This window comes from Pezoporus flaviventris, unplaced genomic scaffold (assembly GCF_033815535.1).
Source record: "Pezoporus flaviventris isolate CSIRO_AGI_PZ_B2104156 unplaced genomic scaffold, CSIRO_AGI_Pfla_v1 ptg000030l, whole genome shotgun sequence".
In the NCBI taxonomy this organism is placed as follows: domain Eukaryota; kingdom Metazoa; phylum Chordata; class Aves; order Psittaciformes; family Psittacidae; genus Pezoporus; species Pezoporus flaviventris.
The window spans coordinates 11735808-12312523 of record NW_026892578.1 but is presented as its reverse complement, the minus strand read 5'-3'; the positions used below and the strand labels follow the sequence as shown (position 1 = coordinate 12312523).

The 576716-nt window shown below is 39.7% G+C and overlaps 4 protein-coding genes, 3 long non-coding RNA genes and 1 other non-coding gene across 22 annotated transcripts; 3 read left to right on the top strand and 5 right to left on the bottom strand.

Moving 5' to 3' along the window:
* Positions 1-37970: 37970 nt before the first annotated feature.
* TMSB4X (thymosin beta 4 X-linked) lies at positions 37971-39593 on the bottom strand. The gene is made up of 3 exons (XM_061459921.1): positions 39441-39593; positions 38743-38856; positions 37971-38437 (listed from the first exon to the last, which is right to left on the bottom strand). The coding sequence occupies exons 2-3, from the start codon at positions 38840-38842 to the stop codon at positions 38403-38405; spliced, it is 135 nt and encodes a 44-aa protein (XP_061315905.1). The 5' UTR covers positions 38843-38856; positions 39441-39593; the 3' UTR covers positions 37971-38402.
* Positions 39594-97557: 57964 nt separating this feature from the next.
* LOC133272601 (toll-like receptor 7) lies at positions 97558-106612 on the bottom strand. 5 transcript variants are annotated; one of them, XM_061459927.1, is made up of 4 exons: positions 105429-106612; positions 104988-105033; positions 101718-101764; positions 97558-101171 (listed from the first exon to the last, which is right to left on the bottom strand). In XM_061459927.1, exon 4 carries the CDS (start codon positions 101154-101156, stop codon positions 98031-98033), a length of 3126 nt encoding a protein of 1041 aa, XP_061315911.1. In that variant the 5' UTR covers positions 101157-101171; positions 101718-101764; positions 104988-105033; positions 105429-106612; the 3' UTR covers positions 97558-98030. The 5 variants fall into 5 exon arrangements, with proteins under 5 accessions (XP_061315911.1, XP_061315909.1, XP_061315910.1 ...); XM_061459925.1 differs by lacking the exon at positions 101718-101764; XM_061459926.1 differs by lacking the exon at positions 105429-106612 and having other exon boundaries at positions 104988-105406.
* A 4658-nt stretch (positions 106613-111270) lies between these two features.
* On the bottom strand, positions 111271-134282 carry PRPS2 (phosphoribosyl pyrophosphate synthetase 2). Of its 4 annotated transcripts, none has more exons than XM_061459943.1 (8): positions 134120-134282; positions 124166-124349; positions 121450-121470; positions 117696-117794; positions 117095-117219; positions 114234-114407; positions 113018-113177; positions 111271-111975 (listed from the first exon to the last, which is right to left on the bottom strand). In XM_061459943.1, the coding sequence occupies exons 1-8, from the start codon at positions 134239-134241 to the stop codon at positions 111883-111885; spliced, it is 978 nt and encodes a 325-aa protein (XP_061315927.1). In that variant the 5' UTR covers positions 134242-134282; the 3' UTR covers positions 111271-111882. The 4 variants fall into 4 exon arrangements, with proteins under 4 accessions (XP_061315927.1, XP_061315924.1, XP_061315928.1 ...); XM_061459940.1 differs by lacking the exon at positions 134120-134282 and adding an exon at positions 125247-125305; XM_061459944.1 differs by lacking the exon at positions 121450-121470.
* A 13673-nt stretch (positions 134283-147955) lies between these two features.
* Positions 147956-154325, top strand: LOC133272597 (uncharacterized). Its single transcript, XR_009744476.1, has 3 exons — positions 147956-148019; positions 151707-151788; positions 153209-154325. It is a non-coding gene; the product is annotated as an uncharacterized LOC133272597 (long non-coding RNA).
* Positions 154326-155441: 1116 nt separating this feature from the next.
* Positions 155442-161956, top strand: LOC133272598 (uncharacterized). Of its 2 annotated transcripts, XR_009744478.1 has the most exons (3): positions 155442-155629; positions 157739-157897; positions 161419-161956. It is a non-coding gene; the product is annotated as an uncharacterized LOC133272598 (long non-coding RNA). The 2 variants fall into 2 exon arrangements; XR_009744477.1 differs by lacking the exon at positions 161419-161956 and having other exon boundaries at positions 155516-155629; positions 157739-157973.
* A 5903-nt stretch (positions 161957-167859) lies between these two features.
* LOC133272596 (uncharacterized) lies at positions 167860-180442 on the top strand. The gene is made up of 3 exons (XR_009744475.1): positions 167860-167998; positions 174395-174476; positions 180333-180442. It is a non-coding gene; the product is annotated as an uncharacterized LOC133272596 (long non-coding RNA).
* Positions 168748-479087, bottom strand: FRMPD4 (FERM and PDZ domain containing 4). 7 transcript variants are annotated; one of them, XM_061459908.1, is made up of 17 exons: positions 478441-479077; positions 293561-293677; positions 247191-247351; positions 244920-245022; positions 206608-206653; positions 197567-197671; positions 196237-196344; positions 192990-193121; positions 183831-183950; positions 183032-183168; positions 181722-181848; positions 179295-179384; positions 178506-178688; positions 175108-175246; positions 173479-174540; positions 171871-173142; positions 168748-170660 (listed from the first exon to the last, which is right to left on the bottom strand). In XM_061459908.1, exons 1-17 carry the CDS (start codon positions 478479-478481, stop codon positions 169309-169311), a joined length of 5295 nt encoding a protein of 1764 aa, XP_061315892.1. In that variant the 5' UTR covers positions 478482-479077; the 3' UTR covers positions 168748-169308. The 7 variants fall into 7 exon arrangements, with proteins under 7 accessions (XP_061315892.1, XP_061315893.1, XP_061315894.1 ...); XM_061459909.1 differs by having other exon boundaries at positions 178506-178685; XM_061459910.1 differs by lacking the exon at positions 478441-479077 and adding an exon at positions 445676-445814.
* LOC133272627 (U6 spliceosomal RNA) lies at positions 375419-375525 on the bottom strand. Its single transcript, XR_009744497.1, has one exon. It is a non-coding gene; the product is annotated as a U6 spliceosomal RNA (small nuclear RNA).
* Positions 479088-576716: the final 97629 nt, after the last annotated feature.

Sequence of the window (576716 nt, the reverse complement as noted above, 5' to 3'; positions counted from 1 at the left end):
TCCAGCCATATTTGCACCATATATACTGTCTCTGTGCATTTATGTTGCATGTTTTTCTTAGTCCCTGCATACATTTCTCTCTCTTACACTAAACCTTATAATAAAAACGTCTTTTCTGTCCACCATGCCACTAACAGTTGCACTTTCCAGAAATTCACTCCTGACAAATAATGCAGTTTGTCTGTGTGATGCACACCAGCACTAAGATTACCTCTTCACTGTAGCTTTGGGCTTGAATCAGAACTTGTCCCATGTCTTTGACACTAGTTACTATGAAAAAAGAGCCTCCTATCTGCCAGCAGAACTGGGGCTGTAAAAGGAAGGGATGCTGCTTGGCAGACTATACTAAGACGTCAGACCTCAATCTCACACTGTCTCAGTTCTGGCTTGGTGTGATGATTATTTCATCTTGCTGGGAAATACTACATCTAGAGAGATGGTGCATCTCAGTTCAGTTGTTCTGAGCTAGGAAGAGAAACTCACATAAGTGTGTTTCAGATCTCAAATCTGATACATATTTAATAAATTTTTTAACACAACCGTCAGGACAAAACACTTTACTGGCCAATTACCAGCTCTGAAGAAATGCATCTAAGATTAAGGGAGGATGTAGGCATCCACATCCAAAATTACACTGCCAAAAAAAACACTGGCCCTGACTCTTACGGATTTTTTTTTCCTAATACTTTACTGTTTTAAATTTTTCCATCCCGCGAGGTGCACCTCTGAGCAAGCCTAGAAATGCCTTGCTGTTAACCTGGTTGAACAGGTTGCCATCTGAGCCTAATCGGGATTCACAGACTGGAATACAAATTCTCCATTCAATCTGTTAGCAACCAGCCAGACAAATTTTCCAGTTCCTCTTTAGTCTAATACAGCTTGTTATGGTGGTCCTGAAAATGGCCAGCTTCTCACTGCAGAAGCTAGACACAGCCACAGCTCTTTCTATAAGATAACAAATACTGAATGGCAATTCTGCTTCTGGAAGGCAGTGTCACTTGTGCTCCAGAAAACACCCCAGCTCTAGTCAAAGTCTGGGCTCCAGCACTCTGTTCTGCAGTGACTTGGTAAAGCACTTTAACCTCCCTATATGCCAGGTTGCTGAGCTGTAGGACAGGAATGCTACGAACTCATCAAATGTTGAGAAACTTCACTCAGAGTTCATGCAATAATGTATACAATGAACCATCAGTGGGACTTATCTACAAAGCCTCTAGCTCCAAAAAACAAGCCTCCACCTATTAAGTACAGGAATAGCTCCATTAGATGATAATATCAGGAAGTAATTGTACTTTATTCAGACAATTATAGGAGAAGAGTATGATAATATATGGCTATTGTGCAAAATTAATAAAATGCCCCAAGATCCTTAGTGGAAAGAACTGATAGAGCTGGAGTTCTCAGAGGGTAAATTATTTATGATCCTCTCATCTGAATTATTTATCCTCCGTTAATGTCTATGCCCTAGAGAGAGATTTCTGCTATGCATATCTAGTCATCTAAAAGTTGGATATCTAGTCAAAGTTGATTGTCTACGGTCACTCGATAGTGGAAATGTAGGTAACTTGAGAGCAAGAGTCACCCCTCTTGCCTTAGACACCTCTCTTAGACTCTCCACATTGACCATAGAAGTTGAGATTCCTAGGTAAGACTAGCCAGCAGCATGCCCAGGTGGCCAAGAAGATCAAGAGCATCCTCGCTTGTGTTAGAACTAGTGTGGCCAGCAGCACTAGGGAAGTGATCATCCCCTGTACTTGGTGCTGGTGAGGCCAAACCTCAAATCCTGTGCTCGGTTTTGGGCTCTTCACTGCAAGAAAGACATTGAGGTGCTGGAGTCAGTCCAGAGAAGGGCAACAGAGCTGGTGAAGGGCCTGGAGCACAAATCTTATGAGGAAAGGCTGAGGGAGCTAGAGCTGTTTAGCCTGGAGAAAAGGAGCCTCAGGAGAGACCTTATTGGTCTCTACAACTACTTGATATGTAGTTATAGTGAGGTGGATGTTGGTCTCTTCTCCTCAGTCACAAGAGATAGGACAAGAGGAAATGGACTCAAGTGGACCAGGGGAGGTTTATATTATATATTAGGAAAAATTTCTTCACTAAAAGTGTTGTCAGGCATTGGAACAGGCTGCCCAGGGAAGCAGTTGAGTCACCATCCCTAGAGGTACTTAAAAGATGTGTAGAAGTGACACTTAGGGGCATGGTTTAGTGATGGACTTGGCAGTGTTTGGTTAACAGTTGAACTTAATGATCTTCAACGTCTTTTCCAACCTAAATGATTCTATGATGGGATGGGTGCATGACCAGACAGAACCCCCAAAGCAGGGCAGGCACACTCCTCTCTTCTGCCTGGTGATGCCCTGCTTCATATCACTCTGCCCTACTCCAAGAGGCTTACTTAATGAATCACATTGCCAGACGGGCATTGTAAATCACCTCCCATCACTCAGCTTTCACACTTTCATCCTTGTACATGCTCATTTGTTACCAGGGGTGGGCATGTCAGAAATACAGCTGCCAAAGCCAAGCTGCTGGAATGAGGAGAGGCATTGCTGCCCCACCAGCAGCCCAGCACACACCGCTCCCCATGCTCAGAGAACAGCCTTCATGAGGCACTTACGGGAAGGACAGGAAGATAACCAGCCCTTAGATTTCCTGAATATGCAGATTTATATTTGGAGGCTATTACAAATAAAAATTCTTCTAAAGGAATCACATTAACCAGGACCTTTTTATGCATTTGCTGCAATGAGACACAAATCAAAAGAGTCACGAGTGCATACTGAACGTAAAGGTTAATCAAAGGCAGCTTCCTTTGGCAGCTACATCCTTCTTCTGGTCTTTGCCAGGAAACATTCACTTCATTCTTTGTGTCTCGTTTTCTTTTTCTTTTTTTTTTTTTTACTGTGTATGTCTAACCCCCACTCTCAGGTTTTCTAAAAAAGAATAGAATTATATCACACCCATTTTAACTACCTGGAGAAGAAAATGGTGAACCTGTAACATTTCAAAGCTACTTTGACAAACTGTTTTTCAGCTTCAGTAGTTTTAACTAAGACTTTTCTATATGTATTATAAAGGGTGCTGACTGATCCTTTGTTGCAGGCACTGAAGGTAATCCTCCTAAGAAAATTACCTTAGCTAGCAGGATACCTCAGAGTAGTCTCAGCCCATCAAGAAGCTGTACAACAAGCCTGTTGATATATCTGTTCTGGGACATTGCTTTTTACATACAGCCCAGCTGGGAAGCATTTAGACATAGCTTATGGACTGATTCAGCATTAAATGGTGGGCTGACTGCAGACAGCAGTGTAAAATAGTAGCACCTAAGCCAGCTTTTAATAAGCCCATGCCAATTTAAGATGATGTTTACCTGGTAGCATTCACTTGGGGAAACACAGATGTTGCCTGCACACTCCTTATTCACCCAAGCAGATCACCTCACAGACCTTCAATCACAGCTAAGCTGTTACAGAGGCCCTGATGGCAGATGTTGCAAGAGAAGCATTAAATCAAAGCACCACAATTCGGTTGGACAATGTCCCCTTTTCTCAGAACACTCCTCCAGTTGGAGGTGGAATGGATCTGTCTGTGCAGGGCTTCCCAGTGGGGCAAGGTTTGTAGAGTTTCCCAGACCCTCCTGCTGCTGTAAGCCAGTGTTGGGACAAATCCAGGTGGTGATGCTTAGTCCTTTGGTAGAGTAGCAGTACTGAACTTGGCTCCATTCTCTGCCATAAGCAGCATATTTCCCATAAGTCATTAATTTTTAACTTTATTCAGTCTGTGCCAGGAACCGAATTGTTGTAAAATTTCATTCAAAAAAGAGGCTGAGATAAACCAAGAAATCACCTTTTGTCTTTAAAAGGATTTTACTCTCCAAGACCTAGTAGGTATAGCAGGACTGTTTTCACATCGCAGTCTTGGTTCTTTCTTTCTAGATCCATTATTTTTCTCATCTCAGAAAGTCTCTAGTAATTTCATTTTTCATATTCTTATGCCACTTTCAAATTTAACTCTCTGAATTTTCAGAGTTTTGATTTCTCTTCCTCTACTTTTTCTGCTACTAGAAAGGTATACAGGCTAAATGAAGTGAATGAGACTAATTAGAAAATGTAGATGTACTTTCTCAGTGAGGCCCTGGTTCACAGCCTCAAAACTCTTCCATTCAATCTTCCCCTTCAGACTTACAGTAGAAGCAATTAACATGCTCAAAGTTCTCCTAGAAAAAGGCAGATTTCTGAATTTCTTTCTGGTGAGGTAAAAGCTCAGTTTTGGCTTTGCTGTCGAGATATATCAATTGATCATGCTGTCTGCTCCCAAATCTTCACCTGAAATGAAAGTGAGTTTTAATCTTGGTTTGTCATCCATGTTCAGACTATTTCTTTTAAAATTTCTAATTCATCTAATAAATTTACACAGAAGGTATGGATGAGATCAAAAGCCTACTTTTGGTGTTCTGCTTTATCCACGCAAAGCAGTAGATTTTATAAACTCATTGTGTTTCCTTCTTACGTACTGTGGCTTTAAAGCCAGTAGATACCATTGAAGTACGTTATCTACATCTTAGAGGCATATCTTACATATATAGGCATTACTCATGCTGCCCAAACACTCAAGGGAACAGAAATAAGATCTGTGTCATTAAGACGGCTGCAGCACAGCAGAAGGAGGTAAGGTCTTCTGCATCTAAGCGTAGTCATGAGGCCAATCTATCTGTTCTTGTTCCACAGGGCTCTGTCCTTCTGACTACCTGTGATCCATCCATAGTTGCCAGGAAGGGATAAAATACTACTTCTGACACAGGATGGAAAGATTTCCTACCGTGTCATGCCAAAACCCATAACCTAGAAGGGTCTGGCAATTTTGCTGGGAGTCTTGATAGTGGCAGCTTGTCCACCCAGGTCAGAAAAAGGTAGGTGGGTGAAGTAGCCCTGGAAAGCCTGTATAAGACATGTTTTTAATAACCCTCTCAGTGGATGGTTTTCATCTTTCAGGTAGTTCAATAATTACTTTTCACAGCACTTATGCTGGAGAAGATCAGGATTTCTTCTGATGAAATTATGTTAGTAGTCCAGAATAGCTTTGATCAGGAAAGTCCTGTTAGACGTAGAGGGGGAAATCTCATCATGACTTTGGTTTAGTGATGGAATGAAATTCACATTTCCTAGTACAAATAAATTCAAAAAAAAAAAAAAGAGAAGAAAGGGGAAACAGAAGCAAGAGAAAAAGGAGAGAAAGGAAGGGCAAGGATCTAATAAACGGAGACCATGGCCTATTCCATTTGAAATTACTGTGCTGTGAAAATCAAAGTTTGTTCTGCTCTGCTTAGGAATTTAGATTCATAAGACAAACGTCATTGCTCTATTCAAATACAACTTTTTAATGGAGAAAATAAGTTGGTAAACATCACAAGCAGTACCTTTTTTTTTTCTTATTCTGCCAAATTCTCATCGGTTTCCTTGGGCATCCCCTATCATGTCTCTAGCTAACAGCTTTGCTATGTAAACTGTTTGTTTCATTGGTGTTATAGGACAAAGGGCGTCCATCCAAGATGTATCTCCACCGACATGATGATTCAAAGCTACTGGTATGACCTGTGTGCTGCCTGTCCCCACATGATTTTGCTTCACGGCTGCATTTCCAGATTTTATCTTATTGCCACTTACCCCAGTATTTGTTGTGTGGGTGTATTGCTAGTGAACAAAGCTTAAATAGATTTACTTTACAAATGCTGTGAGCTTAAACTGCAGTAGCCATTCTGGAAGCTGTTATACCTTATCATTGTGTAAATACTGTGTTCCCCATGCCCCTTGTGCAGCTGCAGGTCTGCAGACTGGCTTTGGCAGTGCTCTAGGCTGTAGTCCACTTCTCTTGCTCAGCTAGCACAAAGGCCTGGGCAGAGAATTAGGCATCACTATACGTCTGAGAAGCTGAATCAACGTGTCCAAAAGGAATTTTGCCAATATTCTGAGTATGTGTATGCATACACAACCATGGTGTATACCAGCAAAGATCTATCTTTATATCTTTATCCAAAAAAAACCTTCTTTTTCTTCTCCATCCCTTCCCCACCTCTGCCAGCCACAGCTCAAGGGTACAGTAAAGGTCACCTATAGCACATTGGAGGAGCTGGAGACAGGGCTACAGCATATTGCAGTCCCTATGCTTTGCTCTGTCAGGAGGAGCTGGTACAAGATGACACCAGTCCTCGGGATGGTTCAGAGCTACCTTCCCATCGACAGCCTCCCATCCTGTGCTTGCTTTTCTGCTCTGCCAGTCAGCCCGGCTGTGCAGATGACTTTTAACAAAGCTCTTTCAAAATTAGCATGGCCATTTCCATTCAGGAACCACGTGAGCATTACTCATGACATACACTAAGGTACAGGAGACCGAGCTCTGGGAACACAAACATGGTTATTTTCTTCAGCTACTGGGGAATTTCGCTTTTTTTTGCTGTTCAGTTCCTATTGCAATTTCTGTCATCACCAGACAAAAGAGACCTTGAATTCTGGCAAATAGCACAGAGGAACTAGGAATCCTTGTTCCTCATTGCAGCGTTAGACTTAGCAGTCCCCAGGGTGTTATGAAACTCTGCAGAAGGGTCACAACAGGAAGTACAGCCACCAGCAGCAAGTAAAATAAAGGCGTTCCTTCCTATTCTAAGATTTCAGAACTTCCTTATCCTCCAGCTTGAAATCCTCTTACAGCCGTTTCTTTTATTTAAAGGAATCCTTTTTTGTCCTTATTTCTGCCTGAGCCACGATAAGGACCCTCCACCTGCTTGCTCCTACAGCATGCCTAATTTGAGTGAGAAACAGGCAGAAGGAAGCAAAACCATGAAGCTAATCAGTCCTCAGAGGAGACTTTGAAGCCTCTGGTCAAAGGTCTGCAGACTGCATTAGGTACTCACTTCCCTAGCTCCTGAAGCAGCTCGGTGTCTTGCTCCTCCAGCCTCATTCCTCTTTTTCTAATTAGACATGGTGCTGCCATACAGAATGGAAAGTAATCTCACAGACTATTTAATATGTACCTGTTGACTCCAGCACAATGATTTAATCAGAATTTTACAGGATTTGGAAGCAAATTGTCTGTTTAGAGGCTGAACAAATAAAAGTTGCTGGAGAAGCTGCTCTCAAAACCCAGAAGGGGGGTTATTTCCAACTACGTGCAAAGGCTGGGTCAGATCCTATTCATTTGGTTTGTATGAGAAGTCAAGTTATTAATGGAATGACATGACAGCACTAGGTAAGCAGGTTCCAACCTATTATTTTCAGCTCCCTGAATACCCCCAGTCCTCATTCATTGAGAGTCCCAAGGACCTTTTCACCACAATCAGACAACACAAGCACCAAGTTTAAGCACAGGATACTCTAAGCAGTTAAAGTCAGGCATATGCTTAAATGCTTGCTTGTTAAGGTTCAGAGCAGCTCTTGGGATTGGACTTCCCTGCTCCTATTTGTGAACATGGAGGAAAGCCTTTGTGGCTGCTTCTAGCTTTCACACAGATTAATACGGTACAGTCCACAACTCTTCTGTCAGATGGGGAGATTACTGTGTGTGGGAATTTCTCAGGCTACACAAACAGAACAAAAAGCAGTGACCCCCACAAGCTGTATTTCTTTTCTCTCCTTTATGACTGACTGTCTGCATGCGCAGAGATGCAAGACAGCTATTGCATAAATCCTATGATGTGGATGGATAGGAAACCAGGCTCCTGGGTATATAGTGACCAAGTACCACTTCTGTTGGCAGCAAAAGTGATGGCTGAAGCACCTGCCCAGGGCTGTAGGCAGGAGAAGGAGCCTGGCAGCCCAGCAGCCTCCATGCGTGGTGCCAGAGCAGCATGCCTACCTTCATTCACACATCATCGGGCTTGGCCTCCTGTCATAGCAGGCAGGTACAGCATTGTTTGATCATTTGAAGAAAAAAGATGGGGAAACCACAATGTCTGAGCCAGGCTGAAGCAGATGCCCTTCTTCCATTATCCTTGGCACTCTGAGGTAATTAGTACTTGAGCCCATTTCACAGACAGCTGGCAGGTTGCAAGCAACCTCCCTGTACCCACCATATACATCCATGGTACTCAGCTTTTGCTTCAGGGTCCCATAGCTGCTCCAGATGGAACAGCCCTCAGGGCCTCCCAGTCTGCAGCACCAGGATTATCTGGCACTGTCAGGGCTCAAGGATTGTTGTTTTTTTTTGCTTTACCAGACTTGTCAGGCAGGATGCAAAACAAAGCAAGGGGGAGGACAGTGGGATATAGGGTAAAGGTTACTGCTTTGGCTGCCTGTCCCTGCCCCAGAGTGAAGATCACTCCCTGTGCTCCATAACATACATAGTAAGAGGGTTCATGTAAGCTCCTCCTCATCCTCTTCAGAAAAAATACACTGGGTTAGTTCACCCTGCCCAGAAAGATGCTGATTTACAGGACAGTTTTTGCACATTATCACCACTTGTATCTAGTTATGAAGGTTAGGAAGACTTCCCTCTCCCAGCAGATTTGAAGAAACAATACCTGACATGTAGAGTCCAGTGACCAAATTTACACTGAAAAACATCAGGTCATTGAGATTCTCACAGTGTTCCATGTTAATACGCAGCTTCTTTGAATGCACCATGTAAAACAAGAGTAGCAAACTTCACACAGAGTAGTAGCACTACAAAATGCAGTTGGATTAAAAAATAATGGATCTTTCTTGAGATGGGAGTTTGCCTGCAAAATTTCAACCAAACGGTAAACTTTGTGGATAAATTCATTTTTTAGCAGATATAAGCATCTGAATATAAAAACTTTAAATAATAACAGACACAATTTGCGCATCCAGAAGATGTATATACCTACCCACAGAAATTCAGACACTGCTTTTAGCAAGTCACTCCAAAATGCCCTTTTTCTGCATTTATCATTGTTTGTTTTTTTTTTTTATTCTTGGCACTCATGAATATCCTTTAATATTCCTATAAGCTTGTTTGCTTGCTATTCTGATGAAAAAAATAATTTTTTCAATCTAAGCTGAAATAGAATGAATTAAGCCCAAGCCACATTGACATTAGCATGTAAATGATGCCCGTGGAGTCAGTGCAATACTTAAACGGTTGCTGCAATACAGCATAATATTTTGCAGGTTCAGAAAAGGCTAAGTTTTTACTGCAAAATACCATTTTTGTTACATGGGTACTTACTGTCCAGTAGTGCTGAGTGCATTTATCAAAAATATCTATGAAGCATTATTTTTTCCGTTTTTTTCTAGCCAATATCACTTCCATACAAGGGTACATTTTAAAAGGAGTCTGCAATTATTCCTAATAATATCTTGCAGCCACCTAGCTATTCAGCTAGACATATGTACGATAGGACACACTTCAGAGAGGTATAAACTATGTTTCTAGATGTTTTTTTTTCTTTATGAAATCTCCTGTCTGGAGACACACTGAACTGGTTTTGAACTCCTGAAAGAAGAGAGTGAACAACATGGTTGTTGGTAATCAGGTGGTTAACAGCAATCCAGGGCAACAGTTCATGTGTCACCTCCTAAGGTATGTTGGTTTGCAGCTCATTTGTATAATCAATAGCTCTTCCAGCTGGAAATTACTCTCATCACCTCTTTGTGTTTACAGCAAATAAAAAAAGGTAGGTTTTTTTCCCAGTCTGTTAATGCTGATTATCAAACCTCTCTCTCCAGTCTGTGTCCGAAGTGTAGATGCCCCGAAAAGGGCTCACACCTTGAGTACTTCTCCTTGTGGGCTTCATTGCATGTAAATTGGCAACTAGCAGGTGTGAGCTCATCTTATCTCAGAAGCTACACAGGACCAGGCCAGTTCAGTTCTTGTATGATATCTTGGAGGAAAGCCTAAGAGCACTAGAAAGTATAAGTCATTGTTTGTTATGGGACTGCCCTCTATTTGAATGATTTAATTGCCTGCAGACAAGCAGGCAGACTGAATCACTACCGTAGCCTGGTACACCCTGCCCCAGCTCCCCCTGGGGCAATGTGCAGGCTTTTCAGCATTCCACAAAACCCAAGCACAAGGTATCCCAACTGTGGTAACTCTTCCAGAGCACCAGGCACTAGGACCTCAGGATAAATCCAGCACCGCCCATAGTCACAGGTAGTCACAGGTAAAGAGACGTGTAATCCAGCCCAATCCACAGGTCATTGGCTTCCCCACAAGCCACACAAACCTTTAGAAGCATCCTAATTCAAATGCAAGAGCCAGTCTTACAGATTACAGAGAAAATGAGAAATCATGTGTGAGTATTACATGCTACCTTTGTTAACAGTGAATGTATAAAATGCCAGTAGTGATTTCTCCTTTTTGCTTGCACAAAGTTTGTATTTTTCCTCTCACAGTGATGAGGAAAATCAGTTAATGGCCCTAATTTACATAATTAGTTTAACCCTGAGGAAATCAGCAAGACATGCCAATGTAGCCGCCAGCAGCCAGCAGCGCCCACCCAACTTCTTATCTCTAACTGTGGGCAGCCTCTCAAGCTAAAGGAAAAGGTAGAAATCCCTTCATACATCTTCCCAGAACTGGCTGTCACAAGCTCAGTTTTTAAATTCAGGTCTGCCTGAAATCCTTATCCTCTAATTTCAGTCATGTGTCTTCCTCTTTGGTAGGCACTCTTTTGAGTAATGCATTTAGGAAAAGTAATCCTACTCTTTCCTAACTTTCTTTTGCTAAGATAAATAAGCTAAAATGCCGTAATCTCATTTTATCAGTTAGTCTCAGTTCCCATATCACCTGATAGCTTTTCTTTGTGACCATTTCAGTTTAATTTCTTTTCCTTTTTTTTTTCTTAATGTAAAGCAACTCTAATATTCTCCAAGTATTCATACACATGCCCTGCACAGTTCTATTAAAGCTTCCTTTTTTCTACAGAACATGCTTGGAGCAATGCATCATAGAGATAGAGCAACATAGGATTGGAAAAGGACCAGCTGGGACTACACCAGACATTCAGTTTTGCTCCTCACGGTGCTTAGAGATCGAATCCCAGGAGTATCACACTGATGGTTCCCAGATTTTAAGCCACTGATCCACATTCCCCCTGTCTTCCCTGCTGCCTCTGACAGAGGGACCCTCTTCTTATGAGTACGTCGATGGTTTTGCACTTTGTGCTTCTATAATTCAGCCTGTTTCTGTTGCTGTAGTTTACAGTGTCCTCCAGTCCTCCTGAATGATATTCCTGTCCTCTTCAGTATTAGTGACCTTGTGCCACTTCATTTTACTGAGAAATGCCTTAAGCTTAGACCAGGCTCTTGCACCAAGGTTGATAATGAAAGAATTGGATTGCACTGGTTTCCAAGCATGTCCCAGAAGAACGCCACTGGTAACCTCGTTCATCCTGGCTCCCCTTGACATGCTCAATTACTTCCCACTCTAATTCCTGCACAAAACCCACTCACCTCGTTGCATAAATGGTTGCAATTGCAATTTCATCAATGCTCAAGGCCCATGAACTTATTCACAGAAAGCATAGGAAACAAGTGTTCAGTAAAATAGATCTCCTCTTGCAATCTAGAGCAAGGCTGATGTAGAAAGTTTTATTATTTTAGTTCTTTGAAATTCAAAGTCAGAAGACCAAAATGAGAACTTATGAAGTATAAATAAAATTGAAAATTTGGTTTGTTTTCTGGTGCACTCTAAAATTACAAAACCCAAGCTATCTCTACTCAATGTAAATAATATTAAGAATAAGAAGAATATTGCAGTCTCAAATGCATTAATAAAAATAGTAAATAATACGCAAATTATGAGAAGAAAAAACTGGAGTAAAAATATTAAATTACGTAAAAAACTTTAAAAAGTTTAACTTTAGTAAAAGATTGTTCTGCTATTGTGTAGCTGCTGAATATGACTTAAAAGGAAAGTCAAGTACTTTAATAACACTTTGGAAATTGTCGTATAGCAGATATTTATTGCAATTCCTTCTATCCTCCTCTATTTCTCACTCTCTAAGACCTGGAAATAAATTGGTTTTGTAAACTGTGAGAATTCTGAAACTTCTAATCTTCACAGGATATTACAGTTGCAAATTACCTTTAAAAAAGTTGGGGCAGGAATCTGGTATAGGAATCAATGCATTATTCAGTTATGAGAAGTTACCTCCAGAAGCTGTTATTAATGGCATCAAAAAGCATTAGTCAATGAGTCCTTCTGATACTGTATTATTAATACTCAAACTGCAAATTGTTTGAGATGAATTTGCAGAAAAGAAAGATATCTGATTCGTGCCAGCCATGATATGAAAAGAAATAATATTTTGCATGTAGCACTATCATATATGTGGAAATTGCTGCCAAATTGCTACTGCAAGCATCAAGTCTTCCTTTTGTTCAGCTTTATATTTATTTACTAAACCAATTACGGAGGTCTACAATCAACAGTCTTTTCTTAAATTATCTAAAAATACCATTCAGTGAAATTCTCAGATCATTTCCTATTAAAACACAAAAAGGTCAGAAAGCCATAGATCTATAGTTGCATATGAAGTTTGCAGCTCTGAGCATGGAATAGAAATAGGGAGCTGACTTCTGTGGGTATTCCTTCTGTTTTCCCTAAAGATATCTTTCCCTATCTTTCAAAAACACTGCTTAGTGCTCTTTCCTGACAGTCAGGAGGCTCTGAGCAGAGCCCACCTGAAATTTAGGGCTTGAATCAGCAGACTGCATCCTTTCTCCTGTCAAGCGGTCACAGGTTTCCCCCATCAGTCTTTTTCTCTTTAAGTTCTTTATTATTTGTACATTGTGCTGGTTCAGAGAGTGCTTTGTCAAGCAAAACAAAGTCTACTGCCTCTAATATTTTCTATCCTCCCCTGCCTTTACAGCCCCCTTCTCTGTTATTGGCACAAGATCACGCCTTCAATGACTCGATGAAGGGAGGTCTTTATCTTAACATGCTTACGTCTGAAGAAACCTCTTGCCTCAGAGCTGAAGTTTTGCCTTCCCCACTTCAGTGGTAGTTTGGCATCTATTTAAGTTAGTTGAGATTTTAATGTAGGCCAGTACTAGGAGCATGTCTCTCCAGTTGCCTTTGCAAGTTTAGTGCCACTTTCCTGGGTCCGTGAGTGTGCTTGCAGCTGTCCAAGAGCCAGACCTGTCCTATCTGCTGTGCTTGTGAATGGCTGTGGCTCCACAGCCCTCGCTCTGTTCAGGGCAGATTTCACCACAGTGAAAATAAGTGAATGCGAAGCTTTTCACACCGTGCAGTACAAATATACACCATTCAGTTATTTCACAGTGGGGAGGATATGGTTCACAGATTAACACCCTTGAAGTTAGTGATTCAGAGGGCCAAATTCAGAGACACAGGGCTCACTGAAGGGGTGTTGGACTAGATGACCTTTAAAGGTCCCTTCCAACCCAAACTATTCTATGATTCTATGAAGTGTGGCGAAGGCAGCTGTGGGTAGCATCCCACTGTCTGCACTGCTAGGGAATTGGCCAGCCAGCAGGAGTTGCAGGCAGGAGGAAGGAAAAAGCCACGTAAGCACATGAGCCACCCTTCTCCTCCCCATACTGCTCTCAGGTCTCTGTGTAGAACACCCCAGCGCACACAGGAGTGGTAGGGTGCTGTGATTCAGTTCCTCTGGTGAAAGGCTGTTTTTGGGTAGATGGTGCAGCCTTAGTGTAAAGGGGTCAGAGCAGCTGCTGAGCCACAGGTGAGAAATGGGGATGGATGTGGCTCTATGCAAATTTTTGGTGCCATGTTTCTGTAATCAGGAGTGGAGGGAAAGCCTAGAATATAACTAGTGGGAGGTGTCCCTGCCCATGGCAGGGGTGTTGGAACTAGATGATCTTTAAGGTCCCTTCCAGCTTAAACCATTCTGTTATTCTATGACTCTAAGACAGCAAAGTGTTGCACCAGCCTCAGGCATTTTGGATCCCAAATCTGGCACAGCCCCTTCCCTTGCTCTGGGCTCCTCTGTATGGAAATCCTAAACTTGATTGCATTTTTATTTTCATATTTTGGGTAAATGAAGCCCAAGTCAGTGATTTGCCCATATCTTTGAACAAGTCACTTCTAATCACTTCCTCCTTTATTTGATACAAATACTGATACGCAGATTGCTGGCTTTTTCTGAACTTGAGCTAGTAGCAGTAAAGACGAGCAGAGCAGCCGTCTCTCACTTCCTCTGGCTGCTGAAAGGAGTTATTTGCAAGTGTGTGCTGTGGGGAACAGAGTCACTTCCTTACCATGTTTGGCAAGAGAGATTGCACTAAACCCGGAAGCGCTCATCATTATGCAGTTCAGGAAAATATTTTAAACATCCCTTTTGCTTTCCTGCCTTTTTTTTTTTTTTAACTTTTTGGCAAAGGAAGATGCATGAACTTCTACGTTATATTGTTTGGAAACAAAAAGCTGAGCAGCCTCAGACTTGTCTACAGTTTTATTTGACAAAGTAGGACTCTGCGGTTGAGCTGAATCTGGCTAAAATGAAGTGCAAGCTCCAGCAAACACTCTCAGGGCACTCACTGAGCAAAGGGGTGGAAGGACCAAAGCACCTCACGTGTCCCCATTTATGTGAGGTTATACTACAGTTGATTAAAAAAAACCTGAGGATATTAAAGGAATTAAGCATTAAGCATGAAAGTAGTAAACACTGAGTGAAAGTCTGCTTTAAAAAAACTGTAGTTTTAGCACTCTCTATATGAAATTGAAATTAAAATGCAGTCATTTTTCATTTTCAAGCGGGCTGTGCTGGATGTGTATTGCTAGCTGGAAATGAGTTTTCAATGCTATCAAAGCTGCTACTTATGGCGTTTTTTTCCTGTCTCATAAAAGGTCAGTGTCTTCAAGAATTCAAATTAGACTCACACCATGGGAGCAGAGTGCCTGTTGATGACTTTCTTGGTGTAAGAAGCACACACAGTTGCATACAAACACCTAGTGGTCTGAGGCCCATCACTGAGAGATGAGTGCTTGTTTGGCACGGAAAGCTGGTGTGAGCCTCTGCACCCCATCCATCTTTAGGCATCTCAGTGTGAAAGGGCTCAGCAACGGCTCAGTCAGTGCAATCAGAGCTGAAACCCTTGTGCTCTGGGTTTGGCTGGCACCATAAACGAGTGGTGTAAGCCACATTAGGCCTCAGACTAAACTGTAGGGATCTAAGTAAGGCTGAAGGGTGCCAAGTGGGGCTGTAGGGAATGTCCTGCAGGCTGCTCAGGGAGGCATGTCCCTCTTGTCCCAGCTTGGAATCTGCATGCCTCCTGCCACCCATGCATGCTTCCTGTCTCACAAGCAATGCTTCCAGCAAAGCATGATGCCAGCAAGACGGGATCTTCAGGAAATCAGTGGGTTTGCTTTCAATGCACTTTTTCCTAGCAGAAAAAAAAGAAAAGAACAACCTGATAGCAATGTGCAGCTACCAGGTGTGTGCCCGAGACACACAGCAGTTCTGTTCTGCTGCACTGGGCTGTGCAGTGCCTCCCTTTGCACAACCCTACAATTGCAGCAGGAAGGAAATCCATCCCTTTCCCAAGGACAGCCCCACATGTTTTTTCCTCCCACAGGACCAAGGCTTGGGAGGGTGTGCCTGCTGTGGTACTCATTCGAAAATACTGGACTAAATAAATCCTCCTCTATAGGTCTGGTTATGCTCTTGTCCTCCTCTGTAGGCTGGTGGTGATCCCCTGCTGGTGTGAGCAACCCTGGGGAGCAGGATACCTGGAAAGCAGTTATCCCTCCACTGCTGGTCACAGGCAGGGATTCCATGCTTTACACTACCCTGACATGACACAGCACTGGGGGTCATAAAATTCCCTCTCTCTGGGAAATAAGTTTATCCAGCTTCTAGCAAGGAAACATTTCAAATGCAATTATTGAGAAGAAAGAGTGATTCTTTATTAGTAGTAAGATTAGTAACAGCAACAACAGTAGCTGTTTGATAGTAAGTAGTAGTTAATACTAGTATTATTAGTAGTAGCTAGTAGTAGTAAGATTAGTAGCAGCAACAACAATGGATTGTATTCATCATTCTCTGCACTGAAAAGCTTTTAGCGTTGTCTGCCTGAGTTTTTACATGAACAGCTTCTGGAAAATTAGAGCTTATTTATATCCCTGGGATTCACCGCATTCCGTGGGATTCAGCATGGGCTTAGGAACATCATTGCTCCATGTCTGCACTTTATTCACAGAGCAAGTTTGGTGGTTCCCCATCTCTGCATATGCTCTGGTCCTCCTCAGAGGCCATATGCAAATGTGCAGAGCCTCAGAGTCCTGCTTGAGCTGTAGCTAGAAAGCAAACATGTGCCTCTGGAAGGGACAGGACAGCCCAACTACTGCCTGTATTTACTCTCTGCATCTCACTTGACATCACATGCCACCTCACCTCTTCCACCCCTATGCTGTCTGGTCTTTAGCCTCATCCAGTGCAACCTCTGCCTCTTAAATTCACACCCAGTTTCCCCTCCAGTTCCTGTTTCTGCACATATTTTCTCCGCACTTCCTGTCATACTTCAGTGCTCCCCATGCTTGAGAGCAAAACCCCTGATAAACATCACTGGCGTTTACTACCTTGAGCACAAGACAGCTGAGGTTAACCATCAACCTTTGTTTGCATTCCATATGCACCTAAAAGATGAGCAGTAGCATTTTCAGGGATGAAAGGTTAAAAGCAAAGACTTTGCAGAGCTGGAGGTGGCACCACCCAGTCCCACTATCACCTATGGGGTGGCTCAAAGACTGCTCCTTACCACCACACCCATGGAGGTTTTCTGGAGTTAGAGAGCAGGGAGATCCAGGAGCAGCAGGTACAGCCATGTGTTAATTGTGTTGGCTTTTGCCTTCAGTTTATCATATCAAATATTACTCAGCTTATTGCCTGGTGGATTGATGGTTGCTCTGCGTGGCAGGTGGTGACTCTATGGCAGTGCCCTGCACAGGGCAGTGCCATGGTGGCTCCCCCACCTAGAGGCCCATGGGTTTGGGGACTGAAGCAAACTGAGGGGACCATGAGAGGGAAAACCCTGCCTGGGGGAAGCTGAGACATCCACTGAGCACCTATCTGTGGCCTCTGAGTCATCTTTAAAGCTGCACCAGTGGACCCCACCATGCTCACAAGGCTGTTTGCCCAGCCAGACATCATCACCACAGAATAGCCACGGGCCAAAGCCACCTTCCTAGCCCCAAGCAACAAACGGTGAAACAGAGGTGCTTCCAGAGAAGTGCAGCAAGACTAATGTCATTAAATATAGCCAGTGGGGTGTGTTTCTCCCTTGTCTGCTTGTTTCCTGTGCAGCAGAACTCTTAACCAGTTGGCTGAAGCAGGGGGGAGTGTTTAAGGTGTTGCTCACTGAGGTGCCTGGAGAAACTGGCAGAAACCACTCCAGGTCCCTTAAATTACCCGTGACTCATTTGTCTGTGAAGCTGTGCCCCTTTCATGTTTATCATTTTTATTGTTTTTCATACTGTCTGATATTGTATCAGCTCTTGTGTTTTATTAGACTTCCAGGTCAAGGGTTTTGAATTTGTTATTGTCCTGTTGTGAGATAAAATTATGTATGCCAGCTTGACAGCACACAATCATAGAAACATAAAGGATTTCAATATTCCCTGCACTACATGTAGTTAGTTCTCCAGGTGTCTGAATGCTTATAGAGTCAGTAGTGATTTTCTGTGTTTATAAAGAACAGGCTATATGCGTTGTCCTCCTAGCATGTCCAAAGTTCCCTGTTCACAGCCTCTGACCTCATCATTTCATGACCTCCTCATGTGTGAATCCCTAAATCTAATCCTTGAACATTAGCCTGGCTAAACTGGTATCTTTGTTTTATATTTTACTCTGTGTAACTCTGGAAAATAGGAATGGAAGGAGCTTTGAGAGATTGTGAGGTAGAGTGAACACCAGCCAAATATCTCTTAAACTAAGATCAAATATTAAGTGACTCTACAAGCTCACAGCATCCTGGGACAAGCATATCTGAAGACAGAATAGAAGTCAAGGACATTTGCTGATACAGGTACAGGCAATTGGGTTTGAGGCCTCAGGCAGGAGAAGGTACTATTAGCTTCTCAGGTATGTGAGATCTGTGGTGGATCTCCTACACTCCAAACATCAGTCAAAAGAATGTCCCTGCCACTTGCAGCTAATTGATGGTCATTGTGGGACTGCACAGATAAAAAATGATACTAATGCGTCAGGTGAGAATATTGAAATGCAAGTAACACGTGTCCACCTTAACACTTTCACAGTCTCCTAAATCCTGAAAGTTGAAGAACTGCACAGTTGTCTTTGAGCCTGGTGTACCCATAGTCACCGCAGGAGGGTAAAGTCACACATAAAAAGATAGCAACAAAACTGAAGTTGCTGCCCAGTGTAAATAAAGTGAGTAGTCACCACGTTGCCAATACTCATCTCACTCTTTGGACAAAAGGAATGACTGCAACTGTAGCCAAGCATGTATTACAAGAAGCACTGCATCACTGATCAGGTAGGATAGCTCTAGTGTAGAAACACACCTGGTAAAAGAGCAGGGAAATAGTTAATGACATGCTGTTCGTATGGTAGAAGTTGCTTATGGCTTCTGCTGCTCAGTGCTCATGCTATCATGCTCATGCTGGTAAGCAGCATAACTAGCAGCCGCTAGTTTCCTGCCCTCATGCCATGTGCTAAATTATCATGGAATCACAGAACAGTTTCACTTGCAAAGAGCTATGCAGGTTATTTTCTCCAACAGCTTATTCAAAAGCAGGCCACGCTTGCACTTAAAACAGGATGCTTTGAAGATCTCTGGTAATGAAAGTTCCCCAACCTCTCCATTTCCAGTGTTTGGCTATCCTAATTGTCATAAGCTTTTTTCTAATATCTAACCAGTTGCAACTTGTAGGTGGAAAGACTGGCTCCATCTTCTCTACAGCATACTACTAAGGCTGGGTTAGCTCCAGGCTGGGGAAACCCAGCTGCTCTCACCATCTTTCCTCTTGTATCATGTGTTCCAGTCCCTAACTGTTCTCCACTGGACTTGTTCCAGTATGTCAATGACCTTATTGTACTCAGGAGCCCCCCAAAACATTTTCCCAGCTGCAGTTTCCAACCCTCCATTGTTTTCAAATTTGTAAGAAGATTGAGAATGGTTCATCTATTTATTTAAAGGAAATAAAAGAAAAAGTCATATAAGGGGACAATCCCTGGGTTGTCTCTGCATTTAGCATTAGACAGATGGCTCAGATTCCACCTGTGTCTCTGGAGGCAGATGCAGCCCAGATCTAAATAAGGAGCTGCTCAGCTGCGGCCATGTCAAATGCTGACCATATGTCACGACTGCTGGTGTCAAGGGGAAGAGCGGAAAACAGAGCTTTTTAATCCTGACCAAGTGCCCTGGAAATCAAAACCAGAGCCTCTTGTAGCATCCTCTATTTTCTGTAGATCTCAAGAGCACATGGAAGTTTTCCATGGTCATCTGTCAGGTAATTTCCAGCAAAGGATAAAAGTTACCATAGAATCATAGAATCATCTAGGTTGGGAAAGACCTCTAAGATCATCATGTCTAACTGTTACCCGAGGACCGCAAAGTCCACCACTAAACCATGTCACTGTTGGCTTCATCTACATGGTTTTTGAATACTTCTGGGAATGGTGATTTTACCACATTCTTGGGCAGCCTGTTCCAATGCCTGACAACCCTTTAAGTGAAGACATTTTTCCTAATACCTAACCAAATCTCCCCTGGTGCAGCTTGAGGCTTGTCCTATTGCTTGTTACTTGGGAGAAGAGACCAGAGAATTCCTTGCTTCATCCTTCTTTCGGGTAGTTGTAGAGAGGGATAAGGTACCCCCTGAGCCTTCTCTTCTTCGGAGAAGAATACATAGCATCTCCTAATGGCTTGTTCTAGAGTAAAATCATCTCCATGAGAAACCACAGAGGCAGAGAAATGGCACCAGCCACTTGTGAGACAGAAAAGTTCACGGGGTGGTAAGGATGTAAGCAGTAGTCCACACAAAGGTGAGTACAGGAGGACTGGAGAGAGTGCAGCAGTTATATATATGCCTGGAATAATGGGAAAGCAGGCTGGTCTTTAGAGGGAAATATTTCTCACTGTTGGCTGAATGGAGAGTCTCAGAACTGTACTCACACGCCATTCTGCCTAAGAATTAGACAGCTGACCTCAGCTATTTTAAGTGCTGGAATCTCACCCTTAGCCCTTCCAATAGTGTCTCTCAAGATGCATAGAAGGGTCCCATTTCTAGTAATACTACACAGCCAACACATACTAACACAATCAGTACACAACAATAATGCACAATCATTACCACATGAATATTGATGAGCTTCATACCAGCTTACTCCTTGAATACCACCCTGAGAAAAGTGAATGTTTGCAAAGTATACAGTCATGGACAACAAAATCTATGAAATATGCCCAGGTGTCTGGACAGAAGTACTGAAAAAATGTGCTTTTGGAGTATCCCACTGACTTCTCAGATGGTTATTTTTGACAGAAAAGCTTTTTGGTGCTTATCTAGGTTCAGACTCCTTTAATGTACCTCGAGTTGGGCACTCAGCCATGTAGCATTGTCTTACTAGACAGTAAGAAAATTTTATGTTGAGCTGTGAAAACATCTATAAATAAGAAAGCAATGGGCTAAACACACTGCTACATACTGCTGCCACAAGTAGTTGCCAGCCGTTGTACCACAGACATAGTCATTATATCAGTGATGTCCTGGTGGTCTGAAAATAATTGTAGGCATGACTCAAGAAAAACAAGTTGCTTTTGTAGCTGGAGAAAGCCAAGGGGCACTGCATCCATCTGCTTGCCTTATGGCAGGCTCATCTTGCTATTTCTCATGAGTTGCATAGTTTTGACTTCTACCTTCTGTAACTCGCACCTCTCTTTTTGCCCCTTGGCAGGGAGCTGACTATTCTGAGTCCTGTGGTTCCCATTCAAGCATCCACAGATTACATGTCAGCAAGTCTTGCTGAGTACGTGGGAGTAGGAATCAAGGAGAATCCACTTCTCAAAGGGTGCAAATTACATGCTTAGCGGGCCAGAGAAGGTGCAAAGCACACCCGACTGTGATGTTGTGGATTCAGCTACACTCCTTCCCGAAGGCTGCTGCCTCTCCTTCCCTGTGGAATGGAGCCCTGCATCGTGGGAAGGGAGTGGCATGGCAAATCCAGGAAGGAACAGTCTAAAGCCAAGGGAACAAATAGCTGCTGAAACTGGCATTAGCATCTTGGTGGGAGGTTCGGAATAAATCTGTCATACTTAGCCTCTCTTTCAGCTATTTCAGAGAAGGATGTTAGATTTAACAATGAACCCAGCAGGTAGTATATAGGAACAACATGGGCCGAAGTGGCAGCAACTCTCTTTTCTGACACTGATTATAAGTACATTTACACAAGCGTAATTATTTATCAAAGATTAGAGTCCCCAGATTCTTCAGTGTTACAGTAATGACAGAGTGCTAGCTGACTGTTTAGCACTTTCAGAGAACAAAATAAGGAGGAAAGTGGAAACTCCCATTCGACAAATGTGGAAAGCTGCAGTAGCACTGCAGGTTCATTGCCTTCACTGGGCTTCTAGCCTTGGTTACTGCTGCAGGGTCCTAGTCCTCCTTCCTGGTACATGTCTTCATGGAACTGCCCAGAGAGCTGGAGCAGGGAAATGCTCTTGCCAGAAAAGAAAATGGTTTTGAGTGGCAGTTTTTCATCTCAGCTGGGGTCACTCTGTGCCCACACCAACAGCTCTGCCAGCTCAGTAGATGAAATAGCACTACAATGAATGTAATTCAGAAGGGCTTGGGAGTAAGAAGAAGGAGAAAGCAAGACTACTTAAACTTGTCACTAAATGTGAAAGCGTGTCACAGAATGGATGAAACCTGCTTGCCAAGCTGCTCCCAGGGACCAGAGCTGTAGCTGGTCTTCCTCTAGCATCACACCAGCTTCTGCTGGCATGCTCCAGTTCCAGTATTGGCATGCTTCTTACATGCTGCTGCTCCACCAGGGATACTTGCCGCAGAGGGAGACTTTTGAAAGAAGGCAGTGACTTCTGAATACTTTTCAATTTGCACAGCCCTGAACCTTTTCAGCAGAGCCACAAAGACCCACATAGCAGATTTGAGTGTTTGGTTTTCTAAAGCACCGTTTTAGCCAGGATTCCAGGTAGAAAACTGGCTCTGAGATGCCAACCACAAGAACAAATTCTTGTTAAGGAACTTTTGTCTGTCAGCTTGAAGCTCTTGGCTGCATTTCCTCTTTTGCTTCATTAAGTTTGTGCACAAATACTTCCCAGTATGCTAACTTGAGGCATTATGAAAGCCTGATGGCTAATGATTCATAAAAATGTGTGATAAGGCTGCCTTATCAACACAACTACCCAATCAAACAGAATGACTTTCTAACTACTTTGGAGATACCTATCCATAGGTTCAGCTAATGACAATAAAACTATTAGGGAAGTTTGAGGTAAAAACTCATCTAAAATGGGACTACAGGACTAGTTTTTGTCAGAAGTAACATAATAATGTCATAGATTAACTGGGAATTTTGTTAACTGTGAACAAGGAGACAGAGAAATGGATCCAAGAATGTCCTGTCATATACAAATGAGCTGAGTGTCTAATGAATTGACCCGGGTACACAATGAATAAAGCCTATACAGAGTTACCTACTGGACAAGCTGAGTTGACGCTCATTTCCCAAGCCATCATAATACCTACAGAGCCTGTAACACCTGGTAGACTCCATAGGGTCTCCTTTTTCAAATTTGTCCTGATCCCAACTTTTAAATGCCCAGTTCTGTAAGGAAGCTTTTGCAGAACAACTAGAACTCCTACTGAAAGCCAGGGTTTCAATGCATGCAGGTGTCCAAATGAGCTGGATACTTTTGTAGCTCTGTCCCTCTCTGTGCAAGTTAACCGATTTCTGAGAGCCTATGTAAACATAATGGAAAAGATAGTCCAGGCACTCAAGGCAGTTAGCAGTCTAAACGAGAGACGTGGCAATGTAATTAAAATTAAAATATAGTTGTTGATACTGTTAACAATCTGAACATACTTTTTAATTCTGACATATGTACTAGTCTCCCTTCCCTTAATCCACCTCTGTGGATGCTCTGGGATCCCTTGCTTTCACAGGAGCTCTAGGGACTGTGCTTACAGACCAATACAAAGAAGCAGAGCACGAAGCACTGTAAATCAGGAAACATATGGAAATAAACTCAAGAACTGAAAGACAAAGAAGGAGGAGAACCATATTCATAGTGGCAGTAGTGCTAGGCAAATGCTAAATGGGGTATTTAAGGGTATATGTTGCCCTATAAATGCTTCACATAACTATGAAGGTTTATACTTTGAAATTTTAAATGTAACAAACTATGAGGTTTACACACACGTACTCCTAAATGCAGCATTCACCCAACACACAGACCTATATGAAATACCTTCACTAAAAAATTGCACATGAACTAGAAAAAACAAGACCATCAGTTAGATCTTTCTTCAAGGGAGATCAGCCATGAACACATTTTAATGTTCTTTTAAGTTACTGGGAGAAAATCAGGACAGCAAGAAGTTAGTTACAGTAACGACCCTTGATATTTGGTTCATTTGATGGGGGATTTATGAGATACATGTTTTATAATGCCTTTACTAATACTGTTTCCCTAAGGTAGACTAAGTTTTTACGCTTTCACCCTGAAGCTGTAGGTTTTAAACAACCAAATAACATCCATACTTTTCAGTTTTCACAAGAGTAAACAACAAGGCATTGTTCTGTGCCAAATTTTATGTTCTAATGATGGAAATTCTAGCTAATAGTGGTACCTGCTGAAATAATATCAAGATTATAAATAAAAAAAAAAAAAATCCAAAACAAACAAAACTGTACTTTTGCATCATACAAGCTCTACTGCTGCTCTAAAATGACTGAATGCTTACCGTTTAGATAAACTAACCAGAGGACCAAGTAAAGGATAGGTGATAAAAGTGAAAGGTAAAATGAAATGGTAAAAAGGCAGTTATTCCTTTCCAGTCCTATTATTTTGCTGCTGAGATGTGACTTCCTCTGTGAAACAAAATCACTGGTCACAACAGAAAAAAGTATTATAAAGATGACAATAATAAAACTACTGCCTATTCAAAACTTAACCCTTTGTCTCTAAATTGGAGAGACATCAATTTGATGGATGGACCACTCGGTGGATAAAGAACTGGCTGGATGCCTGTACACAAAGAGTTGTGGTCAATGGCTCAATGTCCAGCTGGAGACCAGTAGCGAGTGGTGTCCCTCAGGGATCGGTGTTGGGACCGGTCTTGTTCAACATCTTCGTCGCTGACATGGACAGTGGGATTGAGTGTGCCCTCAGCAAGTTTGCCGATGACACCAAGCTGTGTGGTTCAGTTGATACGCTGGAGGGAAGGAATGCCATCCAGAGGGACCTTGACACGCTTGTGAGGTGGGCTGATGCCAACCTCATGAAGTTTAACCATGCCAAGTACAAGGTCCTACACCTGGGTTGGAGCAATCCCAGGCACAGCTACAGGTTGGGCAGAGAAGAGATTCAGAGCAGCCCTGTGGAGAAGGACTTGGGGGTGCTGGTCAATGAGAAAATGAACATGAGCTGGCAGTGTGTGCTTGCAGCCCAGAAAGCCAACCGTACCCTGGGCTGCATCAAAAGGAGTGTGACCAGCAGGTCGAAGGAGGTGATCCTGCCCCTCTACTCTGCTCTTGTGAGACCTCACCTGGAGTATTGTGTGCAGTTCTGGTGTCCTCAACATAAAAAGGACATGGAGCTGTTGGAACAAGTCCAGAGGAGGGCCATGAGGATGATCAGGGGACTGGAGCAGCTCCCGTATGAAGACAGGCTGGGAAAGTTGGGGCTGTTCAGCCTGGAGAAGAGCAGGCTGCGTGGAGACCTCATAGCAGCCTTCCAGTATCTGAAGGGTGCCTATAGGGATGCTGGGGAGGGACTCTTCATTAGGGACTGTAGTGATAGGACAAGGGGTAACAGGTTAAAACTTAAAGAGGGGAAGTTTACATTGGATATGAGGAGGAAGTTCTTTCCTGTTTGGGTGGTGAGGCGCTGGAATAGGTTGCCCAGGGAGGTTGTGAATGCTCCATCCCTGGCAGTGTTCAAGACCAGGTTGGACGATGCCTTGGGTGAGATGGTTTAGTGTGAGGTGTCCCTGTCCATGGCAGGGGGGGTGGAACTAGATGATCTTAAGGTTCTTTCCAACCCTAACTATTCTATGATTCTATGATATTCATGCCTGCTTTCTGAAGGTGGCAAAGTATGTATATTCTTGTAAATGAAACTAATGACTGAGTTGAAAGTGGTTTTTTTTTTTCAGAAGTCATCATTACCTTAAGGGATAATGCATATATAGTTGTTGATACTGTTTGAATGATTGAAAATCAAATACTGATTGAATGTTTGAAAATCAAAGAACAAGCACAGTAGGACCTAGAGGAAATAAAAGGTGGCACCTTATGTGTCTAAGTGTTGAGTTTGTAACTTTTGTCTAGCTCCAGACAAACCTTAAGCTAGAAATTAAACTTTTCTCTAAGCAATGAAAGTGCAGCCTCAGGCTGCCTTCTTATTCTGGGGAGTGTGCTGCCAGTTGCTGCCAGATGAGGAAAGGAAGGACTGCTCTTTAGCAGGGACCAGCCACCTCACCTGTGAGAGACAGGGACAGTGATGGGGGGGGGGGGGGGGGCATTACTCCCATAGAAGGAACATTCCTTTCCCTATGCTTGTGAAAATAGCTATCTGTGACAGCACTTTTCTTTTCCTAACCAAGCCTGGTAATATCAGGCAGTAAATGATGTGTCAAGACTCAGGGTGGATATAAATTTCCACAGTTCTTTCAAGCTCCATTCATGGAGCCATCCACCCCCTGCTAGTTTAGTCAAGTGCTTGAAACATAACCCACAAAAGAAAGGCTGCAATAACAGGTTCTTGTTATAAGGGTATGTGCACCATCTATTTTAGGCCGGCTGGTGATCTAACTTCTGTGCAATTTGAAAGACCAAAATCAACAGACAAGTTCCCTTTTAAAGTCAATAGAGATGTCTGCAGTAGCTAGATGAACATTTCCTTGTCTGTTGAGATAAAACCACTGCGTAGTTTAACATCGAAAATATTTGTCAGCTTGGTCAAATATGTAGTAATTCTTAAAATATTACCAAGAATGATATATACAAATTAACAGCCAGTTTTTGTCTTCTGTGTATATCATTTGCCTTAAGCATCACAGTATACACTCTAATAAATCAGATAAGGCAAAATTACAATGGAGATATTTTTTCATCTATCAAGTAGTGTAATGTTTGAATGTTCATAAGGGCTTGAGTATGTTTCTCTACTTCACTGGAAATACTGTTTTGCGTATAAGGATGGAAGGTCTGCCTGTGATATGTTCCTTCTATGTAAGCCATAAGCTCTGGAAAAATTGCACAGAATTTGCAATAATAGCCTCACTATTGTCAAAAACAAGAGTAGTGGCTGAAGGCATTGGACAGCCCATTACCAGACTGAAAAACTACACCCTGCCTCTATAGAAGCAGCAAACTGTAAGAACCCACTAATATGAAGACATAAAACAAAGGATAATTTCTCAGACTTCGTTAAATCTATTGAAAGAATTCAGTGTATACGGCTGAAACACAGCGTGGTGGTCTAAATAATTCACATTTGCAAAGACGAAAACACAGGACTTAATCACAGAATAATTTGAATTTTCTGAGCAGAGAAGAACTGGGGACTTAATCCTGTCAAATCTTTGTTTAGCAGTGTAGCATTTACTCATGTGATTAGTTCCTCCAGTTTCTGCCACCTTTACTCAGCCTGGAGCACTCCTGTACATAAATAGCCCTCCACACAGGAAGCTGTTAATGATTTCTTCATAATCATAAGCTTTTACTAGCTTGTTCTTTCTAGCGGGCCATTTTTTTTTTACCACCAATAACATTTTAGAAGCATTCCATGCCTGAAGACACATGTGATTAAGATGCCCACAATACAGCATTGATGTAAGCTATATTACTTCTGCATAAAAATCAATAAAAGAGAATTTTGAAACAGACATTAAGTACACCATGGTTCTCCAGTTTCCTATCTGTCTTTTAATGCTGCATGCTCCTTTGGATATAGCTTTGTGCGAAGGATGATAGACGAGATGCTCCATCCCAGAAGAACCAGTGCTCCAGATAGTTCCCTCCTTACAGTCTCTGGGCCAGAGCAAATAACACAAGCCAGCAAGTAACACAGATGATCTGCTGCTCTAGATGACTTGCCAGAGGTGGGAATAAGCAAACGGCCCTTTTTCCCTGCCCTCCTTTGTGGGGCTGCACAGAAGTGAGTTGCCAAAGGCAAGACTGTAACTGGAGCTTGCTGCTTCCAAGGATGTATCCAGCTGAAGTCATGGTCACCCTTCCCATTACCTCTGGTTCCACTTTGTCACCTGTACTGGGGTGGACTCCCACAAAGTCTTGCAGAAACAACAGTGGTCTTGTCCACTGAGCAAGGCAGTGCTCAGGGCAGAAAAAACGAGACCAGCCAGTGCAAGCCTTATTCCCTTGGCGTTTAAAAGCACACTCCATTTGGAAACTGCATCTTGTGTGTGTTATAAACTAAAGAATCTCACATTAATTCAGGCCACTTTTGCATCCAGTCAAATCCTGACCAACAAGAACGCTGTCTTCTGTCCCTGCTGACTCTAATAAGAAGTGGCAAGGACACTCAACACACTTGTGAGGTGAGCTGATGCCAACCTCAGGAAGTTTAACCATGCCAAGTGCAAGGTCCTACACCTGGGTTGGATCAATCCCAGGCACAGCTGCAGGTTGGACAGAGAAAAAGTTCAGAGCAGCCCTGAGGAGAAGGACTTGGGGGTGTTGGTGATGAGAAAATGAACATGAGCCAGCTTCAGTGTACGCTCGCAGCCCAGAAAGCCAACTGTATCCTGGGCTGCATCAAAAGGAGCGTGACCAGCAGGTCAAAGGAGGTGATCCTGCCCCTCTACTCTGCTCTCGTGAGACCTCACTTGGAGTATTGTGTGCAGTTCTGGTGTCCTCAACATAAAAAGGACATGGAACTGTTGGAACAAGTCCAGAGAAGGGCCACGAGGATGATCAGGAGACTGGAGCACCTCCCATAGAAGACAGGCTGAGAAAGTTGGGGCTGTTCAGCCTGGAGAAGAGAAAGCTGCGTGGAGACCTCAGAGCAGCCTTCCAGTATCCGAAGGGGGCCTATAGGGATGCTGGAGAGGAGCATTTCATCAGGGACTGTAGTGACAGGACAAGAGATAATGAGTTAAAACCTAAACAGGGGAAGTTTAGATTGAATATAAGGAGGAAGTTCTTTACTGTAAGGGTGGTGAGGCACTGGAATGGGTTGCCCAGGGAAGTTGTGAATGCTCCATCCCTGGCAGTGTTCAAGGCCAGGTTGGACAGAGCCTTGGGTGAGATGGTTTAGTGTGAGGTGTCCCTGTCCATGGCAGGGGGGGTGGAACTAGATGATCTTAAGGTCCTTTCCAACCCTAACTATTCTATGATTCTATGATTCACTGGACTCTGCATGGAAATTTCATGTGTGTTTGCCTTAGCATATATGACAGTCCCACTACATACAGTCTGTTAGCTTATGGCACTGCTGACAAGAAAGATGCACAGCACCTCCACATCCCTGCTGTGCAAGATAAGCATACAGAACTGATATAAAATGTAATTGATTTTACTGGTAGAGCCTGACCTGCAGCTCACAGGAGGCATACTGAAATAATTTAAAGAGATCAATAATCTGCTGTTAGATTGCAACTATTTATGCATGATATTGCTTTTTCTAAACCCCAGTGAACGATTTGCAATGGCTTCCTTTCTTTCTCTGTAACTTCAGCCTCCTCCTTTCTTTCTCCTTCCATATATATCCCTCATATATACTTGTCTGAGCACTTCTGGAGGATGACACGCATGAAAAAAAGATATACTGAGGCATAATTACACTGGTATAGCGAACAGAAAAGGCCTAGATGTTTCAAATGTCAGTAGATCTGAAGATGTGTGGGCAGGATTTACAACACTAGTATGTTGCCACTGGTAACTGACTGCATTTTTAACCTTCCCACTGCTGGCTAGCAGCATGAAAGAGGATGAGTCTAGGGAGTTAGCACTAGAAATAAACAAGCTCGCCAAAAAAAGCTAAAACTTATTGTTGTGAAGCTGAGACAAACAAGGGGAAGGACTGCATAAAGGTTAGATAAGAGTACTTTCTTCCTGATGGGCAGCTTACACAGCACCAGTCTGCTGACATTCTGCTGCTGGGACAGGTTTTGGTCATTCCAGAAAGAGGCGAAAGGAAAGAGTGAAGCTTTTGCTGGTGGTATTTTAAAGGCACAGGCATCCCAGGCAGAAGATATTTGATGGAGTCCCACTGTCAAAAAGTTGGCAGCAGCCTCCTGCTGAGAGTGAGCAATTTGGAGACACCAAGCAATCTGACAGACTCTTAGACTGTAAAATGGAGTCAGACAATCTGAAGTAGGGAGTAGTTGCTGGCAGGGGTGGTACACCCACAATTTGGGTATAACAAGCAAGGACTGAGAACACCATAATTCCTGGGCACACAATAGTGGTATTATTGGGGTGCTAATCCAGAGGGAAGGGAACAAATTTAGGAAAGGAAGCAGGATTCAGTGAAAAATAAGCATACGTATGTGGAAGGACAGTGAGAAGAGAAAACCTTGAGATATGCAATTGCACTTCATATGTCCTGCAAAGAGGGGGGATACTCCCATTCCTTCTGAGAAGTGTTTATTGCAACAGAGTCCTAAGAGGCCCTGTGAAAGCTAATATAAACTGGGGGTATTTGCAAGGGACTTAAACTATGCTATTACCCTTAATTAAGCGCTCAAATGAAAAATTGCCTGACACACAAGTGACCTAAACATCTAGAAAACTCACTGAAACCACACCAGCTCAACACCTTGGAGTTTCATAGTGCCTTCACTTCAGCAAAGAGGGAAATTTCATGGGAAGCTGTGAGCATCCAGCTGCTCCGTTAGCATAATCCCTAAATATGCATTTAGGAGTCTTTCAGGCTACCAAAATGAAAACTCTGTCAAACCATTCCCAGTTTCAAAACATTATGTGCTGTTTTGTTTTTGGTTTTCAGAGAGCACAAGCTGTAGATAGATAGCCACAGCACAGCCTGTGCTGAAAACAAACTCTATGCCTATCAGTTCACAAGGTCCAGATGAAAAGGATATAGAAGAGAACGGTGCTCGTGCTCACTGCATGTGATTAAACAGCTCTGTTCCATTTAAAGACCTTTCAGAGAATGCCAGACTGTTCCTAGTTTTAACCTTTAAAATGCAGCAAGGACTTTGAGAGCTACTCTGGCATTTCTCAGTGTAACCCACACCTCCCACACGCAGCAGAGATGTCTTTAACAAGCAGAACACCAGGGAAGCAGCAGTACGTGGGTATGTACAGACCATGGGCCCCTATAAAATGGTGCATCACTCCCCGAAAGGTTTTTCACCTGTATTCCTCTTGGCATTGCACTAACTCTTCGTGCTGAGAAGTGGTGTCACCTATTATAGCTCCACTCATTTTCAGAGCTTCCCCTTCCCCCCTCCACTTAGTGCTGGCAAGCCAAGTACCAAGAACAAAGCAGACAGCAGATTTCTGTGTGTCTCCCAGAGTGGCAATTAAAGTTGCTCAAAAAGAAAAAAAAAAAAAAAGGAGATTAGAGAAACGTGAAGTTCTTCCTGGAAGTGATGCTCTCTGCATGATCCAAGCAAGCATCATCTGCTTTTGTAGTCACAAGCTATGGAGACAAGACTGTCTGGGATCCATCTATCCTCTCCTAACATGCCAGAGTGGTAGAGTATAGCTCAGCCGCTAGCAGATTTCTTATTCCTAATTCCTGCTGAAACAATATGGTGGGACCAAAATAATGGATGCCTTCATCAACACACTTCATTTCTTCTAATGCTTTGTTTGTTACTGCTAGGGAATGGGAATGTTTGCATAAAGCTCATAGTGCATTGCTTTCTCATGGAAGTAATTTTAATATGCCCTCTGTGATAACTCTTCACAAGACCTTCTAGCCTTTGACCTAATCTAAGGACAAGATTTTATGAAGGCCTAGGCATCACGCCCCCTAACAAGAAAAGCCTTCATATTTTGTGAAATGTCCTTAATCTAGTAACTTGGTTTTTTAAGTAATGAATTTACATATGAGCTGGTTTGCCCCATTCCTGGGATGCAAAGCAGCCCTAAAGCCATCACTGAGCCTGGACTGGTAAGGTTCTGGCTAGTCTCTATTCCTGCATAGTACTGGTAGGGTTTAATCATTTTACATTGCTTTCCTCTATGGCTGAAACTTCGTAACTGAGGTGGTGGGAAAGCTGAGTGGAAATGTTGAAATAAAAAAGGTTCAGCTGCCCTGACTGCCCTGGGGCTGCTCCTAGGAGCCCACCCAGTGACACTGCCAGTGGTGCACACCACGGGGTGACACAGTGGGTGACCTCCTCACAAGAACCCAAAATGGTGCAAATAAACCCACTGAAGGGTGCTCAGCATGCTGAAGATGGCTTCCACTTGGCAACACAGATGTTTCCACTTTGACAACTTAGATGTTCAGGGCCACATCCACTTTTCTGCCTGGGGATGTGACTGTGAAACGACCTCATTTTCCTCACCACTGGTTGCTCTCACACATTAAGAAAAAGACTGCAAAGAATGAACTTTTCTTGGGCAATTGTCTCTTGGTACTCCTCTCTGGTCTTTCTTTTCTTTAGTGGGGGCTCAGCTGCCTATGTCGAACCTAGAAACTAAACATAAGTTTTAGTAATAAATCAAACGGTGAGGATATGCTGAATCACAGGGGAAACGCATACATGCAAAGGCACAGCTGCATATAGGAAGTCTGGCAGCGTCAGTCATCTGGTGAGAAGGGGGACCAGAAGGTCACATTTTGAAGGCAGACCATAGTCTGTTGCAGCCTTGGGTCTACTTCAGGTACAACTCTGAAATGCTTGCTGTAGGCAGTCCCCATTCAGACTTCTGATTTTTCCAAATGTGTGCCCAGGAGTCAGCTCTGTTCCCGCAGGAACAGATTTTTTCACTATACACGTCTTCATATCCCTAGTTTTATGTCAGGCACCAAGATGCTACTGTAATACCTTAAAAAAAAATAATAGTGATAAATTCCAAGCAGGTATTCCTTTATAGAATCATAGAATATTTAGGGTTGGAAAGGACCTTAAGACCATCTAGTTCCAACCCCCCTGCCATGGGCAGGGACACCTCACACTAAACCATCACACCCAAGGCTCTGTCCAACCCAGCCTTGAACACCACCAGGGATGGAACATTCACAGCTTCTTTGGGCAGCCCATTCCAGTGCCTCACCACCCTTACAGTAAAGAGCTTCCTTATATCTAACCTTAACTTCCCCTGTATAAGTTTGAACCCGTTACCCCTTGTCCTATCACTACAGTCCCTAATGAAGAGTTCCTCCCCAGCATCCCTATAGGCCCCCTTCAGATACTGGAAGGCTGCTCTGAGGTCTCCATGCAACCTTCTCTTCTCCAGGCTGAACAGTCCCAATTTTTTCAGCCTACCTTCATACAGGAGGAGCTCCAGTTCCCTGATCATCTTTGTGGCCCTCCTCTGCACTTGTTCCAACAGTTCCATGTCCTTTTTATGTTGAGGACACCAGAACCTTTGGCCGACTTTACTGGACACCAGGGTCTAAACTAGTGTCCTATTTTTATTTTCTGAATTTTATATGACCAGATCCTTTGTAAGTGATGAAGTAACACATCATCCTTGAAAAGACTTAGAGATGGTTTTTTTCTATTTTTCTACTTGGTTTACACCTTGATTTTGTTTATAAATATAGAGTCTCAGAGAGGACCGCAAAAGCCTCTAAGCTTGACCTAAAATAAGTTTTCATCTGTAGTGGTGTCCAACCAAATTAGGACCCTTCAGAGTGGTAAGCAAATCTTACGAGCCCTTTGCCAAAAGCTGAAATTTCCATCCTTCAGAAAATAACATACCACATCAGACCTTGTGACATATTAATACTGACTGCTATTCCCCCTGCACAGTGGGTCAGTGGTATTTCAAACGGTGCCCAGTCTAGAAGGAAGGATGAAGGATATCCCTCTGTTGGCTCAATTTTCTTACACAGGCCAGATGACATAGAGCGGGTGAGGTGAACCAAGATGCATGAAAAATTAACCCAGCCAGTGTTTTTTCAGATTATTATGTAGCTCCAAAATTATCTTGCATTAGAATCTAGCTGTGCAGAGGGCTTTAAAGAAAATAGCTGCAAGTGATGGTTTGAAGAAATATTCTCCATTTCAAAACATTTTCAAATGCTACAGCTGAGTGAAATAAACCATATCACATATAGTTGTATGTGAGATGGAAAGGAAGAACCATTATAGGAAATAAAACATGAAGTTACTATAAATGAAAATTTGTAAAATACATTAGGGGATATCTGAACCATCTGAAAGCTTGAATTTCATCCTTTTTGTCTAGAAAGAAATAGATTTCAGCTAGTTCATCTGTCTTAATTTAGACACCTGAATGTTTCTGCTGCAGCTTCATACCACTAGAAGATCCTAGGGATAACTAAATTATTCATGGCAAATGTTAAAATGTTACAGAGCATGCAAATGCATTCTCTCTTTTTTTTTCTGTTGTTTTTTTTTTTTGTGTTAGGTTGTTTGGGGTTTTTTTGCTTTTTTTGTTGTTGTTTTTTTTTTTTCCATTTTCAAACACATCTCTAGTCAGTTTGTAAGTGTACTCGATATTAATCCACATTATGCAAACAGAAGTCACTGCAAATGTCTCTTCATGGAATATGTGATGTCTGCAGAGTCATAGCAGATTGTTTCCAGGCCCAAATTTCAAGCCCTGGACCACAAGCTAAAGATAAAATTATTAGAATAACAATAGTGGAGAAAAGTTTCGTCATCACCAAGAAGCCTTTGGCTAGTGGAACGATGAACTTCTTTTTTTCAAGACAATGTTTTAATTGGACCTTTTGCAAACATTTGGGGACTATTCAAATGCCAGAAATATATATAAATTACAGCAAATCCCCTGGCTCATTTGCAAAATATTGGTGAAATAAAAATCTACGTTAGGTAAAATACAAATCCAGAGCCATAAAAAATCAGAGTACGTAGGAATTCTGAATAAAGAGAGACATTTACTCTTTACAGTCTCATTCTTCTATTCTTTGCATATCAGGGCCTGAAACTGATGCTGTAGATTGGACTCCGCTTTGCCGTCAGTATTCTCTTAGTGCTAGGGAGCAGCGGTTGGAGAATCCCCCAGTTGCCAATTTTCATTACATTGTATGAATCTCATCATGCCTGGCAGTTTTCATAAAGCCCAAGCTCCAGGAGACTGAAAAATCTCCTGAGAACTCCAGCTTTTGATTACAAGTTAAAAGAGAAAGTTGTAGTCCTCATGATTGCAGAAACAAGAGGAAAAAAATTACCTTTGCTGTGCTCCCAATATGCTGAAGGCTCATTAACCCAGAGGCAAAATCAAACATTTCTCAAAATCCACCATGTTTGAGGGTTGTTTTTTTTTTTTTTTTCCAAAGCAGGGAGAAAGTCAGAGAGAGGTCCGACATTTTCAAAACCTGGTAAAAGCAATACTGGAATTCAGGTCGTTAACTTCAGCTGAAAACGGGGAAAAGGGCTCGTTCTTGTCACGAGTCACAGAATTTTGAAACAGGTGAATGGTAAAGAGCAAAGCTTTTTTAAAAAAAATCATCAATTCACAGGGACAATAGCAAATTAATCTGTCAGACAGTGTACAAATACCGGATAAATGTTGTCTGGAATTGCCTTTCTCCAAATGAACAAAATAGCCCATTTTATTTACAGTTTGGCTGCCTTGCCTGTTGAATTGAAAATGCTCAAAGCTGGCACATCAGATGATCTCAGGGAAGGCAGCTCTGCCAAGACTGCCATAGGTTGCTTTGCACAGTCATCCTACTGTATATCGACGAATAAGCATGAGCTGCATTCTTTATTTCTTCACACCCCTTTTAGTATCAGCCCCATGGAATTATTGCACTGAACACTGCATTATCTGCTCATTGTATTTTATATTATGCTTAGATTAGCCCACGGTTCCCTATTAATAAAACTGTGTTGTGCAGCAGCTGTACGTGGCAGCCATATATGATTACAATACACAATAGGAACTGCTCATTTCTACACTGTTTCTAGGGAAGTAAAGGGTTACTAGGGGAAGTGGTGTTTTATCACACATTCAGCATTGCACAAAAATAGCCTAGAAGACCAAAATGCTTGCATTAATGTCTCCACATCGCTGTAATTAATTTTAATACCACAAAGATCTATTTTGGATATTGTTTCACATATGCTTTCCGTCCAATGTATACATAGTTAACGATATCTGGGGAGGTGCATGAGAGAAAATCTTTTATTATATACTGAGAAAGGAAGAATTTTGTTCAGTACTAGAGGGCAGAACTACTCACCATGTAGCCCCAGTGGAGCTGCCTCTCTGCTGGGGGTGGGGAGGCAGCACACCAGACATCACCATAGAGCCTTCATCTCATAGGGCTGGGATAATGTGGCTGCACGGTGTGTGAGATCAAAACCCGTATGTGCCTGTTTCTGATGACCCTTTTTAAAGACCAGGTTTTGCACTGTGGTTTGGGTTGCTTTTTTTTTTCCTTTTTTTCTAGTCAGTTTGCTCTGCTGAAAGTTTCTAGACTGACGGTGAAGAGACTGGTCTCGCCTATTAGCCGCAGCCAACAGCTAGCAGAGGCAGCCCCAAACATTACAATTGATCCATCTGCGCCTTCATGTTTAAAGCCATTAATTGCATTGCTGTAAAGTAGGTATCGGATGTGACCACCTCAATATTGCCTATGCAAAACATGAAGATCTGCCACAATTTTCTCTGACTATACACAACCAACCAACCAAGGAGCAAAGTAGGAGCTGACAGGCTCCAGCAATTCCCAAATTTAACTGGGAAGGTTTACTTTCCAGATGATTTAATATTTTATTCAGTCCTTAATGCCAGAAACAGAGCTCCTATCAGTAGCAGTAGTAGCTTATTGTTGTATCTCTTGATCTGAACCTCACCATCACCCACCATGTGCCTGAGACCACCAGGCACACCACAGATGGTGGTACCTGTTTGGCCAGCATGGTCTTCCAATCACTTCAGATTTGCCGTTCCAGTCAGAATCCTCATATTTTGTTACAGTTTTGATGAACCATGCTGGCTTACAGCATGCATATTCATTGACTTACACTGAGCTATGTGTATCTCATGCTTTGCCTCTCTCAGAAATACATTGTTTTGATTTTCTTCCCATAGATGAATCCACCGTAAACCAGCACTTGCTTCCACTCATTTGCGCACGTACAGTTCAGACTGTATGCTTCTGAATTTAGTCATGCTACATCCTGTGTTACCTGATTAAGATCAGTAGCTGGGAGTTGATTGTTTAATTGACTTTTCAGAAACTCAGCTAAAATTTTCCTATGTCTTTCCCATTACTTACGGGGAATAAAATGAAAACTTGAAACATTTACAAGCGTAAGAAATAGTTCATTTCATTCTGGAACTCATCAGCTTAAATTACTGTGGAGGTCCTTATGCCATCAGGACTTCCCAAATTTTCCCATGGACTGCACCAGAACATCTCAGGCCTGAACCATAAGGTCTCATCAAACATGTATTCTGCAAGTTTTCCACTGCTGGGGGGCTGGTGACTGTGCCCACAAACATGTGGTACTCAGGGGCTCCCTCTTTCAGCAGTATGGACCTCCACCAAGCCTCCAAGCAGAGGAGCCCCACTGCCCTCACTAGTGTAAGCTCAAGGACAGAGCTTGTTGCAGCAGTCAGACGCTGCTACGGAAAGGCGGTAGGACAAAACCCCAAATCTACGTGACCCTGCCAAGTCAGCAGCCTCAGCAAAACCCAGGCTTCCCCAGAGGGACTAATTTTACTTTATAGCAACCGGCTGAAATGAACACAGGCTCAAACCCTGAAGATAAAAACTAAGGAACTGCAGAAACATATTCACCACCCTCCTATAGGCTGACAGCATTTTCTTCTAGAATGTTATTTACTTCAAAATGGAGTAATGGACAAAACCTACAAATACTAACATCAGCTCCCACTGATCTCCCTGGATCACAGGCTTTATACACAGTCATTGAGGAAAAATAACCAAAAAATGCCCCAGGCCTGAATATCCACTGTAAACCAGTGTAGTGTTACTATATGCGTATAGGATTTATTATCATCTTCATTTTGTAAATTACCATGACATTTTTGCCCCCACATGGCCAGTTTTCAATTAGTAAAGAAACCATAGCTTTTTACTCTCTGATGTCAATTCTTAGTATCAAGTAGCTGTTGAGATTATACAACTTTTCAAAACATGAGTAACATTTTAGTAAAATGATACTTATTTGCATGGGACATCAACCACTAAAATAGCTTTAGGATACTAAAAAGCTTATGTTCAATCTTGGACTTAAAAATCAAGTAACATCTTCCTTTAAATACTGTACCAGCAGAATGAGATTTAATTATTAATTAAACCAATTACAGATTTATACAACCGAGGTTGAATCTGCAGCAGCACAGAATGGTTATTACTACAGCACTATGCTATGGGCGGGGCAAAGCAACAAACGTAGCCCAATTTTTTGCGTTCATCCATCTCTATATGAAACATTACAGAATAAATATTTGAAGTGATATACTCACATGGTAACAAATTATAAGGCATGCACTGTTTAACGGAAATAGTCTAAAAGCTAGCTTCGAGGATCACAGATTTATCTACTGGTGAGAGCACGTACTGAAAAAATGAGACTGGTGATTGAGGTTTGAGTCATCTCCAAAGGTCTTATAGTATCCTGTGTCTCAGTATTGGCTCTTATGCTTCATATCCTTTGATACAGTTCTCCAAATAGAGCACATAAATACCATCCAGGTTTTAAAACATTTTATTTGCATATTAAAAAAATTGTGCATTCCAATAATTAAAATCATTTGAACAAAAAAAAAAAAAAAAAAATGGCACTCGATTAACTGCATTTTACAGCTCGCAGGACCTTGGTACAGCTTTGCATTTATTCGTGTGTTACTCTAGTTTACTGTAGTCCCACCCAAGTTCTTCTTTCATCAACATGCAAGCTCTTTCATGCCACCAGGACCAAAGCCAGACAGGCAGAGGGAAAGGCAGCGCCTTCATTCAGTGTCAGTAGTTCTCTCTATTCTTTTGATGTGAAAGGGGCAGTACAGTCATTTTAAACTTTATCCAACCTCTTTGCATCTTACAAAGTTAAACAGCTAAAAGAAGTAAAATAAGAAGGCAATGCTTGTGGAATGTACAGTGCATAATTTGGAAGGGCAGATCTCATTACGATTCCCCGGCTTGCTTCTCTTGTTCAATTGCTAAAAAAAGGAAAAAAAAAAAAAAAGAAAAAGGAAATGAAGATCCAGAACCTGAAATGCATTCACATGACAATTCCTATCATTTGTAAAAATACCTGTATGTATCTATGTATCAAATTAAGACAAAAATAATTGTAAATTAAGCGCTACTAGGGGGTGGGTTCAGGGTTTCGCTGTCTGGTACATTAACAGCCATGCATCTTCCCCCCACGTCCCACCCCGGCCCCCCGCCTGCCTCCCTTCTTTGTCTCCTCCCGCCTCCCAGCCTCCCTTCCTGCCCTACCCCGCAGCCTGCCCGCACTCACTTTCTTTTGAAGGCAGCGGGTTTTTCTCTTGCGTCTCTGTCTTCTTCAATTTGGACTTGTCAAACTTCTCGATCTCGGCCATGTCTGGTTTGTCGGACATGTTGGCAGGTGACTCTGCGTACATGGGGGGGGAACAGCCCGTTACCCCCGGCGAGGACTCCCCGGTGCCCCCCCTCCCCGGTCCCCCCGGTGCCGCGCCCAAGGCGGAGAGCCGAGAGCTCAACGCACACCGAAAAGGTCACGCTCGTTCCCCGGCATATTCAGAAATAACAGTAGTAATTTTAAAGAGCAAGCATTTAATCCACCATCGGAGGCTGTGCAGCTGCCCGCCAGCCGCCGACGGCACCACCCCGTATTTGCGCGCTGCCGAGTACAATAGAGGGGCAGCGCCCGGCGCTGGCCGCGGGCTTAACTCCTTAAGGCACAATTAATTACAGAATAAAGCTCAGCGACGGCAAGAAAAAAAGCGGCTACCGACTACTCCTGCCGCCCCAGACAACAGCTTTTCTTCCCCCCCCCCCCCCCCCCCCCCCAATAGCCCCCACGCCCTGCCCTGCGCGCGGTCCCCCACTTCAGGGATACCAGGCAGGGCACCATCCTGGCCGCGCTGGAGGTTTGGGGGGGGGGGTAACGGGGTGGAAGTGGGGGCTGGGAAGGGGGAAGGTGGGAAGGGGGGGGGGGGGAGCGGCAGGACCCACCGGTGTCTCCGTGCGGTGATGCTCAGCCCCACCACTCGCTGCTGCCGCCGCTCCGCACGCCGCTATAAACCTCGCTGGCGGGGCGGTTTTATGCCCGCGCCTATGCAAATGGTGGTGATGTCACCCGCTAACCATTTTGCCGCTTTCCGCCTTTTTCTCTCTCTCTCCAACCCCCTCCTCCCCGGCTTGCTTCCTTCCCCTCCCTCTACCCCCCAGTCCTCTTCCCCCCGGCTCACACGCACGCTTAGCTACAAGCACACACCGGCGCATACGCCCGTAAAGCCGACAATCGCCGCGGTGACGGATCAGGCTCCTGCTCTGGTCCCAGCCCCGGCCCGCGGGAGGCACCCCCGGGACAGTCCGGTGGCGGGGAGGGGGTGCCGAAAGGGACCTGGCGCTGCCACTCGCTTGCCGGTCCTCGCGGCTCCTGGGCCGGTGGGAGGGCAGGGGGACAGGGGCAGCCCCCTTCAGCTTCCGCAGCGGCGGCGGAGGGGTGTGCTCGGCGGGAGCAGTGCGGTAGTTTTTGCTTCAGCGTGCCTCTCCCGGTTGAGCGGTATCTGCTCTCTGATGCTGTTACTCAGATTTCCGCATCTAGACGGAAAAGACGAAACCTTCGTCCCCTCAGAGATCCGGGATCTGCTCGTCTGCCTCCCGTCCTCCCTCCCCTTTTCTCGCTGCTTTTGCAGCCGTGCTGCAGGGAAGGAAAAAATCCCATTGCCGTCCTTCCAGCCCCGCTGCAAGGAGAGGATAAAACCCCATTGCTATCCGTGCAACCCTCCTGCAGAGGAAAGGGGGACCTCCCCCCACCACCACCATTGTACTCCCCCTAGCCCCGGGCCGGGCCGTGCCTTGGTGCCGGCCCAGCAGACAGAGAGACAGACAATGGCCCCTCCGTCCGCCTACCGCCCGGCCCCGCTCCCCAGCGGCGGGTCCACCCCGGCGAGGCACCTCCCGTCCTGCCCCGGCTGCTTGTGGCGGGAGAAAGGAGGGACGGGGCTGGGGCCGGGGGTTCCGGGCAGGGCCAGACCGGCCTCACCCCGCATCGCCGGGCTCCGGATGTCCCCAGCAGCCCTTTCGGAGAGCTCGAATGGGAGCACCGTGCAACAGTCGGTCCTAAAAGCAGTACATTTTGTGTAGATGGGCATTTGTTGTTGGGTAGGGAGGCCAGAAAAGGGGCTATGGCACGGGGGACTCCTGTGAGTGCGTTTATAGCATTGGGTAGTAAGCTGAATTATTCACGTGAGCGAAGTGAAAGACGGGGGGGGCTGTATCTGTGCGTGTGGCTGAATGAGAAGGAGTTTGGGAAATCTCTGCGCCTTTGTCTGGCAGCAGCTCTGGGGAGGAACGGAGGCACGCGTGCTTCCAAGGTGTGGGGTGGACAGGAGCCGGAGCATGAGAATCTCGGCTGCTTTCTGGGACATCTGTAAGGAAACCATGCAGTGTGCTGCCCCTTGTTTCCTGCCTTCCGGCGGGGTATCCGCTGCGAGGGTGATTGCTGATGAATTAAAAACCCGGAGTCAAACGGTATTAATACATGCAAGGAGAACTGTAAATACATTTCACTAAATCCCTGGGGATGCTGCTTCCTTTGCTTCATGGCTGTCCTCTCCCCCTTTGCTGGCCATTTTTCACAGCACTTCCAGAGATGTAATTTCAAAAGGATAAAATCTCTTCCCCATGGCAATCCCTATAATACACGTTGTAGTGAACCAGGATTTCCAGTCAACCCAGAGTCTTTCTAAAGCTGAGACCCTTCGTGTTCAGAGGTGTGGTGTGCAAAGTCTGGCTTTCTCCTCTAGTCCACAAGCACCTCCAAAATGGAGATGAACAGAGTATTAATCACTGAGACTGATGGTGTGCACTAAAAAGTATAACCGTGAACTGTGTGAGACTTGAAGGGCAAAGGAATCACTTGGGGAAGAAATGGCAAGGAATATGCAATATTGTTTCATAATGTTTACAAATTTACATCATAATGGCATTAGAAGCATTTGCAAGGGATTTTCTGTGCTGCATACCAGCTAACTCTGTTAGCTTTTGAGGAATTCTGTAAAATGGGTTTATGGCCTTGTACGGATTTGATGCTCCTAAACATTGAACCTCATGACTAGAAATTGTGAGGTTTCTCTGATGATCGGTTCATCAGTGTCCCCAATGACATTAAAGCCTTGAAGTTTTCAGTTTTGACAAAGATTTTTTTGCCTTTTAAGTTAGCGCAAATTTAATACAAATATTCTGTAGTATTGTTCTCTGTGGCTGCTGTAGTTGCTCACCTGTGTGTCTGAGCAGATCAGTATTCCCTTGACCTCAGTGCAGGAAATGCATTTCTGAAGTTAAAAAACAGTGAATACTTGTGAGACTGGGGTCTGATTTTTCTGAAGGCGCTTATTCAGTAGCAGTACTGCCGCCTTTTGCTTCTGCTCATTCTGGGATAGAGCAACAGATCCCTTAAATCAGCATGGCACACAGCCTTAGATGGAGCTTTGCCACTATGCAAACCAGGCTCTTCTGCTGAGTTTAGATTCAGTTACAGTTTTGAGAGACAGAGACAAAGAAAAGATATACAGTTTGCTGCTTCTCTGCCTTTCTGTATCTCCTTTCTGGTGAATTAATATCAAGGTAGTCACAGTCTCTTAGAAATGTCATATGTACTTTGCTGCATATATGAAGACAGTGTTGTTCTGCTGAAGCAAAATGAAGGTGTTGCATTTTGGTGGCAGGACATAGGCTAATTTCTGTAAAAGTAAATCCACTTTATAGCATTTTGTATTAGTGGCATAGCTACAGAAATTGCTTATCTCCCTGTCCTTTTATGTTCATTTCTGTTTGTTGCTATTTGGAGAATGCAATAAAGGTACATGTTAGTACAAGACTGCCCCATGTCAAATAACCTCTGGGGCTAACTAGAGAGTTAGGGTTAGATTAGATACAGGGAAGAAGTTCTTTATTGTGAGGGTGGTGAGGCACTGGCACGCGTTGCCCAGAGGAACGGTGGCTGTCCCATCCCTGGCAGTGTTCGTGGATGGGCTGGACAGGGCTTTGAGCAACCTGTTCTTGTGGAAGGTGTCCCTGCCCATGGCAGAAAGGTTGGAACTGAATGATCTTTAAGGTCCCTTCCAACACAAACCATTCTGTGATGCTATGATTGTATAGCAAATTCCAAAGCACACTTGGATAGGGCAGAGCTGGCATCCTCAGTAAATGCCCTAGGTCACATGGTGTGTGTCAATAGCTAGCTTAGGAATTCTTATTTTGGATATTGATGAGGTGCTCCTTCTTTTTCTTTTTTCTTTTTTTTTCGTTTTATTGCTTTAATGGGTTTTGTGTCAGCAGTTTCTTATTGTGATTAGTTTTAAAAAAAATCGGTCTACGAATATTTAGTGGTGTAGTACCGCTAGACATGCACTCTCTCAGCCATTTGCATGTTAAAGAACACTTTTCAGCACATTGCTGATCCCATTTGCAAGAAGGAAATTGGCCTCTCTTTGCAGCTAACACCTTTGAGAGTTTGAATTAGAGTAAGGCTTCAAGTTCTTTCTTGCCTTCTAGGAAATTCACATAGTAGGAAAGGTAGTAAATGGTAAACCATGGTTCTTGCATCTCATTTGTATGTCCATGTTTCAAGCCTTGTAAAAAACACAAACACTCCTTTTCCAGGTAAGTATGTACTGCTCCTGTTTGTGAAAATGTGGCAATAGAAGACTTGCTCAAGGCCATGCAACAAGGGCTTCATCAGGTATTAACAGATGTCAGGCGAAATGTCTGTATCTCAAATTGACTTCAGTGGGCTTTTCCTTGAACTCTGATGAATGTTTTGAAACATGATCAGGAGCAAAAATCTTGTAACCTTATGCTAATTCTGCCACAGAGTCTATGCATCAATTATAAAAAAAAAAAACAAACACAAAAAAACAACCAAACAATTAGGGGAACATTAAATGTCTGTGTGATAAAACACCCAGGATTAATTCCCATCTCAGCTTATTATTCATAATGGGATCCCAGGCACATCAGATGACTAGCAAGATAAAAATAAACTCTGTATGTAAATTTCTCCATCATATGGAAAATAAAGGGAGAGAAGCCAAGTGATTGTTTTCCAGGTCTCAGTTTCACATGTGAAATCTTTTTTTCACATGCTTGACTGTGAGAGAGAATGCTTTCTCTCACTCTGTGTACTGCTAGAGGAAACAAGAGCTGGCAGTGATCCTGAGGAGATAATCCCTTTGGGTAGCTCCTTGCTGTACTGCCTCCTTGCCAGCAGCAGAAGGGTGTGATGGTGACATCAGGGTTTGGGTGTTCTGTTATTGAAACTCCAGAGCACAATATTTGTGGTGTGTCACATTCCACTGAATGCTATCGACAATTAAAAAAAGAAAGGGCAGTTAATTAATGGAAGAACAGGTTTAAGAAGAGAGCCTTCCCGTTTCCCCTCTGCTTAATATCAGAAGAGGATTGCAAAATGCCTGTCTTAGCTGGACAAATACTGGCACTAATTGGCTTTACAAGTAACAGCACTTCCTTTTCAACTGTGCTTGACAAACGGAACTTTGCAGCAGGTCATGACTTAGAACGTAGTGCTTGTGGGAGAGTTGGGAGCCAGGTTGGGAAGCTCAGATTGCTGTACAGGAAGCTAAATACCCTCGAGTAGCAGATACTTCTTTCCCACAGCAGTCTGTCTGACTCTGCTTTCCCTGCCTTCCCCATACCTGTAAACAATAAAGAGTGCTGAGCCTTTTTTTTCAATGTATGCAGAAAGCTGTGGCAAAGCAACAGTCTGGAAGCCAGGCTATTTGGTACTCCCAAGTGGAAGGCTGCCTGCTTACAGTCAGTAACAAAGCAAACAAGATGAGAAGACCTTCAGCCGTAGTTTCCAGCTTTTGAGGAATGCTAAGAATTTATAGTCATTATGTTCTGAATTTTTTAATAAATGGAGAAGAAGCAAGATAAGTATGTTTCTAACTGTAAGAAAGATTTCTTTACCTTTTCAGGGAACCACCAAGCTTCTAGTTATTTGTCTTGTGTGTTTCATGCAGGGGATATTTCACAAAACGAACTGGAAAATGAACTGTAAATGCCTGAATTACCTGTTTTGGCTGGAGATCCTTGCTGCCAAATACATGTGCAAACACTATGTTTAAAAGTTAACTCTAGAAACGGTGGTTAATATGCAGAGTACCATGAGAGAGTCAAAAAGAATACCCTAGCACATGTCCTGCCTGAAGAAGGCATCTCTCTGCCAAATTTTACAATTGCTGTCATCACCTTCTGACTTTTGTTTATGTGATCAAAAACTAACTTTGAAAGTGTGTAAGTGACATCAACATAATGCATCACAAATGCATGATGAAACATTTTTCCTACTGCAACTCAGCAACCTCTTGATCCTCCGATATTAGACTTCTCCTAAGTAAAACTGATAATTATATGGCAGCAGAGGCTACAAACAGAAGTCTCAAGCAAATGGAGCGGCTGGATTTTTATGTCACCATTGGATTTGAGTTTCTTTCAATGCAAAGACAAAGTGAGATATACATTCAAAACACTTTGGTCGCTATTCAACATAGAAACAAGTTCATATGTACAAAAGACAAGGCAACTATTCTTATCAGAATTCCATTGAAAAAGGGATGATCAAAGTAAACATGCAGAATGAAACAAAGACTAATAGCATCAAACTGCCTAGGCTATTGTATGGGCTTTGGCAGTCCCTTTGGGGATTGCTAATCCACTTGATTATAAGTGAGATCACAGACAGAGTGAAATACCCATCAGAGTACACCCCATGATGCCCATACTGCACACTGTACTCATGGATGAGTTGCAAAGCAACAAAATGTACCTGGTGCCATTAACTAGGTACATTATGTCATTCCAACGGGGTGGATCCTTCCCTCCAAAGCTGACATGACATAACTTGACACAATGCAGAAGAGTAGCATAAGTCAGTGAGTATACAGCAGGATTAATTTATTTAGCTTGGAAAATAGCACTACCCTTGGGACCACACCTCTGCTATGTGCTCTGTAAATTGCTGTCTTTGAGCTAGCTTTGAACTAGTGGCAACTGAGAACTCACCCCAGGTTTATTGCTTTGTGTTAATTTTCTTGGGTGGATTTTACCATTTGTGCTGCTAGCCCTATCTGAGGCATTCACCCTAAAACCGTCTTAGGCGTATTTAGCTATCAAGTTCCTTTGTATTTTCGGCTCCCAAAGCCCATACAAGTGCAACAGTCTTTTGTCTCTTGTAAGATTGTAGGCAGGCAAGATTTTTCAGTTTATGTGTGGGTTATCTGTCTATTCTAGCTATTCATTTTTTCCACTACTCTCTTCTAAATTCAATTTATTTTTAGGGGAAAAGAAAACCAACCAACCAAAAAAAAAAATAAAAAAAGGAAAATAAAAAGGAAACTAAGCCTGTCACCCAAGCAGATATGGAAAGGGCTAGGAGGTTTGCTCAAAATCTGACTCACTTCCTTCATATTCAAGCTTTCAGAAGGGTAAGGAGTGATGGAGTGGTGGGGGTAAAGAAAGCCAGTCATTTAAACTTTACTGACTTGATGCTTTCTTCCAGTTTGGGGTTTGTTGCCAGTTTGTAAAGAGCAAGGGAAAAGAGGTGTTTCTTGTGACTGCCACAGCCATGGATGTTAGCTGCCTCTGGTGTGTGGTGGCAGGGACTAGGAGTGTGTGTGTGTGTCAGAGAGGGGTTGCCTTCTTGAGGATGAAAGGCATAGTTGAAGTCTGGAGGCTTCATTGCCCTACAAGCATGTGTAACGGAAAAAGTTGCCCTGGCACCCAAACAGCTCCGGAAACTTCCAAGTCTTTTGCCCTCACATTTTTCTTTCAAGAAGAGGAGAATTACAATATCTGAATGCAAACAGAGGTGGGGACTGGGAGGGACATCTGCTGAAACAAGGTCACATGCACAGGACATGTGGGTTAAAGGGGACCCTGTGCTTCATAGGCATTTTCGATTTTCCCAGGCTTGTCTGTGTCTCACTTTTGCAAACAGTCTCACCTTGAGTAGTATTACAGTTGGGGCAATTAAGGCATTAGGTGGGCAGGGGGCTCGGAAAAGCATCACTTTGCCCATTGAAGCGTTCAGGTTATTGCATGCAGAAGGGTGTGAACCAGTGCTGGAAGTGAAAGATTAATAAAGCTTGTGGGTTTTGTGTTTAGAGTATCAGGCTTAGAGAAACTCACCCACAGTGTTGCTGTCAGTAAAAAACAGCGGAGCAGAGTAAGTTTTCCCTCATAGGAAGAGAAGCCCTCAGAGTTACTCATCGTTTCTGGTGGTAGCAGGGTCTGTGGCATCTGCTCACTTAAGCATCACCTCTGTTATTCATTGTCACTAGGTACAAGTTTGTTTATGTCTAGCAGAAACAAAAGCATTCCCTGGCATGTTTTAAGATTGGTAGGAAGTTACTGCACACGTGCACAGGAAAAACAACAACAGTAACACTAATGTATGTTGACGTAGTGGGATTATTGCCAACCACTGCAGTCAGAGGTGTACAGCTACTTTGCACCTGAATGCAGACCGTCACACAGGAGAAAGAGCAAAACCATGTAAGCTCCAATTTTTGAGTCCATGTGTGTTTTGCTGCTGATACTAATACAGATGGGATTGAGTCCAACTTCCACTTATTGCAGTTATTTAGTGTGCCTTAAACAGAATGGATATGAAACTGGGGATGGTTTCAAACTTCCCAAAGGGAACACATTTGTACTTAAATGCATAGCCTCTTCTGCTGGTTAGTGTCCTACACTTGTAATTTTATTTCACACCTGCCATCTTGTTAAAATCAGAATTATGGGATGAGAAAGAGAAGCAGCCCTGTAGGTTGAACTAGATGAGAAAGTTAATTGTGTCTGCCCGTAAATCACGTAGGGGTGCAGACCCCATGCTGTTCAAGCAGACCTGTCCTCTAGTAACGAACTGCTGCCACCAGTGGGCGGCGGTTTGTATCGACACACACTTCTAGTGTTATACATCTGCAATGCTTGTAATAGCCGCCAAAATATTCCAAAACTCCAGGTCTAAAATGAAGGCACTCCTGCACAGGACAGTTGGAGGGAGCCATGTACTAGATAAAGTATTCATGTCTGTCTGCAATACACGCTGAGTGTAGATGCTACTCTTCATTTAGAAACACAAATTCAGTAAGGAGTGATTTTCTCCCAATAAACTTCACATCTGCTACTGTTAGTCTTTCCACACTGGTTTATTTGGCAGAAATATGAGTGTATATGTGTAAACTGTAGGAATCAAATTTTTACTGGTGATTGCCATGGTTTTGCACAGATCGGACATCAGTATTTAAGGAAACACAAGCTTCAGTAGAAAAGGTACGTACATGTTCTGAAACAGACACATAAGCCGCAGCATCTTTGAGCACCCAGGGTCTACTCTTGACTAAGTTGACCAAAGATCTAGAAATTAAATCACTCCAGAATCCCTTAGTGCCTGGTCAGACCTAGTTATCTAGTTAGATTAGAAGTTAGCCTAGTGTGGCTAACACACACCAGGAAGGCTGACTCCTCAAAAATGTGATTGTTTCCACCATTTATATAAAAACGTGGCCAGAGATTGTGGTGATAATAATCCTCACATAAATGCATATGTGCTTGCAACATACATGCATGTGAATACATAAATATATAAAATCTAAATATACAACATATAATACATGACATCTAACATAATACATAATATACTATACATTATATATTTTACATATTATATATTATATAGTATATATTATATTGTATTTACTACTATATATTATATATTATATAGGCATGTTACATGTTATATGTTATATATTGCATAGTTTATAATTTATAATGCATAAACTAGGATATACAATATATATGATATATATATCATATATCATATATCATACAATACGTTACATGTACACTACATATTATATACTACATATTGTACGTAAACATAGTGTGTAATCTGTAATGTATAATATATACATATTATGTAATATATATGGTATACAACATAAACATGCAGCATAAGGTTACATTTTATAATTAATATAATGTTATAACACTATAGTGTATATAATACTGTATTACCCTAGTTATATTGACCTCAGGGTTTTACTTATATTTCTTTGGCTGAAACTGATTCAGAATAACAACTTTTACCCTGCAATAAAATATCCTACCCAGGCAGTAATAGTTAATGTAGCATATCCAGTTTACACACCACTAAAAAGAAAACAAAGCAGCAGAGCAGTGGCAAATTGTTCCTGTTTGGACAGATTACTGACATGGGCAAAATTATTTAAGAGGAAAAATTCAGGCTCCTCAGCCAAAGTGGATTGCCTGACAAGATTCATCATCCTGCACTACATCCCTCCTGAGCACTGAGAGCTGTGGTATGTGCTTCCATTTGCATGATAGAGGTGAAGTCCCCGGTCTGCTCAGTTCTCCTGTCTGCATCCCAGGAGCATGCACCCTGCCACAGATTTGCACCCATGAAATGATGATACTGAACTGAAACATAGACCACACAGTGCATTCATGCATAAACTTAATGTTCACATACAGTTTAATACTATTGACATCTTTGCTACAAAGCTGAAAAATCTCAAATGTACTTCAAATTCTTCAAGACAGTAAGGGACTAGGACTCTGTAAATGTGGAGTGTTCTTCTTGTTGAATGAATAATACTTTACACTGGTGTAACGAGACTTCTGCTGATGCTTGGGCAGAGTCCTGGCAAGAGATTCATTTATCACTTTCTGGTGAGCAAAACAGCTGCTCCAATTGCTCCAGTGAGTCTAAACCCATCACTTTGTTCTATGTTTCCAACTCCAACCAATGCCATGAGGAAGCCTCTGAGCATTAAGGGAGTACTGCTAATAGCTGGGTAGTATGCTCCTTTTCTGAAATTCATGAATATGGAGAATCTGAAATTATATATCCTCTGCCAGAGTAATATGAAGTTATCAGAAACATAAGAGTGCAAGTCCGTTAATAGCAGCATGAGGATATTCTGGTGGCTGTCTGAATGAATCCATAGAACATTTCAACAAGAAATAAATGCTTTGGTTGGTGTTTGGTAAAATGTCTTTCTTCAGCCCATCCTACTGGGCACAGTTGCTTCACAGTTGCTATACCATCTATACTGTATGTGCTCCTAAATAACTTTCTTTGGAGTTGCTTACTTTGCTGACAGCTGCTGTTCAGAGATACTTGGAAAATAAGATAACTTATTTTGAAGGTGAAACAACTATTTTGAAAGCTAGTTTTGTCCATTTTAAAAAATAAAACCCAACAAATCCAAAGACAAACCCCTCTTTTTTTTTTCCCCTACCTATTGAGAGAGAGAGAGAGAGCAAGGATTGTGATATGAATCAGTCAAAGGGAAATGCTGAGGCTTTTCAGTTTCCTGTTCTTGGTGAGAATTAGGGACTCTACAGTGGAGAACCTGCAGTCAGAGGAAGGGCACTCGTTATCAATTTAATTTGCAATATTTCAAGTCAGCAAGCCATCCCAAAAGCTTTGAAGAAGCAGATCTGCTAGGAATCCACATAATCTCATTACAGTCGACTGCTGGGCCAGTACGTTGGTGGGTAGACAGCACTACATGCATTTTATTTAATTGAAGGTTTGTATGTGTTCATTAGCTGAATTATAACTGGAGTTTTAACATATGCTCAAAAAATATTCTATGATGTGTTAGTATTGCTTCTGAAAAATATTAAGATGTTTCTTTCTAACACTTTAGAATATGAGGGCTGGTAGAGGAGAGGATAAAAGAGAATCAGTAACTATTTAAAAAATAACTGTGGGAGACTCTGAACTCAAATAGTGAGGCAAAAATAGTGCCATAGATTAGAAACAGTAGAAAAAACAGGTAGGAGGTAAATATTTGGGTCTGAGTACAGTAAGTGATCAATGTGGGAGAATTGCAAGGATTCATACAAAGACTGCTGTATGAATGCTTCCACATCTATTATTGATGTGGGAACCCCAGTGTCCTTTGGAGTGAAGTATGAGGTTTCACATTCCTTCAGGAGAACAGAAGAACATAACTAGATTTGCTTCATAACCTTTTTTTTTTGTGAATCTCACTAAGCTTTTCTCCTTGATACCTTGTGACAAAAACTCCTGAAGTGAATTTTTGTGTGTGTAAGAAATCTTTTTGCCAGCCGCAGATGGTGTTCCACTCTCATGGGAGATGCACTTTCATTGCATGAGGGCAAGTTATAAACAGATATCCCCAGTTACTCTTTTTCCCTTCTGTATCATTCATTTCCTTTATCACATCTTCACTAGGATGCTTTTTCTTATCCTCTTCTGAGAGCAACCGTGTGCATCCTAGTCAGTTTCCCTTCAGCCAAATATGTGTTGTGGCTTTCAAGACTGCCTCTCTTTCTGTATGGTTGTCGTATCTTCTAGTTAGAGAAGGAGGAGACCTTATCGTGGCCTTTCAGTACTTAAAATAGGCCTATAAGAAAGATTGGGAGAGCCTTTTTATCACAGCCTGTTGTGATAGGATGAGGTGTAATGGTTTTAAACTAAAAGAGGGCAGATTCAGGACATTCAAGGCAGGCTGGATGTGGTTCTGGGCAACCTGTTTTAGTTGAAGTTGTCCCTGGTGGTTGCAGGATGCTTGGACTAGATGACCTTTGAAGATCCCTTCCAACCCAAACCATTATAAGATTCTAAGGGAGTGAAGCATGGTGACCACTCTTCACTCACACCTGCATTGTCATCCAGGACTTCCTCGTGTAGTCAGAGTGATATTATTGCTATTGAATGCTTAGGCAGTTGTCCGAGATGAGAGTAAACCAGTCATTCATTTAATGGCATGATGAAGTTTTCAGATTTATTGCTTGCTATTGTATTGTTCATAGGCTCCCGTGTATTGTTTTCCTTTTCTGAGCAGAGCTCCTGAATGAGATGGGAAAAGGCAGCAAGTGGTCTTTTGTGGCTGCAGACTGTCAAAACCCCCATGTCTCCTTGCCTCACCTCACCTCACCTCACCTCTCCTATCTTCCACTACTGAAGTGGAGGAACAGTTGAAACCAGTCCTCCCTCATTGCATGCATTTGCTTTTTACCTACCCTAAAATCATGCTTTTAATGGTAATGACTAGCAAACAAAATGCCATTAGGGTGAAAAGAAATACCATGAAATAGAGAGTGAGTAAGTGGGTATTTGCAGGGGTTACCATTTTGCTTTTTTTTTTGAGCTCAGCAGTTTGATTAGCCTTTTCCTTTTATATCTGGAACTAGACACAGACAAAGAAGTCACGTGTGACTGCTGATTTTATTTCAGGCACTGAATCTGTGAGTCTTCTTTCTGACATCCAAAGCTTCTTTTGAAAGATAACATGAAAAGTCAGCCAGCATAAGAGGTCATTTATTCTTAATAATGTGGGTAATTGCCCATCTACACCCAGCATCCATACTAGTTCACCTTGAATTTCATACTGTAAAAGTATCCATTATTTCTTTTGCATAAGTGAAGTTATACTATGGATAATATCTAAATTAGTATTCCATTAGCATTCACCTTTGTCCTGTATTTTGGTGCCCGAAAAGGTCAATTTTGTGGCTATGTTCCTATTACAGACTATAAGGAGGGCTGAGAGGGGTTTGATATCACTTGAAATGGGGGGATCAGACACTACTTTTGATACTTCTAGTCAAAACTGTCTTGGGGAAAGAAAGATACTGTATGTTTTCAACTAATGGACAAAAGAAAGAAGGTAAAGGAGGTGCTGGTAATGGAGAGAGAATGAAGTATAAAGAGAGACACATCAGCCTCCCTCAGAGAATGGATTAATTATTTTCTGACACAGATTTTTGGCCCAAGCCTTTTTTTCGGGCAAGAATTCAAGAGACACTGTAAAATGACTTGGTATAAATGGGAATTTGGCATATTTTTTCTTTCAGTATTTTAACAATTTATATAAATCTGCCACTTTTCAAATTATGTATTAAAGTACTCTTGTGGTTGCTTAATATCAGTATTCCTCTGAGATTTTACAAATACACCAGCAGCATTAGATGGATGAAATCCAGCCTGCTGTAATTCAGATGCCCAACATAGGCAATGCTTCACTGAGCATTTGAGTCTGCAGCCCGGGGAGCAGGGTTAAAAAACAAGTTTGCTTTGATGTCACTGCCACACTTGTACTGTCACTGCCTGGATGGGCAGCTCAGGAAGCCTGCAGGGGAAGATGCAATCTGCTTGTAATCGTTTTTCCTGGTTTTGACTATGGAGGGACCTGAGGTAGGTCCCTTCCCTACCCCTTCCGCTGGTGCTCAGGGGGATGCTCAGCACCCCTGTCCCCAACTTGCTGTGTCCCCTGGCCCTTTACAGAGCAGAGATGCAGTATGTGCTCTTTGCACTGTGGTTTCCAAAGATGTAGCAACCTCTTTGGAATGGATGGTGGATGGACTTATTCAGCCCCTGTGGGGTTAAAACTTTACTGTAGACTCCCAGCAGCATCTTAAACCTGATGTACACCCCTCACCCACACCATGGTGGGATGGAAACATTGCGCAAATAAGCGTTAGGACAAGGGGCAAGAAGGGGCCCGGCTTGAAACCACAGGATCTCCCATTTCCCAGGTAATTGCTGTACCTCCCATGATATTTTCTCATGAGGTTGTTGGTCTTATTCCCTGCCACTCATTCACTTAGTTGGTGAGGCCTGTCTGCCTTGATATGGGGTGTGACAGAGCCACGTAATAAGTACCCACATTCATGAAACAAAAACTTCTGAGCAAATGTGAGTGGTGAAGACTTAAGCCCCTCTTAAGAAATTTTAAGTTAAATAAGAAAACACCTTATGCCTTTGGGTGCCAAAAGGTAAACTGCGCCAAAGATTTAATCGCATTAATTTAGACCGATGAAGATAGGAGTGGAGTTCAAGCTAAGGGAAGATTGTATTCAAGCTGAATCATTCATATGAAATTTGACTTAAAGTATTTATGGAGCAAATCAAAATAATAACTTAGGCATAGGGGTTTCTTCAAAGAAATGTGGAAAAGATGAGAGAGGTCCCTGAAAAGCAGTAAAGTTCAAAGACCATACCCCCTTTTAAATGGTGGAATACAAAAAAAATGCTGGATTGTAGACTTGACAGCCTCAAACCTCAGAAGAATCGAATACCCAAAAGATAATGTTATGATAAATAACTGCCAATACTGATTCAAGTCAAGCCAAGCCAATTTCTTCTTTTGGATAAGGGGGAAGCAAAAGATGTGAAGTATCCTGACTTCAGCAGGGGCCCTGAGATCACTCCTGTGGCATGTTCTCATAGGAAAACTGAGGAAGGGATGGGAAACCCATATGAAATATGTCCACTAAAAGAAAGAATCAGCGATTTCTCTACTGAGGTGAGAGGTGTTTTAAGAGGCGGACTTTCATTGGCAGCTTGGAGGACACAGTCTTTGTCAAAAAAAAAAAGGAGTGGCTTGGAAACCTTAGTCTTGCTTGCAGAAATAATGGACGGTCCTTGATTTCCCTAACTGCTGCAGGTGTGAGTCATCCCACCTAAAGTCTATCTGCAGCTGTAGGCCAGGCTTTTCTCAAGATCAGTGCAAAGATTTGGGTGATTCAACAGAGGTTGAGGATAAGGGAAGTGAATCACTTCCTCTCCTTGCCATCCCATTGATTGTAGAATAGTATAAAAAGACTACCTCACAGTAGCTGCTTACCTTTCAAATAGCTAATATTAGGTGGCATGAACCCCATCTTTAGTAGCCACTTAATTACCTAATTCTCAGAGATATTTTTGTACTTAATTCCCTTTAAAGTAGCCACTAAGCAGATCTGATAATTTGACCTGGGGTCTGTTGACTGGGTGAGGCAACTCCTACATAGAATACAGGGATTTTAAGACTCTTGCCTGTTCCTGCATCTTGCAGGTAAACACTGGGCTCACTGAGGACTCTGGATATGGTAGGGAGGCAGGATCGTGTTATCATCTGATAGTTTTAGTTATTAGACTGTCGTAAAGAAGTATGAAACTTAGGGTGTTAACCTGGGTCACAGTCTGTGCAGTATTAGAGTGGAAAAAGAGTACATGTTGCACAAATAAATCAATGGAGCTGATGCTATTTCCTACCCCGAACATCCTCTTCCCATGTAGGCCACAATGGAAGCCTTGCTTGTGAAATGAAGAGCCTGAAGTTGTATCTTAATGGAAACAATACTTGAGTTGAGTAGAAATACTTCTTAATGCCTTAGACCTGGTCCTTTGCAGACATTCAGGAGGGATAGTGGCTATACTGATAATGCTGCCATTGAAGAATTATAAAGATACTTCTCCTTTTAGAATGAAAAGAAGAGGAAGTGCAGACCTTTCTGCATTAAGAGCCAGGAGAGACCTGTGCTACCCCACAGGATTTTTCTTGCAGCCTTTCAGTGCAAGCTCTCTTCCATTTTTTAAGTTTGTTTTTTTTTTTTTAAATAAAACAACAAAACAACAACTTTTCTGTCACATCTCATCTCTGAGGCCAATCTAGCCTAAACCTGCAGTACTCACAGAAGTGGAGCTGGATCTTGTGTTCATTTTCTATGGCTTTGAAATAAATATAGCTTTTGGCCCCTTGCTATGGGACAGACATTGAGGTGATAGAGCGTGTACAAAGAAGGGCGATAAAGCTGGTGAAAGGTCTAGATCACAAGTCCCATGAGGAACAGCTGAAGGATCTGGCATTGTCTAGTCTGGAGAAGAGAAGGTGCAGGGGGGACCTTATCGCTCTATACAACTACCTGAAATGAGGTCGTAGAGAGGTAGTTTTTCTCTTCTCCTGAGGAACAAGTTATAGGGCAAGAGGAAATGGCCTCAAGTTTCACCAGGGAGGTTTAAATTGGATATTAGGAAAAATTTCTTCACTGAAAAGGATGTCAAGCACTGGAACAGGTTGCCCAGGGAAGTGGTTGTGTCACCATCCCTGTGGTTATTTAAAAGACACCTAGATGTGATGCTTAGGGACATGGTTTAGTGGTGGGCTTTGCAGATTGGATTTGATGATTTTAAAGATCTTTTCCAGCCTAAATGATTCTATGATTCCATGATTCTATTACTCCTGATGGTTGGCAGCACAGCTTAGCCCAGTGCACAGCCGTACCCCCCACCTGCTCTTGACTCTTTGAGCCCTTGCACCACTGTGACCACAGCCATCAGTCACTCCTCAGTCCACTCACAGCAGCTTGCCATAGGAAGGGGCTTGTGCCCGACTGCAATGTCATCCTGAGACCAGCAGGTCTTTCAGCAAAAAACAAAGGACAGATCTTAGTACTGATAGCAATGACTGTGATTTTAGGCATAAGCAGCTCTCTGAGTTGGGTCAAAGGATTGCCTTCTCCTCTCTGTTTGGATGGAGACTAAAATCACAGTGTGTGTCAAGGATCACCAAGACCAGGAATTGCAACATCGATGTCCAAAGGTGGGACGAAATTTCTTCCCTCTTTTTGCAAGGGAAAACTCTCTGTGGTGTTTGTCATGGCTCTGCTCCTCAGCTGAGGCACCAAACCCCCCTGAGCGAGGCAGCACAGAGGTGTCTGCCATCACCATGCAGCAACCACAGGGCACTGAAAAACCACAGGAGCAGCTGCTGCTGAGAGACTGGCTCAAAATGCTCCAGCCTATAAACCTGTTTACTTTGTATTGTACTCATCATGTGTATAAGGCAACAATCAAAAATGTATACAGTCTTAATAAGCATCTTATTAACAATAGTTAAGGCAGACGAAGCAACAGATATTTGCTTACATCTTTTCTTTCTTAATCTATGTTTTAAAGCTTGTTCACAGCCTCTCAGAGGACAATAGACTGTCCCCTGTGTATTTGGCAGCATGGGGAATGAGGTGTTTGAAAGAAAGAGGAAACGAGTCTTTCCATTACAAAATACTTAACCCCCCTGTGCTGGTAGAATATGAAGGTAAATGCCTAAACATATTCCTGTATTTTTTCTATGCAGCTGTAGGGGGAAATCACTCTCTCAGGCAGACAGCCTGCTGCCGGTGAGATCCTTGAACAGCTCCACTTCCTGATGAAAGTTGCAGTTAAAATTAGCACACCTGCACCGCGGTGTAATCCAGGCAGTTCCTGCTGCAGGAAAAACCACTACAGATTAATATGTTGGAAAATGGTATTTAATTCCTACCAGGGAAAATGTCAGCTTGATTCCCAGGGCAGGGTATGGAGCACATCATCTTACGCCAGTCCACTCACTCCTGTTTGGATATTAGGTGATGCTTTGTAAGGCACTGTGAACTTCAGAACTTTTTTTTAAGCAGAATGCTGTGTTCATTCCTGTTTTGTACAATTATTTTAGGATCAACAGATATTTACTTCTCTTGAAAGGACCTTCTTTACATCTCGTCCTTCCATGAGATAAAACTGAATCCTGCATTTACTTTAGAGGTCCCAATATATCTTTTCAAGGCCAAGAAAAGCCGAAAGTTTCAGTATAGCATACTACCACCATACCGTGCAGCTTTATCAGTGTATGTATGTGTGTTCATGTACGTATATATGTGTGTGTTTTGTGCAAAATAAAACAAAACAGAGTTTATCTTTTTCATGGATGCCACTCCTTGCCTGATCCCCGTTCTCCTCCAGGCCTTCTCACACATTCCTAACTGTCCCATTTTTCTGCATACCTGTCAGATTCTTTCTCTGCCCACAGAAAAATCTCTGGCATGTCTGTCACTCTGTTTATATAGTTGCCAGCGCAGCTGTTCTCACTTGCTTCTTAGTTTTATAACAATAATACCAGACTGGATTTGAAAGTAAAGCGATGCTTAAAAACAGTAACAAACTTAAAAATACCAAGGTATGAAATACCAAACACAAATACTTTCATTTCTTTCAATTTCTAAGCAAAAAGTGTTGCTTCCCTCTATTTCCTCTGCTTGCATGCCCCCTTCAGAATCGCAGTAGCCAGCAGCACTCCACTGAATTGTTAGTACATTCATTCACCACCTCTGCATGACCTTGTGACACTGAGCTTTGAGCAAGGCTGGGTGAGCTGCCATTTACCACTCCCCACATCCGTTTTGAGAAAGAAACTGAAAGGGAAATAGAGAGCATAGAACTCCCCCAGTTCCCATTTAAGAATGTCATACATACTGAGCCAGATAGTCCCTGAAATAAAAGCCGTTAAAGATAGGGTTGGGATTTATTTTCTTTAAGCCAGTTGTTTAAACAGTCATTTAAAGTTAGTCACTCCAGGGTCCCTCTATGCAGCCATAAAGGGAAATATGCACCTCCAAAGGCCAAAGACCTTAAGATTAAGGTAACTGTCTACAGCTGCTCAGATAAATCCTCTGTGGAAGTATCTTTCTCACTGGTTACTATAATTGGAACCCAATTTATTCATTGAAATTAAGGGAGGAGCATCCCTCACTTGATATACAAGGGAAAGGATTGCTTTTTCCGAGCTCAAGATCGGAGCATCCCGACATGTAGGAAGTCAAGGAAGAGGGCCAGGAGACCTGCGTGGCTAAATAGGGAATTGCTGGGTATGCTCAAGCGGAAGAGGAGAGTTTACAGGTCATGGAAGGAGGGGCTGGCCACTTGGGAGGAATATAAGGCTGCTGCTAGAGGATGTAGGAAGGCAGCTAGGAGGACTAAGGCATCCTTAGAATTAAACCTGGCGAGAAGGGTCAAGGACAGCAGAAAGAGCTTTTTCAAATACCTGGCAGATAAAACTAACACCAGAGGCAATGTAGGCCCACTGATGAACGGGATGGGTGCCCTGGTGACAGAAGATACAGAGATGGCAGAGTTACTGAATGCCTTTTTTGTCTCTGTCTACTCTGCTGCAGGCAGTCCTGAAGAGCCCTGTACCCCTGAGACCTTAGATGAAGTCAGGTCAACGAGCGGTTTGCCTTAGTCGATGAGGAATGGGTTAGAGATCAGCTGAGCAATCTGGACATCCATAAATCCATGGGTCCAGATGGGATGCACCCGCGGGTGCTGAGGGAACTGGCGGAAGTCATTGCTGGACCACTCTCCATCATCTTTACCAAGTCTTGGGAAACGGGAGAGGTGCCTGAGGACTGGAGGAAAGCAAATGTCACTACAGTCTTCAAAAAGGGCAAGAAGGAGGACCCGGGTAACTATAGACCAGTCAGCCTCACCTCCATCCCTGGGAAAGTGATGAAACACCTTATCCTTGGTGCCATCTTAAGGCATATCAAGGAAAAGAGGGTTAGGAGGGGCAGTCAGCATGGCTTCACCAAGGGGAGATCATGCTTGACCAATCTCTTAGCCTTTTATGAGGAAATAACACGGTGGATGGATGATGGCAGAGCAGTGGATGTGGTCTACCTTGACTTCAGCAAAGCATTTGACACAGTCTCCCACAGCATCCTCACAGCTAAATTGAGGAAGTGTGGTCTGGATGATCAGGTAGTGAGGTGGACTGTGAACTGGCTGAAGGAGAGAAGCCAGAGAGTTGTAGTCTATGGGGCTGAGTCTAGTTGGAGGCCTGTAACTAGTGGAGTGCCTCAAGGGTCAGTACTGGGACCGGTATTATTTAATATATTCATCAACGATTTAGATGAGGGAATTGAGTGTACTATCAGCAAGTTTGCTGATGACACTAAGCTGGGAGGAGTGGCTGACACGTCAGAAGGCTGTGCTGCCATCCAGCGAGACCTGGACAGGCTGGAGAGTTGGGCAGGGAATAACTTGATGAAATATAACAAGGGAAAGTGTAGAGTCCTGCATCTGGGCAGGAACAACCCCAGGTTCCAGTATAGGTTGGGGAACGACCTGTTAGAGAGCAGTGTAAGGGAGAGGGACCTGGGGGTCCTAGTGGATGACAGGATGACCATGAGCCAACACTGTGCCCTTGTGGCTAAGAAGGCCAATGGCATCCTGGGGTGTATTAGAAGGGGGGTGGTTAGTAGGTCGAGAGAGGTTCTCCTTCCCCTCTACTCTGCCCTGGTGAGACTGCATCTGGAATATTGTGTCCAGTTCTGGGCCCCTCAGTTCAAGAAGGACAGGGACCTGCTGGAGAGAGTCCAGCGCAGGGCAACTAAGATGATTAAGGGAGTGGAGCATCTCCCTTAGGAGGAAAGACTGAGGGAGCTGGGTCTCTATAATTTGGAGAAGAGGAGACTGAGGGGTGACCTTGTTAGTGTATATAAATATATAAAGGGGGAGTGTCACGAGGATGGAGCCAGGCTCTACTCAGTGGCAAACAATGATAGGACAAGGGGTAATGGGTACAAACTGGAACACAAGAGGTTCCACTTAAACTTGAGACGAAACTTCTCAGTGAGGGTGACGGAACACTGGAACAGGCTGCCCAGGGAGGTTGTGGAGTCTCCTTCCCTGGAGACATTCAAAACCCGCCTGGACACATTCCTGTGTAACATTATCTAGGTGTTCCTGCTCCGGCAGGGGGATTGGACTAGATGATCTTTCGAGGTCCCTTCCAATCTCTAGCATACTGTGATACTGTGATACTGTGAAAAATGTAGTCCCTCTCTAATGCAGACGAGGGGCTACCAGAAATAAAATGGTTGATCTTTTGGCCAGTGTGGCCAATGTTCTCTGTGCCTCAATTTCTTAAGCAGAGCCCTATATGTGCATTTGCTAGGTGCAAAAGTACAAATGTGGTCCAAGCGGAATTCTTACTAAATTACATCATGACAGGTTAAGTGGATGTGGAATCACTGCCAATGGTGTTTTGCTTCCCTTTGCTTGACTGTATTTACTCATTCAATTTGCCTGAAAGATTGGTCCCAGGGCTTTTAGGCTGCATATTTGAACTATATACTGTGTTTGTTGAACAGATGCCATAATAGTCAAAAGAAAATCTTTTGTTTTTTCTTCCCCTCCAACTGAAAAAAAAAAAAAAAGAAAAAAAGGATTAATCTCAGCATTAGATTTCTGAGAAACCTATAGCAGCAGCAATCTCGAGGTTAACCAGTGAAATAAAACTTCTCCAGGGAAGCAGACACATATTTCAAAATTGTTAGGTTTTGGAATTTATTTTTTTTAAGAATATATTTATTTTATTTTTTTTTTTTTATTTTTTTTTTAGGAAATAATCCTGGCAGTAATTTGGATATTAAGTATGACAGTGATCTGTAAAATTTGCTTGACTTTCAGTACATGATTAGTCTCACTGTCTATTCACATGCTAAATATAATAATTAAGCACTTTGTTAAACATAGATATGCTGCCAGAAAGTGTCACTGTAATTAGATTGTTACAGCAATGCATATATGAAACTTGGAGCATAATTTCCCTGATTAGCATGATCCATTATTAAGGGCATCTTCTTTCAGAGAGTACAATTGTTTTTTACAGGCTATCTTTAGTAAAAAAACAGCTTTTGCATAGAAAGAGAGAGTGCCTTTTACAGGGTTGATGATTACTTAGGCTACTATATTTTTAGGGAAACACTGCACTCTGCAGGTGAAAACTCTTCCCCAGTCTCGTAACACCCTGCAAAGGTCTTAGGAAAGAAATAGATTCTGCGTGGTGAGCACTTAATGCTGTTTAACCAAGGAAGTGCATTATCTGCAGCATCCTTATAAACAGGAAAAAGTTCCTTTCCTTTCCCTTTCCTCCTCTCCCCTCCTTTCCCCTTTCCTTTCCCCTTTCCTCTCCTCCCCTCCCCCCCCCTCCCCCTTTCCTTTCCTCCCCTCTCCCCACCCCTCCCCTCTCCCCTCCCTTCCTCCCCTCTCCTTCCTTCTCCACTTCTTACTTTCCAGAGAATAACCAAAGGTACGTAGATGTTCTGCAACATTTCCTGCAGTAAAGACTATGAAACTATGCAATAAGCACAGGCTGGCTATTCACATAAGCTGCAGAACTAAACAGAAATTCCATGTCAAATCTAAACGCCCTTTGCTATTTCCGGGTGTTAATCCCACAGACTGACTTTCCGGTTAGAAACAGTCAGTATGGCTCAGCTCCAAGTCTTCACTTCTAAAGTGAGACCCTTGTCTTTCCAAGCTCCCTCATCACTGCCTTGCAATCATGTCATCTCTCTCTAATCTCCCTTTTCTGATTTCTGGCCATTAGATGGCAATCGTGACCATCATCTGCTTTCTGTGTTCATTTCCTCTCAAGGCCAACATGCTTGTGTGCCCGGGGTCCTAAGGGAAGCTTTTCTTCTCTGCCTTTCTCATTTATAGCAGCAGTAGTTATGCAGACGCTGGTTATTAATCCTTGCAGTGATTAACATGGGAGAAAGGAATCGTTTCTGCCAACCCAGCTGCTGAGCCCCAATGTACAGGTGGCAGCGGGAGGGCAGGATAACCCCTACTGGGGAATGTGTAACCCACCAGTCATGGGAATACCTGTCATTTAAAAGCAGAGCCTCTGGGGCCTGTCCTGTAGATGGCATTTGCAGGTGTTAAAATCTATCAGCGATCAGCTCACAGCCCTTTCCAGGAACACATCATCATGAAGAGGAGCACGCTTATACTTTTACAGCCATAGAATCATTTGGATTGGAAAAGGCCTGTAAGATCAAGTCCAGCTGTAAACTGGACACTGCCAAGTCCACCACAGCATCATCCATGCTCTGTCAGAAACACCAGTGGCTCCAGAGGGTTAAGTCTGGCTACACATTCTCCTTAGGGGGCCCCAAAGCAGGCTGAATAGCTTTTTGTCAGGTATGTATGTTCCTTGTGGCAACAAGCTGAAAAGCAGTTTTATAACCCCATCATAAATATCTATTACCTTTGCTTCTCAAGCTTCCTGTCCAGCTGAATCTTAAGTGTCCATTTTGGAGAATCCACCACTTCCCTGAGGAGATTCTTGCAATGGCTGATTGTTCTTGTGAAAAATCTCCCACTTGTGTCCAGTTAGATTCTCTACAGGAGTAAGTTGTGCCCATAAGTGTCTTGCTCTTGTGGCCCCAACATGGCATGACTAGTTGTCTATAATGCAGGGTCACTCATCTCAAAAAAAAGCTTTTTGCTCTGTTATTTTGCCTGAACTGAGAATTACTGATAGCGTTTCACCGTCTCCTAGCTTTGTTGCCTGGATTTCAATACTGGTGTGGTTCCAATATGTACCTTTCTCCTTCTCATGAAGGAAGGCTGGAGCAGCATGGTGTAACCTGCCCACTAAAGGGTTGAGCTACATGGTTTAGATGAGGCTGGGGGTGGGAAAGTAATCTGTTCCTGGAAGGGGTGATGGTGTTTGGTGAAATGCGATGTTTGAGGCATGGAAGGGCGATGGTGTGTTGTGGCTTAGCAGCAATGTCACCAGGCACAAGGAGCAAAGCTGCAACCGCAAGGTCATTTCTAATTTTGGCATTTTCAAAATCTTGAAGGCTTAACCTCTACCTTCTAATTTTGTTTCTTTGTCATACTTTTAGGTGTGTATTTTTAGGCCCATACCATGAGGAGATGAGTCAGCTTTTATACTATTTCTAGAGGGAATTTCCCCTGACTGACTTTATGATTTCTTCCTATGGGAGTTTGTCACGTTAAAACATGAGTAAAATTAATGTTATTTGATCAGGTGTTAGTATATTTGAGGGAAATCACTATTATAAGATATTCATGTATTTTGCATACTTCTGGTTTTGCCATTGATAGAGGATATATGTTGCAATCTGAAAACTTGGCAGTCTTGTTGTTGTGGAGTACTTCTGGATTAGGGTGGTCCTTAATATGACAACCTTTTCTTCTACTGAGTGTCTGAGGGAGTGACCGTAACTCACAGAGCAGATAGATAGATAGTCAAAGAAGTCCTTCAAAGAGGGCAAAGCTCTAATTTTGGGGCAAGTAAAGCACAAGGCAGGCAAGTCAGAAGTAGTGATGTTTGCTAAACTGGCATTTTACTTTCTTTTCTTAGATGTGAAGCTGTTTCTTTTAAATTGCCTGGACCGAGAGTGATGTCCCTGTGAATCTCACTGTCTTTAAAAGCATGGGAAGACAGTAAATACAGCTTAGAAACAAGACATTTATTTACATGGCAATAGAAATATATTATCATTAAGGCACAGAAATCATGAATTTACAGTTTTGTGCATGAGAACTCCTGCAGGTTTCAAACTTACACTTTTTCCCAGGTTATTCATAAAAAGTATGTTAAAATACAAAATCAAAATTCCATTTGCCTTTTTAACAGAAATGCTTATAAGAAAACTGCAAGTTATGACACAGTACCAGTAGAGGGTACTGAAGAATATGCAGCAGACCTTGGGGTTTCTTAGGGCTAACATGACAGTACTGGTGTGTCCAGAAAATGGCTTTCTCTGCATAGAACTTTCCATTACCTCTTTCATTACCTGGTTGCTATCAGTGATGCTTATAGAAATAGATTTTACATTTTTTAGCGTCACAGGATGACATTAAGTAGCATGCATTATTGAACTGCCCTATAACTATAATTAAAAGGAAGACATGAAAGAATCCATCATAAGAAGAACTTTCTGCCAGTCACAGGAGTGTGGATTTTGTGACAGAAGCCTGTAGAAATATCTTGCTCCAGAAAGTCTCCCAGGGGGACAACATCTCCACTGAAAAGGGAATGAACTACTTTGAAGTAAACATATTACCAATGTGTAAGCTACTGTAGCTAATGGCATCACAGAGAAAATCCTGTTCAAGGATCCCCAGTCCAATGGTCCATTCTGGCCAATAGTTAAGCAAAGTATTAACACAGTATGTTAATTTTAACTCATTTGGCTGCAAACATAAAAACACTGAAGAAAATAAAAATGGGATCTCTTTGCAGATTGCAAATGTAGTGATAACTGCTGGGGAATTTTCTCTTTCTACCAGGTACCACTAGTGAAACTTCACAGCAAACTTTAGTCAGAAAGTTTCTGATTTCTCAAGCTTTCATTAAGCATCACCAGAGCTAAAGATAGAGTATGTAAATAATTATATTACCGATTTTTACCACCTCTTTAATAGCAAGGAAATGAAAATGAAATTTTCATGAAATTACTTGTGCAGACTCCCTGAATCTGGAAGAGTTAATTGCATTGTTGAAACAGGATTTTTATTAAACGTTAATGGATGGTGAAAATAGGTAGTGACAATGCTGTAGTTTTGACAAATCCTTCTACCGAAAATGTTTACAAAAAAGTCTCGATGTTGTAGATGTGACACATGAAATTTTAAAAACTAAATTATCTCACATTCTTGCATCAAACTGAAATTTTATTTTAAAATCATTCCTCAATTTTGTTGCTAAAAGTTTTGTAAAGGTTGGATATCTAATTAAGCAGTTAAATAATAAATTATTTCATTAAAATTTGTGTTTTTCCCCCACGTATTCAATTTATAAAAAAAATTCAAGATTTGACAATTTTTCTGTATTTGTTCAGGAATAATTGCTTAATGAGTCAGGTTGGTTTTTTTGTTTGTTTGTTTTTGTTTGTTTTGGGTTTTTTTTTGTTTTTTTTTTTGTTTGTTTCCAAAGTAGAAGCCTGTTTCCACACTGCTCAAGCTACAAGGAGCAAAACTGCAGTGAAACCACTTTTTATTAACTCTTTTAACAAATTTTCAGGTATTGAATAAATGTAAGTCCCAGTTGCATGACTTTAATTATACATGGCTGAGAGAAGTGTGGATTTAGTGCCTTATTTCGTCACTCTTAAAATACTTTCAAAATTATTGTTTTTTTTCTAATCTCAATTTAATTTTCTTGGTGCAATCTGGTTCAGATTTTCCAGGAAGCTTTTCTTTTTTTGGGAGGTAGGAAACTTCAAAAATCTCTTTCCTTTTGAATAGTTTGGGAATGAACCACAGATGATGGAAATGGAATGAGAACACCCTATGTTATATAGGGATCTGAAGCAGGCAGCGTAGTAGCAGCAGGAATATTCACACTCACTGGTTTTAAGATCAAGGGTAGCTGACCAAATTCTCAGGCTCCCCTTTTAGTCAATAGAGACGGTCATGTTCCCAAACATCAGGGTCTAACCCTTGTCTCTTTCTGACTGCAACCTTTGCCAATGTAGCCAACGTTGCATTGTTTATGTTTTTAAGCATTTACAGTGCCATGTGAGAACATTTTCTGCTTGTGAAACAGATATTAATGAGCTAATTATTCTAATTAGCACAAAACTAAAGCACCCCTTGAAGTGTAATAGTTTAGCAGCAGTCTGTGTTATATGGATTATTTTCTTCCAGTAGTTTCTGAAAGCAGATACGCATAACTTTATCTCAGCTAATCTAGTTGTGCCGCTGCTTTGCACTAAGTTCAAAGAAGACAAGCACAAAGAAGGTGATTTTATATGGAAATTATTTTTTCTTTTCTTAAATTCAGCTTTGAAGTCCATAACGTTATTGTCAAGAAAGGAGAAAAAGAAAGATTATTTTAAGGAATATTAATTACTTCTTTGGGGAAGATAGAAATGTCTCCCTTATGAGAGAAATGTATTCCTCTAACACAATTAACATTCTAAGGAGCAAACCCATGTCTGTTGATGAAGCCCCTAAGTGCTTCCTTGTGTTTCTTGTCTATTATTAAATAGCTCTATTTCAATCACTTTAAATAAATGATACATAGCTGATAATATGAGGCATGAAAAGTCTAGACTTCAACCACTGCTCTTGTGCCTTCAGGGAATTAAATAGAAGAAAATACAAATCCAGTTTCCATTAGACAGGAAAACATACTGAAGGACAAGCAGGTGGTAGAGTACTTTGTTGGACAGGGAAATATTTGATATAAAATTATCACACTTCTCATAAAAATCAGGCCAAAGCTTTCTAGTTTCTGACTCTTCCAAGCTTCTGCAGTCTTTTCAATACAAAAACTACTTTCCAGTGAAATTGCAGCTACTTTCACTGATTCAGGTAATTTCTGCATGCTAATAAAGCAGTTTCTAAGGAGAAGGTTGATTTTCCTCTTCCATCACTAAATGAAGTCTGTATAAAATATGCTTCTATTTTCTGTGAGCCCTGCTGTTACTAGACTTTGCCAGAAAAGGTCCTTTGCCTCACCCACCTCCCAGGCGCTTTCCACCAGGCACAGCAGGACACCTTTTCTTCCAGGCTAAAGTGAAGCTCAGTGCTTTCCATGTTGGTCACCTCTGGCTCTTGGTGTCCTATGCAGTGTGTATGATGTAGGGAGTGTTTTGTGTGGCCATGAATGCAGAACCAGAGACTGTGCCAGGCAAGGGTATTATAAATGTTGAAATATGAAAAAAAAACGGAACATATTGTTGAAACCACAGCCAGGCATGCAAGTCTGCATTCGCTATGCTCTAACCTCGTTAATGGTGTGGTATTGCATAGATGAGATCAGTCATCAGTCATGGGACGCTTACATTAACATTTGCATACAGCCATTTTGAGAAATCAGCAATTGCACAGGCATATTCAGAAGCATTCCCTTTGAAGCTCAGTTGCACTAAATAATTTAAAATATTAGGCTGGAAGGTTGCATGCTTTATGTGATGAAGGTGGCTATAGAAACAGAGATAAGTTTCATTGCTGGCCTCACTAAAAAGGCCTTCAGCAAGCTGGGATAACTTGTTACGTGAACAAAAGTATCTGAAAGGAGAGAATGCTGTTGGCAAATTACAATATATATATTAATAATATACATTCTTATTACTATAATTATATGACATTTATTATTTATTACACCTAAAATTTTGATTTTCAGCTTAGAAGCATTATTTGAGGGTTTAAGACTGTGCTCTCCACTCAAAAAGCACTGTAGTTTGTAAGTGGTTTGGATAAATGCTGTGGACCATCCAGGAATTTTTGGTGGGAATATTATGAAGTTTATTGTGGGATTTGCTAAGATACATTATATTACAAAGACTTTTTAAATCAATCTACTTAACTGTTAATCTTTTCACAAATAGATGAGATGGTTTCCATCAAACATTAGCTTTTCTAGAGAGTTATTGACTAAAATAGTCTCTGTGAGTATAAAATGCCAAGAAACTTGAAGAGTAGCTGGGGATGGATGGAACCACTGGGATCGTCTAGTCCAATCTCCTATACTCAGCATAGTATCAGCTATGGCAAGTTGCTCAGGATTATGTCCAGTTGGGCTTTGAATATCTCTGAAGACAGATATTCCACAACCTGTTTCACCTTCTTTTTTGTTTTGTTTTTTTTTTTTTTCTTCTGAAGACAAACGTTGTGGTCCTGCTTTTTGATTTGCTCCTTCCACTCAGGATCCTGATATCCACCATCTCATGGTCACTGCAGTCAAGGTTGCCTCTGACCTTCACTTCCTTGACCTGTTCTTCCTTGTTTATATGGGGTCCAGAAAGTGCCTCCCCTTGTCAGCTGCTCAGTCACCTGTGTTAGGAAGTTGTCATCAGTGAACTCCACAAACAACCTGGATTGCTTGTGCCCCACAGCATATGTCATGGCCGTCAAAGTCCCCAGTGAGGACCAGGATGTGCAAATGTGAGACACCTTCCAGTTGTCTGAAGAAGCCTGCATCTAGTTCTGCTTTTTGATCAAATGGTCTGTAGGAGACACCCACAATGCTGTCACTCATGTTGCTCTGCCAGGTCTCAGCAGGCTGATCAAGTTTTCTTACACCGAATAACTCCACCACCTCGTCATCATCCTGGCCTGTCCTCCCCAAAAGCCTGCATTGCAGATCACAGCATTCTAGTTGTAGGACATTCTAGAACTGTTGGAACAAGCCCAGAGAAGGGCCATGAGGATGATCAGGGGACTGGAGCACCTCCCGTATGAAGATAGGCTGAGAAAGTTGGGGCTGTTCAGCCTGGAGAAGAGAAGGCTGCATGGAGACCTCATAGCAGCCTTCCAGTACCTGAAGGGGGGCTATAGGGATGTTGGGGAGGGACTCTTCATTAGGGACTGTAGTGATAGGACAAGGGGTAATGGGTTCAAACTTATACAGGGGAAGTTTAGATAGGATATTAGGAGGAAATTCTTTCCTGTTAGGGTGGTGAGGCACTGGAATGGGTTGCCCAGGGAGGTTGTGAATTCTCCATCCCTGGCAGTGCTCAGGACCAGGCTGGACAAGGCCTTGGGTGACATGGTTTAGCGTGAGGTGTCCCTTCCCATAGCAGGGGGGTTGGAACTTGATGATCTTAAGGTTCTTTCCAACCCTAACAATTCTATGATTCTATGACTTGAGAAATCTAAATGTTTCACATTAGGTGGAAAGATAAAATTGGTACCATCCGGAACCTGGCTAAGGGTATTAAAAGGCAAATTAAAACATAATATGCTCTAAACACCTTCAAATTTCTGTTTGTCAATGAAGAAAAGCAGTTTGAAGGTTTTATCAAAGATGTAACTTTGAGTTTTCAGCAAAGATATATCGTTGCTGTGTTTATCTTCTGGTAAGAGCATATTATTTACTCCAGGAACTGTATCTGTTTTTGTCTGATTTCCTACTAGCAGCACTGTTGTTGCTATCCCTTGCTAAAGGTGATATTCTGCTGCCAGACAAAGAAATTGTACTTACCTTAGTGAAACACCAATGTCAACATGCTTGATAAATAGGACTCCAAGACTGCAGGTAGAAAGATTTTTAAGATTTCTGAAGGGCTTTAGCTGTTCATTATAAAGTCCTTGAATATCAAAACTCTTGAATACAGTTACTGGAGGGAAGCTAGTTACAGGAGTAACTCGTGCTGTTTAAGACCAGGTTGGACAGGGCCTTGTGCCCATGGCAGGAGGGCTGGAACTGGATGATCTTTAAGGTCCCTTCCAAACCAAACCATTCTGTGATTCTGTGATATACCTGGGACCACATATTTCTTCTGTGATGAATCAAAGAAGCTATCCATGAGACAGAGTAAAATCTCACCCCAGGCTGTGTCTTTTGTTGAGTAGCTGAATTCAAGACAAAAGCCAGCTGGGAGTGTAGTTGGACAGAGGCTACAATGCCACCTGTGTCCTGGGTGCTGGGGAGCACTTTGGAGAGCTCCCAGCATCACCCCACCACCATACCCCAGGCCCATGTTCTCCTGAAGAGCCTTGAAGGAGGCTCTTCACATAGAGGTATGGTTGCAAGGCATGGAAGAAGCAAGGTCTGTGAGGGAAGGGCTGGGATTTTAGAGGAGATTGTTTATTTTGGAGTGCTTTGAGGTTTGTTGTTTCTTTTTTTTGTTTCCTTCAGGGATTATTGTAAAGCTGATTCTCCTACAAATAGTTCTGCCACTGTGCAAGAGCTGAAAGAAATGTTGCTGATGGCAAATGTGCAATTATTTCTCAAATTCGGAGCAGCTGAAGAAAATGGAAACCCAGCTGGTATTTTACATAAATGGTTTTCATCAGCCAGCAATTCCCTAGGATTTGCTAAGTTAGCAAAAGATTCATCTTCACTTTCCACAATTTTCTTGCATAAATCATGAGGCATTTCAATTGCCTTTAGAGAGTGGTTCCTGTGTAGATTTATTTTCATCAGTTTGTTCAGGTTCTGGAAAGAGTATTTTTAACTTTCTTCTTGTGGTTATCTGAGAGTTTCAATTCAGGAACATCTCCATGCCCTCCTTTGAGGTGATGCATACCACAGCCAAGAATGATGGAGGAATTGTTCATTACAATGTTAAGTGGTGGCATTCTGGATACCTGGCCTCAGCCAGAATTTTTGAAATATCAAAGTACAGTTCATAACAGACTTGTGACTGAGGCAATCAAGTTTTCTTTAAAAAAAGAGAGAGAATTTGATTTTTCTGCTAACAGGTACTTAGTACTAGCTTCAGAAAAGTCATATCATAAATACACATATTCGTGGGCTGAGATTCTAAGACATTGTACACCTCAGTTTTGCTATTCCATGAAAACAATTTAAGCAGAGAGGCCAGCAATTGAATTTGAATTCATGGAGCATCTTTGCAGAACAAGGGTTGATCTGGCTTTTCACTGCTACTGTAGAGAAATTAGATACCTAAATAAATACCAACAGCATAAACAATAGAGACTACTTAACAGAACAGAATTTATTGCTCATGGAAGATGTAAATGCTAGAAATCTTTAATCTCTCTGACAGGCTGATCTGATTTTTGTTACTCCTATATGTTTGCATAAGGGAGTGTGTTTGCATTGATACTGTAATGCTTCAAATCCAGTTGAAGAAAGGAAAAAGGCTCTCATTGAATGTGCCAGATCAGGCTTGTAGCACCAGCATTTAAGCATCTTTATTTCCCTGGTCCGCTTTGTTCCCTTCCTTCTTTTGGATTGAAGATTAAGTATCATAGAAAGAGACATGTACCAGTCTCAAAACTACAGTAATATTTTTGAAGCACAATAGTATTTATGAGGACAAACAAAGCAAAAAAAAAAAAAGTTAGGAAATATTTAAGAATATGATACAAAATAGTACATGCATATGGTTAGAAAGAAGCTATTAAAATGTTGCAGAGAAGATTCAGATAGGGAAACATACAAAGAGGAATAAAAAAGGGCAAAAATGTGAGATCAAAGAGATTAAATAACTATCATCCAAGGATAGTCATTAAAATTGTGACTAAGTGGTAATATGATAGCTATTCTATTGGTCTGAGTTACAGAGAAGATTATGCTCTTTAACTTGAATGCAATAAAATACAATAAAAGTAGATTTTAAAATATCAAGAACAACCAAATATATAAAAACATTTAATCAATGAAAGCATTTGAATTTAAAATAGTCTGAAACAGAGATTAAAAATATCCATAAAGCAAGATAACTCTGCTTCAATGGCAGCACTTGGCATTTGATTAATATACACTGTTGTTGAAACAAACATACTTTTAGGAAATATTGGAAAGTTCTTATGTTTTTCACTATGATAGGATTACCTGGGAGACCTCATAAGGCAATCCCAGCTTGTGTAATATTAAAAAGCATACATTTTCATCAAATATTTTTTTCCAGAAGCATAATGATTTTTCAGTCAGGAACTGTGAGACTGATTCCAACAACACATACACAAAGCTACATGTGAATAAAAGTCAGTGTTAAGGAAGGCCAGACTCAGCCTCTGTTTTCTCAAATTCCTCGCAGCATTGCATGTGCTTCAAAAAATGTAAATACTCACCCTCCTCATCTCTCTGACATTAAAAAAGTCATCCCAATAAAAGTTAGCTAGGGATCTATGCATCATAATGGCAAAACTGAAACTGTCATCTACTGATTGTCTGACCCAGAGGGGCTAGCATGTAGACAGAACTGACCCGTGGTGTTTGTCCTGGAGTAACTTTAAGTCACACTGACTTTAATAGAGTAATTTCTATACCTTCCTGGTAAGAAAAGCAACTTCCAATGACAGAATACGGCCAAGTGAGACACAGTAGCACAATGAGCTGTTATGACAGGAAAGATCACAAAGCTGGTGACCCATTCAGGAGGTAAAGCACAAAGGAGAGGAAATGATCTGAGCACTGGGCCCACACAACTCCATGCTTCTCTGCTTCGTGCATTGTGTTTATGTAAATAAACATATATGGCCCAACAAACTCCAGCCCCAAGGTTTCCTTATGTAAGTGTAGTTTGAAGTCTGTTGCTCTCGAAGGTCTTAAAAACACAATGGGGACCTCTAGAAAATTGATTGTTTAAAATATTATTCCTCAGGGTAATGCTGACAATTTTCCAGTGAAGAGCTAGCAAATAAGACAAGTATGACTATGAAAGGCCCATATTAAATATTATAAATATAAGTATAAATAAATGTTATTTTATGTACAAAGCCTGTAGCTTTGTACATAATTACATCTGCCTAATTTATTTCCACCAGCCTCAGAGAGCTTTAACAGCTCTCTTTTTGTTTTCTTTCCCTTGAACAAGCTATCTAGAGAAAGAAAGTGCCCAGATGCTTAAATGGCTGAAATTTGTTCCAGTCTCAGTTTTGGTGGCATTTGGGAAATTATACTGCTTGTGATTATGTTTGATGTTATGAAGTTATTTTCATACAGCCATGAAAATGGCTGTATCATTAGTGGGCCCATCAGTGAGGATGCGGTTCAGTGAGATGTTTATAAAAGCCTTACAAAAGAGAGAGACATGCAAGCTAGAAGAATGTGAGCAGCAGGAAGGCTTTTAGAGCATGAGAAGCTGACTGCTTAGCTCTGAGGTGCCTGACGAGGCAATCCAGGCTTTCTGTCTACTTTCCTCAGCAATAACAAACTAACTGACACATAAGGGAGGAAGAACAAGAAAGAGAGACCTCACCTTCTCAAAGCTGGGTGATTTCTGGTGATGTATACTATTTTTCATTTTGCCTTTTAGTGAAAAGAGTGGGATGTTCCCATCATTGCTAGGATTGTGGCATATTTCTTGCAGAGCTGGTAAGGTCACAAGCTTCAGTGGGATTCAAGGAAGGGAAATGCTTAATCAACACTGGACCCAGGAGACCACTAAGAGGAAAGCAGACTCTAGCTTTCAGGAGGAAGATAGAAACAGAGAATCTGCATCATGTGAGTGTATTCAGCTCACTCTGGAAAACACAAGTCTTCGAATTCTGGCCAACCTGCAGAGGTTTAAACACCTCACATCCAAAGGGTGAATGCGATACAGCAGGGTGTGTGTAAATTTTTCTGTTACCAAAGGAAGGTGAATATTTTTTTCCTTCCCTTCCTGATAATACGACAATGATTTGCTTCTCTGTGAGGCAAGCTGTTCCTACTGCACCCAGATTTCAGCATGAATTTGAATGAGACCTCAAAGTGTCTCTTCCACTCTGCCAGACACAACTGTTAAATTAAGGACTAATTCACAAGTCATAGGATTGGCAACAGACTCTGAGTAGGGAAAGAAGACTAAGAACTAAGGATGAAAATAAATATCAGAGTTAATCATTCTGAAGTGATTAACTGCAATTCACTAACGGTACATAATCCCACCCTCTAATCAGAGAAGGAGCAAAAAAAGAAATAATTCATTGTTTTTTGCCACTGATGAGGACAGGGATCAATCCTGGCCCTCTTGTGTTCAGCTCAGCAGACATAAACACACCAACATCTGCTCAGACTGGTGGTTAGATGCACAAATCGCAGGAGTGGACAGGACTGTAGCATGCCTCTCTCCCAAGTCACACCTACTGCTTGGCATAAGGATGCCTCCATAAAATGTGCTGCCTGTTTCGAACTCCACCTTAAAGTGCCTTTCTCTGTCCAATGCCTTGTAGGTGAAAACTGCCTGAAGACTGAATTAACTTCTGTAGTTGGCTGTTGCCTTGAAGATCATTTTCTTTCGGGGCTTATATGCCTAGGTACCTGTGAGGATTCCCCTGAGCTGGGCTGGAAGTAATTAATTTTATTGTGCCTGGTTATCTGATCAACTTCATGTAGGGAAGAGAGCCAGGCAAAGCCATAACTGACATGGCTGAATACCAAGGCCCACAGTGAGAGCAAAACTGTGAATATTATTGCTTGCAGCTGATGTGAGAAGGGCAGAATCACCTGATCAATAGCAATATATCATCAATAATTTTAGTAGCTTGAATATTGACTAGGAACAGATTTGGGAGATCCCAACAGATCTCACCCTGGCAAGATGAGGCTCCCTGTCTCTTTCATCTCGTTATCTCAAAGCACTTTTACAGATACAAAATGATTTGCAAAGCAATTCTCATTATCTACATTGCACAGATGATTAAAGGAAAGGGTAGAGAGGCTTAGAGAGTACTCCTGGGTCGCTCAGAATGAGCAAACAAATGTCCTACACATAAGCATGAAACGCTCTTAAGAGCAGAAATTTCTTTGAACCTTAAGGTGATGCCTTTTCCTGCATATATTATAAGTAGTATCTGGGTGTGTTGTCCCAGACATGGGGGCAAGTATTCTTCCATCTCGACATACTGCACCCAGCTGCTGGCCAGCAGCATCCAGCTCACAGGACCTTCCCTGTGGGCACAGCAGGACCCGCTTCTCCCCATTTCCTCCAGGCCAGATCGAAGATAAGTGAAGCTTGCTGCCTTCTGGACAGTCACTGCTGCCTCTTGAATGTCCTACACAATATGCATGTTGACAGGAGTGTTTTGAGTGGCCATGGACATACAGCTATCTGCTTTGCTGAACAGGAGCGGTAGGTGTAGTGGGCATCCCAGTAGGATAGATATTTTGTGTTTACTGTCACAGTGATGCTAATAACAGCAAATAGGAAATCATATGAATCTCTGCAGACCAGCATACATAGTGTCTGTTGTCACCAGGAGCTGCTGGTTCCTGGTTCTTTTTGGATCCCAGAAAGAAAGGCAAAACGCTATCAGGAAAGTTAGCCATGTTATTAATGTGCTTCAAAAGATGATAATTTATAATATCTTATGCCCTCTCTGATGCTGGGAACCCCAAAATAATACAACATAAGATAGACCTCTGGCTATGGCATGGTGTGCTGCACAGACTTCCCATCAGTGATGAGGTCCACTAGCACTGTCATCTTCAGAGTCTGTGGATTTGCTTGAAAGCAAAGCAACCATTCATCATTTTTACTGGGTGCAAAAGAATGTTTATAGTGAAACATTCTGCTTCTCTTCAAGATAAAGCTAGGGACATGCTCCTGGCATCACTGCTGGTGACAAGTAGATGCTGCCTATGGGGTCTTTGGTTACAAGAAGCCAGCTGCATTTCTTCTACATCAAGGGTTGTGGTGGCATGGCATAGTCCTTGAGGCCAAGTCACATGTGTAGCAGAGCATGGTACAGCAAAGCAGAGGCCTGAGATACTCAGGACAACACCAGTGTGGATCTCTATCTCTTCCATGTGCAATGGTCAGCCAGATAGCACCCCTGCAGGTTTAATGTTTACATGGTTGCACAATGGTCAGTTGTTGCTGCCTGTGGCATAAAGGTGTTTACAGGCTATGCTGATGAAGTCATTATTTTGTCTGTTTGCCTTTTCACTGTACGTACTATCAGCCTTGCAGGCTGACTGGCTCCCTTAGCATGCAGCAACTCAGATGAAAGTACTGAGGACAGACTTTTCAAGAACACATCCTGCAAAAATCTTTGAAATTCTGTTAAGCCTTATCAGCTGAGTGAGCCAGAAGTCTCCTGCATCAGTGGCCATGATAAGGCCAAAACTCTGCTCATTGGGCTTCACATGAGTAAATGCACTAAAGCATAAGTCAAAGATTTTCACTGTTGTTTTTCAGAGCTAGCATAGTAAGTACTCTTCAGTGGGGACTGTTATATTTTAATGCAGGATATACCAAGATGTGCTAGGTTATTGACATGCTTAAAAAATGTATATCTTTCCCATATCTATCTGTTGCCCTATAACACTTTCAAGTGGTTTCCTTTGAATGGTGATTCCTCAGGAGGATTACTACTTAGATGGCTGTCTCTACATGTAGAAAATGTGTTCCAACAAAAGATAAAAACCTTCAGGCAAAGGGGATTTTCTGTAAATGCAAGCTGAGATGTGAGTCCTGCTTATTGTGGCTCAAGTCTAATACTTCTAGATTTCTAATTTCTTGTAATACAAAACTACAAGTAAAATCCAATATACTGTTTGATAGACAGATTTAAATATTTGAAAACACATAGATTAAATTCAGTGCAATTCAAAGCCTGACTAGTGCAATTTGTAGACAAATTCAATCAGGTAATTTCCCATAAGCTTATTGACTGATATAAATTTAAACTGATCTGACTTAATGAATGTGAGGCTTTTGAAACTCAGATCCAGTGCTTTGCAAGGTTAGGTATTCTGTGGTCTGAGCAGAGATAAAATAAATAGTCCATGGTTTTGTCCCAATGAGTGCATGAAAAGCTCAACCAGTCATCTTTTCACAAAGTTAAATGGATTTTTTCCTTAACAGAGTCTAACAGACTAAGCTTATCTTGTCCTAAAGGCGACATCTTGCAAATTCATTTCTGTGAGACTATTAACACCTTGGAAGGTAATGCAGTTGGGTTGTTTCATTATGTTGATCCTAGATAAAAAAAAAACTGACTTTTTTAGGGAAGCAGAATTTCTGAGTGATGTTCAGATGAATCTCAAAAAACATAATATGGAAGATTTCATCATTTTGAAGACACTAGAGAAGTAAGACTGTGTGAGGTTTAGATAATGTCAGTTACTTTTTTCCTCAAAATTTAAATATAACTTCATCCAGAAAGGTCAAACGCAGCAAGAATTTTTCAAAAGCTATTTCATCCCTAAAATAATTGTGTAAGGTGTAAAACAGTTTGCTAGGGCATGCTATGAAGCCAGATACAGCTTCATATAGGTACAACAGTTAGAGGAGGGCGGGTAAGAATTAAAGTGTTTAATTCCTTAAATGTTGTGCAAAGCCAGCAGGTATTTTGATGGAAGTGGACTCACATACAAAATTATCATTATAGCACCTCAGATAATGTCTGCTTATATCAAGAGTTTCAATATTAAACAGTAAATTTAAACCCCATCCACGAATGCTCTTTATTTAGTTAAGCAAGAGTAAAGTTGTGTTCCTGAGGAGAGCCATGGAGAGGTGCTCTGGTAAAACTGCTGAAGAAAGAAGAGTTGAATCACTGAGACCTGAAAAAGCCCCGTCTTCTGAATCAAACTTTTTTTCCATGGGGATTGCTGTAGTAGCAGTTCATGCTCATACAAAGCTCCTGTAAATAGAATTGCTAGAGCAAACTCTGGTAGTTCAAACAACACTGCTGACATTTAGTCCTAGTGCAGCAATGGGGGATGAAAAACCCTTAGCTGCTTTGTGCAGATTGCTACTGAGACGTAACTAACTTCTCTAATCCCATTAAGTTAAAAAAAAAAACAAAAAAAGAGGAATGTGATAGGAATGGTCTGACACTTTACAGTTAAGGTTATTCTTTAAGATCTGAACTTCTGAAAGATGTCATCAGAAACTGCTTTGATATTAATATAGGGAAGTATCAAAATGACAGCATTATCATTTATTTTCATTCATTATTAAAACCTTCAAGCTTCACTGAAAGACTGCGAAGGAACTGATGATTTCTCCTTCTATAATACTTGGTAGTTTTGGGGGGTAATAGAGGATTTCTGGTTCATAAGGATAATGAAGAGTGAGCAAAACAGATAGTATTGGATACAGCCATTTTATTTCAAGGGAAAACCAGCCTGAACATGTTTTCTCAAGAGAGAACAGATGGATGAATGGCCTATTAATAAAAATAGTAATATGAGAATTCTGTCCTATAGTTCTAATAATCACATTCTAGATCATTATTAGTTACACAAGCATGCATTTATAAAAAGGTTATAAGAAAAACTGTTAGCTATTTATTGGTATTGCAGATTCTAGTTGTTTATGGGTTTAATAGTTTTTCCCACCCAAGGTTAAAAAGATTACTTTAAAGGACTTAATATTATCTTGGGCTGTTTTTGTGGGCAGTATTTAACTGCCCACATTTAGCTTATATTGACTAATTGGTCACATCAGCACATAGTCTGGCACATCAGGAATAATTTGGAGAACAAAACAGCTGTTGGTGGTGAGAACCCACCAAGGCAATTATATGCATTTTAGGGACATTTATTTTGGAGAGATGCTGTAGTCTAGTCCTTATATTGAGTGCTGACTAGCTGTGCTTCTGCATAATGTCTTCCAGCTTTGTTTCAGTTGAGAGGAAACCAGAGGATGTGTTTCAAGACTGTTCCACTTGGTGAACCAAAGCAGAGCAAGGATAAACAAGTGGGAGAGCTGCTTCCAAATGCATTCACTCCATGTCTAAACAAATATGCTGCCATAGATACAGTCTGTGACAAGAAATGGGCATATCTGTGGCTTCCTGCCCAAAAAATGTTCAGATGCATGTATCCTGTCTAATCTGAGGAATGAAGTCAATCTGCTGGACATGAATTGCTGAAGCAGAGAAGTAATGTAGATATCTTCTCCAGAAGAGTATCTTCAGCTTGACTTTATCTTGTTTTCAAGGACATGGCACAGCAGTTAGCTGCGCTGGACACTAGCCAGATACAGCTTGTTAGGACTTTCTCCAAAGCCCATTTAAGAAAATGCAAAGTCCTCTGAAACTACATGCACCAAGGGACTTCCACATTGTGTTACCTGCTTCAGTGGAAACAGAGTGAAATTACTCTGTGGTATTTGTTCACACCGTAATTAGAAATCCCTGAAATACTGGGATCGTCCACACTGAAGTCAAAAGTTTGAAAAGTCTTAGTGATGGACTTAACTGAATATAGATAACCTCCCATCTTCAGCAAAAACATTAAAAATCAAATATTTTAATCTTCTTAAAGAGATAGAGACCTGAACTTTGTTTAGAGCTTTTTGGAACATAAACTGCATTTCTTTCCATGAACACATAGGTGAACTGAGTAGCAATTCAAAAAGTATTAGTCTTTGTAAGTACAGGATATGTTCATGAAAAAAAAAAAAAATTATACACTTACATGCTTTTAGAGTCATACTTTTCAGTTACCTGTAATTTAAAAAAAAAATAAAAAATTAAAGCAGCTTCCAAGGATCAAATTTTAAAGTAAAAATTATCAGAAGAGACACAGAAATTAATTCCTTTAGGTGATTTTAAAAATCATAGGAAAAAGGATGGGAGTACATGAACTCCTGGACTCTGGAAACTCTTCAAATGCTGACAGTAAAAGTTGGGAAATAAATTAATATTGATAAATGGAAGAAAGAGGAGAGAGAGAGAGAAGGGAAGCCAAAGAAATGGTAAGCAAAAGTGTTCTAGGTACATAGCAAGAATGAACTAGTGGAATAACATTATCTCCACTCAAAATCCTGTAAGATGTAGCAAAAAAGCTCATTTAATGGAGCAAAAGAGATGAATAGAAGTGTTCTGTTTACAGAATGGTCTATAGGATATGTGACATATATAAATCTTGGAAAAAGGAAGATCAGCATTCAATCTAAGTACAAAGTTGTCTAATCAACCCATTAAAAAACACATACAAAAAATTCTTACTCTTTTCACAATGACCAAATTATCTAGCTGGCTTCTTAACCTAGGCTTACTCAGGACTCAGCAGCAGAAGTTATTCTCAACTGTTTGCTCATTAAGAGGAAGGCTTTTCTAAATATATTCTCAGGGCTGCTGATGATGCCACTTACCCAGCAGTAAAATTCATGAATTCGCCATAGTTGTGTTCACTGTTGGGCTCAGCAATGTCTTGAATTCCTGGTGTCACTGAGCATGCTGTTAGAAAACAGATGTAGACCCTTTAATCCACTGCTGCTGGTGGTGTCCTTCCCTAGGCAGTGTTTTGAAAGGAGGGGCAGAGGCACAGGCAGCCTGCCCACAGGCAGCCCATGGGGATAAGAGAGGCAGCTGGCACAGCTAGAAGCATCTGCCCATGGTTTAGTGTCACCTGCATAGGGTGACACATCGACCATGCCTTTATTGACTTGTCACAAGAGGCAAGTAGGCTCTAAACTGGGGAAGGTCCTGGCAGAGATGAGTATTCTGGTAAACTACTCAGAAGATGCTTCATAAACCATTGCAAAGGACAATTTTATCACTCACAGCATGCTCCTACTCCTCAGTACATCTTCCACCACACTCGGTGCCCATAGCATAAAAAGGGTGTGTAAGCTTAGACAGTACAAGTCACTGTGCTTGTTATTCGATAGCCACATACATACGACTTTGTTGCATATGTGGATGGCTTTACCAGCTCACTCCTAAAGCAGAGGAATTTGAGGTGATTTAAAGGAGCACTCTTTGAGCTCACATCCTTAAAAGTATTGAGGTCCTTGAACTGACATTTCAGAGGGAACAGCATACTGAGTGAAATCCAAGATCTAGTTCTTGCCTGCTAGCTCTGATATAAGCACAAAATTCATCAGAGAGATCAAAAATAATCTCTTCCCACTCCCAAATGCACCTCTCACATCTCTGATTTTGAATGAAAGAAACCTTGAACACTGAGGCGCATCGCCTTGTCTGGACAGCCCATCTCTGTGCCAGACTCCTCTCTGAGGCTACTGGGGAGGCAGAAGTTTAGCAGTGTCACGTTTTGGTCTCTTTGCTTCTATTTGCTTGGTGCACTTCGACTGCATTTTAGGAGAGTAGTGAAGTGGTAGCCTTCTCTATTTCCAGCAGCAGCATCCTTCCTGTCTGACAGCTGCAGACCTAGCGTAAGGAGGAAGTGGTGCTGTGTGCAAATACTTCCTGGGGTGGTTTGTGCCACTTGGTGATTGAACCTCCGTGTTGATAGCAAAGAGTGAGGAGCACTGTTATTTGTGGCCTGGTATGCTCTTCTTAAAAGAAGAAAAATAGATGCCTTAAAAGTCTATTAACACAAACGAAGCTATTCAAATTTTCATGTAGAAGGGCAGGCTTAACTATTGGAGCAGTTGTTTTTTTGCCAAAAAGGCATTCCGGCTGATCCAGTTTTGCTACTTGGTTTAGGAAAGAGAGAAAAAGACTCACTTCCCCTTATTTCTGCCCCAGACTCAGTGTTTGAAGTCAGTAACAGAGCTGATAGGATAGTTGAGTTGTGGTGACTGGGATTCAGTTTCCTCCTCTGCACATGAATATGTCCACACACTAAGAAGAGAAGCATACGGGATATTCAGAATTGTTGCTGAATAGCTACTTCTGTTCCCCTTTGCACTAAGTAATCTGACATATATTTACTGGAACAGTAATAGCAGTTTGGGGGTTGTTTACTTTCCCATTCTGTACAGACATTTCTAGATGAAAATCTTGAAAAGTTAGGATATTTCATTTCAAAATTGTCACAACAAAACATTTTCATTCATTTCAGTTTTTATCCCAGTATCTTCCAGCTTACTCAATAAGGTTGCTAAACCTGATATGCAGACAGGTGTTCCGAATACATAACTGAATGTCCAGCTGCTGTAGTAACCAGGCTCACTCCTGTACGTTTTCAGTTCAGACAACATTAAGGAAGTCACTGTTCTGATTATAAACTGAAGCAGACACTCAAAGCAGCTCCACTGAATTTGTATTCTGATGGGAGGACTGTTAGCACCTACTTACTGTGGACAGAGGATAGTATTTTCATACTATTAAAAGATACTCCATGTTGCTGATGTCATTGCACAGGACTGAACATGAGGTATGGTTTGATGAAAATGGGGTAAAAAGTTGCTTTTCAGTGTTTGCTCATGCTGTGAGGGAAAGGTTTATGGAAATAAGAATGTCTCAGCAGCAGAGCTTTAGCCAAGCAGAAAATAAAAATTAATGTAGGATACTTTTATCTTTTGCATGTGTGTTTTTTTGTTTGAGTGACTGATTATTTTTTTTTCTGGTTTGGTGCTAGTTTGCAAATCCTGCTACAATGTCAGATGTCATTAAATAATATTTCTGAGGTTGTCTTCTATTCCTATGCTGATAAGTACTCAGATTGGGAAAGATATGTGCAGTCTAAAGCAGTAAATGCCTGATTTCATGTGATCCACACATAAGAATTTATAGATGATCCTGGGTTTCAGGATAAAACTTCAAAAGATGGTCCAACCAGTGCAGCCATCATATGCTCTTAAATAGGGCAGGTTTTAAATCCAGAAATTGTGGAGCCCAGTTCAATTAGAGGCAGATTTCAAAAAGTATTTAAATTTATCTGGGCTTATGGAAGCACTTGACAGCTGCCAGTGCAATTCACTGTGGAACATCTTGAAGGTCTACTGCATGACAACAAAAATCATGAACCTCATCAAAGTTTTATGCCAAGGTTCTGCTTGAACAGTTAAGGTAAATGGGAACTTGTGCAAATGGGTTTATCAAACTTGCCTGTCAAGCACAGACTCATTCATTCAAAATACCTTTGTCAGACATTGGCTTTATTGAAAGAAAAAGAAGGTTGAAATGATGTGAAGCAGGCATGGCAAACCAGAAAAGCACTGCACCAGAATATTAAAATGATACTGCCAGCTCAAACCTTCTAAATTTTAAGTACAGACAAAAGTCCCTCCCCACAAAAAAACAGACAAAGATACCGATCAACCAGGGTAAAATGTTCTCCAGAAATGAACCTACTAAGAAACTGAGCTGCTCCCACTGTGTTTCAGTAAGAGGCAATGCCATGCAAGAGGTGAGTCAGCTCTAACTCAGAGGATGCCAACCAGGGGCAGCCACAATGAAGAAAAGAATGTCATCAAGTATCAAAGCTGTGCCTGGCCTTCAGCAGCTTAAACAAGTTTTCATCACCAATAATCTAAACCCTATGTGTCTCAGGTTGTCCCTACCCACAGCCAGGGGCAGGTGTTCATCATAGTGTGTGTACTGATTTTGGCAGGGATGGAGTTATTTTTCTTCCTACTGGCTGGTGCAGTGTTGTGTTTTTGCTTTAGTCTGATAATGACACTGATAGCACACTGATGTTTTAGTTGTTGCTAAGTAATGCTTACACTGATCAAGGACTATTCAGTCTCATGCTATGCCAGCAAGGAGGGACACAAGAAGCTGGGAGGAAGCAGAGACAGGACACCTGACCTAAATTAGTCAAAGGAGTATTCCATGCCACAGCACATCATGCCCAGTACAGAAGCTGGGGGGTTGGCTGGCTGATCACTGCTTTTGGATGGTCTGGACATAGATCAGCAGGTAGTGAGAAATTGTATTATGCATCACTTGTTGTTTTTTCTGTTTGTTTCTTCTTTTTCTGTTCTTTCTTTCCCTTGTCCACAAATGCTTCAGAAAAGACGGGGAAATTAGACAGACTAACTGCATAAAAAACATCAAAACTCAAAAGTGATAGCAACAACTGATTTCCAAAGCTGTTCAGAAAAGAAAAAAGAAGGAAGGAAGGAAGGAAAACAAAGGAAGTGTTCTGTAATTGTATTGCAGATGAAGGCACAGCAGCTGCTAGAAAAGGAATTGACTGAAAAAAAAGGCCCTTTACTAGACACTGCATTGGTAAAAAGCATGCAATTTCTCTTAATCTGAACAACTACCCAGAAATTCAAGTTCTGTAGATTACTCCAGATAAGAGGAGAACTTAATGTTTGAGTCAGGCATTTTGTTATTCTGATTGTTCTGCAAGCTTTTATTCATAAGGATGCTACAAAGAGGGTCCCAGCCACTGCAGATATTTTCCTTATCTCAGCACAAATGTTCTGTCAGCCAGGAACTGCAAAGACTTGCTGCCTCCTCCTCCATCCCGCAATGCTGCCCTTGCTGCCTCTGCAGGCTTCTCCTATGAGCTGTCTCACACTGTTCATCTCCCCCTCTCCCCATCAGGCAATGGAGACACCAACCTGCTCAGGACTATATTCATCAAAGCATCTATTTTCCAGGTGGTTTGAAATTCCCGAGCTTTTGCTTTTCTTATAGAACTCATTGATGGGTGGTTGGAGACTACTATTTACCTTTCAGGGAAGAGTTTAATGACTTCTCATAATTGCCTTGAATTAAGAGGCGATGCTCAGCAGCTTCAACAAGGTATAACACAGACTGCAGTAGCAGATGCATCTGACCTTGTCTGAGATATAAGGATATCTGATAGTGCAGAAATCCACTACTACTCAGCTATACAAACATGCAGAGAGGCATCAAGTGGGATTTGCAAAAATGCTGGCACCTAAATTATTTTATAAAGCTGCCCCACAGGACCTGATTTTAAGCCCTTGTAGTCATGGAGAAATTAGCATTGACTTCATTAGGATTCAGTTTAGGTTAATACTGCACACTCCTTTGCTGCCCCCTTTGCTGTCTCTGTTCCTGGGACTTGAATTGTTCCCTCATGGCATTACAAAAAAAAAAAAAAGGATGGAAATGTTATCAGCAATGCACAGGACGTTGCATACAAGTCCTCTTGGTTTTGACAGTGTCTATTAAACACAAAACCAGAAATATTATATTTAAACCTTAATTGAATTGTTCTGTTCATATCTTTAAAAGATCACTGTCTTAAAAAAAAAATAATCTAAACCAAAATTGCAATATTCCGACTTGTTTGCAGAGGAATAAATGTGTATGGCACTTACTTGCAAAAAAAATGGAGTAGGCTGACTGAAAAATTATCCCATGTTCCTGCAGTAAACATGTCAATGGAAACCATGTGCAAGAATTTGATTTCTACATCGCTGTAGAATGTATAAAATCTGCCTTCAGTAAATCTTTGCCAATATATCAAAACGTCTGATGACAAGCAGTTAATGTCAAAATCTCCTTCTCTAGCTGTCCTAGGCACCAAACCAAATACATTAATTAGTTCGTGTTGTTTTTTTTTTTCTTTTAATGAGAGTATGTGATACTGGCTGAACTGGGAAGTGAAAGAAAGAATAAAGGGAAGATGGAATCAACAACTAAGAAACAGGAACCAGTTATTTTACAATTTTGTAGCATTGGTGAGAGGAGAAGGAAGAGACATTGAAAGCTAGTGTTGTGGTACATGATTGGTCTGCAAGAGAGAGACGTGAAGAGAGAATTCTGAATTTAAAAGAGCTTAAACCCATGATTGTTGAAGAGGAATACTGCATGCAGAACTGCTCTTTGCTCTCTTTTCTCCCAAGCTCATTGCTACAGGCTCTTACCCACAGAGTGACTAGCCTGACTGAAGAGCAATTTCCAGCATCATCTCTACTTGCAGACAGTGGAGAGGAACTGGCCACAGAAAGGCTGATCTCCGGAAGGACAACATGCTTGAGAGAATGTCCCAGCACAATGTGGGGAAGGCAGAGGCTAGGTGTAAGCAGTGAAGGGATCTCACTACTGGAAAGAAAGGGTTGTCAGTCAGATAGGCTTGTTCTTTTTGGTCTACCTCCTCAGTTTTAAATATATGGACACCAAAATTTTCTACAGCAGTGTTCTGGGTGTGCACTATCCCTAGCCAGTCAGTCTCGGATGCACATATGAAGTGATGCAGGGCAACCAGCCAAATCTATAGCATACATGTAGAGCATGCATGTCACAACTGCAACAGCTCCAGCGTCACTGGAAAACATCAGATTTCCAGCAAAAAACCTCAATAGCCAATCAGCCTGTGATCAGTAAGCCTGACCCACCCCAGTAGTATTAGGCAGAGGGTACACGTGCTTGTATGTTTGGGATCTTCATCACAAGGCTCTGCATAGTTCAGAGTCGTAGAATCATAGAATGGTTAGGATTGGAAGAGACCTTAAAGTTTATCCAGTTCCAAACCCCCTGCCACAGGAAGGGACACTTTCCAATAGACCAGGTTGCTCATAGCGCCTTGGCTTAGTTGAAGATTTACTTTAAAGATGTTCACCAGCTGTGGGCTGTGAACAAGCTTAGCAATTAGCCTTAGGTATCCATGTAAGAGACAAAGTGTACTACTGATGTAGGACTGATAAAATACAGATGTCTACATTTGACCTTTTCACAAGTCCCTTTGCAACTGATGGAGATAAACCAGAACTTCCAGAAGTCTTGTCCTTCTAAACTAAGTGCTGGAACAAGATAAGGTGATTACAGTGGCTATGCTGCATACAACAGACAGATACTTGTGCAAAAATGAAAACATAAAACTTAAACAAAATGGAAATTTATGGCATTTCTGGGGTTATTTTATTTTATTTTATTTTAAATCAATTTTTAAGTAGCAGTCTATAGGATATAGAGTGGCCAACTAAAAATGTTTTAGTAACTCCCTCCTGGTCAGGAGTGCCTCCAGCAGCTGCCACAGGGCCACGGCCACTGCACCTTTCACATGTTTCCGGTGAGTGCAAACACTGCCTTTCCGCCACCCAGATATGCTGTGCCCAGCTGCTTGTCATGACCATACACAACTCCCAGACTCTTCCATCTGAGCAAAGGACACACTTCTCCCCCTTTACTCCAGGCCAGACCAAAGCTCAGTGGTCACTGCTGCCTCCTGAGTGTCCAACATGTGTGTGCTTCGTTGACTGAATTCATGCAAATGATGCAATTATAAGATAAGAATTTTGATTTTCTGGAATGAACAGGTGTAATAAAAACAGTTCCCTTTTGATTTAAGTGAACTGTATTATTTCCAACAGGAATATTGTCTTGTCTAAGGCTTGCAGTTCATTACCAATCAACTCTAGATATAGTGGACTGCAACTCTGTTAGTTAACTCAATAGGAATATTGTCTTGTCTAAGACTTGCAATTCGTTACAAATCAACTCTAGATATAGTGGACTGCAACTCTGTTGGTTAATAGAAATTTTAGCAATGTTGCTGTGTCTCTGAATCAGAGTGTGAAGCATCTGTGTGTAATTGCATAGTATTTTTTAACTGTATAGCCATCTGTAATTGGTTCTGACTGAAATCAAACAGCTTCATGGGTTTAAAGCACCTGTTTTACCCAGATGAGAGTGTGTACTGACTTGTTGAGGTAGAGTTCACTTAAGCTTCTTGGCAGATTTTCAAATGCCATCAGAGGGATAGAAAAAAGTCCATTTTAAGAAAAGTTAAAATGTGTCAGATATTTGAGATGCTTAAACAATCCTACATAATACATGTCCCCATTTCCACATACCATAATGATGTTGCCTGACTTCTGAAGGGAAGAACTTCTTAGTTCAGATGCTACTGATGAATAAATCCCATTCAAGTGTAAGTTTAAAATCTTTATGACAGGGATATTTTCAATAAATACAAGGTTTTCTTCCAAACATGCCCCCCAAAAGCATTGCTTGTTATAGCTGAGGTCTAATACCTCAAGGTTATGTAATTCTTGAAATGCAAAATAACCAGTGAAATCCAATTTCATAAGGGATATGTGAATACTTGTCGTGGTTTAAGCCCAGTCAGCAACTCAGCCATGCAGCCGTTCTCTTACTCCCCCCCCCCACCTTCTTCCCCTCCAGCTCCCAGAGGGATGGGGAGGAGAATCGAAAGAATGTAACTCCCACAGGTTGAGATAAGAACAGTCCAGTAACTAAGGTATAACATAAACCACTGCTGCTACCACCAATAATAATAATGATAAGGGAAATAACAAGGGAAGAGAATACAACAGCTCACCACCTGCCGACTGATACCCAGCCTGACTGAGCAGTGATATACCCCTTCCAGGTAACTGCCCCCAGTTTATATACTGGGCATGACGTGAGGTGGCATGGAATATCTCTTTGGTTAGTTTGGGTCAGGTGTCCTGTCTCTGCTTCCTCCCTGCTTCCTCTCCTCCCTGGCAGAGCATGAGAGTCAGAAAGTCCTTGGTCAGACTAAACGTTACTGAGCAGCAACTAAAAACATCGGTGTTATCAGTGCTGTTCCCAGGCTGAAAATCAAAAACAGCACTGCACCAGCTAAGAAAGAGAAAAATGACTGCTACTGATGAACCCAGAGCAATACTACAGATTAAGTGAAAAGATAAATTTATTGTCATTGAAAGCCTTACCAAGGACATTTGAAGACAAATTTGAACAAACTGTACCCTTAAGGTCTTTAAACTGCTTTGCACAAATGAAGAAAATATATTTTAGACCCAAATTCAAGACTTTATGAGACGATTTACAATGCTGATTTTCTGAATAGTACATTTGCTCTTTTTCACTAGGCTAGTGATGCATGTTACTTGGTTTTTTACTTCCATCTCTGTCAAGGTAATCTGTCAAGTTGCCTTTTTTCTCATATATTCAAGAAAAATACAGTTTCCTTTATTTGTGGGAACATTTTATTTCCTTTCATGGATATATCTGTGAGATTCTAAATTCCTTGAATGCATGTCAGCTTTTCAAATAAAGTCTGGACTAAGATCAAAGACATTTAGCTTTTTAAGGGTAAATAGAAGTTCATGTATGCTTTGTTTTGCTCTTTTGATAATAACCTTTAACATGTAATGACTTCAATGATATCTTTGCCTAACTGCAATGATTTTAGAGATGATGAGTGTTGAGAAAGGTTTTGATACATGAGTAGATTTGCTTCTGGTAATTGAAAGATAAATGCTGCTCCTTCAGAGCAGATGAATTCTGTACAAGCTCTTTAGAGTGTATCACCCGCGTGAAGAAATCTGATTCAAAAGGGATGCACTTGCAGCTATGGAAGCTTCTGAAAGCAGACAGCAAGTATTTTTTTGAGTCAGAATTGAAGTCGGCTTCATTAAGGAATAAGAAGGTTTCCAGAGAAAGGTTCAAATGCAAAAGTGTCATTGAGGCACTATGAGTCAGGTCAAGGCGCTGTAGAGGTATGGGCAGGCAGTAACCAGATCAGGTTACTCTGGGACAGTAAAAACACAGTCAAGTTGGTGAGAGTGGGACAGCCCTAAGTTCCATGAGAAGAGATTTTTCATAGGGGGTCACTAAAACACCAGGTCTAATCCCCACCAATTTCCTTCCAGATTGTGGCGCTGAGAATGTGTTGTAAAATGGAGAAGATGCTGGCAGACAGGAGCCTTAGCCAGGCAACAGTAAGTGGAAGGTCTCTGGGGACTGTCTTCAGTAATCATTAAGATGCAACTCCTTTACTTTTTTAAACTTCAGAAAATTACATTTAATCTATACAAAGTCTGGAGACCTTCCCTGGCTAGATTCTGTGGGCTTAACACATCAAATTCCAGTCCAGTATCAAAATATGATGGTTCCTAAAATTTCTAAAATCTTGAGAAATCTCTTCAATACTCTCAATATGTTGTGATTTTAGGATGTATTGTTTCTCTGATTCTCCCAGGCTTCACTTAAACTCACAGCTTGATGATGCCACTTTTCACATAGCAATGTAAGGTATTAATCCCGTAGTACAGATCAAGCAGCATGCTTATAGTCTGCATTAAAGTGAGCAAGGTGAAGGTAGATTGCACTCTGGTCATTGACATGAGGGCAAGCCAACACCTTCACATGAATAATACATTTAGGAAGAACTGGCATTAGCTATTGCTAACCTTCAAAGCGTCTCCAGTAAAGTAAGAATTAGCACGAAGGGAAAGCTTTAGTGAAGAAAAATGTTATGAAGTCCTCCACAGTGACAATTCAAAAATTGTTTACATTGACATCTGGATCATATGCAGCAACAAACCTGAAACCTAATGCAATTCCCTAGCATAGCTATTCCTACACAACACGGTCACACACAATCAATGACACAAATTAAAAATAACCCAAACCACTTCCATAATTAACAAAAAAAGATTAAATATGGATTTATACTGAAGGAGATAATCATTTACTTCTATAAATCACAAACAGATGCTGGCAACTAATGCACTGGTTTTACTGCAGAGTGATGAAAGAATGTGTCTGGATACACAATATAGGCATGTCTTCTGCATCTTTGTAAAATGACATGAAGCTATTCCCTGGATATGCTTTTATGTAATGCATATGCATATGGATGCATATAAAATATCTCAAACTGAATAGTTAGCATGAGCTATTTTGTCATCTAAAATGAGGACAAAACATGAGTGAAGAGAGTATAGACATTTGAGATTAATGTTGCATCAATTTGTTTGCTCTGCAGAAAAAGCCCCTGTACAACAGCAAGTGAAAGTGAGATAAGGGAGGATATCAATAATCTCTCACAGAGGAATGTGAGGACTCATTAAAAACTAACTGTCTCAAAAATATTCTTCCTAAAGAACAGAAATATATTAAACTCAGGTTCCAGTCATGCTCCAGTTGCATTGTTTCATTCTGCCAACATGCATTTTCCATTATACTATACTACAAGAAAACTTAACTCTGTCCATGATAAACAACTGCATCATATTACTAAGCACAACAGCTACTACGCTCTGCTGTAGGCTTGACAACATATTGAGAGAAAGAGAAAACAAGATAAATACAGAGTGAGAGGGAAAGAAGGAGAGAGACGTTACCAGCAATTCTTTTAGTTATCAAGAATTTATGAGCAGGAATTAATATAATTTTAGACTATCTTATATTCCCCAGTACCTTATGCAGTATAAACCAAATCACAGTCAAGGACACATAAATGAAGACTTGGAAATGAGAGGGAAAGAACATAATAAATTACAAGGCAATGAGGTATTAAGTGGTCTTTGCATCATAGGTAATCTTTAAGTTAGGTGGTCTTTGGGTCTGCAGAACTTCCCTTGTCTTCAATCCCTGGCTCTGCTCATTCTTCTCAAGCTTACGCTCAGTGAAATAGCAACCTTATGTCCAGCCAAAAAGGACTAACTGGGAGGATTCCTGAAGAGGCTTAGACTCCAAGTCTTCCTTTAAACTCCTTGCTAAACCCTCTGACCTGTGGCAACATCAGAATTCTGTGTAGGTAGGTATGAAAAAATGGTTGAGCCTGGTGTTCAAAACTGAGCTTTATTTTTCCAAATGGAACAACATTCGAAAGCACTTTGAGTCTGCAGCAGTTGTCTTATGAATGGATAGTCCAGACTGGAGTCTGAGGGAGGAAGGGGAGGGGTATTCACACTATCCCTTTTTAGCACCCAAGTGCGGGATCCTACAGGAAGAAGGTGTTTCCACCTGGCTCCTCCTGGAAGGTGCTGCTTGGGGAAGGACCTGGGTTTGGGCACCCTGAGCTGCTTGCTCCCTCGTAATTTTGACATGCAGGCCAGCTGCCCACAGAAGACACAAATGGAGCATCTGCTCTTTCCCCTTACTGCTCCTCCACACATGGTATCACCCACGCTAGTTTGAAGCGCCTTGCTGTGAGAGACTTCTTTTCAAAAAGAAGAACTTGCTTATCCAAGAGAAACAACTACTTTCTTAATATGCACTAGTAAGTTGCTCACTGCATGTGAAATTACTCATATAAGAAAATACCTGACAAAGATACCAGAACTCAGACTGTTGGTTAAATTTTTTGTTCCTGAGAACAGAATCTACTTTGAGAAACTATGTTTCTTTTGTGCTTCTAATTTCCTCTTTCTTTAGAGCTCATTATATATTTAGCTTGCCTTAAGAGTTCTGTTTCTTGAGGCTTTGGGTTTTTTTTTCCTTTCAATGTGTAAAACACATTCTTTCTGTGAGATCCGTGAGATTTATTAACTGATTTTCGTATGATGTTGACAGAAGTAAATGAAACTGGGGTTGTTTGAAGAATCCTTGCTGTGGTACATGACATTAAAAATTACTCCTAAAAAAGCCCCAAACAACAAAAGGCATTATCCTAGGTTAATACCAGAACTAAAAATAAGGTAAATCTTACTCATAGTCTAAGGTAATTAGGTAATTATCTTAAGAGACTTTATTATGATCAGAATGCAGCATTCAGCTGCAGTGTTAAAGAGCATAATAATCTTGTATGAACTTAGACTTGTGGATCTCAAATATTCTGGGTAAATGATGGAGAAGAATCAAGGAAACAAGAATATAACATAAAACCTCTCTTGTTTTATCTTTCAGGAATCAACCCTTTGTTCTTGTATACTGAGAGCAATTTGCCACTGAGGCATGTCGATTAAAAATCACATTTCAATTGATTTCTTCAGTTAGCAAAATAAAAGCGTAAAAAAAAATAGGGCAAGAAAAGAAGATATAGTCACAAAGAAGATCTCATTGACACTTCCTGTCTATAATTGAAAAGTATTACATCTGTACGAAAATACAGTACTAGGCAAGTCTGTTTTCAAGCAACACATACTTCCAGGACCTCTCACTCTTGTGGAATCTTAATAAATTATTGATGAAATATATTATGCCAGAGTTGCAGTTGTTACTATGTGGAGTATGACATAGATAAACCCAACAGCTAAGACAATAAGACTGCAATTTAGCTTGTAAAAGGAAAGAAAAGATTCAGAAAGAGATTTAGAAACTGAAAGTGGAAACCTTCCATTTTACAAGCTTGCCAGCTTTTTCAAATCTATATAAATTCTGTTGTCAGTCCTTCAATAATGCCATCAGTAGAAAATGACTGAAAATGACTGAAACTTTATTTCCTCATATGTTTTTGAATTTGCACTGGCAAAGATGGTTTTGATTTTGTGGGTGTTTCTCTTTAAAAAAGCTCAGTTTACTGGGTCTGCTTTTCCTCAGAATTTTCCCATTAACAGTATGTCTCAATAACAGTAAAGGAAGGAAGACAAAATACAGAGAGATAAGGCCATGGATTTAGATCAGTGGCTATTCTGATATCACTCTTTTGGCTCAAGACTGTATATGTTGAACAGATACTCCCCCACCAAAAACAAATCAACCCAACACCCCGGTTTCACAAACTTAGTAGGGCTTACTCTTGCACTTTGCACACCCAAATGTACACAAGGTACACATTTGATTCCCAATTTTGGCTATTTTTCAAATTCAATAATACCATGTATAATAACCTCTAAGTGTTCATTAACTGCTGAATGGATGCAGGTTGCTTTTATGAGTTGGATGTGCAGATTCCCTATTCAGTTTCATTAGCAGCAGATGTAGAAAGAATTTGACTTTTTAGTGCTTTATTTTTAGGGTTAGGGTTAGGGTTAGGTTACTTTTACTCTTGGAGATATTGGTGGATTAATGTTTATGTCATTTGCATTTAGACACACAATTTATACTCTCAAATTAGGAGGCTAACTTACATTCATACTCAATGAAGTTGAGCTCCTCCATAGGGAACTGAGGAGAGTTATAACCTAAATGACCTGAATATCTCATTCAGAGTAAACGGAGAGACTTGGCCTGTGGCTGACTTTTTCAGATGAACAGCCCATCACAGAGTTTATTTTTGTTGGCAGATACTTTCAGAACAAAACTGAGAAAACAAAAAGGCCCATTGCCCCAAGATCTGCTACAGACCAAGGGCTTGTGATCTTCACAGAGTTTTTTTGAAGACGCTGTCATGAAGTTCCTTTACAGGATGTCGTGTTTGCTACATAGCACCCCGATTTTTTTGCAGAACATGAATCTAAGCAAGCTAAGGCTATGTTGAAATTAGACCTGCTCTGACCTCCAGAGGTCCCTTCTAACATAAATTATTTTCACAAGGAAACACCTGCAAGTTCCTTATATGTCAGTTCTTAAAAACAGAGGGATCAAAGAGACAAAAGAAGACTTTATATTCATATAAACCTGTGTTATAAGTAATAATGTTTCTTGCCAGTTTTAATTGATTATTCTTCTTGTGGTACAATAATGATAGTAATGTAAACAACGGGATTTCCTGTCGATTCCATGAGAACTGTCAAAACGTGATACATTCACCAATATTCCTTTCTTTTTCTGTTCTTCCTCCTTCTTTCACTCCATGTGTGGTCTTTCCAAGCCACATAGACTAAATAACAAGTCTAGCCATTGTACATTTGGTACAATTTCTGTAAGGAAACAGCAACCAATGAAGAACAGCATTGGTCTTATGGTGCTTTGGTGTTGTAGCGCTTTAGTTATTTTGATGTAAACATGACAGTTATTCAAAACCAAGTTGCCCCTGACTGTCACCTCACCTAACTGAAAGTATTTGAGTGCAGACACCTACATCTGAGCTGGTCACCACGGGAATGAACTCTTAGCAGCAGATGGGAAGAAATCCCACTTTTGGGTTGCAATTACTCTGACCCATCTAAAAATCTCAAGTGCTAGGATACTGATATTCACAAAATGTCTCTATCATCTCACCTCTGAAGGGAGAATGATGCAGACCTATTAATACAGCTGTAGATGTCTACTTTTACATAGATATCTGATCATAAGCTATACCATCATGAAACCCTGAGGTGTAGAAACCTCATGATTCTTCATTGTTTTGTAAATTCAGACACTGCCACACCAACCAGGCAAGCTACCTCCAAAGTTAAAATTGTCATACAGTTAAAGCAACAAATTATTAGTTTGAATCTATCAAATAACTTTTTGATGGTGTTAACTATAACAAAAGATTCCGTGACAAATGGAGGGCGTGCCCATTTAAGGCATTTCATGTCCATAAACCCAACTAATCTAAATTCAGATCATTTTTTCTCTTCAAGAAAGACTTAGATTGAGCTTGTGCCCAGCAACGAAGTGCTCTGTTTTATTATGTATGAACCTCGTCATTTCCCGAGCTGAGCAGCTCCAGAGAGGAGCCTTCAGCACCAGAGCGAGGGGAAACCCCGCGTCCAGGAGCCTCAGCTCCGAGCGGCGAGAGCCACCCAGGGAGCCTCGAGCCCTCGCCGGGCCTTGCCCAGGAGCCGGCAGCTCCGCTGAGGCGGGCGGGGACTCGCAGGGGGCGGAGCCCGGAGGGACGGCCCCGCCCTGAGCGGGGAAAGCCCGCCCCAGGGGGCGTGGTAACAGCGCGTGGGGCGGCCGCCGGGGCAGGCAACGCTGGCGGGATGGGGAGCCCTCGCCTCAGGGCCAGGACCCATTCTGGGAGCTCTGCTCTTGGCTGCCCCGGCGGTGGCAGCGTCGGCACCAGGCAGAGCCGATGAGAGGGGAGGCTGCAGCGCGGAGCTCGGGGTGCAGAAAGAGCCTGCACGGGTCTCGTGAGGCGAGGGTGCACAACGGGAAGGGCTGCGCTCGGTCCGCAGTGGTGGAGGTCCTCCTGCACTGGGGGCTGAGCTGCGGGGCACTGTCAGTAGCTGAAAGGTGTCAGGGAAGCTGAGGGAGCTGGACTGCTTGCTCCGGGCCCAGACTGGGCAGGGGCCTCAAGCGTCCCTCATAGCGCACACAGAAAAGGAGGAGGGCAGTGATCCCGGGAGCTGGGAGCTAGTAACAAAAACAAAAAAGATACAGTCAAAAACAGGGGGCTTCCCTTAAAATCTGACATCCCCAACCCAGAACTGCTTCACAGTTCTGCAGGGGCTAACAAGGGAACGCACATGATGCCATGTCTTGGGTGACATGGTTTAGTGCAAGGTGTCCCTGCCCATGGCAGGGGGCTGGAACTAGATGATCTTAAGGTCCTTTCCAACCCTAACTATTCTATGAAACTATCAAAAAAAAAAAAAAAATAAAAAACTCCAGGTCCACTTGTTCTATGGGTATAAATATAATCTTTAATCTGCAAAACACACATGGTCCAGGATAGAATGCAACCCCCTTCTAGCATACCCTGAAGCATTTCAGAGAGAAGCATGTAGGCATGCCTCAGGTAGTTGGGTTGATACCTCCTCCCTCCAGCGTGGTAACTACTCGGGGGTGTCAACAGGACACAAACCAGGGTGAGCAGTAGGTGGGAATTGTCTTCTCTAGCTAAAAAAAAGAAAATTTGGTGTTTCAGTCTTCCTTCATCTCTCCTTATTCCTCTGTCCATGTTTTAGCAAGGCAAGGGTGCAGATATCAGGAAGGATTTTATCACATGAAAACAGCCATGGGCTCTTTTCCTGCTGACTCAGGTGCTTGCCAAGAGTGTTGGCCTTGGCAGTGGGCAGTGCCATGCCAGCAGATTGCTCGTTTCCCACTGCAGACCCCAGCATCATTTGGTGTCTGTCTTTGATGCAAAGTGTTGGTGCAGCACACCTGGCCTCTGCAGTCTTGTGCTGCAGCATGCATAAGGTGTTCTCCCTACTGTAAGCTCGGACTTTTGTATATGTATATATATGTGCATTGCTAGTCATGCTATACCCGTCCTTTGGAAGCTTCTCAATGGAAGAGGGGGAAGTACTTCTCTCTTCAAGCTTGGAAAGCCCAGGTGACATTGTCTCCCTGCCCTAATCAACTAAGCTGAGAAAGAGGATCTGATCTGGGTAGACATGGTGTGGGGAGGTAGGGGAAGATGGTGTAGGAGTAACTGAGGAGCAGAGGTTCTTGTTTCAAACATTACCTTATGAAGAGAATCATATTACAGCTCATGTTATCATACTTAGAGATACAGATTATTTAGGTTTACTAGCAGAACCATCAGAAAGATGCATTATAAAAACATATTATTATTTCCATAAACCTCACTTTTTTTCAAGCAGGCCCTCCAATGTTACCTGCTTCTTATTTAATCAATAAAAATGCTGTGACAATTTTAGAGGAAAGAAGACTTGTTATCTGTAATAATATTATGTGAGGTTTGGTTTCTTTTTGTGTTCTTGTCTGTCAGGTTGCCTACCATTAAATAAAAAGGGGGATATTTAAAGAAAGGACCAGGCAGAACTGGTAGGTGGGGAGACACAGGAGGCAGCTGAAATAAGCAGGTTCAAAGCAGTTAAGAGTGTTGGTTCCCTAAGAGTTAGAACTGTTGCCAAGACTGGTTGTGAGAAAAGAAAAAATGCTTTGAGAGAGGGGACAAGCTGCCTAGGCTGTGCTGTGGACAGGAGCACCCAGCAAGGTCAGAGCATGCTGCCCTTCTGAAACAGAGAGTAATCATCACAGCAAGCTGAGAGCCTGCCTGTGCCATGCACAGAGATTTAGGCTTCAGCTGAAGTATTACTGTCATATGTTTGATGAGGTTCTGCTGTGAACTGGGGTGGGGAACAGGCCCAAGTGTTTGTATTTCTGAGCAGTGTTTCTTCCCTTTTTCAGGATACATCTCTAAAGTCAGACCCATTCCCAGCTAAGGTTTTTAGTGGTGCCCCAGATACTGCTGAGGGAGAGGGGCCTGCCTAGGGAACAAGGAGGTGAAGGAGGGCCCGAGGCTGCTCTGAAGGACATAGCACAAACAAACAGTGGGATGGGTGCTTTCCTTGTACATGTTTTGCACTTTGAGTGACTGTGTTTTGTTCTGGAGAAGGTCTGAACAGATGGAGGGGAGTCAGCCACTTTAGCATGGCTCCAGGCCCCAGCCCTGGCTAGACCTGCAAGCACCATCCCAGTTAATATACAAGGGGCTGTAACACAGGACCTGGGTGGAAACAGGGAAGCCGAGCTCCTAAAGCTAATAGCACAGCATGTGAGAGGAGACCTTAGTCCTCAGGGAGGAGCCAGCTCAGCCAGCAGCCAAGGAAGCAGGTGAAAGGCAGAATGAAGAGATTACTTGGAAATTAGTAGTAAATGCTTAATTTAACTGCTGTCATGCCCTAGTTTAGCTGTGTTTTCCTCCATTATTTCCACATCTTCTTTCTCTTTTCTCTCTTTACATTCGTCACTTACCACTTCCTCTGTTTTACTTGATTCTCTTCACCTGCCTTGTGCCTCTTCTTTAGCCTCTGCTGTCCTGCTCCCCCTTCTTGCTCCCACACAGCAGCTCCATGCACAAGGACTCTCTTTACCTTGTAACTCCTTCCAGCCTACAGCCTGCAAACCCTTTTGAACTTGTTTCTCACATAGCTTCCCATTTTAGCTCATACATGTTCTTCAGAGTTTCTTCAGGCTAGTGAGCTTTTGGACAACACAACAGAGGGAGAGCTCCCATACCACAACCCAAGCCCCTGACAGCAGTCCCACCTGAACTTCCTCTCCCCAGTGATTAGGGCTGTTGTCCCCTCAGAAGCGGTAGGCTTGGCAGCTGTAAGCCTGAGATGAAAAGATAATCATTCTTAGATTTTCCCAACTCCTAAAATTAAAATATGAGCTCTGCTTGAGGTATTTTCTGAGACAAATGTGTCAGCAGATACTTTTCTTGTTTTCCATAAATACACCAAATACAGAAACTATAATTTTCTGTTAAAACTACATTTACTCCAACAGAGATCTGAACAGCAGCAGCTTCAGGCACAGCCAAACTCCTCCTGGCAATCTGTGTACTAGGATAAGCTGAGCAAGTGTCTCACCCACACCTGACCCAACCACAGGTCGTGCTGGAGGCCTCCAGTGAACTGAAATCTGGAAGTGGTGATTCTGTTCTAAACCAGGGACTTCCAGTAGGTAGTGCATCTTCTCTTGTTGTGCAGCAGTCAGTGCCAAGCAGGGTGAATATCAGCTAAACATCCATGCTGGCAACAGTTTCTGTTCTGTCTTGTCATAGCAAAACAAGTGAACTATCATTTGGGACTAATTGTGCGTTTCTTTTTGGGGTACAATATCACAATTAACATTTATCCTCTACACTTTGACAGCTTCTCCAAATGAAGTTTAGGATATTTTTCTCATCATGCATCATAATAATATTTACAGGAAGGGCAGAGCTAAACAGTTTCCTGGAGAAGCTTGTTGTAAGCCAGGGTATTGTTCATAGCTATTGCATTTTTCAGGCACTGCCAGAAGTAGGGCTGAGATCTAGGGTTAGTTGGCCATTCCAGGACAGAACTTCTGCACAGCCTCTTCCTCAGCCGAACATACCTGGACTTCTGCAAAACCTTCTCAAGAAATATCAAGATAATGACATCTATTTTTTCATCTAGAAGCCGCTGGTGGGCCATGTAAAATGTTGTCTTGAAGTTGCCGCTTTTAATATACTTGTTGGTCAGTACAAATATGGTCTTTTTGCTCAGCTGAATGCTCTGGGAAAGGTTGTCAAAGACTGGCTGTCCTGGGAGCCAGTCCCTTCCTTCCAGGCATAAGTTGAACTGTCTGGCTCTTTCATCTTCCAGCCTTTCAACCAGTTCTTCCATCACCCATTCATTCACAGCTGGATCTTCATTGTCATAGGCAATAAAGGCATCATAGCAAGCATCTGGTGAAGGTAAATGGCGATAGCCCTTCCACTTGGCAGTGCAGTAATGATAACTATACCACACATCCCAGAAATAGAGATGGCTCATCACTGTGAACACCATAAAGCCTAGGACAGTTGAAGCTGACAGAGCATACAGGATCAAATATGAGGTGTCCAGCTCACAGGTATACAGATCCAAGAAAACCACGCTCTTTCCTTTATGTGCTCCTGGGCCAGCACAGGTCACATCTGTGGCCAGAAGAGGAATAGTCACATGAGTCTGATTGATCCACCAAACAAACCACACAGCATCACAGTTACACTTGAAAGGATTGCCATGCAACAGCAGCATCTTCAGGTTGTTAATGACATTTTCAGGGAAGCTAGATTTCTTAATTATTTGGATCTTGTTTGAGCTGAGGTCCAAGTATTTCAGTTTAAAGGCACCTCTGAGAAAATGTTTGCTCAGCCGTTGAATGTGATTGTTTCGGAGAATCAGGTTTTGGACTGTTGAAGAGCAATTGGACAGTTCTTGGGGAACAGTAGCCAGAAGGTTATTACTGAGGTCCAGAGTTTCTAGTTTTTTCAGATGGTGCAGGTTTTCCCATTTGAAACTCTTCATCTGGTTGTTAGTTAAGTTGAGGATTTTGAGTTCTGGAGGCATAGCTTCAAAAACACCATAAGGCAAAAAACTAAGAGAGTTGAAGGAAATATCCAGTTCTTCCAGGCCAGTCAGGTTCTTGAAGAATGACAAGTATCTAGCATTCCCATCCATCCATAAAACATCTAAACGATTTCCTCTGAATTCTAGGATTTGAAGAGACTGACTTTCCATTCCTGTGTTAGTAGAGGTAGAAATTTCATTCTCATTCATCATCAGCTTCTTCAGATGGGCCAAGTTTTTCATAAAACTAAGCATGTGAGTGACACCTTCTGCCAGAAAATAATGTTTGTTATTGCTTAGGTCTAGAATTTCTAGAAGTTTCAACTCCTTGAAAGCAGTTGAGTATAGCAAGTCAATCCTGTTGTTAGAAAAATCCAGGTATTTTAATCCAGACAAGTAGGAGAATTCACTTCCATTTAAAGTCTGACTTATTGCATTACCTGACAAGTTGAGGCATCGGAGGTAACTAAGTCCCTGGAAGTCTAAGGGGTTAATAAAAAATACGTTGTTTCTGCTTAAATCCAGAGTTTCTCCATATTTCAGGCAGTCTTTTTTGACTGAAGATTCGTAGGAAGCAGCCTCTTTGTCTTTGGACCTGCAACTTCGCCCGTACTCATCGTACTTGAAATAATGCATTTCCTCTAATACTTGCCTGTTGTATTGCTCTACTGAAATCCTAGGATTAGAGCAAAACCCATAAAAGTTGCTTTCACCTGAAGAAGGAGAAATTTTATTCACTGAGAGGTCTATGAGTTTAAGAGATGGGAATTTTTTGAACACACTCAGGTCAGCAACTTTAATAAAATTAGTCCCAAGATCCAAAACTGTTAGATTTCTAAGACTGAGCAATGGATCTAGATTTCCTTCTCTCAGTTCTTTGAAGACATAACCCCTGAGCCTCAGAGTTTCCAGGTTAGAGAGGGAAGAAAAATACTTAGACAAATTCAAGGTTGGAGAATACGTCTTCAGTTCAAAATTAAAGGACAGGTCAAGCTCTACAAGGCTGGGGATAAACTTCAGAAACTGAGCATCTCCAATCTCCTTTATGAGGAAATTTTGGGAGAGGTCAAGCTGTTTGAGATTCCTTAAGTTTTTAAACCAGCTACTGGGTATGCTCTGAATAGAGTTACTGTGAAGTCGCAAAGTTCTTAAATTTTTCAAGGAATAAAAGGCCTTTGAATGTATCTCAATTGTGCTCTTGGGGCAGGGAATACAAGGATATGGGGCATTATAGCAGCGTGGGCAGTTACCACTTAAATCAAGAATTTCTAGGTTGTGAAGGGTACTCAAGTCATGTTCTTGAATCACTTGAATCTTGTTATTGTAAATATATAATTCCTTTAATGTAGATGGCAAATTGGGAGGAATATGAGTTAAGTTGTTAGACTTCAGGGATAGTATTGTTAATTTTTTCAGCTCCAGAAAGGCTGTTTTTTCAATTTCAAATGAAACATTGCATGGATTACGGTAGTAACAGTTCTGTCCCAGATACAACACTTCTATGTTTCCTAGCTCTGACAAATTGGCTTTTTGGATAGAAAAGATATGGTTTGCTTCCAGGCTCAGCAGACTTAAAGTAGTAGGAAGACCCCAGGGTATTTCCCACAGCTGGTTTGCATCCAAATACAATGACTTCAATCTGGTCAGGGCAGCAAAACTGCCATTCTCGATCTTCGGGTGTGTGGTGCACACATGGTCTTTGGGCCCCATTCTGACAGGCACACAGTTGCACCTGAAGTCAATCTCCACAAGGTTTACAAGATGGGCAAAGGATGCCGGATTGATATGGGGGATGTGGTTAATACTTAAGGTAAGGTTGGTAGCATTTGCAGGGATTCCTCTGGGGACTTCCAGGAGACGCCGATTGGTGCAGTCCACTGTCACAGTACCTTCGAAGGTATTAACATCACAGGGTAAACTTTTGGGAAACCAAGTTCCTGACAGCAGCATCGGAAATGGGAAGAGCAAGACAAACGGCAGCACGTTTGACATCTTTGCATGAGGTACCTTAAAATAAGGAAATAGGGAAGAATTAATTTAATGTGATGAGAGCATGTCATAGGACATTAGGTCAAGCAAGTGCTTGGTCAGACAAAATACACAGCTAGCCTGCGGTCCTGTCTCTCACACTGGCTAGAACTGGATGTATAGGGAGGATTATAAGTTTGGGGGAGGCATATGTTAGTATTTCCTCAAATGCTTTCTTTCTTATTACTGAGTATCAGAGTGTTAAGATAACTATCACTCTTTAAATAATGAATCGTAAAAAAAAAATTACTGAAAAAAATGACAAGGCAGGTGATTAAAGGCTATGTCTCTGTGAACTTTCTTCTTTAAAGGTGTTAAACATCCATCAGTTTTCCACTGTATAATAGCATAAACAAGCAAAATTAGGTTTTTGAAGCATGTGAAAATCATGTAAAACCATACTAACAGGTGTGTGCCTATTTCAAATTTCACATTATCATAGGGATTCTTCCTCTAATATGTAGTAGAATGGATAGATGGTCAACTTAAGCCAGTCAGTGGCTATACTTCTATATGGTTTAATACCCCTTTGCATTTTCACGGGCCAATAAGGACAGAGCTCCAAGAGGGCACTGTAGCAATGCAAATGTAAAAATGAAAGATTTTCATGGACTTAAGATTGATTATGTCCCATAAAAGAGTAATAAGCAGTAAACAAATAGAGGCAAAGTCCTACAGGCATTTAAAGAACCTTCCAAAATATGCCCTCTATCTGTCAAGTCTTTGTGGTCTTGCCTGTTTTATAGATTTCTGTCTTTAGGGGAAGAGCAATAAGCTTTTCACAACTTAATAGTTACTTCCTCAGTAACAGTCACTGTCAAAGCAACCCCATCCCTCTGGCCAGAGGCAGCCAGCCAGGCAAGCAGGCTTCCTGCCATGGCTTGTCTAGCACAGGCAAAGGGGCCATGACTATTTTTCTGTTGCACAGCCTTAACTGCCTGTGTCTGGTGCTGGTCAAGAGATTTAAAGACAAAAACCCCACAATAATGAACATCATGGTTTCTCCCTGGAAAACTCAGTGTAGAAGGCCTGGAAGATGCATGGTACACAGAGTGCTCTTAAACAACCAGTATTAGTTATGCTTGTAATAAGATCGACTAAATGTAAATACCCAGTTAAGCAGCTGAAAATCAGGTGATTAGGAAAAGCATTCAAGACACGTGTAAAAGTTTTTTTTTTCTATTTAGCTGGGACACAAAAATATATAAAGACCCTCTGAAACAGCATGTGAAAACCCTGGTGAGTTTTGTCTAAGACATGCCTTGCAAGTGACAGAGAGATTGAGGCTTCTGTTGCGTGCATTAGCTGAGGTTACTGTGCTAAATCTACCTATGTATCTGTGTATCTGGAGGTGTACTCTGGGGACTAGCAGGGCAGTAGATGGGTAGAGAACCCAGATCAAGTCTCACACAGCACCCCACTTCTGCTATCTGGATTTAACAGCCAAGGGGAGTCACCCTGGGGATTTGTTCAGTCAGCTTTTGAATTGCAGAAGGAAAAAAGTAAAAATCCACTGCAGACCTCAAATTCAGTGTAACCTACTACTGTGCTACACCACAGCCTTTCTTCTACCACAGTTTCCCATTGCCAGGAAGTGCTATGGTGGTTTCTTCTTTTCAGCTGATTTTCATGAAAAAAAAAAAGCAGTGTAGGTAAATGTCCCAGCTGGTAGCCATGACTATCATTCCAAGGAAAGCTGACCTGGAATAACCTGGCCATGACTGTAAATTCATATGTAATTGTTTTCAGCCCTCATGGACTCATTTGTTAAGAATGAAAATAACTCACCCAGACAGAGGTTACTGGGTAAGACAGTTCACCAGTGTCTTCAGTATGGTCTAATCAATCAAGTTTAGAGGATGATGAACTTTTCTGATTTCCTAGTATTGACAAGCACTTGGATGAATATGGTGAATAAGGATAATCAGAGTAAGTGGTGAGCCAATTTGGAGAAGGTAAAGCACATTCATTCCCTCCTGCCACCCTAGCTTTTTTTCTTGGAACTCTTTTTTTTTTTACCCGTATTATATGGGCAGGCATATGGGAGGGAGAAGGAAGGCCTCTACCATTGATATCAGTTAGAATGGAAAACTCATGGTCTTTCTTTGAACATTGCTGAAGAAAAATCTGAGTATGTTCTTGTAAATATTTTGCCTTTCTTCTTTTTCAAAGGACACACTATATAATGCATGTAAAAGACTTTATTAGATTGATGAAAACCAAAGAGTTCTTATCCTAACTGAATGGCCCTTGGTACCCCAGCTCTCGCTTACTTCCATCTCTTGCTTTACCAGACCAATGTACTCCAGGAGCCAAGGTCATTGGCCAAGGCAGGTGCCCATGGTGCACAGCAGAGAGGTGGCAAAGAAACCACGGAGATCTGCACTGCAGGGTATGTTGCTCTATCTCATGGATGCCATTTATTTTTATCCACCCATGCATGCCACAGCAGACCATGAACTGCTGACCCTCACCAGCCACGAACACAGTACATGCAGCCATGAAAGAAGATACTGACAACTGCCACAGTTCAAACTCCAGCAGCCTATCTTCCTTTAAAAGAAGGAAGGAAAACATCTGCTGCTAACTGGGGGTCAAACTACAGATTTGCTGCTCTTGAGGAAAAGTTAATTAGCATTAACCTTTAAAGATCCTCTAAACCAAATTAAGACCCTCTGGCCAAGCACTAGAGTAGGAGCTGGACAACGTGAGATTGACACAAACTTTTTACATACTCATACTGGCCACTGCACTCAGGCATCTAATTTTAGGCACTTACCCAAGTTCCTCAATTCACTGACATCAAACTGGGCTGTACTGACATTCAAGAGAGAGCAGAAGAGATGCAAGGGAGGCCCTGCAGGCACTGCTCAGCTCTGAAGATGGAAGTCTACCCGACTGCACACCGAACAGAGACTAACACTGCAGGTTTAAGTGCCTAAAATTAACTGCAATGAATCTGGGCCTTAAATGTCTACATGAATATATTTGTGTGTTTCTTAAGAAGTCAAAAAAATGCCTTTTGAGATGTTCGGAATGCTCACATTTTCAGCTCTTACATATTGCAGTATTTTTAAGAACCTAAGTGTTGTTGCAGAGCCAGCCTATCTCCTACCATCTTTGTGCTTCATTTCTTTGTATAACTTTGTTTCCTGATACCTTTTTAATGCATTAGCTGTCTTAACTGTAAACTGCTAAATTCTGGTGCTGTGTCTATCTATCTGCATGTGTAACACTGTTACAGTACAAGAACAAATAAAAAAAGATTGTTTTAATTAGAAGAAACAAGAAACACTGACTTGTGCAATGTCTTTGCTAGTTTGAAAGCTCAGCTAGAGTATACACATGAACATTTGGCTTTGCAAGATGTAAACCAAGTACTAATTTGTTGATATTAACCAGCATATGCATGAACCCATACTGATTTAGGGTATTCAAATACAATACAGTTCGATGTTTCTGAAGTATTCTTTTTTTTTTTTCTGTAGGTGTTCCATATGTACTTTAAATGGTGACAGAGGAAAAAGCTAGAGAAAAAAGAGCACCTCAGAAGATACAGCAGTTAGAAAAGACATTATTATACTCATTCTGTAGCACAGCAGTACAATTAAATAGTAGCCATTTAGGCTCAAATAAATGCTTTCCTTTCCTCGCATTATGTATTGCAGCTTCTAGCTACAATAGTAAATTGGAATATTTAGAAAGCAGAAAAGCAGAATATGGTCTTGTTGGCTTTCCACAACAGTTCCAGTCAAAAAGGTTTAAAAGCAAATTTAAAATGAAAGTTTAACCTACCATTTTCTGTGTGCTTCAGATCTGGCAGATTTGTCACTGGAGGAGACTGTAAATCGAAGCAGGAAAAAAACAGCATAAAAGAGGTCCCCACTGGTTCAGCTCAGGTGCAGAGAAGAGTGTAAGGTGACATAACTCACTCAAGACAACAGCTCTAATCACTATCACTACTCTCCAGCTGGACTGCAACTTGAAAAAACAATTAAATGTGAAACAACTGCTGCAACCTACTTCCTCAAACATTTGTAGTTCAAATTAAAACAACAGTACTTCATTTACTCCTCCACGCCCCATAAAAATAACTGAGTACTTTTTTTTGTCATTTTCCTACAACTTCTCACATGACTCATGCATCCATGTGCGTTTTGGTCTCATGTTGCAATTTGCTCTCTTCTTTGCTACACTTGAACACGGTTTAAATTTCAAACTGTGTATTTTACCTACCTACAGTGTTATACCATAAAGAACTATAATAAAATCTGCTCCAGAAAGATGAACATCCAAGCCACAGGAAGCCCCAAAGGAAGACAATTGCAAAATATTTGGGGACACAGCATGAGATCAGTCAGCTAGGACACTAGTATGCTACGTAAGGGTAACATTCACTTCAGACAACTAAGATTTGCAGAAGCTCAAGTTCCTTCTTTCCTGCCCCCCCTTTTTTTTTAATGTAAGCTGCACAGAGAGACAGAAATTATTAATTTCTACTAACAGTGTTTCAAATTTGAAAATTTGGTAATTTTCATAAATATAATTTGGTGTTTCTTTCTTTTGTAACTTCAAGAACTAGGACAGATCTCTTAAGCTGAATACTCTGCGGAATAAATGTCTATTAAGTGAAAGGGACTCTGGGGGAAGGGAACCAAAATAAACCAGGAAAAAAGGGTAGTGGTAAGGGCATAGGAAACAGTGTACAAAAGAAATTAAAACTTTGTGGGAGAGCATAGAAGGGACCAAGTTAATAATGACACTGCTAGGCTTCAGATGGTGACAGTCCAGCTTTTCATGGAACACAGTGTCTGAGAGCTTCTTTCTTAGAAGTTCTTATGCTTAGCAGGACAGAGTAGTTGAATGGTTATGATATTTATTAGATGGGGTGGTTGGAGATTTTTATATCTTCTTTCCCTATGTATTTTTCTTTATATTTTAAATAGCAGCTCATAATTTCTCTGACTGAGATGGAGCCAGACTGGATCGTTTTGGAAGACTGGAACCTGAAAAATGAACACAGAAAGAATTTGCAATCATACTTTAAAATTCCCTGGTTTTAGTGGCAGAGTCTTACAGACATAAAGAAAACCAAGAAAGTGTACAGCATTATTACCATTTTAATTAAGGCCTAGGAAAGGGCTCATTAATTAATTATAGGCTCAGGACTATATTGCTCACCTTTGTGCCTGATTACTAGAAGTACCCAAATAAAGTACAATTCCTCTGCTATTTATTGGTAACTGGAATTTACTTTTCACACAAGAGGCACTGAGGTTTTCATTGTGGGTTATCATAACTAAAGCAGACATCTCACTAAAATCCTTGCTGCCTTCTGCAAGGCCATTCAATGCATTTCTGGTAGGAGGAAAACCTTAATTGCAAACACCCTATGCTAGCTATTCTACTGCGAATGTCTCCTAGATTGTGTACCACCAGAAGAGAAATACAGCTTTCATTCAGTTATTCACCTTATTAAAAAGCAAATTTGCTTAATTCATTGTGAATAAGAGAATAACTTGGCCCACACTGGATTGTGAAAGTTGATTTCTTCAAGCACCTAACCACGTCTGTGATACATTATGCTTGAACATGAGATCCTTAATGCCTACTCACTTAGATTGTAAGTAGGTTTTCTAAAGCACAGTGGCCCATCACCCAACCCTGTAATTCTTGACAGGTGCTCGGTGCCTTTGGAGATCTTCCTTGCAGTCTATACCTACAAACTTTGGAAATTCTAATAGTTGTACTGACACTTTACCTTTTCTTTTGGGCTAAGGCTGGTTTGGTTTCTTTTAATTCATATTAGGAAGGCTTGCTGTCACACAGCCAAGAGCATACGAGTTTCAATTCCATGCAGAGTGAAACTGCAACTTCAGCTGAGCACTACTAGAAACATAGAGGGCTTTTTGCCTTTTTCTTTTTTTTGCCTTTTTCTTAAACCTAAGAAATGTGGGAAGCAAAATACAGCAATATTTCCCTTCAGAAGGCTGGGGTAAATTCAGAGGAGCTCAGCAGTCCAGAACTTCACAACTATAATTTGATTTTTAGAGGTACAGAGGGTCACTGATTTACTAATAAAAGTTCTGGTTTCCTTCAGATGTTGTGCAAAATCTCTTTTACCTCCTGTGAAACACAAAGTAACTGAAAGCAGAAAAGTACTTCCTACCACAACATGTGCTAGGGGAAGACCCACTGGTAACAATGCATGTATTTTGCCACCTGTGAGCAAAGAATATAATCTAAACTAGAGCAAGAGTCTCTATTTTATCTACTCTCCTTAATCTGTCATCTACAGGTTAGGGTTTCAGTTAGATGGAAATTGGGCTGGTAAACACTATATTTTTTTGTGTGTTTTTTTTTTTTCCTCTTCCTCTTCCAAATGAAAACTTACAGAAAATTTATTTATCAAAATCAGGATTCTGTTATGTTCATGTTATGTTCTGTTATGTTCAGCTGGGTAGTTTACCTAAAGTCTTAAAGTCTTGCAGCAATGTCTGTTCTCTAATACGCTAACCCTCATAACAATGATTATGATAGCACTCCGGATATTCATGGTTAATATGACATTTAGTGTAACACTGCACAATTTACGCAGGAAATTATCAGACGCGAGTTGCTCAGTTTTTGAAATACCTAATTTGACTCTGCAAACTGATGTAGACAGATGTACAAACAGAACCACAAAGAGAAATGGACAGCAAAATTGAGGAAATGATAAAATCACTTGCAGAAGCCTTAAGGGGTGTAAAAATGCAGGATCCCTGCTGACAGCAGTTGCAGAAATGTGTTTGCAGGCACTAAAAATAACTAAAACAATAAGCAGAATACAACACTAGGGATAATTGGCCTACAAGGGCAGAGAAAGCTCTCAGAGCTCTGATGAGGGAGGAGACCCTCAAAGATCTGCGCCAAGTTTAGCCAACCACCCACTGCACTGACATACAGCTGAAGGACCCACTAGCATCACAGAAAGATTTCCTATTTCTGAAAGCTGAGGCTACCCCAGTGCCAAGACTGACCATTTGGTGTTTACAACAGGTTAAAACTATTTGCTGAAAGCAAAGGCATCTGGCATTCAAAGGACAGAATAATGTTTCAGTTGGAAGGAACTCTTTCCAAGTCTCACCAATATCAAATGAAATTGTATCTCCAGCAGCTGACCAACTTATTTTGACTGTGATGGAATTATTTTTTTTCCTAGTACGTGGTGCAATGCTGTATTTCAGCTTTAGTCTGAGAACAATGCTGATAACGCACTGATGTTTGAGTTGTTACTAAGTAATGCTTATTCCAATCAAAGACATTTCAGTCTCTCATGCAGTGAGGAGGGGCAGAAGAAGCCGGGAGGGAGCAGAGACAGGATACGTGACCCAAAATATCCAAAGGGGTATTCCCTACCACAGCACATCATGCCCCATATATAAACTGGGGGGAATTGGCTGGAAGATACTCATCACAGCTTGGGAATGGGCTGGGTATCGGTCAGCAGATGGTGAGCAATTGTATTGTGCATTGACTTGTTTTTCTGGGGTTGTCTGTTTTTCATCTTAGTATTTCTACTACTATTATTATATTTTAATTTATTTCAATAATTAAACTGTTCTTAACCCAATGGTTATATTTTCTGATTCTTCTTCCCATCCTACTTGGGGGTGGAGAGGTATTAGCAAGTAGCTGTGTGGTACTTATTTGATAGCTAGGCTTAAACCACAACACCAACACTTCTATTCATCCCATTTTTTTCTCATACTGTGCGCATTGTTGTGCAAGCATTTCAGATACGCTTCTGAGCTTTCTGCACTCCCAGGAGTGGTATAAATAGTCCCACTGGGATTGCCACCCTGGGATGATACCATGCCAACTCTCGGCTTACCTACTGCAGTCCTGTTGGCATCTGCTTCCCCCATAAGTCCTAGTTCTTGATCAGACCTGCCAGTTTATTCCCAAAACCCCGTTTTCCCCATCAGTACAGGTGGATCCTGTCAGGCCCCAACATACCTTGTCTCTCAAAGGCTCATCCATGTCAAACCCCCAAAGTTTTGGTGGAGACACCAGTCCTCAAGCCAAGTATCCTAGGCTTACCTGTTTCTTCTGAAGTCTCTCTCCATTACTGAGAGGATTGAGGAAAACAGTACATGTGCTCCTGAATTTTTTAGCATTCTTCCCAGGGCTCTGAAGTCTCTTTTGATGGATTTCAGAGTTTTTATTTCAACATCATTTGTATCTATGCGAAAGAGCAGAAATGTATAGTAGTCTAAAGGTTGAAATGTGTTCTTCAAACTTGTGGTGGCATTCCTAATTTGGGTCCCTGAAAAGAGGGTCTGGCCCTCTTTTTCAAAAAGGGGTACTTCTGTTCCACAGAGGAAGGAATTCCCAACGACCAGAACTTTCTGGTTTTCCTTCTCATTGCTGGTTTTCCTTCTCATTGCTGGTTTTGTTACAAGTGGCTGATCTCTCACCTTGGCAGGACTGCTTGTGTGGGTTCTTCCTGCTGGTTTAGATTAGACATGAGGAAGTTCTTTACTGTGACTGAGCAAGACAGTGAAACAGGTTGCCCAGAGAAGTTGTGGCTGTCCCAGCCGTGGCAGTGTTCAAAGCCAGGTTGGATGGGGCTTTGATCAATCTGGTTGAGTGGAAGGTGCCCAGGGCAGAGACAGAGAGCCATCTGAATTTACCTCTAAGTGCACAAAATGCAGTGGACACAGTAAGCTTAGTTCTGTATATTCCTTCTGCTCTTTTCCCCACCTCAGCCTGTTAAATAGCTGAGTGGCTTGCTTACATCAATTTGCAAAGTAAGAGCTCTTCAGAAAGTGTTAAATCAAACTTCCACTGAAATTTCAACATTGTGTCCCTTCTGTCATAACATGATGTGCACCAGTCTGGTGTGATTAACAGTTCATACTTATGTCCAAGACAGCTGGAGTATGATTTATAAGGAATGCTTGCACAAGAATCAATGCCTGCATCTTTTCCTATTTGACTTGTGCAGGGCATGTTCTCAAATAAAAAAAAAAAAAAAAATAAAAGCAGAATGATAAAACCCCAAGCAAACTCTTGTCACAAGGAATTTGCAAGATTTATTTATACAACTTGTGTATAAGCAAACAATTCAGAGGGGTTTTTTTGGTAATAAAGTTGTAATCTGTAAAGCAACTGAATTGATACCATGCATTAAAAGTGTTGTATACCGTTTGCATAGTAGTAAGGTCTGAACTCTGGCATAATTATGTGGTCACAGACTGGGGGTTAACAACTTCACTGCAAAGTAATGTTTTCAGGAATATAGGTTAAATAATCTTACATTTAAAAATTGCTTTACCAAATAAAACAATGTAAGTTTGTTTTCTGCTGTATTATGACATATTTTTGAAAATTCAACTGTAAATGAGGAATTTCCAAGAATTAGTGGCTGAACATAACTCTCATCACAATATCTTATATACCCTATTTCTGTACTCATCACAGAAAGTAGTACAGATGAAGTTTTGTCTTCCTCATTTTCACATTGGAAAAAAACCCATACAAGAAAAATTACTGGAAAATTATAAAGAAATATAGATTCATTCTCATAAAAAAAAAGTCTATTTGACTATGGTTGGAATGGAAAACCCCATTTTATAATACAATTTTACCATTGTAAGTATACCCCAGAATAAGCAAGGTAGGATGAAAGGCTGTTCTTTATGCAGCTCCACAGGAAAGAAGCCTTCGCACACATGGCAAATGCTTTTGTATGTAACAGCTATGATTTCAGGTAGGAAACTGAGTTTTCCCATGATCTAGGTGCAGGAACACAATCTTAATATGCACAAACTCTTCCTATGTAGGAAGAAGACTGTAAATTTGCTGTTTGGACTTTGCGTAGTGAAGCTTTACAATATTACTAGGAAAACTGCTATTTAATGATTTGTATGATCAATCAAGTAGTGTCAAAAATTAAAGGAAAAAAGCAAAATTTAAACCAAATTGTTGATGATTGAAGATTGGTTCTTATTATTGAAACACATGAAATGGATCATCCTGGGAATACCTTATCACATTAATCTTAAACTGAAGACAGTAACTTCACAGAATAGGTGTTAAGCAAACAATTTAATGTAAAGAGAGCTTTACAAAAGAAAACAGCAGCTACATACATCTTGTGGAAAACAAGAACTTGAAGCATATGAAACAGTTAATACTAGGGATGTGTCAACAGCTCCTTAAAATTAACATGAAGTTTACATTCTGTTAGGGCTTACAAAATGCTATTCATGGTAGTTAAATGTAGCAAAAACCAACAGCTGTTTGTTTGACAGATGAATAGATACAAGACACCCAAGCCTGCAGCATTTAGCTTAACACAGAACATGATCTTATATGCATACATCTCATCAAGTCTTACGAACAGTTTGTAGAGTTCTACCTAGAAAAATGGAAGCAGCAGCTCAGCAGAAAGCAAGGGTAGACACAAAAAACTTACATGCGACTTCCAGACTCTCAAGGGAATTCATGATGTTTCTGCGTGACTGAGATTTATTGCCCATTTACAAAGAACAAATGGTAATTACAAGACAAATAAAATAATTAAACCTAAAAGCTCTGGAATTGTACAAAGATACTAATTTCTTGTGGTTGAGATGCATTGTTAAAAACAACAGTGCCAGCTGAAGGGACCTTTGCAACAATGCAGTGTAACCTCCTACAGTTACAAGGGGACATGACTGAACAGATAAGACACAGATTCACCATTATGTGTTCTTCGAATTGCCTCAGCCAGGATCATGGAAATGTCAATAAACTGAAAGAAAAATGAAGATGATAACTTTTATAGCATGCCAAGAGCAATAAACTATACCATTTAGAAGCATATGAACAAACAATTGATCATTGCACTCTTTTCCCTCTTCTAGGAATTAAATAAACATTAAAGCATTAAATACGTAACAAGTACGTCAGAACTGCATTAACAGAAACTCAAAAATCGAGTAAGGAAGCATTGAATAAGACTGCTGCACAGGGATACTGCTGCAACTTCTGGGGCAGGGCATGCAGTCAAAAAAAATATTCCAGCCATCAGATGGCAGTGTCCACTGGACACAAATACAGTTTAAAGGAAGTATACCTTTTCTGGTTTCAATAAATACCAAATGAATCTTAACATTAAAAAAAAAACAAACACATTAATTCAGTGTTGCCTGAAAAAAAAACAAAAAAAAACCCACAAAACCACAACACAAACCACCCAAAAAACCACCTCCAAACAAAAACCAGAACCCACAAAACCCAATCTTTTATGTTTTCCTCCACTCTGTAGTACAGAAAAACTCCAAAGGGGACACATGACTTCCCAGAACAACCATGTGCAAAACCTACTAACTCAAGTGAACTTTGTACTTTCATTTGGTTTTTGAAAAGAAACACATTTTTGTTATCTTGGCATTTTCTTCAGTGTATTTAAAAAAAAAAGTAATAAATTGAAGGTTTCTGTGGCATCCACAATAACGTAGTTAACTTGAGCTCCTACATACAAATATTGTATGATTAATATTGATTAAAAAAAAAACAACAAAACAAAAAACCTGAACAAACTAAAACCCCAGTTTTACATTTGCCACTCTTTCACAGATACACATACTCTATTAGCTACAAATACCAAATATTTTCAATATTCTATTGCACCACCTAAATCCCGTTAAAACAGTTCATAGGCATATTTTAGCACGATGTTCTGCAAACAATGTCTTTTAGAATATTATTTTGCTCTTGGGGTACAAATCCTAGCATCAGTGAACAGTAAAACACAAATCCAGAGTTTAAACAGATGACAAACACTAGGGTACCTGAATTTTTGGGCAGTGTTTCATTTTCTCTTCTTGGGGGATTGTGTTAGTTACCACAACAGCCTCAAATGATGCATTATTAATCCGAGAAATAGCAGGACCAGAAAAGATGCCATGTGTAAGAATGGCATAAACTTTAGTAGCTCCAGCAGATACCAACCTGTAGAACACAACAGGAAAATATGCTGTCACGTCTGTTTACATACATGACTACAGATGAAGCCAGATACAAATCTCCGCAAAATACATTTTACACACAAATTCCTCCTGGAAACTACAGCAATATACAAATATCTACAAATTAATTCAGAGAATTTAAAACTTTCCACTCATATAAGGCTCACAAACCCCCCCTGCTAATTAAACAGCTCTTTCCAGAGTAGTGATACTAATCTAAAATGCTGTACGTATTAACACAAGATACAACTGAATACTGGGACAAGTTTTCTATCTTAATCAGGCAAAAATAAAATAGGTTTTATGGCAGTATTCACAAGTCTGTTGTGCCTGCCTTATTGTCCACCTTTGTTTTCATTTGCAATTCAAATGCTTCTGCTTGGGAAGAGTTAGAGGAAGAAGAAATGTTAATAATTAAAAGCCTAGCTTACTGCAGGGTTGTGGGAAAACATGCTGTTCATCCAAACAGTGAAATGCAGCACAGGAGGAAAAAATAAGTCTAAATCCAAGAACCAGAACACCTTGTGGATGAATCAGTCTCAACGAGTGGTATTTTATAAGATCACAGCATAAGCACAGTAAGATAGGGGAAAAAAAAATACAGAACCCGAACAGAACACATACAACCCAAAACAAACAAAAAATATCCATGACAAAACCACAGAAACATAATTTCACTTTGAATGACTCAACAGAATCAAAGTTTTCTGCTTGTTCTCAGCAATAGGTTTAGTAGCTGCAACCTACAAGGAGGATGCACTGTGACAAGGTGTGTGCCAAGTTAAATGACTCGTTCTTTATTCTGTCCTCTTTCTAAACACAGATACTATATTTCTGTACATATATTCTCAATTCCACATTCTAAAGGGGGACACTACTTGACCACAGGACTACAACCTATAGACTCCAGGATCACAATTACTTCACGCTATAAACATCAGGTTGGGTTGTAAGCATTCAGGCCACAGCAACCTCATTCATCAGCTATCTGCAAGTTACAGTGTAGCAGGACAGTGGGCCAGTTCATAACGACACTTACTTGTCTGCTGCATGGCATATTGTGCCACAGGTGTCAGCCATATCATCAACAAGAATTGCTACTCGGTCTTTCACATCACCAACCAAGACCATTCTGTCCACTTCATTTGCCTTTTTTCTTTCCTTATGAATGAGAGCAAATTCCACATTCAGTCTGTCAGCAATTGAAGTAACCCTAAATTACAGAATGAAATACAGCATATTTAGAAGATTATTTTAAAAGAAAAAGCAGAGCCATAGCGTGCATTTGTCATAAGCCACAGTTTTTATGTTTTCTGGCTTAGAAATTACTGCAGCAAAAGCTAAGTGCCTGGATTTGAACACATTTCAGCTACACACAAGGTTTTATTAAACTGCTGCAATACCTAGTGACAGACACTTGAAGTAGAAGCAGCCTCAATTTTAAACCTACACCAGTATGCACTGCAGCATTTGCTAACTGAAAATACCATTGCAAAAAAATGTGAAAACAAACCAAAGGGGAAAAAAGCCAAAGAATTTAATAGTGATTAATATTCCTTTTAGCAGTACTTGATAGTAATCCACTACCTTACTTCATTAGTAATTCCTTCAGCAGACATCTGCTTGACAAAGATCTGTTAAAACTATTCAGGGTGACCTCTGGTGGCCAGACAAACTTCCAATAACAAACAATTTGTTGCAAACTTCTGACTGCTTTTTTCAGGTTTTTTAATATACCAGAGCTGGTGGGTACGAAGACACAGGGGTAAACAATACTGTGCATTTTCTGTGTTGGTGCAACCTTGTAGGCTGTCTTTTTAAAAGATGCTTAGAACATTATCAACAAGGTTATTAACATACACAGCTAATAGAGAATAGTTTTACTTCCTTACTACTTAAATACAAAGGTGCTGTTACAGTATTTCAACAACTGAGTGATAAACAAAAGCCCCAAGTTTGGCATTTTTTCTGAATAATTGTGCAATTTCATAGCAAGACCTCAGTGAAATTAACAGAATTTGCATCCCTTATTTCAGTCACAAAATTTAATAAGCTAGAAAAACAAGCAAATGGTAAAAAAAAAAACCAAAACTCAGATATTTTAAATTACTGAAAGAACATTTTTTAAAGTTTCTTTAATCCTTACAGATTTAAATTTTAAGACAAACTTTATTCACATTTTATTCACTTTTCATTAACCCAAATATTTTGAAGATCTGCATGTTTTACATGGAAAGGCCAAACCATTTTGCTTACATTGCATTAATGGAAGTGAAGAAGCAGTTGTGAATTTATTGAAAGCAACATCTTTTCCCACTTCAAAACTGCTTGGTTGCATTACAACAGAAAGGTACTAAAGACAGACTATGTTAAATACAGTGAAAGTGGTCCTCAAAAAATAGTGTCTTATTATCAAACCGGTAATATACAAATATTTGTTAGAGGAAACAAATGTTATCTTCCCATTTGAATTCTAAGCAAAGGCTGCATTTAGTTAAATAAACAAAACAAAACAAAAGCCAACAACAAAACCAACAAGACAACCCAACAAAATCCCAAACAAACAAAAAAAAAACCCCGAAAACTACAGTATCCAGATAGGAATGAACAAAGAAATTTAATTGGCTGAGCTATATGGATTTTAGAATGTTTTCTATGGTTTCTATTCTTCACATCCTTAACTTGATTAATCTAAACAGGAAGAGCTATGGAACTCTAAGCAGTCCTACTTCCTATGAATTATTGTAACATGAACTGGGGAGACACTTTTTAGCAGGGCCTGATACAATAGGATGAGGGGAAATGATTTTAAACTAAAAGAAGGGAGATTCAAGCTGGATGTGAGGAAGAAATTTTTTTCACAATGAGGGTGGTAAAAAGGTTGCCCAGAGAGGAGGTGGATGCATCATCCCTGGAGACATTCAAGGCCAGGCTCGATGTGTTTCTGGGCAACCTCATCTAGTTGAAGATGCCCCTGCTCATTGCAGGGGGGTTGGACTAGATGACACTTGAAGGCCCCTTCCAACCCAAAGTATTCTGTAATTCTATGAACACTCACAACAAACCAAAAGACTTGAACTAAAAATCAAATTATGGGAGTGTTCCACATTTTTCCCCATGCTACATCCAAACACCTAAACTACTATGGGGTTACAGGATTCTTACTTCATTTGTCTTTTGCTTGTAGAAGGAGTGTGACCACTAAAACTTGAGAATAACCATTTTGCCTTAGTGGCATGCTTCATCACCTCACCAGCCAGCCTGGTTCTCCATTAGTTTATACTCATTAGATTACCAAATAAAAGAGAGTCTGCTAAATGAGAAATGCATGCTGTGAATGGAAAAACACACCAACGAATTACCCTTTTTACTTTCACCTTTTGCCAGTCAAAACTTCACTTCCTTTTTCTAGTATTCATAGTGCACAACTTGAGGTCAATAGGTTTACGCAGCTGGAATGCAGTAATAAAGAAAAAAAAAAAAGGAACATGACTCAAGCAAGCTCTTACCTAAATGCCAGCAGGTACAGTGGGGATAGGCCATATGCTTTGACAGAGAAGAGAAGCTTAGGCAATTCCAGAGCGAAGCAGGAAGAGGTGCAGCAACTGGACTAAAGAAGCAAGCAGCAGGAAAAATCTCTTCCCTCCTGTGGAGGGATTCAGCTAATGAGGCCATAGCCAGGGAAAGAGAAAAAGATTTTCTTTAGAGTATAGAAAGCTCCTGGATGTTTTCAAGCATGAACACAACATTGGAAGAACTAGCTTTGTTATTTTTACAATGCAGTTTGGATTAATCAGTGATGTATCATCTATCTTGCATAGCTGATAGAAGAATGAAGACAAACTACTTCATTAACCACTAGCTATCTGGGAAACTAATATTTTTAGGCTTGTATAGTACCTTTTTGCACCACCTGCATCAGGTGAAACTATGATACAATTTCTCCACTCCAAAATGTTCTCTTTAATCCATTGCAGCACTGCAGGTTCTGCATACAGGTTATCTACTGGAATGTCAAAGAAACCCTAATCAAAAAAAGAGAGAGAATTTAATGAATATATGTTTATGTCTTATCTGGAATAAAGATACAGGGAAAGAATCAAGCCTTTGCCTTTCATTTATAGGAGAGCTTTAATTAGTATTTCATATTGGTCTAATTCTGCACTATATTACTATCAAATGCAGCAGAAGTTAGACAAATATTAAGGCCTCTAAAAATTTCACCCAACAGTAATGAAATAAAGAACAGCTGTTCTCAAATGACATAAAAATCAAAAAAGATAACTGCCTGAAGGTAGCCAAGTTCAAGTTATGAAAAACTCTCAAAAAATTCAGTGAGTAATTAACTTCCATAAATTTAAACAGCTTGACAGGCACAGCAGTATTTCAATATGGGCAAGTCAGCATTACTTGAACAGCAAAAATGGAATCTCCTACATTAACCTTTCACACACTAATTCAGTAGAGCCCCTAGCCACAGTTATGAAGAACTGATAGGTACCTGGATCTGAGAAGCGTGCAAGTCCATGGTGATGATGTGATCAGCCCCTGCAACTGACAGCATGTTAGCAACAAGTTTTGCAGAGATTGGAGCACGACTCTGGGAAATAAAGCAAAAATGTTTAAATTTAAACTTATTTCAACTAGATGCAAGGAGCCAGAAATTTAGCTACTTTTACTGATTTTCTCCTTTAGAATATTTGGAATCTAGATATGGAGAGCTCCAGAACTTTAGCTGAACTAGTCTGTCAACAGCTAATTTTGCTACCAGGGTTTCAAAACTCACTAGAACATTTAAGAATATCTAAATCAGCTTGCACTGTCTGCCTAAAAATGCTTTTTAGTAATTAGACTGACAAGCAGATAAATTGGAGATATTAGCTTCCAATTTCTTCTATTTAAAACTTTCAGATAGCTTTCCTATAGCAGAAAGTTGGATAATCTCCATTTCTCCAAGTTACTACCCTACATTAACACCTAATTCTTGAAAAACTATAACTGCTTAAAACCATTTCCAAACCCAAAGATTGAAGGCAGAGTGAACCCAACTTTTGAAAACAGTGCTTTAAAAGATAATCAAGCATTTCTTCAGGATATAGTAAAACTTGTAACAGACCCATGTTGGCAGGGGTCTTCTACCCCAGCCTATTTATTTATTCTTTTTTTTGCTAATTCAGGTTTAACTGTTGGATGCAATTATGAGTCTAGAATTCCCAAAAGGGACAGGGGGCAAGGGGATGAAAAAAAACCCATAAGAACCAAGTAAACCAAACCAAACAAAACCCAACAAACTAAACAAAACAGAAAAGCAGAACACCAACAAAAATATATTTAGCAATGTTAATGCCAATGGTAAGAGCTTTTTTAGAAGTGACAAGGATGCAGAACAAAGAGCAGCATTAAAAAAAAAAAAGAAAAAGAAAATGGAAAATCGTGACTGGAAGATATTTCACTTTTTTTTAGCAACTATAAAGCTTTCTCAGATTTGTTCTTTTAAGCTCTAAAACCAGCTGTGTGTCCCTATGTTTAACAGTTTTCTCTAACAGAAGTACTAAACAAAACCTCCTGTTCTCTTCTTGCTGATCTTTAAATAAGGCTAATAGCAGGCAATAACATTAGCATGAAAGCAGAACTGCAGTTCAGAGGTTCCATCATGTTGCCAGACTTAGTTTTCTGCTGCCATAGTATTCTCTCCTGCTACATCTCTTTATCAAATAGTCTCATTTAGCCTCCACTCCATACACACAATTACAGAGTATCTCTGCTGTCCTTCCACTGATGCTCGAGCGCATAACCTAAAATAAGCTGAACTACTGCCAATTTAACCTGCATGCTTTTCTCCCTGTGTCGTATCAGAGCCACTATTTTCCTCAAAACTTTTGTTATTTTAGGTGGAAACTCAGCATTTCCATTTCAACCTGCAGATTGCCAGCATACTTTCAGAAAATCAAGTGAGATGTTGTAGTCTTTCTTATGGCTGGATCAAGTTTATCACCATCAGGACAGAAATTCTTCACTTTGAAACCCATCCTTTTTAGGGTTTGTATTTCATAGAACATCACCATCATCTGGTCTGTTTAAGATGCACAGAAGATAAGCAACAACTAGCACTTCTCTAGATGTCTGCAATTCAGATGCATATAGCTTATGTAAGAGCTTGCTATCTTCAGCCTGGACTGTTTTCCAGTTACTAAAGACTATGCTGCCCCTCATTTAAATTCAGTTCTGTAAGGTCCAGGTTGGCCAAAGCTTTCTGGATATTTCTATTATTAGTAGTAAATATTTGGTTCACACCACTCATTCTTGATCACTTGAGCTCGTCTTAGCAGTACAAATGGACATTTTTAAGCTGGGCTTTAAAATCTTCTCAAATTATTGGCAACATCTAATAAAACAAAAATATAGTTTCTGCTTTTTTGATTCTATCAGTGTTCTCTTACTAGCTTTTTGCAAAGATCTGTTTTGATGTCAGAGCTAAACTGGACCATCTGGTGATGCTGAAACTACAGGTTGGCTCCCCTGCTTTCCCCATACCTTCTTCCAAGGCTATATACTTCTACCACTACCACTGGGACTTCTCTGAACCCACAGCAGCCAGATGAGACAGCTCAAATGGAAAAGAAAAGAGGATGGCAAACCAGAACCACCCTCTCCAGTAGAAACAAGCAACTAGGTCAGGCTTGCTGCTAAAGGCGGATTACCTTCTTCCCAGAATGTAGTTTGCCATTTCCTCTCCATTCAGCACACTGAATTTTGCTTCTATTTTTTTTCTATTTCTTTTCAATGCGAATACCGCTTAGTTTGTCTCAAGCATCAATATCATGAGAATCATGAATGCAAAAAAAAAAAACCAACAAAAAACCCAAAACAAAATACTTTCCTCCATCAAATACTAATGAATACATTACCAGTTGGTACTTCTTTCAGTTGCTGGCCTTGCAGGCTGCCTTCCCAGAAGGAAGAACTTGAAGGTTTTACCACTAGGTAACTGGTTTTAGCAGATATGCACACGTCACAGATTGCCTACGTGTTGGTGGACAGAGGGTCTTGAAAGGAAAGATAGCCAGACACCAACACCTGTTTCTCAAGAATGGGCTAATAGGAGATTAAGACAAATGAAGTTTGCAGCTATCTGACAGTTTCTTTCACACAAAATTGTGCATTAAAAAAAAAACAAAACACACATGTTCAAAAGGATTTCAGATTTGATTGCTTGCTTAGAAAATAAATTTTGTCCTACAGTATGACCCAAATTGTAGATTATTTTAAAATCAAAGGCACTATATTCATGGGAACCTCAGATAACCTAGCCTTGTTACTCAAACTTAGATGACAAAGGTATATAAGAACTCAAGATTTTGAGTTTGTAAAGTTTGCTTCTGATCAAAGAGGCAAGGACACAGAGATACACAGATTTCATTGTTCCATTCTTTGTCACAAGTTAAGATTAGTTTCAGAATAATTAGTGTGAAACACAACATTACATTATGTACGGAAGCTAAATTGTAAAAAATAAAATCAGTTTTTGGTTTCTAAGGAAATTCCCCACTTAAGTTTAACAAGTTATATAAATGATTTCTCCCTTAGTGATGCATTAGAAATTTATTTGTGATTCTTATAATTACCAGGGGCAGGGGAGAATTGACAAAGCTAATATGAAAAACCTCACAAGAGTAACCATGCAAAGGACATATAGCTGAAAGTAAAAATTGTTCATCAAGATTAAAGCTCTCTTGTCTTTAAACATCTTATTAAATTGTCTTGCTCAAAATGAATCACATCTATCCTGAAGGAAAAAAAAACAAACAAAACACAACAACCAGACCCCAAAAACCAACCAACCAAAAAATTTAAAAAAATAATAAAAAAAAATAATCCAGGAACCCCAAAGATTTATAACTGGAACTTTCACTTCCAGGAAAGCCAGTTGTGAAGTGTACGGATACTGAATGTTCACTAATGTACCGCCAAAATTTATTGTTTAAAAAATGAGATATACTTTGGTGCTTCAGAAGTTGACAGCCATTATCTTGAATGCCCAGATAATTTTTTAACTAGAAGCCAAGAGTCTTCCAATAGCAAATTATTCCACAGGATTACTGTCATGGCCTAGGTGAAACACAGATGAAATCAGGAAGTGAAACCAAAAATGTTCCTAGTTATACATAATGTAAATAGTAAGTTTCACCATTTTAAGGCCATATTAATGGAAATACATAGTGTTAGATTAAAAAAAAAAAAAAAAAGATACCTACCCAACGCTCCACGGACCCCTTCTACAAATCAAAAAAACAAAGTTACATGAGCTGTAGAACACCAAACTCGCCTGTCACTCTACTTCTAACTAAGTCAAAGGCATCTCTGCAGCATCCTACATAGGTGTGTCCTGCCCATGGCTTGGAAGGTTAGCATAATTAGAGGATGCATAAATGCAACTATGGCCAAAGCACAGATACAGCTGAGCTATTGTTAAATTGGCTAGCTTGGGTCTCAGAAGTATTCCAGTTTACAGCTGTACTTGATTGCATCCACAGTAATTTACCAACTTTTCTATGATTTTCAGTAAGCTTTTTTTTTTTTTTTTTTTGTTTTTAACCTCTGTTTCTCATTTAACGTTAGTTCAGGTTTAATGCTGAAATTTCCAGAGTAGATTACACAGGTTTTGTGCAGAACATGATTTTTTACTGCAAGGCCCTTTCCTTAGATAAACAAAGAGCTTTTTCATTGTTCTCAGCAATCATAGCTGCAACAGAGGGATGCATAATAAAGGGTTATTTCAAGCAGCAAGCACTCAGTCTATTTAGATCTTTGTGGATTAAACTCAACAACTTAAATTCAAAGCAGAAAACTGCAACCAGTTTAATGAAGATTATACTGCTTCACTTCATAGTCAAGCAGACTACAGCAATATCTTTCACCTGAGGGAAGAAAAACTGTGCACAACCATAGCAAGAAAATGGCTGGCACTTCACTGATATTTCAGGCAGCACACAACTTTTGCACTCAACATGGGTCAAAGACCAAATGATGTGATGCAATCCCAACAGCGAGCAGGAGGAAAGATCTCCCTGTCAATAAGCTGCCCAATGTTGACAGCTATATTATAGCTTATTTTGCAACATGGAGGTCAACTACCAAGGTTAATTTCCAACGATGGTAAACATTTTTTCAATTGCAAAACAGAGGTTTAAAAAAAAAAAAAGAAAAAGAAAAAGAAAAAGAAAAAAAAAAAAGAAAAAAGAAATGCCATGCCTAGAATTGCAGGAGAACACAATGACACCCAGAGAAGCGTCTGGTACAATGTTCAAGTTCTGTTAATCAAAAAAATCACTTTCATCAGCTATCCATCTTCCGATGGCATTTCCAAAAGACAAAATGCTCCTGGGTGGCATGCTTGGCTATAACACTGTGGGTTTTAAGTGTCTCTTGGAAGTTTGCCACATGGATTTGGGGTAACGTTGATAAGGCATAACCTAGGTACATGGAAATCTTGGAACATAATCAGCTTTTTCCCACACCAAGAACTTATATAGGATAGGCCAGCAGAATCTTCTAATATTAATTTGGAAATCAAAGTATGGTGATGTGTTCTCCTTCCCTTTCAACAAAAGGTTTATTTCTTCCTTTTCAAGCTCTTCTGATAAAAAGCAGTATTTCAGCTCTCCTGATCAAGGGAGAGCATTATTAAATACAAAACACAGCAAAAATGAAGTTCTCAAAGATGTAAGCAAAGAACAGGGAGCTACTGTCTAACTCCTGAATTCTGCTTTTGGAAATATAGAGAGGAAATCTTGATAATATTAGTATGGTATTAGAGAGCCTGCACTTAAAGAATGAGTATATCAGAAAGTAACTTTTCTCTTTAGTTTTGTTGTCAGACATCACCAGCTGAGCACTATATGTATTGTAATATCTGCAGTTATTTTTAACACCTGCATTACTTTTCAGTACTGTTATGTATTTATAGAAAACAGTATAAAGAACAAGAGAAAGCTTTCAGAATGCTTTGCTTGGTGTCCAAAGTGAAAAGGAGGGGGCTATTTACAGGAAGTATAGGAGAGATGTAATCTTCCAAAAAGAAAAACCACTGCAATCCTATCTTTAATGCCAAATTCACTTTTATTCTTTTAAGTATTTTCAAGCGAGATTAGGCAAAAGAACATTCACATAACATATTACAAGTTTTCTCTGTGTACATATATATATCTAGGTATATATAGATAGAGATAAAAATGTTTAGTTCCTTATTTTTTAAAAACCAAACTAGCTTGCCACAGAGTTTGTTACCGTGTTACCAACTTAGCTGAACTGGTCTAGTCATCAGTTCTGGCAGACCAAATTCAGGAAAAAGGCACTAAGATCAGATGGATATTTATGGCGTTTACATACAACTTCTGGTCTGCATCAATAAAAATTATTAAAATTTTTTTTTATCTGCCTTGCAGCAAAAAGTTTTTATTAAGTACTATTATGCATTGCAGATTTAATCAGTTTGTTCCATTTGGCTTTCTGTTTAACCACATAGCATAAACCCCATCTAGATAATTATAATAGCACTTCAAATTAAGGATTTCATTCCATGCAATTAAAATGTTTAAAAGGGTGTGCTCTTTTCATATATAGAGGTTAAAAAAAGCCCCAAAACAAACTAGGAAAAGCAAGAAAAGCAATTATGTAAGGTGAGTTTTGCTAGCAAAGTACCCTGCAACATCCCACACATAGGATGTAACTACTTTTTCAAACTGAAGCCATATCAATTATCAAAACACAAGCAAAAAAAAAAAATTAATTTGTCTCAGTTCATTCACCTATATATGAAATAATTTAACATTTTACCAAAAAAAGGATGAAAAAGCCAAGTAAATCTTTCAAATCACTTAAATATTTATGAAAATAGGTTTCATCTCAAAAAAAAATTTCAAGTGAACAAGCTGAAAAAAAGCATTCCAAAATGACACAGTTCTTGCCTACCTTATCTTTCTTATCTTGCCTGGCATATGGAAAACATGGAATTACAGCAGTCACTCTGGAGGATGATGCAATCTTGCAAGCATTGATCATGATAAGCAGTTCCATTAAGTTGTCATTTATTTCTCCACAGCCACTCTGGATGATATACACATCTTCTCCTCTCACACTTTCACCAATCTCTACACTGAAAGAGCAGGAGATGACCATTTAAACACTTGAAATACTGGAAAAACATTATTAAAGAACAGGAAAAAAAGTTTTATTTTAATAAACTTCTACAGGTTTATCCCCATTTAGCGTAACTTTTTTTTTCTCCGCAATTTGGATAACTCTCTCCTTGATATAATGTTTATTTCAATGTAAGCCAGTCTAAAATTTACTTCAGCCTAAATATGGCCTTCATAAGGTCTGCACCAACCGACATGTAATTTATGGCTATAGTACTGATGCAGCTCACATTTTTATTAAATTTGATATTGCCATTTGTTCCGTCTGTATGTTCTGTCTGCTTGCCATCTCCCAAGATGACCATTTAAAGAATAACCTAGAAAGTACAGAAACAGGTCCAGCTTTGGAGTATTAAGTGCTACCTGCATCAAAACTTCTCCTTAAAAAGGGCAATTATTTTTCTATTATAATTGTTACTAAATTCAAGAAACTACTGCATTTTACAAGAGAGAAGTATAACTACACCTCAAAACCAGAAGTCTAGTTAAAATGTATACCATGATGTCCAAGTAAATTACTTTTTAAAAATAATAAAAAAAAATAGAGAAAAACAAAGAGGTCTCTTTATCAACAGCTCACCATGCCTCAATTGTTACGTTGCACCAGTTGTTCTATTTGCTGTAACTGTGCTTGCATACTGCGGTTCCTTATGATAGTATCTAAGAGTTACTTTGTTCTACAGACTTCAAGGCAAATTCTGGCACAGTTCACTGCTTTCACCACAGAAATAAGAAAAAAATAGACATTATAAATAAACAGGAAAATTAAAATAAATCTGTTGAATATGGATTCTTTTTAAATTCTAGACCCAAGCAAGATAAATCAACAGCTGAACCACACTGAATTTTCATACCTGTTACTCCAGAAGTTACACAAACCCAGCAGACTAATCTTCATTTTTCCCTGAATCCATGCACAATGTACAAGAAACATAGAGACTCCCCAAGTAATGAGACAATCAGACCTTTCAAACCCATGCTCTACTAAGACAGTCTTCATAATTAAACGCTAAAATACCTTGGGCCCTTATTTAAAAGGTTGCATCTTTACCCAAGACGCAAATAAGCAAAAGCTTCTAGCTGGAAACTATCCAAACAGCCCAGATGTGAATAGAGTAATTTCTCTGATTATTCACAGTCCTTCAGTGCTGAGGCCTGTTCTAGTCAAACACAATCTGAACAACTTTTGTTTACCAGCTTTCAGGGTGCTGTGTAAGACTCATTAACTTTCAAAAACACTAAGACAGAAAACAGAAAGGAATTTACTGCTTAAAAACATCTTAATGATATGCAAACATCTGATATATTACCTTCAAGATAGTTGAGTCCATGCTCCCATCCCCCTTATTTGACTCCTCTGCACTTCCAAAGAAGCCATAAAAAGATCCTATTTTTTGTCCTTAATTAAACCCATTTTTTGCCTAACAATGCTACTAGCAGGTTTTATTAAGGCCAAAATAAAGCAAACAATCTAGCAAATGCCAGGAAGGACAGAGATGGTAATCCAGGAAAGCTTTTGGAGGTTTCCGTCTTGGCAAAGACAATTTTTTTGGTTATAGAACTGTTACTTCCCTGTTCAATTTTTTGATCAACAGAATAGGGCTGTTCAGAGAAAACCATTTCAATCAAAATATATTCTTCATTTGTTTTCCTTAGTGAAGCTGAAAAAATTTTGGTCAATGTAACGTAAGTTCAGCAAGACATGAAGTATATTCCATGATTGGAATATACTGGTGAGGCTTAATTAGAAAGCCTACCAAAACCAGGTCTGGTATTGGAATATCAGAGGTCCACTTCTCAGAAGAATAGACAAAGCCAGATAAACAAATAAATAGAGAAACCTGACATTGTTTCTGATCACACAAATCCAGCTTCAAGTAAAGCATCTACCCACTAGCTTATGGAGACAGCCTCGATCATCATTACAGATTCAAGGTTATCACTATGAGGGCTCTGAAAAAATAATAATTGTCACTTGACTCAGACCAGCTTAATAACAAGTGTTGTCACATACCACGCCTTAGGAATAGGTACAAAGAAGACCACCACCAGATGCAAAAGCTCCATGACACCTCTCTCAACCCAAGACTGTGAAGTTACTCTCCAGTTCTGGAAATTAACTTAGAATCCATTACAAAGAAGAGAAAATAGAAAAAGACTAAGAAAAAAAACCCAAATTCATTTTCAGGGAAGACTATTACTGGAGTGAAAAAGAAGGGCAGAACAAGATCTTAGTATTTAGAGGAAAAGAAACCAACCTAACCATTATTTTCATAGACACATGTAACAGGAAAATTTTGCTGAATGACAAAAATACATGATCTTACTGATTGTTATACACACAAAGAACACTAAATTATAACACTCAGAGTTGTTTTGCTCCTTTAGAAACCCAGTCATTTCTAAGCATGCTGCTAAGAAATACCAGGTATTTAGAAGGTCAGGGAATATACTTTGAGATAAATATAGATCTGGTTAATACAATGCACCTGAAAGGATGCTTCCTCCATTGCCATTAACTACTATCTTTTCAATGACCTTGGGCTAGCAGTAACTTTTTCATTTTGTAAAGAACTTTGAAAATGGAAATGCTTTTACTTTCTCTCTTGATGCTTTGAAAAAAATTTGGTTATGCATTTCAGGCCAGAATGACATACTTATTTGGCACACAGAATTGTGAATGTATATATATATATATATATATATGTATATATATATATATATGTATATATAAATGCCTTTTCTAGCACACAGAAGTCATGTGCAGAATAAATTACTCTTAAATTAATACTTGCATAGCACTGAGGAATAACCCAGCTAAAAGGTGCCAGAGAATGGCGTAATGCAATTATTGCAAAAAGTTCTTCTCCCAGTCAACTGGAGACAGCTGTGCAACAGATCAGTATCTCTAATTGTCAGCCTTCTCAAAGATTGGTACTGAAAGGTATTATGTAGACTCAACCAATGACACAGAGCTGCTTATTTTACCTTTGTCAAGCTACACAGTAAAAGATAACAAGTCATTGTGTTGCAAGTATTCCATCACATAGCCCATACTAAGCACATTGGGACTTTTCTCGATGTTTTGTTGTTGTTGTTGGGTTGCTGTTTGTTTTGTTTTGGGAAAGGGTAGTTTGGGTTTGGAGCTTTTTTGTCCCCCCCTTTTTTGTCTCCATACATTCAGCTATAAACAGACAACCAGTGAAGGACTATAAACTACGCTTATCAGTTATCTGAAGTATTGTGCCTCAAATAACTATTAGAGCACACTAACCTAGCAGCAGTCCCGCTGTTTGACAGTTATTAACATTACTACTAAATTCCATTTGGAACATCAATATCATGGACAAATTAGCTGTTTGAGGGGGTTATTTAAACAATTCCACATAGTGAGGACGCAAAGGAAGGACAACAAGAACAAGCTCGTGCTTCAAGATTACAAGCTCTGTTTGTTTTATGCAATTTAATCAAATTCAGCTATTTGGTAACACTCAGTTTAAATAAACTTCTCATTCAAGAAGAGTAAACAGAACCCACACATTTAAAGCCCTGACACCACACAGCTGTGCTTTAAAGTAAAAATTACAGAAATCAATAGCCCAAAGAAGTAATTAATTTTATTTGGGCCAGTTGCTTGGAATCCACAAGTACAAGGCTCTAGCTAGGAAAGATACACACAAGACAGGACATGATGAAAACCAAGATTCAGTGTTGGTGTCTGCCTTCATCTTGCAAAGGCTAATTTGAGAGTTTAATTTAACAAGTAGAAACTTGGTTAGATTAACTGCCATGAAACTAAGGCTAAGGCTCAAAGCCCACTCATGTTACAAACATATCTCAGGAGCTGAAGCATCCATTAAGAAAAATTCAAAATCAGAAGTAACAGCAGGCTGAGCTCCTTCTAAGCCAGATTTATAGTACACTCCCAACAGAGTGTACATTGCTTACAGCAATGGGAATTTTAAAAACAAAAAACCGGTTGTGGGGAAGCAGGGGAATAAGTGTGCAGAGCCAGACTAAAATGATGAATAATGTAATTCCATAAACACAATCCTGTTCAAATCATGCATTTAAAAAAGCTCTAGGTACCTCTTAAAGTAATTGCAACAGATTAAGCTTCTAGCCATGGTTTACAAAAAGTAAGATTTCACAAGCAATTTAGGTGCCAATAAAGTAGATGTGTACTTCAGGCACTTTGAATAATGAGAGAAGAGGCCAGAATTTAAAGTCAAGAGTCCTTATACAGTGTGCAAAAAGTATCAATATCTCAAAAGTGATAAAAAAACCCACATGCTGAATTTGCAATTAACTGAAACCCAGCCAATGGAAAGCACTAAGCAATGGTATGTGCTTGACCCCTTACCTTCGGGAATGCATTTTGCAGAGTAAAGTCTTTTACCACAAGACCTCCAACTTAGTGGGCAAATAAATATATATAATAAAGTGGGTACCAGGAAAGCCAAAAACCACAAACGAAAATGCCGGAACTGGTTTTAAGTCTACAGGAATCCCAAAACTCCCAGCACCCATCATCTCCTCACAGTTTCATTTTAATACTTCCAAGACCACCACCCATTTAGATTTCCATTGACAACTGCCCCATTCTAATGGTGGGCACTGGCATGGCAAGCACTGCAAGATGGGAAATGCTGCTTTACCCTCCACTCTGGCACACAGCTTGCCACCACAATAGGAAAACACCTTCACTCAAACGCCTCTGGGTTGAGCTACATGCAGTCTGAAAGGAACCCTCAAAAATTATGAAGCAAAGGTCTACCAAGTCTGAAGGCATACACAGTCTTCAAAGGCTGAGTACCAAACCGTGCAGCTAAGGATACATGGGACATATCAGCATTACCCACATGGGTCATTTTTTGTTTTTACATTTCAAGCATTTAGCATTTACTTAAAGATAAAAAGTGCACAGGTCAACAAAGTGAAGGTCTCAAACCAGCTTTGAAGTATTTTTGGGCCTTTTCTGATTGAGAGCTACAAACAATGTGATAAATGGTCATATTTGCTGCATCTTCAATTCCCTACATAAACAAAGTGCGTGCAATCCAGAAGCAATTTTTATCTTACTCAAGCAAGCTGGTAACATCTGTTTCCCCAGCCTCCCGTTGCTCATGACAGTGTCAGCAAGCAGTGACTGAGGGAAACAGCTGCTTCTACTGCGACAGGGCAAGAGCACAACAACCCTGGTTGTGAGTCACTTAGTGGGTGGGTGGTATGGAGACACTTCACACCCAAAATGTCCCTAACTCCTACTGTCTTCAGCTGACTTAACACCAGTTTATGAACTGAGCTTTGCTTACTCCACAATTAGAGGTCTGCCAACACCATAACCATATACTCAAGTGAGGGTAATACAGCTTATGGCACTTACAGCAGCTGAACCCAAAGGAACCAGGGTACAGGATACATAGTGAGGTCATGTCTCTTTCAAGGCAACTGCAGTAGAAATGTTGGAGTATGATGACAGGGAGATAGGAGAGAAATGTTACAGCCAGGTGCCAAACTGCACATCACTGATATACAGCACTGATACCAATGTTTCCAGGTTTGTTGCCGTCCTCCCCCCCCCCCCCCCCCAAGTATTTATTCCATAGAAAAAACCGTTTTCATTACCCAACTTTGTGTGAAATATAGGCTCATGTCCATCCCTGTAAGATTTCATCAGACATTTTTTCCTATCTTCCAAGATTAAATTTCAGTCCAAGAAACCAGTTTTATTTATTTACAAACAAATGGCCCTCATACCAACAACACAGCAGTTCCCATACAGCAGACAGTGTCCCTTTGTAGTCAACCCATATTTTCCTCTAAAAGCTGAATGGGGTACACTTAAGTCAATGTTCCTGAAACAACTCATCCTCAGCAGCTGCTGGTAGGCAGCATCCAAATTCACACGTGCCAGGCAGGGCTTTAATTCCCTTCTTCATGGCTCTGTCAAGAAAATCTGCAAAGACTCACTTCAGCCAGTGACTGACAAGAAGCTCACAAGAATGGGTAGGAGTACCATGTGTGTAAGAGGATACCATCTATGACTCCAGTTTCTCCATTTTGAAAATAACAAGTGTTTCAAGAAGAGATAAAATAAATAGTCTTTAAAGAAGCAAGTATACCATATACTGCAAGAAATCTTTTCTTAATTAGACATCTACATTCAATGACATTTTTTTATATCAGCTGGCTTGTCAAAATGCCTGCACTGGGATTAATTGTGCATAAAATAAAATAAAATGCAATCTCAAATTATTTTGATATAATTCTGTGAAAAACTTCACAGCGTTTATATGCTTCTGTTACATGTCTGTCAAACAGAGCTCCATGACGCTGAGGCCACAACAGCCTTCTACATGCCTGTTTAAGGACTTCCATTCCTTTCCTCTTCCTCCAGCCGGCCAAACTGCCAATGACGGTTGCTTGTGGGTTTTGAAGAAGATAAACTGATTGAGCCCCCACTGCAGCAGCCCTGCCATTTTACCAGATAAGTGAAAAGGTGGTGCCACCCTACCATTACACTGGCTGGCACTTAATTGACACACAAGCTTTGAATACCAAACAGTTATCTTCCACAACCAGATATTATTGAGGGGCTCTCTCACTGCTTTAGTTAAGGTTGCTTGACTTTGACAGTCAGTTGAACGAAAGCATTTCAATACAGTCTAGATGGAAGAGGTAAAAAAAAAAAAAATAAGATGGGGCAGCAGTTGTGTCTCCCAGCAATTTTCCTCACTTTTTCTAGCATAGAGATTGCACTTCTCTGTTACAGACCTGTGAGAATACGGAATGCCTAAATCAGGAGAGAACCAGGATATTGCTGGATATGCTAGTCTCAGTATAAATTAAAAAGACAAGTCTTTCCCATTTTACATGTTCTGGAGTTGGGAATATATCTGTCCATTTAGCTACAGTGCTTGTCAGTGGTGGTGCTATCCCTGTCTAACCTCAGGGTACACAGCTTCAGTTCCTCAAACACATGCCTGCTAAGTATCAGGACTGAGTCCTTAAGCCCATTTGAGTTCAAATATAATGCAAAACACTTAACAACTCTTCCCCCACCTCTGTTCTGCAAGCCAGGCTACCTGCAGTTCTCAAGTGAATGGTTTCCAGACAGAACTCTGACAAGGATTTAGCCTGAGGCTGCACAGATTTATCCATTTGCACATAATTTACATTTAAGAGAATGAAGCAAACAGCAAAGCTGAATTTTTAACGAAAGGTGAATCTTCTTTGCAACTTGCTAACTGAACAGATCTGACAAGGCAAGAGTTTGTTGACCCTCAGGCCCAGGCTTATCTGTTTGCAAAGGGGTTTGACCGAGTGCCATTGGGAAGGTTTGAGGTTCTCTGAGAACTTTAACTATCAGGTTCTAGTATTCTGCAATACTGCAAATGTATTTCATAATGTCAGTACATTTGTTTATAAATTTAAACATGAAAAAAAAGGAGGGGAAAGAAATAAAAGACTGGATTATATAGCAAGAAATAGATTTTGGCTTACATACATGCACAACAAAACTTTGCCCTACAGACTGAAAAATCCAGATGCTTCAGCATAAACATCTTACCAACTGTAGCTGTAGTATAATTTCAAATACACTGTTGATGAATTCCCTTATTACTATTGCCTTTTTTTTTCCCCCCAATTAAAAACATCAGTCCACAAAACTGGAAGGCCAACACTCTGAAATAATTGCTAAGGATATTGAAAAGATTACCCACTTGAAACATTATATATATATAGTGGGTAGAACTACACTTGCTGAATGGGAAACAAGAGCTTCATTTCAGAATGCAAAAGTGTGAAGTTGTAAAAAAAAAAGAAAACAAACCCAAACACTTAATGATTTAAAGTGTTAAGGCATTTTATGTTAAGGAAAAAAAAAAAAATTAGAAAAAAAAGACAATGTCAGCATTGCAACAGAAGCAACCAGAAATAATGTTTAGATTAGATATGTTCCTCATACCTATACCATACTACATCCCTACTTGCCTGAAAAAAATAAATTGGCATTACTAGATTAGCCAAACCACTGACACCTTGCTGTCACCACTACCTATTTGTTTAATGGCAGAGGTCAGTATTGCACACCTAGAAAAATAGGTGCAATGACAGACTAGAGATTATTGTACCCTGAAGCATAGAATTTAATTAACTTGACTCATGAATATGTAAACTTTGGAGATAAATGTCTACCTTGGATAAAATCTAAATCAATTAAACTCTGCTTAAAACAGCAAACAGCAGAACTGAATGTCTCTGGAGAATAAATGCAGAAAAAAATTAGACATAAATTAGCAAGGAAGTCATGCAACCAAATATACAAGTTAAGTTTTACCATGCAGAAAAGAGATCAAAGAGCAATAAAGTGAGTATGGGGCTGGAAAGGCTTGAAAGAAGATTTAAACATTCAATCAGGAATGAATAGAAGAGTTAGAGTGTGCAAACATTAGGTTGCATAAACACCAATGGAAGAGGGTTTATAGTAATGCCAGTGAGCATAACCAGAACAAGAGCAATTAAACTGAGAATGCAAACACGTAGACAGAATGGAAGGACAAGCTTTCTGAGAGCAATTTTAGAATACACCGTGTTAATCTTTCAAAGGGAACAATGAAAACATGTTTGTCTGGGAGATTCAGAACAAGAACAGATAAAAATCAACATATGATAACCTCAGAGACTAGCCAGCTACTTACAGTTGGGAACTTGTGTTTCAGAATCAACTGGCAGCTTAGTCTCAATCACCTTTACAGAAAAGCAGCTGCAGTGTCTTACCAGTTCATGGGATGAGCATACAGCTGTCACCTCACTTTAAAATTCTTCATTAAAAATGAGTAAATGAAATAGGTGGGTCAGAAAGCCATGATGACAAACTAATGAAGAATGGCAATACTGGTAGAAAAAGCACTGACAAACACATTCTCCGAGAGTCTGAGCAAGCTGTCCTTATGGCTTCACAGAGGGTTTTTAGTGTAGTAAGAGTCACTTCCTGCATCTGACTGGCCAGAAACCCAATACACCTGCACTTTCAGGGGTCTGCCAAAGCCATAGTAACAACTCCATTATCCTCATACAGGACCAACAGTCTTGGACTAAGGAGGTGAAACATACCAGAGCTGCAGCTGCTCCACCACACTGATACAATGTAAAGACCAGTTGAACAAATCCTGAAGGGTGATTTGACCCAGGCTCTTTCTCAAGCGTCTAGTCATCACCATCCTGCTCTTATACCCACTTGCATACAAGCCTACTTAGGAAGTGGCATAACATACAGTAATTCATAAACTCAAGATGGTTTTATATTTATGGAGATAAAGCCGATCAGCGTTTAACTAGCTATCTGCAAACAGCAGGCTGAAGCTCACGCGGCAGACGGGCTGCCTGCAGCACATACCGTCCTCACCCCACAGGAGGATGCTCTTCACCTGGCATGGGCCGGGCTGCCTCTCCCCAGCCCAGCAGCTCCCAGAGGGAGCCCAGGCGAGCGGCAATAGCTCCGGTGCAGTAGCTGCGCTCCGCAGGTCCCTTCTGCCTACAGCGGGACGGAGAACGGGTCAGCCAGGACCGGACAGGCCTCACCTAACCACACCGGACCCCTGCGGCCGCACCTGGCGAGGGCCAACCCATAGGCTTGTGCACCGGGTCGGCCGCAGCAGCAGGTGACGGGGTGGCGGCTGAGGAAATGGGCCCGATCCCCGCCGCTCCCGTCCTCACGCACCTGGTCTCCTGGTTGCTGAACTTCTTGGTGACCACCTTGCCCAGCTCCAGCCCGAGCCGGTCCGCCACCCGCTGGGACAGGTCGTGGTGGGAGCTGCCGCTGAACAGCACGATGTTCGGCATGGTGAAAGGCGAGAGCGGGTGAGCCTGCGGTGGGGACGAGAAAGAGGACGAAGAGGTCCCGGTACGGAGCCAAATAACCGGCGCCGCGGGCCCTCCCCTACCCCGCCGCTGCAGCGGAGCGGGGCGGGGCGGGCGGATCCGGGAGGGCGGTGCCAGCCGGGGGCGCCGTGGGGCACAGGTAGCGGCGGCTGTTGGTCGCTGGCTGACCGCTGGCGTTAAGGGGGACGGGCGGGCGGTGCTCAGCCGGGCAAAGCCGGCCTCCTCTTCCTCCTCTTCTTTCTTCAAGGCCCCTTACCCAGGCACAGTCCGTGCTCCTTCCCGGGCAGCTAGCTGCTGTCCTGCCTCTTTAACAGGGTTAGGTCGCACACCTTAGGCAGAGGTGTCTGCCTTCGCTTCACTTTTGTATTTCGAGAAAGGGACGGACGGACGGACGGACGGACGGAAGGTGTTAGGAAGGCTTTGGCTACCTGTGCAGTGGCGTATGTATGGTTCAGATGACACTGTCACCTCAGAAAGCAATCGCCAATTACAGCTACAGCTAGGTGTATGTTTACTTAGGTAGGTATCTAACTAGTTTTTGCTGCCAGACCTGTCCTTAAATAACCTGCAGCCGATTCTATATATACACCGTAGGTTTTCCATTAGCACGTTTGTTTTTCTTGATTGTTGCTTAGAAATAGGCTCACGTGCAAGCTACTGTCAGAAAACCGACCAAGACAAAAAGTCCGTAGCTCTCAGCTAGAGTTACTTTAGCTCGTAAGTATAACAATAGATAAATTGAATGGAGTAAGTGACTCCAGCACCACCTCAGTTTTCCTGCCTTAAGCAAACCTTTGCATCCAAGAGCAAGTTCTTGGACATATGTTTAATAACATTCTACCAGTGGGATAATTCATGACTAGTGTTGCATAGTTCACCCCTACAGGAAGTTTTAGAGCTGTTCAAAAAACCCTATCAAATTAATTTTTCAGCTGAATACTGGATTTTCAATGAAACGTAATTTCTGGAAAGAAATTCTTCCAGTAGAGGTTCATTCCTGTAAGGAACTTTCTCCTAGAAAAATATAATAAATCCAGAAAAAACGAGTGTATGTCCCAAACTGAATGTTTTAATCAACAGCTGAGTACTAAGTGGTTTGAGTTGGGAAGCTGGGGGTTAACAGTTTTGTTTGCTTGCATTCCCGTTCTGATATTTCTACAGATCACAGACTCTTCTTGCCAAGTACCGCATCCTTGCGGAGACAGTATAAAGAGGGGACACAGTTTATGCACAAGAATAGGAACAATAAGTATTGTGACTCACCATAGAATAATTTCAGAATCTATTCCAGTGTTTGATACAGTGTCAGTACCTCAGCACATGAGAACTGGTTTATGGCCCAATCACACTTTTTCCTTCTTTGTGTTTTCTCCTTAAGCAATGAAAAAGAAATGGGTTTAACTGTGAGCACTGTAGACTTGTAATAGCATCTGTAAGTCGAGCCTGTGTTTCTTGCAGTTCATAGATCTTCTTCAACCACTAATTTTGTAGGCTACATTTTGTTCAGTTGCTTACAACTCTGAGTTTTGCAACCTGTCCTGATTTTGTTGTAATTTTTAATATGGGTTAGTGTAAAATCTTTAGCTTCTGCGACAAGAGATCTCAGCTTCCATTAAGACTGCAGGGTTCAAATCTGTGGAAAAGAAAACTTGCTGATATGACCTCAGCTAAAAGCACTGCTAGACAGAAAGGGTAATTTAGCTTCAAAATAATGTAATAAAGGAAAACCATATTTCACTGTAGGCTCAAAACAATACCACAACTTTTAAAATGGTCTGCAGAAAACAATAAACCAATATGTGCTGCCAAGAGTTTCCTTTATATATGTTTGGCAGCAGTGAACCCTGCAGTGAATTAGGTCACTCACTTGGGGAATATCTCGACCCAGTCTTTTTTTTTTCTCAATTAAAACTCTTGCCCTCCCATGCAGTGTAGTATATGTTCCTCTATTTGCTGGCTTAGCAGGATACCCAGACAGTTCTTTTCAGCTCACTAAAACTTTCATGCCCAATAGCAAATTAGTGTTTATCCTGTAGCTACTATATAGAAACTGCAGTCATTTAAAGCAGTTGTGGGGGCTGACGTACAAAAGAAATAGTGCTGACTGACATGCAGCGTACAATTGTCTTTCATTTGGTTGTGATAGACTAAGGTAGTGGACCAGAATTCAAGAGTTTGTGTCAGCACCACTTGAAGCTTCTCTCTTTTCTAGAGAAAAAAAAAAAAAATTTGCTGTTTCACCTCTTTCTCTTTTGATTAAATGTGAACGATAAGGGAACTGTCTGCCGAACAGCAGAAAGTAAAATTTCAAACAGGAAATTGCTCTCTTCCTTTTATCATCACATTGTGGGTAGAAATGGTCTTGCCCGATGTAGGATGTAATAATCAGCAAACAACAAGGAAATGCTGTTTCGTGGTAACTAGATGTCAGTAAGCATTGGTCAGTTTAGCCAGGACAAAGACTGCAATAATTACTAGTCAGCTGGACCTGGGAAAGCATCCGTAATTCTGCTCCTGCAACAGAAAGCCCTTCCAGCAAAGGTATGAGAGCAAAGGAAAAATAAGAGACTTTAAAATTTCAGAAGCAGAAATTGGACTATCAAGAGACTCTGATTTACATACACCTGAAACTTTTTTGCCCATTGTGATTTCATTGCAGTGAACAGTTTTGCAGATCTTACAATATAGCTCACTCCTTGATTCTCCTTACAGTTCCCATACTAAAAATTGTTACACCCTGAAAAAAAGTCACCCAACGTAACCCAGGGCTTTTGTAGTTTTTGTATCACAAAGACTTCTGACCACTCTTTTTTTTTTTTTTTTTCCCAAATTACAAAATACTGTCACGGGGAGCTAACTATCTGTTGGCGAGGGGAAAAAAAAATCATCCTTTTAAAAGAACGGACAAAATCCGTGTTGCGTCTCTGGAAATACAATCTAAAACATCAAGCAATTTCATTCCTTCCTTTAACAGACATAATTTGCAGATGAATCCATTGACCAATTTCTGTCCTCAGTCACAATATTTGTCAAATGTTAGCAAATCAGGGCTCTGTCCTCAAAAGAGTTTGTCATGAAAGATCTGAGATTTAAAATAAAAGAGTTGCAGGCTATTTTTATTTGTTGTATGTATTTTCAACTGTTGGGTCGTGATTTCAATACTTTCTCAGAATCTTCCTTAAAAAAGGGAAAGTTAATGTTTGTCTCTAATCACTTGTCTCCAAGGGCTTTGGCTTGAAGAATAAACAGCAAATATTGGAGGCCTTGATATGTAGCAGCAGCTGACAGTATTACAGTCTTACAGTCACATCTGTCACATCTCTGCATTGTGAGACTTGTGATTCTGTTTTCTTCAAATGCTGATCCAGTTCTTCCAGAGCTTGCTCTATCCTGCAAGTATAAAGACATTAAAAGTTTTTAAATTAATAACGCTACTGAGAAAGGTTAAAGTTTTGTCATTAGACCCCTGCACTTCTTCCTACTACCCAATAACTTAGCATGTTCTTCATCATCTTGACCACCCATTGCTCCCAAATTGCCCTCAATGTTCCCAGCTTCCACATAGCTCCAGTCATCTCCCTCCCAGCTGTCTTCCAAGTCCCCATTTCTTTTCTGCTTTGCTCTATGGCTTCCAATTTCTGTGATTATTTCTAATGCTACCTCAGTGTTTTCTGAATACTGAATATTTCAGCTGCTGCTCCTCTTTCAGATCCACAGCTTTATGATACGCTATTCAGCTGCTATTGAAATCTCTTTGATCACTTAGCTCCACTTTTCTTTGTCAGCAGATACAATTCCTACTACCTCAACTACTTTATTCTGTAAAAAAGCTTATTGCCCTTCTTACATTTTATCTGAAGGAAGATGCTAAGCCAAAAAGCTTTTGTAAATTTCTCCTAATGCACATCATAACATGCCTTTCTCAGCAATAGTCATCATCTAACAAGTGGCACCTTACACAATGCATGATCAACAGAGAGAAAAGAAAGAATTTTCAAACTGCAAGTTATATAAACTAAACTGTTCACTGTATGCTTTGTATGAGGACATTTTCACATCAATGATCTAGACTGTTTTGAGCCCCCTACTTATCTCCATAGTGATGTTCTCTTCTTCTCTAACAGATTTTCTCTTAGACTACCTTTAATTGAGCAATAGAAAATGTCTTTTGGTGCTGAGAAACCTGGAAAACTTGTCACTTGTTTTCCAGTCTGATCTTTGATATCTATGTTTCAACTGCAGTAAACAGTCATTTTGTTATTCTTGTAGTTATTGCAGGTTACCAAATTTCAGTGTATGTGTCACCTCCGAATGCTGCAGTTTTCTCAGACAGCTTACAAAATATATTTCAGGATTCTTGTATATAGAAAGGTACTATCTGGGGTATCTGGTTTGTCCTGAGCATAATTTACTGTGACATAAGACTAGCAGAAACGGTCACCTGAAAGTATTTTTGTAGGTAGTATAGGTATTGCTATGAAGTAAAGGGCCAAACTAGGTAATTTCTTAAGACCCTTTATAAATCTTATTTTCTGTAATGCTACTGTTATTCTAGATTTTGCCACTGCCAGAAGTTTCTTATGGGTTTCACAATAATATAATGCTTCATCATTTAGACTTTGTCCACATTAAGTCATCGTACAGTCATGACTTGGTGTTCATATGTCAGCACTTCTCCTTGACTATAAGTACTAGAATTTATGTCCATTATGGAAGTGTTTTGAAGACTAGGTAAGTGAAAACATCTTTTTTCATTTGCTTTTTTATCTTCTGTAGTAAATGATAAACTGACTTTGACTGACTGTTGAAGTGGTTTCTCATGGGAAACCAGCAGTGTCTTCTCATGGAGAAATAAAATTCTAAACTGTCAGGAACTATCATGTAGTAAAATCTTGTTCAATCAGCTTTGTTACACATATGATTCCTTCTCAAGATGAGGTCTCAGATCCTTAAGATTCTATTACAGTTTATCGCAGTTAGGAAGCTCCAAGCTGAAGGAAATAATTTACTGAAAAGGAAGCAATCTGATTCCCCTTGTTTTGTCCTAACAGTTTAGACTGGGATTCTTCAATTTGAGTTTTCCAGTGAATCATGAAATATTTTTATTTTTGCAAAAAGATTTAGGTCTTACTACTAGAAATTTCTCAACTTCTAGGAAAACAATCATATGCTGTTGTAATTCCTTTCTTTTTTTCAAGTCTTTACAGAACTCCCAGTATTTGTAATACCTATTTCTTAATTCTTTTTCCTGTTTTTTCCTTTCTGCCATGATTTCGCCCACTTGAAGCCCAAAGGAACATTAGCTCATAATATTCGTCCTTGAAAACTGCACTTCACCTCTACTACCAGGGCTTTTACTTCTGGTTCCCTCAGTGAGTCAACTGCCAGTCTTCAATATCTGCAGTGCTGCTTGCATGAGAAAATAAAGGCAGGACAGCAGACTAATCTTGAAATCAAATATTTGTTGTAAGTCTGTATATAAACAGGATTGCTGTTGCTTCATGGAACACAAGCTTTAGAGACTGCAGCACTGGAGAAACAGAGGTACCAGTGCCAAGCTAAGGGGGAAGGAGAGACAATCATTATGTATCATCCATTCACGTATCAGAGGCAAAAGATTAAGTCTGTCCAGAAGATTGTTTTCAACCCCTTTAAAAACAGCCTAGTTCAAGATAAGTATCAAAGGTTTTAGTTTCTTTTGCAAGACTAAAGCATGTGCATTTTGCTTCAGGCTAATTTAGAAAGTTTTAGATTGTCTTTTATGCACCTTGGTTCTAAGTCTGGACAGCCACAGGATTCAAACCTAGCCTGCAAGCCTGTCTGATTATTCTCCACTCTAATCTTCTACTAAATCAACATGTCACCATGCTGTGTCTCAATTCTGTCAAATCACATTTTCCAGAAGAAAACCATTCTGCATGGACATTTTTGACTGGCAAAAGGTAAGGAAATAGAAGCAAACAAGAGAAGAAAAGAGTTCATGATCTGAGACTGCACTCTTTCACATCATACTTTCCCAGCCACAGGCATTTGCTTTTGGCTGTAGAGTCAGAATATCAGACATCTCTGTCAGACTTGGTCTGATCTGGTATAGCCTTTATCATGTTGTTATGCTCCCATCTTCTGACAGTACAGAAATCCGGAGTGCTAAATCAAACTAAAGAAAAATCTCCCTGAAAGCAGATGGCCCCTAGTCTGTTTTGAAAGTTGTAGGGTATATTGCTATGATGTCTCTTATGCTCATTCTACTAATATTACCATACTACTTCTGCTTCAAACGCAAGATCATGTATTCAGATTGCATAGACTTCCCATCAGCTCTGGGCAAAACTTCCTAAGGGAAGCTTTAAGGAGCTACAGGTTGGGCAAAGAAGAGATTCAGAGCAGCCCTGCAGAGAAAGACTTGGGGGTGTTGGTTGATGAGAAAATGAACATGAGCTGGCAGTGTGCGCTTGCAGCCCAGAAAGCCAACCGTACCCTGGGCTGCATCAAAAGGAGCGTGACCAGCAGGTCGAAGGAGGTGATCCTGCCCCTTTACTCTGCTCTTGTGAGACCTCACCTGGAGTATTGTGTGCAGTTCTGGTGTCCTCAACATAAAAAGGACATGGAACTGTTGGAACAAGTCCAGAGAAGGGCCACGAGGATGATCAGGGGACTGGAGCACCTCCTGTATGAAGATAGGCTGAGAAAGTTGGGGCTGTTCAGCCTGGAGAAGAGAAGGCTGCATGGAGACCTCAGAGCAGCCTTCCAGTATCTGAAGGAGGCCTATAGGGATGCTGGAGAGGGAGTCTTCATTAGGGACTGTACTGATAGGACAAGGGGTAACGGGTTAAAGCTTAAACAGGGGAAGTTTAGATTGGATATAAGGAGGAAATTCTTTCCTGTTAGGGTGGTGAGGCAGTGGAATGGGTTGCCCAGGAAAGTTGTGAATGCTCCATCCCTGGCAGTGTTCAAGACTGGGTTGGACAAGGCCTTGGGTGATATGGTTTAGTGTGAGGTGTCCCTGCCCATGGCAGGGGGGTTGGAACTAGATGATCTTAAGGTCCTTTCCAACCCTAGCTATTCTATGATTCTATCTTGTAGTTTCTCTGTCTGTGCTTATGCAGTAAGGCCCAAGAAGACTTGCTTTCACTTCTGAGTGAATATCCCACGTCAGGACAAATCTATAAGTGCACCATCAACCACCTTCTGATAAAAAAAAAATAAAAATAGACACACTGGAAGGAAGAGATCTGAAATACACTTTAAAAAAAAAACAGGACTGAAAAAGAGCCCAGCTACTACCGAGTCAAAACTTCCCTTCCTCTTCCTGTTCCCACAGTGTAACATCTATAAATGCTGCTAATTATTTAAGAAATTGGCATACAATCTTCATATGACATCTGACAAAAATATAAAAATTAACAAAGTAGAGCAGAAATAAAAATGAGAAAAATATTTTTTGCTAAACTGAAGTTTTTAAGTAGCCCTACAACACTGCAATAATCATACACACACACACAAATAATAGAGATACACCATCTTCAAATTAAGTGATTTTTCTTTCATATTCAAAAACGTTCGCTATTGAAGATTCCTTATAGCTTTTTGTAATATTTTTGGAAAAAAAAAAACAGAAAATCCTTTCTACCTGCCTGTGTGTGCTTTCCAGTTGATAAGTATTTAGAATTATTATTTAAATTCTAACTAATGATTTGGCAAAGAGTGGAAAAATATTTTTTCCATAAGTATTTTGTAGCAGGCTGAATCAGCTCCACCATAATATTATTATTTGAGACAGGTCTACAAGTTGTGTGCTTTATTCAAAACTGGTGTGTAAAGTATTTTCTTCACTAGATAAAGACAGGCATGCAAATCAAGTTTCGCTAGCACCGGCATAACAAGCACAAAGAAATAAAATTACATGAAACATAGTCTATGGTAATCCTGATCCACCGTAAACCACTCCACCTTCAAAATGTTTCTTCATGTTGCCTGTCTTCATATGCAAAATAAAACCCAAACAAAAGCTGCATCACTAATATCTAGTTCTTTTTGATTATTTCAGGCTGATTTCAATGATAACTTCATTAGTTATATTCAGGATAGATAGAGCACATGGGATTTTACTTTATTTTTACTCCAGGGACACAGTGGCTTGTGTTTATTAGCCTCATTCTCATTAAAAATAATTTTTTTCATCCCCCATGATCAGGTGCAGACTTATCATGAAGTGGAATGAAGGAGAAAGACAGATCAATACAGAAACACTGACTGCTGTGATGCTTGCATTCCCAAGTTATGGAAAATAGCAGCTGTCATGGGCTCACTGAGACTGCCACTTGGATGGCTAACCTCATCAGTGAAAGGACCATCAACTTGTAACGAGGAAACAAATATAGAGAACATTTCTATTTTAAAGTAGACCTACTTAAGTGTTGAATGTTATGTCATAATTGCTATGAGACATGGATTGTTTTAAATAAATTAATACCTGATCAACAGAAGTTATTAAAACAGACTTAAAAATACAGTAGCTGTTCCCACATAGCTTGGCAACTGTACAACTGAGTACAATTGCTTCATGCTCTAAAGCTTTCCACCAAGACTAGAAGGAACTAGAAAATTTCAGGTTTATATAAATTTGTAATACGTAAGTTTGGTCACACAGTCCAAAAACCATTTCTACATCAATGAGGTCTTGCAAAGACTTTAGATACTTTAAAATGCTAAAAAAATCTGGAGCCTTTAGGAGAGAAAAAAGAGAGTTATAAGTGGGAAAAAAGCATATGAGGTAGATGTATACAAATATGATTCAAACCATCCACACATTAATGTTCTCTTCTATTACGAGGCTTAGCAGAAAAGAATAAATATTGAAGAAGTACAGTATCAGTGCATGTTTGTTTCTGAAATTATTTTAAAGCATGATAAATTTTGCATCGGTTTGTTTCAATATAATGATATAATAATAACAGATCCTAAAAGTACTATACAGGTTTGTTTTCTGATCTTGTATCCTGACTTCAAGTTACTCATGAAGTTCTGCTCTAATATTCTAGGAAGCATAGAAACAATTAAAATTACTCATTAATACAATACATAATAATGCAACAGTTGAGAAACTTTATGATTTGGATGAAGGTTAAAGCTATATATGTGTGTATATACTTGTTGCCTTGTGTTCAAGGTTCATTTTCATCAAGTCATACTCAAGACATAGATAGAACAGTACATGTATTATTTATATTAAAATAGGGTTTTTTTTCTTTAAACCTTCTTTAAAACCTGAAAATCTCAAAAGCTTCAAATTTTTCCCTCTGCAAGTTCTATAAGATTGTTTCCTGTTTCCTGCTCAACCTTATGGAATATCTTCAAATTAAAAGGAAAATAAGGTACATATATAGTTAAAAAGAAAAGAACGAAAAATCTCAGGCCATTTTTTGTCAAGACAAAGGTGACAGTAACAGAGAGATCTCCTGGGTTCTTCAAGAAGTAAAATAGTAAAATATTCACGCTCTGCTCATTTATCTGTCTTGTTCCTATATTCCTTTTGAGTAGCTATTTTGGAACCTTCACAGATCTTCATAAATTCTATCATTATATCCATGGACACAGTCTTAGCACAGCTCTGCCAGGGGGTATTCCAGTGCTAACAAAACAGCAAGGTTTCTCTCTCAGTAGAAGAAGTAAAATTAAAATGATTTCCACAAGCAAATATTCTGTATCAGTACCTTTGTTAATCTAGTAGCAATATACTATTATATATTATAATATTTAGATACAATATTTAGCTTTGTTAGAAAAGCAAAAACAGCATTTGCTGGTTAAAACATACAATTGTATAGAACAGACAGCTGTTACCACAGCATATATAGCCTCAATCCTCACCTCCTGCTTGCACAGCCCTCTGTTTCCTCTGCTGTTCCAATGGTGCTGAAGAATCTTGTATAACAGGGGCCTAAGAAGGAATAAAAAGGTCACAAGAGCAAGGGGACAACTAAAAGTAGGGTTAGGGGGAGAGAGAGTGTTTCTTCCCCCTGTTTCTCGATGGGTTTTTCTCAAGTCTCTCATTCTGACATCCCACTTATCTTCACGTAATCTTCCCCTCTGCCCATTCCTCAATGCATTAACATCCCAAAACTTCCTAAATTCCACAGTCTGACCAGCTTTCCCAGAATTTGCTAGCCTTCCCCTTATGCTTTCTTTTAGTACTCTAAAGTAACACTTTCTGCCAGCTCTCTCAGCACTACATTTCACTGACTTGCTGTGAAAGAAACCATGAGCCAGCTCTTGATCTGACTTGCTATACAGAGCAATAAGACCCATGTTCAGTACACTGAATACTGAATACACTCAGTATTATAAAATCCTTCTGTACTGAAGTTTGAAGAAGATTTTTATTTGGTGATAAAGTTCAGTTGCATCTGTTTAATCTGACATGTCTCTCTGTAGAACTCAGTTCACAGATTTATCGCGTCTGAAATACTGTGACATTTAAAAATACCATTTTCAGAAACTTCCCAGTGAAAAGTCAACCAGATCAATATTTAAAACTGCATAGAATGCTTAATTTCAAATACTGAAACCATTAAACAGTAATCAAGTGCTGTTCAACTTAGCTCTGAGGTGTTGTGTACTTTCAGTCCTTCTTTGAGACACCAGTATTATATTCATCAGAAGATCTTCCATCATTGTGTCTTGGAACCTGTTCTGAAGCTAAGGCTTCTTAGCTGTGGGCAGGAAGAGATAAAATTCATTAAGCCTGGTCAAATCCTGGCCATGATTAGCCCTAGAAAGAGGTAAAGGCATAAGACAGGGATGTAACGGTTACAAGGTCTTTTTGCCTGGGAAAGGTATAGATGCGTCCTGTTGACTAAGGAGTGAAAATGTGAGACAGTGGAAATACTGTTAAGGTTTATGTCAAGAATGTATATGCTGTCTGTGAAGCTCAAGAAGAAATGAGATGCAGGTTTGTTTACCACAAAAATCTGCAAAGTATTCATCAGAAGGAGGAGAAGGGATTTTTCAAACTGTCAGCAGAAGCCTCAAAAGACAGCGCCTAATGATATATGGAGTCATCAAGCCTAGTGGAAAAGCAAATGTACAGGACACAGCAATCTTATATATCAGTAAATGAAGCACATCCAAGCATCTTCCTTTGTACTGTGGCAAAGTATCACATAAATAAGTAAAATATCTTTGCTTAAAAATCAGTATCATCTGCATACAAACTGCCTATTGGTAATGACCCCAGATGATGAACCCACCCTCCTCCCTCTAAAGTATTTGAGAAAGCGCTAGCTGGAGGGGCTAAGTTCACTCCAGGGCATAGTTTAACAGTTTGTTAGTGCAAAGGATCACACTCTAAAGGTCAGCAGTAGTCTCCGGAATGATAAAATCTCTAGTACAGGCACAGTTATTCCAGACTCTTCTTACAGAGATGAGATCTCACTTGTCCCATCCCTGCCCCAACTCCACAGCCCCCACCCCTCTTCCCAAGAAACAAACTAGAAGAAGCTACTGCTGGAGTGGCTATTTTAAATTTGTCCCACTTCTACAGAGATGAACCATAGAGAGACTAGGCATGAACTGTGAGATGTGGGTGAGGGACCTACCAAGAAGGTAATGCAACTTTTATTTCTACCCTGTGCAAAAGTATTCTAGTATCAATAAATGTACATTTGTAAGGCCTTCAAAAGCCTCTGAAATAGGCTATTACAAAATATTACTGCTTTTTCCTATTTTTGCAGGCAGACCTAAGGCTTATACCTGAAAGTAGCTTCAAACTAAGATATAAAAATGTCAATCCAATTTTATTGCTGGGAGTAGCTTTATTTAGTTTGTTGGGAATGCAGAGAAGCTCTTCAGTGTTTTTTTCCAAAGGCAGTTTCAGGCACTGTATTGTCTTACCTATTTTCATTTTATGCAAATATTTAAATTTTATTTTTTTCAGATATTATTATACCGCAGTCAGATTAGAATGGCCCTATTACTTTTTACCTCATCATCATTCTATGATGTTCTAGCACTGTAGTTTGTGATACTGTAAAAGAAGCAGTATTTAGGATTCAGGTGATAAAAACTGGATCATCTCCAAGAGATCCTTTTAGGCCCGTTTCATACTTACTGGCTTGTTATTCTTCAAAGGTCATTTCAGATTCAAGTAGTACTCTGTTCACATCATGTTTAACAAAAGAAGAGCAATATTAAAGTAATTCTGTTACCCTTGAAGCACAGTACAGAAAGCGAGGAAGGAATGAAAAAGGAAAGGAAAAGGGAAACCAAAAATCAAAACACTGCTGAAACCTTCATTCCTAGCTTTAAAGAAAAAAAATATTATCTCAAATTCTCAACAATGACTTGCAGACAGCTTGCTTGGATTGCAGTATAGCAGAAAGCACTACATGACTAAGTCATTTAAATGTGCATGTATTATTTATCTTTTCCAGTCGCAGGTCAAATGCTTGCTTCTGAGAGCCAAAAATTAGTAAGCAAGCTTATTTATTGTAACAAGATAAAAGTTAGCTACTTTGTGTCTCAAGTTGCTAGGTAAGCAGAAAAATAGAATGCAAATTTTACCTATAACCCATGATTTTTTAATGGACTCAGTGAGACACAAATGAAGAATGCCCAGAGCTTCTCTGTGGAACTCAGATCTCTCCTTGGAGGTAACAACCTGCTAATAAAAATCTGGCTTGATTGTCTCACAAGATTCCATAGTTTTATTAACTTCAGATCCAACAAATTGCAACTGAGCTCTGAAAACTAAATTAGGATTTTTTCCAGTCTTCTAATACTGCTTCAAAAGCCCTCATCTATGGCCTTGTCTACACCCAAAATGATTTCAGGTGACCCAGTCAACTTTACAAGTCACTGATTGAGAGAAGAACACAAGTATTCCAGAGTGCTATTCATCCAGGGTATTTTGTTCAAAGGGCATATCCTATGTTACAGGAGGGGGAAAATGACATGCAAACAGAATATATTTATTTTGTAAATGAAGTTATCACATGTGCATAGAGTTTGTATAATGCCTCATTCACTATGCTAGAGATTCCTGTTCAAGCATGCAGTGTAGAATAAAACTACTGTCACAGAAGCAAAGGTGGGACTCATACTGTGATTACATGCAAAAGGGGCTTAAAGCCATAAGAAACACAAGAAACAATCTGAATTTCACCTCATGATATCTCCAATGACTGGACTACAAAATGTAAAGACAGGTCTGCTTTCTTCCCAGTCAGTAGTGCTTGATGTTTCTAAACCTGAACACTTTCCTTAAAAGAATTGTTTAGAGAATTTGACCCGTATTCACAAATTGTTTCAAGATGGTGCAGTGATTTTCCTACTTCTTGCAAATACTGAGTCTTATACATACTGATGCATACCTCTGCTTGCTTTTATTGTTAGAGCAAAAGAAAACATGTATACTTCTTTGAATTTCAAAATCAGAAAACAAACATTCACACCCTCCCATCTCCATAGAGAAATGTATCTCTTATTCATTCTATTCCTCCAAAGAAAAAGCTATGAGGAGGTGGGGGGAAAGATGTCTGTCTGTAATGTTCTTTCTGTGTCGTGGCGTTTTGTTTTTGGTGTTTTTTTTTTTGTTTGTTTTGCTTGTTGTTTGTGGTGGTTTTTTTTGTTTTGTTTTTTTTCTTCCTTGTATTAATGTAATTCTGATCATAATTACACCAAAGAAAAAGAAAACAAAAAGCCCCAGAATCTCAGGAGGGAGAGGATGTGTGCTTTCAAAGGTCAGAATTAAACAATTTTCACAAAACAGTATTTTAAAGAATGAATGATATTTTAACAGCAGAAAAAATCAGCATAATGGAACTGTCAGTTCTAAAAGATGAAACAGTGAAGGAAATGGATTTGCCTCTAAAGCTCCTTTCTTGAGCAGGTGTGGGGCTACCGACTGAACTGTCTGCACTTCTCAGGCTTAGGGAGCAGTGCAGTCTCTCAGAGAATGAATGCTAAGATCATTTTATTGTATAAATTCCTGTCTGAGATGCCCTGCTGGTGTATTAAATGATCACCACAGCTTTTATACCTGTACAGATTTTACAGTAGATTGAGAACTTTAATGAAAAAACCATGAATCACGCGAACAATTTCAATCTAATTTCCCTCTGGGTGTTACAGGCAGTAATTCTTATTGATCTTTATGGGGTTTTTTTAATCATTAAATTAACAGCATTAATCAAATGTTAGTCATTAATATTTCTCATAATACTGCAGAGAATAGCAATTCACCAATGCTACAGGCTTCTGTGATTTCATTCAGTCTCACAGACTTAATGGATGTGATTAAATTATTTTATGCAGGGTAAACATTTGAAGTGTTTCTTTTCTTGCTCCTGTCCCAACCTAAGCAAATAAACTGACTGCCAGCATCAGTCTCATGCTTCTCATGTGAAACCTATTGTGAACTTTCAAAGCCCAGTACTGTAAGAGAGAACCTGGTGTACTTCTAAATAAATTCACAGATTAATTTGCTTAATAGGTTTGAACAATTGAGGTTATGGCCCCAGTCATTTTGTCTACAAAGTATTCTGTGGGAAATTAAATGCAAGTAGAACAAAATCTTTCTTTCGTTTTTCTTTCCCATTGCTTAAAATGTCTCTCCAGAATAAAGTATTTTTCCCACATCCATTTTCACTACACAAATGTTTTTTCTTTTTTGGAATTTGAAGGGAATTTCCAGGAAATAAATTGACATCACTTATAAGTTGTACTTTTGTAATAAAAGGTTGGCTTTCTAGAATGAGGAAATAATCCAGCACAACTGATTGTGGCTTGGTTGCAGAACTATTTATTTAGCATTGCTTTCTTTCACATGCATCTGGTGTTGCCAAATCCCTGATGAGACTTCCGTCTGGATGTGTATGCACTGTCTGAAAATCTCCTTCAAAGGATTATTAAAAGCCTTTACCTATCAATCCTTAAAATCCTTAACTCCTTAAAAGCCTTTTATTTTATGTCTAAATTAACTATTCAATACCATATTGTCAATGACAAATCCAGGCGTGGACACCAACAGTATTTCAGGGTTTGGCTTCCTATCCTAGTATCTCATACAACAAGCTCCTGACATGTGCATACTCACTCTCTTCACTTGTGTGCCACTGCACAGCTTTGAAATACAGAACATTTGATCTAGTTGGAGAAAGCTGAACAGCAGGTTGTTAAAGAACGTATTTCAGGACTACCTCTAGGTTATGAGGAATGCACTTTTAGACTTCGGTGTCTGCTCAGATCCAACTTCTCCCACAATATTTTGAAGAAATATTAAGTGCTTCCAAGTCAGTGGTAAAAGTAACACTTTCAAAGTTACACAATATGAGCACTTCCTCAGAGTTCTCAGGCAAAAATGTTTACACTTTGTAACTTGAAATTTGTCACTCAGTTATTGCCGCATAATGCACTGCAGAATAATAGATTTTTTCTAAATCGGTTATTCAACTGAAATTTTAATTTCAAACGAGTTTATGGAAACCACATACCAGGATTCTCAGCAGCTTTTTAAACTTCAGATGTGATACAGCACATCCATTGCTGAAGACATGCTTAAAAGCAGCTAAAGATTAAAGGTGAAGTTCTGCACATCTGTATCAATAATGGGAGTTTCCGAAGGGTGCTGTGCGTTACGCTTCTGTTGATGTTGTAAAATGCATGCCCTACTTTCAGTAACATGGATGAGATGGTGGTAACTTGCCTGCAGCTGTGGCAGAGGGATACACCACAGTGACAATTTTTCTTGTTGAGTGTTTCCAAAGGACAGTTGCTTTTTACTCCCAGATCAACCACCTGAAAGACCTCATGAAAGCAGTGAGAACCCAAGACATGGTGCTAATGAGCCCTGTCCCACATCTCTTGTGCCTCACAATGACTTCCTGTACACGTTAACTTCTATGAGGGTATGAACAAATTTACTAAGATAGGCCTGTCCTGCCTAACCAGGCTAGCAACCAGAGGATATGACAAGAGTAAAATTCTCCTTTTTGCAGAATTACTTGGTTGATTTTCTTGTTAATTCAGTTCCTAGGGATGAGAACATACTGTCACATTTATTCTTGATTAGGTTCCCTATTTTCACATCTGCCAGAGCATAGATTGGCTGAGGTCACACAAAGAATCAGCCCGTGAACAGAACCCCCAGGATGGAGCGGATAGAAATAATTTTCCAGTATTAGATACATCTAAAGAACTGAACTAATGAGAGCAGCAAGACTCCTCCACCTGAAAAGTCTGGATGTAGACAAATGCCCTCCACCTAACTAAACCAAAGAAGAGGAACATTCAGGGAAAACAGGTGTGGTGGAGCTGAGCTTGGTGGAGGCAAACTTGTGTTATGAAGCTGCAGATGTTCACACTAAATCGTGTTTGGTGAGCAAGTTATTACCGGCACTGATAAGAAATGTTTCCATGAGCATGCTGGCAGTGAGTGAAGACGGACAATATTGGACTTTCTCTCACAGAAAGGGAAAGCTATTGATAAGTAATGGCTGGAAAGCCAAGAGCGCTTTTTATTTTTGTCAAAACTTTCTCTAATAAAGACCTGTGAAGAGAGGGTTAGCACAGCTAATAGCAGATGCCACTTCTGACTAAAATGTTAAAGAATGGTACTTAGTGATTTTCTACTGAAATGGGCCTTATGAACTTATGACAGGGCTCTTAAAACTAGGAGCAGAAATGCTGTGAGAAAAATGAGAACTGAAGGAGGTGAGGCACTGAAATCAGAGGATTACATTGAGTTCTTCAAGTCAGTAGAAGTATTCAAGGGTTTCATCTAACTACGTTTATGTCTGCATAACTTCAGGACTTAACCTCAAATATATAATGTAAGCTGAACACAGGATGCACATATATAATGGCCTGTAACAACACAGAAAACTTTACGCATGAATTCTGCTTTTTTGTTTTGTTTTGTTTGATTTTTTATGCTTCCTCTCCTTTTAAAGTGATGCAGTAAAATTTCTTTGTTGCATGTAATGTAAAATTTTTGCCTGTCTTCCTAGATCTGAAAATTCTCCAAAACCTGAGCTTGCAGTCAAAGATTTCAAGATGTGCCCATTCAAATAAAGCTGTGCAATAAAGCAAAGAAATTCCTGCAAATGAAGATCAAAATGCAATTAGTGATAGGGTTCATCTCATTAACATTTACGCATTTATAAACTAGACTTCTATAACTGCAGTAGCCTCCCTGACACCATAAACAGCTTCATTTACAATCAGTGGAGAAAAAAAAAAGCATTTCTTGGGTACAAATAATCTGGCTTCTTTTACATATATCATTAGGATGAGAGAAATTCTGTTGCAGAGTTGGCCCTTGTTTTACTGTTGCCTATAAAGTGAAGGTGGAATGATTAGTATTTGTCTGATAAATGCCATCCTAAGTTTTAATGCAAAAACATTGTTGTCTGCCTGAAAATAAGCAGATGCAACAACCAACTCTTTCTTCATTGTGCCAGAAGATGCATCCATGAATTTAGGCTTTTTTGGTTCAGAAGCGGCAGTAGAGTAACAAAATGAATAATCAGAGTCAGTTTATCCCACATTTTAAAAGGTAAATTCAGTTAAAATTATCTGTACCAAACTCTTGTATTTTATTGTGGGATCCAGAGGCTCATATTAAATATTTGTTTCCCACTTCACCTTCATCTAGGCTGATATGAAACAGATGCTAAAATCTGTTTCTGAACAGCTATGAGCTTTGAGAAAGTTCAGATCTGCCCTTCACTCTCATAATTTTCATGTACAGTATTATTTCTAGGATTTTGCTTAAGTGATTTCTGTGCTTTTTTTCTTGATTGTCCCAGCTCTTGGAAGAAAGATAAATAAGCCCCATATGATTTGCTTTAAACTGATAAGCATGTACTAAGATTAATTTTCCTTTCATACATTTGCTAATAAGGAGACATTAGTAATCAGAAGATAGTTCCATTAAGCATTTGATTCATACTGGATTGAGATATAGCATTACATTTTTCTAGCAGCCTTGTTCAACAAATCTTAATGAAGGATTGATTTTGATGCTACCTTTAATGAATACATGAATGAAAATATTAAGTCTTACAGTAAAGCTTATCTGAGACTCGGAAAATAATTGAAAATCTTAAGGTGACAGACTGAGACAAAACTACTCAAAAGTAATCAAGCTACTAAAAATACCAGGCTGTAAATACAGCTATCAAATATTGATTGAGTGTTTGCACAAAAGAAACAGAAGTGAATATTTGTTTCAAAATTAATAAGGACATATTCCAGAAAGATTGGTTGTTCTCCCTCACACCTTGTACATACTCAGGAGATCTCAATAAAGCCAAAAATACATCTAACAAGTACAGATGCTGCTGCTTACGTGATAACCTGTTCAACTTGGGCAGCATCTACTTTTCCTGAGTAGCTTTAGACAATGTGGAATGAGAAAAGACAATTGGAAGTGGCACCACAATTTAACTATCAAGATAGAAGTTTTTTACATAACTAAAGCAAAAATAATTAAAAATACTTTGTTTCTATGTGCTTTTGTTAGAAGACATACGGTGATTTAAGTATCAAACCTGAAAATGTCAGAGATAAGATGTATTTGCCAGCTTGAGTGAATTTTTTTCCTTCTGTAATAAAAAGTCTTGACAAATCATACTTGCAAATTTTTCATCTGTAACTATTTCATTGTCATGTACTATGACCTAAAAAGTTCTACTGACCTGATGGGGTTTTATCTTTTGAGGTCAAACAATGATATTGCAGCAATCCATTAGGGTGAGCTGTGTAGAGAGAAAACTGTTAATAGAGCTGAAATGGTTTCCTTTGCTGTGAACCAGGTAGGTCTAATCTAGCATGGCAGCAGTGAAAGAAATATCTAAGTGAAGAATCGTGAAGAATCAACTTTTACTTCCCACTTTTTTTAAACTTTTTTCCTCCCTCCCCTCTTTAGCCTAATGGACCTAATGGACCTATACACTTACTGAGTCTGGAGAATAGCACAATAGACTCTGAAAACAGAGCCTTTGAAATCCTTATTTGTTACTATATGCACATAGCACTTTGGAAATCCATGCAAACATCTATTAATTTTTACAGTAAACAGTATAGAATATTTCAAGCTGGATAAAAGACAATTTATTTCTTGCTATTTTTTCTGTTGATAATTTTATACTTTGTATTATCTTTCATTCTTTGCTCCCATGTCCATTTATTTCTTCTCTTGCTCTAAATAAAAGTGCCGAAAAGATGAAAATATCTCTACTCAGATATTTGATTCCACTCAGATTGTTGCTTTCAATTCTAGAAGACGAAGTCATATTGAAAACATTTTTCAACAATTGCACTGTTTCTCTCCCCCTGCCAAAGTTGAAATCTAAAGATAGTAGACTGACTGTAGTAAGAAGCTATGTAACTTTCATATTACCCAATCTAGCAGATAAAAAGAAACCTTTTTTTTTTTTTCATTTAGTGCTTCAACACATGGCTCGCCTGAATGCATGACTGTAAGAAAGTTTTATTTTCTTGTGTAGAAATGTCACATTCAGTCTCTGCCCAGTTCCACTTCATCCGGTATTTAATGAGAAAGGGAAGTAAAGCTTAGAGTTTGGCCATGAAAATCAAATAAAATGCTCACATAACTTGTAAAATAACTTGACTTCTCCTGGTGAAATCAGAAAACTTTTAATGAGAAGAAAAAAAAAAAAGTACTGCATCTCTCCAAAGATACTTTTTTTTTTGAGAATCACCATCCAGCAGCCTATGCTTACTGCTGACACTGCTGTAACAGCAGAGACCTTGAAGGTCCCCAGAGCCTTCAATCTGAACACATTGGCTGTCCCTGCCTCTACCCACCCTTTAGCCTTAGTTCACACCTTTTCATGAAAATATAGTACGAGTTCTTATGTAGCACTGTAATCGTTTCTAGTCACTTTCTTTCCCATCCTGCTTGGAAGATGGGCATGGATGGGTTATACAATTCAATGCTGCAAAGAGGTTTTAATGGCACTGAGTCCTCATTCTCATATCTGAACCTGTCATCCTACTGTTTTTGTTTCTTCCCTCCTTCAAGCTCTCTGTTTCATTTACTTTAAAAAAGTAGTCGCTGTATTTAATACTTTTGTTTTGCCAGGACTGGCATGCTCACTGAGGCTCCTAGTATGTGCTATTTTTAAGAATGAAAGGTGACAATAGCTTTGTTAGTGCAATGACAGTCTTCTTTTTCCACTTCCTCTGGGAACTCTCTCGTTGGGATTTCAGGTATCTTCTAATCTATGTCACCATTCCCCACCCACCTCTGCTTGCTCAACTGAGCTTTCACACATTTCAGGCAAAGTCCAGTTCTTTGAGAACTTCCTAAACTCTCTACCTTTGTTTTCCTTTGATACGCTGAAATAGCTTGAAAGTTATTAATGTACGTCTGATGGGGTTTTAGTTTATGGGTTTCATTGTTCTGTTTCTCTGTCACTGGTAAAAGAGAGATGTCCCCAGCTTAAAAATACTATCCGTATTACTCTCATGACAAATTTAATCTATGGTTATGTGGGTTTCTTATTTGACCTAGCACAGCTGCCTGGCATGCTTGTTGTTAAAGGCACACAGAATTTAAGATAATTGCAAGGCATCTGCTCTTTCTCCACACAGCTCCAGATGCCTGTTCCTTATAATAAAATCTTTTTTGCAGTCTAATGAGACATTCTGGTAGTTCAGCCCAGTTTTAATTTAAGACCCAGTCTTAAATAAAATCATCCAAAAAAAACCTTCCAAGTCAAAACTGAAAAATTATACAAAAAAGTTAAGAAGAATGTAACTATGAACTGGCTACAAATACTAACCATCTGTTCACTGATACTGCTCACATACTCTGTGAACTGTTCTACAAGGATACATGAAAGACTTGGCCTTTTGGGTCAATAGTATCTCTGGATTAAGAGCATCGGATTCATTTGGTCTGTGTATTGGGATCTTGTGCAGGGGCAAAGCCCTGCATCTGGGAAGGAATAATCCCAGGTACTAGTACAGGCCAGGAACAACTGGATAGAAGACAGCTCTGTAGAAAAAGGGGTGCTGATAGGCAACAAGTTGAATGTGAACAGCACCCTGGGCTGCATTATTAGGAGTGTGGCCAGTAAGCCAAGGGAAGTGTTTCCCTCCCCATCTGCTCAGCCCTTCTGAAACCCTTTCCCGGTACCATGCAGAGCTTTGCACTCCTGAGGACAAGAAAGAAACTGACAAGCTTGAGTGCATCCAGCAGAGAGCCACCAGGATGGTGAGAGGAACAGCACACACGGTAGAAGGAGAGAGGCTGAGAGAACTGGGCTGGTTCAAACTGGAGAAGACTGAGAGGGACATCCCTCCTGTCTCCAACTACCTGGTAACTACTGGGAGATTACAGAGATGGTGGAGCCCTTTCAAAGGTGCACAATAATAGGATTGTATTAATAGGATTGAGAGGTAATGGATACAAGCTGGAAGGTGGGGAATTTTGATTAGAGACAGGAAAAAGAGTTTCACTTTAGTGAAATAATAAATTGAAAATAAGTTGTCCAGAAATGCTGAGAAATCTTCATCCTTCATACTAAAAAATCAGCTGGTGCCAGAGCAACCTGGCCTCCTATCCTGAATGATGCTGTGGCTGTGCATCTCAGATACTGCAGAAGTAAGGCCCTATGGTGAGCTCCCATATTGCTCTCCAGGGGATTTAGAAGGCACTATACCTGTTAGTCTGTAGCATATGTATTGCAAGTGATGACCTGATATGACCAGGAAAGAACACCCTGTGACATCCACTGCTTTTTATGAGCATTGCTTTCAACATGGGAATTCTATGCCTCATTTTCACAGTATAAAATTACACTGGTTGTTAGTTTTCCCTGTCTTTTATGTCCTTTATTGTACTACAAGTCTTCTGTGTTTCCAAAAATAGTTTAGAAAACTCTAAAAATATCTTGGCCGGCTAAATGAAAAAAAAAAAAAAGTCCATTCAATTCTACAGCCATGCTGAGAAATATAAATCTCAGTTGTAACTCTTCTAAACTTTAAGTGAAATTTTAACTCTTCATTTCTTTGAGTAAACTCACTTCTGAGGTACTTTAATATGGATTCCATAACTTCACTGTTATTTTGTTGGGTATTTTCTTTTCCTGTATTGTTTGGGGATGGGTGGGTGTTTTTCTCTCTTGTTTGTTTGTTTGGCTTAGTCTGTGTTTTTTAGGCAGGAATATTAGACTAAAATTTAGGAAGTCAGATGTGCTTAAGGATTAGAAATAACAGCAGTGAGATAAATGTGCATTGTCAAAAGATAATGGTTAAAACCTTAACTGCTGGCACTAATCAATGTCAGGATGATTAGGAGCTACTGATACACTGATAATGAAAAATGTAAATGAGATCATATTATGCACATATGAGGTACTGTCAGTAGAGATGGATGATTATCAATGGCTTTATTAAGTAGATTCGGAAGAATCTACATCAAAATGGTGAAGGAGATTGTTGAATTTAGATAAAGAAAACCAGAGGGAACCTGATTCTATGTGAAGTGGAAAGATGCTATCAGAAGTTGGAAGGAAACTGTTTAAAAGGCCCCATTTGCAACAAAGATGAGTATAATTTTAATCTGGAAATAACAGTGAAGTTTCTAGTTTTGGAAGGAGTGAGATTGCAGAACAGCTATCCAGGAGGAACACACAAAACCTGTGTGAATATCAATACAACATGTAAAGAGATTTATTGGGATTTGCTAACTCTAGAAATCACTTTAAAAATTAACTAAAACAATTCAGGGAAGGTCCTTAGTCAAGCTGTCAATGCTAGGACATTTCAAAATCAAACCTGCCTGCCTCTGCAAAATTTATATTGCCCTTTCCCATATGCGTAATTTCCCCAGCACTCTTGCTCAACACACAGGCACTGGGATGTCAAGCGGTGTATGAAGCTGGACATGTAGAAAGAAAAGCTACATGAGGAAGATAGTAACCAAGTAACCAGATATGGCCGTACAGAATGGGATCCTCTGTTGTCTATCAGAGGAGTTTGACATGTTGCTGTTTCTAGGATGGCACACAGCACTCTCTATAGTTCTCCCTTTGAAGAACAGAAGAAAAAGCTTCTGCTTTCTACTGATGTAAAACAAATCTCTGTGCTGACACTAGAACACCTTTCACTAACTGAAATCTAAACAGGCAAGTGGTGGCCTTTGTTTTAAATTAAAGAAACAATTATTGACTCACAAAGCAACTGACCTTACTAAATTAAGGATGTTAAAATGATATCTGTTTCATGCAAGATTCTAACAAATTTGATAAGAATTATAAGGGGATTTAGGGGGATTTCAGGTGTCTATTTTACTTCCTGATCTTTATATATGAACCATCACTATCTTGTCTGTTTGCATGCAAGAGAGCTCATAAAACATCTTCAGTGAGAATTAATTAAAATTAATGTAATTTTAGGTCAGCTTCTTTCTTTTCTGTTTTTAAAGGTATATTTCAAAAGGACACCGTCAGCCTAACCTGCCAGCCACAACTGACTGTGCTATGTCAGGAATGTTTGCAGAAGCAAGTCTTACATTAATTCTTGTATCACAATGATCCAGATGGAGCAAGATTACTGGGGTCCAGTCCTAGAAATGTTGCCACAGGTTGGGAGATTTCGATAACTTTAAAATATCATTAACATTTCAAGATAAATTATTAATAAAGAAACAAACAAACTAATGTTTGCTCTTCAGGTTGCTTCTACAACATTTTGTGCCTTTATTCTGCAGTGCCAAAAGAAGGGACATAAGTTAATTAACAACTGTTTTACTAGAGTCCCACTGACATCACTGATGATGCACATTCAAAGTAAAGAGTGAATGTATCTGGATTGCTTCTGATGTAGTTCTTTTCTGAACTGCTGGCAGAATATTTAAAACCCATCAAAATGTACTTTGCTCTTTGTCAATAAACTCACATCTTTTAAAAGAGTCTAACCTCCAGGTAGACACCGTATTTGGCCATTTTGAACTGAGAAAGAAATTTAAAGAAAGCTGTGAATATGCAAAATGAATAGTTTCATAGAAATTGATTGGTATCCTGAACAATAATTGTAAACAAACAGCTGATATAATCCCATAAAATGGCCCATCTGAGATTGTGAGATTCATTTGTAAAAGAACTCAGCTTCTGAATCAGAATGTAAGAACTATGAAAGGGTTTTATGAACCTCTGCCAAATTATCAACATATGTTCTAAGAAAAAACATGGCATTTGCTTAAGAAAAGTGAAATAGTCTTTTGACTTCTCATTTAAAACTATTCCTGAAATAATGCTTCACATTCTCCATCTGCCTTTTTTCCTACTATTTATTACTGGTATTATTTACTAATACTGAATTGCAATTTACTTGATCCAGGATTTAGAAACATGAGAAGATGCAGTTAGGAATCCTGCCCACTCTAAATTTTGCAAAATACAATTTATGTAATTTCTATGCAAATACTAATGAGGATTCAGAAAGATCTATTGTTAAACTGTAAACAATTATGAAGTGCTGTTAATCTAATCGTTCCTACTTAAGTTTGATGCTGAACAGAATACTGAGATTTACAGAACCTAAACACTCCTTTTCTGGCTACCAAAGCTCAGTGCTTTACCTCCAACACTGATGGTACACAGTGCTTAGAGAGGCAGTGTGTTGTACACGTACAAGGAGCTCTGGCAGACAGTACTGGAGCTCACTCAGAACGACTGAAAAGGTTGGCACATCCTGATTCAAATCAGCACAGGCATGATGGTGCCAAAATAAAATCAACATCAAGTTGTGGAGTATCATCAAAGTAAACCTTTAATATTGCAAGTTCTTTATATTACAGTTAAGAAACTGTTCCTTACTGTTTGCTGCTAAATTAAGGTGTAGCTTCATTCCAAAGTACCTTTGGTGGAATTAATATTCTGTTTAATCTTAAATCAGCAGAAAGATCAAACAAAAGAAACTAAGTTCAGAATTATTTGGCATGAAATATACGAAAAGTGACCACAGAAATTTCTCCAGTAACAGCAACTTTGGCAAAATGTTCTCATAAATTCTCACAGTGTATTAAAACTTTGTAAGCAAAGCATTAAGAAATATGAGTATAAATAAGGCAAACAATTAGACAGGGAAAAAGTCCAAAAAGCTGAGATATGTGGTCTAACTTGCTAAAAAACATCCTCAAACAGATACTGGGAATAGCTGCACATGAAGAACACGTCTTCTGGAGTACCAGTGTACTTCATGCCTTTTAAAGCACTTTGTTAATTCAGAGATGGCAAGCATCATCATCAGATGTCACTAGCAAAAGTGTAGAATAGATGACCTTGACAAACACTAATCAATGTGAATTAAAATTCAAAACTGCACAGTGTGAAGATAGTTGGGGGGGGAGGGGGGGTGGGCAAAGAAGGAAATCTTCATCTCCCTGTATTCACCACTGAGACTGAGCTGGTTGTCTAGGCTCTCTATGTTATCAATAGAAAGAGAGTAAAAGGCACACCCAGGGGGTGATTTATCTCAGATATAACTGAATGTGCCTTTTGAAATGCCTCTTTCTCTTCCTGCATTGACTGTAGAGAGTGTTTAGGTGATTTATACCTGACACCCAGCATTTAGACAACTAAAGTCAAACAAGATGAATTCTACCCTGGGGACAGAAAAAAGGTCCACTGTAACTTAGGAGTTCATCAGTTTTAATTGACTGAGGAGAAAGACTGAGCATACTAGTAATTCACAGAATGACTCTAAGCCACCAGCGTGCTTCAGGCATGAAAGACAAATGGGATCTTATGATGTGTCATATAAGAAAGTTTCCACAGATAGAGAAGTAATAATACCACTATATAAAGATGGGTCAGATCTCATCTGGAATTTGATGTACAAGCATCAATGACAAAAAAGAACTATTTAAATATTACAACTAGCCTTTTATCCTAGGCTTTGGTTAGAAATTAAAGCCAGGTCCCAAAACCTTACATCAGTGATCTTCTGGAACAGCTGTCTACAAAAATAAACACTATCAAAACCGCAGGTGCTTTCAAGAGGAGTCTTGATTCTGCTTTTCTGCATTGAGAAGAAACAACTACACTCAGTGAGAAGAAGGCAGATTTCAATCCAGAGGTCCTGTGGACATCAGAGGTATAAGCAGTACAAAGTATTCTGCAAGGAAAAAGACTCCCAATGTGTTCGTGATTAACTTATGAAGTACAAATAAGAACATTCAGGAAGAATAATGTAATTTGAAATAAGATTCCTTTTCAACAAGCTTTGCAAATAAAAAGGCATTTTCATGAATTTCAAAAGCAGGGAAGGAAAAATAAAAAATTAGGAAATAAAAAAACCCCACCAAAACATAGACCAGAGTATCTTCAGATATTCTGAAGTAGGTAAGTCAGCTACACAAAATTAAGTTTCTTTCAACAATTTTTACTCATAATACTACAGTTGTTAAAGGAGCCCTCAAACCTACACTGACTGTACTGATGCATTGTTTTACATGCAAGACAAGCCTTTGTGTAGAATCAGGGTTGGTTTTTTTATCATGCAGTAGTTAATTTACTCATTTATGTGGTCTTTCATACAGCAAGAGAAAGGAGAGAAAATATCAAATTTTCTGTTTGTTTGAAATCAGTAAGGCTGCCAGGAGAAATTCATTCAGGAGGAAGAACAGCACCATTTGAAATGACTTTATAAAATGTGAAAAAGGATTTAATTTGTAATCTCACCTTTATGCCACAAGCAGATCCACATGGGCTGAGCAGGCTGCCTCCACAGAGACACTTCCCTTGTCCAAGGCTCCTCATGACATTCTTGAGTTTCAGTGGAAGTCCCTGGACCTTTCCACGAGATGCAACTTTCTCCTTCTGGAGGGAATGCTGGCAGGAATCTCCACAGAAGTGCCTCCAGAGGCAAAGGTCGGGTTTTTTTCAGACACTGTATTTTACCTGAAGTTCAATCAGTGTACAAGTGAAGCAGCTGAAAGGCACGTCCTTGTTTGTTCTGGTGAATACTTATCCTTCCTGACTCCTCAAGGCATGCTTTGCTGCCTTACTCTCATAGTTCTTCCATATATTTAAAGAAGATTTTCTTTTTAGATTCTGACTCAGTGATTTAAAGAGAAGATGCTGCAGTAAACATTTTCTAAAGAAGGCAGGAACTGCTTTTAAAAGCAAACCCCGTGAAGCATCCTTTACGAGAAACATACCCAATGCATCTCTTTTTAAGGCATGGCTTTCAAGCATAAAAAAGTTAACAATTAAAAGGAGGAGGAATAAAATAGGAAATAGCAAAGTCTGGTGGGTGAAAAACTGTAAAACAAGAAGTATCGAATATAAATATCATCAATGTATGAAAGAAAATTGAAATCACAGTTATAAAAAGCAATAATTTAGTATGATAAATAGCTTGTAATTAAGTATCTAACCCAAGTAGTGTCCTCCATAGGTAGCTATGTTTGTAGACATTTGTTGAAACTGAAGTAAGTTATAAGGTACATCTGGCTGCCTCAGGCAGTGATGGTTCAGCATTATTAAGGAGAATATCAGCTGTACAATTGACTGTACAACATTTGTGCCTATAATTTATTTGCTTGTAGAAATGACCTGGAGCAGAAGACCTAAAATAAGTATTGAATAGGACTGGAAAGCTTTAAAGCTTTCTACTGAAACATGGTGATTTTGGGCTAGAACTCGGAGCACAAGCAGTTCTTCTGCTCTTGCTGCAGAAAGCAGTTGAAGATAAGATGGAGAAGTATGCATGTGTCTAGGTACTAAGAGAAGTTTGATGTTGGGTTGTTCTTTCGTTGGTTCTCTGGGCTGTCCATGAGGATTCAAGAGGTACCAGAAATCGCAGAAAGGATGACAAGATGATTGGTCTCAGCAAAACTTCAGACTGGGAAATTCTTCAGGCATCCATGACCTCTGCATTGTTGACTCAGGGGCAGAACAGATCCTCAGCTGCACCTGTGGCCACTTCACAGGCAATGAAAAAAACAAAGTACAACTATATCCTTTGGCATCTCTTTCAGAAAACCAGTCCTGGCCATCTGGAAAATGGGATTCCCATGAGGCAGTGCTAAGATCATGTCCTTCCATGCACACTGGGAGACCTCCTAATATAAGGAACTCAACAGTTCTACTGAAACCAAAGCCTGGAGTGCTAGCTGGCTTAAGTCTTCAGGTTGTCACTATTAATATCTCAATACACCACTTTCAAACCTGTCCTACAAACAAACTTACAGTTTAGCACAAGAAAGAAACCTATTTCAAGGGTAAAGCTATTGATGACATTTACTGTCACCCCATGTTATCATTTTAAAGGCATCGGCAATATGGAATAATCTTGCAATACACTGCCGAAAAGGTTTTAGAAGACATCTTTTGTCTCCAAAGAGCTACTTAAAAACCACTGTAAAACACATTTTGTAACATGTCAAGTGTCTCCTGTATATCAAATAATGATAAAAATATTTTTTATAATTATTGTTAGCAGTTCTCTGCAAATTCTGTATTAGAGGCAACTATCTTCTTTTGGCCCTTTGTTCAATTCCATCTTTGTTGATACAGACTGCTGTCCCATTATCCTTCAGTGGTAATTCACAGGTAAAACAGAGATTGGCCATTGAGAAAGAAACATAACTTACCAGTAATTAGTCTTCTTTAGAAAGCATGGTCTATAAATAAATCTGTCCTACGCCTTATCACTCCAGCATGCAGAGATTTTCCTTTTGAGGTTATCATGAAGGATGTATTCACACTGTTGTCATCACCTTTGGCACAAAGGCATAAAAAACACAGCATGCCATAAAACATTTTAATTATTTCTCATCCAGAGACACCATCTAAAACACTGAAGGAAACCCTGCTAATATAGCTCAGGATGTCTTTTTTCATTCTCAAATTAATATCCATATGTTTGTTTACATGGTGTGACTTTACCCAACTACGTGTCATAAGCTATCTAGCAGAGGTTCTTGATACCTCTCATGGAAACAGCACTTCTAGATGACTCTAGCAAGTGCTGTGGCAGCTCTTGAGGTAGCTCATCAGGGATGGCACAATGCTTGGGGAAAGAATAGTAGATATATAGCAGTTCAGTTGCTCAACAGTCTCACACAAGCTGTACATGCAGTTGGAAGTTATCAATTCCTAAGTTTTATAGCAAATACTGAAATACGAACCATCCATCTAGATAACCACTGGATCTGTCACAGATATACATAGTCTATATGTTCTGAGAAAGTCTAGACTACAAATGTAAAGGGAGCTGTTTTGCTATTAAAGATACAAAATAAGGCATGTTTCTTAGAAACACAAGGAATATGAAGAAAAACAAACAAATCAAAGCAACATTAAGATACCACCTTCCACAAAAATGATGGCTGCATCTTAAGAGCTGGTCTGTCTTTGAAGATTAAGGTCAAAGAAGGAATTACAGGGGTATGAATTTTTTTCATTTTTCTAACAGAGAAGATGACAACAAAGAGAGACACATCTTTTGAAGAAGAAGAATCCATCCATGAGAACATGGAACACCAAATTCAGATTCTCATAACTCATTTGCCTGGTCGAGCGAAAGATTTTGATAATATTAGACTCAAGGTTGAGTTGGCTGAGACAGATGTTAGACTTCAGTAAGGGTAAGGGACTTAGAATGAAGGACCAGATTGCTTCCTTTTGAGCAGGTAACTCAGAACAGTCTGAATAGACAGGATGGGGAAGAAGACCGACAAACACATCAACCCAAAAGCCTAACCTAGTTAATAACATACATTCACTGCCATTACTTATAAGGCTGTCTCTGACAAGAGAGAGAAAGGAGTGCTGAAAGAGTGAGCCTTCCTGCATCTGCAGCATGGAGAAAAGCATTTAAAGACACAGAGATCATCCACATTCTGGCCCACATTCTGCAATAAGTACAGCAGAAGCCTCTGAGAAAGGGAGGGGGCCTTGATACTAAAAGCATGCCCCACCACTGCAGATGCTTATCTTTCATCCTGTCTTGCCTTGGTTGAAAAAGGGGACACAGGGCCTGGAGAATAACCTTTACCCACACTTATCAGGGAATTGTCCAAGAGGCAGATTGCTGAACTTCTCTCATGAAAGCGTTGAAGACACATGAATGAGTGTTCAAGAAAGAATGAAATTAGTGCTGTGGGGGACAGACTGTTTCTCAGTTGATATATCAGTGTATTCCTGATAGACTGTCACGGTTTTAACCCCAGCCAGCAACTAAACACGAGGCAGTCACTTGCTCACACTCTTCCCCCATGGGGTGGGGAGGAGACTCAGAAGGAAATTAACCCTATCCCAGCTGAAACCAGGACACATCCACTGGCAGAAATCAGACAAACTTTTTGAGAAAATTGGGCAGGGCCTGGCAGGTGGACTACTAAGAAATGAGTGTAGGTCTCTGTGACCCTCTGTTAAAGGGCTAATCACATTCTGGAAGAGAGAAAGAAAAACCATTCAGGTTTTTGGGTTTTTTTTGTTTTCCAGGTCAACAAGTTTAAAAAAGGATAGTTGAGTGGTGAAGTCCTCACTTGCATGAACACCTTCAGATGTGATGGAAAGCCTTGCATGCAGTTCAGATGAAGTGGAACTCTGATACTGATGTGAAGCTCTCAGTCCTTTGCCCAGTCCCTCTTTGATCCTGTTGCCCAAACGGACGGCCAAACCCAGAGGGAACAAATCTAATGCTACTTCTTAGAAAGGTAGAGAAAATAAGATTTATTCCCCAGCAGAAAGTGCCTTGATGCTGCCACCGCAAAAAAGTTCTCATACTTAAGGAACAGCAGTGCTGATTTAGGGACTTTGTCTACGCAGTAATCCTTTGATCACTTGGATTGAGAGGTCCTGCCTTCATCTTGTCATAATAGAAAGGGTAGGGAGAAGAACAGAAGTCTTAGGAAAACCATTTCTGGTTGCATCATAATTCCAACTTAGCCAATGTTAGCATTTTGTGGGTTTGGCCTCAACATATGAGAAGAGGCTTTCTTTGCTTCTTAAGCTACTATCCAAGCTCCTGATGCCCTCCCATTTCACTTTTAAAAGTATGGCAAAGGGATCACACAGGAGTATGCCTTATTCTGAAGCAGTAAAGGCATCTCTTATACATGTGACAAGATATATTTCAAATCTAAATACAATTAACTTTAATTGGATTTCAATGAAGTCATAGTTGTCTCTCAGATATAAACTATGTAAGTGACAGAGTTACTCAGGAGCCCATTTCTCAGCCTCAAATAATACGCTAGTGTGAGTATTACATATCTGTAGTGAGCAGTGAGGACATCACAGAGCATTCTGCATCTTCCAGTTATCATGAATTGTTGGAGTTGCAGTTAAATAGAAGGAAAATAAATACAGGTATGCAACTTTGTGTCTTAATTTCAAAATGGCAAACTTTGCCAAATGTTATTTTAGAAAATGGCCTGAACTCAGGGACTTAAAAGATGAAGATGCCTGTCATTCTATTGAGTTAAAAAATCACTAAACACACAGTGTATATACCAAAAATGTTTAAAAGTATAGTATATTCCACATGACAGTATCTTTTTTAGTGTTTCTTTACTGATGTAGTGCAAGAAGTAGGTACATAGTGATGACATTTCCTGAGGACACAAAGGTGAGACATACAAGTAATGCAGGAATAAATTAGGATTCCACATAGGAAGACAAGGACACCTTAATGCTGAAGATTAACAGAAATAGGTTACAATTCAGTAGCAAATGATGTGCAAGGTCATACACTTCAGAATTATGAACAGTTATCTCTATTATCATCTAGGGATCTCCTTAGCTGGTCAGGACATGCAGAATCATAGAATTATAGAATCATTTGGGTTGGAAGGTCATCTAATCCAACCTCCCTGCAATGAGCAGGGACATCTTCAATTAGATCAGGTTTCTCAGAGCCACATCCAGCCTGGCCTTGAATGTTTCCAGGGATGAAGCACCCACCACCTCTCTGGGCAACCTGTGCCAGTGTTTCAGTACCATCACTGTAAAAAATTTCTTCCTTGTACCTAGTCTTAATTTACCCTCTTTCAGTTTAAACCCATTACCTATCATGACAGGACCTGCTAAAAAGTCTGTCCTCAGCCTTCTTATAAGCTCCCTTCAGCTGCTGAAAGGCTGCAATAAGGGTCTCCTTGGAGCCCACAAGAAAGATGAAAATACTTCCTGACAAAGAATGATTGTGAGACCCCTACATAATATACCTGCGAATACATGTGATTCTGATTTCCACCAGCTGTGCAATTGTACAAAGTCCTCAGAAGGCAGCATGTAAAAGCCTGCATATAATTTTGTGTATAAAGATTACATAAGAAGACATTCACAGGGTACTGGATGGCTATATCTGAAATCCTGGAGGTAAAGAGAAGTTGCCTTCTAAGTGGTGACTTGGAGAGCTTGGCTAGATGATCCTATTAATCAAAACTGAGACAGGAACATGGAGATGGCTTATGAAGTCACACCGGTGAGTCCAGTGGAGGATCACCTTGCCGGGCCAGGGCTGGATCTCATGATATACAAGGAAAGTCTGAAGGAACTGGTTTTATTCAGCTTGGAGGAGAGAAGACTCAGAGGAGATGTTATTGCAGTACCTGGTATTCTACCTGGTGGAGGATACCAGGGAAAACAGAGTTCAACTCTTATAAAGAATGCAGAGTGATATGATGAAAGAAAATGGGTGTTGCTGGCAAATCAAATATTCTGGTTACAGACATAAAGAATTTTTATTTTTTAACCATAACTGTCAAATATGGTAACATATTTGTGCCAAGAGAGGTTGTGGGACCTCCATCCTTGGAAAGTGCTCAAGACTCAACTTGAAACAGCCCTATCAGCCTGATCTGAATAGATCTGTTTTGAGCAAGGGTTAGACTAGATGAACTCCTTACAACCCAAATTATTCTATGATTCTATAAAAATGCATCAAAAAGCAGAGGAAAAATACCCCACTAGTTAAACCTAAAAAATACTGCCACAAAACCAGACCATAGTTAACTTTAGGAAGCAAAGTGAGTAGGTCAGGAAAGTTCTTAAACAGTACGGACAACAAAAATACACTTACCTTTGAAATAAAATTAGATCAATTTTTGAAATGGAGTGGAATGAAAAGGACCGGACTAGCACCCCTGAAAGTGTCACCTCCATATGATCTATGTTGATGTTTAGTTGTAACATTCCTTCTTCTGAAACTTGGTATTTATAAATCACTGCCAACATTTTAACATAAACTCACAAAACAGTCAAGGAATACATACCCGTACAACAGTTCAGCTTGTTTCTTCCCCAGTATGACGTACTTGAAAACCACAGCAAGAATTTCACTGTTACTTGCAGCAAAAGAGCAGCACACACAACCCCACTCTCTGGGCTGTTGGAGTGACAGCAACTGAGTGTGAGCACCACATGGTATGGGCTGTTGTCACCCACCACCAGAGTAATTCAGCCTGCAGCATAGCTTGGAGCTGCTCTCAAGAGTGGATCCACATGCTAACTGAATGGGAAACCAGATTTTTCTCCTACAAACAACAGATTAAGCTTCTGATACTGTTTCTGAAGATGTTTCTCTGAAGTTGGAGGAAAGAGCACAACTTGTTTTCATAGTGAAGTGCTTCACTCTACGCAAGAAAATATTTCCTGGCAAAAACTTAATTTTGTTTGGTTAGTCTTTCTAGCTCAGCACAGGAAGCGTCACACCTGCTTCAACTGAATGGGTAAGTTCTCAAAAGAGAGCAGTTATACTCTTTGCATGTGACATTATGAGAGACTGATAAAAATTACCTACATCAGTTTGCAGAAGGGTATTCTGCACTTTCCACAAGGGTTGCTGCTCCTTGGTGACTGAAAAGTTTAGATGCGCTTGTGAGAGCCTATCTGCTAGGTAAAACAGAGAGCTATTGCTTTGGCTCTCAAACACAAGACTACTAAATGTTTTCCAGAAAGGTTCAGATGAGAAAGATTATTCACAAATCGCCTTTGTCATCACTCAGAGAAGAACTGTCTCTAGCTGGAAATATTTCAGAGATATTTATTGTATTCTGAAAACTTCATTTTATTTCTAACTTATTTACAGTTAAACATTCAGAATCATAAAATATGAAGTATAAAATATTTAACAAAATAGATGCAGTTCATGTTGTTCAGATGCACCATAGGTATATGATGAAACAGTAAACAGCACAGTAATCTCCTGATGGTCCTCTCATTTAGCAGGGAAAGGAGTTTGTAGACCTGCCCTATATATTTCGGTCTGGCCAGTATGGCATCAATCAGTTCAGAAAGAACACCACCACCACTCTGGTTTCTGTGTCCTCATACTTCCACAGTTACCCTCACTATCTAAAATGCCAGTACTAATGTTAAATACAGCAGATACCCTCTGAAGTTGGTATTTTTTATACTTTTTTTTTTTTTTTAAATACAGAATTTCCTAGAAAAGAAGAACCAGGTAATTCAGGCCATATGAACAAAAGAGTCATTTATTATATATATATTCTCTAGTAAGTTATAATAGTCTCTTGGATTTTAAGTGTCTTTTTGCTATTTTCAATGCTTAAAAATTATAATTTTAAAACATTAAATATTGTGTTATATACATTATGATTTAATTTCTCATTTCTAAACATGGAGCATTCTCCAAGTGAAAACTTGGATGAAACAGAAAACAACTTAATTGACATAACAGGCTTTAAAAGTTCACTTCATACAAGCATGAATTTGACTATATGAAAAATAGCCAAACATCAATCTGCTCCTATGTGGGATTTTTTCTGCTTGTTTTTCTGGTCTTGGGGAGAGGGTTTTTTGGCTTTTGTTTTTGTATAAACGGAAGGACAGATCTGGTCATTACTTTTGTCAGTGTTCAGTATTTTAACTTTCTTTTTAAATCTCATATCTATTTTATATAAAATAACAAAATATACAGAGAAAGCTGAGTTTGTTACATTAGTTCATACACATACAGTAAATAAAAGTTTTTTATGTATGGCTTTGCAAAGGTAGATTATGAAGTGACATTTGTATTTTATTTGTTTAAAAGCATCTTAAGAGAACGTGTTAGTGTGCTTACAATAGCGGCCATGGTAGTCGAATGTCGAGCCAAGAGTTTAATGCTAGGATCACTGGAGGTCTTGCCTGACACTGCTTCTGCAGCCTTTAGAAGACAAATGTAGTTTATTACAACCTCATCTATCTTAGCTATAATTTCCTGCTGCTGTGTTTCAGAGTTCATGACTTTAACTAAACGCATGCAGGCTTCTGTTAAGCAACAGAGTACTTGAAAGCTGGAAGTCATAGCTAAAAGCATTTCCTCAGGGCTTTTATCAGCCATGGCCATTTTCCTGCAGGCACTTCCCAACTGTCTCGATTCCATAGATAACAGTTGTTTGTACTTAGAAAGTTTAAGGTCATATGTTTCTGGATGTAAATCTTCCCTCTTGCCCATACTTTCTCGGACCAATGAGAGTAGCTCATTGGCATCCTTTTGTGCTGCAATAAATCCATCAGGCATTGCATACGTCTTGTCTTTCATCACATTTATTCGTGTGATTCGTGCATCGAAGGCCACATCACTGAGATTCACATCAATTTGGCCACCTTGGATGTCAGCACTGCTCTCCTCATGTGCATTAACTGACACATCTTGTGGGGGCTCAGCAGCCTGCAGGGACTCCAAGGCTTTCTGATCATTTTCTCTAGAAAATGACTGACCAACTGGTTCTGTGAGCTCACACGGGATCTGCTGTTCAAAGAGACATGAGAGCTGATGGCTGTCTTGGTCATCTTCATCATCATTGTCATCGTTTCCTCTGCTTAGGAAACAATAGCTAAAGGGGCCACGACACCTCCAGGCACTGGTGTCCAGCTTCCGCAAGGGTAATGTTCGACACTGCTTAGAGTCCTTCTGACTGGTGCCTGTGCCTGAACACCTCTTACTGTCCTTCCTGTCAGTGCTGACATATACACAACTCTGGGAATAACTTTTTGACAGCTTTTTGCCCAGGGAGAGTTCCACACTTCTCCCTGATTTGGATTCGTCCCTTCGGGTGATGTCCAGGCATTTCAAGCTATCTGCGGCTGCCTTCTTTTCAAACAGCATCTCAACACTTGCAGATGCTCCAATGATGCTGCTGCTGCGTCTCAGCACTTTCCTGTTGTGCGGCATCCTGAGGCTTCCTCCTATCATGTCATATGGCCGTAAACTAACTGTTGCTCCACAAGACTGATTTACTTTGGGAATATCACAAGAGTCTTGATTTTGACTTGGCACCTTTGATTCTGATAGCATGGATGATAGCATGATGGAGTCAGCTAGAGGCTGTCTAGGAAAAGCTGTAGGCATGCCTCCTTGTCTTCCCTTCTCAGGCTCTGTGAAAGCTACACTAGGGGTAGTAGAAGAGCAGACAGAATAATTAAGCATCATCCTGACAATATTCAGAAACTGAGTTTTAAATATCTTTAATAGTCAAGACAAATGGATTCCTGGTTATTTCCCAATGGTCTCCATTCCTCAAAATATTTCACAAAAAACTCATTGCTAGTTCATGTCATTTGTAGTTCACTAAGATGCCTCTTAAAATCTATCAACAAATTATATCTTATGAATAATTAATTGTTCATTCCACTACAACAGACTTGTTTTAAAAAAGGAATAAAAAATAACTTAGAAAACAACCTGTGTCTTCACCAATATATTGATTGCATGATATCTATTAAGTAATTAGATAAATATTTTCAGATTAAAATACTTTCTTTAACTGTACCTGAGAGGGTATGGAAAGATGCATTCATGGTAATTTTGGTTTGGTTATGTGGGCTTTTTTGGCAGAGAATTAACACTTTTCATTCTAGCTCCTAGTCTGTTCTACTTTCGGATTTTTATGCATTCACACATTACTGCTACATGTAGGTTGCAGCCCAGGAAGAGAGAAATATTTAAAACCCAATTGAAAGAATTTCCAATGCTATCTCTGAAAAACTTTGTGTTTTTTTTTTTTTTTTTTTTGTAAGTTCATAAAATCTCTTGAAATTGGAACTTAAAAATACAGTAATGATTCTATATGTAAATTATTCTTTAAGGAAACACCTACTGTCAGATGGTGAAGCAAATACACACTTAATAAGATAGTGACATTTTCTTATCTGTACATTTACAGCTTTTTTATTCATACTGGCATGTTTTTGACAATCTGCTAAAAAAGCACCTAAGAGATAATAAATGAATCACAGTCTTTTCTCTCCTACGTTAATATATGTTGCAAAGTCATTTTGTAATCTAAAAAGTATCCTGGAACTCAAATGACAATGGATTTTGAAGAGGCTTCCAAAGAGTGTAAGAGAGTGCCCCCCCCAAAAGTTTTAACTGTAATGAGAGGGTTTTTAAAAAATTGATCCTTGTAAGCAGCTCATAAGAATACCTCAATGTGTACAAGTAAAATGAATAGATACACCAAAGGTCTAATCCCACTGGCTGCTACAGCTTGATGACGTAGTTTCAGGTAAAGATAATACAAACATCTCAACTAGTCCTCAACATTACCATGTAGCTTTAAAAACAAAAGTAAGAAACACTTTATTACTGCTGTACCTGTGGTTTCCTTTATCTTGGGGATCCGATGACATCCTTCTCTCAAAGTGCCGAACAGTGGTTCAGCATTAATTGCTGAATGCACTACAGGCACTGTCATTCTGTGACACACGGCTTCGGGCTGCTGGTGCAGGTCCTTGTATGTCGTTCCATGTTTTGGAAGAATGGCAGCTCTTTCATCTGCTGGAATATAGGCAATGCCCTTCATTGATGGATCAGAGATAATGTGCTTAACATCAGAAGTACAAAGAGGAGATTCAACAGGGGTAGCACACGTGCTACTGCCTGTGCTGCATCCTGCATCCACTGAAGAGCACTGAGAGCTTTGCAGTGAGAAATGGCCTTCACTTTGCAGAGATGACATGCGCTTAGCCAAGTGATATTCGCAAAGTCTAGCCACGCTCTGCTCAGCTTCTGGAAGCTTTGAAGGATGGTCATCTGCAGACAAATCAGTATCTTCTGCATCATTTAGGTCTTTGGCTGAAGACACAGGAGTTATATCTGACAGAAAGTTTTCACCTTGGCTAAGCCCCGAGGTATCATCCTGATCCACCTCAGGATCCACTTCATCCTTGCAGTCAGTTTCTGTTTTACCAAGCACAGGAACTCTTGGAAATGTCTTCCCGTTCACTGTTTCTGAGCTTGGCTTATCTGCTGCCCCATCATCATCAGCGTACCATCTTTGGCGAAAGGCAGTTCTTTCCACGTTAAAAGTGCTTAGGCGTTGACTGTCTCTTGCTGAAAGAGTTCCAAATTTAGCTTTTAGATCTTCATCAGTCTCTGCTTTTTTAGTTCCTTGTGGCTTTTTCACAGTAGCATTGCCATCAGAGGATGCTTTTACTTCGCTGTCTGTCATCTTATTTTTCCTTTTACTAGTGCAAGAATATACCAAGGATCCCATGTGCAATTTACTAAAGTAATCAGTGACAGATTTTGTTTCCATGGTCTCTGGCTCCATTTCCATGTTATCTGAATGAAGAATCTGCTTTGAAGGCACAACTTTTGACTGTAGCTCTGCAGCCTGACGACCAGCCAAAGGCTGTGAGGGCTTCATGCCTGGCCCTCCAGCCTGATTTTTAGCCATGGTAAATTCAGTCTGCTCTTCCACAAGGGGTTGGTAGCCTTCACTTGTGGTCAAAAACATACGTGCAGTGTTTTCTGACTGTTTCTGTGCCGCGGCTAGTTCAGAGCTTTCAGTCATTTCAGAGGAATTTGTTTCATTGCCAGAATCGGAAGATGACTCAGGACTATATGCTCGCAGGATAGCTACACCTGCAAGCCACAAAAAATAAAGAGTCAATTAAATGACAGCAGCTGAAGCACCTGGATAAGTGACAAGCAAAGGGGGTGTGTTAGAGACAAAAATATGCTTTGTAAAAATACGCTGACTTTATTGCACAGTTCCCGAGACAGGTAGTTTAATAATGTAATGGTAGTTCCATTAAATATTATGGAATATGATGTACGGAAAATGATGTGAAAAAAAAAAAAAAGAAGGAAAACCAAAGGAAAAAAACCAACCAACCCTCATGAAATGAAGTATTTCCAAAGCTAAATGGATGAGATGAAATGATTTTCAATGAATAAACGTAACTATGGTGAAAGAACCTGAATTGTCATTCGTCTGCTGTTCCTCTGAAGCAGCCAAAGCTTCTAGTGCTTGAAGTGTAGAGACTACAGCATCATCTAGCCCCTTCTCACACTTCCCCTCTGTATTAGTAGGGACAGCATCGATAAGCGACACTGGAATGTCATCACTGCCTAGATTATTGGCTTGCTCCTTGTTGTCTCTAGGCTGTGTTGCTTGATTATGAGAGTCTTCCTCATCTGAACTGTCCCTGAAGCCAGGTGGAGGAGCAGCAATGGCCATGTTTAAGGTATGCAATAGGAAATCATCTTCATTATCGTCACCTTCAGGAGGTGGAAGTGAAGTCAAATCAATAATGTCATCACTAGAACCAGAAAGGCTGAGAAGAGCAGGCCTATTGATTTCTCCTACCATAATGTCTTCTTCACAGCTTACTTCATCTTCATCTTCAGCATCATCTGTATTTTCTGCATAACAAATATCATGCAGCAAAGGCTCTTCTATCCCCTCCGCAGCTCCAAATATTTTACCATCATTTATAGTTGCGTAAACAGCATTTGTAGCGAACTGAATGCTTTCAGCATCTGGTGACAACTCCAGGCCTTTAATGTCATTGGCATTACTAATATAAATGGCTCTTTGTTTTTCTAATACTTCTGGACTTTCATCCAAAAGCCGTTCATAGCCAAGAGTCTGGGGACTGATACCATCCAAGTTGTGATCTCCAAATATAAAGGAAACTTTTGCTCCCCTGGGGGAATCCTGTGCTTTCTTGCTTGGTTCCAGACCTGAGAGTGACAGCAGTGAAGGCTGATTAAAATTTCTGCTTTCTTCTGCTTCAGTGGTGTCACTTTGCTTGGCCAGATGCTGATCAAATCCACCTGAATTATATGTATTTTCTATATACAGATGTCTGTGTTCTTTTTGACATAATAGACTTTCAGAAACATCTACAGTCTTCTGTTTTGGATCAGCAAAGGACATTTGAGTCTCCTGATCTCCTTCAGTCAGGAAAGTGGTAGTTTTTGGTATACAATTCCACTCAGAAGCAAGGAGATTATGCTTCCCTCTATTTTCATTTCCTACAGCATGGTGAAATAAAATCAGCATTATGAAACTGAAGAGCAAAGTCACATTATTTTTAAACGACTTGTTAATGCTGAGCAATAAATACTATGAATAGGACAGCTGAGCCATCAAACACTTCAAAAGCACTTTCAAACTCACTTCTAAGTTAAATACATGTTGATTTAATGACCTAAAGTTTAACTGGTACATTTGAACTTTAGCACAGAACTAAACCTCAGCTAGGTACAAATGCTATTCCAAAAAGAGTAACACAAATCCAAATCAATCAAATTCTGGTTTCTCCAACATTGTAGGTATCCCTACAAAAGATATATGCATATGAAATAATAACATTCATAGGGAGCATGCATCTGTTTCACCACAGTATGGAAGAAATTCGTCACCTGATTTATTTTGCCATGAATGTGCTATAATAGGCTGAATATTAGAACATTATAAAGCAGAAATTACATACTGTGGTGCTAGATCTGAGCCAGCAATCAGATCTCAGAGGTGCACCGACTTAAGCTGGCTTCAGGTTTATACACTGGACCATCATCAGCATAGTGTACAATGAATACCTGTTTCTCGGCTCCCTGTATTTTTCTTGTTGGCCATGTTGAATATTGAGCGCCTTGAGTCAACCAGCAGTCTGTAGTATCCAGCTGTTAGGCAAGCAAGATTCATTGCATCTGATGACTCCATCAATAGAGTAATAGGCTAAGAAGAATACAACCAAGTCTTGGTTAAGGCTGTTCCTCCTCAATCTGTTTATCTGCTGACAATAATACTACATGGAAGCAAAATGAATTACAGCACAAACACCACATGCAAAAATACACATGAGAACTTATTTTCCTCACTACCAATATCAAACAGCATCAAACATTTAGAAAAGACTGGAGTTGCAGTAAGATAGAAGTCCAACTGGATGTTCTAGCAGCTGATTTTGCTCTCTTTCTGAATGAAGCTAACCATTTTAAGATTCTTGCTCCATCTTGTCCTTGCATAGATACATTCTCACCAAAGCATAGTTTACTGTTACTTTGAAACTGCCAAGGGCTAAGAACCTGGTTCATTAAGCACCGGAGTCTTTCAGTGGTATGGGAATCTGCAACCTCCCAGAAAATGAGATGAGGTGCCCTAAGTACATGTAAAGAAGCAAGATACAGGAAGAAAAAAATCTAATTATTTAGATAATAACTAAATTAATATCTAAATAATTAGATAAAGCTATTATTACATAGCAGTGACAGTGAATATTTCAATGACAGCTTAAAAGATTTGTTTGTGGCCTGGCATTACTGAAAATATGTGATGAAAAAATATGCAGATAAACAGAGATAAAAAGAATGGCGAAAGATCCTCAGAAGGGAAATGAGCGAAGAAAACTAACTCAAAGCATTCAGAAAAAAATTCAGACCTAACAAAAATGAGAGACCTCAGAGCTTTGAAAAACTGTGGCTGCCAGACTAGCAAGCATCAAACCTGAGACATCCATATGAAACGTATTTCCTTTAATTCCCTTTTCTTTTGCCACAATATATAAAATTATTTGCCTAAAGCTTTTGTTCATGTCTCTGTAGCTTTTAACACCAAAAGCTGCTCCTCTCAAATTTATTTGAAGGTGGCTAGCCTCTACAGCTCCTAGAGAGGGAAGAAAAATGAAGCCCATACCAATATATATATACAGAAATTACACTGTAGACAACCCATCTTACCAGTCACAGTTTATAGTCATAGCTGTGTGGATATTTGTGACAATTTATAATAATTTAGCATGCAGAGCCCACTGTCACAAGACAGATGAAGGGACCTGCATAATTTCTTATGGCAGGAATGTTACATGCAACAAGGACAGCTATCCAAATTAATCAACCCCTTACTACTTAAAAGACAACTGATTCTGATGGAGGCTGTGGCCAAAACATAACTGATGATCATAGCTTACTACCAAACCCATGGTAGGTCTGACAATTTTTTTAAATGCCTGTGCTACAGTATCTTAGGCCAAAATATGCCAGGTGCCCTGAATATTGTGTGAACAGTTTTCAGCATCAGGGTAAAAATGATGCTTTTTTTTTCCTCTTTGAAGTTTTTTGTGCTACAGTTTGAGTTCTTTCAATACATGCTTCTTTTAAAGCACTCAATCATAGCGGTGAAAGTTAACTATAAATTATTAAACCTGAAATGGACTTACTAACCTCTGTTCTTCCAAGTGACTACTAAAAAATAACACTTGAAATGCTAATCTCAAATTTTCTGCAGTGATGGACAGAAATGTATGATTTTCACAGAAATCTCAGATTGCTGAAAACAGTGCTGTGAGCTATTGTTAATCTCTTATACAGTCCTATGACAGCTAAACTATTACTGCCTGCTTCTGCCAAGTGATACATGCTTGAGAATACATTAAAAAGAACCAAAAATAAAATAAAAATCCTAACTGTTTATTCATTTATTCATTATGAAAATATTGGCATATCCAGAATCTGCATATATCAACCTGCTTCCTTAGGGTAAGCAAAGAGATGAAAGCATCAGCTGAGAATACCTACCTGTATGTGTTTGCATCTCCGCAACAGGACACAGTAACAACTCTTACTTGTGCCCCACAGAGAGGCAAATTTTTGTTAAATTCCATCTAGAGCCTCCTAAATTTTGGAAGTGAAAAGCCAGTCTCCCTGGGTTTAAGATGACATGTGTTGAAATGCAGGGAGACGAGATATACGTGGTTTGTAATAAGACAGTAACAGTATTATAATATAAAATTACATAATACCATGATAATATGTAACGCCATGGCACACAGTTCTGCATTTTACATACAAGCAGATGGGAAGGATTTAGTTTCTATGCTACCTTCTCCATACATAAAAAGGTGATAACAGCTTTCTGATAAGAGGGCTATGAGTTTAGCACAGTAACACAGGTAAAGTAGCCTGAGAGATCCACAGGTGTTCTCTCTGCTAAGTAAGGTGAAAGAGATGCTGTGTGCACCAACCTCTACATTTCTCTTAAGTTATTGTCAAAGAGCATCTAGATTAATTTACAGCATTTTTTTTTCATTAATACAGGGAAACTCTTCCAGCTCAATAAACCTAAAGCAAAAGCTTAAAAAAATATTCCTTGTGCATTTTTGTGTATAGCTGGGTAAACAAAAAGAACTGTTAGGCTCTATTCATTTTAATAGAATACTTAAGTATCAAGTATAATCAGGACTCTCCCTTCAATCTCTGATTATCCTGATTAATTCTGTAGACAATCTATGAAGCCTTTTACTTCAAAACCAAATAGAAACCACACCAAGAGGAAACAGGAAAATAACACATACAAAACTCCAATCATTATGCCACTAAATGCACAGATGCGAAGTGTTAAGTGGGATTTAAGAAAAATTAAATTACTATAGGTAGATAAAGAGCATCTGTGAATATATGATGTAGCGCAAAGCACTGAACTGGAATTATATGGGCTAAGAAAAGAAATTAGCCTTTTTACAGCTTATTTCATTGGTAACTGCTATGTGGCTACTTGCAGTGAACTTTGCAGATGAAACACTGAATTACAGGGGACATTGATCTTTTGAAGCTGGTGATTCTCTAATGGCAATAATATAGTCTGTTATTCTAGAAGGAGCTTCTAGGGGCTCAATGAACTTCAAAGAAGGTCAACTTCATCATAACCTCTTCTCACCAAGGAAATCAAGGAAGACAACAACAAAGTGAGTTGCCTGGGGTCAGCCAAGAGAAAAATCAGAACAGAATATGAGTACTGCAAAGCACCAGTCTGGTACACCGTAGGCCTCTCAAATTCCCAAGTCATACTATACGTGCACTCTGAACACAAAAGAAGTAAAACACATCCTCCGAATATTATTGGCATGAAAATGTTCAGAACAGTATAGCTTGATCAAATACGCAAAGGCAAAAACATTATTTAAAGATGTTATAGCAACATAAATCAACCACAAACTTACTTTTACATCTAAGACGTGCAGCTCAACTCTAACATTGCTTTCGTCTTCTGTAAACATCTCAATCCTGTTCACATGGCTGAAGTCTGCCAGGAGAGCCACCAAGTTTGTTTTGGTGTTTATCACATGACTGATTCCATACCGTGGCCCTACTAACAGAGTCACTTCTGAACGCTTTTCTCCCTGCTTTTAGAAAAAAAAAGAAGAAAAATAAAAGTAAAAAACATGATAGGTACTGCATAGTGGCAGAAATTGCCACCACCTTCTTTCATTTTCATGGAGCTACATTTGCATGCATTTCTACAGTAAAGATTATTGAATTTTTCTAAGATATAATACACAAGAACATACTTGATTCATAATTAGAAACAAAAAGTAAAGGAATCTGCTGCTGGATATTGACTACACTCTAATTTTTAGATGGATAGTTGGATGGAGAAACAGACGGATGGATGGATCCTGCTTCTCGTAAAAGAAAATCTTTGTCATTAAGATTTTCCAGGCTAATACTTTTAGTATACTATAGTTAACTGGATGGTGCTATTTGCCAAAAAGATGCTACCTATCTTTAAATCCCCAGCAAAATTGAAATTATAGTAGGAATGTTATTTTCAGGATGAAAAAAAAAAAAAAGTGATTTGGCTTAATTAACAATTTTTTTTAAGTGTATTAATACAGCCCAAACTTCTAAAGAAACTGATATATTCCAGCTTCTGCAAAAAGCATCTGGATTAAAAAAAAAACAACACAAAACCCAAGAGAAGAGAGAGGCTATTTCAAGGGAGATATTACCACTAATATTGCCTTGAAAACACGGCCTCCATATAACCGTAGATCACTGAGGAACTTTAGATAATGCACCTTGGCTTGCAGAGCAGACAGCTGAGGAAGGAGAAACAAGGGTAAGAGGCAGTGGCAGAAATCAACACATTACCAAATCCAGAGAGAAAAATGTATTTGCGTAGTCTAAGGAGATTGGACTTCAGTAACAGCTCTTCAGAGCCTGAAACTAAATCATTAGATGCTTGAGTTTCAAATGAGGAGAGAGAGAATTTGCATTCTTAAAGATCTTGCTTGTTTAGTTAAAATGTACTGAGGACTTGGGTATGGGTGGATCAGAGCACTGCAAAAGCATTGTAACTGCTCCAACTATGGGAAAACGTTAAACTACTCAGATTAAACATCTGTTCATTCAGGCATTTCAAGGCTATACAGCAGTTTTCCATTCATAATCACCATTAGTTCTTAAACATTTATGTACCTATACAGAGAAAGAGAACAAAGAATTTGATAATTTGCTTTTGTCAGCTATGTGTATTACAACCCTAATTATTCTATGATTCTATGATTCTGCTAGGCACTTGTGGCTTATGGCATACTATTCCACCTCATTATTGCGTTTCTTATTTTTTAAAATAACTTTCACTGTATTTAGTAAGGAATAAATCTGAAAGCTAAACACAGTACATCAATACATACAATCATATCATGCAATACATGTCACAATTTATCTTTTTTCCTCCTCTGAGCTTAAACTACCTACCTAAAAAGAAACAATTTGGAAATATTTCATGAGACAATGGGAAAAAGAAACAGTTCACCCAATAGCCCTGGTGTAAATCCTTGTGTTGAGACTTTTAAAAGATAAGTTAAGACAAGCTCATCTCATTTGCTCTTCTCATTTCAGCCACTAGATTTCAAATTCAGAATCTTTTTTGACCTTGAACAGCATTTTAAGAGCCTCTATCCTAAAATTTTTCTAGATGCCAAGGAGGAAATGGATCCAAAGCAGAGTAACTAGTGGTAATGCTTTCCTTTTCCTTCCATCAGGTGTTGAGTTGGTGGAGAAATACACAGGGGTTGTGAAAAAAGGGAGAATCCCTTCATGTGGAGGAAGAGAAGACCCCAGAAAGAAATCAGTTCCTGCATTAGTACCTCCAAGTGAGACAGAAGATGATGGTGAGCTGAGACACTTTGTTTCTGAGACCTACTTGCTAAAATAGCAGGTGGGTGTACAACATGTTTCCAAGGCTCAAATCAAAAAGAATGAAGCAATACCAACAAAGTCTGCTTGCCTCAGGAAGGGACTGTTCCAACCTCTTTTCTAACCAAGAACTGATACTGTGTGCCACTGTCAACACCTGCAAGACCTGCAGCAGTGATGGCTTCAAAAATAACCCCAAATTTACCCTACCAAAATAAGCAATAAGCAATTGGCATTATGTAGCTTTAGCTTCAGCTGTACAGGAGACATGCAGTGCTTCAGTCAGAAAAGGTGGCCTTTCTTCTTGACCATTGCAGGTCAAACACATAAAATTACATTAAGAGTCATGATGTGATCCGAAACCTCCAAGCAGGATTTCTGCTGATCACAGTGAACCTTAGCTCAGCCACCAGGTTTTTGAGTTTTATCTGCTCAGAAACAAAGTGTCATGAAGCATTTTATGCCTCAATTAGTCACTCTCAGGTTCTTTTTGTAGTCCATGGAGAGAAATCGGCATTTCTAGGACACAAGCCATTTGACCTATTTTTGGTTCCTAATGTGGGATGGGATGAATGACTCCCTATAAGTGCCTGTTTCTCCCAATTGACTACATAGAGACTAAATTACTTGAATACAGAAATCTCATTATGGTGTCTAAAACCAGCCTCAGCTGTATGCATGTAAAAAAAGCATTTCTCAGAGACATTGTCTTCTCCACGTTTTTTCCAGCTGAAGTGAAAGCTTAATGCTAAGAAAAGCATTTTACAACAGCAAGGACGGTCAGTTACTGTAAGGACCATCATCTATCCAGTCAGATCTTGGCCAGCGAAAAGTCTGTATCTACAGCATTATGGAAAACAACCTTGAAAATCAGTATTTTTGTCAGGCCCATAGGTTAATGTGGTTCACATGAGAGCATCAGAGAGAGAGGAATAACTTTCCTAACGAGTCTGCCATTAATAGGAAACACTAAATAAATTAATATGTATCCTTTGCATACATGAAGTATTAATAACTGGTTTTCTGGCATTCTCAAGATAAGAAGATAGTTTAGTTAGGGTATAATTAATTATTTTTAATTGTTCTTGGACATGTTGTACTGAGAACAAAAAGTTAAACCTCTGAAAATATAATGGCTAGGTGTTTCTTCGAAGGATTCATTTTAAATGTTTCCCATACACGCCACCCTTTCTGTTCTTTAAAACATATTCTCCATTAAGATGCAAATTTAATACCTTTTTACCCGGAGGAACTAGGTTTTGATTTGCTTTGACAAGGTGTGAAAGTGCTTTCTTTATGTTCTTTTCTTTCATGCTTTGCAGCACAGCAGATGGAAGAAAAGTCTCTAATCCCCATTCTTTTCTGCAATAAAAGGCATATATTTAATTTCACATTCCTGTGATGATTATTTGTCTAAAGACTGGTGACTATGATGCCAAGTGAATGAACACACCTGAAAACAGAAGTAGAGTTAATCAAGTCCAGTTTAGTAAGAACACATTATTTTCTATATTCAAACTATGTATTACATATGAAAAATATTTAAAAATTATGTATAAACTCTTCTGTCCATTCCATTTCTTCCCTTGTGCCATTCAGAGAAGAAGCTTTTAAGTTTTTATGTTTAAATTCTATGCTGTTTTAAACACCACTTAATTACTCAAGTAAGTACCATCACTGAATTAGAATCACAGAAGTTTCAACAACATAATGTCAGTTTTAATTTTATTTTCTAGGCTTTTTTTTAAACATGCAAATAAGCCAAACATTGTCTTTGTCACTTAGTTTGTGAAGATTTTTCTCCTCAAAAACAACCAGTCCCTCCCATTTTACCAAATTTTCTTTTCTGCTTGAGGCACCCTTGCGATAGAAGACTCTTTACCTGTAAGTAATTATTTCTGCTGATTCATTCATAGTGTACAATATACCATGCTTTTCAGTAAGGTGGATAAACTTTACAAGATTGAGTGTGCAACATTTGCTCCGATTATGCAAGCAAACCAAGTAACAAAAATAAAAGTTTAGGGGGTTGGAGTTTGTTTCTTTCGTTGTTTTTTGATTTGTGGGTTTTTTTTTTAATTTTTAATCCAAGCAGATGTGCACACAGTTGTTTTTTGGAAATTTGCTTTACTTTGTAATGACATATACATTTTGTCTAACATGAAACAGGTGCCTACCTTCCATATACTTCCATATTTAAGAAATCTTATAAATGGAATCTAAGACCCTACAGTCACCTGAACCAAGAAATCATACAAATCTTACTATAAAATGGATTCAGACCACATAAACTTAGATTTGATCATTAAATCATTGAAAGCAAATGAGCTAATCTTATTTACATTTACAGGCTATAAACAGGTGACCAAAAGATAAATGGACCAAAAGATCCACACATCTCTTAACACACCTGAATCAATTCCAGCAATTAAGATTGAACCTAAAATTGGTGAATGCATATAGACTTATTAAAGAAACAACCTTAAAGGATACGAGCTACTCCTAATATTTCACTGTCAAAGAACACACTGCATTCTCAACTTACTCTATATATTTGAGAGAGATTTTCTGAGTTTGCTTGGTGGTCACAGTTGCAATATACATTTGTAATGCAGCCAGCCTCAGGGCAATGTCGTATTTCAGTTCTGGTCCAAATCTTTCCTGAACCACGTCGTTACAGCTCTGCCAAAGAACCAGTAGAGGGAGCATCAACTTAAAAAATCTTTAACATTGCATGGAGAGTAGCCCCAAACTCAGAAGCAGGACCATCCTGAAGGTAACTGTTGCTCTCAGGATATGGGCACTTCTGAAGAACAGATACTCCTGCCAAGGAGCAGAAGGCATGAGCATTTTGGTTTAAGCTCTCTTCATCCTTCCTGGGGAGAACAGTAATCCTCTTTCAGAAAGAGGGCTGGGAGGGTATCAGTGTATCTGAGTTCAGGATTCTACCTGGTGAGATACCCAGGAGAACCACATTGCTTGTTCATCAGTTTTCTCATCCATTTTACTGGAAGTTCCTTTTCAGACATCATTTCTGTCTGATATTACAGTACCAGAAATAAGTATTAGCAATTAGTTCAGCCTCACTCTTTTCTAAGCCAAATATATTTTGGAAAGGTATCAAAGCATTACTATTTGGAAGGACTTATGAAGAAAAAGGACTTTGCAGATGATAAAGGTTTGCACATTCCCCAACTGCATTCACTGGCTTTATGCAGTGGAAATAAAACCCAGGATTTACTCCAGCCACACTTTTCTATGTGAAGATATAAATCTATATATACACTGATTGTAACTATCTTTTTATTCACCTTTAGACTAACAATGGCCATGCTTTCACTTACCTGTACATAGAGATATTCAAAAGCAACTGGATCTCTTCTTAAAAGATCAATGGGGTCCTTTGGGACAAAACTAATCCTGAAAAGACATCTCATCTTATGTGAGCTTGGCCTCTGGGTCACCTAGGACAGTGCAATAATCATTAGAGCTTGGCAACCCTGACTGAGCAACACAGTCAGTAGTCTCAGGTAATGTGACCCTGCTCCAGAGCTATGAGGTAGCAAGAAAAATAATTCTACCCAACAAAGAGCTTTGCCACAGGCTCCTTATTAACTTCTTTACATAAGGACATCATATATGTAATCTTACAGAAAAACTTTTAGAGTCACATAGGCATGACTGCCCAATACAACTCATCCTCAAAGCAACACAATTCACTCATTCAAAACCAGAGTGAAAGGCCAGAGAAAACAGACCTTAATGAAAATCAACCAAGTGAAACACAAACTGAGCTGTGCTTCAGCAGGACCAAAATACCCATAAATAAGAAGGGCTAGAAAATTTCTAGGGAGAGGTCACATTTTACTTCTCAGACTGACTGATAATACAGGTGAAGCACAGCTTGGCAGTTATTATTCTCACTTTCTCTCTCTTGTTTTAATCCACCAGGGAATTTGAGAGAAATCAGGTCTTCAGGTCTTTTTTCTGGGTTGTTCTGGATTAAGAGATCCTCCCCATGACTTCTGACCAAGACAAATCTCTCCCAATACATTAAAAGTTTAAAAAGACTGCTTTGCCTGATGGTCAGCAAAACTTTGTCAAGTATTTAAAACGGTAATCTGGGTATGTTAACAGGGGATCGCTACACAGCTAATGAATAGTCAGATGAAAGGGTAACAATCCAGTAGCACCATTGTAAGTCATGGTCAGCAGCAATATTATAATGGAAAATGAAAGTACCGATGATTTTAGAGGAACTTTGAAGAAGACACCCTCAGAATTAATGTAGTTTATTTAATTAGGCTAATGCCATTCAAGAGTTAGCGTACTTTATAATCAACATATTTAATTGATAGAATTTTACTTTTAAAAATCTCCAATGAAGTCTCTGTCTTACCTTAACAATTTTTAAAAGTACATTTATCTCACATTGTCTCTGACCTTATTTCTAAGTATCTAGGCATACTCTGTATGTATAAATAAAAGCTCCAGATGGGATTTCCAAAAGCTCACTGTGTTGGTTTATTCTGATCCTTCTGATTTCAATGAGAATTTTACCAATTACTTCAAAGAGAGACAGCTGGGCCAGGGGAGCTAGTACTGAGTACTCTGGATATTATCACTAGGTATATCCACAAGAAAAGAATGTTTGTTAATATGGCAAAGTCAAGTGCTTAAAAGTTAGAAAATGCTAGAAAGACTGACAGCTGGTAAACTAAGCTCCTTCATACTACTACACAGACTTATTATATGATCAAGGGAATCCTGTTGTTTATACTAAATTTTTTTTCCCCATCTAAGAATCCATTTCTCTCTTTTTTTTTTTTTCCAAATTTAGGTGAAATTTTAAAAATACTAATGTTCTACTGAAACATAGAAATATCATGGAAAAAATTAGGCTAAACAGTTTGGCAAAACGCAATGCAGCTAAAATCAGGGTCCTCTGCTGGGAACCTTGAAGCAACTTTACCTCTAGTCACCCTCCCTGATCTAAGGAAGAGGAAAGAAAGTCACACCAGCATTTTGTGGGTCAAAATTCATCATCACTGAAGTGACATATTGTATCACTGTATAAACAAGCCAAACTTGGCTTAATCAGGAGTATTACACCCTGATACACATCAAGATACATCCCTGATACACAGAAGTATTATCACCCAGTGTCCTGGGTTCAGCAGTAGCAATCATGTTTTTTCCTTTGTGTTAACTGGTGCAGTGCTGTGTTTTGACTTCTAGTTTTGAGAACAGCGTTGGTGAAGCCGATGTTGTCGGTTGTTGCTAAGTGATGTTTACCCTGACCAAGGACTCTGTGAGGCTCATGCTCTGCCAGGGAAGAGGGGAGGCTGTGAGGAAGCAGAGGCGGGGCGCCTGACCCGGGCTAGCCGGGGAGGTATTCCATACCACAGCACGTCATGCCCGGGGTGGGGGGTAACTGGGAGTTACCCGGAAGGACAGGGGCTTCCGGGTGGAACTCTTTTTCTTGGCCGGTGGTATCGTATTCTCTTCCCTTGTTATTTTCCCTTATCATTGTTTTAGCTGATAGTAGCGGTGGTGATTTGTTGCTGGACTGTTCTTGTCTCAACCCGTAGGAGTTGCACTCTCTCGATCCTCCTCCCCGTTCCTCTGGGAGCGGGGAAGGGGAGAGCCCCGGTGCAGGGAGGGGGGGGGAGACGAACACGGACCTTGATTGTTGTCAGCTCGGCACCACTCACTGGGAGTGAGTGAACAAGTTACCTGACTGGGTTTAAACCACGACAGTTCTTTTTGGCGCCCAACGTGGGGCATCGAGGGGTTGAGATAAGAACAGATCTGACTGGATTGATAGTCACTCGTCACAATGCTGATTTATTGGCTCTCAAGGTTTTTCCTCTTGATCTCACAGTTTCAGTATACCATATCTTACGTCCATCCGGTATTGGCTGTATTAGTGTTTTTCAAGTGTGGGGCTTGGGCTAAGAGTTTTATCCCATTGTACTTTATGGTAATGACTTGTAATACAATAGAATCATTGATCATGAAACTGATCTGGTTTATGTTCCCAGTGTGGTCACCACCTTTATACTTTGGGAGGTATATGATGGAGGTGCTTAGCAATTACACATCTTTTTTCTCCTTCTCAGGTGCTCAACCTGTGAAGGAGACATCCTTTTACCCTCCTAGTCGTCCCCCCAGACCATTTACATTTGAGAGTTTTGAATTTTTTAAATGGCCTTTTAATGCTCTTGAGACTTGTTTGCTGATGGTGATGGGAATCACCATGCTAACACGCATACAGAGTGTGTTTTGCCCACTACTGATTTCAAGAGTTAAGCAGATTCAGGTTTGGGTCTTGTCTGGGGTCAAACGACGATGTAGGAGGACCGAGAGATTTTCCCAGAGGCTGGACAGCCATGAGTGGCAGGGTGTGTGGGATAGTATGGGCAAGTATCTAGGTCAGTGGGCCCCTCCAGTATTTTGGAATTTCACTACCGAACAACTGCAAAATCCAGAAGAATTAGTAAAACACTTAAATGAGGTGTGTGGTCATTCTGGCCATACCAGAGATGGACAAATCACGGCAACGTGCTGGGGCTTGGCCTATGCTTACAGGGCCTTGTTCAACACTATCCAGCACCTTCAAAAGGAAAAGAATGTCGGCGGATTTGAGGGCAAAGTGACAGTCGCTACTCAAACTTTGGCTGCAATGAACTGCGCAGCTACCCCAGTGGCAAGTACAGCAGCTGCTCAAACTTCAACTGCAACAGACAGCGCGGTTACCCCAGCTCCAAGCACGGTAGCTACACCACCCCCAGCAACAAGTACAGTCGCCACTCAAACCACAGTGATAATCACTGCAGCCAAACCAGAGGACCAATTCGTACCAATATCAGTTGCCCCTGTACGCAAGAGAACAAGCAAAAAGGAGGCAAAAAGGGTGAAGCGAGATGAAGAACCAATGAATTCACCACCCGGTCCAGAATCTGATCAGGAGTCATCCTCACATGACGAAGAAGAAGAAGAAGAGGTAACTTCTCGACCTCGGACCTCAACCGAGCTGCGGAATATGCGAAAAGATTTTACCCGTCAACCAGGGGAGCACATCATCACCTGGTTACTCCGATGCTGGGACAATGGGGCCAATGGTCACGAACTAGAAGGTACAGAAGCCAAGCAGCTGGGATCACTTGCTAGAGAAGGGGGAATTGACAAAGCAATTGCAAGAGAGAAAAAGTCCCTCAGCCTTTGGAGGAGGCTCTTGGCAGCTGTGAAAGAAAGGTTTCCGTACAAGGACGATGTTACGAGTCGTTCGGCCAAGTGGACTACTATAGACAAAGGCATCCAGTCTCTGAGGGAATCGGCCATCGTAGAGATGATCTATCACATCAAGCCGAATAACGGGGATACACCTATAGATCCAGATGAAGTTGAATGTACACGACCCATGTGGCGAAAACTTACACGGAATGCACCGTCATCATATGCCCATTCATTGGCAACAGTGACCTGGAATGACATAGTACCACTAACAGTGGATGAAATGGTTCATAAACTCCGAGAGTTCGAAGACAATCTCACTCCTTCCATCATCTCAGCTGTGAAAAAACTGTCCCAGGACCTCGACAAATTGAGGGACGATGTATCTGATTTATCCAGCTCCTCACGTGTACCAACACGCGTCTCAGCTATTAACAAAAGACGTCCTATTGTTCAAGAGAGGAGATACAGAAGGTATACGCCACGGGCTACCCTATGGTTTTACCTGCTGGATCACGGAGAAGACATGACAAAGTGGGATGGAAAACCTACTTCAGCTTTGGAGGAACGGGTGAGTGAACTGAAGAGGGGAGCAAGGGCCAAGACTGATCATCCCATGAGAGCTACGGCTTCAGTCTCTGGTGAGCAGTTTCCCAGATGGAGTGGAAGAGCTGATTTTACTCCAGCTCCTGTGATAACGAAGAATAATCCCTTTCAACACGACTTAAGTGTCCAATGCTGTGACGACCATTAGAGGGGCCCTGCCTCCAGCCAGGTGGAGGTAGGGGACAATCGGATTTACTGGACTGTGTGGATCAGATGGCCTGGCACATCAGTCCCACAGAAGTATAAGGCTCTAGTAGATACCGGTGCACAGTGCACCCTGATGCCATCAAGCTGTCAAGGGGTGGAACCCATCTATATTTCTGGAGTAACAGGAGGATCCCAAGAGTTGACTGTGCTGGAGGCTGAAATCAGCCTGACTGGGAGGGAGTGGCAAAAGCACCCTATTGTGACTGGTCCAGAGGCTCCATGCATCCTCGGCATAGACTACCTCAAGAGAGGGTACTTCAAAGACCCAAAAGGGTACCGGTGGGCTTTTGGTATTGCTGCTTTGGAGACTGAGGAAATTGAGCAGCTGTCCACCTTGCCTGGTCTCTCAGAAGATCCCTCTGCTGTGGGGTTGCTGAAAGTTGAAGAACAACAAGTGCCAATTGCGACCACAACAGTGCACCGGCGGCAATATCGCACCAACCGAGACTCCCTGATTCCCATCCATCAGCTGATCCGTAGACTGGAGAGTCAGGGGGTGATCAGCAGGACCCGCTCACCCTTCAATAGCCCCATATGGCCAGTGCGAAAGTCTAATGGAGAATGGAGACTAACAGTAGACTATCGTGGCCTGAATGAAGTCACACCACCATTGAGTGCTGCCGTACCGGACATGCTAGAACTTCAGTATGAACTAGAGTCAAAGGCAGCCAAGTGGTATGCCACGATTGATATTGCCAATGCATTTTTCTCCATTCCTTTGGCAGCAGAGTGCAGGCCCCAGTTTGCTTTTACTTGGAGGGGTGTCCAGTTCACTTGGAACCGACTGCCCCAGGGGTGGAAACACAGCCCTACCATTTGCCATGGACTGATCCAGACTGCACTGGAACAGGGGCAAGCTCCAGAACACCTGCAATACATTGATGACATTATTGTGTGGGGCGATACAGCGGAAGAAGTCTTTGAGAAAGGGAGGAAAATAATCCAAATCCTGCTGAAAGCCGGTTTTGCCATAAAACGGAGTAAGGTCAAGGGACCTGCACAGGAGATTCAATTTTTGGGAATAAAATGGCAAGATGGACGTAGACAGATCCCCACAGATGTGATCAACAAGATAACAGCAATGTCTCCACCAACTAATAAGAAAGAAACGCAAGCTTTCTTGGGTGCAGTGGGGTTCTGGAGAATGCACATCCCAAATTACAGTTCGATTGTAAGCCCTCTCTATCATGTGACCCGGAAGAAGAATGATTTTAAATGGGGCCCTGAGCAGCAACAAGCCTTTGAGCAAATTAAACGCGAGATAGTTCATGCAGTAGCCCTTGGACCTGTCCGGACCGGGCCAGATGTAAAAAATGTGCTGTACACTGCAGCTGGGGAGAACGGTCCTACCTGGAGCCTCTGGCAGAAAGCTCCAGGGGAGACTCGAGGTCGACCCCTCGGCTTTTGGAGTCGGGGATACAAAGGATCTGAGGCCAGCTATACCCCAACTGAGAAAGAGATACTGGCAGCCTATGAAGGGGTTCGAGCTGCTTCGGAAGTGATTGGCACTGAAGCACAGCTCCTCCTGGCACCCCGGCTGCCCGTGCTGGGCTGGATGTTCAAAGGCAGGGTCTCCTCTACACATCATGCAACTGATGCTACATGGAGTAAATGGGCTGCACTAATTACCCAACGAACTCGAATAGGAAATCCCAGTCGTCCAGGCATTCTAGAAGTCATCATGGACTGGCCAGAGGGCAAAGATTTCGGAATGTCACCAGAGGAGGAGGTGGTGCGTGCTGAAGAGGCCCCACCATATAATAAACTGTCAGAAAGTGAAAAGCAGTATGCCTTGTTTACTGATGGCTCTTGCCGTATTGTGGGAAAGCATCGGAGATGGAAGGCAGCTGTATGGAGTCCTGGACGACAAGTTGCAGAAACTGCTGAAGGAGAGGGTGAATCGAGTCAATTTGCCGAGGTGAAAGCCATCCAGCTGGCCCTGGACATTGCTGAATGAGAAAAGTGGCCAGTACTTTATCTCTATACTGACTCATGGATGGTGGCAAATGCCCTGTGGGGGTGGTTGAAGCAATGGAAGCAGAGCAACTGGCAACGCAGAGGTAAACCCATCTGGGCTGCTGCACTGTGGAAAGATATTGCTGCCCGGGTGCAGAACCTGGTGGTGAAGGTACGTCATGTAGATGCCCATGTACCCAAGAGTTGGGCCACTGAGGAACACCAGAACAACCAACAAGTGGATAAAGCGGCTAAGATAGAAGTGGCTCAGATGGACTTAGATTGGCAACATAAAGGTGAATTATTTTTGGCCCGGTGGGCCCATGACACTTCAGGCCATCAGGGCAGAGATGCAACATATAGATGGGCCCGTGACCGAGGGGTGGACTTAACAATGGACACTATTGCCCAGGTTATTCATGAGTGTGAAACATGTGCTGCAATTAAACAAGCCAAGCGGTTAAAGCCTCTTTGGTATGGAGGACGATGGTTGAAGTATAAATATGGGGAGGCCTGGCAGATTGACTATATCACACTGCCACCAACCCGCCAAGGCAAGCGCCATGTGCTTACCATGGTGGAAGCAACCACCGGGTGGCTGGAAACATACGCTGTGCCCCATGCCACTGCCCGGAACACCATCCTGGGCCTTGAGAAACAGATTTTGTGGCGACACGGCACCCCAGAGAGAATTGAGTCAGACAATGGGACTCATTTCCGGAATAACCTTATAGATATTTGGGCCAAAGAGCATGGCATTGAGTGGGTATATCACATCCCCTACCATGCACCAGCCTCTGGGAAAATCGAACGGTACAATGGGCTGTTAAAAACTACACTGAGAGCGATGGGTGGGGGAACTTTCAAGCATTGGGATACACATTTACCAAAGGCCACCTGGTTGGTCAACACCAGAGGATCTGCCAACAGGGCTGGCCCAGCCCAGTCAGAACTTTTACATATTGTAGAGGGGGACAAAGTTCCCGTGGTGCATATGAAGAATTTGCTGGGGAAGACAGTCTGGGTTATTCCTGCTTCAGGTAAAGGCAAACCCACTCGTGGGATTGCTTTTGCTCAGGGACCTGGATATACTTGGTGGGTAATGCGGGAAGATGGGGAAGTCCGATGTATACCTCAAGGGGATTTGATTTTAGGGGAAAACAGCCAGTGAACTCAATTGTATGCTGTTGCCTGCTGTGTAATGCTTTTATAGCCCATCAACTAGATGTCTCCAGGTCACCAGCGACTGGCCCTGACTTCCCTCCAGCCATCATCCCAACAGAGAATGAACTTGGAACATCATGGACCGGATGGACTCGGCAGCATTATAGGGATTGGTCCATGCACTAAGAAAATGATTTTTTTTCCTCTTGGTCTGTATGTATATGGATGTATATATGTGGGAGAGCGATGGTGTATTGAAAATGTGGGATCTGAGCACGACGTGAATGGTATGGAATAAGGGGTGGATAATGTCCTGGGTTCAGCAGTAGCAATCATGTTTTTTCCTTTGTGTTAACTGGTGCAGTGCTGTGTTTTGACTTCTAGTTTTGAGAACAGCGTTGGTGAAGCCGATGTTGTCGGTTGTTGCTAAGTGATGTTTACCCTGACCAAGGACTCTGTGAGGCTCATGCTCTGCCAGGGAAGAGGGGAGGCTGTGAGGAAGCAGAGGCGGGGCGCCTGACCCGGGCTAGCCGGGGAGGTATTCCATACCACAGCACGTCATGCCCGGGGTGGGGGGTAACTGGGAGTTACCCGGAAGGACAGGGGCTTCCGGGTGGAACTCTTTTTCTTGGCCGGTGGTATCGTATTCTCTTCCCTTGTTATTTTCCCTTATCATTGTTTTAGCTGATAGTAGCGGTGGTGATTTGTTGCTGGACTGTTCTTGTCTCAACCCGTAGGAGTTGCACTCTCTCGATCCTCCTCCCCGTTCCTCTGGGAGCGGGGAAGGGGAGAGCCCCGGTGCAGGGAGGGGGGGGGAGACGAACACGGACCTTGATTGTTGTCAGCTCGGCACCACTCACTGGGAGTGAGTGAACAAGTTACCTGACTGGGTTTAAACCACGACACCCAGATACACATCTACATAATTAGATAGGAAGCAAAGATGAAAATAAGTTTTTAAAGGAATTTGGGCAGACTGTGGTTCTCAAGAGTTGTTGTAATGGGTTTTCTAACTGTTGAGAATGTTTACTAGCTGGGCCACATACAATATGAATGAGAAAGGCTTGATAACTTTTTAATAGCTTTCACTCTGATCTTTTATAAACTTTTTAATGGCCAAATGAAGCAATGAAATATGATGCCTATATAATAGAAAAATAATTGTTTTCTGTGAGAACCTGATTCTTACAACTACATCTGAATACCATTCTTATTTGGTAGACTGCATCAAACCATAAATCTTCCAGTTAACTCACTTGAGTAATGAAAAAGATGGATAATATACTGATCAACCCATTTCATTAATATCTGCTTTCACATGTTATTACACAAACCTGAGTTAGAGTCTCCTGTTCATGTAGCAAAAGGAGTTTCGTCCCAGATCCTTCAATCCTCTGCTCCAGCATCAGGGAAAAATGTTCAATACATTTGATGGAAAGCTTTTCTTGGAGTGTTAAGATGACATCCTAATTAACAAAAGATTTATAAATGTGCTTAAATTCATGCAGTGCTTGTGACCCAGTTCTTTACCGCCATGCACACTGCATGTACCCAGCACAGAGTGGAAGCCCAGAAGTTAAAGGGGAAGACGGCTGCGTTTTGTATGCTCTGCACAAATACACAGGACATCACACACATTCACCCAGTGAAAAATCAGTGACTTTATCTTCAAACACCCCTGAGATGGTATAAGGTATGCACATGAGAAGTATATACATGGAGGTGCTGTGTATGGACAACTTCCTGTGCAGTTTAACATGCAAATTATACTTGTGTAGCTTTAAATCATATCCCTCTGTCTCCTTGGCAATAAAACCTTTCCATCAGCAAAGGAGAGACAGTCTTGCTGCTTATCTCTTCACCTTCAGTTGGGGCAGGGCTACCAAGCAGCACAAACAAAATGTGTATGTCCAACAAAAAATAAAAACAACCCAGAATGTCCTTTATTTGTTCTATGGCAAGGGTTTTTCTTGAAGTCCACTTCTTGCATTTTAAATGTTGACAGAAAAGTCAATGGCAATGATGACTGTGCAGAACAAAACCTCTAAATTCAGGGACCATGTTAATTTATAGTATAAACCCCATTTTCAGAGACTTTTAATTACTTTTTTTTCACATTGGATTATGTTTAATAATAACTGAAAATTTAAGAACAATTGTTTCTAAAATAACAGCTAAACAAACTGTCTCACAAAACCACCCAACCATTCCCCATGCTACTTTCATAGAAAGTTTTGTAAATTAAATATATGCAGAGACAATATAGTCTGGCAAAGTATCTTTTGGTTCAGTGAATGTAGCAGGAAAATGAAATATATAATAACCCATCGGTTAAAAATAGCTTCACATTATGCTGGTGAAAAGATTGAAGCATTTCTACCCATCCAAAAGATTTCTAGGTATACATAAGTACCCAGATGGATAGGACTTACTAAGAGATCATAACTAACAGTAATCCAAGAGTTTTAGCATAATTTAGGAAGATTGATTGATCAATTACAGTTTGCTTATGGAAAACCAATACCAGATTGGTGGAAGGATGAAAGATATATGGAGGAGGATGGGAACAACTCTGTACAACGTAAAGAACTTAAGACTAATGTATTTCAAGAAACCACTCTGAATAATGGAGGTTAATATTACAGTATTCTGACTAATGGTGAATGTAATGTTCATACATTAAATCTACTTTTATTTATGCTCTATGCTCAAAGACAAGAGGCATAACAGTAACATGAAGAGGCATAATATTACATGTAAGTTTTTAAGAGGGGCCAGTGATGGCACCGTTTTTGGTTAGCTGCCATGTTTTTTGCTAGCCTATACTCTTGTTCAATAACTCAGCCCTGGTGCTAGGTCTCAGCAATAAGGAAAGCAAGGACTGCAGGTAAGGCACTGGTTGCACCCTTGTTGTTAAGTGGTGAGTTGCGGGACTGGTAGGGATGGAAAAAAATCTGCATTTGCCTTGACCCAACTGCGGCACTTCTACTTCACCTCAGTTTAAGAAAACCACACCTTCCCACACCTGCCCATCCACAGTGAGGAATATACCCAGACAAACATGCAAGAATGTGTAATATACAGCTGGGCAGGCTACAGGATATTTAACTGCCTGAATTAGAAGCAAAAAAAGTTAATCCTACAAATAGTCAGAGTGAAGCAAAAAAAGTTAATCCTACAAATAGTCAGAGTGACTAAGGTCAAAGCAGGCTTACAACATCAGTACACCTAGGTTGCTAAGCCCACATGGGCATCTGTACAAATGACTTCAAAGATATATGGTCTTATAGTACCTAACAAACCCATGAGAGAACTACTGAAAACTAAGGTAATGTAATGGCCAATGACTGCCCTTTAGAGGCAAAGTGTCCTGGGATAGGTTGGTTGGTTTTATGCTCATTAAGGAAAATAGTGGAAAGTGAGCTTATTGGCCTCAGAAGGGTGTGGAGACCACACTACCCACATGAATAATGTCTCCTGTTTTTTCACCCAGCCAAATCATCAAATGGACTTCAGGAATTCAGTATCCCATGGCTGTAGAATGGAAGCCTGTATCCATTGCCTGCACTCTATTTATGCCTAAGCCATATATATGAATTATAAACAGATATTGCACCCCATTTTTAAATATAACTTCAATATCTGTTCTGCCTTGAGACTGAAATAAATTTCCTCTTGTTTAACGTACTAAATCACTCTGCTTGCTAGTCTAACCAATTGAGCATACTGCTGAACCACAGTGAGCACAAAATCAGCCTTTATTCAAATATTTATAGCTTTACAATCCCCTAAAAAGAGCAAAAGCTGGCAGTCCAGCTCAAAATTGCATCCTTAGCCTTCACTGATCATTCACACCCATGCATCTCTCTTGTCTCAGTGTCCCAAGCATGCATGCTACTGGGCAGTGAACTAGATTTGATAACCAATCTTTGTTAAAAATAGCTCACCCAAACAAAAATGCTTGAGAGACTAGCAGCATGCCCAACAGCACTACTTGTGCTGGTTAATGCTCCAAGGCACATACAGGCACCATAAAGTCTCTAGTTTAGGAAACTACAAGGAATAGCACCACAGACACTCCCTAGCAGCCTCAGTTGTGTGCCAGGCCTTAGCCTCTTTATATTTGTATGTGAAATGTGCTATGGAAAGCACAGAGGGCATTACACTGAGACTAGCAATTTATCACCAGCATAACCCTGTAATACCCCATCCCGAGTTCACTGGATGACAAGCCAGATGATATTCAATTAGCAACCAACATCTTAATCTTCTTAGTTCCTGAATTTTGCTGACAAATCATGCTAGTACTTGGCAGCATATCAAAACAATAGAACCACACAATTTTAACTGCATTCCAGGCACATTCAAATGATCACTTCTACTTCTTCTTTGACAATACAATGTGTTTTTAGAGCAGAGAAATGGACCAAACCCTCATTATTTCTGAACTATGAGTCCAGCCCCATGAACACACTAATAATGTTGTTCTTAAAGCATTCCAAGTAAATTATAATTACTGAAGGTCTTGAGAACAGTTAACTGGTATTCTTGTCATTGCACACCAAGGTATATGTAGCCTACCTTTATGGAAGTGCTGCAGTCAAAACGGAAAGATTTGGTTTGTCCATTTTCAAGGTATACCTTCAGAACATTTGGCATGAAAAGAAGTGAATTGTCCTTAACTGTTTCCTGCCAAGCAAATCAGTGAATCAGATTACAACACGTAACAAGGGAAATCTAAATGTTGTTCTATAAAAAATGACATAATTCAGGTAGATAGGTAACAATTGAAAAGGTGTTTGTTGGCTAAAAATGAAAACAGAGTTAGCACTGCCCTGCAAGTGTCTACCTATGCTCATTACAGCTGTACTCTATAGGTCTCTTTGCAGGAAAAAAATATAGCTATTCACATGCATCTTATGTCTGGTTTTGATTATTTTCTTTCCCTAAGTTCTAGCTCATTGACAATAAATGCTACCTCTAAAGCATTTAAAATAAAACAGAAAAACAGATTACTGCTTCTCTGAATATTGTGAGCAATTCAGTGTCATCAATCTAGAAAACAGGAACTGCAGATCCATTATTAAGAATTACAATCAAGATATTTTACATTCTCTTTACAGCTGGATATTAAATGCTAATGTCTGTCATCATTTAAGAAGAGTAATATATAACATTGTACTTAATTGTGACAATTCATAACAAGGATAGTAAAATAAATCAGTAAAGGGAAGGAAAATAAAGCTTTCTTGCTTGTTTTCTTTGTTGGTTTTTTTTGGGTTGGGTTTGTTTTGTTTTGTTTTGTTTTGAAAGCAGAAATTGCTTTATTGCTTTTAACAAAACGCAGTATCAATTTATGTTTTGAAGAGAGTTGGATAAAGACATTGGTGTGGAACGGTGTTCTGTCAAATTATGAAAATGAGCCAGGAGTTCAGTGCCTCTCAGAGGAAGGCTGAGCTTGCCTGAGGGCTGAAAACAGCAAGTTCAAATAGATAAAACCAAATTTTAAAGAGGTCTGTAAGGTAATGTTAGTCTGTTTTCCTGACATGCTACTTCTTTTGAGTTTATGGGTATTCCCACTACAAAATTACTCTCAAAAAAAACAAAAAAACCAAACCCAAACAAGTGTTACCAAGACTATAAAGACAGACATACATGTGCTATCACCACAAAATACATTCACTAGCATTTTAATTTTATATTAAGAAGGGACAATTTTTTTTTCACAATATTATGGGCTCAGTGGACTTTAAAAACACATCTTATGGAAACTTCTGAAACAGAGAACTCCTTCCCTTTGCAGGCCTACAGCCACTGGTCCTACCATGTAATTCCCTCGCTTTACAGTCTTGAGGTGTACCTTTGGATGAAATGCTCAGTCCTTCCTCAGTTTAAATACTGGAATACTCACCGACACCTGGCCATTGATAATTACTTCTTCTGAGAAGCGCACTTTGACAGGATTGGACTTCAATCTTGCCTTTTTTGCAGCACTAATAAAAGCTGATTTAGGAGACTGGAAGGAAAAATGATGACAAAACATATCACATACTTTCAAGTTCAAACCTTTCTTTCCTTTTTCAGTTATTCCCCTCTTTCTCACACACTGGCGGCTCCATGTACACATCAGCACCGCATACTGAAGAATGGAAATACAGTCAAACCATAATGCTTCCTGAGACAATACATATGTATATACATATAAGGAATCACTGATGCATACTGCACATACTGAAAGTTACCCCACTGTCAGACTGGAGTGATGAGAAGGGCTCTCACTGTACATACAAAGTCCTTGCAGTGCTTCCCCAATGACTGCTGTTAACCAAACTATTTGCATGAACAGACAACAACCAGTGACCAGCCAGTGACCCTTCAAACACTGAATGGATAATTTTTGCATAATCCATGATCCACTGGATATAGACACACACACAGCTTTTGCCAAAGAAGTGTCTGAGAGTTCTCCAAGTGCAGTGGCATTCTCACTATTTTAACTCGTTTCAAACCACAGGTTAGAAGCACCAAAAGGCATGTGCACCATGCCAGCAAGTTTCCGCTGAACATACCCCCTTCATACACCCTCTGCAAGGCTTGCCTTCAATAGATTAGACACGTTGTGGGACTTCATGAATTAGAAGTCTATAAATGTTCCTAGTTTTCTTCTGGGACCCAACTGACTTTTGCCTACTACATTATTCAATGGACTCACCTGTGATCAAGTGTTAAGCCCTTGGAAAAAAATTTCTCTCTCTATTTGAGGAGTTTGACTAACAACCTCTTTTTAGTAACAAATTCAATATTCATCATCAGTGGGATTTCCATTTTCATTAGCAGAAGCAAGGCAGTTTTATTTTCAAGTCAGTTACAAACACAGTGCTTCTGGCATTGCCTAACTCCATAACCAGGATAATGAGCAATGGAAGAAATTCTGGCTGTGGCTGAAAATCAGTGGGCTTCTTTGGGCCACGTTTTGGTCCATTGTTTTGGTATAATGCGACTTAAGATCTTCAGAATCATATTCTAGCTCCCGAGAAGTGGTTTACCAGTTTTGGATACTGAAAAGACTAATGCATGCTGGTTTGCCACTGAGAAATAAGTGTAGACATCAGTTATGATGATCCAGGAATAATTTCCTATTAGCAGTGCAGCATGACAGCTTGTAAACACAGAAACCCTTGTCACCATCACTCAAATTTTGACTCAACTAACAACCTGCAGGAGTGATGGAGTAGTCCAAAGCCACGTGCTCTTGTCATTACTGAAACTGCCTTAAAGGTTATTTCTTTTTTTTTTTTTTGTGATGAAGAAGCCTTTTTCTAGTAACTAGCAGGAAGAAGTCTCTAGCTTATTTCTGTATGCCACTGATTTATTATTACATCAAAAACATGGTAACTGTTACCATAGGCTTGGTATCAACCAGTGAACAGGGAATGAAAGATGCCACATTCTCCCAGGAAATATCAGAGCCATCCAATAATTCCTGGAGCACAAAATAGAACCAAGAAATAAAAATAAATGCTTCTTCACTTTTACAGTACATTCTTTCCTACCTCTTCTCTAGGAGCTATGACCATACATCTTTTTAATCAGGAACAGTAAATGACAGAAAATTCAATACCAAGATCAAACGAAGCTCAGCTTCCAAAGCCAGTGCTGAAAAAAGCAGATTTGAAAGAAACACCGAAAAGAAAGAAAGAATGATAAAAAAAAAGAAGTAAAGTTGATGTCTCAGTATTGGGGACCCAAAATGCTTCTTCAGCAAGAAGGGACAACATGGAAACACTGAAGAAGCATGCTTACATATTGTACTCTAAAGATGAATGCCTAGAAAGGCACAGTATACCATACTAGTATGATTAATATGACAGTTCTACAAATGCCTTTTCTAATATCCCTCCCTACATAGTCCCTTTCTGCTGTGTGTAAGTAAGTGGGATAGTCTATATGTCATGCAAATAATGTGATCTTGCAATTTGTTGATTCCCACTGCCACAGGGCAGCACAGCTACAGCAGTAGGCTACTGCCTCTGCCTTGCAAGGAGAAAGGGGAAAAGGGTGCCTTTCATTTACTCTTCTTGTTGGAAGAGGCTTTTTACAGTTTGCTCCTGTTCCATGGTTGCCAATGAGTCACCAGTCTGGCCTTTCTTTGCAGGCAGACTGCTAAATTTTTTTCCAGGTTCTGACAAGGTTCTTCCCATACAGCAAATCTGGCAAACTGTTGCATGGCTCTGTTGTGCTCTAAAACCTCTCTATAACCTCTCTCTTTTCCTTTCTATGCCTCAAAAGTCACCTGTGGAGGGCATAAACATTTAAATTATGTTATCGCAAAAATGTGATAGCAGAGCCCAACACAATTGAATGATTTGAATATACATGAGTTCCCAAGAATCCCATAGGCACACGGGGTTTAATGTACATATTGCATAGCCAAGGAAGCACACCGCAGTCTGCCACAAAACATGGGGCTTCCCTCCCTTCCCATGCCTGCTGTGGCAACCTGGTTAGGACTCTGACCCTGGATGAGCCTGGAAGCAGACTGCATTCTAAAAAGCTTCAAACTATGAAGCAGGGGTGTAAGAAAACGTAGAACAGCTGTGCCAGGTATTTGGGGGAACATTCTCTACTGGTTAAATGTTTGAGTAGTGGCACAGCTTTTGCATTTAACTGCACAGTATAATTGCTCCTACCTCTGCATCATCTTGGCGCTTGACATTTTCTCATTAAGAAATGAAGTGTTTCAAAAGAGTGTGGAAAATACCTAGGAAAAACAGTTGTGTTTGAATGTTTAAACTTGCTTTTCTAACAAAGCATCAGCAAGATGATATGCTGCTCTATTCTGTTTTAATGTCTTCAGGTTTGTAGGTGAAAAATACTAGCAATTAACAATCCTCAGAGTGCCAATTTCATTTGTTTCTGGTATTCTGTCTTTTAGCCAAATGGAAGCCTCAGTTAATGACCTTAAGCAGGAGGTGTTTACACTGATGTAGAACATTTTTCACTGCAAGTAAAGTATTTGCATTGTCACAGATAAAAACAACTTAATTAGAGTGACTGTTGCAAAATGAGGAGACATATTTTAAAAAGGAGTAGAATTATTTCAAAACCCCACAAACTTCACACTGTGTGACCTAAGCACTGTTTCCTGTTAGAAGTTGAGATCTATCAGTTTCTGTACTAATATTTACTTGTTTACAGAGAATTCAGTAAAAATTCATTTGATAATTTCAACACTACCTGGGGAAACTGCTAACAAGAGAAATGAAGTATTGCATAGATGTTTGCTTGGAGGAAATGATAGAGTCTCAGAAGACTGAGACTGTCCTTTGAGCCCTACCTACTACGGACTGCAATCAATGGGCATCCCATCAGCAGGGTCAAAACATGAGAAATGCTGTATTTTTCTCATTTTCTGGACTTTTCAAAATTAGATCCCACTTTTGTCAGCAGCATTACAGCAGGTCCTTTTTTGATAGATCTTAGAAACAATATCCTACATTTTGACAGAAAGGGGTAAAAGCCCCTTTGAGTGCTCTTGCCAGCAGAGGTGCTGCGACAACAAAACCTTTACTCATGCTCAAGAAAAAGAAGGATTCAGCATTTAGAAGAGCATTAGTGTAGTACTGAGCTACTATGAAGAATTTAAACAAGACAGCCGTGTGGCACAATCATAAGGTGAAAAGAAAACCTACTCTGTGACAAGTGTAAATATCAGACAGATATACCACAGTTTTAAATAGTCAGAGATTGTACGTATGCAATCAATTTTAAGCTGTTACTTAAAATCAGTCATCAGTTTAATATGAAATATTATGTTATGAAATAAGGGAAAAATAGCACAAATGCAAAAATGTGTTCGCTTTTTGGTCTACCCCTGAAGGCAATTACATGAGACAAAATTTAGCAAGCAAATAAAACATGAATCAGAGGAAGAATTAAATTTATTAAGTGTAACAGTACATAATGCCCAAAGGCAAACTAACTACTGCCATTCATAGGTGTGACAGAGGCTGAAACAACTACACTGGCTCACAAGAGCATTGTAGAAGAGCAAGTAGGGACACAGAAAAAATAATATGGAGAAGTTTTACTGTGCAGTAACTCGCAATAACCATAGGGCACTGACAGGTCATCATCAGGAGTACTTCTTTGTTAAATTCTTGGCACAAATTTCATTGCTGAAATAGCGGTCAGATTTGAGTTCTGTCTTAAAAGTTGATGACTTACCATAGACAATTATATTTTACTATTTGCATTATTTATATGTTACTATTTTTAGATGGTTACCACAGTCTGATGATTGGTTACATATGTGCATAGCATATACCTGTAAGATGGGGAACAGCAAAACCTTACTTTAATGTAGGTACTGAGAAAATCCAATCCATTTCAACTATAGTCAATGACAGCCTGGTTTACTGTGCTTGCCTCAAAACCATAAGTGAAACCATAGGTCAGCTTCAGACACTATGTAACATGCAGCCGTTTCAGCTCATCTTGTGACTAGATGGGCCTGGGCTATCTGTTATTAAATGTGGAGGTGCTCCATAAAACCCCCTCCACTAGCCTTTTGGGATTCTGCTTCTCCAGAATCTCACAGATTACTCCTTTACATTCATGATTTACATTCATGATTACCGCTCTTAATCAAGTGCAGAAAAGTGCAAGAGATCAGACGTGCCATACTATTTCTAGCCCTACAGCTCTGCAAGGGTGAGGACCTTTGGGAATCTTCACCCCATACAAACCCAGGCTAGTAGTACCATGAAGCACTATATGAATGATAATGTACCTGAGAAGGGGTAAAGGGCTAATGAAGAAGGAAAAGAGACCTAATGGCCCCTGAGGAGGAGGGGAGGAAAGGGAGAACTACAAGGAGAAAATGGTGGACAGGGTGAAGAGCAGAGGGGCTCTTTTCCACTTTACTGAAACAATTAACATGGAATTTTCTCACAGTCTTTCTGTCGAAAAACGCATACAGCCCTCTTAGGCCTCCAGGAAGAAAGCTCAGGAGCAGCAGTGCTCACTGGGGTTTGCACCACACACAAATTGAAGAAGAAAGGACGCACAGCACAGGTCTGACATGAGAAGAGCCTGCTTCAAACAGCAAAGATGAGTTGAATAGTGGCCATAGACAAGCCAGCACTTTCAGGAGGCAACCCAGTGATGGCAAGTTTGTCATTAATCACACCGTAATCATATCCTGTGTAGGATTAAAGCTATGTATAGAACTGACCATGCCAAAAAAAAAGCTGATGTGGAAGTTACACAGTGGAAAAGGTCCTCAGGATGACTGTAAAAAATATAAACATTCAAAGAAAAAAGCTGTAATTTCTACAGAAACTTCAGATCTTCAAGCAATCAAAAATAACCTGGTTCAAAACGCTCGTGTCTGACTTCCAAATGATTTCTTAAACTACACGTTGGTAGTCTCTTTCACTTTAGATTTTGAAGTCTTTATGACAGCCCTCTTTCTTTTTTATATCCTTCTCTACAACCACAAGTCTAGATATGGTAGCTGCTGCTATTACATGACTCCAGAAGGAAAGCAGCATGAAAAATACTGTGAGACTCTCAATAAGATCATTGCCACAATCATTACAATCCATAAATAAGTGTTATTTATTGTAGTTTCTCTGCAAACATTTTGTCTCAGACATATAACTGTTCTAACAAGAAGCATCTCTTTCAAAGCAGAAAAAGATCTTATCCTTTTTCCACTGCAGAACTTATGCACAGCTAAATTGACATAGATCTCAGTTGGGTCTGAACTACACCCAAAAAGCTTAATAGATTAATTGTGAAAGCAACCTATGAAATGATCTCTACCCATAAAATCTGAACAGATATAAAACCAAGGAAGTTATTTGACTTGAGTAATGCTTAAAACTTAATAAGGTAATAATCAGAATAATAGTCCATTTACAGAACAAAATAGTCAGAAATGATAATCAAATGCTCTATTTCCAGAAATCAAAACCCTGAACTGCTTGAACTACTCTAGCTGTTCAGTGACCTCATTATGAGCAGTGGTGATATGAACCTAGCAGAGATTTGTAGATTGATAGAAAGAAAAGAATAGCCTAATGCTTTGGTTTGGTCCTAAGTAAAATTAAATTTTAATGAGTTTAAGCATTAAACAAAACTGAATGCACTTAAGCAAAACTGATCCACAAAGCTTTCAAGTAGTACTAAGTGAACTACAGAGTACTATAAATTTAGATTATGCCTACATTCACCTGCACTCATAAAGCATGGTTACTTGAAAGCTTGAAAACAAAGCACACTCTAAATAGCCCAAATAAAAAAAATTCAGAAGCAACATTCTTGTAATCCATCTTGGCAGATACTTCTCATGCAACGACAGAACGAAAAAGGTTCACCATCAAGAAAAGGGATCAATGAAATATTTGTAAAGATGTATTTCTGCCAAGAATGGGGAAGAAGTTCATTCGGTTTAAAAGCTCTTACTTTTCCATTGTCTGGTTTCTACTTCATCTTCCCAGTTTTATTGGCAAAATAGTAACAGGAAAAATGGAGGAGGCAAAATTAAAGAAAAGGAGGGACCGCATGTGCATCATAACCTTTGAAGAGATAAACATTGCTTCCAAAGCATAAGACAAAATGTATTTGCCAGAAGACCAGGACAGATACATAGTTGATGTGCAGCAACACCGAGGATGGCAGAGCTGAGTGGGATGTCACTTAACAGGCTCAGTTACTTACTGACAGTAACGTTGTGACAGTATGCAGGCCAGCGTGGTCCAGATGTTCAAGGCAACTCAGAAGAACCCAGGAAACTTCACAGCCCAGGGTTTGCATAAACTGAGAGACCCTACAATGCTTCAGGGCTCCAACTTGATCACACACCCTGGCAGGAGCCTAACTGCTCCGCATCCCTATATACGCCTTCACTTCCACTGCAGGAAAACTTGGGCGTGAAAGTGGTAAGGGAAGAATGCCATGAAACTGCAAGATCCTGGTCTGGACAGGTAGGGACAATAACAGTGCACAAACCAGAGGAGATCTACAGGGTGCAACAGTCTTGAAGTTGAGGCTCACCTAACTAAGCTCATCCCTGACTTCAGAATAAAACCGGCTAAATTAAAGCTAGCATTCATATGCATACATCAATCACATCTTTTGACTGCTCTGTAGACATTCCTGGGCAGACATTCTTCATGCCTACTGGGAGATAAAACGTCCATCACCCTCACGGTAGAGCAGGGGTCTCTGACCAGCATGCCAGAATGGGGCAACACAAGTACACGTATATAATAAACACATTAGCCCAAATGGCTGGCACGTCAGCAGTGTTTCATTGCCATTCCTAGCTCAGTGACATGTAGAGGTATGTCAGTTTTGGTCTAAGGTTTTGCTGCTACATAATGAGAGGAGCAGTTTGTGCCTTGTCAGCCAAGAAACAGGCCTTGGGCCCAAAGAGTTGAGAAGATACCAAGTTATGACTTTCCTTCTTCTCCAGGTCAAAAGCTAGGAGAGGACCACACCTGTGCTGTAAGGTCTCCCACTGAGCATGGAGAGTACAGTTCATCTGGGTTTCAGCTTCCTTTATGTTCAGTACATACAGGCTTGCTCTTATGCTAGCAGTACAGTGAACAACACAGACAGGTACACTCTTCTGTACACTTTTAAGGGCTATACGTACTTATACTAATGCATGTGCCCTTTCTTCACCTGACATTTAAAGAATGAAGCCTGTCAACAGCTGAAATAACGCAAGCAGCATAAAAAAGGCAAGTGTGTTAGAATTTCTTTTCCCCAATATTATGTATCTTCTCTGTGATCAAAACTACTGCCTGTAATCCGGCAAGCTTTAAAGACAGTTAGGTTTCTTTGCTTTGTCAGACAATGCCTGCACTTTCATTTAAGGTGGTTGACCAGATCCCAGCTCACCTTCTTGCCAGGGGTCTTAATTCAGCATGGCAGCTCCTGCCTGATTTTGCTGCAGAATGTGTGCTTTTCCCTCATGATTTAGTTGTTGTGCTTTTAGAAAAGGCACAGAACCAACACAACTACATGGTCACTTCTAAACTAGCAGAAAGGCTAAGCCACACAGCACTGGCCACATTGCTTTTGCAAGATGTGTATTTCGGCAGCTTCATCAGATAGACGTATTTTCACATCTTTGTGTCAAATCCAACTCACCTCTTGGGTGAAGAGGAAGCAATTATCCCTTGTTTACTAAAACTGTTGTGTGTCAGGCTAACCAACAGGTTACTGAATGGACTTGTTGAATCTGAAATCACTTCTGATGCATGGCTGAGGCCCCTCAGCAGCCTGCAGGGTATGCATGACTGTGAATGGAAACGTGTATGGGAAGAGGGAGAGGCGCTTTTGCCCCCAGCTTGACTTGCCTCCTTTTTCATGGAAGATGGGTTTGAGCTGACAGTTCAGGAACCCACTCATGTATACTGCTGAGTGAGGTGCAAAGGCATGTCACATCAGCCGTCTTTGAGATGAGCTGCAGTTCTCCCAGTCCCTTCATGACAGCCTCATGCAATTGCCTGTCTGTATCTTCTCTCTCCCCACCTCCACACACCCTGCACTACAGATGCAGATAGAGCTCTCCTTTGCCTAAGGCACAGCTGGTTTGATATGGCACATAGCTCTGTGGGACTGAGGCAGAATCAAGAAAAAGCCAGGAGCTGCACAACAGGACAGAAACCGAAGCAGAACTGAGAGTCCTGCTCTACCTATCTTCCAGGTATGAGCTTAAAGATAACGATTATTACTTAACTTGCTAATGCAGTTTTTGAGCACAGGACACCATAATGCAGTCCTAACCATCACCTTTAAGACACACAGCCCTTATCTCACTTATTTCTTTTTATTGCACAGATAATGTAGAGACACGGACAGAATATAGGCAAGAAAGAAAAAAAGCTGCTATGTTGCTAGGAAACTAATTCAGAAAACACGGACGATACTTACAGGGTAAGGTTGAACAACAGTAAGGAGAATTGATTCTTTGCAGCTTCTATAAAAAGAAGAAAAAAAAGTAAAATCAAGTAAAATTTCATACTTTTATTCACTACAGATAACCAGCTTTTCTTTTTCATGGAGAAAACTGCAGTAATACAGAAAAATGTTTATTACATTGACATAGCAGAGAATTGCAGAGATTAGTAATGTGCCAAAATAACAATGAACGTTAAAACCCAAGTTTTTCCCATTCTGAAACATTGAATTGACTTAACTTTATGGTTTATATTATGAAATATTTGCTTCATTAGTGAGAATGCTATGCTGAAATAATGGTTTTCTCCAGCAAGAATGGAATAACATTTGATTAATCCTATCAGTTCAGCATCTATACAGTACAAACTTGTTTCACCTCCTTTACAAATGCAAGTCAAATTTTATACCATTTAGCTTTTGTACACTTAATGCCAAATTTATATCAAGATAGCAGTGTTCTCAGAATGAAAATGATGACAAAATTTAGCCCCCCTTTCTTCTCTAGTACACCTTCATAAAAGTTTAATATTTGGTGAATACACCCATCAGAATTTTTGTTTTTACAAGACAGCTAATGAAAGTTGTTTTTTTTTTAAATTGAACAGCTCTTCTTCAGGATGAAACCAGCAAATGGAAAACCTATAAGCAGCTCTAAAAGTCCCCAGCTGATTTACAGGATAAGGAGAATAAACTATTAGGAATCTTGATATGATCAATTTGTCTAGACAAATAACAAATATATATTATTTTGACTACTGTTGGGCAGTTTGCGGTGGTGGATAACTGGGGAAAACTAAGGCTAAAGTAGCAGAAGGAAGAAAAGCCAGAGTCAATATCTCTTATTACATTGTTGGTCAGATGTTTGCTGAGGGCAATATTAGCTAAGAAAAGGCCAGTTGCCATTTTGTTGAGATGGTGTTGATTTTCTGTTGGTTTTACTACTTTCAAACCCAATTAATTGCTTATTGATGTGATTTATTGCCTGGCTAGGTGAAGTGCAACTGATTTGGCATGCCTGACCTGTTCAGCAGAGCTAACTAAATCACACTGTACTGGTCTCATACACTGTCACATTATATGCATATTCACAACACTGATAAAGCTATGAATCATGCAAGGGACAAGGTGTGACCAAATATCCCTTAACTAAAAAGAATTTGTTAAGCTTCAATTTTTTCTCCTCTTATTAAATACTTATATCATTACACTAAAAGAATATTCAAAAATATTCAAAATAAAAAATAAATTAAAAACAAAAGAGTTTTCAAAAGGAGGGATTGAAGGCTTTGGTTGCTTGTCTGTGCTTGGAACAGAAATAAAATTAAGTTCGAAAGTTAAAAAAAAAAAAGCGCTACATGTGGTGAAAATTAAATATTCTGCCACAAACCAGTATAATTTTATCCCCTCTTGATATCATTATAAGTACTTTAAGGAATTTCTTACTATTATTCTTCATTTCAATAAAACACGTTCCAAAGCTAAACTCCAGAAATTATTTATTCAATCATGTAACAGCCTTTATCCACATTGCTCATATTTCTGAAAATTTACAGTTCATTTTTAAGGTCTGTAAGATACAGTTTTGGAAATCTCTACAATTTTTCTTTATTTATTATTCTCCACTGTTATTCTTGAAGAGTTTATAACTTATAGTTTTGTAAAAATACAGTCTATTTTGGCTAACAACAGGATTCCCTCTACTGTTTTTCTATTCTACCTACCACATTTTTGGGAATCAGAAATGCATGATAAGAAACATAATTCACTTCAGGAGTCTCACAGTCCCATGCTATCCATATCTATCTAATTCGTCATCTGGATATTAATCTAGGCATACAAGTAGAGAGAAAAGTCCATGGTTGTTAGCTATGGGATTAACTGCAGCTCTGGGATAACTACTACATGCCCAACTGACCTCTTCAATTATTTTCAACCCACTAATTTAAGTTTCTTGTGAAACATGAGATTACCACCACCCTGCCCTCCTGTGCTCTGGCTGCCTTAAGAGATGCACCTTTAAAAGAGAAAATCAGCTTCTGAAAATGGTTTTCAGCTCTTCCTTATTCTTGGATTAAACCTGTCTCGGTGCTGATGTGGGCCAGATTCATTCTAGACTAACAAGAGCTTTTTTACACCAAAAAGTTTTATTTTGGGGACAGGACTTTCTTAGAAGATAATCACTTGCATCGGAAGGGTGCTAGACCCTGGACCATTCATTCAACACTTGAGACTATAAAAAGGCCATTTGGAGTATCTGGATCCAAGCATGTTACACGTACACAAAGCCAGTGTCAAGCACACATACAGTCCCCTTTATTATAAGTGAAAACATTTTCTGTAAAACACATGCTATATACAAAACACAGCACAGTTAAAGGAGAAATAAATGTTTAATCAGCAGCATTTTGATCTGCAGTACTCAATCACAACTCTACCGCTTATTTTAAAACCTTCTCAACTCATGATGACAAAACTCTATACCACAGCACATTACTTTTTACTTCCAATATGGTTAGCAAATCTAATATATCTAAATGACAACCCTTGCACAGTACTGGAGACTGTCAATCATACCATTTATGATTACTTATATATATATTATCATCATAATTTTATATATCCTCATAATGGAAAAACAATGGAATCACCTGATCATGTACTGTGAACTCTAAGTTTTATAGCTTAAATATATGTATAAATATGTATGTCTATGTGTGCCAGTAGAACATGTAAGCAGTTTAATTAGTTACATAAACTAGGTACGTCAGAACACTTCAATGTGAGTTATTTCTTTTAAACCACTTCTAAATACCCAATTGCAGTCTTACTTTCTCGCTGGTATGTCTTTCTGCCTTTAAGAATGTGACAAAAATAAAAATAAAAGAACATATATTACAGATATTTTATTACCTTTCATACTCACTTAACTACAACCTAGTTATTTCTCTTTCAAATCTACATATTTTTTAGAGTTACTCAAGACAGAACATACGGAACTCCAAGCTTGGACAACAGCTGCAGATCTTCTGAGTGCTCTGCCATCTGACCAGCTAACACCAACACCACAACAAAATATCGTAACGTTTCTTTCACTTCCTGACATTTGAAGCAAATGGTGAGAATAAGGCTTACATTTGAAAACTCCAGTGGGAGTTTCAGCAGTTTATCTCTCTGTCCTCCCCTGTGCCCCATGTCATGCTTGTATCTGTTCTCCCTAGTCCTTACAGCTACTTAAGCTGTAACAAGGAGAGAATATAGATAGTTTGAGAATCAAATTAAGGTGCATTATAAAGGTTAAAGTTGTATTACTAAGTATCACACATCAGGCTACATGAGGCATTATCATTCAGCTACAATGCCAGCTATTGACTTTATCTGTGAGCTTACAGTTGGAAATCTCTCTCTTCTAATTCTTTCTAACTGCATGTGAGGGCAGACAAGGGCCATAGGGGGAACTCCCAATATATAAACCATATAGAATAAGTGGCTCTGTTTTTAGTATGCATCCTACAGCAAATATAGCATATGAATAAAGAGAAAATATGTTACCTGTACTCAAGAACTGAGACTGGAAAATTATTGTATACCCTAATTTAATATCTTTTAGCAATTTTACATACTAGAGGAGTACTTTGTTTCTGTATCAGGGAAGATGAACAAATTAGAATTGACATATAACAAATACTACAATTTACAGGGAATATAATTAAGAAAAATCTTTCTCTTAACCACAACATCCCTGTTTCACTCATACTGAAAATCAGATTCTGAAACATGTTTTGAAATGCTTTGTTCATTGCTATTTCAGGATCCTGTTTCCCTCTGGGTCTTGCTATTGATAAGAAAGGTCTGCATTTCCAAATTATGGAGTGTGATACCATGATTTGCAGTATGCTTCACACTGCATTTTTGAAGCAAGGAAACAGAAATCAGTGGGTCAAAACCTAACTATAAAATGTAACAGGTTACTTCAAACGCTCTATTCAAAGGAAAGTGGAGTTGATCTTCAAATTCTAGCATCTAGGCTAGAGAAAAACAATTCAGCATTTGAATGTCTTTCAATATTATGACAATTAAGACAGTAATAATGAACAGTGTGCAAAGTCACTCTATTGTAGTACATTAAAAATTATTTCAAAAGGATCATTCTGATTTGAGCTGTATATATGTTTTTACAAAAGATCTGTTTTACAGAAGTTATCTTCACCTAGGGAAACTCTAAATTTCACTTTTCCAGACTTTTGCATGAACAACAGCTATAGAATCATAGAATAGTTAGGGTTGGAAAGGACCTTAATATCATCTAGTTCCAAACCCCTGCCATGGGCAGGGACACCTCGCACTAAACCATGTCACCCAAGGCTCTGTCTAACCCAGCCTTGAACACCGCCAGGGATGGAGCATTCACAACTTCCCTGGGCAACCTATTCCACTGCCTCACCACCCTAACAGGAAAGAATTTCTTCCTTATATCCAATCTAAACATCCCTTGTTTAAGTTTTAACCCATTGCCCCTTGCCCTATCACTACAGTCCCTAATGAAGGGTCCCTCTCCAGCATCTATAGCCCCCCCTTCAGATACTGGAAGGCTGTTATGAGGTCTCCATGCAGCCTTCTCTTCTCCAGGCTGAACAGCCTCAACTTTCTCAGCCTATCTTCATACGGGAGGTGCTCCAGTCCCCTGATCATCCTCGTGGCCCTTCTCTGGGCTTGTTCCAGCAGTTCCACGTCCTTTTTATGTTGAGGACACCAGAACTGCACACAATACTCCAGGTGAGGTCTCACAAGAGAAGAGTAGTGAAGCAGGATCACCTCCTTTGACCTGCTGGTCACGCACCTTTTGATGCAGCCCAGGATACGGTTGGCTTTCTGGGCTGCAAGCGCACACTGAAGCCGGCTCATGTTCATTTTCTCATCGACCAAAACCCCCAAGTCCTTCTCCTCAGGGCTGCTCTGAATCTCTTCTCCACCCAACCTGTAGCTGTGCCTGGGATTGCTCTGACCCAAGTGTAGGAGCTTGCATTTGGCATGGTTCCCGCGGAAAAGAACAGTTTGCCCCAGAGATCTGCCTAGACTTATTTCCAGTGTTGGAGACATCTTGGAAGGACCTTGGTGGGACAGAGTACATCCATCTTAACCCAGCATTACCACATCCTCTGTGGTTATCACATAGCCCCCTCCACCAGTGTGCCTCTGGGTCTTCCGGTGATGTAAACCTGTCTGAGTGAACTAGGGGAACTTTAATAAGCTAGCAGACAGACACCCATGAAACAACACAGAGGGATAGGGTGAGAGAGCTTTTAAGAAGACTGTGCCTTTCCACAAGGCTATTTTTGCACAGGAGAAGCAGTGCTGTGCAAGCACACATACACACACGCTAAAATTCCTCTAGCAAGAGCCATGGCATGTGGGGCTCTTCTCTTTCTGTTTCCAAAGGTAACACTGCAGCACACAAACTACAGGCAATGTTTCCATGACTCAGTAGTTTCTAACTGAGAATTACAATAGATTAAACCAGGCTGGAAGCCATGCTGCTGTAGGCAGATTACTTTGGCTTCTTGATTGCATCTCTCCATAGATGAATGTTGTCTTAGCAGCAGGTGAAGAATCTGACCTCTCCAAGCCTAGGAGGATATTTTCCAGTTGCAGAAAATTATACTTTCTCAAAAGACTGTCAATAAATGGTGCAAGAACTGCTTTGAAGGGTGGCAGTGCAATTTCAGTCTCTGCCTGTCCAGCTGGCTGCACTGACATCTGGAAGTCCCTCTGAAGATCCTGTACACAACTAGAGATGGTTGTTCCTGCCATCATGCTACGTAGACAAGGCAGGGTATGCCACATGTGGCATTACATCCCGAACTCCATCTCAAAAGACAGTTGCAGGAGTGCAACAGGCAAGAAATGTAGCAAGAGGCTCATGAAATAAGGTACACTACTACAAAGGTGAAGTGTGAGATCCCAGTTTGGGGAGGAAGGATAACATTGCATGGTACATAGATAGAGAAGACGGGACATGAGGCCAAGGCCTTGATTTTGGGGGCAGAAACAGGAGGAACAACCTAAGAGATAAATGGGAACGTCAGATTAGATGCTGTTTTTTCTGGGGATGACAGCATAGGACACAAAGCCCATGGCATTCAGGTCTTATTTTTGGAGACAAGGGAAGGTGTACTGAAATCCCTGGCATCAGGAGGCAGAGGGTTCACATTTGGAAATATGGTGGATGCTTCTTCTACTGCTATTAACAGTATTACCTGCCCTTGGCCTCACTATCAATGCAGTGAAATACTCCTGACATCAAAGCAACTTCAACTTGTGAACTTCTGAACCCTACAGTTTAATTTGCATAGCCCTGCTGCTTCACGAGGTCCTTAAAATTTAAGTCTGCCATTAAATATGTGAGGACTTGCTGTGGCAGAAGCAATCTGCACAAGAATCTGAGAATTTTATAGCATTACTATTCAAACGTCTAAGCTCTAAAAACTCTGCAAGTAATGGATGCTTGAAATGACCATTGCCACATAAAATATAAAACATATAAGCACAAGATTATTACTGCACTGCAGGATCAAACAGTAGCTGAAACAGAGCTGAGAGAAAAGATACTCTGATTTGAACATAAATAACTTAAATAATAGCATACAGAAAATTACTGTCAAAGCAAATAGCGCTTTATATAAATGTTCTCTTTTTTAAAGGTCTGGCATGGTGTGAAAGTCAATGTTTAAAACTGTCACAGCCTGCAGCTGGTACTAATTGGAACCCTTGTTGGCAGGCTCCATAAGGGGCCCAGGAGCAAGCGTGTCTGCAGCCCGAATTATGCTTGCTTCCTCCGATAGAAGTGGTCCCTTCATATCATGTCTGTGGCACACTGGTGGACTTTCATGCAGGAGATGCCATTTCAGATGCCTCTGCAGTAAAGGCTTTGAGAATAAAAAAGCATCCCATTCTATAGGGATATCCATCTGTCAAGCTTTCATATATACAAAATTCCCTCTCTTTTCTCCTTTATCAGCACTGTGGCAAGGTGAGCCCTATAAAGAAGCTGTTCTTGATTTTCAGTGCTTTATGAAGACCTATATTTACCTTTAGCCAAAATAATCCTCCTCTGCACAAATACCCAAAGTTTTCCAGTTGCTTATATTCTCAACTTTAAGGCTATTACCTTTGTAACTGAGTCACCGAAATGGTAGTCAAACAGTAAATACCTGTGCATGCTGTAAAAGAGTGCATTTGTAAGGCTGCTTGAATATCAACAGCAGCATTACACATCTAACTGCTGAGCAATGCTACTTGCAGTCCTTTGCCAGACAGTATATTACCAGCTCCTTCTTACTACATTTGCCCTCAATTAATTCTGGAGTGCAACTGTTAATATCAGCAATATGCAGAAAACTCTTCATTGACTGGGCCACCTCCCTTAGGCAACCGTTTTCCTGCTTGATGGTGTCCCTCAGCACCTGAGAGGGGTTAAACCTCAAAACAGAGTAGAAGACGAACCAGGAGTTACTAACACAGAGTTGTCTACTCCAACAGAATCAGTATGTGCTCGCTTTGGCCAATGTGAAAATGGAGAGCCAGATGGGTATGCATGTATATCTGATAGACCGAGACTTTCACCAAGTCCAACTGTTAGCATGCTACTGCCACACGATCACAGCATAAATTACTTCATGCTGCATGAAGATGCCATACTGCCAAGGAGAAAAGTGTAGCGCTTACTCCCCTACTAATTAATTGTTCAGCTGTCCTCTTCTAATTAGTCTTTCTGCACATTAGTTTTAAAGGTTCAAAGACAGATAAAGTAGGATAATACTGGTCTCTCAGGTCACTCACCCAGGCCAATGTTTCAGTGCTAGTTTTCCTATCATTAACTGCCAAAGCCTCAGAAGCTCTGAGGAGAAGTTAATTCTCAAAGTCTACTGAACGAAGCATAATATAAGCCAGCCCCAAGATGTCTATTGATGAGATATCTTCAGGAATGGTGCTATGGATCAGCTATAGAATACTATCAAAGTAAATTATTTACAGAACAGGGTGGTCTTACCATGAAAAGGGGAGTTTTACTCTCTTGAAAATTTTCTTCTTTATTTGTCAGACTATATTGTTTCCATCAGACTGCAGTGACTTCTAAGCATTTTGAGTCAGCCCTTTTAGACAGGGTGAGCTAAGCGTAATGCTGTTTTCACATTCTGCACTGTCCACTTGCAGAACCTGGCAGGCATGCAATGGCTGGCAACTGCAACCATGAGTAAGGTAAGTTAAACCTATGCATTCAACTTGAGATCACTTATCTTTTGCACTAATGTACTTACTGAGGACTTCCAGGAACTTGGACTGTACTGAAACATCAAGGTTGCAGAACAAAATGGACAACATGGTAGATTCTAAGCTTTCCACAAAATCCAACCAAGTGCTGACATGAAAGATTATGCTTTGAAATAGTGGCATGAACCAATTCTCTGGTACATCTACCAAAGACCTAGCAATGATTATGACATCTACTTTGATTACTCCATCATTTCTTAACTTTAACCCTCAAAAACTGAGCCACCATGGCTCAGTTACAGTCGCATTCATTGTCACAGCAAAATCTAATTTGAGAAAGGCTTCTTATTTTCTAATTTTCTGTAAATACATCTGGATGTTCAAACTGGTTTCATTTACCTAGGAGAGGGAAAGAAAAGGACTACAACACCTTGAGTGCATTTCTGTATAGGTCCCACATGTTCCACTACATTATCTGAATTAGATTAAGAGAGGCTTTCTTGTGCATTACTGAATCTCCAGCAGTTGCTTAGGCATCTTGATGCAGTCACATAGCCACTTGAATTGAATAGTGGAAACAGACAAAATAATGAAGCTTAGATGACTGAAGAAAATAATGAGGTAGCTCTTCAAACCCTGAAAATTTGTGTTATTCCGTTCACTAATCTCAGTGCAAAAGAGAGATTGAAATTATGATCTAGCAATTGAGGTATGTTTCAGAGTGCAAATGTAACTCCAATATTCACATAATCAAGCCTTGCTGGTTTCTTTTTTATTTTTCTTCCAAAGAGACACCATATAAATTTTCACTTAAGAAAGAAATTCCTTCTTCTACTGGTTTATTTTTAATGCATTGTTTTGGTGGTAGTATCTTAAAAAGTGTCAGTCGTCCTTTACTTCATTTTTTTTTTTTTTCCTCTAGTCTGGCTGCAGAACTCTCATATCCCATGGGAAGGGAAAGTTTTAATTTCATCTATACTGAGCTACTTCTCTTTGTTTTAAGTGCCAGAACACCATGCTCTTGGTGAGGACATTTGGACAATGGGGAGAAAAAAGAATAAAAGGCAAATAATAATTCTTTGAATAGTCACACATATGAGGGAAAAATTCAGTGGCAAAAGGCCAACAGCTACTGTGATGGTTTTACAATACACTAAATCAGGCTTCCAGGACACAGAGGCTTTCAGGGCCAGGCTAGATGTGGTTCTGAGCAATCTGATCTAGTTGAAGATGTCCTGGCTCATTGCAGAGGGTTTGGACTAGATGGTCTTTGAAGGTCCCTTCCAACCCAAGCTATTGTAGGTTCTATCAAATTGAAAAATCTAGAGACACGAACAGCACAGCTCTGGAGCAGTGTATGAACAGTGTCTACCAGTATCAGAGTGCTCAGAAACTTTAATAAAACAGATTTGATACATGATCACCTATTGTCTTTCTTCAGCAAACGCCATAAAGTTAGCACAATAATCTACAAAAGCTTAATGACACATATAACGGTGAATTTCACAGGAATTTAACTCCATGCCCAGGTTAAACTGCACTGGTGATCGAACAAGCAAGGTGCAGCTCTGCTACCACAAACCACAAAACAAAAGCTGGACTGACTAGTAACTGCTTAACAATGACATGAAAGAATGTGAAGAGAAATGCACTTGCTGTGATGGTTACAGCATCTTCTGGCAGCAGACAAGGCAACACTGCTGCCTTCCACAATGAAACCCTTCCGCCTTCCACAATGAAACCCTGCCTCTAGTGGAGCTCTTTGCCTATCGACTCATGACAAAAATCAGGCAGTAGATATACTGATATTAATACAATGTAAATATTGCTTTGTTAGTTCTTCTAATCTGTCAACAGTCTCCACCTACCCAATTTTGGACACAGATGGACATACATTGGAAAGAAAGTAGATTTACTGTATATGCTGGTGCAGTACCTTGCAGTGAAGTCTGATCAATCTCGATAGTATGGCAGTTAAGAGATCAATACAAACAACAAGCCAATAAAATGCATTATCTAATGCCAAACACTTTGAATAAATAATTATAGCAATGAATTAAAATAATCACTGGTATAAACTTGCCATTCCTCACCTTTAAAAATAAGGAACTGAAATAAAAGTTTAAGATATCAGAAATGTAGAGGAGCAATGCCTGTATCAGTAAGATTGCAAAAGAGATCTATGGGAGTTACATATTAAAGAGGAGGAAAGATCACTAAAGGTGAGAAAATATTAAACATATTTTTATTATGTGACAAATTAGCCATAATCTTTTATGATCAGAGCTTCATTTTCATTTGACTGAAGCATTAGAAATCATTACAGCTGCTATTCATAATCTATACAGCAGTGACATTTCCACTTTCAAGTTAGGGCATTGTGTATGTAGTAATGAAAAGTCAGGCATTCACATGCATCCCTCATTCCTGCAGCTATTCAATTTTTTCTTTTCCTTAGTGCTTTTCAAAAAGCAGAACATCAGATAAAACTTGCTGATTAAACGTTAAATGCTTTCGGATCATCTTGTTCTAGAGTTATCTGAGCTTTTATTAATAATGCATAACATTCACATAGGACTATTTTATGTCAGAAGTCAAACTCCTTCACAGAATTTACCTTAGCTCTAAGTAATACAGCCAATAAAGAAAAAGAAAGTAAGAAGGGGAAAATATATTCCTAAATGAGATAAAGCTCTTGAATTCTGAAGAATATCATATTTTCAAGCACTATGTTATATATTGTTCTCAGTTCAGTATTACTGGTTTTATTATTGTTCCTTAAGAAAAACAGTCGTTCAAAAAGTATGTGGTACTTTTCTTTCAGATGCCTGAACACTATTATTATTGCTTTTAAATCTTACGTGCTTTTTTGGAGCTGGACTATCTGATCCAATATAAAAGCATCTCTAGTCTTTGTTATGGAACACATTGTTATTACTATGTTTTAAATAATTAAAGATTGACAGAAATAGTTTTAAGAATAAATGTTCCAACAAAAGATTAATTCAATTTCTCACTAAGAGAAGTTTCAGCAGTCAGTGTCTTGAGTTTTGTGGGTTTATTATTATTATTATTTCTATTATTAATTCTGCAAGGTTAGACAGTTCATGGATACTGAGTTGCAAAGACTAATGCAGAATGATTTTTGCTTACTGAGTCTGGAATAGAAAGCTGATTGGTTGGATGCCAAAGATATATCCATGTGTCACAGAAGCAGTATAAGTGACGGCAAATGTGATTTTATAATGATTTGGCTGGGCTGCCAAAAAGGCTACTCTTCTTAAGCTACCATGCATGCAGCACAATAATTCAGATAGCAGCAGTCCTGATGTTCAAAGTGTTTATCCATATCTGTATCCCAAAACATCATTTAATATATTTAAGATGCAGACTGATATGAAGAGAAATTGAGTCGGAATTGTTGCCAGGCAATTAAGCACTTGCTTCAGTTAAGTTGCATAAGTTATTAAAAAGTCCTGCCATGAATATGTACCATATATCCAGAACATTTAAAATCCAAAGGTTCACACCCTTTCTTTTTTTTTTTCTCTTTTTCTAAGGATTTTTATTTATTGTGCTAAAATCAATAAGGTATGTCTTTAAAAATCTATTCTATTTAAAGCTCTGTGCAACTTTTCAAAATCATATTTTTAATTTTCGTCTGATACATCTAGCTATTTATGCTGGTTAACTTAATGATGCGTTTACATGGTTATATTTTTTTTCCCTTTTTTCCCCTTTTTTATTAGTACAACTACATAATTTGTTTTAAGTTTTCTGTGAGACGAATCACTAATACACGTCTCACTGAAAAGTTAGAATGTAAATGTACACTGAACATAAATGTGGTCCTCAAGAAAAAGCTTAAATTACACTTATAAAAAATCCTTCCTTGATAAATACAAAATTATTGCAAAATATGAAGGGCAAAGGAATATTTGAAAAGGGGAGAAGAAAATTACCCTGTGGATGCAAACCAAGCATGAAATGATGAATGGCTGCATCCACATCCACACAGAAAATGAAGACATTAATTGCAGTGCAGTTGGGTGCACCAGTGTGAGCTTTAGTCTAGATAGGATGGGTAACAACAGTTGTAAAAATACAATGCTTCTCTCCTCATTATCAGTTATACCCCCGAAAAAGACCACCCACACTTGCGGAGCCAAGCCAATGCTTCGTTATCTTTACCAGCCAGATTAAAGTTCACTCGAGGGTATGATTTGCACATGTGCTGCACCAAGGCCAGCCCCAGCCCACTGCTTCTGCAGCGTTGCCACGCTCTGCGCTGCAGCAAAAAAGAGAAAAAAGGGATGAAAATTAACCAGTTTTATCACTGTCCTCTCCTGCTCCTTAGAAGCTGTGGGTAACAGTCAAGACTGAAGAGAAGGACAGCAAAATGTCTCTCTGCTCTTTACAAAAATGGTGAGGGGGAGGAGGGAAGCTGTTCGTGGAGGAGGCAAATACGTAAACTCAACATATAGCTGCAGCCAGAAGGTAGTAGGAGGGAAAATGGGTATTCGTATAGGGAAAAAGGATGAGAGGGTTGACTTCATGTGACTTGTTAAATTAATTTTATAGGTATATTCTAATTAATTTATCCAGTATACGTGTATATTTTTCAGCTGGTTTTACATCCCTTGTGGGTTGACAGGGTGCTTGTCTCCCTGGAGAGTGCTGAGCCCCACTGCAGACAATGGGATGTGCTGGAGCTATGTCACCTTGCACAAAGGGCCTTAAAGACAGACAGTGCTGGGCAAGGAGCACAGCATGCCCTGGGAAGGTAACAGCCTCTGCTCCTGGCACAGCTGCTCTAGAGTATCGAGCAACTCTTTTGACACAAAACACATAAGGAAGCAGAGCTGTGTCACTCGAGTGCTCTGTAAGCACAAGCTGTTACACCAAAGGGGTGAGGGCACACTGCTGTTGCTGTTTCTGCCTGCAGCTCCGCCTCAACTTGTCAATAACAATCTCCCCTGGGCAGAAGCCAGTGCTGCCAGTGCAGGCTGCCCTCACTGCCGCCAGGTCTGTGGGATGGAGCACAGAGACACTTGCCTGTGAATTGCAAATGGGCTGAGGTGAGAGACTGCAGCTGTGAGGCTTAGCCCAGCCAATCATCTCCGGCACCTATCCTAACAGGACTTTGGTGGTGAGATTCAGGTCGAGCTGCCTGATGGCAGCTTAAAGTACTTCTCTAGATGCTTCCTGTAACCAGAGGGACAGCTGCAAATAGAATCATAGAACAGTTCGGGTTGGAAGGGACTTTCAAAGGTCACCTAGTCCAGCTCCCCCGCAATGTGCCGGGACATCTTCCACTAGATCTGGTTGCTCCAGCCTGGCCTTGACTGTCCCCAAGGATGGTGCATCCACCACCTCTCTGGGAAAGCTGTTTCAGTATTTTAAATAGCTTCTCCCATCCTCATCCCAGTACAGCCACTGATGACTAGTTTGGGCTAAAGGCCCAACTTTTAGCAGCTGGAGCACTGAGAGGTGAATTTTTAATCAGCTATGAGAGCAGCTTTACTGTTCAAAGATGACCCTGGCTTGTCACATGCACAAACAGACTAGCAGGTTGCTCTGTGGGCTGCACACAGGGTTTTACACACCTCAGCTCCCCTACGTGGCTTTGGACACTGCAGGGCTGGCTCCTGTAGCTCCAAGTCAAGTATGCTGCATAAAGATGTCTCCCATATAAGCAAACATAAAGTATGCAAAATTAAGTTTTCCCTCCTACAAAATAACTCCTATGAAGAACAATAGGGGTTTGCAGTTTTCTTCTCTTGGCTGAACATTCCATTCTTCTCTTAAACAGCTTATAATTCTGTTTTATCATTAGTATGTTAAGGACTTCCATTTAAAACTAGCTGATGAAGTTATTATCAATTGTGAGATAAGCATAAAAAAAAGCTTCAAAAGTCTTATCTTTTTTATTTGTACACGCTGACAATGATCTATCCATGCAAGAACAAATTCCTTGTTCCAAGGATGTGCATTAAAATTCAGTTCTCTAAGGGGACATAACAGAGGATTTAGCATGTAAAAGATACATGCTTTTTTAAGGGCTATATGTCAAACTGCAAGACTAAAAATAGACTTCTCAAAATTGAGTCTGACAGAAATCACTGTAGCACCTCCTATGTTCCAGTGGATGTAATATTCATTATGTAGTCACTTAGTAATTTTTCTGGGCTACCTGGAGACTTCTCTGGAGTCTAATGAGACTGCAAATGTAATTTTAAAGAAGCAAATTAAACCATTATTTTAAAATTACATTTAATGCTGATGCAAAGTGCTAGATTATGAGTATTAGCTGGCAGCTTCTTCACATCTAGAGGTCAGTGGTTTTTCGCATATGTGTACACAAGGATAACAGAATCCATCCTCAAGCATAGTTTTGGCTTTTAGGTTGAATCTGTCAGCAAAAAGTGGATGAGAGTGAGAACAAGATCTAAACAGATATTCACAGAACACTGATAATGCATTTTTATCACCTGCAACCCAAACTAGATACAAAACTGGCCAGGTGCATTTCACTGATTCCTCATGTCCTGTATGGCAAGACAAGAATAAAGAGTTCAAAATCATTAACCTGTGATTCTGTAGAAAATGATCCAACTATTAAAAGCATTAAAACCTTGCAATTTCCTCCCCCCCCCCTTTTTTTTCCCCCAAGATATTTTTCATGCCCTTATTTTATCCTATCCTGATTTTTTATGTTTCAGTGATGCTAAAAGATAATCTCAGGGCATGAGCTCTTATTCTACAAAAGATCAACAGCCACAAAATCATACAAAGAAAAGAGGCAGGGGTGAGAAGTGTCCTTACAGAACCAGATTCTCAAAGCTATTCATTAAAAAGAAAAGTGGAGGAAGGGAGATTAGAGAGCTTTGAGAGGATCTATTTTGTTTGCTTCCCTCTCTCTACCCTTTCCCCAGTTGCAGCTTCCCAAGAAACGTTCAAAGTTCACACCTTCCATGTGGCTCTTCTGAAGATGCAATCTCCAGAAGGGAAGTTTCCAGAAGGTCACCTATGAAGGGGATGTTTGCCCCTCAAAATCCAGAAGTTCAGCATTCAAACATCCTATAAGCATTTTAAAGGCAATTAGAAACAACCCATTCTCCCAGTTCTTTGATTCATCCTGTGAGACCAAATATCTAACTTTTGCTTTGCTGTTCTGCATGCTGCTGAACCTATTTCTGCACCCTGATTCATCTCAAAATTTTGCAAAATGTGCTGGTGACTTTGTACTTCACTCACAGTGCTGCTGTACACTGGGGCAGTATCCTGATCAGAGCAGAGGCCTTTCTGGCCATGGGCAAAACGATCCAGGTGTCACAAAGGACATGTGATTTTTGGTGACATGCACAACAAATTAATTGGTTACACAAAGCGAAACACTGGAGATGCTTATGGATCCCTACAGCTATGTGATGTTGACTTTACATGTACCACTCCTTTTATCCCAAATGGATGGCTCTTGGGGAGGGAGATGAAAGGCTACCTCAGTTTTCCCCAGAGTTCTCCGTAAGTGCAAGGGCAGAAAAGATGCTGCCTCTCAAAACTGTGATCTTTTATTCCTATGCCTTTGGCTGGGAAATATTCCAACTCCTTCAGATGCCACCTACTGCCTCTTGGTCTACAAATTACTAAGAAGTAATTTGGAAAATTATATTACTCTGGAAACATGTGAGTCCTTTCACTTTACAGAATAAGGGTGAGATCTGCACACAGACACCTCCATGAGCTACAGCAGGCAAGGTGAAGGGAAAACAGAAGACAATCATAAGTCTATGGCTTTCACTTAAGAATCCATATATTCATAAAGGAGGTCTTTGATTACATGTGCAGCCAATGAAGGGAAGTTAACGTTGTAGGTTACACTGTGTTAGAGGGAAGGGAGAAGAACAGAAACCTCTAGGTTCCTGCTTTTTAAGGATGCGTGGAGAAAGACCAAAAATTACCAAGAATATTCAGGACTGATAGGAGATGTGTAGAAAAATAAACGAAGGAAATAAAAATCTTATGTTTTTTTCCTGATTAAAAGGGTTGTAGAAATAAATATTCCCCAAAAGAGAATACTGTGTAAACAAGTCATCGTGTGGTCTCTCTGACCTTTATCTGAGAGAACTGGAACCAGCCCTATGAGATACAAAATGCTGGAATAAATGGCCTTTGGATCTGATTACGACTGGTGGTTCCTAATTTATTGTATTACCATTCTAGGTGATTAATTTGTCCCATAAAAGCTTGTGATAATGTTCACATTCAGAAGTGACCCAGTAAACACAGTACTGACATTTTTGGTTGACATTTGCTTCTCACCAAAGTTCTCCTGAACTTCAGCAATCACCAGCAAAGTGTCTGTTACATGCAATGTTACTGTAAGTCCAGAATCTAATGAACTTTCTCTGCACAAAATATTTAGCCAAGGAAGGCAGATGATTTCACTGAGAACTACATCACAATATATGTTGCAAAGGTGGGTGCTATCTATTAAGCACATACTTTGTTTTACTTGTTTAAGCTCTATATTAAAAGGTCAGTATTTGAAATAGGGAGACATTTCTGATTCAGCCTGCTTTGAGTTTTCATCCCTTAACACTGTACTGAGGACTCGAAAATTAAACTAACTTATTTAAGGGGAGTGAGAACAGAAATATGAAAAGCAATGAAATCTGATTTCAAAAACTTTCCCATTATTATTATTATTATTATTATTATTACTGAAAAGGTGGTAACGATGGTACACATAAAGGTACTTCTTCAATCCATCAGATAATGGTTAAACTACACCTGACACTTAAGAAGGAAGAGGATGAAGACAGAACTAGCAGAGGAGATGTGGTAAAGGCAGCTCTCTTGGGCATGGTCTCCCTTTCTTCCACCTTTAACTTCTTTTCATAGTAAAACCGCCTCAGGAAAAAGAAGATTAACTGATTTATATCAGAAACTTTATCTCACTGTTGTCAAACTCACGCATTAATGGTGTATCAAAGCCTATGAAGACTTAAAAGCCATAACACCAGCTACGACAAACCATTTTTTCTTTTTTTTTTTTTGCATTTTGGTCTTTCAGAGCTCATGACTTTATGCTCTTTCTGCAGTCAACAGTACTGGGCTCTTCTACTTACACAACACTTAGATTTTCACCTATTCACATGAGTGCCATGATTGATAACAAAATTACCTAATGGATTAATTCAGACTTATGAGAAAAATATTGGGAAAGAATTTCCAACTGCCTGCTCTGCCCAGTAACTACATAAAAAATATCCACTGTTTTCTTTTTCTCTTGTAGCTAGAAAGCAAAGCTGAAGGTTGCTATCGCAAGCTATGATAGCACTCCACTGTGTCCCATGTGCCTCTGCACTCTGTCCTAGAGATGCTGATTTGAAATTGCTGCAAACAGAGGGTGATGCACTGAAAAAAATGGTAGTAAAGTTAGTGTACATACCATCCTACTGCGGTACAAAACAGCCACAAAAATTTTAAACCTCTACATGCTTTCACTTATTTACAACTGTCATTTATTGTCATTTGTACAGACATAAAACCTAATGCACTGAAAACTCCTCCAGTGTCTTGATCCTCTATGGGTTTGATTTGCAACATATAACATTACCTTAAAAATGGGTTTGCCTACTTGAAAAACCTAATTTTCACCTTGTGTTTTCTGAAGCCCTTGGTAGGCACTCAGTTTCAGAGAAGGGACAGTGATGGCATTGTGAAGGGAGAGAATTAGGGAGAGTGATAGGAAAGGGGTCTGGAGTGGCTGGCATAAGTAGACACTGGGAATGGCATGTCACAAAACCACTCCTCTAATTACTGTACATCAAACAGGAAAATGTTTTCTTAAAACTTGTCATTTTACCATTTGACAGCCATATCTTAAATAAACTGGCAGGCTACAAGTAGAGCCACTACAAGTAATCCATGGGGTAATCTATAAACAACCCGATCCAAATCCCCCTGAAATCTACCAAACGATTTCCACCATTTCAGCAGGCTTTGCATCAGACCCATTTTGCTAGAGAATGAATGTTTCATTGTTCTCAGGAAAGCACAGGCGGCAAAGCAACACCTTTTCTGTTGCTTTTACAAGACTTTGCCAGATTTTCACCTTAACAAAGCTTTAAACAAGTAAGCACTTCTTCCTAGAAAGCAAAAGATAAGTATTTCTAGATACAGGCAGTACACATGTTAGCATTTATAGTTATATCTGCATTTACAGATTCACACACCAAATATTAATCATGTTCAGAGCTGTCCCTAAACAAAAAATAAACTGGGCAGTAATCTTTGTGCTGTGAAAACAAACCCACCATCTATTTCAGGGAAATAATAAAATTATTAATTTACAAAGCCATAGAGTTCCTTTATTTGCACTTGACTGTTTAACGAGCAGAAGTTTTAGTAGATCTGGCACTGGCAGAGTAAGGGGAAAGAGCACTAGCACTACTACTGTATCAAGTTTAATAATTGTAAAATGCTGCGTTTTGTCGCTCTATTTACAATAATAACAGTGTTGTTAGAAAGCTATTTTAACAAATGAATTGTTGACTGACGAGCCACTGATGTTTGTCTTTATAAATTAAGCTAGACATAAAAAGCCATGTTTATAATGATATTACCTTCTTTGAAATAAAAAAACAGTGCATTGGTGGTGCACCATGAGCAGCAATTGCTATCTTGCTGGGAAATTCATCTTATCCTACCTCATGCTTCGGATATCTAAATGAACAGCCTTGACAAGAGCTTTTTTATCCCTCACTGTTAATGACACATATGCAAAAGCACCGTAATTATTCTAAAGCAGTAGCTGAAGGAAAAACTCTCATGGATATATTGGTAATCTGTCACGAAGAGAGTAGAATCATAGAATAGTTCAGTTTGGAAAGGACCTTAAGATCATCTAGTTTTAACTACCCTGCCATAGGCAGGGACACCTCACACTAAACCATATCACCCAAGGCTCTGTCCAACCTGGCCTTGAACACCACCAGGGATGGAGGATTCACAACATCCCTGGGCAACCTATTCCAGTGCCTCACCACCCTAACAGGAAAGAATTTCCTCTTTATATCCAATCTAAAGGTCCCCTGCTTAAGTTTTAACCCATTGCCCCTTGTCCTGTCACTACAGTCCCCAATGAAGAGTCCCTCTCCAGCATCCCTATAGGCCCCCTTCAGATACTGGAAGGCTGCTATGAGGTCTCCATGCAGCCTTCTCTTCTCCAGGCTGAACAGCCCCAACTTTCTCAGTCTATCTTCATGCAGGAGGTGCTCCAGTCGCTTGAGCATCCTCGTGGCCCTTCTCTGGACTTGTTCCAACAGTTCCATGTCCTTTTTATGTTGAGGACACCAGAACTACACACAATACTCCAGGTGAGGTCTCACGAGAGCAGAGTAGAGGGGCAGGATCACCTCCTTCGACCTGCTGGTCACGCTCCTTTTGATGCAGCACAGGATACGTTTGGCTTTCTGGGCTGCAAGCACACGCTGAAGCCGGCTCATGTTCATTTTCTCATCAACCAACACCCCCAAGTCCTTCTCCTCAGGGCTGCTCTGAATCTCTTCTCTGCCCAACCTGTACCTGTGCCTGGGATTGCTTCGACCCAGGTGTAGGTCCTTGCACTTGGCATGGTTAAACTTCATAAGGTTGGCATCAGCCCACCTCACAAGCATGTCAAGGTCCCTCTGGATGGCATTCCTTCCCTCCAGGGTATCAACCGAACCACACAGCTTGGTGTCATCGGCAAACTTGCTGAGAGCGCACTCAATCCCACTGTCCATGTCAGCGACAAAGATGTTGAACAAGATCGGTCCCAACACCGATCCCTGAGGGACATCAGTCATTACTGATCTCCAATTGGACATTTAGGCCACAACTCTTTGCATTCAGCCATTCAGCCTGTTCTTTATCCACTGAGTGGTCCATCTATCAAATTGATGTCTCTCCAATTTAGAGACAAGGATGTTCTGCAGGAAATGAAGTACTATGAAGACAGCAGACAATTCAAAATCCCAATATTTTTCCTTGAGATTATTTAACTGTTCAGAATCATCTATCAAACACACAAGCACATCTTGCAATAGTTTTCTAAAGTTTATTATTTAATCGTGGTTTAAACCCTAGCCAGACAGCTTGTTCACTCACTCCCAGTGAGTGGTGCCAGGCTGACAGCAATCGAGCCCCCCCCCCCCCCCCGGCGCTCTCCCCTTCCTTGCTCCCAGAGGAACAGGGAGGAGGATCGAAAGACTGCAACTCCTACGGGTTGAGACAAGAACAGTCCAGCAACCAATGTACAACACAAATCACCACCGCTACCACCAATGACAACAATGATAAGAGAAAATAACAAGGGAAGAGAATACGATACCACCTGCCAAAAAACGAGTCCCACCTGGAAGCCCGTGTCCTTCCGGGTAACTCCCAGTTACCCCCCACCCCGGGCATGACGTGCTGTGGTATGGAATACCTCCTTGGCTAGCCTGGGTCAGGCGCCCCATCTCTGCTTCCTCATGGCTTCCCCTCCTCCCTGGCAGAGCATGAGCCTCACAAAGTCCTTGGTCAGGGTAAACATCACTTAGCAACAACTGAAAACATCGGCTTCACCAACACTGTTCCCAGGCTGGAAGTCAAACACAGCACTGCACCAGCTACCACGAAGGAGAAAAATGACTGCTACTGCTGAACCCAGGACAATAGACTATGATTTCTGTGAAATATATGATGTGTAACATATGAATATGTAAAAAAAATGCATTCATATAGCAGTAAAGTAACCATCCTTACTAACTAAAGTAGCTACTGCACATTGCTCTTTGGTAAAATATTGTCTTTTTTATGAAGGCATTAGAAGTAATTAATCCCTAATGCAAATAAACAGTTGCTCGAATAAAAACTATGTCTTAGATCAGTAAATATTATTAGATTAAGGCACTTATGCCATAATCTTCACCACAGTACAACCAAACCAAATTATTACTTCTTCCTACGGTATCTGACATTCAGAGCTATAATTGCCAAAATAGAACTTCTCCAAGCATTCAATGCAGAAAAAAAAAGTACTAAAAGCTTAAGGAAGCACACTGTAAACTGTGTATCAGCACTGTGGACCAGAAATGTAACTGCTTATCATGCTGCATAGCTTAAATATCTGGTGAGGCCACAAGGCAGGAGAACACATCCAGCTGTGGGTAAGCCTTTGAAAGACACTGAGTGATGGTAAGTGCAGGCCCACAGAAAATGGGCATGGGTGAGAGTGAGCAAGAGCCCAAGAACAGAAAGTTACAGCCATAAGATACAGTTTTTCGCTTATTTGCCACCTTCCCTAAAAGTCACACCTTCTCAGTAAAGGTTGGTAATACCATAGGGACTGAGCATAGGTTTTTGAGCTGCTTATAGTTAGAATTCAGGTATGAGATAGGGCAGTTTCATTACTCCTATGCATTCAAAGATCCTAAGACCACAAGGCCTGTTGAGATAGGACAAGGGGTAATGGTTTTAAACTGAAAGCAGGTAGATTCAGACTAGATGTAAGGAAGAATTTTTTTACGATGACAGTGGTAAGACACTGGAACAGATTGCCCAGAGAAGTGGTAGATGCTCCATTCCTGGAAACATTCTTAACTTCTGCTTGAGCTACAGCACATCTTTCCAAGCAGATAAACACATACAAGATTCTCATTTAAAGACTTGAAATGACAGAGAATGACAGAGCTCTTGCTCTCTCATTTCTCTAGGTGTCCAGCTGTAATTTGTTAAGGTGGGATTTCACTTTTCTATCAAGCTGAAGAGGTGCCCACTATACAAGTTCTTCCTTGTTCAGATGTCCACATTCAGATAAAGTCGTCTGCATCTCTCCTGCCATAACCTAACTAGGCTGAGCTTCTTATGCTTTTCATAAAAGGGACAACATCTGGCTCATTTTTGCTGTTCTTTCCAAACTACATCCAATTACTGGCACCCTTTCAGGAGCGGACAGCGCTGCAAACTTTCTATGGTTATCTATAAAGTTTATATTGCCTCTCTGCTCCCACTTTATATTCTTCCCCTTTTTATATCCTTTTTACATTCATTCTGTTATTTACAATGTACTGCTCTGAAAGGTCAGATTCAATGAATTACTTAATGCAATGGCAAGCTGAGGCACAAAATGTTGCTGCTTAACTGCCTCTGGTAGTTTCAGCATAGGCTGAGCTTCAGCTCTGTGATCCAAGGTGATCAAGACAGACATACGATAACAGCTTTAATTCACTTGCTTCAAGCAACAGGCACATCCACCCTGTGTTTCACCTTGGGGAAGTTTCTTCTGAAACAATGCTTTAACTACCAGAGGCCATATTCAACACACTGCACTGGGAAATATCTCCTGCCTTGCAACGGCAGTGCATGACTTTCAAAGCTCCTTTCCCTGAAATTCTGAACTTTTGGAATTTGGCCAGCTACTGACACATGACAGCAGTGCCACCAGGTGGTAAGATCCAGCATGAAGTTACTGCAATGCTATGCTGCACAGTTACCTAGAAGATGGCAGGCACCACAGGGTTTCCTTGAGGTTGCTCTTCCAAATGCTATGGATCATCAACAGCTTGCAAGGAAGTCATCCCACAAAGACTGGACTGTGAAGGACTGCCATCCCACAGCCAAAATGCACAATAGACAGCAGAACTGCCTTTGAGAGGCAGGCACCATGTACATGAACCTTCATGCCCTATATGTAACTTTCTCCCATGATCACTTAATCACCTCCCCTTTCTCACCGATGGTCTTTCTTCCTTGATCTTACAGTCTCATTCCCCAAGGGATCCTGTGCACTCTCCCCATGCAGCCTCTCAGCACAAGTGTTACAAAGTGTGATCTTGCAGGTCCTGGGCTTCACCACTATCTTGGCCAGGACATGTTTACATGTGCGCAGTGTCACGAACCAGAGTGAGACAAGGATCACTACATGGCCTGTAGCAGAGGGCAGATGCAATATTTGCTCCACAGCCCCAGTGAATGTACACCTGGGCTTCATAACCCACCAGCAGAAGTTTTCTGATGATACAGGCCCCAAAATTCTTCCCTTGTAAACTCCTGGAAGTACAGGAGTTCAATGTGTCCATGTGGACAGCACTGTAAGTACAGAATGTGAGAGGTTTTGCTTCAGGAAATTGAGGGCAGCTCAGAATCCCCAGCAGTACTTTCGCTCCGTCTAGAACAATGGAATAATGTGCCTTATGGCACATGGGGAACAGGGAGGTGACTCAAGACTGCCAGCATGGATTCACCAAGGGAAAGTCCTGCCTGACCATTCTAGTAGCCATAGCCTTCTATGATAGACTGACTACATCATAGAATCACAGAACAGTTAGGGTTGGAAAGGACCTTAAGATCATTACATTCCAACCCCCCTGCCATGGGCAGGGACACCTCACACTAAACCATATCACCCAATGCTTCGTCCAACCTGGTCTTGAACACTGCCAGGGATGGAGCATTCACAACCTCCCTGGGCAACCTATTCCAGTGCCTCACCACCCTAACAGGAAAGAATTTCCTCCTTATATCCAATCTAAACTTTCCCTGTTTAAGTTTTAACCCATGACCCCTTGTCCTGTCACTACAGTCCCCAATGAAGAGTCCCTCTCCAGCATCCCTGTAGGCCACCTTCAGATACTGGAAGGCTGCCATGAGGTCTCTGTGCAGCCTTCTCTTCTCCAGGCTGAACAGCCCCAACTTTCTCAGCCTGTCTTAGTACGGGAAGTGCTCCAGTCCCCTGATCATCCTTGCGGCCCTTCTCTGGACTTGTTCCAACAGTTCCACGTCCTTTTTATGTTGAGGACACCAGAACTGCACACAATACTCTAGGTGAGGTCTCACGAGAGCAGAGTAAAGGGGCAGGATCACCTCCTTCGACCTGCTGGTCATGCTCCTTTTGATGCAGCCCAGGATACGTTTGGCTTTCTGGGCTGCGAGTGCACACTGAAGCCTGCTCATGTTCATTTTCTCACCAACCAACACCCCCAAGTCCTTCTCCTCAGGGCTACTCTGAATCTCTTCTTTGCCCAACCTGAGGCTGTGCCTGGGATTGCTCCAATCCAGGTGTAGGACCTTGCACTTGTTATGGTTAACCTTCATAAGGTTGGCATCAGCCCACCTCACAAGCATGTCAAGGTCCCTCTGGATGGCATTCCTCCCTTCCAGCGTATCAACCGAATCACACAGTGGACAATGGAAAAGCTATGGATGTTCTATGTCTGGACTTCTGTCCAGATGGAGATCAGTGACAAGTGGCGTCCCTCAGGGGTTCGTACTGGGACCAGTACTGTTTAATATCTTCACTAGTGACATAGGCAGTGGGGTAGAGAGCAACCTCAGCAAGTTTGTGGATGACAGCAGGCTCAGTGGTGTGGTTGACACACCTGAGGTTCAAGAAGGCCAACTGCAAGGTCCTGCACCTGTGTCGGGGCAACCCACAGTATCAATACAGGCTTGTGGGATGATGGGATTGAGAGCAGCCCTGCGGAGAAGGATTTAGGAATTGTGGTGGATGAAAAGCTGGATAAGAGCCAGGAGTGTGAGCTTGCAGCAGAGAAAGCCAACTCTATCCTGGGCTGCATCAAAAGGAGGACCAGCAGGTCAAAGGTGATCCTGCCCCTCCACTCATGAGACCCCCTCTGAAGTACTGTGTTCAGCTCTGGGGTCCTCTGCACAGAAATGACATGGACCTGTTGAAGTGGATCCAGAGGATGACCATAAAAATGTTATGACGGATGGAATGCCTCCCTTATGAGGAAAGGTTGAGACAACTGTGGCTGTTCAGCCTTGAGAAGTCTGCAGGAAGACCTTGTTGCAGCCTTCTAGTACCTTATGAGAGCTTATAAGAAAGATGGGGACAAACTTTTTAGCAGGGCCTATTATAATAGGCCAACAGTAATGGTTTTAAATTAAAAGAGGGGAGATTTAGACTACATATAAGGATGAAATTTTTTACAATGAAAGTGGTGTGACACTGGAACAAGTTGCCCAGAGTGGTGGTAGATGCCTCGTTCCTGGAAACGCTCAAAGTCAGGTTGGATGGGGCTCTGAGTAATCTGAGGTAGTTGAAGATGCCCCTGATCATTGCAGAGGGGTTGGACTAGATAACCTTCAAGTAACATTCCCAACCCAAATCATTCTATGATTCTATTACTACAAAAAAGCTTGGTTTGTCAGCCTGAAGTGCCAGCTTTGCCTTGGATCATGCTAACCTCCAGCTCTGTCCTCTTGAACTCTTCAGCATCTCACAGCTTTAGCTCCAGTTGTTGTTGCCTGACTTGCAAAAGCTTTATGCCACCCACAGCCTCTCCTTTGAGTGAGGCAATTCCAAGAGGGATTACATTAACTGTATTAGGTAGGTATCTTTAGAAAAATGTATGCAGCACATATACATATATCCATAGCTAACCTGTGTATGATATGAAAACTGGTATTCTAAACCTCCCCCAACTACAAAACTAGCAATACTCATAAAATAAGGGTTATTGAAAAGACCCTATACTGACATAATTTGTTATTTTAACATGTATTTTCCTAGTAAAACAGAAAAGAAACATGACTTTCTAATACTGGAGAGAATCACAATGACATATCAGAATTATCACTTTTAATTTATCGCTTTCAGGTAGGGATACAGGAACCATTTCAAGTAATATTTTAAAACTAACACATCTCTACTTGTAACAGATCAACTATACAAACCATATATAATGTAATGATAAGGTTTTGGTTTAAATGAGCTGCAGAACCTCAGGTTTTCATTTCTAAGTAATGCACACATCCCAATCCATGATGATAAAGCTTTATGAATCACATTCCTCTTTCTTTTTGCATATACATACAAACACATGCAAATGCATACATACAAATGCAGAAGACATACTGCATGCATGTGATATGTTATTTCTGCAAAGAAACAGCCCTAAGGCCTACATTAGCAAATTGTATCCTCATTCTATATACCTCAGAGCATGAATAATACAACCACCTCTTTCTCCAACAAAAAAAAAATGGTTGCAAAAGACTGTGTTAAATTTGCTTTCACTCCCACATATCAATATGTGGTATAGTTCCTTCCTTAAACCCACAGCAGTTTTTATGAATTATTAACTAACTCAGCAAGCTTACTGGACACTGTAACATGACTATAATTGGTGTAGAACACTAAGAAATTGTTTCAATACTTTTAAAGGAGAAGAAAGTGCTATCTTTACTAAAGCACTTGTGCTAATATTTAATTAAAGGCTTTGAATACAAACAGAATTTCAGATAAAATGCAGAACAAAGGCTTATTTCTGGTCACAAAAGTATAATTTTCATGTAAAATTGAGCAGTAAGGAGAATGACACAAGATAAAGAATTAAAAAGAAACTGAACTGCAAACTCAATTAATGAATAGTTCTAATTTTTTGCTGTCTTCCAAAACTGAGAGTTGGAGCTTTATTCTTGACAACTCTTAGGCAGATGATATTTTCCTTTTAACTCTGAGGCACATTGCAATGATGCATAGAAAAGAATATTGAGCCGAAACACAGTGTATGGAACAAAGATTTCAGTGCAATGATTAAACCTCATGACTCCTGCAGATTTTATGAAATACAGATGACCTCAAGGATTTTAAACTGCTATAGCAACCAATTTTCTTCTGTAGAAGAAGAGCTGCCTTTTTGCGTATTTCTTTCTGAGTAACAGACCTGCTGAAAAGCTGAGGTAATCATCAGAAAATTGGTAAGTTCTATGATATGACAAGACCTTTGCCTCTCCTGGAGTCTTGTTTGATTCATAAGCTGAACAAATTTGGTTTTAACTAAGCCTCCAACCAAGCTGAATTTTACTTTGTTTAACAATATAGACAGTGGGCTGCAGGGATTTTGCTTTGTGCAGTAAGTAAAATACATTAAGTTTTAGTCTGCATGAAAAGGCGTAAGAGCTAACAGAACAATTAACATTTCAGCACACACTGTGAAAGAAATATGCCTTTAGGGTAGTGGAGGTTGATGGCAATCCGGGCTTATCTCTTTAAAATCTGTTTTGGTGTTTGCAGTCTCTATTTTGATATTTTTTACTTCTTGGTTTCCCAGAACCAGTTTCTCTTCGTTTCTCAGATGAAGGCAAAGTACGACTAAGACCAACATACTTTGGAAGTCACCTGCTGTGAAATACACGTGATCCATCTTTCCCTTATTGCTGTTGCTACTTCCAGGAGGTCTGTGAAGACTTGAATGTTTCAAGTCAAGCAAAAAGGCAAACTGAGAATGGTATCTTTGGGGAAAAGCCTAATAAAAAGCTGAAGTGGAAGCTAAAATGCTCAATTACACTATTTTTCATGTGATACTTGTAATAAACTACAGATGATTAACTGTCGCATAAAAAAAAAATCAAACCAGGAAGAGCTGACTAATAAATCCCACAAAAATCTACTGCATTAAGCTGCCTTTTCAAGCATTCAGTATTTTTTAAAGGTGAATTTCTTTTTAGCCACTCTTATTTTCTACTAGTTTTTGTCTCAGATCCTTTGTTTAATGAGAAACTGGTTTTGTTCTTTGACCTTCCCCTATAATTCAGAGTCATCCCAATCAGTGGTAATATTTTACTGAAGAATCTCACTTTGGGGATTGATGAGTCAGAATATGTAAAACTGTTCTGTTTCGCTTTTAACCTTCTGATTGGGCATATCAGATCAAGTTAGGTATAGATACTCAATCTCTCGGCAATTTTGGGAGTCCTTCTTGGGTGTACTATTGCTAAATTAAAAATATGATCTAATTTTGTTTTCTAGACCATCAACCAACACAGAAGTCCCTCCAACGTTTCTATTCCAATTACATTATACTATCAACTGCTAAGAGAGACTATGTGTCACACAATTATTCTTATTGAAGGGAAGCAGGAAAGAGAAAGGACTTAAGACTAATGACGGTCTTAAGACTTTTGATCTTATTTCTCAATATTTTTGAAAAAGCTTCAAAAAAAAAAGAATTAGGCCTTGCCAACACGGAGAGACATGAAAATTTAAAGTCAACTGCACCAAGAGCCAAATCCAATTTTCTTACAACACAATTAAGTTTAAATATCTCTGAATCAAAAAGAAGTTTGGAATGAGAGAGTTTTATCAGATGAGTATTCAGCCAGCTACTTCTCATTTGTACTATTTGTGTGATTTCCCAGCTCCACAGACAAACTACAAGTTAGTGGTGTCACGTACTGTCACCCCCATATGTCTTTGGCTGACTGACAGGCAACACTGCTGTCAGAGCAATGAAGTACAGAAGTATAGAGATAGTCTTGGAAGTAAATGGGACTATGATACTGAAACCTAACTGAGAATCAGGAAGTCAGAAAGACACTGTATCAACATACCAAAGAGCCAGAGAAAGGTCTTCCCATCTTCAGGAACTCCTGAGTCGGCTTTCTATTATAAAATTCAATAAAATTATACCACTATAACAGTGGATCATAAGGTACCAAGACCTCTACATGGCACTTTGCTCTGAGTATGGTTTTACCCAGTCACTCTCATTATCTCCTTCTCACCCCAGCGAGTGCTGCTTTCATATTGATATAGAAAAAAAGTGCTCCCTTAACTACAAGGACAGGACTATACCACCACTTGACATGCCAGCTTGTCATGGTTTAAGTCCAGCCAGCAACCCAGAACCACGCAGCTGCTCTCCCCCCCGCCCCACCTTTCCTCTCCCTGCTCCCAGAGAGACGGGGAGGAGAATCAAAAGAATGTAACTCCCATGTGTTGAGATAAGAGCAGCCCAGTAACTAAGGTATAACATAAACCACTGCTGCTACCACCAATAATAATAATGACAAGGGAAATAACAAGGGAAGAGAATACAACCGCTCACCGCCTGCTGACCGATACCCAGCCCGACCTGAGCAGTATCTAGCCCTGCCAGGTAACTGCCCTCAGTTTATATACTGGGCATGATGTGCTGTGGTATGGAATACCTCTTTGGCTAGTTTGGGTCAGGTGTCCTGTCTCTGCTTCCTCCTGACTTCCCCTCCTCCCTGGCAGAGCATAAAACTCACAAAGTCCTTGGTCAGAGTAAACATTACTTAGCAACAACTAAAACCATCGGTGTTATCAGTGCTGTTCCTAGGCTGAAAGTCAAAAACACAGCACTGCACCAGCTACTAAGAAGGAGAAAAATGACTGCTGCTGCTGAACCCAGGACATAGCTGTACTCAGTATCGAAGAAGTCCAGTGAGAAGGACTGAAGACCTCAATTTATTCATATTTTCCAATTACATGGTTCCAGATTTTTTAAAAGCTATTAATTTTTGATTTTTTAAACCCTCCATTCTCACTGTGCTACAAAAAAAAAAAAAAAACCACAACAAAAAACACCAAAAAAACCTACAGCCAACACACAGTCACGCTAGCTTTATGTTCTCCAATCTGACATTTTTTTAAATGCAGAAACCCCTTCAAATACAGACACTGCCAGGAGCTTCTGCAGAACAAGCAGCTTAAAACTAAAGGTATTTCAAATTCATGAAACTATATAAGACATTGCAAATTGGACACAGGCTTTTCACCCTTCTCTCTCTACAGTTTAAGTTAGCTTTTACATTTCCTATGAGCACTGGTGCATATAAAACTGCCACCCTCAAAACATTATTCCTTAAAAACAGATTAAAAACTTTCTGCCTTTCCTTGATACAAGGTGCCTGTAGCAGATGTAATCCTCCAAGGGTAAACTTACAAAACCATAAAAACATCATGCTTGCCTTTCAGCTCTTGACATCAGCTTTGCTGTCTTTCTATCAAAATACAGCATTTAGTTATAATTCATAGTGACTACGAGCCATTTTCTTGATACTGCCATCTGCCTTTTAGTCTTTTAAAGAAGTATTTCTCTGTCATCCTGAAGCTATTTAAGCAGCAGATAAAAACCAGTTAATTTCTGTGATCCAAATGTCCATCACTGCCTCAAGATAAAAGGGAATGCTGATGTTACCACTGTCCATTCTGTTTATAACACAAATCTTCACAAAGTATCACAGACCTTACACCATGCAACTACCACATTGCAAAAATGGGTATGTTCTCCATTACAGTAGCTCCATGAGATGATGTGTACGTGCTGAATCAGTCAGCAACTGACTGTCAGGATGAGGAAGTTGTAAATTTCCCAGTGAGGGCAACCACACACTTCTGGAAGGACAGAGCTGCTTTGTGAGTTCTGTGCACACAGTGGTGAAGGAATCCCTGTCATTCTTCACAGTCTTTCCTTACTGGCAGCCCCAAATGCACAGCACAGTCCCCTCCTGTCAGCTCATACTGCTTCTCCAAGCCCAGAAACTATTCTGCACAGACTGGCGCTTTCCTAGCAAGCTCCTCAACCTGTCTCTCTCTTGCCTTCCTCCCTGTTTTCTGCTTTCTGCTGATCAATCTGTTCCATATCACAATGTCTTTCTTGTATAACTGTAGCTGTCCTGTAATAACGTCCTCAAGGCATCCACACAAGCCACAGGACATTCAAGTACCAACAGCACAATGTGGAGGGCTGGCTTGTCCAACATATCTTTTATGATTTGGAAATGTCATCCCGAAGAGACAGATAATGCTGTCAGGAGAGAGAAACCATGAGTTTTCTGAAGTTTGACACCTCTTCTCTAATGCTCCCCACCCCAAAAACAAAACATGAGATTTTTAAATACCTCCTGCTACATATTCCAACCGGAAGTTATCCTTTGATCCATGGGACTTTCAGCAACCACACAAAGGATAAACGTCTGTTGCTGATCGTGCAATATAGAAGAAATACATCACCTGGAAGGGTTAATTCATAATAAACTCAAAGCTGGGTGTTTATTTGTATGACTTTACACAGACACAATATTTTGAAATATTCACATCAGTGCATCTGGCTTCAAAATAAAGCCTCCATGCAGACAAGTCAATGCTTTTGTTTAGTTGTATGAGAAGCAGCAAGTCTGCTTGTCAGAACAAGCTAATGAGAGCAATCTTTGCTAGTTCACATCTGAAGAACTATACCTACTGAAGGTAGAGTTGCTTGTGTTTTGGGCACAGCTGTTGCACATGCCTGTCCATACTCTTGCATTCAGTTATCATAAAGCAACTTGTCACAGAAGCATTGACCTGAAATTCATCACAGCTGCCTCCTTTTTCTAGAGGGTAAGAGAGTAAGACGATGATGCAACATTTCAACCAGATGACACAGTAAGCTTTGGAATTTCAAAAAGCCCCTAGACTTGTTAAATCTAGGGGCACGCACCATGATGAACGTGAAAAGAAACTTACCAATTAAGTTCTTAGCATTCCAAATATTTGAATTATTGAGCTCAAACCTGTCTAAACCATATCAGCCAACTTTCTTCTAAGAACAGAGTGAGGATATGAGACTGCATGCTTTCACAGATATAACAGATTCAAAACTGAATAATTTCCATAGTTGGTATTCATTTTGCAACAACAAATAATGCCTTTATACAGCTTTCAACTCTGCTTAACTCTTAAAAGTCTTCAAAGAGGTGGGCAAGCTTTTGTGAAAACATATTACAGATTAATAGTTAAAATTAGCTCTCAATATATTAGCTCGAGTACCAGAAGCAGCTCAACACAGCAGCCAAGAAACAAAGGCAAAGAAGTCAATATTTAAATCTGTGCTCTCAGTTTGCAGCAGCTGATTTAAGGTACTTAAGTTATCTCTGTATTATATTGCAGAAACATCTCAAAAGGCAGAAGATATACAACTAACAGCATCCCTCAAGTCAGACAGGAAGCTCTCATACCCTGATTCTCAACTCTGTGCTTGGGGCAGCTGATTAGAAGTAGCTAATAAAATGCCATGACAGAAAGCTTATCTCCATTAATGTCACTTCTAAAACTCCTACAGATAATTTGGTTCAACATTTTGTCCCTCTATTCAGTATTACATATCTAAAACCCCAAACATAGATCGAGGTTTGAAACAAGATGACTATAACCTCTGGATTTATATACTGAACTGGGAGTATAATGGAGTATCTTCAGATTAAAAGGTCTGCATAACTGCTTTTTCAGGAAAAGCACATTTCAAGATTCTTGGTTGCCAAGCAGTATCATAACTAATAGCTTAGTATGCTTGATTTTTTTCTCTATGATGTTGGTGAAGAAAGACTATCTTTAGGTCCACCAAAACTGCTTGATCCAATGTATGAACAGTCTAAGACCAGAGACAGAAATTACACTTAAAAAATGATATCTTAAGCTACTGTGAGAAGATGATAGGCACTGCTACTGAGCTCCCTTTTGCACTTGTTATTTTGCTATGATGATGCAGAGAAGGCAACCTGGTCCCTGAAACACATGGAGTCAAATGGCAGTGATAGAATCCTCATCCACTATAAGATGACGGAGAGAAGGGTCAGTATTGATTAAATGCATGTTAGTACTTAAAATGCAACATGCAGCCTGAAATCTTGGAGAGTTCCTTCTCTCCAATCTTATGGTAATACAAAATTTAAACAGAAATTCTACTGCAGAATTGAAAGAATCCTCCAGATCCTCTTGATGAAAACTTGCTGTGACACTAACTTGCCAAAGCAAGAGTTATTTCAGAAAGGTTTTTGAGTCATTTTTCTTAAATAGAAGATAGAGCTGAGCCAACAACAAAGAAAAGCCCTTAATGAATTTCACCTTTTTCATTTCTCGCTTTGCAGTTAAAGTCTTTTCGTGGAATTCCACAGAACATCAAATACTAATTTACTGCTGTTACAGTTTCAAGGAATGAACTAATCTAGCTTAATTTAGCAACCTAGAAGTCAGCTTTCTATTCTAAGAGAGCTTTACGTGCTCCTCCTTTTGTTAATGCATAAATAAGCTTTCTGCAACAGACTAGTTTATTCCAAAACAAGTATCTTGGATGGATCACCCTCCTCTTCACAGGCTGCCTGCATAACCTTTTACCTGAAGTATGAAAAAAATACCACTACTTTCCCCTGCTCAGAGTCTGCATTATGTGGCAAGCAGCACATCTTACCACATAAGTGGCAATTTCACTCAATTACCTTACTAAATAAAAAGACATTTCATTTATGTTGGGATGCTTGTAGACTAATGCATACTCAGTACAATCTAAGATAATCAAGTAAGCCATTCATGCTGTAGGAATTATCTAGAAATATGCTATAATGCAAATTATTTATTAGATATATTTCATCGTTTTAAAATATGGTTTGGTTCATTAAACTGATTCTTAAAAAGATACAAATTGATCATTAACTGATGATCATGAAATGCACCTCTAAACAACCAATTAATTGTTACAGTACATTAATACACCCTCTAATATATTAGTTTGGCATTGTTGCTCACCTTAAATATGCAAAAAATTGCTATACTGTGCAATGACTTCAATGTTATCTCAAAGTACTTATTGTTAAGTATATGTGAAAAGCTTCAAGTTATAGAATCTGTATCAGCAATAAAATAAAACTAACATAAGTAGCTCCTGCTATAATTTTGAACTGACTGCACTTCAAATACTTCTTCCTTCTTTAGCATTCTGTCCATTTGTTCTTTGCCCAGACTGTAACCATACATTTAGAAAACTGGGCTTGTTTCTTCCTCTTTTTCAAACTTCAATAACCTTATGTCTTGAATGGAACACATCTAGACTGGTGACCTCTCTTTGTATGGGAAACCATAAACATGACTTCTGGGTTTCTGCTTGAAAATAGCTCAGAAGAATATAATATGGTGTAAAAGCCATTGAACGTTACCTGGAAATAATGAGTCCTTGTGTATTTTGTCTGCAAACCATACCATATTCATATTTCTGCAACCTTGGCCTTCAAAGGACAACTTGAACACTAATTAAATGTTGCCAATAAAGCGAAGGCAAAAGAATTAGGTGAATGAGAATGGCCTGCAGGGGATATTTATAATGAATATCCCCAATAACCTCCAGACCTGAGACCTCCTAGGATGCAACAGTATCCCTCAATTCTCAAAAACAAACCAGAAGTTTTCACCAGGTTCCTGCTCATTACCCCCTGGAGTCAGTAGAGGTGGCTTTAATACAGTTTTCTACTTAAAGAAGCTTATTTTCAGTAATGAATATTTAGAAAGCACACACATAATTAAAATATTAAAATGCAACAGAGACAATGTGAAAATTTCTGTATTATGTGCTCTTTTTATCCTCTTGCTTTTTCCTCTAGTAAAACTGTTACACAAAAGGGACTCTCTTAAAATACTGGTCTATTTATTTCTAATCCTACAGGAATAGAAGGTACATAATGAGTTTGGAGTTGACAGTAAAAGGGCTGAAGAAAAAAAAAGTGACCTGAAATAAATTGCATCAACTTAATTTGTGGAAAATTTAGAAATAAAACAGATTTATTGCTTAGGCATATGCTTTTTCCTAATGAAAAAAGATTTAATTGACATATTTCAGATACTCTTCTTGCTGGACATTCTGAATCTTTTTTTTTATTTTGGGGATTTAATATAGACTATTGCAGAAATTCTCTTTTCCATGTTTTTTTCCTTCAATAGCATAACTCTTTTCATAAATAAATGTCCTGACAATATTTTCTTGGAAAACAATCAAATATTTCATTACACTGAAAATGCTGTTTAACATTCAAGGTTGACCTAACATCTAACGTTTGTGTATACTTTTGCTTGGAAGTCTTGAGTCTTGCTAAGCTTGTTAAAGGATGATGCTCATCTGGTTATGAAATCTGATTTTTTTTTCCTCATGCAGTTTTTCTGTTCAGCATACTGTGATCTTTATGTCTTTATTTTGAAAGAGGATTAATTTTTTCCACACTCTGCAGTTACAGACAAATATTTCTTAACTTTAGAAAAAGCTTTGAGGGAAAGATGCATAAAAATAGTTATTGAATTTCACATCACTAATATAAAATGTACCTTGTAATTCCTAATCAGTATGAGACCATGCAGTCACAGGAAAAGAATGTAGTTTCGGAATATCAATTTTCATTAATGTGCTGCAGTGACCACAAGATGGTACAGTGTAAGATCCTGAGGGACAGGAGGAAGAGGAGTCCAAGCTAAAGAGCAGACTTCATCTTGTCCAGGGCACTGGCAGCCAGGTTCCTGTGGGATACTGCTCTGGAAGGCCAGAGCCCAGCAGTTGAGTGATCTTCATGGAGAGCCTCTTCCAAGTGCCAGAACAGCCTATTCCAATCCTCAATGAAGCAGTCAGGCACAGCAAACAGCAGCATGACTCCGTAGGGAAAATCCCACCAAGACCCAGTGCAAAACAGAAGCCAACCAGACATGGAAACAGAGAGAGTTTACCCAGGAAAAAAAGAGAATCCCTACATGGCCAGGCAGTGATGGGGTTTGCAAAGTTCACCTGGCACTGAAACTGGTACAGGATGTGAAGGGTAACAAGAAGGGCCTCTACAACTCTATCAGCAGTGAAAGCCAAGGGAAATACAAACTCACTGTTAAAAGGGGTGGGCAACCTAATGAAGGGCCTCTGTACCCCAGTGTGCTGCCTTCTTGGCTTTGGTCTTTAGTGGCAAGATCTGCCACTCCGGTTGCTGAGTTTAGTGGCAGAACCAGGGAACAAAGTAGTCCCAGTAGTAGGCAAAGACTGAATTAGTGATTGCTTAGGCAAGAGGCTTATGTCCATGGGCCCAGACGGTATGCATCTATGGCAGCCACGGGAGTTGGTTCATGTCTTGTAAAAGCTGTCCTCCCTCATCTTTGAAAGATGAGAACTGAAACATCTGCCCAGTGTTGTTGTGAAATCTCCATCTTTGGAGATACTGAAAACTTGATTTGACAAGTGCTGAGCAGCCTCATCTAATTTGACACTGGCTTGCTTTGAGCAAGAGGTTAGACTGAATGACCTCCAGAAATCCCAGCTCAATTCTATCATTTTGTCATTATGCCTATCGTCTAACTCCTGCATCTAAACATTCATTCCTGACTACAGATACACTGCTCCCAGCTGGAAAACAAGATTTCAAAATAGCTTCCATGCACACTGAAAACTGAAAGCAAGCATTTTCAAAGTTGCAGATGTATGCATATGAAAACATTCTATTATATAGAAGAGATTAATTATTTCATCGGTGTAAAGAACTTCCTCTGCTATGGTGTCAGGATTGTACAGTGACAGTGTCTAATCATTCCAGATGTCCCCACTGGCATGAAGAGAAAGCTCTTCATTTCAAATGCAGTAATATACAATCCCAATACGTTTCACTCTAGGTCCTATCATCAAAGAACGACTGTCAAAATCCCAATGGCAGATAGATTTTGAAAGCAGAGATAGAATTATAGTGTAAGAAAAGTGTCACCAAAATCTTCCCCTGGAATGCAACAACACTTAATTTAAGACACTACCTACAGAGTCAACATAATTGGGAAGTGTGACATTCTTACTCATTTTCTCATTTGAAGTCTGACAGAGAATCAGCCACACAATAAATTCAGTTAGTTTCAGGCCTAATCAGTCTATTTACCTTGTTGTTATTACTACATATTGCTGGCAGTAAAGAAATGAGAAAGAGATCCTAATTCTAATAACTTAAATATAAAACCAAACAAACAAAAAAACCCACAGACAACTGAAATATGATCACTTCATGAAGAATCAAAGACATCAAAAATGAATTTAAGGCCCATTTGTGAAGCTTGTGCTGATGGCCAATACAGATCGTAGGACAGAAACTTATTAGGAACAGGGCAGTTCATGCAGTTCATTTATTCATTGTCAGAAAATGAAGTGCTAAAGTCCCCTCTTAATAGTCTGTGTTTCCCTTAGTAGACTTACAGGTTAACGCTATTTTCTTTTTTTTTTTTTTTCTTTAAATCTGAAAATGCATTTTGTTTTCTCCAAACCTGCCTAACCCAGATAAAGGCATCAGTGTTGCTGGCATCTTTATACCATTTCTGTTTCTCCTTTTGAATTTTGCTTAAATTTCCTTAATCCCCAGCAAATGAGCACACATCTGCTCAAATTGTGATCTGCAAGAGGAGTACAACTGTCATGGCACCTCCTGCCCAAATTTCTTGAAGCAAGTGTGACTTTCCATAATTACATGTGTAACACTGACAACAGTGACAACTACCAGTTCTGAGGAGAGGTGCCTGCACAGTTAAAACCTGAGTATATCCCAGGAGTCAATGAGACCCGCCAATTCAGAGATTACACCAACGAGAAGGAAAATACAGAAATAAAACTGGTGTGCAGCAACCAGGCTGTTGGAATTTAAAACAAATTTTTAACAGATTTTAAAACAGATTTTTACATTTAATTTTTTTATTACTAATCATTTTTCTAGTCAATGCAGTAACTTCTTTTTACTCCAAATGCAAAGCTTATTATATGAACCACACCACATCTTTTTCTACATCCTGAACATTTTCAGTCCCTGTTCTTTCTTTCCTTCTATATCCCATTACAAATATTGACATTTCACCTTTACTCTCCATAGTCAGTTTTCTGTCTTGTTTTCTGCCTCCTGTCTACACATCCCTACCTACTCTTTTCACACAAACTAATCTACCTGAAATCCACTCCAAGCTCATTGAGCTTCCCTACGTATTCTCATTTACATGCACTCATCTGCTCTTGAAAAACCACCCCACCACATTTTCTTTCCTTTTTACATATGACAGACCTGCCTCAACTTTCTTCATGTAAAAAAGGCAATAGAGCAATAGTGACTTGAGCTGCCTTGCTACAGGAATTATCTTTTCAACAATCCATACAAAAAATAAATACCAGGAGAATACTATTCCTCTTTTGATACCCAAGTATTTTGGAACTGTTCCAGTATCTTATCATATTTTTTCAGCTACCCAGAGGACATATAAAAGGACACTTCCTTTAAATACTAAAATAGTTCACCATTCTTTATTATGACTAAACATCATTTTCTCTTTCCTCAGCCATGAGAAGGCAAGACTTGGTGTATCATCAAATGACTGCACAGACAATAAGGCACTGGGTTCATGGTTTAAGTGACAGGACATCAACTACCTGACAAGGTCAATGACTCTCTCCCTTGGAGCAGCGCTGACTGGCTCATCATTAATCATTATGATCTGATCCCCTGGTATAAGCTTTCCTTCAGAGGGGCCGCCTGGAGACAAATGAAAAAAAAAAGCACAGGTTAGCAGACCATTGTAAATGCACTCTGTTGTTCACATACTATGAATCTTTTTTTCTTCAAATAATGGCATGTTTAATACTAACACTATTTCTGGCATTACCAGTACCTCTTCACCAGGACAATCTTCAAAGCTAGTGAGCATTTTTATTGAAGTTCCTCAATTTAAGTTGCAAACCCGCATCTAGCCACCTAAAAATAACGGCTTTACTTTCTGAATGGCCAAAAGGACCCATAACAGGCGGCCTAATTCACCCTTTCAAGTGTGATCAGTCACACCTTTCTCAACATTTGTCTGATACAGGAGTAAGACCACCCTAAGGATGACTCCTTTTCCCATAAAGAAATGATTCTGTTTAACTGCTGCTAAGACCAGGAAGTATTTTTCTCTGGTGTCTACATCAGATCTTCCCTGCTGCAACATAGTTTCATGTCCCAGGCAAAGTAACACTGGAGAATATCTTACACCACTTTCCTATGAAACATCACTTACATATTTGAAAGTCATTTGTAGTCTCTCCTTTGACTTCTCTGCTCTGGGCAAAACAAACCTGCTTTCTTTAATCTGAAGACAGTAAGTTTCTATACCTCTAGCCTCTGAGTCTCTTCCTCTGGATTCCTACCACTTGGTGAACACATCCAAAAGCATTGCCACTTTCAGTTAGACACAGATATTTAGCATTAGTCTGAGTAGACAGACGTGTACATGTCTATGCGCTTTGGATTCTGACATTGCTGAAATGCATATTGAGTTTATGCTTTATTAAATGCACATAATACTTTACTTTTCAGCATGATTACATGCCCAGAAGAGGGTGTGACATTGCAACTACTAGTGAAAAGATGCATCCTCTCTAAACTCCACAATGATGATACACTAAAACCCCAGTAATATTACCAATATGAAAATGAAGTCCTAAAAGAAAGTGTTTCCATATCAAAACCAATTCATTTCATAACTGAGCTGATGCTGTTCCTTTCCTCTGTTTGGTTTGAAACCTTCACTTATATATATTCAGCATTAATGAATAAAAATCCATGTAGGAGAATGCTGTCCTGAGCCCATTTTCCTCCTATTCACTTGGAACAGGACACAATATACACCTTTCCCAAACTGAACTTTAACATTGAACTACATGAATAATGCTAACTTGGGAGAAAATAACTGTCTGGTTGTAATTCAAATATTAGTTACATTGCTTGGTTCATCTGAAAGCAATGAAAATATAATCAATGCACACATGGGCAAATGACATCAGAACTTCACAAAGTCAATTTTGCCTCTCCTCTGCTCTCTGTAGCTGCTCTGGAGGACATATCGAACAAGAGCAAAGTCAAATCCCTGTCCAGGGCTCCAAGGCAATTTTACGTAAGAACTGAACTTTTAACCATAGAGAGCAGTAGGCCGCTAGTCAGGAGACTGATTAGTCCCAGGTATGGTCCCCCACAAGTTCAAAAATACCACAAACCTCAATAATTTTCACTCCATGTAAGGCAGTTAGGGATCTATTTTGACCTGGCTTTTTGCCTCATAGTTATACAGAAGTATCCATAAAATAAAATAAAATAAAATAAAATAAAATAAAATAAAATAAAATAAAATAAAATAAAATAAAATAAAATAAGATAAAATAAAACCAAATACAAAAGTCAGCAATAGCATCCTTTTTTTCATAAAAGAATACTGCAATTAGAACCAAGTATTACAGTTGGAAACTTAGTTCTCCTTGTGAAGCTGATGATAAAAAGAATGCAAAATATGTAAGATTTAATCTTGCAACTCAACATACCTCTTGAAAACACTGATTCAATGGCAATGAAGATGACATCAAACCAATATAAATGTAGCAGGGGGAAGACTTTCTTTCCTTGAATGAAGTGGGTCAACTCCTTTCAGGCAAGCAACAGCAATGGCTCAGAGTAATAACCTAAAACTGGCTTTTTGTTAACATATTTACATAATGCTCAAAAACGAGTGCAAGGAGGGAAACTACTGGGTAATACAAGACTCAAAAAACTACCTAGTATTTGTAACTACTTTGTCTGCCTGAATATTTTAACAGTACTCAAATTTGCAACTATATTTCATCTCAGTAGATTAAGTCTGAGTTTGCTTCTGTGGTCAGGTGGGGAAAACATACCTGGTGTTACTGAGCGTACAACAACTGGCTTTTCACTACCAGCCACAAACCCAAATCCTAGCACAGGATCCCTCCTCATTTCCACTTTCCGAGGGGCTGGAGGGGTTATTTGGCAGCTCTCTATTCGAGGGTCTTCAAATGTGGCTGATTGTGTCATGTGACTGTGAAAAAAAAAAAAAAAGATGGAAAAAGGAAAAAAATCATTAAAACATGATTTTGTGGTATCTACTTGAGCCAAGCAATTTCTGCAAAGATATGAGATGAATACCTGAAATGTTCTCACTATAGGAACTAAAACATCAACTTAGTAATTCTCTATTAGATTTTTTTATACGTGAAGTAATAATGCTCCTGGCAGGTCTCAAATACTGATCAATAGTACCAGCCTACAAAGAAGTCTCTCTTTGACAGCATATATTTAATCATAACCCATATATGAAAGAAAAATAAGCCAACAATAAAGCCTTTGTCATATGCACCTGGAGTTTTCATCCTTCATTTTTTGGAAGGGAAAAATAATAAAGTGATCTACTCATAATGTAAAACATAACAATTAGAGTCTGCCAGCCTTTTGTAAGAAGAGAGGACACACGTTTACACTTGGTTTTCTAAGATGTAAGACTGAGCTGAGTTATCTCAAACAGACTACCAAAGGCACGGGTAACAGCTCTGTATTTACTACTTGTGTAAATTCTTTGAAGTCACTGCAAACTGTTCCAGGGGAGAAAAAAAAAATTAAGAAAATATATTCACCAGCAATTACTAAAATACTTTCAGCTACAGTGCTATGATGATGCTTATTGTACCTAGAAGTAAAATTTCTCATGGCTGAAGGGAAAGATCTTGATTTTTCAAGCAGAAAATAAAAAAGGATGAAAACTATTCAGCATCACATATCCATGAAAGAGGTCATGGTTTAAAAACACAGAGACTTTTAAATTAACATTAATAAACATAGAAATGTGACTGATGCTGCATGCTGACTGGACTGGAACATTCTTTGTGTTTCCCACCTGATGACTGGAACTCCTCACTGAATCACAGCTACCGTTTCCCAATACTGATTATACAGAAAAACAGACCACTCCAGTGTCATACCATTCCAAATGCCATTAACTGAACTCATATCAGGTTGCCCAGAGGGGCTGTGGCTGCCCCATCCCTGACAGTGTTCAAGGCCAGGTTGGATGGGGCTTTGAGCAGGAAGGTGCTTTATAATCTTACATGTAACAAGAGTTAAGGGACATCCCATGAGACTAGAATTACTGCTCTCACACCCTGTTCCTCTTCCACCTTTAAATACAGTCCCCTGAAGAGCTCAAGACAGGCTGTCCATAAGAAAAAAGGCACCATTCGGAGATCTCTTTTCAGCATCAATGACATGCAAAAACTTCTCTGGTCTTTCCTCAACACATATGCCTTGGGCATGACATCAGTTTCCATTCTCTCCATGATTTGCTTCTATTACTGATACACAGAAAAGCAGTAAAATCTCAGCAAACTCTCAGTGGGAGCTTATTCCTGTGACGGGATTTTTCTTGAGCTTTTCTTCAAAGAAACTATCCCTACTGCTAGACTCTGTCTGCCTACGAGTAACATGCTGCCTTTTTATGCATATGATCAGAGATAGCGGAAGCTACTTCCTTACAAAAATATGGAAAAATTAAGATATTAAGATATTTTCTGTGCTCCTAGCATCTGTATTAGGTGAAGACAGCAAAGAAAATTTATTTTCTTTTACTAGGTAAAACTTCACATCTGATACTTCATTTTCCTCCTCCTCCTGTTCCTCCAGTTCTTGTCAGTTAATTTGGTAACTTTCTATTAGATTTATTCAAAAGAACTTTTAGAAAATCTAGAGAGTTCTATGCAGACTCTTTATGAAATCTATCTTCAAGACCTCCCAGACACCCTCTTCCCCATCAATTCCTATTCATGATTTGTCTTTCAAATGGGCTACTTTCTGAGGTGCCACTGGTATTCAAAAAACTGTGTATCTATTTCAACACATGAATTTCGCTTTGGTAGATAATATGAAAATCCACAGTTGTCACCTCTTTTAGGTGACAGCCTTACTGAAATTTCCACAAAGTTAAAATATTCTGTTCAATCATTTCTTCCTAATAGGTGTTTCCATTTTTGTAACTGGGGCACTACAAGCTGACACTGTCTCCAAAGAGGAAATCCGATATTTACAAGCAACTTGAAAATACAGCTTTCGCCTTTGAACACTATTTTCCTGCTCTCTTCAAGCACTTTGTGTAGTCTGGTTTGAAAACTAAATCATGCAGGAAAAGAAAACAACAAAACAACCCCTGAAAAACCTCACTAACAGGCTGTACTTCCAATAATAAAATCCAAGAGAAGACTCAGAGATTTGCCCAAAAGAGCAGCTCTGCTACTGGATGCCTCACTCCAGCCATTGCATCGGCTCGTACTGAGCATCAGCACAGCATCAGTTATTCAAAGCCTAAGCAAGAGGATCAGCGAGGAACCGTCCATCATGATTCTGAGAGGCACAGCAGGTTTTATTGATTTTCAAGGTTATCCACCCTCAAATACATCAACTAAAAAGACTCTGCATCTCACGCTTCCACAGCTTGCTACATCAGATATTCTTCTATCATTCAGTACGTTGGAAGTTTATTTCAAGAGAGCTGCAAGATATATGAATATGATCCCAGAAGAGATTACATGAATACTCAAAGCTTTGTGTGATGGTACATTGACAAACCTGTTTCCTCCTGTGGATAGTTCATTATTGAGATGCCTGTTGTAGTAGCATAGTTCAAGACAAATTTGAATTTTGCATTAATTGGGGGTATTTGATCTCCATCTCAGCTACAGAACTATTGATTCCTAAAGAATAGCTATGCTAAGAGTTCTAAAGCAGAATCTAATAAACTTGGACTGAAAACCTTACACAGACCATCACTTTAACAGTGAAACATTCTTAAAAGAATAACTGCAACACTGTAAATTTCCCATTTCCTTCAAACACAATAAAAATGTGTTTAGATGGCACTATGCTTAGATCATACTAAGCACAGTATCATCTAAAAAAAAGTCATATGGTACTAAAGATTTACTTTTCTGAAGGAAAAATGGAAGAAAAGGAAAAAGGCTGATTTTAAGCATCAACTGTTCTTTCCATATACACAAATGCAAGATGCCCTTAGATTGCCTTTTCACAGACAGATTCTCGTGTCTCACCATTTTCAATGACTGACATGAGTCCCTGCTTTACAAAATGCTGTCTTCTCTGATGTACTCTTATTGTGAGCAGTGGGCGACAGCTGCCATTATTAAAGAGAGTAATTCATAGAGAATTTCTTGAACAGAGATTTTATACACCAGCTTCTTCTAAGAGATAAACTACCAGCTACAGAAATTCATAGCAGAAGTGTAATTCCAAGTACTGATTCTCGAAAGCTCTCTGTGGCAACTATACTCAAAAGAGAAAGTAACAGGGGAAACGAAAGTAGGCATGTGAGTGTACGCGCACCGACAAACAGAGCAGAATGGATGCACTGCAGGGTGGCATAAAATTCATGTCATCCACTAAGGGGCCTATGGCAAGTGAAGGAGGAAGAAAATTAGGAAAGAAAGACACCTTGGGGAACATTGCTGAGCTGTGACAAGGCAGCCAGCACCTGCAAGCACAATTCAGCTACCCAGGACATTATGGGGAGCCTAATATAGCAACTGAATACCTGAATTCATGCTCAGGGAAGTCAGAGGTATGATTTAAGGCTGGCACTTTGAAAATTCACATCATTAGATTCAAAATGATTAACTTGGTAGTGCTTTCTAAGGAAACCTTCTTTGCGTTTTCCTCATTCAATAACTCATGTAACATCTAAATAAAGACTAATTAAAAGGAGAGTTTGATTTAATGATGCCTATTAGTAGCTGAAAGAAAAGTATCTCAGTACAATGCTTTTTCAGCCTTTGGATTTTGACATGTCATTCCCTGGCACTTAGGAATTAGTGGGTTAATTCTGACAGTTTCGTTTATGGCAAATAAGAAAAGCCTGTCCTCAGCAGGCTGAAATTTGCTATGCAGGAGTTTGCATTTCCACAGGAAAACGCTTAGAGGTCTAATTCTTCTAAGAAAGTGAAACCTACTGCATGAATCCAGTGACTCCGGTTACAGTAAATGCTATTTTGGAAATACTTAACAAAGGCACCCAGCAACTTCAGCTGCATTCTGCAAAGACATCAAAAAAATAAAAAAAAAAAGCAGAAAAGTTGATACCTCAAAGTTAGTTTAACACAGCTGCACACACACAAAAACTACATAATGGGTCCTGCATTGTATCATGACAGGTGTGAAGACTGGCTGCACTTCAGTGTTTCATTATGTATTTCCATACTATAGCTTGTTTCTATTACTTCAAAGGTTAATACCAATTCTCAATTTTGAGGGTTTTATTCCTTAGCTTTTAAATAGTTAACAATGCCTCTGCTCTACAGATTGATTTAAACACAAAATAAACTCTGTTTTGACTTGAGACACAGCAGGTGCAATCCTGGTCAATGATGGAAAATAGTCTGTGGAAATGTCAACCCACTCATGGGTTGATGAGTGGAAGAGGCCGAAGAGGATGGAGATAGGGACTTTTTATTACAGGTTTAGTTCAGAAATAATAAAACCACTTCAAATCACTGAGCACTCTCAAAATCCTGTCTCATTAATTCAGAGGAGGTGGAGGATCTGCTTTGTTGATTGCAACTGAGATTTTCAAAAAGACCTATGCAAGTTAAGGATGTCAAACAACACTTCATGCATAATTGTCCAGCTGAATCCCTGAGACCATGAGCCTCTGCCCATCCGCCCCGAAACTACATCTTTGTTCATACTCTATTCAGAGCCTCAGGTTGTGTGCTCAAAATTCCCTTTGCAACTGGGAGTCATAAAAGCTACTGCAGCAACTAAAGAAAGTAAATTTGATTCCTGCTCCATCACCTGTCTTCAGGAATTAGCATTAAGTAAAATGACTTGAGACTTGAGACAGTATTACAGAAACTGATAATAACATAAGGGACTTTTATAGTTTTCTCCTTGATAATCTGGAAGAACTATCAAAACAACGACAGGAAACTGTTATAGGTGAGAACAAATACACAAACTCTGCAGAACATGAAAAACTTATCTTCATTTATTTATCTTAGCTAGTAGCTAAATATGAAAAGTAATTCCTTCCCTTCCCTTTCTGGCACCTCTCAGTATACCTCAAGTTAATTTATTTTCTCCAAGAAATCCCGCAAGAATTATTAAGAACTAGGACACAAGTGTCAAAAGCATGCATCAACTGTATCTTTCTTCTACTTGGAAATGACATTTCAGGGAAGAAGTGCCCAAATAGTTATTACATTTCTAAGTAAAATTGCTGCTCCTACAGAGAATCTGGTGGCTTGACAAACTGTTTTTGCTCCATTTTGCAGCAAACTGGAGAGCTGCTTACAGCTTCAGAATACTTTTTTGGACATATTCAACAGACAAAAGTTTTATTTTCAGCTGTTCAAAGAGGATTCAACTTTTAACACTTCAATAAAACCTTCCCTGCATTTTCACTGTTTTCATGCAGGTAAGTATACTGAGAGTTCAGTATCATAAGCACAAAATACAGCTGGGAGGATGTATCACTTCCTCTCTCCCCCGAACCTCCCCCCTCCATTCTTTCTAGGACTATTTTTCTGCCCCAGTGTCAATTCTATTTTTTTCATTAGCTTCTTCAGCAGTTAAAACCTCTAAAGTCAGGTCATTTTATAGCACCCTAGAAAATGTTTGGCATATGCCATCTGGATGAACATATGGTAAAAATGTAATTAGAAGGAAAAAAGGTTTGCTGGTTTCAGAAGTTGGTGACAGCTTTTTTGATAAAATTGGATAGAGGGAAATCTGACACGTAAAAAAATTTCAAAATCGACTCTTCCTCCACTGGTAGGCATGATGTGCAATCTAAAGCAAGACAAAGTGAGGCAAAATCACAGTGAATAAAACTGACATGAATACAAATTTAGAGGGATAAAAAGATTTATGCTCGTCTTCAGGCAGACATTGGGAAAAATAAGTCAAAAACGTATTTTACAATGACAATTAGCACCCTCATATTGACAATATTACATGTGTAGTATGTGAATGCTTCTGCATTCTGCATATCCTATATATGAATGCTATATATTTGGAAGAAAACAAACTTCTGTACTTGAATCCCACAAAGACATGGAAATAAGCCTCAAGGCCCAGCTGCAGACTAGCAGTTGTTTGTTCCAAGGTTCGTGTCTACAGATTGCCAGAGAAGCTCCCATTTATTTTCCTTCTCTCAGGATGGCCACAAGCATTTCTAGAGCTCTGTTCATGATGAACATTGAGTTTCTTGATGGCTATATTGGGATGAGACTTTTCAGGCATCAGTCAAATAGCAGAAATTGCACAGAAACATCTCCATGAAAATTGGCCACGGCAAAGAACGAGCCACAGAGGAAGGAAAGATATGGAGGAACCCTGCAGAGAAGATTTATTAATATCATAAGAACAAAATAAAGGACAAAAATGAAAACAAATACTGTCTTCAACACTTAAATATCTTGAGAAAAACTTGACACTGTAACACTTGACACTTTAACACTTGAGAAAAAAAATCTCAAAGGAGAACATCTCCCAAAAGAAGACAGTAAGAGCTCCCAGCAGCACTGGCCACCTGAATGCTGGGATTTCCTCCTCTGCAAGCAGGGCATGGTGCCAGCCTTAGCCTTCTTTACTGACTGAAATATACAGCCAACATTGAAGAGCCAATGATGAGTATGTCTAAATTGCACCCGTACACATATGGCATATAATGCATGCTGACAGCCCTCCCCCTTAATGTGTAATTATGCTGCTACACACCACACTGAATGGCATTTCTGCACCCAGTTTTTGTCCCAGCAATTTTTTCCCACCAGACTGACACTAGGTTTAGCAACTATGCTTCTGGTTTCAAAGCCTGAAGTGAGATTCAAAGTGGAATGAGATTCAGGAGCCCACTCTGTAGGCTTGAATATAGCCAAAGGAAGGTCACAAATTATTCATGCGTACAAGACTGGATGGAGAACAACCTGTGTCCCACAAGCAATTCCAGGGCAAGCCCTGTGGGAGAGAGCAAGGCAGCAGAAACTGCAGGGGCTCACATTAGCTGGTTATGCCAAGGGCCCCAAATGCACCACCAACTGGGCCTTGCCTTTTCCTGTAACAGAGATTTAGGACCCCACTGGCATTTCCTTCCTTGAAGAAGGTTTTCATCAAGTTGCTTCTCACATATGCAGCAAGGGCTGGTTGTGCAGCTCAGGGACGCAGGGTGTTTGGCCACCTGCCTGGCCCAGGTCTTTCAAGAAAAAAACTGCATGATATGCTTTTGTTAGAAACCAGAATTACTGGCTCTCCTCCAAGGCAGGAATGCCATACATTTACTGAAGTATACTTTGCTTTTTTCTCCACAAAAGGCATTTTCTTTATGTGATCTGAGCAACTCCATTTAGGATAGCAAACTGCAATGAGGTCTTTAAAGATGAGCTGAAATATAGCTTTTCATTATCTTTTATTCATGCATCAATAAACCCTGTTGCAAGTAAAGATACAACAAGGGAGGAAAAAAAATCCAAACAACGAAGATTTACTGAACTCCAAATACACAATAAATTCATTTGGGCCGAAAGTGTACTCTGGAAAACAGAACAAATAATTCCTATCCATCCTGCTTTTGAGAAGTTTCATGCTAACCCCCATTAACAGCAATCTGTCAGCTCCTGCCTAGCTGAGCTCTGCAGCAAACCACAGAGGAGCTACACTGAGGGCTACCAGTGTTTCCCATCTAGCAATGAAAAGGAGCTGCCCTCTCCAGCTCAACATGAACTACTTGTGTAATTGAAACGTTAAATAAAGAAAGGGGGAGGAGAAGCATCATGGAAATAGCTTTTTAAGATGCTCATTAAATTAGGAAAGCTCCTGATGAAAAAAAAGCCGGTCTGGTGCAATGCTGGAGGCTTGCTCCAACATGCACTTGTCACTCTTTGTAAACACTAAGTGTGTAACATAGCGTTGTAAGAGGACAGAATCCAGATTTAATGTGCCCATTGTAACCCACGTGGTTACAATGGGCACGTTACAAAGTACAGCTGAGCTTGGCACGAACAAGCAACTGGAATACCAAAGCCCCTGCTTCAGCATCTTTGTACCTGCCTACCTCTGGTAGCTCAGTACAGTTATGAGCATATGGAGATAAGCACTTTCAACAGAAGTAAAACCTATTAATTTCTTCTTTGAACATAATCTTCCTCATTCCTTCATCAACTGAATGGATGAGCAGGTCACAGAAAGGGCTTTGAGTTATCTTTTTCTTCCTTTTCACTAGAAGTTTACACTAGTTTACACTAGAGGGCTCCTGAACCAAAGTCAGGTTTTTCTGGTGGTACCCCATTCACTGCCTCTTCAGCAAAACATAGCCTTACTCAGGTGGAAACTAAACATCATCTGGAAGTAGCAATCAAGTGAAAGTAGCAACATACATGTTAGCAGATACAAAGCGGGCACTCAACACTGCAGTTGCTTAGTTCACGTACAATCACGTATTTAAAGCTTCAGGGATATAAACTACAATATCATTGTGGTGGCTACCGTTCTCTGCACTTGGAAGCTGGTTGGAGAGCTGATTTCAGCAAAGGGAAAATGGCAACCCCATTAGAAATGCAAGTTTCTCTGAGTTCAGGGGCACACAGAGAAACAATGTCTATGTCAGTATAATAAGCTCTCTCAGGTTTCCCATGCTCAGCATGGATTCTCTTCCCTGGAGACTCAAGCACAAGGAATCTTATAAAGTTGTTGTGCTTTTATAAGTGCAACTTCTGCACTGAAGCAATGAGTGCAAGGAAAGGCTTTTCATTCTCCAGCTACAAGACAGAAGTGAGTTTTTATAAAGTGAAAAGGATCTACAAGCAGCAAAGGTGTATTGAATGAATTTAAAATATTTTCATATTGACTCATAAAAGCCCCAAACTCAAGCCTTCACATTCTGTATCTAAGTCTTCACAGTCAGTCTTCAAAGTAAATCTAATTCTGTAACACCTTTGGAGAAGGCCTCCAGGACAGACAGGAAAAAGAGAAACCATCTCTTTCTTTCCCCTTTCTTCTAACAATGTACAAATAGAGAGGATTACTTTTCTTGACTGCTGATTTGGGAGTGTGCCATAATGACTCCTCAGCAAATGCAAAACAAGAGAGAGAACTTAATTGAAATAATCTAGAATGACAGATTGCACTGATGGGAAGTGAGGCTGCCAGATAGAGCTGTCATGGGAAAATTAAACTTGGCCTATAGGAAGGAGGAAAAAAAAAATCAGGCATGTTTGATAATTTTTTAAATTTATTTTTCCTGATAGATTATTTGCTATACTTCAGCACAAGATGGCTGAATGGTTTTTCTGGGCCTACTTTTTCATTTCAAAGGAAGCTGATAACCTTTCTAAGTGACAGCACTTCTAGTAACCACAGCATATTTTATACACCTTTAAAATAAAGCATTTTGCTGATCATGTTTCAGCTTCACTGTATCCAAGAAGCTTTTGCTAAAGCCTGTGAGGTAATTTCTATTTACCTATTGTGCTTGTTTGGGCTGGGATAGTGTTAATTTCTTTCATAGTAGTGAGTATGGGGTTACGTTTTGGATTTGGGCTGAAAACAGCATTGATAATTCAGGGGTGTTTTTGGCTATTGCTGGGCAGTGCTTACACAGAGCCAAGGCCTTTTCTGCTCCTCACACCACCCCACCAGCAAGTAGGTAAGGAGTTGGGATGGGAAACAGCCAGGACAGCTGATCCCAACTGACCCAAGGGATAACCCACATCATACAATATCATACTCAGTATATAAAGCTGTGGGAAGAAGGAAAGGGGGATGTTCAGAGTGATGGTGTTTGGCTTCCCAAGTCACCATTATGCATGATGGAGCCCTGCTTTACCGGAGATGGCTGAACACCTGCCTGCCCATGGGAAACAGTGAATTAATTCCTTATTTTGCTTTGCCTGCATTCATTCAGGAAAAAAAAAAAAAAAAAAGGAATGAAATTATAATGGAAGTTGTAGCCAGGCTGATCAACACAAAAAATTTCCCGTTTATCTCAAGAAAGCCCAATTCACTGTAAACAGAGAATAGAAGCTCTTAATAAGGCAGGCAAACTAAATGTTCTAGAACACATACCATGGAATAAAAGTCATAGATTTTAGTGAAACACTGATTTTAAAGTGAAAGAAAATGCTATGTTAGCAACTCAAGAAGGAGAAGGGTATCTATCCAGGTGAAGCTGGGATGATTTGTGTCAGGCAGTGGCTGAGTCAATACAACAGAATATTGAATACTGATCATAAAATCCTACATGCAAAACAGAGGAATTTATTGAGCCAGTTAATAATCAGCCAATGCCTACCACAGCTTTAGTAATAATACTAATGAACCGAGTATTTACAAGACTCTTGATACATTTTAATATAAATAGTAGAATTACAGAATCACAGGATGGTTTGGCTTGGAAGGGACCTTAAAGGTCACCTAGTTCCAATCCCCCTGCCACAGGCAGGGACACCTTCCACTAGACCAGGTTGCTCAAAGCCCTATCAAACTTGGCCTTGAACATTTCCAGTGATGGGGAAGCTTTTCTGGGCAACCAGTGCCAGTGACTCAACACCCTTACAGTGAAGAATTTTTTCCTAATGTCTAATCAAAATCTTCCCTCTGTCAGTTTAAAGCCATTTCCCCTTGCCCTGTCACTACATGTTCTTATAGAAAGTCCTTCTCCAGATTTCTTGTAGGACCCTTTAGGTACCAGAAGATTGCTCTAAGGCGTCCTCAGAGCCTTCTCTTCTCCAGGCTGAACAACCCCAACTCTCTCAGCCTGTCTTCATAGGAAGAGGTGCTCCAGCCCTCTGATCATCTTCCTGGTCTTCCTCTGGACCAACTCCAAGAGGTCCATAATATTTAGTATGTAAGCTGTCAACATAGCCAAAATTTTGTTCACTTTAGATGAATAATAGATGATAGGTTTAGGTGAAGTTCCTGTGAAATTTAAGACACTGGGACCGTGCTTTTTTCCCCACAGAGAAGAACAAACCTTTACGACTTCTAAAATAAAATGAGAAATGAATAGGCAGTGAGCTGTGTAACTCTCATCTACACAGCAACAGTTACAGACCAGTGCCTCATCAGCAGTGCAAAATGACAAAAGCAGAGAAAGAAGGTATTTGGAGGCATTTTTTTCTTTTTATACTGCATGTTTCTCTTCTAGTATTCTTCACCTATCACAAATATCTATTTAGTTTTTAAGACAAATGTACGATTTTGAAAAAAATGTAACAAATGAGAGAATTAAGGAATTAAATGCTTTCTGCAATATATGCAGAACATGTTGCTTCATGATTTTATCTTTTTCCTATTGTAAATAATACAGAGTAGAGCTTTATAAGGTTCCTAAATAGGCATTTAATTTTGACGAGGCAGAAATATGAAGATTCTAGTACAGCATTTTTGCATTTTAAAAAGAGCACATAAGCCTCAAGTTTAATTATCATCGCATAAAAATTGGCATAATCTTATGAAAAATGAAGTCTTTATGCATGTAATAAACTCCTAACAGAGAATGCGAGACAGTTAAGTGGCATAAACATGCTTAATGTCAGAACTTGCTAAAACTTAACTCTACTGACAGATGATAAAAGTTCCACAAGCTCCACCCCTGAACCTTGATCAACATCTTAGAAGCATTTATAAAAATAATGTGCTGCAAGGTTTTTAGAATTCATTTTTCCCTTTCATTTTCACCGAGGGCACCAAAACAGAGTTACTGTCACACACAGAGCACAGCCATAGCCAGGGCTACTGACACCTGCAACAGCTCCAGTGGTCTAGAAGAGCTCCCCCTCCTGTATACCAGGGAGAATTCGTCATTAACTTCTATTATTTATCCTTAACTTCTATCAGACTTACCTCTTTCAGCTAATTCCAAACTAAATGATCCTCACTCTGGAGTTCAGACCAATTCCACAGATAATTTGCTTTTTGCCTAAGCTGCAAACATATCACTCTTTTCTGAAATCTACAAGCTGATAAGCTCTGCAAAGACCATTCTCATGAAAAAATACAATTAAGGGCTGTCAAAGTTTCAGAACTGAAAAAGTACCAAAATTATTTTGGAATACTGATTATATCTTTTTTATGATAAACAACACTGCTGCATTTCTAACATTAAATACAGTGCTGAAACAAAGACTTTAGAGACTCAGACTTTCAGAAAACCAAGTACAATTACAACAAAATCTTGGTCACTGATATCACACATATTTTCAGCCTACTGTAATACAAGATAGAAACTGTCATTTTTGTGTACATATACTGGTCATATTCACAGAACAAACTAAACTTAAAGAAAGTTCTAATGTTCTGAAATATGCTCATTCCTTTCTTATCTTCTTAAGAACAAGGATGGATTTTGAGACATAAGCAGCAAATGTAAATTGGTTTCACTTGTAAGTGTCGGTTACCTTCAGGCTCAGGCTGCTGGGAGTTAGGGTTAAAATGAAGGAGTGCTATTTGGTAGCTGTACTATATTCAGCAAGGCATTTTTTTTCAAACTGCCTCCCACCCCCCCCCCAAAAAAAAAACCAAAACAAACCAACAGACAACAAATGCAAACCCATAAGAAACAGAAAATAACAGAGTTCTGAAATACACACTTATTTAAACATCATTTGTGACATGATCTTCCTACATAGCAGTAGCTAAATTTAAGTAAATACTATCCCCCCAATTAAGCTGCAGTGCCTATCAACAAGATAAATCAGTATTTTAGGAAAAGTTCCAGTGAAGAAGTCCCCAATTTATTATGTCTCAATTAAGCGAGCTGTTCTATAATAGCATTTTTATACTCCCTGGCCCAAAGCACTTTAATTTTCATATGACATCACTGAAACATAGTGGCCTTTAAAACATAGGGCAGAATTTAAACTGCATGGCATAGCACATGAAAAAGAAAAAAAAAAAAAAAGAGGGAAACCTCTCACATTATATCAGTTAAACCCTCAACTCTTTGCAAAATATATTTTGGCCTCATTTTAGTGTCACACAAAACATAATGAACTTTGGTTTTAAATGTCTGCAGTTCCACCAGTGAATGAAAAGCCGAGCCAAACCTGGTGACTTAGGTCTGAGCTTGGTGCTCCATGGGGAGCAGAGCCCTGTATTTTTATTTACAGAGCATATAAACTGATATCAGAGCAGCCTAACACACTTTGGCTGAAACGGGAGTCAGGCTCTTGGTATTTCCAAGCAGCTGTTTAAATCAGAAGAACTGCTCTGAGCCTGCAGTCTCTGATGGACCTTGCATTAAAGCATCTGTATGATGAGCAGCTCCATGGCAAAGCTGACTCCAGATCACAACCTAGAATCATACAACAGTTTGGGGTGGAACTAACCTTAAAGATCATCCAGTTTCACCCCACCACCACCACAGACAGGGACATCTCCCACTACACCAGGTTGTTGAAAGCTCCATCAAACTTGGCCTTGAACACTGCCAGGGATGGGGCAGCCACAGCTTCTCTGGGCAACGTGTGCCAGAGCCTCAACACCTTTTTAGTGAAGAATTTTTTCCCAGCGTCTAATCTAAATCTTCCCTCTGTCAGTTTAAAGCCATTCCCCCTTGTCTTGTGATACATTCCCCTTGTAAAAATTGCATCTCCATGCCCTATCTGAGATCACAATGCTTTCAGACCACTCTGTGCCCTAAACCCTGGGGTATGTGTGCGGACTTACCAAGCCTCCTGCCCCCCAGCTCTGCCAGCAGTGACCACTGGCCAAACCTTTCCACCAAAGCACATGGACTTCATGGTGGTCACTGCCTCCTTCAGCTGTGGTATGTTTTACACTACAAAGCTGGCAACATACATATACACACGCATATATATCTTTACTGACATCTCCAGAAATTAGGCACTTGGTCATGTGATAGCCTACAAGGTGAAAGAACATTTAGGAGAGTGATTTTTAATAGAATAAGAGGTCAACATAAGTAGGAAGCTTCACTCCTTCAAATCTTTAGTTACTCAGACAACCAACCTTTATATTTTCAGATCACATAATGTCTATAAATGAAATAAATTGTCATCATTTATTCATATAGCATCTTTATTTAACAAAATATGCAAATCAAACTGTTATTATTCCAGAAATCATGAACTCGGAAAGATTAATTAGAGATGTTTTACTCAGTTCTGACAAGCTGTTTAACTTCAAAAACTATATAGAATCATAGAATCATAGAATCGTTAGGGTTGGAAAGGACCTTAAGATCATCTAGTTCCAACCCCCCTGCCATGGGCAGGGACACCTCACACTGAACCATCTCACCCAAGGCATCGTCCAGCCTGGCCTTGAACACTGCCAGGGATGGAGCATTCACAACCTCCCTGGGCAACCTATTCCAGTGCCTCACCACCCTAACAGGAAAGAATTTCTTTCTTATATCCAATCTAAACTTCCCCTGTTTAAGTTTTAACCCGTTACCCCTTGTCCTGTCACTACAATCTCTAATGAAGAGTCCCTCTCCAGCATCCCTATAGGCCTCCTTCAGATACTGGAAGGCTGCTATGAAGTCTCCACACAGCCTTCTCTTCTCCAGGCTGAACAGCCCCAACTTCCTCAGCCTGTCATATAATTCACATTTAGTGTCAGGAGAGAAAACGTCTATCATATCTGGAAATAAAATTACTCTTTAAGTTCTGTTTTGAAATAGAGTCATACATTCTTGCAGTTGGTTTAAAACAACTGGAACTAAAAAAGGCAAAGCTCACTGTACTGATTTCTAAAATTAATTAAAATATCTGACAGGAGAAAATAACAAGTCTTTTCCAGTGAGGAACAGGTAACCTGCTCATTGTTGTATCAAAATCTCCATACACGTAAGGAACTCAAGTTGAGAAAAATCTAACATTTTTAATCAGATTCATATCCTGTAGGAAAAATTTCTTCACTGAAAGGGTGGTCAGGCAGTGGAACAGGCTGCCCAGGGAAGTTACAGTCCCTGGAACAGTTCAAAAACTGTGTAGATGAGGAGGCCCTTTGTGACACGGTTTAGTGGTGAACTTGGCAGTCCTGGGGTAATGGTTGAACTTGATGATCTTAAAGGTCTTTTCCAACCTAGTTGTTTCTATGATCAGCAGTTCAGGGAATATAACGTCTGACCATTATAGTTTTGCTGTAGGTGAAATAGTAGGGAAAGAAGATAATTCTCTGCCTTAGAAGAAGTTTCATTTAAGCTTCTATACCCATTTTCTGCAGAGGTATATAGGTTATTTTATTGCCAGTTGTAGGAAGCGTGTATTTCTACATCCTGATCTGGTCCCAATTCAATTACATAAAGCATTAAAAAGCAAAATAAAAAACACAAAACAGAAAAAAATTGCAACTGCGGAAAAAAAAAAAAGAATGTGTCCTGCAATAAATATTTCTGTTATTCTTCTTCAATAAAATTTCTCCTCTTCTGTTCTCTTAAGGGAATATGATACAAAAAAGTAAACCACTTTTTAAATAAACTGCCAGTTTTTCTCTTTAAAATACAGGTAGATGCCTGGCAACAATTTAGAGTACCCAGGTGTGAAAGAATCCCATCCTCATAAGATAATACACTAGTACCATCCTGGGGAAAACAAACAATGAAAACCCAACCAAAGCACAGGCCATATGTACAATCTTTGAAGAACGACAGGAGAGTTAAAAAAAAACCAAGAAAATAAGACAAGGAAAATGAGCACACCATATCCAGGGTGACTTTTTCACAGTCAAACCATGCAACAGAAGGAGGAATGGGAAGGAAAGGAGAGTTGGTGGAGATGAAATCAGAGAAGCAGCCACTCATCAACAAACCTCTCAATTCCTTCTAATTGTGTCTGGCGTGGGAACAGTGTCACTACTGCCAAGAGGAAATTCATAGTCAAACTTCTGATCTACTGAGTACACCCTACCCATGACATTACTGACTCTCAGTACAGGAGAAATTGTAAGGAAAAAAATCTAGAAACGTCCATAACCTCCTTTCAGCCTCCTCCTGGAGACTGACAAAAACCCAACTTGTTCTTCTACCAGGATGCTTTCTTGCAGCTTAGTGCAAACATCAATCAACATTTAATTCCTTTCTGAGTCCACTGGCATCCTGATTTATAGTAACACATGTGTGAAACTCAGCCCAGGCAAGACAGAAGGTGGTGTTTTTGGGAAGCAGAAAAACATCAGGAGGCCTTGGCAACTGGTATTATCTCACTGTATATCAAACACTGCTGTACTTCCATTCCCTGTACTTCTGGTCACACTGAAGGGACTAAAACATAGATGAGGCACTGTAAACCCACAGTAAGGAGACCAAAGTACCTTCTAAATTTACATGATTCTAATTACTCCTTCACACACAAGCCCAGATACAGCCCCTGTGTACAGACCCCAGTGTACAGCCACTGGCATCCCCTTTTCTCACAGTTATAATGGCTACACTGCTTGGGAAAGAGTACAGTCTAGATTTTTGGAGGAAAAGCCATCACTAATCCAACCCTAAAGCTGTGCACATGTTGCCAGATGAAATAAAATATGAATATAAAATAAACGCTTTTCGTAAGAACAAAATCTGTCTCTTAGATCTCTTCATAGCTGCAACGAAGGGCAATGAGAAGACTGGGTATTCATTCCCATTTTGCATAGCTCTTGTGAAATCGCAGTGTAGCTTCCATATTGAACAGCTGGGTATAAACCTGCATTTTGTACTGTTAAGGTCAGATCAATCCCTTACACCAAAACAATGTGCACATACAGAGCAAGCTGGGGCTTGCTCTTCTTTGACTTTGCATCTTCTTTTCTTTTTGGATCTTCAGACAAGACTACACTTCCAGTGTAATCCTTAAGAGAATTTTAGATCAGTCTTGCTGGAAGTATTTAATTTGTTCTCTAAATGACGAGTCAGATTCTCTTTTACTGAAAGGTGCAAGGGGGGAGAAAGGAAAGGAAGCATGGAAGAATTAGTCCCTTCTACTAATGACAGGCTGCTACACTGGTTTGACCAGGCTCTTGGAGTTACAAAATATGGAGCGTTTGAAATTCAGAGCAGACAACTCTCTGCAGCAAAATTAGCTATTCATCTCCATTCTTCTGTATATAAATGAACAAACAAGTTACAGCCAAAGTGTCTGCCTGCACGGTCTGCTTAGTAAATCTGAATGCAGGACTATCCAGTGCACAGATATGTGGAATTAATGTTGAAAATACCCTGGCAGTCAGTTATTACTACTGATAAATATTAAATTGGACAGCAGACTGTACTATAAAAACTGCGAAACTAAAGAAATAAAATGGCTGCCTTTTAAGCCAGAAAGACATGTCCTTTAAAAGACAAAACCAGAATTCTTCAGTAGGTACAGATACGCAAATAGCTAATGACTGATCAGAAGAAACTTCAAAGTAGAAGAGTCTAAAAAGCAAGGAAATCCATCATATAAATCTGAATTTGTTTATAAAGCTTATCTTATATAATTGTGGTATCATAAGGATGATGCTAGTGAGTCGAGCTCAAACCAACCTGGGCAGTATTTACTAAATAAAGTGCTTTCTTCCATTAAATATTATTCTATAGTGTAAAATAAAAAGTAATATTTGGGGGTTTTGCATACTAATAACTTTATGTAAGTACACTCTGTGCTTGGACAGAAAACCAGCAAGGTTTGATGCAGTACTTTGTCCTTCCTAACTCTGGATCAGGCTCTGAAAGCTCAACTTTGATACCACTAAGTGCTAAATGTTGCAATACACTTTTTCTGTGCCAAAAAAGAGTGAAGTCACAGACAAATGACCGAGGAAAGAAAATTACCTCCATCCCAAATTATTTATAGTCTTAAAAGAATACAAACAAGATTTATTTCATGGTATCCACAAAGGCCATAAACAGCAAGTGAAGATCCAACATGCTGCTCTCATCACCACCTGCTCCACACAAACTTCCACATTTCTCAATTATGCCATGATTAGATGGACTGTATTGCACTGGTCCTGAGGAGGAAGTGAACTCATGATGATGAGCTCAGAGCACCATGCCAGTGTTTAAATTCAGCTGTCCAGAGATGAAAAAGTAGACAGCTCTCCTGAGGCTTGCCTTCATCAGTTTCAAGGTCTAGGTACAGCACAGCATAGACTGCATGTAGAGAGTCTAGTTTGAACTCACAGTGCAAGCTGTCATCCAAGCCTAAACAGTAAGTCTGGTGTGGCAGGTATTTGATGTCTGTGGCTCTAGCAGCAAGTTTTCAGAGACTTTTCAAATTAGGGTTGAGATATTACTGACTGGGAGCTAGGTCCTCAAGTTGTAGGGAATTGCATCCACCAAGGAAAAACTGTGAGACAAGCAGCTTCTGACTTGCCTCTGTATTCTACTAGTGGAAACGTCTAAAATTACTTTTGTATCTACCTGAATATAGTCCAGCAAAACAGATTCCTTGTCTAGCCAGCTCCAGAAGCCAAGCTCAGCTGCCTGTCCCCTGAGAAAGCACATAGGAAACCAGACCTAAAGTCAAACAGTGACTGTCCAGTGCACTTCTGGTGAGTGCCCAGATCCTTATGAACAAACCTTTATATGAATGCTCTATAAAGAACGACATTGCCTGTACCAAGCTCACCACCCTCTAATCAAGTTGTAGGTATACTGAAAGGCATGCTGCTTTACAGCAAGGCTGCACTGACCCTATTTATTTAGGCAGGAATATTTCTTTTGTAAGAATGGCAGTAAATGAAAAGATAAGCTTATTTGCATTAAAAAATACTTTGAATACCAGTTTGCCTAATGACAACTCATTAGAACAGCTTATTTAGCTAGAAAGACAGGCAAGCTTTTAACCAGAAAATCTTGCTGCCCAAAAGCACTTTTTTTTTGCTTTTTTGCTATTTTGGATTTTTTCCCAATCTACCTCTGCTATGCCAGTATAAGATACTATCTCTGCTAACAAGCACTGCTTCACTTCTATTTCTAGACCCATCACAGTTGCAAAAACACTACCAGCACAAATTTATTCACTGCTTCTCAGGGAGGGCTTTTCTGACTCATTGTTTTTAATGTGCCGGATACTGAATAATATACTGGATATAAGCTTATCCTCCCTTATCTTAGATCAGATTAAGCCATAAATATTGGAACCTATCAGCTGGAAAGTATTGCTTTGCTGCTCTGTTCAGTAAGTCAGCTACAGATTCTTGATAAATTATACATGGAAAGAAGATGGAGCTTTCGATACACCCCTCTGAAAGCTTTTAGGTGGATGAAGATTCTACACCTCTTTGCTCTGCACCCCACAGTACTACCCATGATTTGCTTATTTTCACATATCAAAAGTGAAAAATGCCACAACCTTGCTCAAAATAATCACAAGCAAACAGCCATATTTTGGATCTCCTCTTTAATACTACTGATAGGTAACCAGAAGGCATTTTCTGCCTCAGTGACAAGGGTTAACTGCCACAGAAAAGTCCTGCTGATCTGCTCATGTTCATCAGAAGCGTGGTATAACTAACTCATCACAAGACTAAATGCAGGGCCAGCACATGCCTGCATATCTTAGTGGAATTTCTAAGAGGCTTTTAGCAACTTCAAAGCAATAATTCATTATAACAATAAGGTGCCAAGCAGGATACGGTGGCACATAAATAAAGCTCGAGAACAAGCCTATTCACTCTCTCTTTCCTATTCAGAAGATAAATCTCTCCTTTAAGTATACCTTCCCCTGTGAGCACTGTTAATCTTACCTGCCGAAGCTTTCCATTGACAGGCATCACCTCTGTGGCTGACCACAGCAGCTGTGGGCTGCCATGCAATTTTTAATGAATGCAAAGCCTCAAGCAGCTTTGTAATAACACTACACATCATACATTTTGGAGAATTCAATGACAACATAGTGCACCTTTACAAGTTTACACAGTATGTGTTTAAAGTACCCTTTATCAAGCCTTGAAAGCAAATAATTTCTTTAAGATAGGTTCTCTAGGAAACAGAAACTCTCCTTTGGCAAAAAATAGCATCAGCCAGCTGGATTACTGACAAAAATGGATATTCATATATAGTGAAAACTGAAAATGGAGATACACTAAGACAGAAGTGTTCTCCATGCACTCCCTCATTTTTCATTCCTCAGGTATTTCTCAACAGATAACCAGTCTTCTGGAAACAGACTAAAAGATTTCCAGTATCCCCCACAACCCTGTTATGTATTTCCAAATAATATGCAAGCAATATTGGCCTAGAACATTTCTGTCACTATAGCAATACTAATACATTAATTATGCCAGAGGCTGTTTCCTGGCACCAAGAACAAGCGGCACAGAACAGCCTGTGCCAACATCATTATTGCACTGTAGTTCTCACTGTAGTTCTCTTAACCTCCATGACACAAGGTACCATGCCCAAAAGCCTTGTGGGGACAGACAACAGCATATGCCAAATCCCAACCTATAACCAGAATTTATTTGGGAAGTGTTAAGTGGCACATGCACAAGCATGTTGAGGAACATTCTACTAATTTAGCTGTATGGCCCTGTCAAGTTCTCATTCCTGGAAATGCCAAGTGACACTGCTTAATTTACAGAGGCTACCAACTCAGTAGTGACTGGACTTTATGTCACTGATCACAACCATCTGGATTCAGCCATTTTTCCATCCACTTCACTTGTCTAACCCTTACTTCATTTTCTTGTCTATGAAGATGTTATGGGAGACTGTCAAAAGGCTCACTAAGTTGATGTCAACAACATCCACTGCTCTCCCTTCACCCATCAAGCCAGTCTCACATAGTTTTAGAATGCTGACCTGTTGCATAGCACGATTTCCTTCTGTAAGCCCATGCAACTGATTCTGCATCACTGTCTTGTCTTTTGTGCGTACAAAAGTAATTTCCATGATTAGTTTCTCCACCACCTTCCAAGGGATCAAAGTAAGGCTGACTAGCCTGAAGTTTCCCAGATCCTCCTGCTTGTCCTGCTGGAAGACAGGAGTCATACTTGTTTTTTTCCCACATCCATAAAAGCATCTCCTCTTGATAGCTTGTTGATCACCTGTGGCATAAAACCTTTGCACACCAGCAAGTATCAGGGTGGTTCACATCCCCCACGAGGACCAGTGTGTGTGAATGTGAGGCTACTTAACAGTTGTCTCATCTGCTCCTTCCTGATCAGGTGGCCTGTAGTAGACTCACTATAGGATCACCCATGTTGGTTTACCTGCCAGTCCTAACCTACAAGCTCTAAGCTGGCTCCCTGCCCTCCAATCCCTACAGCAGAGCTCCCTGCTTCCTAGCTGCTGCTCTACATAAAGGATGACCCCTCCTCCTTGTCTTCCCAGCCTGCCCTTCCCAAAGAGTTTATATTCCTCCACTGCAGCAATCCAGGTGTGTGAGCTATCCCAACATATCTCCATCACCCCAATGAGGTTATAGTCCTGTACTGCACACAGGATACACACATACATTCCTCCTGTTTGTTTCCCCTGCTGTTGGAATTAGTGTGGGCGTGTTTCAAAGAGGTACCCAAATGTGCTGATTCCCCAGAAAGGCCATAAGAACTTTCCACAAAAGGGTTGCCCTGCAGGCACTATTTTTTACACTCCTATGCACTTCAGGTGATTTACTTAAACTTCGTGTTGCTGATTGCCTTGGCCCTTCTGTAACCATCACCCTGGGCCCCTGATATGCCTGCCATGCCTGCCACATCCTTCAACTGTTGAGGAATCTCCCCTATCTTTTCTCCTTTAAAGTTTTCTTACCAAGCTGACCAGTCAAGTTTTCTTTGACTCTTTCCATAAGCATCTGCTTCTAGATACTGTCCAGTATCAGATGCAAGAATATAGGCTGGACAGACTCACGATCTGAGCCAGCGATGTTGTCTTATGGTCTCACTTCAATGCACAGGTAAGCATAATAAAGAAATAATTCTTTTTCTAGACAAAACCTGAAGCTTATATTGCATAAATCTCTCTCATACCAAATGAAAAAATGACTAATTTATAACACTGATTCATCACTTTTTCCTATACGGCTTTATTATGTATATGCTAAACACAGGAGCAAGCAGATAAAGAATGCTCTCTGCTGTTCTATTAAATGCCTTTGGGCAATCTATAATGGAAATATAGAGATTTCATGCTTCTGCTCACAGGTGTTGGGTAATAAAAGCACTGAGGTTAAATAAAAAAACCTACTTGTTATTTCTAAATACAGCCTTGCTACAAACACAAAGCATTAGTATAGTATAACATTTTCATCTCTAACCTTAGACACACATTTCAAAAATAGCTTGTATTACTCTGAATATGCCAAATAACACAGCCTGAAGTACTTTTATAAAATAAACTGCTCATTTTATGCCAAGCAATGATTTGTAATAAGTTAGCTGTATAGTTAACTCCCTCAAAGAAAGGCCAGGCTTTCTCTGTGTGTGTGTATATATATATATATACACACACATAAATATGTGTATGTACGACTATGAGTCAAACATGGGATATAAGACTTCATTTCCCAAACACTATATGCCTAAAGGAAAGACATGATGCTGACAACAAAAAGTAATGGTGTGTGTAAGCCATTAGCTATATACTTGGACCCAGAATAGAAAAAAATAATATCTATTATCACTATTATTTGTGTTTACCTCGATTAAGATATGCTCAACCACAGGTCAAGATTTTTCAAATGCCTAGGGCGGTGTGCTTCTTTTCTCAGGATAAACACTAAACACTTCACACTTTCACAAGCTCTGAACCACCTTGTTCAAGGCTTAACAGGACATGCAAAATTTGTGGTTAATTTAAAAAAAAAAACACACTGAATGTGAAAGATGATGACATAATAAAGTGTTTGGGGTAAAACTCATGCAACATTAATCTTGAAAAATGTTTTGGGGTATAAGTGAACTAAATAATTGAGCTAGGAGCAATTTTACATGAGAAATTAAAACCAAGATCTTTTCATGAAACTCAGTAGAAGGTTTATTAAAATAAACTATAGTGTGTTGCAAGGTAGTTAATTTTTATAATTTCATTTTAATTGTTTCACACTCCTCTCTTTAGTCTAAAAGGTGGGGGTTTGTTACACTTCACTGAATGGAGAAATTATCATTTAATCTCCAAAAAGAGCTTTCAAATAAATATGAAGACCAAGTGCTTATTCTGTAGCACAGAAGTTTTCTCTAGAGGTCAGAACAGATCTTATTCCATTTTCACATTTGCCACATGTGCACGACACTGTTTTTTCTTGATTTATCAGTATCCATAAAGAGTGACACAGCTGCTCTCTACTTCCTCATATTCCCCATGGGAGAGTACAAAATAGAGCATAACCAAGATGCAATCCCTCAGTTCCTCCATAAAACCAAAGTCCTGGAAAGCAACGAGCCAGTCCTGCTTTAGCTGCTGTAGATTTTGGTACAGATATTGATCTTGCTAAAGTGTTGCCCTGTGGATCAACAGGAGAGGAGCTAAAAACACAAGATCAGAGGAGAAAAGTATCTAGGACCCAGACTGGATGCACTCCTGCCCAGGAGTAGCAGTCTCGGGATTGGAAAAAAACAGATTTTTCTGAGCTTCTCAGGGTCTGAGCACCAAGCAACCTCCCACAGTAGTAGAGGAAGACTGACTGTTACCTGCTTAGCATAAGGCTGCATTGTAAAGTCCACCCTTAAGTCTCACCAAAACATTACCCACAGGCAAGCTTGAAGCAAGGCCAAATGACTCATCTGATGAGTGTCATGCTTGGTCCCACCTCTGCTTTAGCAAGCATTTCATTCCTGCTTACGCAACAGGAAGCTGTACCATCCTGACCTGGAATGCCAAGTGCTGGGTGACCTTGCACAGGGAACAGGAATCATGGGCTTACCTCATCAGGCAGAAAACAAAACTGGCCAACATGAAGGCATGAATCACCTTGAAAAGCAAACACAGTTTCCAATATTCAGGCAGTTTTGTGAATTTAGCTCTGAATGGGCTATTTTGTCTAGAAGAAAGTGAATTTTGGAGTATTTATTCCTGGCAGGAAACAACCAGGAAAAGAAGAAACAGTAACACACATTGTATTTTATTTAATCCAAAATAGCAACCAAGCTGAAAAACCAATTATTCACACAACATAGCTGCAAGTTCTCATAGAATCATAGGATTATTTAGGTTGGAGAAGACCTTCCTGTACATGATCTTCCTGAAGATGATCTTCCTGTACATGATCTTCCTGAAGATCATCCTGTACAACTGTTAACCTAACACTGCCAATACCACCACTAAACCACATCCCTAAGCATCATGTCTACATGTCTTCTAAATACCTCCATGGATGGTGACTCAACCACCTCCCTAGGTAGGCTGTTCCAATGCTTGACAACTCTTTCAGTGATGAAATGTTTCCTAATATCCAATCTAAACTGCCCCTGGCACAACTTGAGGCCTTTTCCTCTTGTCCTGTCACTTGTTACTTTGCAGAGACCAACATCCAGCTTGCTTCATCCTCCTTTCAGGAAGTTGTAGAGAGCAATAAGGTCCCCCTTCAGCCTCCTTTTCTCCAGGCTAAATGACCCCATTTCCCTCAGCCATTCCTCACCACACTTGTGCTCTAGAGCCTTCACCAGCTTCATTGCCCTTCTCTGAACCTGCTCCAGCATATCAGTATCTCTCTTACAGTGAGTGGCCCAGGAATGAACACAGGATTCGAGGTGTGGCCTCATTAGTGTGAGTACAGGGGGATGATCCCTTCCCTAGTCCTGCTGGCCACACTACTTCTGATACAGGCCAAGAGTAAAAGATGAAGGCTCTTAACTGTAACAAAATATATGAGATTCTACCATACAGAAAAGACTAGTACATTGCTAGAGAGTATTTCCACCAGAAGGAAGGTCAGGCAAAAAATCTGAGTCCATCATGAAGAACAACTATCTATAAAAGTAAGCACTTGGGTACTGAGCTGGGAGAAGCTTGAAACTGGGCTCCAGCCAGTGAGCCTGGGTGCCAGGGGGAGTCCACCTGCTGCATTGCAGGGCACAGCACAGCACAAATTTAATCTGCCCAGCTGCACATCAGCCTAAAGTTGGTGCTGCCGTAGCAAGATTTGTACTGGTACCTGAACTAGCTCATTTAAGCTGACTGGGATACACTGACCACAGGATTCACAGCAACTATAGCTGTAATGGCAGTGCAGGAAGATCCCTGTTTTTTGACTAGGTCTTTTTTCTTCCTGAGTCACAACTGTGACCTTGATCCAGCAAAATGACCCCATAACACACATATCTAAGAGAAATGCATCAAGATCCCCATAATGAATTCAGCAGGCCTAATTAAGCAAAGTAGGTGCTCAATTATTTGTAGTTTGGCTTCTACTATGGGGCTGACAGAACACCCATTCACATCCATAAACATTTAGATGTGGTTGATTGAAGAACAAAACCAGAAAGGGTTCAGGCAGCCAGTTTACCATTCACAAAAACCCAAACCACACTTTGACTATTACCTCTGATTAAAAAGTAAAAATCAAAATGCTTCCACAATAGCTATGGACAAACATCACAGCATCAAGCCCTTTTCTACACTTACTAAAACTAGGCAAGGATATTTTCAAGCTCAAGTGGCTAATGAAACAATGAAAGCACACAGAGGAAAAGAGTAAGTTAAAAAAAATCAGCTGTTCTAGGAGTCATGAAACGCTGCAATAATGCAACTCATGGGAGAGGCAATAAAGTAAAACAAGTGTTTTTGTGTCATCTCTGTTGGTGTAAACCAGCAGGACTTTACTGACATTAATGAACCTAAGCTGACTTATAGCAGAGAATCTGGCTCTTTATTTGCTATGATGACGACTAATGTCTAAATTCCACAACAAATTTTATGCAATTAAAGTTCTGTAATAACATACAACACAAATGTAGTCTCTGCAGCAGAGCTGTACTCGTATATTTATCCTGTGTCCTCATAGTGCCAGTGGCATTGGTATAGATAATTAAAATATTAATAACTTCTCTGTGAAAGGTAGCAACACAGCATGGAATGAATACTTTGGAGCTAGCTACCAGCACCCACCTTTCAGGACAACAAAACACTTTAATTTTATAGGACAAATTTTGATTCAGTTACCAAGATTTGCAAAATTTAACTCAGGATGCTCCTGAACTCTCCTAATGTTTTAATAATGTAGACTATATATCTGTTTATAGCGCATGGTATGTGTTTTGGATATTTGACAATGTAAAATATTAACGCCTATGCTGCAGACCTAATGCTCTTATCCATCTGACACGCATAAATACAGAAAACATACAAGCAAAGAATGTGTAATAAAACCAGACAGCATCCAGACCAAGATTTAAGGAAAGAAATTCTGCAGAACCATAGCAAGGATTACAGGTCATAACCGAGCCATGAGTCAAAGCCACCATGCTACAAAAAAATTACAGATGTCATTTGTTACTTACTCTGTCCTCCACCTTTCCACATCCCGAGTCTTTGTCAGATCAATTCTTTTCCACCTAATCCTCCTGCTCTCTTGTTTTCTAGTGACTGTTTTGTACTCAGGTAACCCAAGTGTTGCCATTTACACTAGTTCCTCCTCAAATTGTTTTGTCCCTACTCTTTCCTAGCTTCCTTGGCAGTTCTCTGTTCTGATGCCTAGCAGTCATTATTGGTGCACTTTTTTGTAGCCATGCAATTTTTTGGGCGCACTGCATGAATGCTCTTTTGGAGATTTTAGTTTCTGCATTCTACTCAGCATGAAAATTTCTAAAATTTTCAGAAGGCTCTTAACATAGGGGAACTTTGCTGCAACATCAGAAATTACCTCCCTGGCTGAAAGGTGATGTGTGGGTCATCTTAAAACATCTGTCTCAAAGACTGGGAACCAAGCTTTGTAACGAACTTTGGCAAAACAGCCTCTATTTACCCAAGAAAGAGATGACGTTTTTCAAAATACCAATTAAGTCTCAGAAAAGCAAGGGGAACAAAAAATTTCAGCTCAAAGATAGCATGGTAAAATTACAAATAGCTAAAAAGGGTCTGTAGATGCGAGGTATTCAACAGCCCTTGTAAAGGGAATGAGACAAAGCAGAGCCTGGTAGTTTCATTGCACTTTTTCTGAGATACTGTAACATGCATAAAGCAGTATATTTTTTCAGAAATCTGCATTTTCTAATCTGGCTTTGAAAGCCATCTTCATTTGCTGGCTTATATATAATAAACATAATAAAAATATAATATTTTTATTATAAATAAAATTATAAAAATATAAATAAAATTATAAAAATATTTTTATTATAAATAAAAATATTAGAATTCTTGAAGTACTGTTAGAAAGAATTCAAATACAATAGTTATAATGCAAAATCAGAATTCAAACCTCACTGAAAAAAGGAGAACAAAACCTTTGTTCTAACTTATGAGACATTGTGACACCTTTTATTCCCAGAATTTGGAATTGACACCTCCTGGGGCTACATGATAAACACATTAACTTCAGTTTTCATAATGGATCATTTTTAGTTTCTTTTTTTTAATGGGCAAAGAGATTGTGGTTCAGCTAATTGACCATGAAAAACCACTGGGCATGTCAAGAGAAACAGCTGACTTTCTGACACAGCAGATTGAGAAGTGTCAGAAGTTACAGAGAGTATGGTAAGGGCTAGCTGGGTTTCATGGGCAGGTGCGGGGAGCCATGAGAAAGATAACCATGTTGGAGAGCCCTGCTAGCCTTGGGGAACTAAACTCACAAGTCCAACTGTGCCAAGGGAATTGTATAAGTCTTACATATAAGGCTAACGCAGTATAGGTGATGGTGGCACCAACACCAATTTACCTGCAAATGTCATGGACATGAAATCACTGGGGAAAAGTAATCAGGGCTGCAACACTGGAGAAATTGGTGCCAAGAGTCTGATGTGGGGAAAACCATAGATGCAGATCAGGTACTAAAGGGAACCATTCAGAAAGCCAAACATATGCTGCTCTGCATCAAAAGAAGTGGGAACAGCAGCTTGAGGGAGGTGATCCTGCCCCTGTACTCTGCTGTCATGAGACCCTACCTGGAGTACTGTGTGCAGTTCTGGTGTCCTCAACATAAAAAGGACATGGAACTGTTGGAACAAGTCCAGAGAAAGGCCACAAGGATGATCAGGGGGCTGGAGCACCTCCCGTATGAAGACAGGCTGAGAAAGTTGGAGCTGTTCAGCCTGGAGAAGAGAAGGCTGCGTGGAGACCTCATAGCAGCCTTCCAGTATCTGAAGGGGGCCTATAGGGATGCCAGGGATGGACTCTTCATTACAGACTGTAATGATAGGACAAGGGGTAAAGGGTTTAAACTTAAACAGGGGAGAATTAGGTCAGGTATTAGGAATGAATTCTTTACTGTGAGGGTGGTGAGACACTGGAACAGGTTGCCCAAAGAAGCTATGGCTGCTTCATCCCTGGAAGCATTCAAGGCCAGGTTTGATGGTTGTCGTGGTTTAAACCCAGTCAGGTAACTCGTTCGCTCACTTCCAGTGAGTGGTGCCGAGCTGACAACAATCGAAGTCCGTGTCCGTCTCCCCCCCCCCCCCCCGCACCGGGGCTCTCCCCTTCCCCGCTCCCAGAGGAACGGGGAGGAGGATCGAGAGAGTGCAACTCCTACGGGTTGAGACAAGAACAGTCCAGCAACAAATCACCACCGCTACTATCAGCTAAAACAATGATAAGGGAAAATAACAAGGGAACAGAATACGATACCACCGGCCAAGAAAGCGAGTTCCACCCAGAAGCCCCTGTCCTTCCGGGTAACTCCCAGTTACCCCCCACCCTGGGCATGACGTGCTGTGGTATGGAATACCTCCCCGGCTAGCCCGGGTCAGGCGCCCCGTCTCTGCTTCCTCACAGCCTCCCCTCCTCCCTGGCAGAGCATGAGCCTCACAGAGTCCTTGGTCAGGGTAAACATCACTTAGCAACAACCGACAACATCGGCTTCACCAACACTGTTCTCAAACTAGAAGTCAAAACACAGCACTGCACCAGTTAACACAAAGGAAAAAACATGACTGCTACTGCTGAACCCAGGACAATGGGACTTTGTGTAACCTGGTCTAGTGGAAGGTGTTCCTGCCATGGCAACAGGGGCTGGAACTGGATGATCTTAAGGTCCTTCCCAACCCTAACCATTGTATGATTTCCACACGTATCTGGGAAGGTTGTGTGTGCATGCATATGCATGACCCTACAGTAAGCACCCTGATCTGCTGATGCATAAGAACATGATCAGGTTATTTGTACTGGTCTTGTTTATGTGTGTGCTGTTTGTGCTGATGTGGTACCACTAAAGGCACTGGTTGCCGGTATGCGTGACTGTCTCTTGTGGTTGTCTGTGTCTGTACAGAGCATGTGTGTGTGCATGCATGCACATGCATGGGGATTGCATGCTCAGCTTCACTGGGAGCTGGACCTCTGGATCAGGAGTTGCAGCGGCCTGGGACCAGCATGGGAGGCATCTCAGTTGAACTACATGGCTGCTGACTTATCCTATCTTAAAGCATCTTCTGCATTTGACTAGCATTATTTCAGTTGTGCTACTTTAATTGAAACAATAACATATAAAGTGTGTGGGATAGGAATGAAAATGTCTAAGAACTCATAAAGAGTATTAGTATTCCATACATTAGGATAAGTCATTAAAGAAGACATTGGCCCAGTTGGTCTGGTGCAGCATGTAGAATATACACCAGAACATGCCGACCATACATAGCTTTTCTTGCTCCAATACCATCACTTGATTGACACTACTTTACATCTACACTTCCTTGAAATAAGTTCTTAGAGCAGCTCTTCCTTGGTAGTTGTGGTAGGTACTGTAGGGCCTCTGCTGCAACATCACAAGTTGCTGGTGAGCCTGGTCATGGAAACCATTGTCTATAACCGCCAAGAAAAGTATGCTATTGATATAGAACACTGAAAATAAAATTCAGTCTTTAAAACAAACAAACCAACCCACCAAACTGCAAGCCCAACAACCTGTGTGAAAGCAACATTGTAGCATTAGATGAAAGATCTTTATTATTATACAAGATGCCTGAACTATGGAGGCTTTGGCATCTTGTGCTGTATGAATGCCAAATGAATTCAAATTGTTGTGTTCTGAGTCTCTGAAGAGCTGTCAAACTGGCACATTTCCAAAGCACTATTATTGGCAGTAAGTCTACTCACTCAAAAATGTCACAGCCCTTACATCATTTAATATATTTACTATAGTTAACGCTGAAGTTCACTCAAGCAACTGCATTCCCTAAATGGTGCTTCAAAAAAAAAAAAATGGTATCAGATAGTAGCAATTACTTTTTGATATAGGTGGGCAGAAAAGGACAGCCAATATATCCAGATGAAATTAATAACTCATCCTGGTTATTATCACACAACAGTACAAAACTCAAAACTGCCAGAAAGAAATACTCCTTTAACTTGTCCTTATATTTGCAGCCCACTTCAGTGTTTTTCATTTTAATAAGATTGACGATAATGTCTATTTTCTAGAAAAAGAAAAACATTTTGTTGATATCATGTATAAGCACTTAAGGAAAAAAATATTTCCTCTCCTATCTTTCAGTGAAAGCATTTTTTTTAAATAGAGTTATAATCCATCATTCTGTGACAGCATTTAGAAAAGAATGTTTATAAAGTTATCTAAAAGCCTGGTCAAATCATATCATCTCCCTGAACATCATCTCATTTAAGTACTTTTATTATCCATATGCTTTCTAAAACCACTGATCTTTATTCATTTTTTATGTGGTAATCTAAATTGCCTTGAGTAATCTGTCTAAAAGTGATAATTAAATGTGTTTCATTAATATCTACAAAGGTTCCAAGGGTGTAGAGTGGATTAAAGTCTGGTTTGCAATCGTGTTGCTCAGATTTCATGATCTACATGCTAAAGAAACAAGTAAAGTGCCACTTGACTCAGAGGAAAATAAGAATAGAAAGGATCCAGTTTGCAATCATCTCCAAACCCTTGCTATTTTACACTGTATCATATAAACTGTATCATATAAATTCCTTTAAATATTTATCAATGACCAGTGTAAACCCATTTTGGATTATTCAACCCAGCTCTATTACTGAAAGCTTGGAAACAAGCTCCATTACTTTAAGGGTCTTCTCCCTTGCAATCTAATCATATACTCCCTTTAGTTGTTTTGTTGTTACTTTAATCTTTAAGGGTCTTCTCCCTTGCAACCTAATCGTATACTCCCTTTAGTTGTTTGCCACAAAATATATTTTGATTTAAATACTGCTCATTTCTTTCTAATGTTTATTCCCTCTTGATCTTAGTTTTGCTGGATTAGAAAAATTTACATCTTCTAGTCTCCCCTCTTATGGTGATTTTTTTCCCTCCCATAATCAGCCTAACAGTATTTTCTACATTTGTTACAGTTTGAATTCACCCCTGCCCCGAAACATGTTTAGCCACAATTAATAATACTTCCCTATCTCCACAATGGCATTTGCCAGTGACATGCTCAAATAGCTACACATGGATGTCTCTCAGACATTCAGCTAATAAATCAAGATTCCTCTCCTCAGTGATTCTGAACACATACTTCTAGATCACTGGGAAGATTTTGTGAGTAATCTCCAATCGCATCTTTGAATTTTACTGTGTTGATATATGCTCTTTACACAGAGGTTCCCATTCTTCTTTTATATGGATAAAGAGCCACTTGTAAGGTGTGCTAACAATTTTCTTGTAAGAACTAACTCGGGCTGAATTTATGCAAATCTCACTTCAGCACTCTAGCTTCTGATTTTCAAAAAGCTTCCTACATTGGTCAGTCCTTTCACGTTTGTTGCTTTTTTGCAATGTCTTTACTGGCGCAGTTATTCAGCTAATTTTTGTCCGGTTTTAAGGTGCATGCAACATCACTGTAAGATTTGAGACTTTATAAACTAGAATATAAACCCAGATGAATAAACATACCTTCTTTAAAAATGTAACACACTTTTTACAATTCTTTTCTTATTATCAGCAAGAACCATTGTACAAATGAAGGAGATATATATCCATGTATATATGTACATAAATGTGTGCACATGCAACTCACACAACTCTATACTATCATGCTGAATCACGAAGCTGGTACTTTCATAAGGAATGAAATACACCTGGCTTTCTCTGCCTCCCTCTCCCCTCCCTCTGAGTTTCTCTGCTAAGAATCTCCCTTAGCTTCATATACCTCCACACTTAGCTCTCCAGTAAAAATGATTGTCAGATTTATTGGAAGTGGTATCATGCAGCCATTAGACCACCTGCACCCGCTGTCTTGAACAGATATACCAACGTCATTTTAAAGCAGCAAAATCAGGTGCCAGTAGCAGCCAGGGAGATCAGTTTGAGTTGTTAAACTTGCTTGAGAAGCCCAATAAATTTTCAGATAGTCCATGCTGAGCTTTATGATAGCCTGAGAATGGCAGGCAGTCCAAGTTACTTAGAAGCTTTGTAGGCAATATTACACCGGTTGGCCAGTGCAAGCATATATTAGGTTTCTCTTCCACACAGCAGAAGCATCCGTGCTGCATTCTATGTAAATCTAGCTGAAGACTACAGAAAATCCCTTTCTGACATCAATATTTACAGGAAAACATTATTATGACTTTCAAAGATAGCATAACACTAATCCTGGCAACATGTGGATTGGTTAGCTTTTTGATTTTTCACTGAACTGAAAAAAAAGCACATGCCATTCTTCTGTTTAGTCAAAGATTTGGGGACGAGAGGGTGCAGTAAATCCCTCCTTGAAAAATTCTCTTAATCTTACTACACTTCCTCATTTCAACTAAAAATGAGAATAAAGTCAATGGCCTTCTAGCCTCTGCTAATTGAAATATAATCACCAAGCACATGAGGACCCCAATTTTATGTGGCAGACTTCATGTGCTCCTGCAGCATAAACCCAAAGAAACAACGAAAAAAAAAACAGCCACCAAACCCAGGATTTTTTCAGCAAACTTGTCTAGAGGTTCATCTGGTCAATTCTTTAAAGTTGAGCATAGAATCAAATAACAGTAACAGTAAGGTAAGCGCTGCCTGGCTAACTTGTTTTAAGCTGCCAGTTCCTGAGTGTGTGGACTTGTGATATCCTTTGTTTCTAAGGATGTCAGGAAAACACCAGCTGATTCTGAGTATAGCTTGCAGGAGAAGCAGCTTATGGAAAAGAAACAAGCCAACCCAACTAAGCAGCTCTACAGAAAGCCTTGTCCTGTCACTCTACCTAATGGTGCCGAGGCTTTTGGTGCAGGGCTCAATTGCCTATGCAAGTCACAGAGCCATGGCTGAAAAAGCAGTTGTGCAGCAATTACACATTATGTTCAGGTGATAAGGTTCCTCCTTCAGGAACTGTATGCCTGAAGGCTCATGCCACAAAAACAGCTGGTCCTATGATCCGCCCATTAGCTTGCACTTGCTTTAATTAATTATAGTTGGGAAACTGGTTTTAGCAGAGTTTGAGGATACTGAAGCTTGGGTTCCTCTGACCAGGCATTGTCCAGTGCGTTTGGAAACTTCTGGCTACTCATTATGTGACGCTCTGGGGAGCCAAGTACTTTTCAAGACCTAGCCACAATTCTGGCTCATATCTAAAGGTACAGAAACCCTTATTTTTTATTTTTAACTAAAAAGATTCCCAACTGGAAAGTTGTGACTTGTCAGTGCAACACTGATGTTGAGCTAATCTTTTTATGGTTTCCTTTTCTAAAGTAGACCATTAGCTCATATTCCCTAGTACGCTGTAAAAATGGTGAACTGCATTTTAATGGGATGCTAGCAAAGGAATCATCCAACAAAATCTCTAAATGTCATTACTATGAGCTGCCAGAATCAGCCCCTTGTGGCCCAGAACAAAATGTATTTTATCAGTGTGACTTTTGGCCAAGCCTCTGCTGTCCAGCTCAAGGCACTAACTGGATTAAACAAAAACAATAAAACCAGCAGAAAACAAAAACGCTGTACAAAAGGGATTATAAATGCCGTACAAAAGGGGAAAGAAACACGATGTACCTCTTTAGACTACAGGTAAAATGCGGTTCCCACCTTATCAAGCCCAAGGACACCACTGTCTAATACAGCCTAAGAAAATGCCTCTTGCCTCTCACAAGCTGTTTTGTAAGAAACTTCTCCCATATATCCCTGACTTATGTTTCATCAATATTTCACTGCTTCTTCCTTCTACATTTGCTAGATGCGTACGCCAGGAGATAACTTCAACTTATCTTCTTAAATTCTGTATTTTTATATGATGAAAGAGTGCCACCATAAACAGATACTTTCTACACTCATTCCTACAAAATGTGCTCAGTACTCATCTCCTTCTTTAGGAACTTGCCAAATGAAATGATTTTTGGCTATAACTGCAGTATTTATCATGAATCTTTAACAAAGACTTTTCATTTTAAGATGTGAAAAAATGAATTGCAGCTCAATGTGCAAGGAAGACATTTTAACTTAAAGCTGACAAAACTGGATGTCAGAGAGCTAGTAAAATTGAAGCAACATATTTTTGTAAGAACAGACCTAAGAAACCTGTCTGTTTACACAGAGAGACCTAAGCTTATGCTTGAAATGAAGAAGGACTCAAAAGCATCAAAGACTGTATAGACTCCCATAATCAAAACCAGACACCAAAATGGACTCAGACAGATTTGGCAAGCTCTGATTCCCACAGAAAAGGTGCCGTTATGGACCCATATAACACTACATTTCTTAAAACATTTTCCAAGTAACAGATCTGCTCTACAAGTGTGGAAAGTCCATCCTGCCACAAAGAATGAGAACAGCATGATCCCAAGACCAACCAGTAAGCACTGGTGGGAAGAATGCACCTTGATATCAATATCTTATGAGCTTGAAATATTGACCAAATATTCGGAAAGAAAGGTGCTACAGAGACTATCTGCCTAATACAGGATGAACAGCTGCAAATTGCACATTGATGGCAGCTCATGTCCACTTCTTGCATGTTGACAGAAAAGAGTGACACAAGACATCCTCATAAATTTGATCCCATGGAGAAAAACAGCAGAGCCCAAAGCCATCATTGGGCATTTCTTGGACAGAAGAGCCCATTACTACAGCATCCCCCGATACACCAAAGGTAGGGAATAAAGCTCCCAATTTAGACCAGGTGTTTCACCTGTCTGCAACAGTAAGAGACCATACCACTACTGCAACAAAATCAAAAGCCACTCTGAAAAAGAAAAACAAGCCAACCCTAAAAAGCTGAAAACTCCACACACCAGCAGATTTTCATCTCAATATTTTTCATAAATATACAATAAAAAGCTAGGAATAGAGCCAGAGATAAGTAGAAATACACTAAGATTGATTAAAGCATCATCCTATGTCTTAAGTAAATATGAATTCATCTCTCAATACTGTAACTTTATATGTATATTACACACTAAGAAATGTTATTTTATAGCAAAGCTGCAAATAACCATCTTGCCTAAGTGAACCTAAGTTAACTTAAATTTTAAAAGCAAAATTGCATTATTGTTTTGTTCAATCTCTTAAACTATGGGAAAGTTTTTCTGTGCTATTTATAATCTAAATAATATGCCTCTCCAGGTTTTAATTACAAAACTCTAAATAAATCCCATGAGCATACACTTATTATTATCTGTCTGCTGAGTTCCTATTTGTAATTCCAGCTAATTACTTCCCCTGTCAGGAAAATATTCTCTAAAGTCACAGGATGCCATACAGGTACCTCAATCTCTTTCATTTTACATCTCCCAATGTTTGATACAGAAAATGTAAATTCATTTGGCTACTGCTGTAAAAGTAAGAAACTTGAAATAATCTCTGCATTGTCGGCACGTCTTTACCTTGTGTGCTTAATCCCCGTTACCATGGTGATATTTAATTGCACAGCCACAGAGTTTGATTGGTTTATTTTAAATTGAAGTTTTTCTGCGGAACAGCACAGGATCCTAGTGAACACTAGACAAATGGCTTTCAAAATATTGCAGTGAGTCATATTGTTGTCAGTGACTAGATTAATTTGAGTTCAGTTAAACTATTTCTTCTCTTTAAGCTTATACATATATGACAACATATATAATGCGAGGATTTTTAGCATTATGCTTGGGAGCTGGGCATTTTGAGTACAATTAAGAAGCACTTTATTGTAAGAAGGGCAATTAAAACCTAAATGAAAATTAAAATTCAGTCGGCTTTTGTTGGTAGTATCATCTTGTCTTTCTAAAACAAATTACCTTGGTGTTCCAAAAAAACAAACCAGACAAGAACCTTTTACAATAGGTTTACACTTGATTTTCTTTATAGAAAACCATGAATATATGACAGAAATAAAGCCAAAAGGACAAATACAGCTTCTTCAGTGCTGGCTTTTGTGTACCTCAGCATGCAGTTCCTTAGTATATAAATGACTGCTGGAAAGGCATTATCAATATGGCATTTTCTGGCACAGCATTAACATATTAGATAACTTGTTTTAAATTCTGTACATAAACTATGGTGACCTGGTGTGCTTCAACTGTGTTATTTAAACAGCATCCATACACTGTGCTAATTCTCATCCCTTTTTGTTGCTCTACAGCCGAGCTCCAGCACATATTTTCTTAATGCCACAACTGAAGCTCTGGAGGAAGTTTTCACCTGGCCTTTGCTGTGAAAGGTCCCAGTTCCACCACCAAGTATCAGATACCTTCGTCTTACACTTTTTTTCAAGCTTGTGGCCATTAGGGCCCCAGAATACAGCCTACAGGATTACTCTACCTTTTGGGTGTTTCAGGGGCTCTTTTTCCCTCTTTAATTTTAAGGAGCATCAACTAGCCTGGTTCTGTTTTATAAGCAGAGCCCCTCTGCACCATTTGGGATACCAGCATGTGAACAAAGAAAAGAGTCGGAGCTTCTTACAAACTACTACCACACTCCCAACCATCTGCATGGCTTTGCAGCACCTGACAGTTTTAATCCCAATTCTGTAGGGAACACACTGTTTTACAAGAGAGATGTTTGAAAAAGTAGGCTCTGACTGGGGCTATCGTTCTCACGCAAACCGTTTATAAGAATTCATTTGTTCTACACTCCCAGGAGAAGCACCTTGCTGCACTGAAGCAATGTTTCTACAGATGCATTTACATGCTGTAATGCAAAGAAGAGATACTGGTATGCCATATGAAACATATACCCAGAAGCGTGTAAGAGTAATAATGATTTCATTTTCTCAGCTCTGTACATTGTGACCCTGGGTTAGGATACCTTGATTATTTTATTTTATTTTATTTTTATGGGGTGTGCTTCAGAAGTTTTATTTTGCTTCCTAACCCACATGCAAACCTACAAGAATAACAGCTTTCAGGATGCAATACTTCTCTGAATTTTATGGAGTCCCCATTCACTTTGTGTTTGGAGAAAACACTGAGGACTAAATCAAAACACTGACCTTACTGTAGGAGAGGTCCTACATGGCCCAAACAGTACATAATTCCTTGTACTCCACCTAAGTACAATTAACTCCAGGCAACCCAAGCCTAATGACTGAGCAAAAGCTTCTCTTCTGAGTAGTCTTGCCCACATTCATACCTTCTTGTATAACTTCCCTCACCTTTCCAGTGTGAGGAATCAATCTTCCTGTTTTGGCAAGTGACGGTTGCACATTCGTGCAGAGAGGACTTGGAAAGGGCAAGACAGGAGATAGGGAAGGATGTGGCTAGCTCCTGAATTACTGCATACCAACCAGCTTAGGTACAGCTCCCTTACAATGCAATGAACCCTCAATTTTTTCCATGCTCTAGTTAAAATAAAATAGCCCCATAAATCAGTATCTCCTTGCTATTATTCCCTTCATTGTAACAATGATTTATCCCAGTCAATATTAACATAATTTTGTCTGTCATATTTATGTCTGCCATATTTATGGCTAGAGCAACAGTTCTCTGTGAAGGAAGAGCAATTGCTAAATCATTCTCTCTTTTGAGGAGGTTGAGCTGATTTAGCAAAACTTTTTTTCACCATATGCCTGAGTTGTCTCTAGGCAGACCACTGACATAAACAGGTTGCTACATAATTTTCCTTCTCTAATTATTCACGTTTGCTTTAAACAGTCACTTGTATTCGTGTGTCCCTGCTGCTCCTCATCTCTTCTACCCCACTCTCCCTTCCACCAAATCATCCTGTCCTTGAGCAGGTCAAACCCTTAGCAACAGAAAGCAAATTTGTATGCAGTCTGAAATGAGCATAGTAGCACTCTAATAGCACACTATTCATATCAACAATCTGCATTAGTGACAAGGGAATTAAAAAAAAAAAATAGAAAAAACAAGAATTGCCATACCAATCAGACCTGTTGTCCGCCTGGTCCAGTATCCTTTCTCTGACAGCACTCAGTACCCGCTTCAGAGGAAGGTGCAAGAAAGCTTGTAATTATAGAATAACCTGATTAATACAGGAAGTTTCGTCCTAGCCCTAGGCAGTCAGCAGCTGACTCACCCGCTTGTCTGAAATGTAAGATTTTATATCTGCTCTAATTCTTTTTAATCCTATGTAATTTAATAGTGAAGACTCATTACAAACATACATTGCAAATGTACGTTTGGATTCTATGAAGCATTTTAGGCTTTCCTGTAACCTGTAGCTGAGAGTTATATTTGCTAATTATATAGGTTGTACTATTTTTGTCACGGTTCAACTGCCTGCTATTCAATCTCATTGGATGTCCCTTTTAGGGACGTGGGAATAAGTGGGCCAGAGAGCATGATTCCACTGCCTCTTCCCTTGGTGCCTCACCTGGGAGCAGAGATGCCTGAAGAGGCACAGTGCAGTCAGACTTTGGCTTAAGGCATTATCCTGGCATACAGACTGCCTTCATTCACATTCCTAACCTGAATCAGAAAGAGAAGGAAATGAACCTTCTTTTCAACACCCTGCATGAGCACAAGTGCTCTCATGGAGGACGGAGCAGCAGCAGCTGTGTTGCTTGGGTTTTTGCAAATGACACATAAATGCTCCAGTGACTCTAGTCAACACTGTTTCTGTACTTAGAGATGAAGGAATGTAATGCATTCAGTAAAGTGCTATATAACATCATACCTACAGGGCAGAAGAAGGCTCCTGTGGCTTCAAACTTTCATTACGGCCTTACGTACTAAGGTAGTCTTAAGGTATGAATAACAGCAGCTTTTTCAAAACCCAGGAAGACGAACAACACAGCAACAACAATCGAGGCTTCCACTATATTCTATATCCTTTGATTGTTTTCAGAACTTTCTGACAGAACAAATTCCCGAGAAACATTCCGACAAAGAACTAAACTACCAATAGGCATGTACAACCTACAGAACACATGGATAGGAAGGTTGAGGTAGGGCTAGACATACCAAGAGAAAATAAAAAATAAATTAAGAAAGCCTGAATGGTTCGATCCTATTCTGTGCTAATTTATTTTGAAGTAAACTGATTAGCAGGCTCTGAGCCTCAGTTTAACATCTGGTATAAATTAGTGTCCCTTAATAAACAGGATGCTTGATTGATAGGCCATTAATATCATCATTGACTTTGTTCCGTCATTCCACACTGCTGGCTAGCTGTGAGAACTGGGTGCACAAGGAGGACTGCGCAGACCAGACAGGATGCAACCACCATGCACAGAGGCACTCCACCTTTCGGAAAATGTGAATGAGTTTCTTCTTCTAAGCACAGCAAACACTTAAAGATGAAGACTACTAAAGAAAATGTAGGTAAGTATTTGAGTACAGAAGAATAACATGGCATTGGTGACATTGCTATATTATAAAGAAACATTGTATGTTGTATGCTTTGAGAATTTAGGATGTTGTGAGCTGTGCTAGGTACCAAAGAACACAAATGTTACCTGTTTTATGTATGGGTCAAAAGGTGACATTCAAGAATTCCACGTTTTACAAATAGCATAGCTACTAAGCCAAGCAAGGACAACCAAAATGCAATGATTTCACAAGCCAAAAATCACGGAGCTGGTACTATACACAGTATAATATAGCTGAGAGGGAAGAATACTTAAGTTTGCCAGATACGCCTGGAAGAAGTCTGGAAGAATTGTTACTGAACACAAAAGCACCAGTGAAAAACAACAGCAGGCTTTCAAGAGATCAAAATGTTTTGTGACATGTTTCCACTGGTGTACCAAACACGCCATACTAACATAACAAGATTCAGAAAGACTTCTGACGAGTAGGTCTCTCCCAGCTTTGCTGTGCGCTCTGGAGACTGACCTGTGGTTTCCAGCCAAGCAGTAATGCTGCAGGCTTTGACCTTTGGGTGTGCTTCTTTTTATTTCTTGTCTGGAATCCCAGCTGTTTGCTCAGTTTCTTCCAGACTGCAACGTAGAAGCAAGCAAATATGCATGAAGTACATGCAGATGGTCAGAGTCCTTGGAGTGAAAGTGGAAGCCAACCAGACTGGTAACAAGGACCAACCCTGTCATCCTCTCCCAGGCAACAAATAGCAAGAGTTAAAAGTAAACACAATCAGTAGCATGTCTTGAAAACAAGGATATAGCAATAAGCTGACCTAAGAGACCCCTCTAAAATAGTAATACTGCAATATCTACCTCACCTTACTGGGACCACTGTTACTTTGAGTCCACATGGGAAGGCCTACATTTGCTTTCAGTTAATCTGACTTCACATTCTTTGGTCTTTATTCAAATCATAGAATCATAGAATGGTTTGGGTTGGAAGGGACCTTAAAGAACGTCTAGTTCCAACCGCTCTGCACAGGCAGGGACACCTTCCATTAGACCAGGTTGCTCAAAGCTCCTTCCAACCTGGCCTTGTACATTTCCAGTGATCGGGCATCTACCACATCTCTGGGGAACTTGTTCCAGTGTCTTACCACCTTCATAGTAAAGAATTTCTTCCTAATATATAATCTAAATCTACTCTCTTCCAGTTTAAAGCCATTCCCTCTTGTCCTATCACTACATGCCCTTCTTGTAGGCTCCCTTTAGGTACTGGAAGCTGCCCTAAGGTCTCCCCAGAGCCTTCTCTTCTCCAGGTTGAACAACCCCAACTGTCCCAGCCTGTCTCCACAGGAGAGGCACTCCAGACCTTTGATCATCTTCTTGGCCTTCCTCTGGACTTGCTCTGACAGTTCCATGTCCTTCTTGTGTTGGGGGCCCCAGAGCTGGATGCAGTACTCCAGGTGGGGTCTCAGGAGAACAGAGGTGATGGGGAAAATCATCCCCCTCAACCTGCTTGTCACACTCCTTTTGATGCAGCCCAGGATATAGCTGGCTTTTTGGCCTGCAATTGCATGCTGCTGGGTCATGTCAAGCTTCTCATTAACCAACGCTCTCAAGTCTTTCTTCTCAGAGCTGCTGTCAATTCATTCTCTGGCCAGCCTGTATGACAGAAGCCAGATCTACAAAAATACCAAAGTACCCAATGCCTTAGGAATGAAATAAGAATGTGAATCAAAGGGGTATGACTTTTCATGGCAGCAATGTTACTTCAACTTGCATCTTTGAGTGCAGTTTTAGGGCAGCTTAAGCCAACACATGTCTGTTGCAACCCTGTCCCCACACTAGTCAGATATTTCAGTGTGTCAGCAATGCTGCTCATCACCTGGCATTAGCCGTGCTCCAAGAAGAAGGCTGGTTCAGCTGACGTATAGAGGTTTTTTCCATGCAAAACTGCTCTGCAACATTTTCAGACCTTGCACAGGAATGGCTCAAGGAGCTGAACTGACATAAAATTCATTGCTTTCTCTGTAGGACTGATTCTTCACTAGCTTTTGCCAGTTTATTTCCCTCTGTCAATTCCCCTCCAATTCTGACAAGCAGCAAGAGTGACACAAGAGAAAGGGCAAAAATGTACAGGTCCAAAAATCAGTAAGATCATAGCAGTAGCAACTTTGGAGCTGAAATTGCTATGAGGCTAAACCCTTTGTGGACAAAGTCAGCCAAAACCTTCCTGCTTTCCCATGCTACCTCCCTGAAACCCTATATTCACACCAAATATATTTCTAGGAAGTGTTATGTTTGTATTAAAATTAGCATTACAGAAATTTCTCATAATCATATAATACACAGCGTATATAATAAATGTAAAGAAAATAAGCTTCTAAAATTATTATAGATACACTGCAAACTATTTCATATTGAAGTCCAGCTTAATACAGCTTGTGCAGTACAGAAACACACTGGAAGAATACTAGATGACTGCTGTCCTCCCGTACTGAAATCTATTACTTATAAGGCTATTTCAACTAAAAGTGGCAAGTTAAAAGGGACTGGGTGAAGTTCTTAAACTTTAATTTACCATGGCCTAAACTTATGAAAATGTACTGTAGAGGTCTGCAAAGTGCCCCCAGTTGTGCCATCTGTATGGAAGAGATAATGAATTGATAGCACAATCTGAAAATATTTTGATAAAAGGCTCTGCTCTCACTTTTACAAAAGTGCTGCCTAGCAATGGAAGCTGCCCCTGATTAACTCAGGCCATAGGGCTTTGAGACATTTGAAAGAAACCAAATTTGCTTCAGCAGAAAGAATAAACATCTCTTCCCATTCAAGCCTTAAAGCATTTGCACCGGCACCATATAATTACTTGTCATTTCACTAAAAGATTCTCCTGGATTCTCTATTCCTCCCACAATTTCAAAATTACAATATGTCTGCTTGCAGTTGAATGGTTATGTACATATGGCACTAAGTAAATTATTTAACTAAAAAGCAGTTAATGTTGCTATGAATTCTGTTATTTGCTTGTACAGAATTCATATACACATTTCATTGTGATAATACCTGGTTTATACATCTTTAATCAAAACCAAGTGAAGGATTTGAATTGCTTTTTCTCCTTCAGTGTGATGCAATTTGTTAATCTGTATGGTTATAAAAAGCCTTGGAGACAATACGAAATGTTATCTTGCTGATCCCTCTCACATCTTTATTGAAATAACTGTCAACAATCTTCTCACTATTTCAGTCCTAAAATCCAGGATTGAATAATGAAGGAAAAATGAAGGAAAGAAAATTAAATTCTGTTTTAATTTGTGTAGTTTCATGCAGTATTTGCAAAAGCAGTGTTTTCAAAAGCCAAAGAGGGCTTCTCATTGGCCAAGGAAGAGGCACTGTAAGGACAGGTACTATATACCTCTATAGAGAGATCACTGAAAAAGTCACTAGGAGTATTTGGTCTTTGGTCATTTTTCTGAAACAAAGATACATCTCATATAAGTATCCATTCACACTGTAGTAGCTACTGGGGATAGTTCACTAGTAACGGTGGATTATTGGTGATTTGGTGCAGCAGTACATGGTTCCAAAAATGGTTGCCCAATTTTGCAGTTTCTGAAGGTACTGGCTTTCACTGCATCCCAGAACACTGTCATTTAATGCAAGATGCATTACTACTGTGGAGACATAGCTGCTGTATGTGTTACAGCCAATGCTGTTACCTTGAAACATTTGATATTAGAATATGTACTTGTCCTGGGTTCAGCAGTAGCAGTCATTTTTTCTCTTTCTTAGTAGCTGGCGCAGAGCTGTGTTTTTGACTTTCAGCCTGGGAACAGCACTGATAATACCGATGTTTTTAGCTACTGCTCAAATGTTTACCCTGACCAAGGACTTTGTGAGTCTCATGCTCCCAGGGAGGAGGGGAAGCTGGGAGGAAGCAGAGACAGGACACCTGACCCAAACTACCTAAAGAGGTATTCCATACCACAGCACCTCATGCCCAGGATGTAACTGGGAGTTACCAGGAAGGGCACCCACTGCTTGGTCGGGCTCTTTTCGGCGGGTGGTATCGTATTCTCTTCCCTTGTTATTTCCTTTATCATTGTTATTATTGGTGGTAGCAGTAGTGATCTGTGTTATACCTTAGTTACTAAACTGTTTTTATCTCAACCCGTGGGAGCTGCATTCTTTTCGATTCTCCTCTCCGTCCCTCTGGGAGTTGGGGGGGAGGCGGGGGGGCGGGAAGGGAAGGGAAGGGAAGGGAAGGGAAGAAAAGTTGGGGGGAGTGAGAGAGCAACTGTATGATTTACGGCTGAGCTTAAACCACAACAGTACTATAACTCACACAATGTGTATGTATGTAGCATTTTCAACTTACACTTAAGACTGCTCAGAATATCAGTGGGTAAGAAAGTCTGGCACAAAATATCAAAGGCTTCTGCAGATCAGCTTCCTCAGAGGTCTCATTCTCTTTACCCTTTAAGCAGCCTATCCCCCCCCCCTACAATCCACATGCAGAGAGAAATGGAAGAAAGACCAGAGCCACAAACGTAATGGAAAGCAAGCACCTTATTAGAGCACAGGAAAAAAAAAGCAATCACAACAACAACAAGAAGCCTAACATTACTTCATGCGTAATTTGGCACTGCCTGGTATGGATTTATGTTCCTGAGAGACGCAGTTCTCTGCATTTAAGAGAGGGATATGGCACTTTAAGATACTAAAAGGCAATCCAAAAAATAAACAAAATAATCATTAGCTACTGAGAGTTAGAAAACACTCTCAAATTGCAAAATTAATGAGTACTAATTCACTGCATTTTGTAAGCCACAGCTGTTTATAGCTACACAACAAGTGCAGCATCCCATTATGTGACCAGTGAGAAAAGAGGAGAAATCAAATGTGGTGCTTGTCTTCAGAAGCAGGATATTAATTTTTTTAAATGAATCTCAGTCACACAGAGGAGAACACAGAATCATAGAATGGCTTGGGTTGGAAAGGACCTTAAGATCATCTAGTTCCAACCCCCTGCTATAGACAGGGATGCCTCACACTAGACCATGTCGTCCAAGGCTCTGTCCAACCTGGCCTTGAACACCAACAGGGATGGAGCATTTACCACTTCTTTTGGCATACCAACAGTCTGCAGAAAAAATGGACACCCAAGGTGCACAGGTCCTTTCACTAACTGGAGTAACAGAAGCAGCAGAGTCACATCTGCACAGTACTTTGGAGACTCATCTATACTTCTTGAAAAAATTAGTTCAGGCAGACAACTTATGCTCATACAGCTATATTGTGCCTTGGTATTCAGCTTTATGTTGTCCAGTGCTGCACCCACTGTCTTACAGACATGCAAAGCATGAAAAATACTTGTTCAAGGAAGAAAACAACATTTCAGTGTCAGCTTTTGAGCCCTCGTTAACTGAAACAACTTGTTCCAATTTGGGCAGGTCTGAAATCATTCTAGATCTTGAAAGGCTGCAGAACACCAAGCTGCTACAAATGTTCCTTTGAGTCTAAAAGCAAATGTGTCCTAGAAAGCCAAGGTACACACCATGGGCAAAACGGGAAGGAAAATAAAGCAGAGTAACAGGGACCCTCCTTCTTATGTTGCACAATTCTGATTTTCCAGATTAAGAATCTTGACTGACTTAAAGGCTTTTGATGGTCAAGTTAAAATAAGTCTGATCCTTCCACTCTGTGCTGAAAGAAAGAATTGTAATTCTCATCCAGAACCTTTTTAAGCACCTGCAAATTTCTAACCAGACTGAAAAACATAAAAATGAAGAAAAAAAAACAACAAAACAACCTTTCACATGAGCAGAATCAAAATGTTAGCCTTAAAAATGGGATGTAAGCTAAAGCATCTAATGCTGCAAAATCAGCCAGTGGTTCTGCTGACTCACCACCATTACCCCTTTTTAGTGAAGACATTCCAAAGCAATGTAAGAGTATATCTGTTAACACAGCAAGCTGTATTTGATCCAAGCCACTTGAAGGCATTTTAAAGAATAGTTATGCACAGTTTTCACTGGGGAAAAAAAGGTAATTTTGTTTGCAATCACATCATCCACATTGACATTTATTTTGCAAACCTTTACATTCAGAGCTAAAGGACTATGGGAAATATAAGAATTGGAATATTTACTCTACAAGCTGCGTATATACACGTATATAATGAATATATTAGACAAACTAAAAGAGCTTTGGCAGAGAGGGAGGAGAATTGTTGGTCTCAGTCAGAACTGACCTTCTGCCTCGTTCTTTAAACATGGCATTTTTGGTTTTATTTTTTTATTGATGACATTTGTTGTAATTCCTTGATGAATTACAGGTCCTTATATTATCAGTGCTTTCTTGGAGAAATGAAATGACCAAGTAGCAAAACAAGGCACAGTAAAGTACAGTCAGAGCTCTCTATGGGTGATAAATCAAAATAGTTGAACTCTGTAAGGCTGAAGCATGAATTAGGATTCCACAGAGAAACACTGAGTCAAGAGCAAGGCTGCAGTGCTGTGCTGTAGGCGGCAAGCTCACACTGCCCACTTACTTGATGAAGTAGTCTCTTCCATCTCTGTTTGCCGTCATCTCCCATCCATAAGGTGTCCCCTGGTTCAAGCTCCAGGTCCCTGAAGACTGAGGCCACGCTGAAGACTTGTTCCTGTGGCTGTAGTTTTGGGGGGGGAAGAGAGAAAAAAAAAATAAATTAAGGGCCTGTGGTACTTATTCTTCCAATTTACTTGTTTTACATCATTCATTTGGCATCCAAATAGTTACACAGTTGTGAAGCATACAGCCAAAACCCAGGCAAGGGAAAACAGGTTAGCAGGTCTGCTTACATTTGTGATATTCGTCCAGTCAGTGGAAAGATAAACTGTCATTTCTACCAGTCTTGAGTTCAAGCCTTTGCCTGGTAAATCTGTCATACCCCATCAGTCCCATATCCAAAATACTAATTTTCAATAGTTTTTAGTACAAGAAACAGGGAGCATTTTCATTCATCACCACCCCCCTGCTCAAGTGCCAGCTGTCAGTACAATTTTTGCAAAAAATTCCAAGAAACTAAACCAAACCAAACCAAACAACACAGCACATGGCTGCAGATTACACACATGGTGTACTACATGAGAAGGAACATCAACACCCACTCTCAGTTCTGAGAGGTGCACTTCTGCATATGGATGCTAAATTGATTCCATATGCAGATGTTGTTGTACTTGATCAATATCCATTAAGCTCTTTCTCCAAATAACTTTTAATAAAGCTGCAGTGTCTTTGAACTCGCACACTGTTGCATACATACACCACTGCTTGAGCATGCTTCTGCTAGTATTCCCAACCCCCAAGCAAGAGCCAAGTCATACCATCTTGAGTAATGGAGTAGCATACACAGCTCATGGAACTATGAGAGGGAGAGCCAGCAGCACTACGAAGGGACACTATTTCTCCACTAGATCTGAAACACATTGTGAGGTGCCATCTACTGCCCCCTTACACAAAAACGATACAGTTAGCAGCAAGAATCCCTCATAGTTTCCCATAGGAAACGCCAACTTTTGCACTGATATTTTACCCCTCACTTGCAGGAATGAAGCTAGATATTACTGCACATTCCCACTTCCTGCTGTGGGACTTGGAGGTAGAGAAGGCAAAAGATAAGTCTTTCAGCAAAGTTAATCAAGTCATTTAGTCTATATACAATCTGAAAAAGACAGAGCAGCAAAAGGAGGCAGGGCAACCAAAGATGCTAAAGACCAGCTGAGAGTGCATCACAGACAAGCAAAAATGAATTAGTACACAACATTGAATACAATCTGAAACTCAGACATGCAAACCAAAACCACACAAAATAAGAGCACGTTTTGAACTAGTTGCCTTCTCCCTCTCTGCCTTTTCTCCGCCCATCAAACATTTCAAGCTTAGCTTTACTTGTTAGTTTTATTTAAGTTCAAATGCTAGCAAGAAACTTACTATCTTTTGCCTTAGATAGAGATGTAGGAACTTGTTCCTTTAGAGAAACAGAGAACAATGTAACCTGACAAACACTCTTCTGAAGAAATAGAATTGGTCTCCATGGACAACTCAACAATTCATTGCAAATTACTAAACTCAACAAAGTTGTACACAATAAATCTTTCCCAAAAGAGGGAATGCATCATTAAAAACAAACTAGTTGCTTTCCCCTCCCCTTTTATTTCAAGGATTAATCACTAATGAGACAAGATATGGTGCTTCAAAATACAATTTACATGTAAAGTAGAGCTTTACAATGGAGTGCTAGATATCATCTGATTTACCAATTACATTAAGTACTTGTATCTTCAAGGAATAGAAAAACATTTCTGTTAGCATATTCAAATACCAGTATTTGCCATAAGACAGGGCTTAAATCTAATATTTGAGCATGCTAGAAATCTTAATAAAATTAGTTACTCATGGCTAATGAAACAAATAAATGTCAGACTTGCTACATTACTCCAGATAAACACAGCAAACCCATTCCTGATCAAAGGAATGAGATAAAAAACAGGCATCTGAGCAAAGGAAACAAATACTTTCAACACTCTCTCATGCTGTTTCATGTAAAGTTGAGCTTAAGCATTCCTGTTTCTCCATATGCTTGACAGACGGAGAAAGGGTGGTACCTTCTTTTAGATGGGAGCCATCCTACAATGTAAGGACAGCTTAACCACATCTAAAGAATTCAAATTACATTTTAGAGTATTTGGGATGCTAAACACTACAGTTAACTAAATAAAGTAGAAAGTAATCTATTTTATCTGGACTATAAATGCATACCAGTGCATTTAACACTTTTCACTTTAAATGTGCTTCACAAGCTCTGTGCTATAGCTTCTCCGCCTATAAAATGGGTATAGTGACATTTAAATTCCCACATAGAATCATAGAATAGTTAGGGTTGGAAAGGACCTTGAGATTATCTAGTTCCAACCCCCCTGCCAGGGGCAGGGACACCTCACACTAAACCATGTCACCCAAGGCTCTGTCCAACCTGGCCTTGAACACTGCCAGGGATGGAGCATTCACAGCTTCCCTGTGCAACCCATTCCAGTGCCTCACCACTCTCACAGTAAAAAACTTCCTCCTTATATCCAATCTAAACTTCCCCTGTTTAAGTTCTAACCCGTTACCCCTTGTCCTATTACTACAGTCCCTAATGAAGAGTCCCTCCCCAGCACCCCTATAGGCCCCCTTCAGATACTGGAAGGCTGCTATGATGTCTCCACGCAGCCTTCTCTTCTCCAGGCTGAACAGCCCCAACTTTCTCAGCCTGTCCTCATATGGGAGGTGCTCCAGTTCCCTGATCATCCTTGTGGCCCTCCTCTGGACTTGCTCCATGTCCTTTTTATGTTAAGGACATCAGAACTGTACATAATACTCCAGATGAGAGCAGAGTAAAGGGGCAGGATTACCTTCTTTGATAAAGCACATCAAACTTTTATTAGATAATTTCTAGGAGCACAGGTTAGTGATGATGATCAATACTATCCCTCTCTGCATTCAAACTAAGGGCTCATCTTTGTATGGATTATAACATTCGTGGATTTTAAGTTAAATTCAACTGCCCTGAAAGCTGTTTCTGAGCCCTTAAAACACTAATGGTGTCAGAATCATATTGTATATGAATGAGTAATAACTGTCCTGCTTAACTACAGGTATGTCTATATCTGATCAGGTCTTCCAGACTTTATGATCCGTGGGAGAGGAATTAGCAATTGAGACACTGTATACAGCTACATTAGTTGTGCGCAAATCCAGTGATGTGGCTCCATGGGAAAAAACAAATACAGAAAGTTTCCTATAGTTGTTGTACAATTCAAAAATAAACACTCATGTCATAACAACAAAACAAGGTTTATACACTCAAAGGTGATTAGTGCTGGTGATTTCCAGCTGCCTGCAAAGTCTGAAGAAAGGAGCAAATGAACTGCATTATTTCTTTTCACCTGCATCCATTTGTTAAATCCTATTCTGCTTGTCTGTAAGGATTCTGTTCAACAGCCACTTCACAAAGGGCAAAACACGGCAAAGATTAAATAAATGCCAGAAAGAATATAAAAGGCTGCAGAAGAAACCATAAGCAGGACAGGCATTTCACCTGGGGGAAAACACAAAGCCATCTTGGCAGGCTTTAAGTCAAGAGGATGCATTAGTGAGGAAGATCATCAGGCCATGGAAGATTCCAGTCCAAATCCTACCTCCCTGCAGATAATCTTGGATAAATCTCTCAGCTTGCTGATCACCATTTGACTTTTCCTTCCCTCACAGGCAAAGGAAGATGAGCACACAAAGACTGCCTAGGTTTCTGGAAGACTTCCACACTTCCAGAGACAGAAAGATGCAGAAAACAGGCTTTCAACCTCAGCAAGTCTGCTTGCGGAGGAAGCATTGGCAGTGCTTTAACTCACTGCTTGCTGTCCATCACCGCCCTGCTAGCTCACAGCAATCAGACCTGCTGCTGGACTGCCTGTCACTTCGCAGCTCTGAGGTGGTAAAGGTCATCATGAAAGCCTAGACTAGCATCATGCCAGCAGATGTCCGAAAACATGGCAGCATTACCTACAATATTCCATCAACCTGCTTTTGATATTCTTGATGCAGAATTATAAAACCTGATCCTCAATTGCTTCACATTGAACAATCAGTTCATTAAATCACCAAAGTAGCATGAAAGGACACAGTGTGCCCTACCTTCTGACTGCAAATGCAACAGCTGCACAACAGTGAACATCATCGGGTCAGTCTTTTCTCTGCTCTGTGATTGAGGCATGACTGAAACAGGAGTTCACACATAAAGCCTCCTGTACTGTATCAGCAGTATGTCACTTACGTGATATGCAGAACATACTCAGCATAAACCATGGTACAAACAAGAAGTGAAAGTATATAATAGTATCCACCTCTTTTTCAAAGATCAAAAGTAGAACAGCTTGAATTTTTAAAGCATACTGTTAGAGCCTAATGTCCAGAGCAGTTTAGATAGTGTTAAAGTTGAAAGCAGAAAACAGCACCATTCTTTTTTTAAAATACCAAAAAATCAAACATTTAAATTTTTTGGTAAATTCAGTTAAAAAAAAAATAGAAGAAAAATATCGAGTCAGAAAATAAGCATGAAGCATTGTCCAAATCTTATCATTTTAACCAGAGACTAGAGAATCCTCTCAACAGGACTTTGCTACAGAAATCTTGATAGACTTATTAGTTGTACCTCCTCTATAGCCCAAGCCTGTAAATTTTATTATAAATGAACCAGTAGAAAAGAAGTTCTCAGGCTGTAATTTTAAACCAGTGTAAACTGGCACTGACATAAAAGCATCATTTCCGTCCTTCCAGTATCAGACAGTCCTACTTAAGCAACATCTTAGTTGCTCTTGTGCTAATGGAAGTAAACTGGTTCACTGTGGCAATGGAGGCACAGACTCCAGCTATGGTGCAACTGAAATCATTTATTGAATGAGCTTACAGGCCTTTTATAGACCCCTGCCTAGCGGTTAGTAATTGTTAGTATCAGTTAGTTTCTTTTCAGTATTTTTTGCAACATCATACGCTTTTCCCAGCCAATGACATTACTGATCACACACCTTTTCAACCAATCACGTTATTGGCCACGTGCCTTTGCTTGAACAACTTACTTGTACCCAGATGTATAGGCACATTTTTCTGTTACCACTTTCTGCTACATTATTACTTCCCATTTTCCTTGAAGACACATTTCTTTGTCCCCTCAGTCCACATTGGAGACTTTCATTAGCTCCTGGGAAAGTCTGGGCTACAACATTACATCTTTGTCTTCAGTAACGCCTTTGTTTCAATATCTACAGTTCTCGGAGACATCTCGGCGTTCTAACTTTGATTCCTCTTGACTCCCATGGTTTGCAGCTGATGAGGGTCAGGATGTTCGTGCTCTCGTCCAGGTCTGCTGGCGCAGCTTCTTGTGAAACATTCCCCACAGCTCACCTTAAAACTAGCACCTGTTTTTATCATTCAGATTAATCTCTGCCTACTCCATGGCTTCACAGATGGCCACATGGCAGCAAAAATAAAGGGCAAGACAAAACCCGCTTGCTTCAGATAGTCCTCAGGCAAACGCAAGACAGAAAGCCCGAGACTAAATTGGAATTCCCCATCTGTATTTAGCATATTTAGTGTCTACTCGGGCATAACACTCAGTATACAGGATTAGTATGCTCACCCCAAAGGTGAACATCACGTTTACATTTATCCTTCTCCATAGACAAGGGACGCCAAAGTCCTCGTTTCCTTAGAAATGATGTTGGACACAAACCTGGGAGATCTGCCATACCACTGTGGCAGTCTTTAACCCCTTGGCCAAGAACCCCAGCCTGCACTTTGCTGACAGATTTAAAACAGCAATAAAAAGTAGTAGCAAACTTGAAACCCTCCAATTCTTTTTTCCCAAATAATTTGAAAAAGAAGAAAGAAAAGGTTAGTCTTTGTCATAACCTTCATTCCTTCTTCCTGCAATGCTTTACTAGGCGGAAAGGGGAGACACTTCATTTTTGTGTTTGGTTTTTGGTAGCTCTCATTCCATGGTTAACTCATTCCCTGATTAACACTGGCATAACAAAGGTATCCAACTGCATTCTCATGGCTGCTTGTCACTTTGTGTTTGATGCACTCTCACTCTCACACTGGTGAACAATTTTTCTTGTTTTACTTTCTCCGTATCACTTATAATTCAGTAGCTCTCTAACATACCTCACCATCAACCTCAACAGTCTCCATGGCAGACTAAGGAGTCCTGACCTATACAGCTCTTTCTTGTACACAGGATTTCACAGGCTTGATTGTTCTTCATGTCTTTCTCTGATACCAATCCAGTTCTGTGTCTCTGTCGAGACGGGAGTTTGGGCTTGCACTCAAGTTACCACTTATACCAATGGGCTGCCTCTTTTGTAGAAATCCAGAAGATATCACAACATGCAGTTGAAAACATTCTCTGACATGCAGGGTCTTGGTGAAGAACTAGAGATTCAGCTCTGTTCTTAAGTAGACATCTGAATCAGCAAGCTTTCTACTGATATTAACTACCAGTCCATCAAGTGAACTTTGGAGCTTTGACATCTCATTCCATGTAGACACCAAAATGCGAATTTCAAGCACATTAATCTGGAGATGACTCCTACATCACCTGAATAAGAACCCTTTGCAACAAATAGTGAGCCCTTATCTTTAAATTGCTGTATAATGTAATAAAATTAGCATTTTTTATCATCTTATTTATTCCCCATACAATAAACAATCCATCTCCAACAGATCGGAAAAGGAAGACGTTCTGAACAAAGGCCACGTTACGCTCCCAAAAGTTGATTACGAAGGGAACTGGGCTCCACAGCACCCCCTGGGAGAAGCGTAGACATAACAATCCCTAGGAGGTACCCAGAGGAACACCAGAGGCATAACATTTTGTAGTGTTAGTTTATAAAAGTAAGAACACCACACTTAAGTGTCTGCAGGGCATGTCTACCTGGGAGTAACAGACATGCTCATGACATAAGCGGAGTTCAGTAACAGTGTCTCTATGATATTTAATCTTCCACTGCCTCAGGAATAGAAACCTGCTTTCTCTATCCAGTGCTCACCCTCTCCTGTCCCAGAAGACTACCACACTAAGCTTACCTCCATCCTAGCATTTTAGCTTGAAAAAATGAGAAAGTGAAAGTTTTAAAGACTGTGTAGCTATACTATCAAGATCAATCATCATACCCTGCTACTGAAACTCTCCTGAGAGGCACTGTACAACAGGACAGATATGATGGACAGTAATTTCAGGATCCAAGATCAAGGACACTGAAAGGCCTGTTGTCTCTGCACAGATGAGTCCTATAGACCCCTGCAGAAGTAGTTGTATCAGAAGCACAAAAGAAGAAAATGAATGGCCCAAGACACACTCCACCGTACTAAAAAAAAATAAAAATTCACTGGGCCTCCTATACTGGGTCTCTTATTACTAAAGTACAGGATAGAAGCCTAATGACTTCAGATAACTGCAGAGTCAGACATCTGTCCATCACAATAATCTTGCAACACAGCCATGCTTGAGGCAAAGGTAGAATAATGTTGCACTACCTTTCAGGCTTGTCTTGAATTTTCTCCCTGGATCATGTATCATCAGGAAACACAAATTCTATTCAAAAAACCAAACAAGCCCCTTTCCAATACCTTCTATTAGCTTTTTCTATTTTCCTAGTAAGGCCTATGAATAAATCCAGGCTGCCTTGTGACAGTTGTTCAGAAACTGTCTCTAGCTGAGAGGTTCACTTTCTTAGGTAGTAACTACTCCCCAGACTATAGCTGGAGCAAATAGCTCCACACTTCCCCCCCCCCCCCATCTTCCACCACAGATGCTCTCAATTATTCACAATTTCACAAAGTACCACTCCTCAAGTTGTGTCAGGGGAGGTTTAGATTGGATATTAGGAAAAAAATATTCACCAAAAGGGATGTCAAGCATTGGAACAGGCTACCAGGCTGAGTCACCATCCCTGGAGGAATTTAAAAGACCTGTAGATGTGGTGCTTAGGGACATGACTTAGTAGTGGATGTGGTAGTACTAGAACAACAGCTGGACTCGATGATCTTAAAAGTTGTTTCCAACCTAAATGGTTCTATGATTTATTCTTATTCCAAACCAACAATGATGCTAATGGCTCCACCCAACCTCTAAATCCTTCAGTGAAGCAGTAAAAAACCAACCAACCAACCAACCACCCAACCAACCAAAAAAAAACCCCAAACCCCAAATACAACAAAAAAACCAAGTACAACTCAAAACTTCAGACTGAACTCCTCCAAGCCAGTTTACAATACAGTAGAGGAGATAGATTTCTATAAATCCTGTCAGCCTATTTTTATCACAGACCACATTAGCTTCCATTTCCTCAGTGCCTGAAACTGAGATTTCTAAATGGCAGCCTAAGCCTGGGTTGAGAATAGGAAACACTCCAATGAATTCCTCCTCCACCAGTCATTGCTGCTGCTGCCAATCAGGAGATAATGACAGCCCATGGCTATGTAACTGGTCTGAAAGGTAGGGGATTGCTTCTACCAGGAATCCCCTAGCTGCCATAAGGAGGACCCTGATAGTGCTCCCCTGACAGACAAGAAGGTGTATACAGCTGACAGCTGCCCATTGCTTCGCGCAGGAAAAAGGGGCAATTTCACATGACCAGAAAATTCCCCTCACTGGCTTCCAACACTTCAGCATCATTTCCACACTCCTATTCGTATCAGAGGCCAGAACAAAACCAGTGGCTGTTCAAAATGTACACTGTACCCACTACATGACTTGCTATATAAGTAATAGCTCCTTTTAATCTCAAATTACAACATAATATTACTTTCTCACAAGTTTTGTACCAATGGTATACACGTAGACCATCTTTGACCATGTATGTTCCACAATTGCTCTTTTGCTTTTTTCCCACTGTTCCGCTTCATGTGGCCAAAGATGGGAGTACCCAACAAGAACCTATGGCCCCTGGTTTTGTCTTCAGCTAGGTAAACAGCCCCTCAGCTTTGAGTGGTGGCTCATCAGGTTGCCACCATTGTCTACTACGGTCTCAGATCTAAAAATCTTACAGTACAAGGTAACAAAAGTACAGACAGCACACTGGAACAAGGGATGAAGAAATCATGTGGCAATGCTGGTTTGCTTCAAGTACTAACAACCTCTGTGTGCCTTGGTAAAGGGACAAGGTGAAGGTCTTGTAATTTCCTGAGGCACCCTTCCTATCCCGAGATGCTCCCTTTCTGATCTCCTATTCCACAATCAGTTTTAAACTCATCACTGCTGTCCAGTAAATGCACTTTCACATCCGTTGCTTGTTTTGTTGCAGCATTTTTCTGTTGTTGATGGTATTGGTTGGTTAGTTTTGTGGGTTTCTTTTTAATATCTGATACAGGTCACATCTTCCATTTCCCTCTCATCCTCTGCCTCTGTTACATATCCATTAGTATTAAAGACGTGCCCCCATTTCATAGAAAACAAAAGTCTCCATTATATTCCCCTTTAGACTGCCAGGACTTTTCGTTTAAAGCACACTGACCCCATTAGAGATTCAAAGTCCTGAAGGAATTACTTTCCCCTTCAGAATCTTGTATTGCAAAAGCCAGAAAGTACCCAAACCAGCAAATAATGTTTGGGACTTGGATGACTGTAAAAGGCTTTTTTTCCTTGGATGATTGTAAAAGGCTGTCTGTTTTATATGATGCTTCAGCTTTATGCTGGCATGCACTGAAAGTGTCTCTAAAAACTGATGTGTGCAAGATGGTTTATTTCTGTTTTAATGGGGCTTTTGAACTTAGGCTTTCTCAGGTTTACTCAGTATTTCAGGATCAAAAAAAGCCCAAACTAAAACAAGTATATGAAGCATATTCATCTCTCTCGTTTATTAAACGGATTATTAGTGTTTCTTTCTGAATTATCTAGAAACCTTTTTGAAAAGGGTTTGTTTTCTCTCAGACTAGTACATGTTAGAAAAGCTTACCATATCTAGTATCCCCCTACAACAGGCCCCAAACTCATTTTTTATACAATGCAATGTTCAGCATCTATTTCTGACAAAAATCACAACTATTATCTGATGCTGAATTTTACCCTACCTAAGATTTTAATGTTTGGTTCGTTGGTTGGTTGGTTTTGCTTTAAAGTGTTGTTACCTCTATATTCTCTGAATATTTGTCATTTTACCAGTTTTCCAGTAAAGTGCAGCCGTGATTCATTGTTAAGTTCCAGTGAGTAGTACAGAAGTCTTGCCATTTCTGCCATACAGAAAAAGAGTCTCATAATACCTGCAGTAGATATGTCGTCTAGCTCATTGACTGCACTGTTACTAATAATAAGATTTTATGGCAGTATAGAGTACTGGAAACACACTGCTGTAAATCTTAATTATATTTTAGATAAAAGTAACAAATCATCATATACTTTCTTGCTACCTATTAAACAGCTGTTCATTTTATGCCATAAAAAATTGAGGTGCATGTATTCATTAAAATCCAGCTGTGCATGCTGCATTTGGAAAAGCAAAAGGAAATCTCACTTTTGTACACAACAAATTTTGTATTTTTTCAGTACCCTGATATGAATACAACCTGCCTGCTGTGAGCTGACAAATCCTGTATAATCACACATGAAAAAGCAGCTCAGAAAATTTTCAAGCACTTCTTGAGATATGATTTCTATGGGAACTTCCTATTTCTATAAAGATATCACCCACATTTCAGGCCTGCAGTCACTCAAAAATTCTTCACAGCATGTATGGTGCCATTTTAGCCTGTAGGAGAGGGAAGCTGCATCAGAAGGTTGCAGTGAATGAGGACTAAATTGTCAAAAAGGAAACAACATTGTTTTTCTAAAGCTGAATTAAATCCTAAATTCCTACTGCTTGATTTTGGTATCAATTCTTACTAGGTCTCAAGATGAACTCCATCAACAATATAGTATAACAAAAAAATCTGACCAAGTCTTAATTAAAAAAGGAGTACTGCTGAGAGAAAACACCGACATATATTTACCAGTTCTTCTGATTTCAACTACGAATTATTGTCCTTCTCTCCCTTTCAATTTCTTGGGAAATAGAAAGAAATGGTCAAAAAATTAAATAATGGCTGCCTATCTTAAACCTATTTTGTAACTGAAATAAAATTTATTCTACTCTCTTAATTTTGGAGAAAAAAAGGAAAAAAGAAAAAACTGTTTATTTTCCCTACTCAGAAGTTAGTCAATAATATGAAAGAACACTGCCCAGTGATTTCAAAAACTGCTCCAAAAGCTTGAGAGTCTTCTTCTTACAAGATACATTTGGTGACCTTGAAATGAGTTGAAACCAGTTATCACTCTAGGTTTGTTTTCCACAAACCTTTAAAATCAGTATTTAGAAAAATTATATAAATATTTTCAGAAGAAAACAATAAGATATTAATCAACCAATACAGGAATTAGCCTTTAAAAAGTCCATTCATCAGAAATCTCAATACCAAAATAAACAGTCTGCTAGATTTAAGTCTATTTTAAATACTATACATAAGCACATAATTGTAGTTCAGGGTACTTTGTTCTGCTTTCTAGATGGAAATGTCTCAATAGTGTACTTGGCTTTAAGTCAAAATTCTCAAAACTGGGAAAATATGAACAAATATTCATCCCCCAATTAAAAGCTTAACCATACCATGTACTTTTCTACACTTCACTCCCAGTTACAAAAACTTCAGAAAAGGACCACATAAAACCTGTACTAGGTAATATCTATATTCTTCAAACATCTGCAGAAAAGCCTGTCTTTCTACTGTTATCATGCTAAAAGGTTGGGTTTGAAGTTTTTTTCTTCTTTTCTTTTGAGTTCCTTTGTAATTTTCCATTAAGGAAATTATGGTTTATATAGTAACCTACTAAAAAATAATGTAAGTAAAGGGCTTTTTGTGTAACAGTCAGAAGTTTTCACCAGTGGTGAAAAGCCTTCATCCAGATTTGAAGTTATTTAAAGCACTCTGAACATAAACTCACTTATGAAACCAAGGAAATTTGAAGCAGTTCCATTCTTAGGAAACCACCAACACTTTGCACGTTCTGTCACATCAAGGCACATGTAAAACCTTAACAAATGAGAAAGAACAATTTTTTTTTTTTTTCAACTTCTTTCTTAGCCTTAACAACTCCATGAATTGTGAGCCAACAAAACTGAACCAAAATGTTATGTTTCAGATGCACTTTAAGGACTTCCATACTTACTTAAGGGCCAAGTGCACTATTCAACTATGTGTACCAACAGAATTAAAAAAAAGGTGCCTCAAAAACTATGTTTTGTAACTTACTGAAGATGTGAACGGAAGCTATGCAGATGCAGGTCAAAAATGGAGAAAAGTAATTTCAGAGCACTAGCCCCTTCAACACATCCCAGGCCATACCACAGAGGAGCTTAGAATGAGGTGGGTAAAACATCAATCCATAAGTGACAGACCCAGTTTCCCATGCCATTTGATCTACACAAAAGCTCAGGAATTCATATCAAAGTCTTTCTTTCCTGCATTCTCCACTGGGTAACACCAATGCCAATTGGTGCTGTAGTTTCCTGAAATTCCAACAAAATTACTGATTTCCATGGGAAAAGTTGCAAAGGAAAGACAGGAAGCAAAGGAAGAAATTTCTTGGTTACAACTGGTCTTCAAAAAAGAAAAAAAAAAAACAGGGAAAGCTTTAATGCTTGACAAGAACCCCATGTGCTCACCACAAGGTGCAGCAGTAACACTAACCTTCTCCATCATCTTAGAATCGCTTTTTCCCCCAGTTTTTATGGTTTACAATACAGTGAGGTCACACACTTTTCAATCATGCTTTTGAATGGCTGCTTAAACTAAAGAGAAACAAAAAAAGTGTATCTTTAAGTCAATTCACATGGCTGCACCATTCCCTTTTGTTTGCCTTTAACATTAGCAGCAAGGCTTAGAGTTTAACTTGAATGTCACTTCTAATATCAGCTGCCCAGAACCAATGGGCTCATTGCCCGTTTTCATCTTACACAACCAACAGCAAAAGCTCTTGCTGAGCACTAAGGCAGCAGTGCTCATGCTCCATCAGCAGGCTACCAACCTGCATGTGTCACAGGATCACAGGACAACTCCATTTGGAAGGGATCTCAGGAGGTTATCTGCTCCAATCTCCAGCACAAAGCATTTCAGCACACTTCACGTAAAACAATATGAAAAATAGGAATTATACTGCAAACTAAGTTTCCTAGAGTTAACTTTATATACTTGAACTGTATTACTCTATTAATTATTAAACAAAAGACAGAATGTTCTTATTCTATTCTTTGCCCTTCTTTGGCCTGTACCCTTGTTCTTTGCTTATCAGTATTTCATAATTCAGTGATTTTTAAAGATAAAATCTGTGAAACAAAACCCTGTAACGTTAAATGCATTTAACTTCTTTAATTTGATTTATTGCATGAAAAACATTCTGAAGTTAGATAGCACTTTTAGAACTAGAAAAGAAAACATAACTGTGAGGTCTTCTTGCATAAGAAGCTCTTGGGATACTAAGGTTCCAGCCATCTAAATCCCTAGTGATATTAAGCTACCTGCTTAATACCATAAGCTATTGGATAAATGGACTCATAAATTTTCTGCAATAATAGGCTCTTAAAAATTAAGCAACACAAAAATCTCATAACCTAAATCTTTCCTCCTTCAATTTACATCAATCCTTAGTTATATATGATGATAGGAGTATGGGTACATACACTTGCATACTTCCCAGAAAGCTGCAACAGCATTGCCACTGTGACAGCTACTAGAAAGTCCCAAAAAGACTCAGCTATCATCAAGTGATAGCTAAAGAAAATGATACAGACACAAGTACAGCAGGTTCGGCTAACCTACTTACAGCTGCTGACAAGCAGCTTCCTAAAGATCTTGCAGCAGAAAAATGAAAGTTTCCCTGCAGTCAGAAAATCAGAGGGACTCTCGGACTTGACACAGGTTTAATACTGCTCTGTGACACGAGGTTGTAGGGTTTCTCAATGTTTTCCTACAGTAATAAAGATTAATCTGTTTGCAGATTTCAACTGCATGTTCCAACCTAGGAGTGCACCTACACACATATTTTGATGCAATTCAGCTCTTTGAAATGATGCATTATCTAAATTTGCAGTTCTTAGAGCTTGCCAATAACTGCATTGCTAACAGGAATGAGTCACCTAGCCAGCTCTACCCTTTACTGCATTTCCCTTTTGCTGTTAAAAGAGTGCCACACATGTAGGTTTAATCCATTTATAAGGTGATACATGCATTGTTCCTGTGATTATTGTATTGTCTCCCAATAACTTCACAACATAGTCTGCAAACTGCCCGGCTGGGGTATGCCAGGGACACGGTTCAGTTGAATTGGTCAAAACCTCAGCATCAGCTGCATCATTTCAGACTTTCTGACATGTTCTCAGCACAGAAGATATTCTGGAACTAGTCAGCTATAGGTTTAAAGATTATTCAGTGAGAAGATGTGATTTGTAAAATAAAACAATGCGTCATCATCTCGAGTTGCAAGAAGGAAAAAGAAGGGGAAAAAAAAAGATAAAACGGAGGAAAATGTACAAATTAAAAAAGATGATGAATACAAAACCCAGGAACCTTTGGGAAGAGGGCAAACAAAATTGCTCTTTTCCCGCTGTCCTGTGCAATAGAGAAAAGGGTTCACCCTGACAGAAGAAGGGCTAGAGAAGGGATGACCCATGCCAGGCCGGAGGAGGCTTGAGGTGCACAGGCTACAGGAGCCAGGGAAGAAGAAAAAAATGAATGGACACTGATGGTCAGACCCAGGCTGGCTTGAACCAAGCCTTCCCATCATGTACATTATACATGGCAGCAGCAAATCTTGGGGAAGAAGGAACTATCATTTCAAACCAGTTTTTCCCCCAGCTGTGGTTATTAAATCAGTTGATGTCTTCTTTCACAGAAGCTATAGATAACAGATCATCCTTTTGTTTTTTTTCTTGCACAAACATATCTTACTTGAGACTCCAGAGAGAGGCAACTGAGAAAACCCTTACCAAGTTTGATTCGAGTCACACAGACACTAATTCTTACCCTTTTGCACTCCTGTCTCCGCTGATGCAAACCCATCTAGATTCCTTCCCTGTCAGAATAAAGTAAACCTCTCATGCTAGCCTAAAGTCTTGTCCGGCAGTAAGACCAATTTCAAGCAGCCTGGAAGAAGCTGAGTTCTGTGCTGCTTTGGCCATGGAGATGCACTACTGGATTCCTGCAGTAGCCATCCCCCTACTTTTCAGCCACCTGGCAAGCCACAGGAGTCCCATGTCCCATGGGGCAGTCCAGAAGCATGGCAGAGTCTGCTTGGGATGGGTACCAAGCACTACCATTTCATGCAAAGCAGCCTTTGCTGGTAAGCATTAGCTCAAGCAGGAGGTCAGCAGGCTGATTTTATCACTCACAACTCTATTATACTTAGAATCATAAAATCACAGGATGGTTAGGGTTAGAAAGAACCTGAAGATCATCTAGTTCCCAGCCCCCCTGCCATAGGCAGGGACACCTCACGCTAAACCATGTTGCCCAAGTCTCTATCCAACCTGGCCTTGAATACCACCAGGGATGGAGCATTTACCACTTCTTTGGACAAACTGTTCCAGTGCCTCACCACTCTCACAGGAAAGAATTTCCTCCTTATATCTAATCTAAACTTCCCCTGCTAAAATTTAAACCCATTCCCCCTTGCCCTGTCACTACAGTCCCTAATGAAGAGTCCCTCCCCAGCATCCCTATAGGCCCCCTTCAGATACTGGAAGGCTGCCATGAGGTCTCTGTGCAGCCTTCTCTTCTCCAGGCTGAACAGCCCCAACTTTCTCAGCCTATCTTCATACGGGAGGTGCTCCAGTCCCTTGAGCATCCTTGTGGCCCTCTGGACTTGTTCCAACAGTTCCATGTCCTTTTTATGTTGAGGACACCAGAACTGCACACAATACTCCAGCTGAGGTCTCACGAGAGCAGAGTAGAGGGGCAGGATCACCTCCTTTGACCTGCTGGTCACGCTCCTTTTGATGCAGCCCAGGATTCTCTTGGCTTTCTGGGCTGCGAGCACACACTGAAGCCACCTCATGTTCATTTTCTCATCGACCAACACCCCCAAGTCCTCCTCAGGGCTGCTCTGAATCTCTTCTCTGCCCAACATGTATCTGTGCCTGGGATTGCTCCGACCCAGGTGTAGGACCTTGCACTTGGCATGGTTGAACTTCACAAGGTTGGCATCAGCCCACCTCACAAGCGTGCCAAGGTCCCTCTGGATGGCATTCCTTCCCTCCAGCGTATCAACCGAACCACACAGCTTACTGTCATCGGCTTCACAGAGCTATTTTTATTTCTTCAATGTATTAATTCTCCCACCCATTTTCTGAAGCACAGAGCCAGAACTTGACAGCTTACTTACTGTAAAGACATCAGAAATGTTACATGCATTCACAAGGGCCTAGTTATTTATAAAACAGGCAAAAAAAGAGCCTGGTAACACGAGTTATTCACTGTGGCTTTTTTATATTCTTATTGAAGCCCACCTAAACCATTAGATGCCTCAGTATCCTTAAAAACCTGTTTGCAATAACTTAGAAAGATAAATAAAAGTTTTAAACAAATTAGGTCCAGTTTTTATAAATATGTTGCTATGTTTTAGTAACTTGAGACCAGGTTTGATATTTTTAAAACAAGTTAGTATGTCAACAAATACTCTACAGTCAAATTATTTAATTCTATTTTAAAGGTCTTACCTTAACACATTCAAATCTTCAATTTAGCACCAACCCCAACATAAGAAGAAATTTAGATGTGCCTAGCTTTTAAAAATTAAAGTTGCTATTCTAATTTATAGTTTAAATAAGAGGATTATATTCTGCTCTCAAGTGACAGGATTTTGTTTTAAAGTTCACATCATAGGGCAGTGCTCACAATGAGAACTACAGCTTCACAACACTATTACTGAAGATATAGGGAAATTCTAATCCCATACAAGGTGGTGGAAATCTTGCTGTTGATTTCAGTGGGGTCAGGTTTTCATCCGTGGAGTATGATCGATGACAAACACTACTACCTAACTCTGTGGAGCTACTGAACTCCTCTGCACAACTGGTCTTCTTGTCTTCCCCAGCAGGAAGGTTTCTGAAGCTCACGACAGGTATGTGCTGAGACAGCAGGCACTGGAGTGCAGCACATGCCCAGAAATATTTCTGTCTACATTAGTATCTCACTCAGTGTAAAATTATCTCCACAGAATTGACAGCACAAAGAAACAATACAGGGTGGTTTGAATGGTAAATATTTACAGACTGTCAAGTTGGATTGCAACAGCATTAAGTCTACTGCTGGGTTAAACATAGTTGATTCAGAGTCCTGAAGCCATGAAGAGGATTTGCTTCATGTATAAAAAGTATGTTCATTCTTAAGCAGTTAAAAAGACTTATCTGTAAGGATATACTTTTTCTTTCTTGTTCCACCTCCCCAAAAGTAAATATTTAAGAGAGAGTTCAGAAAATAAACTTGTTTTCTTAAGCCATCCCAAGGCAATTTTTCCTTTCATCAGCTCTGTCAGGGCAGGCAGACACGTAGGCATTTTTGAAATCCAAAAAGGCAACAAGCAATGCTTTTCAAACTGGTCTTTGTGATCTACAGTGGCATTAATAGCAACATTCTGATGCCTACAAATTTACAGGGACACTGTATGAGACTGTGCTTACACTCCTGCTGAAATATGTAAACATCATTTATTTATCTCTATCTGTCAAATACTGTATTTGCAGAATCATTTTAAACTCTTTAATCATTTAATGACCAACTGATGAATATGCATATCCAGCTGTATGTAAAAAGCAGGAAAGGAAGACATGCAGATCTATATATACATGCATGAAGTATACATGCATGAAGTATTGCAAATACTCATCTTGCAAAGTAATTTGCTTTCCCACCACACTTCAATTCATCTATATGTATGTTTGTAGCTTTCCACTTCTGACATTCTTCTTCCCAATTTTACTATTTTAAAGCTAGAACTTACGATTTTATTACAATTTTGTCTTTTAATTAGGCTTCCTGGAATCTTCCTTTTTTATGATAGCTTCTATTCTGATGTAAAAAATTTTCTGGCCTCAAAGCAAAGGAAACTTTTTAACTATGAAATGCCATGGCAGAAGAGGACTTGCATAGTAACTTTTAAACCAGTGCTATTAATGACAGATCTGACAAACTTTTAATTTTCTTGCTATATTAATTTTTATCCACATTAAAAAAAAAACAAAACCAAAACTACATCTACTGCCCTGAATCAGAAACTTAAAAAAAAAATTAAAAACATTCCTTCCAAATTTCATTTACTAATAGTCAGAAAATGAAGCATGCTGTTCATTTTCCTAAAAGCTTCAAGTGATCTAGCAACAATTTTAGCTCTTCCTAATGCAGCCCATGATACCAGCAGCTTTCTTGGCCACAAGGACACCATGTTGACTCATGGATAAGTTGTCCACCAGGACCCCCTCTCCACAGAACTATTTCCAGCAGGTCAGCCCCCAGCCTGTGCTGGTCCCTGGGGTTATTCCTCCCCAGATGAAGGACCCTGCACTTGCCTTTGATGAATTTCAAAAGGTTCCTCTTTGCCCGTCCTTCCAGCCTGTCTAGATCCTTCTGAATGACAGCACACCACTGTGGGGGATCAGACACATCTCCCAGTTTTGTATGATCAGCAAACTTGCTGAGGAGGCACTCTGTTCCTTCATCCAAGTCACTGATGAGCACTGGGCCCAGTACTGACCCTTGGCAGACGCCACTAGTTACAAGTCTCCATCTGTGCCACTGATCACAGCCCTCTGAGACCTGCCATTCAGTCAGTCCTCAATCCTGTCTCTGCTTCCTTCCAGCTTCCCCTCCTCCCTGGCAGAGCATGAGACTCACAAAGTCCTTGGTCAGGGTAAACATTTGAGCATTAACTAAAAACATCAGTGTTATCAGTGCTGTTCCCAGGCTGAAAGTCAAAACCACAGCACTGCACCAGCTACAAAGAAGGAGAAAAATGACTGCTACTGGTGAACCCAGGACACCACCTCATCATCCACTTGTCTAGCCCATACTTCCCCTGCTTACCTATGAGGATGTCATGGGAGATGGTGTTGAAAGCCTTACTGAAATCCAGGTATACATCAGTTTTCTCTACCACGTGGGTGCAAAATACAAGCTACCTTGAAATACAAGCAAGATCCCTGCCCCTCTTAAGTAACAACTTTTCTGTATCTTACCCTTTAAAGTGTAACTTTTGAAAGAAACTATTTGTGCCTACTTCTTTTGTAAATCTCCATGGACTTTCCTTCATTTTCCTGTAGCAGACTTCTTACAGCTGCTCCCTTTGGTTCCTATTCAAAAAAAAACACCTTGATTTCTTTTCAGATGCCATAGCACAGACTTCTAAGTTTCTTCTTTAACCACACAAGACAGGATTCAAAAAGTAAATCTGATCAACTTGCAGTATGGGGCAGTGTCATGTTGAGGTGATCCTCCCTCAGACATAGTTTAAAAATCTAGATCTCAGAATTTGACTTCTGATTCATTTCTCTCAGAACTTTTGCCAGTCAATCTCACTGGTAATGCCTGTTTGTAATGAGTGTGCAACTAAACAGCTAATGTAAGGGACACGAGAGTACTTGATTAAGGATTTTATAAAGTCGGAACAACAACATTTTGTAACTGGGTCCTGTTTAGCATCCCATTGCCATATCAAGAGGCAAAGGTGACTCAAAGAGCCCCAATGACAAAAAGCAACACCCTTCAGGAACAGGTAACCTTTGTGACCATGCCTTGAAGTAGTAACTCAATCCTCGGAACATGCTCACACTTTACACTTCTGGTTTTGCATGGCTGCAGAGCTCCACAGTTTCTCAGCTATCATTTCTCTGCACCCCAACCACCACTTGCCATGAAACATGGCAAAGCTGGCAATAGCCTTCCTTCAGTTCCATCCTTCTGATGTAGCCATGAGAAAGTCCAAATCCCAACAGCCTGTGTCCAGGGAGGGCAAACCATGATGGTCCTCCAAACCTTCTCCCTCCTTCTCCAACAGGCTGAGCAAAAGCTCCCCTGTCACAAGCCCTACAAGGTGACAACAGCTGTGGGAGGCATGGGCTGAGAGTGGAAAAGAAGTGGTGTGGGGCATGAGTGGGAAGCTTCAGCCTTGCTCTGAAAGTGCAAGAGCTTCACTTAAGTGACCTGAACTTTCCTCCATACAAAAGCCAAATGTGAGTTTGTGTTCAGCAGCACTGGGTATAAATGACACTAAAATACACCCTCCCTCCCTGGCCCAGCTCTGGTCCCTGGGTTGCCATGCTCTGTTAAGGATGTGTGGATTGAGCATTTGCCCTTAAGCACAGGGGCAGCCACTGAACTGAAATGTTGGTTGTCCTTACCATCTACCCCTGAGCCCCATTAGTAAGTTTTGAACTGCCTTTACTGCGGTAAAAGTTGTTCCTTTGCTGCCAGCCCCTGGGAGCTGCCTCCCTAGAGCAGACATAAGATGCTGCAGTTAGGCCTGGCACAGCCTGTTACAGCTTCCACATAGGGACTGCCCTAAATCAATCACAAAAATGTCATCAGCAAAGAGATCAAACCTCCATATTGCCTGCTACCACACACTCTCTTTTATCTCTTAAAAAGTGGATGATGCCAACTTCCCTTCAGTCTCATCTCCCAGTTCCACAGGATTTTATAAAACTCTTCTGGTTTTCTTTTGTTGTTGCTGCTGTTGCATTTTCCTCCACCTTCCCCCCACCAAAAACCTCTGGGAAGGCAGCCATCACACTCTTCCAAGGTTTGCTTTTTATAACTGCTCTACTTCCTTTCATATTTTGTTTTCTGTGTGCATCTTTGCGCGCGCCACCTGTATCTTCATTAATATTTACTCTCTGTTGAGGAGAAAAGCGCTTCTCAATTTACTGGCATATTTACTTCATGTGCTTTGCTGCACACAGAGTCATAAAACACTGTCTTTCTCATTCAAACAATGTAAACTTCATCTGACACCAAATTTCCCTTGCCAGCCCCCTACGTCTTCCGTTACTCGCTCGGTGCACAAAACAATCTGTAGTCGCACAGATCCATAACGCAATGATCCTTGAGTATATTTCTTGGCTCCCTCAACCACCTTCCTTTTCCCTTCTCCAACAAGTAGCCTGACTACCATGAACTCTGAAGAGCTGGGGAGCTCAGTGCTCCTTGCCCCCTTACTGCAGCCAGCCTGGAGAGCAGCAAAGCAGGGCAACCTCCACACCACCCTTCTCACTGTGGAGAAGCACAGTCCCTTCCCTCAAGAGGCAGCAGTAAAGGGAGATGAGCAGGGAAAAGGTACATTAGTTCCAAGCACAACTCTTCCCCTAACCACCCAAGGCACTGAAGCTAAACACTTCCACTAAATACAAGCACAGGCGTGCAGGCACAGTCTTGCTCTGTTTATGTGCTTTATGAAGCTCTTCTTTTCTACTGCAATTTTGACTTCTTTGATAATTGGTTTTATTTAAACTGATTTCTCCCCTCTTACCACATTAATCATATTTGACTCTTCATTTCCTCTTCCACTGACTCCCCACATAGCAGGAACCAAGCACACATTTGTTTCACCATGCTCTGCTTGCCTGGGGATAATTCCATGGACACTGTTCATCATCCTTCTCCACTCCCAATTCATCTGCACACTGCACCCCTCTCATGTCTTAGTTATATTCAGCTGGAAAATGCTACTGCTTATTTAGTCTAAGTACTCATCGAGGAAGCAAAAATAGGGCATCAGTTTAACTTGCAGTTGAGAAACAAATAGAATAGGGCAAAAAATAGTGCAAAGGAGCCAGTTAACAAGGCTAACAGTGCTCACTTTTTAATATGTTGAGTCCGGTAGGCTTTTTTTACCTTGTAGGAAAACACGTAAGATGTGTAAGCAAAGCAAATACCAGGAATGAAAATGCACTGCTTTGGGAACAGAACAACTAGCTTGAGTCCCCAAAATGTTAGTGGAGTGAAATCCCAATACTTATCCTACGTATACCATTGGTTGTAACACCAGGCCACACTTTATGCCATATATTCTTAAGAAAAAAATTAGTATTGTCAGCTCAGCTGTTAAGATATCTAAGTGCATACTGCACCTACCAAGGTCAGCCCAGTTAAAATGTTTTAAACTTATTTAGCTGGAAGCACTGGGCAGAGGAAAGAAACTAAACCCTGTATAAGCATATGAAAAAGCAGGAAAACAGCTTTTGCCAGAAAAATATTCAGTCTGTATCTTCAGTGAATTTGATGCATAAGAAATGTCTTTCTGCTTCTTCAGCATTAACTCCTATGTTTAAATTAGTTTCAAGTCACTGGACCAAAACGAATGCAAGAGAAAGAAAGAGGTGTGTGTGTGGATAGACAGGTGCATCCTTTCATTCCTCCATTTCTATAGGAATGAATGTAAAGCAAAATTCAACAAAACTAACACAAAATCTGGGAAACCCCCAACTCAGCCAGGGTCCCTGTTATGAAAAGGCATGTTTAAGAGTTTGTGTCCATTTTTCAAGGCATTATCTTGAGGGTTATAATTTCAATTCCAAACCCAACAGTCCAGCAAAATCTTGGGAGCAGGGGCTGACTGGCCAGGCCACGAGGTGGCAGGTGAACCAGTCCCCATGGCAAGGTGCCACTGGCTGTCCTTTGAGCATGAATGCCAGCAAGTCCCATGCTGCGGGATCAAGGATCACTGCTTGGGTTCAGAGGATCCTTAAGAAAAAGCCTGAAGCTGCTGATTTCAAAAGCATCAGGAAAGAATCTTTTAGTATTTATTTCAGCTGTTGCTAAGTGTCATTCTTTCAGGAGTCATTTTCTTCATAACCTGAAACTATGTGCTATAACAGAACAGATGAATTATCCATTTTTCAATCTTGCTTGGCAATAAGGAACAACAAATGCTACTTGGATCTCACAAGGACAAAGTTTTTATAGAGGCCACTCAGTGATATTTTTGTAACACCTAGTCATGTAGTTTTGAAAGCTCCCTGAAGCTGAAAAACGCACATTATTTACATTTAGTAAGAAGGGCTAGCACAGGCCCTGGTGATAGCAGATAGGCACTGCAGTGACCTCCCTTCATGGTGGTCACACACCCATGGCCTCTGACAAGTCATGAGTGGTGTGGGGAACACAACAGTGGATGTGGCATGGCCTGGACATTTTCTCTGTATGGGCAAAAAGTAAATAACTAGGTACAAAAGTTTAAATTCTTCATTAAATTAACACACACACACACACAAATATACAACAAAACAACCCCAAACACATCCCATGGAGTACAGACCTTCCCTGAATGCCCACAGAGATGTTTTCCCAAATACAAGGGCACTGAAGTACAGTGTTGCATTTGGTATCTTCTCTCCAAGAGTCTGCCTTAAGATAAGGATAATTAACCTCATACTGGATGAAACATTTGTATTTCCAGATAAGTATTTTATCCCTCAATTTGCTGGGTAGAAGATTAGAAGTCTAGTTGTAATGGTACCAAGCTATATCAAATACAGCAACATCACTTGTATTACTTTCCAAAATGGTACATGCTTGAAGCCCTTGAATCAATTCTCTATTGATTACTTACAAAACATGGCTGCTTTATTATAAAAGCACTTTGGAGAGTCTTCGTTTTTCTTTAAATAGATATATACTTTCTTAATTGACATTTTTAAACCTTTTCTTCCAAATCTAATCTTTCATCTGAAAATGATACTGCAAATGATATCTAAAATGCATCAAACTCCACTCCCCCCGCCAGCCTGCAGCCCCATATTTAGCCGCTGTCCTGAGCTGCATGAAGTCATGCAGAGATGCTGCACAGAAAGCCAGCAGTGCAAATGTGAAATACCATCAGCCAAATTTTTATTTCTAACTTAAGGGAAATGGTTGAATGATGCACCAGAAAAGATATTAATCTTGGGCAATCTGTAATCTTCCTTTTCCTTGGAGAAGTAGTAAAGCAAGGAGACATTTTTCCTTGGAAAGAAATGAAAAACTGAAATATTCCTTCAGGCACCACATTCCTCATTTCTCTTTCTATCAGACAGCAGTATTTATTTGGTTTAGCTGGGACTAAAACTGTTATAGTGGCATCAATGACAGAAAGGAGAGGTACACAGTGAGAGATTGCAGAACCCCTCTGCATAATAAAATAATCTGACTTACAATGCACCCCTGACACCTGCCACAGGGTGTTTAGGATGGCAGGTGCCATGGCCTTCAGCAGGTAGATGCACCTCAGAGAAAATAAATAAATGATAACAAAATAATCACTTAAAAATATTGCAGAAGTTCTAAAGCACCTTATTAGTTCACATCCTACCAGATATCTTCCTATGTTTAAAATGAAAACCAAAGGGAGAAAGATTTAAGCAGAGATAAAGCAGTAGCAGACACCTCAGTTTTTCCCTCCCAGCTTCTTTTTTAATTCAAGGTACAAACGCATTCCTGAAGAAATTTCTGATTGCAGATACCTACTCAGAAAACAGCCTGAGAGTCAGGGCCTTAAAATTATAGCTAGATGAATTAAAATGAAAAATGCATCCCCTATTTTTATCATTATAAACCATGTAATTAGTCAGGGGAACCACGTGAAGACATAAAAATCAAACCTAGAGGTCAATAAAAAAGCATACGTAAAACAGAAAATACAGGCTCAATGAAGATATCGGTGAGTACAAATTTTTTAACTGCCCAAGAAGTCAAATCAAAAGAGCAAATTGATTCACAAACTTAATCTGGTGATCCGTGATGGCTTAAACAAAATGAAGATATGATCATTTAAGACATTCTTAAGGTAGGTCAGCATGAGTCTGTGGGAAACACGCCAGCCTATGCTTCAGATCTAATCTGAGTTAAAATTTAACAACTGCGTATCTGAAAAATTGTACAGCTCCCAGAATTAGTAGGTGGCTCCAGGGGAAGCATGGAGAAAAACAGTGAGGAGAAGGAAAGGAGGTTGTTTCCCAATTAGAATGTGGACTAGGCAAAAGAGAATAAAGCAGAGAAATGGAAGAAAAATTCAAGTTACCCTAAGCCGCTGAAAAGAAACAGGCTTGACTAGTCTTTGTTAAACAAACACTTCGAGAAGGAAGTCACAGAGAGGATATAATGGTGGATGGCTTTCCTATCTCAAAAATATTTATCATAAATCCTGATAAGCAACACTACAGACATTTCAGTTCAGATTCCTCTTCCTTCTAGGCACAGAGCTGTAGAATGGCTGCACATATAAACACCCTACTCAAAGACTAAATTTTTCTCTCCATACAATCTCTGACCTGATTTCAGAGGCTGCAGTGAAGAATCCCAATATTGCTTGTCCTCTCAATTGCTAAAGCTTATCCAAGGTTACCAATAGCCTGTTCTGTTCAAAGGACAGAATAGCCCTTGCCAATGCCCTTCTGAAGCCACCTGAAAATAATCATCCAGACATTCACATCAGACTTTTGCCAAACACTTCAGACCTGCCATGCAAACCCAACCATTTCCAAATGACTTTCTGCTTGGGAATCAGACAAGTCCATCGGATTAAACTCTATCAGCTGGAAGCTGAGTTACTTTGAATTTGGTTATATAACATAACTGAGCCCCTAATATGAATACATGAACATTACAGAGAAACACATATGAGCTTATGAATTTCCTGTCATTTCTTCTAAACTCATATTCTAAGCACAACAGTATTTTCAAAAAAGATGGTATTGACAGTGCTAGTACCTCCACATAACAAGTATAAATTTACTTATTTTGCAGAAACTGTGTTTGTCAACTCATTCGAAAGCTTTCATAGTGCTCCTGCATTAGCTATCCCTTAATGCTGTAAAGTTGCTGTTAAAATTCATATGATAATGTAACAGACCTTATGGTTCAGTCTGCACTTATTCTTTCCTTTTTTCACTAAATTTGAACAAATCAATATAATGTTGCATGAAAATAAACCAAGCATTTTGTTGAGACAGTGCAGCATTCTTTAGCTGAATGCCAAGCATTTTTAGATTTCTTCTTTTATCAGAAATACTCTTTATTCTGACATGCCCTAGTTACCTCTTTTACTCAAATGTACCATTATTGCATTTTTGCCATATCGAAGCTGCTCAAAAAGAAAAAAAAGTCAAAAAATGTTCCAAATAAAATACTATAATTTCATACTAAATATTTTCAATAAAATATTACAAATATGAATACAAAGCCCAAACAAAAGAGCAGTCGTATGCCTAGAGACTGTCTATCATACACTGTTGCTGCTACAAGGAGCCTGAGCCAAGGCAGACCAAGAGGAGCTGAGGCTGACAGAGAGCTACAGCTTCCACTATGATCAAGTGAATGAACCTTCCTGCTGGTTGAGAGCAGAGAAGACAAATCCATTTTGCTTCATTTCCATCTGAGACAGCAGCAACAACAACAGAAAAAACACCCTATCAAACATTAAGGCACCTGTCATTTCAGAGTTTGAAAGCTGGCATATTAGTACTGAATGAAATACAGGTACTTATAGCTAGACATTAATCCACAGCATATCCGGCAATTATAGCAATGCAGAATACATTGCTCATTATCCAGCTCAAAGCAGGGAGAGATTTGAGATTAGGTATGTAGTGCACAATACACAACTTCGGCTGTTACCCTGACTGGAAGACTAAATTGTTACACAATAGATTTTGTGAAAAAAAAAGAAGAAAGATAATACTTTCTTGGCTTTCATCCACCATCTTACAAAAACTGCATTAAAATTGATTTCTTATGAATGCTTATTTACAATATTATACCACCTCAACTCTCCTTTATCTATGGAAAAAAGTATTGAGAAAATGGTATTGCAATGGGACAAGGGAAAAATATCTGCCTGAAACAAACTCACTTGCACAGAACAAATTTGTATGTCTCTTCAATCATGGCATGATGCATTCATAATCCAACCTTACTAATGCAAATTAATAAACTTTTCCATGACATATACATTACCATTTTCATGATAAAATGCAACAGACATGCCACAAACTGTTTAGTAAGGACATTGATTACACTGAATATATTCTGTCAACTAACTTTTCATGGCAAGACTACTTCAAGAAGTTCAGGGCTTTCAAACACCAAAAAATTAAAAGAATATGAATGAGAATATTCTTCCCTGGGAACCCTTCACTCCATGTGCTTCTTTGATGCTACTCTCTTGTGTCAACAAGATCAAATTTATTTTGACAGTTGGCTTTTTTTTTTTTCCTGGTTCTAATACCAGTTCTAGCAAAGCCAACAACTTCTTATTTTCTAGAGTTATGAAACTTTCATTAATGTATGTCTTAGATGATCTCCAGGTGCGTCACCACTGAGTAATGCAATTATAACAAATTAATGCAATATGTCATTATATATTCTCTTTCCTTATTAGTGAAATGCTATATAAAACCACCTAGTAATATATAGAAACCTCAACTTCCTTTTTGCTTGAAATGCAGAACCTGGAATATATTGGCAATATTATGATTGAGAGCAAATAAAAGAAAAAAATATATAAATCATAACTCTGGGCTATAAGAGATAGCTTAAAAAAAAAACCAACAAACAAAAAGCAAACAAAACCCCACTAATTTTTAAAATTGTATGATGAGAAAGCAACAGTCTCCACTGTTTAATACAGCTATATGGATAATTCAGTTCCTATTAAACGACCATATTGATTTTCTTTTTTAATTTCTTCTTGGGTTTTTTTCCAATTAAAGAGAAAAAAGGCCTCAGAAATTTTTGCAGCACAGATTTGCACATTCTTCTGTTAATATGCAAGTTTTGGATATAAATTCCTTATATTAACACTGGTTATTGCATTGCAAAGGTATTTTATAGAACTGAAAAACATTATTACTCTTTTTGCTTTTGATGAAATGTAGTCTACAGTGAGGTTTTTTTTCCTTTTTAATCTTAGTCGAGGCCTGTGTAAGAAATGATAGATTGGCTGTTCATGTATTGTATTTTTCTAAATTGCAGTAATAATGTTGTTTAATGCACAGAAATTTCTTTTGGAATATGTTGCATTTACAATACAACAATCAGCATGCAGGTACATATCCGTCATATCGATTTGGTGTCATGCTATTCAAAGTATTCTCTTAAATCTGTTTTAAGTAGCCAAAAGAACTAGACTTAGTACAGTCATCTCATGAGATTTCGTCTACCCTCAATGGACAGAGACTGAAGCTTTTTCCAGTAGAAAGCCAGCAGAGGAAGGTGGAATATGTTATTTTCAAGAGGAGCTACCACTTTCTCTCCACCCATTATAGAAGGACTGTACGAACACCGTCTGGTTGGGGTTAAAATTCATCATGGGAATATGGCTGTTTGTTTTGTTTATAATTAGCAACTCTAGACCTCTGTAGTTCAAATATGAAAGTTAATGCTACCTTATACCAAAGCAAACAGGAATCATAAACCAGTGATAAGTGAGATTCTTCAAAGACAAAGGGCATTTAAACCTTCTTGCTTGGAGAACAGAATAAAGCAAAGTGTGTTCATAAAGAGATGCTCATTAGAGAGATGAACTGAGGATGCTCAGCACTTTTGCTTGCAGTCTGAAATCAAGAACAGCAGATCACGCAGGGCTCATCTAAAAATATATTTAGTTTTGACTGAATACAAGAATGTAGGAGGGAAGAATGCATCAACATCTGAAATTAGTTATACCTTCTCAGAATCAGCAAATAAGGTTTTTTTTTCTTTAGTCTAAACAAACATGTATTGTGACTCTCATAAGAGAAAATAATTTATATTACTTTCCATATAGCGGCAGAATAGCTTTACATTGAAGCTGAAGTAACAGAAAAAAACATCCTCCAGAAATATTTTTCTTGAGAAAAAGCAGTTACTCAAGACTAACACATTATCTAAGATCCTTCTCTGGTTAAGAGAAAAAAAAAAAACAAACAGTTGAAATTCCAAGGCACCCTTGAGTCATTGGACAGTTTTGAAGGATCATATGCATTGAGCTTTTGGCTAAAGGAATTACTAGTGTTCTTCACGGATGATGTGAAACCTTTTTTTTAAAAAAATTGGTCTGCAAGCATTACCAACTGCCTGTCTGATGAGAGTTACCTGTGTACTTTTCAAAAATAATGTCATGCTGCAAAAGGGTGTCATCATGAGAATGAAAGCTTTAACATTTATACTCTGAACTGGCTTGTTTAGAAAAGGGAAAGGCACAGGAATCAAATGGGAAGAGAATCTTCTGATAGAGCTGTTTTCCAAACCTCTAGCAGATTTCAGACACTGACTCTGACCCACACTTGAATAATCTTTGTCATCATCCACTGCCACCTCAAGGAGTAAGCATTACTCACCAAATGAATACCGCTTTCTTACAGCTCCTTTTTTGAAAAATAGGAATAAATCTGCTCCCAAGCCACAAAAGACAGCATGCTCACAGACACTGGATGTTTCACATGTTTCAACTGAGCCACTCAGCTGATGCAATTCCATCTTCACTTGCAGTAGCTTTACAAGACTTGAGAAACATTTTTCATGAGGTTTAATTAGCTCTGGGAGTTAATTTATCACACAGATATAAGCCCTATCCGTAGAGGTTAAGAGGCAAAACTAACACAAAAGTTCTAACTCTGTCTATGTGAAATATAAATACAGCATTATTATAGGAAAAGCTCTGCCTTAGGAAAAATAACCCTGAAAACTTCTTACAGCTTACTATCATCTGCAGGGGACAGCAGGAGAGGGCAGCAAGCAAATGTCCTGAAACACTATAAAACCGACTTCTTGAGCATTCCCTACTCAACCAATGTATGACAGAGATGACCAAATTAATTAAAAGAGAGCTGGCAGCAAAGTCAGAGGCTATAAAATCCAGACAGCTTTTTGTATAATCACATAATAATGGAGAAATAGCAAATACATTTGTCTAGCAGTAAGATATAATGAGCAAATATTAAGAGTAGTGGCTGTTTAAAGCTTATCTACAGCGAGAGATTAACAACTATTTTCTTGATGTGAGCACCAGTGAATTTCTTCTTGGAGCTATCCATTTAATTTTGATATTGGCCAATCATATAGCATTCAATACTACCCCCATGCAAAAAGTAATCAATAACCTTCAGTGACTCTTAGTATTTTCATTCGCTTTTGCAGATATAGCCATCTCCATAAAAAATTCTGTCAAGCAATAGCACAAAATGACATCTACAGTAATATCAGCAGACAGATATGTTGTGCCCAGCAGCCAGTTCTTGCAGACTCTACACACTTCTTCCCCCTGAATATTAAGCTGACATGCCGATATCAACACCTTGCTTCTCATTCTTGCACTAGTTGTCAGACAGAAAAGAATATATACTGTAGCCTTCATCTGATTGCTATTCTTACCAAATACTTGTACGAGAAGCTTGTATTTACTCAGACTGCAACTGAAAAAACCTCAAAGCATTAACAAAAGCCCAACAAAAGCTGCTATGTTCCTTGCACACAGCACACCCAGTTTTCCTCCAGCACATTGAAGAAGCAGGGGCACACTCTGTAGTTAAAAAGCTGATTGAAAAACAATGACCATGCACAATGCACCAGAAGATGGTTCCTTGAGTTCTGCTGCATAGCCTTTTTCTTCTCCAAACTGAAATAAAATTGCAGACTTAATCACTTGTCTCAAACAGGCTAATCTTATATACTGATAGGTCCAATTAAAAGCTTGGTAGGAAATTTTCCACTGCCAGGAACCCTACATTATTTTCCAGGAAAAGTCAGGTCCTTGACTTCCTCTAGAATTTTTTGCAATGGTATTTTTCTTTACACTGGAGTGTTTACTTACTGAATTTTCATTTTCTACCATAGGAAATTCCTGCGAAACATTCAGCCAATATATACCTGCGTATCACTAAGGCAACATCTGATTAATAACTTGGAGCCTAAACCTCAAAGAATCCTCAAAAAGGCCAAACTTCTCACCACAGAAATATGCATGATTAGTAAATCTCTATTTTTATTCTGTTTATAAAAGGAAAGGGTCTGAATATGAAAGAATAAACCCTGCACATAAACATTTTTACCCAATTTCATTTTGTGGTATTTTACACATTGATATTACATTTTCATCACATTCTGGGGCACTAGCTATTTTCCAGTAAAGAAATGTGAGCAGTGCAGAGGGATTCTTTGGCAAAAATCCTACCTTTGAAATTAATTTCACAATCCCTCATTTTTGCAAAGAAGTAATTACAAATTTAGTGACATTTTGCCATTACTTCACACTAATTCAGTTAATTCATCACAGCTTGGCTCAATAACCTCTTTAGCTTTCAGCCACCTCTTATTTCCTAGGGATGCATCAGCTTTGAAGTTTATTTAGCTTAAAACTAAGTTGCCTTGGAAAATAAAGTGCTCAAATGATAATTATTTGTTTGTCCTTTATACTGTAATCTCACTTTGAGGACTCAAAACATTTTAGCAACCTTAAAAAATCCAACCTCGTAAAATCCTTGTTATGCAAGTTTGTCCACACCTGCTTGAGAGGTGGGAAAACTGCAGCATGAAGAAACTAAGTGGCAAGATGCCCTGGAAGCTTTCTGTTCCAGCCAGAAGCTGCATCCTGCAGCAGCTCCCCACCTCTCATATTTCCAAACGACAACACTGCGAACCACACCAAGGTGTCTCCAGCTGCATTTTCTTCTGAGGGCCTTGCTTAAGTAGATAAGCAAAACCCAAGTATTTCTACAACTTCTTTTCATGGCTTAAGCCCATAAATCTGGCCAAGACGGGGAGAAAAAGGAAGAGGAGGAGAAAATTTACTTGGAAGTTTTCCAAGTCTGTGGGCTATGCTCTCAGTACCCCACGCAATGAGGGTCTATCAGGGGTTCGGCACCGTGTGGATAGAGCGGAGCTGCTCAAGGGCTGCCCCAAGCCTGCAGCCTGCTGTGGGTATTGCACAGCATCCATTGGCTACATCTGCACAGGTTGGGGGGGTAGCACTGGAAGGCTTCGAGTCTTGAGAGAGAAGACTGGGGACAGGAAGAGAATAATGCAATTCCAGAAATGGAGAAAGAAGGGAGAGACCTGCATGCCCTTTATTCAGCTTCCTCACCTCTCTTGCAGCCTCTGCACAGATGCTGAGCCCTTCCCACGCCCTATCACTGTGTCTCCCTAACCATTTAGCAAACCCTCTGCCACAGCAGCTAAACGGAGTTCAACAGTTGATATTCAGTAAATGCCTGTATCATTTATGTATAAAATAGCATAGCAATCTCATAATGCATCAAATATGGGGTGTACTGTGAATATCAAAAGAAACCTTTGCTGATCTAGATGTACTCTAAATAGAATCATAGAATCATAGAATAGTTAGGGTTGGAAAGGACCTTAAGATCATCTAGTTCCAACCCCCGTGCCGTGGGCAAGGACACCTTGCGCTAAATCATATCACCCAAGGCCTTGTCCAACCTGGTCTTGAACACTGCCAGGGATGCAGCATTCACAGCCTCCCTGGGCAACCCATTCCAGTGCCTCACCACCCTAACAGGAAAGAATTTCTTCTTATATCCAACCTAAACTTCCCCTGTTTAAGTTTTAACCCGTTACCCCTTGTCCTGTCACTACAGTCCCTAATGAAGAGTCCCTCTCCAGCATCCCTATAGGCCCCCTTCAGATACTGGAAGGCTGCTAATACTCCACTAGTTCTGAAGTACCCTAAAAGAACAAATTAGATTTCATTCACATGAAGAGATGATGGAATCTACATCCTTGCAGATACTCAAAACCTGACTGGACGCAGCCCTGGGCAACCAGCTCTAGGTGGCCCTGTCTGAGCAGGGGTTGGTCAAGATTACCTCCAGAGGTCTTTTCCAACCTCAACCATGCTGTGATTCTGAAGTATAACCCTATGAAATATAAGAAGGTTACAGATACATATTTGGTATATATTTAGAGTAGACATATTAAGTACAAAAGTATTATAAAACAAATCTGTGTGGATGTGCGTGCCTGAAACTACTCTTGCTACAACTACAATTCAGGGACTCCCAGAAAGTGCACTGAAGACAGAAGCAGGAAAGGAATTACACCCGAGCAGAAGAGGGAAGTTGCATCTCCAGAGAGCCCCTCAGAAGAAGGAAGTCTTGATGAGAGAAAGCAAGGTTGTGAGCCTCTTATGCTATCTTCATAACTCAGTTTTAGGAGGTAGCACGCTACTGAGTTGCTCACTTTGTTCTAACAAGCAAAGAAAGCTTCAAAGAGGCTCCTCTCTACAAGGCAGCACTCCACAAGAAGCAAGTTGCTGAGGAAGCCACTCAGTTTAACCAACACTGGGAGATGTCTCAGATAACTTCTTAAGTGATAAGAAAGTCAGGAGACCAGTCAGGAACAGTATTGTTCTAAGTGTGCATAAGAGTTTCTAATTTTTTAAACAAGAGTACATATTTTGTTATATTAGAACCAAAGAAACCTGAAAAAGTGAAAGTGTTCTACAAGCAAACATGGTAAAACCAGAGCACATACTGTCCACAGAAATAATGCAACCAAATAAACTGCTGTTAACAAAAAGAGTTTCTAAATCAGGAGTTGATTTAGTTCCAATAAAGTGCAAGGATTAATTTGAGGGCTGGTATTACCTAGTGTCAATGGTACTTCAGCACATATCTAACGAGTCTTTCTCAGGAGGTACAGTGCAGAAAGACCTCACAACTTGTAAAAATTCATGCTGTGATTTGTAAAAACAAGCATCTTAAACAACAGTGAAGGACTAAGCACAGGAAAGGCCATTTATTGTAATGGATTTCTTAAACAAAGCTGTTCTTGTTTTATACTGCACCCTTTGCATTAGTCATACACTTCACATACCTCTGAACTGAATGACTTTAAACTGCCATCAGCAGTAGAAAATGGCACAAGGGCACAAACCATCTCCTAGGGCATCCTGGCTCTTTGCTATCTCTTTTATTTGCAGCCTTTGGCTCCTGGCCCTGTATGTGTCTGTATTTCACAGTCCAGGCCTCAGAATTGTCCAAGCCAGGCAGAGGAAGATCAGACACAGCTCTTACTGCGGCTTCCCTGGACCACCTGAACTGGTAGAGACCTAAGGTCATCTCCACAAAGGGGATGGGGGCAAAGACCTACTGCTAAAATAACTCCCAGCAGCGAACTACTGGTAAAGTAACTCCCCTGATATCAACTGAAAAATTCTCATTGACATTCATTTGGATGCAAAGATGAAATAAATTAAAAAATAACCTCCCCTATTTTTTTCTTAAGGTTTTTTAAGTATTTTATCTGACATAACATTGAATACCTAGGTTTTCCTGCAACTGTAGGTGATAATATGATGTTCTTGGGAAGTTAAAATATTTGCTATCTGTTTTCAAATGACAAGAACCTAGAGCATTTTCTTTAATTTAACTCTTCAGTTTTGGTCTGCTCACTCTTTTTCAGGTTTCAGTGATCCCTCTAGAAACATTTTCACAGTTGAAAGCATGCTGTGTCATCTGTTATTCCCCCTTTCAAAATCTTGAGACTCTAGTGCAGGAACACACATTAATCATTTATTACTGTACAAATACATGAAAAATTAATAGCCCAGCTAGAATTCCAAGGCATCCACTTTATGAGCTGGGACTCAAACGTAGAAGCATCATGTCATTACTATTACACATCTATAAAATACTGTTTGGAAAGCTTCATTATATGAGACCTATTACTACAAATTCAGCACGAGGCCTGTGAATAAGCATCCAAAAAAAGAAAAAGAAAAAAAAGTAGGCATTTGCTTTCTGCAAGAGGGGAAAAAGAACCTCTCTTCTTAATTATGATCAAGCTCAGAAGACTGAAAATCCAATCTTAGACTTAAAGGTAAAAATTCAAAAAGTAAATGCCATAAAGTATTTGGTAAAGTTGCTTTTAGTTAGTTTAAAAATAAAAACCAATAACTTTTAATGTGAGAATGCTTGGCAATTTTCAAAATATTTGGATATACTTTGTGAATGTCAATTAAAGCTGTGCTTACTGCTGCATGAAGCAGTTAATGTGACAAATCCCAACCCCACAAGCACAGGTAATTAAAAAATAATAAAAAGCAAGAGTCATATTATGCAATTATTTTCCTCCATCCATTGACCTGCTTCACAATCCGAAGTATCCATAACTACATTTACACAGAATAAATGCCTATTTCCAGGACAGCTGCAATCATGGAATATATTGTAGTTTGACCAGAAAGTCTGTGTCAATGCCAGCTTTATCTGTATAACATTGAAGCACCTACAGAAAAGTCTTAAAGCAGTTCCTTCTTAGAATTAGTAATTTTTCTTCTCATCAGTGGTAATTTTAAAAACTTTTTTTCCTTGATACTACACCACATCCCATCAAGAATAATGGAAAAGCTCAAAATTAATAATAAAAGCAGGTTCACTGGTTTCCTTTGGAAAGGGGAGGACAGAAAGGTGAGTAGAGGCTGGTGGAGGACACATCAAGCCACTAGCAGGACAACTGTCATAACACAAAACCCTCTGCAACAAAGCAAGATTTTCCTGAGAAGGAATTAACATATTTTTTTTTTTTAATGTAGGATGTAGAGCTGGAATATAGCAATAATCAGATGAAACAGGAATTCTCAGTCTTGCAAAGATTTAAAAATTAATTTCCATATTACTTTGGGAGTAATGAGACATTTGTATCTATGTTGGGCAAGAATACTTGATGATCAGGAACAAGCTCCTCCATGACCTGCAAGTGCTTTATAATTATGAGCTATGTTTCTGTATTTCCTTAAGCTAGAATGATAGCTCTAATTTATTCAAAGCTCATTTATATTTTCCTCAGAGCAATTCACATAGCTGTGGGAAAAAAAAAAAAAATCTGAACAGGCAGCTGGTAACCTTTTAACTAGAAACCATGGAGTAAGCTTTTACATAGTTCAAAGGAAATATGTCCACCCATAGGCCAAAGAAACCCCTATGTACTAGTAAAATCGAAACAGTAGTATGAAGACAGCACCATAGTGCTCCTAACCAGATTGCAAAGACCTCATTCCCCATTTTGAAATGCTTCATGTTATGGGGAAGCTAAAACTTCTCAGATCTAGCATCAGTTTAAAACAGTGGTGTTTTGAGAGCACATGCAAATGCAAACCTATTTCACTATTAACTGCTTGCACATTTGGCCCCCTGTCAAATAAAGCGCTGCTGATCACCTGCAATGGCACAACTGAGGAAGCCCTCCTTTCAGATCCTGACCCCATTCAATGCAGGGGGTTATTCAAAAGTCAGCAGGGTGAAGACATTGCCTGAAAAAAAAATCAGACTGAGGACACAGACTGGTTGCAGCACAAACAAGGAGACCGTAATTCAGGCCAAGTGTCCTCACCTAAGCATGGTTAACACTGGGTCCTAACCATGCTATTTCTCCCAAAACATTCTTTTCCCACCATCCCTAACTCAATCTATAAACCTCCAGCTCTGCAAGACAGAAGTGTTTCAAGGATCCAAATTTGTAAAATGTCAAATTACAGGATTATTCCCTCAAATCAAGACAGAAGTACTATAATTAACTAAGCATGTGCATTAAGTGGGTAAGTTATGCTTTATCTTGAAGAGGTATGCAATTTTGGAATCAAATTAACGGGCACCACTGATGGAAAAGACTGTTTTCTTTAAGCATCCGAACCAAAGCAGGTATCATTAGCTGTAAAGAAGAAAGTGGCTCTTGCAACATGGAATGCATCATGAGAAGTTGATACAAAAAGAGCTGAGGAAGCCTGTCTTATACCAAAAAATCAGTAGAAGAATGTATTATTAATAATAATAACAGATCCATGATAACTTTACAATACATGTCCTAAGAATCACAAGTTTCACAGACAATGAGGGCATCTGAGGTCTGTTTTCTGTTGTCAGATTCTTTGTTCTGGATGACGACAAACTTACCCAAATTCCTTCTACCATCATAGCTCTAGACGCTGGGAAGAATAATAAAAAGGGAAAAATTAAGCAGAAAGACTGGCAGGAGCGATTGAGCTCAAAGCTGTACTTAAAATTAACAACAAAGGAAGCCTGAGAAAGAAGTGAAAAAGCAACTTGTGACATGGTTAATATGAAGAAAGAGATGCACTTAGTATAAAACCAATGGAAAAAAGCATAAAAAATAATTCTGAATTTACAGCAATTTATACCAGCTGAAAAGCAAATGAACTGCTGCAGCATTCAATATGGAATTATCTTTTATAATATTATCCCTTATAATAGTCTTGCTATATATTATACACTGAGGCTAACCATTATGTAACAATTTAAAGTCTATGAAAGTAAATCAGTGTCAATATTGAGCAGCCACAGGTCTCAGCATAATTCCGTTCCACAAATACACTCAGTTCAATTAAATCCTAACATACTTAGCTGTAAAGCTTGTTTGAAGTTGTTGGTGTTAAGTTACTTAATGTTGCAGGACTTCCTGTCTTTAAGGCTTGCACCCTTCTATCTAAAGTATCTCAAGTAAAACCAAATAATATATATATTATTTTCTTAAAGGGGCAAAATGTGGGGAGGGAGGAGCAGCATTTCCTGCTTATACATCACACCCTCTCCAGAGATGATGAGGAAATGCATACCCAGTGGCCCAATTCTGTGGTTCAGAGCCCTCCTCTCTCCCTCAGTGCCTCTGCTTTCTTTTCCTCAATCCGTCCTGCTCCAGACTCCTCCCAGGTGTCCTCTCCTACCTACTGCTCCTAACATCTCCTCCAGCCCCTGAGCACTTCCCTCTGAGCTTTCAACCCCCAAATGTCCCATCATCTCTCTCTTTCCTGCTCAGCTTCTCAGCCACACTAAAACCCCCAAACCGCAAACTTTTCTTGCTACATTTTCAGGAAAAGCCCAACACGATACTGCTGTCCTGCTCTGCCCACCCAGACACTGCCTCGCTCCACTGACTAGTAATCACATACAGGTCTTCTAACTTCTTTGAGAACTCATGGATAAAACCACGATAAACCCAAGTTTTAATCTCTGGCACCAGATGGGTTTCAGCTGAACTAACACGACTCTTTGGTGAGGTAGAATCAAATTCTGACACTGAGGTTCATATTTATTTTTTAATGCATTAAAAATCAGGACCCAATTACACCCAGTTTGGTAGAAAATGGCATCTACTAAACATGGAGAAAAAGATGACAAAAAGTTTTGGAGGAACTGGCCTTTTCAAAGGGTATAGATTGCAGACCTCAGGTAATGTTGCTGGGTTAGTATGTCACTTCCATTCTGTCTGCCTTCTGTGCAGAGGGTCTCTATTAGAAGAAAAGTCTGTGTGGGGGGAAGCAGTACAACTATAAATACTACTAACAGCATACACAATGTCCAGAGAGAGGGCAGAGAAAGAGAGAAGACTGGTGCACAACTAAACGGGTAAGAAGATGGTTGGATGGTCAGGCTCAGAGTGCATCGTAGCCTAACCAAAGACCACCACCAATTGGAGAACCGCAGCAGTCTGTCCTGATACCTGTCCACTTTAACATCTTTAGCAATGACCTGGAGGAGGTGATGGTGTGCACTTCGCCTTGGTAGCAAAGGCAGCCTGCAGCTCCTGAGAGGTATGGACAGGGGCATAGCCCGGAAAGCAAGATAATGGATTGTCCCCCTCTCTGTGGCACACACCAGACCACATCTAGATGCTGTATCCAGTTCTGTACCCCAATACAGGGAAGAAACTGTTTCCCCTTAATACAAGTGAGGCAGTGGAGCAGGTCACCCCAAGAGGCTGTGCCACCTCCATTCTTGGAAGGTTTCAAGCTTCAACTGGTCCAAGCCCTGGGCAGCCTGGTCTGATACCAGAGCTGGTCCTGCTTTGGGAGGAGAGAGGCCCATGCCCCACCCCACCAGTATGTCTCCGGTCATAAAGGAGTTGAGAGAAATTCAGAAGCTGTGCTGGTCAAACCACTGTTGCTTGGACAGGGCAACATGGATGGTTGTGTCAGCTGCAGCGAGCTCCTGCCTCTGCTAGGTTTGGGTGATGAGCCCAAGGCACCCACCCTCTAGGACAAAACTTCTCAGTCTTCAGAAATGGAAAGATGCATGTGAGGAGGAAATGCACTGCACTGTGAACTAAAAAGCTTTCAGTGACAAAATGTGTGTTTTCTATATACTGCACAAGTTCTGGAGGAAAATAAAAACAAAATAAAACCACATTAACAATTAATTTAAGATACAAAAGGACAAAGCCTAACAGTCACAGTATGAGTGTTCTTTACACAGAAATATCTAGAAGGGCACTAAGATTTCAGTTACTGAAAAGAACATGATGACACAGAGCAGCCAAATACTTAAGTTGAGCCTCTCCAGTGCACTTTGAGAACACTGAAAGGTAAGTATGATTTTAAAAGCAAAGAGTTATTGGAAGTCATCACCTTTTCAAATAAAGCCAAATTATGCAGATTACCATTAAAAACAAACAAACAAATCCCCCCCCCAAAAACAAAAACCAAACAAAAAAAAAAAACCAGAAAAAACCTGTCAAACTTATTTTATTAGGCATTTTATATAATTAACATAATCATTACTCTGTGATTTACATTAATATAATTAACTCCATGCTCTGACATACCTAGGCTTACATATATTCATCAAGTTGGCCTTTTGACTGGTGAAAATTAAATTTGACTAAGTTTGGGAAGTGACAAGGTTCTAGCTAAATTTTTCTCATTGATTTTCTGTAAATGTATATAGTAGAGGTTTGGTGCTGCTCATATATAAAAAGCCTACCCTTCTTTACTCAGTAGAACAATTAATTAGTGCGCTGTTGACATTTTCCACGGAGAGAAACACTGAAGTATTTAAAAGAAATACAGGAAACTAAAAATATACCACGTTGAACTAATAAAAAAAGAACAGGTTCATTTATTTTTAATGATATTGTTCCTATTAACGTAAGCCTGGAATGAGTTTCCATTTTCATAAGCTTACCAGACAAAATGTTGAGTTACTTTGGAAAATCCTCATTTATTTGATAGCATGTAGATTTTGTTTACAAAAAAAATCTAAAATTTTAAAACTCTGAAAATTCTGGCTAAAAATTACCATAGAAATCTGTACAAAACTCTAATAGTGCATGCATAAATGTGTGTATACAAGAGAATCATCTTTCTTCTTTATGCTTCTTTGCCAAAAGGTAATGACCCCAGGTTGGTTTCACTTAGGAGTTCACTAAGAAAATAAAGCCAAACTAATCACTGAACTACCATCTCACTCCTTTAGCACTGACTGGGTTCCATGGGAACAAAAAATAAAAGAACTGTTTCAATCCCTATTTTATATCATAATGTGTTTTAAGCACAGGTATCTCGCAGTTCTAAAGGTACAAATGTTCAATGAAAATTTTAGATGAGAAAGCAAAGGATGGAGTAGCAAAAATGAGAAGGAAAAGGAAGTCATACCAAGAAATCTCATTGCTTAGGGATTTTGGCCATTCAAACATAGCTTTTTAAACAGTTGACAGAACTCTCGGGTTATATACACAAGGCAGCACATCTGGGGATAGGGAATTAAAGTCTAACATATGGGACAGTTCTGGAAAAAAAGCCTCCTGTGGACACCAATGGCAACAGCACAGAAGCTGAACAGGAGCCTTCCCACAAAATGAGCCCGTGAGCACCAACTTCAAGGCCCAGGTACACAGACAGGGAAGAGAGCTGCAGGGAGATTGTGCAGGTCAGTGCTGAAACACAGGGCTTAGTTTGCGTCTCCATATCCCAATGGACACAGCAGAGAGCCACAAACCAGAGGAAAGAGGTATGAAGCTGGTCTGTGAGATTTGGGCACCGTAACTGGATTCAACAACAAAAGGCAGTGGTATGTGACTCAAACGGTAATAGCAGGTATCGAAAGGACTCTTTAATCTCACAATGCAAGACAACAACAAGAGCCAAAAGTTGTCACTGAAGTAAAACAAATTCATATAGAGGAAGAAGAGAAAGTATTCACATTAATCTGAAAAATGAAAGCAGAGGAAGAACTGTGGCATCTCCCAAGGATGTGGAGGACAAATATACTTCTGCAACAGAGGGCTTGCAGTCATAAGTGTTAGGGGTTGCAATCAGGGAACAGCCTGTTTAAACAGCCTGCAGAAAGCAGGAGATCAAAACATAAGGTCTAAAGGTCCCTTCAGGCTTCATATTGCTTATGAAATGAGTGCTCAACCTGTTTCATACCTAGAAAGGGATAATTGTGTCTGCTGTGCAAAAGTACAGGTCTGATTGCAATCAGTGATGAGATGCCAAAGCCACCAGGTCCAACAGCCTGCCCTAGACAGCACAATGACAGCTAATCAAGTCCCATCAGGGACTTTTCATGTTTTGCAACACCAGTGATAACAAGCTGCCCTCAGCAAAGACTACCTAACAGCATATTTCTTGGGACACCCAAGCTTTACCAACAACTAAACTGTCTTTGCTGAATTGATGCAAGCTGGGGCAATTGCATAATATAGAATCATAAAATAGCCTGTGTTGGAAGGGACCTTCAAAGGTCATCTAGTCCAACCCTCCTACAATGAGCAGGGACATCTAGATCAGGCTGCTCAGAACCACATCCAGCCTGGCCTTGAATGTATCCAGGGATGGCGCATCTACCTCCTTTCTGGGCAACCTGTGCCAGTATTTTACCACCCTCACTGTAAAAAATTGCTTCCTTGCATTATACTAGAGAGCACTATATGCATACAGGTATGTTTAAAAAAAATACTAACCAATAGAGCATTCATACAATTCATTGTTCCCTCCTTTCAAATGAGTCATCATCTTCAAATATGACCAAGTTATATTTTGCTTGGAAACTAAACCACAGAGAAGCAGCAGTTTTCCAGCTCCCTCCACTCCATACTCGAAAAAAAAACCAAACCCAAACCCAAAACCAAACAAAAAACCCACAAACAAACAAACAAAAAAAAACCAAACCAAAATAAAACATGTGAGCAGCACACAATCTGCACATAAGAAATCCTGGTGCTAACAAGGCTGTGCAAAACAAATTGTCCTGATTTTCTCGCAGCTTTCACAGGACTCTATCTGCATACAGATTGAAGAGAAGTGGCATAATTTCTATAGCACACAGCATCCCATGGAACTTAATCACCATTACCCACTTAGATACTGCAACATGCAAGATTGATTGCTGCTCCACAACTGCTCTACAGCGCTCTCAAGCATGCTAGCCTTCAATGCACTCCTCTCCACTTTCTTACAAGGAAGTTAAACATTCAATTTTCATGGCCCCCGCAAAAGACAACTCAAATGTCAGAAGGCAAGACCACAACAGCGCTTAAGCCAACGGGTCATTTGGGGATACTTCAATATTTTTCTTGTAATTTTTTATTAACCTAAATATATAAAAATCCTGAATTCATTTGAAGAGAACTATTCATTTAGTCTATGGGGGGGTGGGGGGGTGTATTCTGTAGGGTTTCTATTTTTTTTTTTTTTTTTTTTACTTCTTTTTAACAATATAAAAAGATGATTTTCCAAGGAGGCAGAAGAAGTTTGGGTCCAAATGGTCAACATAAGGTTGTAACATCAAAAACTTTTAAATGGCAACTTTTTAAAGTAGAAATCTTTCAAAGTATTCACAAGTACAGGCATATTTCTTGGTTTATACTCACATATATGTGAAAATCATTAAACAAAACCAGTAATCAAGCATGTCTAAGTGCATTAACATTTCCTTCCTACAGCATATGGCAGTCCCTTGAAGCGCTAAGTGCCAGAGTTCATGAGATACTTTGCATATCGTGCAGGGTCAGGCATTTCTTATTCAATTAGTCACTCTACAAGAATGACATGAAAAAATACTAATTGCACACAACATACTCCTAATTAACACAGTAATCTGGTTTTACTGTACATGTAGCCTAGGTAATGGGTTTGGTTAACACTACTGTTTATAAGTAAAAATAAAAGTATCTTATTTCTTTAAAAATCTAAGTATTTACATTTGATGCATTTTTCATTATATAATAACACATGGGAATCTACAGCCCATGTCTTCACTACTATGGGTATACCATACACATCTGTTCACAGGCGACCTGCATTAGTATAGAAGTTACTGAGGAACTTCTCAGAGTATATGAAGTCCTGCTTGGCCCTCAGTTATGGGCTGGAGAGCTTTAATGTGAGAACAGAACGTAAACCGCATGGAACGTAAAATCTTGCTCATCCCTCACCGTTTCCAGTTCCACAGGAATATGTTTGCTTTTTGTTTACTTCGGTTTTTTTTCCTTTTTCATTCATGATGGATTCAGACTAGAATTAATTGGATCTTTGGTTTGTATCTGAACTTCTGCTGCTATATTTCCTCGCACCAGAGAATTTTAAAAGATCTCAGTGGATGTTTTGGAAGAGGTTTCTTGAGCCTGCAGTCAGAAATTCTGCTAAATACTTGGCCACAAATGACAGCAGGAACACTGTCATAAGAGACTCAGAAAGAGTATCAACCATAATCTTGAAGCCATTTACCCCCCTCTGTCCCTCTTCAAGAGGAAATATCTTCCTAAAATCTCTTCCAAAAAGCTGGAGCTAACTTTGAAGAGCAGGGGCACTCTTCAGCCACTTGCCAGCTATGGTTTTACATGCTGTTGCTGTGTGTGAAGTCCTCCCTTAAATAAAGGAAAACAAATCTCCTCAGATGGGTCTCCTATGGCAGAATATACACCCAACCAATCACTGAGAGTACTACTAAAACTGGACAGAAATGCATACTACTGAATTCTGAAATAAAACTAAGTCACCTGCAGCAGTAGGGAGTTAGCAAATTTCTAACACGAGTAATGTTGCAGATTAAATGTTGCATTAAAAAGAAATAAAGACCTAGCCTGAACTGAAATTTTAACCACACAATTTAAATCTTAGCCAAATGAGTTCATTCTTCATGAAACCATGGGAAAAGAATTAAATAAAAGCAGTTTTGAGAATACACAATTTAGGTGCAGGTAGTTTAACTGTGGTATACTGTTTCTTAAAAAATACTTGAAACCACAGAAGTTGCACAACATAAATATGGCTAAAATAAAACAACAGATGCCAATCAATATTTTTGATAATTCCTCTACTCCATGCAGCTTTACTTTACAGTGACATACCCTGACTCCTTTGTACTTAATAAAAGGTATTAGCTTTAATTACTAATCCTTCGACAGAAGTAAATCTAAACATGAGAACAGACTAATAATTAACACAGACACTTGAATATTTAGATGCTGAGATTAATGACACTTACTGACAGCTAGTATGAAAACAAGTTTTTAAAATTATTATTATTAAAATTATTCTGCTATATTAATAAACTCATTGAAATACTTTTTGTATATGCTAAACAGAAGCATTTCAGTAGGTCACCAGTCGAACACACTGAAGGTAATGGTTTTCTTAATTTTTATAGTTCAGCAGTAAAACATACCCTTATGGTGTCATCAGTAACATCTATGCTGCATGCATATAGAAGTACTACTAACTCAGAAAAGTGAATCTATTTTACTGTTTTTTACAAAGGACATCACTGAAACAAACATAAAAGCCCCTTAGCAATACAAAACTTACAAACAAACTCAGAATTCAGTTATGGCATAAAATTGCAGTCTAAAAAGATCCTCTTGGAATCTTTTTTCTCATTCCCTCATCTGAAATTTTTAGTAACTTAGAAAAAAAAAAAAGTAGATCCTACACAAGCAGATTTCAGAAAAGCTTCTAGCTAACCACTGAAAAGAAGAAAGTTGCAATTTTTCCTTTGGTCATGTAAAGCAAAGAAAGGTTTCATCTTTCTTCTCCCCACCATTTTATTATTATTTTTTTTTTTTCCTAGTTTTTGGGCAACAGATACTACTTCAATAGCTAGAAGCTTAGAATATTGTTAAATGGAAAAGAAAAAATGAAAAGGAAGTTAATTGTTATTTATTCCATTTTATTTTCCAGCATAGAGGTAAGATACACATAAAAAAAAAACACACAAAAAAAAAAACACAAAAACCAAACAAAAAAAACCCCAAACAATAAAAAAATGAAGTTTCAGAAAAACATGTTTCTTCAAGCAACATCTTGAAAAAATACTGAAAAGGGTCCATTTGAAATAGAAAAAGAATCAAATCACTTTGACCTGATTTTTAATACTGAACTTAAGAGCAATTTGACTTTTTTGGCAAAGTTAGGCAGGGAGAAGATGGGGTGCCTATGAAAATTAGCCAAACTTATTTTTTAACCTTGAAGTAAGCAAAAGCAGCTTGCGTTGGTGGTTTCTATTAACCACTAAACATGAAGCGCATGGGTTTTGTATTGTTGTTTTTGGGTTTTTTTTACTTATTTAGCCAGTGAGGTCATGATGACAACAGAAAGATGAGATGGGCAAGAAAGAATCCTTTTTGAAATCTGTAGTTTGTAGTCAATGCAAAGACTTTTCTAAGCTACCAAATTTCCTGGAAGCTAAAAAATGTCTTTTAATTTTTAAGATTACCAGCATACGTAAAAATAAAAGCACACTTAACTCTAGAGAAAGTAACATCATTATTAGTATAGTAGTAGACTTGATATGATTCTTTTCCCAGGAATCATTCTTCCAAAGTTCACTATTCCTCACAAATACATCCTAAGTTGTTAGAAGCTTTGTTTTCATTCTTTGGCTTTTCTTTTTGGTTCTTTTAATTAAAGATAATCTATGTGGAAAACTACAATAACCAAGTATTTAAAGGAACCATTTGCAAAGAAACCATCTCATCATTTAGGAAAAAAAGATTCAATGCTTTCAAGACTCCTTTGTTTTCCTTCTCATTCTACATCTTTTTCTTCACCCTCCACCCTTCCTCTATGAAAGTAACACTTAGCATAAAGCATAGAGAAAAGACTATTTTTTATCTTAGTATTTAAAGAGCACAGTAATACAGCCCATTTAACCAGTCCCTTGAGGATGTAGATCTTTTAAATTACCAAGTTTTTAATGCAAAAAATTTGGCATCTGAAGGGAATTATTCCATCACCCTTCCTGCTCACATCTCCCTGCCTGAAATGTTTGTGCTCCATTTCAGCAACTCTTCTCATGACACCTTCAGAAAACTGATGTTAGAGGGGTTCACAAATTCACTCATCAGAAGTCCTACAGTGTTCATGGCATTTTGGGAGCTCAGCCAGCACCTAGCATGAAAGCACTAAACCAGCTGCACTGACCATGGAGGAAACTGTTCCTGAACCCCCTGCATACGGATTAGCTCTTCTCAGCATCTTGTCGGAGCACACCCTTGGGCCATTTCAGGCAGAGAACAAAACACAGCTTTCTATGCCTGCTGTGTAAACTACAACATGCTTACGCAAAGTGAAGTGACATAAAAATAAATCAGAAGCAAAGGATCAGGAGGGTGTCATTCAAAAGCAGGGGGAAGGTTGCAATCACTCTTGCTGTAGCTTCTCCCCCAACCGAGCTTGTACTCCATACTTGTAGGAGAGAAAGGCTTAGTTTTCCACTGTTCAAAATGTAATCCTGCAGCAGTCAGTCAACCATCCAGATAAGTACATATGTTTATTTTACAATTGTACTTGGAGAGATGTGGAGAGGGCAACATACTTGAGAGCTGTTAAAGCATGTGCCTCACTCCCACAGGTGAAAAGTGTGAGCTTCAGGTACTGGAATTGCCAAGGAAGTGACAAGATCAAGAGATCCTATCTATCTGGAAGTCAAATGCTGTATCTGAGTCTTTTCTTCTCACCAAAAAGCTTTGACCTGAACTGCTGCTTCCAGTCCTCTTCATTTAGGGTCTGAAGGGAGGCCAGGATTAATCCCTGACAGCCCCTGAAGCTCTGTCCGTCAGGATCTGCTTCACAGGCACCAAACTGCTTTGGAGGCTCCATCAACTAGCAAAAGAGACTCAAGGGACTGTCCTTAATGACTCCAGCCTTGTACTGCTGGCTGTGCAGAGACCAGCCAATGTTTGTGCAGCTGTCCTAAATTCACTCCCCAGCCCTTGTTATAGTTAGGCCCTCCTTAAACCATCCATTACCCATCAGATGTCCTACAGAGTCCGCAACAGGGAAACAAAGAGGTAGCTGACTCTTGCGACTACACGAAAGAGACAGGGCATTATAGTCTGTGATTCTCTTGCTAAGTGGGCAATATGGATATCATCATCATTTGGTTATATTTATTTCCTTTGGGAAGCATTTGTTTAGTCAAAATTATATAGGTTTTAAATGTGTGTGCTCAATAAGAAAGAAGGGTGTTGTACCACACTTGCCAAAATGCAATTCCCTTTCTCTAATCTATTTGGAAAACATTTAACTTCGTTTCAACATGCAATTAGATTAGGTTCTTATTGGACTATTAAAATCTTCAGAATAATCATCCATCTAAAACTATTCTACAGCCTGAATTACTGGTATTTTCTATTTTTATATAATGTATTTGGTAAGAACCCAAAAAGCTTTTAATTTTTTTATGTGGCTGCCAAATCATAATACAGTAGGTCAGAGAATGCCTGAAGCAAAATATAATCCATGATATATAGGCTTTTTTTTTGTTCTCCTTTCCTCTTTCAGGCCTGGGTAATGGATGGGCACAAGCAGTTTCACATGCTGTTCTGCACCACAGGATTTAGTCAGAACTTGCTCACTGAAATAATTAGGGTTTTTTCCATACTCATTGATTAGTGAAGGAAGGAAAGGTAAAATATTAAAACTAGACTAGACAAAAGAAGGAAGACCTTCTGTACCTTGCAGGAGGGAAAAAAAAACCCACAACTAAACAAATCCAAAACTAAATCACTATTTTCTAAAGAGTTTAATATTACTACAGGCTTATAAGCTACATCAACCTGTATACACATGCAATCAATGTTATATCTCTTTAAAATGTAATAAGTGGCATTACTATAAGCTGCTAACTCAACACTGATGTGTGTAACCGAAGGAGACAGGAGAGTACAAATACGTGTTTTTGTATTGCTGGTTTGTAGAAGTTATCATGCAGCAACTCAATTCTTCATATGCGCTTAAAAACCTGCTCTTTTCAGCTCTGCGTTCTTATCCTTCAAGTATTGTTGAAGTAATTTTCAAAGACTGTTGCTTCTTACAGCTGTGCTTTTCATTCAGCAAAATATGAGAAAATCAGGGCACAAGACACCCAGTGGCTACCCCAGCATAAAGATCATCCTCTGCCCAGTAAAATGAGCCAGCATTCAAATACAAATATTTATACAATCAATTTTGGTTTGGTACTACAGGATATAATGTTTTAATTTTTGTTTACACATGAAATATGAGTAACTGAAAAATAAAATCAGGCTTTCAGAAAGGACTTGTACAAAACCAGACTGATGACCCTAATTTTCAGACTTGACAGTGCTCTCAGCTTGCTACACAAGAAAGCATAGCAATTAAAAAGCAACCACCCAAAATTGTTATCTGACAATTTTTAGCTTTGCAAAGTAAGTCGATTCATAAAATAAATTACACCAAAATTACACAAATCACCACTGAAATGGGTAAAAGCTGTCAGTCATCTTGGCCATAGGAGTGAAGTGATGAAGAATATTAGTAACACAACCTCTGATCTGCAGTGTCAGCATTAGAAATTCTCCCATTAGGCATACAGCTCAAAAAATAAACAGAGACAATTTAAAACATCATGTTTTGCAGCTGTTTTGGGCTTCAGTGATCATGCATCAATAATACATCTGAACACATACATTTATAATTTCCAGTTAACTTTCAGGTCAGATCCTGAGTCTATTTTAGGAATATCAATCCTGCATTCAAAAGGATAATTATGCTTCATGCAGATACACTCAAGATAAAAACACTTCCCAGACAGGCACAGCTTTGGTCCCATGGTGCAAGGATGAGTGGTACAGTAAAACCACCTGCAAGCTGTATATGCCATATTTCAATTTCCCTTCAGTGTTCTAGAAGCAAAAACCAAGAGAAGAAAACCTTTCCCAATGCCCCAGGTTAACCATGAAGAAATATAGTGTATCTGCTCCATGCACATGCATCACACCCTTTCAATCCAGGTGCATAAACTGCACATGAAGAGCTTATGCAACCACCACATCCCTGCACATTTAGGCTTCTTGATATATCACTCATATGCTCCTTTAGCCCCTATGGTAACTCCATACCTGTAACATTAACCACATAAATGGTAACAGCATATGATTTTGCAACAAACTGTACGAACAGAAGGCTCAGGGGACACCTTATGAGAGTCTTCCGATACCTAAGGAGGCCCACAAGAAACGTGGAGAGGGACTTTTAACAAGGGCATGTAGTGACAGGACAAGGAGGAATGTCTTTAAGCTGACAGAGGGGAGATTTAGGTTAGATATTAGGAAGAAGTTCTTTACTGTGAGCGTGGTGAAGCACTGGAGTAGGTTGCCCAGAGAAGCTGTGGCTGCCACATCCCTGGCAGCGTTCAAGGCCAGGCTGGATGGGGCTTTGAGCAACCTGGTCTAGTGGAAGGTGTCCCTACCCATGGCAGAGGGGTTGGACTGGGTGATCTTTAAGGTCCTTCCAACTCAAACCATGCTATGATTCTTTTATGGGCAACCAAGCTAAGTAATTCCACGACATTCAAAAAAGATACAACTACAGTTTAGGCATACCCTAAAATAAGTATTTCAGATACTCCTCAATCCTCAGCTATTAAAAATTGCTTCAGAAAATTCCAAGCAATGTAACTGCCTAGTTAATAAAAAGTAGATTATTATTGATGGGATTTAATATCAAATTTGCATAAACAGTAGTGAAAGCTATAGCAGTAAATAGGCTCCATGCATCATGATGAGATTAAACAAGTCTGATGAACTGATAACAAGTTCTACAGTTTGTTTAATCTTTTAAAGAAATCCTGAAAATCTCTTTTTATTACACTCACATTGTACTGGTACATACACAATCATTTCATGTGCACAAAGAGGATTTTGTGAAGATATGAGCAGGACTTAGAGAGAAAAATAAGCAGGGTACTAAAAATGTGATTATAAGCATGCAAGCACACACACAGCGCACCCTGCACGGACAAAAAGAAAGTGATATATTTACTTTCAGACTATCTTCTTAGTCTCCCAGAAGTAAAGTATATAAAAATACTACTATTGACCATCATTCAATGGAACCAAAATGCTCTCTTCACAGCAAATTGTGAGTCTAAGCAGCAGCACAGCAAATTCAGTCAAGCGTGGAATTACATGTGTTTCCACCAGATTCCTTGAATCCTGGCAGTACTTATCAAATGGGACACTCTTTCAGTACTTTAGACCTTTATCTAATCTATGCTGACAGAAAAGATGAGCTCAGAACACATGGGCAACACTCGCAGCTTTTCAAACTAACTGTGCTAAAACTACCTATGTTTCCAACAGGGATTGTAAACTTTTCAAATTATAGCTCAGGTATAAAATTTTTATTTCAGTTAAAATGATAACAGTGACTAGAGATCCACATGCAAAGCTTAGTTTCCTAAGGCCAAAAATAGACTCCTACAGGGGGTGCATATTGATACTGACAGAGTAAGCATCCATTTGTACATAATCTTAAGGCATTTTAAAAGATCCAGAGTGAAGAAGCTCTTTTTCCAGTCATCTGTGAAATCTGGGATGATGACACCATACAAAAAAAAAAACCCAACAAGTGGTCCGTTAAATAATGCTGCTGAAGGAAGACTGGTTTCCAACACCTTTTTGCATCGTACCTGAAACCAAACTGTCTCTAGATACCCTGTGTCTCTGAGACTTCACAGAATCAAATAAACGCTAGTTGGGACAAATTTCTGCCCTATCCGCTGCCCAAGTGGGAACTGCTCCTAACAGCAGATCAATTCAGCCGCATCTCTGTCCAAATGAGCCTCAAAATCCTCTGAGTATGGAGACTAAAACCACTCCTGTAGGCAACATCTTCCAGTGCTGCTCTGACCCTACAGATGGAAACCCCCAAAAGGGCTCAAAAAAAATGAACAGAGGCAGTCTCACAAACACTAGGCAGAGGGAATAAAAACTTTCCTTGAAGTGCTTCTTGCTTCTATCGTAACCCCGTTGCCTGATTTGCTGTATTTGCAATGAGAGCATATTTATAGCTCATGCTCAGTTCAATCTAACACATGGGGTTAATTCACACCAGGTACTGAACTTTGTATTTCTCTAAAGTCAACTCCAAGTGGCTTCCACTGCCCCAGTCCTCAGAGGTTTCTGAGCTTTCTCTGGGTTGAAGTTCTATCATCCAGCATGTCTATCAGTGCAATTTAGCGTCTCTGCAAATTTGCACAGACTGCATCTTGCTTCATGAGCAAGGCTGTTGATGAAAACCCTAACAGTGTCAGCCTCAGTATTATCCCCTAAAGCACCCTGCTTGTTAAGGGCCACCAGCTGGATGTGGAGCATCACTAACCTTTCAGCAGCTTATTTTCAACCCATCTAAAATTCCATTTGTCTAGCCCATACTTCTTCAGCTTCCAAATGAAACCTCTACAGGAAACAGTGAAAAAACCCCTACTGAATTCAAGGCATTTACTGCCCTCCCTCACCGCTATAGCAAGTAGTTTAATCCAAGGCAGTAATAACACAAGCCAAGTACAATTTGCCCTTGCTAAATCCAGGCTGTTTCTGTCTTCTTGTTCTTTGCACATTTGGAAATGAGAATATACTCCATGACCTTTCTAGGCCACGTGGGGAAGCTGAGTGGCCTATAGTTGCCCAGATGCTCCTTCTTGCCCTTCTTAGAGACGGTTAGAACATTAGGCTCTTCTCTGTCACCAGGGACCTCCCCCAACAGCACAGTTCTTCCCTAGTGATCTCACATCTGCCAACTTTTTCAGCACCCTCAGCAGCTCCCATCCAGTCCCACTAACCTGAATACATCCAACTTCTCCAATTGGCCCCTGACCTACCACTCTCCAGCTCTTGGCTGTGCCTTTCTCAAAAAAATGCTGGCATAAACAGAGGCAGGCGAACTGTCTTTTCCCTGAGGCAAATAAAGCATTCAGTGCTTCAGTTTCTCTGCACCGTCATATTCTAGCTTGACTCTCCTATTCATTGATGAGATTTAGAGCTTTCCTGAACTTCTCCTTGCTATCAATCTACTTTAAGAACCCCTTAAAGAATCTTGTTGTTTTAGCTAGTTTTCACTCTACCTAGTCTTTCTTTTTTTCTTCTTTCATGATTTAATTCCTATATGACCAAGCTATGCTTTTGTATTCCTGATCCATTCTCTCTCCCTGGTTTTGTATGCTCCACGTTTTGCATGCTGCTTTTCTGAGCTGCAGTTCCCAAAGTAGTTCCTTGCTTAGTCAAGTAAGTCTTCTTTAAAACTCCCCAGTCTTCCTGCACAGTAGAATTAGCTTTTTCCCTCAGCTCTCAATAAGTTTTCATTAAAATCAAACCTTACGTGGGAGGACTGAGGAGTCTGCCACTCAGGCACCCGTCCTTCTCACCTCTACCCCCAGAGCCTTACAGTCGACTTCAATCTGCTGAAGGCTTTTCCTGGCTGTTTCACTGCTGTCTGCCTAGATTAGCTGCCAAGGAAGTAGTCAGAAAGCCAGATAAGCCATGGCAGCCTCTCTGCAACACCATGGATCCAGGCTCTAGGCAAGCAGCAGCCCTTCCCAGGTGACTGATCTGGTTGGCAAATGGGATGCTCTGTCCAGCAGAGGCTGAAGTCCCAAACCACTAATGCTTGTCATGGCATCCTCATAGGATAGGTCTGAATTTGGTGTCCAGCCTAGAGTCCCCCTGCCAGCAGCAGTCATCCATACTCCTCTGACGATGAAGCCCAGGCAAAAAGCCACAATCATAGACAGAGCCTTCTGTGTGTGCATCTGCCAACCTCCCCCTACCTAGCCCAAAACTTAAAAACTGGTGGGGGATGCCTATCAAGGTTAATTTGACCTGATAGCTGGGGGAGAGAGTGAGCATTGCATCCTGGGGCTAATCCAGCCACACATGGATACCAGCTGGCCAGCCACATGGCAGCTGCCTGGGGCCACAGGCAAGTGCCTCTGCCTCTCTGCTATCCCAGTGGGTCAAAGACAAATGGCGGCGAAGAGAGCACAGGTCCTCTCGGCTGAAGGCTGTGGTAGATTATTTTAGGACCACTGAGATCACCACCCATCTGGCCAGCTTGAAACACATTCGATAATGAGTTAAAATGTGTGACAGGCACAGGAACAAGCAGCAAAGTTATGTAAGCTTTTTTTTCCTTTGGAAACCAGGCTAAATCGTCACCCCTACACATGCATACATCCTCCAGACCAGAAACCTAGTTTTGCTAAATCACAGTTCAACTGTTAGCATGTATTTATTTCACTCAGTGAACATGAATATCACAGAATTATAGAACAGCTAGGGTTTGAAAGGACCTTAAGATCATCCAGTTCCAACCCCCCTGCCATGCATAGGGACACCTTCCACTAGGCCAGGTTGCTCAAAGCCCCATTCAGCCTGGACTTGAACACTGCCAGGGATGGGGCATTCACAACTTCCTTGGGCAACCTGTTCCAGCACGTCATCACTCTCACAGCAAAAAAATTCTTCCTTGAATCTAACCTAAATCTCCCCTGTTGAAGTTTAAACCCATTACCCCTTAACCTATCGCTACAGTCCCTAATGAAGAGTCCCTCCCCAGCATCCCAATAGGCCCCCTTCAGATACTGGAAGGCTGCTTTGAGGTCTCCACGCAGCCTTCTCTTCTCCAGGCTAAACAGCCCCAATTTTCTCAGCCTGTCTTCATAAGGGAGGTGCTCCAGCCCCCTGATCATCCTCGTGGCCCATCCTGATTTTCTTTCTCCATTCCTTCCTGTTCTAAACCCTGCTTGGCACTATTGAGACCGTATAGTCAGAACATGCTCTTTTTATTTCCATACAATGTAGGAAAGATACATGATGTCTTTGCATTATTATTTTTTCTAATGCCCTTCTTCCAACATGTGGCTACAAAAAAATCGGAATTAAACATAGAAGATGGAACAAGTGCTAAAAATTCAAGCCTTCCTGATGGACAGTTTTATCTATTAGTCAGTTCCATCAAGAGACAATCTAAATGGCCGAACACCATTAAAATCTATTGCAGATTTGCTACCATAAAGTTGAAAACGAAGCCTTACAGAATTTAGCATATTTTACCACTTAAAAATATTACAAAAATTAATTTAATAATACCCATTACCGCGCCTAAATGGTTCAACAGCCCCATTATTTGGGAAATTAACATCTCCCACATTCCTCAATGTAGATTTAATCCAAATATAACTTACAGTAAAATGAAGAACAAAAATTAAATATAGAAAAGCTTGGGTCAAATCTACTGATTGGCATTTTAGTTGTAACGTAAAAGAAAACAAATCTAATGTAGACCTTCCTGGGATCTAGGCAACTGATGCAACACAAGCAAATTATATTGATTTTTTTCCACCTCAACAGCTATGATTTAGATAATGAAAAGAAGGTTCAGGGTCACAATTTCTGACACGTTGGGTATTGCTAGCCAATGACTGAGACTTAGTTTTAACAGATGCTACAAATCTAACTAGTTTCAATCAGGCACTCTTAAAAGCCACCACAAAAAGCCTTTGTGCTCCTGAAGCCAGAAAATAATCTAATGAGGAATGGAAGGTAATACTACAACATTACTTAATGCACTATAGGGTGAGGGGGAGAGCATAAACCAACTGTGGTTGTCTAAGAAGCTGGACATAAAACATGTTTTCCCAGACAAGTGTAATTGTCAAATTGCAGCTCACCATTCAGTTTTGTAAGAGATTGCCTGCCCTAAGCAATGATGCACAGCTAGATGCAAAGGGAAACTCCAAGTCCAGTGTCAGTTTATCCAAAGCCATAATACTTGAGATGTAAGCATTAAACTTCATCACCTAGACTGCAGGAAGGCAGGCATTTTAAGAAGGAATGGGGAGAGTGATGTTATCCTCAAAAGAAACTATTTTAAAAATAATGAAATAAACTACTGCTGTCTTCTCTAAAAAGGGAATTGACTTCTATGAATTAATAGGCAGAAAATTACCAGTGTTTATCACTAAACTTTAGCCCATGCTCTAGAGAAGAAAGCCTTCAATAGAAACATTTTTTGCAGGTGAACGAGAGCAAATTAGGCTGTACTTTTTCCAACTCTGTTTTAGCACAGGCTCTTTGATACAAATTTGCATTTGTAGACCACAAGCCAACCTATGCAAACTACAACTAAACATGAGAAACGTCATCCCTTTATTCTGCAAGTACACAACCCTCTTTGGAAGTCAAGATGCCCATGACTGCTTGGTGTGAGAGGGGAGCTATGGAAATATTTCTTTGAACTACAACACAAACTAAGGAAAATTGTAGGCATTAAGCAGAAGCTCAGTCCTTCCTCACCAAGAAAAGAGTCCTTTTTTTATCTTTTTGGAAGTATTCCTGTAAAGGTGTAGTCTGGAGAAAAGCAGGCAGCATTAGCAGTCTCAATGATTGCATACTTGGGTCTGTAATGTCACAACACACCAACAGAAAACGCTGCAAATAAAAAAAAAAAAAAATAAAAAAAATATATCTTTCCTCTTAAAAGATGTTTTAAAGTTACGTTGCTGGCACTACTAAACTCACACTGGCTGCCATCTAGATTATTTTAGCATCACACTAAGAATGGGTGATCCAAATTCTTCTGCTACTGCATCTGCCTCATTTCAATGTTCACCAGTAAAAGAAATGCTACCACAATCTGTTCCTATAGATGGTCTAAGGACTTCACTCCTTAGCATTTCAGATTTCTGCATAACAGGAAGTACTTCTGCCAGTATGAAAGAATATCCAAATACTTTCCACAGGTGAGTACTGTCTTGGTATGCATGTTGGAGATGGGCTTACAGGAAAAGCCCCCCCTCTCAAAGAAAGAGGTGGAGGTAATGTATTTTAAGCATCACCACTCTAATTCCACTAAGCATTGTATTCCTTCTGTTCTACTGAAATTCACGGTAGAATGAATCCTACAACCTGTAAATGGTAATTATGATTCTTAAAAGACCGCCTTTTGTCACAGGGTCTTCAGAAGCTTTTAAGAAGAGATGTCAAGCAGGCAGAAAGACTGGTTTTGCCAGACAATAGAAATGTTAGTTAAATCAATCTTGTAGGAAAAGGAAGTATCTGCCTCTTTACTATGTAAATACCACAGTGTTCAAATATGACTGTTCCCTGGAAGAAGAATAAAGGTTTTATAGAAGAAAGGTAAAAAAAGATTCTAAGGGTTGGATTTGTAAGACTTATGTATTTTTCCAAATCTCTTATTTTTATACTGTTACATTTATTTCCGATTTTGGAGATTGCTTTTATAACTTTAATTTCAATAGCATAAAATTTCTTTTATAATTAATTATTGTCTACTAATAAAGATGAATAGTCTTCAGTAAAGTCTCTGGGTTTATAGATTCCTCGTCAAGTGCAACACCATGGTCATGGTGGTCTCCAAGAGTTCAAGTGGCTTTTCTTCACTAGGCTGCAAAGCTTTAGACATGAAGGAGCTAGCCTGGTAAAATCTACCTGCATGCATTGGCCAGGACTTCTAGCAAACAGCAAAAGAGGGTGGAGACACAGAAACAGCTCTTCTGAACAGTAGAAGTCCAGTAAGGTACTACGGGATGAGGGCATCCAGCTTTAAATAATCAAACAAGGGACAAACAGCCTTTTAACACTTCTAGAACCATCTTCATTCTGCCCAGTACAGCAGTCTAGATTTTAACCTTCTGAAATAAGGAGGGTTTTAACTCCTCTGTGCTGTTTGCTAAAATACAGGTTAAAATGAGGAGAAAAAAAATCATGCTTATCTAGACTTCTTCATTTGTTATTCCTCCCAAATTTCTTCAAGCTCTGTAAATGCCTTCCCAGTTCCTAGACCTTCCCTCTTTACGATTCTTCTCCTCACACTTCATTGTGTGTCAACTTCTGGTGCCGCTCCAGCCCCCAGAGCCACAACAAAAACAGCAAACCCTGAGCTCCCTCCCTCGCACACACACAAACCCAGTCTTTCAAGCAGATCCTATTGCTTGTCCACCCCAGCTATTTTTCTCTTCTGTCAAGTGTCCAGCAATGTCTCCAACACCTAGTTTGCATGCTTGTCTCACCACAGGCAGCCAGGATGGCACAGAAAGATGCCATCTCACCAGAAGAAAGGAGCATGCAAAGCAACTCAAAGGCTGCACAGAGAAGCAACAAACTCCATCTCTCATTCCTCCTTGAGAGCCTCCCACTTGTACCCAAAACCAAATGCTCTGCTGACCCTCTTCCCCATCTGAGGAGGCTTCTTTTACAACCAAAACACAACAACACTGCCCACAAATGTGTGGAGAACAAACATCTCGTGGGCTTACATGCATCGCTAGTAAGCTCTTCCTAGGCTGATGAGAGCAATATATCAAAACTAACTTTGAGTCACGCTTTCTGGGTCAGAATTCAAAACATTTTTTTGGCACAACAGGGCTACAATGTACTGCTTTGCAGTCCCTGCAAAAAAAAGGCACAGGTGTGCTCACTGCTGCTCCGTACTGCAATAGTTCTGCGGCAGAACCATAGTAGCCAAGGTGGTTGTTGATCTGAAGCCATGACAGGCCTGGTTTAGATTCAGCAAGAGGCCCTTCATGTTAAAAAAAGACAAAACCAAACAAACCAAAACAAAACAAAAAACCCCAAACCAAACCAAACCAACAAACCCCCTAAAAAATCACACCCAAAAAAACCCCAAACCCACAAAACTATTAAAGTTTCCAAAACAATGAAACATTAACAAGCTTCTCCTTAAAGAGAAAGCTCATTAGTAAACTGCTGCCTACAGCCAAAATGTAAGCCACAGGTCTTTGCAGTTTTTAAGAATAAGAAACATTTAATTAGCAGCAATTCTCACAGTCTGAAGCCAAAGAATTGTTATTGTGAAATGACTTTCTTGTCAGTGGTTTCCAACTAAACCAACGCAAAACTGCAACAGACTTCAGACTAAGTATATCTGACTGCAGTCTCAGTGTATGCACTCAGAAGGGCGGTGCAATCTAGACTTACACATCAACATCTCTGAGACACTCAAAGCATGACACGTACGAACTCATTCTTAATGCAGTGTGAAGCAAAGGTGCAAGCAGAAATGTAGCTGTGGACTTAAACATTAAGACATTCATTCATATGCAAAGATTAATTACGCCACATGATGTGTACAAGCCATACATCCATAGAACTGAAAGCTTATGAGGATTAAAATTTCATCAAATATTTGTTTTTGAACTGGATTTATGACATGAGATAAATGACCAAGTATGCAAATCACTTCAGCCACCTGGCAGGAAGGGAAATTTGCTGCAGGGAACAAACAAGTAATAAATAAATAGAGAATATGTTGCCAGGCTCTGAGAGGAAGGGCTACAAGAAAATGGGCTTTTTTCCCTCCAGCAGAGGTCACAGCAGTCAATAGGAATTATTAGCATCTTTCTTGTAATGTGAGAACAAGCCAAGCGGCCAAATAATAGCTACACGTCAACAGTATTTCAAACACTAGCTTTAGCAGTAATACAGAAGACAATTTCTTTTCTTTTGAAGAAAAGGACATCGATTTCAAGCAAGAAACTAAACTAGTCAATTCTTCTCTCATTACATTTTTTTTTCCTTTTGAACTTAGTGCACACTATCTCAAAAAATCTCTGGCAGTCCTGCAACCTGATGCAGCACTTTTCACTATAGTGAAAATCTGGCACCACATAATGTAAGTCACCAGTATTACACAATAGCCTCCTAGAAACTGTAACCCTCTTTTTTATTATTCTGGTCAAATGAAATTACCTACTCTGATAAGCTCATTGATAGAAACTCAGAGAAATTAAACATGGAGTAAAGGAATGCTTGAGAGTTTAACATCCAAGAATTATTCTTCTCACTGATCAAATGCCCGAGCTCAAACAGGCACCACTTGCACCCACAACTGCCTCTGTTGCAAAACAATACAGCTGTTTGCATCAAAGACCATCTCCAGCTATTTTTTTTGTCCAAGAGACATTCAATAACATATCCATTCAAGTCGCACCCTGCACATTAGCCTCATCCTCAGAACACCTCCCGAGTCAGGCTACCAGCTGCAGAAAATTGTGAGCAGAGTGCGAATTAAAAGGACAAGCCAGATGTCAGAAGGAACAACTGCTTTGCGACAGCACCACCGTGGTAGGAAGACAGAAATCTGACAGAAACCTTGTCTTAAATTTCAACAACACATGGCCATGAGCCCCAGGCATGCCACATGATGCAGGGAATGAAAACTCTAGTTATGCTGAAAGAACAAGAGGTACAGGGCTCTCCATAGTGTGACACTACACTTACCTTTTCCTGTTAACAGGATTTGGGATTTATTTTATTTTTTTCTATTTTCCCTTTTCAGGTTTTATGCATTTTAGCAGTTCATGAAGAACATCCCAGCATACAGTATCTTCCCCACAGACCCCCAGCAGGAACCAGGCATCTCACCCCTTCCTACACACCCTGCTCTTCATGTCCTTGGGGACCAGGAGGCAACACTTCTCATCCCCCTTGCCTTTTACCTAACCTGCAAGTCCTCTTAATAGCAGCACCTGCCAAATCCCTGTCAAACCACTTTGAGGGGGTTGAAATCTTACTTTTGGCAGGGAGGTTCAGTGCCTGAGCAGCTGTTCCCATCTTTGGGCAAAAAAGCAGGTTACTGGATAAAAGCCATTTGTATCTCTGACTCTGATCTACCATGAGACAGACGATACTGGCTGGAATACAGCAATTTCAAGAATGTGCTAGATGCTCTGTAACTGAAGACAAAGACGTGCATTTAAAATAAAAACTAAATTAAATGAAAAAGATAACATAAGTGTGTCCAAAAAATGTTTCATAAGATCCAAGTTATCACGTAAGAACAGATTGCAGAGACGTTACATCCTTAAGAAATCCAACATGATTCTGAAGGGCTTCTTTACCACGGTTGCTTTGGTATCTCTTTGAAACTGAACACCAAATCAATTTGGACAAAAATATTACCTAATTATGCTTCCTGCCAATGACTCCAACTGCATGGGAAATATGAACACAGTTGAGCGTGAAATGACCCAATCTCAGAATGAAAACTAGAAAATTATTTGTCTGCAGTAAGAGGAGCGCAAAGATAAGATGTACTTCATTTACTGAAGAGGCAACCGACAATCACAGCTAATGTGAAGTAGCACTAAAAGTTTGTGTGGAAAGAGAGGAAACCAAAGTCATGCTGCAGCATTTATCCAGCCAAGTAAATGTAACTTCACCTCTCACAATACGATTTTTCTTAGCAAACATCCATCTATACCAGATACCACTCACCTCAGCCAAGATGCCTTTTCAGGAGCCTCAAACTCAGAGATGCCCTTTCTGCAATCCTACTTCCAACATAGCTCATAATCACCACTATTCCACTTTTCCTTCCCTCTGCTTGTGCATTTTAAAAAGACGAGGAATTTTAAACTCTTTAGAGCAGATTTTTCTTTTTTTAATAACCCAGGTTTTCAATGCTTTTGAACACGCTCTTTCAGACACATTTGTAGCATGGAGAAGGATGTTACAGACAAAACAGCCAGTCTCAGGAGAAGTAATGAATTTTTTATTCCATTTTTTTCCCACTTGATCTCATACCTGCACATCTTCCCTGCGCTATATCTTCCTTCTTCTGAAATCCAAGCAAACTCAGAGCAGACAGCTCTCAATGTCTCTTAGAAATCTTAAATGCTTCTTACATATTTCACTTGAACACTGCTCTAAGAGACCCTGTGGGAGGTATTCAGAAAACCAATCTTTGGTTTAGTGATGCTTGTCCCCTTTAGCTTGATCTAACGCTGACAAAGAAAAAGAGGCTCTTCAAGGAGTGGGATGCAGCAGCTGTTATCTGGCTTGGGCAGTGAACTCCTTTTTCAAAGAGCCATTTTCCCTCCTGTAACTATGGGATGTGGAGGGAGAAGGGTCTCTGGAGGCCTTTCTGTGCATTAGCATCACTGAAGACCCTTCCTACCTACTGCTGCAGCTGACTCCTCACTTAAATATCCAGGCACACTCTCCTACACCTCCCTACCTAAATCCACCACTCAGCTCCTGCTCTCTAAATCTATCATGTTAACAACTGTGAGAGGTGCCTCTAAATATATTTAGTTTACCTAAGTGATACTCATCAGTGCCACGTGAAAGTCTGCTATAAATGGATAGCTTGCTACTAACAGAAAGATAAGGCAGCTTTGGAGACATGTAAACATAAAATAAGAGAAGTTTGTGGCTGTCTGTCTGTGAGCATCTTAAATGGAGGCTCTATGCTGAAGCTTGGAAGCTCTTGCTAGTGAGATGCCCATACCCCAGTGTATTATAGTGTGCTTTTTAAGTTATGTAATGCACTTAACTAGCCAGTAAGAGGAGTATGTCTAAATCTACTATCAAAGTCTATTCTGTCTCTAAAGTCATTAACTCCCATACTGCAGAGTTTCACTAAAGAAATCTGGGTTCTCTGGACATGTCACCATGTCTTGTATCCAAGTCCTTTGACAAAGTGGTTGCATTTCCACTGTATTTGTACCTTGAAGGAATACACATTTTCAAGCTGGATCTGAGAGGCAGACCCAGACTCATGGGTTAGTGCCAGAAAGAAGCACATTAAAGGACTGCAAAGCCAAAAATAAAAGCCCTTTGGCTAAGACAGAGCTAATGAATTGCTGCAAGTGATACAAATGAGAAAGAACAGTTAGCTGCTGATCTACATGACAGCACCACAGGGACTGGTGGCAGTAAGAACAATAATACACAATTTACAAAAGAAGCTCTGTTGGACCTAATATTCTAAAGTTTATTCATTTAGTTGTATGATACATTTTGAAAAGGGTGACAAACCCCAATTATAAATGGGCAGAGCTGTATCATCCTACACTGTGACACTGTCTTCCTTGCACAGCAGTCTGAACAATTCTCCTCTACTACCCCTGGTGTAAAAGTGAGACTTCACTCCTGAAAACAGCAGACTGTGGAACTTTACTGAACTCTGCTCTTTGAGGGAGGAAATGAATAATTTATTTTAATCTTTTTTTTCCTGAGATACCCTAAGAGATCTGGAGATCCTCCTTCTGTCATCCTCCTCCAGTGATAACCTTCCATGAGAACTTCTTTCGAGACTGAGTTAGGCATCTGAGTAAAACCAGTTTACACCATTTCTTTTACCAACAAATTTCACTTTCCAACTCATAGTAGCAACGTCTGTGCCTTTGCTTTCCATAATACAAGAAATAACAAACGTCTAAGCAAAGAACTTCTTTAAAAAGTCCCAACCATTCTCAAAGGATCGAGTGTTCAAATGTGATGCCTATGCACGAGCCACACTTCCACCCAGTTTCCACATTTTCAATAGCACAATAAAAAGAAGGTTCATCCAGCGTGTTTTTTCTAGTAGAACCAATAAACAATTTATAGAAGTCTTAAACTCTCTCTGAAGAGAAGGAAGACAAAGAACATCAATATCTAGCTAGGAATGAGTTTTGAAAACCTTACATGGGCTACCAAAATATACCAATGGCAATGAATGCCACTGATAAAGAGTTTAAACCAGGAAGGATATAAAGGTAACTGCTGATCTTTAAGCAGCAAAGGGAATACTGCAGTCTGGTTGTTATTCTACTGCCAGCGTCAAGCACAATGCGGCCCCTCACTACTCCTACTATCCCTTCTCCCTTTAGATCATTACAATTCAAGCAAAGTAGTACGTGACAGCAGTGAAGCGCCCGAGAAAAGACACCCTGAACCCAGGATGTTGGCAAAGCAGATATTTAAACATGCTTTGTGCAAGACAACACCTTAGCTGCCTTTGTTTAACCAGCTTAACACTTTATGTACTTAAGCCACATAACCTAGTAGATTAACTAAAATAATAAACTTTGTTCACAAAAGAAAAATTAAGATTAAGAGTAAATATTGCACTTCCCTCATATCCAGTCACAATCACATTCTGAATACCTTTAATGCCTTTTCACAGCTATATACTTCATGGCTAGAGTAAGGAGACAGTCAGATATCCCTTTGTTTCCAAACAGAAACTGCAAACATTGTAAGAGGCATTCATGCTATTGAACCATTACTGCAACCAAGGACTTCAGAACTTGGATTTAACAAGGTTGTGATTTTGTTCTAATATGTTTCTATAAAGAAGAGGCTGCTGCCACTGAAGATCCTTGGCTTTGTACCAGTAGCTATAGAAAAAGTTGCCAGATTCAGGAAGCCAGGCTAATAAAAACACGCATCTGGACCTGCTTTGCAATGGAAATCTGCTTGCCCACAACCAGGACGGTTTCTTCACTGCCAAGGGCTGCTCATACAAGGGGAAAAAGCACAATGTGTGACCTGATTTTGCTTTCTCTTTTCATTTGTAGGGACATAACACAAGCAGACCCAGGCCTAATGTCTGAAGAGCCCAGTTGCAGTTGTAAGTTAACACACCTTCCAAACCAAGACATAATTTCACTTGTGCAAGGAGTAAGCTTAGGGTTTTCTACATCAAATAAAGCAGGGCAGCACCAGTCAATCACAGGAGTAATAAAAGCATAAATGCTGGGATTTCAGCCCTCACAAAGGCTGAAAATTCACATTTCCAGGGACAAAGTACACACACCTATAAGGGTACCAAACACCACAGACAGGCTTCCTACGCCACATGGTTCTGGTGCCTGAAGCCATCTGATGAGCTCTAAACTAGTTCTAATACAGAAGAAATGTCATTTGGGGAGTACACTGCTATTGCTGCTTGCAAGAAATAAAACAATATTCAAGACTGCTGTGTCTTCCAGTTAGGATTCTTCCAGGCACTTACTGAAATAACAGTACCAAATTTAAAACTAATAAAATAATAAATAGATAAATAAATAGACAAACAAATAGCGTGTCACTGTAACATAAATCTGAAATCATAAAATTCCCAGGAACAAACCATAGCTATTTATTTCACTACCCTAAACAGCTGCCAGCCTCGGCCCACCTTGCTTCCTGACATCAATGGCCCCAATCTTATCCTAATTACCCAAAGGGGTGTCAGTAAGCAAGGCAACGCATTGGAAGAAAGGTCTAAGTTTAGTTTCTATATCAAAAGAAAGTGTACATGCATGCATATATACATATGATGGTCTACAATTTCTACTTTGTATTTACAGGCAAGGACTGTAGAGCCTGGGCAATCAAATGTATCACAAAAGAAATATGGCTCCTAAAACAAAGCAAAAAAGATGAGGAAAGAATGTTTTTTTTTTTCCAGCTTCTTATTTGGCTTTTGACAGAACTTCATTCACCAAAAAAATATGAATAAACAAATAAATAAAAGTTTCTCATCTACTTCTCGGAGGCAGGCGGTAGTTCCTCTTTTGATTGCAAGCTTAAAGCGTAAGAAAAGAAAAATCAGAACACTTTTCAGAAAACAAGAAAGCTCAGTTCTGGAATGCAATGCTCAAGTTTTAATTTCCAATTTAATTTAAGAAACTGCATACTGTAGAAGACAACTGTTCCTTCCAAACCAGAGATATGCTGCTCTACTGTACTCAAATTCTTGTCACATATTCTCATTCTCTGCACTTAGAAAATGTAACAGGCATGAGTCCAAAGTGAAACTGATTCAGAGTTAAAAATTGATGCAGTCTCAGTTATGGGTAAGTTCAACGATACACTATTAAAATTATTATTATTCAAATTAAAGTTCTCCTGGAAATTGCTGTGGAACTTTTTCTTGGCTGCCCCATTCAGTAACATTTTAGAATATTTCCTCTTAAATAATAATTATAGCTAACAGCAATAATTCCATTAAAGATTAAAACCAAACCATAATAAACTGTGAAACCAACCTGGAAGGTTCTAGAATCAGCTTTAAGATCTTCATTTCCATTTTTTCAACATTTCAAACAAGCTGACTAGTCAAACTCTTGTTCAGCTATCTACATTTTCTGCAAGTTTTTCCCTTCAAATTTCATGTCTCAGTGCAAAATACCTTAGAATAGAAAAAAAAAGTTTCCAGAAAGAAGTCACAACCAGTATAAATATCACTAGTGTCCTAAGTTTTCAACCAAAAATAATGAAGAAAAAACCCACAATGTAATGAAAAGGTGTGATCCCACTCACAGGTAAAGCTATGGATGAGATGCCTTCGCTCCCATATTTTCTCAAACAATTATTTCTTGATGGCATTGCTGAAACAGGACCCCTGGAACACTCCAGCTGCTGACAGGGGTATTCTGTTCTTTTCTAAAGAGACATTCATGTGCGTGGATGGACAAGAACAAGCCATCTCAGACTCCGCACGCTGAAAAATAATCTAGATAAAAAAGCTGGAAGCCCATTTTTGCTGTGTTTCATGCTAGTTTTATTTTCATGTCACAGACACATCCTGCCCTTCTTCAGAAGATACAACAGCACACAGAAAAATGTTTTCTTCTTTTCGTCACCACTCCCACCAAACCCTCCCCAACCAAAAACATCTTTTGCTCATGTTTCTCAATATGACTCACCATTATTAATGGCTCAGAGCTAACAAAAAGATGCCTCAGCAAATACTGCTGTTTCCACTACCAGGAAAGTCTTCTTCCCTCACGCTCTGCAGAGTCTATCAAAAATTCACACTGCCACCAGCAAACGGTTGATAAAATAAAATTTGGTTGATAAACCAAATGCATATGTCACAGGAATTGACCTTCAGCCCTACACTGCTGCTGCTGCAAAGGAGTCTACGTCCTTAACAATACCAGGCAGCTTCTTTTGCATGTCTCTCAGTGAAGCCTCTGGAGGCTAATTATCTTGCCTATATGTTTGTCAGCAAAGCTTTCAGAAGTCTACACAACACATCAGGCTCACAGAAGGAAAACTGTAGTTGTCAGTGGTCATTGCCTACTACAAGAGGTGCCTGTTCAAACTTAATACGACAATGCACAACCTTTACCCCCCAGTAAAATTTATGCTCCTCAAGTGGGAGCTAGGATGCCACTCTGCCTAGCCTGAAAACATCACTCTGAAGTGGGATGGGAATTAAGGGGCTAGGCTGATAGATTTGGTATTTTTTTCCCCAGCACTTTGTTAAATAAACTATATTCCAGTTTGCAAAATTACTGTGCTCAATCTTGATAAAGAAATGTTCTGCCTCGTAGTTTTGTTATGGTTCAGCACTTTGGCTCAGAGCAGAAATGAAATACAAGCACAGAGATGTAAACAAATGCACTTTAGCTCTGCCAGACACTTACGAGGTACAGCCCATCAATATAAAAATCCCCAAACTTGGCTCTAGAAAAGACTCTCGTTCACAGATTAAGTATTTAAAACTTAAGAGGGCCAAAAATGATTCCAAGTCCCACCAACAAGACACGTGTGGGTGTGTGTTTGTATATATGTACATATATATAAAGATATACATATAAATACATAAAAGTGATCCCTTGATACTAATTCCTTTCTAAAGAAGCTGATTTTTTTTTCACCAAGTGCGCTTATGGAAAGATAGAACATTTTTTTCTCCATCTGAAGTGGAAATACACCAGAAGACAGACAAAACACAACCCATGCACAATACACAAGTTTCAGCCACAAATGTTATTAACTTCACCTGGTTATACCACCAGCTTTTGGAGAGAAACTTTTCTTTCAATTCATTGCCTTGTTTCTTATTTTACATTTGTTATCTCTGTCATCTCTCAGCTCTAATACATTAAGAAGTCCCCCCACTCCTTTTCCTTGAATCCATTATCCTCATCATCTGCAATTTAATCCAACATAAAATCCTTGGAAAAGCAGAGCAGAACAAAATGGCTTGCTGTTGTTTTTACAGCAAAGCCATCATCATGGCTTGAGTCCATCCTTTAAAGAAGGCAATAAGCCACAATCTCACCATATATAGTGGGTGCCCAGATGAAAGAAAAGCTTATGACAAGGGCAATTCAGAAATCAGTTGGACAACCATAACTTTGGATGAATTACTAATAGTTGTGCAGACTTGTGCAAATAATTGGTTTAAAAAGATTTTTAGCAAAAAGAAAACATCTTGAAGCTTTCATGAACTGAACTTTGGAGAACAGTGGTTTCTTTGGTATAATAGCTACCTATTTATAAAAGCCAGTTTCTACTTCATCATCTTCACGTATTGCCAATTACTGTTTCCTCATAGGTTTGCAGTCCAGAATGTTGATATATGTGCTTCACAAGGCCCAAGAGAGTATCAATAATGGTAGACACACTGGTATGGTGCCACTTTAATTCAAAATAGATTTATGTTTAACATTTGTTTTCTAAGCTCAGCACTCACTCAGTATTAATTTCATAGTTACCAAGAAAGAAGAATAAAAGAACCCAGCACTATGTCCTTTTCTTACACCTTTTTTTTTTTTCTTCTTCTTTCTCTAATCATTAAAACAGGAGCAAGATGAGATTTCTTAGAGAAAAATTTCCACCCGCCACTAACAACCTATGAAACTGTGGAAAGAGACCACCTGGAAGCAGCGTATGAAAAAGCTCTGAAAAAAATGTGAAAAGGCAGATAACTAAGATACTTTAAATTTTTAATCCTTAACCTTGTATTATGCTTTTAAAATAAAGCTAATCTAGATCACATATGTAAAATACTTTTTGAAATAGAAAATATCCTCACCCCACAACAATACCTTGCAGCTTTGTTTTCCAAAGCCCTTTCACACTAGCTCAATGATCCCTCACTGTTACCTCTAATGGTAACAACTCACTGAATCCAAAGGGAAGCTCTAACTACCCATAACTAGAAGTATTACAGATCAGATCACTGTAGACCCAGGGGACTGAAGTAAGTGATATCAGATTATTTTATTGACCCTACACCATGGCTGGATCCTCCCTTTTTCCTGCCTCAGTGGAAGTGCCAGCTGCCCCCATGAACTATACTGATCTCCACATAGCCCCAGCCAGAAAGGGGTTCTCTGCTTCTGGCCAGCTGCTGAGTCCTTGGGTTTTGAAGCAGATGGGCTACCCAACATTGCTGTTCCGCACTCATGTGGAGCCCAAGGTTGCACAGTGCTCTCACAGGACTCTCATATCATCACTTGTTCACCACTACTGAGGCAGCTGAACTGTAGCAAGTGTTTGAAGTTTTGATATTTAATTACCAGCAAATACATTCTAAAAACTTCTCTTGGAAATCTTTCTAAAACCACAGATGTGTATTAATTATTGTGCTCCTATTCTATTCACTCACATGATTGTATTATGCCAAAATGGAAATATTTCTGAAATTCACATTTAAGATTTTGAAGAAAATTATCTCTTTGTTAAAAATGTTTTTTTCATTAGCTCACTTCTGTAAACACAGCATATATATTTTTATAGCTTAAATATCATCGCTTGGCCGATTTCTGTATGCAAATCTTCATTCAAAAGCACAACAGTATTTATGACACCAGCTTATATTAAGTACAGTACAGGCTGCTACTATAAATCCTTGAGTTTTGATGGGTCTGAACAGCAACTGTTTGAATGCCGAGTCCCCACAGAACATTCTTCCATAGGGCTCTTGCACATTATTTCCAGCATTTCAGGCAGTTAAGCCAGGACTCCTGCAATCCTTTCCACTGCACAGACCTAACTGCATGGTTTAGCAGCATTTACACACATTAAACACAGGCAACACCAAACTTATCATGCTGCAAACTTTTCAAGCTTTTGATGCACTATTCAAGTTACAATTCTTGGATTGTTCAATATCTTTCCCTTTCATCTGTTTGGGGGTTTTGCTTCATTTGTTTGAAACAGGAAAACTGTAGTGCCAGAGGATCAAAAATTGCAACAGGGGGAAAAAAAACAACCAAAACAACCAAACAAAAAATATTTTGTACCACATTTCTGGGCTTGAACAAACTCCTCTTTTCATAGGGTGAGAATTTTATGTTAAAGAGCCTCACTGGAACTGAGAAATCAAGCTTGTTCCAAAATATGACACCATAAACAGCCACAAACTTTTCATTAAATGCTGTCTCTCTTGCAATAAACATTTCCTTTTCCTTTAAGTATTTGATAACAGGTGCTAAAATTATTAGAAATTTCTTCTCAGTTTAGCACTGAATATGGCATCTCTTTTTTTTTTTATTTTTTCAGAAATGCTCCAGCCAGCTCCTGAAATTGTGTTAATAGTTTTCTCAAGTAACTGAGAACTAGAGAATCCTAGAGGCTGCAGCTAAGATGGTGAACAAGCATAGTAAGTTTATCCAGATCCTTAGAAACTACAGATTTATTTCCTACAAACAGATTTTTAAAAGTATATTCACACACACAAGGAAAACACTAATTTATTTATGACCTTTCAATTAACTTTGTGCTTTCTTCTCTAAGCCCAAAGCTAATCCTTAATATGGAACTGACATTTACATTTGTCGCATCTTAAATGTTGAGTGGGAAAAAGCCTAACAAAAAAACTAATAAAAAAAATGACTTCAGAAGGATTTTCAAAGACCAAGAAATATTTGATTCAAGGACTTTGTTGTGCTATTGCTACTTTGCACAACACCTATAGCCTTATCTCTTTGATATTTCTAAAGCATGGATTCCAGCTTTGAACTGTTTTCACTGGAAAACAACTTTTCAATGTATTAGAAACTCCATGTAAAAAAGCTGAGTTATAATTACCCTTTAATTTCATTCACAGCATTTCCCAACAGCTGCAGCATCCTGTTCAATGAAATTTGGCCAATGCACACTGCATACATTCAACAAGTCGTTTAGTATCAACTCAAAGACCTTGTTCCTTCTCTACAGATTAGTAGTAACATTCTAAATCTAAAGGAAATTACAATCCAAAATTGGTTTTTAGGATCTGAAAGGAAGACTCTTCACCAAACACCAAGGCTCTTCCACAGAAGCAGCTGTCCCCAGACATGAAGCTACCTTGCTACTTCTCTTTCCCTAGTAAAACCTCAAGAGAGAACGTTCCCATGAGAACAGCTGGGCAAAAAGGCAGCTCATGGCCATCTCTGAGCTGACTTATCAGCCAGCAGTCAGGGCTGAGCTTGCTTCTCCTCAGAGGACAAGCCCAGTGCTGAGCATTTCCACTCAGCTGTGAGGTGGGTGGGAAAATGACCAAAACCTTCACAAATTACTACAGCTTGAACTGACAGAACAACTTCAAGTAGCACATTTATTACCTCAGTTCAGAATATTTTCCTTCTTGAATTAAATTCTAATTAGGAAAAAGAAGTGTACATTAAGAATATTGTGTAAATGACCACTTCCTATTATTTTTATAGACACACATGTATTAAAGCTTCTGAAAACCTCTGACTTGCTAGCTATCCTCAACATCCCAGCAAGAGAGATTATTTTGCCATGTAAAATGAGTAAGCAGCCAACTGAATTTAGTATAAAGGCAATCTCATCCTCAGACTCTGCCTCTGCATTCAGTGGACATCCATCAGAAGCAGTCATGGTACTTGCATTTACAATGTAAGCACACAAACACCAACGTATAAACTTGCTGTGAAAGCACAATACTATAAATGGACAATTTAGTGGGCATCAGCAACAAAGTTACACTTTCCAGAAGATAATGATGAATTCTTCCCAAAACAATGTTAACCCAGATTTTATTTCCATCTCTTCTAATGTACCAGTTTTGGTCTTCTCTGGAGCAGCTCAGACATATATCTTCTATAAATGCCTAACTCTTCTATTGCCATTAACAGATTGAGAGAGTTACGCTTGTTTAGCCTGTTGAAGAGAAGATTCAGGGAAGACGTTATAGCAGCCTTACAGTACCTAAAAAGGGCCTACAAGAAATCTGGAGATGGACTTTTTACAAGGACATGTAGTGACAGGACAAGGGGGAATGGCCTTAAGCTGAAAGAGGGGAGATTTAGATTAGATATTAGGAAAAGAATCTTCATTATGAGGGTTGTGAGACAGTGAAAGAGGTTGCCCAGAGAAGCTGTGGATGCCCCATCTCTGGCAGCGTTCAAGATCAGGTTGGAGAGAGCCTTGGGATATGTGGTCTAGTGGAAGATGTCCCTGCCCATGGCAGGGGGGTTGGAACTGGATGATTTTAAAGGTCCCTTCCAATACAAACCATTCTCTGATTCAGTGATTCATCCTGAAACTACACAGGATAACCACACAGCCCCTTTGACATTTCTTTACCAAGGAGTGAGAGGCTGTACTCACTCACAGGTGGCATGTACATTAGGATATACCTGGAAATATTCTCTATGTTCTTTGAGAAAGCTGAATACTGAAAATATTGCTTGATATAAGCTGGCTGACAGCTCTCCTAGAATACAGATGACTTTCAACAGTGAAAGATGGACATGCAAAGCTGCTAACTGGTTAGTTTTGTATTATTTCAGAATTAGAGATCTAGAGGCTTCTCAGAAGAATCAGCTAATTAATACTATTGAAAGCACCCCTGTTTACATGCAGGAAAATGGGCTGTCATCACCTTCATCTTTCTTTATAGGCAGTCAGAAGAAAGAAATAACCCTAACTTATCGAAACTCGGTGTTAATATTTGATTGCAAAATGCTGGTCTAAAGTTAACTTGAATTTTAAACTCCATTCTCTCTTTGGATTCCGAACAACAAGCTAAGGGAGTTCTGCAAACCAAAAATGAAACGTTTGCCTGTGCAAAGCCAAGAACACCATTTTAGAAAAGGAGAGGGACTTCAGCAGTGACATGATGAATAACGTATTGCTCAGAAGTAAACAAAAGCATTAATCATCAGATTTCAGAAGAGCAAGAAGCTGTCTTCTGGTACCGAAAGCTAATTAATGTTTAAGATAATACTGGGATTCTACCCCTATTTTTTAAAGAAGTGTAGAGAATGGCTTGACATAAAAAAAAAACCCCACACAATAAAACCCCAACAACACCAAAACACACACACAAAACCAAACCACCACACATCCCCCCAAAACTGACATGAATTTAACAGTATGAAACAGCTTTAAACTGAAAGAAGGTTGATTTAGATTAGATAATAGGAAAAAAAATATTCACTCTGAGGGTGCTGAGGCACTGGCACAGGTTGCCCAGAGAAGCTGGGGCTACCCTATTGCTGGCAGTGATCAAAGCCAGTTTTTATGGGGCTTTGAAACCACCTCCCCTGGTCTTGTGGAAGGTGTCCCTGCAAGTGGCAGGAGGCTGGAATTGGATGATCTTTAAGGTCCCTTCCAACACAAACCTTTCTGTGATACTATGAAATTGAGTGGAATAAAAACTCACTGTGTGTATAGCATAGGAAAACGGCTGTCCAGCCGTAGGAAAGGTAAGTGCCTTTCAGCCTTTCAACCAGTACTGAAAGTGCTGCAAAGTCTCACTTTGCTTTGCGTCCCCCCTGCTGTCCCAAACACTGGCACATTACATAGTTGCCTGACCTTCCCCACTGCACCAAGCAACAAATATATCCATCATATTTGAAAAATCATGGCAGTCAGGTGAAGTTCCTGATGACTGGAAAAAGGGAAATATAATCCCCATTTTCAAGAAGGGGAAAATGGATGACACAGGGAACTACAGACCAGTCAGTCTCACCTCTGTGTCTGGCAGAATCTTGGAGCAGATTCTCCTGGAAGGCATGCTAAGGCACATGAAAAACAGCAAGGTGCTTGGTGACAGCCAGCATGGCTTCACTAAGGGGAAATCCTGCCTGGCCAATTTGGTGGCCTTCTATGATGGGGCTACGGAACTGATAGACAGGGGTAGAGCAGTTGCTGTCATCTACCTGGACTTGTGCAAAGCATTCGACACTGTCCCACACGACATCCTTGTCTCTAAATTGGAGAGACATCAATTTGATGGATGGACCACTCAGTGGATAAAAACTGGCTGGATGGCCGCACACAAAGTGTTGTGGTCAATGGCTCAATGTCCAGCTGGAGACCAGTAACGAGTGGTGTCCCTCAGGGATCGGTGTTGGGACCAGTCCTGTTCAACATCTTTGTCGCTGACATGGACAGTGGGATTGAGTGCGCCCTCGGCAAGTTTGCCGATGACACCAAGCTGTGTGGTTTGGTTGATATGCTGGAGGGAAGGAATGCCATCCAGAGGGACCTTGACACGCTTGTGAGGTGGGCTGATGCCAACCTCATGAAGTTTAACCATGCCAAGTGCAAGGTCCTACACCTGGGTCGGAGCAATCCCAGGCACAGCTACAGGTTGGGCAGAGAAGAGATTCAGAGCAGTCCTGTGGAGAAGGACTTGGGGGTGTTGGTTGATGAGAAAACAAACATGAGCCGGCTTCAGTGTGCGCTTGCAGCCCAGAAAGCCAACTGCATCCTGGGCTGCATCAAAAGGAGAGTGACCAGCAGGTCAAAGGAGGTGATCCTCCCCTCTACTCTGCTCTCATGAGACCTCACCTGGAGTATTGTGTGCAGTTCTGGTGTCCTCAACATAAAAAGGACATGGGAGTGTTGAAGTAAGTCCAGAGGAGGGCCATGAGGATGATCAGGGGACTGGAGCACCTCTCATATGAAGACAGGCTGAGAAAGTTGGGGCTGGAGAAGAGAAGGATGTGTGGAGACCTTATAGCAGCCTATAGGGATACTGGGGATGGACTATTCATTAGGGACTGTAGTGACAGGGCAAGGGGGTATGGGTTTAAATTTTAACAGGGGAAGTTTGGATATAAGGAAGAAGTTCTTTACTGTGAGGGTGGTGAGGCACTGGAATGGGTTGTCCAGGGAGGTTGTGAATTCTCCATCCCTGGCGGTGTTCAAGACCAGGCTGGACGAGGCCTTGGGTGATATGGTTTAGTGTGAGGTGTCCTTGCCCATGGCAGGGGTTTGGAACTAGAAGATCTTAAGGTCCTTTCCAACTCTAACTATTCTATGATTCTATGATTCTAAATACAGTCAAATCCAGAGCACCTGACAATTATAGGGAAAACAAAACAATCCCTTGGAGCATAATAACTTGGTAGGGTTTGTGTCCTGCCTTTTCCAATGGCAGCCTCTTTCACTGGAAATGATGCTGCAACAGATGTGGTAGTGAAGAGTAGTTAAACAAGTGTTTGTGGGACTGAAGAAGCTATGTGATGTTCACATAATACTTTCATGCAAACATATAGTCTTTGAAACTTATCTGACAGATACCTGAGAAACTCACAGAAAGCATTTATCTGGCTATGGAGCATATTTTACAGTCTTATGATTCCACACTTAACTGGAATTTCCAGTGTCACATACAGTACCAGTGCAAGCTGTTTTCCCTACTAATAAAAAAAAAATGAAAAATCCCAAACCAAAACTACATTCACTACTGAAAAGCTGTATAGGCTTTATAAGTTTATTTACGAATGTATAGTGTACTATCAGTACACTATAATATAAGTTTATTTACGAATGTATATTGTTTATTTACGAATATGTATATGTTTATTTACGAATGTATAGTGTACTATCAGTAATGACAGGACTACTTGGTTCCTGCCATTCATGTGACACCTCTAATGCAATCAAACTGCCCAAGGAAGCACATACAGAGCATGGCACTGCTTATAGTACCTCTACAGTAATTCATCCAAACAGACACAGTCAACCCTGGTATCAGCTGCATGTGAGTTCAGGTTATTCCTGTAGGAATCTCTGATACAGAAAGGTCATGGAAGAACATCTAAGCCACCTGAAGACAGCACCACTTACACAACTACTATAGATATACATACATTGCATAGATAATTCAAAACTAGATCTAGAGACCCTGTGTGTAGCATATATTTGTATACATAAATGAAATACACATACACACATTTTTATGTAATTCACTCTTATTTTGAACACTTTCTTGGAGTGACAGCTCCCTTGAGCATACATTACAGACTACTTTCACTAAACAAGGAAGACTTCACATCTAGAAACGCTGCAGCAGTTGTCTTGCACTTTATCTTATCACTGGGAAAGACAGGGAAAAATAAATAACGAAGCAATAAGAATAATAAATCATTAAAGCCCTGGAAAGGTACCTTTAAAATAAAAAAATAAATAAATAAATAAAAGCAGAGAGCAAGCATGCATGCAGAGAAAGAGAAGAAAAAGACTTCAGGAGCATCTGTAACACAAGATTTCCCTTTAAGAAACAGTTAAACAGATGTCCTGCTGGAATAGTAAAGGCATTTATTTCTGATGTCCAACTATGCATACAGGTGGTGATCGTGTTGTGTCTACTGCAGGGTGACAGAGTTAAACAGGCAAACTTAAAATAATGATAAAATTCCTTGGTTCTTATAAATCTCTTCACTGTGAGAGAAATGCAAGACTAAATCTAGTGTGCAGGTGTAGCTTTACCTTTTATTTTTTTTTTTCCCTATAACTAACTACTGGTGCTTTTAAAATATGCCCAAGACACTTCAAGATGATGCTGTGCTTCACCCAGAAGAGTGACTGTGGCTCTCCTCCAAGCAGCCACTCCATGTGTTAAGGAGAAAATTAGAATGTTTGGGTTCAGTGAGCTCTATTTTTTTTTTTAAATACCAAAAAAAAAAAACCCAAAACCAAACAGAAACAAAACATTCATATTGAAGACCATCTTTAATTATTTTTAATAAATGCTCTGATTAGCAAATGCTGTAGCTAATGAAGTTTCTAATTTACTATAGCTCTAAGCAAAGTTAAAGCTGCAGCACTGTCTGAGAGATAAAGGCAAAGGATACAGAGAAGGCACATTCTACCCTTTTATCTCATAGCAAAATACGATCTATCTTCAGATATAAAACCAACATACTAAGTCTTTTATGAAGATCTAAACTTTATTGTAACAACAGCCTGACCTGGGCTATGCAGTCATCCGAAATCTTGCCAATGATGCTTTCATCATCAACTTCAATACACACGGTCAGCAAATAAATATCCAATAAGCAGCGATTTAAACAGCAGGCAGCTTAACCTTTCTCCTGTCTTTAAAAAATGCCAGATGGTTCAGTGTTTGCTGAAGACTCTTCTTTTACCAACATTCAATTTGAATAAGCTGGTGCGAATGCGCTGTTCATCCTCTCATGAGAGGAGGATGCATTTATGTGAAACATGAGGAGAATGCCTTACGCTGAAACATACTCTCTGCATCCTCAATGAGATTTTATTACAGGGCTCTTTTTCTTCTCACTGGTGTGTGTCAGCATGCCTGCAACCATTCTACTTCTTTTATGGCCAGACACTACCCATACACTTGTATTTACATTTGGTATACACACACTCACTATATATCACACATGCACCATAACCCAGTGGAGGCTATTTAAAAAATCATCCACTCTGCTACTCGAAGCACTCATGTGTGATACAGACATAAAAAATATTCTGCTAATATTGCATACAGCTAACTTTCTCGCTATTAACAGATAGACTTAAAAACTATTTTAGCTTCCAAAAGCATTAAGGGTTTGGATTTTCAGGTATGTCCAAAGGTAAGTCCATTTTAAAAACTAGCATCCTCAGAGGAATACCTGGTAGTTTAATTAAGAATACAGATAAGTTCTTAATTAAGAACAGTTATTTTGTCTATTGTATCAGAGCTCCATATGACAAAAATATATAATTTCTTAACTTTTCAGCAAAAATTTATGTGTTAAAATCTCTTAAAAAAAACATAACCCACAAAAAAACAAGAAACAAAAAGCAAAGCACAAAACTATAACCAACTTCCTACAGCCTGCAACCCTTGAAAGATCATTACTAGTGAAACTAATTTTTGGTTAAAGAAGCATGACTTATAAAAAGAATGTCTTTTACTGAGATCTGTCAGGATCTTAAGCTGGGACAACTAGATTTCACCAGCTTTGATAAATAATAAAAGAGCCTGGCAAACACTCAGTTTTTCTAGTCCCCCACCTACTTGGTTCTACAGTTCCTATCGATACATTATTTATGTTTGAGGAGCATTCTCCACACAGTACTCACATTCTACACTGGCAGGAAAGAAGCCTCTGTTGCAAAGATCTTCCATTCCAAGACAGCAATGAAAGAAAAGGTTCCTCTTTTAAAAATATATATAAAATAATAAAAATATATTTTAAAAGTTAGGACAGAGACACTGCCATTCTAAATTAAAATCTCTTAGAAATACTGTGTTTGAGAAAAGTGCTATCTATGGCAATACCTTTCACTATCATCATTATTAATAAAAGTTCAGCAAGATAAAGACCTAAAAATATAGTTAATCTTTATGGCTTTTGTATCTTCCCTGCTTTTTCTTTATTTGTTTCTCTTTATTCTTTACACTGTATACCTAATATTCACTCCTCTCAACACTGTTTCTCCTATCACAATGCCTGTACTAAAACACCATCTCAGTATCACCACTTACACTGCAGGATTGACCCCAGGAATTTTCTGGTGTGTTTGACCAGTTGGGTCGAGGGGTGAGTATAGAGCACACACACCCACAGACAGTTCTGGATCAATCTCCCTGGTAACTCAGCACCCCAGAGAAAAGATGCCCCCTATGTAACCACATGAAGCACAGCAGGAATTTCAGAAAGGCCTCACACTGTCGGAAACAAGATTTTCTTATAGATACAACAGAACAGGGCATGTTGTGTTAAGGAGTATCATGAAGTAATCAGGGACTTAAAGGGCTGATATGCCAAACTGGCAGCATCCCCAGTGCGACAAAATTATTCTGCTTAAATTCTTGGTGATCCTTAAAGTTTATTAAGCAAGAAAGTTGGTAATTTAGAAGAGTCAGAACACACACAGCTCCAACCAACTTTGTTTTTGAAAATATTCAGCAGGGGACTAAGGTATTTTAAAGAAAATGATATGGAAATTTTTTCCAGAGTCTTTCTATTCTACCTGCTATTGATGATGCCATTCCATTATCTACTTATCTTTTCAGTGGAAAAAAGAAAACATCATATAATAATGGAAATCCACCTTTTCTGGAAAAACAGACAAGGAACCTCATTTCTTTCTGTTTAATCCTCAGTGGAATCCGCAATAACAGCATCTCCAAAGGAAGACAAAGAGACAGCAACTGTATTACAGCAAAACTGCAAATTTAAGGACATAATGTTGGAAACTATGATAAAGTAAAGCTCACCAGAGAACTATATTAACTATAACTTATAAGCATAAATATCTTCAAATTGAAAGGCAGAGTAATAAACTATCAGCTATTCCTTCATGAACCAAGATTTAATTTTTATACCTTCTCGACCTGAGGTATTTATGCAACACATGCTGATGTTACCAAAGGCTCATATGGTTAATTAGTTACACTTAAGACAGTCATGTGCGTATGTGTTTCTGAACCTTCTGAACCAGTCCTCAAAGAATTAAGATATCTTCTTCCTGTGCAGGCAGATGTGCTGATTCCATGTGCTCTGTACCTCCAGACTGTTTTAAGGAAATGCCAATCTGGAGGGGAAACAATGCATCAAGGCCTTTCTAGGTAGGAGACCAATTTTCAGATTTTTGCTCATTCAATGTTTAATCATCTGTTAGTGATTTTCAGTATCAGCCAGTTCCCTATTTGGTCCTATTCAAAACAGACTGCTGCAAGTTAATTACTTCCTCTTCAAATATGGCCAGGGGTTGTGGGTTTTTGATATGGATGTTAGATGAAAGCTTAAGGTATCCATTTCTCAAACACCCCTCCCCTCACAAATCAACAGGAGGAAAAATCATACAAAAAACAATAAACCAAGGAAAAAAAAAAAAGGAAACCAAAACAAAACCCCCAGGCAATCAAAACATTCCCTTCCTCCTATCTGAAGTAAAAGACAGGTAGATTGAAGAATATACATTCAATCTGATGGAAAGTAGAAATTAGACTACAGATTGCTAAACCACTTAATTGACATTAAGACATAGAACTGTTGGAACAAGTCCAGAGGAGGGCCACGAGGATGATCAGGGGACTGGAGCACCTCCCGTATGAAGACAGGCTGAGAAAGTTGGGGCTGTTCAACCTGGAGAAGAGAAGGCTGCATAGAGACCTCATAGCAGCCTTCCAGTATCTGAAGGGGGCCTATAGGGATTCTGGGGAGGGACTTTTCATTAGGGACTGTAGTGACAGGGCAAGGGGGAATGGGTTTAAATTTTAGCAGGGGAAGTTCAGGTTAGATATAAGGAGGAAGTTCTTTACTGTGAGAGTGGTGAGGCACGGAAAAGGCTGCCCAGAGAAGTGGTAAATGCTCCATCCCTGGCAGTGTTCAAGGACAGGTTGGACAGAGCCTTGGGTGACATGATCTAGCGCAAGGTGTCCCTGCCCATGGGAAGGGAGGTTGGAACTACATGATCTTAAGGTCCTTTCCAACCCTAAATATTCTATGATTCTATAGATAGAAGATGTGTAAAAGGGAAAAGTCTAAGAGCTGAAAGAATGTCAACTACCAAGTAGTTCAAATTTGATTTGTTCATTTTTATTCTGAGATACCCACTTCCTAGTATATCCCTCACTGAATAATTCCAGGAAAAGTCATAATTGTTTTGTATTCAGATCAAGACTTTTCTGCGTTGCCTACCAAGGAAACTTCTCTTTTCAACTGTTTTACCTTTAGTTATAATGAGCAGAGAGGTGCAATAGTGAAGCAGTATTCAGAGACCCACAACTTGAAGGACCACCCATGTGTGCAATCCAGCAGTTGTTCTATTATGCTAAGCTCCATTTACCCTTCTTGAACCAATTGAGTTAAAACCTGTAAGTCCTCTTTTCTGCTATTACCTCTCAAATGGAAGAAAAACAGGGAATAACCACTCCAGCACTTTCAATCTCTGTCATGCTGCCGTACATTTTCTCTGCAGATGCCCCCCCCAGCCATGGGCCAGTTTCATTCCAGGTTGCATACCATCTTCTGCACCAATAAATAAGCGCATAAGATTGAATTTTCCTATATGTGCCTACCAAGGATGGCACCCAACACAGCAGTAGCTGCATGCTGAAAAGATTATGTTGACTGCCTCTAGTCCCCATCCAGTTCACAAGAAAACAGACTAACCTTCAGGAATAAATATATTGATGGATCATAAGAAACCTCAACAAAATATATACCTAGTGGGAGGGGGAGAGGGAGGAACCAGTCAACCAATTCCCATGCTGCAGAGGAATACCCCAAACTATTAGTTGTACACACAGAAATTTGTTACTAGAAAATGACTAAACCACCGCTTAACTGAGTGACGATTCTACCAAATTTAAACAGAAAGAACTGACACAAAGACTTCTCCAAAGAGGTGACTTTGGAAAGCAATACAAATGCAATAGAAAGTATATAGCAGAGAAAAATAAACTCACCATTTTGCTAATCTGTGTTAATCTACATTAATTCAAATACAGCTGATAGACGTAATCTATCTAGGGATATTTAGGTCTGGTTCAATATAGGATGATTGTTCAAAAACATGAAAAGGAGGCTGGGTGACAGCACAAACCAAAGCAAAACAAAGAATTGCAAGTGGACATTTACAGCTTTGTCTGTGAGTCTAAGGGTCAGAAATTTCAAAAGCTAACTTAGTCACCAAAATCCACTGAATTTCAAACAGCACAAAGACATCTTACTCTCTGAAACACCACAGATTTTAACTTTCAAGTGCTTTCCCTGGCAATGAAGAGGACTTGTCACTGAGAATGTTACTGTAGCACTGTATACCTGTCATATCAAACACTTCTTTGGAAGCATCATAATTCCTCAAGACAATAACACAATCACTCTATTTCTTTATTTTACTCGAGGTAAGAGTCCAACAGAGGTGAGAAGTTGGGTGTAAGTAGTTACACACCAACTGAAAAGTTGAAGATATAACACACTTTTCCTATGTCCTGATTCATAATGTTGCCAGCAGTGGAGCTACATCTCACACAAGTCAGGATTTTCCACTTTACCATGAGTACCCAGAAACATGGCTCTTCTCTACTCACATTTTTATTTTTTATTTCTTTTAATTGCATACATGGTTTAAATAACAAAATATAATTTTTATTTGTAACTCAGGTTTTTCTGGTCGTCACCTTTGTGGAGAAGAGCCTAACAGTGTCAGGCTTTGGAGTCTGAGAAATCAAAATAACAGCCATAATATCTACCGAATCAAAAATGCTTATGAAAGTCACACCTGGGAGGAGTAGGGGTGTGAAGCCACTCAAATTTACACACAGAGACGTATTTAGCATCCGTCTTGCATCTAATGTTAAAGGTTTGTTACCACTCTACACTACAAGCTTTCCTACATGTTAATAGTAATATAGAGTGGGAGAGAGGATTTCCAAGTCCATCATCCTCACCTTGTCAGACCACTGGCACCCCAGCTATCTTTAAAAAGGAAGGGCCAGTAAGTAAGATACACTAGGCCTATAGCTTACATAAAGCACTCCAAGTGAAGCATCTGCCAATATGCATTGTAGGAATTTTCTCAGTAGTGGGTTTTGCATGTTTGCACAGCTGTTATAGATGGATGCTTTTAATCACTGCTACTTTTTTTCTTTTTCTTAATAAAGTGTACCACTACGAAAACACTGCATCCTCCCCCTCTTAATTTGGTACTCTGATTTTCACTTACTTGCATTCCTCTTCACCTTTCATTTCCTTCTTTATTCAATATCTTTATCCACCATTTCTGTTAGTATTTCCAACCTCTACTTTTGCTATGTGATTCCTTCTTTTCCATTTTACTTTGCAGTTTCCTTATACCTCGCTCTGCCAATGTGACTTTTTTCTTGTTCCACTTTCCTGCTGTTCCTAAGAACCAGAATCATAAAATATCTCAAGTTGGAAGGGACCCATAAGGATCATTGACTCCAACGCCCTGCTCCTTGCAGGACTACCTAATACTAAACCGTATGACTTAAGAGTGTCATCCTTGAACTATGACAGGCTTGGTGCTGTGACCATTTCCCTAAAATAAGGAATACTTCACAGATTTGTGAGTCATCCTTGAACAGAGCCCATGCTAATTATCTCTGTATCATTCCAATTTTAGTATATGTGCTGCCAAACTGAGCACAACTGGATGCCTGTTGGATGTCTCCTGTCCCTTTCCAACAACCCCAAATTAGCAGACCAGCTCAGATGCTAGTGGCTCACCCTGTCAGCTTAACAACCATGCAGAAAGTGAACCCTCAGAGTTTGATCAATTTGCTGCCACAAAACCAGCGTTTGTAAAACCAGGATATCAAGGAATTAGGGTGCATAACTACGGCTAAAACATTCACTATAGGCTCACAGTGAAGCCTTTGAAAAAACAATGGATTTGTAGCTGAAACACAGTAGCATAGAATTTTTTCTTGTGGAAAACTGCATTTCCTCTTACTAAGGAAGAGCCCAAGGGTTTGTACCGTGACTGCCATGGCTCTGTGCACTATGTCAATTCTGAACACACCATCACCAACTTATTAGCAATCCTTCTTCCTATAAATGACACAGAAGCATCTCATCTTGCGAAATAAACCGCTCCATCCCTGTTCCCAGCAGGATTACAGCACAGCAGCTCCTCAAAAGGCTTCAGAGGCAGTGAGTTAATGAATGGTTACTGTCCACATTGAGGTTTCGAAGGCTGGTCTCCACCACCTTCAGCATGGTATTAATTCTATTATTCTTGGACCCAAAAATATAGGACTGAAAGCTGGTGTGGAACATCACTGACTTTTTTCAAGAACCCATTTCATTGATTAACTGTACTCACAGCTGTGAAGCTCTTTTCAATATTCAGCTTAATTACGTCTTTGCCGATGCTTAAAGACCATCCCTTCTTGAAATGCTTTTCATGGTCAGCCATCTAAATGTGTTTATTTTGCAGAACATGAATAAGTAATAAAACTAATCACAATGGAAGTGTTATGTAGCTTCACAACATTTTTGTTGTCTGGCATAATGAGCAAGCTCAGAATAGGCATTTGCCTGTTGTATCTGTCTCTCAGAGAATTTCTATTCATTTAGTTAACTCCAGACTGGCAGGTTTATCCATCATGAATGGCCAAAACATGTCTATCCACCAAACCCACAGACCTTTATTGAGACATATGCAGTTCAAAGTACACCCAAGCACTCCTGCCGAACAGATTTTGGTTTTCAAAATTAAAATCTGTAGACAAGCTAAACATCTGAAAATTAAAATCAGAAGTGAAGAATCATACAACTGGCCTGTCAACAGCAACAGAGAAATGAGTAAGGGGCTGATGGCAGACAAACACACAGCTAACTCCACAAAGCATGGAAAACTGCGCCTGCTGCTAAGAAACAGTTTTTCATTCAGATTTGAAAGTGCCAAAACCAAGCGTTAACTCTTTTTCTTTTCTGATGATAAAATTGTACTATCTTCTGGTCACAGAGGTACAGAAGACCACTGTCTCAAGTGAAGTACTTTCTAATGCTTGGACTGCTGGAGCACTAGGCAACCAGGTTTGCTCCCTTCTGAGCACAAAATCTAGCAAAGAATCTCCCCTGTACCTCCTTGAGAAGATAGCCTGCTCTCTGCTTTTTTGAGCCGAGATCAGCTTCCTCCACTTAGGATGAAACCCCACAACAACCAACCTTTAATTTATTACTTACCATTGAACAACCTAAGCAAAATGTATAGACAGCCTCTGCAAGAGGCTGAAGGAAAATCAACTTCTATTTTTGCCTCCTGGTGAGTCACAGCACTGTTAGGGAGGTAGAAAAATAAATATTTAATCTACATTTTCTCCATGCTTTCCTCCAGGGTACAGACCCTTCAGAAGCCCCTGAGCAGCATCAGTTCTTCTCCTGCCCTCACTGCACGCAGTAACGTAGAATTTGCCTAGTCTTCCTTAAAATAGGTGAAACTGCCAGCTGACAGAAAATCAACAGCCTTTGGTACCTGTAATGAACTCAGGGAGTTCAAAGCGTTGCTGAAACATATGAAGTGTGGGGTAATACGCAAAAAGTAGGGAACAGGAGATAAATTACACTACTATGAAGGGCACGGAAGAAAACATGCAGTTAAGCAGGAAGTCCATTAACAGGAGAATAATTTGGAAGAGCACACATTCAAGTACAAAATGCAATTAATACAGACAGGAAATATGAATTTAAAAGTGATTATTATATTTTGCAAAGGCAGAATAAATGTAACTAAATCACACTGTTCAGGGCCTTGCGGCTTGGTTTTTTTTTTTGGTTTTGGTTTGTTGCATTTTTTTTATGTTCACTAATAGAACCTCATCCCACCCCACCCCCCCTTGCCCTCTGAAATCAATCAAAAATAGCAATTAAAAAAAAATTCCACTTCAGCATTCCAATATGCCTGTGGGTAACACCACATATAACGTCATGGAAATAGTTAGCAGGAAAAAAGCCAGATATCAAATAATTGACTACTGCTCAAAGCACGGGTGTTCAGGACCTGAGTCCTGATTTCCTACAGGACAGAGACTTTCAGTAAAAGCTAGCGTGCCATAAACATTATCACACCAATTGATTTTGAAGGCCAGTTAAAAGCTATTGTCTATGACAGACCAGGTAAGCCAAACAAACTCTGTTCAGGGACTAAGCAAACTGTATTTGCACTTGAAATGTTTTGACCTTGGTCCTACAACTGCTCCCAGCAGAGGTCCAGCAATTAATACCAAACGCCTTTTTCTCCCATCTCTGTCCAGGACTATACATGAGCTCCTGCATGTGTTCCTCTCCTTCATGCTTAGAAAGCAAAAACACCTCCTCAGACCTCAGTAATAGCCTCCAAACTTAACTGTCTAATAGAGGATAGGAAATAAAAAGACACAACAAAACATCTTCCAACAGAAGTGGATTTGATAGTTTTCAAGAAGCAGGCAAGGTAGTAAGGACAGTGCTATTTTAAATCATGTGCACATGTCAGAAGACGACAAAGAGGAAAATAAACACAAAACAAATTCTTAAAATGGCAAGTACTTTCCTGCAAACCAGATTACTGCAGCGTATGGGGCAAGCCAGCAGCAAAAGCATATAACCGTGAAATGCAGCAGCAGTGGCCCATGAGCAAGAGCAGTAATGACCCTCACCAACTCCACATACGCCCCAGGATTACCTCTTCAGATCACTGCAACATTTCCAGAATAAGCCCCATCCCAATACAGCCCCTCATCCTGATATAGCCCCCCTACGGGGACTTGGAATTTCATTTTCACTGCAGCACAGGACATCAGGAATACTTCATAGCATTTGTTTTGTTTTTAAATCTGGTATAAAGATACTACACATGGAGAGCACCTTTTAAAGATAGCTGCTTCAGCAGTCAACAGTTCAATAATAAACAGCTGGACCCATGGACTCCTCTAGTACAAGCATTTATGAATCCTGGAAAGAAATTTATTACAGATTTCCTCACACTAGATGTGCATTGTAAGCCAATTTTCTTCCAGTAACACTTTTGAAGACAGTTCACGTTTCTTCAAAAAGCCCTATTGATCTTCTAAATGAGAATAATAACCTGAACCTGACCAGACATAAGGTGCAGTTCAACATATTTTTATTTCACTTTGAGGTCTGAGCAACCACACATTCCTTTCATGATCATTTACACAGTTAGGTTTACAGCAGAACACACATGCTAAGCCTCCACAGAAACTGAATTTAAAAACTAATTAACAATACGCATTCCCACCAAAACCTGTAATACAAAAATAGTTTGTAGCCAGATCAGAGAAGTTAACAAGCAATGTATTTATCTAGTCCAGAATAAAGCAAAGGAGTTAGCAACCTGAGTAGCAAAGTCGAAGCTGTAAGGCCCCAAAAATCAGAGTGATTTTGAAGAATGGACCATTTGGAGAAGGCTGGTGCTTCGTCAGTCACATTGTGAACAGAAAAAGACAAAATTCATTAAATAAATTATTCATTAGTGTTTAACAGCTCAGCACTGAATCCAATATTTCTCTTTTGGCTAAAGAACAGTGATACAAATTCATCCACTTGTAACTGCGTTGCTGAAAAAGTTAATACCATTTATTGACAGGTTAATTTATAATAACACCTTAATTAAAAAAAGATTATCACTTTCTGACTGAAATGAAACTGCAGGTGATTGGGAACAATATAACTACAGGCTAATGAATGATTTGAAGCAATTCAGTGTCCAATTAACACCAGCATCTGGTTTGGGGATTTTTTTCCCTGCCAAAGCATTAGCCCTATATTAATTATACTTTTAGTTAGTAGTAACAGAAAGTTTCAATCTCAGTGTTATCATTCAAGCAAAAAAAAAGAGAAAATAAAAAAGTCAGGACTTGGAATTCACACAACCAGAAACAAACTCTCTATCACTTGCAGGCATGCAAAACAGAGTAGAAAACTTCTCCTAGCCTGATTTCAGCAGCTATCCCAACCCAACACTAACTGAAGACATAAGTGTTCCCTGTGACCAAGAGACAGGAACAGTGATACATCTGACTGCATCTAGAGGACCCTCTCTGATGCAATGATCCTTCTTCATGACGTGCCAAACTTTGCTTGATCAACATGCTTTTTAAACTAATCTTTGCCAATAAAAAGGCAATTGAATAATCCACTGATCTTCAAAACAGAGCTCAGCAAGAAGACTCAGGACAGGGGGACTTAGGCTTTGTGGAGGAAGTACCCTTTGACTCATTACAATCTCAGCATATGAGATGAGTGGACCAGCATTTGCCTCTTGCCTGCTTATTAACACTGGATTTAGATTAGTAAAGCATCATTTCTGAAATACAATCATTGGTTGCTTTTTTCATCAACTTTACTAACTCTCTAAGACCAAAACTATGCAACTAAGATAAAAAATGAGACCAAGTACTTAAGTCCAAATCTGGCTTGACATTTTAATATTGTGAGTACGGGTGGACTTAAAAGTATCTTATTCACATATCATATGCTAGGTCTTTTACTGTTCAGGAAAAGTATAGTGTCATTTCCTTAGGGCATTCTTGCAATTACACCAGGTAAGAGATGTTAACTCGGTGTGCTAAATGGTCACTTGAGAACAAAACAAGTACTCGTTCCTGAGACAGAGGGATTCAGAAATGGGAGCAAGCTCCCTAGTTGCCAATATTTTGTTTGTCAATACCCGTAGCACTCACTGAATAAATTATTGAAGCAACTGGGGGGGGAGGGAGGAAGGCAGCAAAATGAAAAAAAACAACCAACCAAACAAAAAAAAACAAAACCCAAACAAAAAAAAAAAAAGAAAAAAAACAAAAAAACCCAACCCCTCCCCCAAAAAACGAGTACCACCTTTGCTGCATAACTTGTGATATTATATCTTTTCCCCTTTCTTTTAATTATAAGAGCCATTTTTGTACCTTCTGACAGAAAATTGTGAGAGCTGCAATCAGCACTAATTTGAATGCAAATAGCAGAAAGCTTCGCAAGAAGGCTTCAGTGACCATACGTATGCTGCTACCTGAAAACCTACAGGGAAAAAAAACCCAACAAAATCATACCTTTGCTTCTCATGAACATTCAATTTTAATTAAATGTCATCACTCCAATTAGATCACACCTCATCTTTCTTTTGGACGCATGGCAGAAAATCTATGCTTCTACCTCTTTTTAACAGAGCTTTAACCATACTTCTAGTTTCCCTTTGCCTTTGATTTACAACAAAGATTTCCTACCCTTCTCTCTAAAGTAAAGCAATTTTATCCCACCCATGTTGCAGCTCTACGCAACTGTTGCCAAGCCAATAAATTAACAGACTCGTGGACTGATCATGCAAGGTAATTCTCTTCTGGCTATTTTATCACCAACCTCCAGACAGGGCTCTCTCCCAGATCTGAAGCTCAGACTCAGCTCCTGGTCTCTGTTACTGTATTGTTGCCTACCAAACAGTTTTAATACAAAGAAACAATATATCAAGCTTCTTTCTAGCGCTTGGCTCCCCAAGATGATCAAAATTGCCTCTTTTCCTCAAGCCATAAGAGGCCTGTACTGCAGATTTAAAGGATCAGGATTCACATTCTGCCAACAGTATACCTAGAAGAAACTCAAGAGTTAAGTGCTTTTCAGAAAGAAAAGAAAAGGGTGGGTTGTTATTAAAGTTACTTAGCATTGGAAAGCGAATCCAATTCTCTATCAAAAAAAAACCTTTAAGATACATGGGTAAAAGCCAAACCATATGCATCATGAGCAGATGCATGCTACCTCCTGCTTCTTCTTATCCCAGAAGAGGTCCTAATCCATCATACTTTCACTGTCTTGCACCTCTCCCTGCCATAATTATCTCCCTCTGCCCCATGGATCAAATCTGGATGCTCTTCCCCAAATTGTACAGCCTCCAGCCTTTCCTGCACAGTTTTTTTCCCAGTATCACTTTGTCCTGCACTGCCTGTGCATCTTTTAGCACAATGAAGAAATAACAAAGCAACGTAACATTTCCCTCCTTTTACTGTGACTAAAGAAAGGAAATCTTTACTGAAGGCATGTATGCTAATGTCCTATTAAGAATAGCTGCAAAAACTAAGTGCCGTCAGAAAGCTGGTGTTTGTCAAAGTAAAATATCAGCACAAACCAACTGCTATACTGACTCCATATACCGGAATGCTACACCACCTACTCTTAGCCTTTAACCCGTACCTCCTTTCACAGAGATGGAGATCACTTTTTCAATACCATAACATGCATTAGGTAAATCGAGCAGTTGCCTGAAGGCCACTAGAAGCCTCTCAGTCCTGAGGCAATAAAGAAAACAAAAACATAGCTTGAAAGTATTTATTAAAGCTGTCATAAAAATCTTTTGGAAAGTACTCTCCACACTTTCCAAACCAGTGATGACTACACAAAACTAGAGTTAAACCTCAGTTTCTAAATGAAGCACTGAAAAAGTGGAAATAAATGAAATTACTTCAATGGAGTTCCTCTGAAATATCTCAGGGAGAAAATCCCTCTGGGTTCATTCATATGTCTGATCTTGAAATTCAGTTTTCCGTTGAACTCACAACATGGCTTGAGGGTTAAAATGCCACTTTTGTTCAAAATGCCCATCTCCTATTTCTCTGATTTGGGAAAAAAGGGTATCCTTTATGAAGGCTTCCTAGGACGTACAAGTTTCACATTATCTTCCTTCTAAGTAACTATCCTGTTTTTCTTCTTTGAAAATTCCATTTAACGAGTTGAACGATACCCATTATTCAGATTTACCAACAGTATTTCTAGTAAATTTCATTTCCATGGTAATTAAAATACTGGGGCTCTGTTCCTCTCTGAAAGACTGACCAAAACCACCAATGTGCTCAGGGTTTTTTTTCACCCCCTTAATTTTAGTTTTCTGCAGTAAATGAAGACTCTTAATGAAAAGCTAAATCTTTGTTTCCAGATGAAACAGATTATTTTTTTTTTTTCTTTTTCAAATGGCAGGTGTTTTAAGCTTGGCTGCTTATACTCATTTCTTTGCCATGAGCAAGCTAACATCCAAACATCACCTGTCAAGCAGTTCCACCATTAGCATCATTAGAAGGCGGGGTAGGAAGCATCCCAGAGGGTATCTCAGGCTGGGTTGCCAAATACAGAAACTCAGGAACAGAAGGGTAGGAAGAGCATAAATGCAGCCTGTCATCCATCAATGAATCAGACTTGCTACGGTTTTTCTGAATGCCCTGAGTAGCTTTCCTAGGCATAGAGGGACAGTGATGATTACACCCACTTCACAAACCTTCTTGATAGACATCAGGCAAACTTCCACTTCCCATCTGAGATCCTGTCCAACCAGCGCGTGCCCTCCTTGCAATGAACTCGGACACAGCAGTGTGCTCCACCTGAGCCAGAGGCTGAGGGCACAAGCAACTCAGAAAACTGCCAAAAGGGACAGACCCTTTGGGCAGCCCTCTCTTTTGTGCAGCATTTTGCAATTGTGCAGCCATGCCATAAGTGAATGAAGGGGGCTCAGGGGGTCTCCATGTGGTGCAGGAGGGGAGGCCAGGGGAGATGGACTTTCTTTACATATGGTTCAAGTTATACATGTGAAAATATGATGCCATTTTCACAGGTGAAGAAAAAAACTCAACACACACACACACAAACAAAAAAAAAAGCCCACTCCTCACCCCCCCCCAAAAAAAACAACAGAAAAAAATCCCAAACAAAAAAAAACAAAACCAAACAAAAAAAACAACGCCAGCAGAAACAAAAATGCATAAATCAATAGCGAGAAAAAAACAGGAATAATGTTTCACAGACAGCAGAAGATGGGAATTCTATTTAAAACAGGAACTCAGGAGTCAGAAGTACTTCACATTAAATAAAGGAATTGGAAAAAAAACCATTAGAAGCAATCCAGCCTTCATTGAAATGTATACACATCATCATTAACAATAATAATTTGGCTCTTCATGTGTAATCACTGCATGCTAGCCTCACTTTATATTCATAATGGCCATAAATGTCAAGAGGAATTGTGCACACAAGCACCACGCTGGCCCTGTGTTGCTCCTCTGCCTGCAGTCTGCTTCACAGAGAAAACCAATCTCCCCCTGCTACTTCTTCTCACTAATCCAGCTCATGAATGGAAACAGCTGGGGCAGCTCAGCTGAGCCAAATGTAGCAAATACAACTGCTTTTTTATAATACAAGAATTTTGTACTATTAAGACAGCACCAGAAAGGTAAGTGGTAACCATCTGCTCACACAATACTGAATTCAACAGTGCATACTGGAGCACTGCAAGGACAGAATACATTGCAATCTGTGCTTAGGATTTTGACAATTAATTTCCTTGCCTAAAAATGTCCACAAAGACTATGGATGCAGAAAATGCCAAAAAGAAACAAGCATTCAGGATGTCCCACCTTCCCCTTTACACAACATGTATAGGGACTGGGGAAGCATCATATTCTGCCTCCCCATCATTTGGCAATATCCTGCCAGGCTGAAATTTTCACAGAGGAAAACACAGTGTTTCCTTCATATAGGAGCAAAACCTCTATGAAGCTTCCAGGAACCTAATTCTAGAACACTGAAAGAATTCATTTTACAAAGTCTAAAATAAATAGAGAATAAATGTTCTGATTGGTCCAATGCTTTATTTTCTAGTACAACTTATAATCTACTTGTCTAAGCAGAACAGACCAAATCAGCCACAGTCAAGCCACAAAGGTACAATATCTTCATGTCAGAAGGACACAGGCATTCATATTTCTTCAGGTGGACTTATTTCTCCCATTCACTTCATCCTAAATCCATGCTAAATCCAAATCCATCAGTACAGCTACCAAATCCAAATTAAGGTTTCACATAAAAACCTATAGAACTGTGAATTTCAAACTGTTTGCCTTAAATAAAAGTTCAGCAGAAAATGCTTACATATCTAATCTTTAATTCTCAGGTTTATAAAAAAATAAATAAATCCTGCAATTATGCGATTCTTGCATAAATTTGTAATTCACTGCCAATCCCTTATGCACTTTTTACCTTCCTTTTACAGAACCCCAGTTCGTATCCACATCATCTTGAGACACTTATTTTTGTTTCCTATTCCACAATAATTTCTGATTTTGCTGTCTCCCCTGAAGTGATTTAAACAACATACTTAATACTCCTATAGATAAGGACATGGAACAGAGCAGTCCTCCAGAAAACTTGCTTGTCAGTGCCCACTATTTTATTATAATGATATTTCCAAGTAATATCCTATTACTTTATCAGTTATCTTATTACTATATCGAGTATTATGTGACATAAGGCTAAGTTCTGTATCTTTAAGGACTGTGGGTTAGTCTTCTATTACATTAGATCTTATTTTCATAGCATATTTTAATTAGCAACTCATTACTTAGGTTGTGAGAATTCAGCAGGAAATCACCAGGCACTTTCATCTTGTTAAACAAAAGTTTTCCAGCTGATTTCACGAATCCCATTCCCTGCTAGAGAAAAACGGGAAGGACACAAACAGCTAGAGGGAACAAGTCTTCCATATGCATGAGAACAACTTCTTTTCACTGCAGGCAAAGCCCAGTTCGTGGTTTGACATCTGTTCCCCAGACCTTTGCAGAATTTCTGTATCACAGATCTATCTGTAGTTTTCACCTCATTTTACTGGAAAAACACTTAATACCTGCAAAAATGAAAGAATGTGGAGAGACACCACCACCACCCAGCAGGTAAGGAAAAAGAGACAAACCCCCCTGGAGCTGCAAGAAGGGCTGAGCATCATATTTATAAATGCACTGAGTTAACCTAAGATCTGGCACAGCGCTCTGGCCCTGGAAGTCTGGAATTTCAATACATTTATGAATATCTTTGTTATTAGAAGTTTCCAGCACCTGTCCCTTGAAAGGCTAATAAATTATACTCATAGAAGACTAACTGAATCATAATCAAGATACACTTGCATTTGGAAACATTCATATGTTAAAAGCCTTGGAATTTTAGCACACACCCCACCCCCCCCACCCCCCCCCATAATATAGCTGGCACGCTAATGCAAGTAAGTAGTCAACTGTCAAAAACCCAACTTGATTACACATTTTTATTTATTTATAATCATGATAAGTTAATTCAGTGATCACATAAGAGCTATACTCCATTTATTTGAATAAATTCTAAAGCAAGTGATACCTCCTTTGTATGCAAAAATGTATACTACAATTCCAAGTTAAACACTATATTTTGGTTTTTAATTTGGTTTAAAGAAATTCCTTATCACCAAGGAAAATTATTTGGCATTATGGCAAAAAAAAACCCAAACACTCCTTTGTGGGGTAAAAATTATCTTTTCACCAGTTATTTCAGCAGACAAAATTATTCTCCACTTCCTGCAAAGAAGAGATAGCCTTTGCAATTTTTTAGTTGCTTCTTCACATCAACATGCAGGTTACTATGGAACACCAAACACCATCATCGGCAAATTGTACACCTTCACTCAGCACCAGCAAAATTGTCTCTGCTTTAGTGATAAATCATCTCTGAAACCATTTTTAAAATATAAGAAGGAAAAGCTCTGAAAACTCCTGCAGTTTTAATACAGCCTTCACAGAGACAGATCACCACTCATTCTTCACTAGCATACCTGTGACCTCAGAAAATACTCAACAAAAAAGTTTTTAAATATTGTTTTTAGGAACCTGATTTTTGAACTCTTTGTGATACATTCTTTAACACAGAACAAGGTACATTTATGGAAATAAGACTAAAAACAGTGTAACATTTGATGACTTAGCTCTTGTAAAAGACTACCACAAAGATATTTCATAAAAACACCATCTCTAAAAATGATTCATAAATTGTTATGAAACATATTGGTATTTATGACAATGTCTCTAATAAAAATATTATTTTATAGCAAAATATTATTCATAAAGACCATCTCTACGTTCTGAATTCAACAACCTCAGCTAGCCTTCCTATGGAAAAATAAAACTGATGGATACATTCTTACATACTGAAAACATTTTGCAGATTACAGCTTTCTCTGCTCAATATCCCATTAAGTGTTTGCTTTCTAATTGCTTCTTGGAACACTTATCTAAACATGCTGCCTATACAAAATAATGTGATAAACCCCCAGTCACACCTAGGAGCTAAGCATTGAAGAAAATAAAGCGTAAGATATGTTTCAACTGCTGTTCTTTAAAAAGGAAAAAAAGGATTAGATGAATTAAAAGGAATAGGAAAAACTCATTCTTCCACATCAGAGAAGAACTGCTGTCACAGGAGGTATGAGATTCATGAGCAAGGTTCAGGATTTTGAAAGCATTACAGAAGTTGGTTGTCTAGATACTGATCGCCTTCCATTTATTTGAAAGAATCATGTATTACACAGGAATTTACACAAAACTGAGCATTAACTACTTGAGGGTAGTTTTCTTTGACACTTTCACCAAACATTAAACAAACAAATATATCCAAATATCTAAAATAAAAGAAGGGCTTCCTGCCCCAGCCCCAATTTAGCCCTGGCACTGCCAGGCGACAGAACCTCTCCATAGGATCACCTCCCTGTGTGCTATGGCCAGCCCTTTGAAGCCACCTGGCCAATCCTGCTGCCTTCTAGCTTTGCTGTCAGGATGGCAGATTGCCTTCCACATAAAACTATGCATAAAAGAGTGAATGTATAAAGACTCAAATCAGAAAAAGCCTGTCCATCGTGTTTTCCTTTTAGCTCACTTATGTGGCTAAAAGCCATTTGTATTCAGAATTGCAAAGAAACTGCTTTGGTAGAAGAGACAAGGATCTGAACAGTAAGAAAATAACACATCTGAAACTTGGATCTTGTTACCATGGTCATAAAACAAAGCCCCAGTTCTTTTAAAGACTACTTAACGAGGAATAAAAGGTAGAAATACTGCTTAGGAGGGAGAAAAGGGGTTAGTAGTGAAATAAAGCTTCTGCCTGAAGCCAATGACAATGGATAACTTAAGAAATCAAGTTGCTGCACTGCCACTTTTACTTCATTTTTAAGGAAACAAGTTAGTACTGCGCTCATAGAAGGAACAGCAGAGTTTGGGCTCAAAATACAGATACCACAATCACATGGTGGCTCATGACTCAGCTAACAACCCCACTCAGTTCAACAATGATAACAGTAAAACCATTATAAAGCATGGTAATATGCAAATTTACAATGTGGATTAGGAGAAAAGTGGTAATATTTTATTATGCTCATCTATATTCAGATCTCTGAAAGAAAGTTAGTAAATTTAGAAAAATAACTACTTATGTAATCAGTAAGTATTTCTCTTGCAGGTTTACTGAGGACAAGTGGCTTTTTGAAACTGAATTTCAAAATTTGTCAAATGGATTCTCATTTTATTAAGTCCAAGTTTGAAGCAATCTTAGCAATTCATAGTTTTTAATTAAAGCAGCATAATATAGCTTACCTCTTTTCATAGCTTTAAGGGCACATGTTACATTAACTAATAATATAGCTGTGATCTATTAAACACAAACTAGCTCCTGAATGGTTTAACTGATCAAGGAACTTTTCTTTCATGCATTGTACAGATGGTACCAAAATGGAGCTCCTTTCCCAGGACAGAGATCATGTGCAAGTAAGAAGTTACTACTAAGCAGCACTCAAAAGAAACTGTAAAGTGATTAAACAATTGTCACCCTCAGATATACGACAGTACAATGAGAGAGGATCTTATTATTTCAGAAGATATATTACCTGGAAATGCAGCAGTTCATCCACACAGGCATGTGTAAATTGTAAAAGCAGAAAATTTAGTTTAACAACTAAAAGAAGTAGATACTGCGTTATGTTTCTTGCAGCAATAGTAAGAGATGGCAGATACCTTCATCTATGTCTCAGAAAACCAGTTATGTGTGATATAATCTATCATATCCAAATACAGCAACACTTTTTAAAGATACCTATTTTATTTTAGCATGAGATTGTAAAACGGGAAAAAATACACCAGATTTGCAAAGCAATGAATGTGTATGTATACCATGTGGTGTGTGTATATCTCAGAACAAACCAGATCAGATCCTAAGCGTCTGTGCAGAACCTCATCTAGTTATTTCTTTAAAATGTTAAGTTCCCCGCCACATAAACAACTCCTAGTAGTTCAGCCTCTGAAAACAAACCAGTGACCATGTTTTTCCCTGTCTGAAGAAACAGCCCCAGCCTTGGTGGCTTCTGTCTCCATGCAGAGATACAATTACTCTTGCAACAGAAGCCAGCAACGCTGAAGCAATGTTCAAGCAGTAATTCAGCACAGCACATAGTCAAGCCCACACAATAAAAATGAATAATAGGTTGTGATCACTTAAAAGGAGTGCTGAGAATTTCTTTCCCAGTACCAAGCCTGAAATGTCCTTTCCCAATCCAGGCTTCAACTCTAACATTTCCCATTCTCTCAGCTGGATTTGACGATTCAAACCCTTATGCTTCTGGGTGCAGCTGATGAGCACCGTCCTGCACAACAACAGAGACCTTGTCCTCCCAGACTATTCTTACAACATACAATTTTTTACGAATATTTAGTATACATGAGTTTGCTCAGGCATAAAGATCAGCAACTTAAACTTCAATCTAAATCTGAGCGCACAAAAAACAATCTTAACAGGAACTGTCATTGCACTGAGTGCCTTTATGGTTGCCATTAACATTCTTCCACAAATAATTGCATTTAATCACTTATTTTTCTTAAAATTGTTAGATTTTTGGAAAAGCTTTTACAAACAAGAAGGAAGAGAGTAATCTTGGCTTCTTCATTTGTCCAGACAAACAGTGTCACTCATCTCAATCCCTTGTAACATGCCATCCATGGAAACCCTATAACAGAAACCCCTAGAAGTACACCACTATGGACAGCCTGCTTCAGTGCAGCACTTGAAGACCTGCACCAGATTTTTCTGTAAGCAATCCTCACTTAGTTTTTCAACTACTAATACCTGTGACACATGTTTACACAGTTTCTGGACTAAAAACACACAAATAAAGTGAAATGAGTATAAGTAGAAAGCCATTTTTCAGCCATTTTCCCTCAGGGCATGTTTCCTTTACCCTAGCATGTTCCATTGCTCTCCAGAGAAAAAGAAACAGGAAACACAGGTATTGGAACATTTTTCTGTTACATGGTATTTGCACTGCTTTGCTCACCTCAGCAGCATTATGTGACAGCCCAGGCCAATTAGTTTGTCACCAAGAACAAGGTGAGGAACCAGCACTTAAGGGACAACAGGAAAGGCAGATGCAGTTTTCAATCGTTCAGATTATTATCTAATGATTGGCGGGGTCGGGGAGAGAAGGGGCGGGAAATACTACTGAATCATAGTCCTGCTTTCAGGTAGGCTTTCATAGTTTCATAGTTTTCTTTCAATACATTCCCACATCAGAAATAACAAATGGAAACATGTCTTCAGCAAATTTGACCATATCCACCTGTAAGATCCTCCTAACTGTAGAACATGAGTGCAGAAAGTACTTGGCTGCTCAACACTTGCAAGAGAATGAAGAAGCAGCCAGGGAACTATCAGTCTCCTGGCATCATCTCAAAACAAGATAAAACCATGGCTACCTGCCACTGCCTCTTTAACAGAAAAAAGCCACACTAACAACACAGTGGAGGAAAACACTGTTGCTGCTTCTCACTAGTTTCCTCCAACTCCCATCACTTTCTGCGGGCAGGCTCCTCTCTTGCTTTGCCTATTTTTTGTATCTCACTCCTCTTGTCTCTGTTTAATATGTTCCTGCTACTGCAGCCTGCATTTTTCCCTATTTTCCATAATTTATTAATTTTATTTTTTCAGCTGGTTTTCAACAGCTTGTATGTTTTTAAGGGTATAATTTACCTAATAATGAGGACTGGCCTCAACTTCAGCTAAAAGCATCCAAGAACCAAATTCTGCTTTGGCTCTCAACAGCAAGCCAGAAAATCATAGGTTTAAGTTTAACAAGGTTCCAAGCTGAAATCTACTTCAAACATTACAATCTGATCAACCATACTCCGTTGACTGTAGAGATCCAGCTTTCACTCTCTAACCAGATTTCAGGCTTTTCTAAAATTTCGACCACAGCCTTTTTTCTTTACACTCAAGAGTGTCTTACCCATTCTTCCCTACATTATTCATTTCCTGCCTTCTTTCCTTAGCAAATTATCCTTCAGTTCTTCTAATCTAGATCTGTCTTCTTTCTTTTGGAAACTTTTGACATCTTTGAATTTCCCTTTGCCATTCTCCCACCACCTCTCCTTTCTCTCATCTACTGCCTCTTCTTCCTTCTGCTCCCCAAAGCCAAGAAGCAACACAGACATCATGTCAGGAGCATCCATGTGCCACTATATGGACAGGTACCACCAGAGCAGCCCTTGGAAGCCACTCTTAAACACAAGGAGCTGCCAGGACAGGAGATCAACTAATGCCTCTTCTGCTATTCAAGATGGGGACTTATAGAACCAGCTAGACTTGCCATCCTATGCATTATATATATTTTAGAGGATAATTGACTAAAAGCCATTTTTAGTTAAGTATGTCATAGAGCCACTTTTAGTTGAATGAGTGATTTTTACTGTGCATTTTATGTTCTTCTGTATTTTGCCATACTCAGCTGTAGTATTGTGGATAATGTGTCGGAGCACAGGGTGACAGAGAAAGAGGCACACTATCTCATCAGCTTTTGATTGAGAAATACAGTACAATGGACTCTCATTAATTTAATCCATGCAAGTAAGACCAACACTGAATTAACAAAATATTACCAACAAGTTCCAGAACAAATAGCATAAAAGGATTCTTATCTGCCAAGTGTACTTTGCTCATTTGTGTTGACAGCTATAACACAACTATAATTATTATACTCTCTAAATTACAACCTTTTTAAAAAAAAACAAACCTGCATCATAGTAGCAACCACTGCACTTCTGCTGAGCAATGCTGGAATCGGCTTTTTAATTGTTTTTTTTCTGAATTGTTAAGTGAGAAAATGAACAGATGTTCTGGCATATATAACAAAGACTGGCATAGTGAAAAAGGAATAATTTGTACTAATTTTTTCATAAGTAATTTTCCTCATAAAAATACAAGACTTATGCTTTTGCCATAAGATGGGATGGTTTAGAAGGAAAGAGGAGATATACTGGAATTCTAATAAGATTGTTATAAGCCTGAGAGCAAATAATTTATGCCTATTTATACCATGTGGCCTTCCAATGGAGTCTGCAAACTCAGACAGGAAGAGAGCGCAGAGCTGTACTTAGGAATAAGCAATGTGTCACTAGTATTTAAATGAATATGCAATTTTTTTTTTTATTTCTTTCATTTGATGGCAATACTTCAATATTACTCAGAAGAAAGGTACAACGACTTAGATTGTTTCTGCACTTCCAGTACAATAATAAATAAAACACCAGTCCACTTCTGGCTTGGACCAGGATGGCACATTTACAAGAAGGGTTCCAAGCCAGTAGGAAGGCACCAGCCTTACCTAGTTAGAGCTGGAGAAAGGACATTTTTACCTTGTAATTCAGACCGATACGATCTGATGGTATCAGTAAAACTGGACCGTGCATCTTATGAAGAGTAACAGTTAGATGCTTGTATGCATTTTGGGAGAAATGGCTAATAAAGGAATGGCACATTGTTCACTAGGCCTGTTGTTAAGAACTGCCATTGTACTTCAGACAATTATGACCAACATATTTGTAGATACAAAGAAATACAAATCGTGCTTTAGGCATTTATAAAGTCAATGTCCATGAGTTTAGTGGGAGTTTTATGCAATAGAAGCCAGAATTGACTGTTGGAGGAAATAGACTCAGAGCTGAAACACCATATTTCTTTAAGAGATTTTAAAAAACAGATCTATGCAAGTCTTCTTCTGCTTTACTCTGTGTCCCCTATTCCAAGTTCCCCTGCTATATTTATTACATTATATCAAAAGTCATACTAGGACTTAAGAGAGGAAACATCTACTGAATCAAATTTTCTTCTGAGATACAGCAACACACTCGTTTTAATGTGTTTTATTCTTGATCAAACTGTTCTCTTCCAGGAGCCTTCAAACAGTGTAACTGTTTTCCTCTAGTATTTTTCTTGAAGGAAATCAAGCCAACCAGTCTACTGCTCCTTCAGCCTGCCCTCTCCCTTAAAGGGAGAAAAAAACAACAAACTAAAATAAGAAAACAGAAGAGAGAACATAGGCGAAGAGACATCAGAATGTTCTTTGTCCACTTTCCTTGGCCCTTGCCAACCTTCTTTGGTCCTCTTAAGGGACTTAGTGAAATGAGAAATTCCAAAAAGGTGTGTTATCCCCCAAAGCTAACCCTCCTCTTACAAGAGCTGTCACCACACATGAACCATCATGAGAACCTGTCTCAAACTGCCAGCCATTACATACAGTTTGGTATTTGCAGCTACCTATCTGCTAAGTATTGTCAGTATCCTCTGTGAGTATGGCTAACAGTGATTTGGAAAACATTTCTTACGTGATGCTCTCCGCAGATGTGCCAGCTGGCTTTCTGTAACCTTCTGTAAATGACATCCCTTCACTTGCTTTTATGACCTATGCGATCACCTACTCCTGTATCTTCCTTTGTCATACATCCTGAAATGATCCACACTGAAGCATTTCTTATGCAGCACATCTTTTATCACATCCATTTTACTTCCTCTAGTTCTGCATACAAAAGCAGTGCTTGTACCTTTTCTCAAAGGTTTTTAATCTTATGCATTTTAAGAAGCTTTAAAACAAAACCACAAGACTTCCCGAAGCAGTAGTGACTTCTTCACTTCCAGAGTATTCTGCCATACTTAACACTCACTGGAGTATTTTTTGCAAGAAGAGGGCCTAGACATCATTGTACTAATGTAAGGCATTTGTCATTGTGAAGGTCAGCAATTCTTTCTACATTATTGAAAAATACTGTAGACAGTATGCAATCATAAGCTTTGTTACACAGCATTTTCTAAAAGTCATAATAATCTATTGTCTGCGACAAGATGAGCAAGAAAAGCCAACATCCCAGTTTCTTAAAGATACATCAAACACTAGCTTTCTAGTCTGCATATACAACAGCTCATCTTTGTGCTCTTAAGTCCACTGGAAGACTGTACAATTTGCAGTGCTTTTACTGCTTAAGGTTTGGAAAAGAAAGCTGAATTGTGGTTGAGTGTATTCCCAAAAACACCCAGAAACTGCACTATTCCTTGTTTTTACAATGAAAATACACCAGTTGTAGAATTTCCATTTGCATACTGACAAAAGTACTAAACTTTGAGCTTTAAATTCCTACTTTGTGAACTTTCTCTGGGCTTAGTGCAACAAAAACTTAGATTCATTTTGCCCAGTCTTTTCTTCTTTAATTTTCAGTAATCCCTCCTCCAGATTTTGGGCCATTCAAAACAGCAGTGTTTCTGAACAAAGGCCACATTTTTTCATTTCCGAGAGTTAGAAATTAATTCAAAGATGTTTAACAGATTAGTGAATATGGACTAGGTACAATTTAATGAGTAATAGCTTGCTAGAAGAAACCCTTCTGTTTCTGAAAAACATACAACAGTAAGTAGTCCTTCATTTCCACTGTTGAGGATGACAAAAGAGCTTTGGTACAAAAAACATCGGGGTTTGGAATCCGTACATATTCAGGAAATATCTACAATAAATATTTTAGAATTATCTAAAATAACAAAAAGATCCAACTACATTTAAGTATTTTCCACAGAAGTCAGTAGACAGGCACAAATTTGTTATAACAAACATCTGATGTTATATTCAATCATGTTATTCATGATGATTGAATATAACATCAGATGTTTCTTCTTTCCAGATTTTTGGGATCAAAGACCTCCCTGTGCATTGTCCACATATTAAGCAAATGTTCTTTCTCAAGAGTCTCCTCTGCCTGGTTTTCACTCTGAAGTCCATTGTTATAATTGTCTAGCTCCTGAGATTTAAATTTGTAAGAAAAATACCACTATAACCACAGAAACCTTGGAATCCCCAGAAGGGCATTCTCCTCAGCCAGTGTTGGAAACAGGAGCCAATTGCAATTATGTCGTGGTTTAAACCCATCCAGACAGCTTGTTCACTCACTCCCAGTGAGTGGTGCCAGGCTGGAAGCAGTCGAGGCCTGCGTCTCCCCACCCCAGGGGCTCTTCCCTTCCCCGCTCCCGGAGGGATGGGGAGGAGGATTGAAAGAGTGCAACTCCCACAGGTTGAGACAAGAACAGTCCAGCAACCAATGTACAACACAAATCACCACCGCTACCACCAATGATAACAGTGATGAGAGAAAATAACAAGGGAAGAGAATAGAATACCACCCACTGAAAAATGAGTCCGACCCAGAAGACCCCGTGTTCTTCCAGGTAATTCCCAGTTACCCCCCGGGGCATGACATGCTGTGGTATGGAATACCTCTTTGGCTAGTTTGGGTCAGGTGTGCTGCCTCCACTTCCTCCTGGCTTCCCCTCCTCCCTGGCAGAGCATGAGACTCACAAAGTCCTGGGTCAGGGTAAACATTACTTAGCAACAACTGAAAACATCGGTATTATCAGCACTGTTCCCAGGCTGAAAGGTAAAACACAGCACTGCACCAGCTACCAAGAAGGAGAAAAATTGACTGCTACTGCTAAACCCAGGACAAATAAAAAGAAGAATGTAAAATTGAAGCAGTTTTCTGAAATATGAAATTTTCATCCAGTACCTTGAGAAAAAAATAAAAAAGCACCATCTCCAGGCAAAAATACCAGCAATAAATATAATCAGAGATTCTAATTTCACATATAAATAGAATATAAAAGAATTGGATAAAAAAAGAGTTTGACTAAAAAAGAAAGTGAATCTGAAAATGCCTTTTCTTTCTCCTTTTCAGAAAAATTTCAGCCTGCTTTCTAAATAAAATGTCAAGTCACCACATTGTAAAACAGAGCAGTATTAATTAGGAAGACTGGCAATGCTCACACATAAGATAATGAATAACCCATCCTAAGACAAGACAGAAACAGCAATTACCTGAATCTGGAATCTCATTAGACTCAAGAACCTACAACCAAATATATGCAGCATTTGACTTCCCCCTGCCACTCTAAGAAGTTGTGAAGAGATTATAGTAATGTTGTATGTGATATCAGAAACAGGAGCAAAAAAATTAACTAGGGAACTATTCTGTGATTCTATGATTCTATGAAGTGATGCCATCATATGTAATTTCCAACACTTTCAAACTATGAAAAGTCAGCCTCATCATTAGTTCAGGTAAAATGAGGTATCTTCTACTATTAATTTTCATGCAGTCCATATATATTCAGTTTACTACGATGCTTTAAAACAGTGCTAATACATATTAAAGAGATAGTAATCTACTGTGTCCACCTGCAATTACAATTAAGCAGTAACTCAGTCTAAAGATATTCAAGAAAGAAATAGTTTTAGACTGAGAATTTTTATTTCTTGAAATAAGAACACTATATCTTCTTTCTGGAACTGCATTTGAAGATACTGAATTCTGTCATACAAGGGACTTCCCACTCAGGACCAACACTTTCCTAAGCTAACTTGTTTTCTGCATAGCCTGCAATCACTTGCAAAATCCTGTTTAAATCTGCATGGAGCCTGCAAGGATATTGTTTTCCAGTGTTAAGAATATAGAGTTTCCACGATGGATCCAGTGAGAGCAAGATTTGTGGTGTTTCTTAATCCTAACATTTACAATTAAAGAAGGTGCTTACTGGTGGGCTCACAACAAGAATCATAGAATCATAGAATCATATAAGTAATCATCATGAATTCCTTTTGAGTTTTGAAGAAGGACTACAGTTAGTGTTCTAGTTTCTAAACTAATGTTTCATGTGATTTAATAGTATTAAAGGATAGGTTCATCCCATATTGCCAGGTGGGCAATCTATTCAAGGAAGTTACTCCTCCAAAGCTGTATTTTTATACAGATTTCAAATCAACAGTATACTAGAACCTTCACACTTCTCTCTCCTGAAAGAAATAATGAGCTGCAAAAAGACCCAGTGCTCTGGACTGCTCTGCAGTAGCAATATAATCAAGAAATGCCAAAGATTAAAACTCACCTGGATCATGATAAGAAACATACATGTTATTAAAGGATCTTGTTATTAACAAAGGCACAAATATCAGCTATTAAACAATAGTGAGTACTACTTATGAGAAGAACATCAGAAAGTCATCCCCAAATGGTAAAAATGTAGAGGAAAAAAAGGACTTTGCTACTCAGTCATTTCATGAATTTATTTTTTTTTTGTATCAGCTGATCTGCCAGCCAACACCAGCACACTGCATGTCAGGGCACAATGGAACAGATATAGAAAAGCTATCCAAGCTTCCACAAATTAAGAACATAGCAGTAAGATCAGAACTATCAAAACCATGGCCAAGTAGCGGAAAAACACACTATTTACACACCAAGGTTCTCCAATCTTTCTCCAAAATCCTCAAAACCCCCACCACCAGAGCTCTTCTTTAGGAAAAACAGCACATACTTCAAGGAAAAGAAAACCAAGAACCAGATGCAATGGTCTGACAAATGGTATACAATACATATTTTTGTGAGGATTTTTTTGTTCATTTGAAAAGTACTTTTTTCAACACACTAATAAGGGAGGCAAATTTTTCAGAAATCCTTATAAACATATATGAGCACTTTTATTTATAGTCAGATGATCAAAACACATCTTCTGTGTTAGACTGACTTTGTGTGTTGCACAATAGCCATATGAACTAGCCATAGTTCAGACAGCTCTCAGTCAAGCAGCGGCCTGGCACGCTCTGCTCCATGTAAATCAGCATACTTTACACATCTGTCAGACACTGTTCTAAGAGCTCATGCTGTCTGAAGGTCAGCCTCCTTCCCACTACAGTCAGTACATCCAGTCAGTGCAGCAATGCCAGCCATGAAAAGTTCCCATCTGGTACACCAAACATCCTATTATGCAGCCTCCTGAGAAATCTGAAGGCAGAAAGAATTACAATTTGCAGATGGACCTTATTAGTAATTTCAGCCTGTTGAGGTATATGTTAATACAAATGGGTTGCCCAAGTAAATTATAAATGCTCCATCCCTAGCAGTTTTCAAGGCCTGGTTGGACAGAGCCTTGGCTGACATGGTTTAGTGTGAGGTGCCCCTGCCCGTGGCAGGGGGGTTGGAACGTGATGATCTTAAGGTACTTTCCAACCCTAACTATTCTATGATTCTATGATTCTATGAAATAAAAGCTACACTAAGCTATACACTTTATTGAATTAGTGTTCCATACAAGATCTACAAAACTTGGGAAAACAATTAATTTCTAACATGCGCTACCTCTCATTCCTGAGCACAGAAAACACCATGTTAGAACGCTTATTTCTTTAACTAAATTCAAAGTAATTTTGTGGACCAGTGGCATGCTCTTGCGACTTTGTATTATTGCAGAAAAGCATGTCACAAGGAGCTATCTGCTGCTTTGGCACTGCAGAGCGCTGGATGAAGCTGTAGGGAGAAACAACAAAGAAGAATAACTACCAGATGGCAACCATAGACTCAGGACACAGCCAGCTATCCCCTCTAGCATGTTTTACGTGCTGACACCTACAGTCACTTATCGACACTGCCAATATGACCTGTCCACCTACCCTTACCTATAAAATGAGTTGAAGTCACATTTTTATTATTGTACATATTTCTCTTAAATCTCAAGTTAGTTATTTTTTGTGATGTGGCACTGTTTTGTTTTACCAGATGGTTTGACAAAATGAATGCAATGTACCTGATATGAAAATCTTTTTCAAGCAGAAAAAGAAATAATTAAAGAGGAAAATCCTAAATTAAGGATTAATATAGTAAAATAGTAAAAACCCTGAAAGAAAGAAGTGCAGAGAAGTTACAACGCGGCTTGAGAATCATATTAACAATCAACACCAAATTCATGATGCAACCAAAGCTTATAAAAGCTGTATGCTCTTTCTGGGTAGATCAATTCTTTCTCACAAGGTGCATTAGATACACATCATAGAGGTGAAACATACATATCTTTTTTTAGCAAGAAGTCTTTTAAAATGATCTGTACTGAAAATTCCGAAATTCCTGTGAAGAACCTTTGGAAGCCTTTCAGCACCATTTAAGAACAGAAAGTAGGTCTGTTCTATTTCCTTAAAAGGGCAGGACTGCAGAGTTAGTATTTAAATGTGCAATTTGGCATTACAGGCAAAAGTATTTCAGATAATACTAGCTATCACAGATGAAGCTAGAAAGCTTTTGACATGAGAAAAATCCTTTCTCATGAAAGATTTAATTCATCCCTTCATGTTGAGAGTGGTAATGGAATAAGCAGACTTGTTAGATTTTCTGTAACTAAAAAAACCCCATACAGAGTATAGAGTAATTCAGGTTCTCAGTTAGTCTAATCTATTATCACTCCATTTACTTTATTCAAACTGTGATAACTTACGCAAATGAGGGATCTGTCATAGGACTTCTTGCCTTCAAAGCATCTGATCTGTTTCTGAATGGCTTTAAGACAAACCAATTACACATGGGGCATTTGAGCAGAAGAAATGTTTGGCAGAAATAATTTAAAAATCTATGAACAAAAGCATATACATTCAATTTTTTTCCCCCTTCAATGAAGTATGCTAAAAACCAATGATTTATCAGTTTTTGCAGTGTGAAGAGTTATATGAAAAGCATTCACATTCACAGTTCCCTTATGTCACCCACTCTCACAGAGCAGAAGGTAAGGCTGAAGAAGTATACTCAGGTACAGCATCAAAGCCACCTGTAGGGTGCTAAGAAGCACTAATGATCTGTGAATGCACTCTTAAGTATTGGCATGCAAATAAGGCATCCTGAGCAATCTTCTCTTGCTTCCAAATTTGGCACATTCATTACAGCTTGGAAATATATATTAAAAAAAAAAACAAAAAACAACTTTAGAAAGTAGGCCAGGTTTTCACTCAGCTAAACTTGGCCACAAACATACACACAATCTGTCAGGGATCAGCAGCAGCATCACAAAGAAACAGAGTTTCTTTTGTGTAAAGCTGGGTAGTCATGAAGCCTGCAAAAAGAACAAGGTATTGGGCTTTAAAAATAGCCAAAACAGGAAGCTGCACAACAATGAAAGCTACTTGAGTGTAATAATTGCAACAAGCTGATGGCAAATTTGAAAGCATCGATGACAGAAGGAAAACCTTTTTCTTCAGCCTACACTATAACACATAGCTGGAATAATATAAATGGAAGTATAGAAATGTGTGTGATGAAGTGATACAGGCTATGAACTATTATCTGCAAAACTAAATCATGCTCTGTTTTATATGAAAGATTTCTACAAGAAATTGGAGATCCAGTCTTTTCTTATTTTATCCTGTTTTTCACACAGGCATCACACTGGCCAACTTGCTTAATCTCTCAAATCTGAGTGCTTCAGGTGGAAAACAGAATTTGCTCTCGCCCCCAGGAAGATTTTGCACTGGACTATGTTTATAATACTTTCTAAGCATTTTATGTCAAAGTTATACAATTGAAAATCCTTATAATAGAGTATTTGTTCTACCATAAGTATATGTTGAAATCAATTCAGATGCAGAAGTGACATAAAAGACTCATGAGGGCATATGGAAGGCTGGATCACCTGACATCCTAAGATATTTGCAGATGGCAGGGAGGGAGATAAGAATCACTGTTCTAGATGCTACACAAAACTTTCCATCCCAAATGTCCAGGTGTTGTGGTTCACCTGCTAGCACCGTCACACAGCATTGGTAAACTCATCATCTCAAGAGCATCTCTGACAACAAATGGGCCAAAACTTCTCAAGCAATATTTCCAGTTATTTAAAGGAAAGAGACAGAAAAACATTTTGCTGCAATCAGTGTTTACACCATTTCCCCGGCATTGTCTAATCTTCTGAATTTTAGAACACTGCAAGCAGCATCATTTCTTTCTCCTGCCTTTGTCTTCAAAAGAGCCATCAGATAATGACTCATGAGTCAGCTCAAGACATCTGTAATCCATTTCTCCAGAACTGTTTGATGATGGCCCTTATGTTTCAAAACTGCGTTAGCAGGAAAATGTTTATTCCCACCCTCAGTTCAACTGACCTTTCAGGTGACCAGGTTTCTCTAGAAAATAAGCTTCATCATATCTGTTCTTCACTGCCAGTCACTCATCAGAATTCAAAGCTCTCATCCTTATAGAGAGGTCCCTTAGGAAGATCAAAAGCCAAATCTCTCCGTAGCACAGATTAACTCAGAACTAAAACCTCATTTCAACTCTGAAGACGTATTTTATTTACCAAACATTTTTCTTCTTCAGCTGGGAATACCAGAGACATGAACCAGCATCAGACTACCTAGTCTTTACCACTTCCTGAAAACAGTGCCCCTTGTCCAAGGTTTATTTAAGATGACTAAAGTTAGTTTGTTATTTTTATATGTATATATATATATATACATATAAAAATCAAAGCACACCAAAAATACCTGCTGGCAATTTAGAGGCAAAGTGTTTGCAATTGAAAATCTATCCTACAAACAAATTGCTTATCAGATCTTGATAAATTGCCTTTAACACTAAAAGAGTGGCATCGAAGTAGCAAATTCAGCTTTCAAAAATGTCCTGTTCGCTCAGGAGGGCGGCATCTGTCCTCTCTGCAACCCTCACCAACCCAGTGGCACTCTGTTACAGAAAAACTGAAAAACAAGCATATCAGTAGAATCCACACAAAATTACCAAAAAACCAAACAAAAAAAGGAAACAGACAAAAGTCTGTTTCATGCCTCAAATGCAACAAAACTACTGAGCATAACAAATACACAATACATAACAAAACTAATGACAATTTGTCTATTCATAAGCTTATAATTAAGCTTATTCTTAAGTGCTCCTTCAAATTAGTTACTTGATGAATATGCAATTAAAATTCCAGGAAAAATGTGTACCATCATCATATCTTATGTTGTTAGAAAAACATAAAGATTCATTTCTATTAGCAAGAGAGAGCTTCCAAACTTTTCTGGTTATATTCCAGCCCATTTTATTTAATCTGAAGTTAAAAAATGTCTTATTAGAAAAAAGAAACAACACTTTGGTTTCTGCCAAGTCTGTTCCAACAGTTTAATATTTCAGCTTTCCCTGAACTTTGTGCACTTTCTTAAGGTGACACCTTAAGAAAATATTTTAGGAGACATAAGTTTTAAGCAATGTTTATCTTGTTCTTTAATAAAATAAACCAGGTGAGTGCAGGTTAAAAGGGCAGAAACATGTACATAAAATTTAACACAGAACACAGGTTTTCAATCTGTAAAAATGTAAAAGCCAGCACACATACACCACATATTGTAGTTGATCAGAACCTCCAGAAAGTAAGAGGTCATATTAATTTATTTAGTACTACTAACACTAACTTAAAGGTTCACCATTTAGAGGATTCTTCTTCCTTGTCTAATATATGACAAATAACAGCACTTATTACCTTAAACATATACTCTAAAAAAGTCCATTCAAAACCTGTGTAGTTTCAATCCATTCAGCTCATGCAAACCACTGCTCCTAAAGATAAAATCCAGATCAATTTATCTGAACTGCTTCAGCTGGTGAGATCAATTCGGTTCACATCACCTGCAGCATTCTGTCCTGCAGCTTTTGTAGATACATGAACTCAGCTGTACAAGAAAGCAAAACAAGATTTCAGCTATGCAATCGTTAGCAGCTCCAAAGAATTTAGGGCTCCAATTTGCCACATTCTGCTTCACCTGCTCTGATTTCAGTAAAAAGGATGCTCTGGACCATTATAGTGTGCCCTCAAAACCTTTCCATTTTGAAAGATAGCAATTCATAAACAACTTCAAGGTACCAAACACCCTTAAGTCCCCTGATGATTTATGGTGGTTGAAAAAAACATATATTCCCTCTCTCCTCCAAAAACATTATGACCTGCTTTTTCACAAGAGAAAAAATAAATCTCACAGAAACAATTACAGACAAACTGGCTGCACATAAAAGGACAGGATGGCTATATACAAAGTGCTGCAAAAGCAGAATATAAATGAATCAAGATAGAAGCATTATCTTCCTCCAATTTTGTACTATTATAGTCATTTTAAGTGTTGGGTATTGAAATTTGGAGGCAGATGCATACTAATCAACACTCTCCATTTAATTCTCTATTCTTAGGTTCATTGTTTTACTTCCTCCCTTTTTCTTAAAGTAAGGTTGAACTTTTACTATTACACCTTTTATTTGCAAGATATTTGTCCTTTATTAAGCAGCACTATTACTACTCGCACTATTACTACTCCTGTGCTTAGCCATAGCCCTGTATATGCCCATGGAAACACACAGCAAAAAGAATGAAACTGCATTTAAAATAAAGTTACGTGCCACAGGTAAACTACAACATGCAACTTACAGTAAATGTTAGCATTCCACCTTTGTATTGGGATGAAATCATCATTATCAGATGACGGTAGTCAGTGCATTGGAGACGAAAAGCATAAAAGGAAGGTCAAAGAACATGCAAAGCGTTCAACACTGTCCCACACAACATCCTTGTCTCTAAATTGGAGTCATCAATTTGATGGATGGACCACTTGGTGGATAAAGAACTGGCTGGATGGCTGCATGCAAAGAGTTGTGGTCAATGGCTCAATGTCTGGCTGGAGATCAGGAACAAGTGGTGTGCCTCAGGGGTCAGTGTTGGGACCAGTATTATTCAGTGTCAGTGGCATGGACAGTGGGATTGATGGCACCCTTAGCAAATTTGCCAATGACACCAAGCTGTGTGGCTCAGTTGATACACTTTATGGCAGGGATGCCAACTAGTGAGACCTTGACAAACTTGTGAGGTGGGCCAATGCCAACCTTATGAAGTTTAACCATGCCAAGTGCAAGGTTCTACACCTGGGTTGGAGCAATCCCAGGCACAGCTACAGGTTGGGCAGAGAAAAAGTTCAGAGCAGCCCTGAGGAGAAGGACTTGCGGGTGTTGACTGATGAGAAAATGAACATGAGCCAGCTTCAGTGTGCACTAGCAGCCCAGAAAGCCAACCGTATCCTGGGCTGCATCAAAAGGAGCGTGACCAGCAGGTTGAAGGAGGTGATCCTGCCCCTTTACTCTGCTCTCATGGGACCTCACTTGGAGTATTGTGTGCAGTTCTGGTGTCCTCAACATAAAAAGGACATGGAACTGTTGGAACAAGTCCAGAGAAGGGCCACGAGGATGATCAGGGGACTGGAGCACCTCCTGTATGAAGACAGGCTGAGAAAGTTGGGGCTGTTCAGCCTGGAGAAGAGAAGGCTGCGTGGAGACCTCATAGCAGCCTTCCAGTATCTGAAGGGGGCCTATAGGGGTGCTGGAGAGGGACTCTTCTTTAGGGACTGTAGTGATAGGAGAAGGGGTAACTGGTTTAAACTTAAAGAGGGGTAGTTTAGATTGAATATAAGGAGGAAGTTCTTTACTGTGAGGGTGGTGAGGCACTGAAATGGGTTGCCCAAGGAAGTTGTGAATGCTCCATCCCTGGCAGTGTTCAAGCCCAGGCTGAACAGAGCCTTGGGCAATACGGTCTAGGGTGAGGCATCCCTGCCCATGGCACGGAGCTGTGAACTAGATTATTTTAACATTCTTTCCAACCATTCTGTGATTCTGTGAGCTAAATGATTTTATGATTCTATGATTGTGAGCATCTCAACTAATTCCTAGTGATTTTAAGGGCAGTTTTTCAGGTTTACACATTTTGTATACTTCTGTATATTACACAGATAAAAATAAGACACAATGGGAATGTTAGTCAAAATATCTTCTGACTCAAAAGAAAATAAAACGGAATGATTTCATTGTTAAATAGCAACAAACCCCAGGTAAACAACAATGTCAGTGATCTAAAGTATTCATACGCAAACGCAGAGCTCCCACACTGACTTAGGTAAGAGAAGAAAGAGAAAAGAAATCATATAAAAGCTGGAATGGATCATATCTGGCCACAAAATAGTGCTCCAGACATTACAAAATAAAAAGAAAATAATAAAAATTTAAAAATACATTATTCTAAACAATTATACTATTAAATATGTATCTTAGAAATTCATTATTGAGGGTTTTTTTTTAAATCTCTATTGCCAGGTTGTCCAATAAATGACCATCACTCCCAATGAGAGCTATACACTGAAACTTTTGGAAGTTTCAACAACATGGATTTTTTTTTTTTTTTTTTTAAGGTTAAAAAAAAAAAAAGTTAGCAATTCTGTTTTACCCTCATTTCCCAAAGATGTGATAAATGATTAATTGAAGGTCAGTTATCTATTATAACTCATAAGCAAGTTACACTGCCTGTCCTTTTCATTATTCTTTGTATCACCATACTCAGCTGAGCAGCAGAGTAACTGTCTAAAGAGCAATCCTTCCAGGAGAAAGAACAGTAGCATAATCACAACAGGAGGAGAAGACTAGCTACATGCAAGTAGCTCCTGCTTCCATTGAACTGAACGGGGAATGTTTCACACACCACCAGAAACTGAAGTACAAGACCTCGCTGACACTACCTTCACTTTGCCTGCTATCTCTACTAAGCAATTTATTGAAATCCCACAGCCTTTGCATCTGTCAGGGATACTTAGTGCTTATCATAGCAGCCCTCTCCAATTGCTTAGCTTTGGTAATATCACACAGCCAAGACTAGCATTTACTATTAAATACAGTCTTTCCTTCAATCAAAGTTTTCCAGAGACCTTGATCTAGAATAACTAATTTCCAGAAACCAAGGCTGAGGAAAGTATGGTATTTTTCTCATAAAATTACTGCCAGGTAGGTCTTTCAAAATGTTATGCCTTCTGACATGAGGACAGAACACTTCAACTTTTTGAGATTTTCACTAACCCTTTTCCTCATGATCTAAGAATATAGTCTTCATTAGTTATAAAACAATGTTAGAAGTTGCCAAGAAACTCCCCCTTCATTCATGAAGATTAAGAATACAAATGTCTGTAATTACAATTCTCCTTTGCTTGTTGTTCTTTATTCTGCTCATAAAATATCCATTCCAGAAACATTTCTCTTTTGAGCATTTGCTGTTTGGGGAATGCCGGTATATTTTTCTCTTAAAGGGAGAAGACAGATGAATAGAGATACTAAACTACTTATGCCGGTTATAGACCTGATTTTTGTAGTCTTCCTTCCCCAAACCATTTTATGCATCTCAATCACTGCATGTTAGAAGAGGGCTCAGAGTAGTTTCAGGTAATCTGAGAGAATAATACAAAAGTAAAAATCAAAGTAAAGCGTATATATATTTTCATAGACCTGCCAACAAGAGGACTAATCACCTATTCCAATCCGATCAAATGTCTTTATGAGATTAAGTATGAACAATTTTGTGAGAGAATCTGTCAAAAGTTTCAGCGTATGTTTATGTACACTCTGGTACCAGCCCAATTTTACTTCTGTAGGAGCAAGCTGCATATCCATTCACACTCTCACCAGCATGCAGATAGTAGCTCCCCACTGTCAGGCCCCTAACATCCCAGTCTCATTGTCTAGGTAGCCTTGCTCCTTCCACCTGGTTCCTTCCATCAGAAGAGCTGTACTTGTCACCTCCTCTCTTACCTCCTCTTTTAAATAATTTCCAATTAGTCCATTAATACATCAGTACTTTATTTCCATTACTTCCGCCATACTCCAATTTCCTCTGTTTATCCAAATCAGGGTCTTGCCTTAGTCCTTCATCCTGTTATGCCATGTCTTGTGCCACCTACTTTTCCACACCTGCTCCACTCCCACACATAAGCTATCCACCTCCCAATCTCTGTTCTGCCAAGTGGCTGCCTGTGGACTCACTCCAACAGGTCCATGTCCTTCTTATGTTGGGAGCCTCAAGAGCTGGACACAATACTCCAAGTGAGGTCTCACAAGAGCAGAGCAGAGGGGCAGGATCATTTTCTTTGAGCTGCTGGTCATGCTCCTTTTGATGCGGCCCAGGATACAGTTGACTTTCTGGGCTGCGAGCACACACTGGTGGGTCATGTTGAGCTTCTTGTCAATTAACATCCCCAAGCCCTTCTCTTCAGGGTTGCTCTCAATCCATTCTCTGCCCAGCCTATATTTGTACTCCAACTCAGTTGCAGGACCTTGCATTTGGTCTTGCTGGAGTTCATAAGGTTTCACTCGCTCACCTCTCCAGTCTGTTCAGGTCCCTCTGAATGGCATCCCTTCCCTCCAGTGTGTTAACTGCATCACACAGCTTGGTGTTGTCAGCAATCTTGTTGAGGGTGCACTCAATCCTACTGTCCATGTACAAAGACGTTAAACAGCACCAGTTCCAACACTGACCCCTGAGGAACACCCCTCATCACTAGTCTCCATGTGGACATTGAGCCACTGACAGCAATTATTTGAGTACAAACATCCAGCCAATTCCTTATCCACAGAGTGGTCCATCCATCAGATACACGCCTCTCCAGTTTAGAGAGAAGAAAGTCATGTGAGACAGTGTCAAATGCTTTGCATTTGTTCAGGCAGATGACATCAGTTGCTCTTCCCTTATCCACTGTAATCCTATTGTAGAATGCCACCAAATTTGTCAGGTATGATCTGTCCTTAGTGAAGCCTTACTTGCCTGTCACCAAACAGACCCTTATTGTCCATATGCCTTAGTACAGTTTCCAGGAGGATGTGCTCCATGACCTTGCTGGGCACTGAAGTGAGAATGACCGGTCTGTAGTTCCCTGGGTTTTCCTTTTCTCCCCTTTATAAAAATGGGGCTTACGTTTCCCCTTTTCCAGTCATTGAGAATTTCACGGGACTGACTGCCACAACTTCTCAAATATGATGGACAGTGGCTTAAGCGACTTCATCTGTCAGTTCCAAGAGGACCTGCAGATGCATCTTATCAGATCCCATGGACTTGTGCACCTACTTAAGTCATTATTTAAATAAAATAAATTGAATTATAGCTCAGTATATTACCTGCAGTATCAATTACACCATTCAGTTCTTAAAAAAAGACTTCAAATTTAGCTGCAAGTCACCAACATCATTCCCTCACAGTCATGCTTGCTCCTGCTTTAAAGGATCTTCAGAAAGCAAGTCTGAATAATATATTTGTACAAGAATCATGAATAAATCTAACCAGACCTACAATAGCTTCAAGGTATGTCAAGATGGCTGCAGATAAAATGAAAGAGTAGGATTTTAAAAATCTATAAGCTTACCTGCCATTCCTCTGGTTATGTCAGTATCAGAATATCTATATTTTTAGGGCTTCATGTGCAAGGTTGCTTTCTACTGATTTTTGGTCTTGCTGGACTCCCACTCTTTGGCTAAAAATTCAGGTTTTTCTAAATACATCATAACTGTAGCAATTGAGACCTTAATGCTGAAAATCTTAACAATACAGGAAAGCACTTATTTACCTCTTGTCAAATTGCCTCTTTGCCACTTGCTATAGAATTGCTCTCCACAAAGTTAGTGAACATGGCTGAGCAGAGAACCTGTGGGCTGTTTTCCCTCTTGCCCAACAGCTTGCAATGTGACCTTCAGCAAACCACCTCCTGTTTGAGTCACGGTTGGAAAAGAGGTAACATGCTTGCTGCCATGTACTACATACAGCCAAGTTATGATGATGCACGCTGCTCAGAGGTGATACTCTCAATATAAAACTCACACTTACCTCAATAAGATAGAATTTTACCCTCCAAGGATTCAGAAAGTATTTATTCATTATTGAAACTCCAAAACCACCCACAAACCCCACATTCAATACCTGTTGATGAAGAGACTAAAAATAGACTTTTAATATGGAAAATTGACATACAAAGGGCAACTGAATTCAGGCATTCAGTACATTCAGTGAATTTTTTTCTGATCATCACTAACGCAAAATGAAATTAAGCCAAAAGGTCAGGAGATCAAAATTAAAACATTAACCAAAAGATCATTCAAAAGACATTTTCTATTCTACTCACTTTCTTGTAGCTAGATAACAAATACTACTCACATTGTCAATATTATTTTTCTACATGCCTAAAAGATGGAATTCCTCGTCTCCACAAAACACATCCATAAAGAAAACATTTTGGCACTTTGGGTGACCGATCCACAAGGAGGTAAGAGGCAGCAGATGCCCTCAAAACATGAAGAAATGCCTCACTGAGGACCCGGACCCCAACTCCAGCTAGAGAGTACACTTCTCAAACCAGAGCACCACCTCAAAGGCCTTCAGTTTCTGAAACTTAATCTAACCCTGGGACCTTATTTCTTTCTTGCAGCTAAAACCCAAGAAGCAGCAAAGTCTGTTCATCTCTCAGTGGCTGTCTTTCTGGATTCTAACTGCACAGCTCTATCATATGCCTCACAGCAATATCAAAACACTCCTGAATGGGAAGAAAACCCCAAAACCAAACCAACAACAAACAACCCAACACTCCAACTGCGCCAGTCTGAAATCCGCTTCACACTCTTTGAAATGCATTTCATATTGTAAGCCAAAGGAGGAAGGTAAAAAGCAGATGCTACAACGAAAAGCCTACCCAGCCATGAACTCTGTTATTCTCACCTAGAAGAGAAAATACCATTCAAGGCATTCGCAGGATTCATGAAAGAATTATTTTATTACATAAAAGCTATGCTGAGGGGCTGCATGATGCATAAGTTGAATTGGAATTAGGTGGGGTTTAGTTCAAATTTTCTAAAGAAGATTCATGTTTGGAAAGTGACGTCAATCCCCAAAGCCTAATTATGAAGGCTCAGCCATGCCCAAGAGGTAGGGAACCTTGCCAAACTATCATTGTCTTTTCCCCAGTAACTAGCAACCCTGAAATGAGTTACCTGCACTGCTTACAAAGGAAGAGTATCTTGCATTTATTGCAAACAACAAAAACTACGTTAAATGACAGAGCAATTTAATAATTATTCTTCTTCAAAGTTACAGCACCTTTGGGTATTGAAAGTGGGAGGACTTAAGGACAGCAACTTGTATTCTAATACCGATGAGGCCATTTTTAAAGAGGAAACAAATGTTTAACACCTCAAGCATAGCATTAAAAAAAAAAAAAAGTAAGACAAAATGTTTTAAAAGGGATTTGTACTAGAATTCAACTTGGGAAAAAAAAAAAAAACAAAAAAAAAAGAAAATAAAAAGAGGCAAGAGGTTTTCTTCATCCTTTAAAAACTACCAATTTTGCTAAACTTAAAATAACCATGTGCTCAGTCAAGCGTAACATCTATAAACAGATTCCTCATAAACATGCTCTTCTGTTATGTAAAATCATTTAAGTTCAAAAGCGTTCAAGAGGCTGAAAGAAAAACCTACTGCTAAAAACATAGGGACAATGGGAGTGGTTTTTACAAAACCCAGCACTTATATGCCAATTCACTAATAAGTGATGTAGCCACAATAACAACACAGAAAATACAAACCTAAAAGTAGCACTTTTCTACATTTAGGTGCCCTATTATTTTACACTTTGAAAACACAGTATTAATATATTTAAATTAGCAGCCAAAGCAACTATCACCACAGAGTTCTAAAAAAGCTATCCAAGAAGAGTATAGTTCATACAGTATGGATATAGAGAACAAAAATTAATGTCAACCCAATTCCAAACATTTTTTTTTTACAAGATTAGTAATTTGATTCTGCAGTGGTGATTACCAACTTGCCACCTTTGATTGACTGTATTTCTAGCAGCGTCTATGATCTCCAGTGTTTTCACTAAATCATTAGGAAAAAAAAAAGAAACAAAAAAACAAACACATAACTTCAAAGTTATTTTACTTCAATAAACTGCTCAAGTAAAGAGACACAGATTTGCCCAAATAAATAAATAAATAAATAAAAAAGCTGCACTTCAAGACTGATGAAAATCAGTCTGAAAAACCTCTAAACAAGATTTAGGGATCGTAAGAGTTAACCAGCTAAGCAAACCTCCTATGAAAACCTTCAGGGAAATTAATGAAATTAATCTTGAATCTATACACTGGCACAATAAAGCAACCGTATGACCTCTGCTGTTGTGGCAGCTCTCCTAAGACCATATCAGAAAATAACATCCAATTTGGATGCCCACATATTGAAGAGGATTCAGAAAAGAGCCATGACAATGACGGAAGAGACTGAAAAGCATGTTTTACGAAGAGCACACCAAAACATATAAGCTCGTTAGCTCATCAGAGAAAAGGCTAAGAGGGAAGTTAATACAAGCTGAGAATAAAGAGCTCTCTAAATCAAGAGTTGTAGCCGTGTTGTCTCAGACTTGAAAAGGTCACCGTACAGGTAATAAGAAAAATAAAATAAAAAAAGAAGGGAAAAAAAGAAAAAGCTGTGAAACTCACTATGATTTGGACGTACTCAGAAGAGTAAAAACAAAGGCTAAAAGGCATCATTGCTTTTTCAAGAGAAATATTTAGAACATAAAATAACAAACAGAATGGGAAGAGCACTAACACAGACTTCTCTGCCTGCTCACTCTGTGCTACAACTGACCAGAAGAGCTAGCATGACAGCTTGATCAAACAGAAGAAAAGCTTCATTACACGAAGATGCCTTACTTAATCCACTGGAGTTATCAGAAGAAAAACCAGAGCTGTCAGCAATCACATAGTATAAATAAAGATGATATGCAAATATACTGATGACAGCAACATTTCAAACAGTATTTACACAACCAGTTGCATACTAAGGCCTTTAAAAAAATAAAATAAAAAATAGTCAGCTAAAATAGGAATGTACAGAAACCAATGGCAATACACTTTTTTCCTGAAGGCATTAGGCTAGCTGTGATTCTCTACACAACCCTTTGAGATGCACATTTAAATGAATGCTTATATTTTTTCTTCTGAAGATTATTTAGAAAAAAAAACAAACCCAGCAGATGTTATCACTTTTCCAGATGTTGGTTTCTGTCCCAAATCAGCATCCAGCACTGAAGTTGCTCTGCCTCACTGTGCTTCTCGCCAGGCAGTCAGCAGTGAACTACAGCCCATGAGCCCAGCCAAGTGGTAGCACTCACATCAGTCCATACAGACTTTTCTGCTAGGACACTGACACTTCACAGGGTTTATGGACATGAAGTCTGTATTCACAGAGGGAAGCTTTGCTCTTCAGAGCTGTACAGACATTGACCTTTATTTTGTGAGACTGCTCTATAACATGATCTCGGAGGGAATCTTACAATTTGCCACGTCACTTGCTTTCTAGTTCTCACAGTCAGAGTTACAAGAGTTGCATAAGCTCTTCTGCTATCACTATGGACTGCCTACTACTGCTTAACATCTGTGGGTACACCACAGCATTGTTCCTTCTAGCCACCCTAAAAAATAAATAAAAAATCATTACATGGGTGGTTAAGAATTGGAATAGGCTGCCCAAAGACCTAAATTGGAGCAGAGCCCAGAGCATCTCAAATTCAGTACTGGCCTTCCTTTGAGAAACAGAGTCCTCCTGAGTTGCCTCTCCACCCTGAATGACTCTATGACTGATCATTTCAGTCAACACCAACCTGGACTCTGCTGACTCTCCTTCCATAATAACAGTTCATAACATCTGATATATAAAATAACTGCAGTAGAAAGGCCAGGTACCTTGGCAAATTTCCTCAGATAACAACTTCTGCAGCTCCTGCTAAAAGCATACTGTCGCTTCCAGCAACACATGACATATTTATCTTCTTTTAGAACTTTTGCTGGAGAGCAGTTTCACAGAGCACATCACCAAAGTAGAAAGCATCAACAACACCCTTCTATTTCTGCACAGAACTGCCACCCAGCCTCATGCCCCAAAGACTTCCAAGCAGCTGCTCTGACAGCTCCCATGGCTTTACGTAGCAGAAAGCCTGAACAGCAAGCAATTCTAATTGTTTTCTTGAGGGCCATGCTGTTTCACCAGGTTTCCTTTTATTTCTCCTCCCCTTCCACACTCCCCATGTTCCCCCCCCGCCCTTTTTATAAAGATCTTTTTTTCTTTTCATCTTTTATTTCACTGGCTCAATAGAAAATCACACTCTAAAAATAATACTGTTCCTGTTTTCCCTTCATGAGTACCCAACACCCAAATCCAACTGTAGATAACTGCCATCTTTAGGATTATTAGAAGGTTTATTATAAACAAAGGATTTTAAAACAAGAAACAACAGCAAAAACTACAGCCCCAGCTACATAAGATTTCAGTCTTAAAAGAAAGACAAAAAACAGATTCAGGAACTGTTTGGTTAGTCCAAAAGCTAGCAAAGAATGAGCCCAGACAGAACTGGTGAGCCCAATTAATTTAACTAAGTTTTGTGTCATCGCTCTTGGAGGCAGAAGTAATTTTCCTGCAAACCACTGAAAGGATCTTCTATGTGTGCCAAATTACAAATTCAGACTTCCCCTTGTCCTATACCCATTCTTATTTTATGACTGAACCTGCACCTGTATTTCTCTGACAACACTGAAAGTATGACTGACTGTTTCTGGAAGGTAACACACATGCCTGAAATTGAACAGAATTATGAACAAAGGGGCTGGGATTCACTTTGTGTAACCTAAATCCTGCACTCCGTTTTAAAATAAAGGAAGAGGCAGAAATGGGCATCAGACATAGAAAAATCAACATATTGTCCTTTGATAAACCTCACTCAACTACACAAAACTAGCCAAACTAGCTCAGACTAGATGCTAATTTCATGCCAGTTCTCAGTTTCTAAAATGCTTGAGGTAAGGATGTGCTTCGGCATGAGGAGAGTCTGAATAGCTGGGCAAGGGTAAGAAAAGTCTTCTTGACTATCTACACTGCAAGTCCTTATGTCAGTAGATGGGAACAGAGACCAAGAGATATCGGAAGCATTTGGAAGAGTGCTAGAGTCCACTCAAAGCCAAGGAAATGCAGCAACCCTGATACAGTCATGAGGCTCCGTGCTTGCAGGGAAGTACTGGTCTGACAGTCCTGGACAGGTGTGCTGCAATGTTATTAACAACTGACAACTCCACTAGTGTAGTCTATGCTTTAGAGTTTATTCATCTCATAATTAAGTTCTCATAAGTACCCTTGAGTTAATTTGGAAGAGCACATGCACACGATGAAAGAGAGAGAGAAAAAGAATTAGAGTAAATAAGGAGTACTATTAAAAAGACAAAGCACTTCACAATTCCAATAGTAGTAATCTTACAGCAACATCAGATATTTTCTCAAAATGTAACCCAGCAGTGCAGGACTTCGGCATACACCAAAGTACTCTGCCGTAAGTTATAATCAATTATAATCCATGTGTTTTGTAGCATCTAACAGGAACCTGCCCCAACAGGGACCATGTAAAACAAAAACCACCTTTCATATTCAAGCAGGGGGAAATCCATCAAATAAAGCTCAATAAAACCAACAGTAAGACTGAATTAATAAAGACTGAATTAATAAAGAGTTCCTCATAATTTCAAAGAACAGAAACACATATTTTTTTTCTCTGCAGTATACAACAGGCTTTGGTTTCATACACCTCACCTTTTCAAGGAAGCAGCCAATAGAAGATCAAGATTTGTATGCTTGGTATCATTAACTGCCCAGAAATATATGCACTAAAATATTTGCATATTGGACCAAATTATTTGCAAAATGCTTGCAATAATATGGACCAAAGTGGGGAGGGGGGTTAAAATCTGATCCCATGTATCATTTTAGTTCAGATTATTTTACATCTTAGTTGAATTTGAAGGACCATTATTAATTTTTTCACAGGAAGAAGAGTCACTGAAGACCTTTTCAGAAGCTTGGAGGGAAATCAGGTGTCACTCACTTCAGGCTCTAGGAAACACACAATTTCTAGCACAATATTAGTCATAGAGCATAAAACATCACAATAACTGGAAATATATGCATATGGAAATAAACAGATGCAGAATATTTTTTTTAATGTTAAAAAAGAATTTTTTTGAAATAATGCTCAAGAGCACAGAAGTAATTTCCACAGGGATTAGACACTTAACTTTCTGTGGCCTGGGGATCATTCCCATCAATCCCAGGAAAAAAGGTAACTACAAAATCTTGTTGAAAATCACAGGAAAATTAGCCTAGCTCTTGCAGGCTTCCAGAGAAGCATTAGCAAGGACAGTATTGCTCCCTTCAAACAGACGCCTCCCAGAGTTCAAAGACTGAGAATATTCTGTCATTTTTATTTCTTCAGGGACAATTCTTCAGTGGATTTTTAAAACTGTGACATTTCAGGTAAAAAAAAAAAAAAAAAAGAAAAAAAAAGTCACTAGTGCAGGACTCAACCCATTGTCGGATTTCTTATCTCCCAGTCCCAGTTGCTTCACTTACTAGTCCAGTTTTTCACTAGAGAAAGTCTCTGGGAAGAGGTGAAGCAGAATACTAAGTATTTTGTCCATCTGATTACTGAAGGCTTATAAAGCAAAAAAAAATTTCTCTAGCTCACCTAGATGGAATAAGCACAAGGCTGAGAAAAATTTTTAAAAGGACTTTCTGAACAGAGGAAACAAAATCCAAAATGTTATCAGTGCCACATTTTCAACTACACAATTTTATTTCTTCATACACAGAAAAATATACCAAAATCTCCAGTGGAACATAAACCCATGTGGAAAATGGGTGTGGAGAGAATTCCCTAACTCCCCCCCAAAAAAATCAGAATAGGGTCTCATGGCACCACATCAATTTTCAAAGCAGCCAGCTGTAAAAACTTCTTCATAACTAGGTACCTAGGGTGCATGCACACGGTTCACTTTAGAAGTTAAGGAAAACTGCTCAACTTCTTGAGCTCATCTGATATTTGAAAATGGGATTTGCAATTTTCCTCTGCCTGCAAAATGAATTTCTATGCAAAAGACTTTCATTCAAAAGTTACCAATTTTTGACCAAGAATTATGTTGCAACCAAATGGAAAACAATGAGGTTTGTTTCATATGGAATCTTGTGAGTCTGCCAAGAAAATCAGCTTGCTAAAAAAAAAAAAAAAAGAAACCCAATGACCCCCCCCCAAAAAAAATGAAAATAAACAAACAACAAAAAAAACAACAACAACAAAAAAAAAACTATAGTTTGTGTTCATTTAGTCCCTCATCTACCCACTAAAAAGTACTCTTGCTAGCACCCTGGGACAGAATAAAGAACAAAACCGGAGATATAATGAGTAATAAACTTGAATATATCACTGCATTTATAGTAAAGTACAGTAACTGTTAAAAGGATTTCATTTCTGCAAGATAAAAACACATAAGAAGAAAAGGCAGAAAATCTTATATCCACTATGGACAGTTTGGTTCATGCTTTCATCTTTAAGTAGTTTCTCCTAGCCTTAAGAGATTTAAAAAAAAATCCTGCTATTTCTTATGTATGTGCTTCTCCTAAAAGTACTTGATTTGAATGCCAAGTTACCTTCTGTGCCAGACAACTGCTTTTTATAATAAAAATACTTTTTGGTTACAAGCTTAGTATTTTTCTAAAATATAGTAACTATATCTTTTGTTTACTGAACAGATGTCATATATGCTGCTTCTAACATCTAGGTATTTTTTCCTATGATATATTAAAACATAATTACTTCCTACTCAGCAGGTGCCACACAGCATTACTCCATGGTTAGCCAGTCTATTTGATGTATCAAGCACAGACTGGAAAGCTTCTTTTAGTCTTTAGAAAGGAGATTTCGGAAAGAAAAAAAGAACTGGAGGGAAGGTTAAAGAGCCTTACCGTCACTGAACCGTTTTAACTCTCGCAGTATGATTCCCAAGGTAACCTTTCTTAATCCCCTTAACCGTTAAAATTGTGCAACCTGAGGGCTTTCAGCTAGCTCGCAAAACAACCAGATGTAATGAACCAAATGAAGCAGGTGATTGGGAGAAGCCAGAACAAATTTCCCAAGGGCAGATCATGCCAAGGAACCTGATCACGATCTACAACAAAATAACCTCTTCTGTCAACACAGGGAGAACAGTAGATGTTGTTTACCTGGACTTTAGTAAAGCATTCAATGTTGTTTCCCATTGCCTTCTCCTGGACAACTGGCAAAATACAGACTGGGTGGGCAGTCTGCAAGATGGGTAGGAAATAGGATCACAAGTCAGAGAGTGGTGATCTGTGGTTTTTACTCAGACTGGCTGCCTGTCACAAGTTGTCCCCAAGGATCAATACTGGGTCCCATGCTGGTTCAACATCTTCATAAATGATCTTTATGATGGGATTGAAAGCACCTTCACCAAGTTTTCTGACAACACATCAGGAAAGAGAGCCATCTTACAGAAAGACGTGGAGAGGCCGGAAGAGCAGACTAGCCAGAACAGTGTGAAGTTTGACAGGTAAGTGTAAGGTCCTGTATGTGGGACAATATAACCAAATTACTCAGTACAGGCTAGGATGTATGTGGCCAGGGAGCAGCCTTGTTCAAAGGGACCTGAGGAGTCCTGGTGGACAACAAGCTGTACTTGAGTCAGCAGTATGCCACTGCAGCAACAAAAGGTAAATTGGATTATGGGCTGCATACACAGGGGCATTACTAGTGGAGATCGAGAGAGTGATGATCCCACCCAGCACTTCTCAGGCCACTGGGTACTATGTCCAGTTCTGGTCCCAACAGTTCAAGAAAGATGTGCACAGACTGAAGAGGGTCCAAAGGGTGGATGACCACAAGGATGACCAAAAGTCTAGAGAATCTGACATGAGGCAAGACTGAATTAGACCTTTTGTGCCTAGATGAGGCTCAGGGAGGACCTCATGACAGTATTACAGCACTTAAAGAGCGGCTACAAAGAGGACAGAGGTTTTCTCTTCCCAAGGAGCCACATGGAGAAGACACAGGCAATAGGTTCAAGTTGCAGCAGGGGAGGTTTCATCTCAAAATAAGATACAATTATCATTCACTGGAACAACCTCCTAAAGGATGTGGTAGAGTCCCATCACTGAAGGCTTTCAAGATGCAATTAGGCAAGGTGCTGGGCAATATAAATGAGATTAGCTTCCGTTCCCATGTAATTTTAGACCACATGATCTTTCAAGGTCCTTCCAACCTGGTCTGTTTTATGATTCTATGACTGTAATTTATGAAATCAAATAGAAAAAGTTTTATAGGTACTTTAGCTTTATTCTACCTATCCCTCCACACACACATCCTTCCCAAGAGTATAAACATCCAAAGAGCATGTTGATTTATGCAGGATTGATTTAGGCAGCTGTTCTAAACTTTCTTTGGCAAGCTTAAGGTTTAACCCACTGACCCATGGCACTCTTTCCACCTTCAATTTAACTTCCTAGAAGAGTCAAAAACAACATTGCACATCAGAGGCCATTTTAATTCAACGACCCAGAAGTTTTCCTTTGGATGATACAGACATGGTAACTGAGTTTGCAAGGCTCTAAGTCTCATGGTAGCCTACCTTCAAAGATGCAATGATCTCATGTTTCTTAAATTTATCTGCCTGAAGGAACCTAGACTAAAAACAAATTTATGAAACAAACTGATGTGACTCAAATAGAGCAGAATGACACACTTTATCTAACCTATTTTTAGAGAAATGTATTAAACAACCCCGATTCATCTTAAAATCATTTTTCTTTAATATTTTTTCCCTTTTTCTTCAGTAATCTCAGGCTGTTGTTACCCTTCTTCTTCCAAAGTAATTCACATCCAAGTGAATTAAAGAGATGTTATTGCTCACAAACATCCTAGAAGAAAAACAAACAAGACGCAAAACTATTTCACTACAAAAGCAGTCCACATTGCTCCTAAATCATGTGTGAGCAGACAAAGTTTATGTAAATGTTCCATTTTCTGAATTACAAATGCATCTAGCATAGGAAACAATACACGACAGTCTTAATAAAAAGGTGTTAACAAAAGAAGTCTGTCAGTGTAAGATCCATATAATTGATTCCTGGAGCAGAAGGCAGCTGAGAACAACCAGCATGCCTCACCAGGTAACCAGCAGTGTCCCGGGTCTCACCTGCCTAACTTCACCAAGCATTCTGACTAATTTAAAACACCAAAAGGGGCTTTTCCTATCCAGCCCCACCACAGATACTGCCTGGTACTGGGAAGCCAGGCTGGACTCCTTTCACAGAGCTTATCAACAGTCCCCCAAAAGGGACCAAAACAGGCCAGTTCAGGGCTTGCTACACTCTCTGCCCTTGCACTGCTCCTCCTCCTCTGCAGCAGTACCCATGGGATGGCAGATCCCCCTAAGGGAAACGGAAAGCAAAATAGGACACTTCTATTGGAATTTAAATGGCCTTTATTTCTAGTTTTCAAAATAAAAAAGCACAGAAGTGAGAGATTTCCAAAACACAGTGAGCAACTGGAGGACAAAAAGAAAACCTCTGATCAAAACCTCTACAAAACACATTTACTAAGGTAACAGGAACAGCAGTCAATATTCTACAGCAATATTCAGGATAGATGGGGAAAAAAAGGTTTCTTAAAGCTTTCTTAAGCAATTGCAATCTCATCATGAGAAATGTTCAACTACAAATGAACAATCATTTAGGACATCTAAAGGAAACCTTCAAAAAAAGATTCATTAGAATACAACAGAGATCTTAGTGCTGACAACCGTGGAAATAAACGTCAACATCAACGAACCCTTGTCACTGTTAAGCCAAATTTCAGGTAATGACTATGTGCATTGTTAGAACTGAAGGGAGGAATTAAACCAGTTGGGCACACTTCCACTGATAAGAAAAAGTCCAACCTTCAGCATATAGGCAACCCTATTATTAAATACCACATTTTCTGACCTAATCCGCAAAGCTGGGCTGCATGTAGAACAGCAGTTACTGAAAACAGTGTGCAGAACCTACAGTATTGCTGACTGAATTTAAGAAATGAGATTTTCAGATCTCATCACAAGTATGATTTTTAGAAAGACTATAACTCTTCAATAGAATTTAAGGATACATGTTTTTAAACCACTCTGTGTTTAGAACCCTAAATTCCCAATTTAGAGAATCTCCTTTTGTGACCTGAAATAGTGACCAGTCACTGGACTTTCAGCCACCTGATTTTAGGGGGTAGGAAGCACATATCACACTGAAAGACAAGCTGGCCTCCATATTTATATGTTACTCAATTATTTACATTACAAGAATCATTATGCATGCCACACATGCAAAGGGTCTGCCTGCTGTACCTGCAACGCAAGTTGCAGTTTAGCAGACTTTAGTAGTGTGCAAATTTTTCTACTATGTTCAACTTCTTTGGTTCAGAACACACAGTACAGTAGAAAAATACCTGAGATACACAGATACACAGAGTTGTAAAAAAATAAAAAGAATATGGGAGTACCACCCCACGTAAGAAACATGCCTAAAAACAAGAAACAAAAAAATGCCAAAACCCTAAAAAAGTCATCCCTAAATGACAGGTATTTTCAGCCTAGCCTACACCAAGACTTTCTGCTATGCAAGGAGGTGCAAGTTCAAACTTGATCACAGCACATAGGTTGATAATAGTTTTAAAACGTGCCTCACATATGAATGCAGAAACCATTAACATGAGAAGAAAAACCAGGTAGTCCATGCCTCGCAATTCGCATGTATGAATACATCTGTTTTCGTTTCTGGGTACTTTTTTTTGTTTGGTTTGGGTTACGGGGCTTGCTTTTTTAAAAAAACATTTTTTGTTGTTGTTTTTTATCTTTTGTTTGCTTTTTTGTTTTAAATAGGCGATGCCAGTATTTTTTCAATTAATTTGAAAGGACAGTGAGTCTGCATGGAAAGTGTAACACAGCACTGACGTAATACAGCAAAACTTTCCAAATGACTGCATTCATTGTTTGAATTCAGAAGCAGAAGGGATACTGCCACCTACTCTTGCCAAAGGCTGAAAATTACATTCAGATTCCAGCAGCAGATTTGCAAGAGTTTAACAGAAATAATGATAGTCTGATCATCAAATGGTTGCCAGGTACAAAGGCTTTTTATACCTCTTACTCCTACTACCTGAATGATGCCTTTCAGAAAAAATAATTAAAAAAAAAATTAAATTAATTTTCTTTGTATGGACTGTACAGTTCCCAGGTTTTTATTCTTCCCACCTCTCCAGAAAAAGAGATTGCATAAAGGAAAAAGGAATCTCAGTTCTGGAATCACAGGCCAGATTTTCCTGTGTATTGGTAGGAATTTACCACAGTACTAATTGCCTATCGTCCATTCAGTATTACTTCAAACTTGATATATTTTAAGGTTTTCAGACTTTCATATGAAGTGACAGTAATGCTTCTGCAAGGACAACTGAACACAGGCTTCACTGAAAACTGATCAAAGTATCAGAGCAGTTATCTCAACATTTTTTTATTTTGTCCTTGCACTTTCCAACAGATCACTTTCAAAAGTTATAAAAAAAATAAGCATTAGGTAAGCCTTGACCTTGCTTACATAAGAAAAATTAAAAAAAGTAAGTAAGGATTTGGTTCTCTTCTAACTTACTACTTGAAAAATAATTATCCGAATAGCCTCACAAAATGTTTCCTGGAAACATTTCTTACATGTAAGCAAAAAAATGCAGTCTGTCTTTGAACATAATCTCTCTGGACTATTTACAACTCTAAAGGTTACTGTCTTTCATATTATATCAAATTCGGGTTAACAACCTAGACATCTCAACAAACTTCTTTCAATCACACTATGTCTTGGTGAAGCTGCTAAATGCCTTCAAAAATTACATGTTAGCAAAAGTATGAAGAGGAACAATAGATGCAAAGTCATAGGAAAAAAAAAAACACAGTAACAATAAACAACAGGTGACTGTATAGTAAAGTAGACAACACATGATTATCTCCACACAGCCTCTGCACTTATATTTCAAGAAAAACCATCATCTGCAATGCAGTGCTACTGAAAGTGATTTTCCTCTTGTATATCCAACTCCACTATTTTGCTCAGGTCAAATTCTGTTACATTAACGTGCTGTATAGTTAACAGCCAAGCCATACGAGTTTCCTGCAGAACCTAGAACTGCAAGACAGACCTTTTTTGACAGTCACATTTAATTTTATACTTTTTCCAGCTGTGAGCTATCTGTTACACAGATTCACTTTTTGAAATTCAACATACAGTGAATAATAAACATATAAATATATTCTTAGAAGTGGTCATCGGCTGTTGAAAGCTGCCTGAAACGTGCCATGCAGATACAACTGGGGACTCCCACTTCAGGAAGCAAGGAAGAACAGCTGCAAGTGATACAGCATTCCATGCCCCTGCAACCCAGCTCCTTCCCAGCCCACCAGCTAGGGGAGACTGTGTGACACACATAGCCTTTTACAAGAGTCCCAGTTCCTGAGCTTCTTCCTATGTGATGCACTTCATAGCTCCTATTGTATGAAGATTATTTTTTATCTGCAAAGGAAGACCGGTCATACTTGGATGCCTACATTCTCTGTTGATACTTCATCTTACTGGGAGAAGCAAAAATGATAGCACTGAAGTTTGAGGATGAAGTTTGTCACTGAGAAAAAAGGAACAACCACCAAAACGTCTACATTTGGGAAACAAAGGAGGTTTGAGGGGTACAGCTAATTCAGCTTTCCATGATATGAGATGTCATCTAGCCACAAATCTGCATTTATAAAGTTAAAAGCAGATTAGATCATCATTATCTTCACTGACTTCCTGATTTGTGAGACCAGTTTTGAGTAAGGGAAATGACATAAAGAATCTGGATAGTCTCTGATACCGTTGGCCAACACAGGTAAAACACAATCTCTGCTAGGACAGAAAGCATTACTTTATTCTTTGATGTTTCTTATGCTTATACGCGCACTTTATCTTTAAAGACTAATTATTTTACAAGGACACAGCACAGTTTAGAGACTTAGACCTGCCAGAAAACACAGAAAACTGCAAAGACTTGAGGGAAACAAACTCAGTGATGGAGTCAAGCAAGGCAACAACATCCAATTACATCACCCTGTTTGGAGGCCACTCTGTGCTTGTGCAACAAAATAGGCTTAGAGAACAAAGGATACAGCACCAGCTGCACCAGGCTTACCACAAGTTGGTTTAGCTTTGGCCTCAAAACCCTACAATCTTTTCATAAGATCTACGTTTCACAACAGCATTCAGAGTTCAAAAAACATTCTGTCAATAGTAGTAAAGCTAGTGCCTCCTAGTTTCTTCAACCAAAAAAGTGAAATCAATAGTTAAATCCCTCATTCCTAGTAAGGGCCTCACATCACCTTGGTGTTACTCCTCTCTTTTGGATCTTCTTAGAAACTAGGAGAAAAAGCTTCTTAAGTACTGTTCCTTGCTCCTTCTCCCAGTATGGCTGCTAAGTGCACACCTCTATTACTACAAGCAAGCAAATACTGTGTACTTCTTCCTCTACAAAGATGAGATAATGACAACAAGGAGTTGACGCTTAAGTCTTTCCTACAAGCTACAAAAACATTCTATAGTCTATAATACATAAAATTAAATTTGGGTTAGGAAATGACTTAAGATAGTGGGACATAGCACAATGAATACAGTAATATTTTTCAGACTTCTGGTTTCTTTGAAGGGTGGCGGGAATTACATATTGCAGCTGTCCCACAACTAAAAAAAAATTAATAAATAAAAAAGTCATTGCCAAGCAATCTGTAAGGCACCAGTGCTGCACAAAAGCAGGCAGAATTTAAAGAAAGGATCTGAAAACCTTTTCACCCTGAACTGACATATAAAACCTCCAAGGAACTCCAGATCAACTTCTAGGTGGATACAAGGTCTAGCAGTGGGTCTGACTTGTGGCAGAAAAAGAAGCACCACTGACTAGGTTTCAAACACTGCTTTAACTGTTCATTGGTGTCTTATGGACAACTTTGCTATATATGCATAAGTATAAACATTAAATATTTTTGTTCTTTTTTTAATATATGAAGAACTAATGTCTTTTAATAAAAACAAAAAAAGCATAAAACAAACATTCAGGATTTCCAGGAGGATGATGTAATTGTATTATCTAAATGCTGTTCCCATCACATGAACATGCTTGCTTTCTTTTGGAGGTCCTAATAATTTTACTTAACAAAGCAATTTAAGGCAAGAAAAAGGATTCTTCTTCACTGCTAAAATGTGGCTCTTTTTGCAGAAAGTGCACACAGAAAAGATTCCCCTCTTCCTCTAATAACTAGCTGGCACTTAGAAAACTGTAAGGTTTTCCATATTATGTTACCAATATGTTCAAAATGCTCCCATTAAAGCACACATTCTTTCTCTCCAGCATTTTTTTCATTTTACAATATTTTACCTGTCATCATATTATAAGACAATCAAATTTCAAACATCTTGGCTTATTTTTTCTTTTATAGAAAGAGAGAGTAAGCCCAAATGGTTGAGCATCTCAGCAATCACAACGGAAACTGGTACTTAAACAATGTTAACTTAGGTCTTTTGACATCTCACCCTATACTTTATAAAGTGTACACTCACCTTCTGGAAAACATAGCTAGAATAAAAATATTTTATAAATACATTTATAAAAATGTAAAAATACATTCTGATCACCTGAGGAAGTTATGCTACAGTCTTAAACTCAGTGCAAATACACTTCTATTATCCTATCCCAGTTTTAGCCTCCCCATATAAACAGCAGTAGCACAATGTAATACAGGCATTCTCACCTCATCAGGTCTTCTTCATTCCTGTTCCATCTTGTCATTAAACAGTATCAACCATGGTACATGTAGTTCATTAAACAAAACTGCAAATAAGCTTAGCCTGCTATTACAGAAATATATTCTTCATTCCATTTTCTTATTACCTTCCCTCCCATCTTTCCCCAAGTCCTGACGGTTCATATGAAGCTTGGCAGTTTCCAAACCTTTTCATTTGGAATATTTTAGACCAAAGACTGTTAGCACATATGATCAAGTATTTATGCAGAAATACTTCATTGCCAGTATTCAATAGCTTAATTTCTCATACATATTTGAGGAACAACATAGTATGCAAAAGACAGCTGCAAATCAGCTGCAAATCAGTAATATTCTTCTGCTAATACATTCACTTAGCTTTTTTGCTGTGGTTGAAGGCATAAATCAAACTACTCTCACAAACTCTATAAAACAGTCATTTTGTTACAACCCCCTGCTCCTAGGATGTTTGCTTTTTATTAAGCATAAAGAATATTCTAATTTTCCATTGTATTATGGAATCCTGCTTTGCCCCTTCCTCTACCAATGAAAACCTATGATGCATGAGATGCGGATGACACAAGTGACAACCAGAGGAAACAGAAGAGCCCAATCTACAGCACACGAGGCTAGGACAGGCAAGAGAAGCACATACATGACCTCACACAGGCTAGCCAGCATCATTAAAAATAAAAAGCCAAAGACAGAAAATTAATTCACTACCTGGGAAGCACTGCCGTTAACTGCATTATTGTACTTACTGAAAGACTGGGAGAGGAATGGATAGGGACTCAAGATGATCAATCTGTGCAAACAGCTAGGAAGGAAGACTGAAAAATAAAATTACCAAATACTTTTAGCAGTGAAGAACCCTTTTTCTTTCCTTGACATTCTTTGTTAAGCAAAGCTCTTCTGACCTCTAAAAGCAAGCAAGCATGTTCATATGATGGGAACATCACTGGGTAATGCCTTTGCATTCCAAAACACCAGCAGCTTTCTGCTCTGCCCTTGTACGAAAAGTGACTGGTGTCCCATCACTTGGGATTTGCTACCTGTTTCAGCAGACAGCAAAACTAGAACCTAACACTTCATATCTCACAAGACCCTACCTCACATAAATGGTAATAGCAAGTAATTTGGTACATATATAGTTTTATCACTTCAATTGTCTTGAGGTCACCTATTTAATGTAAAAAAAAGCAGATTTTTAATTAACTATGTTTCTTTAAATACCACTATCTGAACCTTAGTAATTTTGTAAATGCTTTTATACCCTTATTTTCCATGGTCCTGCACTATTTAAGATGTTTTTCTTGGCATCCCTCAACTTTTGCTTTATACTGCTTTCAGGACACTTACTTTTCGTGAAAATGTCTCATAATTCTCAGGCTTCATAATACAAACATGGGGTTTAAAACCATTATGCTGTGAAAATACTTTTCTGTATTTTAACCATTCTTGGTGCAATACACCAAAATACCACAAGACATGCAACCCTGCACACTAAGCCTGAAAAGGGAACAAGAAAACCTGACATGCTGTTTGCATGTGCACAGCTTATGAAAAAAAACACACAAGTTTGGTTTCTACATAATGACAGCACTTCTGCACCAGCATAAATTCTCTAGATATGAATGATAACCGTCATTCTAAAGAGGATGAGTATAATGTGAAATAAAATGTCTATACATAACTGTGATATATTAGAAGAGTCATCTAAACAGTAATGATTTCCAGAGGATATCGTGAAGGTATTATATTCATGTAACAGTAAACTGGATTAGGAACTCTCTCCATTATTATCAAAAGAAGAAACTAACAAATTTCTATTTCTAAGCTTCTACATAAAAGCATTCATTAACAGAATATTAAAAATGCATTCCTGAAGAGGACTCATTTCTATTCAATCAGCTTTCCTAAGGGAAGACTGTTCATCATAAAGAGTAACTCAGAGAAATAAAAGTACATTTTCTAGCATACCTGCTGGGGGGGGGGGGGGGGGAGAAGAGAAGGGAGGGGAGATAACTATAAACAAATGTCATACCTAAACAGAGATTATGAAAGAATTTTTTACACACTTAATGGCAGTCTGAGTCATACTAGGCACATGAGACTTTTCTTCAAACCTGTATTTAAGATTCTGTGTGCATGCAAACATTCTCCCTAAACAAAACAACACATTCCTCTGCACAGATGCCTTACAAGAGGGTATCCAGGAAAAAATGATTATTCAGTGAATTTATTGCTCTTATTTAACTGCACCACAAACTACTAAACTGAAGAAAATAAATAATCAGGATTACAGCAAATATTTTCATTTAATAGTGACTATCAGTGACTCAGACTTTGATTGAGACAGTTAGGATGAAATCTGCTGTACAGAAGCTATAGCTCATAACAATGGCAGAGAACTAAATTTGTCAGTTTTATTAAGAGTCTTTGATGAAGCCAATTGGCACTGCCTGGAGTCAATTACTTGATTTTCATGTAATTTACTCCTTACCAAAGAATAGCTCTTCAGCTGGTCAGTTCTGGGAAAAATACCTGCTGGCGGTCACTTGTATCTAGTGAGCATCCATCAAAGTAATATCAAGAAAATCACTGAGACAAAAATATTGATTAAGTAAATAGCCATAACAACAGGAAGCAATTATTTATTCCCCAGATATATCAGTATGCATTTATTCTCTGCATATTTTTCCTAAGCTCTGCATGACATCTGGCAAGTCTCAGACAAAGACTAAATCAGAAATGTAGCTTTTATTTTTTATACTGGAGAGAAAACCTGTGTTTTTAAATCTCAGCTTAGATATTTCTCCTATGATTCTGCAGTTGAGTGCATTTATAATGAACCAAATGAATACTATAGGGATGCAGCAAATGAAAAGAAGACAATAAAAGCCATTTTTTGTAATGAAGAAAAACCCAAGCAGCTTGGTGTAAAGAACAATAGAAATTATGAATCAAAAGTATTTTCAATTCAGAGTTATTGCAGCATTATTACAGATCTGATAATTTGAAAATTTCAGTTTCTTGAGAAGATTTAGGAATTGGAGATTAGGAAATTTTAAGAAATACTGCAGCATTTTCTTCCCCAACCTATACAGGCCTTACCCAAATCACTGCTTCTAGATTACAAGATCTGCTGTTCAGCTTATTACTAAATACTAGCATCACTGTTCTTCACCTTAGAATGTTACAGCTAGGATCAAGATCTTCCTTGTACTGCCAGTAACCAACTGTACTTTTTTATTTCTTCTTTTTTTTTCTCTAAAAAGGACAATTAGAAAAAGCCACACTCTTGATTCTTGATGCTGAAGGCTGAAACATGTAAGATCAAGTAACAGAAGAGATACCTGATGAAAAACAAGCACAAAATAGATAAACATGTAAAAATAGTAGACACTCTAATTACAGATATTACACATCCACTTCACAAAGGATCTCATTTACAGAAAATAAGAGTGAACTAAATGCAAAGCCATCCTCAAAGCAGAACATTTTTTGCTTGCAGGTCTACAAACCACCTTCTTAACAGCACTGGAAGAAAGCCAGCCCTGCACTGCACAAACAATGAAACTGGAACTCACTGACCTAAGAAATGAGAAATAACAAGGCTGATGATACAAGTCAATATGGGACAGTGGGACAATAAGAGGGCTTTCACAACAACTGTGACTTTATAAGCCAAAGCTTATCCCTTTTTTTTCTTGAAGAAATTCTAAATACTCTCAACACAACTTACACTTCAAGAGTTACCAGCCTAGAAGCGACTATATCCCTAAAAGAAACATCCACAGTAAGTTTTGGGTAGAAGATAAAGCTCTATAGTAGAAATAGACTTAAGACACTGGTCTCACAAAACAAAAAAGTAAGTCAGCTTAAAGAGAAATCTTAGATACAAATTCCTACAGCAGTATTTAGGAAACTCAGGAGGAACACGGAAGTTCACCCTGTCTTATGTACCATCGTTAACCAGCATGAAAAAAGACGCAAAAGCTACAATGCATGCTTCTGTGTGCATACCCAGCAGGGTAAAGAAAAAATATCCTAAAGGACATGACCAATCTGAACACAAAGTACAGGGACAAGCTGACCTCACCGCAAGGTTCATTGCTCTGTCCCTGAGATCCCTTATCTTCATTTCATCACCATCTCATTCTCTTTAGACTGCTGTTGCTACACGTGTACCAAGGAAAGTTACGTATTCCCAGGTACATTTTGTTCACACGTTGTTAATGAAGCCTGTACATGTGCCCAAGCCTTCAGAAGGGAATCTTATAAACAAATTGATATAACATGTAAAACATAATTAGTCCTGTTGCCTCTTTCGTGCCTTCGAGAACAGCACGTTGCTGACAGCTTGGCACTCTGCAGCTGGGCCAGATACAGAGTTCAACGAAGGTAAAGGTTCAACAAGATTAAGGGAGGAAAACAAAAAACAAACCAACTCCTCCACGGTGTTCCCACTTATTCACAAGGCTGTTGTTCTCTCCAAAGAGCCTCAGCTGGCAGCGCTCCAGCGCCTGCTCCCTTGCCACAAGATGAATGTCTCAGCACAGGGCACAAGGCTGAGCCAGCCCTGCTCAGTACAGGGCTGGAAGCCAGCTCCAGCTTGGCCATTCAAGCCCTTCATCTTGTGAGGAGGTTGGTAGCTTTTCCTGTTTCTGAGATTAGCTTGTCCTCAATAGCACAACTGTTTCAGGTCTGGAAGGCACTTGTGGCTGCTTTGCAAAGGTACAGCCTTTTTTAAAGCCCCGCAAGCACTTTGTGGCTCAGAAGGATTTCTTTGATTAGGCAACGCTACAGCAATTTGCGGTAGTGCTCTAGGACTTTCTTTTGGGGCCAGCAATAAAAATCTCCTACAGGCTTTTAGATCTATAGTGGGTGGCTGTATTCAGTCATATTAGAAACCTAGTGCTAGAAAGCTATTATGAAAGGAGTACACTGCCGGTCACTTATGTCACATTAATGGCTTTTCCAATTTTTGTGTCAAGGCCTTCCCTCTACCCCCAACCTAAAAGCTCAGTCTTTCTCTAGAACATTAATGAGCAAGCTGACAAATGGCACATACTGTCAGTGCCAGATGCTTGGAAGGATTTTTGCCCTCTCTCCATGATGACATTCAAGTTTTTTTAATAATAATTAAAAAAAAAAATCCTTTTGCTTCTTGGATAATAAACAAACAAACAAAAAAAAAAAAAATTCCGGTTTTGCAGTTCCTGAATACTTCACAGCTAATCCAGCCATGCTATAATCCAAGAAGCTGCTCTCTATTTACAGTTACTTAGGAGCCAACACCTTCTCTGAAGAGAAGCCATGCAATTCTCTCAGCATCTCTAGGAATAGGGGTGAGAGGACAAGGACACTCGGAAAACTTGTTAGAATTCAGGCCAACTGCAGAGTAAATCTGTTTCTGCTACATCAGTATTCTTTCTCCTTCCTTTGCACCCTTCTTCCCAGCTGTAGGCAACAGTTTTTTACGTAAAAATTCCAATAACAGCACAAAAGAATAGTTCCTTCTTCCTGTCACTCATACAGCTGTCTGAAGACAGAAGGGACATGTTGAGGCTCTTGATGTTAAAACCTACCTTATACTAAAAAACATTAGCAACAGCCCAGAGGAGCATTTGATTAAAAACACAAGCACCCAACAGTTCTACTACTTCTGGATAAAGGCCATTTGCCCTGTGGATATCCTTGCAGAAATGTGTACACAAAAGCTCATACATTTAACCAATATCATGAATTCTTTACTTAGTTTATGGTTGGGTTTTTTTTTAATGGAAATCAAAATAAATGCTAAATCCACTGCTTGCCCTCTGACTGTTCAAAAACCATTCTCTGCCATCTGAACATCTCCTGTGGATTAAATGAAGATGATTTTGCTTTACTGAAGACAATGCTTCCTCCCAGGGACCATGTGCTCGTACCCACTTGCAATCCTTACTCCACAGACCACAAGAGGCCAGTGGCTGCTGGGAGCCTTCAGCAAAAGAAACAGCATGTCAGAAGCCTTTCCTTCCACAGTAACACAGCTCCCCGGCTCACCATCAGTTATGACAAATGGTCTAATGATCTTTCATAGCAGGTTATCACTTTCATAAGAGTCCTGTTACATTGCCGTAAGTGTCTAATCTTTAAAATTTCTGCTTCTTTCAGTTCAACAGCATAGACAAGTTGTGGAAGTAGTAGTGCTTTTATTACATATTACATAAATAATGACGTATGAACAAAAATATTAATGGAATGCCTCTGTAAGTAAAATGCACAAGTTTAAAAAAGACCGCTTGTATTTTAAATGCAGATACTTTGCCAAGTCATTTTGGCATTCTCAAGCTTATTCCCATAGAGTAAAGAGTTACCACCTATCTTGGGAACATAGTTATTTTTTATAGAATCCTAGAATGATTTGGGTTGGAAGGGACCTTAAAGATCATCTAGTTCAAATCCCTTTCCACAGCACGGACATCTTCCACTAGAACAGGTTGCTCAAAGCCCCATCCAACTTCACCTTGAACACTTCCAGAGATGGGGCAGCCATAGCCTTCCTGGGCAACCTGTTCAGTGTCTCACCACCCTCACAGTGAAGAAATATTTTTAATGATAGAAAGGGTGTTTTACCACTTGAAAAATGCATTGTAAGAAATATGCAGTTTCAGTTACTCTAAAAACTTCCATGAATCCAAATCAAGTTGTCTAAAGGCCTTCATCAATATTCCCCTCCTCTGATGCTCCTCCTCCTCCTCCCCTCCCCCCACCAAGGCATGATCCCAAAACCAAACAAAACAAACCAAAACCCAAACAAAAAGGGGAATGGGGGTGGAGTAACCCAAAAAAATAAACAGGTAACCCTTTATTGAATTTCTGCTTGAAACATATTGAGAACAAATGTGTATTTGAAGCTCTTAAACAAATGCCTTGGCCACTGCACTATACTGTGCCTGGAGGAAGGTTCTGTTGTTTCCACAGCATGAAATGCCTGAAATAGTCACAGTCTATAGTATTAAAATAAATAAATAAATAAATAAATAAATAATCTGGCTTTAAATGGCATAAAAATCAGATTTTTCAGTTCACCTGCCAAACCAAAAGATTTCCTGCACAGCTCTTACTACGGGAAGAAAGCTCACTGCATTTACTGGTGTTAGGTAATCTAACATTTGGTTTCCTTCAGTTTTAGCTGCTGATAATACTTTCGAAAAAACAAGATCAAAAACACATTCAGTAATTTTCTATTATCTGTTTCACATAACATAACTGTACCTGAATCTGTTTGCAAATAGGTGTGCTACTTATGAGGTGCCAGCTACACATGTAGAGGTGATCCACGAAGACTTTGAAATTAAATAAACCACACAGACTACAAGAGAAGACAAAGAGAGGGAGCAAAAGACTAGACTGAATACTCACTACAGTGAGTCATAGGCAAGTGACTCTTTCCTGTGAATAAGCAAATAACCTGAATGTTCTTTAAATGTTTGGTATTGTAAAGAGCTGTAAGAGTTGTGGCTATAATAATCTCAGCAGGAGGATAAATAACTTAAAATCTGAGTTTGCAATGGAAGCCCCTTCTTAAAAGAGCTATCCACAGATCACATTAGTTTTTGTAAGCCTGAAGTCATCTTTCTACAGCCCTTAGTCAATGCATTAATGATTATGTCCAAGCACTGGCCTACTCAGAAAATCCAATCATATCTTTGTTTCATTCTCAAAAAAAACTTTCTCCTGCAATTGCTTTGTACAAATTTGCAGAGCTTTGTACATTAGTGACAAGCTCATCGAGCAGCTCTGTCCCCTCCACAGAGTAAAATTCCACTTTACTACAGACATCTGACAACCCTAAAGAGGCCGGACCATCATTAAGACTACAAAGAAAAGACAATTTATCCTTTTTACTCTAACAAAACTCTGAGTAATTATGTGCTTTTTAGTGAATTAACTAGATAGCCAAGAACAGTGACTTATAAATTAATGCAGGTCATCTTAAAATTGTATGTAAGGTCTTTTTAAAATGCATAACCCTTTTACATCATAAAAAAATATAAAACACCTGACATAATACCATCTCAATAAATCCTGCATAATTTGAACAGAAAAATATGCTAGCAAATTGTTACAATAGCGTGCAACTACGCAGCTGTATATAAGGTATGACAAGTAGAATGCAGCAAGATTTATTTTCAACCATTATTCATACACTGAATACCTCAAGCCAGTTTTATAGCAATCTCCTTCTGCAAAGATGTGCTGTAGGTCTGAGGCTCCAGTGGCTTTGCAAATGAATAACTGTTTGCAGCATCAAATATTCACTGTCAAGTACTTGCTCAGAGAAGGGGATGGGAGGAAGAAAAGACAAAAAAAAATCCCAAGCCACAAAACCAAAACCAAACCCCAATAAACACACTAAGATGAAAAACAAGGACTGGAAGGAACTAACCAAACACTGACAGGTAGCAAGAGCGGAAAAGCTCATCCAGGAGCCAGGTCTCAAACTTGGCGCTCAGTCCCAAACCAAAAGAATGAACGACTCCGTGCCTACCAGATGCAACTCAAGCCTCAGGGGAAAAAAAATATAATAGCCAGAAAGAAATACTATTTTGATCAAGCAAAAATACTATTTTGATCCTTGCAAAATGAATACAATGCACTGGGACATGTATACACATACAGAAAAACACAGACTAAAGCAACCACAAGCCAGGCACATCCTGCTCCTTTCCACGTTCATTTCACTCCCCCTTTACAAACACCCAGATAAAGAATAGCAAGATTTAATGGAAAAATAAGTACATTTCTAAAAGCAGCTATCACACAAAACAAGATATCAAAGAAAGCTTCACAGCATGTAAAGGTGCTCCAATGGAAAATTCTTTGAAAATCGCAAGAACTACATTTCTCAATGTAGTAGGCTTAAATATTGGGCACCAGTTCTACTCACCTCCTGATGGCAACAAGCCACTTCTTAAAAAGGAGTATTTAATTATTTATCCCTTTGATCATATTGACTGAACTCTTCAGGCAAGTTGAGAGGGTTAAAGTAGAAATCATGCGTGAAAGACTGAGTTTATGCGTAAAAGCTGTTTCACTAGAGATGATATTCATTTACCACATAGTTTTGCAACTTTAAATAGGTGGTAAAACATGCTGGGATTGTGCGCTGAGCACTCTATTTTTCTGAACTGAAATAAACACACAGTACGTGGAAGTCATGAGGCTTCATTCACTCCCACAAGGGGCTTAAGCAAAAATCTCTCAATCTCTCAGCTCTTGAGGCTTAGAGGGGGAGAACAGCTTTTTGCTCCATCTAACGTTGAAAGGGAATAAGCATTTCTATTAACTTACCTACCTAGCAAAGTCAACCCAGCACAACTCATGCACAGCTTGGGCTGTGCGTTGATAAGGCATGGCACAGATACATAGAGCTGCAGAGGAAGAAGAGGCAGTTGCAGGCACGTTCCTGGAGAAGGCAGGCAACAGGAAAGGCTGGTAACTGCCACTGACATCAGCTCCCAAAACACAAGCTGTGGTTTGTTCCCATGCCTGTCTCTGCTTTCTTCCCCAAGCTTCCAGAACCTGTGAGGGATGTTGGCTGCATGTATTGGACCTCTTGCCATAGGAAGCTGATGTGGTGAGGGTAGGAGAGCTGGGGCTGAGGCAGCAGGACAATTTCACACAACAGCTTTGGGCAGCGAAAGACTAACCACCTCCCAGTGATGAGTGAGGTGTGATTTGTCAACACGGCCCTCTCCGTAAACCAGCTCATCCCTACGCCCCTGACACCTTCTTGAGTCTGCCACCAAAATACATGGATGGGGGAAGAGCACACTACACAGCTGGCCTTCACCCACTATTTAATGTTTTGCTAAGCAGATGTTATTATGCTGACCAAAGGTCCATGCTCTTTGTCCACTGAAAGGCTATCAACAATCTCTTACCCTCCAGGGCTTTAAAAAGCCCTCAAATGGCACAAGTCAGGAAAGTATCTGTTACATAAGGGCTAAGACTGTATGTTTCCAGATGACTTCTGAACTTTCTTTATGGTTTTTAAAAGAGTTCCTAAACACTGCCCCAGTCTGGCTCTTGAGATGCCTAATGACTCCAAGGCAAGAGGCTCACACAGCAACACAGCATTCTTTTGGGCTGAGGAAGCACCCACAGGTATAGGCAAACTGAATGATGTATGGCTTGTTCTCACACAATGGGTGCTATGCTGAGCATTGTTAGAGATGAAACAAGGTGGTTTTGCTCTTCACCAGGCAATCAGATCACAGAGCAAAGGGCACTGTCACCCATACACCTCCATGTCCACACTCCAAGCACAACTGAGTAAGGAGAACTGTTCACATTAAACGTAGCTGGGTGCTTACTTTATGATGACCTTGCTCACATTTCCTTCACAATTCACCCACTCCTGAACAGACAGTAAGAATACCTGGCTTGTCCTTTATAAGAAATTTGTTTATTTGGAAGCACTAAATCTTGGTATACAGATGTTTGGGGGTTTTTCTATATATGGATGGTGAAGGGAAAAGACTTGTGAAAAAGAAATAATTCCAAGTACTGAACTTAGATCATTTTATACAAGATCAATTTTCAGAAAATAAGGAGCAGCTGTTCCCTCTCAAAAATCAGATCTTAATGCAAGTTGGGCACTCAAAATTCTCTAGTCAGTTTAGAATCTTTATTTTAAAAGCAAGGGGAGATTTCAGTAGATGTGAAATGGTAGAGTAAAAATAAAATAAATTAAAAAAAAGGTAAACAACGGCAGAGAGCTCTTCTGATCTGAAACAAAACAAGGTGCAGAGTTTTACCCAACACACTTCCTTTGAAGCCCAGTAACACAGCACAAGTCAGTTCAACTATATCCTAAATATAACTGCATCTGTATATCAAGATGGTCTGACTGCTTTGCAGGTACAGAAGCTTTATTTTGTTCTAATTCCCCATAACATCTGGCAACTTCAGGATTTGGTCATCTTCTGGCAATTAATATCTAAATTCTATCTATATTACAAAATGCTTAGTAACTGTAGTATTAAAAATACTTGAAACTTTATCTCAGCTCAGAAAATTTTATTTTGATTTTCTGTGAAATTGTACATAGATATTTTACATGTATCTATATATCAAAAGAAGTTTATGGCCCTATTTCTGATACACATTCCAAAAAGCAATTAAGGCAACATCTGTAAATATTAACTTGATACAAACAAAGCCAGTAACAACTTATCTGAAAGTTTTCTCCTGATATAGCTTATGCAAGTTTATAGGAGCAAAACAAAATCATACTTCACTTTTGTCTTTAGAAATATACATGAAGTAAACAAGACTAAAACTGTCACATGCGAGCCTTATGTAAATTTTAACAAAAGCATTAGTGATCTGCCATTTATATAGCTCACTTCTGGCAGTGAATGTACTCATCCCCTTATTCCTCCAACTTCAGGTGTAACAGTACTTAAAAGGGGCCTATAAGAAAGATGAGGAGAGACTTTATAGCAGGTCCTGTTGTGATGGGATGAGGGGTAATGGTTTTAAACTAAAAGAGGGGAGATTCAGTCCGGACGTGAGGAAAAACTTCTTTACAATGAGGGTAGTAAAATACTGGCACAGGTTGTCCAGAGAGATGGTGGATGCACCATCCCTGGAGACATTCAAGGCCAGGCTGGATGTGGTTCTGAGCAATCTGGTCTAGTTGAAGATGTCCCTGCTCATTGCAGAGGGGTTGAAGTAAATGACTTTTGAAGGTACCTTCCAACACAAACTGTTCTATGATTCTAATATCTAATTCTATGTAATACGTCACATAAGACAGAATGATTTATTTTCTATGTCATGCACACATGCCATAGAAGAGAATAATTTCTACCAAACTATCTACATTAGCTGCATGAACCAGGATTTTCCTTTTCCTATGGTTTTGCACCAGTACTTACTGGGGATTATAATACTTACTGTTGGCATTCCTTTACGAAATTAAGACATCTAATTTTTCATTTATACTCAGGGAAAACACAACAAAAGCTGATCGGTCACTGTTTTCTTGCAATAATTAGTGTTGATAAACTTCATATTGGCTTTTTATTTTTTTTTTTACAGAAATGTAGAACAATTTTTTAATAAATTCTCTAAGTTCATTATTCATTTAGAAACTTGACAGCATAGGAGCACAACAAAAGACCCAATATATGAGACTTTTTTTAATTATGTTTCCAACACTACAGAAACAAAGCTACTCAGAAGTATAAGGTACATATAATTAGTACCTTGGCAGCAGTTTGAATACCTAAAAAAACCCCAACAAAATAGATCCAAATATCGATTGTCAAACAGGAGTCAAGACAGAAAGCTACTTAGGCACAAGAAAAAATATCCTCCACTGCCACACCACAATGTAAGTACCAGGAAGAAAGTTCACATTCAGAGGCCAAATATTTCAGGATTTCTCTCTAGATAACCAGACTAAATTTCTTCTCATAGTAAATTAATCACTATGTCTTTTGACCAATACATTACAGGAACTGTAAAAAGAGCAATGCCGTATGTCTAGAGGTGCATCAATGAGAAAATTAAATCGGCTATTTATTACTAAACTTCTGATGTTATTCATATAAAAAAGAATCAATACAGTCAGAAGTGAGGTGATGCATTTCCTCGGAGAAACACGTGCCACACAGCCTTTTGTAATTTAATGAGCAGCCAGTTAGCAGGAGAGCATTACTGAGGTCAAAGAATTCACAGCTTCACACAGACGCATATACAAGAAACACCTAATACACCTCAATCAGGTAAGGCATTCAAACTTCTAAGCTTGTCAAAGGCAAGAACAAATTTGCTAGGACCAAGCTTTGAAAACTGTTGAATGTATTACTTACCATATAATGTTGCTGCACCAAGTAGAGCTAAAAAGTGCACAAAATTTAAGTTCTAGAATAAAAGGTGGTAAAAAGTGAAGAACATCTTACTTACAGTAAAATGCTCCAAGTACTGACATTGGCTGCAAGTGAAATCGGAAGGAAGGAAAAAAAACACTATCAGCTTTGCAAGAGCATTCTGAGGTAAAGATTTGGTTCCCCTCAGCCTAGAGACAAAGGTATCTTCTTCTTTACACAATCCTTGCATTGAGATGCATCTAGCTTGATTTGGACATTCTCTATCTCATCTTTAATTTACATTCTCAAGTTTTCCTTACTACTGCCTTCAGTGGTGGAGGCTTCCTCTAGCAAACAAGCTTTCTAGTGCTAACTTTTGTTGTTACACTCCCATCATCACGTATATCTGAATCAACATTAGTTTAGTAATTCATTTCTTTTAAATGGCCTCTCCTGTTTTGCCTTCCCTTGGGTGTATTAGTGCTCTTACACTCATAGACTTCCAGCACTTGAACTTTTTCTTTTTTTTTTAAAGAGTTAGACTTTTATTATTTGCTTCAAATATTTATTTTTCATTGTACAAAAAAAAAAATTATTCAATTTTCATTTATCTTCCTTCACACTTAATATACTCACTATATTCTCATCCACATTTCTGAAACACTCCCTTTTAACCTTTTATTAACATATTCTTAACATTTTAACTGCACTTAGAGATTGGTGTTAGGCAAGAAATTCAGTTAAACGGTATATTTCTTAATTCAAAGTTTCTCATTAAAAGCATTTTAGCTGATTGTTTCCCAAATTTCATTTTCATCTTTTTTTCTCCTGCTTGTTCCTTTAAAACATAAGACAAAAATGGTAAAAGAAATACGAGTATATGAGCCTCCACTCTTAACTGTGATGCATACACCTATAGTTTTTTGAGTTTCATGATCCTGGATAAGCAGAAGTGACAATACCTGATGGATTGTAACTCAGTAAAAGAAGGGGTAAAAGAAGCATTGATGGAGGAAGCATACCATGAAAATCACTGCATTACACAGCATCAAAAGAGATGTCTCATTTTATATATACTAGTGATAGCATATACAATATAAATCTTATTTAAATCTTGAGATAAACGACAACTGATTATTCAATTTATCAGTTAAAAGCAGTATGTCATATAAATCTGTCTTATCAGATGACATACTGTCTAAAAAGGTTAGTTCCTTATTCTGCTCTTGGAGAAGTGGCCAACCTTAAGACAATGTTTTAACATTTCACTCCAATGTTTATTTTGTAACACTGATTCTTTAAAAAAAAAAAAAAAAAACAGGTTTCTATCTACTTCCCCTGCTTTTCCATTTCCGAAAGCACATTTCTTTCCATTGTGCTCACCATTCTCTGTTTTGCTTGTAAGGAAGACGGGGAAAGGACAAAGCAAAGAACTTACATAAAGAGAAAATTGCATAACTATGAAGTTCTGCACTTGGCTTCAGGGAGATTTAAATTACGGTTCAGTAATTTCAAACATTTATTCCAAACAGCATATTGTGATAGACTGTTTCCAGTCCCCACCGGCTGCCATTCAGAGGGAAAAACTGTGAACCACAGCTTGAGAGGGACCTGCTACCAGTTTCCTAGAGTTTGTGAGGTCTACAGATGAGCCCTCTGGTGACACTTGCCTTCTCCAAAATGCATCACTGCCCAGACTGAAGAGCCACCCTCTCACTGCCCTGTAGGGGCACACAAACTCCTGCTACACCAGGAGCCAGTTTACCATAGCACTTAGGTTGCTCACCTTTGATTTAAATGAACCCATCTTCAGCACTGTAGTGGATAAGCACGGTCACACTCCTATGTCTCCTTAGCTAATGGGTGATAATTTCTGTGAAAGGCGTTAACTGAAAGGAGCTTGAAATATCTACTGTCAATTTTTAACCATGCCTATAAAACTCAAAAAGCGAGACAAAGAATTCAAATGGTGTGTTTAAAAAACACAGAGTCATAGAATCATTAGGGCTGGAAAGGACCTTAAGATGTTCCAACCCCCCTGCCATGGGGGGTGAGTGCCCCTCACACTAAAGCATGTCACCCAAGGCTCTGTCCAACCCAGCCTTGAACACTGCCAGGGGTGGAGCATTCACAACGTCCCTGGGCAACCCATTCCAGTGCCTCACCACCCTCACAGGAAAGAATTTCCTCCTTATATCCAATCTAAACTTCCCCTCTTTCAGTTTTAACCCATGACCCCTTGTCCTGTCACTACAGTCCCTAATGAAGAGTCCATCCCCAGCATGCCTGTAGCCCCTCTTCAGATACTGGAAGGCTGCTATGAGGTCTCCATGCAGCCTTCTCTTCTCCAGGCTGAACAGCCCCAACTTTCTCAGCCTATCTTCATACAGGAGGTGCTCCAGGCCCCTGATCATCCTCGTGGCCCTTCTCTGGACTTGTTCCAACAGTTCCATGTCCTTTTTATGTTGAGGACACCAGAACTGCACACAATACTCCAGGTGAGGTCTCATGAGAGCAGAGTAGAGGGGCAGGATCACCTCCTTCAACCTGCTGGTCGCGCTTCTTTTGATGCAGCCCAGGATACGGTTGGCTTTCTGGGCTGCAAGCACTCACTGAAGCCGACTCATGTTCATTTTCTCATCGACCAACACCCCCAAATCCTTCTCCTCAGGGCTGCTCTGAATCTCTTCTCTGCCCAACCTGTAGCTGTGCCTGGGATTGCTCTGACAAATGCTTTCACTTACATTAATAAAATTAAATCATTGTCTAATTAGAATAGGATTGGTATCCTGCACCTCTGTCACACATCTACAAAGCTGTTTTTTAGCACTGAGACAACTGAAACCATAGGAGAGATAGAAAGACAATTGTCTTTCTGATAAATTATTTTTAGAACATTTAATGGTATTGCAGACTCTTCTGCCTCACTAACCCAAAGTTTATAAAGAGATTTGCTGCAAATAATATTTTCTTTCCTCTAAAAATCTCCTCCCACAAACACATAAGTTATCAAAAAGTCAGCCTGGCTCCCCTCCTTCCCCATCACAACTCAAACAGCATGCCAAAACACAGCCTCACCTATGACTGTACAGCCCTGCGAGCCTTTCTGCACTGTGGCAGCATAACCGATTTTGTCAGATGACTCAGGAAGTATTTGCAAATTGGGGGAAAACAAACAAACAAACAAGCAAAACCACATGCACAACCTTCCTGACACCCAGAAATAATATATGAAGTTTACAGAAGTCCAGCAGACCCTTGAGAGAAGTCACCATGCCCATGCCTGGATTGCCCACCTTGGCATATCACTTAAATTGCCCCAGAGTCACATTTCCTGCTTTATCTTTTGCTCTTATACACGAATTTTAAAACTCTGTATTCCCTAACTCTTCCTTACTGGATGCAATTTCTAGTATGATTCCAATTAAATTTCCCTCCAACATAATTGGAATATGTAAAATTACCAGGAAACAAGTTTGTCAGGTTGTAAAGAACTCCCAGAGCTGACCTATCAGCCCCAAATTAGCAACTTCTCCACATGGCTTTTACTAACAAACTTTGAATCATTATGCATTTCAGTATGTACCTACTCTCCTCCCAGAAACGTTCCTCACAAACTCAGCCCACAGGTCTAAGACAAAAATGTTCCTTCACCCCTCCACCACTGAAGTAATTTAAGACAGCCTTCACTACATGTATTTTGCACCCTTCTTCCCCCTCCGGACCTACAAAAACATAATAAATATTATGTTCTAATACTGTGTGCATATTATACAGAAAGCCTGAGCTTTAGAAGTATATCCAGTACCTAATCAGAATTTAAACACTGTTCCTTTAAACACAATTCTAAGACCAGAATTTATAAACAGTTGGCTAAAAGAATCTTCTGTGAACATTTATGAATTATATCTCGTTGCATATACTAGGACTTCTTGCTCCCAAATGGAAGGGTTGTTTTTCATCCACCAGTTATGATAGCACAAAAGTTTAAAATAAAACAACAGAACCACGAAGAAACCCACCCACACCCCAACCAAAAAAACCCCAGGGTGACAGAACTGTTCATACTTATCCTAGGGTGGGAGGAGGACCCGTAGGGTAAAATTCATTCTGAGACAATAGCAAAGCTTTCTCATTCCCTGGGGCTTTTCCAGTGTAGTTAAGAATGACCCAAATCCAGAGCCTACATCTCTGCAAGCTGCAGCTGAATCCTGAGGCAGCAGTCTTTCACATAAATCAAATGCTAAATTTGGTAACACATTTCAATATGCTTAATGGTGGGGCCAAGTGAAAAAAAAAGAATAAAGAAAATGAAAACTAGCAAGCCAAATGTTTCTTATGACTTTCATTTTACACTAACATTCACTCGTGCTTCCAGCTTCTTCATATTCATATGCTGCTGCATGTTGATAATGCATTACTTCCTTAACATTCCACATGTTAGGGAAGAGCACAAAATACACGAGTATGCAAGCTGAGAGGTGCAAATGAAACCGATGGCATCCTGAAGACAGGTATGGCCAAATTGGCTACACCAAGGGAAAAAAAATGAGGTTTGAGTTTAATTGAATGAAATGTGTTTTCCTGTTGTACCTCTTTCCTGTAGGCAGGGGCACTTAAGGGAGAGTGGCACAATTTAAACATCTACCTCCTGTACAATAAACCCATTGCAGTAGGCAGCATCGATCCAAATGAAAGTACCTAAGTGACTCCCACTACTAAAACAATTAGTAGTGAAGTATGAATGTGGAGTATAATTACAAGTAAACTGTAAAGCAAGTAAAAAAAATGTCAATGTGAGAAGCAAAAGGCATGTGAAACCTCTCCAGTCATTTTGTATCTATTGCTTTAAGTTTAGGAAGGTAACATTTTTTCAAACATAAGTAGGAAATTAATGGCAGTAACTTAAAAACTAGCAATTACAAAAAAGTGATGAATTGTACCAGTAACAAATCTATAGGAATTACTATAAACATTTCTAAATTCTTTTTTAAAAAAGCATAGGAAGAAACAGTATTCTGGATTTAGTATAATTCTGCATCCTAACAGTGATGATTGTCCACAGGGATGCTGAATGAAAAGAAGAAAATAATTCTAAAACCTAGATAGCATTTCTACTCACATGTGAGGCTAAAAAAAAAACAAAAACAAAAACAAAAAATAAAAGCAGGACCATGATAAAATGCTGTTAAAACAGGGAAATGCTTTTACAAGAAATTGTCAAATAGCAACTATTGCAATAAAGCAGAACTCCATAACACAATGAAAACCTTAAGTGACTTAATAGTCAAAGGAAAGAACAGAAGGCATCCTTCTTCCCTGCTTCCCTCTCTCCCTCTCCCTCCTCCATCTGCCCTTAAACAACAGCAGGGTCTCTCCCCTGCGAGAAGGACATGTGGGTTTGAATCCATTTGTGCTGGAGGAGAGCTAAAACCCTAATGTCTTAATTTGCTCACTGTCGTGCAGTTACAAAAAAACACCCTTCACACTTTTTTAAAAGACCAAACCACACAACCAATGTACTTACCTCCAAGAAAAGGTCTCCAATAACCAACTGCCCATCAAGGTGTTGGCCCCCCACCCTTTAGAGCTACATCAAGCATAGCTCCTCCTTCATCCACCTGCCATGAAGGGTGGGCAGCAAACACATCCCTGGCATCACCCATCTTCCTAACAGCTCCAGGCAGCTCCCCTGGGAACACCAGACTACCCTTCACAAGTACTGAACCCCAGTGGTCATACTGGCACGGCTTTGCCCTGAATCAACCTGCCAAGTCCCACTTCTTAGGGACTGTAACACCCAATTAGGCACTGAAAGTAAGCTACAGATCCCACTTAAGTGGGGTTAAACACTTGTGGGCTGTTAAACATCCCACTTTGCTCTTGTCTGCACTTACATGCGTTTGCTCTGCAACCACAAGAGGAGTGATAAGGTAACTTTCAGCACAGAAAGGAAAGGCAAATATTTTTCTCCAAGTCTCCCAATTTCAGATATACTCAAATACTTAAAAAAGCAAAATATTTCTTAAGACATTATTTTTTAATTGGCCAGCATGAAAAGCAGAGACCTATTGTTTTTCTACATTAATATTAAATTGTTAAATACACTAAATTATTAAGTATGGAATCAAAACTATATATATATGCTAGTTAAAGTCTGTGGATATGGAGGCTCCACACATACAGGCCCAGGTCTGTAAAATACATGCCCCAGAGAAGGCAATGGGAATTTTGCTCTGAGCATCACTAGAATAAGGATTTCCTCATTAATCTTAGTTTAGGGACAGCCATTTCAGATATTATTAAATTTTAAAATAATTATTTACATTAATAAATCCAAATATATGACTGGCAGCATTAAATGTATGTATGTAGACAGGAAATCCACAGCTAAAAAAGGTGAATTTAATACAAAATGTGAGATGAAAGTTGACACAATATATCTGGCATTTTCAAGGACAAATGACTTATCTTCTCATTATTTTGATTTAAAAAATATAGCATTTAAAAATATAAAAAGAAACCCCCAACTTTATTTAACATGAAATAGCAACTAAGAAGGACCCACTGAGGACACTTCTTGGCCCTTTGCCATTTAGCAGTGTAACAGCGACCCAGAAGACAAACAGTTGCTGCCGATACAAGCCACAGCTGGCAGAGGGACCAGGGAAATAATACAAAGTTTATAGATGGATGTAAAATATTCTAACCTATTCTGTAGAACTCTACTCATGTTCTGAAAAGGAACATCTCCAAAAAACTCCTAGTGAGCTAGCACGTGAATCTGAACTCCTAGGATAATGACACAGAAATGAAAAGGCATAAAGCAATCCTTTGCTCGACAGGAAAACAGCGAGAGTATTGATTTCAGTATGTTGCATTGCACTGGGGAGGTGGATGTTAACAGTGTATGTACAGTTCTTCTTTTAAACCTTTTTATAAAAATACCACCAAAACAATTCATATAGATACAGTAATAACAAAGGGCTAGAGAAAATGCCTTACAGGAAGAGTTAAAGAGCTGCCTGATTAGTTTTGAACAAGAGAATTGAAAGGTGACTTCATTAGAGAGTATAAACATCTCACTAAGAATAAAGCATTGGAGCTCTGAAGCAGAAACCAGAAGCAATGCCTGGAAACTGAAGCCAGACAAATTCATATTAGAAATAGAGCTTAATCACATTTTTCAGCAATGAGAGTCATTAACTACTGATGAAGTTAAGAGTGAAATGTGGCTTCTTTGTCCTTCCATGTCTGCAATGAAGACCAAACACTTCTAGAAGCTGCACTCTATGGCAAGTACCAGCTTAAGGTAGTAGGTAGCTTACAGAGGTAGTTTACAAAGGTAGCTGCATAAAGTCAGAAAAAATCCTATATTATGGGTTAGATAGTTTAGTTATTAGAGTTTAACCCATATGATGTAATGGTCCTGCAAGACCTTAAAATTGCCAGGGCATATGAATCAATGCCAAGATAAATAAATTAGCAGTAACAAATCACATTGGATCATACAACTCAATTATGAAGAGATATCCCATTTTTGGTAAGTCACCCAGCCTTTCTACACAGGACCAAGGAATCTCCGTCTTTTAACAACGTATTTCCCTGATATGGTCTCATTTTGTGTAACAAAAAAGACTTTTCTTTTCACGTGTATCTTAAAATGCATATTTAACCTTTTCCAGTACTTCTACTACTTCATAGCTGTGACAAATGTCATCTAGGCATTAATACAGCATTACCGAAAATTAATGCTATATTAAAACTAAAAAAATTCAAGGAATGATCATTATTACAAATACTTCAAAATGTTACTTCTGGCTGGCAAAGCTCATTAAAGGTTTGAAATAACTATCTTGATAAAAGAAGAAACATTGATTACATAATTTGCACTCATTTTGTCATTTCTGTCCTTTTTATTTTATCGTTTTCTGTTCTGCTGCATAGTAGTTTGACACTGCTGACTCACAGGCAGCAAGTATATTCCCAGTCTGAATGTAAATGCATCTTATGCCCCTAAATTGGCATTTCCCGGCCATTCATCTCCTCCTTAACATCACCTGTCCTCCAAGGGTGCATATGGAAAGAGATTAAGTGACGAAAGAGAACTGACCTCTGAAATAGAATTGTTTCATGACTCCTTTGTAGGAAACCAATCCATTAGGTAAAGAGCTGCTCCTCCAGCACACAGAAGTAGAAACAGCACAAAAATTATCCCAGTTTGGAGAGCATCAGCGCCAAAATACAAACAAGAATCAGGCAGCAGGACTTACTAGCCTGCAAAATTTTAATGCAAATAAAGAACTGGGAACTTCAGAGTACCATATATTCATATAAAATTTGGACTTACAGAAGGTATGGATCCTTCAGGGATGCAAGTACTAATCTGAAAAATACAAAAGATAAAAATAAAATAAAGGCACAGAGGAGGATGTGAAGAGGTGAGGTAGCTCAAGTCCTGTCCCAAGGCAATCCAGACAGAGACTTTTCCAATCTGTTCCTCAGCCTTCAGGCAATCTATTCCAGCACTCGCTATTACTGCCTCGTGAAAGTCCTCTGCCTTTATTTCCTGCTTATGTCGTCCCCCCCCCCCCTTTGTTTAATATCTAACCCACATTCTTTTAGTTGCATTTTAAGCTTACTGTCCTGTGCACTATGAACAGAAAGCACATTATTGCCTCTCTCCTGTCATCTGCCTCCCATCAGTAAATAAGCACAATTTGTTCAGACTTCTCAAAAGATCACTTTTCTTAGATGTCTTATTATCTGTTTCTTTTCCCTAAACCAACAGGTCTACATCTTTCTTGAATCCCAGTGCTTTGTCCACAGCAGTATATGAGGCTGCAACACTGTCATATTTTCATGAACAGACTGCACTTATCTGGAGTACATCCTCACTCAACCTGCACAAAATCAGAGGCTGAGAAAGCAGTGTGAAACAGAAAAGGGAGCACATTACAGGAGATCAGCAACACCAAGATTTTAGGGAAAAAGTAATTTGGTTCTCAACTACATGAAGGATTTTATATCAATGTTTTAGTCTACAGAGTTATTTTTGCCTCATTATAAATATTAATTTATTTAGGCAGCATAATAAAAAGGGGGTTGTGATTCTACCTGAGGCTTACAGCATAAGAAATTATACCAATGAGGAAGATTTCATAAATCCATTATAAAAAGGAAGAAAGTGGAAATCATATACATATGCGTACATGCACAGCAAATATTTGGCTAATTTCAAGACTTCTTAAAACACATATTTTTTTTTATTTTAACAAAGAATAAAACATTTTGCCTCTTAGAAAAGTTTGAAGCAAAGTCTTAATGAATAACCAGATTGTACTTTGAAATACTTCAGTGTAATCTAATGTATCATTGCTCTACGTGATGTCTTCCACCTGGTCTGTTTTGGTATCATTCCTTCCTGATTTAGTCAGCCATATTCCAGCAATACTGGCTTCGAATTTGCCTAAGCAAATATTTTACAAACTCAGGATAAAATTGCCTATTTTTGTCACTAATGTTCTTACGAGGGAGACAGGAGAGTGTGCAACCTTAAGCAGCAAAGCAGTTTCAAAACTGCTTCTGATGTAATTGTGGAAAGGAGTCTGTCTCCCATTGAAATTTTAAATTGTGAACCTCTGGTTTTACATCAGTACTTAAAATCTGAAAGGGCAATTTGGGTGCATTCTTCTGTCATCAAAGCTTAGCACTGACTTCATTCACACAAGCTCTAGTGACGCTGAAGTAAATTTTTTTTAATCAATCTTCTGGTGCAGAATAAGATCGCATATCAGCAACAGTTATTCCAGTGTTTCAGAAGACTTTCTGTACTGTAAGCAGCTTCCTTGTTCTCAGTCCTTCAGACTTACTTACACACAAGAAAATTAAATAAATCAGATTTATTTAATCTCCATCATTTAATTTGTCAATGCTTTACGTAGTTGGATCTCAAAGCCTCAGTTCAACAAAAGAGGAAAGACACAGATGAAAAAGATGAAAAAGGCACCTCATTTAGCCCATCCTAACATGCTAAAACACATTTAAACACTCAGTTAAGTATATATTCTTATATGCAGCAGCTGAATGTTTATAAGGTTGCAACATATATTTAATGAATATAGCATAAAATATGATTCATAAGCAAATACTGATACAGACGGCTTATATTTTTTTTTCTACAAAACCTTTAATACATCAATCAGAACATGGATTGCACACAAAAAAAAAAGAAAGTTTGTTGCAGAAGAGGCAATTTGTCAGCTTCTCAGCAAATACAGATTAAAGGACACAAGCTCTAGTGCATACAAGAAACAAGATAAATAACCCCATAAGGTCACAGTACAAACTCTTGAGATCTGCGAGTACTTATGTAATAAAAGATAAAACCTGCTTCTGTGAATAAAACTGAATAATTATAGTACTTTATTTCAGCAAGATTTTTAAGCATGTGTAACACCACAATAATTAGTATGTGTGCTGCAATGTTTTTTCAATAACAGTTAAGTTCTTCTGCTTCAGTGAGAGGGGGTACAGTGATAGCCACAATTAAGTACTGTGACCAACTGAACTCAAAGCCGAACACCTTGACTAAGTTTTGCTTTAAAAAGGATGCTACCAATAGCTTTTGTATTGGATTTATAGCTCCATGTAATTCAGAATATTGTGCTATTAAATCATATTACTTTACACTACAAAAAATATTAGTGATAATAAATCACTATAGTCATACTGCTAATAATACAGTATTGAAGCTACAAATGCAGATTCTTTAAAAAGGAGGAATCATTTATTAACCTCAACAGAAATTTTCTTGCAAAGTTACTCATACATTGGGAAATGCTAATTCTACATTAGCTTTCTTCCTGAATCTGAGATATCCATGGAAACAGAAAACAAGATACAGATTGAAAGTGCAGCAGAATAATCTTAACTTCTGTCATTAGCCATATCACTACGGTTGAGCCAGTAGCTACTACCCCCCAGCAATATTAAAATATTTGTTCCTCAGAAAGGATCACACAAGAAAAAAAAAAAAAAAAATGCAAGCAGGGAGGGTCCACACAGCTTTTTTTTATGTGTAACACAGTCTGTATTTTATTGCACAATCTCATCATACATACATCAAAATATAACAGGCTTTCCCCCATCCTTATCATATTCCTTCTCCCAGGGTTGATTTTTGGAAGCAAGAAATATTTTTGTGCTTTTCCATATTCCTCCCCCTTCCCAGTAAGTACTTCAGCATTTCACTGCACACAGCTTATAGACTTAATTCTATGTAAGGTAAATACAGTTTTCCTAACTAGGCTAATCAGACTCCTTGCTCTGAAGCAGCATGGCTGCTATTGTCCTGAAAATGTAAGTAAGTTCGCAGCCTTTTTAAGATGGAAAAATAGGTGGCAGGAAAGAATCTTAGTGATGGGCATCCTTTTGGGGAGGATTGCAGCACTCTTTTCTTCTGACTGCAAATGAAGAAAACTATCATATACTTCTTTACCTGCCATCCACACATCCTTTGAATAAGGCATGCACTAGTCCCAGAGAGCTACTGAGGGTGTTCCACTTCTAAGCTGAAGCAGCTGAGCTGGATTTCACTTAATGGTTGCTCATCCTCTTGACCAGGAGCCATTGCAGCAAATGGCACAAAAACTGAGCACGCAGTGCTGCAACAGCGACTCACTGGCATGCAGAAATGAAACAAGGTGGCAGAGGCAGCAAACACAAATGCAGGTTAGAGAAAAGTAGTATGGAAGTGTCAAGGAAACAGGTATCTTCTGACACCAGGTACCTGTCAATACTCTGTATCTTGCTGTTACCTTACCTAAGAACTCTAGTAGTGGTAGAAGCTGGAAACAAAGCAGGGAGTAGCCTGGAGTCAAAAGATGCAATTGTGAGCAGTTGTGAAGTCTAAAAGGGTCCTACGTTTTCCATCTCCATTACAAACATAGAATGTAACAGTCAGCTACTCAAATTCTGGATCTTAAGATTCAATATATGACATATGAAAAGATTACTGCATGACATGTTTAATAAAAGGATAATAAATTATAATAATTATTATTATAATAATGTTATAAAGGTTAATAAATTATTAATAAAAAGATACAGTGGATGATGCATTTAATAAAAGGTCAGAAGGATGCACGGAAGGAAGGATGGGCAGAAAGTGGGTAAATCTGGATCCACAGAATAATCAGGACAAGTATACAGGATCTCCCATATCATTTGAGCCAAAGTGTCTACAAACTACAGCTGTGGGGCTTGTCCTTGGCAGATGCTGAAGGGAGGCTTTTTCTTGCAGAAGAGCTAAGCAGTTGCAACTCCTACAGAGGTAACAACACTGATCACATAAAGGAAAGATGGCCAAGCACTGGAACAAAGCCTTCTCTTGGCAGAAAGGATTGGATTCTGGCATTTGCCCAAGATAACGGAAAATACGTATTTTAAAAACATATTTTTGACGAGACTTGGAGGGGGGTATAGGGAATGACACAACAGCTACCAAGTTTGTCATTATTTGGAGAGGGCTACAAAAACATCAAGTGCAGTGAAAAATCAGATCTACGTGTTCCACACGAAGACCTGGAAGTTCAAGTGACTTAGCCTTAATCTTTCCATACCTCAATTCTCCTTCTGTAAACAGACAATAAAAAGCTGTCTAATCTTACAGCAGCAGTGTAGAATAGTTTTAAGTACGCAGATACAATGATAGGAGGACCCCAAAGCAGCTTTGTGGAAACAAGAAATTCTACACACACTGCAGAATATGGACGCAGGTAATCTGAAGCAGAGGTGGTGTGGGCAAAATGAAATATTGAGCAGCTAATCTTTGTCAGAGAAATATCCCACCAGCACAGACAGAAATACAAGAGTGCCACAAAAAAAAAAATATAAGGACTGTGCACATAAAGACAAAGATGCTCTGTCAACATTTTGCTCTGTATTGTGATTCGCCAGTTTTGACATAACATAAGCAGAAATTGCTCAGAGTAATTTATTTTCACTGAGTAATGCAGAAAATGTTCTTAATAGAAAAAAAATGGACATTCTTATCATACAGCACAGGTTACCCCAACAAATCTTTTTATTTTTTTTTAATTGAAAATCAAATAATATTAAAAAAGTTTTTTTAAAAAAACAATGTACTATTTCAAACATGAGGAGTCTAAAAGTGAAGACATGAGGACATAATGAAATTAACTCATGAAAACAAGTGCTAAGTATTTTAAACTCCTTTGCCAATTGCTTCCTATCTTTGGATAAAAGAAGTGGTTAAGGCTTCATTAGGTACCAGTATTTTGCACCAGTTTCGGTTTCTTGTGCTAAATACAAACGTTGTTAACATTATAAGACAGTTCCTTTTGCCTTTGGGGATTTTTTTTTGCTGGGATGGATTTAAAGCAAAGGAATAGAACTCCAATTGATAAAAAGAAACATTGAAAAAAAAGACAAGAATATATTGTTAAGTCCCAATGAAAATGGAAGTTAAAAGGGAAGGCATACCAGCTATGAATAAAAATAAAAAATAACATTAAAAAATATTAAAAAGATAAAAATAATAATAAATAAATAAAAATTTTAAAAGGTAATACAGAAGCTTATAGAAATGTACTATGAGTTAATGGACTGATCTGTACCAAAGGGACACTCTTAGGATGCAAGCTTCAATACTGCAATAAATCCCAAATGAATAAGCATTTTCCATGTCTTTTCCTTTGAGAAAGAACTTTGAGATAAGAAAAAATTGTTCACAGGCTGGTCAGCACTGCTCAAAATAAGTTCACAGGCCATTAGAATTTTAAATGTTAACGTCAAGAAAACCCTTCCCTCTACAGTACTGTCACCTGTGCGGAGATGTGGCCATGCTTCACCTACCCCAGATCCCTGACATCCTGCCACTTCACGCCCTTTGGTACCCAGATCTGTTCTGAACTGAAGTTTCCTTGTAGGAAGCTAAGCACATGTAGAAGCTGAAACCACAATTTGCCTCTTTCTTTCAGCTTCCTGAAGAGTCAATACATGGCATGTGTGCAGCAGAGAAACTACCAGCTCACACAGCACTGCCCGGTTTATGGCATAACAGCCCCGAGGTGAAAGCTCTCAAGAAGCACTGAAGTGCTTCAGTTTACAGACATGTCTACATTCAAGATAAATTAGGAATAGTGACACCAGCAGGTCAAGGCAGCAGATGCTGCTGCAACACTTGGCCCTGGTGAGGCACACCTGGAGTGCTGGGTCAAGTGTCTTGACTCCCCAGCACAAGGGAGATATAGGGATACTGGAGCAAGTCCAGCAAAGGGTCACAAAGACGATTAAGCACATCTGAGAAACAAGGAAAGGCTAAGAGAGCTGGGACTGCTCAGCCTGGTGAGGAGAAGTCTTCAAGGGGTGTATCCATGTATATAAATACCTGATGGGGAGAGTAAAGATGACAGAGCCAGACTCTCCTCAGTGGTGCCCAGTGAGAGGACAAGGGGCAATGGACACAAATTTAAATACAGCAAATTTCACTTGAAGAAAATATTTTCTTGCCATGAGTTTGGTTGAACGCTTACGCAGGTTGCCCACAAAGGTGGTGGAGTCTACCCCTGGAGGCATTTTAAACCCAATCGGACATGGTCGTGAGGAACCAACTGTGTGCTCACCCTTCTCTGAGAAAGGGGTTGGACTTCATGAACTCCACAAGTACCCTTCCAACCTCAACCATTCTATGATTCTGTATACATTAAGATTAAATGATCATCCTGCTTGATGCCACATAAGAATAGAAATACAGCGTATATACAAACATCAGCAAAACACAAAGATGGTTAATTAAGTTTCCAACTTAAAGCTATACTGAATGAGTAGAACTAAAATAGCTAGAGCTTTTGCCTATAATTTGTTAGCCTTGACCCCCTGTCTTAAGGTCCTTTTGCTGTTTGATGATGTGACATTTTATAGAGCCAATTTCTGGATTCAAAAGAACAGTTTAATGAGTCAAGAGGGTGCCAGCTTGGCCTCAGTACTGAGAAACGGGTTGATTTTTATCTCATTCTCTTTAAACTCTCATTCTGTCCGTGCTATTTCTCTCCCCAACATGTATTTATTTCTCTCATTTCTTCTGCATGCTGTTTAATCTTTTGCATCCATCTGGAATAACCCTCCCCTGTCATCACTGTATCCTGAATCACCAGCAAGTGACATTCTTGAAGTAATAATTTAAGAGTCATTGCCACAATGCAGTCCCTGCTTCCTACTTAACAGTTCCCCACTAATTTCTATTTTTTACTCCAAAAACAAAAGGCAATGTCATCTACAATCGTAATAAGATCTCCACTACAAAGGTGTAATTAGTCTTCTTTCAGGGCTTGCCAACATTTCTTTTTAAAGTGGTAGTAAAAATGTGTACAAACAAGCACATCTCACCAGCACTCTGCCTAGGAAGGCTTCTGAGGCAAGATCCCTCAAGAAAGGTTTGTAAAAGCTGGAGCAATTTAGCATAACCCATTGTAGTTCAGGTGATTTATAGCAGTTACTTTTAAAAGGCTGCTACCAGTGAGTACAAGCAGGACAAGAACAGGTGTACACTAAGGATAACCGATTACATTTTTCTTCACACTGGTCATTTTCCTCTGTCTCCTCATCATCTCCACTTGCTTTGCCATTTCCTCCCCAGCTATCTTACTAATTCAGTCTTAAATTCCAATTACTACCTGCTTATAGCTGATGTTGCTACTATATATTCAGGATTTAAAAAAAAAAACAAAAAAAGACACTGCAAGCTGTGCCTTGAATACTAATCCATATAAACTCCAGGATTTTCTGTGTGCATAAAATCAATACCTTTCCTATTGTCTTCAGTACTCTTTCCCTATTGCTCTTTCATCGAGGACTCCAGCAGACTCCTGGCCTTTTTCAGAACATAAAGCTATTTTTCCAGGTATGGCCTGAAATGTCTTTAACTGAGTGGTATTAATTCTGAAAAAAAAAAAAAAAGATTGAGAAGCAAAGAATGGATGCTTAAGGCACACATTCTACTTCCAACTCGGAGCTGAAGAAAATGCAGAATTTAAATGGAGAGCACATAAGCTTGGCTATTCTTGTGTGAAGATGAGAATGGAAGTAAAGCAATGCTGGAAATCCTCAGGCAAACCATTTTATTAAAATAACAGTGCTGCTTTACTAGCCCACAGCAGGACTGCAGATAAAAATTCTTCTTCAGCTTCAAGTTGCACCAGATGAGGAGGACAACAACTTATTCCTTCCATGCAAGATCCTATCAGATCTGCCTCTGCAAAGGAGATCTACAGGAAATCTTACCACATCTTTCTGCATCCTCATTCCCTAGAAAATCCCTCCAAGTTTGCTGGTTCACTGTTGGGAATTAAGTAAAAGACTTATTTTGAAATGGTGTAAATTGACCTAGGTCATTTTGACCTACAGAGGGCAGGCTCGAGCACTTTGGGGCCATACAGGCATCAGCGACTTCTTCAGCGGCAACTGGAAGACGATGTTCAGCAGCCAATTAACAACTTTGTGTTAACTTGCTCCAGGAACACATCACCCTCTTTTATCGAATATACAGCATAATATAAAAGCAGATACAGCATAATATAAAAGCAGTAACTCTAGAAGAGCTGAACTTACCTACATGCTGATCTTTACAAAATTCAAAAACCTGCCATTTAAAAAAATGAGGTGATCAATAAAGTCCATCGAAACAAAAAGGTACAAGGTTGCCAGCAGACTAACAGAATAAATCAAGACAAGAAAGCATGAACACATTACCCAGATATTAAACTACACATCTTTTTTCCTGCTCAGGTAGTACGTTCCCTGTTTACGGTTTAGTCATCTTCCACACTGCTTCAAATCAACATATATTTCAGCAGAGACAACAGAGCTGTATTATTCACACAACCTACTACTCCTCAGAGAATCCTCACTCAGATGCTTCAAGAACAACATGACTGGTACCTCTCTTCTCTCAGAAAAAGTTGGGGAAAACAGGGGGAAAGAGTGTGGAAGATCTAATCCCTCTGCCATGCATCATTCTTATATTTGTCTTGAGAAACCCCAGGATTTTCTCCAAGATCTCTCAAGAAGCACTTAGAATTGCAATTGTGTTGTGACTTGATAGGAGCCAAACCTCACTCTAAAGCTGGCAGCCCATCAATTACCCTTTCTAATCCAATCAGCCTTGACAGCTATAGATTCCCATTAACCAAACATTTTATTAACTAACTACAGTTACTTGTAAGACAAAATTCAAGGAAACATCCAAGGTCAGGCTGGACAGGGTTCTAAGAAACCTGGTCTAGTTGAAGATGTCCCCACTCATTGCAGGGGGGTTGGACTAAATGACCTTCAAAGGTCCCTTCTAACCCAAACTATTCTATAATTCTATGATTCTAAAACACGATATATAACATGAGCACAGCCAGTGTAGCAATAATCTGGTTTATAACTTATTTCATTTACTTGTTAAAGACTGTGAAATTAACCTGTGTCACCGTTTGCTGTAACTAGCCCAACACTATCTTGATATATGGATGATCAAATCCTTCCTGACATATGACCTCAAAGTTTGTATGGGATGAGGGCCATGGGATACAGGAATACTGAGGGAAAATTTCATACCTCCTTGGGTCACTGATACATCACTTGGCAGCTCACCATAGATCTTTCATAGCCTCGGTCCTCAAGGGAAAAGGGGAAAACAAACAAGCAGAAATGTTTTCACACTTATGCTTCAACCACCTCCTCCTTAATCTCTAACAGAGCAACCCAAGTAGACAGGAATAGATTGTTACACTGTAAGAGCACAGCTTTTCTAGAGCACAGCACATGTAAATACTCCACAGTCGTGAAAGCTTCTGTGAGTGACAGTAAGCAAGATGTATGAAGAGACAAGAATTATTCTAGCACTCCTAATTTAATGATGCTTTTCTGTTATATTATGCAATGTCAGCATGGACTGCCGCTCTAAAGGATCATCTTTCCTCATTTAAGCACTAAAACATACTTTCACCAAATTTAGTATTACACAGTTTAAGAAAATTTTGTGTCAGGACATCCTTAAATCATTCCCAGTCTGCCTTCAGACTGGCACAGTTCCTAAATACAAATCATGTCCATTTGCGGTCTAACCTCCAGTGAACTTGAGAAAGGGAACCTTTCCATAACATCCCTTCCAGGGACCACTAACAGCATAACACATCAACATATCTCTAAAAATTAAAAGGGGAACAAAAATAGTCTTTGACCTTTCTAAACTGATTTCAAAGAGCCTTCAGCCAAGTAGCTTCAAAATGACAGCTCTGATTTAGTCCTGTGGATTAGCTTGTTAAGTCTACGAGCATAACACTGGAAATCGCACATCTAAGGTAATAAAGCAAATAGCTGCAGACATGAAATTTGGAGTTCTATCCCAATGATAAACAGCAAAACAAAACAAAAATCCCCCAAGAATGAAAAAGGCTAATAAGATTGCAGCTTTGCTTTTATAATTATTCTTTTCAAAATATTAATCAGCTGCATCAGACTCCTTGAATAAGCTAATGCAGCCAGAGTTAAAAGTTTCAGAAAACATTCAGGAGAACACTATACTCTTGAACAGTCTCCTAATTTGACTAGGAAGCAGTTTGTGCACCTGCCAGTGGGTCTTTGCTACCAAAATACCAACTGCCTACAAGAAGATCAATTTACAAAGTTTAATCAATAGCTCAGTGTCCTCACATATTTGTCATTAGCGATTAGTTTCAATACTACCTATGATCCCCACACAATATTTGCACCTTATTGTAAGAAAACAATAGTTTTTAAAAGTAGATAAATTAAAAAAAAAAAACTAGCAACTCTAAAAATCAGCATGCTTATAAAAAACAGAAAAAGTCCTTAGAAACATGCTATAAGACCTCCAATAAGACCCAACCACAATAATAAACCACATTTGAATAATCCCTAGCAAGTACAAAGGTCTTGCATGTCCAATGTATCTGGTCTGCACAATGACATAGAGATTTTCCTTAATTCATGTGAAACACTGCTGATCTTACAAACAAAATACACTAAATTTAACTTCAAATAACAGGCTTAGTAAACCATTTAAGACATAATAATTTGGTTTTACTTTAGAAGTCCTTATGCCGACCCGGTTTTCCTAGTTTTTTTGCTTCTTCCATCACACCCCTTTCCTCTCGACAGCAGGCTTGTTATTTCTTCATGCATATGTGTCTAAAGAGTAAGGCACCCCAACTTAACATGAGCAATCTCGGTATTTCCATGTCTCCAGATCAGGCTCATGAATCTAACACTTGCACTTTAGAAAAAAAATGTCTTCATTTCTGCTCCCTCTTCTGGCTTTATGAGCATATAGTACAACCACAGTAGGGTGACATAGAGACCACCGAAACTCAACTACCCAAGCACTGTTTGCAGTCTCCCCTTCCCAAAAAACTACACAGAGCTGTAAAGAAAGCACTTGCAACCTGAACACTATTGCTTGCTGTGGTGAAACACGCTATAGAAATAACCCAGATCAGTATTCATGAGAGTGATTTATCTTATTTCACTGCTCAACACAAAAGACCAAGTACTCAGTTTCCAAGGACGGCCCAAAAATAGCTTCCAGCTAATTTTTTAAGCCCATCCTAATGTTAATTTTAGCTCTGAAAAACCATCACGTGTAACAGAACAAATAGCCCAGCACCTTCAGGAAGGGAAAAAAGGAGTAACATTAAAGGTTTCATATTTGCATAAGTTGGGCATAAGAGGTCTTCATTTTCAAGCTTAGAATGCATTTTAATCATTTTTACACTTATTTTTATAATAAAAGCAAGAATTTAGGTTATTTATCTGTATTGACTTTGGTATCAAAGAATAAGAGGAAAAGGAAGGGGGGGAAAAGCCAACTGCACAGTAGCTTACTTTTCCAGTGTAATGTTGTACTGCAGAGAACGTCTATTTTGAGAAAGCTACAGTTGCCAGTAGCATAGCCTTCTTAAGTTATTTTGGTAGAAGATGTCAAAATATATGGGGTTTTTGGAGCCTTGCTGGATTTGGAACACTTTATTTGGCTTTATTTTACACAAAATGGGAATTTGTGACTATCTTCTATTAAAAGTATTTGGGAAAACGTTAAATCTTGGTTGGAAAAGAGCAAATAAATTCACCTGTTTTTCTTTGGAACAGGTGGAATATATGCTAAAAAAATGAGATTAGAAAGAGGTAGAAGCTGAGAAAGGGAGGGAGGAACGTAATTTAGGCACCTTTGTCCATAAGAATGACTTGGAAATTGTTAACAGAATGAGGCAATGTTAGAGAGAAGTTGCAGACGCTGATGGCTGTTGGGAGCCCTAAGCCTTGGCTCTGCCCTGCATGACTGTTAGAATGTCAGAGAATAAAAGCCATGGCTAAATGTAGGGAAAGGGGCTGGAAACCAAGGATTCCCTTTCATAGGCAGATGCCCCAGCTAATTATAACTACTCAACAGTCAGACATTATATTCTTCACAGCTCCAATTTCATTTTTGTATTTGCGACTAAATTCTTTTTCCCTGAAATACCCAAATGCCTGGTAGTCAGGAGCAACAGATGTTGGCTCAGACCTCCAGCCTTCAGAAGGGATGTGAAATATGCAAACTCCAGAGAAGGGCAGAAATTCTGCAACACCATTGTGCCTGATATTTTCTACTAGCTACTGCCAAATGGCTTCCGAGATCTGCTTATCAGGGACATCTGGTATTCTGCATTAGCCAACATGAACTGGTCTGGAACACTCAATAGCCTCAGGAAAAAGGTGTAAATTCTCATAATTAAAGATGGGGTTTTGTTTGGGTTTTTTTTGGAGTAACAAAGTTACTTGACTCTTCTGAAGCTTAAGAGGTCACTTAAATTTGACAAGATAGCCCATCTGCAATGACTTGTGATCTAGAGTTCACCTACACGCTTGCCTTACCAGCTATAAAATCTTCATTGGCATACAGCCGTTTTAGTTTATAGAAAGACTTGTGCAAAAGCAAATAATTCTTCATGGTCTGTTGACAACTCCAGAAGTGGTGCTTATAAACTTCCACAGAAAGCAAGTTAACATACATGGCACCAAGTAAGAGAAGCTCTCTTTCAACATACCAAATAGCAAATGTAGGAACACTCCAGAGTAGGTGGCTTAGCTCTTGCCCTCCATGTTTTTTTGTTTATTCTGCAATTCACGTAGATAAACAAACATTTAAACTACTGAAAAAATCCTGGAGAAATCTAAATGTAAGTCATCATATTACAATTTACCAAGAAATATTCATCAGCCAACCAACAGCATGTCTTCCAGATTCTCAGCACTTTATTTACTGTTTATCTGCTCTGAATGGAAAAATGGTGATAAAATTCAATTTTGTTTTTACCAACATATACAGACTGCTGCAGTCTGTATAGCCTTCTAAATTACAGTTTCTATCGACAATTGTTACGCACTGCAGTCTGTGGAAAATGGATGGGAAGATACTTTTCCCAATGAAGCATATGAAATCTGTAAGGCTTACATTTTCTTTCTGGTAATAATGTTACATTCCCAAACAGAACAGAATGCTTGAAAAAAATGCAAGCATTTTAAATATTTTCCTCATGTCACCTCATCCACACATGCATACTAAGGCCAAACATGGCTGAAACCTGTAGTAGATTAACCTCTCAACCTTTTTGCCCAATTTCATCAGGGGGAAGTTAAACTACATGCCACAAAATGGATATTCTAATACATTTTATGCTAGATCAGACTATCAAATTCCAGAAGGATTAGACTCCTGATTATATATCTAAAGCTTTAAGGGAGCACAATTACTGAACCAGGGTTCATTTACGATGGATACATTGTTCTATAAAACTTAGAATAGTTAGGGTTGGAAAGGACCTTAAGATCATCATGTTCCAACCCCCCTGCCATGGGCAGGGACACCTCACAGTAAAACATGTCACCCAAGGCCTTGAAAACTGCTAGGGATGGAGCATTCATAACTTCCTTGGGCAACCCATTCCAGTGCCTCACCACCCTCACAGGAAAGAACTTCCTCCTTATATCCAATCTAAACTTCCCCTCTTTAAGTTTTAACCCCTTACCCCTTGTCCTATCACTATAGTCCCTGATGAAGAGTCCCTCTCCAGCATCCCTATAGGCCCCCTTCAGATACTGGAAGGCTGCTATGAGGTCTCCACGCAGCCTTCTCTTCTCCAGGCTGAACAGCCCCAACTTTCTCAGCCTGTGTTCATACAGGAGGTGCTCCAGTCCCCTGAGCATCCTCGTGGCCCTTCTCTGGACTTGTTCCAACAGTTCCATGTCCTTTTTATGTTGAGGACACCAGAACTGCACACAATACTCCAAGTGAGGTCCCATGAGAGCAGAGTAAAGGGGGAGGATCACCTCCTTCAACCTGCTGGTCACGCTCCTTTTGATGCAGCCCAGGATACGGTTGGCTTTCTGGGCTGCTAGTGCACACTGAAGCTGGCTCATGTTCATTTTCTCATCAGTCAAAACCCGCAAGTCCTTCTCCTCAGGGCTGCTCTGAACCTTTTCTCTGCCCAACCTGTACCTGTTGGAATTACTCCTACCCAGGTGTAGGACCTTGCACTTGGCATGGTTAAACTTCATGAGGTTGGCATCAGCCCACCTCACAAGAGTGTCAAGGTCCCTCTGGATGGCATTCCTTCCCTCCAGCGTATCAACCAAACCACACAGCTTGGTGTCATCGGCAAACTTGCTGAGGGCGCACTCAATCCCACTGTCCATGTCAGCGACAAAGAAGTTGAACAAGACCGGTCCCAACACCAGTCCCTGAGGGACACCACTCGTTACTGGTCTCCAGCCGGACATTGAGACATTGACCACAACTCTTTGTGTGCGGCCATCCAGCCAGTTCTTTATCCACTGAGTGGTCCATCCATCAAATTGATGTCTCTCCAATTTAGAGACAAGGATGTCGTGTGGGACAGTGTTGAACGCTTTACACAAGTCCAGGTAGATGACAACATCTGCTCTACCCCTGTCCATCAGTTCTGTAGCCCCATCACAGAAGGCCACCAAATTGGTCAGGCAGGATTTCCCCTTAGTGAAGCCATGCCGGCTGTCACCAAGCTCCTTGTTGATTTGCATGTGCCTTAGCATGCCTTCCAGGAGAATCTGCTCCAAGATTCTGCCAGGCACAGAGGTGAGACTGACTGGTCTGTAATTCCCCGGGTCATCCATTTTCCCCTTCTTGAAAATGGGGGTTATATTTCCCTTTTTTCCAGCTGTTGGGAACTTCACCTGACTGCCATGATTTCTCAAATATGATGGCCAGTGGCTTAGCAACTTCATTCACCAGCTCCTTCAGGACCTGTGGATAAATTGCACATAAACCACAGACAACTTCTCCTTCTTAAGTCTGTTTTAGCTTTTGTTTATTTTTCAGTGCTCTGGAGGTTCAAAGATTTTGATAGAAAAAGGATAAAAATCAAATTCCACACTTTACCTCACCTAAAAGTTTAGGTTTGTATATCCTTAAGAAAACACCCTTCTTTTCATCAGTCCCCAAATACTATACTTCACTAGCATGTGGAAATTCTTCCTGTCCTCCAGTTTTGTTTTTTTTGAAACAACACCTGAAACTAAGCACAATGTTTCAGGTGAGAGTCGATTATCTCACTGGATCTTACAATATACTACCCACAACAACAGAAAAAAGCAGTTCTTTAAAAAATGCTGCCAAGTCCATTTCCTACCTAGTCGATGAACAGAACACTCTGTTTTTTAGATCTTGCCATTGAATGCTGACAGGTTTTTCCACAAGTAACAAAGGAAAATACAAGGGTTTATTTTGCAAATGGTTAAGAAGTTATAACCTAGCAAAATGCATAAAATGTTCCAAATTACTAACAGACAAGGTCACGCTAAACATTCTCAGTAAAAGCACTTCCCCAGATTTTCTGACCCATTTAAGATAAAAATGAAGGGGGGGGGGGGGAAGTAAAGGTATCAGCAGTGCTTATGCAGTTCCCATTCAAGGGAGCAGACTCTTGGCTAAATCCAGAAGCAAGCTGAGCAGACTGCAAGTGATCCATTCTTCTGTCACCACCAAGTGCCACTGTAATCAGTCAGAATCACTACATTACAGGGACATGGGACAGAGGAAAGCAGAAGAAAGCAGACATACTTTATAGCTTTTGTTAAAAAAAAAAAAAAAAAAAGAATGTTTTAAAACAAATCCACATTGAAATAGGGTGTCCTTTAGAAAATTCTTAAATAAGGCCCAGTACCTAACTGATACAAGTAATGCCAAAGGCAGTCTTAAATTTAAAAAATAGCTGATGATTTGGCATCCTCATTTAGAAGTCAGCTTTCATTAGCTCATAGAGAATCAACAAGTAGTTCTTTCTAAGAGGAAAAACTATAGAAAAAATTTATTGTTTTGGTTTTTTTTTCCTCCCCATAATCAGGACATCAAAAGAAATACACAATTAGGTAATCAGAATCAGTGATTTTTTCTGGAATAACAGTTCTCTCCCATATCTTACCAGGTGGCAGATTAATTCTGTGATTTGACCTTTACATCAAGCCCAGGCATAGTCAGTGCCTAATGATTAGTTTTCCATCCAGTTGACCACCATCATTATCACTGTTTGAGTATTTGCATTTTCTGTATGTGTCAATAAATGTCAAAGAATACTAAACAAGTCACCATGCACTAAACTGTAAAAACACCTTCCTGCAGAGATACAGTATTTTTTTTCTTCTACTCTGAAACCACCATAACTTTCAATGCAATAGGTATGAGTTACGGAAGCCTAACTTAAGGGTGGAAAGTCATGGTCTTTGCCTCCCAAATGACTCTAACATTTATATAGCAAAGACTCTCAATACACATTTTATAGGAACTGTACTGTAACCTGAGTGGGCATGTGTGAGCACTGGTGCATTTACACACCCTTATATCCCCACACATGCAACTCTTTTGTCATTATTAATGCCAGTTATTCAGCAAATTATTCAAAGCAGTTGCTGGACTGAGCTTGACAGTTTGGAGAATAGATCATGTCACCCAGGAAATGTAATGCAAACTTTACATCCCAGCTGAAGAATCTACAAAGCCTGGGAACTGTCACATTTAGAAGCACTTCATCAGCATAGGGAAGCAGACCTTAAAAATGTATAGCAGGTTTCTTTCCCTCAACCAACCTGACAGCTGTAGCTACAGGTCCTTCATTAATTCCAGTCAGGGCATGTGGGTCCAGTTGTGGTTGACTAGCCAAAAAGAACCAGCATCTGGGACAATCAGGTCCTACCAGATGAAATCAGAGCAACAGTTAAGCTTACAAAGAAAGTTTTGGCTGCGATTCAAGTTTCACTGTTATTTACTTAGTAAAGAGACACTATACAAGGGTTATTTGGCCTATGCAGTTTGACTGGAAGGGGAAGAAAAAAAACAAACCACATTTTAGTTATTAGGGCTGTATCATTCCATTTGAAAAATAAAAAATGCACAAGTGAAAAGGGAAAAAAATGACTGTATGTATCTGAAAAACAAACCAGCCATGCTCTCCTTCCTTACCAAACTTTTGCAAAGATCACACAAATACTGAAATTTCCTTATCATTTAACATAACACTACGCAAACTTCAAGTATAAAGGAAAGCAGAAACTACCTATAACTTGTCACAACACCCTTCAGCCAGAATACTGAACTAAATAATACCAAAAAATCTGATGCAAGAAGGTATCTTCTTGTGGTCAGAGTACCAACCCCCCCACCCCCCCCCGCCCATCCCTGCCAATGAATCATGACAAGTTGTGAGTCAGTATTAAGAACCCATTGTGAAAGCAGAGGTTCTAGCGTAACAAAGCTGCTCAAGTGGAAAACTGATTGGAGGGGAATGAGAGGAAGGGGGAAAATAAATAAAGCAGCATATCATATCACAGAAATTAAGAGACAAACTGGTTTCTGTTTACCACCACATTTAGAGATGCAAAAAAGAGTATTTTGAACAGTTGAGAGCATAAATGTCAGTTGTTATCATCATAGCTTGGCAAACACATGTTGATGCAATAATATTTTATGCAGCTAAAATAAATTTCAGCCATTTTGAGATAATGCCCAGTAGGACAGGTATCATGTCCTCTAATTAGAAAGCTGCTTTATTGCAGCACTGAACTAGGAACCATTTGTAAAAATAAAAATAAAAATAAAGAAAAACAATCAACTAACACTGCTTTATCTTGTCCTATGAAAGAAACACATTTTGCCTGAAAACAGAATTTCTCTTTTTGAGAAGCAGCACCTAACATGAGAAAATGGGATAAGCTTTGACATTAATGGCTAATGTACACAAATGAAAGCAAAATACTTCCACAAGCATACACTTGTCTATTCATTTCAAGGCCACAGAACACAATAGGTGGAAATGAGCTTTAGAAAACACAACAAAAAGCAGATGAACATTCTACCATTATATAAATACAAAGTACTTCTGTTGAGATGAAGCAGAAAGCTTGCACTGACAACTGGAGTGAAGGTTTCTCCCTTACCCTTTACATAGCCATCTACTATTAAATGCATTAAACAATCACCATGACAGGTAGCACACCCAGGACCCATGGACATCTTGAATCCAACAGGGCAAGTGTGGTAACAATTTTCAGGGGCAAAGCATCTGCCAACTTCCCACACTGCCACTGCCACTTCCACTTCCTTTTTGGAATATCCCCTTCTCAACAAGGCCTGCACAAGATCTCAATGATACCTGTAGGTATTAAGGTGCTTAATACCTACTAAAGGTATCAAAAGAGAAGAATAATAATGAATGTTTAGCTTTGGAAAAAAAAAAAAAAACCAACCAAATCCACTTTGTTTTCAATAAACAAATATGCAATATATTCAGCATGGAAAATAAAGATACTGGAAATGTTTTATCCAAGCATGTCAACAAAGACAAAACAAGCTTCATTTTCCAAGAATACTACTTATAAAGTGGTTTTCTTTAAGACACACTAAATATTAGTCACCCAGATTCATTGTGTTAGCCATCCAGAAAATAAAGTAAAACCTACAGTATTTATAACTGTGCATCCTGACAGTACTTCCTTCAATATTCTGCATTGGTAAATAATAAAAAAAAACAAGCCAAAAGAAATTGAGTAGCTCTTAATTCAAATTTTCCAATGGAATAATTAGTTGGGGAGTTTTTAGAGTGATCCTTTAGATGTAGCCTTCAAGGTCACCATAACCACTACCTTACTTAGCCCACATTTTCAACGATATGATAGAGTTGATAGGCAAACACCTCAAAGCTTGAAAATGACAGACAAAGAAGGCGCTACTAAAGTGCCATATATACATAAGGAATGACAGAAGATATAGCAGGAACTGAAAAATCACTCTGTGAAAACTCCTTGAAGTTTACTCCTGTGTTAAGAAAAGAAAGCCGTATTGTTTGAATTGGGTTAATTAATGCATCTATAAAACTTCTATTTCCAGCTTAGAAATTAAGAGCATTTGAAAAGCAAGCCATTAATAGTCTCCAGTTGTTTTCTGTGGTTTCAGAAGCAGCAAAGAGATACACACTACACTAGCTTCTGTAAGATGTTCTTTCAAAATTCAGAAATAGAGCATTTGAAAAGAAACCTTTTATCTCTTCAGACAGCTTCCAGAACCTGGAAAACATGTACATGGAAAGGATAGAACTGAAAACTTACTGCTATGAAGAAACAAAATAAAGCAAAGCAAAACAAAACAAAAATCAAACAAAATTTAAACAACCTCTCCTTTGCCCTGGACAGCTCATCTGCAGCAATGTAGGAAAATCAATCCCTTGGATAACAGCTCTTTTATCCTGCCTAGTAAGGTAAAGATAGGAAAAGAAATCTGCTTTTTAAAATGATTCATGCTAATAGGAAGACAGTTTCTTTAGACTGTAAGGCACAAAAGCAGGGGTAGAATACCTTGATACACCAGCATGTGCATGATACATGAAAGCTGCATTTAGCATGCAGAACCAGCACTTTTCACAGGTGCCCAGGCAAAGCCAAGTCATTTGAAGTCAGCAGAACAGGATCCAGAGGAGCCAGGAAAGACTTGAGAAACTTCAGAGGGGCTGAAGCAGTTTATCCCCACTCCAGTGGACCTTTTCCAGGATACCCCCCTCTCCCCAGATTCGCTTGGCTGTGGGGTTCTAACATAGTCTCCCCACTTCTCTGTTCCCAGATTGGAAGTCTCTAACCACAGCTTCGCACCACCAAATGCGGTGCAATGTATCCAAGCTCTTCAGATGCCAGAAGCCCCATGTTTCTTCCTCCCCTTCCACCTTGCTGCCCAAGACAAAATGTTTCAATCGCTTTTGCCAGGCCAGTTTAGGTATCTAGGTCAGCAAAAAAGAAACATATAACCAGTTTTATAGTGATTTTAGTCCCTGAAGTAACTCACCATGGTGCAAGATGTACATAAAGACCTGCAGGGAACAAGATGAGGGGGAAAAAGAAGAAAGCAGAGATCAGACCCCACAGTCTCATGAGGCCTCCAGCCATCAGCAGTTACATGAGGCCGACCACAGTACAGCAGTGTCCCATTCAAGTGCTTCCGAGTGCCAGGGCCCACTCCTAATTCTTTCCCATGCCAATAGAAAAAAAAAAAAAAAGGAAAAAAGAATCCCTTCTGGTTCGGGGGGTATTTTTATGACACCATAAAATATAAGCATGCTCCCAAATTACTATAGATTTTGAAGCTATTTGCATTTAAGGGGGGGGTGTGGAACAGGGCTCACCAATTATCAAGTGCAAGGGATGAGCTTCACTCTGAAAAAAAACACCATCCTGATTACAGTGTTTCTCAAGCAGCAGACAGGGAAACAAGGACCACCTTACTTCTTATGTTGAGCTTGGGCAAGCCCAGCCCAGAAACCTCTTGGAGAAAGAAAGTTTCAATAAGAAACTCAAGGCCTTAAAAAAAAAGAAACAAAACAGCTTTTCTATTGCAATGCTGGAGTGATTTCTTCCTTTAAAAAAAAAAAAAAATATATATATATTTTTCAAATTGCAGCACATCTGACCAGTTAGTTCAACCAGCTTTATGGAGCAAATAAACTCCTACCCAGGCAACAATGCAAGTTCATCTTCACATAAAGATCAGCTAATCTTGAACAGTTACTTCAATTCACCCAAGGTAAACAAGCCCTCATTCAGTATAACATTAACTTTCTTTCTTCAGTTTCTTCTCTCTTCCTACCTCTGCTGCTCTTCCCCTGTTACATGCTGTAGCAAGCACTTATTCACGCTGCCCTCACACAGAATACTCAAGTACAGATCACTCCCCATGCCCAGTTCTTCTCTGTCCCTCTTCTGCATGCCCTGCAGAAGAGAATGCAGTCCTTGTAAAACATGACAGGTTAGCCTACACTACATAATGCAAAGTAAAAACCTAGGCAGGCAGCCGACTTCATGAGAAAGCTATATGCCTCTCTCCCTGGAAAAAAATAATTTTTCTTCAAACATAAAAATTAACATTTTGTTTAACAACATCTGAGGTTTCAAAAAGTAAAAAATAAAGAAAAGCAGATGCGTTGAAATTACAGTTTTCATATGATACACAACATACTGGCAGGAAAAAAAAAAAAAAAAGATGAATTTTTATCATTTCTACCTGAACTCATAAACCACATTTTGACTTGACTAGTCACATCTTACAGTCAGAAAAAGTCACACTTGTCTTTTCTGTGCTGAAGTTGTGCAACTTGTTATGTATTGCAGAGTTTAATAAACAGCCTACTTTTTTCTAGAGTAGGCAAGGCCTTAAAGCTGATGTTAGAGTAACTTTCCATTCTCTGTGGGATAAAGGCCTAACGTCATAAGCAAAGATTAACTTTAGCATCATTGGAGTGGACTGTTCTGTGCAACCGCAATCTCCGCTCTCTTATGCTCCTTTTATTGATGCTTCAAGAAATCAGGCTTGTGATAGCTGCATTAAAAGCAAGCCAAAGTCAGTGACATTGTTGAGGGATTCAGGTTCTTGATATGAAGCATCCTGGTGCTACTAATCTTCTTAGATAGGGACTATTTCTCCAGTTCTCTACTGCTCTGTTTCAGTCAAATACTCCACACAAGTGGAATACATGCAGCTCAGACTTGATGCAACCCAACTCTGGTTGGGTTGCATTCCAACAAGAAGGAAGTGCAGCAGGAGGGTCAGGAGACCTCTTTGGATGGATAAGGAGCTCCTGAGGAAAATTCAATTGAAAAAAGAGGCTTATAATAAGTGGAAGCAAGGACAGGTGGCATGGGAAGAGTACAGGGATGTTGTCCAGGAAGCTAGGGACCAGGTTAGGAAAGCTAAGGCCCAGTTAGAATTAAACTTGGATAGGGGTATTAAAGATAACAGGAAGGGATTCTACAGGTACATAGCAAATAAAAAACAGACTAGGGAGAACATAGGCCCCCTCAGGAAGCTCTCAGGAGAACTGGCTACACAGGATTTGGAGAAGGCTGAGGTTCTAAATGACTTCTTTGCCTCGGTCTTCACTGACAAAGGCTCTGACCAAACCACCCAAGTCTTGGAAGGCAGATGCAGGGACTGTGAGAATGAAGACCTTGGGCCCACTGTAGGAGAGGAACTGGCTCAAAACCATCTTAAAAATCTGAACGTGCACAAGTCCATGGGTCCTGATGAGATCCATCCACGGGTCCTGAAGGAGCTGGCAAATGAAGTTGCTAAGCCACTGGCCATCACATTTGAGAAATCATGGCAGTCAGGTGAAGTTCCCAATGACTGGAAAAAGGGAAATATAACCCCCATTTTCAAGAAGGGGAAAACGGATGACCCGGTCTCACCTCTGTGTCTGGCAGAATCTTGGAGCAGATTCTCCGGGAAGGCATGCTAAGGCGCATGCAAATCAACAAGGTGCTTGGTGACAGCCAGCATGGCTTCACTAAGGGGGAATCCTGCCTGACCAATTTGGTGGCCTTCTGTGATGGGGCTATAGAACTGATGGACAGGGGTAGAGCAGATGTTGTCATCTACCTGGACTTGTGTAAAGCGTTCGACACTGTCCCACACAACATCCTTGTCTCTAAATTGGAGAGACATCAATTTGATGGATGGACCACTCGGTGGATAAAGAGCTGGCTGGATGGCCGCATGCAAAGAGTCGTGGTCAATGTCTCAATGTCCGGCTGGAGACCAGTAACGAGTGGTGTCCCTCAGGGATCGGTGTTGGGACCGGTCCTGCTCAACATCTCCATCACTGACATGGACAGTGAGATTGAGTGCGCCCTCAGCAAGTCTGCCAATGACACCAAGCTGTGTGGTTCGGTTGATATGCTGGAGGGAAGGAATGCCATCCGGAGGGACCTTGGCATGCTTGTGAGGTGGGCTGATGCCAGCTCATGAGCGCAAGGTCCTACACCTGGGTAGGAACAATCCCAGGCACAGCTACAGGTTGGGCAGAGAAGGGATTCAGAGCAGCCCTGAGGAGAAGGACTTGCGGGTTTTGACTGATGAGAAAATGAACATGAGCCAGCAGTGTGCACTTGCAGCCCAGAAAGCCAACTGTATCCTGGGCTGCACCAAAAGGAGTGTGACCAGCAGGTTGAAGGAGGTGATCCTGCCCCTCTACTCTGCTCTTGTGAGACCTCAGCTGGAGTATTGTGTGCAGTTCTGGTGTCCTCAACATGAAAAGGACATGGAACTGTTGGAACAAGTCCAGAGAAAGGCCACGAGGATGAACAGGGGACTGGAGCACCTCCCACGTGAAGACACGCTGAGGAAGTTGGGGCTGTTCAGCCTGGAGAAGAGAAGGCTGCACAAAGACCTCATAGCAGCCTTCCAGTATCTGAAGGGGGCCTATAGGGATGCTGGAGAGGGACTCTTCATTAGGGACTGTAGTGATAGGACAAGGGGTAAGGGGTTAAAACTTAAACAGGGGAAGTTTAGATTGGATATAAGAAGGAAATTCTTTCCTGTGAGGGTGGTGAGGCACTGGAATAGGTTGCCCAGGGAGGTTGTGAATGCTCCAACCCTGGCAGTGTTCAAGGCCAGGTTGGACGAGGCCTTGGGTGATATGTTTTACTGTAAGGTGTCCCTGCCCACGGCAGGGGGGTTGGAACTAGATGATCTTAACGTCCTTTCCAGCCCTAATGATTCTATGACTTGTAACACGTCTAGCTTGTTCTACATGGCTGATGCAACTGTTAGTGCTTCTGGTAGCATTTACTGCCATAGAATAATGGGCATTTTGCTCTCAAAACATAAGAGTACTGCCAAATCAAGAGTAATAAAACCACAAATTCAAGATTAAAAACAAACAGAGAAACTGCAAAATCTATAGGCAAGGTAAGCAAAAACTTATAGACTGCATAATGCCAGAAGAGTATTTTATATAAATGTGTAAACACAAGAAAGGCTGATAGTTCAACTGAACAATAAACCTCTGGAAAATCTTCATCGTAAATGGGATACAATCAGTACTACAAAATTTTACAAATACTCATCTGACATTTTCTTCCTAAATGAGGTTATTTTCAAGAATTATGTCTTCTCTCCCCCACTCCCCCGAAACAAACAAAAAACACATACAGAAATAAATTCTGAAGAACAGAAGGGACGCGTTATTAGCCTTTTTGATTGTTAATGTAAATCACTAAAGTAATTTTCATCAATCCACACATACACACTTTCTGTATCTTTAAAAAAAAAAAAGTCATAATACATTCCAATATCCCAAGTCTCTTTCCCTTAAAGCTTCAAAAATCTCAAGCAGAATCCAAAAATACACTTTAACAAGAACCAGATCATAAAAGGATTCATTCCCAACACTTGAGTTTAGCATACAGATATTCCTTCTTTGTCTTCTCCACCTTCCTTATATTCTCCATGCAAATCTTCTTACCAATGGTTCTCAAAGTTCTGCAAGATATCCATCTGTTCTCCAGAACCTTATCTCCACAAATTCTCATTGCTAAAATTGATACCCAGCAATTCCCCTCACTAGCTTTATAATAATTAAAATGAAAAGGCTTGCATTCAATCCCCACTGACAATTTCAAGTGTTTCATCTAAAGCTATGTGCTGGGATTAAGTTCATTCTCATCATGGTAGCCAGTATGGGGCTGTGTTTTGGATTTGTGCTGGAAATGCTGTGTTGATGACACAGGGATGTTTTAGCTTTTGTTGAGCTTTTGTTTACACAAAGCCAAGGACTTTTCTGCTCCTTACCCCACCCCACCAGCAAGGAGGCTGGGAGTGCACAAGGAGCTGTGAGGGGGCACAGCCAGAACAGCTGAGGCCAGCTGACCAGAGGGATATTCCACATCATATGGCATCATGGTCAGCATATAAAGCTGGGGGGAAGGTGGGCCTGGAGGCTGTTCCTCAGGAACTGGCTGAGCATCGGTCAGTCATGGTAAGCATCACTTGCCTTTCTTGGGCATTATTTCTCTCCCTGTTACTCTTTCCTTTTCATTACAAATTGTTACTATTATTGTTGCTATTATTCTTTTATTTAAATTATTAAACTGCTCTTAACACACAAGTTTCCTCACTTTTATGCTTCCAATTCTCTTTTCCCCATCCTGCTAGGGAGTGAGTGAACAAGAGGCTGTGTGGTGCTTAGCTGCTGGCTGGGGTTAAACCACAACAAGCTATTAACTCTTAAACCAGTTGTGAAAACACCCAAGTCAATAACTGTTTTCCTTAACATCAAAGGAAGTTATTTTTGCCCAAGCAATAAATCTCACAAAGGAGTTTACTTCAAATATACTAATCAGCTTTTTACCACATCCTTTTCCTATTTTAAGTCATCAGTGAAAATTATTTAATAGGGTGCAGCCTGGCATTACCCACTACCAAACTCATTCTACTTCTTCAGGGTGTTCTTAGCCATTCAAAACATCGTTAAGTTCTTCTTCATTGGTCATTAAAACCAACAAAAATAATTTCTATAAAACCAGAAATTTAAAATACTGAAAATAAATTCCTGGTTCTATAGTTTCTATAGAATCTGAACTACAGGAATACCAGTAGAGACTTCTACAACACCAGGTCCTGATTTAGGTCAGAAAGGAGTCCTGGAGTACTTCACATTTCTAGTTCCAATGTACTTTCACATCTTTAGATTTTAAGTAGTGTTGAATTTCCTAGTATTTTAACGTGCAATTAATTGCTGAAATTCATACGATTGGTATTGTTATTTGTTTCATCTCTAGCCAATAGAAAAATTATCAGAAACTGGGTCTCACAGATTCTTTTAAAAGTCTTCAAACATGCCGTCAATAAACATACAACCTTTTGAGTTCACAAGTTTCTTCAAGGTACCTGGAAAACTTTAATCACAATAACTCATAAATATAAAAAGCAGCGTTAAGTGCAATTTCATATTATCAGAAGTCCATTCCTGTTCAAGGCATGTCCTTACAATATTTAAACAGATACCTTATCAGCACTAAAAGTTTCCATAACGTAGTAGACCTAAATAGGTTACGTGCAAACATTCTTGAAAATGAGTAATTCTTGTACCTGGATGGTCTCATCTGGTTTAATAGAGCTTTACTAGAGCTACTTGTACATGACACAGTATGTAGGAATGGAAACCAGAATTACTTTTTCCTTCCTCACATTTGATTTTTTGCATTACTTGTCTTCAGCTGTTACAGACCCTTCCCAGATAATGGTTCATTTTACAGGTGATGGTAGCTTTTAGATGACCTTACTCAGTTCATCACACCAGACAGATATGAAGTTTCCATAGTGACATAACTACTTGAAAGAGTGGTCCAGAGCAATAAAATACCCCTTCTCTGTCACATCACCAGAAGAGCTAAGAGCACTATCTATTCATTGTTTCAGGTTACGGTTTGTATTTTCTACGAACAGCTTGGTCCACTTCCATAATGACCTAGAATGCTGTAAAATATGGAAACACGCCCTCATTTTGTATTACTGTTATGGTTAAGGAATTTTTTTCAATTTAACTGGAATTTCATACATGAATCGTCAGACTGAAAAGATAGGCAGGCTTCTTAAAAAACCATAACCAACCCACCAAGAAAATCACAAACAAGCCAAAAAAAAAAAAAAGAAAGAAAAACACCCTAAAGAAAAAACTATAAAACACCTCAGGCTCTTCCTGGTACCCGCAAAAAATATAGAAGAAAGAAAAAAAATCCCACCTTTTCTATCTGTTGTCTCAAACCATATGAGAATATTAACAGATTGACTTAAATGTGAACAGACAAGGACACTGATGCAAGCTATGATTAAAAAAGAAACTACACCAAGATTCTTGATACAACCATGTCACTAGGGATTTGACATCACAGACTGAAAACAAAAGCAAGTCAAAGACCAGACCTTCTAGAAATGAAACTATTATACTGAACCTGCATGTGTTATGATTGCTCTTAAATCAGAGCACCCATTCTTAAAGTCTGCAATCCATCTTTGGAATTAATACAAGAGGGAGAAAGAAAAGCATTAATTGTGGAATCCTTTTTCATACTTTCTCAAAAATTTCCAGAGACAAGGTTATTTCTGGTTACATCTTTGAAGCACTGTATCACTAGGCAGACAGCATTTAGAGAACATACATATTTAGCAGAATTGCATCATCATTCACTGGCCACTTGACAAGTTTAGAACAGTTCATAATATAAGGAATCATTTTAATAAATCTCTAAACTGCTGTGTTATGACATACAACATTACTAACATTACAGATGTTAAAGCATGTGTCTATTGTGCTACGTGCCAGCTAACAAAACAGACAAATAAGAAAAGGTAAAGCTCTTATATTAATGTGAATAGACAAATATTTCACTAAATGTAATGCAGTCCTCAAGAAAAAAAAAGAAAGGTGAATTTAATTCATGGTTATTTGAATTATCATCCAGTATAATAAAATCCTTTTCAGAATTCAATTACCTCCTTTAGGCATAAAAAAGGATAATCATAGGCTTTCTTACTGACACAGTCTTTTGTAAATACTGAAAATGTCTTACCAACTATGATATTGTCATTTCAAAGGGTACTCATAAAAATTGTTCTAAAAGTTATCTGTAAAATAGCATCAGTAACTTAAGCACATTTTTAATTGTCTCTGCATTAGGATGGCTTCTTAAACATCACAGTGAAATAAAAACATGACAAGGAAAATCACAGGGAAAGAAAGATGCTATGCTGATAAACTAAAGAGAGATAAGCATCCCAAAATCTTCTCAAAGTCCTAAAAAAAAATAAAAAATTAAAAAAAAATTAAACAGACTGACTGACTTACCTCAGAACCTTAAATCTGGAAATGTGCATCTGCTTGGCCACATAAAAATAACTAAACCATGGAGCCAAGCAACCTTATTCCCTGTAAAAAGCAGAACCAAATATTCAGAATCTACAAACACAGCTTATGGTTTGTTAGATTTGAAGACAGATCTAGGAGAGAACCTTTCACACCAGTTTGGCAGGACATGTAAAGAGTATCTGGAGAGAACAAGATGAGTACAGGGCTGCAAAGGCTGAAAAACACAAGAAGAAGACTTCAAAAATTGGAGTCTGTTTAGACATGCGTCACTTTAATAAGCAGTAAGAACCCAAAAGCCCAAATGTTTCGGCAGGTATCAAGTCAATCTACTCAATTAGAGATGCTCAGCTATGGAAAGATAAGAGGCAAAAATGGAAAATTTATCCAGTCCAATGATAAAGAACTTTGTAAGAGGTTCCTCCTCAGTGAGAAACTCGGGCTCAGGTTTAGCATCATCACAGGAAAAAAAAAAAAACCACCATATTTTAATGCTCTCTGAATAGAAGAGCTTGCAGGATTATGGGACTGTTCTGCTGTTGTTTTAAAGCTGATTCCAAAAGGTACAGATACGGCTATTCACATCCAGTTTTTAAAGGAATACATTTGAACAACAATAATGATGGCAATGCAAAATACAAGCAGAAAAGTAAAGATATGATCCAGGTATGATAAATTTACCTACCACTTTCCACAAGTTAGCATCATTGTTAAGGACAGGTCCGAGTCCTGCTGGTATCCTTCTGTTTGTTATACAGGGCTAACTCTCCATTAATTTTAATGAGGTAGTGCAGATTTCCACTTTCCAACCCCATACTGCAGCCCTGATTTTGGGTAGGATTCCTTTCTGGTGACAAATGGTTTGGATGAGCTCAGAACTTCTCCCGCAAAGTTAACTGTGTGACAGAGATGTCCAACCTACCCTTACCAGTATTGCCACAGCTTACAGACTGATGGCCACTCATGTGGACAGTCACGTTATTTTTTATCTAACGTTACTTGGCACTGTTACAGGAGCTGTACATCCCAACTCTGAAGGGTCACTACCCCACTCAGTCACATTCAGGTGGTATCTAGTTAAAGCATCTTTCCATATTAAAGTTTTATATCCTGCTATGAAAGCTTTGAAATAGGACTAACATCTACAGACATCATGAGAACAGCCATTCCCAATAAACAGATTTTCTAACTAAAAATATATTCTATGAATACAGGCTTAAACTGTTGCTAACCTCCATTCTTTATTCAGACCTACTGTTTCATAGTTCATCTGTCCAGTATAGCCTAGAAACTTGGCACTGTGCCCTTTACACAGATTTACCTTGATCTGAAAACACTCCATTTCATATTCAGCACTTTCTCCACTCTCGATACCTACACTCATATCACCACTTCATACCTGTGCTCATTCTACTTTTTCTCCAAGCAGCTGCTAAAAGCAGTTAAGAAAGAATATCAGGCAAGAGAGACTTCTGATCCAACCTAATCTGGCAGGTTTCATGTGCACCTTATCTATTGTACTGATCCTCCCTGCCAAATTACAGACACTACCACATGCCACACATGCTTATGCAGCTCACACTACAGAACTATTCACCTGCCTTTTACAGCTTCACATCAGAGTACTGATCAGTTAAGCATGGCTTGTCAATCATTCCTATACTTGGAAATTCACTACAAGAAAAGGGTTGTTTGCTGTTTTTTCCTTCTCCAGAGAATGAGGCCCCAATATTTATACCAAAACAATTATATCAGACCATTACTAGGTTGGTGAATTTCCAAAAAGGGGTTGGGAGAGAGGCTACACCGGTGAAAGTGCAACCGGTATTACTATACAATATTTTTGTTTTCAGTGTCAGATGGGTATCTCCAATCTTTAGAAATCAACAGAACCCTTACCATGAAGCATCTATATCTGATGCATAATGATCTACAAAGGCTAAGAAAGAAAAAGATTACCATAGACCACATCTGTCATAAAACTAGTCTAGTGTTTTCTCTCATTTCTGCACACATCCCATTTCCAGATTATGCCCATATTCCCCGCTCACCCAGCAACTGTGGAAAACTGCTGAAGTTGCTGCATAAGTGAGTCTCTAAAAGACCCTACACACAGAGGTATCATATAAAAAAGCTGCACAGATAATTAAAACATAAGAATGTTTTACATACACTATGTAGAATTTTATATCCAGTAGCCACCTTCTAAAAGTTTATACCCCATCTTAAGTTTATCCTAGATAAGAGCTTTGTATAAGAGCTTTTGCTCTTATACATTAATTGATCAAGGCAAAATTTAAATTCTCACCATATCAGTTAAAATGATACAGTGACGTTAAGAAGTATCCTTTTAAGTAGCCATGCATAACAGAGTTTATCTGTGCCACTGCCTGCAGAATCAAGGCTGCAGACTACAAACGTAATAGCGACTTGCAACCTAAAATGAGATCTGAATGCACAACAAAGTAAAATTAGGAGAAAAAAAAAAAGGAAAACCATTAAAAAGTCATAAAAAGTTCAGCACCAGCCAAGTGCATTTCTGTAGATTATGTGCCTGTGAGATCGCACTCCCACTTACTGCTTACCACCTCACTCCTTTCTTTCAGGAAGGCCTTCTTTCTAACAGCAGAGAAGGAACCGGCATTTTCAGACAAACTGGTTTTCAACCCAAACACAGAGTGATTAAAAGTGGGATATACATTAGAACCTGCCTGCTCCATGAAGCTCTCATAAAATTGGAACAGATACCTGGCTGTTACCAAGGAAACAGCAAGTAAAGTCCTATGTAAACTATTAGGTCTTTTAACCAGAAAATTAGGAACAAAAAGAGGGCTCAGTACAGAAATGATTTACTGCCATCTACAAGACAAAATCAGTCCCTAAGTACTTCTCATCCTTTAATCAAGTGAAGCCAGATACAAGCTTTGAAACTTGGGATTTCTGAAAGAACTTCCAGGTTCTTCTGGAGAAATAGTATGATCCGCCTTTAGTTAAATAGAAATCTCATCATTGGCAACAGCAGCATCTTCAAGTATGTAGAAAGCTACAGAATTTATACACACTAACAAAGACCAAAACTTACAATATATACATGTGTGTAAAAACTGCCACGTACCTTACATAGTAACATCTCTAAGCAGCACATCCCTTTCTCTACCCTTGATTCTAGCTCAAACGAGACACAAAAATCTGGGACCTTTCCTAAAACACTGTTTCCAAACAAATAGGAGAAGCCAAGTAATTCAGTTACCTGGAAATAAATATTCTACATTACCTGCTCCTTATCTGTATGAGCGTTTTTTTCTTCTTGTCAAAGTTTCCCCTGTACTTACTGCTGCTGCAGCTCTAGCGGTATCGGCCGGTAAGACGACCCAAAGAAAACCAAGCAAGCTGCTAGTGTTGTAGCTGTCACATGGTGTAAAATTGCTGTGAGCAGGATGAGACAATGATGTGCTTGAATGATAGCAGCTGTTCTGTACTGGCATCGCCATGAGCAGAGCTGTAATCACAGCCAGGTGCAATGGTGGGAATTTGGGGGGATAAAGGCCACGCCTGCACCTGTGGCGCTGTGTAAGTTCTGTAACAAATGCTGTATTTGTTTTTTAAAGATCATCTGTCATTTTGACAGGCTCCCTACCTGAGCGCCACTGGAGCAAGCCAGCTTTTGTATTTCCTTGACAAGGCCTCTCTCCCTTTTGTACAGCACCCAATTCCAGACTCATATGTGCTTCATGAACAGAAAAGGATACGGTAACTATGGTGTAGGAACCACTGAATCATAAGAATTTGAAACACTTCTTGTTACTGTGATCAAAGCTAAATCCTTTAGGAAGATTACCTGCACCAGCACCCTGAAAAAAATCCTGAGACTTGAATACTTTTATACTACACACTTTCGAGATAAAGCACGATTTCCCTGTTACTGAGAGGGGCTTCCTCTGGTCACATTTAACTATGGTGAGCACACGTTCAACGAGGACTGCTGTGCCTCTTGATCCATCTATGCAGCTTCAGGCCTGGCCACCAGCTGCAAATGCAACAGTCTACGGATTGAGACCTCAACTCCGAGGCCATTAAAAGGCATATTCATTCGGAAAGCAAAAACAATCCTAACCAACCGCTCATTTACACAACGAGAAGTACATGCCTTACAAGCAGGACATAAGGGACGCCAAACCCACTCGTGCCCCAGAGCCCATCACCGCGTGGAACGGCAGAGGGGCACCGTTAAGATTACGGGTACGATTTCACCGTCCGAGGCAGCGCGTACCCCGGGAGGGAAGCGGAGGGGCCGGGCGAGCCCCTTCACCAGCGGCAAGGCGCTGTCAGCCGGTGCCCCGGTGCCCCAGAAGTTCGACCCCCCTCCTCGGCAAATGACAGCTATCCTCTCCGCACCCGCGGAGGCAACGCGGCCACCACACCTCAAACCACCACCATTCCCCCCTCATGCCGCCCTGGTTCCGGCTCTCGTTGCCTCTTTTGCATTCTCAGAACCGCTCCCGTCACCCCTTTACGCCCTTGTTCCCAAGGCGGGCACGGCTCTCACCCAACTGCGGCCGCACCGCGGCAAGAAGCGACCGCCGCGGGACCCGCACGTTTATCCGATAGGAAGGGAGAAGGCAAGCAACCACTCGGACCGGCCCCGGCAGCGCCGGGGCAGCGACAGCCCAGTACCCCACCCCGAGCCCCGTTGCCCAGGAAGTTGAGCGCGGTTCGGTCGCTCCCCACACCGGGCAACCCACCCCCTGTTCCGCCGGGCAGGGGCAGCGCCCGGAGCCGCGGGACGCCTGCCGGTCGCGAAACAGCAGCAGCAGTGGCGGCGGCAAACACCTACCCGGAAAGCTTCCCAATCTTCACAAAGCTAAACACATCCATCCATGCAGCCGGCTAGCTCTGCCCGTCACACTCGCTCACTCCAGCAGCGGCGACGATAGAAGCAGTTCCATGCCGGGAGAAGATTGCGTCCAGCGGCAGCAACAGCCCTTGCAACAGCAGGAGCCGGCGGAGACAGAGGCTGCTACCCCCCTCCGGCTGGGAGCTGGGCGTGCAGCATCTCGCAGGAGCAGCACTCATCAGCGCGCAGCCCTCCCCCTCTGCTCTCTGCTCTCCCCTCCCCGCCGCCCCGCTCGCTGCCGCCTTGCCCCCTCCCTGATGTAACTCAAGGAATCGGGAGGGCGAAGGAGGTTGCCGGTCAGGAGGGCTGCCCTCCGCCCGGGCCCCGCAGCGCTCCGGGAAGCTGCTGAGCGGGAGGCGGCAGCGATCCGCCGCCCGCTGCCTCGTTGCAGTATCCCCAGAGAAGGAAGGCGGTGGGGATGGGGGGGCTGAGGAAGGCGGAGGGTGCAGCAGGGAGTTTCTCCCGTCGCCGGCAACGTCTCCCCCTCCTGAGGGGTAGCGCAGGGCGCAGGCGGCGGCGGACCTGGCGAGCGCCGCCCGCTGGATCCACCCCGAGACCGCCGAAAGCGGGACGGGGGGCCGAAAGGGTCTGGCTGCCCTCACGCCGCTGCGGGACTCCCCGCAGGGCCACCGCAGCGGCGGCGGCGGGAACGGAGGGCAGGGGGTCGGGCATTGAGGGGGTGCCCTCCCCTGGCTTGCTCGTCAGGGAGAGGCACGGCTGGGAGAGGGGACGGGCAGCCCCGGTGTGGGAGACGCGGCTACTGCCCAGCCGGAGAGCAGCACCCTGAACATTGCAGGAAGACTGCAGCCCAGGGTCCTCCTCCGAAGCAAAACTGGAGAAAGCAAAGGCCTCTTCGCCCCGCTCCCGGCGATCTCCCCTCGGCGATCGCACTTGGCCGTGCTTCCCTCCCGGGTGGAAGGGGCCGTTGGCTTCAGGCCTCGCACAGGGTGCTCACCACCCACCAACGGTGGACAGCTGATGGGCAGAGCTCGAGTCCACCGCCTGGCGGTGGTACCACCCTGGGACCTCTCTACCTGTGCCGGAAAAAAGACTTGGAGGAACGGAGCCCTCGTTGTGATGGAAACATGGTAAGGCTAGTTTGTGGCAACTAATTAAAATCAAGCATTGTTCATATCACGTCTTGTAGAAAAATGACACGTCCGGATGTCTTGATGCAAGAACAGTAGAGACACGCTGCCTTATGCTTCTGCCCTGCATTAGGCTTCAAAAAAGACACTGGAGTTTAGCTCTCTGTAAGCTTCCTGTAAGTAAGAAAGGTAAGTAAAATTCAAATACGTCTTCCCACAAGCTCTACATTGCGGTACAATAATTCTCAGCATGGGAATGGCTTTTCTCCACTTCAGTGTTTATAATTTTTTTCCCTGAATAGACTAGTACACTCTTTATTTCCTGCCTTTACAGAGTTTTGGTCTCTTCTGCAAGCTTGCACCTGCACTCTCCTACCAACCAAGAACTTCAGAAGTTACAGTAGAGCCCAACATGCAGCTTCCAGCAGCCAGATGAAAACAGTGCACGTTTTTAATATTAAAACTTGTGTTGATAAGAGAACAAAAAGAGCAGACAGTATGAGCAGTCACTGTGAACTGGGTTTCAAACTATTCTTTAAAACAGTAACAACGGAAAATGATTGATCATCTATTTACACTGGAAGAACATTGAACTGCCAACTAAAAAACGCTTGCTGGTCTACAGTGGAAGTAACTGGTTTGGGCATATTCTGAAATGCCGTATGAAGTATTTTATGCTAATGCATCAAAATACTTGTGTGGTTCTCCCATGTAACTATATTTATTTATTGTTATACCAGATTTTCATAAAAGGCAGAACCTGCTCCTGTCATTCACGCTGCTGTATTGATTGGTAAAATTTACAAAGATAACACAGTTTCAGCTGGTTAGAAACTGATTTATTTATAAAACTGTCATTATTTATTTATAGACTGAGGAGATAGGCCAAGATACTACAAAGCTAACTGAAGCTGATGGAATGATATACCATCTATAAAATTAAGCACATATGCTCTGTATCAAAAGAAGTTCCTGTCTTGAGCACTTCATGCTCCAAGGCTTGTCACGTAAAGGTACCTTAAAGTGGGGAGAGGCAGAGAAGTGAAGAAGTTCTGAGGGGTCACTAGAATTTCTGTGGTTTCAGGGTCTTCAGGTGGAAATGCAAATGGGATCCTATGATACATTGACTGGAGCATTTCCAATAGAGACAGGTAGAAAGGCAGAAAGCATAAGATCTGATCAGAAGTGCCATACTCAGCTTGTTTTAAAAGTACATTTGAGAAAAAGGACAGCAGGTGCAGGAGAATGCTGAAAGAGTATTAAAGGTAATGAAGAGTTGATCTTATGCGTGGCTATTTGTTCTTGCTAGCAAAACAAAGACTAAGAGGTAAAAAAGATTATTTATAAATACATCAGTATGGTAAACACAGGGTGTATCCAAAATGTTAAGGCTTTATGGAAAGTCATTAAAATTTGAAATAAAGATTAAATTATCTTCTCTTTTTTTGACATTCCAAACAGATATATGTAGCATTGCTATATTTATAGCAATTTTATATCTTTGTTTTCCTAGGCAAAAGCTATTGCGACAGTACATGTTTTCCAGAAAGGCTGTGACGATACTGTTGGAATAGCTAACATCTTGGAGGTCCATTAACACTAGTATCACAGTAGTCATATTTCCAGATGTGCAGACATGAACAGAGAACCTGGACAAATGTGCTTCTTCCAGCTGTGCTGAGTCCTGATATCGTTTTGCAGCTCTGCTATGGTGAGGAGACTGGGGTATGAGACTGAGTGCTTCAGTTCATGGTTCTCTGGGTTTTGGTGTCATAGCAACTGAATATAAAACTACACCAGGGCCATAGGAGAAGATTAAAATTTGCCTACCCAAAGCAGCAAGTTGGTGGGCATTGCTCTATTTCAAGAGTAAATGTTGATATATATAGTTAGGACTGGCTTTGAATCTCTCACCTACACTCAGAAATCATATTTTGGTATTATATTTTCATTTGCAGGAACATCAACTATACAGTGTCATGACTGAGCTCTTGCACATACATTTATACCTTTTAGTTACTACAGTGAATTCTTCTCACTAATTACCAAAAGTTAGGGATCCAACCTCAGCTAGTCACACCCTAAGTCTGTGGTCAACAGACGCTTAGCACTCCAAAATATGCCCTCCTAGAAAAAGTGACATAACTTGCCTTCTGCAGGTGCTTTATTTTCTCTGTCCACCCCAGCTGAGACGAAGCCCAGATGCCTGCCTTTCACTAGAGAACTGTTTTCCAGATGTCTAAAGTTAGGTGAAATAAAGCCGGTTTGAAGGTGACAAAGGTGCATGTAAATGCTGAATAAGGACAGACAGGAAAACAGCATGTATTTAGTATCTCAGTAACAAACAATAATTGAACATGAAGTTCTTAATCTTAAGGCAGGAGTCTGACATCAATTCCTGGCTGAATTCTTTGCTGGTTGTTTTTTTAGAATGGCATGGTAAATATGGCTTTTTGAGGATGCTTTGTTACCATGTATTGTTACATTTTGTCCAAAGTAATCCAATTATGACACATAATACTAATGTTTCATGTAATCATAGATATCCTAGTGTAGACTGTGTGACAGTAAAAGCCTTAACTTCATATGGTATGGCAGTTTCATATGCATTTATGGAGAAGGGATTCTTTGTCTTGTTTTGTAACATTCCTTGTTCTAAAGGAAATGGCACATATGTAATGCACGTAGGAATGTTATGCCATCTTAACTTTAAAAACAATTAAGTCACTGTAAGGACTTCATTTTTTGAATACCCTAATTGTTTTGGTCCCAGGGAAACTGCTGTGAAGATGCAATTTAAATATCTTTATGAATGAAGAAACATTTATTTTTATTCCTGGGTTTTAGGGTCTTTCATTTTTCCTTCTAAGTCAGAAGGAAAGAAAATGCTTTGGGCTTCCCTGGATACCACATAGTACAAACTCTTACCTGGACCAGTATAATACCTGTTTTGTTACAAGATGAGTAGGATTTGATCCTAGATAGTTTAAATGAAGACAGGTCGAATCCTGAACCAAAAACATAACATGAAACCCCTGGAAATGGCCAAGGTCTAGTTTTCATTTTAATATGTTTGGAAGTCTCACAAGTTTTCCTCTCAACAGAAGTTTTAAACCCATCTCTATGCACTGCTTTTTTTTAAGGCTAGTCAATAGTTTTTAATGATTTAGGTTCTTAAAAAGATACTTAAAAGTGCTGTATCTCACTTTCAAAATGGTTTTGAATTCACCTCCCAAGAAAACAGCTGAAGATATCATGATTTTTCTGCAGTGTTTGATGATATTACTCATATCCAAATGGCAACAATGTTTAGAGGAACCTGATAATAGAATCCGTTGAGTAATGAGGTGTTAATGCATAGCTGGTGATGCGAAGTTTCAAAGGAATCTATTTTGTCATTGTGATCTGATATTTACTGAATGCTGTTTCTAAAGATAGTTATGCCTAAATCATGTGGTTAGTTCTGTAGTACTCTGGGCTACTTGTATTTTAAACTGTTGCATTCCTTTTTCAGCATTGAAGCTTCAAAACACACATTTTCTAGCAACCATTTCTTTGGTGCTTACTACCCATATACAAGTCCATATATAAATACTGTAAACATTACAAATTTACTCTATGTCCATATTTATAGCATTATCAAGAAATCCCTCTGCTTACCTTGAATCTATACACCAGCTTCTACACCTCATTTTGGGCACTTTCATCAAATTGCTTTGTCAGGCATAATTTTTTTGTTGACCCATGCAGACTATTAAACACTCAATGTTTTCATTTTTGCTATATAATTTAGTGGGATAGATATGATATGTCACATACAAATGCAAAATTAAATCATAGATGGTTGAAAATTTAAATAGCAGGTAAGGTTTCTTGCCAGTTAAGAAACAAATAAATCTGGAGTCCTAAAGGCTTCTGAATTGCATGGAACAAAATAAACAAGGATATTAAAACTGACACAACAATTCTGCTGAAGCCAGACATACATGGTCAAACCTGTACAAGCAGGTTGGTTAAAGACAGTTAACAAAAACTACTGGTTGCTATAATGAACTGAAAAGTCTTGCAGCATATTAAACCTCCAACATTAAAAAGCATTAAAAAAAATGTTTTCATATGTTGCAGTACGCAGATGATGTCAAAGTAAGGAACGGGACCTTAGGCAGCATAAAAATAACATTATCTGCTTTGATGATAAGACAATACTAACACATTATTTATTTTAAAATAAACTGGTCTTTATAAAAAAGGATTCACTTTTCTATAATGGATATGTATAAAATATTCAAAGCAAAATATGGAAAGAGCGGAATTATCTACAGTGTCTCTTTTAATGGCAAAAGACCCAAGTCAATAAAATCTTTAAAACATGTTTATAAGAGCAGCCCTATTCATGGCACCACTTAGTCTAAAATGTAACAAGACAACTGCAAAGTTAAGCATGTGTTTAAGTGTTGCTTAAATAAATATGATTTCACAAATCATAAAAAAAGATATAAAGATGAATAAAAAAATGTGAAATGGTAGCATGCAGGTAAGTGTACTTGAAATTTATTTACAGTAAAGAAAAAAAGAAAAAATAAAACCTCATCCACTCTTTCTCAAGGCAAATCTGAATTCTGCTATCAAGTGTCTTTTTTTTACTTTAACTGAAATAGTCTGCAGATTGAAAATTTAGTTGCAAATTTAAAGGAAATTGCCAAGGTATGCATTTTAAAAATAATACAATACAAAACTCTCAGGACTAATGCTGAAGTCTTCCAAATATTAGCTACTGTGTTATTCAGCTGTGATTATAATGATCAGATTTGTGGTGAATTTTAAAAATCAGAAGCATAATCTAATTTTTATTAAAACACCATTGAAACAAACCTAGCACAAGATGGATATATGAGAAACATACTGGGGTGGGAAGCTTTTATTTTTGTTTGTAGTCGGAAGTTTAAAATCTTCATAAATATTTTTTTTAATTATTATTATTTGGCAGTACCAGAATATGATTTCAGCTATAGCTTGTAAATTTGCCAGCGTGTCTGGCTATGAACACAAAGTATTTCTTTTTTTTTTTTTCCCCTGTCAGCATAGGACATACCTGTGAAACTCAAGAAACATTGTAATCTTTTGTTCTGCATGAATTTTCCTGGGAAATATCTACAACCATCTGAGCTGATGGGGAAAAAAAACAACTTCATAAGAGCAAAATAGCTTGCACTCAGAGGAGAAAGAAAAAGGCAAATTTTCACAATGACTAGAAACTTCACAGACGCAGTGTTTTTATCTGGGTGCTAAAACCTAGTTTTCTCAGTCCATATTTAGGCATTTGCAGATAGGTGGCCTACTTCTCAGTAACACTAAACATTCACAAATGAAAAAGGAATTGCTAGTTACTTCTAAAAACCAAGCAGCTTAGACAAAGTTGCCTGAGTATCCTGAAAGACAAATTTCAGCATTTAGTTTGGAAATTTTCAGCCTGTGTTTTTAGAGATCACACCATACTTTATCCACTAAAATGTGTTCTTTTGATCTTAATTGCAAGCTTAATAAATCCAGACTCATGAATTTTATGTGAGGTTTCAAGCACTGGGTAATTACTGCTAGTTTAGGTGGGTTATAGCACTCTGAAGCACCTATTCTTGACCATAGCGCCAACAGAACTTCCTGTCTGTGTGGATCAGTGTTTGCTCCCAGTGTAACTGTGTATTCAGGGTGTGTACAGGCAAGTATATCGCGTGGCTTGCATTAAGAATGCTGTTTCATTCCAGATAGAAGAAAAGATGGCAAATCTGTCTAGAGTAAAATATAGTAAGGTAGTTACATGTTGAGCATACTGAGTAACATGATAAGAAGTCTTGCATGCTCAAGGCGCTTCTGTTTATTCAAATGACCACTGGTGAAAATCTTTGGGGGTTTTGATTTTGTTCAGGACATGCAGTGTTTCTAGAATAGAAATTAAGTCCATGATGTGGCATGACAATAAATACTGGAAAAGAATTACCATGGGAATCTGGTATATGGGAAGCTGAAAGGGACGGTAAGATGCCATAAATTTCACAGAATTTTCATAGGAAAGTGTGCGCATTTTTTAGAAACACACTGCAGTCAATAAGAGGTATTCTGTACATACAATGCAATTAGGAAACTATTTATGTCCACATGGTACAAGCCTAATGCTTTTGGTTAGGAGGAAACAGAAAACTAGTCTTTTAATACCCATGAAGGCAAGTGGCTTACTGCATGGCTGAGTAATCTGCATGTGAAGACACTTATGCCATGTTTTCTGTTAACAGGAATCAGTTTGTCTGGATCATTAAGAAACATTGACTAGCGTGTTTCACACCTGTACTCTCTTCCTCAGCTACCAGTTCCAATCTAAATGAAATTTAAGGGCCTGTATTGTCTTCATGCTTATTATCTCAGACCTGTCTTGCCCTTACCCCTTTGCAGCACACCACATCCTGAAGTTGGAAGCAAGGAGGTCAGCTGAAGAACATTCCCCTGAGAAGGACATTTCAGTCTACATCATGCACCTTAATCACACAAGTGGACATGCACACCTTCAAAAGGGAGTCAAAGAGCCAATGCACAGCATAAGAACCATCAGTCTGTGCAGATCAGTTTACAGGGTAGAAGCATGTTAGAGCACAACGCAAGATCTTTGTGCTCCCTAGTAGAAACAGTCTTTAGAATTCACTGACATTTAATCATCCGCCTCATATCACTGCTTTTCAGAGTAGCTATTTTGGTGCTGTGTGGGGGTTGTCACAGAAATGGTTGCCTAATTCTAATCTATATTTTGTGATGTGCACACAAATCTTCTACTGATAAGCATTTTACATCTGAATGCGGTAATAAAGGAATTAAAAGTTATTCTGTTTCATGAAATAGCAGTGGCATACTTACCAGATATTCCTTGCTCTTGCAAAAAGAAACCTAGCACAGGTTCCACAAAGCTATGGAAAAATGATAGTATATCAATACACGTTCCCCCTGCCTGCCTTATCTCCTTATTTTCAGTAGTTGACAGGTGAATGGGTTTTCAGTAGGGTCCAAGACATCAGGACTTGCTCCATGTAAATGGCAGGGACTGGTATTTTCAAATCACTGCTGGCCTCATAAAATGGCTGAGGTTCAGAACTGTTTTGAAGCTTAGCAGTCAGAAAAGTATCAGTGAAACTGCCAAGAAGCTTGCAGCAAGGAACACAGATCTAAATGAGATTTTTCCTTTTTCTTGCAGAGGAGCCGTAAGGAAGGAGGTGCGGAAAGAGGCTGCTCACTTTATTTTCCCTGAAATACATGTGGCTGTAGTTTTTAATCAATCCAATGAGTGTTTTAAGGTGACATAAATGTCCTGTTAAAGGCTTCTTGTGTTTCTCTGCTGAGATCATTGCAACTATATGTTTACAATACAATACAGTTTTTCTTTTTTTTTTATTTCCTGGATGAGTCTTTCAAAGAGCCTAAAAACTTTGGTTTTTAAAAGGGAGATAAAAGAAGACATAAAGAGAAATTAAATTTTCTACAGAGTTCTTCCAAGTCCAGTGTGCTTTGAAGGGCAGTCCACGATTGCAACTAACTTAACAGCTTGCTGAATAGCAGCAAATTCTGCTTTGTCTGCTCTAGTTCTCAGGAACTAGAAGGGGAGAATTCCCTTTACCTGCAAAGCATGCTGGGCTGCTCTCTCATCCTCACTGTAATCTTTCAAACCATGCATGAGCTCCAGCCCCCCTGCTATAGCTTTCTTTTTCATTCCATCCTGCTGTCTCACGAATCTTCTATTTTAGCCCTAAGGAAGAGAACATCTCCCCTTCCTCCAAGAGGTCCTTTTTCTTATAAAGAGCACAACACATGCTTGGGAGAAATAAATCAGATGCCTGTGAAATTCCAAGCTAAGTCTACCACAGGCTTTGAGTACCCAGTGTCATAGTTTAAGACTGCCTAAAGAAACACATCTATGAGAAAGATGTGCAACACCTGGCTTAACACTGTCTCATGATTAACTTGGTTTAGTATAGTTTGAAAACCTGTCAGAAGATTGGGGGGGGGGGGGGGGGGGTTAAAACATGCAAAATTTGAAAGATATATGTAGTTGTATTGAACCATCCACTTGAGTAATTATTCTGGTTATCCATCATGCCAACTCGGTATTGCTGGCCATCAGGACCCATTTCTCTTATGTCTCTGCCAGATGAATGGCCAAATTGTCAAAAAGCCATTGCAGTGTGAAAATGAATTAGAATCACACAGTAGGGTTCATAACCCACAATCAACTTCCTGCCTAAGATGTTCACCACCTATTTGTGCAAAACAAACTCTACTTACCTGAAAGTCACCTTGCAACTATAGTTCTCTCCAGGTCCCTACAAAGTCAGTGGAGACTGCAAGCATTTCCTGAAGGCAATTCTGTTCATCTGAGGCCTGACTGGCTGTTTGGGTTGAGGTTGTTTGCTTGGGTTGAGGTTGAATTCCCACTCAGCTGTTGGTGCATGCCATCTTGTGCAATTTTACCCTCATTCCTCAGTACATATTGATTCCAAATCTCTTGATACTTGCTCAGTATTGTACTTTGTTCTGGCTTCCTCTGTCAATGTTGTATCCATTTGGGTCCAGTTCTCTTTGGATTGATACATTTTCCTTCACTTCTTAGTTCTTTCTTTTTAGTATTAAAATATTTGCAACCCAGTTTGCAAAGGAGATAAAGTGCACAGTAGTAATAAGACTGCAGCCATTTGATGTCTAGATATAGAACGGTTGTCACTGAATTCCAGTCCAAGTGTCTTGCCTTATTTGAATGGAGATAAAGTTTTAAATTGAAAGCTAAATACAAATGAAAGAAAGAGCTCCTAAGGAGTTCTGTGAAGTTTATTAAGGTTATTACTTACATTGTAATTAATGGAGCATGGAAGGAGTATCTGGTCAAAAGACTGCAGAGATTGCCAAGATCTCTGACTTGAAGAATTTATGATCCAGTGGTCTGGCACAGGCAAAATATCCAGCAAAATCAAACAAGAAATGTGTGTGATTGAAAACTTGCAATAAAGGAAACCTAGGCACAAACCGAACTCACATTATTTTTGTCTGTACACTGCAGCATGCAGATCTTATCAGTTCAAACTTTCAGAAATGGTGAATCAGAGCCAAAAAAATCATAAGACTGACTTTAAAACAAAGGGTTTAAAAGTTGTACATTTTAATTTATTTCCCTTCTGGTCTCTAAGCTATTATAGAGCCCTCAGTTAACGCTTTCAGGGTTTTATCTGCAAGCCTGAAGGCTCTACACTTACATTTAGTAATACCAGGGCTTTTAGGCAATTACATTTATCAAGAAGTTAAAGTTGTAATGAAAAAAATCCCACAAAATATTATGAGATTAAAAATAAACAAGAAAGCTGGCAGCCTTGGATACAGTAATTTGGGAAACTGTATTTTAAACAACTTTATAAATGTAGGATAATTCTCAGAACACTTTCAGGTTAAAGAAGTATTGCCTTTATTCCCTTTACGTACTTAGGAAACAAAGTGGGTTAGTTTTCTAATATCTACCATCTAGTCTTCTAGATGAATACATATGTGAGGAAGTAAAAAACTTATTACCTAAATATCTATTACGAACTCAACTAAATCCACCTTATGCATCTAGTACAAATTTCTGTGCACTAATCTATCTCTTCTTGCTACAGTAAATTGGCTTCTTGGACAACTGTCCTTTCATTACTTTATTATGTTACTACTGCACGTTGGTTAAAGCACTGTCCATTCAATACTTCTATGCAACTAATATTTTGCCAGTGCTACAAGTGAGAAAGTTCCTCCATAGATATAGCAGCAGAAGCTTATCAGGCACTAATCTTAAACTGCTACTAGAAATTTCATCGCCACATTACATTGATCTTATCAGGAAACAGGGACTGGGGGAGAGAGGAGGGAGTGAAGACTCTTGTAGTAGCACTGCTATTACCTCTGCTTCAAAAGCAGAGAAACTGGGGGACCCTGGGCAATTAACAATTGGTGTGCTGGATTAGACTACAGAGCCAGTATCCTCTCTCTGGCTTTCTAATGTTACATTTCAAAGGAATCCCATAACAACAAAGGGGAGATAGTCTGTGCACACCAAAAAAAGACATTTATGAAAGTCTCATCCCTGTACCTGAACAACTTAAACCTTAAAGCACAAGGCTTAATATCCATTGCCAATTACGTATTGCATTTAATTATAATTCTGTATAATCTTGGTTCTCTTGTAATTAAAAGAATCAATGGCAGCAAGGTTTGTTCATTAAATATTTTTTTTAGTGTCAAAAATAACACTTTGAATTTAACTTAGGAACAGACTTTTTACAAAAGAGTGCACAGTGCAAAGGTGGATTCACACTCTACCAAAGTCCATCTACAGAAAGAAGAGGATAACCATGCTTCCCAAGTGGAGGTTTCTAGGTAGTAAATAAGAGTATTAGCTGTGAGATGTTTATATTGGTTTAATCTGATGAAGAGGTAATAAACCTGGGGTAACTTTAATGTCACTTTCATACCATGTTCATTTCATACATCCAAGTTCATGCTGTATACCCAGATCCACCCCACTCTGCACTTTCCACTTGAGACACCATCTACAAGCCTCTGCTATCCTCTGCTACTGATTGATTTTCTGCAATTTTTGTTTGACTGCTGGATAATGAAATTCATAAGGTAGAGAAACAAATTCTATTATTAGCAGCCTGCCAATATCTTTTCTCTATCTTTTGCAATAAATGTGGTGCACACATACCTAAATTCTCACTGCAACCCCAATTTTGGCCCACTCAGTAGGAAAACTGAAAAACTTTAATACCATTTATATAAGAATCATTAACCCTTAACCATTATTGACAGTGGTGCCAACACAGCTCAAAACACTCATGGCCTCTTAGGTGAAAAGGAGTAATGACCAAGCTGAGCTCTACAGAGTCAGCTGATCGGAGCTAGCCTAGCTAGAGCCACAGCCGGCACGCTTCAGCGACGCGAGGGTCAACGGAGATTAGGAAAATCAGAGGGGATAGCGCAGAGACATCGCGATTCCCGACATCTCCCGATCCCCGAAGCCCCAGCAGCCCTTGCGAGAGAGAGGCTGACGTGACGGGGGGCGTTCACACGGTGACGGCGACCACTCCCCTGCTGCTTGCCTTGAAAAAGCCTTTGACAGGGCAGCGACGTGTCGCTGCCCACCGGGCACAGGGAGGAACAAGCAGGTCGTGTTGCTGACCCTGTTGCTGGTGTCCCAGACTGCGCACCAATATGGTTGCCTCCAGAAAGAGAGCTTGCAGTAAGGTGACTACAGCAACTCAGACAGAGACCCCGTCCCAAACCGTGGCTGTTCAGGTCTCTGGGTGCAGGGAGTGCCAGAGCCTGCTGCTGCCGGGGGAGGGAGGACAGCATTCCACCTGCGTGAGGTGTGAGCAGGTAGAAGATCTGCTTAGCCTGGTGGCAAGACTTAAGGAGGAGGTTGAGACGCTGAGGACCATCAGGGAGTGTGAAAGGGAGATCGACTGGTGGAGTAACTCCCTGGCGGGCCAGTCGAAACGGTTCCAGGGAGATACCCCCCAAAAGGGGAAGGACCCCCTGCCTTCTCACACAGAGGGGGATGGCCTGAGGCAGCCCCTGCCCTGTAGCTGTTGCGCAGAGGTAGGGGACCAAAAAGACGACGAGGGTTGGAAGCGAGTTCCGGGTCGACGTCGTGGGAAACCCTCCCCCCTTCCTGCCCTGCTTCCCCAGGTGTCCCTCCATAATAGGTTCGAGGCCCTGGATCTTGAAGGAGAGGTAGGTGAGAATGTGGGGCAAGGCCAGCCCACAAGGCCACATAGGAAAAGGGAGTCGACTTTGCACCTCAAGACTGCCTCTGTTAAGAAAGAAAGAAGGGTCATTGTAGTAGGGGATTCCCTTCTGAGAGGAACAGAGGGCCCGATATGCAGAGTTGACCCTCATCATAGGGAAGTGTGTAGTCTGCCTGGAGCCCGGATCAGGGATATCACCAGGGCGCTCCCCAACCTGGTGCACCCGACAGACTATTACCCGCTGCTGGTCTTCCAGACAGGTGGGGAGGAAGCTGCTTCCCGCAGTCTGAGGGGGATGAAGAAAGACTACAGGGCCTTGGGGCGGATGGTGAAAGAGTCTGGGGCTCAAGTGATCTTCTCCTCTCTCCTTCCATCTTCCACTGATGATGTGGGAAGGAATGGGAAGATTCAGTTCATGAACAATTGGCTTCGAGACTGGTGCTACAGGCAGGGCTTTGGATTCTTTGATAACGGCTGGTTTTATAGGGCACCAGTCTGGACAATGACAAGTGAGAAAGGTTTGTCTCACAGAGGGAAGAGGATGCTGGGGCACGAATTAGCAGGGCTCATTTGGAGAGCTTTAAACTAGATTCGAAGGGGGATGGGGTTGCAGCTGGGCTTGCCCCAGTGGGGCAGCGCTCCAGAATTAATGAAGACTGGGAGGCCTCCTACAATCCTAGGGTGAAATCGGTGTGCTCAGCTCGCTCCCTGAAATGCCTGTACACCAATGCGCGCAGCATGGGAAATAAGCAGGAGGAGTTGGAAACCTGTGTTAAGTCAGGAGATTATGATCTGGTGGCAATTACAGAGACGTGGTGGGACAGCTCACATGACTGGAATATAGTCATGGAGGGCTATGTCCTTTTCAGGAAAGACAGGCCAGCCAGGCGGGGTGGTGGGGTTGCTCTTTATGTGCGGGAGGAACTACAGTGCACCGAGTTCTGTCCAGGGACAGATGATGAGCGAGTTGAGAGTCTGTGGGTGAGAATTAAGGGGCAGGCTGGCAGGGGGGATACTGTTGTAGGTGTCTGTTACAGACCACCGGATCAGGGTGAGGAAGTTGACGAGGCCTTCTACAGGCAGCTGAGAGCGGCCTCACAGTCACAGGCCGTGGTCGTCGTGGGGGATTTTAACTTCCCTGATGTTTGCTGGAAGGACCACTCGGCAACCCAGCCGCAGTCCAGGAGGTTCCTCCAGTGTATGGATGATAACTTCCTCCTGCAAATGGTGGATGAGCCGACCAGGAGAGGAGCGCTGCTGGATCTCATCCTCACTAACAAGGAGGATCTGGTCGAAGCAGTAAGGGTTGAGGGCTGCCTTGGTTGCAGCGACCACGAGATGGTGGAGTTCAGGATCTTGTGTGGCAGGACTAGTAGAATACCAAGTAGAATTGCAACCCTGGACTTTAGCAGGGCAAACTTTGGCCTTTTCAAGCAATTGCTAGGGGAAATCCCATGGGCAGGGCTGCTTGAAGGTAAAGGGGCCCAAGATAGTTGGTTGACATTCAAGGACTGCTTTTTCCGTGCTCAAGATCGGAGCATCCCAACACGTAGGAAGTCAAGGAAGAGGGCCAAGAGACCTGCGTGGCTAAATAGGGAATTGCTGGGTATGCTCAAGTGGAAGAGGAGAGTTTACAGGTCATGGAAGGAGGGGCTGGCCACTTGGGAGGAATATAAGGCTGCTGCTAGAGGATGTAGGAAGGCAGCTAGGAGGACTAAGGCATCCTTAGAATTAAACCTGGCAAGAAGGGTCAAGGACAGCAAAAAGAGCTTTTTTAAATACATGGCAGACAAAACTAACACCAGAGGCAATGTAGGCCCACTGATGAACGGGATGGGTGCCCTGGTGACAGAAGATAAAGAGATGGCAGAGTTACTGAATGCCTTCTTTGTCTCTGTCTACTCTGCTGCGGGCAGTCCTGAAGAGCCCTGTACCCCTGAGACCTTAGATGAAGTCAGGTCGACGGAGCGGTTTGCCTTAGTCGATGAGGAATGGGTTAGAGACCAGTTGAGCAATCTGGACATCCATAAATCCATGGGTCCAGATGGGATGCACCCGCGGGTGCTGAGGGAACTGGCGGAAGTCATTGCTAGACCACTCTCCATCATCTTTACCAAGTCTTGGGAAACGGGAGAGGTGCCTGAGGACTGGAGGAAAGCAAATGTCACTCCAGTCTTCAAAAAGGGCAAGAAGGAGGACCCGGGTAACTACAGACCGGTCAGCCTCACCTCCATCCCTGGGAAAGTGATGGAACACCTTATCCTTGGTACCATCTTAAGGCATATCAAGGATAAGAAGGTTATGAGGGGCAGTCAACATGGCTTCACCAGGGGGAAATCATGTTTGACCAATCTCTTAGCCTTTTATGAGGAAATAACACGGTGGATGGATGATGGCAGAGCGGTGGATGTGGTCTACCTTGACCTCAGCAAAGCATTTGACACAGTCTCCCACAGCATCCTCACAGCTAAATTGAGGAAGTGTGGACTGGATGATCAGGTAGTGAGGTGGACTGCGAACTGGCTGAAGGAGAGAAGCCAGAGAGTTGTAGTCTATGGGGCTGAGTCTAGTTGGAGGCCTGTAACTAGTGGAGTGCCTCAAGGGTCAGTACTGGGACCGGTATTATTTAATATATTCATCAATGATTTAGATGAGGGAATTGAGTGTACTATCAGCAAGTTTGCTGATGACACTAAGCTGGGAGGAGTGGCTGATACACCAGAAGGCTGTGCTGCCATCCAGCGAGACCTGGACAGGCTGGAGAGTTGGGCAGGGAGTAACTTGATGAAATATAACAAGGGAAAGTGTAGAGTCCTGCATCTGGGCAGGAACAACCCCAGGTTCCAGTATAGGTTGGGGAATGACCTGTTAGAGAGCAGTGTAGGGGAGAGGGACCTGGGGGTACTAGTGGACGACAGGATGACCATGAGCCAACACTGTGCCCTTGTGGCTAAGAAGGCCAATGGCATCCTGGGGTGTATTAGAAGGGGGGTGGTTAGTAGGTCGAGAGAGGTCCTCCTTCCCCTCTACTCTGCCCTGGTGAGACCCCATCTGGAGTATTGTGTCCAGTTCTGGGCCCCTCAGTTCAAGAAGGACAGGGAGCTGCTGGAGAGAGTCCAGCGCAGGGCAACAAAGATGATTAAGGGAGTGGAACATCTCCCTTATGAGGAAAGACTGAGGGAGCTGGGTCTCTATAGTTTGGAGAAGAGGAGACTGAGGGGTGACCTTATCAGTGTCTATAAATATATAAAGGGGGAGTGTCACGAGGACGGAGCCAGGCTCTACTCAGTGGCAAACAATGATAGGACAAGGGGTAATGGGTACAAACTGGAACACAAGAGGTTCCACTTAAACTTGAGAAGAAACTTCTTCTCAGTGAGGGTGACGGAACACTGGAACAGGCTGCCCAGGGAGGTTGTGGAGTCTCCTTCCCTGGAGACATTCAAAACCCGCCTGGACGCATTCCTGTGTAACATTATCTAGGTGTTCCTGCTCCGGCAGGGGGATTGGACTAGATGATCTTTCGAGGTCCCTTCCAATCTCTAACATACTGTGATACTGTGATACTGTGATACAGTGTCCTACACGAAAGAATCACTGGGGCAGAACAACTGATCATATTTTTGGTGTGGATCTACTCCCACAAAGTGGAAAAATGAATTACTAGTATTTGCTAACAAGGACTTAAGGCAGAAGTAAGGTATGAAGTTCAACCACAGTACAGAAATATGTAGTCAATACAGACAATGTGATCCAAAGGCACAAATAACTGTGGTTTTTTGTTTATGCAGCATTTTAGAGAAATTCAGAGAACAATGTGGAGAAAGAAGTATATTATTTTCAGAGAATTTTAAAAAATGTATACTATAATGCTGCTCTCTATAGCGTGGTTGCCTAGTTACAGCACAGAGTCCTTGGCATGACAGGGAAAACAAAATAGTATTTGTACAAGTATAAAGACCTCCAAAATCAGGGTAATGCAGGCATGTAGTCTGATATCTTGCAATTTACTGGAACTAGACACAAACAATTTACACAAATTTACACCCTATTTGAGATACAGTACCTGTTTCTAATTCTAAATTATTCATATTGATTCATAAGCAATAACTATGCAGGGTTTGGGATCTGTCAGAAATTTTAGGCCACTGAGGTGGGCAGAAAATCAGCAATTCAAGGAAGCAGTAAGAAACAGATTTTCCATATTTGTTTTATTAGTTATGGTAGTCTTTGAGGTACTGAGAATGTTGTTGTATAAGACTTAACACAATGGGAAGGGTATAGGTAGTCCAGTACACTTTTTTAAAAAGGAGAAAAATTATGCGATTATTCTATAATTTATTTTGGTACTCCAGTAATTCAGTCTGCAGATTTTATGAGCTTATATACAGTATAAATTAATTGCATGTCTGATGCATACAAAGTTCATCAACAGGAACATATGCTGCCATTTTTCTATGCAGACGTCCTTGGCATCTATATATAAACCTTCCAGTTTGCAATTTAACTTCAAAATACACCTTCTTTGTGAGATAAGAAAAGTAAAAGTATTCAGGAAAATGAGAATTCACTCCTTCTATCACCCTGATTATTGAATTGTTCTGTAACTTGCAAGAATAAAAATAACACTTTTGAGCTGAAGGATCCAAATCAGTTTGCGGCCTGAAACACCCAGCCTGAATTTCAAACATCACAGGTAATCTTCTGGAGTTCATTTGTTCCAGAAGCAGTGAACTGGTAATTACATGCCAATTTAAGGAGAGAGGTAGCTATTATTAAAGCTATATGTCACCAGTACAGAGACAAAGAAATCCAGATTTCTATATCAGTTGATAAAGAGTTTCTCCATTCACTCCTGTGTCATAATTGATATTTTGATGCTAGCATAATTTACATGAAAGATTCTTCGTTTTGACATCGTAATAAGATCTCTGTAGATTGACTGTTTTTTTTTCATGGCTGCTATTTTTCAAACCATCCTATTGTAAATAAAATACACATTTACTGAACAATACACAGTTTCAGTAGTTGGCTTTGATAGTCAATTGTCTTAATAACACCACCAAAATTTCCAGAATCCCATTAAAACTATCTTTCTGTAAGGTTTCATTATTCGTTTTCAAGTATAGGATAGTCTGTTAGAAAAGCAATTGGAGCCATGGGGATTATTTTTATTTTTCTCTCTGTAGCTATAAGAGCATGATTAGGCAGATCTTTCATTGCAGATATGTTGTAGACCAATGTGATTTAAAAACATTGAAAATATGATACCCTTTAGAATTAAGTTTAGTATTGTAACACTGAGAGAATTTTAACTATATTATAGTAGTCCAAAAAGCTTTCTCTAAATTAGTTAAATAATATTTAAAATGAAATTCTAAACTCACCAAAGACAGCCGTCAAAGGAGAGTAATATTATGAGAAAATACTTTGTGAATTCTTTCTACCTGTTATCCCTCTTTATATTTACTGTCAAATAATTTAAGTAAATGCCACCTAAAGGAGCACTGTAATAAGGCTGCTGTAACAGGGATAAGAGTGCATTCACTATACAACTGTTCCATTTTATCCTAAGGTCGTGGTTTTGAGCTAGAGTTCGAATTAATTTTAGTGTGGAGACAACAAAGTAGCTACTCAGCAATTTCTGTTAGTTCCTTCATTGGTTTATCCTTTGGTAAATTCTGGCATTAATTTTGTATCAGATGTTAAACTCTATAGATTTAATAATCTAATAGTAGTGTGAAATTAATCACAGTGGATGAAAGGTGTGATGCATTATGTGAATTTGCTGCTGAAAAAAACTGACGAGAGCATTCGGTGTATTAGATGTATATTATGGAGATCAGTTTATTAGCTTAAGGAACTCTACATATATATGGCTGTGAGATTAATTTACCTACTAGTTCTGGCCACATTAAGTCATAAAGGAAGGAATACAATGGTTGTAATTGTGATTTATAGCATGATGAATGTTGTTGCTGATAACAGTTTTGAAAACTGGATACACTTAAGTTTCTTTTGGAGGATATGTTTCTCTGCTCCACTCACTTTTTCTGATTCTATTTGACCTTAAAAAACATACTGTGGATATAGAAAACAAAGCTAGCTTATTCATTTGCATACTCAAATATGGCTAAGACTGGTCCTTTCTGATAATATCCCAAGAGTCAGTTGAGGCCTTGAGAGTCCCAGAGCTCTTTCCTTCTGCAAAGCTTTGACTTTCATTACTATTATTTTTATTTCATGTTTTGATTAATTTGGCTAATATTGTAATTTCTGTTTCTTTTCAAGCAACTTAAAAAAAACCCAAAACATTAATGAAGACCTTTATGTCTTTGTGGTGCATAGATGATGGGTGCTTACTGTAATATCACCTAACCATAATATCACCTTCATACATCATGGGGGTGGGTGTGTGTGTGTATGTACATATGTGAAGAAATACATAAAATAGAAATATTTATCTCTCTACTAAACATATAATAATCTTCTTTTTAAAGTTTTATAGCCCAAGAAAGTCATCTACACTATCTTTTCATACTGAAGCGCATGAATTTTCCTTGAGGTCAAGGAAGTGCTAAAGTATATGTATTTTTTATTGAGTATATTTTCTATTTTCTACTCTATCTAGTCAGAAACTTTGCAAAATGGAGATATGGTTTTTATATTTTGAGTGCCAGATTCTCTCAATTGTTAGCTGGCCCCAGGCATCAGTTCAGTAGCAGATATTAAGTTCTTTATAAAAAAAAAGTTGGGGAAAAAAGAAGAGCACTTTGAGAATGCAGACATAGTAATGCAAATTTTTAAATCTTTTTTAGATGCTATTTACCATTTTTCTATCACCTCTGCACTCCCACCACTTTTGATTTGTGTTTGCACACAACCAACTTATTCACCACCTGGCTCATGGACTCCTACCAGTCACATTTCAGGCCAGAATTCATTCATTGGCTGCAGTGATGGATGGTCTACTCTTGCCCACTTAGATTCCTCTGTCTTTCTACAACGTTCAATATATTCACCACACTGAGTAGTTATTTTACCTTGAGGAAGTTAATGGTTAAGCACTGAGTTGGAAAACATTTACTGTACAAAATGCAATCAGAGGACTGATGGCCTGCTTTGTCTTATTTGCCAAAAGATATGAAGATCCTCCAGGTTTAACATCAATCACTCTTTATTTTCAATATCCATATAGAGGCCCTGGGGAAAATTATGAGACATCATCTAAAATGCCAACAACATGGATGACTTTCTGTCTCAATGGATGGCAAGACTCTTATTCTGTGAATGATACCCTCTGAAACCTCTTCAGATCTACGGGTAATGCCACATGAAGTGCATAGACTCTATTGGTTTTTTCTGCCCTCTTTAGTTTAAATTCCTTCCCCGGTCACCTACCAGGCTTTCTATAGGACTGTTGATATTTGGTTTAGTTTTAATTGTCATTGAAGTCTCTTTTAACCTCAGCTTGACCTGCACCTGTATCTTCCCAAAACTTGTCTGACTTGGATTTTGAGCTTTCCTCACTGTGCTCTACCCTTCTTTCTCCACGTAGCAAAAAGACTTAGTGTCTCACCAACTCAAAAGGGCAGTGAACAGCAGTTGACTGAAATGAAACCTAAATTTAAAGTGGTACAGTCACAGAATCTTGGAGATTGGAAGGCATCTCTGGAGAGCATCTAGTTCAACACTGCTGTTCAAAGCAAGATCCGCAAAAACAGTTTGCTCAGGGGTGTGTCCAGTTTGATTATGAATACCTCCAAGGATGAAGACTCCACTGTCTTTCTGGGCAGCCTTTTTCAGTGTTTGACCACCCGCATGGTAAAAAAGTGTTTTCCTATATTTAACCAGAGTTTCCTGTATTTCAGTTTGTGCCCAAAAGGGAAGAAGGCAGTGGCTGACTTGGCCATTTCCACCCTCTTTGTCACCATGTCCCTGCCACTTGTTCAGTAGTGGGACCACATTTTTGCTTATTTTCCTTTTCTTTCCAGTGTACTTGTAGAAGCCTTTCCTGTTGCTCTTTACATCGCTTACCAACACCACATGGGCTCTGGCTTTCCTAACTTCATCCCTACATCCCTGCATCCCTGCACGCTCTGGGTCACCTGATTCCACTTCCTCCTCCTGTACATTTCTTTTTTATGTCTGAGTTGAGTCAGGAACTCGTTTATCCATGCAGGCCTCCTACTACCTTTGCTTGATTTCTTGCTCATTAGTATAGACCACTCTTGAGGATGGAGAGAGTGATCCTTGAGAATTAACTCTCCTTGACCTCTCTTCTCTCCAGGGACATATTGCATGGCATTCCTCCAAGCAGATCTCTGGAAAAGGACAAAGCCTGCTCTGCTGAAGTCTGAGGGTGTATTCCTGGATTTTGCCTTGTTCCCTTCTCTCAAGCTCCTGAACTGTGGGTGTCATAGTTGCTGCAGCCAAGGTTGCTCCCAACCCTCACATTGCTAGCTGGGTCTTCTTTGTTTGTAAGTATGACATGACAAAAGCACCTCCCATTATCAGTTTCTCAATCAACTGTTGAGCTCCAGAAGGTATCATGGTTTGAGTCCTCTGTGAGGACCCAGCTCAGTAAATCTGACGCTTTTTCCAGTTGTCTGAAGAACGCCTCATCTACTTCTTCCTGATCAGGAAGTCTGTAGCAGACACCCATCAGGTTTTGCCCCCTGATCCTGACCCACAGGCTCTCAGCTCTCTTGTCACCCATCCAGCAGAGCTCCATGCATCTGTACTGCTCTCTCATATACAGCATAATTCACCCTTGTCACCATCCTTTCCAGAAAGGTTGTATCCATCCACTGCAACACTCCAGCTTCCCCCATAGTGCTGCAAGGGACATAACAAGGATTGGAAGAGAGGAATATTAAGAACGTCATATTACAGTTCTTTTTTGCTGCCAGGGACTCCACTTGCAATACTAAGTAAATAATGCTGTGACCCGGGATTTTTCCCTTATGCTTCACAAATTCTGCACACAAGCTGATAAAAATGCTCTTTTATCTCTGAGTAGCAGAAAGCCTACATTGCTACTCATGGATATAAACGCGGTTAAAGTGGTCTGAGACTTCATGATATTGTGTTGGTTCATCAGAAATCAGGTTTTCTGGGGATAAAGCACTAACTTGAGAAAGAGTTAACAATTAGTTAAAAATGCAGAAGCCATTTTGGGGACACAACTGGAAGCATCTGTTGTCCTGTTGAGTCCTGGATGATTCCCCTCATAATACCAGATTAATTCCAAAATAGTTTGTCTCATGTTATACTCTATATAGAGATCACTGGCATGAGCCACAGCATATTTCCTTAAAGGAGCAAGACCTCCCTCAGTGTTTCCATAGTGTACTTCAATTGTAAAGTGCAAGAGTTGAACTTTGAAAACTACATCCTAGGAGCACTATATTCTCTGCTTTCTAACCTGAAAGTAAGAATATTCCTTTAGTCAAATGGTCCAAAATTTACACCTGCTACTATTACTTAGAAGATATTTTCCTTCTCTTACCTCTAATACTGCATACATGTGTCAAAAGGCAACAAGGATGGAAATAAGGAAATGTTCCAGCAACATCATAGGCAGGCATAGGAAGTGTAGGCCACAAGCGGGATCCCAGTGTTAAAGTAATTTTGGTTTGGGAGGCATTTAGGTTGACAACACCTGCTCTAGGTCTACAGCAAGAGGAAGAGGGAGGAAGCCATCAAGAAAATCTGATGCAGTATATGCATATGGCAAATAAAAATCACGCAACTCACATCACATACTTCTCATCTGCACAAGTTTATGTTATTCTGCAAAAGTACAAATAAGCTTATGTTTAGAACATGATTATTAATTCAGAGTTTTAATTCCCAAATCTACCGATACTTTCTTGTTCAACATAGCTACATTAATGCTTCAGCAGGATGCTATATTTAGGTGAATTGATATTTATCACTAATTTTGATAGCTCTACATATATCATGTGAAACTTTGCTTTAGAATGCTTGCAGTTCAAAACTTTAGGAAAGTTGACATTTACACAAGAAAGGGTAAAATTTCTATACAGAAATAGATTTAAGAGTGAGATAAAACTACTTGTCCTTTTCTTCTTTTCTTCCTCCTCAGCAAGACATGAAGTGTGAGAAGTACTTAGCAACACCACATCACCATAATAAAAATATGTATTTCTTGAGTATATAAGCAGGGTATCGTTGAGTGAAGCACAATCAAAGCTACAACTAAATCATTGTTCCAATGTCTGAACAATTATCTTTCCAAAAGGACACAGAAATGGAAACAAAATTCTGAGATCACTGGAAACTCATTACTCAGTAATTTCATTTTAAAATGTGATAAATGACCTAGCACTCCTCATTTCACTTGAAGATGTTTTCAGATTATCTGAGAACAGCTGGGTGCTTTTTTTGAGACCAGAGGTTCTTAACAGTATTCAGACACTGCATAAATCTCATCTCCTACAACTTGAACCTGCCGAATATTAAATGTCAAGTTTAAGCCAGTTCATCAAGTTTTGCATTTACTCAATAAATGAGGTAGAACAAGTATCTTCTGCAGGTTCCTGCCTTAAGCACCCATCTGTCGTGGTTTAAACCCAGTCAGGTAATTCGTTCGCTCACTTCCCCCACTTTCTTGCCCTCCCCCTGCTCTCGGAGGGACGGAGAGGAGAATCAAAAGAATGCAACTCCCACGGGTTGAGATAAGAACAGTTTAGTAACTAAGGTATAACACAAATCACTACTGCTACCACCAATGATAATAATGATAAAGGAAATAACAAGGGAACAGAATACAACACCTCACCACCCGCTGACCGATAACTCGCCCCCCCAAGCCTGACCAAGCTCCGACCGATACCTCCTCCAACCCTGCAGTCTCCCAGCCCTTCCGGCTAACTCCCAGTTACATCCTGGGCATGACGTGCTGTGGTATGGAATACCTCTTTGGTCAGTTTGGGTCAGGTGTCCTGTCTCTGCTTCCTCCTAGCTTCCCCTCCTCCCTGGCAGAGCATGAGGCTCACAAAGTCCTTGGCCAAACCAAAACATCCTTTTATCAGCTCTGTTCCCGAGCTGAAAGTCAAAACACTGCACTGCACCAGCTACCAAGAAGGAGAAAAAATGACTGCTACTGCTGAACCCAGGACACCATCTTAGCAAGACTTTTACACTACCCTCTGGCAATTCCCATTAATGTTGACTATAGAAAATGTAAATTATTAGTTTACAGAGACTTCATTTAGTAAAGACTTAGTTTATATAGGCCAAAAGTTAAGAGAAGTGAATTTGATTTGTAAATGACATTCATCTTATTCTCTTTTAAGGAGACAATACTGCAGTATTTGTCCTGGTTTATTACAGTGTAGCTTGAAGGAAAGAAATCAGAACTGCATGGAATAGTGGAAATATGAGTAAATCAACGTATTGTGCAGAGAGTAAAAAACGGCAAAAAAAATGGAAAAAAGTCTTCTCATAGAAGGTGTCAATTAGCTGGTTAATCATAAAAGAGAGCAGATGTAGGCTTTCATGGAAAAATGTAGTAATAACAGTTACGTGAAAGGAGGTGAACATACATTTGAGTAATGGTTGTCTAGAGAACCAATGGGCAGACCAAGAGAAAACTAAATATGGGTGTTTAAAGGAGACTAGCGAATAGTTGTGTAGTCTGATTTCTGGGTTTTTTTGAATGCATTGTTCAAACTACAGGGGTGGGAATCCAAACCCTTAATAAACCCAGCTGAGGACTGTTCCTCAAACAGTAATTGCATAGAGAGAAATGTTTAGCTATTTTAGCCTCCTCAGAAATGGTTAAACATGTTGTAAAAAAGGGAATTATTATGCTGGCAGTAGGTTTAGGATTAAAGTAATCTGTTTTATTTCTGGAAACAATGTGGCCCCTCTTCTTGCTGTGGCCATGTAAGAGAAGTAAGCTTTATGCAGACAAGTTACTGCGAGTCGCTGTCGTCTCTGGGGGAGACTTGGTACATCCTGGTGTTGAGCTTGGCTGGATAGAGATATAGAGAAAGCAGGCTTGAAAGGGAAGCATTATGTAGTTAATCTCATGCTGGCTTTAAAACTAATATCCCTGACAGAAAGGGTCACAACAAAGGAGTGGTACAGAGAAAAGGAAATGATTGAGGTATTGCTGTTCAGTGAACAATTTGAACTGACGCAAACAGCTGTTTGGGGTGGACAGTATCTGACTTTCTGCATTCTATGCAGTAGGTGCATGTTTTCAGCAAGGGGCAGAGAATAGGTCCTGGTATGAATAATGAGAAATGTGTCCCACATTGCTTGCTCATCTCCCAGATAGCTCATAGCTTTGCATCACTGTAAATTCTGTAAGTGCTGTTTTTACTACTATTAGTTGCAGTATTTCAACTCTAGTGGGATAATCAAGTTTTTCTTCATGGCATCATTATCATCAACGACAGATGAATCTCAAGAAGCTGAAATTTCATTTTACTTTCAATAACCATCCTAAAATTTAGATGATTCTTTGAATCATGCATGAACTGGAAATCTCTGAACCTTAGCTGAACATGTGACACGTACAGTGTTTTTCATGAGTTTTCAGAGACTTTTGCTTTGAGTCACACCTGGAAATACAGAAAAAGCAATGCCCCTGTAGTCTGGAACTTCCAGTGAGGAAAAAACAAAGGCTAAAAAGCTCAGCCTAGTTTGAATAAGAATAAAGTCCATATTTCTATATGCAAAATTCTATTATATTATTCTATTATAAAATTAGCAGGTGTGTAGTGTATTTTTCTAACAAACAAAAAAGAGATTTTATAATAGAGAAGAAAAAAGAGTGTATGTTGTCTGAAAGTAGCTTGATGAGTGAAGATAATCTTGTCTAATTACAGACTTCTGAAAGGTAGGTATCTAAGTCTACTCTCCCTTTATAGTTAACAGGATCTTCTTCAGAAGTCCATTTGCTGACCTGTCTTAGATGCCTATCCTGGGATGAGATGAATGGCTCTCTGGAGACCTCTGTTTCTGTCTATTGAAAGGAACTGAGAGCAACAGCATTTTCAAAACACTGAAGCTGTGAAATAGAATTTCAAGAAGCTTTTAATCAGACTGGATGAGAAGTAGAGAGATTCCTGGCATTTGCAGGGATAAAGGCCAGGAGCTCTGAAAAGCAGCACTCTACTTTATTTCACTTGTTTTTTGTATTGTTTATTTCTTTTATAAATTTGTTATTGGTAAGACTGAAGGGAATGAAGTCAGCAATTTGTTCCACATGAGCTTCAAAATAACTTAGAAAAAAAAACCTATTTGTATTCTAATCCAAACCTTCATTTCATTTTCTATTTTATCACATTATTCCTGGACCTCCTAGTCTGTGAATTCGGTGGTGATATCCTGATGATGAAGAACAGATAGATGGTGATAGATTCTTTTTTTTATACCCTTGACCATTTCAGAATTACTTTGCTGGCTGCTTGACCTCCACCATGTTTTTTTTGTAACATCTTAAATTGTTACATAGCTTGGAAGAGCTGCCCTTTTAAATCTTTTTTTCAACATTGCAGCCAGTCTGCCAAGCTTTCTTTCCTCTCTTCTCCCTAATCTATACTGACCTGGAGCTCTGAATGGGCCATATATATGTATCCCTAAACCAGTGACAGCTTTATTGTGTCATCCAAAAAGCAAGTAGGGCCACTGAACTGGAGGTTTATTGAATTGGGAACTGCCAAACTCCAATTTTTCAATTGGAAACACAGTGTTGGTTGTAATGCAGTTGGTGAGACCGTAACCATCTTACAGTTACTAAAAGACTGCTTTAGGTAATTTAGAGACCTCAGAACATTTACCATTCACAGCTTTTACTTTCCATGCTGAACTATAAAGCTGGAGTACTCTATTCAGTTTTCCAATTTGGCAGTCAGGAGATAAAAAGTACTTCATTTCTACAACTGTTAATGCCACGTAGTTATTTACAAGAATGCAAGCTATGTGTCATCTTCTGCCATTTGATTTGTACTGATATAAGTCCAGGAACTTTAGCATGCTCATAGGATAGCTAACCTCACATATTATTAAAAAAATCTCTGAAACATAACTAAGGGTTAACTGCAAGAGGTATTCAGTGCTGAAATGGCTGAGTGGAATAATAAACAGGTTTCATCTGCAAAAGTTTAGGATAATCCACAAAACTGCTGTGTGGCTCTGCTTCTCAAGTAATGAGCTTTTCTATTTTCCTTGTTCTCTAGCTGCATGCTCTCATTGTTGGGATTCTCTAGCAAGATCGGAAGCTGAAGAACACACAGTTACACTGGACATGCGGAGGATGAAAGCTGTGTGTAAGACAGAGCTCCTATCCACTAGCTCCGTACACAAAACCAGACCACCACACTCACTGGAGGCTAAGGAGGAAACAGTGGCTCTCAGACGAGGGAGTAAAGTGGCGTCTCTCCAGGATAAAGGAGTTATCACACTTTGTCTTCAAGGGCTTGAAGGATTTTTAATGACCACGTGTAGCCAGAACTTCAGTTTTACAATGTGCCCAAAAGCTGACATTTTATTCCTAGCCTAGTTCTGGGGCTTTGTCTTGGAGGGGTAGAGTGGCACATCTTTAATCACTGCTGAACTCCCCGGGACCTGGGAGCTGCTGGAAGCTTGCCATCTCCCTGCCAATAAGACCTGGCTCAGCTGGTTTTGTGAGCTCTGTCAAGGTCTCAAGAAGGTGCAATGCTGCTGCAAATGTTGGTAATGTAACACCCTAATCAGAAGCATTAGGAATTTTTCTTCTTTTTTTTGATTGGTCTTTATTGAGCAAGCTACTCAGTTGATGAGACTGCCAAAAATGTGCAAATGACACATGCCATAGTGTGCATGAAGGTCTGATCATATGAATTTTATTTTGAAGAGCAGACATAATGTTTTGTTGCTCTAAGTATGTCCTTGTGCTGACCTTCTGTATTTTTATAAGGTCTGTTACTCTTCTGTTGCAATTCATGTTATATTCTTCATATATTCTTCTTTTTTCTTAGAAAGATGTGAATTTCCCATAGTGATAAATTAACTCTTTAGGTTTTCTAACATTTTTTAACACAATATGCCCAGTGATATGGTTAGACCACACCATGTGATACAGAAATAAACTTCTTTAAATTACTCATTTGAACAATAAAACCAATGAGAAACATAACAGAGTCCTCACTGGAAAAAGAATAAAAATACAATGATACAAAGATACTTGAGTTTGTGTTGCTATATGTCCTGAGTTTAGCAGGACATTACATAAGAGAAATCAAAGTGAAAATGTATTTTTTATTGGGCAAATAAAAACTTCCAAATGAGCAGGGCTGCTCTGAATCTCATCACCTCACAAGTGGGCTGATGCCAACCTCATGAAGTTTAACCATGCCAAGTGCAAGGTCCTACACCTGGGTCAGAGCAATCCCAGGCACAGCTACAGGCTGGGCAGAGAAGAGATTCAGAGCAGCCTTGCAGAGAAGGACTTGCAGGTGTTGACTGATGAGAAAATGAACATGAGTTGTCTCCAGTGTGCGCTCCCAGCCCAGAAAGCCAACTGTATCCTGGGCTGCATCCAAAGGAGCGTGACCAGCAGGTTGAAGGAGGTGATCCTGCCCCTCTACTCTGCTCTCGTGAGACCTCACTTGGAGTATTGTGTGCAATTCTGGTGTCCTCAACATAAAAAGGACATGGAACTGTTGGAACAAGTCCAGAGGAGGGCCACGAGGATGCTCAGGGGACTGGAGCACCTCCCATGGAAGAGAGGCTGAGAAAGTTGGGGCTGTTCAGCCTGGAGAAGAGAAGGCTCTGTTGAGACTCCATAGCAGCCTTCCAGTATCTGAAGGGGGCCTATAGGGATGCTGGAGAGGGACTCTTCATCAGGGACTGTAGTGATAGGACAAGGGGTAACGGGTTAAAACTTAAACAGGGGAAGTTTAGATTGGATATAATGAGGAAATTCTTTCCTGTTAGGGTGGTGAGGCACTGGAATAGGTTGCCCAAGGAGGCTGTGAATGCTCCATCCCTGGCAGTGTTCAAGACTGGGTTGGACGAGGCCTTGGGTGATATGGTTTAGGGTGAGGTGTCCCTGCCCACGGCAGGGGGGTTGGAACTTGGTGATCTTAAGGTCCTTTCCAACCCTAACTATTCTATGATTCTATGATTCTATGATTGTTCTAGAATATTCTCTCTTTGACACAGAAAAAACAATGACAATGGCATGTCCAAGTATAAAGAAAGTTCTGTTTCAAGGCCCTGCAACAACTGCTCTCATGACCTGATTTGGTGAATTTGGGCAGAACAGGGTCTGTAGATCAGACATCCAAGTAACAGCAGAAAGGATAAAGACCTTCTGGGTAGGATGTATTCGAAGGTCATTATCAAGATGAAAAAAGGAATGCAAAGAAGAGAGTCTTTTAGCCATATAGCTTATAAATCACGATGTCTCCAGCCATAAATATTTTTAACAACCTGCCTCTCATCTATTCCCGAGCACCTATTAGTATCAAAGAATTCCTTAATAGAAAAAGAAAACTGAGGTTTAGAGACAAACACTTCTTCACACATTCAGTCTCTAAAAGATGTCTGAGGGGTGATGCTAGCTCTAGGTCAAAGCAAAACATAGGTTGTCAAAGGCAACAAAGGGCATGTGGACTTATAGGTACTGTGAGGGGACAAAAACCAGAAGATTCAATAGCCCAAATTGGCTTTCCCACTTTACCCTTCTGGTGGCAGCAGAAGCTGAAATGCCACTTCACCAGGGGTCTCTTTCATGCTTACTGTTGCTTTTCTATGTCAATGTTTGATGACATTGGCTCCCTCAGGACATTCATTTACACAGATGACTTAAAAGCCTTGAGTTAATCCTGGTGAGGGTAGTTGCATATAGTTAGCCATCATGGGGTACGTAGGTAAATTGAGTGTTCCCATAGATGACCAGTAACCTCCCTGCCCTACTAAAACAAAAATGAAAAATTCTTAATAAGCCATAAAGCGAGTGAGGGGGACAATTGTCTAAATTTCTGCCAAGTGGTCATTAAAATGTAGAAGGAGCAAAAGATCAGATGAGGTTTCCAAAAGGAGTACTGGTTTAAGGATCTTTTGCTGAACTCCTTAAGTTACATTCCTTATTTTAATATAGCTTAAATTGTCTTCCTTAAAATACAGAAAACTAAGCTCTACGATCACTTACTTTTGAAATATTTGACTGCTACCAGTGAGTCTGGTGATAGAAATTAACTATATTTATACAGTTTTCTATTTAAAAAAAAAAAAAAAACAGTGTTATTTAGCAAGGCAGATGTTCTACGGCAGCAGCTTTCAGGAGACAAAAAGCAGGTAGGGGTGTTAAATAATAAAAAAGAAGACTGTGCTTTTATTCTGCTATTAAGTGGTGTGCCTTTAGTTATTACTGGAGATAATCTACAGAAACATAGGAAGAGCGACTTTTTAAACTTGTTTTTAAAAGATCCTCAAAAGTTTACTTGACAAGATGCAAGTTTGAAAAAAAAAAAAAAAGAGAAGCATTGTACAAAATCTACACTTGTGAGTTTGCATGCCATTTCTTATGGTGATCTGATAGTTAAGAAAATGGCTACATTCTTGTAGCCATGCTAGCAAAGCCTAAAATTAGCTGGTAATTCTCCAAGGATCTCCTGTGCTTCTTCTTGCAATAACCTGAGAGATAACCTGAGGCTGTTCTATTTGCCATTGTACTGGTTTCTATTCTCCAGATCCTAGCATAGCAATAGTAAGTGTATAGCATATAGGCACTTTTATTTATGGTTTTAGCTTAACAGGAGAAAAAAAAAAAGATACTGAGATAGCCACTGAAATCAATCTGTAAGCATATCCACTAAATAAAAGTACTTACTGCTTGAAGATAGAAGGTCCTCCAATTGCACATTCTGCCAGCATAAGATTTATGGGTGGTGAAGAGTTAAAATATAATCTCCTCTAAATTTCTTTTCAGATTGTTATTTGAATGAACTACTGTCATTGACTTCTGGTCAGAAACTGAAATCAGAAGTTACAGTCTGGGGAAAAAAACAGAACACTCCTTCCAGCATTTCTGTAACCAAGTAGGAACTGAAATTCTTAATGACATGCTTCTGGTTTTACATAGCATTTATCCACTTCTTGATATAACTTTTTTATTTCAGTTATCTCCGGATCAATTGGGCTACGACAGTAAAAATGCATTAAATGATCCCCAAATAGACATAACACAGCAGGAGTAATATATTTTTATACTTTTTAATCAAATATTGTGAGTGTCTAGGGGAAGAGGTTTTATCAACTGTTAAATGCTGGACTTAGAACCAGCAATTCTGGGGTCTTCTTCCACCTTTGTCACTGGCTTAACTGAAGAAGCTGGTGTTGATTGTCCATGTAGTTACAGAGGCAATCTGCATTTGTAAAACTCTGTACAGAGATGAATCTATAATTCAAGCTACTACCAACTGAAGTTGTCCAAACAGTAAGTACTAGCTGCATTAGTGGTGTCTGCAGATGGGCTTAGAAAGGTCTTGGTAGAAGACATATGTCAGCCATGATCCAGCTGTCCTTTCCCAAAATCTGCATAACCTCAGCAAGTGGCTGAGTTTTTGTCTGTCCTCTTCTCCTCCTCCCTGTAGAAACTTTGTAGTTCTCAAGACTTTTGGGTTAAGAAGTCTTTTGCCTCGTGAGCAAATACATTGTTTTCAATTTTTTAATAAGTGAAGAAGTTAAAATCCATTTAATGCACAAGAATGTGGAGAGAGAAAAAAAAAAAGTAGAAAAATCCTGCCTCAGCTATGCAGGATGACTTATTTTACAGGCAAGAAATCTAATAGAATGAATTGCCTGAGGATCAGCAGTGAGTTTTTGGTAAGACCCTATCTATCTCCTGAATTCCTGAGTTGCGGGATTATCCTTCACCATTGCCAGTTTTCATTTTCATACAGAGAGGTATCTTATTTTTAAGATACATAGTTGATTCATGATAACATGAAAATGAATTAACTTCAACAGAGAAAAATACTTTCATTCCAAATTGTTGAAAGCCAGTGAGTAAACTATATTTGTACCTGGAATAACCGTTTTCCTGTCATTAACTTCTTTGTATATACTAAAATCAGCCTGTGCTGTGGCAATGCTTTCTGTGCCTTATCTCTATTAGAGCTCATCAGGAAAAAATAAATTCTAGCAACTGTTTCCAATACCAAACTAAAATCTGCTGAGATTTATTCAATCAGCTAAGGGTCAAATCCTTGGAGAGGATGAGCAGATAGGACTAGTATGGCTTCACTGCTTAGCACCATCTTCCTTCAGAGGCCGGAATTTTGCATAGCAAATGATCTAATCACCTACCAGGGTTTAGAGCTATCAAAAGTTAATAAGAGCATTGCAGCTATAGCTACAAAATATTACACAATAAAACAAAATAAAATGAAATAATCTCTCATGAGTGCCAATAATTTAGATTTACAGGGTAATCCATAGGTATTGCAACTCCTAACAGATTGCCAAAATACTATTTGGAGACCTCTATTTCAATTCTGGTACCTTTGATTATCATTTCGAAAGCTAGGAAATTGAGGAATAAATTAAAGAGCTAAAATGGGGAAAACAAACATTTAGAGATTGGATTGAAAAGGGAAAGTGTGAAATAGAACACCCTCTTTTTGAAAGGATTTTGTTGATGTTTAATTAGCTGAGTTGCCAACTGGAGCTCACTCCCCAGTGTCCCCTTAAACAGACACAGCATGTATTGCTCTCCTGCAAAAGTGGAGAGGCAGGCCTTGGTGGGATTATTTAGAGGCAGCCCAGGGGTAGAATTTTTCGCCAGCTGGCCTCAAGCCACTTCATGACATTATTGTCCCCCATAACCTCCATTTTCAAGAAGGGAAAATGGATGACCCGGGGAAACTACAGACCAGTCAGTCTCACCTCTGTGCCTGGCAAAATCTTGGAGCAGATTCTCCTGGAAGGCATGCTAAGGCACATGAACAACAAGAAGGTGCTTGGTGACAGCCAGCATGGCTTCACTAAGGGGAAATCCTGCCTGACCAATTTGGTGGCCTTCTATGATGGGGCTGGGCAACTGATGGAGAGGGGCAAAGCAGCTGACATCATTTACCTGGACTTGTGTGAAGCATCTGACACTGTCCCACACGACATCCTTGTCTCTAAATTGGAGAGACATCAATTTGATGGATGGACCACTCGGTGGATAAAGAACTGGCTGGATGGCCGCATGTAAAGAGTTGTGGTCAATGGCTCAATGTCCAGCTGGAGACAAGTAACGAGTGGTGTCCCTAAAGGATCAGTGTGGGGACCGGTCTTGTTCAACATCTTCATCGCTGACATGGACAGTGGGATTGAGTGCGCCCTCAGCAAGTTTGCCGATGACACCAAGCTGTGTGGTTCGGTTGATACGCTGGAGGGAGGAATGCCATCCAGAGGGACCTTGACACACTTGTGAGGTGGGCTGATGCCAACCTCATGAAGTTTAACCATGCCAAGTGCAAGGTCCTACACCTGGGTGGGAGTAATTCCAGGCACAGCTACAGGTTGGGCAGAGAAGAGATTCAGAGCAGCCTTGCAGAGAAGGACTTGGGGGTGCTGGTCAATGAGAAAATGAACATGAGCTGGCTTCAGTGTGCGCTCGCAGCCCAGAAAGCCAACCGTATCCTGGGCTGCATCAAAAGGAACGTGACCAGCAGGTCGAAGGAGGTGATCCTGTCCCTCTACTCTGCTCTCGTGAGACCTCACTTGGAGTATTGTGTGCAGTTCTGGTGTCCTCAACATAAAAAGGACATGGAACTGTGGGAACAAGTCCAGAGGAGGGCCATAAGGATGATCAGGGGACTGGAGCACCTCCCATATGAAGATAGGCTGAGAAAGTTGGGGCTGTTCAGCCTGGAGAAGAGAAGGCTCTGTTGAGACTCCATAGCAGCCTTCCAGTATCTGAAGGGGGCCTATAGGGATGCTGGAGAGGGACTCTTCATCAGGGACTGTAGTGATAGGACAAGGGGTAACGGGTTAAAACTTAAACAGGGGAAGTTTAGATTGGATATAAGGAGGAAGTTCTTTACTGTAAGGGTGGTGAGGCACTGGAATAGGTTGCCCAAGGAAGTTGTGAATGCTCCATCCCTGGCAGCGTTCAAGGCTGGGTTGGACAGAGCCTTCGTGACATGGTTTATTGTGAGGTGTCCCTGCCCATGGCTTGATGATCTTAAGGTCCTTTCCAACCCTAACTATTCTATGATTCTATGATTGTTGTAATTTTCACCGCAGAAGACAGGGGATGGACAGGCATCTTCCTTTAGGCTACCAAGCAAATCAAGGCATGGATCTGTTCACCACACAGATTTTGTAGAGGTGAGAGGAGGCAGGGCATTTGGAATATCAATTCATTTTGCCCACTGCTTGGTGCCAGAAAGAAGAGCATGTTGCCATGTAACTCGCCAGCTAAATGTTCTCTGGGGTGCCTATGTATTTTTCCCCACCACTGTTAGCACAGAGACAGAAAATGGTCAACTATCATCAGTATGAGTTACTGATGGGTTTGTCCTGTATCTGAATAAGGTCTGCAGGGAAGAAGCAGAGGACCATCTTTCTCCAGATGTCTGCCTGATGTGCTGAGCAAGCCTTTTCAGGGTCCGTCAGAACTGCACACAGTGAGCAAAGCTCAGGCTGGCCAACTCACCTTGCATATGTGAATTGTACTCTGTGCAAAGCCGAGTTCAGCTTGAAAGGCGATATAGAAACAGCCGCTGTGAGTTTCCTAGCCACACAGTCCTCTCATACACCATCTTTATTTCCAGTAAATTGCAATTGGTTTTGGTTTACTGTGCCATCATTCTTTAGAGACTGTATATCTCAGGTATGATCCTCCCCCAGCAAATCGTTGTTCTCAGTTATCCATCTTCTCCCACTCAAAAATTCTGTGGTCTCCTTCTCTAAACTGAGTTACTTCTGAGGAAGCCTGGCTGAGGCAACCTTTCCAGAAAGTAGGTATAATGTCAGCATTGTGATATGAATATAAGCAGGCCTATTGTAATATTTATTTGCCCCATATATTTTAATTCTCTTTTTCTGAACGTACTGATGTACAGCCTGCAGTACAGATTTATTAAAGGTAATGATATGATATTGATAGAGCATTAATGAATATCTTTCTTAGACAATAAAACGTAAGTGCATACTGCATTAACACAGCTGTGATAGTAGTTTATTTGCTGGTGTCATCTATATAACAGTGACAATGACCACAGTCTGTGAGTACTTCAGGAGAATCTCAAGCAGCTGGATAAGTGTGAGGTTAAAAAAAAATAAAAAAAAATAAAAAAAAAAAAAAAAGCTGTTTAATTTATAGAAAACTAACAAGGTAGAAAAAAAGAAAAAAAAACAAAAAAAAGAGCCAGTGTTAGTATTAAAAAAAAACAAGACTCTTCAATAAATTAGGCAGCATATTGTTGCCTAATTCATTCCAAAAAATGTGGTTTCATATACATGGATATAATTCTCACTCGTGTTCTGATTTTGTATGTACACAGTAGTTAGTGTTACTATACTTGGATAATAGTGTTGAGATATAAAATACATCCAAATTTTTGATATGGTGCTCGAGGAAGTCTTGACTTATCAGAAAGCTGGAAAAATATGCTAGTACAGAAACCAATATGACAGATCTCTAACGCCAACAACAGAAAATAAGATTAAAATATAATAAACTTTAATAAATGTGCATTATACAACTTCAGATGCTTTTTTGACTATTTTATGAAGTAGAGTTTGTTTGCAAAGTTTTTCCTATGAGGGAAGAGGTTAATAATAAAAGTCATGCAAATGAGTTAATCATTCTTTTCATAATGCTAATGGCCAGACTTAGTGATGCTTTGGAGAGGGCAAAATGTTATTGTAGATAATCAAGCACAATGCTTATGGAGTGCTATGCCAATATTATATTGTTTTCAGTACAGAAAGCTACTGTAGTATCTCAGGTGTTCAGGTGTTTCAGTGAAAGGTGATTTTTCACTGATTTGCTGAAGCATAGTAATTTCAACCAGCACTTCACAGATGATAATTCAAAAGACACCAAGAATTAAATTTCGTTTCACACTAGAAATATTGTCCAAACCTGCCTGAATGCAGAAATGCATAAATTCTATGCTTAAAGGTACAGTTCTTAAACAACTCTAACCTTTTCTGTAATGATTGAGTCAAATCCCAGAGATTCCATGCTGAGAAGGATAGCTCTCTATTTCATCAAAAGAAGACCGGAATATGTTAACAAACATTAACCTTCCTGCATCTTTCCAGCTAGAGGCACTGTGTTAATGGGAATACCAGAGGCTGCTGGCCATTAAAATCATTGAACTTGTGCTGCTTCTCATTTCCAAAGGGTCTGTTGCAGTGCCCTTGGACAGGACTGCTTTTACTTGTGGATTGCGCTGTATGTTATACTATATATGAAATAGTATTACAGGCTTAACCAGAAGGGAAAACAAAATATAACCATGGAAATCAATTGGTCACTGAGCTGAACTTGCCCTGCGTCTGCTGAGCTTGACTGCATAGATGTGTTTCCAAGCCTCTGTCATGAGGACCACAGCTGTCACTCTTAAGGCTCTGGCAGGTTGGAGAAGTAGCACCCATGCTTGACTTGAACTCTGTGCTTCAGTGCTGAGGGCTACCAAGTTAAGCATGGCCTTCAGCACTGTACTGATTTGTACATACAGATATGATTTTTAAGAAAATGATTAGATAACACACTTTGCAAATTTGAGATTCCATTTTGTATTTATATGTACCTAAAAAAATCAGAACATTTCTCCATGACCAGAAGTGTATATTTACTCTAATAAATGCAACTGTTAAAATAATTGATTAAAAAGCAACGTTCTTTTATGAACATCACCATATGATGCATTCTAGTAAATCAATTTCTGCTCATGCCAACATTTGAAATCATAACGGCTTTAAAAAAAAAAAAAAACAAAACCCAAGTAATCTGAAAACTATAATTTTGTTAATAACCTCTTCCTGATGAAAGGATACAGTATTCATCAACCAGCTTGTTTGGTTTTTGTTTGTTTTTTGTTTTGTCAGAGAAAGCCAATTTTGGCCACCTTTAAATCTCCGAAATTAAAATACCCATATCATAGCAGACCTTAAGCAAACAATTGTTGTCAAATTCAGGAATTCTTCTGAGCTGAACTCTGAAGACTAGATGCTGTGGACCATACAAAATTATAGCAGCTCCAGTAAAAGAAAGAGAGTGAAAGAGAAACCATTAGAAGATGGTATAAATATGATAGAGCTCTCAGAATTAAATCTTGTTTCATTTTGTTTTTTTCCTTTTGGTTACAGTAGCTGCCAGGAACAGTCTGGGGAAAAAAAAAAAAAATCTCTTCATTGTGGTATGGCACATTGTATTAATATCAAAGCAAATTGGTTTAGATCCAATGGAAAAGGTTAAAAAAATACACGATTAAAGAGAGTCATCAAAGGAAGGAAGACATAAAGGTCAAATATTTCTGGTTACTGATGGATTGGCTGGGTCAATGACAGTGATCATTAACTGCCAAGAAATGCCCTTCCTGTCAGCCTCTGTTACATAAAAGTGAAATACACAGCAATGTAGATCAGAAGGTATTGGATGATCACATGTGGAAGCTGGTCTCCAAAATGCCAAAGCATTTACCATGCCTAATGTGATACTAATGTTCTCATTTTTGCTTGCTTTCTCTCCAGCTTACCCACCAAATACATTGGCTGCACAAATATCTAAGAACATCCCACTAAATGGCTGGTGGCTGTCACTGTGCAAGATGAGAAAAAAATTCTAAGATAAATCAAGTGATTAATCTTGTGTTAATAGATAACCGAGGAGATGTGAAGATTTTAAAGGCAAGGACAAATATATGTAATTGGATATGGCAACTTTTGTACTGAGCAGAAGAACTGCTGGGAAGCAGAAAAACAAGTAATTATAAAAACAAAAAAGGATTAAGGAGATGTTTTCTTTCCTGCTGGGTACAAGCACCTGGATGGCAGAGAGCCTAGAATTGGATTACCTTTGAATTTTCTAAATTGTTTTCATGAAAGGACCTTTTTTGACCCATATGAATCAGAGAGAAAGCTTCTTAGAGGCAAGGGAAATTAATTTTTAAGAAACCTTCCCTCCTATACAGATGCTCAGGAATACACTGACTGCTCAGTACTGCTTTTGTTTTAGTTTGGTTTTAAGTCTCTTCCTGACAAGGTCAATGAGCTGTAGAGCCAAAATTTGTGACCTTCAGCAAGGAATGAAACTGTGAATCTTGAAAGGAATCACAGAATCACAGACTCATAGAATGGTTATTGTTGGAAAGGACCTTTATATCATGTGGTTCCAATCCCCCTGCCATGGCCAGGGACACCTTCCACTAGACCAGGCTGTTCAAAGCCACGTCCAACCCCGCCTTGAACGCTGCCGGATATAGGGTAGCCTCAGCTTTTTTGGGCAGCATGTTTCAGCATCTCATCACTCTTGTGTAAATCTCCCTTAGTTTAAGTTTGAACCTGTTACCCCTTGTCCTATCACTTCATTCCCTGATGAAGAGTACCTTTCCAGCATCCTTGTAGACACCTTTCAGATACTGGAAGGCTGCTAGGAGGTCTCCATGCAAACTAATACATTCCTTCTTCATGTTTTAAGGTATCCTTTCAAAGAAAGCATAACCATTTAGACATAAGTAAATAGCAACTTTCAGAATAAAAAATTACATAAGATGTTTTTCTCCTTGCTGCTGCTGCTGCTTTTTCACAGGAGAGGATACAATTTTCCTAGTGCCGTTTGTATTTGTTCAATTCAATGTTAAATTTGACTGTTGATACTTATTTTCTATGTGGGTAAAATATTTGGTTATAAACACCATTTAAACTGATATGTAGTCACAATAAACTGCAGCATTTTTTTCCCCTTGTAGGAGGCTGAAGGATTGACAGCTGGAGAGATGCTTTCATGTGTCAGTATAAGCAGGGATGTTGAGCACTTTTTCTGGAAATGGATGATGCTACTTGTCTGTACCCCACAAGCATAGCTCCCCTATGCTACTGGGTGCAGCTGGTCAAGTTTGAAACCAAGCAAGCATCCATATATCTTTTCCATTTATATAAAGGTCATTAGCATTCATTAAGTTGTGCTGTTCCAGCTTCAGTGTATTGACGTTAACAAATACTAATGCTGGATTTTTGCTGTGAAAGAAAACTAAAACTCATTTGATATACAAACATCTAACAAATTGCAGCCTGTTGCCCTCATTCCAGATAGGAGGGACTGACGGCAGAATTTTAGTGCGACCCCAGCAAGCTGTGCAGTTCTGAAATGCTTGTTAAAATGTATCTGTGGAAACATGGGTATTTAGAAGTGGCTGTCCCTCCTGCAAAAGGATCTTGCTGCACCACTGTAGGACAGCTGCTGAACTTCTAATCTGTCAATTCCTAGCATGGGAAGCTGAGCTTGTGAGGCACAGCTGTTGTACAAGCCCCCTCCAGCAGTGCTGAGAGATGTGACTGAGAGTGGGATGACAACAGTCAAACCCACGCACACATTCAGATGCCTTTGGTTTCGCAGCCACACCTGCAGCAGCAGCCCCAAACCAGATCAGAACCTCCTTAACCTCATCCCCCCCAGCCTGAGCATGGTGGTACTTCAGTAGCTCCATGAGGTAGTTGCAGTAGAAAAGTTCTAGATCAGCTGTAAGGGCTTTGACCACCCCTTGGAAGGAAGGACTGGCCAGTAACGCCTTGAGCTCCCTACCTGGTGCTACTGTGGAATGTCACTCACAGTGGAGTGAATTTGTCAGTAAAGCCACAGTGGGACCAAGCCAAAGTGTCTGGGAGATGATAAATATTGCTGAATAGCCTGTGCTGCCCCAGCTGGGCTACAGATGAAGTAGGGAAAAAACTCGCCTTCACATTACACAGCTCTAACCCTGGAGGTCCGAGATAAACAGGATGTTATTTAAATGGAGGTGTAATATATAGCATGCATTGATTTTGGAGGGAAGTTATTTATTCAGCATTTCAGCATGTTAAGCATATTGGTTCAGCAGGAGAGGCTTGTGCTGTGCATCCAAAATGCTCCCTGGACTTTACCTTGAGGATCATAGCAAGAATAATTAGTTCCTGTGCCTATTCATCTGGAAAGGCAAGGGGTCCATACAGACACTACAGGTGTAGAAGGTACCTGCTGTGTTAAAAGAAAGCATATGCAAGCTGACTGATGAGAAAGACATAACTAGCCTTTGTGCTGATAAATGCAAAGTTTCTTTCAATTATGAGAGTTTTAATGTGTTTTTTTTTCCTTTCCATATACTGAAAAATTTCAAATATTTAAATAAAATTGCTTCTCCAGACATGCTCTCCAAACAGCAATTAGATTTCCTGGCAGGAATACAAGTGATAAATATGAATTGTGTTTTGCATGATACTTATAGAAAAACAACTCTCAAGTATGTATTCACAGAAAAAGCCCCCTTTAATGTCACTCATATATTTTCAGAAAGAAGAAACCACAACTCGTGACCCTTGATTTTTATAGTTTGTGATGCACAGGCAGCAAGTGAACAGCAGATAAAAATTTACTGCTGAAATTCTATTAGTGACTATACTAACTATTATGATGTGTGTTCATAAACAGAAGGAAAATATAAATCAAGTGCATTTGTAATGCAATTTTTAGAGCAATGCTTTGGTTTTGATGAAAAGCACATTCTAATGCCTTTGAAGATATGTACACATGCACATCAGTTAACAACATGTACCAAACAATTCAGACCATGCACGGTGAATGTTCTTCATGCAAACCATTCACAAATTCAGCCTGAAATTAGCAGGGGTATACGTGACATGCGGCATACCAATAGCAAAAAATATTGCAGAAGATTTACTGCAAAGGGAAAAAAACACTGTAACATGAACCAGTGATTTCTTCATTTAATCCAGGAAAAAAGGATAAAAAAAAAAAAGAGAAAAATACAGTTAACAATTTTCCCCAGGGTGTTTGAGTGAAGAAAGTGCTGAACTGTGAATCAGAATTGAATAGACAGAAGCATTAGCTGCTTTCAGAAGGATAGTTCCCTTACAGAGATCAGATATTGTAATAACACAGAGCTGGCTGCTTGCCTATGCTTTGCAGCATGCAAATGAATATTTTCCTTTCTCAGCAACTCTGCAGTAAAACCATGATCAAATCACAGAAGTATATGCAAGAACCCTTTAAAATGACCACTGCTTCTACTGTCAAACACTAGAAATATCTGATGCTCAATTTGCGGAGCTGCAGAAAAGAGCCCTCCATTCCAGACTCACTGTCAGTGGAAACACAAGTGATCAATACCTCCAAAAACTAGGCTCAAAGAGGCACATTATCAAAGATGACTCATGACGGAGGTAGGTGCCAGACAACTCTTTAAAAAGAAAACCAAAACAACTATATGCTATTGACCTGAAGGGGAGCAAGAATATGTTTACAGAGTGAATTGCAGAGGGAAGACAAGGATGTCTCAGCCCACTTTAAGCTCCACTCTGCCACATCCAAAGTGGTCTTGTTTGGGGCAAGCTTTCATACTGAGATTTTATTACAAACTGTAGCTGAACTATCTGAGGATATTCTTCTGCAGGTGTGTCAACTAAGAAGGTTTAAACACTCGGAAGCACTGAAAAGCTGTGTTTCAGTTGGGTCTCCTAATTTGAAGGACCAACAAATAGCCAGCCACTCTCAATATGAAATGAAAAATGCCTTTTCTATTTACCAGCTTTGTCAAGACTGAAGTTGCCATTACATTGTCAAGTATTGGGTATTAAGGTGGAAGTAAGGACAGCACAGAGGAAGGGGCCAAAATGTGTTATTGCCAATTTAATCATTTATCTATCTGATGCACTAATACAATCTTTCATGCTTGTACTGTAATTGCCTGCAGCTCTCTTGATTTCATCAACATCACAAAACAGTATTTAGTTTACATTTAAATGACACATCTAAGACTTCTGAGAGGGACATAAACTTTTTTTCCATAAGCTACTTCTAGCATATATCCTCTCAGCTGTCCTGTCAATATCATCACAAAGTCATTTGGTGTGGAAAGGACTTCAGAAGGTCTCTTATCCAACCTTCTGCTCAAAGTAGGAGCAATACTGAACACCTTGCCAGGTGGCCTTCTTCAAAAGCTATCAGTCCTTGGCCTTTTATGAGAGAAGTAGCACTTGTCATCACGATTTATTTGGCTTTCAGTTGTAGATCACCAAAGACTCCCAGTGTTTTCCTATACAATAAGAGTTCAATGGCCTCTGTCTGAGGTCACCCAATCCTTCTTTTGCTGACTGAAGCAAAAGATTCCATAGTCTCAATATCCAACCATTTAAAATGAGTATAAGCTTTCCAGTAGATACAAACACAGCATAACTCAGATTAACAGTGAGCTTGGTTTTGTTCCCAACTGCACCTTCTCAGTAAAGTGTCTTTTACAGAGTTGGTCACAGAATAATCTTATCTCTTTTTGCCTTTTTAGACACTTTACCACAGTATGCAAGTATTTCAGGGACATAACACAGTTTCGATGTTTATTCAACATGAACATGTAGGAAAAGAGAAAACAGCAGACGTGAGACATTAGGGCAATGTAAAGTCACTGTAGGTCTGGGAAGACTGTCAATACTGAGGGATTGTGGCAAAATACTGTGAAAGTACAGGAACAAAATCAATTGAAGCCAGAATTTTTCCCTCCCAGTACACATGACAAAATTATTTACAAGTGGCTTATTTAAATCTAGCCAGAAGTCAGCTATTTCAGGGCCCTATTGAGCAAAAAAGATCCCCTGTGGGTTAAGGAAGGTCACAGATCCAGTTACATCACACAGATAATCTCTCTTAACAGCTTTTGCCACACTTGCTCTACCTTGCCTTTGTTTCATCGTGGATGGCTTGTAACAGTGGGTTTTACTCCCTCTTTTTTTTTTTTTTTTTGCTTTATCCTGGCACAACCTTCCACATAATGATGATGAGCACAGTCTGAAAACAAAAAAAAAAAAAAAAAGAGAACACATCTAGCAGCAAAAAAAGTCACTAAGACCACTGTTTTGGAAACTCTAATCTAACCTAAAGCTAAAAACTGCTTTAAACACCACCCACACTGCCGTCATAGATTTCATGCTCCTCTCCATAGGCATATGGCACCTCTCCATAATCTCAATGCAAACTACTGCAAAGGCTGGCAAGCTAATAGCTGATCTGGCTCAATGCCAGCCTCATTTTGACTGTCCCCTTTAGAAGTCTAGGGCATCTCTGCATTAGCAAGTAGCACAGCATAATTAGAGTGGATCTATACAGCTAAACAGTGGGTGCAGCAGAGCTGAGGGCCACCCTCCACACTTTTAAGGATGTTACTTCAGACTACCTTTTGTTTGGGCCCCACACAGAATGCCTACCTTTGGTGGTATAACAGGTGCCTTGCTGGACCCCATCTCCTGGTTTCATCAGAGGGGAATCCAGCTTGCATGCTCCAAGACTACACTGAGAATGCAAGTACAATAAATGGGACAGGATCCTTGCTTCCCAAGTACACTCCTGATCTGAACTAAACTGCTAATGAGAACAGGTCTTTCGATCTCTTAGGAGTGGTCTTGGTCCTGGGAAATCCCTTGTATAAGAAAAGATTGTGACTGTAGAGTTAATGAAAGCATCATTCACTGTTCACACTGTCTTGTACAAGGTTAAACACAAGACTGCTAAATCTGATGAACCACTATGACTGTTAATGATTTTTTTTCCTTTTCTACTGGAAAGGTACAACTACAGCCTGATTTTCTGTTACATAGTTAAGTCTTTCAAAGAGATTCAAATTAGGAAATACCTGCCTTTCTGTAACTTGAAAGTTTAAAAATGAGCAGTATAAATCACTGATTTTGAAGTCCTTTAACACTGTGAGCCTTTTCTGTCACACTTTGATACTAACTGGCTCCTAAAGCGTATTTGGCTCAGGTCATCACTGCCAGAGATTGTCATCTTCCAAGCATGTCCATGGAGGGACACCTGTTCTTATGATGCTTCATGAGTCAGGAATGGTTCTCTGGGGACAGCACTGTGCAGCTGCATCTGGGAGATGTTTACTGTTGCCAAATCACAGAAACCAGAAGCACTGTTTTCCAAAAAGCTGACTCCTCTGTTTAAACTCCTGCAAACTCACTTCATAGTCAGCTTGATAGGCATTCAGAGTATGTCAGAAACAGAATCAGAAAAACACCCCAAGGTACACCCATGACCCTTATTGCTCAAATGTTGTGAGGAAGATGATATACTCCTTTTTTTGACGGTTTTTTGTTTGGGTTTTTGGGGAGGCTGGGGACGGGATGCTTGTCTCCATTCTGAACATGACAAAGCAAAGTTGTTTATCAAGATAAATGGTTTTCACAGAGATGAAGACTCAGGCATTTATATCAAGGAGCATATGCCTAGCCAAGCTTTGTGGGTTTTTCACAAGCAGCTGAAGAGCTATATTACTGACTTCCAGGGGGATATCTGGGTTTTCTAGAAAATACTCAGCCTACCTCTCTAAGGACTGAATTCTGGTTCTGCAACAAATAATACAGGGGTTTTTAATGACTATGCAGGAGTTCTCATTTAATTCACTGTGTACCTTCTTTTTTATTCCTGGCACTCCTCATCCAGATAATCAAAGAACTAAGACTGTAATGACTTGTGTCTGAATATATCTTTTCCTTTTAAGCTTCCAAACTCTTCATCAGTATTATTTACGCTTGTCCAGGACTTGCCAGCTTTCTTGATGTTTTAAGGAGACTGTGTATAATAGACTTCTCCCCCTTACTCATGGCTCTGTTGTAGAGCCTGCACAAACACTGTCCACTCATTCCAAGCATCTTTCATTCTGATGTAATGCGGTCAAAGAATTGCACTTGAAAAAAAAAAAAACATCTAATGAGCAGTTCTAAGCCTGCTGAGCATAACCCTGGTGCATATGAACTTTAATAACTGTACCCATTGTACACAGTCTTTATGGCTATGGTGCCCTTGGACCTTACTGAAAAAAAAAAACCCAAGAATTTGCAAACACGCTTCAGCCCTGATGAGATGTGAAGGTGCATATAGTAAGATGGCCCTGTCTTTCCATCAATTTATTTGGAAAATCATCCTGCAGGGGTTCAGTTTGTATGCCCCATTAAACTGGCAGCAGTTGTCCGGCTTTACATAGCAGCTCAACAAGCCTCAAAGGCAAAGTATTCAGAGCCTCAGAGAGAGCAAGGACAACAGCAGGACCCCAAGCAGATCCCCATGGAGCTGAAGAGGTTGCCCCTTCACTGATCCTGGAAATGTGCTTATTTGGATTCCAGCTGCATTCTCTATCCCAGACTCAGTTCTAGTTTTCTTGTCTTTGGAGAGGGAAAGGTATCGGAAGGGAAATATTTATGAATATGGTTGTGTGTTTGCTATCCTTTTTGTGCCTCTGTTTCTGTTCTTTTTTCAGTCTGCCCGGTTCCTGTATTCACCTGCAGTATCCAAAATGAGAGGGTAAGCTGACCCCACAGCAGTGTCCCATCTGCCTATGAATGCAGAGAGAGGAGGAAGGATGGACTTTATGTAGATAAAGAAACTATCCAGAATTCTGGCATTGATTTTAATGCACTCCGGAATACGGTAGCCTTTTCTGTGGAGACCTGCAAAGACAAGGTCCCTATTCAAAAGGATTTCTAGCACAGACTTAAAACTTGCCTTGATAAATGAAGATGACAGAGTAATGAAAAGGAAACAATTCAGAAGGAAAAGACATGCAAACCTTATGACCATATGGTTAATGAAAACATACAGGTATCTTCTGGCTTATCTTAAGTTGTCTCATTTATAGAAGATTAAATAAAGGTAAAGAAGTTAAATAATTCACAGGAAAAAAAACCAACACATTATTGAAAGACCCAGAGAAAATTGTTGCAGCTGCAGTCCAGTTCCATGGGAGAAGCACTTCTGTTCAAGTAGATTGAAATCAACTGAGTCCAAAGCTTTACAATTCCTGAAGATTTGGATTATGAAAAAATTAAGTTTCCTTCCACACTGCTATTTGAGTAAGTTGTAGTTTTACATTCATTTTAAGGTGAAAAAACACAGACTCAAAAAAAAAAAATTAAAATTGTCTAATGTGTATTTGTCTGAAAAGCTGCCTTTGGTGGAACTGGAAGCAGAATCTATGCACACCAACTCCCAGCCCTCCTAAGTTTTGGACAACCTCTTCGGCAAATAAATGCAGTGAGACACACTTTAAACAAACATTTCCGATGCTATGACCCAACACACATACAAGACAGTGAAATCTTGAATAATTTATCTCAGATATGAACTCATTCTTTAAAGACAAACATACCATGCAACGTAATGGGAAATCAGCTTCATAACTTTCAGGACCTTCCAAATGCATTTGAGAAATAAATACAAGCTTGCTAAAACAGCTAAGGATTCTTAAAACTTTTCAAAGGGTCAGCATTCTTTGGAGAAAGAAAATGCCTGATTCCTTGCTTCACTTTCCGAAGTTCTCTGTATTTTTATGTCATTTTCAATAAATTATCTAAGATGTCTGTGTTACCGTTTGTTGAAATACTACTTAGATTAGTTTATTTCAAAGGTCAAACAATTTTCAATGTTTAACTAAGTCATTTCAAAACATGTCTTATCATTAAGGGCACAGAAGTGTGACTATTTAAAACCATATTGCCCTTGCAAAGTATGCATATATTTAAATATTTATATTCCCATTAACTTAAAATATGAATTTCAGATGTATTACATTACTCACTGAATCACGGTAAAGATTCCCAATGGGTTATCATAAACGTCCATTGTATTTAAAGTTGATGGAAGCAGCTGGCTAAGAGAACTGCTCCTGGGACTCAGCAGTCTTGGTCAGCGAATCTGTGCCTCTTCTCTCGCTCTACCCTTCACATACATGCAGACATACAACCTCCTCTGTATGTCTTGCTCAGCTCCAACTAGTGCAGCTCTCCACATCAAATCAACTATTAAACCACTAATGCTGCTGTTGGTTAAGAGCTACCAGAGGCACTGGCCAGAAGCTGGTGGAACTGGGGGGTTTTGCTGCTGTGATGATAACACATCAGTCCATGTCAATGCTGCTGACAAAAGGATCAATGTGAAAATTGCAGTCCCATGGCCTGGGCTGTAATGATTTAACAAGACTATTTAAAACCGTTGTGTAGCTTCACCTTGAAACAAGCCTGAGGATTAACTTTAACAAATATGAAAAAGTATTTTTATGCATCCAATTGTAAAATATAACAAGGCTGTTATTTCACCTAATGTTAATGATGTGTCAGTGTCTTCTGGTGTAAGAAGGGATAGGCAGAGTTGTGCTTCATTTCCTTTGCCTTTCCTTCCATTTTTATTCATATTATTGAATACAACTTTTTGGGTCTGTAAAGAAAGAAAAGTTTTTTTCTACTTATGCAAAAATAAGTAACAGAAAGACTCTGTTAACTAAATATCACACAATAAATAGTACAAACCAGTCCACTGAATCCAATGAGGTGTTCAAAAGCAATAGTTTAATTACTTTCAGTTCCTCAATTTTTCTCTGATTTTCAGAGGAGGATGCTCCAGTTTTTGAAAAGCAAGTCTTTCTAAAGATCTTACACCTCCAAAACTTAAGTATCTTTCAAACACCTGTAAGAAACATAATTTCTTTATGTAAAGAGACAATTTCATCACCAGTCTGTGCTGCACTTTAAATATAACTGTGGTGAGAAAGACCCCCTCTCCTTCCTCCATCCAGTACTGAACTGCCCAGGAACCTCTGTCCAAGTCCAGTCCAGGAAACACTGTGTCCAAGTAGATGAAAACAGGCAAAACAAGAGGGAAAAGTGGTAGATCTGGTCATTGAGCTGAGTACCAGTTGATGTCAGCCCTGGGCATAAAAGGCAGCTGCCATGGAAATGGACATCCTGAAAGCAGTTAGTTACATGTCACCCCCATTTCTAACAATCTAGAGACATCTGCTCTTCCACAGCTCTCACTTTGGGTGACCAAACCACAAAAAAGTGCAGTCTCTCCCAGCGAAGGGAAAAGCTCCTCCATAATACAAGTGAAGACATTTGCATTGCTGAAGACAATAATTAGCAAAGATTATTTCACTAAACTCTAATGACCAAGGCTTTGGATTTTTTATTGGTGGGCCCAAAAACAAGACATTGGAAGAGAGAAAGTTGTACAGTGACTGCAGCGGATGGAAGGCACACCTGTAAAATCCATGCCAGGACTGCAGATCTTCACTGTAAATGAAAAGCTGACTAAAAAAACTTACTGTACTTTTACTGTATTGCCCAAGCGATATTTTCATACAGTAAAGAAAAGAAATGGAGACCATTCTGAATATTTCCATGGAAAACTGCCAATGGAGAGCCCACAGACTTAATTTTCAGGAGAGAGGCTGAGCACAATCCAACACCAGCCTTGTTGAAATGCCAATGTCTTCAGAGCCTGTTACACACCAACAGGATACTCTAGCCTGCTTGCAAATTTATGTATTGGCCTTTCTCTTGGGCTCATAAGAGAGGTGAACATGTCCACTTGTGTAAAGACAGGACTTTTTCCTAAGGTAAAGTTTTCCTAAGGATAAGGAGACCTATCACAAGCGTAATTACCGTTTTCACAAGGTTGATTTGAATAAATGATCTAAGAGGAGAAAAAAACCAACCAAACAAACAAAAAAATGAACAAAAAATTCCAGGGTAGTAAAAACTCCAGGTGCAGTATGGTATAAGTATGGGGTTGGGCAACTTTCCGGAATTTAGATCCTAGAGTCAGAGCTAATTTGATTTCTGGTGATGGGCAAATTGATAACAGATGCTGGGGAGACAAACATAGCTACTGATATACGGTATTTAGCCTTAGATATGCAGGGTTGTATTTTCAAAGTGAGCAGCATCCTGAAGGGTTAGCTACAAATGACCATTTTCTCTAAAGCTCAGGTACAAGCTGTCATTGATTGGGCTTCTGTAATCAGCAGCCACTTTTGAGAATACAAGTTTTCATCTCAAACTGAGTGAGTGCTTTTTTGAGATCTTTCCACTAATTTGACAGGTTTTAGAGCAGCTATTTAGGCGATGTTAGTTTTCACGTTAGTTTACCCCATATGCTCTCCTCACACCTGCAATTAAGCTGTATAATCTGATCTCTTACACTCTCATGTTTTCTCCACATTTCCTGTGGTTTTACTGGAACTTTTCCTTACTCATGTTTCAGATTCTCTACTATTCTTCATATCAGCCTTGCTATTTATTCTTCCATGCTATGTAAGTCATGTGGCTGAAGTTATTAATGTACCATTAGACACTGAGTTCAAACCCATCACTCAGGGAATTCAGTAGATCCTTTTAGAAATAACATGATACAAAATGAGATAGATACCACAATCCCAGAAGCCAACTTTCAACACAAGCAGTTTCCCTATTCTGGACTTCCTGTTCTAAAATCCCAGCAAGAGGAACACTGGAAGAACTAGCAAGGAAAAAATAAAATAAAAAAAAAGTAAAAGGACATATGTTGATTTATTTGCTTTTCGGAGTGCTTCTCTTGTGAATGAGCCAATACAGAAATAAACCATCATTTAACATAATCTTTTCTTAATCCTTTCCTTTCACTACACTCTCAATAGTATCTTGAGAAGCATGTACTGAACATTTGGGGCCAGATGCTCATCTGGCATGAATTGATGCACACACATTGAAATCAGTAGAGCAACAATGATTTATATACACTAGAAGTTACAACTGGTCCTTAATAAAATGTTTCATAGGTTATGTAACTGGTAATTGCAGTACAGGATTTGTTTTTAATACGATTGACTTTGTCGAGATGAACAAGTCTATAACCTTAACCTTGGAAAAGATGCCATGCTATTTAAAAAAAAAAAGAAAAAACAACAAAAAACCAGGACAAATCAACTAAAGCCACAGTAACAGTGTTCTTAGAACTCACAACAAAATTAATTCCTCCCTGACCATCATGTCCAACATTTTTCCATTTAAACTGGAAGAATAGGACCCATCTTACCAAGTGCAGACTTTTAACCCCCTCACCCAGGGTTCTGAAATCATCAACGAACAGAATAACACACCTATAGGATGTAATGAATCTCAGCTTCATAGAGATATATTTTGCTTCCAATGAATTTCATCATAAGAGTAAGGATAGCCATCTTAACTGAGGCAAGGTAAAGCCTCATCCGAGTTCCTATGGCTTGGTTACATTACAGAAGGGTCTGTATCAGTTTCAGTCCACTGGCTGCAACATGGTTACTAAGGATAAGGTGTCAATACCATTTTGTAAAGCCAAAGGCAAGCTGACTAAGTAAATGATATTGCTGATAAGTTGCCAATTTGACTGTTCTGATAGAAAGAAGGTTAATTACTGCTTTATGGGAATTATTAAAAAGTGAGATTTTTCATGTTGTGTCAGTGACTCAGGTCTGATGGCATTTCTATATGTAGAAGATTCTATTTCAGTAATCACTAGGTCATGTATGATGACAATACCATGAAACAATTACTAAGTAGCATGAAAGGCAAATTCAGTTGGGAAACAAACAAAAATAAAGAAATATTGAGAACCCTATTTAAGGGTAAGAAATGGGTGAATTTCTCTACACAATAGCTAACCTAGACATGCTCTTGATCTATGGCTTCATTTGATCTTGGCTCTCATAAACAAGAGTCATCTCAGCTAACATCAGATGTCTATGATAATCACCCACCCCTTGCTTCCGCAGCAGCCCCTAGGATGTGATTCACCTGACCTAATTCAGCTGGCTGCTTTACAGATAAGATGAATAATGCCTAGAAGTGTCCATTTGTCTCCATGACTACAGAATGAACTCACAGTGACAAGCTGGGAGTCAGATGTCTGCACTGAATCAAGTGGACCCCAATATGGTGTCTTTACCATTTTCTACCTATCATCTGGCTATTCAGTGTATGCAGATGGCAACACTTTGTGTGCAATGAAGAAGAGCCAGAGCTGGAGGAGGAACTCTGAATTTCATACCTCAAGTGAAGGTCTGTGTCTCAGAGCCTCCCCTGAGGCTCCATATTAAAATTTCACGAAAGCAAGATATAAACTGGTCTTTGGTGTTACACTGGTCTACTGAGCTCTCAGTACCAAAATTGGCTGTCTTGATGCAGCACGCTATAAAATTACACTTGCCAGTGTGACTGAATGGCTTTTCAGAGGTTTGGAAAGGTTTTTTGAAGAAAGTCTTTCCCATGTCAGAAAGTATCACTTCCCACCAGTTGTGTGAAAAAAAACCTGCTCCGACAATAGGATAATACAATTTCTGTTTTGTTTTGTTTTCTTTTGAAGCCCAATGCATTAAGACCAGTATACTGAGTTTGAACATAATCTGATACTGAGTTTGAACATAAGCTGATATTTCAGGTAGAGTGTAATGTTGATTATGTTCAGCAAGAGTCCTCTTGCAGTTGCTTATCGTATTTACACCTCCCATCAAAACTTTTCATGCAGTGTTTCTCAGTTGCAAAGTGGGTTCTTCTCCTTCCAAGCTCATCTCCTGCCCTGGCCATTCATGAAAGGAACAGAGATGTGGAAAAGATAGTGATGAGTAACTGTGGGCAGAATGACAGTGCTGGTGTTGTGGACATGTCCCAGGCTCACTGAAAAGAGTGGGCAGAGATGGAGGAGAGCAATGTTGGAGCTCGTATCTATGAATCGTTCAGAATAACAGTGTGTTTGTTTAACATTGAGCTTATGTTTGACTTGTATTTGTTGATGTTTGCATTAAATCAAGTTTTTTTTCTGCACTAACATTTTATCAACAAAGCTATAAAAAGCATTTGACATCCTTATGAAAATTCTTCATATGCTTCTATTTATTGTCTTAAAAACAGTAAATAGATCAGTAAAACAAGCAAACAAACTGATTTTCAGGTGCACTATGAAGCTGCAACAAGTGTTATTGCTATACACATTCCTTAGTTACTGGGAAATGTAAACCAGGAGGAAAGTTTAAACTGTATTTTTCCAACCTTGCACCTGCCAAAGAAGATCCTGTGATATAATCCCATGCACAGAATTGGATATGTCTCATTGTGGATATGGATGGCAGAATCAATCTCGGATATGTAAAAGAAAATTGTTAAACTCTTCCAGTGCTGCCGGCAGTTTTTAACAATGTTTTTCTGTTTTAGACATTTGGATATACAGAAATCCCAAGTAATAATTAACTTAGACGCATTCCTTACTGCCTTGAACAAACAAAAACTGACAGTCTACTGTAAGCAAGCTGGGACTGTGACCCAAGAAGTCACGTCCCACCAAAAGATTTATATCCACCTCAACACATTTTGGTACAAAGTTGCCTCAGCAACCAGAAGAAACAGATTATAATCAAGGTTAAGCAGCTCACAGATGGTTTTCCAGTGACTGACAAGGCAGATCTGTTAAAAAAATAAAGCTGGAGCCTGTCACTGTCCTTTTCAGTGGCTTCTAACCCCTTCCTTTGACTGAGCTGCTGTGGCACCTGAAATGTGTATCCAGAGCCATGATACTGAGGGGCAAATGCCCAGTTCTCATTTGTTGCAGGACCATTGCACAAGCTCACAACTTTGCTGACTGCTATGCACGGAGCCCAAGCACGGAAATATTACATCAGTGATGTAACAGTGATGAGCAACATTCCTCTTTTGAAAACGGCCAATGAACAACCCAGTCAGATTGCAAACGCTTCTTACCAACAGTAATCAGGCTAAAGGTGGTGGACACAGAAATTATACTTTGGGGTTTCAATAACCTAACAAGCCATAATTAAACATCCAGACATCACAATACCCTGAGTTTATTTATTGATGATTGCACCTAATTTCTATCAAGGACTTCCAATGACTACTGTGGAAGTTATATGGCATTAAATATTGCATTCTCAAACTCATACATATTCAGGGTGATGTAACTCAGCACTGTCCAGATGTCTGCCAGGAAAAGACATATTTCTATTTTGCAAGTGTGATGGGGTTTCTAGCAACTAAAATACTCACACAAATGATGTCCTCCCAGCTAGATGGGAGATTCCAAAAGCACCATTAAGCAGCAAAAGAGAAACCATATTAGGCAAATACAAACATGAGAAAAGGTAGTGATGAGTTGAACAATTACACTAATTAAATTACTTATAAGAGTTTGTGAAAAGTCCCATGGACCAGTTAACTTGCAACCAAAAACTGAGTAAAGTGAAGGAGAAACTTCACTTTCAAGTCAGCCTCAAGTCCAGGAAAGGCTAATTTCAGGATAGATTTGTGAATGGAGATGCTTCCCGTGCTGGAAGGCTGTGCAGGGTATTGTGGCAGTCAGTTTGACAGGTCAATCTACTAACTAGAAAATACTAGTTAGACAGAAATCGTAGGCAGCAAAATACATCTTAGACAAGTATTTAACTTCTCTGTGTCTACCTTTTAATGGAATGGCTAATTTCTCATGTCTTTCATTTTAATACCATTTTTGCTTGTTCGTGTGCAATATGTTTGTTTTAGTATAAAGGCAATGTCAGAAAATGCTACCCCATTTTCATGAGGAAGGTGATATTAAGTATGGATGGTGGGCTCAATGACCATTCTCAGACCAATCTTAAAGGTCTGGGAGAGCAGCTCTCCTCATCAGGACACACAGGTGCCCAGTGACCTCATGGCTCAGGGAACGCATACTGGCCACAAGCTGGTCTTCACTGGCCAGCACTTCTTCCATGTGGCTTTTTGATCAGTGCCTTAGTCACAACGGCTCCTCCAAAAGTGAAGATTCTGCATTATAACAGAACACAGTGGAGAATAAGAGATACGTTTCTCACTCTATCTCCTTCATCTCTTTCCTTTCCCATAGCAACCGAGAGACATTATCAGCATTTTGCCTCTCACATCTGTATGTGGCAGCCCTTCTGTGGAGGAAGGAAGGAACCATTTTTGTACGTTTCTCCTCTCTAACACTCTAACCCTTCAGTAAAGCATTTTTGCATTAGCTCAGTTGGGTTGGTTGTTATTCTAGGTAACAGCTCAAGTGCACTTGCATTAGCTAGGCCACCTCTCCCCAAAACTAAAAGCCCTCTGCTGCACACCTCCTTCTCCCACCATTCCTAAGCTTGCCCAGGAAGCTCTTCAGGCAAAGCAGCAGCTGAAATGTAATCTTTTTTTCAATTACTAACAACCGAGTGTACCACTACAGATGTACCATTGTAAATCTGCGTGAGCACTGACCTCAATACTCTTTAGCCTAAGTAGAGCTCATTTGCCAGACCTCACCTATATAATAATGCTTTTTCCTTCCACTAACCATGAAAATGTTTTAACTTTTTTTTGACCTTGGATTCCTGAATGTACAACGGCTTACTCATCTTTGAATCACTGCCTATCAATCACTCTGTTAAACCATGAAGTATCTCACTCTGGTTTCTCTGTTATGGTTGGTTTTCAAAAGCAGTTAGCAATTTGAGGAGCTTTCAACTGGGATGAAGGAAAGAAGTCTCCTTTCCAAAGCTTTTGCAGTGTTTTTTTCCAAAAATCATTCCCACTGAAACAGCCAGCTGTGGGTACCTTATATGTGAGAAGTTTGGAATTACAGACTTTGCTCAGATTGTGAACTTTCTGTTTTTATTATTATTGTGATAAATCATTATGAATTACTTTGGGGAAAAATTACTCTGAGGCTGTAGGTCTGCACTGAAAATTGTACCCATATTTGATCTCAGCATCTTCTTTCTTCCTATGTATTCATTTTATGCACAACCTAGTTTTCTCCACTGAAGGCTGTGAATAACAGATGTAACCTCATTGTCCTTACTGACTTCACTGAGCTATAATTGAACACTGCTTTTGGTATGCTCTCAGCAGTGTTGCTTGTATACTGTAAGTCATCTAAGTACTAATATTGAATTTCTTCCATCAAAAACTAGCCCCTAGGGGTAAAAACAAACCAGAATTAATTAAATTCATCTAGTAAACCACAGGCTCATTTGAATAACATTGCCTTCTCTTAATGCTGTGTGTACATACAGTAAACATAGATCATTACAGCCTGGCATCAGCTCGAATGCTGTGAGGCCAAGATTCTCTGTTTTGGCTTCACAAATAACTAGTGCTTCAAATGAGAGAGAGAAGAAATCTGAGTTTCTTTGTTTTTTCCCCAAGTATACACTATGTTGCTGGGCTTTTCACAAAGAGCTCTGCTTCCCTTTTATGTTGCACTAGTAACTTTTTATTGCTTCCAATCTGTCAGAGTGAAATGACAGTAGTCTTATGTCAAACCAGTTACACATCTGATTGAAATCCCTTCACATTTCACCTGAAGCTCATTAGTTTTCTGTGTTTTATGCTGTTTTCAGGATGAACCAGTTCATTCTTCCCTGGGATCACTCATATCTATTGTGTTTCAGAGGTACAAGGGCTGACCAGCAATCTATGGGATTCCACTTAATATTTCTATACAGTATGACACAGCTTCTCATATGGATGCTTCCCATTCACTACATTGTTCATCTTCCTACTTAATTTGTTTCACTGCATTTCTCCTAGCACACATGGTAAGGTAGGCAGAAACCTACAATCAAGTAGCATTTATCAAGGATCTTTCTGAAATTTAGGTCTGTATATGAAGCTCAGTGATGAATTCCTCCTCTTCTATCTTCCTTCATCTCTTGACATAGAAAAGTTTTTGCAGTCAAAGATTTAAAGAAAAAAATCAATATTGCCAAGTGGAATGTTTTTATTTTTAAAATTTCTCTTTTTCAGCTGTGCTGCTTTATATTTTGCATATGAATAAAAATCATAAAGAGTTATATATCACACCTTAAAGATGACTATCAAATAAATCAAACAGAAGGCTCTATAAGTCATTTTACCGAACAACTTCTTACTGGAAACTGGGTGAAATGAAGAAGAGTGCTTACTGAATCAGAGCAAAGGGAGTCTTGCCTTATAGTCACACTTCTGTACAAGCGCTTCAATACATAGCTGAATAACTCCCAACTTCAGTGTTTCAGTTTGTTTCTCCACAAAATGGAAACACATGCTTACTTGTCATATCTTACAAATGTAAAATATATAAAGATTTCTTTCAAGGAACGTCAAAAGACAAAAGTGGTCAGGACTATGATTTTAATCTTACTTAAAATTCTCCATATCAAAATAAGCCAATATACCTTTTCACTTACATGTCACTCAGCTTATTTCACATTTTCCATTAGGTTTTGTGTGCTTCGGATGGAATGTGACTGCTGCCTCAGTGATAAACTTCTTTGTTCCCCGGGAAGGCGGTGGGAGCGCTGAGGCAACTACTTGCCACTTGTTCTAGTTGGGAGAAGTATTAGAAGAAGAATGACAGTTACCTTTTACTGAAGACCTGAAAGCATTTTGGGTGGCAGTAGTGTCACGTCAAAGCACAATTAATGAATGTCACCTGCAATGATAAGGCCTTCCTAAGGACATGCACAGTCACCACCTTATCATGCTACAAAGAGAAATTGTCAAAGAAAGAGACACATTCTTATGCATAATGGTAGTCTTAGTTTATAGCACATCATTTGTATAGCTATTTAACAGCTGGTGAGCAAACGATCTTACTATAATGTTTTCTTTTACTCGCTGAATATATTTTTCCACAGAGGTCTGATCCAAAGTGAAATCAAAGTCAGTCCACATAGGTTTACAAATAAGCATTCTGTTCTGTGTTAATCCAATGTCTGACTGACCATGCTCCTGCTTATGCCAGTGACAAATCTGTGGTCCCATTTCGTTGTGAAGACAACCAATCAAAACTGCTAGATGTCCAGAAATTTGATGGAAGCTTGTATCCCAGAGCTGAGAATACTTCAGAAGTTAGAGCTACATCCGTATTTTTAAGAAAGTATCCACGTGCAATATGATGTCTCTAGTATGCAAAACACATCACAGGAACATAAGCTACTTTTATGGTATGAAATAAATGTTAGATGGAAGAATGAAAATGTTCTCAATTTTCATAATGACAATTTTACAAATCATCCTGTGGAATCCTTTTTCAAGCCTGATTTGCTAGAGGAAACTATATAAATTACTAGTGTATTATTCCAATGACAGGAAATGGCTTAAAAAAGTCAGAGAATTGCTTATAAAACTTTATGTCTGCATCATCAATGATCTTAAAACTTCAAATTGTTAAGCTGTACTCTAAACATTTTTTTCAGATGTTCCAATCTACTTTTCCTTAGCTTTCCAAAGAGGATTTGGAAAGGAAGTGTGCCCAAAAGCCAGATCTGTATCTCCCATGCACTGCCATGATCCGGGTTTCTTCATGAGGCAGGGTGCTAATGCCATGAGCCCCACCAGGGCAGCATCTGAAAAAGGATGTGTCTGAACTCTCCTCCTCCTGGAATTGTTACCTGTTGCAGAACCAGAACTTGTGGCAGAAAAGTAGAGTCCAGTGTAGTATATCTCTAAATTAACTCATACAGACTCTGCCAGTCTTTTTTGCCTAACCCCAAGATGCCTAAATCTCCTTTGCAAGATAGCACTTCATTTGCCTGTGTTCCTTATTTCATATTCATAGAATCATAGAATTGTTAGGGCTGGAAAGGACCTTAGAGATCATTCAGTTCCAACCCCCCTGCCATGGGCGAGGACACCTTCCACTAGACCAATTTGCTCAAAGCCCTGTCCAGCCTGGTCTTGAACACTGCCAGGGATGGAGCATTCACAACTTCTTTGGGCAGCCTGTTCCAGGGCCTTACCACTCTCACAATAAAGAACCAATTGATGATTGAAACCAAAAGATAATGATTGACATCAATTTCTTCTCACTGGTGTCTTAATCTGTATTTTTGATGCCATTTTATCTGAGTTTTGTGCCTTCCAAAAATAGCAGATATACCTGTTAGCCCTCCCAAGATTCAGTGCAAGAATGCAGGATCTCCTAATTTGCAATAATGGGTGCACCCATTATACGGCAGTCATAGAGCTGTTCAGCTTACCTGCTGTTCAGCCATCAAGCCTCTAAGCCTGATCTCCAGTATGGTCAGAGACACATACTTCACAATCCTGCATGCTTGAATGCAATGCGACAATTACCATGGTCCCTAGTGTGTCCAGACAGGGTGTCTAAGGGCAATCTGCAATCTGCCAAGCTGATAAGATATGAACTTGAAGCAGAACATGCTATGTTGGCTGTTGTTCGCAAGATCATTCTTCCACAAAGAAGGAAGATATTTCTTTCTCTACAAAACACACTGTCCTCTCCTCTATTCCTCTTCTTCAAATCTGCAGGCTGTTAAGAGGTCTCATGAAGACAAATAAATTTTCCTCTAAGCATCAGTGCCAAGATCTGTTGTCGTGTGAGGAACTCTTCTGCTTGCCTCAGGCTCTTCAAGTACTATGGCAATTAGGAGATGTGTCTGTGTCCAAGGGAAATGTTAACGCTCCAATTTATGCTCATCTGAGTTGATGAGAAAAATCTTCTTAGGCATATTGAAATGCCAAGTTTGAAATTGTTAATTGTATGGGAAACATTCAAGGCTCCTTATCATTCCTGCAGGAAAACCTTGCTGCCCAAGATGGGATGAATGTGCAGAAACAACTGATTATTGGCAATAACACTCTAAAAGACAGGTGGACAGACAGGTGGGCAATAAACAGACACTAGCTGTTGAACATCCCTTTTCCCATTCCTCCTAGGCCTTAATTTCTGTTAGATAAGTAGCCAGCCATGCAACGGCTTCTGCAATACAAATGCTGCCTCCTCACATGATCATCCTGGTGCCCGAGATGGCAGTCCCCTAGTAGAGCCCTTCCTTGATATATGTGCCAACTCTTCCGAGCAGCCTCTAACACTTCCTCCCATACCTCATGCTATTCAGCTAAAGACTACTTACATGCAGCGGTAACTAATGCCAAAAATCACAACAGCCAAAAAAAAATTCCTTTTAATAGCTTTAATAGCCTGCACTGCTTTGCTGGCTGTAAGTGGAGATGATACTAGATAAGCTTGGTAAAATTTCCTAAAAAAACCCACCATCTGACAGAAAGCAGTGCCTGATATTGAACAAAACTGGAGGGCCAAAACCGTTTGCTTTGGTTACCAAAAAGAAAGGGGGGGCAGGGGGAGGAAGTGGATGTCTTCTTTTTATTTTAAAACTACATACTAGAACTGAACATTATTGGTTTTAGGATAAAAACCAAAATACTTTGGATAAAGGCCAGAACATTTCAGCTGAGAACTAGCTAATGCTTCATCACTGTGGTTAGCAGATGTGACTGGATCCACACAGGGAATGAATTTGTTCAGCAAAAGCTGACATTTTTCTGCAGTCATATTTCGAGTAGAAAAGAAACCCTTTGAAAATATGGCAATAGATTAAAATGAAATCATCCCCATTTTTTGCAGAAGAAAGCCAGGTATGTACACATAGAAAGGAACAGGCAATAAAGCTCTTGTGAGCTTCTCCTGCTCTTTCTCCTCCCTACCACATGCAGTCAGTCTCACCACAGAAAAGCAAAGTCAGACCTCTTGGATAATGGGCATGCAAAAAAACTGTCACTTCAAGCCTTTTTATTAAAAGCTTTAATAAACTGCCCCCCATCCTGACAGAGGAATACCTTTGGTAAAGGCCCAAGCCTCTGTAAAATACAGCCTTTCAAAAAAATATTCCATGTGCTTGAGATGCGTGGTTATTTCATGGTGTACTGTATATGGCAATCTATACAGAGCTCAGAAGAACTCCCCACTTAACGTGTCCCTCAAGATAGAAGACAGAGGAGTTCTAAAAAATTCAGGAGGTGCTTAAAATGATAATTACACAGTATAACTTACATACCTCTCCTCCTCACACAGATTGAAATAAAGACTGGTGTGTTTGTTGTTACCTCAGTCCCCTATTCATTGGGATTGATTTGCTATATTTGTGCTGCCAGTCAGAGAGACTTTCCTACGAAATGCTCCAGCCATCACCTAACTCCACATCTTGGAAGGTCCTATCCCTGAAGTCCTAAGACCTATCCCCTCCCTGTCCAAGGGAGATCTGCCCTGTGGCCCAGAAACACATGTTGCAGCTTGCCTGCTGTGTGGCCAAAGGAGGAACGGCATCGCGCAGCATGGCATGCCACAACGGGGAAGTCTAGCTGCAATCTCTTCCAAGTGGCACTACTCTAGGGAGATATATCTACTGTCATTTATCTTACTTTACTGCTTGGGAAAAAGAGCAAGCTTTTTCTCTCTCTTCATCCTTTATTCCTTGCCTCTCCACATGTCAAACTAATTTTTCTTTTAACTGTCATTTCATTTTATGACACTAAAGGAATGCCTCTTTCTGTGGGGCTGGAGCTGAGGAAGGGGCTCGAGCTCTGCTTGTCCCAAAGCTGGGGAAGCTCTGCCACTGAGGGGGCTAAGCTCCCACTGTATCTGGGTTGTCATTTGGCATTGCCAGGGAACAAAATGCACAGGGTAGAAGTGAAATCACTTTGCTTGTTAGCGGTTGATGTCCTTGAATGGCCCGGCACGCAGCAGCTGCCTGGCAACACCATGTAGCTGTTGCAAACGCTCCAGTTTAAGTGAGTATTAATCTGGCTGTTATAGATGTGCTTATTTAGTAATTAGAAACATTGCTGTTACTAAGAACTCTACATAAGTGTATAAAGTTGGCAAAGGAACAGAAATTTTACCCTTTCTCTAAAAAAAAACATTTCCCTCAGTGAAAAGGGAGCTGCTGGGGTGTGTATGGGTTCATTACAGGCTCCTAAACCTCTCTCCTGCTACTGCTGCAATGCCAGTGGGGTGTCAGGGGAGCTCCTGAGCTCATTCTGGGGTGTATGCTCCCATAAGGACAACTGCCAGCTGTTGTGTGCTGGAGTGCTGTCTGTGTCCCATCCTGGCCATTTTCAGAGCTCATTCAGGGTTTGACATGTTCCTACTTCTTTGAGAGCTGTACATGATGCTGCTCAATAGACCTTTCTTCTGTTTCTCTTTCAAAAGCAGCTCAAAGCCTTTTCTCACAGCTACAAGGTACTTCTGAGTGAATCCTTGGGCGTCTCAACCCCAACCACTCCTGTACAGAATAAAGTGCTGCTGCAACATAGAGGTGTCAGAGGAGGTGGGTACAGCATAGTTGGGGCAGAGGAGCCAGCCTTATATTTTAAGATATTGTAATCCAAATCCCAACAGTTTAGAAAGGCTTTTGAAAAATCCAGTTTATCACTTGGCAAAACATCCAGGTTTTGCCAAGCAACAAAATTCACCCAGTGCAGTCCCATATTTGACAGATTTAAAGCACAACCATCTTGGAAACAGTCTGCAAAGCCTTCTTATTTCCTTTTATTTTCCTCTGGGAGATGGATTTACAATAAACTAGACCTCTCACAAATACTCTATGTGCTGTGTGACCAGTTTACCTTGTAAGCTCTCACCATCCCTCCGTATTTTATGGCTTTCTTTTGCACCAGGATCAGGCAGCAGCTTTGTTTGGGCTCTTTATGACCTTAAGACATTAGGAACTCATGTATTTTTCTAATTATACCATTTGATTTTTAAACTTTCCAACACTAGTTTAAAATTGCCTAGTCTCTTCCAGCATCGAAAACTACACCAATGAAAGATGTTTGCTGCTGCTTTTAACAGTTCTTAAATATTGATCACTTTTAATGAGCCTTATTGTAAAACACCCTTGTGACTCTTAGCAAGGACACTGTATAAATGCATGGTTGTGATCCAGCAAAAACACTTTCAGCACTTTTAAAACCTGTAGTTCTGGCATGCTCTGGAAAAACAGGCAGGGGCTTATTTCAAACTCTCTCTCATACAACATGCTGTAGTAGTAGCAGTAGTAGTAACCTGTTTTAGTTTTCTAATTCAAGCTACAAAATACAAAAGGGTTTGGGGAGGTTCAATTTTTTTCATATTGAAAATCTGGGGGGTTTTGTGTGAGTCTGTAATTTTTCCAGTAACGGGCAATGTGTAATAATGGTTCGGCATGGTTTCCATGATCATGACAGAATTTATTTCACCTCTCAGCATGAAGGACTATATTCTAGTGAGTAAGGAGTGCTCATTATTTTAGGCTTGACTCAGTACAAATATATATTTAAAAAAGGAATATAACTAGCAGCAGACCACACAAAGACATGAAGCCAGATGTCTTTTTTCTGTTGTTTTTTTTTTTTTTCCTCAAATTCAAGTAGATCCTTTATGTGGAAAAAAGCAGAAAGGGAAGTTTTAATTATATGCTACAATCAAGAAGGCATTTTACATCCCAATTGGCAGGGCTTTTACTGTGTATTTTAAGCAAGATGAAGATGATAGAAGAAGGCAGAATAAAAACCCCAGCTTCTATACTAGTTCTCTGGTGCAAGGAACAGCTTGATCTTATTTATTGTATAATTTTTGCAAGTTCTAATAGTTAGAGCCTGTCTTGTGACATCCAGGAAGAAAAACTAAGAAGTCAGCCATATTAGAATGAATTATAAATTAATCTCCTGAAGTCATAGCCACAGCTTCTAGAGGGATGTTAACATGTATGCCATTTCTTTTGGCACCTAATGAGGCTCTGTTAGATCTTTCATCATTAATCTTGACAAAAATGAATAAGGATTAGGGGGGAGGGGAAATTCTTTCAGCATTCCCTTTATAACTTCATGCTATTTTACCAGAAGCAAGCAAAATATTATAGTTTTCTTTCTAAATTAATTTGCTTTGGCAACTGCCAGACTTATCTAACAGCCTTTTTAATATATCAAAACTGCAAAGTGTCAGGATCCAGGATTAATGCTCAACCCTCATAAAAATTGCATTTTATAGATACATGCCATTTGACTTCCCTCCCCTTCTAAACAGAAGACCGATCTAAATAACCAGTTCTTTATGCTTCAGTACGTTTACTGAGCAAATTTAACGTCCTGTTCTTGATTAGAAAAAAGGACTTGGTAACAAGCTTTTTAAATAGGGCTGCCTCTAGCTTTTGGCCAGTGGGTTTCATACAGTCTTTCTCCCCTCATTTCTGTGAGTTTTTCTTAATGTAGAATGAGCAATAAACATAATCATAACTATTAGCTTTACATATAAACAGCTTGCAATATTGGGTACTAAAAAAATACTGGGGCACTTGCTTGACATATCTAGTAATTGGTAAGGTAACTACAAAACATTAAACCTGAAGTTTCCTGCTTTGGTAAGAGCCTGGAGTAAAAAGAGCAATAGTGCTTTTGGGGACACAAATATTCTCTGAAGAGTAGAGCTGTTAAGGTTTCCCAGCCTGTACTAGTAAATAACACTACCTCTTTATTGATTGTGATTAATGAAGTGTAATGATTGCATAGTTATACACCGGAAGAGCAATCATTATTACTATTGTTAACTATAACAGAGTTTCACTCTTGTAGTATGGAGTACCAGGTATTTGTTAATTGCTGGGCTGTGTTTTAACTGATTTAAAATGTCTGAGACAAACAGAGCCATTTGAATTCAGGTTTCAAATTTTCAGTCAATATTCTCAATTCTGTTTAAGTGCTGAATACTTAAGACTTTGCTTAAATTGATTTAATGATACAGTCATTATTTATTTAAACATAACTGTTACAATGCAAGATGAGATCTTAAGTTGTCCTCCTGTTGACGTTAAGGCAGGTGGGCCATGAGAGGCACAGGGACTCATTCTTTCTTTGGATTCCCTCTCACTGGTCTGGCCTCATCCCAGTGTTTGGGGATGCCAGACCTTGTAGTACAGCTGCCTGAAGTCCCACTGCCAACACTGACTGCTAAATACTGCTAAAAGCTTATGTCCTCCTCAGAAACGTACCATCATGGGTACTGTCATCTATTACTTCACAGTTTCAGAAACACTTTGACAAATAGGGAAAACAGAGGGTTGGGGTTTTTAAAAAAGAGGAGCATAAAAGTAAGGGATGTTTCTGCCACACATAAAAACATGATTTAGAAAATTAGAAAGAAATAAAGAAATGTGAATGAAAAAATCCTTTCATTAATACTTGCCAAAACCCAAAATGCTCTCAGACTAATGCCCTCTAACTATTCCTTTTAGAATCCACTGGTGGCCAGAGATGGCATCTTCTTTTCACATGAAGCGGTCTGCTTTCTATCACAAACCTGAACTACTTACTATTAAAACAGGGCTTTGTCCCGGAGACTAATATTATTTTCTTGCTTCATAGCAAGGTACTAAATCTGAAGAACTCCATACTGTTTAACTGGCAAAAGAAATGAGGGTTAACCATATGTCTAAACACCATTGCCCAAACAGTTGAGGGATCTCCCCTGTGCTGGAAAATATTTTCTCAATTCTCCATTAAAGAATATTTTTCATGCAGCTGTCATCTGCAGGTAAATGTTTTTACCTGTGTACAAAAGAGCTGACTTAATTTTACCTATCTGCAATACAGGTGTCCCCACGTACATGTTGGTTGTCTAAGTTCCAAATATATGCAATGATGTTGTAGTTCCCATGGTCAGTGGTATCTGAATAACTGTTTCTTACCCAAAAGTCACTGAATCACTCTCTAAAATGTCACTGACACTAATAGGAGCTGAGACATCTGTATATGTCATAGCACATCTAGATACTGGTAGTATAAAATATAGTGAGAGACAGTGACAAACTTAAGACTCAAACAGCAGACCTCAGCCCAAATGTTCTTCAGCTTTGATGGCTTGCAACCCTCCCTCAACAAATATCAGCATGCAGTTCCCTTCGAAACAATAAGGCTTTGGAACACTTACTAAGGAGCTGCAACATAGCTCTTCAAAGGCCGAATATCTAGTTAACTGTGAGTCACATCCCATCTATTGATCCCATGCCATCTGGAAGCACAAGCTCAAATAGCTACCATCACCCATTGTGTAACTTTCATAAAGTCAAACTGTTATGATATTTCAAGTCTCTGAAAGTGTTACGGGGAAGAATACTAGCTGGCCACAGGACCATGCAGTACAGAAAATGTAAGAATTTGTTATGCCAGTGGACAAAATGGGACAAGGGAAGAATAAACCCACTTAAAGTAATAGATGATAAAAGTAAAAGAAAAAGGGGTCAAGAACAGTCAATAGCTGGAACAGAGGATTAGGCATAGAGCCATTCTGGTGGATTTGGGCCAGATATAGCCTGAGGCTGTACTTAAGCCGTTCTGAATTGGAATGTTTAGATGTTAGTTTGAATAGCTACAAAAGTTTAATTAATGTCTGAGGGGCTTGGGGGGATAGATAAACAGAGAATTAACATCCAAAACCTGCTTCCCGTACAGAAACCCTATCAGCTTCTCTTAAAACTTACAAAAGCAAAGAGAAATATATGAAAAGATTTCTTTTTCTTTTGCTAGTATAGTACATTTGAAGAATTCCTTCGCAAGGTTCAGAATTCTTACTATAGCTGTAGTAATTATTTCATAGCTGCATCTATTTCCTTTCCAAAGTAAGAGGTTTATTTATAAATAACTTCAACTTTGAAATATCATGACCAGAAAGAAAAAGCAAATCTGTATATATGTGGGTTTGCTGCACAGAAGAGTGAGGGTGTATTTCCCTGAAAATACACACCTCAACACGCTAAACTTGGTAGGAAAACAACTGAAGAATGTGAGGATGTGTTATGTAGCTGTACAAAACTTTATTGGTCTTACTGCTTTGGACATGCATTGATCACTCTCTGGTGTCAGGTGGAGTTTTCCTCCACAGTGTATATTTAGTGTTGCATAGCTGACTGTGCATGGCATTTATATCTTCTTGCTGCAACATTCAGCACTATTTAGTTCTAGATACATGATATTGTACCTGTAGGTCATTAGTACGTTTTGGTAAGGTAAATATTTCATTTGCATTGTTTTGTGTGGTATTATGAATGCATTCAGTACCAGATATAATACCTGAAAATTTATGCACATAAGCAAAAAGTACATTAAAAATGCAACCTATTACTTGTGTACATCCTCTTCTTAGGTCTGGAAGCAGATCTCCACTAAACCGCTCTTCTTCTTCATGCTGGTTTACTTCCACAGTAACCTGCTAAATTAGTCTGCACATCCCTGACCTTTGGTCAGATGGTGGTAGCATGGTCAACTAGGATCAATTTTTCCCTCCAAAGCAGAAGGTTCTCTTTGCCACCTGAAATAACACTGGCCACTTAACAACATAACAACATAGTGCATAACAAAGTAATCAGGGCAGGTAACTTTCAATCTTGTATCAAAATGAGTTTGGGGTTGGCTGAGCATTTTGCCCTTCATGTTGGCTAGATATGGAAGTGCTGTGCTACTAGAATGTGGAGATTTACTGTTTTCCAGAGTATTCACAGGTACTTGTTTTACTTATTCTTCATCTGTCCCCCAGGACTTCCTGTTAGTAGCTGGTTGGTTGGCTTACTTCCTGCTAAAATAAGTATTTAGTGTTGTGAGAATATATTTATTATGTGATTAATGATAGTAGAAACATAGAACCTTGGATGGATGTCTATTTTTCTTCCTTAAATCTGCGTAAACACATGAAAATTAACTTACTTTTCTTCCTTCTTATTTTCAATTGCCAATAGTGACTGGAACCCAGGGAATTTAACTGGACTTTCATATTTGAAGGCAGAGTTTTTCACCTGTGCTAAGTCTTTGTGTGTTTTCTTTCTGGAGCAGAACTGCAGGCTCAGCTTAGGTAGGTTCAGATGGAAGCCATGTTTGAAAAAACAACACACATTTCTTTTTCTGAAATGCCTATAAAGAGTCACATTTCAATGACCAAAATTTTGGAACAAGCATGCTTAGATAGTAGATACTTAGGTTGTTTTTTAAACATCTGAATGAAAGTGGCCTGATTTTCATTAATGTTAGTCACTTACCATATGCAGTGGAATTCACTGGTATTGTGAATTTTTCTGCAGTTCAGAGAATTGCTCCTTGACCACATAAGAAACAGTATTTGGGCTTAAAAATGTAGATTTTGTTAGCAGGAATGTGGATATGCAGGTCTAAGGGCATTCGTTTTGAGACTTCTAACAAAGGAAGAAAACACTGCTGTGGCAATGGGTGCATTGCAGTGTGATAGCACAACACTAGCTGTTGATACCTGTAAAAATAAGTTTACCTATAAATACCTGTATGCCAGCACGTATGTAAAGTAACTTTGGTTTGCAGTTAATCTGGAAAACAAAGTTCGTACAAGTGACTTGCATGAATCTTTCCTCATCTGTAACTTTCCTTGAGCTATGCAAAACATAAAAGAAAGTTTCTCTCATCTCCATGTTAAGAATGAGAAGCTTCAGTCTTCTGAACTTCCCAAGATTTAAGCTTTCCAAACATTGCTCATTAGGAAGAGAATACATTTTGAAAACACATTGCTCGCAGACTGTTTATGAGAATCAAAATGGTAATTTTGATTTTTCCTATCCACTTGTTTTGGGGTCTCTTCTGTTCCTAATTAGAAGTCTGGATGTGAATTGAGACATCTTCTACAGCCTTCTGAATGTGATTAGAAAGAACCTAGTCTATAAAATAAGAAAAATAAGGAATGAAAAATCACAGTCTCTAAAGAATGAGCACTGCATTAGGAATGTTGTGTTCTCAAAAGGGACCACCACTTGTGGCAGTGTAGCATTTCAGAAACTCTTTTCCCACTGTGGAGCAGTGAAGTCCACAGGGCAAATGGGAACTTTGAAATTGCCTGCTTGGGGCCAGCTCCAGCCTTATGATCAGGTTACTTTTTGTCATTATGATTTGGTAATATTGCTGCTACTTTTGATGACCTTTTCATCATTTACCTGTCCCTTATCTATGCAGTAATCATTTTCAGGAAGATTAAATAGACAGTGCCTGCAAGGAAGTTTTAGGACCCTTCAGCTGTTACCTCTGTGGGATGAATGACCAGGTGCTCCATTTGTAGGCTTTTTGCTTTAACTGGACCTGGAGGCATCACAGCTATGAATCACTCAGTTCTTATCTCTGTACAAGACACTGCTACATTGCTAATTTAAAATTCGGTCTACATCATTAAAGAACTTACTGAGGAAACCACCATTCATGCCTGCCTCTGAGGCAAAAAAAAAGTAATATCTACCCATTTTTAGTGTCTACTGGAATCCTTACAATGAACCAATTTATTATTAATTATATTATATTTATAGCCAATTCAATGGAAATCAATTCATTAGGCTGAGTTTTGCTGCATGACCACCCTTAAAGCCTTATCCTACTCATTACTGAAAGTCAAGTTTTGTCTCTAATTACACTAGAATCATGCCCTAAAGAGAATTATATATAAACCTCAGCCATTACAGCCTACAGATTAAACGGAAGAAGAATGGAAACTCTCTAGAACTACTGAAGTTCTAGTTCAAGTCAAGTTTCGTCTGTACCAGCTAGAGGGAACTTTTTGTCTGTTCCCTTTACATTAGTAGCTGCAGAAGTAGTAAAAATGCCTTTTAGTCTGAAGGACCCCAAAACGCTTTATAATCATAAATCACTACAACATGTCCTGAAGTGCAGCCTGCTTTGTCTTGAGAGGGAGCAGCTGCTCAGCTGTGCACATCAACAGCAGCAAAAAGCAATTTCAAAGCAAACAATATAAATCCTGACTGAAACCACGGGGACAAATTTTGGCCAAAACAATGTGATTGTCCTAATGCATTTGTGCCCAGAATACTCTCCCACAACAAACCCTCACAAAGACCTGCCAAGAGATAATTAATCACTACCTTTCTTTTGTTGGGTTTTTTTTTTTCCTACTTTCTTCAGAAATAGAAGGGGGCTACAGCCACAGTGTGCTGCAGCACAGATCCTCCCACTGCTTCATTTCTTGCTTAAAAGGGAGGTGTACAAAGGCCTCATCTAGGTCCCTGCTCATAAAAAGCATGTAGGTGTGCATTTCACATGTAGGGTGCAGATGCACTCAACAGGACCTCTGAGTGGCCGGATAGGGCAGGTGCAGCATGCAACCCTGGGAACTTCTGCAGAGAGGCCCCAAAGTAAATGACACTGCTCTAATCCCTCCCCAAACTACAGGTGGGTGAAATAATGTATGGTTAACTGTGCCGTCCTGGGGTTAACAGATTAATAAGACACTATAAGGCTTCAGAACAGCAGGCAGCACTGAATACTGAATACCTCCAGCCCTCCAAGTTCATCACTCCTAAGCACAGTGCTGCAGATGCCTCTGCAGAACCACTTGTAGGGCTATCTTCATAACTGCCCAGCACTGGGAATCAGCTGGTTGTACCTTTGCACATGTAACATAGTGGTTCCACAAGTTCTACAAAAAAGAAACAAAAACCCCTCAGGCTTCATGGAGTTTTGTAAACCTTCAACTGCAAACATCTTTAGACATGAGAAAGTGCAAATAGCACTGAACAATTCTATCTGAAAGAAAGTGAAGCCTTTTCACACAAGTTCATTCCAAACACTAAAGATTTTACATACGCAGGTGGCTGCTATTGAAAGTTGTTAACAGAGCTCTACAAAGAACCCAAATGAGTAACCTATACATTTATTCCATGCCTGTATTTTTATGCTTTCTTCCACTTGAGACACATTTTCTATTAAGCCAGTCTCCCCTCAAGTAGAGCAAGTTATAGCAGCTTGCAACTTATCTTTGATCATTTTACAGCAAGACTGTAGATCACCATAATCCTGTTTGTCTTAGATCAAACTATTCTAAATATCCTCAAGGATGGAAAATATCTTTGTGATGCAAAAAATCATACATAACTAAAACCCAAGCAGAATTTGTTGCACAGATGCACTGAGCTGAAGTGATTATTTTCTGTGTACACTTTTTTAGACACAATCTTCATTACTTTTAGATCTCAGGTTCAACCATAACCTTTGCTCTTACGTCATCAATTCACTCTCTCAGTGATTTACTCTTTATGACCATTCCAGAGGCGCTGAAAGCCTCGCAAAAGCATCTACCTGTTCTGTGCAGATAGCTATGTGCTGCACTTTCAGGATCAAGGATTGAGCTGTCAGTGTCAAAATACAGGGTTTGTGTAAGGCTTTTGTAAGCCACATCAAGTTTACTTACAAAGCGTATATGTAGCAGTTTGGCATGCTTTTATGCAGCAGCATGAAATATTCAAAGTTCATTGAACCTGGAAGTTTTGAAGCTGTCTACACAGTAAAATAAACTCATTCCACTTCATTACATCTGGAAGAATAAATCTTAATCGTGTTGCTGACATGCAGTCACAGAGTAATGCTCTGTCAGCAAACATAGCTGAGAAAGGCTTTCCAAGTTTTGAAAAAATATTTTGTCTTTTAGCTTAATCAATGTTTTTTCTAATATCAGTAAGAATACATTTCTTTATAATAATGGCACAGTTATCTTAAGCATCCTTTAAACTTTTAAGTTTTTATCTGTCTTACTTACTACACTAGCATTCAACCTGTATGAAAATAAAAGAGGTTTATATTGTTAAGATAGATAACTTTTATTGCTGTACCACAGTCCCAGAATACCTTTGATTCAGCTGCCTCCATATCACAGTGATACATACTCTTTAGTGGTAAGTGTAGAATCATAGAAACATAGAGTGGTTTGGGTTGGAAAGGACCTTAAAGAGCATCTAGTTCCAACACCATATCGTGGGCAGGGGGCACCTCCCACTAGACCAGGTTGCTCAAAGACCATCCAACCTGGCCTAGAACACTTCCAGGGCATGCACAACTTCTCTGGGCAACTTGTTCCAGTGTCTCACCACTTTCATCATAAAAAATATCTTCCTTATGTCCAATCTAAACCTACCATCTTATTAGCTTAAATCTATTGCACCTTGTCCTGTCACTACAGGCCCTAGTAAAAAGTCTCTCTTAATCTTTCTTATAAGACCCTTTTATATATTGAAGGCTGGAACGAAGTCTTCCTTCTCTATGTTGAACAACCCCAACTCTTTCAGCCTTTCTTTACAGCGGAAATGTTCCAGCTCTCTTATCATTTTGGCCCTGAACACAGTACTCCAGGTGGGGTCTCACGAAAGCAGAGTTCAGTGGGAGAATCACCTCCCTCCACCTGCTGGTCACACTTCTTTCGAAGTCCAGGATCTGGTTGGCTTTCTGGGCTTCAAGCACACGTTGCTGTATCATGTCCAGCTTCTCATTCACCAGTATCACCAAGTCCTTCTCTGCAGGGTTTATCCCAATCCATTCATCTCCCAGCCTGTTTTGATACCAGGCATTGCCCTAACCCAGGTGTAGGACTTTACACTTGGCCTTTTTGAACTTCATGAGGTTCAAATGCGCCTACTCTTCAAGCCTTTCAAGATACTACTGGATGACATCCCTTTCCTCAAGCATATCATTTGCATTCAGTATAGGACAAAGTAGATCATTACTTTGTTGCAAAGCAAATGAATACTAGGAACTGAAATGTTATAGACCAAAGAGGTCTTCCAGATTCCATAAAACTTTCAATGTTTTGTGAAAAACACAATTGGACTGGTAGCGGAAACCAGAAACTAAAATATTCTAGTGATCTATTTGGTGTGAAAAAGGGAAAAATAAATCCAGAATATTGCATAAATAGGTAGGGCTAATCACAATGGAACTGCAAACTGCAAATGGTAAGAGCTGCTGATTGATTATGGTTTTAATTGTCATGCTCAGTGTGCTAACTGACCTTCATTGGCTTTATGTTGTAGCTTTTATTTCCATTAGTAACTGCTAATAGAACATAATATCATTTTATAATTTGCAATTTGATAATTGCCTATTTAATAACAGATTTGTCATGCATATTAGGAAGGTGATTATAAAATTTCCTGCAGGAGAGATAGGTCAAAAGGTCTAAAGAGATGAAAAAAAGAATAGTACATTATATGCGAACAATCAGGTCAGAACGACTTGTTGTAACCATGTTTTAGAAATGCAAGGATTAAGAATTGCCACGAGATTGTCTCTTGCAGAGCATTCATTATTGGTATAATTGGGAGGACAAAGTGCCAATAGATGGCAGTCTCCAACGAGCAGCGTCAGGCACGGCTTTCAAGGAACAACGGTGATGTTGCTGGGTATTGCCAACAACTGCCAGAAGGAAGTCTTGATTGTTTTATTTCCTAAAAGCACAGTAAAGAAATATTGGCTCTAACCAAAAAAAGAGAATAAAGCCAGCTTCACAGGTTGGGTGAAGCTCGATCTCTGCATTAAGGTGGCAAGAAGTGCTAGAAATTATCATGGAATCTTGAATTTTACTCCATAAATGCTGACTATAATTTTTACCCTTACTCAAGCATAGTGCTGTGTATGAAAGGACTTACTACAAGACAGCTTGTTACAATTGTCCTGTCTTATATCTAAATTGATGCTGAATTTACAGTATGTGCACTGTGGCAGAGTCTGAAGTTCCCCTGCCATTCAATAACAGCTTGTCATGGGTGACATGAGTCATCACAGCTTCAGGTTTTGCAACAGTTTCCTCTACTGCAAATAACCACCTCTGGGACAACCACTGTAACAGGAGTGAAGAACTGAAGACCACCTATGACTTACTGCCGTAGGCAGCCGCATCTTCTTTATTTTTTGTGTTTTAACTGGATAACACAGAGATGCATGTGAAATGTTAAAAGGGCCTCTTTGGCACTTATAAACTGACAGATCAGCAACTCTCTTCAATGCAAAGAGGCCAAGTTGTACCCAACTGAAATCTTCAGTTTCCACATTCCACCAGAAAAGGAACAAATTAAACTAAATAGCAATGCTTTGTTTGGGATAATTGCTTTGGATTTGCTCTGGGTTTCCAGGGTAAAGGGAGGGTTATGCCTGCTTTCTTTGAATAATTTCTATTAACTCCTTCCATGGGCTCACTGAAATACAGCAACAATATTAAGAAAGAAAAAAAAAATTTAAAAAAAAGGAAGGATTGGCAGGGTTAAGAGTAAAAAAAAAGCTGTTTTCTTTGAAGTTGTTTCATGCACATGTTTACTTCCGTGCTATGTCTTCCATTGTTGAGACTAGATGGATAATCCGGGGAATGATGCCTTCTCCTTAGTAACATAATACAGAAATATTTGCCTATTTAAATCTCAATACATGCAAACGCCTAAATTTTGCACAGGGTTGAGGTATGTCTTTTTCTCAATCATAAACGTACATTGTGTATATTTAATGTCTTTCTAAAAAGAGGAAACTTAATTTTCTTGAGGTTAAAAGGAAAATATGTTTCTCTTTTTCCAGCATTATGTCCAGTCAAGGAAAGAAAGCTGTTACTAGAATCGGTGTCATAATTGAATTCTCAAAACCTACCATGCTGTGCAAATTATGAGAAGAACAAGAAAAGCCAAGGATACAAAATAGTAGACAAGTGAAACCCTGTATTATTTTCAGTCAGAACTTCTGAAACATCACTGTTCTGTATAAGCCCTCTAAAGCAATAATGTCATAAATATGTCATAAATGATGTCATAAATAAATATGTCATAATGTCATAAATAAATGTCAGGAAGGAATAAATTTGCAAACCCTGAAATAGCTATTTCAAAAGATCAAATGTTGAAGCCTTAGTTCAGTAAAGGCATTCCTGTTAAATATTTGACTTCTAATGACCTGGAATTACAAAATGTGTGGACTGCATGTAAAGTAGCAAAAATAATGGCAAATTAATTGTTGCTACTTATGTTAACTAGCCTGAACCATCTTAACTCCTATAATATGGCAGCAGCATGTGAATGATTATTAGTGTTTATTTATCAAGAGTAAGGGAACGTGTCATGATATTTCCTTGTACTTAATGTGCTGTGATACTTACCTTCATTATAAATAATTCCTTCAGATCCAACCAACACACACAACTGCTTCGCCCCTCACTCGCACCTAGTAAGGTTTCAGGAAATAACTGCTCTGACAGTGGTGTCCTAGAGTTTACCCCTTGGCCATTTTGATTGCTTACAGAGTAATGTGATCCACTGATCTTTCTGGGCTGAAAACATTTCTACTAAAACACACACCAAGAAAATTCACAGCCCCCTTTTCCTGCCTCCCCTTTTCCTCAAACTTGAAATTATGACATTAAAAAAAAAGGGACAATTTTCTGAGTGAAATGATAAAAATCTACGAAAAATCTATTTTCATGTTTACCCATCTGCAATACATTTCCTGAGCCTGGTGTAGTACAGATTCAGCACAGAACAGAGAGGAGAGATGCTTCAGTGGATTACTGATGGTCTTCTGAGGACAGACATCCATTTTCCCTGACATTTACTACATCATTAACCATGACTGACAGGTTATGGGAGAAAACTAACTAAAGAAGTTAACAGGAATACAGGGAATGCACTGCAGTGATGTTAGACTTTCAAGGGATACACTGCAAGTTCATGATGGGAGATGGCATCAAGGTCCAGACTCCTTGCTGTTAAGCAGGCATAAAGAGTTGGTCCTGACAGTATTCCACATCTCAGTGAAGAAATGGCATGGATTTAAGAACATGGAGTGAACAGCATATAGCTTCCTACTTGGAAAGGGGGTGACAGCTTCATTGCCCTTATGGGCATTCTTATCTTGCTTTCATTCAGACAACAGGCAGTTTAATCAATATTTGAATAAATGCATTTATGCTGGAAGGGCAGAAGAAAACAAAGACATTTTTCAGGTGGATGTAATTCCTGTTTGTCATAAGATACATGTGTAATCCCCACTGGTTGGACCAGTATACAGTTGGTAAATGTTGTAAATGTTGACTTGCCAGCAATACAGGCAGCCAGCATGCTCTATCCCCTAAAAGTAAAGGGCACCATTCCTACTGATGGCCATTTTGCCCTTGTCTCAGAAGTTCCCCTTGGTACAGATGCTTACCTGAACACGATTATTCTGAGTCTGTAATGAATTCTGTGTAACATGGCATGCTGCATCAAGTGAATTCAAGAATTAACTTGGTCCCCACAAGGGCATCATACCTGTCCTCCGAGTTCTATGCTGACTTCCCTGGGAAAAAAAGCCTTAGATGCAAGATACCTGTCCTCACCTACAAGGCTTGGATTTTAAGTATCTCTAACATTCCTAATGTTCTATGATAAGGAATATACCTGTACATCTGTCGCTCAAATGCAGTGAAAATATCATTACAAAGATAAAGATACAAGACTTTTCTTGGGAGACAACTAAAAGATGAATCCAGAATGTGAAACATATTCCTGCAGATAATCACAAATTGCTTTTATTTCTAAATCATGCTTGGTTGACCTCGCTTTCATTGACAGATATATAGCAAATACAGGGTTATATACTACATGTCCACAAAATATGTGGCTGGGAAGCAAGATAAAAGGGGGGGGGGAACCACTCAAAATAGAAGTTATTCTAAAGCATATTAAATATTGAATTAGTAAATAACACCATTAAGGCCATTGCTTAGAAGGAGAAGGTAATTGCATAATACTTCTTTAAATATTATCTATAATTTTTATACATTAAATAAAGCCATACTGTTAATATAAAAAAAAAAAACAAAAACAAGAAAAAAAACAAAAAAAAACACACAACAAACTGTGAAATAAGCATTTCATATTATAATTGTCATTAAAACAAATTTCTGGTTTGCTTAAAGGCTGATCAGTTGTCCAAAAGGATCATGTTTAAATATCGAGTTACAGCAACACTTAAATAGATTGCTCCTGACTTTTTAAGATCTATTTCATATAGGTCAGTTTGAATGTAGCTTTGAGCAACGTGTTCTAGTGGAAGGTGTCCCTACCTATGGCATGGGGTTGGAACTAGATGATCCTTAAGGTCCCTTCCAAACCCAAATTCTAGGATTCTACAATTCTATGATTTTAGTTCAGTTAACTCGCATAACCTCTCTTTTGTTTTCTGCTTGTGATATAAAAAAAAATAATTGTTCTAATTAATGCCTATATAATGGTGCAGTGCTGTACTGCAAATACAGCTCCTTTTTCTCATGCCTTTTCAAGTGTCTTCTATGGTGGAAACCAAGGGAACTCAGTAATTTGTGTCTGATTTTACATCTCCACACAAACATATTCACAAATGAATTACATTAAACCAGAACCTGAATTACACAAAATCAGTTCTACAGAGAGGACTGCTAGAAAGTCTTAGAGCCAGGGCAGATTTGCTTGTCTAATCACCAGAGCAGGCTCACAGATAGGCAGTTAATCTGGAGCACCTCTCTGATGGGAAGTAGTAGGAGACATTACAAGGAAGTGTAAAGCACCTGTCATGGACAGTTACATATCTGTCAGGACACTTATGTTCCCTGCTTTTGCCTTCATGTGCCTCTGTCTTCCTCAGCCACATTTCACAAGGATCCTAAATAGCTTACAGTCCTTGGTACTTTCTGAATTTTACTTCAAACCTCAAATTCCAGTCTTAGGTTTCCACTTTCATTGTTTCATAACTGCCTTCACAGGCCTTGCAGATTAAGTCCTTCCCCCCTAAAACAGCTCCCCACCTCCTCAAAACATCTCCACCTAAAGGCTCTCTGAATCTGAGAATTAACACACTCATTCTGAAATGCTGAAGCACCCCCTCCTTAGAATGCAATTATTCACAAGGAGGTTATTTGTATAATTCATAGGTAAGATGGCTACAACAAATAATCTTACATGAAGATCTAGGCGAAGTGCTCTCCCTTTCTCCATTGTAGCTTAAAATAAAAATATAGCCATTGCCTGTTTGATTTAATTTTCTACCACAGGTTCTTTAATAAAGATCAGGATGTACCCAGAAGGTCAATGAAACTGAAGTTTTCCATTTGCTGAGGTTCAAGGGGCATACCCTCAGGTATTACTGTCATATGGCCCTGATCCAGCTGTGCTAACATGTTCAGAAGTGAATTATTTCCCTTGGAGAGACAGTAGGATTGGGAAGCTGGCAGAGGGTCACAGATGTAATGATTACATACCCGTTTCTCTCCTTTGTATTCAGATCTTTGGATGCTCAGCCCTAATACGTGAGATGAAAGTTTATGATGCTCTTCCTTTCCCTTGCTCCTGCCAGCAAAGCGTAGTCAAGTGGGCACTCATGAGCAACTGCATTGGAAAAGCACCCAAATGGCAAATGAGAAGCTGTCCTTAAGATACCTCTCATATCTTCCTCCACTGTCAGTACACTGCTAATCAAGTTTGCGACATGCATGGGTTCAACATGGAAACTGATGCACAAATGCTTGACTGTAGGCTCAAAAGATAGAAGCACCTGATTTCCAGCTTTCACAGCCTTATAGCAATCTCAGATGAAGCAGAGCTAAATGTCCTTAAAGGAGATGCAAGAGCTTTACATGATCAGCATTGCTGTGTCCATGGTATTGACAAGTAAACAACAAAAAAGAAATTTCTAAAAATACCTTCTTACACCAACAGCCGGGGCTAAGATGTGCTTGACTTGTTTCAAAGGAACCAGTTTGTGTTTCCACCTAAAATACACAGGCAGCGTTTTTAAATGTCCCTCCTAAATAAATAAAAGGTAAATCAATAAATAAATAGATAATGTCGATAGATAGTAATAGATAATGGTTGAATTTGAGATCCTCAGGACAGTGAAAAGAGTGTGCAGCAAGCTCACTGCCCTGGACTTCAAAAGAGCAGACTTTGGCCCCTTCAGGAACCTGCTTAGTAAGGTTCCATGGGGTATAGCCATAGAGGGCAGGGGGGCCCAAGACTGTTGGTTGATATTCAAGGATCACCTGCTACAAGCTCAGGAGTGTTGCATCCCAACCAGAAGGAAGTGCAGCAGGAGGGTCAGGAGACCTCCTTGGATGGATAAGGAGCTGCTGAGGAAAATTCAAATGAAAAAAAGAGGCTTATAAAAGGTGGAAGCAAGGACAGGTGGCATGGGAAGAGCTCAGGGATGTTCTCCAGGAAGCTAGGGACCAGGTTTGGAAAGCTAAGGCCCAGTTAGAATTCAACTTGGATAGGGGTATTAAGGATAATAGGAAGGGATTCTACAGGCACATAGCAAATAAAAAACAGACAAGGGAGAACATAGGCCCCCTCAGGAAGCTATCAGGAGAACAGGCTACACAGGATTTGAAGAAGGCTGAGGTTCTGAATGACTTCTTTGCCTCGGTCTTCACTGACAAAGGCTCTGACCACACCACCCAAGTCTTGGAAGGCAGATGCAGGGACTGTGAGAATGAAGACCTTGGGCCCACTGTAGGAGAGGAACTGGTTCGAGACCATCTTTAAAATCTGAATGTGCACAAGTCCATGGGTCCTGATGAGATCCAACCGCGGGTCCTGAAGGAGCTGGTGAATGAAGTTGCTAAGACACTGGCCATCATATTTGAGAAATCATGGCAGTCAGGTGAAGTTCCCAGAGACTGGAAAAAGGGAAATATAACCCCCATTTTCAAGAAGGGGAAAATGGATGACCCGGGGAATTACAGACCAGTCAGTCTCACCTCTGTGCCTGGCAAAATCTTAGAGCAGATTCTCCTGGAAGGCATGCTAAGGCACATAAAAAACAACAAGGTGCTTGGTGACAGCCAGCATGGCTTCACTAAGGGGAAATCCTGCCTGACCAATAGATGGATGGACCACTCAGTGGATAAAGAACTGGCTGAATGGCTGCACACAAAGTGTTTTGGTCAATGGCTCAATGTCCAGCTGGAGACCAGTAACAAGTGGTGTCCCTCAGGGATCGGTGTTGGGACCGGTCTTGTTTAACATCTTTGTCAGTGACATGGACAGTGGAATTGAGTGCGCCCTCAGCAAGTTTGCCGATGACACCAAGCTGTGTGGTTCGGTTGATACCCTGGAGGGAAGGAATGCCATCCAGAGGGACCTTGACACGCTTGTGAGGTGGACTGATGCCAACCTCATGAAGTTTAACCATGCCAAGTACAAGGTCCTACACCTGGGTGGGAGTAATTCCAGGCACAGCTACAGGTTGGGCAGAGAAGAGATTCAGAGCAGCCCTGAGGAGAAGGACTTAGGCGTGTTGGTTGATGAGAAAATGAACATGAGCTGGCTTCAGTGTGTGCTTGCAGCCCAGAAAGCCAAACGTATCCTGTGCTGCATCAAAAGGAGCGTGACCAGCAGGTCGAAGGTGGTGATCCTGCCCCTCTACTCTGCTCTTGTGAGACCTCACCTGGAGTATTGTGTGCAGTTCTGGTGTCCTCAACATAAAAAGGACATGGAACTGTTGGAACAAGTCCAGAGGAGGGCCACGAGGATGCTCAGGGGACTGGAGCACCTCCTGTATGAAGAGAGGCTGAGAAAGTTGGGGCTGTTCAGCCTGGAGAAGAGAAGGCTGCATGGAGACCTCAGAGCAGCCTTCCAGTATCTGAAGGGGGCCTATAGGGATGCTGGGGAGGGACTCTTCATTAGGGACTGTAGTGACAGGACAAGAGATAATGAGTTAAAACCTAAACAGGGGAAGTTTAGATTGGATATAATGAGGAAATTCTTTCCTGTTAGGGTGGTGAGGCACTGGAATGGGTTGCCCAGGGAGGCTGTGAATGCTCCATCCCTGGCAGTGTTCAAGACCAGGTTGAACGAGGCCTTGGGTGATACGGGTTAGTGTGAGGTGTCCCTGCCCATGTCAGGGGGGGTGGAACTTGGTGATCTTAAGGTCCTTTCCAACCCTAACTGTTCTATGATTCTAAAAAAATGGACATCAGGAGTGGGACACTAAACTGGGAAACCCCCAATTCCTGGCCCTTTCTGAAAGTTCTAGCACATAAGTTATAAGACATCATTCAGAAAATCAGTGGCTAAACTGTGACTAGATTCCTCATTCTTGCTGTAACCCACCCACCTATTAAAACCAACTCTTTTAATAAATCCAAGGATTTATACATAAACCACTTGCAATGACTTTAAAATCTCCACCCAAAGAAAAACATTCATGTCCCCAGTCTGCTCCAAGCAACACTGGCTTACTGGTCTCCTTGTTGTTTTCTGGGCCAAGCCTCAGAGTGGAAGCTGTGATTCAGAGTAAACAGGGCACATGTGAAAGCGTGAACACCTCTACTGAGAGTTTCACAGAAGATGGCAGCTTCTGGAAGTGAGTGTTCCATTTATTTCAAATCAGATGAGAAAAAATATTAAATAAATGTCTGTAGCAGAACATCAGCACGGAAGAAAGAAATCTGAGGATTTCAGATATGCTTGAGTGACAGCTCATGCTCAGGTTCTTAGATGGCAGAACAGGACTTGCTGGCATTTCCAAGTATCAGTGACAGAGAGCCCACCTACTGGGGGGTTTATCAAATTAATTTTTGTAGCAACTTAATGATTTCCTATTATTTTACATCCTTCACTAGTTGTTCTCAAATTTTTAGGAAAAAGATAAGGACTGATTGAGATGCTGGACAATAATTGAGAAAGAACCAGGTCTTCAACAAGATCTGTATCCGACACATCAGGGAGTAAAATAATCCTAATGTTGGTCTTACTCGTTCAACAGCTCTAATAGAATAATTCAGCATAAACATAAATCAGCATTTAAATAGTTTAAACTGTGAAAACCTTAAGATGTACCATAACTAAAGAGACTATTGTGATTTATATTAGGAAAGATTAATCCTCATTAAAATATAACGGTAAAAATGTATTTTAGAGAGGCTAATGAAAGAAGATAATACAGCTGAATTTTAGAGGATTAACTAAATATACCCAATTTGTCTTCTGAAACAAATGAAGTCAAAGTACCCAAGAGGTACTTTGCAGCAAACCACTGCAACTGATTTAAAAGGGAATAATATTCACATAAAAAAATCTTAGCCTGTCTCTTGAGGATGTCTGAATCTGCAGAAGAGCATTTGCAGCTTCTATTTGCCTAAATTTGTTGCACTCTATAATAACAGCTTCTCTGTCTCCCTGAAATGAAAGTGTAGTTTCCATTGATTGAAAATTATATTGAGATAAACACTGCCCTACATATCCTATCAGGCTGCATTCTGTTTGGTTTACACAGCTTTCACTCAGGTATGTTCAGAAAGGATTGTAAGCGTATATTAAAAAAAAATCCTTGTCACTCTCAGGCTTGGTTGGACTCAATGATTTTAAAAGTCTTTCCCAACCTAAATGATCCTATGCTTCTATGATTCTATAACTTAGGGGTCTCAAAATAAGATTGAAGGACATATGGATAACGTGCACAGTTACCAAGATGTTGGAGAAATTAAAACTGCACTCAAATAATGATACTGACTACCACTATCAAAAGGGTGTTGATTTTTAGTCAGGTTGGCAGCATTGTTCTCTAGCTCAGTTTCCTACCCAGCTCTTCTGCTGCGGGGTGGTGGGCTGTGTCCTGCTGGGTGACAGTGCCACTGGGCACCAGGAGTGTGGCATGGAGAAAAGGTCTGTTGCGAGGGTTGTAAGGGAGGGCAAAATCCAAAACCAATTTCTGCGGCAGTGCAAACCACAGCATTTTTTAGCTAACACCTTATTTCTCTCATGTTGTGGAGACCGTACTTTGAGGCCTAAAAGACAAAATGCTTTGGTACTAGGAAAGAAACAAAATAACCATCATTTGTTCTAGCTAGCGTTGAGCTGGGTTTTTATCAGCGACAGATCAGTGTAGTCTGGATTCTTCTAATGAAGCCCATTATTTCTGTTACTTGAACTTTGCACAGTGCACCATTTGGTTTCACATTGCTGGAAGCTTCACAGGATAATATTTCCCTTGACTGCATGCTGTGCGTCAATCTTGAGCTTTTATATCTCTGGAAAATACTTCATTTGGTTAACGAGGCATGTCTACTATGGTTTTGAAAGATATAATTCATGGGCAAAATTGCCGGTATTAAGTAGTTAAAGCTTACCATTTAGACCAGGAACAGTGAAGATTCTGTATCAGGAAACAGGAACTGTATTAGGAAAACATCTCTGTTAATTAACCTTCAGGAAACAAACCTGTGGAAAGAAACCTCAGGCTGAAAAGCAGTGAACATTAACTACATCTTATTTCAGCACCTGGAATGTTGGCCTCAAGGGCACTCACACCACTACCCGCTTCCTCCTCTGCACCATTCATGGTTGCAGCTCTCATCTACCAAAAGCAATATCTGTTTTTTAGACCAGTGGATTAAGGAAAAACATTCCCATCCATCTTCATTTTACTTTTACTTAGGTCACATTTCAGATCTAACTCCACGACATGGAGTCAGGTCAAAAAGATATGTGCAGTCATTCCTTTCACAATTAAGATTTGTCTGCTTTTTCATTAAAAAGCTCACCAGGAGAGACCTTTGCAGCTCAGTTAACATCGAAATATTACAGCCAAATACAATTTACTTACATGGAGGCTCTCAAGTGGCCCCATCTCCAGGAGTAAAAGGGTGCTAAATGTCAGTAAGAGCATGACCCATATCCCAGTACAAGCACACAAGCTTTTTGTGAATGTTTTCAGCTCTTACATAAGGTTAATGATTTCACGCTGCATGAAAGTGCCTCTGCTAGGGGCTTACATCATTCCCTAGATCGGATTATTTACTCAGAAATCATTCTGTTTCATCTTATCCTTTTACAAGCCATTTGTGGTTGTTAGAAGGATCACTCCGAGTGCCTCTATACTCCTAAGTAAAACAAGGACAGAGAGCAAGTTTGATTAATGATTGATCACACAGCTTAACTGTCTTCTGAGCTCCCTGCTCTGGTCTGGATTCCTCCAAATAGCTCTCTGCAAGCCAGCCCTGATCTGCAAGAGGCTGCTGCTTCACAGCAGACACGTAAACAGTGTTCCTGTTGTTTGGACTAGGTTTGAAAACCAGGTCTTCTTTTATTTGGCAGGGTAGACATAGCTCTGGAAATCAGTGAAAGGATTCTAAGCACGGCTTGTGCAAGTAAAAATCAAACCCAAGGTGGCTCATTCCTGTGGGCTGCTCTTTATGAATGCTGCTGCATCATAGTGCCTGGGTCCATTCTACTATGCTCAGTTCACTTTTCTGTGGGCTTATCTTTCTTTTTTAAAAGTTGATCGACATATTCACCTTCTTCCTGTAGCAGGCAGGACATGCATTCTGACATTTGTTCTCCTCTTCTAATACAGTGAAGACAACATTCTGGGAAATGTCTGTTGTATTATGTGACAGTCCAGCATAGTTCCATGATGATCCTCTGGAGTGGAGGGTGGCAAACAAACCAAATAAAACAATTCTGGAGGAGGTCAAGGCACCCAGAGCAAAAAAAAAACAAACTCTTTTTCTGGTGAAACTATTACATTCTGCATATAATAAAGAACAGAAGATGTGTGCATGATTTTGGGGCATCAGAGAAGAGTCAGTATGGACTTTGTGAGCAAGTCCTGTCTCAGAAATAGCTGAAAGAGACAGAAAGCAACCCAGTAGAGGTCACTAGGCTTTCAACCAGCTCCTGGCAACCTCGGTCATTGACAGCTCTGGGGAAAACTAAGCAACCACAGGATAAAGAAAGTCTCCATGTGGATTAGGGAAAAAGGACAATAAAGCAGGTCAAAAGTGTAAAGGTAAAAGCACATAAAAAGACAGTTTTTACAGTAAACTCTGGAGATCATTCTGACAAGGGGTGGCAGGGATTCCTGGCACAAGTGGGTAAGTTATGGAAAAGACCCAATTTGTGTAACTAAATACAGGACCACCACATCTGAGTTCTGCCTCTGAGCTGTAAATTGTCAAAGTCTAAAAGGCTACCCTGGGGAAGTAGCACAATATGCTTGAAATACTCTTCTACTCTTATTTTTCTGCTTCTGGTCATTGCTGGATAACATTTGGTTTGGTGACAGCCAGTACTGCTGTTTTTGCAGTCTTACATTAAGCTGACAAAGGTGAAAAGGAAATGTATGCAGGCAGCAATTCTACCAAAGCTACAACAAAACATGAGAGAATAATGTACTGATTTAAGTGTAAGGGAATACTGGCACTGGCTATATTACCAAATTATGTGCTTAAAATAGAGAATGAGAAAATATTCCCAACCGAGAATCCATCAAAGTCATTTGTACCCACTCTACTGGACCTCAGTTGGTTTTTGCACCAAAGTCATTTGCACAGGAGCATCTTTTTTAATACTTCACAATCTGTGGAAATCTGTCTCCATTATACATAGTGTCAGCAAAAGAATAATGCTTGTTTTTCAATTACAGACATGCCATTTAAGTAGAGCTTCCTTCCTAGGCCCCTTCCTAGGCCCCAGTTTTTTACATTTAAAGGCTTCAGATGTGATACTGCTGCTTTGTAAGCTTACCTTGGTAGTTTACTGTCTAATTTAGTGAAACTTAGATGAAAAGTTCCATTTATGAATAACACTTTACATTTAAAGAATGTTCCAAGAGAACAACCTGTGAGCAACCTCTCAACCATGATGTGTTTTTTTTTACTTCACTGCATTATTCAGGATTGTCAGCTGTTTCAGAATTCATTGCTGTCAGTTATTGCATGTGCTTTTTGGATTATTCTGTACATCTGGGTGAACTGACAGGCAGGGATATTTAGCATCTCTTCCTACACTGAGTATCAATTAATGCCACCAGTTATCTGATCAAACCTACTGGGAACCAAACCAACTGGATCCAAAGCTACTTTCTGAAATTAATTTTTTTTGCCTTATTTTCCATATTTTGATTTAAAAACTCTTACCTGCCAAATTTTCCTAGAAGAAAAATATTATTTTGCCCAGAACAGCCTGTACCTCAGTTTATGTCAACAACAAATATTACAATAGTGTAATGTGCAGGTCGCTACAGAAAAATGAGTTTGTATTAAAGAAGCAAAACCAAGGAGTGGCCTTGCAAAGGCCATGAGCAGCTCGCCATTCCCAAGGACCACAGCCTCCTCTGAAATGAAACAAGGTGACATTTCTACTTGGTTCAGTTTGCCGCTGGCACAGAGGGACCTCTCTTCTCACTAGTATACTGATTCGTGCAAGTATTTCTCTCCATATCTTCTCAATGGTATTCCTGACAGGAAAAAAACTGCCCATGGGCATAGGCATTTAAATCAGTTTTATATTAATACAGTTTACCTTATTAGAAATAAGTTATTTACTTATTTTCATTTAGACTGCTCTCCTTCTGACAAGGAATAAACCCAGGTCCAAAGAGGAGGGTAAGCCACAGTGATACTTTTGTACCATTTAGAACTCTTTACAATGTTCACACAAGGTTAATTTATATGTGTTAATGAGCATTCAAATTTGTTCCCATAATTTATCAGAGGGAAGGGGCCACGACCATTAGACATGCTCATCAGTGCATAACAACCCCTTAATGTAACACAAAATACTCCCAGGAAACTTAGGTGACTGTAAAAATATTATTGACTTCAGTCCCAGAAAATTTTAAGATCACTGCCTTGCTGTTCCCAACCCTCTACGAATTACAAATCACCCTGAGAGAAAAAGAAGAGTAGATAATATATACTTTAGTATACATAAGTAATTAACACTCACATTAAGAAAGTTGCAAGAAGGAACAAATTGGATCATTTATAGACCCAAATGAGCCAGAATCATTCTCTTTACCTTTTGGGTTATGGCACTATAACCCTTGCTTCCAGTACTAACACCAGCATGGTAGCAAACCCAGGTATCAGCCACAGCAGAGCTGAAGAAGAAATCAGTGTCACTAGATCTGCAAATATTACAGATGGCCCTTGATTTATTTGCCCATAAGCATACTTTTGAAAAAAGAAGGTCAAATGCTCTAGAGAGCTCTCCAGGGACACACACACCAGGCTGCCAGAGAGCCATGTTCCTTTAGGAATGGATTCTGATCCAAGAGGAGAGCAACCTCTCGCTTGCTCGACTCAGAAGCTGCTAAATCTTCTCTGGGATTGGCACCAGAAATTAACAATTCAGAGTTTGTTACTGAACCTGAGTATTTACTTATACAAGAGGGAAAAACCTGAGCACCTACACGAAAGAAAACGACCTGGCTCAACTTCCAAATAATATTTTAAGGGATAGCTTGTGATGAATAACTCCGGTGTAAGCAGTGTGTTATTTTGATGGTGAACAACAAGGGCCATTTTGGGAGAAATGAAAAAAGTAAAAAAAAATGACAGTAAAAAAGAGAGTTATAACTCCCTTTCAACCTAAAATATATATGTAAATATATATGTAAATATAGACATCTATTGCTGATTCTTCATCATAATAAGTCACCAAAAAGGCAAGTAGCATATCTATTAGCACACTTTCAGAATTAGGAACAAAATTCTAAGGCAATATTAAGATGTACTTTCAAATGCAGAGAGCTGAAATAACACAACATTAAGGATCCTCTCGTGAACATAAAGCAGTCCTCACACAAATAGACAGCAAATTAACATGGTCCTCACTTCAGTGCCATAATGTACCTTTATAGAGCAGCCATTGAGTGGCTGATTTAATTTATCTGACAACAGGTTTTACAGGCACGTTTTTGGAGATCTTGGATCTTACTGTTCTGGCCCAGAATAAGTAAGTCAAAAAGAACAAGCAGAAATCAATGTGCTGTTTTCTGTGTACCACACTGGCTGAGCTTATCCTGCTCCTCCTCTGGGGCAGCCTCCAGTGGTCGCAGGAAAGCTCCTTCAGAACATGTTGGGAACTACAGTTCAGAAATTACATGAATGTTTTACAAGGAAACCCTGCACTATGCAAAAGCAGCTTTGTTTCAGTTAAGAAAGAAAACCAAACACTGTGTGAAGAAGCCTTACGGTTGTTATTAGGATCTCATCTATTCCAGTTTTTAAAATCAGGAGCTGCTCGCAGGAACAGCTCTGCTTGTGGTGGCCAGGAGGACACAGGTGGGAGGTGAGGATCTCCTGAATCCAGCCTTGCATATGTCAGCACTCGTGGTTGCAAGAACTTGGCCTCAAAGCTACTGAATCATTTGATCACTGTGGGATTTACTCAGTTACTCTTATGGGGTCAGGATGCAAAGGTATCAGTGCTACCTTTGTAAAGGGAACTTGAACAGCAACGTAGGGAGGAGGTAGGTGAACATGCTACTGAATAGGAACAAATGTGCCCAAGACATTTCAGAGCATCTCTTCTGGCTCTTGGCAGCAGCCTGAGAAGGCAGCAGCATCTGGTAGGGGTAGGGTAATAGGGGCAGAAGGAGGAAGGCAAGGACGCTGGTAGAGAGGATGCTCCTGATAGCAAATACTTCACTTCAGTTAAAAAAAAAGAAAAAAGAAAAAAAAGAAAAATAAACCCCACCAAGGAACTGGGTGCAGAAAAAGCAAATTTATTCTGACTCCTGTTCCTAGCAATCTATTCAAAATGTTTGGAGTAGAATCAGATAAAGCTGCTCTTAGCCTCTTTTATTCAAGCCCTGCATTGAAAAATAAAGAAAAACGGGGAAAAAAAAAAAAAGACAGTCCCATGATCAGTGAACAAATGCAGCCCAGTTTCTTGCGGATCCATGATGTGTAGCTGAATGACTTTGGTGTCCAAACTTAGGCTCCAATTTTAGTTTTCCCTGAGCAAATTGCCTATTTCCTACCAAAATGGAAAACAGAGCCAAAACCAGAAACACTACAGGCTTTTTTTTTGTTAGATGAGGATTCTTGCAAGCTCTTTCTCTTCTAATAGGTTACTGATTTTCACCAGCTGCAGGGCTCATCCCTTTAGGCAGCTATAGCCAAAATTGCCCAGCAAGTTCAACAGCAGAAGGGGAAAGAAAAGCCGATATCCACAGCACACAAACATAGGCCATGGGATTGCCAAAGACACCAGTCCTCTTACTCACCAGCCCATGGTACCAGAAAGAAAGCTATCACTGGAAGGTGTAACTGATCCTAAGTCTCACAAGGTTTCAGCTTTATTATCTGGAAAACAGCAGTTTCCAATGTTTTTTTGTAGTAGAAATGCACACAAAATAATTTCATTTAGCGACTTCACCTACATCCTTTACATCTTTAAAGGCACACGAATGAGAGAGGCAGCATGAGAAAGTATGACCCTAAGGACTGTCTCCATAGGAGAAAGCAGGCACTGTCAGTCTCCATACTGACAAGCCAAAGGAGCATCTAGTCACTTAATAAGACACATTGAGCAGAGGGAGCCATCCCTAAGTCAGCCAGCTACACTTACAGTTTAAACATGCAAAATCAGACAAAAAAACAAATTGCTTACAGACCTGTCCTGCCAGAGTACACCTTACCTCTGTTTTCGCAGCATCAGTTCCTAAGCATGTCAGACACCAAGAGATGATTTATTTTCATACTCAAGTGAAGATCATCTGTTTGTGAGTGCCCACTTTGAACTTTTGCAAACATACAACTGTGTTGAAAACCATTTTGACAAAAGAATATGTGTCACAATAGAGAAATTATTTTTTTATTTATTTATGGGGAAAAATATGTGCCTGGTACAGCATCACCAGCAAATATGACACCTAAATGACCTTCGTAGATTTGCGCCCAATATAACATTCTATACTTAATATTACACTTAGAATCATAGAATCATAGAATAGTTAGGGTTGGAAAGGACCTTAAGATCATCTAGTTCCAACTCCCCTCTACCATGGGCAGGGACACCTCACACTAAACAATGTCTCCCAAGGCTCTGTCCAACCTGGCCTTGAACACCTCCAGGGATGAAGCATTCACAACTTCCTTGGGCAACCCGTTCCAGTGCCTCACCACCTCTGCACTTCAGAATGTATGATTTTATTTTTTATATTATTAAAATTGAGCCTAAACAACAGATATGCTAAATAAAAAATTGTATTGAAAGAAATCATATAACTTAACACCTATATCAGGAATCCAGAATGAAACCTATCTTTCATCAAATTGAACGATTTTCATTTTTAAGGCAATGGAAAGAGCACTTGAAATTCGTACCTACCCTGAATTTAGTCTGTCATTTCCAACTGATACCTGTCATGTAAGACACTATCCTGCACAGAGCTCAGCTATTGCAGGGCACTGAAAAACTTTGATTTTTATTGGATCGATAGGTTTTGAGGTTTACTGGAGTCTAAAGGATCACTCTTTGGAGCATAACGTATCCTGCTGCTCTTAAAGAGCGGTGAAAATGCAGTCATCAAAGTTACTGAGCTCACCTTTAGTTATAGGAATATAAGAAACTGGGATCTGTGGCACTGCCTTGACACCATTACCTATCAAGCCCATGCTTGATAGGTGTATTTTCAGGTGCCTCAAAACACTCAAGAAACTCTGTAGAAAGCCCCGCTGCTACAGGGAACATAGTTTTAAGCCTCATTTTCGCTGTCTGCTCACTAAATTCTTTTTTACTTGATGTATAGTTCAATGCCTTTGTGATTGGTATAACTGTATAACTGCTTAGAGTATCTTACTAAACTCCTAGGCTCACTGGTTATCCTATGGCAGTACATTCTATGGGCTGGTAATTCAGTGCTAAATGGAAGAGTACCTCTGTATGTTTCAGGGTTTTTGTATTTCAGCTGCATCAAATATCTCCTTAAACACACCATCTGATTGCCTTCCTCTGTACCATGGTTTCACACATCTTTCATACCCTTTATCTCCTCTGTGAAACAATGTGTCCCTGTCTATTCAGTTTATATTCCTATGGAAAACTTTCATCGCTTCAAATAATTTCTGTAAGGAGTCTATAAACAGGTAAAATGTTATAAAAGGCAGTGAAATAGGGGAAAATATTTTTATATGTATAGCAGAAACATGCATGCGTGTGTTTCTGTGTGAACATGCAGAATACCTGAAGTATCGGCATTTCAGAGGCACAACATCACAACACTGCACAGAACATCTGAATCATAAGACTATCATCTGATTAAATATTAGCGACTGTACGAATTCAGGTCTGTAGATAGGTAAATATTTTATGTCAGTACGTATATGTGCACAGATGGACTTACACGTTCTCACCCATGCACCCACATTGTGTCTGAAAATACCTTATACATGTCTAATAAAATATGTTATGTGTACAGTGTAGTATTATTTTTATTAGTACTTATCTTCTCATTTAGATATCCAGTCACACTTGGACCATCACTGAAGATACCAAACACTGGTGATTTTTTTTTTTAAAGGTCCTTCCCATCCACAAGTGGTTTCTTTCTTTTCATTTTAAAACTAGCAATATTGTCCTTCATACTGTTTTGTTGACGTATTCCATCTGTCACCTCACTGACAGTTTACCTAGCTTTGTTAGGTCCCTTTGTTAGGTTTTTCGCGCTCTGTTGCACTTCAGGTGAGCTCTTCTGTCATCTGAAATGTATTTGACAGAATTCATAGTGCAGCTCTGCAATCATTGGTCGGCTGGCCTTTTGCCAGCTTGGCACCCAGTTATTTACTTCTGTTCCTTGCTTTTTTATAGCTTGCAACTCTATAATCATACTTCCTAATGATTAATGAATTTCCTTAACAGCCTTCACTTCAGGAATTTGGCAAAAATAGGGGTTTTAAGTCCAAATAAATTATTTCCAATTATTTTATTTTCAACATTACTATGTACAATAAACCGTCTGTAGATTGAAAAGACCACTTTCTTTTGCAGCATCCATGTTGATTTGCATCTCCATCTTCCTATTGATTTCTAAGACTTCCTTTAATTACTGTTTCTTCCTCTCACTCAATACTGATGCTAGATAAACTTACTTATAATCTCCACAGTTATCACAGAACCTTTGTTAGAGACAGGACTGAAATTTGCTACCCTAAGGTCTGCTGTTAAAATAACTTTGTGTTAACATGACCATTTTCTTCTTGTGTTTCCACAGAATGCTTGGTGGAGCAGCAGCCAAGTTTTCTTTTAAATACGCTACTGTCTAATATAGCAGCTTGTTCTAACATCTCCTTTTGACATCTCAGTCTCACAAGGTTTCAGCTTTATTATCTGGAAAACAGCGGTTTCCAATGTTTTTTGCAGTAAAAATGCACACAAGAAAATAAATCCATTTAGAAACTTCACCTACATCTTTTACATCTTTAAAGGCGCATGAATGAGAGTGGCAGCATGAGAAAGTATCATCCTAACCAAATACTCACAGGCATGCCTGGGAGAGCGGAAAGGGAGAAGCGTAGGTTCAAATCCCTGATTTGTGCCCTTGATCCAAGGACCAGATGGTCACAAGGCACAGAAATCAAGCAGTGTCTTTGGATTTTGACAACACCGCATAATAAAATTAACACATGTTAATTATCCTCATTGTAGAACGTTGCATGTAGACAAGCCCTTATTAATTTTCTTCATTTCTATATACTTAAATGCTAATTACTTTCCTTGACAACTAAAAATACTCCTATTTTAGAGTAACCTTCAGGCTCTCATCAAGATGCTTTCCCGAGAGATGTAGGCTTGAGGGTCCTCAGGCTTAAAAAAGAAGCTTGGGGAGTGGAGCAGATGGAGAGGCAAAAGAGGGACCAAACACAATTTTCCCGCTCTGGGTAAGCACTCCTGTTCCTTCAGGCACATTTTTATGTAACCAAACACATGTAACCAAGCACTGAAAATTGCTTCTGAGTCTGGCAACAGAATCAGCGGCCCAGGACAGTTCTGCTAAAACTGAGTCAGTCTTAAACATTTAAATAGGCAAATTTGTAACAGTCCCTGACCCAATACATAGACTCTGACAAAGTTTTCTACTATGTAGCAGATAAACCAGGTTTTCAGGACCACAGCTGTGAACTTAGGTAGCTAAATTTCATCAAAATCCCCACTTAAACTGAAAGCTCTCTATCTGCAATCATCCTGCATCTCACTGGAAACTGGGGTACCTGAAGAAGGAAACAAAGCCAAGGAACAGTTGGTGCCACCAGTACTTCTGAGTGACCGATTTTTGTTCTTGGACATTTCCACAAAAGAACACTTACTCATTCTTTTGAGAAAGAGTTGTCCTGATTTCTCTCAGAGCTTGCTCCATGAGGGGACTCACAGGTGTGAAGGCATCTCTATTTAGCTCAAAATAACACCAAATGGAGGGGAGCAGATCTAAAGCTCTGTGTCTCTATTGCTAGCTAGCCTAAACAGCTTTTGTTTTGGCCTTTACAGGTTCTCTTCTGTGGTGTTAAATCTCCTCACACATTGTAGGAAGAGCAGACATACCTTCTAAAAGAAACTCCTATGGGGTGGAAGAACACCTGTGAGTGCAGACTGAACTATTTATTACTATTATAGAATCAACTAGGTTGGAAAAGACCTTCAAACATACCAACTATATCCATCTATGCATCTTTAGCTCTCTACCCTCTCTGACAAGACCTCACACTAAACCTGCCTATTATTTTCTTAAGGCAACAACACCTTTGCTAACTTGGCAATTGATTTTCTGGGCCTTTTTCCTCTTCCTTCACCTTGCAGCATTGTATCTGTTGCTAACTTGGAAGAGTGCATGACTAATAAGGCAAATTTGTAAACTTCCAGTGCAGCTGCTAACTAAAAAGCTGTTTCATGTCCACAGGTGAGCACCCCAGAGAGTGGCTGCAGCTGGTGAAGGATATAAGCATGAGAAGGAAGAGTTAGCCTAAAGTATAGAGGAAGATTTCCCAATCACAGGAGGAGAAATAGGAGTTTCTCTAGCAGCTGTGGAGCAAAGAAGGACACCCTTTGGCTGAGGGCTAGCCCAGAAGTAGGTTAAGAGAAAGTTCATTTTGGCTGGACTGTATCACTTGTTAAAAGATTTGAAATAGCAAGGATCCTTTAAAATGTGCAATTTTTACTTAGCCTTTCTTCTGTGGTCTTGAGGAACGCAAGACTCAAAAAGACTAGCAAACATAAGGCTCAATTCTGCCTTTCTGTTTAGCTCTAAGCTCCTGCTGACAGCTATTTTGGTCTGTAGGAAATGAGGACTTGGTCAGTTGTTCCATGTCCTCTTACTTGGAAACTTTAAACAAAAAAGAGCAAAAACTCATTAAGAAAGTCAATTAAAGCAAGGCAGAGGAAAAGCTTTATCCAATTGTGCTAGACTTAGGACAGGCATGTTTGCATGAATATTCATAGCAAACTCTTCTGCTACCCTAGCCTGACAGCCTGTTTATTCAGAAGTGAGGTTACAAGCCACTAGATAAGTTAATCAAAGGACTTGTTCTGTAGTTTTGTCATATATTGTTCATGAAATTGGACATTTACTCTATTCTCTAGAGTAATTTCATGCTGAAATGGAGTTCCAGCTTAGCATTTCATTAGATTCATAAGCAATATAAGCTGAAATAAATGAATAAAGGCAGAAAGGTATTGAATTTTTTGTAGGCAACTTTCAGATTGGAATGTTTTTTATTTCTGTTAAGAACTCAAATGCTGCTTGTGTTTTACCAATCCAAAATATGAACCTACACGTTTTTATCCATTTCATGGAGCAGTGACTCTAGAATGTTATTTATATACATAAGAAGACATAAGTTAATAAAAGCGTCATAGTTACTCTTAATTTTGCAGAGCAACTACAGCAGCAGTGCTAGCAAATAACATAGTGGCCCAAAGGTGAACATATGGTATTTGTCATACTGCTCAGTTGTGAAAGTTGCCAATATGGCTATAGGAGTTAAAAAAAAGAAACAAAAGAAACCATTTCAGCAGAGTGTATTATTGGCTTGATGTAAGTCCTGTTATCTAAGGCTGGAAGTTAAATTAAAAGACAAGTGTAGAAAATTCTGAAACATTTAAAATTAAAAAATGATCTCCCTGAATTGCAGGAGGCCATGTGATCTCTCACTGTAATAAATTGAAATAATTGAAATTCAGAATGTTTAATTATAGCCCAGTTCAGCAAATAATAATCTTTATCTCATTGTACTTATATGAAAGATGGTGTGGGCGAGCATATGGATCTTAAAGATGATTAAATTGGTGAATAATTTACTTCAAAATAGAAGAAAACAGACATATAAATGAGAGTTGAAAAAGAAAAAAAATCTTTTCTTTTACAGATAGCATATGACTAAAACTAGAGCATACCCAAAATTTAGTACTTTAGATAAACATAGTAAGGCTTATATTTAAGATGTAATATTCCCTTACATCTTAACAAAACTGATACTTGATTAGATAAGGATGGCAGACCTTGGCTCTTCTGCTAATGAGGTCTATGGCTAGCAGACTAGTGGTCGTGCTCACAAGTAACAATTTCCACTTACTGTCAGACTTCTAATAGGCCAGCAACTCTCTTTGACCTTGGGGGGACAACACTATCAATATAATAATGCATCTTTCTTGTACTGAAGGAATTTGCCTTTTCAGAACATGTAGAAGCTGCTGTGGCCAAGACTGAAGAGATGCCAAAAATTAAGGACCAAAAGCCTTATTTAGGTGGGTAAACAAAAGATCAAGTTTTCTTTTAGAAAGAGGTTACTTAAAGCATGCTTGTTGGAAAGTTTGCCTCAAATGCATAGGATTGTAAAAATGAAATTGTCTTGTTTCCTTAAATCAAAGTCAGTGACAATAAAGCTGGCTGAAATGATGGTTAACTGATTAATCTATGTAATTTGCTGCCACAAAACAAAACCCCACAAGGGTCAAGTAGAGCATGCTGTATGTGCAAAGTTGTGTTGGTTTGAAAACATTTGGTGATTATCATAGGAAGATGGGATAATTCAGTCTTGGAGGGATCTCAGGAGACCTCCAGTCTACCTCCTTGCCCAAAACAGGGCCAGCTCTGGGGACAGACCAGGCTGCTCAGTGGACACTTGAAACCCTCCAAGGATGGAGATGGCACAGCCTCTGGGGGTGACCTGCTCCCCTACCTCCCTCATGGGAAGTTGAGAACTGAGAGAGTTTCAGGCCAGGTATAGGCAGGAACTATATTCAACTCAATTCAGTTTGTACCTGCTGCCTCTTGCCCTGCAATGCTGTGAGAGGCCTGACACCATCTCTTCTATGACCTCCTTGTAGGTACTGGGAGGTGGTGCTCAGGTGCTCCCAAAGCTATCCTTTTTTCTAAAAGTGGGTTCTGTGGTTGTGAAAGACTTGCAGGTCTGTGGGTGGAAGGACATTGCCCTGACATTGCCAGCAGTCAGAAGCCTCCTGCCATCTCTGAAAAGGGAACCATTGCAAGCCCCAAATGCTAGCTCAGATCCCCTCCAACCCCTCCTTCACCATCCCCTAGGATTAGATCACTTGCTTTTCTTCTCCTGCATCCCCTACCCAGCAGCAGGCCCAGCCATCACCCACATCATTTCTGCCCCTGGGTACATGTTGGAGGCAATGGGCAGCTGGGCAGAGGTGGCCTGGTCATCACCAGAGGTGTCCCCTTGCCCCAAGCGTGGCCCCTCAGTGTGACTCATTCAGCTGGTGATGCCCTCACGGTAAAGTTTTCAACTGGTTTGGCTAAACCCCATGAATTTTAGGTATGAACTCAAGTAAACCGGTTTAAATTCAGCTTGCGGTGACTCAGCTGGCATTCATAAACACTAGCATAACAAAAAACTAATTTTAAATCTGTTGCTTTGTGTATGGTTACATCAGTTTAACCAGAGCGGCTTGCAGGCAGATTTAAACTAAGCTGGCTCTGCTTGGTTGCAGAAGAGCCTAGGACTGGAAAAGCTGATGTGCTGATATGAGTGAGACCTTCAGCTGTAATTATAAAATACTTCAGCTCAGGTATCTTCCTGCGGCAGGGTATAAACCAATCACCTACTGCTGTACCAAAGAAGCCTTTTCTTCCTTCAGGTGTTCTCAATGCAGCAAACAAACATCTTTCTCCAAAACACCTGCTGTTGTCTGGGGCCCAGGGAAGCCTTGTGAGCTGGACAGACCGCTTCCCACTTCCATAAAATAATTAAAATTCTCAAGAAAAAACAGTGATGTTATCATTAAATTGGGACCTAGTCCAAGGCAATAGAGAGCACAGAATGAGCGTTCCTTTCTGCTGGATCTGATGCCTTTCTTGGCATTAATTGGGAGTGCGTCAGCAGGGGAGGTAACTGTTAGCTAAATGGATAACGTTACTGAAGTTTCTCAGGTTGTCTGTGCCAAATCTGTGTTTAATCGGCCTGACTTGGAAAGCTATAAAGGATCATTTTATTCATCTCTAAGGTCAGGATTTTAGCAGGGATTTTGAATTATTAAAGAAACTGGCTGACAATTTGGGGCAGGAGGTAGAGTCACACTCGGCTTCAAAATCAGCATCAGCAAAACTTTTTTGAGACCTATTACTGGATTTGAAGGGGCTGAGACATGCATTTAGTCACGAGAACTGCATTTTCTGCTGAATGATTTAAAATATACCAGTAAGATATATCTGGATCCAGCACATTTTAGGGTTTGCTGCACTAAATTGTCCATGCTATTCTCAGTTCTTCAGGGTACACCACTGTAACCAGAGATTTAATGTTTCCTGACTTCTGTTAAATGAAAATCATCAAACATGAAACTGTACCAACTTGAACAGTTGTACTGAGCTATAAAACATGACTTGGAGAGTTTGGCCTGAGAATGCCTCAGGGATGCAGGCAGAAAAGTGAGAGTTGATGAGGTTTCCTGTTGAGACTGCCTCTCAGTGGCATGAGCAACATCCTTTCTGCATTATCATGAGCTTCCTTCTCCCCATGAGGACAAGCCATCTATCCTGTACTTTGCTCTTCTGGGCATGAGGCAAGCCACAAAACTTCTTGGCCTTTTTTTACTAGCTGCTAGCCTAATCCCTCAGCATCTCTTTCGTAGGCTGCATGATTAACAAGGAAGTTACTCTAGGCAGTCTTCATCCTGCACAATGTAAGCACTACCAGTTCTAATTTCCTTTCTGCTTCTTTAAGGAGCAGAAGTTCACTACTCCGTCCAACTCTGAACAGATAAAAATAAGTGGATCATACACCACAAATGCACAGAGCACTGAAAGCAAACAACATCCCCTGAAAATCTGACCTAGCACTCGGACTGGTTGGGGTAAAATTTCTATGGTTTAAAGCAAATTTTAGTGCCACGTTATTGTTGTGAGCTCACTTCTACTGCATGGAGACATACGTTGATCTAGCTTAGTTTGTTAATGTGGAAAGAGATTGATTGAGGCTCTGCTCACTGCAGCAATGCAGCTATGGCCGATCAGACTTCTCTCAGCATAATAACCCAGGCATTTAACTAAAACATTGTAACATCAATCACCAATTGTCACTAAAATCCAGGATCATTTGAGGAGATGAAAGTGATAATGTCTGAAGTGTCATAAGATTTCTTTCCTTCTCCTGCCTCCACGCACCCTATGACTAAAATCAAATCCAATTGAATGGAAGGGGAAAAAATTATATTCCTATAGTCCTTGCTGACCTAAGGTCAGTATTATCTTATTGGAAGTAAAAGCATGCATCCAGACTTCATTTTCTTCTAATAAGAGTGAAACATTTGCCATGTACTTTCTTTTACTCAAGAATTATATTGCACAGAAGGGATATATATCCCCCTAATAAACTCTTTCCTTTTTTCCATTGCCTTTACTTTCTCAGTACCAGCCTTTGAAAACCAATTTTATAGTTCTTTGAATGAGAATGGCTTTTATTTTTTTTCCATCACTTTGAGCTCTTTCCTGTGTAAAACGTGAGATGTTTGGAAAGGCAATATGCTTTCAGATTATTACAAAATAGTTATGTTACTGTTTTTGTGAAGACCAACAGCCACAAGATGTTATTAAATGTATTTCTGAATACATTTAGTATTCAATTACAAGGCAGAAGAGATGGCTTTAAATCTCAGGATGGGCAGAATCCTCTGGGAAATGCCATTTCCGAACTGAAGACTTTTAGCTGTGAGGGCAATAAACCATTGGATTATGCTCCTGAAGGACATGAGCTGTGTTCTATTGCCTGGAGACTCTGAAACTAAATGGGAAACAAAACCCTAGGATAGTGTTTCACTGTGAATATTTTCTGAACATTGTATCTAAGGTGCTTGAACTCCTGGTTTTCAAGAAAAGACAGAGCAGTGTTTTAGAGACTGTTTTGCGCAGGTTGGAGTAGAGTTCTGAATGGATGAGTACAGGATTTAAAACCTCTGAAGGATTTTATGAGTATTTCAATTTAATCTTCTAAAGTTTCTGTATTTTATATCTGGGGAGCACAGTGTTCTTTACAGCTATTGATGAACTAAGTTCTACCAGTTCTGTGAGATCAGAAGCCATGTGCTTGCTGCAGATGCAGAAACTAAGGCTTACAATGTTGAAGTAGCTTTCTAAGAGCCACAGAAAGGACACCTGACTCTCAGAAGCAATATCTACATTTCAGGCCACTGGTGAGATACATCCCTCTGAGCCATACACACAAGATCAAGCTATGGCAGGATGCAGGGAAGGTGATATCATGCTTCAGCTGACAGTCTTCTGCCCACTCTTCTCCAGTTTACCAAGCCATTATCAGATGGGAAAAAAGTAATAAAGTCACATTAGAAGTAACATTTACTTTGAAAGGTAGAAGCTAAGTGAGAATAGGCTGGAAAGGACAATATTTGACAATAGTCTATGAACAAGACTACTATCACTTCTAGCAAGACAATAA

What these genes read in the sequence shown, in the direction of transcription:
- TMSB4X (XM_061459921.1), bottom strand. Translation starts at nt 38,842, where the DNA reads ATGTCCGACAAACCAGACATGGCCGAGATCGAGAAGTTTGACAAGTCC. An exon ending in CCCGCTGCCTTCAAAAGAAA is followed by an intron (nt 38,438 to 38,742) that starts GTGAGTGCGGGC and finishes TCCTTTTTTTAG; the next exon opens with CAATTGAACAAGAGAAGCAA.
- LOC133272601 (XM_061459929.1), bottom strand. Translation starts at nt 103,769, where the DNA reads ATGTTTTCCTTCCTTCTTTTAAAGGAAGATAGGCTGCTGGAGTTTGAA. An exon ending in GCATGGGTGGATAAAAATAA is followed by an intron (nt 101,168 to 103,612) that starts ATGGCATCCATG and finishes ATTTTAAGGTAC; the next exon opens with CTCATGCAAAGATGTCAAAC.
- PRPS2 (XM_061459943.1), bottom strand. Translation starts at nt 134,241, where the DNA reads ATGCCGAACATCGTGCTGTTCAGCGGCAGCTCCCACCACGACCTGTCC. An exon ending in TTCAGCAACCAGGAGACCAG is followed by an intron (nt 124,350 to 134,119) that starts GTGCGTGAGGAC and finishes CTGCTCTTTCAG; the next exon opens with TGTAGAGATTGGTGAAAGTG. An exon ending in AGGGGTCCGTGGAGCGTTGG is followed by an intron (nt 117,795 to 121,449) that starts GTAGGTATCTTT and finishes TTTATTTCCCAG; the next exon opens with AGTCGTGCTCCAATCTCTGC.
- FRMPD4 (XM_061459908.1), bottom strand. Translation starts at nt 478,481, where the DNA reads ATGGATGTGTTTAGCTTTGTGAAGATTGGGAAGCTTTCCGG. An exon ending in AACAGGAGACTCTAACTCAG is followed by an intron (nt 183,951 to 192,989) that starts GTTTGTGTAATA and finishes GCACTGTCCTAG; the next exon opens with GTGACCCAGAGGCCAAGCTC. An exon ending in ATCTCTCTCAAATATATAGA is followed by an intron (nt 181,849 to 183,031) that starts GTAAGTTGAGAA and finishes CTTTTATTGCAG; the next exon opens with AAAAGAATGGGGATTAGAGA.